The sequence below is a fragment of the Macaca mulatta genome, chromosome 7 (assembly GCF_049350105.2).
Source record: "Macaca mulatta isolate MMU2019108-1 chromosome 7, T2T-MMU8v2.0, whole genome shotgun sequence".
In the NCBI taxonomy this organism is placed as follows: Eukaryota; Metazoa; Chordata; class Mammalia; order Primates; family Cercopithecidae; genus Macaca; species Macaca mulatta.
The window spans coordinates 142,202,340-142,779,055 of NC_133412.1; the positions used below are offsets into that span (position 1 = coordinate 142,202,340).

The following is a 576,716-nucleotide window of genomic DNA, read 5'->3' on the forward strand; positions in this document are numbered from 1 at the left end:
TTTTACCCCTCCCCTACTGATCACCTCAGGAAGGGGTGAAAATATGTCTCAAACACAAATATGTTACTGGGACACGTCATCATCAACATATCATCAGTCATCCGCATCTTGGCAAGTATTGGCTTATGAAATGTAATCCTCCTATTGGAACTTTTTTATACTTCTCCCATATGGATGAGCTAAGAGCTGTGGGAAGCCACGAAAATGAGCAGGATATGGGCCCTGCCTGCAAGCATCTTACAGTCTTTGCAAATTAGACAAATCCAGCTTGCCCCTAGAGACTACACACCTAGTCTCTCTGAGCCCAAAGCCTATGCACTTTACTAGTACCCTGCCGTCTCCATGATAGTGTGGAGAATGGGATATTGCCAGAGATCAAGGATGGTAGCACAGCTCCTTAAGTATTTTGATCCTGTGTCTCAGAAGATAAGATCTTGAACTTTTCTTCCCTGGGTTTGGGCTGGTTAGTCCCTCTAGATATGTTCATTTTTTTCCCCAAAAAACATTCCCAGAGTTTCATTTCTATTAATTTTTAGAGTTAATGGGGGTGTATTTTATTGTATTATATCTCTTATGTTGTATGAAGTTAACATATATGGAAAAATAGAATAAATGCACATCTACATGGCAAAAATAGTAAGTGAGGTAAGTATAGAACATTCTTAAATACAATAAAGTTGGGTTTTTTCCTGTAGTAAAATTAATAGGAAGTTTTGCTTCTGTCTATGAAGGATTAACAGTTATGGGAATTGCCCTTCAACCATAAACTGGACAAAATATATGAAATGCCTATTTCCAGACACTGAATAGCCGGCAGCCTGTGATCCCTGGGAGCAGAGAAGCAGAGGAGGTGAGCTGTGTGATTGCCTCTGCCTGCTTCCTAGAGGCAGTTTCCAGGCTGCCTCACAGATGTGGGAGTCTGGGGAAAGCTTAGTCTTACTGAGTTAAGGAGAGCTTCAGGCAGCTAAAATTGCAGGGCAGTGTTCAAGAGACAGGGAGCTACACAGAGGAAGAGTCCCACAGACCCAAACAGGGTCCCCTAGAGTCTTTGAGTGAACACCGATCTGCACACACTTAGGACAAAGCCCATGAGGTGGAGCAAAAGCAAATTCTGGCGGAAAAAAAACTATTACTGGGTAGCTGTAAATAGAACAATTCCGAGAGCCTATACAAAGCCTGGAACGGCTAAACATCCCTCTAACCAGAGTGGAGAAGCTGTGTCAAACACACAGGCATTCAGTGGGGACTCCAGAAGAGCTGTGTCTTTGAAGTGGAGCTAAATTAGCCCTGGGATAAAGGCTACTCTAGTCCATCTCTAAAAGAGCTCTATTTATTTATTATTTATTTATTTGAGGCAGGGTCTTGTTCTGTTACCCAGGCTAGAGTGCAGTGGTGTAAACTTAGCTCACTGCAGCCTTGAACTCCTGGGCTCAAGAGATCCTCCCATCTCAGCCTCTGGAGTAGCTGGGACTATAGGCATGAACCATCACACCTAGCTAATTTAAAATATATTTTTTTGTTTTTTGTAGAAACAGGCTGTTGTCTAGGCTGGTCTCAAACTCTGGGCCTCAAGCAATCCTCCCGCCTTGGTCTCCCAGGTATTGGGATTTAAAATAAGCTTTGACATGCCCATGGTTATTGCAGCACTATTTACAATAGACAAAACATGGAATCAACCCAAGTGCCCATCAATGGATAAATGGATGTAAACAGAAAATATGGTGGCTGGGCACAGTGACTCATGCCTGTAATCCCAGCATTTTGGGAGGCCAAGGCAGGTGGATCACAATGTCAGGAGATCGAGACCACCCTGGCTAACATCTCTACTAAATCCCATCTCTACTAAAAATACAAAAAAAATTAGCCAGGCGTGGTGGCGGGCACCTGTAGTCCCAGCTACTAGGGAGGCTGAGGCAGGAGAATGGCGTGAACCCAGGAGTCAGAGTTGGCAGTGAGCCAAGATTGCAGCATTGCACTCCAGCCTGGGTGACAGAGCAAGACTCCTTCTCAAAAAACAAAACAAAACAAAACAAAACAAAAAGAAAAAGAAAAAGAAAAAAGAAAGAAAGAAAATATGGTATATATATGCAATGGAATGCTAGTCAGCCATAAAAAAGAATGGAATCCTGTCATTTGCAGCAACATGAATGGAACTGAAGCTCATTATGTTAAGTGAAATAAGCCAAGCACAGAAAGACAAATATCACTTGTTCTTACTCATATGTGGGAGCTAAAAAAGTAGATCTCATAAAGATAGAAAACAGACTGACGGTTACCAGAAGCTGGGAATGGTATGGGGAGAGAGGGATGAAGAGAAGTTGATTAATGGGTATAAATATATGGTTTGATGGAAGAAATAAAACATAGTGTTTAATAGATCAGTAGGGTGACTATAGTTTACATAATCTATTATACATTTCAAAATAGCTAGAAAAGAATAATTTTCCCTTGCTCTGTCATCCAGGCTGGAGTACAGTGGCATGATCTTGGCTCACTGCAAACTCCATCACCAGGGTTCAAGTGATTCTCCTGCCTCAGTCTCCCAAGTAGCTGGGATTACTGGCATCCACCACCACGCCCAGCTAATTTTTGTATTTTTAGTAGGATTTCACTCTTTTGCCAGGCTGGTCTCGAACTCCTGACCTCAAGTTATACACCCACCTCAGCCTCCCAAAGTGCTGGGATTACAGGTGTGATCCACCATGCCCGGCTTGAATCAAGCCTTGAAAAGATTGAACTAATCTGAATATAACTCAACTATTTGCCTGAAAGAGTTAATCACTCTTTAGAGGAATAAAATGAAATCCAGCACTCAGCAATGTAAAATTCACAATATGTGCATTCTAATTTAAATATTGACCTATAGGGGTCAGGCATGGTGGCTCACACCTGTAATCCCAACCCTTTGGGAGTCCAAGGTGGGAGGATCACTTGAGGCTAGAAGTTCAAGACCAGCCTGGGCAACATAGTGAAACCCCATCTCCACAGAAAATTTAAAACTCAGCTGAGCATGGTGGTGTGCACCTGTAGTACCAGCTACTCCAGAGGCTGAGGTATGAGGATTATGTGAGTTCATGAGTTCAAGGTTACAGCCAGCTGAGATCACACCACTGCACTCTAGTCTGGGTGATAGAGCAAGATTCTGTCTCAAATAATTAATTAATTAATTAACATATATACCTAGAAGCAAGCAAAAGTGACCCCTAATTAGGAGAAGCCATAAAAATATATCCAGAAATGACAGAAATGATGGAATTGTCAGGCAAAGACATTCAAACAGCTTTTATAAATATGCTCAATATGCTCAAGAACATAAAGGAAAACATGAACTCCATGAAGTGAGGAATGAAAAGTGCGTATTTCAAAAGACACAAATCAGGCTTCAAGAGATAAAAATACAATATTGAAAATAAACATTACATTGGATGGGATTAACAGCCATTTAGACTCTGTAGAAAAGATTGCAACAATAAACTATCCAAAATGAGGTACAGCAAGAACAAAAAAGACTAAAAATTGATGGAAGCTCAGTGACCTAGGGGGTCATATCCAGAGGTCTAGCACACATGTAATTGGAGCCCCAGAGGGAGGAGAGGGAGACAGAAAAATATCTGAAAAACCAAAAACTAGTGACAATAAAACAAACTTTTTTATTTTTATTTTTTAGTGACATGGTCTCACTCCATTACCCAGGCTGGAGTGCAGTGGTGCAGTCATAGCTTACTGTAGCCTTGAACTCCTGGGCTCAAGTGATCCTCCCACCTCAGTATCCCGAGTAGCTACAATTACAGGTGCACACCACTGTGTCTAGCTAATTAAAAATTTTATTTTGTAGAGACAAGGTTTCGCTCCGTAGCCTAGCTGTTCTCAAACTACTGGCCTCAAATGATCCTCCCACCTTGGCCCCAAAGCACTGGGATTACAGACATGAGACACCACTCCTGGTTAAAAAGAAAATCTTAAAAGTCACTGTTAAGGCCAGGCGCAGTAGCGCATGCCTGTAATCGCAGCACTTTGGGAGGCTGAGGTGGGTGGATCACCTGAGGTCAGGAGTTCAAGACCAGCCTGACTAACATGGTGAAACCTCGTCTCTACTAAATACAAAAAATTAGCCAGGCGTGGTGGCACATGCCCGTAATCCCAGAGGCAGGAGAATCGCTTGAACTCGGGAGGCGGAGGTTGCAGTGAGCCGACATCATGCCACTGCACCTCAGCCTGGGCAACAAGAGCAAAACGCCGTCTCAAAAAAAATTTAAAAAAAAAAAAAAGTCACTGTTAGTAGGTAGCCAGAGATTTTTTTTTTAATAGAAAAAATATATGAATTAGAGCAGTGTATTAGTCCGTTTTCATGCAGATATGAAGAAACACCTGAGACTGGGTAATTTATAAAGAAAGAGGACTCACAGTTTCACACGGCTGGGGAGGCCTCAGGAAACTTACAATCATGGCGGAAGGCATCTCTTCACAGAGCAGCAGGAGAGAGAATGAGTGCAAGCAGGGGAAAGACCAGATGCTTATGAAGCCATCAGATCTTGTGAGATCTCACTCGCTATCACGGGAGCAGCATGGGGTAAACCACCCCTATGATTCTATCACTTCCCACCAGGTCCCTCCCATGACACGTGGGGATTATGGGAATTACAGTTCAAGATGAGATTTGGGTGGGAACACAGCCAAACCATATCAAGCAGATTTCTTATGCAAGTTAGGCAAGCTAGAAGACAATGGAATGTTATTTTTCAGTTTGCTGAAAAACAATGGCAACTCAGAAGTCTATGCTCATTGAAAACACCTTTTAAAAATGAAGGTGAAATAAAGACTTTTTGGACAAACAAAAACTGAAGGAATTCATTGCCAGCAAACCTGCACTGTAAAAACTGTTAAAGGAAATTCTTCAGGCAGAAGGAAAATGATGCCAGATGGATATTTGGATTTATACAAAGGAATAAAAAGCATGTACAATGTTTAGAATATAGGTAGATGCAACCTACATTTTTCTTTTTTTCTATCTATTTAAAAGAAAATTGATCATTAAAAGAAAAAATAATAGCAGTATATCCTATTTTATGTCCTTTGTAGACTGGGGATCAGGAGAAAATGGAAGTATACTATCTTAAAGTTCTTATATTATATATGAAGTGATAGAGAATTACTTGAAGGTAGATGGTGGTAAATCAAAGATGTATATTCTAAAATCTAGAGCAACTATTTAAAAATTATACATGCCAGAAAACAATGAAATAATATTTTTCAGAGTGCTGAGGGAAAAACAATGACAATATAAAAAGTCTATGCTCAGTGAAAATGCCTTTTAAAAATGAAACCGAAGGCCGGGCACGGTGGCTCACACCTGTAATCCTAGCACTTTGAGAGGCTGAGGCGGGCAGATTACTTGAGTTCAGGAGTTTGAGACCAGTCTGGCCAACATGGTGAAACCCCATCTCTACCAAAAAATACAGAAATGATCTGGGCATGGTGGGTGCACACCTGTAGTCCCAGCTACTCAGGAGGTTGAGATGGGAGAATCGCTTGAACCTGGGAGGCAGAGGTTGCAGTGAGCCAAGATCGCACCACTGTACTCCAACCTGGGCGACAGAGTGAAACCCTGTCTCAAAAATAAATAAAATAAATAAAATTGAAAATATAAATGTTGACAAGAATGTGGAGAATTGAAACCTTCATTCACTGCTAATGGGAATGTAAAATAGTCCAGCCACGTTGGAAAACAGTTTGGCAGTTTCTCACATATTAAAATAGAATTACATTGTAACCTAGCTACTCCACTCCTAGGTATGTACCCAAGAGATCTGAAAATATATATTTACATGGAAACTTGTACATGAATGTTCCCAGCAATATTATTCATACTAGCCAAAAAATGGAAACAACCTGAACTGAATAAACAACATGTGGTATAGCCACACAAGGAAAGTTAGTTAGCAATAAAGGGAATGAAGTACTGACCCACAGCACACATGGATGAACCTTGAAAATATTATGCCAAGTGAAAGAAAGAAACCCAAAAGGCCACATCTTGTGTTATTTCATTTATTTGAAAATGTACAGAATAGGCTAATCTATACAGACAGAGGTACATCAGTGGTTAATAGGGGAGGGGAGAAAACGGAAATTGAGGATTATGAAATTTCTTTTTTGGTTGATAAAAATATTCTGGGGCCAGGCATGGTGGCTCATGTCTGTAATCCCAACACTTTGTGAAGCTGAGGCGGGTGGATCACCTGAGGTCAGGAGTTCAAGTCCAACGTGGCCAACATGGTGAAACCCCATCTCTACTAAAAAATACAAAAATTAGCCAGGCGTGGTGGTGAGTGCCTGTAGTCCCAGCTACTCAGGAGGCTGAGGCAGGAGAATCACTTGACCCCGGGAGGCAGGGATCATACCACTGCACTCCAGCCTGGGTGACACAGCAAGACTCCATCTCAAAAAAGAAGAAAAAAAAAAAGGTTCTGGAATAAGTGATGGTGATTGTACAATATTGTGAGTACAGGAAAAAAAAACACACACTGAATTGTACACATTAAAATGGTGACTTTTGTTTTATGTTGAATTTATCTCAATAAAAATAATATTTTAAGTTAATCAGATTAAAAAATCTTCCCATAGAGAAAACACCAGGTCCTGATGGCTTCAATGGTAAATTCTACCTAACAGTTAAGAAGAAGTAAGATCAATTCTACACAAACTTCTTTAGAAGATGAGAGAAAAGGGGACAGTTTTCAGCTCTTTTTTTAGGCCAGCACTACCCTGACACCCAAATCAGAAAAAAGATTTGATTATAAGATTACAAGAAAAGAAATGAATCCTTAATGAGCATAGACACATAGATACTTAACAAAATTTTTGCAAATCAAATCTAGCAATAGCTAGAAAGGGAAATGAGGCATGACCAAATCAGGTTTATCCTAGGAATAAAAGGTTTGTTTACCATTAGAAAATCAGTCAATGTAATTCACCACACTAACACAATTTTTAAAAAAATTATGAATATCTCATTAGAGATACAAAAAAAAATTTGGCAAAATTTAAAAGCCTTTCAGCAAACTAGAAATGGAAGGAAACTTTCTTAACTTAGTGAAGGATACCTATGAAAAATCTTCAGTTAACATAATACCATAATTCAGTAGCGAGAGACTGAATACTTTACCCCAAAGATAGGGAAAAGGGCAGAAACATCTGTCATTTCTTTTCAACATTTTATTGAAGGCCCTAGACAGTGCAGTAAGACAAGTAATATGAATAAAAGGCATCCAGATTGGAAAGAGAACTATCCTTATTAAAGACAATATGGGCTGGGCGCGGTGGCTCATGCCTTAATCCCAGCACTTTGGGAGGCTGAGGTGGGCAGATCATTTGAGGTCAGGAGTTCCAGACCAGCCTGGCCAACATATGAAACCCTGTTTCTACTAAAAATACAAAAATTAGCCGGGTGTGGTGGTGGGCTCGTGTAATCCCAGCTACCTGGGGAGGCTGAGGTGGGAGAATCACTTGAACCTGGGGCCGGGAAGTTGCAGTGAGCAGAGATCATGCCACTGCACTCTAGCCTGGGCGACAGAGACTCCATCTCAATTAAAAAAAAAATTGCTATGAAAATTTCAGGCCAGGCGTGGTGGCTCACACCTGTAATCCCAGCACCCTGGGAGGCTGAAGCAGGTGGATCCCTTGAGCCCAGGAATTCAAGATCAGCCTGGATAACATGGTGAAACCACATCTCTACAAAAAATGCAAGGATTTATATCCAGAATATATAAAGAACTTTTGTATCACAAAAACATGAAAGTAAGCCGGGCGCGGTGGCTCACGCCTGTAATCCCAGCACTTTGGGAGGCCGAGGCGGACGGATCACAAGGTCAGGAGATCGAGACCACGGTGAAACCCCGTCTCTACTAAAAATACAAAAAATTAGCCGGGCGCGGTTGTGGGCGCCTGTAGTCCCAGCTACTCGGGAGGCTAAGGCAGGAGAATGGCGTGAACCCGGGAGGCGGAGCTTGCAGTGAGCCGAGATCGCGCCACTGCACTCCAGCCTGGGCGACAGAGCGAGACTCCGTCTCAAAAAAAAAAAAAAAAAAAAAAAAAAAAAACAAACAAAACATGAAAGCAAACTACTTATTTTAAACAGGTAAAGGTTTCAGGCATCACCAAGAAGACGCACAGCAAAGAAGCATATGACAAGATGTTCAGCATCATTGGTCATTAGGGAGGCAGAAGTTATAGCCACAATGAGATACCACTGTCCACCCACTAGAATGGCTAAAATTAAAAATACTGACAATTACAGAGACTATCCTGGGTTTGGAAAGAAAAAGTAATAATATAATAAAAATACAATACTTAAGTGTTGTCAAAGATATGAAGCTGGTAGGCATGTTAAGTGGTACAACCCCTTTAGAAAACAATTTGGTGGTTTCTTACAAAGTTAAACAAACACTTATATGATTCAGTAATTCCACTCAGGTATTTGCCTAAGAGAAATGAAAACATACATCCACACAAAAACCTGTACACAAGTCTTTAGTTTTATTCATAATAGCCCATCAACTCAGCTGCCCATCAACAGATGAACTGATAAATACATCTGGTATATCCATACAAGGGAGTACTATTCAGCAATAAAAAGGAATGAACACAACAGTATGGATGAATCTGAAAAATATGCTGAGAGAAAGAACACAGGTACAAGAGCATGCATACTACATGATTCCAATGATTTGAAACCATGGAAAACACAAATCTGATCTAAAGGGAAGGAAAGTTGTCAGTGGTTGCTTGGATAGAAGGAGATTAACTGAGATGGGGCACAAGGGAACATTTTGGGGGTATGGAAATGTTCTATATTTAGATTTCATTGGTGATTACACAGGTGTATAAATGTATAAAAACTCATTATACATTTAAAACTGGTATAATAAATTTGATTAAAATTCTGTTGAATCCCCCCAAATATAGTACATTATTATTATACAGAATGTGACATTGTAGAAAGGTAGAAGAAAGAAAAAAATAAAAGCATCTTATAGTACCTCCCAAAGGCATTGGATATTACAAATTATTCTGTATAAATTTAAATTACAACCACTATGCTTTCATTTACTTCTCTTGGCATTATTATTATTATTATTATTTGAGACAGAGTCTTGCTCCATCACCCAGGCTGGAGTGCAGTGGCGGGAACTTGGCTCACTGCAGCCTCGACCTCCTGGGCTCAAGCAATCCTCCTGCCACCGCCTGCCGAGTAGCTGAGACTATAGGTGCACACCACCATACTCAGCTAATTTTTATTATTAATTAATTAATTAATTTGTAGAGACAGGGGTCTCACTTTGTTGCCCAAACTTGTCTTGAACTCCTGGGCTCAAGTGAGCCTTCTGCCTCACCCTCCTAAAGTGATGAGATTACAGGTGTGAGCCACCATGCAAAGCCTGGCAAATCTTTGATAATGCTATACGGTTCATTATCATCAGCAGTACGTGAAAGACATTGTAGATATTAGTAAATATCTACCCCTGTGAATGTATCCAATGCACGCATGATGTGAAAGGAAACTAACATTTATTGATTATGTACCACAGAATATGCCAAGCCTTTCTCATGTGTTATTTTTCTTTCATGACAAGAAATTTAAGTATTGGCCAGGCACGGTGGCTCACACCTGTAATCCCAGCACTTTGGGAGGCTGAGGCGGGCGGATCACAAGCTCAGGAGTTCGAGACCAGCTTGGCCAATATGGTGAAATCCTGACTCTACTAAAAAAAATACAAAAATTAGCTGGGTGTGGTGGCGCACGCCTGTAGTCCTAGCTACTCAGGAGGCTGAGGCAGGAGAATCGCTTGAATCCAGGAGGCAGAGGTTGCAGTGAGCTGAGATTGTGCCACTGCACTCCAGCCTGGGTAACAGAGTAAGACTTCATCTCAAAAAAAAAAAAAAAAAAGAAAAAAAAGAAAGAAAGAAATGTAAGTATTGCAGAGGTTAAGGCACTCTGAGAAAGGCAGGTAAGAGAGCAGTTTCTAGAATCATAATTTCTGTTTCAAATTCCAGCTCTCTCATTGGCTACATGACTTTGGGCATGTCACTTAAACTCCTGGAGCCTCAGTTTCTTCATCTGTATAATTGAACAAAGTCAGTATCTACACAAAGATTTGCTGAGAGAAATTAATGAGAGCACGTTCATAAAATCCCTAGCACCAAACTAAGTGCACAATAAACAACAACAAAAAGTTGTAATTAAACTGCTGGAGAGGATAGGCCAAAGCCTTCCAGAGGTTCCTATCTGACTTCAAGTTCCCGTCTTGAAGAGGGACTTGGGATGCCAGAGGATCTGTGCCCAGAAAGGACATCCGTAACCTGCAGAGGTTAGCAGTACCTTTGGGATCGAGGATGTGCTATCATAACAGCAAGGTTTCCTTATTTTATTTATTTATTTATTTATTTATTTATTTATTTATTTATTTATTTATTTTGAGATGGAGTCTCGCTCTGTCGCTAGGCTGGAGCACAGTGGCGCGATCTCAACTTACTGCAACCTCCACCTCCCGGGTTCAAGTGATTCTCCTGCTTCAGCCTCCCAAGTAGCTGGGACTACAGGCGTGCACCACCATGCCCAGCTAATTTTTTTGTATTTTTAGTAGAGATGGAATTTCACCATGTGGGCCACAATGATCTTGATCACTTGACCTCATGATGAGACCACCTCAGCCTTCCAAAGTGCTGGGATTACAGGTGTGAGCCACCACGCCCAGCCTGGCACTTGATAGTTTATATCCATTATCTTGTGAAGAAGGTATCATTACAACATCCTTTTTACAGGCAAAGAAACTGGGGCAGTTACACAGTTAGAGAAGAAGGACTAAAACCTAGGGTGTTGGACTCCAGTTCCACATGACTTTGAGCCTTCCTGGCAGAGGTAAGTTTGTCCTGCCCCATCACACTTGCTCTTCTCCTGAGTGCCTGGTGGTCAGCAACCATCTGACTGAGAGCAGGAGGGGTGGGGACAGGCCCTGGTCTCACTGGGTTGTGTCTTCATCAGGCCAGCTGCACAACTGGTCTACCTGGGGTCAACCAGTGTAGAGACCAGGGAAAGTCAGAGCCAAGTTCCCCAGCAGGTTACATCCATATTGAAAAGTTAAAGAGTAGCCAAAAGAAATCTGTGATGATAGGAGTCAGAAGAGTGGTTTCCTGGCAGGCTGGGGGTGAAGGGGATGGTGGTTAGGACAGGAAAGGGTACAGGGAGTGGGGCGGTAGGAGTGCCCCACATCTTGATTTGGGATATGGTATGGTTACTTGGGTGTATGAATATGTAAAAATTCATTGACATTTTCACTGGAATTCATCACTGAAGATTAGCGCATTTTGTATATAAGTTATGACTCAGTTTTTTTCATTATGCAGTGTCCATGTAATGTAACTCCATTTTTAAAGTTTTCAAAATGAAAAAAAAAAAAATTTAACATTCTTACCAAAAAAAGAAAAAAAGACCAGCCCTTCCAAAAAAAGCATTCCCTTATCCCTTAACCCTGAAGTAAGAAATTTAACTAACACTGAAGTTGAGAATTTAAATGTGAAAGGAGGGTGACAGCCCCAAGGGTCTGGAAGCCTCCAGGACGTGTGTCTCTAGCCCTCTCCCCTGGCCCATTGGCCACAAAGCCTCAAGAACCATGCCTTTTGAGGGAGCTCTGTGGATCCTGAAAGCTGTGGGGAACCTTTCCCGGTGACGTTAGCTTCCTCTGACATAGTTTAATTGTTGTCAGTCCATGGAATCCGGATGGAGGGTTTTGGCATTTAATTCTTTTCAGTGAGGGCTGAAATAGCATTTCCATTCTCCACTCTCATTTTCAAGGTCTGGTAATTTTCTGAGACCATCACCAATTGGGCTGAGATGTTCTCATTCTAGATGCAAATAGGATGAGGAACTTTTCATCAGCAGGCCTGAGAGCAGAATGGGTCTCTCTCTAGACCCATTTTTAACCTAAGTGCTCAATAAATACCAGCCTGTGAATAGCTATAAACCTGCATGCACCAAACAAATAGCTGCTAATTATAGATGGCAAAACGATTAGAAATACAAGAAGTTTATAAAAATTAAAGTGAGATGTTTTAGTATACCTCTTCCATAATTAGCCAGAACTACTCATTAAAAAGAAATAGGCCGGGTGCAGTGGCTCACACTTATAATCCCAGCACTTTGGGAGGTCCCGAAGTGGGAGAGGGTGTGGGCTGTCTGTCTGAGTGAATAGAGCATGGGAGTCACTCATCGCTTTCCTGACCCTAGCCGGGAGTCCAGCAGCCTCCCTCACAGCTACCGGGACAGAGCATGTGTCACTATGGGGCACTTTACACATTTACTCCTTTGTTTGTTGCCTGTTTGAATCTGTGTCATGAGAGCATGGGAGCTCCGTGTTCTATGGGGTAGATTATATGATGCCCACTTTCCAGATGAGGAAGCTCCAGCTCTGAGTTTAGGTAACTCGCCCAAGGTCCTAGAGCCAATGGGGGCAGAGCTTTCTCGCTGCCCTGGTGCATGCCCTCCAGGATGCCTGGCAGACTGGGCTACAGAAGCCAGTTGTCATGGCAATGGGGCGGGATGGTGGAGGTGAGCTCCAGCGGTTGGAGTGGCTATTGGCCCCTGTTAGACATCAGGAGTCCTTAGGTGGGAGAGATTTGGGTCAGATCCTACTTCACACTCACACTTCACACTTCACACAGGGGAGGAATCTTCCCCTGGAAACCAGGCTGCTCTTGAGGATCACACAAGAACTAGTCAAAGTCCTCCTGTGCAAGGGCAAGTCCATTCCAATAGAGGGAGAGTTGCATGACAAAGGCGATGAGTAGCCAAGGGTTGACAGTCCCAGGCCTCGCTGGCAGCTCCTGTGGACTTCCAAGGGTGACATCATACCTAATGAGTCATCAGATCCACAGCACCCAATACTGACACATAGTAGGTGCTTAATCACTGGTTGCTGTTATGATAATGAAGCCTTAACTTCCTTATGCAGAAATTGAATTGGAAGCTGAATTTCCTTTTGGACTGAGACCAGGAGAGCTCTCCAGGGCCAGGGCTTGGTAACCAGATGAAATTGGTTCCTAATGGGGGCTCTGTGGAAGCTCAGCAAGTGGCTCTATCAAATTAGCAGGCTCGATGGACACGAGGGAGCAGAACTCTTCCTGAGCCTGGACCCTGCCATCCCTCGTCCCTCTGAAATCAGATTATGGAGAGGGCAGGGCCAGGGAGGAAACTGAGCTAACACAATTACCAGCCCAGGCCGGTCCATCTCAGCCTGGGAACAGGGCAGGGAAGAGGAGAGGGCAGAGGGGAAGCCAGAGCTTCCCTCAGGAAATTACAAATCCAAGAAGCTGAACAGGATAAGCCTATCCCTGCCTTGCTGTGGGACCCCATGCTGGGATTAGTGAGCTAATCTCCTTGCTGTTCTTACAAAGCATCAATTCCTCCTTCCTTGGAGATCAGGGTGGTCATTCTTTTCATAGCTATGATGTCATCAGCCCTGGCTTGAACCTCCCTGGTGAGGGGTGTTTGTTACCCACCGAGACCTTCTCTTCCATGACTGATTCAAAAGCAACTGTCTGGACTGAAGCCAAGACTGCCACTATCTGGTCTTGGATCTGTCATCAACTAGATGTTGAACCTTGGGAGGTCATTGGCCCACTTCCCCATCTGTAAATGAGATTTATGATCCCATGGTAGGCATGTGCTTGTGTTCTCAGCATCCATCTACTCCTTTCCCATTGCAAGGCAAGCTGCCATCTTCCAGGTGGGTTCTGATTTTAAAACCTGACACCATGCCTCTCGCCCTCTTGGCCTCAGGAGTTTGAGCATTGCCCTGGCTGTGGTGGTCCAGGCAGAGCCATTCTTCAGACTTTCCTTTCTGCAGGAAGATTTGCTTGCCCTGTTCCCAGATGAGAACGAGGCAGTGTGTTGCCCTGGCTGACAATGTTGGCTGCCTTAACTCCTCGGAGGAAGCCAGCCTGAGACAAGGCAGATACACATGGAGGGCAGAGCCAAGAGAACTGCAGAGAAAGAGACAGAACCCTGATACATTTTAAGGCCATTCTATCATGGAATGTACAGTTATGTTTATAGCAAAAAATCATCATTCTTCCATATACTTTGAGCTGCATTTTCTGACACTTGCCATCACCCATCTTCTAATAGACAGAGACTTCTTTTAGGGTTCAAAGTGCTGGGATTCCTGATCAGAGATTGATTTCTTTGTCATTTCTGCTCAGTGACTACAGTCCCACCCTGTGTGACTCAGCACTGGATGCACCCACTGGGTTTCCACAGGAAGGGAGACTAGGAATGTGTTTGAAGAGTCCCCTCATTTCCCACCTATGTCTATAAGCTAAGAGGAGTAGGAATAGGCTATACAGCAGAAGCCTATCCACAGAAAATGGTGCAAAAGAAGAGAAGATCTAGTTCCAACAACTCAGCTCAGGGAGACATACACTCCCTTTCCAGCTGCTGCCAGTTTACGTTGGGTTTCTGTCACTTGTACCCAAGATAGGTGACTCAGAAAATCATTTTATTCGTCTTCGTTTCCCCAGCACCCAACACTGACTGGCACATAGAAGAATTCCAGTTAAGATGAAAATTTTACTTCCCATTATCTGGACACTTCTTAATTTAATTTCCCCAAACTCAAGATTACATTGGTATTTTTAGTTGTCTGTTTGGAGGAGCAGATTAGGTTTTGGAAAGGTGGCTTCAGCAAACACCTACCAGGTGCCATCTATGAGTTAGGTACACTGCTAGGTGCATTCACATGTATTACTTCATTTACTATCCCAAACCGCTCTAGTTAATTTTATGCCCACTTTCCAGAGAGAGGAACTGAGGCTCTGAGAAGTTGGGTGGAATTTTAAAGTCACACAGCTAGCCAGGTTCAGTGGTATATACCTGTAGTCTCAGCAACTTGGGAGGCTGGAGCAGGAGGATCACTTTAGCCCAGGAGTTCAAGGCCATAGTGAGCCATGATCACATTGATTAATAGCCACTGCACTCCAGCCTGGGCAACATAGCAAGGCTCTTATCTCAAAAATAAAGTCACAGCTGGTACTGGCAAAGTCAGAAAGGAAACAAATACCTTCTTACACTCACGCTGTTGATAGCAAACTTATGTTCAGTTAACAGAATACCAAAGGCTCTGAATGTCCCTTCCAACTTCCATTGTGAGAAAAGCCTCCACCACAGTGTGCCCATGAGTGTCTTTAGGGAGAGGAGGAAGTTGTCTGTTAGCTGGCAGCTATGGAGGTAGCCAGTCAGTCCTCCTCTGGAGTCAGCTTTGAGTCCATTTCAGGGAGCCCTTGGCCAGTGCTGGGTGTTCAAGCCTGAAGGGCCAGAGGCAAGTGTGCATCATTTGAGGGCAATGGCCATGGGCAGGGTTAAGGTAGGTGAAACTCACCCAGTTCCCATATGAAACCAGAAGCACAAAAAGGAACTACCCAAGGGCAACTCACGTGAGCATCCTATCTCATTCTTCTCAGTTTTTCTTTTTAGACATCTTAATTTATTTATTTTTTAATAGAGAAGGGATCTCACTATGTTGCTCAGGTTGGTTTCAAACTCAGGCCCAAGAGGCACAATTCTCCCACCTTAGCCTCCTGAGTGACTGGGGTAACAGGCACACACCACTGCAGCCAGCTTAAACATCTTTACTGAAATATAATTTATAATTTATATACCATAACATTTACTAAAGTATACAATTCAATGGTTTTTAATTTATTTACTAGGTAGTTGTTACAATGATGCTACAATCTAAGTTAACATTTTCATCACCCCAAAAAGAGAACCCCATGTATTAGCAGTCACTCCCAAGTTTCCCCTAAACTCCTCCTCTTACCCTTGGCAAAGCTAATCTACTTTCTGTCTCTATAGATTTGACTATTCTGGACATTTCATATGAATGGAATCACAATATGTGTCCTTTTGTGACTGGCTTCTTTGCCTTGGCATAATGTTTTCTTTTTCTTTCTTTCTTTTTTTTTTTTTAAGACAGAGTCTCGCTCTGTCGCCAGGCTGGAGTGCAGTGGCATGATATCCGCTCACTGCAACCTCCACCTCCCAGGTTCAAATGATTCTCCTGTCTCAGCCTCCCAAGTAGCTAGGATTGCAGGTGCCCACCACCATACCTGGCTAACTTTTTTGTATTTGTAGTAGAGACAGGGTTTCACCATGTTGGCCAGGTTGTTTCAAACTCCTGACCTCAAGTGATCCATGTGCCTCAGCCTCCCAAAGTGCTAGGATTACAGACATGAACCACCGTGACTGGCTGGCATAATGTTTTCAAATGCTCATGTGAGCATTCATCCACATTGTAGCATCAATCCTTTTTATGGCAAAAAATAATACCTCCTTGTATAGATAGACCACCTTTTGCTTACCCCTTCATCAGTTGATGGACAGTTGGTTTTTTCCCACTTTCTGGGTATTATGAATAATTCTGCTATGAACAGAGTGTACAGGGTTGTGGGTGGTCACCTCTTCTCTTGATTTATTTATGTATAATAAATAACTCCCCACTTCCCACCCTCATTTTCCTCCCCACATAGGTCACAGTTCCAGTGTGTGTAGTGGATATCCTTCATTTTACGGCCTTTTATGAAAAATGTGTATTCCTCTTTTGCCTGCGTGCATTTGTACATTTCACATACATGCTATTGTGTTTTAGCTATTATTCTGTCTTACTCTCTTCACTCAACACGGTGTTTTTAGGATCCACCCATGTTGCCAGGAGTACTCCTGATCCATTACTTTCAGCTGCTGCGTGGCCCCCGGGGGGTGGGCCGAGAGCACATGTGCAGGTCCACTCCCCAGGGATGAATGCCTGGTTTCCCCAGCTCCCTGTCATCATACACAAACCCACGTGTCCCCTTCAGGACCTGGGGGAGAATGTCTAGAATTTATGTTCAGGAGTGGATTGCTGGGTCATACAAACGTGCATGCTTACCTTGAGTTGTGCTGGATCATGAATAGTCTTTCCCCGGCCAGAAGGCAACAAGATTAGGGACACATGGAGGAGATGGAATTGTTGTTTTCCTGCATTTTACCAAGCAGGAACAATAGCTGAAATGCACTCACTATCCAGGTTGGCAAAGCTTCAGTACATCAGTGCCAAGGTACACCGTGCCTACCGAAGGATAGAGGTAGACTCCTCTTTTTTTTTTTTTTTTTTTTTTGAGACGCTGGAGTGCATTGGCCGGATCTCAGCTCACTGCAAGCTCCGCCTCCCGGGTTCACGCCATTCTCCGGCCTCAGCCTCCCGAGTAGCTGGGACTACAGGCGCCCGCCACCTCGCCCGGCTAGTTTTTTGTATTTCTTAATAGAGACGGGGTTTCACCGTGTTAGCCAGGATGGTTTCGATCTCCTGACCTCGTGATCCACCCGTCTCGGCCTCCCAAAGTGCTGGGATTACAGGCTTGAGCCACCGCGCCCGGCCTAGACTCCTCTTTTTATTTGTCTCACATCACTTTGCTGTTTCTAGAGCACTGATTCCCTTTAAACATTCTGGTCTCATTAATTGAGGTTGTTCTTTACCCCTTATGGAAAAAGATTATGAAGGGAAACTACTTCCCAAGAACTTTCCTTTGTCTTGGGGTGCAAAACCCTTTGACCTGGAATGACCATTTCTGTGTTTTACGACTGGGGAGGAGATGCTAGGAAATAATTGGTTCCTAAAACCCTTCCCAGCACCCAGGATCACCAAGGAGAGGAAAGGAAAGGAGAATTCAAATGATTGGTTAGGAATTTTTACCTCTGACTTCTAGTTGTTTCCTAGAGAAAATCAAATCCTCATGAGCAGAAAAGGCTGAGACATTTCTTTGCTGTGGAAACTTCCTATATTTGGGAACAATCAATCATTCCAGCAGATCTTGGGATTATCACATCACTGTGAGTCTGCTGAAGAGAAGTTGTCTCTTTTTAAAGGACTTAGAGTTTACCCTAGATCCCTACACCCAAGGGTGCCTCTTTTTACACAACAGATGGGCATCAGCAGAAGTCTTTTGCAAAGAACCCATTTGTATGTCATGTGAATCCCTTTGTCCTCATTTTGGTTTCCTAAGTTTGGATTTCTCATGATTGGCTTTTCTTAAAGTGAAAGCCATGCTTGTGCTCCACAGGCTAGAGGTGAGAGTGAATTGGGCAGTGTTGGGACAGTCTGGGCAGGTCACTGTGAGCGCCTGGCTGGCGGCTGGGAGGGGAAGCAGGGCTGGGAGCGCCTCAGGCTCCCTCCAGCTTCTGGTTTTCCCTCCTCCGTTTCCCCTCCCTCCGTTCCCCTCACCAGCTTCTGGTTTTCGAATCCCAGCTCTGTGGAGCAGCTCCTGTGGCTGGCTTTATTCAGAAGTATTTAGGGCAAAAAAGGAACCCTGAATTTCACAACGCTGAGCTTCATTTCTATTTATGTTCTCATAAATGCAGAGAGGGAGGAAGAGATGACATTTTTGGAGAAGTCACCAGTACCTTCTACCTCTATTTGTCCCCAACATTTTGCTTAAGAGCAGTATCATGGCAGTGGAGCCAAAGTCAACCGGTTATTGGACCTGAAAAAACACAGGATTATGATGACAATAACAGCTGCTCTTTCTACCCAGTTCCTACTGGGCATTGTGCTAGGTGCTTTGTGTATGTTTTCACTAATCCACAGGACAGCATTGCAAGGTAAGCCTCGTTGCAACTTTGTGTATGAAGAAATTCAAGTTAGGAATAGGAAAGTGACTTGGCCCATGTCACAAAGCAGAGAGTTTATCCTAAGTCTCTGGCTTTAAACATCACATTCTTCCTACTACACCATGCTATCCGGGACCCCCACTTTCCACCTCACTGAGGCCCTCATATTTCCCTGACTTCCTACTTCTGCTCTTCTAAGAAAACTGAGCTGTGACCCAGAGCATGAGGGGAGGAGGTTTCTTGCACCAGGAAAGAATTCAGGGCTCAGGGAGACAGCTTAGAGCCAGAATAAGCTCATTAGGTCACGAGAAAGCAGGGATGATGGGAAGACACTTCTTATTCTTGCCCTCTGATCCCACTGCCTCTGGGAGAGTGTGGCATCCTCACCCCGGCAATGCTTCCTCAGGGGAGTAAGTTTGAAGCAGTCTGGGAAACTGGGCAGCTGAACCCCTCTTGACCCCTAAAGTCACAGTGGGGGCTGGGAAGAAGAAAGACCGTGTACTGTGGGCTCCGCAAGGGTCCAGGGATGTGTGCTGGGCTCAGATTTTCCCTCCACTCCAACTTTGCAACAACCTGGGCTCCCGCACCTGCTGTTTGGGGCTAGCTGGCCTGAGGCGAAGAGGGGAAAGAGGGCGGCTGGGCAGGGGAGGATGCAAGCCTGCCAGGAGAGCCCGCAGTGTCCTCAGCATGGGCAGCAGGGAGTGAATGAAGGGAAGGAAAACTGCAGTGCTCAAGAACCTCCCTTTCCTGGACTGGCTGCTCCATTGGATGGAGCTTGCAGGATGGTGGCACACAGGTGAGGAGGCACCATTCCTGTGGGCCACAGTGTGATAGCAACAGGCCTCTACGGACTGCAGACACACAGAGCAGTTTTGCCCTTGGTTACCCATAGATTATCTTAGAGCTTCCTGTTATTCTAAACATTGAAAGTGGGAACCCTGGAGCTTGAGGAAAGTGGAGACCTGGCATCAGGAATTCCAGGAATCCAAGAGGCTGTCACCTGCCGTGAGGTCAGGTCCTCATGGTAAGGGCCTGGCCAACAGATCTTCCTTCTGCCTGTCAAGGACTTGTCCCTGGCCCTGTAGGAACCCACGGCTGAAGTGCAGAGTCCTTGATCCATTCCTGGATTAGTAATCACAAGAGTCAATTCCAATTAGAATAGAGAGCCTAAATTATCTGATTTGACACAAATGAGTTAATCCTCTTGAATGAAGACCTAGCTTGGCCTCTTAGACCTGCTGTCCTGGCAATTCCAGTTTATCCAGTAAGTTTGACTTCTTTTCCAAGCAGACCCTAGAGGCATGTTCGCCTTTGGTCCTCCACCTTTTCAGGGCCCCCAGCCTTCTTCCTGGCTCCCCTTCTCCCTAGTGCACCAGCGTTAGAATCAGTCCAGTCAACTCTTTCCTTCCTTCCAAGTGAAATCCAAGAACTCAACTTTTCCTGAATTCTTTAAGCCACCCATATTGACCCAAGGGATGAAGCAGCAGAAACAGTGTCGTGTGTAACAGACAGAGGGTCCACACTCCTACCCCTCAGTGATCCCTCAAGCATGTCTGCTGGTCTTAGTAGGGAGTGAGGTTGCCTACTGGATCCCAAGTCAGGAGAGGAGAGGGAGGGTCAGTAGATCAAATGTAACTGCTGACTCAGCCAGCCTCATGAGAAATTACGCCACACACCCTGGTTCAGCGGGGCCCCAAGCCTAGGACATCTCCGCGGGTCTCTCCAAAGGACAAGTTGGGGGAGTTGCAGGATTTGGACACCGGCCTGAGCAGAAGGAAAAATTCATCTTTGTGGCAACTCTCGCCCCCACAGTCAGCAAGACCTGGAATGAGACAGTCTGGGACTGTGGGGTGGAACAGCTGGGTGGAATGGCCAGTTGTTCCACCTATTGGCATTGACCAGCCTTCCCCACTGAGGCTGAACTTGGCAGCTCCGGCCCATAGAATTCCAACCTAGGCAGCTGCTTGAGAAACAAAGTGCTTGAGTTTGCTTTGAGCAGGGATGTTTAAAACTAGGATAAAGATAACAGGATATGAGCTATAAGCTGCTTATCACAGCCAGTTTAGGAAAAAGACCATTCCAGGACCCAACAGGCAAGAAGAGAACAGCAATTTGAGCCAGTCTTCTTGGGCCTGCAACTGGGCATATTCCATTTAAAACTTGTCCTTTCCTCTTCTGGCCCTTGGGTGCTTACAACCTGAAAGGTCTTCTCCCATTCTAAAGCCTCTGCATACCTACAACCTAATGATTCAGCTCCCACCCTCTGGTCCCTTTTGCTTTTCTTCCAGTACCCTAACATGTTTATTGCTCTTCTCTAAAAGTCATCCAAAGGATTCATTTACATCTCCAGGGGGCTGAAACACCAGGACAGCATTCAGTAACCTGGGAGTGGTTAGAGTTGCTAAGCGAGGTGCAGAGACAAGTCACGTTAGTCTGAGTGATTTTCTAGCGGTGACGGTGATCCAAGCACAGCTAACCCTGTGTTTTCCTTTGCCAAAGGCTCCATCCTCACCCTGCCTCCTCACAGACCATATTCAGTTCCTTGCTACCGCTGCATGTTGTCATCAGAGTCCCCACTGGAGTCGTGCTGGGTGAGGGTGGGGAGGTCAAGGTAAGCACTTCCCCAATCAAGAACCACATCTTAGTGAAGGAAGCAGCAAGACGTGCAGAGAGCATAGCCTCAAAAGTCAAGCCCAGCCTCTCACTGTCCTTGCCTCTCAACCTCTAAAATGAGGGAGCTGAACTGGGTGATGCAGCTAACCACTCCCTCTCCTTCAGGATAAGCTCAGAAATGCTTATTTCGGCCTGGACTCTTCTCTGCCCTCCCCATATCCCCACCCTTGCTCTGGCTTCTCTTCTGGCAGATGTGTCTTATTTGAAAAGCTTTTTTCCCTAAGTATAATTCCATCGCCTCTTTTCCACCAGCAATTCAAAACCTTTCTCTCTCACTCCACTGCCTTTCCAAGTGCCACGCATGTGCTCCTGGGATCCAGGTTCCATCTAGATCTGTCCCGAGGGTTTAGTGGGCCAGGATTGCACTCTGACCCTCCTTCCCCTTGGACTAGTCAGACTTCTCTTGTTTTTGTTTTATGGTTTGGCTTCTTCTTGAATCAGATGTTACCGAATGCATACGTGTGCATGCACACCCACACACCAATCCTGCATGGAAAACTCTGGTCAAAACTTTTCTTTGGCAGAGACGCAGAGCATTTCCATGGCTTGCCACTTTCCTGATTCTCTTAGGGCTGGCCCAATGCCAGATAGGAAACTTTTAGCTCTGAAGGCCGGAGAGAAGTTTGCTGTCCCAGCTCCCGAGGCCTGTCATCTTCAGCACCACCATATTAAGACTATAGTTTAATAAAATCTGCCACTACTCACCCCAACCCCTGCAGACTTGCAGAAAGTGGAGAGCTGGTACCAAATTCCAGGAATCAATGAGGCTGTCGGGAGGTCAGGCACTCATGGTAAGGGTGGTCATAAGCAAGGAGCTGAGAGGTCTCTGTCAGCCAGGCCTCGCTTTGTTTTAAGCTCCCAGATTTCAGGTGGAGCCTCTAGACAGTTGGCTTCCCAAGTTGGAGGTGGTGTCCAAGGCCCCAAACTCTGCTTTAGTCAGGTCCACTATAATGGGAATAATTTACTCTTTTTTGTGTGTTTTCAGGTTAAGACTTACTGAGGTACAGTACATTCTTTCTCGGAAGGAGAGGTTACTTTCTCAGCAGACTCCATCCAAAAAAGTCTTCTACATGGTGTGCACACTGGTATCAACAAGCAATGAAAGCAAAAAAGAGAGAATGTACTAATGATAGCAAACATTTCAGTGCTTTCTAAACAGACATTGTTCCAAGCTATGTATAGCTTATATATAATTATTATATAATTAATCATTGTATATTATTCTATCATAGTTTGTATATTATATAACATATAGATAGCATATATATACATATCTGCTCATTTGATCTCTTGACAATGTGCTGAACCCATTTTACAGAGGTAAAGCTTGAGGCTCTGAGCAGCTGTACACTTGCCAAAGATCTTGGCTCACTGGTTCTGGTGGGCACTACAGAGACGTTTTAAAAATGAGAGCTTATCAGAGTGAGAGCTAGAGAGCCTTCTGATCCCTAGGAGGGACACACAGAGGAGCTGGAACAGAAGGAATCGGATTTAAGTAGAGACTCCATAAGCCCAAAGGAGTCATTTCCCAACTTCAGTACTTTGAAACATTAGATATCCTATTTTCTTACAACATAACTGTCTTGCAGATAAGCACCGCTAGATCCTCTGCACATTCGAGTAAATCCTGTTGTGAACTGAACAGAGTAACTGCTCTTGCTTATCCAGGCCATGTTAGTGCAGGGCACAGGGAAGTTTAAGTTTTGCCTCTAAGCCTCCATTCTGAGAAGCATCTTACCACCATTGTTCTAACAATGAAATGCAGTTAGGATTCAGACAGGTTTTCGATCCACGTGCACTATTGCATGTGAGAAGCATCATTAAGAAATTCAAAATTACTTTTAACTATTTGAATTCATGTAATTTCATTCCAGTATGAGTGCTCAAGGACAAATGAGCACTCAGATCCGAATATCCCACCTGAGAACCACACAGTTTGTTCAAAACCACTATCCTGCTGCTGCAAGGCTGGGACTCACTGAGCCTTACTTCACCTTAGTGTTTCAATCGTGGCATGCTGTCTTGCTTAGGTCATGGGGGAAGGACAGTCTTCCTTTGGAAGCATGTTTTCCTGACAAGCCTTGGTTGACAAGAATTTTTCAGTTAACTGTAGCAGGCAGCTTTACAGACAGGAGATATGAGCTTCGTGGTTTTTTTTTTTTTTTTTTTTTTTTGAAAAAGTTTGCAGTGCATGCCTGGGGCAAGGCAGGAAATGCAATTTGGTATTTGGAAACATCAGAAAATATTTCTCTGGAAGCCGTTTGTAATGTCACTTCACTGCATTGTTCCCTCTGTTCCAACTAATAAAATTATCAATTCCAGGGTCTCGCTATCTTACGTCCCTTTAAACACAGTAAAGGAGACCAAATAAATACCTCCTCCTACCCTGCATTTTGTTGTCCAGATGTGACCTTTGTCCCAATACCTAAAAGTGACAATGACCATTGTCATGGATGTGGAACACTGCAGTTTTCCTTCTAGTTTTCAGCATAGCTTTCAATCAAGTTTCCAACTAGGTAAGAATTAAAACAGAAAAGAAATAAAGGAGAGGTGTCTAAGCAACCAAGTCTTCCCTGGAAGAGAAGAGGAAGACGTGAGAAGTGAATAATAGGTTTATTTGCATATACACAAGAGAAGAGTTAACTGTTGCTGGGTGAGAAGGAGGTAAGGCTTCAGCAGAGGAAGGCACCTTGACAGACAAACAAGAGACTCTCAGCTTATTAAATCAAGCATAGTCACAAACTTCACTTGCCCCAAGCCAACAACTTATTTAACTCATTTACCTGCTGTCCTAGAGAATCACTAACACAACCAGCTGGAAAATAGAGAGAAATGATTTTACATATCTGGACCTGCCACTTAAAACTTTATGTACAGGATGCAGGAAAAAAACTTAAGAGGCACTTCCAAATAGTTCTTGATCTAATCAGTGCCATCTGTTCTGCTATTAAAAATATCTATTATGGAAGAAATTGGGTATTAAATGCGCCGTCAAAGTTGGGGCCTCAATTCTAAAAGAGTTTAGGCAAAGGTACTCTAAAAGTGGTTCCTGCCAGGTATCCAGACCCACAACCACAGACACAAAAATCTCTGGAGATGAGGGTGGAGCAGCTATAAAGCAAGCATTTCTCACCCTGCTCATGTGTGTGTTTTATGGGGCCTATCACCTGGTGAGCTGAGCCTAGGATGCTGGGAAGCCTTTGCCAAGGATGGAAGGCATACTTACTAAAAATGATCTTTCTTGGCTTCTCAAGTTAACCAGAATAAACTCTGACTTCTCTTTTGAGTACCCAAATGAGATTAAGGCTTTTAACATGAAAAGACCAAATTCTGCATTTGGGAATTGTAACTACCAAGCAGCTAGTTCCTAAGGGAACTTTAACTACTTCTCTTCAGGAAGATTTGTGGATTGTCCTTTGAGAAGTCAGAAGAGGCTATGTGCTGATGAAAATAAAATAGAATAGAATAAAATGAAGGACTGGGTGTGCTGACTAAGGAGGGGAAGAGAAACACACACTGAGTGATCATATATATTTTTTTTGTATATAAAGGATTAAAAAATTCAAATTTAATACATTTTGGAAAAGCAAATGTAAAATGACTTGGGCTTATAAAACCAGCATTTACAATTATCTGTGAATAGTCAAAGACAAATCATAGAACCAATTTGATTACAAATCCAAAGCAATTCTAGTGTTGGTTACAGAATCACTTTCCCACTCCCCCAGTAAAAGTCCAGGTGTTAAGTTGTACACACCCCCATGCTACGCACACTCCTTCATCTCCTTCTCAGTGTTTTCATACCCCAGCCGCATCACACACACCAGGCACATCTTCTCTTTAACAGAGCTTATCAGGATGGTATCCCCTTTTGGCTTAAATCAACCACCTTGCGTTTATAAATAACCCCCCACCCCCAGTGCCTGAATTCATCCACGTCTTCTGCCTTCATAGGCAGCCTCCCCTTGGCCCCAGTTCCAGCAGGACAGGCCTTCTTCTAAAAGGAAGTCTGGGGCAGTGAGGCCACACTAGTCAGCGTTCGGCTCTCCCTGCACCAGTCCCAGCTGGGCTCCTAATTGTCTAGCACCTTTGCACTCAAGAAAGTTATATTGTTTTTCTCTCTCTTCCTCATTTCTTGCCAGTATTCTGCCTTTTCATAACATTTATGCCAACAAGATATCTAGTCATTCCTAGACCTTCCTGTTTTGCACAACCCTTCACAGATAACCGAGTGACTGCAACGCTGAAAATCTGTTGCTCTTTTCTCTTCTAAACCTGTATCTACCTCAATAAAACTGAGTCTTTTATGGGAACCAGAAGACTTAAGACTCATGGGAACCAGCAGTCATAAGCCGGAGACTCCTCTCCCTCACCCTCTGACTCTTAATAGACCTACTCAATAAGAATCTGTTACCTTGAGACGCCTACTGCTCTGCAAAGTCTAGTGAGAACACCACAGCCTCTATCAACTGCAAGTCTGAGGGAAGATGCCAGTCCCATCACTTCTGACCAATAGTTCTGGGTTGAGTTAAATGAATATAGTACCACATTCTGCTCCTCACTAAGCTTCTTCATTAACACACCTATAACAACTACTTTAGTAGTCTGAGCACAAAGCTCTGGAAAGCTGTCTTTGCCCTTCTTTCACTATGCCTCGATCCATCACGGGAGCCAAGGAAGCACCTGCTGGCCTTGTGAGTGCCTCTTAGGATCTAGCACCTAACTGGTTAAAGTCTGTTATCCATGACTAGCTCTATTTTATGGCCTTCATACAGTACATGTTGCAGCACTGCTCAATTTGCAAACAGTGAAATTTATCAGGAATCTATATTCTCTTGAATCTGAAGTGCTAAACCTCTCATTAGCATTAAAATTTCTCCTTTTTTATAGTATGTCCACATTAAATGCTCAATAAAGAAGTGTTACTTAGAGAAAACATGGAAGATTTCTTTAAGAAAGGAACCATGCTTTCCTCTCCAGTGCAGCCAATGGGCTGAAGGCCTGTTTCCATTCTCCATTCTTCCAGCATAAATCTACAACTCACTGGCAGCACAACCTGATTTAACAGGCACCCATCATCCAGACCAGAACACCTATGGCATGTAAACAGGGTGAGATGGCAAAAAGTACAAATTCACAAAGTCCTTTCTGATGGAGAACTGAAAGAAAGGTCTTATGAGACAATGAGCGCACACGTGCCAGTGTGCGTACACAAGAACAAGTTGAACGTCTCAACAAAGAATTACTTCCACAGAGCCTTGCACGGCACACTACGCTCACGCCTCACTAGAAAGGAATCACTTGGGGTGTTTTTTTTTTCCCTTTCTTAACACAGCACAAGCCAACGGCCAGCTAGACATTCAGACCCGTTGTTGAATGTTGGATAGAAGGGAGCAGCATCAGACACAAAATTTCAGGCCCTGGTTTCATGTGCCTTTAATACTTTGTTTCCTTTCCTCTGTATTCACTAAACAGATTTTTTTTTTTTTTTTTTTTTTTTTTTTTTTTGGTAAGGCTACTTTTGTAGCTTTTTGTTTTCCCTTTGTATTTATCATGTTTTTAATTTCTTCTCTGAGGAGGAATTCTCTGAATCTGTATCTTCCAATTCAATTCGGTGCCTTTTGAGGCCACTGTGGCCATGAACAGCCCTGCTGCTATCTATGGCTGGGGTGTCAGTGGGGTCCTCTCTTGTTCCAGCATTGGGGGTCTCACAGGCCATTTCAGACCCGCAACAATCTTTGTGTAGGAGTGTCCCTGTCAGGGACAAGTTATCACGGTCAGTGTCTGAGTGTCCTGGGGAAGAGTAGGCCACCGCCTCCAGCTCCCCCAAGTTCTGCCCGTTATTGTGAGGGTGAATGGGACGAGGGTGTAAGCGTCCATTGTTGTGGTTGGCACAGATGGTTTCGAGGCTCCTCTCCTCACTGTCATCAGACTGGGTCCTGGGACAGTTGCCAGACCCGATGTTGAGAGTGGAGCCAGATGCCTTGGGGACAGAAGGAGAAGGCGGCTCCTCAGCCCGACTACTCAGGGCCTTTCCATTGAGCTTCTTGGTTTCAAAAGGGTGCTCTACAGAGCCGCTATTGCCAGTGTCCTGAGAGGTACCTTCTGGCACCTCTGCCCAAGCATGGCTGCTGTGCTCATGGCCTGGGCCATTGCTGGGATTTCTAGGAGTCTCTTCTTTAAAAGCGTCCTTGCTGCAGCCTTCAGGGGGCAGGTCCTGTTTCCTCTGGGCCATTGCTATGTTTAGACAGGCTTCCTTACTGGAAGAAGGGGCTGGGTTGTCTTTGTGGCTGGTTCCTGCTCTCCCTTCATCTGCCTCCCCGGTCACCAAGGAGGTCTCTCCATCTTTGTTATTTGAGTAGGAGATATAAGAGTAGCGGAGCCACTTGTAAGCTTTATAAATTTTTCGCTCAACTGATTCTATGTCAGAAGTCGGTGAGGCCCGGCTTGGCTGAATCTCTAGTGTGGAAGTGCTCCGCTCAGGAGATGAGGTCGGGGAGGAGGAGAGGTCATCCACTTTGATCTGGGGGTAATCATAGTTGTCTTCTCCAATGTAAGTATTGGTGGGCTTGACTGGGGCACTGGGCCTGTCTTCTCGGGTTGTCTTCTGTCGACGCCGCATGGCATTCCGCTGCCAGGTAGAGGCTCGGCGTTCATTCAGCTCCTCCTCATCCTCGGAGCTGCTAGAGCTGCTGGAACTGCTGGATTCATCTTCGGGGCTGGGTGACCGTGGCCGGGGAAAGAGATCTGTGTCTAGTTCCACCTCACAGACATTCTCCTCAGAATCGGACTCATTGGAAAGGGCCAGGAGGCGTTTGTCTTGGTAGCGCCGCAGAGCAGACAGACGCTGCTGGCGAGAGGCTGCGTCCTCACACGTGGGTGTTGGTGGAGTTGAGGCTACTGCGTTTGTGGTGGTGACCCGCAGGGGCCCCAGGTGGAAGGCGTTGTCGGCAGACTCATCTACTGTGGGAGGCGGGGAGCGAGGCAGTGAGGCCGAAGACTCTGAGTCAGTGTAGCCTGAGCGCTCGCTGACCCCTGCGTGCAGTTGCAGGATAGTACTCTCACTGAGGTCACTGTCTGAGTCAGAGCTCCAGCCCTCGATCTCTCGGCGTACCAGGGAGTCAAAGAAGGCCATCATCCGCGGGTCTTCCTGGACCGACTGGTTGGCGTAGTCATGTGACAGGCCACTCCCACTGTTCAGCACAAGGCTGATGTACTCTTCATGGGTATAAAGGCAGCGGGAATCGTCCTCAATCCGACCATCGAGGTCTCCAGTACATCCTGGCTGCTTGTATGGGCTCCAGATCTGTACAGAAAATGAAAAACAAAAGCAACAAGGAGTAACTGGAAAGTATTCTTTCACTGGTGGTAATAAAGAACACCAAGGCAGAACTTCCCCAGACCCTCCCTGTAATTTAGTTAGGACTTGCTAACCAACTTAAAAATATGTTCTTTACTAGACTGGATCATGTGGGCTGTGTATGAAAACTGAGGCTTTTAGAATCAGATGTGGGGACAAGCATGGTCTAGAACACAGTATTAGTCTAGTGTCAAGAGACCTACCTAAGTCCTGTCTCTAGGCCCAGGGTAATCACATACTTTCTCCACCAGAATCGTCCTCCCTTTTAGTTTCATCTATTAGTAGTTGGACATTATAATAACAATCCTGGAGGATAGAGGATGACTTGAAGACTGGCCAAGGTGTTAAAGACTTTCAGAAGACCGAAGCTGTGCACAGAGAGGTACCACTTTTCCGAAATGTAAACAGACCCAGCACTCAGCCCTCTATGGTAGTTAATATCTGAGCCTATGGCTCCACTTCTGCCCAACTGCAACATTCCTATTTTTAACTGATGGGAATTGCTCACTGGAGCTTGATAAGAATAGCCAACTGCCTACACTGCAGTTCCCTCTTGGATATACAGGCACCAGTTACCCAGGAAACTGGGTTCTCTTAACCAGGGAGCTGCTGGCTTGCTCCCCAACAAGTCTGTTAGCTATAGGAGTAGGTAGGACACATGCCCCAAGGACAGGTAACTGCAGCCCCACTCATAATACCCCTCTACTCCATGGTCAGGGACATGGACTCATCGATAAAAGGCAGCAGAGCTAGGACTCAAACTCAGGTCTGCCTGACTTAAAGGCTCAACTTTACTGTTATGCAAAATTCAAGTGCAAGGTAATTAAGCTGTCACTGCAAATGAGAACGATTAGCTCCACCTGACTGCCAGACTGGTTCATAGCAGCACAAAGCAGCCCAGTTACATCAGCCTGTAGTCATGGCAACTCAGATGAAATCCCAGGCAATCTTCTTGCCTGACAGGCTGGTGTCTATCTTTAGATGGCATCCAACCCAGAAAACAGTGGCCCCTCATTCCCCATCCTTCATCTAGACCAAGACTTCGTTTCCCCAAATGCTATCTAAGGACAAATGCACCTCTCCCTGTGGGAATTCTCCTGAGTCCCATTCCTGCCATGCTTTACTTGGCAATTCCTGAGAGGTAGTGTCTCTGCAGAGGACCCCCCAGTTCCAAAGAGGCTGAAGAAACCTAGATTAGCATCCCTCCACCAGTTCCCAACTCAGATTCATTCCTCCTTCAACTTTTTTCCCTACCCATAACTCTAGATGTTGCTCAGATGTTCTCTCCTCTCCAGCTTCATAATCTCACCCTAGAGAATTTTAAGGGATTGGTTTTCACTTTGGAGTACACAAGAATCACCAGAAGAGCAATTCTAATGTTGAATCCTGAGTCCTACTCTTAGAGGTTCTGATTCAGTAAGTCATGAACAGGTATCAGGACCATGCATTTTTAACCACTCAAGGGATGAATAAGTAGGAAGACCAACTTTTGAGAAACACTAGACTACAGTTACCATAAAATAAGTAGAATAAAATAAAGGGTTTATCTGAAGGTTTACACACGGTCTCCAGCATGTGGCTTAAGCTATTATTACTATCTCTGCAAACAGATGTCTAAGGGAATAAAAGAGATTGGTGGCTTAGAAAGGAAGCTGAGGGGTCCAAAAGGGAAAGCTCTTAGGATTTTTTTTTTTTTGCATCTTATTCATAATTCTGAGCCAAATCTCTCACCTCTCCAGTTTAAAAGTGGTAAAATGTCATTAACCATGTTCTCTAATATAAAGATAAATCTATTTGTACCTCACAGAAACTCAGAATTTGTTAACAAAAGTACAAAATAACAACAGTGAGATGCTGGCTTAACTCCTCACCAAGACCATTTTTAAGTTCCAATGTATTATTACCCCAGCTCCACATTTTTCCCTTGAGGAATGAAAGTCTTAACACTGAAAGTTAGTTTGTGTTTGGGCTCTGGAATGTATTAAGCTGAGGTAGACTGTTCATTCCTGAAGCCTGGAGTAATGGAGTGAAACGCAGGATTAAGAGGCAGGAGTCTTTTTTTTTTTTTTTTGAGACGGAGTCTAGCTCTGTTGCCCAGGCTGGAGTGCAGTGGCCGGATCTCAGCTCACTGCAAGCCCCGCCTCCCGGGTTCACGCCATTCTCCTGCTTCAGCCTCCCGAGTAGCTGGGAGTACAGGCGCCCGCCACCTCGCCCGGCTAATATTTTTTGTATTTTAGTAGAGATGGGGTTTCACCGTGTTAGCCAGGATGGTCTCGATCTCCTGAACTCGTGATCCGCCCGTCTCGGCCTCCCAAAGTGCTGGGATTACAGGCTTGAGCCACCGTGCCCGGCCTAGGCAGGAGTCTTGAGTGTGGATTCCCACTCACTCCTAGTTAGGGGGTGATGCTCAGCTCCTCCCTCTAAACAGTAGATTAGATGGGTCTCATGCAATCCTAAGATTCAGAGCAAAACAAAACCTTCACTCCAGACTGCCAGTCTTCAATCCTCAAGGGACTCACAGTGCTTCAGGAGTAAGGGGAGCAGGTAGGAACCCCAGCCCTGTCATTTCCTGTGGCCCTGAGCAAATGACCTCACACTTGAAAGCCTGTTTCTCATATGTGTAAATGAGAATGATACCAAAGCCTATACCCAACACCAATAAATGTGATGTCTTCTCTTTCATTTGGCAATTGAACGCCTCAACCAGAATGTTAAAACCCACCCTCAGGGAGGCTTCTGAACATTATAAGTACTGACCTTCCCTATTATCTTGGTTCTAATGCTTAATATTAATATATCAATTCCAACTATTTGTGAAATTGGTAATTTCTTTACACTGGAAAGTTAACAACTCAGAAGGGAATCAATGAAAAAACCAACTTCCCGTTACATGTTAAATGTGGCAGTCAGGCGCGGTGGCTCAAACTTGTAATCCCAGCACTTTGGGAGGCTGAGGTGGGTGGATCACTTGAGGTCAGGAGTTCAAGATCAGCCTGACCAACATGGTAAAACCCTGTCTCTACCAAAAACACAAAAATTAGCTGGGCGTGATGACAGGTGCCTGTAGTTCCAGCCACTCGGGAGGCTGAGGCAGGAGAATTGCTTGAACCCGGGAGGAGGAGGTTGCAGTGAGCTGAGATCGCGCCACTGTACTCCAGCCTGGGCGACAAGAGCAAAACCCTGTCTTAAAAAAAAAAATATATATATATATAGACATGTCTCATCATGGGGCAAAGTTCATGAGAAACAGCCAGGCGTTGGCCAGGCGCAGTGGCTCACGCCTGTAATCCCAGCACTTTGGGAGGCCGAGGCACGCGGATCACAAGGTCAGGAGATTGAGACCATCCTGGCTAACTCAGTGAAACCCCGTCTCTACTAAAAATACAGAAAATTAGCTGGGCATGGTGGTGGGCGCCTGTAGTCCCAGCTACTCTGGAGGCTGAGGCAAGAGAATGACGTGAACCCGGCGGAGCTTGCAGTGAGCCAAAGTCGCGCCACTGCACTCCAGCCTGGGTGACAGAGAGAGACTCCGTCTCAAAAAAAAAAAAAAAAAAGCCAGGCGTGGTGGCTCACACCTGTAATCCCAGCACTTTGGGAGGCCAAGGCAGGAGGATCGCTTGAGCCCAGAAATTTGAGACCAACCTGCGCAACATAGCAAAACCCCATCTCTACACAAGAATATAAAAATTAGCCAGGAGTGGTGGTGTGCACCTGAAGTCCCAGCTACTCAGGAGCCTGAGGTGGAAGGATCACCTAAGCCTGGGGAGGTTGTGGCTGCAGTGAACTATGACCGTGCCACTGTACTCCAGCCTGCTGGGCAACACAGTAAGATCCTGTCTCAATAAAAAAATAAAAGAAAAGAAAAGAAGGAAAAGAAAGAAAGAAGTGAGGAGGCAAGAGGAGAGATGAGGCAAATATTTTCCTCTCCATGCACAGTGAAGTTTAGCTTAAGGGGCTGCTGAGAAAAAGGATGCAGTTCAATTCTTATTCAAACTTCATAAACATGGAAAACAATTAAGTGACAAGTGTTTGAGTTACACAAGTGATCATGACACACTTTTATTTTTGGGAAAGGGTCTCGTTCTGTCACCCACGCTGGAATGCAGTGCATGAACACGGCTCACTGCAGCTTCAATCCTGGGCCCAAGTGATCCTCCCACCTCAGCCTCCCGAGTAACTGGGACCATAGCAGGCACCACCACACCTGGCTAAGTTTTAAATTTTTCGTAGAGATGGGGTTTCCCTGTGTTGTTCCTGACAATGGGACTCTTCTCCTAGCCAGGAAGGTGGCAGTAAAGGACAAGGACAGAGAGAAGGGTGAGTAGAGAGAGAAAAGCAGGTCTCAGGCTGGACCAGAATGTGTTGGCTAATGCTCTGTGAGCCACTGATCCTCTCAGAAATAGCAGGCACGAAAGCGACATTTATTAAAATAGGAGTTAGGCACAGGTAATTTACAAGGCATTCCTGGGTGGCAAGTCACTGTCAGCACCCTCATTTTCCAGATGGGAGACAGAACCAAGGGTCAAGACTCAGTGGCCTTTCAGGATAATGTAAGTGCAGGGTGAGGCAGTAATTCCAACTGAGATGAGGCCGGCATGGCTGTTGGTCTCATCCTTCTCCTTACCACCTCCCTTCCTGCAGTGCTTAGTGCTATGTCATTCCCAGCCAGACTGTGAATGGGGATGACACCTATAAGACAGCAAAGCTGAGGACTCCAGAGCTTTCTGCTTTCCTTCTCACTATGATCATCTGTACATACTTAACGTTTCAAAGGGCTAAATGTGCCTCCTGGTGGAACAGGGTTCAGATCCCATGCAAACCAGGGAGCGGTGAGCTCCATAGTTCAGTCTGGATAACCTCACAGAGAAAACACTTTTTTCTTTTTCCTCTGAGAACCTGGCTAGTTTGCGACATACGACATTTAGGGTAAGGACTTCAGTTGACTAAACAATAAATAGGGAGACTTATCATAGAAGCATCCCAGAGTGCACACTCAAACAGGAATTCCTCTTGTAAAGGAGATGGCCAAGCAGAAAGCTCTCTGAGAAAGAGAATGACATCAACAGGCCCAGAGAGGACACATTACAACCTATCAGTCATCAGCCAAAGGAAAGGGGAAAGCAATGCAAGGAACTGGGCCATTTCAATGACTGCTCTGTTGAAAAGATCGAATCCAGCAGGGGAATTGGGCTGCTTGCTGCCTTCCCACCAGCATGGCAAATGTGGTGGTATACTGGGAAGAACAAAGGGCAGGGGGCTCTATCCTAGCTTTGCCACCAATTAGCTGTGTGACCTTGGACAGTTAATTTATAATTTAAATCTCATCATCTGTAAAAAGAAAAAGTCAGTAAAAATGATTTCCTCATTCTAGCCCCACAGGGAAATGTGTGCTGCCATGAAAGTCAACTCTGATCCACAGAACCAGCAAAGCCTAAATCAAAGAAGTTAGACTAAGGGCAAATAAAAATACTGACCTACATGCCAATATTTTATATATATATATATGTGTGTGTGTGTGTGTGTATATATATATGTGTGTATATATATATGTGTGTGTGTATATATATTTTTTGGAGACAGAGTCTCGCTTTGTCACTCAGGCTGGAGTGCAGTGGCACAATCTTGGCTCACTACAACCTCTGCCTCCTGGGTTCAAGCAATCCTCCTGCCTCAGCCTCCTGAGTACCTGAGACTACAGGCACACACCACCACACCTGACTAATTTTTGTTATTTTTAGTAGAGACAGGGGTTCACTGTTTGGGCCAGGCTGGTCTCGAACTCCTGGCCTCAGATGATCCACTTGCCTCGGCCTCCCAAAGTGTTGGGATTACAGGCATGAGCCACCACACCTGGCCTCAATAATTTATTTCTGACAGCTGCCCCCTGCCATCAAGTACAACTTGATTTAGCTCTGGATAGTTATTTTTTAAGAACAAAAGAAAATGAAAATTATGAAATAAAATAATCACAAGTCAATTTTTACGTTTTTCTCTGAAAACTCTCAGGTTTTCAAAGTCATTTTAATAAAAAAATTGAGGAATTTTTTTTTTTTTGAAATAGGGTCTCACTCTGTTGCCTAGGCTGGAGTGCAGTGGTGAGAATATGGTTCACTATAGCACGACCTCCTAGGTTCAAGCAATCCCTTAGCCTCAGCCTCCTGAGTAGCTAAGACTACAGGTATACACTAATTTTTAAATTTTTTGTAGAGACTGGGTCCCACTATATTGCCCAGGCTGGTCTCAAACTCCTGGGCTCAAGTGATCCTCCTGCCTCAGCCTCCCAAAGTACTGGGATTACAGGTGTGATGCACTACACCCAGCCAAAGTCGAAGTGTTTTAGCTTTTGGCAGGAACATCACCTATCCTTACTTAAAAGTCATTATCTCAGGGACCTCCAGAATTAATCATTTACCCTGAATTCTCATTTTCTCAGATGTGGAAAAAATGGTACTAGCAACTTGAATACAAGTGATGGGCAGTGGGTCATCCTTCTGTGGACACAGGCCAGGCTAGGACCCACTTTTGCAGCTATAAAAACATTTCTTAGCAGAGGTGAGTTCATTCAGCCAATGTGCAAATGATGCAAGTATTCAGTATTCAGACTCAAGTAGCCTCAATTACAACCACATGCAGTACTTTTTTTGATATCTTCTGAGACAATTTAATTATGATTCTGGCAATCATTAGTTTTATCCATGCCATATTAGGACGGCAATTAATGCAAAGTACATACAAAGTAACTGAGGGGAGAGTGGCTCTCCTAACCTCCAGATGAGGTCTGGAAAACAGAATTCATTATACTCAAGGCCAAACGCCTTTGAAAATGTTGCAGCATACAAGGTAGTGTCTAGAAGACAATGTCTGTTTCAAAGCCTAGTGATTAGTTTTTAAAAAAAATGGTTCCAAGCCAGGTACAGTGGTGTATGCCTGTAGTTCCAGCTACTTTGGGGGGCTCAGGCAGAAGGACTGGTTGAGCCCAGAAGTTTAAGTCCAGCCTGGGCAACATAGCAACACCCTGTCTCTAAAAAAACTTTTTAAAATGAAAAACTAAATGGTTCTGAAAAGAGCATTTTAAATCACCTTTCTTTCTTTCTTCTTCTTTTTTTATTTTTTATTTTATTTTTTATTTTTTAAGATGGTGTCTTGCTATGCTTCCCAGGCTGGCCTCAAACTCTTAGGTCGAAGTGATCCTCCTGCCTTAGCCTCCCAAGTAGCTGGGACTACAGGTACTGTCAGTATGCCTGGCATCACTTTTTTAATATCAGCTTTCTAATATTTTGTAATATGTCAAAATCCGAGAATTCTGATAGACCTTTAGTATGTTTAGATATGAGGTCCTACATATATTGTTCTAGTTTCTTCTAATTATAAATTGCGAGAATTTCTCTAAAAGGACAGAAGGGGAAGGTGCCTCACCTTGATAATCTTTTCTACACCAGAAGAACAGATCATGTAGGTGTGGGGATTAAATCGGACTTGGTTAACAATAGATCGATGCCCTTTCAGCACCATGAAGGCTCCGTTGACCACCCTACCAATGCCACCTGGGAAAACAGAAGGAAACAAAAATCAGATGATGAAATGAATGAAAGTAAACAGGTTCCAGTAACAGCAGATAAACAGCTCTGAATGGGAGCTAAGATTTTTTTATTATACCACCAGCAGAATGCTTAATCTTACAGATAAGTTGCTATGGAAAGAGAGAAGATGAAACACCTCTCAGCATATGTGCTCTTATGAAGAGCCTTTATTTAGCCTTTAAGCATTGCCCACACCCACCCACCACAATTCCATTGTCAATGAAACCAAAGCCACTGAAAACATTTCTCAAATTTTTGATCCCCAAGATAGAATCCAAGTGCTACCTTAGAAAAGGCCAATCACGAGCAAAATGAGACTGAACTGCTTGGGAATAGGTAGGCAGCTGAACCAGGGACATGCAGAACCAGAAGCATATAATGACTTAAACGTACAAAAAACATCGCTAATCCATTTGCCCTCAGTTTCTATGATGAAGACAGCAAACAAAACAAAACAAAAAACCCCATAAAAACCAAAACCACTGGGGGAAATAATAGAGAGAATACTTCCCCCCTACCCCGCCAATAGCAGGGAGAACTAAGGATACAGAAAGAAAGAAGATTTGGATCACTTTCATAATAAGCAGGGTCCAAGTGCTGAAAATTAGAATTAGAGAGTGGACCTTAAAGATACCATGTATAGATTAAAGTCAAGAGGACATCGATAGAAGCTGCATTTTAAGGACCATCCTGTAGGCTTCCTTCTTCAGTGAATGAGAAAAGTGCCAGAGGCCTGGAACTTATAACACAGATAAACATGTTATCATTTATGAACTTGGGATAAATTCAAAGGTTCCACTGCACTGATAATGATATCATACCCATCCAGAACACATGCACATAAATTCTGATCAAGTTCCTTCTGAGCAATGAGACAACTCAGTACACACAGAAAAACATGTGCCCTTGGCTAACTGGCAAAATGTGATGCATCCAGACACAAACAAATGAGTGTTCATTCATCTACTCAAGAAATCACCTCTTAGTCCCTACCAGGAGCATGGCTCCACTAGGCCACAAAGTATCATTAGACAGTCTGTGCTCCAAGTGCCTCCCTCCACTCCCAACTCCACCTTATACAAATACTCATTCCAAATATTTCTCAATGTCTGTGTTTAGAGGGAAAAAGACTACAACAATATCCCTTCCCCAAAAATAATATGGCTCTAGGGGTACTTTCTGCTTTTGGTCCCCTAACACAACTCTCCTTTTTCTCATGGAAGAGATACCTCCTTATTGCCATGTATGTATCTTTTTTACGACAGCAAAAGGTTCCAGACTGCACCCATCTGCTCACTCAGCCAGCTTTAGGTGCTCAATCTATTTGGTGGGTGACAAAACTTTTCTCCATATTTGACATTAATAATATTTGAATTGTCCAGAATGGAAAATATATTTATCATATTCATATCTCAGCCCAACATCAAGTTTGCTAATAAACCATAAAAAAAGAAAGGGACTAGGACACAGGATTAGCGTATTTTTCATGGAGAAAGAGGATGAGGAAAAGTTAGGCACTGACGTAGACTGCCATTGTGGGAACCTCTAGGCAGTCTGAGTGCACTGGGTTCCTAAGGTGGGATGAAAGGGAAGCTGGGCCTAGTCAAAATGAAAACAAACTAGAGAGAATTAGGGAAGAGGGATAAATAGGAATCTAAAGAACCCCAAAATAGTTGTCTTGACAGAGATCCTACCATCCCCCAAAAGTTCCTTTGGGTCTATTTCTTCTAGATAAGGTTAATTATGACAAGTAGCGTTTCTGCTCATGGGTCTCCTCTGAATTTTACTTTTTTAACATCCTACTTCTACCTCTACTCCCACTAGGGTGGTTAGCAAAGAAACTTTGATTTAAATCTAGCAACAGTCTCTTGTTTAATCCTACTGCCTCATAAAAAGGGGGGATGGGCCGGGCACGGTGGCTCAAGCCTGTAATCCCAGCACTTTGGGAGGCCAAGATGGGCGGATCATGAAGTCAGGAGATCGAGACCATCCTGGCTAACACGGTGAAACCCTGTCTCTACTGAAAAAGACAAAAAAACTAGCTGCGCGAGGTGGCGGGTGCCTGTAGTCCCAGTTACTCGGGAGGCTGAGGCAAGAGAATGGCGTAAACCTGGGACGCAGAGCTTGCAGTGAGCTGAGATCCAGCCACTGTACTCCAGCCCAGGCGACAGAGCAAGACTGTCTCAAAAAAAAAAAAAAGGGGGGGGGATGTAGGGGGATTTAAGTGACTTATCCCAAGTCACAAAGCTAGAAAATGGCAGAGCCGAGATTTCAACCAAAGTCTGGCTACAGTGCCTAATATGCTTTCCACCATAACAGCTTCCTTTGGAAGATGGAAAAGTTTGAACAGGAATGGAGTGAGAAGCTTACATTCAGAAGATTTAGATTACTAAATCTTTCTGGCAGTTATTAGATACGTGGTTTTCTTCTGAAGTCCTAAATTAAAAGAAGGGGCACTGTATTCAATGGTATCCCAAGCACAAGCTCTATAGCATTACCATAAGCCATTTCATCACGTCACTGACACTGAGTACACGATGAGAGTAGAACTGGATCTGTTTTACTTACTCTTGCGTACCTAGAACCTGTGCAATGTCCAAAGGCCACCAGGTGCATAAATACTTGCTGAATGAATAGTGTTTGAAAAGAGAGCAATTTTAGAGTAAGTATGTCAAAAGAGGACAGATGGAAGGTCTCATAAAGAATCAGCTATCATAGAACTAAAGTGCATCAAACAAAACAATCTTTCTGACTTGGAACACAATTAAAGTAACTTTCAGATCTAAAGAATAGTTGAAGGGTATCAATATCTGAAAATTCAGACCATGGAAAAACTGTTTCTATTGCACTTTCAGGCAATATGACCTCTTTTTTTTTTTTTTGAGATGGAGTCTCGCTCTGTTGCCCAGGCTGGAGTGCAGTGGCTCGATCAGGGCTCACTGCAACCTCCATCTCCCAGGTTCAAGCAATTATCTGCCTCAGCCTCCTGAGTAGCGGGGATTACAGGTGCCCACCACCATGCCTGGCTAATTTTTGTATTTTCAGTAGAGACGGGGTTTCACCATCTTGGCCAGGCTGGCCTTGAACTCCTGACCTCGTGATCCACCCGCCTCGGCCTCCCAAAGTGCTGGGATTACAGGCGTGAGCCACCGCGCCCAGCCCTGATTTCTCTTCTTGGTAGCAATTTTAACACAAGGTCTTTTTTTTCCTTCTTTCCACCCACGCTGGTACCTAGGAAATCTGAAAAAAAAAGAGGAAATCAATAAACCCAGAGACTGATGGTGAAAACAGGTACAGGCAGAATTATAGTGGCCATTTGTTTAAGGTAACCAAGACTGTGTACAATCATAGCAATAACTGGCTTCAGAGAGGTTTTTCATAGTTTCTTTCCTGGTTCCCAGGTTTGAGATGATTGAATACAATTGCTACTGAACAGTTTACATACAATAATTTTTTGAGATTCATCCTAGAAATCTGTGTAAGCCAGATAGCTTCTCCTTTAATCTGAAATAGCTGAAGTCAAAATGCCAATATCAGAAAGAGTCTAGGGTCTCCTTTCCTCTGTCATCTAACCAGACTGTGCTGGTCGATAGTAGGATCAAATTGGAAGGAGTTAGGAAGGGCATATTTTAATCCAAGAACTATATAACCCACATAATCTCCCTTCAGGGTCATCTCTTAAGACTGTGGGTAAGGGCCCAGGTAAGGATCAACCTCACCCCCTTGGTTGTTGAACTGTCCTGACCGAATCACTAATAATGGGTACCAATAAATAAAATACCACATACCCAGGAAAAAGGATCTGACTCATTCCTGAGCTGCCATTTGTTTATAAAATTATGTATAAACCAATAGTCATTTCTCTGGGCTATCTGCTTTGGTAGGCTTAGCCAAATGTGCTGACACTTTTTTTTTTTTTTTTTTTTTTTTTGAGATGGACTCTCGCTCTGTTGCCCAGGCTGGAGTGCAGTGGCACAATCTTGGCTCTCTGCAACCTCCACCTCCTGGGTTCAAGCAATTCTCCTGCCTCAGCCTCCTGAATAGCTAGGATTACAGGCGCATGCCACCACACTCAGCTAATTTTTTTGTATTTTTGGTAGAGATGCGGTTTCACCATGTTGGTCAGGCTGGTCTCCAACTCCTGACCTCATAATCTGTCCACCTTGGCCTCCCAAAGTGCTGGGATTACAGGCATGAGCCACCGCGCCCAACCAGCTGACACCCCTTTTTAAGTTTAGTTCCTAAGCTGAGGCCAAAGTCCCCATATATTAATCTTTCTTTGATTTAGAAGAGGTGGTAGGGGGGTGGGGAAGACTATAACCATATCTATTGCAAGATCTCAGAAAGGAAAATTAGAACAAGGTATCTCACAGAATTTCAGTATCAGTGATCCACTTACTACCTTAGGAGACCCCAGGATCCCAGGGGAAAACAACTTGCTCAAAATTCAGATAAAGATCTTTCTAAATGCCAAGGCCAAATGTCTCCTTAGAGAAAACCAAGGGAAATGTGTATGTCCTAATTTCCCTCCCTTCTCTACTTATGGCCCACTTTCATCACATTCAGCCAGGGGTTTACTGCCTCAGGCCTTTGAAGAGTCAGAATACTATTCCCATTTCCAGCCAATTTCAGTTGCTTTTGTTTACTGTCAAGTTCATTTGCTTCATGAAGTCCTCCAAGAATGAGTATGTTTTTGACTCAAATGCTGAAAGCAATGTGGTCAAGATTTCTTGATGTCTTGGTCTAATAGCAACTTATCAATCATGGCACTTAGGGCTATAAAAGATTCCACTTAAGTACTCTGTACTGAAATCAATCCCAAATGCAACCTGGACAAAACACCAGGATTAATTTTCTTGCCAGAGTCCTTGGACTTTTTGCCCTTTCTTTGCAACCCCATTATGGTCATGTACTGCATAATGATGTTTCAGTCAATGACAGTGGTCCCATAAGATTATAATACTGTATATTGGCCAGAAGCAGTGGCTCACGCCTGTAATCCCAGCACTTTCGGAGGCCAAAGTGGGCATATCACTTCAGAGGCCAGGAGTTTGAGACCAGCCTGGTCAACATGGCAAAACCCTGTCTTTACTAAACATACAAAAATTAGCCAGGTGTGGTGGTGCACGTCTGTAATCCCAGCTACTCAGGAGGCTGAAGCATGAGAATCGCTTGAATCCGGAAGTTGGAGGTTGCAGTGAGCTTAGATCACACCACTGTACTCCAGCCTAGGTGACAGAGCAAGACTGTCTCAAACACACACACACACACACACACACACACACACACACACACACACAAAGACCACAGAAACAACAACAAAAATCCAAAAAACAACCTTGTATCTTCACTGTATCTTTTCTATGTTTAGTTATGTTTAGATACACAAACACTTACCATTGTGTCCAACTGCCTACAGTATTCAGTATAGTCACATGCTATACAGGTTTGTAGCCTAGAAGCAATAGGCTATACCACACAGCCTAGGTGTGTATATGCTTTACCATCTAGATTTGTGTAAATACACCCTATGAATTTTGCACAACAAATCACCTAATGACACATTTCTCAGAATGCATCCTCATTGTTAAGTGCCTAATGACTATAATAGGTGGAACAAATACCTTTGTAAGAGTGGGAAGAAATTAAGTGTGCAGGCAATAGTGAGGAACTTAGAACAGGGGCCAAAAGACTGGAAGGGGCTGACAGAAAACAAAAACTTATGACAGCAGGAGATAAAGCTTGCATTTGTAAACAATAGAGCAATGACCTTCATGAAGAAGTAAAGAACCTTGGTCTTCTGAGATTTAGATGTTGATATATACAAGATAGTAAGAATAGATCAAGGTATGTAAGAAGGAGATGTGATAAATGATTGCTAAATGGAAATTAGTGAAGAACACTGTTAAGAGTGCTATCAAAAAAACTCTATCATCCAGTGGCTCATGCCTCTAATCCCAATACTTTGGGAGGCCACGGCACGCGGATCATGAGGTCAAGAGATCAAGACCATCCTGGCCAATATGGTGAAACCCCATCTCTACATTAATAACAATACAAAAATTAGTGGGGTGTGGTGGCGCATGCCTGTAGTTCCAGCTATGTGGGAGGCTGAGGCAGGAGAATCACTTGAACCTGAGAGGCAGAGGTTGCAGTGAGCCGAGATTGTGCCACTGCACTCCAGCCTGGCAACAGAGGGAGACTCCGTCTCAAAAAACAAACAAACAACAACTCTATCATAATCAGGCTAAAAAGACAGATTACGGTATAGGAAATGCTTTCAGTACTTCATGAAGAACCTTATCGGGCAGCTCTAGGCTGGGGTTATCAAACCATCCTGAACAACATACTGATAAGGCAAGACTGTGAACAGATACCTAAAAGGGTAGTAGTACTTTGTAGGGGAGAAGTTGAAAACCAGATAACAGTAGTTATTCAAATGATAAAATGGACATCAAATCTCTGTTGATTACCTAGTCCCTCCCTGAGCAATATGAATGATTTGGACTTGGGAAAATTTAGTATATGACAGCATATGCTATTCACCAAAAAATCCAATGGTTAATTCAGTCTTCATCTGAACTCTTCTTACTTGATTTATCAGCAACATTCAACCTAGTTAGTTGCTTCTTCACCTGATTTCCTAGGATCACCCTCTCTTGGTTTTCCTTCTACCTCAATTGGTCACTCCTTCTTGATCTCCTTTTTGGATACTCTCCTTGATTCCTTTTTGTTTTCTTGCTATGCTGCCCAGGCTGGAGTGCAGTGGCTACTCACAGTTGGAATCACAGCACATTACAGCCCTGAACTAATAGGTTCAAGTGATCCTCCCACCTCAGTCTCTCAAGTAGCTGGACTACAGGTGCATGCCACCATACCCAGCTTCCTCCCCTTGACTTCTAAAGATTGGAATATCTTAAGGGCTCAATCCTGACTAACTATACACACTTATTTGGTAAGCTCACCCAGTCTTATGGCTTTATACTATCTACATGCTATCCAAACTTAAAATTGTTATTTCTAGTCCAGACCTTTCTCTTGAACTCTAGACCTTCAAACCATTCAACATTTCTACCTGGATGTTTAAGAAACATCTTGAACTACCTGCACTCCCCTCTTCCCTGATCTTTGAGAAAATCCTGATGGTTTTACCTTCAAAATATATCTAGAATCCAACCTCTATTACCCTGGTTCAAGCCATCATCACCATTCACCTGTATCAAATGAGACCCCTACTAGTTCTCATTTCTATTCTTGGCAGCCCCATTCCTACCATCTATCCTCAACTCAGCAGCCAGAGTGATCCTTTTAAAACAAGTCAGATTATACCATTCCTCTGCTCGAAATCCTCTAATGTCACCCCATTTCCTCAGTAAGAGCTTACATGATTGCACACCCGCCTTGCTTCACTCATCACTGACTTCATCTCCCACTATTATCCCCATCCCCCACTCTGCCTTAACACCTTGACTTCCTTGCTGTTTATCAAATACACCAGGTATACTCTTACTTCAGGACCTTCATGCTGGCTCTCCCTGAAATGCTCTTCTACCAAATTTCTGCATGGCCAGCTCCTTAAGCACTTTGAGGCTTTTACTCAGATATGAACTTCTCAATAAGGCCTATACTAAATATTCTGTATACAACCACAACACCGCGGGCCCCCAATACCACCCCAGGCCGCCCAATACCACTTCCTATCTTTCTTACTCTGTTCTACTTTTTCTATAGCACTTCTAACCTTTTAAACATACTACATAATTTACTATGTTTATTGTTCACTGTTTCCTCTGCTAGAACATAAGCTCCACGATAGCAGGGCTTCTGTCTCCACTGTATCCCTAGTCTCTAGAACTGTGCCTAGCACAGAGTAAGGTTTTTAATAAATATATGATGAAATGAAAAGATGTGAGTGTATTAGATGGTGGAACACAAGCATGCAGGAAAAAAAAAATCTCCACATATGGGTTCCATCACCCAATAAGTGTTTCTTTTTTTCCAATCTTCCTGCAGCCGATTTAATATCTTTTTTTTTTTTTTTTTTTTTTTTGAGACAGGGTCTCATTTTGTTCCCCAGGCTGGAGTGCAGTGGCATGATTTTGGCTCACAGTAATCCCACCTCCCAGGCTCAAGCAATCTTCCTACCTCAGCCTCCCTAGTAGCTGGGACTATAGGGACATGGCGCCACGCCTGGCTAATGTTTTGTATTTTTTGTAGAGATGGGGTTTCGCCATGTTGCTCAGGCTGGTCTCAAACTCTCGGGCTCAAACAATCCTCCTGCCTTGGCCCCCCGAAATGTTGGGATTACAGGTGTGAGCCACCTAATCCAGCACAGATATTCTTTTTTCTCTTTTTTTTTTTAAGATGGAGTCTCACCAGGCTGGAGTGCAGTGGTGCGATCTCGGCTCACTGCAACCTCTGCCTACCGGGGGTTCAAGCGATTCTCCTGCCTCAGCCTCCCAAGTAGCTGGGACTACTGGCACGCACCACCATGCCCAGCTAATTTTTGTATTTTTAGTAGAGATGGGGTTTCGCCATGTTGGCCAGCATGGTCTCAATCTCTCAACCTCGTGATCCGCCCGCCTTGGCCTCCCAAAGTGCTGGGATTACAGGCATGCAGCCACTGCGCCTGGCCCAGATATTCTTTTACAGCATTTTTACTATAATGTAGTAAGTAGGAGCAGAGAAATAAAGGGGCTGAAATCCTACCTATCCTTCAGGGTCTTCTGGAATGCTAACTGCATGAAAACTTTACCAGTCTCCCCAAGTCTCTTCAAGACCTCCTTCATTACCTTTTTTATAGGGCTCAGAAGCCACTTTTATATTGAGTGTATGTGTCTGTGTGTGTGCTCATGCACATCCTTTTTGCCGTCTCTGTTATATTGGAAGCTCTTTGAAGGCAAAAAAATGTTCATTTTTCAGTGGCCCATAGAGCTTTACATGATGTCTTATCTAAGGATACTCAGTAAGTGAACAAATTGAAATTAAAGCCCTCATCATCCTCTTTGCAATAAAGCTTGAAGCTTAAAGCTATCTGCAAAAAAGGGGTTTGGTAAGCAGATTTAAGACAATCTGTTTCATTCTTGACTCCACTGGCAGAATTAAGAGTTTACTGCAAGGGCCGGACATGGTAGCTCATGCCTGTAATCCCAACACTTTGGGAGGCCAAGACAGGTGGATCACCCGAGGTCGGGAGTTCGAGATCAGCCTGACCAACATGGAGAAACCCCGTCTCTATTAAAAATACAAAATTAGCTGGGTGTGGTGGCACATGCCTGTAAACCCAGCTATTCAGGAGGCTAAGGCAGGAGAATCGCTTGAACCCGGGAGGCAGAGGTTGCAGTGAGCCGAGATCATGCCATTGCACTCCAGCCTGGGCAACAAGAACGAAACTCCATCTCAAAAGAAAAAAAAAAAAAAAAGTTTACGGCAAGACAAGAGACTACTTCTTTTCCTGGTACATTGAGAAAAGGTAACCAAGCCTCTTAGCATTTCAAAAAGGCCCAAGTTAACAGTTGCAGGGTCTTCTAGTCTCAAACCATAAAGAGAAGGACAATCAAGGATACTGACAATACAGACAGAGCAGTGACTGCCTCCTGGAGACTACATAACCACTTAAGAGATGAGAAAAGCCAGATGGGGATAGCCAATGCTGTCAGTACAGCTCAAAGAGCTCCACAGGCATCATTGCTTAGTTGCACAAAAAAGTCAGTTATGCTGAGTTCTTCTTTCATCATGTGCCTCACATGTGTTTATAACCAACTACTTGCAACCAATTAAAAACAGCTGTTTTTTCCAATTACATGGGAGGAAAAAGCAGATACCTAGGCCTAAGTCACTGAGAGTAAATACATGTCTAGAAAAAGAGGACAGAGCACACAAACATATGCAGGCTCATAAAAATGCATTTACAGCTGTTTCCAGCCTACTTCATCAGCCTACTGCCAGTGGGGGCGGTTGCAGTGACTTGGCAGTAAAAATACATGTCTTTCCCTTCCATTCAGGGAAAAATTTGTCACATAAGATAACCTTCTTGAACTACTGATGAGTCAAGGGCAGCCTTCATGCAAGAACAACTCAGTCAGCCATTCCAGGAGGGCAGCAAGGAAGGACAATGTCTTGATCTCTAAGGAGTTATTAAAAGGTGAGAGTGTAGACACAGAGTCTCATTCTTTCATACTGTTGTTGAAGTGTGCAGCCTCAAACTCCTGGGCTCAAGCAATACTCCTGCCTCAGCCTCCTGAGCAACTGGGACTACAGGCATATGCCACCATGCCCAGTTTTCTTTCTTTCTTTCTTTTTATTATTAGAAACGCAGTCTTGCTGTGTTGCTCAGGCTGGTCTCAAACTCATGGGCTCAACTAATCTTCCTGCCTCAGCCTCCCAAAGTGCCAGGATTAAAGGTACAAGCCATTGTGCCCAGTAGCAGTTAGTTTTAAAAAAAAATTTTGTGAAGACAGGGTTCCACTATGTTGCTCAGGATGGTCTCAAAATCCTGAGGCATCAAGCGATCCTCCCACCTCAGCCTCCTGAAGTGCTGGGATTACATGCATGTGCCACTGTGCCCAGCCGAGAAGGTTTTCTTAGTGAGGAATAACAGTCATTCAGTAGCTACTAAGTACTCTCACAATAATCCTAAGAAAGTACTATTATTGGTGGTGGTGTTAAAATCCTTATTTCACAGGAGTTTGGTAAGATTAGGAAATTTTTCCAAAGCCCCCAGTTGGAAGATAAATGGATCAGGAATTTAAAGCCAGTCCTAACAACTCTATCACATTATGCTTCTTTCCATAAATAAGAAGGTCTTAAGAGTAACAGGTAGCTCAAGAAAAGCAACTTGACCTGTGAAAACCCTAAAGCCCTTTCTAACAAGAATTCAGGGAAAGAGAAGGGAAAGGCAAAATAAATATTTTTAAGAGACACCTACCAACCTTCCCCCCACATTGCCAAATCCATTACTTCCATACTTAACTTACTAGGGAAAAAATGCTTTGGAAATGATGGATCTACACTGATCTTACTATACATAGCAGTAACAATGTCTTATATTTGAATATGCATTGTTTTCAGAAAGCTTCCAAGATTATTAAATCATCACACAATATAAGGCAGGGGAGGGAGACATTTTATATAAGAAACTGAGGCTCAGACAAATACTATTATGTAACTTGCTAAAAATCAGTCATGTAGTTAGTGGTAGTTAAGTTCAAGTTAGAGGACTTGAATCCAGGTATGATTTTAAGTCTAATGCTCCTTTCAATATGTAACACTGGCTCTATATGTAACTGCTAGTCTATTTATTTTATTTTCAGAATTGCCATATAAAAACAGGTGTCCTTCCTACCTACTTTAGAGGTCACAGACATATTCCAATGGACTTTTTCTTTGCCACAGCAAAGTTCCCAGTTCTAGTTCTATTCCTTCCTCTAATTCTTATTTTTATTTTTTGAGCTGGAGTCTCCTCTGTCACCCAGGCTGGAGTGCAGTGGTGCGATCTCGGCTCATTGCAACCTCTCCCTCCCGGGTTCAAGCGATTCTCCTGCCACAGCCTCCCAAGTAGCTGGGATGATGGGTGTGCACCACTATGCCCGGCTAATTTTTGAATTTTTAGTAAATACAGTGTTTCACTATGTCAGCCAGGTTGGTCTCAAACTCCTGACCTCAAGTGATCCGCCCCCCTCAGCCTCCCAAAGTGCCAGGATTATAGGCATGAGCCACTGCACCTGGCCCCTTCCTCTAATTTTTAAAGGGATTTTTAGAATGAGTTATTTAAAATCAACTAAAAAATTGGACCTGATCTTCCCTGGTAGCAAGTTTTATAGTAGATATAAGTCTTATATACTGAAATGATCTCCTCAGCCCACTAGGAAGTCCCGTTGGAAAGACCTATATAGTACTGTTTATACTGCAAATAAATTTAATCTCTTTGGAGTTTGTATAGCAAAAAAACAAAGACTGATTAACAGTCTTCCTGAGCAGGAGCGTGCAGAAGAAAAAGATGGCTTTGACTTTGGCTAACACTCAGGACTGCTCTCCATCTCGTTCTCTCAGCACTTGGCACGCACATGAAACACACAGCAGGCATCAAATAAATGCTGACTGCTTGTCATCTAGAGTCTAGTTCTGATTATGTCATTAGGTATACAATGGCAAATCAGCTTTCCCTTACTAGCCTGTCTTTTTTTTTTTTTTTTTTGAGATGGAGTCTCGCTGTGTCGCCCAGGCTGGGGCGCAGTGGCGCGATCTCGGCTCACTGCAAGCTCCGCCTCCTGGGTTCACGCCATTCTCCTGCCTCAGCCTCCGAGTAGCTGGGACTACAGGCGCCCGCCACCACGCCCGGCTAGTTTTTTGTATTTTTAGTAGAGACGGGGTTTCACCATGTTAGCCAGGGATGGTCTCGATCTCCTGACCTCGTGATCCACCCGCCTCGGCCTCCCAAAGTGCTGGGATTACAGGCTTGAGCCACCGCGCCCGGCCTTAGCCTGTCTTAGAATCATATATCCAATAGGTGAGAGAAAGAGGGAAAGAGAGAGAAAATGAATGAATGAATGAATGTGTACACACTTATCGTTGGCCCATGATTATTTAAGTCAAAAATACATTAGATTGGATTAAGAGTTTCTGACAAGATTTTCCTCATCTAAGCATTCAAAGTTAGAACTCAAGGGATGCATCCAGCCCACAGATACCTTGTTAGGCTTACTGAACTTTGCTAAATATTTTTTATAGCTATGCATTAATTGCCAACATTTAAAAATTGAGGCATTACATATAAAAATGAGAGGTACCAATATTCCTGAAGCCAGGTTGAAGAGTACGGCTGAAAACAGGAGAAGTTAAAACCATGTATAAAGCATGGGTAAAACTCTTCCCTTGAGTCCACATGGCCAGGAAACCATCCTTTCCCCACATAAGCAGAAGTCTGGCACTGACACTGACCCAAAGGAGGTTTTAGACTGGGGATATAAGGTACAGTTGCGGGGTAGGATTAAACAAAAGTCTTCATATAGATCTGTAAGACCCACAGCCTCATTTCCCTATTTGGCTCTTAGAGCCATAGATTAATTACCAGGCAAATACTCTCTAGGTAGGAGAATGAAGATTCCTCTCTTGGGAAACTGATTGATTTCAATAGTAGAAAGTCAACACAGAATGTCTAATATTGAAAATCCAAAAATATAAGCATGTTATAGGCAAAGGTAGAGAAAGGGATTGCTGTGCTTTTAAAAAATAAGCTTTATAATATTTGATTTAAAAATTATATAGCTCTATTACTTTGATAAAAAAAGTATTTAATTACAAAAATAGTGGAGGTAATAAAAAAGAACAAGAAGGAAGAATAGAAAGAAAAAGAGAAGATCCATGAATACGAAAAAATAAAAGAGACCAGGCACAGTGATGCGCACCTGTAGTCCCAGATACTTGGGAGGCTTAGGCAGGAGGATTGCTTCAGCCCAGGAGCTCAAGGCTGTATGTAGTATGCTATGATTGTGTCTGTGAATAGCCACTGCACTCCAGCCTGGGCAACATAGCGAGACCCTGACTTTTTTCTTTTTTAAAGAGAGAGAAAAGAAAAAAAAATGTGGGTGGGATCTGTCAGAATAGTGGCAGAAGGGCTGAATCCCCAAATGAGTCAAGACATGCAAAAAATAATCTTAAAAGATACTTTAGATACATACAGAGCAAGATGATGATCAAAGGGACAGACTTGCTGTGATTGACGATGTGAGCTGAAGAGCGATACAGAGAAAACAAACCCTCAATTACAGTTAGTGAATCCAACAACAGGGATAGTCATAAGGTCTTGTCCTTGTGCACAAAGAAGCCCAACTACCAAGTAAAGGATGGGGATGCAGAACCAACCACAGCCCATGTGGAAAGTATTAATAGATCATGGGTTCTGTGGCCTCTAAAAAAGCTTATGTGACACTGGGTGTACTTTCTGAAACACTGCATAGTGCACTTTAGAATAAAGCAGCCAAAGATTCTTATCTGGCCTGGTCAGACTAAATCTGCTAGATGTATTCCATTAATCCATAAACAGGGGTAGAACAAATTCAGGAGAGAAAATCAGTACAGCAGAGGAATTGACATAATTATTTTTTAAGGAACTACTAACTAAACTTAGGGGTACTATCTCTGGAGAACATCTAGAAGGTGACATGAGAACTTCCTTATAAGAAGGGCAAGGGACACTAGGGATGCATGTGCACAGAGAAAAGTGAGAACATAGTGAGAAGGTGGCCAAGGAGAGAGACATCGAGAGAAATCAAACCTGCCAGCACCTTGATCGTGGACTTCTAGCCTGCAGAACTGTGAGAAAATAAATTTCTGTTAAGCCACCCAGTCTGTGATACTTTGTTACTGCAGCTCTGGCAGACTAGATGGTCCATATCCTAAATCAGTAAAGAAAGCAGCAGGGGGCCAGCCACAGTGGCTCATGCCTATACTTCCAGCACTTTGGGAGGCCAAGGTGGGATAATCACTTAAGCCCAGAGTTTGAGGCTACAGTGAACCAAGGTCATGCCACTCCACTCCAGCCTGGGCAAGAGAGTGAGACCCTATCTCTTACAAAAAAAAAAAAAAAAAAAAGAAAGCAGCAGGGAGAAGAAGAAAACCTACGATACTATTGCTAATTCTTTCCTATTGTCTCTATTCAAACTTGAAAAAGATTCCAGAGAATAGTCCTGAGGAGAAGAAGGATTATCCACATTCTATTTTTAAAGTCATACTAACTTAATAATTAAAAGCTTTCCAAGATCAGGTAAAAGATACAATTAAACCCAAAGATTACTTCTCAACGAATCAAGCTAGGATTTACAGGGGTGAGAGACTTGTATCTACAACCACCTCAAGTGCTAGAACTTCACTTTTTGTTCAGGTAGACTACTGGCTGTTCCATTTGCTTGTGCTTCAAAGGTAAGCTATTTCACTCATGCTTTCTAAATTCTAGAAGGGGAAAAGCCCTTTTGTAACTTGTTTAGTAACTAGACCGCAGCAAATGTTGAGTTATGCCAAAAGTGGGCCTCAACAGGTTTTGAAAGGCAGATATTTGGTAAGAATATTGTTAATTCAGCAACAGCCAAGAACTTCCCTAAACTCTGAGCACTACTATAGACATGTTTTGTGTAATATACTGGGCATAGTCCTCTAATTTTCCTAAAGGCCATTTTTCAGCTTAATGTCATGTATCACCTGGAACAGATGGCTATATTGAGCTGTTTGAGTATTAAAAACAGACATTTTTCTACCATTAGGTAACACTCATTGAGCACATGAAGACACTATTATCAAGAATGAAGATTAAGAAACAAACCATCCTAAGAAAAAAAAGGTAAAAAAAAGAAAAAAAACAGTAAGTAAAAAGAACGAAGAGGTATGATCCACACTTTTGAAAGCTCAGATGGCTTAAATACAAATTTATGGAAAGCTGTAGGCTTTTTTCAGAATACAACTACAAAAAAATGTAGAAATATTTCTTCCTAATTTCTCTGACATCCTGGGTCAACAAAGCCCCAGGGAACATACCTGTCCATCAACAGAGAAAGCCTCCCTTTAGTTAACATGACCAGGGAGGACAAAGGAAAGAAAGAGCCTTACCAACTGTTTGTAGAGTAATAAGCAAGAATATGAAGATGGATAATAAAAGCAAAGCACGTAAAAGCAAGACAAAAACATTCCAGGTGTGGGCTGGGCATGGTGGCTCACGCCTGTAATTCCAACACTTTGGGAGGCTGAGGAGGGGAGATCATCTGAGGTCAGGAGTTCGAGACCAGCCTGGCCAACATGGTGAAACCCTGTTTCTACTAAAAATACAAAAAATTAGCCAGTGTGGTGGCGTGTGCCTGTAATCCCAGCTGCTCAGGAGGCTGAGGCAGGAGAATCACTTGAATCTGGGAGGCAGAGGTTGCAGTGAGCTGAGATACCACCAATGCACTCTGGCTTGGGCAACAAGAGAGAAACTCCATCTCAAAAAAAAAAAAAAAAAAATCCAGGTTTGAAATAGGAGGAGATTGGAAATAAAGGACATAAAGGAGATCTATGAAGTCTGAAGAAAGGTTCTTAGGAGGAAAAAAAAAATCTAAGCATCATTTATGTCAGATAAAGCTATGTCTGAGGGATATAGTTTAATCTGGTTTATAATTTTTATTTTTAAATTTCCTTTGGTCACAGCTTATGTCAGAAGAGAAGTGTTGTCCTCTACTGCTAAAGATCTGTCCCCTCAGGGCACAGCATACCAAAGGTCAACAGAGCCAGCAATAGCAGTATGTTCATGTGAAGGATATACTCACCTGCTTCTGGATCTGCAGGAATTCTCCACATATACAGGTTGAAGTCATCAGAGCCTGAAAGGATATACTGTTGGAACAAAAAAAATATAGATAACATTATATAACATAGAATAAATACAATATATAATATAATAATAAACATATTAATTTTTTTTGAGATGGAGTCTTGCTCTGTTGTCCAGACTGGAATGCAGTGGTGCAATCTCAGCTCACTGCAACCTCTGACTCCTGGGCTCAAGTGATTCTCCTGCCTCAACTTCCTGAGTAGCTGGGACTACAGGTGCGTGCCACCACGCCCAGCTAATTTTTTGTATTTTTCAGTAAAGATGGGGTTTCACCATGTTGGCCAGGCTGGTCTCAAACTCCTGACCTCAGGTGATCCGCCCACCTTGGCCTCCCAAAGTGCTGGGATTACAGGTGTGAGTCACCACAATTGGCCTAAACATATTGATTTTTAATATATCTATCTGTACAGAGATTTCTTTTAAATAAACAACATAAATGGGCATATATTTATAAGGCACCACACAGTAAACACCCTCTTAAAAATACCTGCAAATCAAAAGGCATGTTAGCTAAACTCAGCAACAACGAAAAAATGACCTAATTCAAAAAGGTGCAAATTAGACAGTTCTCCAAAGAAATATACAAATGGCTAGTAAGTACATGAAAAGATGCTCAACATCACTAATAATTAGAAAAATGCAAATCAAAACCACAATGAAATACTATTTCACACCCATTAGGATGACTATTACCAAAAAAAAAAAAAAAAAAAAAAAGACAAGTATTGGCAAGGATGTGGAGAAAGTGGGAACTCTTGTGCATTGCTGGTGGGAATGAGTAAGTGCAGCTACTGTAGAAAACAATATGGCAATTCCTCAACAAGTTAAATATAGAACTACCATATGATGCAACAATTACAATCCTAGGTATATATCCAAGAATTGAAAGCCGGGACTCTAAGAGATATCTGTATACCCATTTTCATAGCAGCATTATTCATAATAGCCAAAAGGTGGAAACAACCCAAGGGTCTACTGAGAGACGAATGGATAAACAAAATGTGGTAATACATACAATGGAATATTATTCAGCCTTTAAAAGGAAGGAAATTCTGACACATGCTACAACAGGGATAAACCGTGACATTATACTAAATGAAATAAGGCAGAAACAAAAAGACAGATACTGTATGACTCCACTTATATGAGGCACTGAGAGTAGTAAAATTCACAGAAAGAGCAAGTGATTGCCAGGGGCTGGGAGGAGGGAGAATAAAGAGTTATTGTTTGTTGGGGAGTTTCAGTCTGGGATGATGAAGAAGTTCTGAAGGTGGATAGTGGTGACGGCTGCACAGCAATGTGATTGTACTTAATGCCACTGAGCTGTGGATTTCTAATGGTAAATCTCATGTTATGTATATTTTACCACAATTTAAAAAAATTTTAATGCAGAATGTAAAAACTAGGAGCTTCCCAGAGATCTTTTACATAAGGCCAAGTATCCTGAACTTCTCTACTGCCAGCTGATACCTTTGAGCAGGAAGCCATCACCAACATAGCCATGAATTAGTGCCTGGGCATAAGCAGTGGTCTTTTATGTGGCAGCTCCAAACTGCTTGATCTCAAAAAGGACACTGTACCAGATTTACTCTAATGTGAACTCATAAAAGCATTCTCTAACATTGTCTTATAGCAACCAGAGAGTAATTCTGAGAGTTCATTTATTTCCAAAGATTAACATAAGTGTTTTACTTTAAGTTGAGGTCAGCATTACTTCTTCCTGTCTTTTGCCCCCATCTGCTCATTTCCCTGAAAAAGAAAGGTCTACTGTTTTCCTTTTGTGTGTGTGTGTATGTGACAGCGTCTTGCTGTGTTGCCCATGCTAGAGTGCAGTGGCATGATCATGGCTCACTGCAGTCTCCACTTCCTGGGCTCAAGTGATCCTCCCGCCTCAGCCTCCCCAGTAGATGGATAACAGGCACGCACCACGACACGTAGCCTATCTATTCATTTATTTATTTATGAGACAGGGTCTCGCTCTGTCACCCAGGCTGGAGTGCAGTGGCACAATCATTGCTCATTGCAGCCTCGACCTCCTAGGCTCAAATGATCGTCCTGTCTTAGCCTCCAGAGTAGCTGGGACTACAGGCAGGCACCACCACACCCAGCTAATATTTTGTGGAGACAGGGGTCTCACTTTCATTGCCCAGGCTGGTCTCAAACTTCTGGGCTCAAGTGATCCTCCTGCCTCAGCCTCCCAATGTGTCGGGATTATAGGCATAGGCTACAGTGCCTGGCCAGGTCTAGAGTTTTCTAAAGAAAATGTCATACTTGAAAACGACATCAAACAATCCCCAAAAAGTATAAGTCCAACATGCACACAACCTCTTACCTAACATAAATTACTAAATACTGTGCAATCATTTAAAATCAATTTTCTAGCCTTCAAAACACTTGTAGGAACATGAGAAAAAAGGCAAAGACAGGTAGGTTTAAAGATGAAGAAAATGCTGTCTATAGGGATTAGGTAATAAGGGCACAGTGGAAAAAGCAGTAGGCTCAGTTTCCTTATCTGCGAAAGGAGAGAACTGGACTGGTAGCTCTGTGAGGCTCATTTAATTCTAAGATTCTGTGATTACTCTGTGAAGGAATGTTGGAAGCTGGATTAGACCCAAAAAGTCCCTAAGCTGCTAGCCCAAGTGATTTCATAAGTCACTCCACAAACATGCTCAAGACAAGGAAACTCATAAGGCTCATCTTGTTAAACTTTAATTTAAAAGCTTCCTAAACAACAACAACAATGAAAAACCATGATTTAAAAAATGGGCCAAGGACTTAAATAGACATTTCTCCAAAGAAGTAGAACATGGCCATATACAAATGGCCAATAAGCACATGAAAAGATGTTCAACATCACCGATCATTAGGGAAATGCAAATCAAAACAATGAGATACCACCTCATACCCATTAGAATGGTTACTATCAAAAACAAAACAAAGACCCACAAAATAGTTCCCCCCAAAATTAAAGATAGAATTATCATATGATCCAGCAATTCCAATTCTGGGTATACATTCAAAAGTACTGAAAACAAGATTAGAGATACTTGCAACCTATGTTCATAGCAGCACTGTTTACAATGGCCAAGAGGTGGAATCATCCCCTATGTGTCCATCAACATCATTCAGTCTTAACAAGGAAGGACATTCAGACACATGCTACAACATGGATCAACTCTGAGGACATCACATCATGCTAACCAAAATAAGCCAGTCACAAAAAGACAAATACTATATGATCCTACTACAGTAGTCATGAAAATTCAGACACAAAGTAGAATGGTGGTTGACAGGGCCTAGTGGGAGGGGAAATGGGGAGGTGATGTTTAGTGGGCACAGAGTTTCAGTTTGAGATGAAGAAGAAGTTCTAGAGATGGATGGTGGTGATGGTTACACAACAATGTAAATGTATATATTTAATGTACACTTTTTTTTTTTTTTGAGACAGAGTTTTTGCCGCCCAGGCTGGAGTACAGTGGTGCAACCTCAGCTCACTGCAACCTTCACCTCCCGGATTCAAGCGATTCTCATGCCTCAGCCTCCCCAGCGGCTGGGACTACAGGCGGGCGCCACCATTTCCTGTTACCTGTTACGTGTTTAAAAGAGGCTATGAACTTCATGTGGAATTCCTGCTACCCTGCCCCCCATACCACTGCAAACTAAACAAACAAAAAATAATATTTAAAAAGATTGAGCCCAGTGGGCTTATCAGGAGTTTTACTATTTCATTGTGAAGCATCAGCGCTTTCCTAGTTGTTCAGCTATTCACCAGGACAAAGCCATGAGAAGGGAAAACGGGATTCCCAGACAGAATGCTGACTCAGAAGACTGCCTTAGAAGGAAGAAAACTCTCCCAGAGTTAAGGCCTGTTGGGTTTAATATGACAGCTCCCAAAATATGCAGAAAATGCATAAAATGTACAGGCTTCCTCTTAGGGATAAAGGGAACTCCTGACCTCTCTTCCTCTTGGAACTGTTCTTCCACCCACCACAAGAGAACAGCTCGGGATGATTTTTAAGGGGGCGCGTCTTGCCTCACTGCCATCTAGTGAGGGCATTTAAGTGTTCACACACTCTGGAATCACAAAACTGTCCTGCGGAATTCATTATGGCATTTCACGGTTGTCTGCTGGATGCCTTCTAGCATTAAAAGTTGGCTGCCTGGGTACTGCTGACTATAAGGACAGAAATAAAAGTGAGGTCATTCCTTTATTCATTAAACAAATATTTATTGAATGTCTAATACATGTTAGGCATTGTTCCAGGGAAGGGAAGGCAGAGTTGATCAAAAGAGACCCTGTTCCTGTCTTATGAAGCTTACATTCTATTGATGGGAGGGGGAAAATATTATAGACCTATATAATATGGGGAGAGCAAAAAAAGTTAAACACAAAAAAACATATATAATGTATCCAGTGGTGACAAGTATTATAGAGAAAAATTAAACAGCAGGTTAGCGCATATAGGGGGTGCTGGGGGTTGGCGTGTTAGTTTCCGTTTTACAGAGGGTGGTCACAGAAGGCCTCTTTGATAAAATGGTATTTTGAATAGAGCCTTGAAGGAAATGAGGGAGCAAGTTATGTGGATATCTGGGAGAAAAGTATTCCAGGAGAGCGGACAGAGTTCTGGCTATTTTAAAATATAAGGTAGCCATTAAGAGCTCTTTTGTCTTTTTTTTTTTAATTTTGTGGAAATAAAGATTATTTCAAGTGAGCTGAGTACAGAGATACATTTACTATCATAAGAGCAGCTAGAAACATTCCTGTCTTCTAAAGCTATGTTGAAAGGGTCATCCCCTCCCAGACTCAGGCTGGCTAGGGCCACCGAGTGGGGCCTTGCTGATGGTTAGTGCTTAAAAGGACCACCAGGACACTGCAGGTCTAGGTGGGCCATCTTACAAATATTTGCTGAAGGATACAAGGAAATATAAGCAAGAAAACAAAGATCAAACAGTGCCCATGGCACTGCTTCACTACCAAAAGAAACAAACCCAAAGTACTTCATTATATTAAAACTTAAGAAACACAGTAATTATTTCAATTAACCAGAAAACTGGACTTCACCTCAAGAGGTGAAATTGGAGGCACAGGCTTTTCCCTCTGTCTTTTCTTTATCTTGATGATCTAATTTCAAACAGTACCTGCTCATTCTCACCCAGGAAATCTGGTGTTTGGGGTCTGAAGCTGACCTGGAGTAAAGTGCTTCTGGCCTAGATAACAGAAAGGCTCAGCAGCAGATACTTCTATATAAATAGGCAAGCTATAGAAACTTAATAGAAAAATTGGTTACCCCAAATTCCTATGTTTCATATTTTTTATGACTTCACAACCAACGTTCATATTTCATACACTACTGTGAAAAAAACTAAAAATTACTATTCAACTTTGGAAAGGCAAAAACTAAATAAGGTGATAAGAAGTTTGTGGCCAAATGGGGACATGAATATGAAGAATTCATTGCCTTCTCTAAGTTATTTTTTTAATATCATTCTAAACATTGAGGGGGAAACCACAAATTAAAAACTCACTTCATGTTCTGCTTCTGTGCTTAAAAAAAAAAAAAAAAAGGCAATAACAAATGTAAGAGGAAAAAATAAATAATAAGAAATAATAAGATTTAAAAGAATATAAGAGAAAATAAAAAACAAAAAAACGAAACTCACTTCACAGAGCCTTTTATCTTATATTCTATTGAGAAGAACAGGGCGGGGCTCCAAGAGGAAGAAAGAATGTTTTAGATACTTCATTATCTAGGCAATAAAGTCTCCATTTTCCAAAACACCCTGAGTTGAGGAGGAAGTAGGAGATCCATAGACTATAATTAGATCAGAGTGGAAGATATATTTAATTTTTGTTTGGTTTTGTGGGTAAGGCGGGAAATATCAATGCTAAAATGAACGTGAGTTGTTGTGTGGACACACATTATCCCTAATCCTTCCCAGCTGGCCACAAAGGTTAAAAGTTGGCCACATTCTGATTCACCTCACTTTTCATTCATTCTATGGTCCAAGAGGGCAAGCTATTTACTAATCTGAATGTTTACTGATCTAGACATTTAAAGTAGGGTTAACCTGAGGCCAGTGCATGGTGGGGTTTCATCCAATCCACTGTCAGTATGGAGATACTAACTTGCTCAAGCATAGGAACAGATCAACAACTCCCTCTCAATAGATTTCAGGAAGGAACCACCATCACGACCACCACCAAGAACAACATTGAAAAAGATTACTGATTGGTATCTGTCACTGTCTCACTGACCCAAATGTCCTCTGTCAATCCATTGACCTTTATAGAAAATGTGTGTGTGTATTTGTGTGTATGTGTGTGTTTGTGGTGCATGCTTACACAGGATTTGATATTCTCCAACATCTGTTGATGACGAAGGAAACATATCAATCAGTTACTATTCATTGAGTACTGATCAATTTACCCAGTTCTCTCCAAAGGCTCCTTCCATAGTAATTGATTAATTATTCTCCAGTAAATGGCATGCCTGTCTAATTAGCTGTATTGACTACGACAGAAAAACCAGATGGCTCGCTAGCCTGGATCAGTAACATCACAGAGACTGCTATTTAAATTTAAATCAAACATAGTTCTTATTTTCCCCTGACCTTCTGTCAGAAGGGGAAAAACATTGTGATTGAAAACTCTGTGATATGCTCTCTAGATGACTATTTCCAGAAAAAGGTTTGCTAATTGGCATATAATATACCTTTGATCATACCATTTATAACCAGTGCTTGCCACAAATACAAAGCAATCAGAGCAAATTTTCTTTGGAAACGGGCAAAGCCATAGATTTATTTTATTTGTGGTAAGAGAAATTTCATTGCCTCCCAATAAAAGCATACAAATATGCATACCCATAAGCTTAACACTATTTTTGCATGTGAAGTTACATTATTCTTGCTGCTTTGAGCCATTTGCCATTTCAGCTCCATTAGGCTTCTGGAATCTTTCAGTTTATTAAAATAACCAACCTTTATGGGTTCTGTGTAGAAAAAATTCTATTAATAAAGGAATATTCCATAAAGGCAGCCAATAACAGTCAAATAATCAACAGAAAAGGAAAAAAATGCTGTAAATTACCAACAGGTGGTTATAACAAAGTGACCAGAAACATGAATCTTTATTTGGCCAACCATTTTGGAAACCTGAGCAAGATGAGGGGCCATTAACCATTAGCCCCCTTCCATGGGCTTCAGTTTTTGTATGTGAGGACTGGGGAGTGAGGAGATGGTAGCACTCACTTCAGTCCATATATGAGTATTTATACTCTTCATTCAAGAAAAGGTGTCCCAGCATTCTGAGGAAGTAACATTATTTTCTTTTTTCTCCAAAGCTTGAAGATACCTCAAAAAGAGGCAAAGCTCTTCTACTAAAAGTAAAATCTCTAAGGAGGATGAGACAGGTTATACTCTGTTCCTCTTCATTAACATCTACCAAGGATTTCCTAGTGGGGCCCAGACTCTTAGCCAGGAGCCATGCATTAAAGAACTGCCATGTCCTGTCACCAGATCACATCAATTCCACTTGTTCCTAAGAAGAATCCAGGTCACCTTGTGTTCCTGAACGATTATAAACCAGACCATACCTAGCAGGCCTCACATACTCCAAAACCTTTTAAGCTTCTAAGTTCTAAAGTTGCATCAGTAAACGGACTAAAAGACAACATAACCCAAAGGTAAAATCTTTTTTTTTTTTTTTTTTTTTGAGACGGAGTCTCGCTCTGTCACCCAAGCTGGAGTGCAGTGGCCGGATCTCAGCTCAATGCAAGCTCCACCTCCTGGGTTCACGCCATTCTCCTGCCTCAGCCTCCCGAGTAGCTGGGACTACAGGCGTCCGCCACCTCGCCCGGCTAGTTTTTTGTATTTTTTTAGTAGAGACGGGGTTTCACCATGTTAGCCAGGATGGTCTCAATCTCCTGACCTTATGATCCGCCCGTCTCGGCCTCCCAAAGTGCTGGGATTACAGGCTTGAGCCACCGCGCCCAGCCCCCAAAGGTAAAATCTTAATCCAGGATTGATAATACCTGAGCCTCTAGGTTTCAAGAGTTCCATAAACACTTTATTATTATATGGAAAACAATGTAGATGTGTACATTTTTCAGAGATGACTGTTTATAGTTTTTAGAGTTTCAAAAAGGTACAGGATTCAAAAAGAGTTATAAACGGCTGATTTAATAAAGTTGTATTCTGGAACTGAGTAGCTGTACTGTGTAGCACCATGGTCTAGACACTACTTGGACAGCATGTCTCACCTGCCGATGAAACTCCTACGCAAGAAGATCGAGAAGTGGAACTTCAAATTGCGGCAGCGGAACCTAAAGTTTCAGGGGGCCTCAAATCTGACCCTGTCAGAAACTCAAATTAGAGATGTGTCTGAAGAAACAATGGGAGGTGGAAAGGTTAAAAAATCAAAACATTCTATGAACGTGGGCTTATCAGATGCTCAAAATGGAGACGTGTCTCAAGAAGCAGTGGAAAATATAAAAGTTAAAACATCTCCCCTGAAATCCACTGTATTAACCAATGGAGAAGCAGCAATGCAGTCTCCTAATTCAGAATCAAAAAAGAAAAACAGAAAAATGGTGAATAATGCTGGACCGGATACAAAAAAAGCAAAAACTGAAAACAAAGAGGAATCTGAAGAAGAAAGTGCCAAGACTCCTAAAGAAACAGAAAATAATGTGGAGAAGCCAGATAATGATGAAGATGACAGTGAGGTGCCCAGTCTGCCCCTGGGACTGACAGGAGCTTTTGAGGATATTTCATTTGCTTCTCTATTAATCTTGTCAATGAAAATACTCTGAAGGCAACAAAAGAAATGGGTTTTACAAACATGACTGAAATTCAGCATAAAAGTATCAGACCACTTCTGGAAGGCATGGATCTTCTTGCAGCTACAAAAACCGTCAGTGGTAAACCCCCGGCTTTTCTCATCCCTGCAGCTGAACTCATTGTTAAATTTAAGTTCATGCCCAGGAATGGAGAGAATGGGGGTCCTTATTCTCTCATCTACTAGAGAACTAGCCATGCCAACTTTTGGTGTTCTTAAGGAGCTAATGACTCACCACGTGCATACCTATGGGTTGATAATGGGTGGCAGTAACAGACCTGCTGAAGCATAGAAACTTGCTAACGGGATCAACATCCTTGTGGTCACACCAGGCCATCTGCTGAACCATATGCAGAATATCCCAGGGTTTATGTATAAAAATCTGAAGTGTCTGGTCGTCGATGAAGCTGATCGTATCTTGGATGTTGAGTTTGAAGAGGAATTAAAGCAAATTATTAAACTTTTGCCAACACGTAGACAGACGATGCTTATTTCTGCCACCCAAACTCAAAAAGTTGAATGCCTGGCAAGGATTTCTCTGAAAAAGGAGCCATTGTATGCTGGTGTTGATAACACAGCTAATGCAACAGTGGATGGTCTTGAGCAGGGATATGTTGTTTGTCCTTCTGAAAAGAGATTCCTTCTGCTCTTTACATTCCTTAAGAAGAACCAAAAAAAAAATAAGCTGATGGCCTTCTTTTCATCTTGTATGTCCGTGAAATACCACTATGAGTTGCTGAACTACATTGATTTGCCCATCTTGGCCATTCATGGAAAGCAAAAGCAAAATAAGCATACAACCACATTCTTCCAGTTCTGCAATGCAGATTCGGGAACACTATTGTGTACAGATGTGACAGCAAGAGGACTGGACATTACTGAAGTCGATTGGATTGTTCAGTATGACCCTCTGGATGACTCTAAGGAATAATATTCACCATGTGGGTAGAACAGCCAGAGGCCTAAATGGGAGAGGGCATGCCTTGCTCATTTTGCACCCAGAAGAATTGGGCTTTCTTCACTACTTGAAACAATCCAAGGTTCCGTCAAGTGAATTTGACTTTTCCTGGTCTAAAATTTCTGACATTCAGTCTCAGCTTGAAAAGAACTACTTTCTTCACAAGTCAGCCCAGGAAACATAAAAATCATACATACAAGCCTATGATTCCCATTCTCTGAAACAGATCTTTAATGTTAATAACTTCAATTTGCCTCAAGTTACTCTATCATTTGGTTTCAAGGTGCCTCCCTTTGCTGATCTGAATGTCAACAGCAATGAAGGCGAGCAGAAAAAGCGAGTAGGCAGTGGTGGATTTGGCTACCAGAAAACCAAGAAAGTTGAGAAGTCCAAAATCTTTAAACACATTAGCAAGAAAGTATCCAACAGTAGGCAGTTCTCTCACTGAAGATATGCCTTTCTTTCATCTTGAATAACTTTGTCTTAAAATGATTCTTTTCCCCCCTTGATTTAATAGGATTTTTGTAGCCTTTAGAATTTGGACTCATCTAACAAGAGTATAAATTGACTTTGGTTGCAAGCACTGAGCACTGTTACTTCTATCAAGTTTCTCTTTTATTTTTGGGATATAAAACAGGCTTTAATTTTCTTGGTTGCCCAAGGGCAGAGTAAGGAATATCTGGTCTTTCTTGTGACGACATAATATTTTAATTTTAAATATCCCTCCCTCATACACACAAATGTATGTTACTGTTTTAATTATTTTTGCACCTTTTAAAAAAAAGTTATATTCCCTCTACCTTCTCTTTACAAAACAGAAAGTCTGCCCTCTTCCTCAAAAAAAGTTTCCTAAAACATTCACTCTCTAAACAAGACATACAAGGAATTCTTCTGCCACATTCTGTGTTCAGTTCTTCCTCACCAGATCATATCATTGCTTGATCTCTATAACACAGCGGGCAGCATGCCTATGAGCAAGAGGGTACAGTCAAAAACAAGAAACTGAGTCTAGTCCTGGTTTTGCTAACAATTCAATTTGCCGTTTCACACTACTGTCGGCCTCAGTTTCATGTGAGGATAAAACCTGTCCAATTGCACCCAAAGGTTGCTGGGAGCATTCAAATATAATAGTGGGCTGGGTGTTGTGGTTCATGCCTGTAGTCCCAGCACTTTGGGAGGCTGAGGCGGGTGGATCACTTGAGGTCAGGTGTTCGAGACCAGTCTGGCCAACATGGTGAAACCCCGTTTCTACTAAAAACACAAAAAATTAGCCAGGCATGGTGGCATGTGCCTGTAATTCCATTTACTCCGGAGGCTGAGGCACGAGAATTGCTTGAACCTGGGAGGCGGAGGTTGCGGTGAGCCTAGGTGGAGCCACTGCACTCCAGTCTGGGTGACAGAGCAAGATTCCGTCTAAAAACAAACAAACAAACAACAACAACAAAAAATATAACAGTGGATGTGAACATGCTTTACAAGTTAAAGGGCTAAAAATATGTAAGATATAAATGGCAAGGAGATGAAAAAAAAAAAAAAAGAGTAGCCTAAAATCACAACAAATCAAAGGATAGAAACCAAGGGTTGAATTTCCCTCATTAAAAGTATATCTTTATCTCAGATAAAGGAGAACATATGGCATGCCAGGCCCAAAAGTGGGCTTAATCAGGGGTGCATGGAGTTATTAAAAAAAAAAAAAAAAAAAAGGCAAAGTTATAACTTTACAGGGCCTCTCTGGCCTACAGAGTACTTACTGGTGCATTCCACACCTCGGCTATACCCATATAATATCAACACAGAGAGGTTGAGTGGTGATGTAATGTCTGAGGGAGGCCATTTATCCAAGGCCGTTTTGTTGGACTCATAGGGTACAAGTCAGCTCTTTCCTCCAGGGGATGGGACAAGATGATTTCATGATCACGATTTTTGGGGCTTTGCCATCTATCAAGTTCAAAAGACCAGTATAAGAGATCCTAGTGCTCAGGTACTCCAGTGCTCAGTCGTTTCAAGAAAATCTTACTATACTTTCTCCTTTCGTGTACATCCTACTTTCAGCAAGATGTAGGGACTATTAGACCAGGCATCATATGAGACTAAAGCAAGAAATATTTTAAATGATCAAACTGTCCATTTCCAGGCAAACAAGCCTGCTAGCCTGAAAGACTTGCTTACCAGAAGCCTCAGCCATTCTACTGGACTCACAATCTAGGACAAGAGCCATTTAAGGAATTGTGAAAGAGAAGGAACAAGAGCCAAGTGCTGTCTTATACGTGCATGCCAGAAAAGCCAGCAGGTAGAACACTGGCATTCTTTTTTAACCCTATTAAGAGACTGGCTCACTGAGTATGTAGAGAAGTGTATGAAGCTTAGAAGACAGAATGTACCCAGTCAGGCTTCCAGGAGAAAACAAAACAAAAATCCAAGTAGGAAGTGAAAGCAAGAACCACCTTTGGGCTCAGGCAGCCTCCAAGGAAAGGAATGCTGTTTTACTGCAAGATTTCCCACTATATTGCAAGACTAGAAGGTAGGCTTGCTTTAAAAAAATAAAATAAAATAAAATAAAATAAAATAAAAAAATGTAAGCCTTTAGTTAAGGCTAATTGCTTCTGTTGATACCCAGCCAACTTGATGTCACTATGGTCACCTGATCTGATGCTAGAAGTTATCAAACTTGAATAATTATAATACACTAGAAAGAAACAAACTATGTATTTGTAGCCAAAAGGGGGGGAAGACAGATTGTATACAGGGCTTTGAGTGCAAATCTCAAAGAGGGTACCATCTGGCAATGTTATGTGAATGTATCTATCAGAGCATCAGGCACACAGTAAATGCTCAGTAAATATATGCTCTCATAATTTAAAAGATGGAGCGAGAAAAAAGACATGAAGTTAGGAAGCCTTCGGTAGGAAGCAGGAAAAAGGAACTTGTCTCGGTGAGTTAGTGACAGTCCATGGCACTAAACATGAGAAAAAATGTCTTGCTGAATGAAGCACAAAGGTTTCAAACTGGTGGATCTACAGCAGAATAGGTATGGTGTACAGATTTGTTTCATCTATACAATAAAGCATGAATTTGTTGTAATATTTTAAAACCAAGAGACCTCACGTAAAAATCCTTATTTCTGTCTTCTCTTGAAAAAAATCAGAAACCCTGGCAACAATGGGCTAAAGCTATGTAGAAGTTGACCCATTTAGATGGGATGTGGGCTCTCCATAGTCCCCACCACTCTTTAATGTTTACTCCCAGCCCAATTCACTTATTTTTTGCTGCCTGTCTTGCTCCTGTCTGCAACAAGTTGTGATCATTTGTACAGCGAAAAGGGGTCTCTACTGAGAGCCCAAAAATCTGGGTTCTAGCCCTGGTTTGCCTACAAACTTACATGTGTTGTGACTTGTGACCTCTCTGAGACTCAGTTTACTCATCTGTAAAAGAAAAGGTTTGTACAATATGATCTCTAATAGCTCTATAATTAGAATTCATCTACAGGGGTGGCAGTGAGCATTAGGGAGACACAAAGGAGGCCTAGATATTTCACACTTTATTCCACAAGTCTAATTTCTTGAAACATTAATTTTATTTTGAGACTAATGATAGTTTAAAAAGAAGTACACATACTCTGAACAATATCTGGGTCCATCTGTATGGACTGAATAATCTCATAATTAAAAGCCAGATGACTGTCTCAGATAAATAGGATCTCTTACTGCTTTTCTTATCCACGTTCATTCCTATTATGGAAATTCTCAGATTCCTGTCTGGGATGGTTACCCAGCCTATGACTAAATGAAGAGTTCCAGAACACAGAGCCTCAGGCTGTGGGTGTTCTCAGAGCATACAGGAATGAGGTCAAATATAAAGCCCAATATAAGGAAAAGGCAGGCTTTGGAAATTGAAAGCAGAAAACAAGATTCTGTCTAGACTCATCAAACAATATACATGTCAGTCGTGCAGGTCATACTGCAACTGTGACAACTGCTGCCTTATCCCTGAGTGTGGAAAGTCAGAGTCTAAAAATCACCTTTGAGACATGTTCTAGGACTGGGACAGTAAGACTGACCTCTTGTTCAACACTTGAAAAAACTATAAGTTCAGCAGATTAGTTTCACTATAAATCCATTATTTAATTCATCCTCCTAATTGGATGAATTATTTAATTCATCCATCTTTCCAGGCCCCTGGAAGTTGAACAGGAAAAATCATACTTATCAATCCTGATTTACAGTTAGAGAAGACTTAGGCCCACAAAGCTAAATACCACACATTGACAAAAGTATTCAATATTTACTTCAACAAATTTTTATTGTGTTCTCACTGTGTGCCAGGATTTGGAGACAAGACATTGATGAATTAGCCACATTTCTTAGTCCCTAAGGAGTCAACAAAAAAGCCAAGCACAAATCTCTGTATTTTATATACCTCTAACTATTTTGGGAATATGAACAGACTTTTAAGACTTTAACTCTGTTAACTGATCCAAAGTTAGATTCAATGACTTCGCATCTTCTTTCAAGAAAAACCACTTATCCCAGCCAAAAAGAAGTCTTGTTTGTCAGAGAGAATAAAATACCCATAAACTCTTCCCACAGGACATAAGTCACAAATAATAAATTAGTCAAATCTAAATAGAGAAAAATCAAAAGCCATTCAATATTTTTATGATTATATATAAACTGAAAGGCAGAAACAATGATATATTTGATGTATATACCTAGGACTATCACAAAATACCTTCTGTGGCTCTGCCTATGACAATACCTGCCCCAATGCCTCTGAGCAAAATAGGTAATTATAATCCAGATCACAGGTTCTCAACCAGGGGCAATTTTCCCCCCAGGGGACAATGTCCGGAGACATTTTTGGTTGCCTGGAGGATAACTTAGGATGATATTACTGGCATCTAGTAGAGACAGGCTAGGGATACTGCTAACCATCTCATAATGCATAGGACAGCCCCACACAACAAAGAACTATCTAGCCAAAATGTTAACAATGATAAGGATGGGAAACCATGGTCTAGGTGCTTACATGTTGGCTAGAGGTCTTTGTTCTGGGTCTTCTAAGGTCCATGAAGACAGGCTTTGGCTGCTAAATACAACCTGAAGAAAATCACCTTTCCCTCAGCCTCTAGTTTTTGGAAATAAAGCCTAATAAACTATGAATATCATCTTCACTGCATGTTCTATTATTCAACAAAACAAGAATTACATGCATAAGTTGTTGATAAAATATGGAAAATCAACAAAAGCAAAGAAGAAGGAAGGAAAAAAGGAAGAGAGGGAGAGATGTGATTGTCATTTCCACAGCCAGACAAAGCTAAATCAACCATTCTGCATATCTGTTCTATCGTGAGTCTGATCGCCTCTAGAAACTGTTTCTTCCCACCCAAGAAACAAATTCCCTGCAGTGCCATACAGGCATATACAAATTAAGTCATTCAGGTACTGTGGCCTCCCCAAGGAGACATCAGTGAGGCCACCTAGTGGTCTCCAGTATGGATCTCAGCTAAGTAGGCCCTAAGACTCCAACATGAGTATAAATTCTGAATTTGGATATATGGTCTCTATTTATATAAAGAGGGGAAATCTCTAGTTCAGAAAACTTAAAAGAACATTCTCATCTATCTACACGCAAGACAATTCAACAGGCATTTATTCGGTTCCTACTACATCTACTAATCCTTAAACTATGACATTAGGAAAGACTCCAGCAACCCCCATCTAGGGAGAAAAATCCTAGCTTTTACTTCAAAAAGCAAGGTTTTGCCAGTTTCTCAAAGAAATTTTTCTTTTATGCCTCTTTTATATTTCTTTTATGCCAAAAATAGCTCTAAAGAGGTGGGGTACAACATATAAGAATTGTTAACTCAAAATTTGACATAGTTCATTGACCCAAAGATAAGAACACTAAGCATTAGCAAGAGACTAAGGTTTTTCTTTTTCCCAATCTATATGTGAAGTAGCAATAAGATTTGTTGTGCTTGAGAATAAAAAATCCTGTTTGTTTATTTGATCAACCTTTCCTTAGATTTGTCTTTCTTCGCATTTGTCTTTCCTTGGCTTGTGACCCAGACCAGCCCAACTGGTCACTGACAATTCAGAACTTCTATGGCCAAGACAGAAAGGTGCAAGAATGCCAAGTGTATTCTTAAGCTGCCAGCTTTAAGTCAACATCAGCATCTCCATTCCTAGTGAGACTGAGAAAAGGCTGGAAACTCACAGCTTGGGCTCTCCATTTCCAGTTGTGATGCTGGCAGTAAAAAGAAAAAGAGTCAGCATCTGGCTCCCTCTCAAACAAAGCTGCTTACCCCATTTCATCCAACAAAAAGATGCCATCCCAAGAGGCCATTCAAGATACATGTCTTTTGGATGGTACTTAGGGTGTTTCATTCATCATTGTGTTTTATTGGTTTCTTTTTTTTAATGTCTCTCTCCCCAGCAGGCTAATTTTCCATGGATTCCCTCCTTTCTTCTGAAATGGCACATTCTTAGAATCTTAAAATCTGTTCACAAACTTGGCAGAGCTAGGTGGCTCAGAACCATATCGTGGCCAGCCTTGGTTTATGGTGTGTGCCTTGTATATACCCAGTGGCAGCCTTGATGAAGAAACTCACTATTATTAAGTCAGAACACCTCACTATTATTAAGTCAGGCACTCACTATTTCCCCTTAATTGTTTCTACCTGACATAATGCTAATGAGAAATAAAGACTAGTATAGAAAGAACAATCAGAGAGAAAAGCATGAGTGTTAGATGCAGGAGGCAGACAGCACTTACCTGGTCACGATCTCCTGCAAAACAGCAGCTTTTCATGGTGCATGAATTGAAGTAACCCTGATTGTCAAACTGAAACACAGGCAGGCGGGAATGGATGTCATAGAGCACAGGGGGCAGGCGCCGCCTCAGGGCCAAGAGCTGCGTCCCGTTGCTGTTGAATCGTACACTCATGGCACTTTGGAGGGACAGGTTTCCACCATAGCGCAGGAGAGAACTGGAAGGCACAAGGCACAGAAATCAGGCATGAGATAGACCAGACAAGAATCTGAAAAACACATTTGCCTAGGACCTCCTGTCAAGCTTGTACAGCTGAATTTCAGCAAAAGGATATTTCTATGCAGTGGCTAGAAAAATGAGGGTAGCAACGCTTCCTTGGTTACTTTAAAACAATTTACTTCAATTGTCAGTTCTCTTTCTCAGTCTCCAAAAGATGAATTACCAGTAAATTTACAAGAAAAGGATAACGAACATCTTGAAAGAAGAGACATATTAAAATAATGATTTTGTTTACCCAAGCTAACTGCACAACTGAAAACATACCCGTCAAGACCCTGAGAAGTGGGTTGCATCCACTCTAACTGGGTAGTCACGGATGGTGTTTAAGCAATATATTCATCCTTCATATTAGAGATACAAGAACCATCAGCAAAAACAATAGGCTGGGTACAGTGGTTCATGCCTATAATCCCAGCACTTTGGGAGTCTGAGGCAGGAGGATCACTTGAGCCCAAGAGTTTGAGACCAGCCCTGGCAACATAATGAGACTTTGTCTCTACAAAAAAATAAAAAAATTAGCCAGGCATGGTGGCATGTGCCTGTAGTCCCAGCTGCTCAGGAGGCTGAGGAGGGAGTGTCACTTGAGCCTAGGGGGCTGAAGCTGCAGTGAGCCATGGTCACGCCACTGCACTCCAGCCTGGGTGAGAGAACAAGACCCTGTCTAAAAAAAATGAACAATAGAAACTTTATTGTTTATAATGGATAATTTTTCAATCATAATCATTTTATTACTTTATTTTGAATTTTTAATCTGTTCATGGAGAATTTTTATATTCTATATAGCATGATTAGAGAATAAGTATTAAAGACAATTCTTAAATTTAAATGCAGAGCAAGGAGTGCAACAATTAGAAAAGGAAAATGACTTGTTTTCCTTACAATTCCCCACAAATTGATATGTAGCGTTAAAACATACTTTGGTTAATACATAGAACTTCATTTATCTAGCTTCACTAAAGAGTACTATGTTCTGGTTCACCTAATATTCTTCCATAGTTTCATAAGATTCACATTTTTTAAAAAGTTTCACACAGTATGGTTCTAAATAATTTCTTTTGATGACTCAGAACGTACTTTCAATATTACAGTGAACCAGGATGGCCATGAACATTAACAAGTATATACAGTACTAACTTTTAAAGGTTGTGGGGAGTGGTAAGTGCGATCTTTCAGGCAGTCAGGATCACTATTTTATTACAGAGAGATGAATGCTCATAGTCCATGTCAAAACCAAGTTTTCTTTTGTATTTTGGGTTAATTTTTGGAGCACTGAATTACTGGTAGGAAAGTGAAGTTAAGTATATATGTTGGGGACACTGTAGAACAAGTGCCACATTAGAACTCACTCTGTCTCATGCAGACATTACTGTCATGGATAGGTAGTGATCCCAGTAGATTTAGAGAAAAAAGTTTATAAATTCTAGAGAATCACAGACCTGAAAAGGGCCTCAAGACAACTAAATTAGAGCCTAACAGATTTATTTGAAACATTTTAAAGAAGTTTTAATTGCATTGTACCAAATGAAAAAAGAGCTATATATTACCAGAAGAAAGTTAATACTGAATGAAGATAACATATTTTCTTTTTTTGCCAAGAGAATGGTGGGGAAAATTAAGTGGACAAGAAAAGAGCTATCCTATCCTATGGGAAGGGAAGCCCTGAAACCACAGTACAGAGGCAGCTGCCAACCTAGCTTGGTCACAAAAACAGCCTGTACCAACACCAGCCCCAGTCAGTCCTGTGTCCCCCAAAGCAGTCTTCTCACCAAAGGAAGGAATGCTCTGGTACTGCAGCTATGTGTGGAAACAAGCCTTGGGCAAAACAACCTGTAACCCTGTTAGGATTGGAATGAAAGGAAAGAGGGAAGACTTAGAAAACCACCCCTAGAATTCCAGACATCAAGGAGGGGCCCCGTATCCCTGCAGGCCCCAAGTAGTAATCCCTGCAGAGAAATGCTCTTATAATGGTCCGAAACACAGACCACACTCACTCACATACATAAAATGAATGACAGGACTGTTAGAGACCAGGCATTTCCTTTACAGGGTGCCCTGGCTGCGATAGGCATGTGGTGTTATCTAAACACTGAACTCAAAAACAATGAGAGGCTTTCAATCCAAAATCAGCATGGAGTGTGCAAATAAACCAGCATTTGTAGGACTGACTAGGAGTTGGGGGTGGAAACAAGAGTCAACAGAAAGAGACTTGGCCAGCCTCACCAGCCATAGCAGCAGGGGTTTGCAGCAGCTCAGGCATCCTTGAGAGGAAAGCTAGAGCCTCTGGCAAATACCCATTCCATCTGTTATCAGGAACTTCCTCTGCCCAGCCTAGTCAGGCCTGTAGAGGAATCTGCCCAGGATGGCATATGGACCATCCCAACTCCACCCAAGCTCCCTGACCCACCATCTGCAGTCTGATTACACTACAGGAATTAGGTTGTGGGCTCCAGGATAGTAACTAACTTTTCTCTTGCCTATGCTTCTGGGCAGGGAACTCTAACCTCTCACACAAAGAAAGTACAGAGGAATCTTGCTCCTAGATTGTTCAGGGGTGCTATTTAAAGAGCAGCAGCCACCAACACTGAAAACTTCATGTTTTGTCACAAAATTCCATTCCTTCCAGAGGGATGGAATGACACCTGAAATCCAGAAAGTAAGTTACATTATCATTACATTATCATACATTACCTGCTGTAATTTATCAGCAGGGGTCTGCAGCTGGCCACTCCTGGTGAGAATGATAAGGATGATCTGGTTTGCTAGAAAGGCAGAGCTTGGAAGCAGTTTGCCCTCATAGTCAAGATACAAAGATGATGTCAAAGATTCTGGCTTCAAGTGTAAGATGCATGAAAAATCATCAAGGACTTTAAAAAACGTAGATTCTCAGAATTCCCACCCCCTGCCCCCCACAATATTCTAATTCAATCTGGAAAGTGGGCCCAGGTATCTGAATTTTACCAGCAACACCAGTTAATTGTAATACAGGTGACTTTCAAACCACACTGTGAGAAACATGATTCCATTTTGGAATTTGTGGGGTTGGGGGTAGAGAGAAAACAAGGTGGACAAAAGATAAATTATCAAAGTCAATGAAAAGCTAACCATATCATAAGGCACTTTTTCACCGTGTTAGTCAGGATGGTCTCGATCTCCTGACCTCGTGATCTGCCTGCCTCGGTCTCCCAAAGTGCCGGGATTACAGGTGTGAGCCACCGTGCCTGGCCTCTATTGTGTACTTTTTATTTAAGAAGTACTTGTGACCATCTAAATTGATTTCATCACCCACTGGATTATTATCATGTCTGTTTGCGGAAGGATCTCCAATTCCTTTTCAGATTGGAGTTCTATTCCTGTCCTCAACACATTCCCTGAAGAATTAATTTCTCATTTTCTCTTAAAGAAATAGGGGTGCCTCTATACAAACAAGAATGCCTCAATCCTGACTTGCTTTCTGGACACTTATCTTGATAATGAAAATGCCACTGTCTCTACTCCTTCAGAGAAGTGGCTACCAATACATTCAAATGAGATGAGCAATATATTGCAAGAACTAGCAAAACATGTTAACGAGTTCAAATAAAAATATCTTTATAAGAAAAATTAATGAAATACATCTATCCCAACCTATCTTCATCCAAGGATTTGCTATAAAACACAACAAGAACAGGGTAGAAGGTGATCCAAGGTGATCCAAAAGACCCAGGGCGAAAAGCAAGAACGCCTCAGAACATCAGGAAAATGTCCCTCACAAGCTCTCTCCTGCGGGGTTGGTTGTTTTTTTTTTTTTTTTTAAGTCCACTCAATTGGACTTCTTTATTGCTCTGGTGGGGTAAAAAGAACATTTAAAAAAGTCCTTGACCAAGGCAAGACTTGGAACACAAGAGAAACAGGCCAAGGCTGTTTCCAGGGAAAGTGATTGAGAGTATCACTTCTAGCACAACACAGGGAATTGAAAAAGCTTCCAAGATCAGGCTCTGTGGACCTAGATTACTATAAATCCATGATTAATCCATACGGTACACCTGGTGGTGCCAACAAGATTTTCCAAAGGCCACTGGCATGAATTTCCTCATTGTTTGCATGTAAAAGTTCTATAAGACCGGTGGAATACTTGGAGTCAAGGCACTACTGTCCTAACTCACAGACATCAGAGCTGGTGTCATACCACAAGCAGAGAGGGAAAAGCAAGGTCTTTTCTATGGGAGAAAGTCTCTCCCCACCAGTTTGATTTAAGACAGGATGACCTATAAGGAATATGGGATGTTTTGTATTTCCTATAACACAACCCATAGAATATGATAAATCCTAGAAGATACTAGAACTAGGTAAAGAGTGAGCAAGTTCAGGGAGTCACAGTCCACACTGGTCGCATTCAAGTATGTTTAGAGCCCCAGTAATCCCTTAACCATTTATTTTATGTGAGTTGGAAGGGGGATGAAAAACCTGGGCTTTCTCTTTTGTTTTCCTAGTGCACTCCTCAGTCCCAAGACTGAAACTTCTCTAGAGAGACCCAGAACTGTCAGACAACCAGCCTAAGAAAGACACATTGCGATCTGTGAATAAACACGTTTATTTTCCCCAGAACATGATTCACTGCTAGGCTTCTCTGGCTTGATATATAGATGAATTCAGTATACTTTTTGAATCTCCAGAAATTTGACTGAAGTTGGCAGAAAAGCTTGACTAAATTCCTGTAAAGAAATCTTTATATAATCAAATGGCGTATCCAGCCCTTTCAGAAGCACACATGGATGGCGGGCCTTGCAGTGTTTCTAATCATCATCTTCCAGAACAGGAACGTGCCCAGAGAAGAAGTGTTCTAGAGCCCAGAACGCTTCAACTTTTTTGGCCCACAGGTTCCAAAAGCCCCACAGAACCAACCAAGATCTCAAAGTGAATTAAGAAGCAGTATAATAACAGATTTATTATCATGACTTTCCACAAAATAAGGGACTCAACATTTCGTCATTTATCAGATGGCCTGGTTTATTCAAAACCCCTCTCTACCCAAAAGCTGGTGAAATAACGATTTTCATAAACAGCCATTTAATCTTCATCTTACGTAGTATCAGCCCTGACCTCACAGTGCATAAAACTGGGAAGAGTTCAATGAACAGTGGTTGGCAAGAAGGAAAAAAGCAAGGGGAAGGAGGGACACTGAGATGGCAGTTGCTACAGCAACAGTAACAGTGCCGAAGGAGGGAGTAGGAAGATATGCAGGTAAACGGACAGTCTGTGATGGCAAGACAAGAAGTTGGGGTGGGTGCACTGAGTATTAGGTGACAAGGCCACAAAGCTACAGGAATGCTGAAGAGGAAAGAAGAAAAGTCTGGAAAAAATTCCTAAGCAGAAGAGAGTCTGAAAACAAAAATTATGATTTGGTACTTTCTAAAAAGAACTCTTATAAAAACAATTGAAAACAAGAGAAGAGAGAAAGGTCAAGGAAAGACTCCTTCCCTCCACCTGCTGACTGATGAGACACGATTACAGGAAAACAGCTTGTTTCATACAGGAGCCACTCATTGAGAACATGTCCAAAAACCAAAATCACCTCTAGTTGGCAATAATATGAATGCCTCAGAACAACAGCTTTAAAAATTTTTTATAGTAACCTTTCATAATAAGTACATTTTATACTGTATTCTCCTACACCCACAATAATTTAGCATAAATTCATTAAACAATACTTAGCAGCTACTATATGCAATGCACTTTCTTTTTTTTTTTTGAGACGGAGTCTCACTCTGTCGCCCAGGCTGGAGTGCAGTGGTGCGATCTCGGCTCACTGCAAGCTCCACCTCCTGGGTTCACGCCATTCTCCTGCCTCAGCCTCCCGAGTAGCTGGGACTACAGGTGCCGGCCACCACGCCCGGCTAATTGTTTTGTATTTTTATTAGAGAGGGGGTTTCACCGTGTTAGTCAGGATGGTCTCGATCTCCTGACCTCGTGATCTGCCTGCCTCGGTCTCCCAAAGTGCCGGGATTACAGGTGTGAGCCACCATGCCTGGCCTCTATTGTGTACTTTTATTTAAGAAGTACTTGTGACCATCTAAATTGATTTCATCACCCACTGGATTATTATCATTATTATTTTTGGAGACAGGGTCTCACTTTGTCGCCCAGGCTGGAGTGCAATGGTGCAATCTTGGCTCACTGCAAGTTCTGCCTCCCAGGTTCAAGTGACTGTCCTGCCTCAGCCTCCCGAGTAGCTGGGATTATAGGCGGCACCACCATGCCTAGCTAATTTTTGTATTTTTAGTAAAGACAGCATTTTGCCATGTTGACCAAGCTGGTCTTGAACTCTACTGACCTCAAGTGATCTGCCCGCCTCAGTCTCCCAAAGTGCTGGGATTTCAGGCATGAGCCACCATGCCTGGCCACCCACTGGATTATTGAAAGAGCTTCCTGCTTGTCTCTGCTTTCATTTTGGCCCATGCTTCAGTTTATCCTTAACAAAGCAGGCAGAGGAGATGCTGAACCATGAATCTAATCCTATCATTCCTTTGCTGAAAACCCTCCAGTGGCTCCCCATTTAAACTAGAGTAAAAACCAAATTCCTTACAATGCCAGCAAGGCCCTAGACAATACCCCTACCCTCATCCTTTATGTCTCTGACCCCACCTCCTAGGACCTTATTCAACTTCAACCACATGGTGCCTCTTAACTGCTCCTAGAACATGCCAGGCATGCTTCTGCTGCAGAGCTGTAGTACTTACAGATCCTGCAGCCTAGAATGTTCCTCCCTAGGTCTGAGCATGGTTCATTCATTAGCTCTTTATTCAAGTATCCTCAGTTAGGCCTTTCCTGACACCTTATGCAGATATACAACTTCTCCAATGCTTCCTCCCTGATCCACTTCATTTTCCTCTACTGCATCAATCACCATCTTATATACCATGTATTTTTACATATTTATTTTGTTTCCTGTTTGTCTTTTCCCACTAGATGATTAGCTTTTATATCTTTTCTTTGTGTATCTCATGCTTAAACAGTGCCAGACAATAGGCATTTGATAATCAGCTGTTGAATGAACAATGTAATAGATCATAAGCAGCAGTTTGAAAAACACTGACTTAAAACATTTTTAAAACGAAACTAACAGGCCTGGCGCAGTGGCTCATGCCTGTAATCCCAGCACTTTGGGAGGCCGAGGCACACAGATCATGAGGTCAAGAGATCGAGATCATCCTGGCCAACATGGTGAAACCCAGTCTCTACTAAAAATTTTAAAAATTAGCTGGGTGTGGTGGTGCGCACCTGTAGTATCAGCTACTTGGGAGGCTGAGGCAGAAGAATCACTTGAACCCGGGAGGCGGAGGTTGCAGTGAGTAGAGATTGCACCACGGCACTCCAGCCTGGCGACAGAGTGAGATTCTGTCTCAAAACAAACACACACATACACACACACACACACACACACACACTAACAAAGTAAAAACAGGCTCCATTGAGATTCACATGGCTCTTGACATTTGTCTACCCATGAAACCTGATCTTGAGAGGCAAGCAGCAGAGCAGCATAAAATCAGATAAATAGCAGGAGGCTTGGAAAGCATCTGAGTCAAAGTCCTCCTACATAGGCGCATAGGTGCAGATCTGTGGTCCACAGTGATTTGTCAATGACCATCCAGGTCTCTACATCTCACATGAAGCCATGATGCCACCATACATCCTTTAAGTGAGTTAAATTCATCCATGTGCTAATCATGTAAGGGTCCAACAAGATAATTTAACAGGTAAACAAGTATATTAATTATATCTTAGACTTTAAAGCAGTTCCTGGCTGGGCATGGTGGCTCATGCCTGTAATCCCAACACTTTGGGAGGCTCAAGCAAGATAACTGCTTGAGCTCAGGGGTTCGAGGCCAGCCTGGGCAACAAAGTGAAACCCCATCTCTACAAAAAAAACCATACAAAAATTAGCCGAGCATGCTGGCACATGCCTGTAGTCCCAGCTACTCAGGAGGCTGAGGTGGGAGGATCAACTGAGCCACTGCACTGCAGCCTGGGTAGCAGAATAAGACACTGTCTCAAAGAATAAAATAACATTAAAAAAAAAAACAAAACAAAACCAAGTTTCTGATATTTGCAGAAAAGAAGTTAAAAAAATTAATAATTAAGCTTTAAAAGGAAGTCAATTACAAGTTAAAAGAAAGTAGATTCATCTATCATATTTCAGAAAGTGACCAGTGAATTCAGCAGGTATTAAATATATGTCCCACACAATTATGTTCAAAAATAGGTAGTGATATACTGTACATGTTGATGGATATACAGATATTAATAAGAAGATATATTAACTAGACTATAGAACTTCGGTCATTTTTATTTTCCTTATAGCTTTCATTTTATTTTCCAAGTTTTTCTACAATGAATATAAACTTCTTCTATAATCAGAAGGAAATGTCTTCTCACATATACTCCCTCTTTTAAAAAGGGTCCATGGAAGAAAGCTTTGAGAAAAGTATGAGAATAGGGAATTTAGAGAGCCTCTTAATGGAAACTTCACATAATAAACTGACCCATAGGATTCTGGTACAAATGCTAAACTTGAAATTCAGTCGTTATTTTAAATCCATATAATACTAATTAAATATTAATTAAATCAAATGAAAATTTTCAAAGGATTCTGAAAATCTTAGTGTCCCTTACCACCTTCTCAATGAGGGCAAATAATGTCCCTCCTTTGGTAGGTTTCTAGATACTAAACAAGCTTCCCTTGGTTAGCATTGGACATAGTCACCAAGTCAGGTCTGAAACTACACTGTTTTATTTCTTTCTACCGATCCACCATCCCACTTCCAAAGTATCCATAAATAAATGGCAAAGTTAAGTGATCAGAATAGAAAACAGATTAAAAACACACAAGTATTTTATGCATAATCCAGAAACATTAGTATGAGCCAATTCTCCCTAATGAACTCCCTTTCATATATACATATATCCTATTGGTTCTGTTCCTCCGGAGAACCCTGAATAATTATACATAGTGTGAAATACCCAGAATAGGTAAATCTTATTTTTACTATTCTACTTTTATCTGTTTTTTTGTTTTGTTTTGTTTTGCTTTTTTTGAGACGGAGTTTTGTTCTTTTTGCCCAGGATGGAGTGCAATGGCATGATCTCAGCTCACTGCAACCTCCGCCTCCCAGGTTCAAGTGATTCTCCTGCCTCAGCCTCCTGAGTAGCTGGAATTACAGGCGCCCACCACCATGCCCAGCTAATTTTGTATTTCTAGTAGAGACAGGGTTTCACCATGTTGGCCAGGCTGGTCTCGAACTCCTGACCTCAGGTGATCCACCCGCCTTGGCCTCCCAAAGTGCTGGGATTACAGGTGTGAGCTATCGCGCCTAGTCCTATCTGTTTTTTTTTTTTATTTTTTATTTTATTTTTAGTGATAGGGTCTCATTCTGTCACATAGGATGGAGCGCAGTGGTGCAGTCATGGCTCACTACAGCCTTAACCTCCTGGGCTCAAGCGATCCCCCTGCCTCAGCCTCCCCAGTATCTAGGACTGCAGGTTCTGCCACTACCCCACCTGACTAATTTAAAAAAATATTTTTGTAGAGATAGGGTGTATGTTACCCAGGCTTGTCTTGAACTCCTAGCCTCAAGCAATCCTCTTGCCTGGGGCTCCCAAATTGCTGGGATTACAGGCATGAGTCACCACACCCAGCCTACTTTTACATATATTTGAAAAAAAGCCTTACCATAAAAATTTTTAAGAAGAAAAGGTCAACATATGATTTTAAAATAAGAAAGTTGGCCAGGCGCAGTGGCTCATACCTGTAATCCCAGCACATTGGGAGGCTGAGATGGGTGGATCACTTGAAGTCAGGAGTTCAAGACCAACCTGGCCAGCATGGTGAAACCCCATCTCTACTAAAAGTACAAAAAAATTAGCCAGGCATGGTGGCACATGCCTGCAGTCCCAGCTACTCGGGAGGCTGAGGCAGAGGAATTGCCTGAACCCAAGAGGTGGAAGCTGCAGTGAGCCGAGATCACACCACTGCATTCCAGCCTGGGTAACAAAGCAAGACTTTGTCTCAAAAAAAAAAAATTAAATTAAATTAAAAAATAAAATAAGAAAGTCCATTTAATTTAGGTTTTGATATCATCTACTTCTGAATAACTGGACTTGTGGAATACGAAAGGAAGAATATGAAACGATACGTGTTTGCAGAGCTCCCCTCCATTTACCAGGCATTCCCCCAGATGCTCTGGTCTGAAGTGAAGTCTCTTGTCATGAAAGACATTTGTGTTTGGTGAGAAAGAATGGACACAAGGAATCTCTGGCCTAAACCCCAAAGACCTGGGGTCTGAGTGAACTTGAGCAAATTCAACATGGACCTCTCTGATTAACCACAGCTTCCATCTTGTAAGATCAGCAAAATTGCTAAATCACCTTGGGTGTATGTTAAATAATGGCAGAATCAAAGATCCCACCCCGGACCAACAATTCAGTCTGTAGGTATGGGATCCGGGAAGGAGTGCTTTGACAAGCTCCTCAGGTGATTCTGATGCCCCTTAAAGTTTGAGAATCACTGGGTTAGGAAACCAGCGACCTGGTGTCCTCCAGCGGGCAAAACTGATTCTACAACTCCACCCTGTGGCCTAAAAGCTACAAAGCAACTTCACCAGACCACCTGGCTCTCTGCCACATAACTGATGGTGACATTCAAAGCCCAGCAAGAAATCTTACAACTTCCTCTAAGGATTTATTCCTGAAATACAGCATTTGGATTCATATCATTATACTCAGGGATTAACAGGTCCATAAACATTACAGAAATTCTGAATGGAGAGATCCTTTCCTCTAGAAGTTAGGGACAGCTACACTCATTCAACATACACTCTGTGCCAAAATAGTGCCAGGTGCTGGGGGACATGGTGAGTAAAATCATTTTTAAGAGTATGTAACAGGGAGATCTAGCAAGGAAGTTTTCCCTGATGATCACCATTTGATCTTGGTAACTATGACATGAATACATAAAGAAAAATCAAGAAAAAAGGAGAATGTATCCTCTATGTGTATGTGTTTTGGGGGGTGGTGCAAAGGGAGAAGAGACATAAGCTAAGGAGCCAGTGAAGTCAGAACCTTATGGAGAGAGTGAAATGGGTCCGAAGTGGGGTAGGGGTTTAAGGAATGAAAAGAGTGGCCAAGCACTAACACAGAGCAAAGATGTTTATGGCAGAGGGAGGGAGAGACAGAAGAGGCAAACAGATTTGAGATTTCAGCCAGGATGATTATAAGAGAGACGATGACATTAATAAAAAACAAAGAAGTTTAAGAAAGGAATACAGTGCTCAGGAGAAAGCAAGCTTTTTATTAAGGAGTTCAGAGGACGGAACACTAGCATGAGTATTGTAAACCTACATATGGCAAAGATGGGTGAGTAGAAGACAGAAAGAAGGGAGTAGCTTAATAACTAGAAGGCATGCCCCCGACTAAAGCTAATCATTGTGACAAGCAAATCCCAGTGATCTCCAGCTTTTCTGTTGCAGTTTTCTATAATACCATCAAAATTTCTAGGTCCCCCTGACTCTTCTGTCTCTCTCTTTTGTCCCTTTAAGGCAGCTCTGTAAAGAGCCAGTGTTATTGCCACAGCCACTGGAATCATAAGGAAGAAGATAAATACCCATTTGAAGACAATAGTGGCCTTGGATTTTGTTTTTAAATTTTAAGATACAACATAATACTGGCCAGGAGTGGTGGCTCACACCTGTAATCCCAGCACTTTGGGAGGCCAAGGCGGGTGGATCACGAGGTCAGGAGATCGAGACCATCCTGGCTAACATGGTGAAACCCCGTCTCTGCTAAAAATACAAAAACTAGCCAGGCGAGGTGGTGGGCGCCTGTAGTCCCAGCTACTTGGGAGGCTGAGGCAGGAGAATGGTGTGAACCCAGGAGGCGGAGCTTGCAGTGAGTCGAGATTGCGCCACTGCACTCCAGTCTGGGCGACAGAGCAAGACTCCATCTCAAAAAAAAAAAAATAAATAAATAAATAAAAAGATACAACATGATACAGTAACGTGCACTAATTCTAAGGGCATTGCTCAGTAAAAATGTATATAGGTATACAACCATGAAATTGCCACCCAGATCAAGATACAGAACCCCAGAAGTTTCCCTCATGCCTTCCTTAGTCAATACCTTACCCAGAGGTAACCACTATTCTGACTTCCATAACTTGCCTGTTCTTGAGCATATGCAAATGGAATCACACAGTAGAGATTCTTTTGTATTTGAATTCTTTTATTCAACACTATGACTGTGAGATTCATCCATGTCAATGTGTATATTTATAGTTTGTTGTTTATTTATGTTTGTGTAATATTCTATTGTATGGCTATTCCACAGTTTATTTAACCATTTTCCATTTTCTTTTGATGGATATTTAGGTTGTTCCTAGCTTTTGGCTATTACAAATAAAGCAGCTGTAAATGTTCTTGCACATGTCTTTGGTGGAAATAGGTACTCATTTCTCTTAGATATACTTAAGAGTGAGATTGCCAGGTCATAGAGTTACGGTGTTTAGTTTTAGTAGATACTGACAAATAGGTTTCCCTAATGGTTGTACACTGGCTCTTTACAGAGCTGCCTTAAAGGGACAAAAGAGAGAGACAGAAGAGTCAGGGGGACCTAGAAATTTTGATGGTATTATAGAAAACTGCAACAGAAAAGCTGGAGATCACTGGGATTTGCTTGTCACAATGATTAGCTTTAGTTGGGGGCATGCCTTCTAGTTATTAAGCTACTCCCTTCTTTCTGTCTTCTACTCACCCATCTTTGCCATATGTAGGTTTACAATACTCATGCTAGTGTTCCGTCCTCTGAACTCCTTAATAAAAAGCTTGCTTTCTCCTGAACACTCACCTAAAATGTATGAGTGTTTCAGTTGGTCCATACCCTTGTTAACACCTGATACTATAAGTCTTTTTAATTTTAAACACTCTAGGTGTATACTGACACTCACTGTAGTTTTAATTTGCATTGCTCTCATGAGTGATAAAGTTCAGTACTTTTCAAACGTTTATTAGGTATTTGGATATTTTCTTTGGTAAAGTACCTGTTCAACATTTCTGCTCATTTTTTAAATTGATTTTTTTTTTGTTTTTTACTTACTGATTTGTACTTCTTCATAAATTCTGGATATTCTTACTCAATATATGTATTATGCTTTTTTTTTTTTCCAGATCTGTTCTTGGCTCACGCTTTCACTTATTTTTATTTTTTTTTGAGACAGACTCTCACTCTGTCACCAGGCTGGAGTGCAGTGGTGCGACCTCAGCTCACTGCAACCTCCGCCTTCTGGGTTCAAGCTATTCTCCTGCCTCAGCTTCCCGAGTAGCTGGGATTACAGGTGCACGACACCACACCCCACTAATTTTCATATACATTTTTTTAGTAGAGACAGGGTTTCACCATGTTGGCCATGCTGGTCTCAAACTCCTGACCTCGTGATCCACCTGCCTCGGCCTCCCAAAGTACTGTGATTATAGGCGTGAGCCACTGCGCCCCGCCCTTTTTACTTACTTAATGGTGTCTTTGGCCAGGTGTGGTGGCTCACACCTGTAATGCTAGCACTTTGGTAGGATGAGACAGGAGGATTGCTTGCACCCAGGAGATCGAGACCAGCCTGGGTAACACAAAGAGACCCTGTCTCTACCAAAAACATTTTAAAATTAGCCAGGCATGATAGCATGAGCCTGTGGTCTCAGCTACTTGGGAGGCTGAAGCAGGAAGACTGCTTGAGCCTTGGAGGTCAACGCTGCTGTAGCCATGATCATTCCACTGCACTCCAGCCTAGGCAACAGACCAAGACTCTGTCTCAAAAAAAAAAAAAAAAAGGGGGTGTCTGCCGAGCAAAAGTTCTTAATTTTAATGAAATCCAATGTGTCAATTTTTTCTTTGATGCATAGTGCTTCAGAGGTTTTAAGAAATTTAAGAAATCTTTGTCTACCCTGATTGCCTTGCATTCTGAAAGGAAGGAGGCTAAATTCAGGGCAGTCTCATTCATTGAAGTTTCAACATACATCAGCACATGAGTGCCTTTTCCAGTCTTTGACATTAAGCCCCTGGGCTTTATTTTCCTATAATGGTATGAGCAACCCTCAAATGCAATGTGGCAGAGATTGTCTGGCTTGTTCAGAAGGCAGAGTTTCATTTAATGTGGTCTCTATAGAAGTAGGATTGTCACAGGCCCCAAAAAACAGACGTTTAACTGAGAGGTCCCCAAACCCAGAGAGGACCTAAGAGCAATCTTCTCTGATAGTAGGAACTTGCGTTCATTGCCCATTTTCAGATGCGTCATTTACACAAGTGAAAACACCATCTTATAAGGCAAGTCTTCATAGGGATTCTTGGCTTGCCCCAGTTTTATTATTGAGTGGGAAAAAAAAACCACTCTCTTTATTATCCTTGTCAAAGCAAGAGACTGTTATCTATCATAGAACTAACAGTTCCTGGCAGAAACTAAAGAGATTAGAAGGGAGAGAGGTGGTGAGTAAGCAGACAGCTAAAACAGGCAATGAAAAGGATGACAGAGTGAGAGCAGGGGAAACTTTTGCTTTTCCTGAATTCTCTAGACATTAGAGGATCTCAGTTCTGAAAACTGTTCAGAGGCACTGCAACAGCCCAAGATAGATATAAATGCAACACTGGCAGTAAGAAAGGAGGTTGGTTGTGAAAAAAACAGCAGAAATCATCTAAATGAAATAAATGAAACCTTGACAGAACATGCAATGTACACTTGCAAGTGTGAAATGTTCTCTTATCCAGTCACTTACACTCAAGCCTCTCCTCCCCAGTGCCCACTCATCACCACTAAAATCCCTAAAGCAGAACTTTCCAACTCCAATGTCTACAGGGCCAGGCAAGTGATGTAAATGAGGGACACACCGGTATTAAGACATCAAGATGTGGTGGGACCCTGAACGAACATCACAGAGGCTTTGGCTGACTTTTGCCGTATGAGAATAAAGGCCCAACGAGAGCACATCTTTCGTCTTTTTCAAGAGATGTAAGAAACTGCAATTTTACTTTATAATTTTTCAAATTCTAGCATATCAGGTAGACCAAAATATCTCTGTGGGTTGAATTTGGCCTACAGGCAGCTAGTTTACAACCTCTGATCTAAAGTGTTGCAGCAAAATAACTAGTATATGCAGATTTCCAGGGTTATAAAAGGTAAGAAGTTTGAACAGGTTCTGGGCCATGAGACAGTGAAATAAGGTTTAACTTTCAGGGACAGAAAGTCTAAAGGACTCAGACTTCAGAATATGACAGGTCGGTATTGGAAAAATTTGAGAGGAATTCTGAAAAAGTTCTATTGTAAGGAGGCATAGATGAAAGAAAACTAGAATGTACAGGGACCCTATCTGATTTAGTAAGAGAGGGAACTGGGTGTGGTGGCTCATGCCTATAATCCCAGCTACTTGGGAGCCTGAGGCCTGGGCAACACAGTGAGATCCTGTCTCTAAAAATAAAAACTAAAAAAAGAAAAAGAAAAACAGGGGAAAGGGGAAGGATGATATACACACACACACACACACACACAAATATAACATACAAGTTATTTCACCTCTCTGTGCCTTGATTTTCTTATCATAAAATAATAGAAGCTACCTCATAGGGTTATCGTAAGGATTAAATAAGGTAATTATTCATATGATGGTCAATACCCAGAGGGCAAGTAATGCTTAATAAATGTTAGTTATTAGTTATTATTATGAGACACCGAGTGGTGAAGTAACTTATTCAAGATCACATGCCTATTAAGGTGTACTACCTGGATTTGTACCCAGGAGGTATGGCTTCAGAGCCTATTCTTCCTATACTAAAGGCAGCTCTTCTGCCTCCCCTTACCTCGCTGGGTTAGTTTCTTATTCTTAATCTGTACAATGAGGAAGTCAGATCATATTATAATTAAAGTCTTCTTTAGAGCTGACTTTTTTTTTCTGCCAGCCAGCCCTCTAATCAGCTTATTTCAGGGCAGCAGTGGGACAAAAGTGACTCTGCTCCTATACCTTCAGGCTACCAAGTGGAGAGGTATAGTGTAGGCTTGGGGTAAGCCAGGGAAATCATTCAAACGTTGACTAATACATAGGTTAAGCCAGGAAGGAGAAGGTGTTCAGGGTGAGACCCTCATCACTGCTCCAAGGAGATTATCTGTTTCTAGGACAGCAGGCCCTGATTCACCCACATGCCCATGCAATTACAAGCTAGAAGTCATTTAAAATCCTGATAAGGAACCACAACAGGTTTAAAATCTAGGGTAATGAGAACACCAAGCAATCTTACCCTTTTGGAGTCAAGGATCTCTATGAGAACTTGGTAAAAGCTTTCTACCATCCCTAGAGAAAATATGACGTGTGCTCACTCAGATACATAAGCCACACAATTTTACCTGCAGTTGTAAGAGATTCACAAATTCCTTAAAATCTCTCCCTACACTTGAAGTATCCCTGAAAAAGTTCTATCATGTTCCAGGCTTGTCCTCCCAACAGATACAGAGTTGCCCCAAAATCTAGGTTGGCGTTTCTAGGCAGTAGTGCTCAAGAGACAAATCATCTATTGCAACTCAGCATAACTAATCCTACATGGAAAAGAAAAAGGGCGCTCTCTTCCCCCAAACCAACTTGTACTGGAGGAATTCTAACAGAAAAGATCTGTAATTTCATCCCCAAACTCCAGTGGATGCAAAGTTAAGAAGAGTTCCAAAGATATTTCATGCCCCTTTTCTGCCTGACACCCATAAAACCTTGTAGAACCTTAGAAGAGTTGAAATAAATGCAATAACATCCTAGTCCCCATGGCACTATGCTCCTTCTTTTATTCCAAAAAGAAATTAGTCACGATTGCCAATTAGCCTTACTAGGCAACTTTTCTCCCACATGGACTCTGAAAACTGTAAGTTATCAAAGAAACTATAAAACCTTACCCATAACTGAAGAACTCAAAACAAGGTATCATTTTCCCCCATAATACTAGCAGTAGTTCAAGTGTTGGTGAAGGTCTGGAGACGCATGCAATCTCATACACAGCTGGTAGATTTGTAAGTCAGTGCAGCCTTTGGTGGTGGGGCTACAAGTTGACAGTTTTTATCAAAAATTTAAAAACATGCATCCTTTGATGCAGCAAGTCCATACAGATATTTTTGCAAAAGTAGGCCAAGATAGACATACAACCAGGTTAAATGTAACATTGTTTATAATGACCAAAAACTGGAAACAAGAAGTCCTCCTGGTTGTTGGGTACATCATATAAATTGAATGCCATATAGGAATTAAAAGAAGGGGCTAGATCTGTTAGTATTGGTATGAAAAAAGGCTCCAAAACATATTGTTAATTTAAAAAAGAAATCAAGAACAGTGAGTATTACTACATGCTTCCTTCTGTCTCGAATTTTTTAAAGGATGCATATGCATAGTAGTATACATATTATATTAAGTTCTGGAAAGATAAACTGTTTACTGTAGTTACCTCTGGAGTGACTACAGACACTAGAAAGGAGTAGAACTGTACTGACAGACAAACATTTTAAAAACATACAAGTGTTAGGGATAATCTGGAGATGATTTTGTTTTTATTTTTTTCTGCATAAAAACCCAAAACCAATAAATGTCACTGTAAAAATAAAATAATCATCATCACTTACAATTCTTTTAACAAGAAAGAAACTATATTTATTAGTGAGGAGACAAGTGGAAAGCAGAGGAGGGCCCATATAATGCACAGTAAGAAACTGGTGGAAGAGAATGGGAGAGAATTGGGAGAATTAAAATATCCACACACTCCTCCTCTCTCAAGACACTGCAGACACCATGAATTACTCAAGCTTTCCACTGGAGATGAATAGCTCAGTGCCCTACTCCAGTTGCCAGCTATTCACTGCAATTTTAAGTAGGGGAGATAGTAGGTTGGGAGAAGGCTGGCACAGTTCGTCCAAATCCTGCCTTTCGTAATATGGGTGAGGTACAACAGTTGTTCCTAAAGAGCCTGAAGTAGTAGAGAACACTGCAGCTAAATGCAATTGTCTTCTTGGCAGACAGCAAGCCTCCTAAAGTATACAGTGCAAAAGCACATTAGGGGTCCTGCCACTACACACATTTCAATAGACTGTAAAAGCAAGAGCCAGGTGCCTATGCAAGAGGGGGCAGGAGAAATCTCTGCTGCCCTCAGGAAGCTTAGGGAGCCCTGCTCAATGCCAGGGACAACCCTCCAGGCTACACGTATCTGCTACAATAGTTCCAACCATCTCTTACTGCCCCATGGAGAGAATCAGCTAGGAGTAAAAATCATCAAGGAAGATAATCTTCTGTACTTAACTATTCCTTTCATCTGAGGCCCATGAAATAAATTATAACATCACTTAGTTTCCATGATACTCTTTTGCAACACTGCTTTACAAAGTGGGAAATTACATCTATGCAGAATTTCCAGAGGAGCTAGCTAGCAATGCATGGAAGTTTTTAAATAAAGCATGGCCAGCTTTATGTACAGGTGCCATAAAAAGTAGTCCCTCCCCCATGGGACTTAAGGAACATAAAAGAGCTTGCTACTCACCCCCATTCCCACATCCTTTAATGATGCCTGAGATTCCCCTATTAGTGATTCATGCCATCATTCAGGATTGTCTTAAGTATGCTCTTTTCATAGTGCCATGTGGAGGAACACATGAGGTTGTGAACACCACAATGCAATGGCTCTCAACCTTTTGTTGTTGTCACTATAAAGGTCATTAGTCCTTTTGATAAACAGAAAATGCACTTATTTGAAAATAAAATATATAATTTTCATATAATTTTGGCAGTTCAGTATTTTTTAAGCCCTGTTAGGGATCCCCTCCAACCTAGGCTTAAGAACCTCTGGCTCAGCAGCAACAAGTTTGGCAAATCTCCACCTCCACCTCCTCCCCTCCACCCACCCCACACCAAGAGCTCCTATGCATCTGGGGAACACTGGGCCTGAAGAGAGAAGGCAATATTAAAGGGATGCTCTGACTACTTCAGATAATTGCCTAAAACTGACCCTGTCTACAGTCCAGATTACTGTTTATGATTCCTCCTCAGCAAGGAGTATGGATTTTTCACTGTCTATTCCTTGGAAACAGGCTCTCCTGGCTTGAGACACACTATTTATCTTAAGAAACGCCCAGCAGAGATAACTGCCAAAGAGGTCCTTACAACACTTACTGGCTGGTCACATTACCTGAGAAATGAGGCAGGGGAAAGTTTTAACACCTTATGAATAAAGGGGACTCACCTCTGAGGTTTGCGAATGTCCCAGAGTCCCACTCCTTCCTTTGAATTGGCTGTAGCCAACAACCTGGGCTCCACAGGGTTAAACATGACACTATGAAAGGCTGATGGATAGTTTGCCAGGCAGAAGGGTTCTGTGGAAAGAAAAATTACAACCAGTTCATTCCAGGTACCTTTGGGCCACTGGCAGGCAGATAAGCAGAAATGTGAATGCAGGTCGGAGCACTCTTTAATAACCACTCCAATGACCTGGTGCCCCAAAACAGTACATAATTTCACCAGTCACCCCTACTCACGAGGTCCCCATGAGTCCTATACATAGCCAGGTAAACACATTTAACAACATTTTAAGCTATAACACCCAGAAATATATATAGTAGCTATCAGATCTTGAGATAAAACAGAAATGGTTACTAAAAATGGGAAAACAAACCATTTTACAGTAAGTAAAACTGAATTCCGCAGGAGCTGAAAAAATTCACAACCAATTACTGGTAGGATTCTTATGCTTTTAATCCAATTGTATTAGTTTTAGAAATTAAAGGTTTTTAAACTGCACACAGATTTGATGAAGATAAAACAAAACACAACAAAATTAAGACATGGTGAAATAATGGTGTGGTTTTTCTCTTCTGCTTCACAATGCTCCCTAACATCTAGCCAGTCTGTAATCAACTTCACCTAGAAACCCTGCATCATTTTACAAAAATTAGCAGGTTCCAAGTGAAGAAGAAACCACTTAGTTACCTAGCAGGATATACTCCTATGGGACCTGTTAGAGTAATACAAAGAAAGCACTTCTCAGTCTATGACCTCCATATGCAGTACTTCACAGGTCTTTGAGCAGGTAAAGCACTCAGTCATCTCTGCCATCAGGCAGTTCAGACTAAGGAGAATATCACCTATCAAGCCCACAGTGACTTGACCACAGCTGCTACTTCCTGCTACCTTACCTACCTAACCCTAAAAACAAGCTTCTCTTATAGCCTGAACCTAAATAATGAGCACGGCCCAGAATGTAAAATGTTTAGAATATAAAAAAATTAAAAGACCCAGATCCTGCCAGACAAAGCAGGCAGGATAGTAAATTTAGGTACACAGCTGTGATCATTACAATCTGCACTAAAGGACAGGGTGAGTATGGCAGTGGCACTAAGGCTGGTACTAGAGGAAGGGGTCTTCTGAAGACAGGTAGAATTACAGAAATCTCTCCGTAGGAAATGAGCTGAGAAGATGCATTTCCTGAAGAACTTCAGAGAAAGTCAACAAAGCAACTTCTTCATTTTACACATCAGAGTCAAAGGGCACATTCAGAGGAGGCACTCACACAGACAATCCCCTTTAAATAGAGTTTACTTGCCATCATTTTAAGATCCTATACACAGGTAATTTGAGATTCTGTGGTTCAACAAAATAACAAGCCTGAAACTAGGATGCAGGAAAGCGCATAACACCCCCATTCTCTGTAAATAATCAAGCATAGTTACATGTCAGCACCACAACTTCTGCTCCTTGGGGCACTAAACAGCAAGGTACAAGGGTCTGTGGAGAGCCACAGGAGGGTAGAGAAGGACTGGCAAAGGTGCCTCACTCCTGAGTACTTAGGTGGAGGATAAGGCCTCCAAAGACCTCTTATGCCCCCATGTGAGTGTTTCACATTTCCTTTCCCTTGACATCACTTGCACATAGATACTGAGGTCATAAATTGGATCTTCAATGAATCTGACACCAAACTGCTCAACACAGTCCAACAGTCTTTTGCATAGTGACCCTACCTCCATGGGGAGATTCCCGGATGTCCCAAATGAGAACCCGGCCATCATCTGAGGAACTGGCAAAAATGTTGTCATTCACTGGGCTCACAGACAAGCCATATACCGCATCTTCATGAGCAAACACGTCCAATGTCTCACTGCTGGGAGATAGAGAGCAAGACAGAGGCACACACATACACACAAGCATAGTGCAGAGTCCCAGCACTTCAGTACCGAGGGTGCCATCTTCTCCATTTCTAGGAGAAAGTCAACCCAGCTAAACCTGAAAAATATTATATTTCCTGAAAGGTAGGTAGTCAACTTTCAGGTTTAAGAAAAGGTACTATTAAGGAGTCTTTTTAGAGATTTTATAATTTTTGTGTTAAATAAGCATATTTAAAAGTGACTCAATAGCTGAGTTTAGTATTTTCATTTATTACAGAATTCTTCTGCTTGTATACAGATTTGGAGGTCGTACTTGATTTTCCTTTTTTTTTTTTTTTTTTGAGATGGAGTCTTGCTCTGTCACCCAATGTGGAGTGCAGTGGCGCAATCTTGGCCTACTGCAAGCTCCGCCTCCCAGGTTCATGCCATTCTCTGCCTCAGCCTCCCAAGTACCTGGGACTATAGGCGCCCGCCACCACACCCGGCTAATTTTTTTTTTTTTTTTGTATTTTTAGTAGAGACGGGGTTTCACCATGTTAGCCAGGATTGTCTCGATCTCCTGATCTTGTGATCCGCCTGCCTCAGCCTCCCAAAGTGCTGGGATTACAGGCGTGAGCCATAGCGCCCGGCCTGTACTTGATTTTCAAAGAGCAAGGGAAAGCTTTAGAGCAGCCAAGTCTGATGCCAACAGGGTGGAAGAGGGGTCTCCTAGCAATCTGATGAAGAGCATGGCTCTGACGCCAGGTAGCCTAAGTTCAGGTTCTCGTCACTTGACCTTCTGTTATCTAACATGTCTGTGCCTCCGTTTCCTCATCTAGAATGGAGATCACAATAGTATCTCCTTAGAAAATAAGTGTGAGGATTAAACAAATTAATATGTACGAAGCATTTACAATGGTGTCTGGCACATAGTAAGAACTCAATCAATATTAGCTATTACTGTTCTTAAATATTATGGTTCCTTCTCTTCTAAACTCTTGTTTTAAATTTTCATCTAAAACGTATACTTTCATGCCAACTTTCAAATCCCTTTTTCCTTTTTAAATCAAAACTTTATTTCAAACTATCGTAGGAATGTATTTTAGAAAAGAACAGCTGGTTTCACACTGTTTTCTTCAAAAAACAAAATCCAATTTTAGTCTAAAGAAATATTTGCCTCTTCATATATGAAAAACAAAGTCAATCACCTTCACATACCACCAATCTATTTACCTTTCAACATCATGGAGGATAACTTGCTCATCATTTCCTGCAAAAGAAAAAAGCAGACATTTGATCATTCCTGCAAGGTGGTCCCTGTCCACATTACAATTTAGTATTATTAAGTTTTCAGGGAAAAAATATGAACAAAGCCAATGCTAATACAAATTAGAAGTGTTAGCTAGAAAAAAGATTTATAGAAATCATTTAAGAAGGATAGGACACTCTTACAGAGAATTTTTTTAAAATAATAGCAGCCAAGTATAACATAGTAACAGTTCCCAACATGTATTATCCAGTGGATGATGTAAAAAAAACAACTGTGGCTACAGCCTGGGCAACATAGCTAGACCCTATCACTACGAAAATAAAAATAAAAAAATTAGCCAGGTGGTGGCACACCCTTGAAGTCCCAGCTGCTAGGGAGGCTGAGGTGGGGGAAATCGCTTGAGGCCAGGAGTTCAAGGCTGCAGTGAGCTATGATCGCACTCCAGCCTGGGCAAGAGAGAGAGACTGTCTCAAAAAAAAAAAAAAAAAAAAAATGTTGGGGAAACAACACAAAACAAAACTGTGGCCATCAAGGAAAACACTAAATGGTCATTGGCAAATTAATTCACTAGCTTTTTTTTTTCAGCAGAACACTCACTAATTATGAGACCCACAATAAAATCTTTAACATTTCTATGACCCAGCTTTGTAACCTACAGAATAGTGATAATAACATCACAGAGTAATTGTGAGCGTAAGAGTACAACTGTAAAAGCATTCAGAATAGGGCTGAGCGCTTAATAAGCCCCCAATAAATGTTTGCTAATATTTCTAACCTCATGCTCTTTTAAAAATTTTTTTCTTTCTTTTGAGACAGGATCTTGCTCTGCTGCCCAGGCTGGAGTGCAGTGGTGCAATCATGATTCACTGCAGTCTCGACCTCCTGTGCTCAAGCAATCTTCCCACTTCAGCCTCCCTAGTAGCTGGAACTACAGGCATGTGTCACTATGCTTGGCTAATTAAAAAAAAAAAATTTTTTTTTTGTAGAGATCTAACATGTTTGGGTCTAACTATGTTGCCCAGGCTGGTCTCAAACTCCTGGATTCAAGCAGTCTTCCTGCCTTGGCCTTTCAAAGTGCTGGGATTATTACAAGTGTGAGCCACCATACCTAGCCACATCATCTTTCACAGCATTAAAACTTGATGATTGTGATTCCAAATGATGTGAAAGTTTTAATCTTGTATTTCTCCTTATTCTATCAAAGGATATAAATTATATTCATGATATGTGTAGTCCTGCCTTCAAATGGTTTGTATAGCAAAAAAATTAAAACCTGAATATAAAAAGACAAAACATAAAAAAAGCCCCACTCTATGCTAAAATGCACAACCAACAGTCACTTAAATAGAAAGCAAAAGTAGCAGTAAAGATATGGCCCAGGGCATCTTAAACAAAGGCCTGGCTGTAAATTCTATTGTGGGTGCAAGCCAATGAAATCAGTAAACCCATACTAATGCCTTCTAGATATCAGGCACAGTGCTAGGTCCTGGGTATATAAAAAGAATAAGATTCTACTCTGTCCTTAAGAACTCACAGTCCAATTGCACAAACAACTAATAGCAACAAGAGGGTTTGCTTTGTAGCAATATGATCTAGCTATGGGGTCAATTATTTCCTTCATAAGCAGGGTGAAAGCACATGGAGAAGGAGATATTTGAAGAGAAACTCAAATAACTCAAAACTCCTACCAATGAAAGGCTTAGGGGAATTGGTGGGGACTGGACAATTAAGGTGGAAGAACACCATGAACAAAAGGCACAGGACAAAATAGTACCGTGCAGTGCAGTCTTCAAATGACAAATAGTTTGATGGGCTAGAGTATATAACTCAGGGAAGGGAGGTCAGGCCAGACAGATGGGGGTTTAGACTTTATTTTTTAGGCACTGTAGGCTCAATGGTTCACATGGTCCAGTCTTTATTTTTAAAAGTAAACTTGTATATGAAATGAATTCAAAGGAGGATGGACAGTGGTAACAGAAATCACAGAAAGCCATTGCAAAAATCCAGGCCAAACTAAAGGATGAATATGAGAGGCTTTCAAGATAGACCCGACAGGATTTGGTGACAGACTAGATGTGGAAATGTAAGAAAGACAGGTTTGAGGATGACTCCAAGATCATAGGTAGAATGAACCATGTGAAACTGCTACTTTTTTAAGTTGAAAATGGTTAATTGTCAGCAATTTCTTAAACTTAATAGCTTATATAATTGGGTGAATGGTAATAACTGAGAAAGAAAATCCAGCAGACAAGAAGAAATTTTCCCTCAAGGGAGGACTAATGATCTTGGTTTTAGATCTATTGTATTTAAGTTGCTTTTGGAACACAGGTAGATATTCAGTGGGAAAATCTGCAGCTTAGAAAAGAGGTCAGAACTAGAAATGCGGGGGTGAGAAGGAGTATGGCTGATGGAAGCCATCACCAAGAGGTTGGTGTGAGCACCAGCCATTTCAATTGTACCTAACACAACACTTTTCAAACAGAAGCCATCTGTGGGTTATGACATCCATTTGAGTTATGGCCAGCATAATCTTTAAAAATGAAATAGAATAGAATAAAAAACAAAATCAGAGTATGCCACATATAGAAAGGTTAAGTATTGTTTCAAATATGTGTGTGTGTGTGTGTGTGTGTGTCTGTATGTGTTTCTGTGTACCAGATGGCAATGTGAAAAGTTTTCTGCCAGAGAGAAATAAAGAAAAAGACAGGTGAAGAAAAGAAAAAAAAAGAGAGAGAAAAGACACACACTATCCTAATAGACTGCTGTAATGCAGAAAAGACAAGCTATGAGAAACCAGTAATTCCACAGCTCAATGAAATACAGGAAGAAAAATAAGGAGTTATTTTCACACTCTTTTCTCTAAAATCCCAACCACAGTGACGTTCCCAAGGTAGAATCTTCCTTTTTACCTCCAGAGAACACTTTAGTGTTCCCACTGTTGAAAGCCAGGCAAAAAATGTTGGAATGGTGCTCTCCTTTCAGCTGTATGGGCTTGACCCTGGAGTGGATGGCTTGTTCCATGTGCCATAGCAGAACCCGGCGGTCATCTCCTCCTTAAGAAGGAAGTAAGAATCTGTGGTTATAACAGCTGACATCGCAAGGCTGACAGATGGTTTTGCCAGCCTCGAATCCCATCCTTTCCAAAACTGCACCTCCCCAACTCCATAAGATTCACATGGAGCACAAAAACCCAGAACTCTCCCTACTTCACCATCAATAGGTACATGTTCTCTAGGCCATTCATCTTCTCCCAGGAACTGCATCTTAAGCAGACATAGAAAATGAAAGGGATAAGCACTGATATTGAGACTCCTAAAGCCACCCTGTTCCTGTCTTTCCAGAGTTGCTTAAATATTTCTTCATTTGCTACCCAGAATCCCTTCATGGAAGTCCTTTTTATTTGTTTAATAGAACCTGAGATGACTTCCATAATATTTCTAGCATAATGGTTTTCAAAGCAATCTTCTTAATGTGATCTCATTGACTGTGGGACACCATACAAATGGTAACTAAGAGATCACCTGCCTCTTACAGTAATAGGATCTAGACAGAATACGGCTCAGCACAGCTCTTAACTCTGTGTAACTTTGGGTCTGGGTGGGTTGTTGCTGTTTTTCTTTTCTCACTTTTACTTTTTACTTTTACTTTTCTTGCACTTTTTATAAGAAGGCTATACTATTTTCCTAATAAAAATTTAATTTACAACAGCAGCAAACCATAGCAAGCTCTATACCTCCGCCTCCCCTCCTCCATTCAATGAAAAATGCAGCCACAAATGATAGCACATCCATACAAGGGCATACTATGAAGCCATTAAGTTGTTAGATCTATATAAGAGCTAATGCAGAAAGATGTCCAAAGATACTTGTTAAGGGGGAAAATGAGGTATAAACAGTATGTACATCAATATCCATTTGCATAAAACAAAATTTTTAAAAGCTCCATGACAGCAGGAACCTTGTCAGTTTTGTTCACTGGGAAATACCTGGCACATAAATGAGTGTTCCAAAGAATGAGCATTGAGAGTATGCTTATAATCTTGTATCTGTGCTTGTATTTGCATAGCCTTATCTAGATGGCTATAAAAGAAGTTGTTTACAGTGCCAACTATAACTGGTAGGCTGGTGTTGGGAGACTTTTTATGGTGGTAAAATATATATACATGTAACTTACCATTTTACCCATTTTCAAGTGTACAATTCACTGCCTTTAAGTACATTTGCGCTGTTGTACAGCCATTGCCATTATTCACCTTCAGAACTTTTTCATCACCCCAAACTGAAAACTCTATACCCAACAAACAATAACTCCTCCCAGCGCCTAGTAATCACTGTTCTTTTCTTTTCTTTTCTTTTTTTGAGATGGAGTCTCACACTGTTGCCCAGGCTGGAATATGGAGTGCAGTGGCGCAATCTTGGCTCACTGCAACCTCCACCTCCTGGGTTCAAGTGATTCTCCTGCCTCAGTCTCCCGAGTAGCTGGGATTACAAGTGCCCGCCACCACGCCCAGCTAATTTTTTGTATTTTTAATAGAGAAGGGGTTTCACTATGTTGACCGACCAGGCTGTTCTCAAACTCCTGACCTTGTGATCCACCCGCCTCGTTCCTCCCAAAGTGCTGGGATGACAGGCGTGAACCACTGCACCCGGGCAAGTAGTCACTATTCTACTTTCTGCCTCTAAGGATTTGTCTACTCTAGGAACCTCATATAAGTTGAATCACACAATATTTCTCCTCCTAGGTCTGGTTCACTCTCTTAGCATAATGTCTTCAAAGTGCATCCAGGCTGTGACATGTATCAGAATTTCTTTGCTTTCTAAGGCTGAATAGTATTCTATCATATATATATTTGTATGCATATTTTGTTTCTCCACTAATCCATCGATGACCATTTGGGTTATTTCCATCTTTTGGCTATTGTGAATAATGTTGCTATGAACACGAGTGTACAAATAACTTTTTGAATCCCTCCTTTTAATTTGGGTATATACTATTGGAAAACTTTTATGTTTTAATTTTTACTTTATACCTTCCTATACTGCTTCACTTTTTGCCACAGCAGATTTCTTTTTATAATAAAAAAATAGAAGAAGATACAGAAGCCAAATCATACTTATTCTACTTATTCTCCTTCTCCTAGAAAGAAATTGTCTTTGCTACTTGAATTCCTTTGTTTCTTTTTTTTCTTTTTGAGACAGAGTCTTGCTCTGTCGCCCAGGCTGGAGTGCAGTGGCGTGATCTTAGTTCACTGCAAGCTCCGCCTCCCAGGTTCACGCCATTCTCCTGCCTCAGCCTCCCAAGTAGCTGGGACTACAGGCGCCCGCCACCTCGCCTGGCTAGTTTTTTGTATTTTTTTAGTAGAGACGGGGTTTCACCGTGTTAGCCAGGATGGTCTCGATCTCCTGACCTCGTGATCCGCCCGTCTCGGCCTCCCAAAGTGCTGGGATTACAGGCTTGAGCCACCGCGCCTGGCCAAATTCCTTTGTTTCTTGAGTTTCTTCTTCCTTCCATTATCAGTCCAAATCAAGTTGTATACCAGACTGATGCCCTAAGTGTGGCCCACAGTGTTCTCTTTATGATAGGCTTATTTCAACTATGAGTTCTCTGGCCTAGGATAGTATCAAAATTATGTATTTCTTACAAATTTACCACTCTGTAAAACATCAAGCTAAGGTCATGAAAATCATGGTTTGGGTTTCTGTCACTTTATTTTCATGAAAAATGACACAAATGGTTTTCCACACTACAAACAGACTTAGGTATGGACACTTCAGTTCTCTATAGTCTTCACTCCTATGGTTTTCTCCCAACACTGAGGCTGTGAGTCAGGGACTTATCACTGCTTCTGCTACTATATTTTTTTAAGTTAAATAAATATTTCTCTATACTCATGCCTCTAGTGAAAGCAAAAAGTTAAAAGAGAGGCACACATGTTTTTTCTACTTGCTCATGTTTCTGACCTAATCTCCCTTAGCCTCAGTTTCACCAAACATAAAATGGTCATCATAATGGTTCTACCCTCATTGGTTTTATAGATGATAAAGCCAAGTACAAAAGAGTAATTTGCCAACATCACATAATAAAGTCATCGAGCTAAGATCCAAACACAAGCAGTAAAGACTCTGTAGCCCCAACTCTTAACCACTATTCTATACTGCCTTATTGAACAAAAAATGAACCATAACTGACAAAGCAAATTCATTCTGATGGACAGTTGAAGGGATTGTCCGCCTTAGTAGCATAACTCAACTGTTAAGTAAGAATAAAGGGACCCCAGGAGTAAAAACAGAAGCTGACTTAACTCCAGCAAACTGGCCCGTGGAGCAAACTGAAGGACCAGGACAGGACTGCCTGAATTTATAAGAATTCTTGCAGCGCACGATACTGGTAATGGCTTAATATCTAGAAGATGCAAAGAATTTCTATAAATAATTCTTAAAACTCCAATAGGAAAAGAGGCAAAGAATATAACCATTCAGAAAAGGAAACCCAAATACCAAACAGATTTTATAGATCTCAAATTCTATATGTTATCAGGGAAATGTACATTATAATTTAGACAGATTCTCACAAAGTGGCACAAGGGAATGTACAAGAAAGTTCACTGAAGCACTGGTCATAATATCAAGAAAACCTATATACAACATAAATACCTAACAATTCAGGAATGGATAAATTCCACTGGAATATAAAATAGATGGAGTCTAAACACAATGGAATATTATACAGCAGTTAAAATGAACAAGAAACATGTATACAAACATGAATAAATATTGAAAGCCTAATGGTAATAAAAGCAAGTTTCAAAAGGATATGAAAGGGATAATATTTAAGCATGTATTTTTAAATATCAAAAACAATACTTCATATTGTTTATGGATAAACACACATAGTAAAAGAGGCTTTTAAGTGTATCTGTAGTGTTTCTTTAAAAAAAATACAGAAGTGATTTTAGCAAGATTGGGAGATATAAGGTTAATATACAGAAGTTCATCACTTTCCTATATACCAGCAATGAATAAGTGGAATTTGAAATATAAAATATTTAGGTATAAATTTAACAAAGTTTTATAATATATAAGAAAAATTTTAAAACTCTGATGAACAAAACCAAAGAACTAAATAAATGGACAGATATTCCTTTTTTTTTTTAAAGACGGAGTTTTGCTTTTTTTTTTTTTTGCTCAGGCTGGAGTGCAATGGTGCAATCTCAGCTCACTGCAACTTCTGCCTTCTGGGTTCAAGCACTTCTCCTGCCTCAGCCTCCTGAGTAGCTGGGATTACAGGCACATGCCACCATGCCCGGCTAACTTTGTATTTTTAGTAGAGACAGGGTTTCACCATGTTGGCCAGGCTGGTCTCGAACTCCTGACCTCAGGTGATCTGCCCACCTAGGCCTCCCAAAATGCTGGGATTACAAGCTTGGGCCACTGTGCCCGGCCAAGGCTCAATATTTTTAAGATATCAGTTCTTTCCAACTTCATCTATGGATTCAATGCAATCCCACTCAAATTCTCAGCAAATCATTTTATGCATATCAACAAAATGATTCTAACATTTATAGGGGAGGCAAAAGGCCCACAACAGTCAACACAATTTTGAAGAACAAAGTTGGAGGACTGACATTACCTGACTTCAGGTTACTACAAAGATACAGTAATCAAGACAGTATAATACTGTCAAACAAATACACAAATAGATCAATGGAACAAAATAGAGAGGCCAAAAATAGACCCACATAGGTATAATCAGCTGATCTTTGTCCACAGAGCAAAGACAAAACAATGGAGCAAAAAGGGTCTTTTCAACAAATGGTGCTGAAACATCTCAATATCCACATGCATAAAAATGAATTTAGATAGACTTTACACCCTTCATAAAAATTAACTCAAGATTGATCATAAATCTAAATGTAAAACGCAAAACTATAAAACTCCTAGAAGATAGTAGGAGAAAACCTAGATGACACCAAACGCGGGTCACGATGTGGAACAACAGGCAATCTCATTCATTGCTGGTGGGATTGCAAAATGGTACATCCACCTTTGAAGATAGTTTGGCAGTTTCATACAAAACTAAATGTACTCTCATCATGCAATCCAGCAATCATGCTCCTTGGTATTTAACCAAAGGAGTTGAAACTTAGTATCTACACAAAGACCTGTACATGGATTTATTTTACGACAGCTTTATTCACAATTGCCAAAACTTGTAAGCAACCAAGATGTCCTTCAGTAGGTAAATGGATAAATCAACTGTGGTACAATCAGACAACAGAAACTTATTCAGTGACAAAAAGAAATGAAATATCAAGCAGTGAAAAGACATGGAGAAACCTTAAGTACACATTACAAAATGAAAAAAGCCAAACTGAAAAGGCTACAGACTGTATGACTTCAACTCTATGATACTCTGGAAAAGACAAAATCATGGAGACAACAAAAAGATCAGTAATTGCCAGGGCTTGGAGGCAGGGGTTGAATATATGGAGCAGAGAAGATTTTTAGGGCAGTAAAAATCCTCTGTATGATATTGTAATGATGGATGCATGTCATTACATTTGTCCAAACCCATAGAATATACACCAAAAGTGAACCCTAAGTTTCATTTTTTGAACATTGGGACTCTGGGTGTTTATGATGTGTCAGTATATGTTTATCAATTTTAACAAATTTACCACTCTGGTGGAAGATGTTGACAATGGGGGAGGCTATGCAGGTGTGGGAATAAGGGGAACATGGAAAACCTCCGTACCTTTCTCTTAATTTTGCTGTGAACCTGAAACTTCTCTAAAATAAATAAAGTCTTAAAAACAAAAGATCATAAGTAAATCCTTCTACCAGTAATAATGATAGATTGGAAGTAAATTTAACAAATTATCAACATTTTGTCAAATCCGATTGGTATCTCTCTACTTTGTTTAAATATTTCATGATATTAAGGAAGTATTGTTACATCTCTTAAGTATTATTAATGCTACTATGGTTATGTTAAAAAAGAAAAAAATCCTCATCAATTAGAGATGCATACTGAGGTGGGTGAAATGGAGTATGTCTGGAATTTCCTATAAACATTCCAGAAAAAAAAAGTAGAGGGATAGATTATCAATAAAATATGGAAAACTGCTGTAGATACATACACTATACTATTTTACTTTTGTGTATGCTTGAACAAAATTTTTTTTTTTTTTTGAGAGAGTCTCACTCTGTCGCCCAGGCTGGAGTGCAGTGGCACGATCTCAGCTCACTGCAGCCTCCACCTCCCAGGTTCAACTGATTATCCTGCCTCGGCTCCTGAGTAGCTGGGACTACCGGTGAGCACCATGACACCCAGCTAATTTTTGTATTTTTTTCAAGAGGCAGGGTTTCACCATGTTGCCCAGGTTGGTCTCCAACTCCTGACTTCAAGTGATCTGCCTGCCTTGGCCTCCCAAAGTGCTGGGATTACAGGCGTGAGCCCAGCTGAACATTTCCATAATAAAGAGTTTTGGATTACGTTTAATGTTCATGATAGAAAAAGACAAAAGAAAACAAGACTCTGCAGGATGGGCTGGGATACTCATGGCTCACTACGACCCACAGCACAGTCTCTCCTAAATTGAAGCAGCTTAAGTAAAAGCAGAATATTGTGCGCCTGTAGTCCCAGCTACTGGGGAGCATGAGGCAGGAGAATCACTTGAACCCTGGAGGCAGAGGTTGCAGTGAGCAGAGATCGTGCCACGGCACTCCAACCTGGGTGAAAGAGCAAGACTTGATCTCAAAACAAACAAACAACAACAACGAAAACAAAAACAGAATATCTGCCAGGCCCAGCGTCTCATGCCAGGACTTTGGGAGGTCGAGGTAGGAGGATCTGTAATCCCAGCACTTTCAAAGGTCGAGGTGGGAGGATCACCTGAGCTCAGGAGTTGGAGATCAGCCTGGGCAACATAGTGAGACCTTGTCTCTACTAAAAGAAAAAAAAAAGAAACCAGAATATCTATATGTTTGTGTCCAACTCATAACCATTCTGAGCCTAAGGTCTCCCCCCATCACCCAGACAGCAATAATCTTTGATGTTCATTCTAGGCATTTATAGGATGATTTCATTTTGCCAAGTACTCAGTAATTTAAAATTCATGGCTATTTGTTAAATGTCTTGGGATCATTTTAAATGATGTGTCCTTAGTAACGAACATGATGATGACAGTCAAAGTCCATGGGAGATTGGAATCACTGAGGCAAAAATTATCGCTGTGATGGGGCCTGCTTCTTGACTTTGCCCTCAAGGTTAGCATCAGAAGATGTAAGCTAAACACACCCCCTTACCCCACTCAACTTCTCATTCCTTTAGGCAAGGTATTAAGATCCCTATGCAAAGACGGCACTTTTCAAGTATGCCTTGGCAGAAAAACAGCCAGTACAAATTGAGCCATAATGTGAAACCGTTAGGCTGCTTTTCAGCCAGCAGAGGGAGCTAAACAAACAGCTGTGCCCAAGCCTCTGACTCAACAAAGCAAAGGAGGGCTGGTGAAGCAAGGGAAAGTCAGTTCAGACGCAAAAGAAGCTCTACAGTTGTCTCCCTTAATCACCTTATCAGTTCAGAAAGGCAGAGATTTATTGTTTAGTTCCAGAGAGAGAGACTGACCTGCAAATTATCCAAGTGAAGAATATTTAGGATCATTTCAGACCATTTAAGCCAGCCCCATGGGCCTGGCAGTTGGATGAGAATGGGGTCAGCCTCAGGAGAGGGAGCCCAGCCCCAGCCTCTCTGGGGCACCGGAGGTGGAGCACAGAGACTTCTTGGGAAGGCTAGACCTTCCCTTTCTTCTCAGTGCCAGTGCCAGGCAAAGACAAGCAGAGGCCAGGCCTTCTAAGCCTGGTTTTCTCACAAACAATTGCTTACCTTCAACTCATCTGAGAACCCCAAGAAAATACAACTACATACTCTGATTTTGGTTTTTCGGGTTGGTTTCATTCTGCACTAAAATCACTAATTCATCAAAAAATGTACCATAATCACATTGTGGCAGCAGCTTTGTAGTTATAGAAAACCTTTATCCTTAAAGAGTACCCTTTCCCAAAGGGTCCCAAGCTATAAGCAGAAACTAAGCAAGCCCTTACAACACACTATAACAAAAGTAATTATTTAACATTCTTCTTATTTTATTGCTCAGAAAAGCTGAGGTAAGGACTTGCTTTGGGTTTCCTCAAAAGCCCGCCAAGCATAGAACTGAGAAAGCAGTCTGAAATTCTGGATCAAATGCTCCTGGAACTGATAATTGTTTGAAGAGCAAAAGAATAATAATTTAAATGTCCATCAATAGAAGTCTGGTTAAAATTATTGTTTAATAAAATAAGCCAGACACAAAAGGACAAATATTGTATGATTCCACTTACATGAGGAATACTCAAATCAGAGACAAAGTAGAACGGCAGTGGCCAGGGGCTGGAGAAAAGAGGAATGGGGAGTTATTAGTTTAATGGGTAGTTTCTGTTGTGCAAAATGAAAAATTCTAAAGATGGATGTGGTGATGGTTGCACAACATGAATGTAATTAATACTACTGAACAGTAAGTACACTTAAAAATGGTTAAAATGGTAAATTTTATGTTGTACATATTTCACAATAAAAAAATGCAAGAAAGTTTACTATTTATATATGTACAATGCAGCCTAAATAAATAAATAAAAGCATGAGGCAGCTCTGTTTATACTCACATGGAACAATTTCTAAAATATAAAGTATTAGTGACTGTATTAATTGTTCAAAACATTCTTTTAACAAGTAACACAATGGGAGTAGATACAGAGCTTGGGGTTTCATCTTCGAGAGGCAGCAAAGATGGTGCTATAGAAGGATACAGGAAGTGCAAGCTCTGGAATAAAAGTACCTGATTCAAATCTTGGTTTCACCATTTATGTGTCCTGGTTATTCTACTCCTCTACCCTAATTTTTTTTATTGTAAAATGGAGAAAATACCAAATGTTTCCCAGGCTTGTTGTGTGTTGTGAGATAACGTCTGCAAAAACATTTAGCCTAGTGTGATATACATTAGGTGCACACAGCTCTCAAAATGTCCTTGTGTCCCTAAAGTATCACCCATGAATTTGTCCTAATTTTTCAAACCTTGTTTTAGGTAGCATTAAGAATATGAATAGTATGATACAATTACACAAAAACATACACAAATTTATACATACAAAGACAGATGCAAAATGGTTAGCAGAGGTCATCTCTTGCAGATAGCAATTTTACTTAATACCCTTTTATATTGCTGAAGTTTTTTCTTTCTTTTTTTTTTTTTTTAACAACTGTGAAGACTAAAGGAAAATCATTCAGCCTGGCTTTCTTCTCAGCCCATTTATTCCTCTTCAGTGAGTGTACTGTGTAAGACCAAACCTCCTTTTGTGTTAACTATACCTCTCCTAAGCTCCAAGAAGCTGCAGCGCATTACAGAGGCACAGTCTGTGTGACACACAGCCCAGCTACGTCAGTGGATGGAAAATAAGTCTGTTTTGTTATTTTTCCAAAGTTGAAAATAATTGACATTTGTATAGAAATTCAGTCACATACATATCCATTTTATCCTCGCTTGTGAGGTAAGGATTATGTGGGCCCTTTTTCTAGACACATATCAGAGATTATAAAATGACTTGCTAATAATCCAAAGAGCTGGGCCTGGAGCCTAAAACTAAGTTGTATCCATTCTACCAACATGCAGAGGACAGAACAGCACCTAGCATTCCAAATAAGGAATGTTCTGGAGCTTTACACAAGGAAGAAAAGCACTTTCCAGTCTTTTTTTTTTTTTTTTTTTTTTTTTTCATTTTAATGATTTTACCTGTTTTTAAGTATAGAGTTTTGTGGCATTAACTACATTCACATTTTCACATTGTTGTGCAACCCTCACCACACTTTATTTCCAGAACTACCCCTTCCCGCTGACAACTGCCATTCTCCCTCTAGACACCATTCACTTAGCACAATGTCTTCAAGGTTTATCCACGCTGTAGTGTGTGTCAATTTCATTCCTTTGTAAGGCTGAATAATAATATTTCATTGTATGTATAGACTACACTTTATCTATTCATCCACTGATGGACCCTTGGGTTGCTTCTACCTTTCAGTTATTGTGAATAATGCCACTCTGAACATTAGTGTACAAATATCTGTTTGAGCCCCTACTTTAAATTCTTTTGGGTATATAACCAGAAGTGAAATTGCTGGATCCATATGGTAATTCTGTTTTTAACTTTCTGAGGAATTGCCATACTGTTTTCCACAGTGGCTGTCCCATTTTATATTCTCACCAACAATGTACAAGAGTTCCAATTTCTCCATATCCTTGCCAACTCTTTTTATTCTGCTTTTTTGGATAATAGCATCCTAATGGGTGTGAAATGTTTGCTGGCCTTTTTAACCTTCAAATAGTAGCCTAAAATAACTCTCAAGTCCTTATTAAGTATCTCGGAGCACATCATTCTACAAACAGTTTATCTTTCTTCATGAGTACCTACCCTGAAATTCAGTTACCATTTTTCTATTCACTCACCCCATCCAGCCCAAAAAAGTTTTCTGTAGTTTATTTATCTCCTATTGTTTTGCATTTCACTGCCTGAAGGAACTAACATCATATATAAATTTTGGAAATTTTATATTCATTCTCTCCTCAAATCACTTACAAAAACATTAAGAACGCTAAGCTGTATTTACTCAAGTCAGCCACTTCTGTGATTAGACCTATTTTAGAGGTGGATATAATGTGGGGCAGCATAGCACAGCACAGCATTCAAACCCACAGGCTTAGTCTCCATGTAGTAAGACACAGGAAAGAATAATAAGAAAAAACCCACAGGATTAGGATATACAAACACAGGGTCAACTCTCAATGTTGCCAGCACCTACTAGCTGTGTGCCTTTAGATAGGTTACTTAACTTCTCTAAATTATAGTCTTTCCATCTGTAAAACTGAGAAAACAACACTACCTATTTCACAGTATTACCTTTAGGATTAATGAGATAGATCTGTGTGAAAGACTTGGACCAGTGCCTGATACATATTAAGAGCTAGATAAATGTCAGCTAATTATTATGCTATTTGAACTCAAACAACTAATATCAGTTAAGTTTACTCTGGGTCAGGGACTATCCTAAGGGTCTTATATGTAGTGGCTCTTCCAATCCTTTAAACAACCCCACGAAGTAGGAATTCACATGAAACTACAGAAAAGCTACATAATATGAAGGGGTACACAGCTACCAACAGTCATTGTTGGGATCTGAATCTAGGTAATGTGGCTCCAGAAACCATGCTCCTTACCATAATGCAATCCAGCCTCGCAAAGAGGCCAGGCAGCAAAGTAAATGAGTCAGACTTGCCAGATTAAGTGACAGACTGAAGAATATATCTGTATTTTTAAAAGATAAGCCACCATTCAGCTCTAGCCAGTTGTTGCCATAGAGAAATACAGACTCAAGGTTGTCAGATCTCCCAATTTTTGGCCCACGGATAGTTAAGGTTGAGTGATTTGCCCAAGGTCACAAAACTGCTGTTCAATGGCACTTCCCAAATCGAAACCAGTAGGCAGGGAAGAGGGAGGGGTACAGGCAGGTCTGGAGAGATAGGAGAGGTGGTGTCACACGTATCTTGCTCTTCACTACAGAAGTATCTATAGAAGGGATAACATCTACAGGCATTACTTTTGCTGACACCCTATCTTTACCTAGTACCCTTCTGCTAAAAGCTGAGTCCACTTATCTACCTATTATCTCATTTTTCCATGTCTCTAATGAGGTAAGTAGAACAGAAACATTATCCCCATTTTAAACATGTTAAAAGTGAGGTCCTGGCTTGCCTTAGCTCCTAGCTAGAAGTACTTTACAATAAATAGGAAGTATTAAAGCAGCAGTAATACCCTAACTAGACAGTTAGAGCCCCATAAAATGAAATGGTTTCTCCAAAATCAGATGACTAATAGCAGTGGAATTTAATCAAGTTAGGGTTTTGAAATACTAACCCTAGACAATGTCTCTAATTCCTGATCAGAAACAGAGAAAGAAATCCACAAATATTCAAATATCCCTTTCTTCTTATACCAGAGTCACAGAGTAGAGATGTAAGGCACCTAAGAGTTCATCTTTGAACATCCCCATTTTGCCAGTGAGGAAACTGAAGCACAAAGAGGTTAGACTCACCTGCCCAAGAGCACACCACTAGTTACAAGCAGAGTGGGATTCAAATCCAAGATGTTTGAGTCCAAAGCCCCTGCTCTTCCTAAAGTGTGGTAAACAAAGGCCACTGGATGATTTTAGACAGAAATGATTTTAATAATTATGTATTTTAAGGTGTACTAGAAAAAAACAACTAGCACATAAAACCGTGACTTAGTAGACTTTATAGTAATATCAAGTTTCCTTTCAAATACTGTTTATAAGGAAAATCAACTTAGAAAAAAATGTTAATAGCACAGGTGATACTCCTTAAATATAACAAAAGTGAAAAACGTGGGGCTCAAATTTCTGAAATTTGGAAAAAGGCACATTTACGACCTCCTTAAGAGAGGGACTCTAAATCAGAGGCTGCAATTTGATATACACCCAAATGCAAACAGGGTTAACTAGGGAATAATCTCAAAAGGAATTAGGAGAATGTGACTGTTTTAACAAAGAAAGTTACAACCTAATCAGTTGCACTGTAATCGGTCTAAAGGAAGACTACAAAATGGCCAAAACTTTAAAATATTCAGACTCACTAGTAATCAAGGCCAGTTGTATAAGAAGTCATAATACGCTTTTTAGATGATGCCAATATTCTGACTGAATTGGTTAAGATAAAATAATGCCCATCTGTAGCCACGATGCAGTCTCATAATACATTGGTACAAGTGTAAATAAGCTGGTTTAACCATCTTGGAGGACAATTGGGTGATTGGGTGATATATATCAAATGTATCTTAAAAATACAAAAAATATTCATACCCATTGACTCAGAATTCCACTTCTAAAGATATTATTCTAAGGGAAAATATTTTTGCCCTTGAATTTAGCTACAAGGATTGTGATAAAAGCAAAAAAAAAAAAAAAAATAGAAGAAACAAGACAGAATTGGTTAAATTCTGATATAGACACTTGAAAGGATACGATGTCATAATATGCTTCAGAACAGTTGTTCTCAAAGTGTGTTCCATGGATCCCAGAAGGTCTGCAAAGTCAAAACTCTTTTCGCAACAACACTACAATGTTATCTGCCTTTTTCACTGTGTTGAAACTGTACTGACAATGCAAAAGCAATGGTGGGTAAAACCACTGGTGCCTTGGCACTACAGCAGTGACAGCAAATTGTACTATTCATTAGTGTATTCTTTAACTGCCACTCATTCACAATAAGACACAAATGCCACATTCACTCAGGAGTGCCTTGATGAAGCAGTAAAAATAATTGTATCAAATTTCAACCAGAGTACACATCTAAATACTTTGTATGACAAAATGGAAAGTACACATAAAACACTTCTACTGCACACTGAAAAACAATACCTATTTTGTGAAAACGTATGTATGAGATAGTTTGCATTGTGAACTGAACTGGCTGCTTTTTTCACGAATAACATTTTACTTGAAATTACTGAAAAACTATGGTTATTCAGACTTGGGTATTTGGTAATATTTTCTCAAAAATGAATAAGACGAGCCTGTCACTTCAAGGAAAATAATTGGCAGTATTTGCGGCCAATGATAAAATTCAAGCTTTCAAGTAAAAATAAAAATTTTGGAAAAATTGTATTCACCATGGTGAATGTAACCACTTCCCAATACATAGAGGCTCTTCTGATGAGACTGGTGGTAATGTCAATAGATGTGACTTTTTAAAATATACAATGAAATGTGTCAAGATTTGGAAAATCTGAAAAACTCAGTGAACCAGTATTTTCCAAATGATCAATGTATGACATTATAAAACGATGCATGGGAGGAAAGACCCAAAGTTTAAGACAGATTAATGGATTTTAATGTAACAATGTAACAGGCTATGACAAATTATTTGATACGGTTTTATATTCTACATTGCAACTAATCTTTAAGAAACTTCCACTTGTTGAGTTTTGATACAGTATTAAGGAAGAATACAGTTATCTAAGTCATTAACATGCTCTTCCCTTTTATAAATACTGATGTGTAAAGCTTTTTCTTTTTGGATACAGGGTCCCACTCTGTTACCCAGGCTGGAGTGCAGTGGGGCTATCATAGCTCATTGCAGCCTCAACCTCCCAGGCTTAAGTGATCCTCCTACCTCAGCCTCCAGAGTAGCTGAGAGACTACAGGTGCACATCACCATGCCTGGCTAATTTTTTTCTTTTTTGTAGAGATAGAGTCTTGCTATGTTGCTCAAGCTGGTCTCGAACTCCTGGACTAGAGAAATCCTCCCGCCTCAGCCTCCCAAACTGCTAGGATTACAGGCAGGAGGCATAGCACCCAGCCTATAATTTTCTTTATATACTTCAGCTAAAGCAATATTTTGCAACAGATTAAATGTGAATGCCTTTTATTATGACAGATACACAGAGATTTGGGAAAATGTAACAATGACACTCTCCTCGCTATTTTTTTAATTTTGGAAAATATACTGTTTTTACTATTTAATGTTTTTTCGCTTATGAAAACTAGCATTTTTTCAGTTTGAGAACTGTTACTTTAGGACACTGGTTTTCAACCCAGGTGATTTTTTTCCCCCAGGGAAAATCATCCTTGACAATATGTGACATTTTTGGTTGTCACAACTGCTAATGGCATATACTGGGTAGAGGCCAGGAATGTTACTAAATATCCTATAGTGCACAGGACAGCTCCTCATAACAAAGACTTATCCAGCCCAAAATGTCAGTAATGTTCACGTTGAGAAACCCTGCTTTAAAAGAATATGCAACGATATATGAAAAAATATTGTTTTAAAATATTAATCTTAATATTACAAAATAACAGAGGTGGCCTACTTTCAATTATATGTCTAATATATGTATACTAAATGTGTATCAAAAAGGCTACAACATGTTCCAAATATTAACAATGGTCTTCCTAAGTGGAATTACTTCTTTTTTCCTTTAAATATCTATTTTCCAAATTTCCTGTAGTTAATACATAACGGTTGTTTAAATTAGGAATGGGTGGGGGGCCTATCTTATAAGTACCATATGCTGATGACTTGTATGATTTCAACAGGCAATTCTCCATAGTAAAGGATGGAATTAGTGACATGTCCAAGAATAAAAGTTCCTTAAATAGAGCTGGGTGATACTAAAAACAGGTTCTTAGGCCCTCAACACCAGGAAGGAAAGTTACTAAGTTAGTGGACGATGCATTGCCAGGTACTTCCAGATCACAGATTGTCTTCATCTCCAGTCTTACCTCTTCTGCCATAGAGGACTAACCTGGACATTACGCTTTCCTGATTATATCAAATACTCTTCATCCATTCTATGAGCAATTTCTGATTATTCCTTTTTTAGTTTTGTACATAAGAACACTTCCTGTCTGGACTTTTGCAAAATTCCTTGTATACACAAAATTAACAACATAATAAAGCTTTCTTGTCTCTTTTTTGGCAATTCTAAAAAGACTGAATCAGTGAAGGCCCTAACACTTCTAGGAATGCACACTACACCCAGCCACCCACCAGCAGATTTAAACAAAGTAGTCAACTCTGAGACTAAATCAGGGGCTAGCTGCCAAACACTCAAACTTCACTTGTTTCTCGCCAGTACAGTAACCCCCTTTGCCCATGATTTCACTCTCTAGTTTCAGTTACCGGAAGTCAACCAGGGTCTGAAAATATTACAGTCAAGATATTTTGAGAGAGAGAGACCACATTCACATAACTTTTATTACAGTATAATATTGTAAATGTTCTACTTTATTACTATTGTTGTTAATGTATTACTGTGCCTAATTTACAAATTAAATTTTATCATAGGTATGTATACATAAGAAAAAAACATAGTATACATAGGGTTCAGTACCATCTGCAGTTGCAAGCATCCATAGCGGGGCTTGAAACTCATCCCCCACAGATGAGGAGGGACTACTGTACGTCTAAGGCAAAGCACACACTTGAGTCATCTGTGGCAGCAAGTGATATAAATGAGGTATCTGTGCTAAGCCATCAACGTAGTCAAGACACCTATTTAAAAAAAAAGGAACATAGCAATCCTCAAAGGTTCCAATTAGTCACTTAGCTTTAACTTGTAACACCAAGATACAACTGGAATTTAGATACAAGACTTGAATGGAAATTCAGAATGGGGGAAGTTGTGTAACATGATTTTGACAGGCATCTGGATTTGCAAAGAATTCCTCCTTCTGAGTAATGTTCTTGGAAGGAAACAAAGACTTTCCAAAGTAAGGAACTATAGCTCAGCAGGCTGAGAATTAAAACTGGAGACTCAACCAGAGTGACAGTTGGCCTCCACCCTGAAAAATTTCTACCTACTCATCTGTAAAATAATAGGGCATCACCAATTTAATCAAAACCATGTTCACAGGCAATGAAACTGCAGACAGAATGTACTGGCAGAGTAAGCCACTTAGGAGTTTAACACTTTACTTGAGCAAGTCCTTTATAAATGCAGAACCTTGTAACTTTCCCTTTTGAGGGAAAAGGTCAGAAGACCCAGAGCTTAATCCTGATTGTACTACTCACTAGCTGTAACCTACTGAGCAAATCACTTTACCTCTTTGCTCCTTTGTTTACTTAGATGTAAAATTAAAGACTTCTATTAGATGATTATTAGTCCTTTCCAGCAACAAAATTCTATGATTCTACAGAGACATCAGAAGCATAAGATCACAAATAAGAGTGGTGAAAACAGGACTCCAACCAGATCACTTAAACATTTCACAACATGAAACACATTCTAGGGCCAGGCACAGTGGCTCATGCCTGTAATCCCAGCACCCTGGGGACTGAGGTGGGTGGATTGTTTGAGCCCAAGAGTTCAAAATCAGCCTGTGCAACGTGGTGAGACCCCGTCTTTAGAAAAAATAAACTTAAAAAATTAGTCAGGTGTGGTGGCACATGCTTGCAGTCCCAGCTATTCCAGAGGTTGAGGTGGGAGGATCACTTGAGCCGAGGAGGTGGAGGCTGCAGTGAGCTGTGATCACACCACTGCACCCCAGCCTGGGCAACAGAGCATAACCCTGTCTCAAAAAAGGAAAGAAACAGAAATAGAGAGAGAGAGAAAGAAGAAAACAAGAAAGACATTCTATCCAGGTGCAGTGGTTCACACTTGTAATCCCAACACTTTGGGAGGCAGGGTGGGAAGATCGCTTGAGGCCAGGAGTTCAAGACCAGCCTGGGCAACATAGAGATTAAAATTAGCTGGACGTGGTGATGCACATCTATAGTCCTAGCTACGTGGGAGGCTGAGGCAGGAGGATCAATGAAGCCTAGGAGGTCGAAGCTTCAGTTAGCTATGATCATGCCACTGCACTTTATCCTGAACAACAAAGCAAGACTCTGTCTTACAAGAAAGAAAAGAAAAAAAGAAAAGGCGGCTTGGGCACAGTGCCTCATGTCTGTAATCCCAGTACTTTGGGACACTGAGGCAGGTGAATCACTTGAGGCCAGGGGTTCAAGACCAGCCTGACCAAAATGGTGAAACCCTGTCTCTACTAAAAACACTAAAAAATTAGCTGGAGAATGGCTTGAACCCGGGAGGTGGAGGTCGCAGTGAGCTGAGATCACGCCACTGCACTACAGCCTGTCAGCGCCACTGACAGAGTGAATAAGACCCTGTCTCAAAAAAAAAAAAAAAAAAAAAAAGAGAGAGAAGAGAAAAGGAGAAGGAAGGGAAGGAGGAGGGAGGGAGGGAAAGGGAAACAAAGGAGAAAGAGAAGGTAGGAAAGAAGGGAGGGAGGGAGAAAAAGGGAAGGAGGGAAGGAAGGAAGGAAGGAAGGAAGGAAGGAAGGAAGGAAGGAAGGAAGGAAGGAAGGAAGGAAGGAAAGAAGGGAGGGAGGGAGGGAGAAAAAGGGAAGGAAGGAAGGAAGGAAGGAAGGAAGGAAAGAAGGGAGGGAGGGAGAAAAAGGGAAGGAAGGAAGGAAGGAAGGAAGGAAGGAAGGAAGGAAGGAAGGAAGGAAGGAAGGAAGGAAGGAGACAGAGAGGCCGGGTGCAGTGGCTCACGCCTGTAATCCCAGCACATTGGGAGGCCGAGCTCAGGGGTTTGAGACCAGCCTGGGCAATGTAGAGAGACCCCATCTCTACTAAAACTACAACAAATTAGCTGGGCATGGTGGTGCACACCTATAATCTCAGCTACTTGGGAAGCTGAGGCACCAGAATTGCTTCAACCCGGGAGGCGGAGGATGCAGTGAGTCAAGAGAGCATCACTGCACTCCAGCCTGGGAGACAGAATAAGACTCTGTCTTTAAAAAAAAAAAAAGAGAGAGAGAGAGAGAAAGAGAGAAGACAAAGACATTCGACAGCCATATACCTGAAAAACTACAATTCCTGAAAATTCTTCTCAAGGCCACTTGAGGGCACCAACTGTTACTCCAAATATACTCTGGTGCTGGACAGCTATCCCAAAAAATTAAGCCTATAACATTTTTCTCTTGCTTATTTAATTCTTATTTTTTATCATTCATATTTTACAGATAATTGTAACATGGTCTTAATATCAATATCACATCTACTTTTAGTTAAACACTCCTCAGAAAAAACTTCAATTCAGTGGAGAATCATTCCTCAAAATACCTTTCTCAAAATCAACTCTACAAAGAACAACAACCCATTGGAAGACTGTAAAAAAAAAAAAAAAGTACAAGTAAACAGTATAATAAGAACTACAAGATGATGTATATAGAAAGGATGGAGTAACATAAGGCTCTGGATCTGGCATGTTCATAATGGTTTTGGCCTTTTTTGTCTCCTTTCTAATAAAAAGGCAAGTGACTAACCACTCTGCTTCTCAGCCTCTATCTGGTACCTTAAAAGTGGCAACTGAGGCCAGGAGCGGTGGTTCACGCCTGTAATCCCAGAACTTTGGGAGGCCGAGGCGGGTGGATCACCCCCGCCTAGGGACTGAACTCCGTCAAAGACCAGCCTGGCCAACATGGGGAAACCCCGTCTTTACTAAAAGTACAAAAATTAGCCAGGCATGGAGGCAGGAGAATCACTTGAACCCAGGAAGTGAAGGTTGCAGTGAGCTGAGATCACGCTACTGCACTCCAGCCTGGGCCACAGAGTGAGACTCCATCTCAAATTAAAAAAAAAAGAAGAAAAGAAAAAAGTGGAAGCTGAAAGACCTGAAGTAGGGAGAATGGATGCTTAAAGGCTTTTCTCCTAGAGGCATCCCATGGTGAATGTGAGGAACTAAGAGACTGGGGCTTTGGTTTTACTTGCACACCAGACAGTTCAATGATTGTAAGTAGGTGACCATATAACTTATCCTTTAAACTAGGACCTTTTTAAGAATGAAAGGAACACTAATAATTACACTGGGACAATGGGGGAGTTTCAGATGATCCCAAGTAAATCAGGATATATGATCGGCTTGGTTATGAAGGATCCCAACAGTCAACAAGGCAGGCAGGGGACGTAGAGTTACCTAATGAACCTTATAAGGTAATCTTACCTCATCTTATCAACTGGCAGAAGCCCCAGCAGAGGCAGAAGGGAATATGGGAATCAGTCCTCCTGCCAACATTATCTCTGCTATGTTGATCCATTATAAACCTGTCAGTTTCCTCAGATGCCATTTTCTCAATGACTCCTACATAATCCCAGCCCTCTGGAATATAACTTTCATTTTTTAAACTGGCCCTAATAGGAAAACAGTACTAGAACACATGGACTTGATCTATGAATTATCAACTCTGTATCCCGAGAGGTATATGATAGAATTTCTGGTATTCTGGCCAGGCATGGTGGCTCACATCTGTAATCCCAGCACCTTGTAAGGCTAAGGCAGGAGGATCACTTGGGCCCAGTAATTCAAGACCAGCCTGGGCAACATAGTGAGACCCTGTCTCTACAGAAAAATTTAAAAATTAGCTGGGCTCGATGGTGCATGCCAGCAGTCCCAGCTACTTGGGAGGCTGAGGTGGGAAGATCACTTAAGCATGGAAGGTCGAAGTTGCAGTGAGCCGTAACTGCCATTGCACTCTGGTCTGAGCAACAGAGCATGATCCTGTCTCAAAAAAAAAAAAAGAAAGAAAGAAAGAAAGAAAAAAAGAAAAAGAAAAGAAAAAATATCTGGTATTCAACACTGCAAGGAATGAATAAAGTGGCAGGGAAAGTGAACATGAAGGCATGGGAAGATCAGGTAACTAAAGTGACAAACGACTATTGTCAAGTCTTTCCCTAAATCTCTGATTTAAGAAAACTGACAGGAAGAGCAAACTGAGTCCAAGACCAGAACCAATGCAGCAACTTTCCTTTTCACCCATTCAGTGAATGACCATGAAAGTGAAATGCCTTCTTTTCCACAAAAGCAGAGTGAAGCTGTGGTGACAGAAGTAAATCTTACTTATAAAAACACTATGCTTCAAGCTCATTAAGGATTAAACAGGCTTATCATCTGGTCTAGCAGTTACACTTCCCTTTATGATACTATGTGCATGAAAAAGTGCTTCCACACTAGCGCTCTCTGGGCAAATCAGCCCATATTAGGTTTACACTTTCTTCCAAAAAGCACTTTATCCTGAAGCACAGTATTCATCTGTGCCCCAGACAGGTATTTTTTCCCCATGTATAATTATATGAGGAAAGACACCTATTTGTTGACTGAAATTCAGCCAAATGTAATCATTCAGCATGGCTTGGACAGATATTAAACTCAAATTACAGGCTCAGTAAATACACATATATTGTTTTTACTTTTAGTTGGGCTAGTAGACAACAGAAACCAACTTGATAACTAGAGTATACCTACTCCTAATTAGACTAAAGTAGGGAGTTAAACCCAGTGGGAGTTACTCACATGGTTTATGTATGGAATACACAGAGTGTGAGGAAGAAGGAGACTTTAGATGACTGCAAACATCAGAATATAGGTGAGGTGAGTGCTAGCACCAAGAGAGATCTGCTTGAGGAGTAAGTACTGTGGCTGTGATGAGAACCTTGCTTACTGGCTCCAAGCCCACTCCCATCTTCGCAATCCCACCCATCTTCCTCCATTTACATATACAAGCGAAAAACTGCAGAGAGCAAAATATAAGAGTGATAACATCAAGAGAGGAGAATGAAGGAGAAAAAAAATCAGATCCTTTAAAAATGTATATAACATTGTAGAAATTTCAAAGCAGTTAGCATGTCTCAGAAAATATTCAGACACAGCCTGGAAATCTAGCTCCACCATAAAGGGGAACTTTCATAAGTTACCTAACTTCTGTAAGCCTCAGTTCCCTCATATTTAAGATAAGGATAATAATACTACCCTAACTTACGAAAGATTCTTTTAAGTGTTACATATGCCTGGCACATGAAATGCCCCCAAATAACATTTGATAAATAAATGACATCAAATATTAGCTATTTAGAAAATCTGTTAAACATTTTTTTTTTTTTTTTTTTTACAAACAGCAATGTCTCAGTTGAACACTGGGCGAGGCATTCCTTAATTTGGTAGGCATTGGGGAGTGCTGCAGATCAGCAGGGGATGTGAAACAATTAGTTACATTTTGGGAAGCTTATATTATAATGGCAGTGGCGACTAATGAGAACTAAAACTGAAAAACAAAAACTTGAAAAGCAGTTACTGGAACCAAATTTTCTATAAAGTAATGGATCATGGTAATAAAAAAATCATTTTTTCACCCCTAGAATTACATTTCACTTCATTTTTTTATGACTAGTCAAGTGAAGGAATAGGAGTGGAGAAGGAACAAAGAAATCCGTAACTGGTTGTGATCAATTAGTTGTAAGCACCATTGCATTCGGACCAGCCATATTTCACTTCATTTTAACCACAAATAATGAATTCTAATATCTATTTTTCCATAATGCATTGCTTGTTCTCTGGATTATAGAACTCTCAGCAGTAATTTATCAATGTCCTTTCTTGATTCTTTAGCACTCACTTATGACAATTAATACAAAACCTTCAAATCTCCTTGCCTTTCTACACTACAGGTAACACTGGCTATTTTCCAAGTGGCAAATGAGACATGTAAAGTGCTTAGCAGAAGGCCTGGCACATGTTACAAGCTAAAAGTTAAATAATGATTTTCATTGTTATTAAGATTACAGGGGCACAAGGCCGGGCGTGGTGGCTTAGGCCTGTAATCCCAACACTTTAGGAGGCCGAGGCAGGTGGATCACAACGTCAGGAGATTGAGACCATTCTGGCTAACATGGTGAAACTCTGTCTCTACTAAAAATACAAAAAATTAGCCAGGCGTGGTGGCGGGTGCCTGTAGTCCCAGCTACTTGGGAGGCTGAGGCAGAAGAACGGCGTGAACCCGGCACATGGAGCTTGCAGTGAGCCGAGATCTCGCCGCGCCACTGCACTTCATCCAGCCTGGGCAACAGAGCGGGACTCCGTCTCAAAACAAACAAACAAACAAAAACAAAAAACAAAAAAAAGATTACAGGGGCACAAAATGGGTACTCAATAAATATTTTAATGAGTAAATAAACATAAGTAAAACAAGTTACCCTTATTTACAGCAAAACACAGAGATATAATTTATCATTTAAGAGAAGCAACCAGAGTTGTACATGTGCTCCAGAAATTGCTAACATTCAGCTTTCAATTCTTTAGGACAGATCCAGAAAATGTGACCTGCCTACAGAGGGAAAAGAGAGAAACAGCACCTGCCTGGGAGCAATGAGTCCTACTTAGAGTCCTGAGAGCCAAAGACAATGCAGACAGCTCTGGGCAAGTCACCTTGTCTAGATCTCAGCTCCCTTTCCCGTAAAATGAAAATCCTTCCATTTCTCTGATTCCATGCAGAAAAGAGAAGATATAAAAGGGTTACCTAATGCAGTATTTCACAAGCTTCAATCTTGATCATCTTTTCATTTTTGCCATATCCACATAACACCTTTATTGTTTTTCTTTAAATTGACTTGCATAATGATGGCTCACTGCAGCCTTGACCTTCTGGGCTCAAGCAATCCTCCTACCTCAGCCTCCAGCATAGCTGGGACTAAAGGCGCATGCCCCCATACCCAGTTAGTTTTAAAATTTTTGGTAGAGATAGGGTCTCGCTATGTTGACCAGGCTGATCTCAAAGTCCTGGGCTCAAGTGATCCTCCTGCCTCTGCCTCCCAAAGTGCTGGGATTACAGGTGTGAGCTACTGCACCTGGCCTTAATTTACTTAAAAATTTAACCTCACTTTAAGTAATAAAACCGTTAAAAGTATTTTATGGTTTTAGTTAATTTTTCTAATGTGTCTAAAGATAAATTACCAAACTTTAAATATTCACTCAAAGATTACCTAAATTCATCTAACATACCCAAACTTTGGCAAATGGTAACCTAATTTTTATAACTGAAAATAAAAAAAAAATTTTACTTTCCCATACTATAGCAACATAAGAAAATCAAAAAATTTAAAGGACAGAGAATTGAGCAGAAAAGAAATAGAATTTCATATTCCCACAATAATGTAAGGGTTAATTCAAACTATTTAATATTCAGTTATTTTATATGTAAGAATATTTTTTAAATAATGTGAGGCAACAAAAATTGAAAACAGAACTGATTCCTTCTTAACCTAGGTAATCTTCATCTGAATTAGGATTTTATTTCCTTTAACTTTAAAAGACTTTCATTTCACCCTTGAGTATGTAAATTCAGATTAAAATAAGAAAAGCAATTAGTTTCTTCTTTCTTAAGACCATAAAAAGAAAACAGAGATCAAAATTAAGTGCCACGTTTATTAGAAATGGAAGTGCCCTTATAAACTTATGCTCTCTTTGCCTTGATCAATGCATGAGAAAATAAATGTACCTACTTCTTAACTTGGAATTCAGAGAGCAGTAGGTATTTGTGTGACAAGTTTTACTAGTCAATAAAGTTTCCCTGATCTAAATGACTCCAACTGTACTTTACAACCAAATCCATCAATAATCAGTGAATAAGCACATGCTTGTACCTGGGCTGACCCTTTCAATGTGCTGGCCAGAATACGTAATTGAGGACTACTGCTCTCTTTAGCAAATCTTTTGTGTGTGTGTGTGTGTGTGTGTGTGTGTACACATTTAGTTTTATTGTAACAAAGCAACTTGTACACTTTGAATGTTTAAAACTGAGCATCATTTTTCCTTTCCAGTGAAACAAAAAGAAAATTTAAAAATAAACAGGAACAAAATTACAATAAAGAATGTCAATTCCAAATAAGATCCTACAGGTTCTGCTGATTCTCCCATTGAGTGGCAGGGCTCAAGTCATCATTAGGAGAGAATTTATTTTTAAAAATGTCATCTTAAACTGCAAGGATGTCTGTCAAATATCACAATTAAACATGCCAAAGGAGAAGCCATGTTGTCAAAATGCCCACTTAACCCACCCAAACATCTCAAATCCACCCTTTGCTGACCTTCTATAACCCCATTTTTTAAAGTTTTTTTTCTTTTTTTAAACAAGAGAAAGTAGACACATATACGTTGGTAAATGCTAACTGTCCACATTCATATCGAGACACAGTGTACTCTCTGAGCCCAACATACAGAGAAGGAGGAAAAAAGCTAGAATTCTATTTTTTTTTTTTTTTTTTTTTGAGACAAAGTCTGGCTCTGTCGCCCAGGCTGGAGTGCAGTGGCGCGATCTCAGCTCGCTGCAACCTCCACCTCCCAGGTTCACACCATTCTCCTGCTTGAGCCTCTCGAGTAGCTGGGACTACAGGGGCCCACCACCACGCCTGGCTAATTTTTTGTATTTTTAGTAGAAACAGGGTTTCACCGTGTTCGCCAGGATGGTCTTGATCTCCTGACCTTGTGATCCGCCTGCCTCGGCCTCCCAAAGTGCGGGGATTAAAGGTGTAAGCCACCGCGCCCGGCCAAAAAGCTAGAATTCTACGCACTACTACACAGGGGCCCAGCACCCTCCAGCAGAGCAAAGGGAGCAGGGTTTTCTTTCTTCCCACAGAGCTCGGTGGTGTTGATTCCATACAGTTTTTGTTCAGACAGGAAGGGATAAAAATGAACTTCGAACAGAAAGAGGTAGAGACTCTTTTCCCATTGTATTCTGCTCAAGGTATTTCCCCCCAAATAAGTTGAGAACCATGGAGTACAGAAAAGAGACCTCAAGAACTGGGCAACTGAGCACAAGAGGAAAAAAAAAAAAGAAAAGACTGCAACTTGCTCCCAGGGACTGGAGAAAATTTAAAAAAAGGAAGGTTGGAATCCATCAGTGTTCTATTAGTCATCTTCTCCTTCATCTTCCTCTCCTTCCTCCCCTTCATCATCATCTTCATCACCTTCATCCTCATCCCCTTCCTCATCAATATCTTCTAATCCTTCCTCCTCTTCATCATCATCATCTTCTCCTTCTCCTTCTTCATCATCCATATCAGAAACCAAGTAGTACTGTAATGAGTTTGGCCAAATACCATCTTTGATGACCTCTCCTAACGCATCAGCACCTGCATCAGAATGGTCAGTAAACCAGGTAAAGAAGCTCTCTGGTTCCTCATGCTGCCTCTTCCTGCTGGCTTTATTCTGCATTTGACTTGAACATTTTGTCAAATCCTTTCCAGATTTCCATTTGATTTCGGTGGACTTTGAAGATGGACCACCACTCTCATTCAGATGAAATTCTTTGGAGAGAACTTTATTTTCAAAGTAAGGATTTTCATCAAAATAAAAATCTGTTCTGTAACCTGATTTAATATCTTCAAATTCTGTTACTTCAACTCTGGTCAAATAATGCAGTGCCTCTTCGTCTTCCTCCCCAAGCAGTGCAGACACTTGTGGATGGTTGACAAATGTTACCCAAAAATTTAGGATTTTGGTGATCAACTCTGACCTCTTTTGAAAAAATGGTTGGCGGAGTTTGTTATATTTCTGTTCTACTTTCAAAATCTCCTCACTGGCTTGTTCATTAAGTCTGTCTATTTCATTTTGTACTTCATCAATGTGTTCAATTGCTCTTGCTGTTCTATTTCTCCCTTCTTTGGCAAGCCTGCAGAGGCCAATGTCTCCTCCGGTCCCAAAGCACGTGGTGGTCTTGGTTTCTTCTTTTGAGGCAGGAGTGGAGACTGGCGTTTAGGAGCCATGCTGTTAGGCAAGTCCAAGAACCAGACCACGAGTCTCCTCGCCCGTCTGGAAGCAGGCTGAACACTGAGTCTTTAGGAAATCTTAGCAATCAAAAACACATTGGCATAAATCAAATTAAAAATGATCCTTTGAACAATACTGAACACAAGGACAACTTTTTGATGTGTTAATAATAATGTCTAATGTGACTGATGATCATCAGCTAAATCTCACTAGGTTATTTTAAAGCAGAAGTAACAAACCCTGGCATAAATCTAAATTTGCCAACCTTTGATAGGTATCAACTAGCTGACTAAAGAACAAGTAGGACAAATAATGTGTATCTATAAATATTCACGTTACTTTATCCTTATGACATGATCCTTACAATTTTTCATAGCAAAGTTCCTCAGGGCCATCTCTACAGGCCTTCTTTCTTTCCCATCAAATCTCACAGGCATCGGCATTTTTGCTGTATTAAGTATAGCAAACCAGAGAAAAAACAAATATCTATTAAAGTATAATAAGGTAGAGGGGATACATTTTAAAAGGTCATGAAAGATTACAAATGAGAACTGAACACTCCTAAAACGCCAGCTTTTTGAAAACATAATTTATATCTGATTCATCATTCCTGCTCTCATAGCTCCTGTCTTACAAATAGTATGCACTCAAAAACTATTTGTTGAACTAATAAATAGACCAAATAATAAAATTTAATACCTTCACAGCAATGAATTATCAGTAAATAGAAAAGGTCAGAAGAAAATTTGAAAATTAATTCCTCAATTACCTTGTTAAAACGTCTATACTATGAAAGCTTTTCAAAGTCAGAAACCTGCTCTATCACTGGCCATATTTCTCCTGATATGTAACCACAGAACCAAGAAATTCATTCTAATTAAATGAACAGCTTTAATAAAGTCAGGCTTTATTTAACTGGCTAAAGCCAAACACCTTACCTGCAGATAATGTGCTTTTAGACTAATTTATTTACAAAAAACTGATTTCATAAAACATGATATAAACTAGTGATTGGGAAACAGGAAATGACCATTAATTAACAGGTTCAAATTAAGCATATAGGTATAATCATAGCTATTATTCAATGCTTAAAAATACTCTTTGATGACAGTACTGGTTAAGCTTATTCACAAAGTATTTTGAACAGTTCACCTCATGGAGATCTTTCTCAATTTTTCATGGTGTACTGTGCCATGTGCAGTATATGCTAGATGATGAAAGTATCAATCTCCTAAAAGCCTTTCCTGACATTCAAGGGAAACAACAGTTGCAGCAGCAGCAGCAACAGCATGGGTTAGGCCCTTGTGCTAAGAACTTTACAAATGTTATTTCATTCAATCCTTACTACAACCCTGTAGGGTATTATTATCCTTATTACATGGGTGAGGAAACAGACAAGAGAGGATAAGTGACCAAGTAGCTGGGTTGGTATTCACCCCAGGCAGTCTGACTTCAGGGTTCATACTCCAAAGTCTCTCTCTATATATTATGGATCCTTAAAATGATCAATATGGTCAGAAACCCATTTGAACTAGAAATAGGCTAAATAGTTATCCCCATTTGTAAGTATTATGACCAAGCAACTAAATGCCTCTCCCCATTCACAACTCCTACATAATTAATACCTTGAAACATCATAGTTGCTCATGCTATTTGAAAAACTTCTGAAGGCACTCTTCCTATATTTAGTCACTATAACTAAAAACTTCATACTTATGGGTTATTCTGCTAGTTCTACAAGTTCCAATGCCTTAAATCTCGATTCAGGGGAAATAATATTATAGCCACTCTCATTCCAAACAGCCAAATCTTTGTTTTTGTTTACTGCTCAGATGATCTGCACAAACCCTTTACAACATATAAAAAGGCGGAGTAACAATCCAAGTCGAATGCACATAGAGATACATTCTGATTGGTCATCTAATCAGAGCTCTAAAAGATGTTCATTTTCTTCGCAAAAAAAAAAAAACTTTAAACAAACATATAAAGGATCCCATTCTAGGAAAAAGGAAAAGCATAAGAGGAGGCAATGAGAGCAATTTAGAGTACTAGATGCAACCAAAGACCTAAAAGGTAAACCTGAGATATGCCCTAAATATGTGTACTACTGTAACCTCATTGATGTTGTTAGGATCTCTTGTGTCACTTCAACATACAATGTTGTTCGCCATCCCTCAAAGGACTAACACACATAAATATTCTAAGAAGAGACTACAATCATCAAGTATAAGCTAGTCTTTATAAAAAGTAATGTTCACGGGCTGGGTAGGGTGGCTCACACCTGTAATCCCAGCACTTTGGGAGGCCGAGGTGGGTGAATCACGAGATCAGGAGTTTGAGACCAGCCTGGTCAACATGGTGAAACCCCGTCTCTACTAAAAATACAAAAATTAGCCGGGTGTGGTGGCACGCACCTATAATCCCAGCTACTCGGGAGGCTGAGGCAGGAGAATTGCTTGAACTCAGGAGGCGGAGGTTGCAGTGAGCCAAGATCGTGCCACTGCACTCCAGCCTAGGCGACTGAGCAAGACTTCATCTCAAAAAGAAAAAAAAAAGTAATGTTCACTCAAAACCAAGTTCATAAAGCACCTTCACATATAACATTTCATTGACCATTCACTATCCCCATTCATCTACCAGTTTGAGGGCAATCGTTATCCTCATTTTACAGATGAGTAGTGAAGGGGCTTACCTAAATTCAAACACTTTGTGACTGGTGGAGCCTCCAACTCAAATCACATGACATCAAATCCCAAGCACTTTCCACACCACATTGCGCCTCCTCATTCCACATCAAAAAGTCACAAAACTATCCTGTCTGCCTAATCTGCACTGGTCTATTACCAATACTGTAAGAACAACTGTCTGTTATTAATGACACCACGTGTTATGAATACAAAAGAGAAACAAAACAAACTCAGTATTTTCTCTGACAGGCCTGGCACTCTGTTCAGCACCCAACCTATACCTTGACTAACATAGTTCTCACAAGCCCCTCAGGTAGGTGCCGATATTCCAACTGTATACCTCAGAAAACACATTCAGAGAGGCTTAGAAACTTGACTAAGGTCACAGAATAAACAAATGACACAGCGATGATGTTAGCCACACGTCTGCTATACCACACTGCCTAACACAGTATCACAGCGATGCCTTTTTCTGGTCATCAACAAGAAAAATCAAGTACTTTTTAGGTTAAAATATCTTAACGTGTCAAATAACCATTTCTCCACTTGTTGCTGTCATAATTTCACTTCCAAGCACAGCACCTTTTCTTCTTCCTGATTTTCTCTGGTTTACTCAATATCTGCTGGCCTCACTGTGCCCTGGAACAGGGGATACTGTTGGAACAGAAAAGTGATGTATTATTAACTAATAGTACTTTACCCAGCCACAGGAATCATGCAAATATTATTTCTGCTCTGGGTCTAAGTTAATTCTGTCAAGTAGTATGTGTCAGTTACCAGAAATGTGAGCCTGCCCAAACAATTATGAAATGAAAACAATGAACAATCTATCATTTTAATCACAGCTCTCTAAGGGCTTTCCAATCCAGACAAGACACAAGAACAACAAAATGCATAAAAGTAATCTCATTACCATCCCAGAGTCTGGCATCCCACCACATTACAACATTGGGGATACATAGCATTAGCCTCAGAATACTGTGCTCCCCCCGCTCAGGTGCTGACTGCTAATGAGAGACAAAGATAGATAAGAAAAAAATATATAAACATGACACTAGTTTTAAACTTGGGAAAATTATCGAAGGACTTCCCAGAACAAAATGTAATTAGCTTTAACAAGTTAAGGTATATTAGGACTCCCAAAGGGGGCTTCCTTATCTGAAGCAAACAGGAGGAACTTTCTGTTAACACAGCTGTATACTCATAATGGAAGGTAAATAGCTAAAAAGGCTTTAAACAAAAACTCTATATCCAAGGAACAAACAGGAAAAGCTAGGTGTATCTTAGCCAAACTGGAGGAGCAGTGGAATAGCCTGCTGATAGGATTAAGAACAGGAACAGGAGTAGATAAAGAGGGAACAGGAAGAACTGAGCTAGAGGGAGTATGAGGGGAAGGAGGAGGAGCAAGGGGCAAAGAAGGCTGGAACCCAGGAAGTACTGATGGAGATGGGCACCACAAGCCTAGAAAAGTAAGGAAATAAATACCCAGAATCGAAAGGTCTGCCAGAGCCTCCCTTGTGGAAAGGACTTTCCTCTTTTACAAGCTAAAATTAAGATAAAGGAAATGACCTGGCCAAGACTAGAGAAAATAGAGTTCATTTAAGATATAGGGGAGCGTCCTGCCCAAGGATAAAAGGAGTAATAACTGGTAGCGAATGGAGGGAACTTCTTAGTGCTTTTCAAAATGTAACTTCAAATAGATAAATTATATGGCAGGGAAATTATCTCAATAAATTTGTTATTTTTAAAAAAGTTTGAGCTAGGCATGGTGGCTCACGCTTGTTATCTCAGCACTTTATGGGGTGAGACAGGAGAATTACTACTAGCCTGGGCAACACAGGGAGACTCCACCTTTACAAAAAAAAAAATTTAAAAATTAGCCGGGCATGATGGCACCTGCCTGTAGTCCCAGCTACTTGGGAGGCTGAGGTGGGAGGTTAGCTTGAGCCTGGAAGGTCAAGGCTGCAGTAAGCAGTGATAGCCTACTGCACTCCAGCCTGGGCAACAGAGTGAGACCCTGTCTCAAATAAATACATAAATAAAGGCGTGTCAAGCTGGGCAACCTGTGACTACTCACAATTCCATTAACATGATTAGTTCAGTTGTCTCCAAAAGAGTACCCCCAAATTCCCTCACTCAGTAGGTAAAGTTTACTTATGTCTGGGAACTTCTCTGTTGGAATACATCAGGAGTTTTATGAATACATAAAAAACAGTAGCGGGGAAACTGGTAGCTAGGTCTTTAAAGAAGAAGTCTTCCCTCACTTTTGCTCTTGAAATGTATTTGATAAAATTTTACATAGTGGTGTGGGGGAAGGAAGCTTTCGTCTGAAAGATCAGATTTCTTCAGCAGATGATCTAGGGCCAAAATCTACCTAGTCAAAGAGAAAACGATCTGGGGTACAAAAGTCACGTCAGTTCTGGACAGACCCCAGAAGGTTTATCATAAAATGATCACAGAAGATCTTTCTCTTTGCTACCCCCAAATTGGACTGTACGCCCCGTGTCACTTCAGACGGTTACTCGCGAAGACGGATGCTTTGCCATGATCCCAGAAGTTTCTGGCGAGCTGCTGACATAAATTAGAAAGCCACTCGGGGACCGACCTGGGTGAAGCTAAGCGTCACGTCCAGGGCTGGGCTCCCCCTTCATCCCTCCCAATATAGGAAAAGGGACAGAAGAGGGCAGCAGCCAAGCAGGAACGCCCAGTCAGTCGTCTTCACCCCCCTCCCCTGAGCCAGGTTTCGGGGAGCCGCCCCCTAGCCCTCACGTAGGTCCATTCCCACCCGCCCCTGCCCTGGGCCCGCGACCCCAGGGAGGAGGGGACAACGGCGGCGAGCGCCCCCACCGGCAGCAGGCGCACCTCCCCGGGGGCAGCTGTCGCCGCGGCCCGCGGGGCCCGGGCCTCCCCGGGAGCAATAGGCTATCGATTCAGCTGCCTGTCGCTAGGAGCCCCGGGAGAGCGAGGCCTACACCGCCCGGCCGGAGCCCCGGCCTCGATTTCGCCACTTTCCCCAAACCAGAGGGAGAGCCCGGGGGCAACCAGGCCGGTCTGGGCGACAGGGAGGAGAAGCAGAGACCACTTGCAACAGCGGCCGCAGGAAACAGGGTGCGGGGCGCCGGGCTCCCGCCAACAAGTCTCCCGGGGACCCCCCCTACCCCCTGCCTCACAAGTTGCGCATTCAAGTTCAGGCTGGTGCCCTTTAGCCTCCACAGCCCTCGCCACTCTCCAAACCGTATTAAAAACAAGACGCAGAAGAGGCCACAACCGAACGAAAGGCGATGGTGCTGGGCCCCTAAGAGCGCCAAGGGGGGCGGCCCACCGCGGCCCTACCGTCGCCAGTCACCTCCCCTCTGCAGACCCCGCCAGCCCCCGGGTCGCAGCCCCCGGCCCCTCGGCGTCCGGGTCTGTCACCGCCCGCTTTCCAGCCCCAAGACCCCTTTTCCTTGACGCCGGCGACGGGAGCTGCAGCTCCCCCTTGCCTCCGGCGCTCCTCGGCCTCCTCCCCCTCCACATCGCCAAAATGCCCCCAGCACCTTTTAAAGTACGCGGAGGAAGAGTTTGCCGTCAAACTTTGTCGAGCGGTAACCTCGCCCCCCTCCCCGACCCACACTTTCGGGGCAGGCATCAGAAGAGATCACTTTGCACTTGGGATAAAGCGAATTAAGGAGCTGTCAACCATTTTAGGTCTTTTTTATAGAAGACATCCTCTCCTTCCCCTCCCCCTGCAATGGTTTTAATTTGACACCAAACCTTCCTACCGCAGAAGGGGGTTGAGAAAGGGAGGGGGTGGGGACAGAGGGCAGGAGGAGGGTGACGGGGGAGAGCGAGAGGGGGAGGCTGGGAGGGTGCGGGGAGGGGAAGGGGGTTGATTTACCTGAGACCAGCCACTGGCCTCCATTGTTGGAGAATTCAATGGCATTGACACAGCCGAAGTGGCCGAGGAGGTCCTTCTTGTAGAGGTTTCTGCAGCCCCGCAGGCGTCTCCTCTGAAAGTCCTGAGTGAGCAGGGGGTCCCCATGCAAGCCCCGCTGGGACAAGAAGCCCACCACTGACCTCATGCTGCCCCCCAGGCCAGTTCTCCTCTTCATGCTGGAACCGCCGCCGCCGCCGCTCGCGCCGCCGCCCCTCCCTCGGCCTCACGCGCGGCCGCCGCTCCCCCCACCCGGCCCTCCCCCCGCGCTGCGATCCGGATGGTTCTTTAACCAGCCATGGCAGGCAGAGCGAGGTGTGCAGACACTCGGCGGCGTTCGCGGCTTCCTGACGGTCCCCTCCCTCTCCTTCCCCCCGAGGCTCCTCCCTCTGCTTCTCCGCCTCCTCCAGCAGCTGATCTTCAGCTGCTGCCGCGCTTCCGCGATGCGCGGCCCTTCCGCCGGCCGCGGGGCCCCGAGAACGCGGCGTCGGCGCCCCTCCCCCTTGCGGGGGGCTGGCCGGAAGAACGCGGGCTGCCGGCCGGGAGACCACGGGCCCCTGCTGCTTTCGCCGTTGAGCCGCTTCCCACGCGGGGATCCGGGTGGCGCCGGGCAGAGATACCGCTGCACCCCAGCGCCTCGCACTCCGCGGAGTTGAATGCGCGTAACAATCCGGCTGGCCGCTGGGCTTCGGCTCGCCCTCCTCCCGCGGGAATCCGCGGGCCGGCGGCTGTCCGGAGGCCAGCGCCGGTGCGAGTTCGGGGGAAATCCGGCTGGAGTGGGGGAAGGTGCGAATGGGGGCTCCGGTCCTCCTTCCTCTGCTGGCCTCTGCCTTGGGCAGTCCGGCCCTGCCCGAGGCGGGGGAACCGGGAGTTCGGGCTGCACGCTTGGAGGAAGGTTGCCAGGGGGTTTTGTTCGCGCACCCGGCCCTTCCCCTCTCCCGGTAAATGTTTAACACCACCGCTCCTCCCCAAGTCCAGTTCTCTAACTCTCTCTTCCTCCGGTCCTTCAGTAGAAAAAGGCTAAATTGTTCCGTCTGGCAGATTAAATAGAGTGGTACATGGGGGGAAAGAGAAAGGGAGAAAGGGATAAAGAAGTGGGAAGAAAATTGCCAAAACCGAGTTGTTGAAGTCCCGAGAAGCACGAGGTACTTCTCTCCGTTCCAGATAAATTTGCAGGACACAAGAAGCGTGATTTGAAACTAACGATATATGTTATTTAATTGGGTGCGGTGAGCTCCTCTTAAAGGTCTCGAGTCGGGAGCGCTGAGGTTGGACAGCTGTTAACCAGCAGCTGCGCTCCAGGCCAGAAGTGGCTGCACTTCAGTAGGATGGGAGTCACCGCGTTGACCCTAGTGGGTGTTAAGTGCTTTGGAATTCTACCAGATACAGTTAAAAGTCCCCTTTTCGATGTATTATAGTACTTTTCCTGGAAGCTATCCTCTGTCATTAAGTGGTAATAAGCTACTGAAATAGGCACTTGTCAGTTTTGCCCTTTCAAGTTAGCAGGAATTACATCCTCTGGACCAGAGGTGGCACAGGAGCAGTTGAGTAGAATCATCATTGAACGATGGGCTGTACATCTCTGATCTGGGGAAGATGATAATAATTTTTTTTTAAAAAAAAGGATCGGCTGAACATGGAAGAGGTTTACCCGTCAAGCAAAATTAACTTCTACTTTTTGTTCAGTGACAATAAGATTAATCGTACTAATAACAAATATGCAAGTGTTTCATATAAAAGTACATATTCTAGCAAGCATTACTAAACAGAAACCAAATTCCATCAGAATTTGTGGAAAAGGGCAAAAAATATTTTTAAAGAAAAATCAAATTCCTAAAATGTGAATTTTAACGGAATATTGTTCCCCTAAATAGGAAACTATGTAGGATGCCTTCTAATAATCCTTTATGTTTATTCATTATAATAACCACCTGAAAATTAGTAGCAGTATACCAGCTTTGTTAAAGATGTATAGCACCAAACATCCTTTTGTCATAGAAATGTCAAAATGTGTAATTAATCATTTATTTTTGTGACGATGTGAGTCTGCCCCACTCTGCTATAAGTTCTCCGGGAGCAGGGACTACGTCTGCTCAAGGGTGTATGCCTGGAGCCAGCACTTGCTGGCACTAGTGGCCACTTTAATACTTGCTGAATTCATGAATGAACTTAGGGAGTGGGAAAGAGTTTGGAGGGAAAGGTCGTGCTTTCGGGTTTGGATATGTTGAGTTTGACTTGTTTCATTCCAGTGGGATCCACTCGTTCCAAGGCCAGTTTCCCTGCTCACTGTTCCTTTGCTTGGCATCCTCAGTCCACACATTCAAAACCCTCTCTGACTTCTTCCAGTTAATAGGCCATCATTTATACCTACACTAGTTGCCTGGGGTGGGGGAGATTTGTTTGAAGTGGCCTTTACTGTGGCAGTATATAATACGTACCCTCCTCTGCCTTCTTAAGAACATACCCCCTTCTCTACAGTTTTTACTGAATTCCTGGAAAAATTGTCCCATTTACCTCAGCATAAAAATAGACCAGTGTCTGGTCACATGCCAGCCCAAATCTAGGACTTTGCTGGAAACTTCCTTAACTGTTGGGTGACCAACCGTGACAGAAAGGTAGGACCACCTAGTCTGTTTATATCCTACTGCTAGTCTGGCCAGCTTTTTATAAGCCTGAGTGAAATATCTTCCTGTTTCTATAATTAGAGTTGTCGGATAAAATGGAGGATACCCAATTTGGTGTGAATTTCAGATAAACAATGAATGTTTAAGTATACCCCATGAAATATTTGAGATATACTAATTATTGTTTATTTGAAACTCGAATTGGGCATCCTGAATTTTTTATTTGCTCAATCTGGCCACCTACTTATAACCAACTTCAAAAGATGAAACTCCATGATATCAATTTGCTTTTATTAAGAATTTAACATAGTCCCTTATGTCATTTATTGCAAACTAATAATATTGTACATAACTACATACCACAAACTTTTTTCCACCACACCTGTAACAAAACTGCAATACCACAAACATTTAATCATCTTTGATGACCACATGAGCTTTGTCTTTTTCATATAGGCATTTATTGTGAAAAGGCCAGCGTACTTAGCTTTAAAATAGCAAATGAAATTACTTCTGAGTAAATTGAACCACTGCAGAGAATGTGTGAAGGAAGAGGGAGAAGAGTGAAAAACTCATAATTTTCTTACCTAAACCCAGAAACTTATGTGTATTAATGTTCATGTTCAGGAAGCCTTGAAACACTGATTTGGAAATTCATTCTGGAAAAACAAAGATATGGAAATTGCTTAACCCAAGAACTCTTAATTGCTTCACCATGGGTTGAATACTGGTCAAATGTAGAATTCCCAGAAATGTATTTACTCTTTGACTTCTATTTTGTTTGACTCCAATATTGCTGAAGAAAGAGTAAGGAATCTTTAAAAACTGATTGAATGCTAAGGAAATGCTCAAACATTAGAAACTGTGTTTTTAATATTTATTTAGAAACAGGGTGTGGCTCTGTCACCCAGGCTGGAGTGCAGTGGTATGATCTTTGCTCAGTGCAGCCTTGACCTCCCAGGCTCCAGTGATTCTCCTACCTCAGCCTCCTGAGTAGCTGGAACTACAGGCTCACACCGCCACACTCAGCTAATTTCTGTATTTTTTGTAGCTGGGGTTTCTCCATGTTGCCCAGGCTGCTCTCAAACTCCTGGGCTCAAATGATCCTCCAGCCTTCACTTACCAAAGTACGGGGATTATAGGCATGAGCCACCTAGCCTGGCTGTTTTTTTGTTTGTTTTGTTTTTTTTTAACTGAGAAAATACTAAGCCCTTCTGAAACTTTTATTAAATCTTAGCATATTAAGTACTACATATGGACACTAATATGCTCAGAAATTTTTTATTCAAAATATTTTCAACTTTAAAATAACTATTCATAATACGAGATGTTAATTCATGCAGAGATCAATGCCTCAAATATACATATAATTTAACTGTAACATTTATTTTTAACTTTTTAAAGACACAGTCTTTCTGTTGCCTAGACTGGAGTACGGTGGTGCAATCATAGCTCACAGCAGCATGGAACTCCTGGACTCAAGTGATCTTCCCACCTCAGCCTCCTGAGTAGTTGGGACTACACGTTTATGCCACCATGCCCGGCTAATTTTTTAAAAAATGTTTTACCATTTTGTCGCCCAGGCTGATCTTGAACTCCTGGCTTCAAGCTATCCTCCTTGTCCTCCCAAAGTGCTGTGACTACAGGCATGAGCCACCTCGGCCTGCCAACATTTAAATTTTAAAAGGTAAATTATTTATTGATCATCTCAAATAGACAACGGTCACTTTTAATGTTGGGGAGAAAAGAAACTGATGTACTTAAATTCGTATTCTTCCAACAAGATCCATAGGACATATATCTTTTTATTTTTTAATAACTTTATTGAGATACAATTGACATATCATAAAATTCATGCTTTTAAAGTGTACAATTCAGTGGTTGTTAATGTATGCACAAAGTGGTATAACCATGACCATCTAATTCCAGAACATTTCACCGCTCCAAAAAGAAACCCCATATACATTAGCAGTCGCTCACCATTCCTCCCTCCCCTCAGCTGCTGACAACCTCTAATCTAATTGCTATCTTGATGGATTTGCCTATTCTGCTTTTTTTTTTTTTTTTTCAGACAGAGTCTGGCTCTGTAGCCCAGGCTGGAGTGCAGTGGCATGCTCTCAGCTCAGTGCAACCTCCACCTCCCAGGTTCAAGCAATTCTCCTGCCTCAGCCTCCCCAGTAGCTGGGATTACAGGCGTGCACTGACACCCAGCTAATTTTTTTATATTTTTGGTAGAAATGGGGTTTCACCACATTGGTTAGGGTGGTCTCAAACTCCTGACCTCAAGTGATCTACTTGCCTCAGCCTCCCAAAGTGCTGGGATTACAGGCATGGGCCACCACGCCTGGCATATTCTGCATATTTCATAGGAGTGAAATCATACAATATATGTGGTCTTCGTATCTGGCTTCTTTCACTTAGCATAATATTTTCTTTTTTTTTCTTTTTTTGAGACGGAGTCTCGCTCTGTAGCCTGGGCTGGAGTGCAGTGGCGGGATCTCAGCCCACTGCAAGCTCCGCCTCCCGGGTTTACGCCATTCTCCTGCCTCAGCCTCCTGAGTAGCTGGGACTACAGGTGCCCGCCACCTCGCCCAGCTAGTTTTTTTTTTTTTTTTTTGTATTTTTTAGTAGAGACGGGGTTTCACCATGTTAGCCAGGATGGTCTCGATCTCCTGACCTCGTGATCCACCCATCTTGGCCTCCCAAAGTGCTGGGATTACAGGTTTGAGCCACTGCGCCCAGCCTGCATAATATTTTCAAGGTACTTCATTATTTTTTTACACCAAATAGTATTCCACTATATGGATATACCACATTTTGTTTATCTGTTCATTAGTTGATGGGCTTTTGGGCTGCTTCCAATTTTGGCTATTATGAATAATAATACAACTATTAACGTGTGTACAACTTTTTTGTGGGCATATGTTTTTATTTCTCTTGGGTATTTTATGTAGTAGGACAATTTTGGGGTTATATGGTAACTTTATGTTTAACTTTGTGAGGAAGTGCCAAACTATTTTGCATATCAGCTGACCATTTTACATTCCACAGGTTGTATGAGGGTTCTAATTTTTTTTATTTTTTTTTTTGAGACAGAGTCTCACCCTGTTGCCTAGGCTAGAGTGCAGTGGTGCAATCTTGGCTCACTGCAACCTCCACCTCCTGGGTTCAAGCAATCCTCCTGCCTCAGCCTCCTGAGTGGCTGGGATTACAGGCGCACGCCACCGCGTCCGGCTAATTTTTGTATTTTTAGTAGAGACGGGGTTTCACCATGTCGGTCAGGCTGGTCTTGAACTCCTGACCTTGTGATCCCCCTGCTTCAGCCTCTCAAAGTGTTGGGAGTATAGGCGTGAGCTACCATGCCTGGCCTAGGGTTCCAGTGTTTTTACATTGTTGCCAATTATTGTTATTGTCCAACTTTTTAAATTATAACCATACTAGTAGGTGAAGTAGTTTCTTATTATTGTTTTGATTTGCAATTCCCTGATGTCTATTGTTGTTGAGCATCTTTTCTCATGCTTATTGGCCATTTGTTTTTGTTTGTTTGTTTGAGTCAGAGTCTCACTGTGTCACCCAGGCTGGAGTGCAGTGGTGCAATCTCGGCTCGCTGCAACCTCCATCTCCTGGGTTCAAGAGATTCTTGTGCTTCAGCCTCCCAAGTAGTTGGAATTACAGGTGTGTTCCACCACACTCGGCTATTTTTTATATTTTTAGTAGAGATGGGGTTTCACTATATTGCCCAGGCTGGTTTTGAACTCTTAAGCTCAAGTGATCCACTTGCCTTGGCTTCCCAGAGTGCTGGATTACAGGTGTGAGCCACCAAGCCCAGCCTTATTGCCATTTGTGTATCTTTTTTGGAGAAATGTCTCTTTAGACCTTTTGCCCACATTAAAAATTGAATTGTCTTTTTATTGCTGAGTTGTAAGAGTTTTTTACATATTCTAGATGTAAGTCCTTTATCAGATAATTGATTTGCAAATACTTTTTTCCCATTCTTTGGGTTGTCTTTTCACTTTGTTGATTGTATTCATTGAAGCACAAAAGTTTTTAATTTTGATAAGCTCCAGTTATCTGTTGTTTTATTTTGTCACTTGTGCTTGTGGTATCATATGCCTAATCCATGGTCAATTTTTTAAAGAAGAAACCACTGCCTAATCCAAGGTTACAAATACTTACTTCTATATTTCTTCTACGAGTTTTATACTTTTTAGCTCTTACAGTTATGTCTATGATCCAGTTAATTTTGTATATGGTGTGAGGTAGAGGTCCAACTTCATTATTTTGCATGTGGACACCCAGCCATCCCAGCACCACTTGTTTAGAAGATGATTCTTTACTCCATTGAACTGCTAAATGTATAGAAATACAACAAATTTTTGTATATCGATCTTGTACCCTTAAACTTGCTTAACTCATTTATTAATTTTAATTTTTTTATGAATTCCTTAAATTTCCTATGTACTAGATCATGTCATCTGTTAATAGAAACAGTTTTACTTCATTTTCGATCTGGATGTCTTCTACTTCTTTTTCTTACCTAATTGGCTTGGCTAGAAACTCCAGCACAATGTTGGACAGAAGTATCAAGAGCAAACATCTTGCCTTGTTTCTGATATTAAGGAGAAAAGTTTTAGTCTTCTAGTTACCATTAAATATTATGTTAGCTTTTGATTTTACATAGATACCATTTATTAGGTTGCAGAAATTTTCTTCAATCCCTATAGAATTTTTTTTATCATGCAAAGGTGTTGAATTTTGTCAAGTGTTTTTGTGTATTGAAATGAAATTATCATATGGTTTTATCCTTTATTCTATTAATATAGTATATTATGTGGATTGATTTTCATATATTAATTTTTCATTCCTGAAATAACTCTATTTGATCATGGTGTATAATCCTTTTTGTATGTTGCTGGATTCACTTTGCTAGTATTTTGTTGAGGACTTTGACTATATTTATAAGGAATTTTGGTCTATAGTGTCTGTTTCTTGTGATGTCTTTGTGTGGTTTTGGTATTAGGGTAATACTGGCCTCATAGAATGAGTTGGGAAGTCCATCCTCTATTTTTTGCATGAGTTCGTGAAGGATTAATGTTAATTCTTTTTTAAACATGTGGTAAAATTCACAAAGGAAACTATCTGCCCTGGGCTTTTGTTTGTGGGAAAGTTTTTGACTGTTGATTCAATCTCTTGTTATACTTCTGTTCAGATTTTTTATTTCTTTTTATTCTGTTTTGGTAGTTCATGTGTTTCTAGGAATTTGTCCGTTTTATCCAGATTATCTAATTTGTTATCATGTTCACAGTGTTCCCTTATAATTCCTTTTATTTCTGTAAGGTTAGTGGTGGTGTCACCTCTTTTATTCTTAATTTTAGTAATTTGAGTCTTCTGTCTTTTCTTGGTCAGTCTAGCTAAAGGTTTGTCAATTTTGTAGATATTTTGAAAGAACTTACTTTTGGTTTTATTGATTCTATTGTTTTTCTCTATTTCATTTGTTTCTGCTCTGGCCTTCACTATTTCCTTCCTCCTGCTTGCTTTGGTTTTAGTCTTCTTTCTCTAATTACTTAAATTGGAATATTATGTTTATCCTAGAGTGGTATAACCATGGAAAATATCCTTCAAACATGAAGGAGAAATACTTTCCCAGGCAAACAAAAGCTGAGGGATTTCATCAACACCAGACCTATCGTACAAGAAATGCTAAAGGGGGCTGGGTGCGGTGGCTCATCCTGTAATCCCAGCACTTTGGGAGGCCAAGGTGGGCAGATTGCCTGAGGTCAGGAGTTGGAGACCAGCCTGGCCAACATGGTGAAACCCCATTTCTACTAAAATTGCAAAAATTAGCTGGGCATGATGGCAGGCACCTGTAATCCCAGGTATTCAGGAGGCTGAGGTAGGAGAATTGATTGAACCCAGGAGATGGAGGTTGCAGTGAGCTGAGATCATGCCACTGCATTCCAGCCTGGGCGATAGAGCAAGATTCAGTCTCAAACAAACAAACAAACAAAAATAAAAACCAAAGAAATTCTAAAGGAGTTACTTAACACAGAGAGAAAAGGATGATAATTAGCAACAAGTAATCACCTGAAGGTAGAAAACTCACCAGTAATGGTAAGTACACAGAAAAATACAGAGTATTTTAACACTGTAACTGTGTTGTATAAACTACCCTTATCCTAAGTACAAAGATTAAACAATGAACCAATAAAAATAATAACTACAATAACTTTTTGAGACATTCATAGTATAATAAGATATAAATAGAAACAACAAAAAGCTAAAAAACAGGGGGATGAAGTTAAGGCATAGAATTTTCAGTAGTTTTCTTTTTGCTTGTTTGCTTATGCAAACAGTGTTAAGTTGTTATCACGTTAAAATAATGGGTTATAAGATAGTATTTGCAAGTCTCATGGTAACCTCAAACCAAAAAATATGCAGTGCATACACACAAAAAATAAAAACAACTAGAAAGCAAATACCAAAATGGCAGGAGTATTTCCTTACTCATCAATGACAACTTTGAATGTAAATGGAGTAAACTTTCCAATCAAAAGACACAGAGTGGCTGAATGGATGAAAAAACAAGACCCATTGTTCTGTTGCCTACAAGAAACACACTTCACCTATAAAGATACACTAAGGGGATGGAAAAAGATATTCCATGCCAATAGAAACCAGAAAAGAGCAGGAGTAGCCAAACTTATCTCAGGCAAAATAGATTTCAAGACAAAAACTATAAGAAGAGACAAAGAAGGTCACTATATAATGACAAAGGGATTGATTCAGCTTGAGGATATAACAAATTTAAATATAGATGAACCCAACACTGGAGTGCGCAGATATATACATAAATATTATTAGAGCTAAAGAGAGAGATAAGCCCCAATACAATAATAACTGGAGACTTCAACACCCCACTTTTGGCTTTGGACACATCTTCCAGACAGAACATCAACAGAGAAATATTGGACTTAATCTGTACTATAAACCAAATCTAATAGATATTTACAGAACATTTCATCCCACATATTCAGAATACATATTCTTTTCCTTAGCACATGTATTATTCTTAAAGATAGACCATATGTTAGATCACAAAACAAGTCTTAAAACATTCAGAAAAACTGAAATAAGATCAAACATCTTCCCTGACCACATTGGAATAAAACCAGAAATTAGTAACAAGAAGAATTTTGGAAACTACACAAATACATAGAAATTAAACAACATGCTCCCAAATTACTGTGGGTCAATGAGGAAATTAAGAAGGAAATTTAAAAAGTTCTTGAAACTGGGTTGGGCATGGTGGTTCAGGCCTGTAATCCCAGCATTTTGAGAGGCCAAAGCAAGCAGATCACTTGAGGTAAGAAGTTCGAGATCAGCCTGGCCAACATAGTGAAAACCAATCTCTACTAAAAATACAAAAATTAGCCAGGCATGGTGGCAGGCACCTGTAATCCCAGCTACTCGGGAGGCTGAGGCAGGAGAATTGCTTGAACCTGGGAGGCGGAGGTTGCAGTGAGCCAAGATCAAGCCACTACACTCTAGCCTGGGTATTGGAGTGAGACCCTGTCTCAAAAAAATAAAAAATAAAAAATTCTTGAAACAAACGATAATGGAAACACAACATACCAAAACCTATGGGATACAGTAAAAACAGTACTAAGAGGGAAGTTAGTAGCTATAAGTTCCTACATCAAAGAAGAGGATAAACTTAAACAATCTAACGATGCATCTTAAAGAACTAGAAAGGCAAGAGCAAACCAAACCCAAAATTAGTAGAAGAAAAATAATAAAAATCAGAGCAGAAATAAATGAAATTGAATGGAAGAAAACATTTCAAAAGATAATGAAACAAAAAGAATTGGTTTTTTGAAAAGTTGAACAAAATTGACAAACCTTTACCCACACCAAGAAAAAAAGAGACAAGATATAAATTCAAAAATGAAAAAGGAGACATTACAAATGATGCTGCAGAAATTCAAAGGATCATTAATGGCTACTATGAGCAACTATATGCCAATAAATTGGAAAATCTAGAAGAAATGGACAGATTCCTATACACACACAACCTACCAAGTCTGAACCATGATGAAATCCAAAACCTAAACAGACCAATAACAAGTAATGGGATTAAAGTCATAATAAAAAGTATCCCAATAAAGAAAAGCCCAGGACCCAATGGCTTCACTGCTGAATTCTACCAAACATTTCAAGAAGAACTATTACCAATCCCACTTAAACTATTCCAAAAAATAGAGGAGGAGGGAATACTTCCAAATTCATTCTACAGGGCCAGTATTGCCCTGATACCAACACCAGACAAAGACACATTAAAAAAGGAAAACTATAGAGCAGTATCACTGATGAATATTGATGCAAAAATTCTCAACAAAATACTAGCAAACTGAATTCAACAATACATTAGGAAGATCATTCATCATGACCAAGTGGGATTTATCCCTGGGATGCAAGGATGGGTTCACTTGAACCCAGGAGGCAGAGGTTGCAGTGAGCCAAGATCACGCACGCCACTGCACTCCAGCCTGGACAACAGAGTGAGACTCGGTCTCAAAAACAAACAAAAAATACAAATTAGCTGGACGTGGTGGCGCATGACTGTAATCCCAGCTACCTAAGAGGGTGAAGCAGGAGAACTGCTTGAACCCAGGAGGTATAAGTTGCAGTGAGCCAAGATCACGCCACTGCACTCCAGCTGTGTTATAGAGTGAGACTCTATCAAAATAAAATAAGATAAGATAAAATAAAATAAGATAAAATACTAAAAGAGTTAATACAAAAATTACATTGTTTATAACACAAAGAATAAATGGTTAAGGGGATGGATACCCCATTCTCCATTATGTGATTATTTCACATTGCATGCCTGTATCAAAAACATCTCATGTACCTTGTAAATATATATATACCTACTGTGTACCCACAAAAATTAAAAATGTAAAAAATAGGTGTTCATGGCCATTAATTTCTTCATAAGCACTGTTTTAACTGCATCCAAATAGTTTTTATATATTATGTGTTTGTTTTCACTCATCTCAAAGTATTTGCTAATCTTCCTTGTGATTTTTTTTTCCTTTGCCCTTTGGTTATTTAAGAGTGTATTGATTTTCTTGTTTGTAAACTTCTCACATTTCCTCTGTTGATGATTTCTAATTAGTTTTTAAAGCAGGCATTTTTCACAAGTCTTAAAGTACATTTCCAAGCTGTGAAGTAGTTGGATTCAGTTATTAAGGTCAGAAAGTTATTAATTACTAGAATTGTCTAATCACATTCCAACTTACTTTGCAAACATTTGGTTTCAGTTTGTCATGCATGTTTCTTCATGATGAATGAAGAAATCTACTTATCTTTTTGGAGTGAAAGTGGACAGAAATTCTCGATCAGGATTACACATTTGATGCTTATTCAATATTTACTTATACTATTCTATGCCAACCATCTGGATTTGTTATATTTGGAGTTTTCTTGTCAAAATCATCATGAGCCAGCTTTTAAAAATTGTATTTGTTTTATTTTAGAGATGGGATCTCACTATGTTGCCCAGGTTAGAGAGTACACTTGCTATTCATAGGCATGATGGTCATGCACTACAACCTTGAACTCCTGGGCTCCAAGCAATCCTCCTGCCTCAGCCTCCCAAGAAGCTAGGACTGCAGGAGCATACACTGTGCCCAGCTATTTTTATTTATTTTTAATTTTAGGACTCCACATATAACCCCTGGTGAACAGCACAAGGAACTGTTAAAAAAAGTATTGGTTATTGTACCAGGTATGTAGTCATTTACCAAAGATTTCTTTTCCAGATATGGTCCCATGGATATATAATATTTATTGAGCATCTTCTGTGTGTTAAACACTACTAAAATAATAAAATTGGGCAATGTCCCTCTCTAAAGTAAAATATGACCAAGTAGAAGTAGGAAGACTATGGTACTGAGATAAATTTGTACATAGGTAAATTTATATTTTATGGGTATAGAAAATATAAATATAAATTCTCAATCAAATATAAAGTCTCAATCAAGATTGAGACTTGCATTTCAGTTGTTGATAGAGAGGTGGTTGGTGAGGCCTCAGGCATGGATGAGAATATTCAGGGAAAATCTCAAGTGAAAAAAAAAAAGAGGGCCTAGGACTGAGCTTTCAGGGATGCTTAGGGTTGATGCTTGGGTATAGGAAGATAACTTACCAAGGAGTCAGAAGGAGTGACCAGAAGTATAAGAAAAAACTGGGAGAGCCTTGTGTCCCAGAAGCTGGGACAAATGAGCATTTCAAGAAAGAGGGAATGGTTGAGTGTATCAATTGTTGCTGACAAGTTAAATAAGATGACTGAAAAATATTGAATTTGTTATACAAAAATCTCACCAGTGAGATACCAGTGATATCAACCAAAGCTCCTTCAGGAGTGTGATAGGGCAGGACCCCCAGGGAGAGTTGGCTGAACAGTGAGTAGAAGGATAGGAAATTGAAGGGGGTGTAGGATCCAAGAAGGGTTTTGTTTAATAGAAGAAAATGAGACTATTTTAAAACCATTGAGAAGGACCTCATTCAGAGGGAAAAGTTGAAAATACATAGATGAAACCAAATCATATACACTTGGCCCTCCATATCCATGGGTTCCACATTTGTGTATTTAATCAACCGTGGATCAAAAATACTTGAAAGAAAAAAAAAAGGATGCTTTTATCTGTACTGAACATGTACAAAGTATTTTTTCTTGTCATTATTCCCTAAAAAACACAGTATTACAACTATTTACATAGCATTTGTATTATATTAGCTATTATAAATAATCTAAAAATGATTTAAAGTATGTAGGGAGATGTGTGTACATAATATACAAATACCATGCCATGCTATATAAGGGACTTATTTGAGGGGGTCTTGGAATTGGTCCCCCACAGATACTGAAGGATGACTGTCATCTACAGGGAGGAGTTCTGAGAAGACAAAGAAGATGGGATCTGAAGCACAGGAAAATAATTTGGCCCCAGTTAGGAGGAAGGGCAGCTCCCCCATTAAAACAGGAGGGAAGGAGGACAGAATGACTCAGGTAAAGGCATTAAGAACATGGGAGCCGGGCGTGGTGGCTCAGGCCTGTAATCCCAGCACTTTGGGAGGCCAAGGCAGGTGGATCACTTGAGGTCAGGAGTTCAAAACCAGCCTGGGCAACATGGGGAAACCCTGCCTCTACTAAAAACACAAAAAATTAGCTGGGTGTGGTGGCAGGTGCCTGTAGTCCCAGCTACTGAAGAGGCTGAGGCAGGAAAATCACTTGAACCTGGGAGGCAGAGATTGCAGTGAGCCGAGATGGCACCATTGCCCTCCAGCCTCGGTGACAGTGAGACTCCATCTCAAAACAAAAAATGAAACAAAAAACAGGAGGGAAGGAGGACAGGATGGGGCAGGTAATGGTAAGGTATTAAGAGCATGAGGCCTGCCATGTGATGGTTTCTATTTTGTCTGTGAAGAAGGAAGGCAAGGTACTCTATTAAGGGTGTGGGGTGAGAAGGGGGAACCACAGTTGGTGAGAGAAGGAAGGTTTGAATAAACAGTGAAAACTGGAGGAGTGAGGTGACCCAGCTTGGGTGATTTAAGGGCTCATTTGGAGTTTCCCTGGAACCAATCTGCCCTGTTCTATGTATGATTTAGAACAGTGCGCAAAACCAGGGTCATATAGAAAGCAGATAATTAGGTTCATTAGAGTTTGGGAGTTTCCAGGTGGATTAAATGGAAAAACAATTGAGGAACAATAGAATTTAGGGTCTTGGCAAAATAGTGAAATTATAGACCACAGAATCTAAGCTAGATCAGGGGAGAAAATAAGAAAGGAATAGAAAGAACTGATGAAGGTCAATGAATGAGGGTCCCAATGAGGTCAAAGGAAGTTTTAGGAGTAGTTAACAAATGTAGGGAAGGAAGAAATGTATTTCCCTCACCCATCCTAGGTTCGTGGCTGAGGCTCCTATAACAAAAGACAGATTAGCAAGAGAAAAACACACATAAGGAAATGAAGACAGTTAAACTGGTGTATTGTTTTGTTTTGTTTTGTTGTTGTTTTTTTTTTTTGAGATGGAGTCTCGCTTTGTCGCCCAGGCTGGAGTGCAGTGGCACCATCTTGGCTCACTGCAAGCTCCGCCTCCTAGGTTCACACCATTCTCCAGCCTCAGCCTCCCGAGTAGCTGGGACTACAGGCACACACCACCACGCCCAGCTAATTTTCTGTATTTTTAGTAGAGACAGGGTTTCACCGTGTTAGCCAGGATGGTCTCGATCTCCTGACCTCGTGATCCGCCCGCCCCGGCCTCCCAAAGTGCTGGGATTATAGGTGTGAGCCACCATGCCCGGCTAAACTGGTGTATTTTTATGCTAAATTTGATGAACAATAGTCACAGAGAAATATAATTGGAAAAAGGAAGTATTATTTAATGGTAATAAACTAGAACAGGACTTAGAAAGGCCTGTTTGTTCAGATTCTTCTCTCAGACCCTGTATCTTTGGAGATAAAAATGCTCCTTTCCTCCAGGTTAGGGTACCTTTCAATGAAGATCTTATGACCTGCCTTGAGGGATGGTCAGAAAATCCTTTCTAGGTTTTTATTTTTATTTTTATTTTTGAGACGGAGTCTAGCTCTGTCACCCAGGCTAGAGTGCAGTGGCGTGATCTCAGCTCACTGCAAGCTCCACCTCCCGGGTTCATGCCATTCTCCTGCCACAGCCTCCCGAGTAGCTGGGACTACAGGCACCTACCAGCACGCCCCGCTAATTTTTTTGTATTTTTAGTAGAGACGGGGCTTCACCGTGTTAGCCAGGATGGTCTTGATCTCCTTACCTCATGATCCACCCGCCTTGGCCTTCCAAAGTGCTGGGATTACAGGCGTAAGCCACTGTGCCTGGCCCCTTTCTAGGTTTTAAGGCCTACTTGCCTCATGGGGAGAAGTGGTAGTAGGGGAGTGAGAGTGACTTTCCTGCTTCTGCCATTTTCTCAAACTCCTTCAGCTTAAAATATTCAATATGCCATGGTGCCATATTTTGGGGTAGTGCGTCCTGAACCCCATCACAGACAAGTTGGAGGGAGAGGAGTTTGTGGTCAAAGAAAATGCTTGAATTAGAGATTCTGGAAGTGGCATGGTTACAGATGATGACAAGGTCCAAGGATGATGAAAAGGCGTGGGCTGCTCAGGTGGAGTTAATAAGAAGGATGTTGAGGAGATCAAGGGAATGAGCCTCAAGGGCCTTGGTGGATGGATCATCCTTTTGATTGTTGAAGTCACCCAGGATAATGGCAGGGCTTGTGGTGGAGTGGAATCATAGGCCGCCGTCTTTGCCTGACTGAGCAGGGAGTTACAGGAAGGGCAGTAGATGAAAGCAATGAGATGAGGAAGAGAGAGGGGCAGGTGAGTGGCACAGACCTCAGAGAAGTTGGCTTTTCCTTTTAGAGTACAGAGAGAACAGTAGTCTGGAAATAGGAATGGGAAGCAAATGAATAACAACCCCACTACTGTTAAAGGAAAAACTTTTTTTAAGGTAAAATTATGACTCCCATTAAGATATAAAATGAAATGTGTTAAAAGTTTTAGTTAACTCATTATTAATGAGAGAACCAGTTAAATGTCCAAGGTGAATCCACATTGATAGATCAGGCATACGGAAATGAACTGGAAAATGTAGGTAAAACTGGCTTCATCCCACTGTAGGAGAGGCAAGTCAATTCAACTGCCACTGGACAGAATTTACTTGCATGTCTAAAGTTAAGAATTATCTTGCACTGCTGTCAGTTATTTACACTTTACAGAGTTGTACAATACCTCACAAGCAATAAAAGGGTAGAATCAGGTGCCTTGGAAAGGTGTGCTCTAAAGAATGTATTGTTTATCACTGGAAATACCAGTTACATTTTTGCTTATTCCAAATTTCCTTACACTTCTCATCTTTGAGGTATGTGCAAATTGAGAGCACAAAAAGCTACCATTTAGGTGAGCAAAAGGGAAAATATCTTTAAGAGAGCACCAGATTTTAATAAAGATAAGAAATTGGGGGAAATGCTTGAGAATGGCAGGGACTTTTGCAGGTTATGGATCATTAGTTCCAGAGAACACAGTGGAAGAATTTGGAAGGGGAAGGAAGGGAACGTAGGATGAGGCTGGGAGAGGAGTAATGTTGTAGGGAATATTATAAGCATAATAATTCATTCAGATGGCAGTTCTTGAGCCAGATGTGGTACACACCTGTAGCTCCAGCTACTAGGGAGGTTGAGGCAGGAGGACTGTGTGAGCCCAGGAGTTCAAGACTGCAATGCATTATAACCACACCTGTGAATAGTCATTGCATTTCAACCTGGGCAACGTAGTGAGACTTCATTGCTTTAAAAAAAGAAAAAAGAGGCTGGGTGCGGTGGCTTATGCCTGTAATCCTAGCACTTTGGGAGGCTGAGGTGGGTGGATCACTTGAGGTCAGGAGTTCGAGACCAGCCTCGCCAACGTGGTAAAACCACATCTCTACTAAAAATACAAAAATTAGCTGGGTGTGGTGGCACACACCTGTAATCCCAGCTACTCAGGAGGCTGAGGCAGGAAAATCACTTGCACCCGGGAGGCTGAGGTTGCAGTGAGCCAAGATTGTGCCACTGCATTCCAGCCTGGGCGACAGAGCATGACTCTGTCTCAAAAAAAAAAAAAAAAAACGAAAAGAAAAGAAAAAAGAATGATGCTTCTCAATTGGGGAAGGATGTTGCCCCTCTTCCCCTCTCCTTTAAGGTTGTCAGATAAGGCATAAAGTAACCGGTCACATTGGAATAAAGAAGTTTTTGGCCAGGTGCGGTGGTTCACACCTGTAATCCCAGCACTTTGGGAGGCCAGGGCAGGTGGATCACCTGAGGTCAGGAGTTCAAGACCAGCCCGGCCAACATGGGAAAAACCCGTCTCTATTAAAAATACAAAAATTAGCCCAGTGTGGTGGTGAGCACCTATAATCCCAACTACTTGGGAGGCTGAGACAGAGAGAATTGCTTAAAACCCAGGAGGCGGAGGTTGCAGTGAGCTGCGATCACGCCACTGCACTCTAGCCTGGGTAATAGAGGGTGAGACTCAGTCTCAATTAAAAAAAAAAAGAATTTTTTATAAATGTGTTCTGATTTTTTGTTTTCACTTTTTCATTTTGTTAAATCTGGCATTCCTAACCTAAGGGAACATTTGTCAGTGTCTGGAGACATTTTTGGTTGTCAAAACTGTAGAGGAGGGGGTGCTGCTACTGGCATCTAGTGGGTTGAGGCCTAAGATGCTACTAAATATCTTACAATGCACTGGAAAACTCCTCACAAGAAAAGAGTCTCCAGCCCAAAGTGTACATAGTGCCCAGGCTGAGAAACCCTGCATTTGAATAATGATCTCTACATTATTGAATCACAAACCTTCCTTTAAATATTTTTCAACATGCATCCTAAGTTATTCATGCATTAGAAGCATGTAATACAGTCCTAATATGTTGTATACCTTTTAAAATGACAAAAATGTTTTAAAGTTAAAGGACAAAATGATGGTGATGCCGAAATAAACACAGCATTTTAAAATATAACATTTTGTTTGTGATGGCCCTATCTTGCCCTACAAGCCAGGCCCTACTTTGGGAACAGGTGTCATCCATTGACTAGGGGTGGCAGGGCCCAGTGGTCTGCCTCTAACTAGTTTTCTTTGTCTGACACCTACTTTGAAGTCCATAGGTGTTTGTCAAGCCAAATACCTGTTTTCTGTGCTTCTCAAACTTGTGGAAGAGGCCTCAGGCACCTATCTCCTCAGGTTTCTGTAATCCAGGTATTCTTTGGCCCTGCTGAAGCCCTGGAGAGTCCTCTAGATCCAGCTGGAACTGGCCAGAACAGGCTTACTAAGGACTGTGTAGCCTTCAGTGTCAGAGGTTCATTTTCCTGGCCCCCAAAATCCTCCAGTGGCTGTCAGGGCAGTCAAACCCTGGCCTGACTGTCTCTCCAGCCTGGTACCATTTTACCCCACCCACACTCACTCTGCCCCCAGTACATTCTGAGGGCTCAGACCTAGCCTTCCTTCCTCTGTACAGAAAGCCTCTTCTCTACCCACCCAAACTGGGACACCATTGTATGGACCCCACCTGAAGTGTTCCAAAGAAGACCACCTGTACTGACTATCAGATCTGAGAGAAGTGAACCGCTTTCCCACTGGAGGGTGATGCCACCTGGGCTGGTTCTGGTTAAAAGGCGGTGGCCTCGTGTTTGCTAGCAGCGTGGGGTCACAAGGAACTGACAGAGAAAGACTCCTATGGCCATTTTGTTCCCCTTCCCTGCCAGTATGTGACAAGAGAGCCCCTAGTATAAATGTAAGTGCATCTGCATGTGTGTTGGTGTGTGTGTTTGTTGCATTATGTTTATTTTATTTACTTATCTATTTTTTAAGAGACAGAGTCTTGCTATGTTGCTCAGGCTGTTGCAGAACTCCTGGCCTCAAGTGATTCTTCCATCTCAGCCTCCTGAGTAGCTGGTATTACAGGTGCCAGCCACCCTGCCTGGCTATATTTTATACATATATTTATATTTATGTATATTATTTTATATACACATATATGTAATTGTATAGTATATATATTTGTGTGTGTGAATATATAGATTTATGTGTGAAACATACACACACACACACACACACACACATATATGTTTCCTTCTTGCCTGCGTGAAGAACCACCACCAGAGACTGGCAGACAGTGCTACAACATTGTATGTAAAATCATCCATATTCTAATTTTTATTTCTATGTTGATACATATATTTATGTTACCTGTTTCTTTACTTAAAATATACACATTTATGTATGCATATAAAAATTATGTTTATTATCTGTACAAAAAAAAACCCTCTTTTTTTGAGACAGAGTCTCATTCTGTTGCCCAGGCTGGAGTGCAGTAGCATGGTCTCAACTCACTGTAACCTCTGTCTAACAGATTCAAGCAATTCTCCTGCCTCAGCCCCCTGAGTAACTGGGATTACAGGTGTGTGCCACGATGCCCAACTCCTTTTTGTATTTTTAGTACAGACGGGGGTTTCACCATGTTGCCCAGGTTGATCTTGAACTCCTAACCTCAGGTGATCTGCCTGCCTCAGCTTCCCAAAGTGCTGGGATTACAGGCGTGAGCCACCTGCCCAACCAAAAAAAGCCTTTTTTTTTTTTTGTTGTTGTTGTAACTAATTTATTTTTAAGAGCAACTTTATTGACCCTGCTTTATTTCTGATATTGTGGTTTAGCACATTACAATATTATAATTTGAGGCCGGGCACAGTGGTTCATGCCTGTAATCCCAGCAATTTGGGAGACCAAGACAGGCGGATCACTTGAGGTTAGGAGCTCAAGACCAGCCTGGGCAACATGGTGAAACCCCATCTCTACTAAAAATACAAAAAATTAGCTGGGTGTGATGGCATGTGCCTGTAATCCCAGCTACTCATGAAGCTGAGGCAGGAGAATTGCTTGAACCTGGGAGGTGGAGGTTGCAATGAGCTGAGATTGCACAACTGCACTCCAGCCTGGACAACAGAGTGAGACTCAATCTCAATGATGATGATGATGATAATAATAATAATAATTTCAAAGGCTTGTTTCTATGATCTGTTTGGCTTATTACTTGGTTTTGATGGAAATAAGACCTGACAAAAATATGAACTCTAAATGGATGAATTATTGTCTGGGCTTACTCAATAATGGAATTAGTTTTTCAATTTCATTCACCAATTTGTGAAGGATTTTACTGAAATTCAGCTAATTTTTATCTTCCATGATAGTCAGCTGCCTTTGCGATTAATCAGAAAACACTATATTTTTATATATGAGCATTGCTATAAGTTACATACTTATATAATTTTTAGCAAAAAAAGTCACACCAAAATGGAAACATTTCCAAATACACATTTCCAAATATATATTTTGAAAAATTTTGCAATAGCTTTCCCAAAAGCAGTTGTTTCCCCACTTGTGAAAATATCAACCCTACCTTAAAGAAATGGAATTTTAAAATATTACTTATTAGTATCTATAAATAGCATACTACTGACAGCCACCTTAGTATCATCGAAAAAGGCAACACAGTTTGAATGCTTGTCTTTTTGTCAAAGAAAAGTGCAAGTTATTTATAGATTCTATTTTTAATACTCTTGACAAGAAAGACCAAGCAAACCTTTGAGTGAAGTCAAACATCTTCATCATCAATCACCATTTCATCATAGACTACTGTATTATAAAGATTCTGCTATTTGTAAAAGTCTTATTTCTACAAAAGTTAACATATTGATGTCATCCCTTAGGCACAAAAAAAATATAATATGGGGAAGCACTACTATCATTCCATCTGTGCTGTGGAACTCCTGTGTCTCTCTCAAGTATCGAAATGACTCATAACCAGCTGGCATCCAGACCAAATAAGGATGCCAGCATCTATCTGCATATTAAATACTAGCAAAGCTGAACTTCTTTTAGATTTAAAAACTATAAATAGAAATCTAACATTGCCTTCCAATGCCCTAATGGATCATCATGCATACCCTGGACATGCCCATCCCACTCTGCTGTGGGACCCTTGTGTTAGAAAACGGGGCCACTGGACTATTTATACTTCATTATGGAGGAACATGAGGCCTAAATGAGGTTGGTAAATTGAAGTCAGAGAGGCCTGGGTTAGAACTTTCTAAAATGGCTCCATCATTCATCAGCTCAGTAGTCGTATACAAATTGTATAATCACTGTGCTTCTGTTTTTACATTGTAGAGTAGAATTATATTGTAAAGTAGAGATAATGACACCTCATGGAACTGAGCAAGGATTACATAAAGTAATTTTGTTAATAGGACCATAACATATTTTCTAAACCCTCAGAAATTGAGCATACTACCCAAGCCCTTGCTCTTAGCCTTGACCTCCCCATCTGCCTCACAAGGATCATGGAAGCCATGAGCTGAGGACTCCAACCAGCTCTCTCTGAGGCAGGGGGCGGGACTCAATTCCAGAGATAAGGCTAAGACACTGGACCAGATTGAGGACTAGCTGAAATGGGGCCAGGGTGAAAGCGGTTTTCAATCAGACACATCCACCAGTATGCCATGTCAATTTACTGTTGCCATGGCAACACCCTGGCATCACCACTCTTTTCCATGGCAATGACCCAATGACACAAAAATTACTACCCCTCCCCTAGAAATTTCTACATAAACCTCCCCTTAATCTGCATGCAATTAAAAGTAGGTATAGGCCGGGCGCCATAATCCCAGCACTTTGGGAGGCTGAGGTGGGCAGATCACCTGAGGTCAGGAGTTCAAGACCAGCCTGGCCAACATGGCAAAACCCTGTCTCTACTAAAATACAAAAATTAGCCAGGCATGGTGGCGGGTGCCTATAATCCCAGCTACTCGGGAGGCTGAGGCAGGAGAATCACTTGAACCTGGAAGGTGGAGGTTGCAGTGAGCCGAGCTTGAACCACTGCACTCCAGCCTGGTGACAGAGTGAGGCTCTCTCTCTCTCTCAAAAAAAAAAAAAAGAAAGTGGGTATAAATATGACTGCAAAACTGTCCTGGGCTGCTCCTCTGCCCATGGCATGGGGGTAGCCTTGCTTGGAAGGAGCAGTCATAGAGCTGTAACACTGCCTCTTCAATAAAGTTGCTTTCCTCTATCTCTGGCTTGCCCTTGAATTCCTTCCTGAGCAAAGCCAAAAACTCTCGCAGGCTAAGATTCACTTTGGGGCTCGCCTGCCCTGTGTCATTTCCACTGCAAAACTCCTTATCCAAGCACCATCTTATCCAAGAACCATCTCATGTTATTTTCTCATTTTATCATTAAATCATTCCATCAGTTATCCCCACTTTCTACTATACATTAATCCACTCCAGTGCTAACCTTTCTCCTTAAGTTGTTAAGTTTGTCAAGTGTCTCCCAACATTGAAAAAAATTTTTTTAACTTAGGTAATAAGTTTATCCCCTCTCCCAATCCCACTTACCCTCTGAGAGGAAACCATGATTAACAGTTTAGCATTTATATATTGTATTAGTCCGTTTTTACATTGCTATAAAGAGACACCCAAGACTGGGTAATTTATAAAGAATTTAATTGACTCACAGTTCCACATGGCTGGGGAGACCTCAGGAGGCTTACAATCATGGCGGAAGGGGAAGCAGGCACGTCTTAAATGGAGGCAGGTGACACAGAGTGTGTGAAGGAGGAACTGTCAAACACTTATAGAACCATCAGATCTCGTGAGAACTCACTATCATGAGAACAGCATGAAGGAAACCACCTCCATGATCCAATCACCTCCCACCAGTTCCCTACCTCAACACATGGGGATTCTGGGGATTACAATCTGAGATGAGATTTGGGTGCAGACACAGAGCCAAACCATCTATATCTAGCTCATTATTTTAAATTCCTGCATAGCATAGTGTCCCATAGTCAATAAATATTTCTTGAGTACACTGTTTTATGCCCTGATGATATGGCCATGAACAAGATGGATAATATTCCCTGCCCTTAAGAAGCTTATATTCTAAAGGCAGTGGGACACAGAAAGCAACTAAAGAAGTAAAATTAAAAAAAAAAAATACATATATATATATATTTGTTTGTTTGTTTTTTTGTTTTTTTTGAGACGGGTCTCACTCTGTTGCCCAGGCTGGAGTGCAATGGCGTAATCTCAGCTCATTGCAACTTCTGCCTCCCAGGTTCAAGTGATTCTCCTGCTTCAGCCGCCTGAGTAGCTGAGATTACAGGTGTGTCCCATCATGCTGGGCTAATTTTGTATTTTTAGTAGAGACAGGGTTTCACCATGTAGGCCAGGCTGGTCTCGAACTCCTGACCTCAAGTGATCCACCTGGTTTGGCCTCCCAAAGTGCTGGGATTTCAGGCGTGAGCCACCGCGCCTGGCATATAATATGTTTTTCCTCAGTCTCCCCAGTAGCTGGGACTACAGGTCTGCGCCACCACGCCCAGCTACTTTTTGTATTTTTAGTGGAGACGAGGTTTTACTTTGTTGGCCAGCCTAGTCTGGAACTCCTGGGCTCAAGTAATCTGCCTGCCTCAGCCTCCCAAAGTGCACCACTGTGCCTGGCCTATAATATGTTAGGTAGTGATAAGAACTATGGAATTTAAACAGGGTGGTTAGGGAATATGTCACTGAGAAAAGTGACATTTGAATAAAGATTTAAGGGAGGTGAGGGAGAAGCACTCATGGATATCTAGGAAAGAGCTTCCAAGCAGAAGAAACATCAAGTGCAAATGTCCTTGCCATTGAGTCACAGTTGCAGTATTCATATATAGGCAATGCTAATACTTCTCAAATTCAGCCAAGGTCCTACCCAAATATATTGAAACCTAAAGACAAATTGTCAAGTCAATCATCACCAGCAATCATTACTATGAAACAATAAGGGAAATCAGAAGAGAGATTACCTTTTTTTGTACACACATAAAAAGTTGGAAGAACATATGCTTAGATGTTAGTGTGCTCATTTCTTTAAGTGGTCATGATGTCATAGTTGACATTTATAACTTGTTTTCCACTATACATTCATTATTTTCTTTCTTTTTCTTTTTTGAGACGAGGTTTCATACGAGGTTTCATATATATATATACACACACACGCACACACACACATATAGTAGAGCAGGGTTTCACTGTGTTGCCTAGGCTGGTCTCCAACTCCTGAGCTCAAGTGATTCGTCCGCCTTGGCCTCCCAGAGTGCTATGATTATAGGGGTGAGCCACCATGTTCGTTCTGCACTCATTATTTTCTTTATCCTCTGCAAGAACCTCTTTTTCTGGTCTAGGTTCTTTACCTGGTTGGGGAACCAAACCTTCATTCCTGAAGGATCTAAAATTTCTTCGGCATTCTGCCTTTTTCTGGTTGCCTTAATTTTCCATTAATCTTTCCTATTAAACATATAAGTGCTCAGAGGCTCCCCAGAGAATCTCTTAGATTCAGGAGAAACTCTTGGGTGCATGTCCTCATTGTGTAACAGAGACTCAATTCCCTCTCAGTAATTAGGATTAATCGCTTCAGCTAGTTGAGCAATATCTTCTTGGCTATTGGTTCAGTGGCTCCTCAGAGCCCAAAATGGCCAGGTGGTATCTCAGCCTCTCATTCAATGGAGCTAGTGTTGTGTTTCATAATAGAAACATTTCTCTGTGGAAACAAAGTTCTTCAAACCTGCAGAACTCAAAGTTGCAGACGTGGGAAGTAAAAATCCCAGAAGTTGGTTATTAGGTGTAAGAATAAGAAAAGTCACTTACATGTCCAACCATTTATTCCTGGACTTGTGCATTCTGGCTGTGGGAGAAACAGCATGATATATGGGAATATATATGGAATTTTGTAAGACAGAACTTCAGTCTTTCAGGACACTATCTCTCAACAGGTGCTAGTGCTGAAACTAAGCCATCAGTAGGCTAATCCATCATTCCACCAGGCTAGATGCTTCTGGGTAATGAGTCATGTGGAAAGATCATTTTTTCCTTTACATCATTGAATGTAGTTGCAATATCTGCTTTTAAATCATGACAATTGCAGCATTTATGTCCTATCAGTGTCAGTCTCTGTTGATTATCTTTTCTCTTGAGAAGATGTGCTACATAGTTTTGTTTCTTCATATGTCAAATAATTTTGTTTATTTCTAAGACAGGGTCTCCCTCTGTCACCTGGGCTAGAGTGCAGTGGTGCACTCATGGCTCACTGCAGCCTCAAACTACTGGGCTCAAATGATCATCCCACATCAGCCTCCTGAGTAGCTGGGATTACAGGTGTGTGCCGCCATGCTTGGTTAATTTTTTAAAAAAATTTTTCAGAGACGAGGTCTCCCTATATTACCCAGGCTGGTCTCAAACTCCTGGGCTCAAGCCATCCTCCTGCCTCAGCCTCCCAAAGCGGTAGGATTACAGGTGTAAGTCACCACACCCAGTCATTTGTCTAATAATTGAGTTGTTTTCTGAACATTGTAAATGCTAAGTTGTGAACACTAGATACTATTATGTTCCTTAAAGAGTTGAAAGCCAGTTGCAGTGGCACATGCCTGTAGTTCAAGCTACTTGGGAGGCTGAGGCAGGATGACCACTTCAGCCCAGGAGTGTAGTGTGGTGCACTATTATCACACCTGTGAATAACCACTGTATTCCAGCCTCGGCAACATAGTGAGACCCTGTCGTTAAATGTTTGTTTTAGCATGCCATTAATTTGGTTGGACTCAAATTACAAACTCTGACTCTGGGCTGCAGAGTGAATCTCAGTTCAGTTCTTTTATCTTTGGTTGGGTTACTTGCAGTGTACCCAAAGCATGTATGACTCAGGGGTTCTCCAGATCTCCAGAAAGTTGAATAGCTTTTTCTTTTCTTTTCTTTTCTTTTTTTTTGAGACAGAATCTCGCTCTATTGACCAGACTGGACTGCAGTGGCACGATCTTGGCTCACTGCAACCTCTGCCTCTCAGGTTCAAATGATTCTCTTGTCTCAGCTTACCAAGTAGCTGGGATTACAGGCATGTGCCACCACACCTGGCTAATTTTGTCTTTTTTTAGTAGAGACGGGGTTTCACCATGTTGGCCAGGCTGGTCTCAAACTCCTGACCTCAGATGATCTACCCACCTCGGCCTCCCAAAGTGCTGGGATTACAGGTATGAGCCACCTCACCTGGCCTGTTACGTGTTTTTGTTGTTGTTGTTGTTTGTTTGTTTGTTTAGCATGCCATTAATTTAGATGGACTCAAATTGCAAACTCTGACTCTGGGCTGCACAGCAAATCTCTGTTCAGTTCCTTCATCTTTGGTTGGGTTACTTGAGGTGTACCCAAAACATGTGTGTTTCAGGGGTTCTCCAGAAAGCTGAACAGTATTAAAACGCAAATAATATGGCTCCCCTTCTCTGGGTCTCTCCTTTCTTGAATTCCTTCTCACCATCCAGCAGCTATTTTTCCCCCAACTCTTGCCTCTTGTTTTTCTGGCCAGAAATACTGTGGATTTTTTTTTTTTTTTAAATCAGTGTTTTAGCACCACAAGTAGCACTGACTGAAGCCTGCCCTCAAGCTAAAAGATGGTAAACGATGGAAAATTCACCCCATGCTATTGCTTTCTTTTAGATGTTAACTCCCTGTCAGAATCTATCTACTTTTGCCCATTCTCCGGTGCATTCAGAGAGTTATTTTCTGGTGTGTTTTGTACAGTTTGTGTTTGGTCCAGCAGGGGCTTACTAGGATATACAACAAATGAACTCCAGTAACATTTTCTCAAGCTGTCCATTTAACTACGGACACCAGGATCAATTAACACTGCCAAAGAGTCTCATATATTAGAACTTTCTGAATGCCATTTCATTCCTTTTGCTCATTATGATGCCCACATCGTGTTTTTAATTTTTGATATGAAATTTTTATTTGAAAATAGATTTTGATTTACAGAAGACTTGCCATGAGAGTATAGAAAGCTTCCATATATCCCACACCCAATTTCCTCTATTTTATTTTTTTTTAAGATGGAGTCTCGCTGTGTCGCCCAGGCTGGAGTAAAATGGTGTGATCTTGGCTCACTGCAACCTCTGCCTTCTGGGTTCAAGCAATTATCCTGCCTCAGTCTCCTGAGTAGCTGGGATTACAGGCACCCGCCACCATACCCTGCTAATTTTTGATTTTTGGAAGGATGGGGTTTCACCATGTTGACCCGGCTGGTCCTGACCTTAGGTGATGTGCCCAACTCAGCATCCCAAAGTGCTGGGATTATAGGTGTGAGCCACTGCACCCGGCTTCCTCTATTATTAATATCTTATTTTAGTATGGTACATTTGTCACAATTAATGAACCAATATTGATACAATATTATTACCTGAGGTTCATACTTTACTCAGATTACTTTATCTCTTATATAATGTCTTTTTTCTGTTCCAGGATCTAATTAAGGACACCACATTACATTTAGTCATCATGTCTCCTTAGGTTCTTCCTGGCTGTGACCAGTTCCCAGACGTTTGTTGTTTTTGATAACTTCAACAGTTTTGAAGAGTACTGGTCAAGTATTTGGTATCATGTCACTCAACTGTTTTTTTTTTTTTTATTTTTTGATTTTATTTTATTTTTTGAGACAGGGTCTCACTCTGTCACCCAGGTTGGAGGGCAGTGGCACGATCTTGGCTCACTGTGACCTCCTCCTCCTCTTCCCAAGCTCAAGTGATCCTCCTGCCTGAACTTCCCAAGTAGCAGGGACTACAGGCACACACCACCATGCCCAGCTAATTGTTTTTAAAAATTTTTTTTATAGAACCAAGGTCTCACCCTGTTGCTCAGGCTGGACTTGAACTCCTGGCTTCAAGTGATCCACCCACCTTTGCTTCCCAAAGTGCTCGGATTACAGGTGTGAGCCATATCTGACCTCAGCTGAGTTTTTATTGATATTTATTTCACTATTAGACTGGGGTTATGTGCTTTTGGGAGGAAAGCCATACAGGTGAAATGCCATTCTCATCAAATCATGTCAACTACACATACTGCCAGCATGACTTATCGCCTTGATAAGTAGTGTTTGTCAGGTTTCTACACTGTAAAGCCACTCTTTATGCCCTTCTTTTCATACTATACTCTGAAAGGGAGTCTATACATTGTCTCTTGACTCACACTGTCTTTGTCCTCTGTTACCCCAGGATCCCATCACCTCCATCAATATCAGGGAACCCATCTCAACTATAACGTCTTCCTTTACCATATCTACCTACAGAAAACAGCGACCATAGCATTTACAGGGATATTGGTGCCCATCCGCTAATGTATTTCTCAGTGCCTTAGTGAAGAGCATGTCCTCTGGGATCTCTTAGGTGATATAGTGAGATGGTGGCCATTCATATGTTATGAATTCAAATGTTATGAACTCTAACATTTCTATCTCCTTAAGCTTTGGGATTGCTTCTTCTAAATTACGCCACAAAGTTCTTGCATCTCAACACTATTGAAAGCAGCCTACTGCTGAAATAAAATTTCAGGCAACCAACCAAGTAACTATTAGAGAGATTTCCAGCTGCACAAGCTGACACATTAAATCCAGAATTTATGGTAAAAGCACCCATGCTAACAATTCAACCAAATCTGTCTTCTTGGTCTATTTCCTTGGTCTTAGAAAGGAAGAATCCTCTCTTTCACATGTTCTCCACATTTCTGCAGATAAAAATTAGCAAAATATTGAAAGAATAAGTTATTTCTTCCCAGTCAGACTGTGGAACACACCGGGATCTAACCCTAGCTATAGATGTAGAGCTGTGGTTCTCAACTGGGGATGATTTGTTTCCCACAGTACATTTGGCAATGTCTGGAGACAATTTTGGTTGTCACAACTTGGAGGGGAAGGTGCTGCTGGATCTAGTGGGTAGAGGTCAGGAATGTTGCTAAATATCCTACAACACATGGGACATCTCCTCCCACAAAGAATTATCCAGCCCAACATGTTGAGAAATCCTGATCTACAGTTAACAACGGGTGGTTCGAGTGAAACTAGAGGAAAGTAGGCTGGGCGCCATGGCTCACACCTGTAATCCCAGCACTTTGGGAGGCCGAGGAGGGTGGATCACCTGAGGTCAGGAGTTCAAGACAAGGCTGGCCAACATGGTGAAACCCCGTCTGTAGTAAAAATACAAAAATTAGCTGGGCATGGTGGTGCACACACCTGTAATCCCAGCTACTCAGGAGGCTGAGGCAGGAGAAATCGCTTGAACCTGGGAGGTAGAGGTTTCAGTGAGCTGAGATCGTGCCACTGCACTCCAGCCTGGGTAACAGAGTGAGACTCTGTCTCAAAAAAGAAAGAAAGAAAGAAAGAAAGAAAAAAGAAACGAGGAAAGCAGACATCCTTCAAATTATTAAAAAAATTTTTTTCTTTTTTATTTAGAGATGGGGGTCTCGCTATGTTGCCCAGGCTGGTCTCAAACTCCTGGCCTCAAGGTGTCCTCCCACTTGGCCTTTCATAGTGTTGGGATTACAGGTATGAGCCACCATGCCTGACAGAAATGATGCTATTCTAGTGCCTTTAAGGGAAGAAGGACTGCTTCTACTGACCTTGTAGAAGTTTAGAGAGATTAGATATTGTAGAACTTCGACTTTCTTTGAGTCAACCCAATACTCCCATTCCCAGTTTCAGGGTCATGCCCTTCCCAATCGGTGCCCTTTCCCTAGAGATATCTGGCAAGGATGTGAGATCAAATCATACTGTAACTCTGAAAATTGCACAATTACATTTTATGTTTGATTTTTAGAAAGATAAGTCTGGACGTACAGGAAATAAGGAATTCTTTTAGGGCTGCTGTAGAAGTTTTTGTATTCTGACTGTGACTTGAACTGAATGTTTTTTGTTTGTTTGTTTTGCTTTTTTTGCAACAGGGTCTCACTCTGTCTGTCACCCAGGCTGGAGTGCAGTGGTGCAATCATGGCTCAGAGCAGTCTTGATCTCCTGGGCTCAAGCGATCCTCCCACCTCAGCCTCCTAAGTAATGGAGACTACCAAGGAGTCTGGTTACAAACTGGCCACCACGTGCAGTTAATTTTGTGTTTCACTATGTTGCCCAGGCTGATCTCAAACTCGTAGGTGCAAGCAATCCTCCCACCTTGGCCTCCCAAAGTGTTGGGATTACAGGAGCGAGACACTGAGCCTGGCCTGAACTGAATGCTTAATAACCTGTACTTTTAATTTATAATAAGTTCCTCGATGCATTCAAATAAAGCCATGGATAACCTAGAGTTGTTGTAGATATTATTGTCAAACAGTTAAATGTAGCTCCCAATTACTTGCTTTAGTAAGCACTTCGACACAGTTGACTACAGATGATAAGTTGATTATTTGTGATGCCACTACATTCCATTTCCCATTGACAAGTGGCTCAACATTGCATTTGAGTTTAAGGATATGACCAAATAAACTCCTATAATAAAGCCTATATCTGAAAGTCTGTTCCCTGGAATAACTCCTAGAAAACCATTTTCTGTATTAGTCAGGATTCAGTGAAGAAATGGAAGCCATAGGAGTTATTTTTTTCAATATAAAATTTATTAATTTTCATTGTGGTAAAATTCACATAATAAAATTTATCATCTTAACTATTTTCAAGTGTTCAGTTCAAGTGGTATGAAATACATTCATAGTGCTGTGCAACCATCACCACCATCCATCTCCAGAACTTTTCATTTTGTAAAACTGAAACTCTGCACCCATTAAACAGTAACTCTGGCCAGGCATGGTGGCTCACACCTGTAATCCCAGCACTTTGGGAGTCTGAGGTAGGCGGGTCACAAGGTCGGAGTTCAACACCAGCCTGGCCAATATGGTAAAACTCCATCTCTACTAAAAATACAAAAATTACCCACGCGTGGTGGCAGGCACCTGTAGTCCCAGCTGCTCAGGAGACTGAGGCAGGAGAATCACTTGAACTCGGGAGGCAGAGGTTGCCATGAGCTGAGATCATACCACTATACGCCAGCCTGGCCGACAGAGCAAGACTACGTCTCAAAAGAAAAGAAAATAAAAGACACAAACCCCGTAACTCCTCATTTCCCCTCCCCCCCAGTCCCTGGCAACTGCCATCCTACTTTCTGTCTCTATGATTTTTGACTGTCCTAACAGTGATTCTACTATGTGATAAGTAGAATCACATAGTATTTGTCTTTTGGTAGCTGGCTTATTTCACTTCGCGTAACATCCTCAATGTTCATCCATGTTGTAGCATGTGTCAGGATTTCTTCCTTTTTAAGACTGAATAATATTCCATTGTAGGTATATACCACACTTTGCTTATCTGTTCATTTGTCAGTGTACACTTGTGTTGTTTCCACATTTTAGCTATTTTGAATAATGCTGCTATGAACACAGGCATGACAAAAACAAATATCTCTTCTTTGACACCCTGCTTCTGACTCTGAATATATACCCAGAAGTGGAATGCTGGATCGTATGGTAATTCTATAATTTTTTGAGGAACTGCCATATCATAGGAGTTATCTTTTTTGTTTTTTAAGATGGGGTCTCACACTGTTGTCCAGGTTAGAGTGCAGTGGCATGATTACAGTTCACTGCAACCTCTGCCTCCCAGGCTCAAGTGATCCTCCCACCTCAGCTGTGACCACAGGTGCACAATACCACACCTGGCTAATTTTTTGTTTTTGTTTTTGGTAGAGGCAGGGTTTTGCTATGTTGCCTAGGCTGGCCTCAAACTCCTGGGCTCAAACAATCCACCCGCCTTGGCCTCCCAAAGTACTGGGATTTCTGGTATGAGCCACTCCTTCCCCCTGGCCAATCTTAACTGACAAAATTAATATAAAGAATTATTAGAGATATCACAGGTATTGGAGAATTAAAAAGGGAAAATGAAACAAAGAGGTAGTGACCATAGGAAGTAGAGGAAATAAAAGGTCAAGATTGAGATTATTGGGACCAAATACTTGAAGGAGGAGCCCAGCTAATTTTCGTATTTATAGTAGAGACTGGGTTTCACCATGTTAGCCAGGCTGGTCTCGAACTCCCGACCTCAGGTGATCCGCCCGCCTTGGCCTCCCAAAGTGCTGAGATTACAGGCATGAGCCACCGTGCTCAGCCCGGAACAATTTCTTTATAACCAGCACAGTTAGGCAATCATTGTTCAGATTACATACAACGACATGAGGGAGAAGCAAGAGTCTAGGACATTTCACAGGTTTCTAGCTTTAGTAACTACATGAATAGTGGAGAGAGGGGTAGAATGTATGTGGAGTAGAGAAGAGCTAGTTTGTAGGGGTTGTAAATATACCAACCCCAACAGAGTTGATATACTTAGAGAGCCTGGACTCTAATATAGCACAACTCAAAATGTGGCCTCTTTACTGGCCAATCTGCAATTTTTTAAAACATTGTAGTAAAATACACATGAAGTAAAATTTTCCATTTTAACTTTTTTTGAGACAGGGTCTCCCTCTGTCACCCAGGCTGCAGTGCAATGGCATGATCATAGTTCACTGCAGCCTCCTGGGCTCAATCAATACTCCCACCTCAGCCTCCTGAGTAGCTGGGACCACAGGCAGGTGCCATCACTCTTGGCTAATTTTTAAAATTTTTTACAGAGATGAGATTTCCCTATCTTGCCCAGGCTGGTCTTAAACTCCTGGGCTCAAGCGATCATCCCTCCTCAGCCTCCAAAAGTGCTGGGATTACAGGCAGGAGCCACCATGCTCAGCCCTTTTTAACAGTTTTTAAGCATACAGTTCAGTGGCATTAAGTGCATTCACATTTGTTGTGCAACCATCACCACTGTCTCCAGATTTTTTTCATCATCCTAAACTGAAACTCTGTACCCTTTAAACACGAACTCCACCCTCCAGGCCCTGATAATCACTATTCTACTTTTAGTCTCTATGAATTTGTCTATTCTAGGTACTCCATATAAGTAGAATCATACAATATTTGTCCTTTTGTGCCTAGCTTATTTCACTTAGCATAATATCTTCAAAGTTTATCCATGTTGTAGCATGAGTCAGAGTTGCATTCCTTTTTGAGGCTGAGTAATATTTCATTGTACATTTATTCCACATTTTGTGCAATTTGTTATCAGTCCTCAACAAGATAAAAGCTTGTCACAGAATGTAAAGCAACTGTGTCACTGAACACCATGTTTAGTTCCCTCAGCATTTTTGTAGGAAGATTTTCTCTTTCTCAATGAAGGAAGCAGAATGCTGATTTACATTCTGGAGTGAGGTCATTATCTCACTTCATCCTAGTACTTCTAATAGCACTGGTATAGTAAGTATTTAGAGATATAGCTTTGGACTGGAGATTTGAGAGTCATCCTACAAAAGAAAAAAAAATTCCAAACCTGTACTAGGATGCAATCTTTTTGCATGATGTAATTGAAAGCTTCCTTCTAGGAAGAAATTAGGATTTCTTGTAAAATGCCTACACAAATGTCTAATAAATTAATGGGACTAAAACTTCTAAGAAACCAGTCATCCACCCACTTACTTTTCAGTTAAGAGTCCAGTGAGTGACTTACCAAATACTCTTTTCGTTTCTGTATCTAATGGAACAATAACTTTATAAACAATCTTTTTTTTTTTTTTTTTTTTTGAGACAGGATCTCGCTCTGTCACCCAGGCTAGAGTGCAGTGGTATAATCACAGTTCACTGTAGCCTTAACCTCCCAGGCTTAAGGGATCTCCCGCCTCAGCCTCCCGAGTAGCTGGGACCATACTTGCATGCCTCCATGCCTGGCTAATTTAAAAAAAAAAAAAAAATTGTAGAGATGAGGTTTCCCTATGTTTCCCATGCTGATCTCAAACTCCTGGGCTGAACCATCCTCCCCTCTTGGCCTCCTGAAGTGCTGAGATTACATGCGTGGGCCATCGTTCCTGGTCAACAATCTCTTTTCCTGTAAAATATCCCTATCAAAAGTGAATATTTGAATTGAACTTTTTAAAGGATGATAGTAAAAACAAAAAGAGGTAAAATGATGACTCTCATGCAGATATGAAATGAATATGGGGCAAATATTTTTATTTATTTACTAATTAATGAGTAGTGAAATAATGAAAAAGATGTTACAATCAATGCAAAGGGAAACCCAAAACCCAGAAAACTATATAAATCCATCAGAAATGCTGGAATCATTTTTGTTTGTTTGTTTTTGAGACAGTCTCGCTCTGTTGCCCAGGCTGGAGTGCAGTGGTGCCATCTTGGCTCACTGCAAGCTCTGCCTCTCCAGTTCACGCCATTCTCCTGCCTCAGCATTCCAAGTAGCTGGGACTATAGGTGCCCGCCATCACGCCCAGCTAATTTTTTGTATTTTTAGTAGAGATGGGGTTTCACCGTGTTAGCTAGGATGGTCTCAATCTCCTGACCTCATGATCCGCCCACCTCAACCTCCCAAAGTACTGGGATTACAGGCGTAAAGCCACCGGTCCCAGCCTTTTTTTTGTTGTTTTTTGAGGCAGAGTCTTGCTCTGTCGCCCAGGCTGGAGTGCAGCCGTGCAACCTCGGCTCACTGCAACTTCCACCTCCCAAGTTCAAGCAATTATCCTGCCTCAGCCTCCCAGGTGTGTGGGATTACAGGCGTGAGCCATTAGGTCTTGCTAATTTTTGCATTTTTAGTAGAGATGGGGTTTCACCATGTTGGCCAGGTTGGTCTTGAACTCCTGACCTCAGGTGATCCACAGCCTCAGCTTCCCAAAGTGCTGGGATTACAGGTGTGTGCCACCACACCCAGCCTCTCTCTTTCTTTCCTTCTCTCTTTCCCCCAACCCCACCTCTGACAGGGTCTTGCTCTGTTGCCCTGGCTGCAGTGCAGTGGTGCCATCATACATCACTGTAACCTCAAACTCCTAGGCTCAAGCAATCCTCCCACCTCAGCCTCCCTAGTAGCTGGGACTACAGGTGCACATCACTATGCCCCATTAATTAAAGTTTTTTTTGTAGAGATGGGGTCTTGCTATGTTGCTCAGGCTGGGCTCAAGCAATCCCCCTGCTTTGGCTTCCCAAAGTGCAGGGATTATAGGCATGAGCCTCTACACCCCACCTGAAATCAATGTTCTGAATAGAACAGTGAGAAAGGGAAGTCAACAGAAACTTCTCAGAACAGAATTTATTTGTATATCTAAAGACAATAATTATTTATGTTACTCTTAGTTTTCTACAAGTTAGAGTCCATCTCTTCAGAATTGTTAAATACCTCAAAGACAATGAAAGGTATAAACCCCACAGAATCTGATAAGCTGGAAGGGGATACTTAAAACAATGCAGTTTTCCATTTCTCAATAATCTTTTGGTCCATTTCAAAGTCTTTCAGACTTTCCCTCATATGCTACTATAGGCCTGCTCTTATACTATAGGCCTTGCTATGAGATGGTAATGAAATTTCCCTATAGGTTCATAGCAAAATTATCCGAAAAACTTTAACACTTGGCTTCTAACATTGGCTGCTGATTTAGGGGAGTCAAGCAGAAGTCTTGAAAGTAGGTATTTTCACTGAATTGGCATGTTTGTTATGGCACCCCATCCTTAACTAGACAAAGAACCCTCTGCTTTACCCTCTCCAGGGAATCAGTCCTGAGTCTTGCACCAGGCAGTCATTTGGGAGCTGGGGAAGGAATCCAGTGTTCTAATGCTTCTGAAATAGACTTTGAACCAACTGTCCAATTTAAGCCCCCACTTTATCCCTGCTTCTGGGGGTACCTGGTGCTGCCAATTCTTGAACTTTTGGTGGTTTTCTGGGGCAAATCTGGCTTGCTTTTGGCCATCCCCTTTGATAGAGGGCAAGTCTGCTAATTCAGTTCGCACTATCCTGCTTTCCAGCTTCCAAAATGGTAATAATTTGATCTCCTCTACTGTTCTCTGACAGACGGATTATATAAACAGACAGTAGCCAGACCATATATGACAACAGAACTCTGACCCACAACCTCTGCAATCGGCCAGCCTGGGCAGGGCTTGGTCAATGAGTCAGTTGCCCTATATTTTGCCCCTATTTTCAACACAGGACCAACCAGAGAAAGCCAAACCATTACACAAGAAGCCCAGCTTCTAGTTAGCCCACCTGCAGTTTCCCCATGACAGTGACCTCCAGTCAGAGTATACTGAAGCCTTCCCCTTTTTTCACTACAGCATAAAGTGTTTCCACTCCCTGCCCGCCTTCAAGTCTCACCAAAGTATGGTGGCATGTTGGCGGACTCCCAATGACAGCAGCCTCGGCATAAATATCCTCTCTTCTTACCTGAGTGGTTTTCATCATTTTCCTTATCTTTTTGATTTTGAAGTTTTATGTTAAAGTGCTTTTTTAAACCATTGTTCTACAGGGATTTTAGAAGGAGGTGGGTTGTGTGTGGTTCAATCTATCGGCTTTAACTGGAGATCTCTTTCTGTGTTCTTTCCTCTGTGACTAGATGTCAGCTGTCCATCCCCTACCCTCCCCCGGCAACAGGCCCAGAAGTCACCTTTGCATTTTCCTCTTGCAAACCTGGTTGCAAAATCCAGTATGTATTTAAATTCCTCCAAAGAATCCGCTGGATCAAAAGGATTAGAGAATGACATAGACTTTGCTGAACCTTACCTGTGGAAGATAGAAGATGAAGTTATATAACATTCACAATTTAAGCTATTTAACATTCACAAACCCCACCCCGCCCAGCCTGTCCCCTTTTTAGAAACATTACCAAAAATCCCATACAAAAACTTTTGCTTATAACTAGCCAGAACTTAGTCACATGGCCACACCTACTCCTAATGAAGACAGAAAATTGTATTTTGTAAATGCAATTGTTTAATGCCCCCGACTAAGTGGAAAAGGAGAATGGATGATAGGTGGGCAACTAGCACTTCTGGCCACAGTTCCTCATGAATTTTCTGCATATGATGTCCCATGAATCCCTAGCCCAGTGCTTGACATTAAGTTGTCCTTGGAATGGATAAACAAATGAATAAAACATTTCAGATAGTTCACACAATAACCTTTTTTTCCAAAAAAAAAAAAAAAAACATTAATTGACTTTATTTCTAGAGCAGTTTTAGGTTTATGGAAAATTTGAGGCTGGGCGCAGTGGCTCACGCCTGTAATCTCAGCACTTTGGGAGGCCGAGGCAGGCGGATCATGAATCAGAAGATCAAGACCATCCTGGCTAACATGGTGAAACCCCGTCTCTACTAAAAATACAAAAAATTAGCCAGGCATAGTGGCGGGCGCCTGTAGTCCCAGCTACTTGGGAGGCTGAGACAGGAGAATGACGTGAACCCGCGAGGCAGAGCTTGCAGTGAGCCCAGATCTGCCACTGCACTCCAGCCTGAGCGACAGAGCGAGACTCTGTCTCAAAAAAAAGAAAAAAAAAATTGAACAGAATGTGCAGAGAGCTCCCACATACGTCCCCTCACCACATGCAGTTTCATCTATTATTGACATATTGCATGGGTATTGTACATTTGCTACAAAATGATACATTATTAGCCAAATAGTTTACATTAGAGTTCACTCATCATGTTGCACAGTTCCATAGGTTTTGACAAATGCATAATGTCATGTATCCACCATTACTGTATCACACAGAATAGTTTCACTGGCCTAAAAATCCCCTTGCTCCAGCTATATTCTGCCTTTCCTCCTCCCCTGGAATCCCTGGCAACCATTGATCTTTTTACTACCTCTACAGCTTTGCCTTTTCCAGAATATCATATTGTAGGAACCATACAGTATGTAGCCATTTCAGACTGACCTCTTTCACTTAGCAATATACATTTAAGATTTCTCCATATTATTTTTTTGTGGCTTGATAACTTATTTCTTTTTAGTTCTGAATAATATTCCATGGTAAGGATGTACCAGTTTGGTTATTCTTTTACCTACTGAAAGACATCTTTGTTGTTTCCAGCTTATAAATAAACCTGCTGTCAACATTCATGTGCAAGTTTATGTGTGGTCCTAAGTTTTCAACTCATTTCGGTAAATACCCAAAGGTGTGACTGCTGGATTGCATGCTGAGACTATCTTTACCTTTATAGGAAACTACCAAACTGTCTTCAGAAGTGGCTATACCATTTTGTATTCCCAACAGCAATGAATGAGAGTTCCTGTTGCTCCACATCCTTGGCAGAATTTGCTGTAGGCAGTGTTTTGCATTTTAGCCATTCTTTAACCTCCACCCCCGAGGCTCAAGCGATCCTCCCACATCTACCTCCCGAGTAGCTGGGATCACAGGTGTGTGCCACCATGCCCAGCTAATTTTTGTATTTTGGGTAGCGATGGAGTTTTACCATGTTGCCCAGGGTGGTCTCAAACTCCTGGGCTCAAGTGATCCACATGCCTAAGCCTCCCAAAGTGCTGGGATTACAGGCATAATTTCCAAGTACGTGGAGTTTTAAAAATAATCTTTTCTTTTTTTTCTTTTCTTTTCCTCCCCTCCCCTCCCCTCCCCTTCTCCGTCTCCCTCTTCTTCTCCCTCTCTCTCTCTCTTTTTTGAGAGTCTCGCTCTGTTACCCATGCTGGAATGCAGTGACATGATCTTGGCTTACTGCAACCTCCGCCTCCCAAGTTCAAGCAGTTCTCCTGCCTCAGCCTCCCAAGTAGCTGGGATTACAGGCACTGGCCACTGTCCCTGGCTAATTTTTGTATTTTTTGTAGAAACAGGGTTTCACCATGTTGGCCAGGCTGGTCTTGAACTCCTTACCTCAGGTGATCCACCCGCCTTGGCCTCCCGAAGTGCTGGGGTTACAGGCATGAGACACTGCACCCAGCCTCATTATTGATTTCTAACTTAATTGCAATGTAGCCAGAGAATGTGAGCTATATGATAGCAATTTTTTACAATTTGTAAAAAGTGCTCAATAACCTAAAATGTTTTTAAATTTTTTATTTGATTTTAAAAATAGCAACCTGTTAGATAATCAATGGCCTAAATCAAAATTAATTTTCTTAAATCTTCTCTGAATATGTGAAAAGTATATTTGAGAACAATTTGTGTTCTCAAATCGTTTGGTACATAGTTCTTTTCTTTGTCTTCCTCAAGAACGGAGGGTTCTATACATAGTTCTATACATGGTCCTTAGAAAAGGTTAATTAATTATGTCAGAGACATTCCCATAATGACTGGTGATTCTTGGATGTCTTCTCATATTTAAAAGTGAGAAACTGTATTTTATTTTATTTTTTTTTTTGAGACGGAGTCTCGCTCTGTCACCCAGGCTGGAGTGCAGTGGCCCGATCTCGGCTCACTGCAAGCTCCGCCTCCCGGGTTCACGCCATTCTCCAGCCTCAGCCTCCCGAGTAGCTGGGACTACAGGCGCCCGCCGCCTCGCCCGGCTAGTTTTTTGTATTTCTTAATAGAGACGGGGTTTCACCGTGTTAGCCAGGATGGTCTCGATCTCCTGACCTCGTGATCCGCCCGTCTCGGCCTCCCAAAGTGCTGGGATTACAGGCTTGAGCCACCGCGCCCGCCGAGAAACTGTATTTTAAAAGCTGATTAGAAGTTCTGTATGCACAGAGGAGTCTTGTTGACTGGGCCTTAATGTAGAGTGATTGCTTGTGAACCCAGACAGTTCTTTATGAAATCCTCCAAATGTCAACACTCTGTTATTCTTTTTGTTTTTAATTTTTAATTTTTGTGGGCACACAGTAGATGTATACATTTATGGGGTACATGAGATATTTTGATACAAGCATACACTGTATCTGCCATTCTCATCTAATTTCTATCTTTTAAAATTATATCTTTTTTTTTAGTTTGCTATTATGTCCTTTCCTGTTCTTTCTTCTTTGGGTTAACAAACTTTTCACTCCTTTACTATCATTTTAAAAAAACTCTTTTATCGAAGTATATATGAAACCAGAAAAGTGCTCACAAATATAACCTGAACACACATGTAAAGCTGCACTCAGATTAAGAAACAGAACATTATCAGCACTTTGTGAGCCTCCTCACGTTCCCTTCCAGTTATTACTACCCTAAGATGAATCACTATATACAGTGACTTCTAACAGCAGGGATATTTGGGTAGTTTCCAGTTTGGGGCTGTTGAAAGTATGGGTATGAGCTTTTTTATGTACATGTCCTTTTGGTGAATATATGCAGACATTTCAGTTTCATATTTATAACTAGGAGTAAAACTGTTTTTTTGTTGTTTTTGATTTTGAGACAGGGTCTAGCTCTGTCACCTATGCTGGACTGCAGTGGTGCAATTACAACTCACTGCAGTCTCAAACTCCAGGGATCAAGAGGTCCTTCTGCCTATGCCTCTGGAGTAGCTGGGACTACAGGTGTGCACCATGATGCCCAGCACTTTGGGAGGCCGAGGTGGGAGGATCGCTTGAGGCCAGGAGTTCAAGACCAGCCTGGGCAACACAGTGAAAATCCCTAAAGTGCTGGGATTACACGTTGAGCCACTGTGCCCCACCTAGGGGTGAAATTGTTGGAACAAAGGCTTTTTCATGTATTCAACTTCAGTTGATACCGCCAAACAGTTTAACAAAGTGATTGCATCAATTTATGCTCCCTTCAGGAGCATATAAGAGCTGTGGTTGCTCCACAATCTTGCCAATACTTGATATTTTCTGTGGTTTTCATTTAGCTATATCTCATTGTGGTTTTAATTTGCATTTCCTCTTTATCCTTTGTTTTTTAAGGGTTTCAAGATGGACAGATAAAAATTCAGGGAGTTAATCACCTATAATAGCTGGAAATTTCCCCCATGGATACTCCTTCAGTGGAATTTAAAACATTTGCCTCTGTATTGAAGACAATGTAGTATAAAGGATGGGGCCACATGCTTTGCAATCAGACGTATGAGGTTTGATTCCTAACTCCAGTGCTTACTTGTGAATTACCTTGAAGAAGTTATTTAACCTTTTTCCATTTTATGTAAAATGGCACTAATAATAGTACTGCCTCATAGGGTTGTTATGGGGATTAAAAGAGAAAAAATAAGTAAAATGCTTTGCAAAGCTCCTAGCAACAGGTGAGCACAAGGTCAACAAATGGTAGCTATTATTACACCTTATATTGGTTATTTATGCACATCTCATTTCTCCTTCTGTTTTACACATTCCATGAGAAAGGAGAAACATGCATGTAGCAAACATTAACTGCCTCACATATAATTGCTAATGAAGACTAATTGGATGAACGATTTAATATATAAACAGAAGATATTGTGATTATCGCTATAAAAGATGGCATAGGTTGGGCATTCACGCCTGTAATCCCAGCACTTTGGGAGGCTGAGCTGTGAGGATCGATTGAGCCCAGGAGTTCGAGACCAGCCTAGGCAACGTAGGGGGACAGTCTCCACCAAAAAAAAAAAGGTGCATAAAATTATTATAGTGGCTATAGGATAATGTGCACTAATGAAGACTACATTATTTAAATACACTGTCTTTCCTTCTATTTACTGTTATTGTTTAACAGAAAAACAGTACACAGGATACTAAAGAAAGAAAATTCGATGTCCCATATTACATTTGTGAGAGTTCAGCCAAAACCAAAACCAAAACCCAAAACACAAAGCCAAAACCAAAACACAAACATACCATCCCAGAAACAAATGCGTCACTTTTCTGAAGACGTTAAGCCCTTCCAATTTTAACAGATTCTTTGTTCAACAGAGGAGACAGACTGGGTAGGCATCACCTGCCCCAGGAGCTTCCGTACAAGATGGCGTTGCCCGTTCCCAGACCCCAGCTGGGATTACGTCCTCCAGGCCTGCCGCAGGAACGGAAGTGGTTACGGCCCTAGTGAATCCGGGTGGGTGCGCGCTGGCGGCCGCACAGGTTCCAGCACTTTACCGTGAGCCCGCTGCAGGTGTGCGGCCCAGTCCGAGACAGCAGGTAAGGAGGCTCAGAGGCCGGCGAGGCCTTGCACCGGGATTGTGCGCGGGGCAGAGGGGCTTCCAGTGCAGACCAAGAGGGGTCGTGGGGCGGGGGATATTACCGTGTACGGGGGTGACATTGCGGGGACCCCGCTGTCCCGGAGCGAGTTGGCCCTGCCCCTCTCCCCGCCCCTCAGCGTGGCCCCCTCGCCCCCGTCGCCCACGGCGGGGCGGTTCAGCACCCAAGTGCGCAAGGAGGGCCTCAAGCCTGCCCACGTCCTCCCACGCTCTCCTCGGGCCTCTCCTTCCGACCCCCTTACCCTCTCTCTGGGAGCCCCTACCAGACCTTCGAGGCTGCGTGTCCCAATCAGCTAAAAAGGAGGCCCCGCCCGCGGCACCTGGTAGCTCCTCGGGCGCTGCGAGTTCGACGCGGCCACTGCTGCTGTTTTCTCCCCTGGATGCGTGTGAGCCGCCACCCCCGCTACCATCCCTGTCCTCTCAGACCACACCCTGCTCTGGGTCTTGCCGGGAGCCACCTCTTTGGTTTTTCACATCCCTGGGATGGATCAAAACTAAGAACCTTAATCAATACTTATTATAAAATTGACACCTGCTCCTTAAAATACAAACAAACCCATCCCTCGATAAGCTTTTGATAGGCTTTTGATATGATTACAACATTCAAACTCCTTTATATACCCTCTCCTCAAAAACACAAAATTGAAATTATACTTTTTTTTTTAGTTCTGTTACAAGGATAGAAGGAATTGAAAGGTTTTGTTAGTCATAGGAATTAGAAAGTGCGGGTCGGGGCGCAGGGAGGAAGATGGATTAAATTTGGTAAAGTTGAGCTTGTTTTAAAAATGTATTTTAAAAATATTCTAGTTATAGTCTGTGCATAAAGTCTTGTAACAAAATTATGTAACAATTTTAAACAAGACAAATCTTTCTTAGCTTTATGTTCTCCTTGGTGGTGAGGGTGGGGAGTGTGGAAGACAGATCCTCTTTGATTTTTTTTTTCCGTCTCCTCCCTTTCTTCTTTACCAGTCCCTTTCTCACAAAATAAGAACTGTTGTCAGTTTGTGTGTATTTTTCTTTGCATTTATTTGACAAGTGTGTGCACGTTATGATATATGTTTGTAAGATTTCGCCTTAAACTTTTACAAATATGTATGTTTTATGCACTACATAACTTGACGTTTTATGCTTAAAAACGGGTCTTGGAATTTTTTCTTTGTCAGTATGTAGAGATCTACCTATTCTTTCTACTTGCTCTGTAAATTCCATGGTTATGTAAGATTCCATAGATTGTTTCCAGTTTTTCCTTGTCAGACGCAGTGTGGCGGAGAACATCCTTCCCACACACCTCTGTGCCCATGTGAGCATTTCTCAAGGATGGGTACCCGCAGGTGGAATTGCTGGATGGGAGAGTATGGGGATTTAGGAATGCCAAACTGCTACCCACGGTGTATAATAATTTCCTCCGTGCTCTCTCTCTTTTTTGATACAGAGTCTTGCTCTATTGCCTATGTTGGAGTGCAGTGGCGTGATCTCGGCTCGCTGCAGCCTCTGCCTCCCAGGTTCAAGCGATTCCCCTGCCTCAGCCTCCCGAGTAGCTGAGATTACAGGCACCTGCTCCCACACCCGGTTAATTTTTGTATTTTTAGTAGAGATGGGGTTTCACCATGTTGACCAGGCTGGTCTCGAACTCCTGACCTCGAGTGATCCACCCGCCTCGGCCTCCCAAAGTGTTGGGATTACAGGTGTGAGACACCGTGCCCAGCCCCCCATGCTCTTTCGAACATTTAATGGTATCAATCTTATTTATTTTTGCCAATCTGATGGATGGAAAAGTGATTTCTCATTGCTGTTTTAATTTGCATTCCCCTGATTACTGTTGAGATTGAACATCTTCATGATTGTCGGCCATTTGTATTTCCTCTTTTGAGAAACATCTCTTTCTATTGGATTGTCTTTTCCTTACTGATTTATAGTAGTATTTTATATGTTCTGGATTTTGATCTTTTGTTATTTATATATGTTTATAATATTTACTCCCTGCTTATTGCTTTTTTAAGTTGTTGCTTGTCTTTTAACTATATGGCATCTTTGTTGAAACAAAGTTTAAAATTTTAGGTTTTAATTTATCAGTCTGTTCTGTGTGTGTTTGTATTTTGTGGCTATCATTCCCAATCTGAGTGGTTCTTAAATGGCAAAGATTTTTGCTCTCAGGGTTATTTGGCAATGTCTGTAGATGTTTTTTGTTTGTTCCACTAGGATGGTGCTGCTATTGGTTATCTAGTGAGTAAAAGTGAGGGGTGCTGCTAAACATCCTACAGTGCATGGGAAACATCCTATAGCACATGGGAAAGCTTCCCACAACAAAGAATTTCACCAGCCAAAAATGTCAATTGTGCTGAAGTTGAAAAATCCTCCTCTACTTTTAGAGAGAGGAGGGTTTTCTCCTAAAGCTCTGTTTTCTCCTAGAAGTTCTTCTTGTGGGAATAGTTTTTTTCCTTTAATTCCTCTGGAATTGTACGTGTATAATTGTTGTTTTCCAAGCACTGTCACCTTGAATAGTCAGTCCATTCTTGAGCCATTGATCTGAAATGCCACACTTACCATGTACTAATTTCTTTTTTTTCTTTTTAATTTTTATTTGTAGAGATAGAGATGAGGTCTTGCTATATTGCTCAGGCTGGTCTCAAACTCCTGGCCTCAGGAGATTCTCCCACCTCAGCCTCCCAAAGTTCTGGGATTACAGACAGGAGCCACCTCACCTGGCCACATGTACTCATTTATCATACAGGGTCTGTTTCTAGACTGTCTTCTGTTCTATGGTATACTTTTCTATTTGCTGGACCAATACCACAACGTCCTATATATAACATATATAACTGTATGTTATATGTTGACATCTAATAGGGTAAATACTCCATCATGATTATTATTTTATTGGAAGTCATATACTATATCAGCTCGTGTCCTCTCATTTAAAAAACAATATTTTTGGTTATTATTAGTTTATTTTCCAGATTAATTTTAGAGTCAGCTTGTCAATTTTTTTTTCTTTTAAGAGTTGGGGAGCTGGGCGCGGTGGCTCACGCCTGTAATCCCAGCACTTTGGGTGGCCGACGCAGGTGGATCACCAGGTCAGAAGTTTGAGACCAGCCTGACCAACATGGTGAAACCCCATCTCTACTAAAAATACAAAAATTAGCCGGGCATGGTGGCGTGCGCCTGTAATCCCAGCTACTCAGGAGGCTGAGGCAGGAAAATCACTTGAACCCAGGAGGCGGAGGTTGCAGTTAGCTGAAATTGCGCCACTGCCTTCCAGCCTGGGCAACAGAGTGAGACTCCATCTCAAAAAAAAAAAAAAGAGAGAGAGATGAGATCTCACTTCGTCACCCAGCTGGAGTGCAATGGCAGCCTTGACCTCCTGGGCTCAAGTGATCCTCCTGCCTCAGCCCCCCAAGTAGCTGGGACTACAGGTGTGCACCACCACACCTGGCTAATTTTTGTATTACTTATAGAGATGAGGTTTCACCATGTTGCCCAGGTTCGTCTTGAACTCCTGGGTTCAAGTGACACGCCCACCTTGGCCTTCCAAAATGCTGGGATTACAGGCGTGAATCACCACACCTGGCCCCAAATCATTTTTTAATGGCTTTATTGAGATGTAATTCACACACCATATAATTCATTATTCAAAGTGTACAATTTGAGGATTTTAGTATATTCGTAGAGTTGTGCAAATATCACCATAGTCTAATTTTACAACATTTTTATCACCCCCAAAATAAACCCATACCCATTAGCAGTCACTCCCTATCCCTGACTCCAGTAAGACCCCAGCCCTAAGCAACCACTAATATTTCTGTCTTTCTAGATCTGGGTGTTTTGTGTAAATGGAATCATACAATGTGTAGTCTTTTGTGACTGGCTGCTTTAACTTAGGATAATGTACTCAAGATTTTTCCATTCTATAGCATGTTTCAGTATTCATTCCTTTTTATTACTGAATGAAATTTCATCCTATGGTATATTTGTTTTGTAGGGCTGCGGTCAAAGTAACACAAACTGGTGGCTTAAAACAACAGAAGTTTATTCTCTTGCAGTTAAGGAAGCTAGAAGTCCAAAATTAAGGTGTCAGGAAGGGTCATGCTCTTCCTGAAGGCTCTAGGGGAGAATCCTACCTTGCCTCTTCCTAGTTTCTCGTGGTTGTTGGCAATCCTTGACATTTCTTGGTTTGCAGTTGCATAACTCCAGTCTCTGCCTCTGTCTTCAAATGGTCACCTTCCCTGTGTGTCTGTCTGCATATTGGATTTGCTCAATGTAAACCTGTTTCTTCTCCTCCTCCTGTAAGGACACCAGTCGTATTTGATTAAAGGCCCACCCTACTTCAGTATGACTTCATGTTAACTTGATTACTTCTTTGAAGACTCTATTTCCAAATAAGGTCACATTCACAGGTATTGGAAGTTAGACCTTCAACATGTCTTTTTGGGGAATATAATTCAACTCATAACATACGGATATGCTACGTTTTATTTATCTGTTCATCAACTAATTGACATTTGGAGTGTTTCCACTTTTGGGCTGTTATGAATAGCTATGGACTTTAGTACGGGCATGTGTTTTCATTTCCCTTGGGTATATACCTGCCAGTGGAATTGCTAGGTCATATAACTGCCAGACTGTGTTCCAGAGCAGCTGTACCATTTGACATTCCCACCAACAATGCATGAGATTTCTAATTTCTCCACATTATTGCCAGCACTTGTCTTTTTTTTTTTTTTTTTTTTGAGAGACAGGGTCTTACTCTGTTGACCAGGCTGGAGTACAGTGGAGTGATCAAAGCTTCCTGCAGCCTCAAACTCCTGAGCTCAAGCAGTCCTCTTGCCTCAGCCTCCCAAGTGGCTAAATCTATAGGCACATTACCACCCCTGGCGAATTAATTTTTTTTGTTTGTTTTTATTTGTAAAGGCAGGGTCTCACTATGTTGCCCAGGCTGGTCTCAAACTCCTGGCCTCAAGTGATCCTCCCACCTTGGTCTCTCAAAGTGCTGGAATTACAGGTGTGCACCACCATACCTGGCCTTATTTGTTTTTTTTAATAGAATCATCCTACTGGGTGTAAAGTGGTATCTGATTGTGGTTTGGATTTGCATTTTCCTAACAGCTCATGATATTGAACATCTTTTCAAGTGCTTATTGGCCATTTGTATACCCTCTATCAGGAAATGTCTGTTCAGTTAGCTGGACATGTCTCTTCAGTTAGCACACCTGTAGTCAAGAGGCTGAGGCAGAAGGATCACTTGAACCCAGGAGTTTGAGGCTGTTGTGAGCTATGATTGTACCACTGCACTGCAGCCTGGGCAACAGAGCCAGATCTTGTCTCTAAAAAACATATTAAAAAATGAATTGAAGAACAGAAATACCTATTTAGATCCTTAGCCAGTTTTTAAATTGGTTTGTCTTTTTATTATTTGGTTGTAAGAGATTTTTATATATTCTAGATACACACTCTTCCAAGATAATATGATTTGTAAATATTTTTTTCCCATTCTGTGGGTTGTCTTTTCACTTTCTCAATGGTCAATTCATTCTTTTTTTATATATATATAATTTCAACTTTTATTTTAAATTCAGGGGGTACATGTGCAGGTTTGTTACATGGGTATATTGTGTTTTGCTGGGGTTTGGGGTATGGATGAGTCCTTCACTCGGGTACTGAGCATAGGTAGTTTTTCAGCCTGCAGCCCCCTTCCCTGTCTTCCCCTCCTCTCTAGTAGTCCCCAGTGTCTGTTGTTCCCGTCTTTATGTCCATGTGTACTGGGTGTTTAGCTGCACTTACGAGTGAGAACACGTAGTATTTGGTTTTCTGTTCCTGTATTAATTCACTCAGGGTTGTGGCCTCCACAATCCATGATCCATGATCCACAATCCATGATCCTGATCCATGTTGCTGCATCCATTTTTCTCATCTACACACAGTCAATTCATTCTTTAAAAAGTTTTTAAAAATGAAGTTTGTATTGAATTTACATATTATTTTGAGTATTTCTGTAAAACAATCTTGTCTGCTTATCAAAAATAGGATAATTATAGTACCTCCCACATAGGGTTATTGAAAGGATTAAATGAATACTTTAACATGAGTATATATGTACATGTAAAGTACCTGGCACATGACAGCTGCTATCATACATCTCCACTCTTCTGGTCTTCTAGATCTTCACTAAAGTTTTCTGTTTCTCTTTGTATTGATCTGACGCATTTCCTGTTGAATTTATTCCTAGACTTGTGTATGTGTATATGTGGTTTTTTTAATGTAGTTTTAAAGTAGTATACAGGTATATTGCTATTATGAATGAGATTTCTTTTTTCACATTTTTATAATAGGTTTGGAAAGCTATTGAGTTTATACTCATCAGACTTTCTGAATTATCTTATAATTTCTAAAAGTTGGTTGATGACTTTGTTGTTTTTCCAGGTGGTTGTGATGCAGCCATTCTGTTTAGGAACCGTGGCTCTTTTTTTTTTTTTTGAGACGGAGTCTCGCTCTGTCGCCCAGGCTGGAGTGCAGTGACCGGATCTCAGCTCACTGCAAGCTCCACCTCCCGGGTTTACGCCATTCTCCTGCCTCAGCCTCCCGAGTAGCTGGGACTACAGGCGCCCGCCACCTCGCCCGGCTAAGTTTTCGTATTTTTTTAGTAGAGATGGGGTTTCACCGTGTCAGCCAGGATGGTCTCCGTGGCTCTTTTTATTCTGGTTTCCTCTGCCATAATTCGAGTATTCTTTGCCTCTCAGCTTTATGAATCTTCTAAAGGTCTTTCTGCCTACAGCCTTGCCCTCCTCCAAGCTAGCATCCACATTAGTACCATGGTGGTCTGATCCTGTCACTCTCCTTATAAGTCTGTTATTTGCTCTCCAGGGTCCTGTAGGGTAATGCATGGCCCCCTCATGACTTGTCCTGTATCTACTCATTCTAGCATCGTCTCTGTTTCCTTACTTGCACATTATATTCTAGCACAGTAGTGTCCATTAGAAGTAGAATGTGAGCCCCAATTTAAAATTTTCTAGTAGCCACATTAAAGATATAAAAAGAAACAAGGTGAACTATAGTAATGGCATCACTTAGTGAGAATCTGTTCTGCGAAATGTGTCATTTTATGAACATGATAGAGCACACTTACACAAACCTAGATGGATAGCCGACTACATACCTAGACTGTATGGAATAGCTTATCACTCCTAGGCCACAGACCTGTACGGCATGTTATTGTTCTGAGTCCTGTAGGCAGTTGTAACACAATGGTATTTGTGTGTCTAAACATATCTAAGCATAAAAGTATAGTACAAATGTGGTATAAAAGATAAACAGTGGGCCAGGCATGGTGGCTCACGCCTGTAATCCCAGTATTTTGGGAGGCCGAGGCGGGCAGATCACCTGAGGTCAGGAGTTCAAGACCAGCCTGGCCAACATGGTGAAACCCTATCTCTACTAAAAATAAAAAAAATAGCCTTGTGTGGTGGCATACACCTGTAGCCCTGGCTACTCGGGAGGCCGAGGCAGGAGAATCTCTTGCACCTGGGAGACAGAGTTTGCAGTGAGCTGAGATCACGCTACTGCATACCAGCCTTGGCAATAGAGCGAGACTCCCTCTCAAGAAAAGATAAACAGTGTTACACTTATGTAGTGTATCTGTCATGCATGGAGCTTGCAGGACTGGAAGTTGCTCTGGGTGAACCTGTGAGTGAGTGGTGGGTGAATGTGAAGGCCTAGGACATGACTGTACACTATTTTAGATCTTATAAACACTATGTATTTAGGCTACACTCAATTTATTTAAAAATTTTTTTACAGTAATAAATTAACCTTAGTTTGCTGTAACTTTTTTACTTTAAACTTTTAAATTATTTTAACTTTTTGACTTGTAATAACACTCAGCTTAAGACACAAATATGTTGTATAGCTGTAGAAAAATGTTTCTCTCTTTATTTTATAAGCTCTTTTCAACTTAAAAATTGTTTTTTTTTAAACTTTTTAAAATTTTTTGTTAAAAACTAAGACACACACACACACATACATGTTAGCTTAGACATACACAGAGTCAGGGTCATCAATATCACTGTCTTCCACCTCCACATGTTGTCCCACTGGAAAGTCTTCAGGGGCAATAACAGGCATGGAGCTGTCATCTACGATAACAGTGCCTTCTGGAATAACTTCTGAAGGACCTGCCTGAGGTTGCTTTACAGTTAATTTTTTTTTATAAGTAGAAGGAGTAAACTGTAAAATAAAACATATGGTAAATACATAAACCAGTAACATAGTCATTTATTGTCATTATCAAGTATGTACTATACATAATTGCATGTGCTGTACATTTATACGACTGGCTGTGCTGTAGGTTCGTTAACTCCAGCATAATTACACACATTTGTGAGTAATGCATTGTACAGCAACGTTAGGATGGTTAGATGGCTATGATGTCACTAGGCAATAGGAATTTTTCTGCTCCATTGTAATCTTATAATTTTGTAGAACTGTTGTATGTGTGGTCTGTTGTTGACCGAAACATTGTTATGTAGCACATGACTATATTTAACCCAGTATATTCCAAACATTATTTCAACATACAATTTTTTTTTTTTTTTTTTTTTTTTGAGACTGAGTCTCACTCTGTCGCCCAGGCTGCAGTGCAGTGGCGCGATCTTGGCTCACTACAAGCTCCACCTCCCAGGTTCACGCCGTTCTGCTGCCTCAGCCTCCCGAGTAGCTGGGACTACAGGGACCCGGCTAACCACACCCGGCTAATTTTTTGTATTTTGTTTAGTAGAGACGGGGTTTCACCGTGTTAGCCAGGATGGTCTCAATCTCCTGACCTCGTGATCCACCTGCCTCAACCTCCCAAAGTGCTCTTTTCAACATAAATATTAAAAAATCAATATGGAATTTATAGAGGTAGAAAGTATAATAGGGCTTATCAGGGGTTAGAAGAAGGAGAGAATGGGAATTCTTGTTGAATGACAGTTTCTGTTTGCAAGGATGAAGTTGTTCTGGAAATGGGCGATGGTGATGGTTGCACAGCAGTGTGAACATACTTATTGAATTGTACACTTAAAAATGGCTAAAATGGGCCAGCCGTGGTGGCTCAGGCCTGTAATCCCAGCACTTTGGGAGGCCAAGTCTAGAGGATCGCTTGAGCTCATGAGTTCGAGACCAACCTGGGCAACATGGCAAAACCCCATCTCTACAAAAATAATACAAAAAAAAAAAAATTACCCAGGCATCGTGGGGAGTACCTGTAGTCACAGCTACTTGGGAGGCTGAGATAGGAGGATGGCTTGAGCTCAGGAGGTGGAGGTTGCAGTGAGCCAATATCGTGCCACTGCACTCTAGCCTCTGCAATAGAGCAAGACTTTGTCTCAAAAAAAAGAAAAAAGGCTAAAATGGTAAATGTTATGTTATATATATTTTACCACAGTAAAGAAGTCACCATAAAAATCAGTATGGGGCTGGGCGTGGTGGCTCACGCCTGTAATCCCAGCACTTTGGGAGGCCGAGGCGGGTGGATCACCTGAGGTCAGGAGTTCAACACCAGCCTGGCCAACATGGTGAAACCCGGCCTCTACTAAAAATACAAAAATTAGCCGGGTGTGGTGTCGGGCACCTGTAGTCCCAGCTACTCAGGAGGCTAAGGCAGGAGAATTGCTTGAACCCGGGAGGCAGAAGTTGCAGTGAGCTGAGATTGCGCTATTGTACTCCAGCCTGGGGTAAGTATTCAAACGTAAGTATTCAAAAATTTAGTGCATATTTTACACGTATAGTACATCTTACGTTTGGTTTTTTGTTTGTTTTTGTTTTTGTGATTGAGTCTTACTCTGTCCCCCAGGCTATAGTGCAGTGGTGCGATCTCAGCTCACTGTAACCTCTGCCTCCCCGATTCAAGTGATTCTCATGTCTCAGCCTCCTGAGTAATTGGTATTACAAGCACACGCCACCAGGCCTGGCTAATTTTTGAATTTTTATTAAAGTTGGAGTTTCACCATGTTGGCTAGGCTGGTCTCAAACTCCTGATCTCAGGTGATCCTCCCACCTTGGCCGCCCAAAGTACTGGGATTACAGGCGTGAGCCACCGCGCCCGCCTACATTTTACATTTGTTTAAATGTTTCACCTATCCTGTGGTGCTTCCTGCCCTTCCCATTTGTGCACAAGCTATTCCCTCCACCTGGAGTGCCCTCCTCCTGTCTGGCTTCTGCACCTGGAGAACTCTTGCTCCTGTTTGAATGCCAGTCTCAGACACTATCTCTCTCAGCAAGTGTTTTCTCTTTTTTTTTTTTTTTTTTTTTTTTGAGACAGAGTCTTGCTCCGTCGCCCAGGCTGGAGCACAGTGGCACGATCTCGGCTCACTGCAACTTCCGCCTCCCAGGTTCAAGCGATTCTCCTGCCTCAGCCTCCTGAGTAACTGAGACTACAGGTGCATGCCACCACACCTGGCTAATTTTTGTAATTCTTGGTAGAGACGGGGTTTCACCATATTGGTCAGGCTGGTCTTGAACTCCTGACCTCAGGTGATCCACCCGCCTCGGCCTCCCAAAGTGCTGGGATTACAGGCATGAGCCACCACACCTAGCCGTGTTTTCTCTTAATAATACCCCAACTCGGCCAGGTGTGGTGGTTCATGCCTGTAATCCTAGCACTTCGGGAGGTTGATGTGGGCAGATCACTTGAGCTCAGGAGTTTAAGATCAGCCTGAGCAACCTGGTGAAACCCTGTTTCTACCAAAAATACAAAATATTAGCTGGGGTGTTGGAGCTCAGGAATTTGAGACCAGCCTGGGCAACTCGGCAAAACCCCGTTTCTACTAAAAATGCAAAATGTTAGTTGGGGTGCTGCCATGCGCCTGTGGTTGGTCCTAGCTACTTCGGGGGTTGAGGTGGGAGGATCACTTGAACCCAGGAGGTCAAGGGTGCAGTGAGCTGAGATTGTGACATGGCACTCCAGCTTGGGTGACAAAGTGAGGCCCTGTCTCAAAAAAATAAAAATAAAAACAATATCTCCACTCTTTCCTCAAGTCCAAGCCATTCGTATACCTGTATGTGCTTCACCTGACGGTGTTATCTCAGTCTTCGCAACTTGTTCATTATGTATATTTTTCCTTGGCTAAATCATGAATTTTTTGAAGGCAAATTGTGCCTTTCAACTATTTTTACCCAGGGTCTATCACAGTGTCTGACTTATATAATGTGTTATATAAAAGTTTGCTGAATGAATCCTCTGGCTGGAAAAGAAAAAAAACATGCAGTTCACAAAACCTCTCCAAATAAAAATGAATTAATAAAAGCATATGTTAGGAGATGTTATTTTCTCTGAAAACAGATACTCAGTTTTGTACATAAAATTATGTTTGAGAGGGAAGTATAATCAAGATGCAAATTGGCCTCAATATATGAAACATTTGGCTGAAACAGACAAGATGAAATTTAGAAGACGCATTTTTGATTTAAGTGCAAAATATAAATTACAAATATTTAAAATGGAGAACCTGATTTGGCGTCAGTAAATTTTAATTTACTGCAAACTTTATATGACCCAACAATGAGATTCTGTTACGAAAAAATATATCATTTCATACAGCATTAATAAAATATAGGGTCCAGCTGCTGGGATGTAATACTGTCACTATAGCCTGCATCAGTTAGACCGTGTCTCAAGTTTGTTTTTTTGAGACAGGGTCTCACTCCTGTTGCCTAGGCTGGACTTTAGTGGCGTGATCACGGCTCACTGTAGCCTTGACTTCCCAGGCTCAGGTGATTCTCCCACCTCAGCCTCCTCAGTAGCTGGGACTATAGGTGTGTGCCACCACCATGCGTGGCTAATTTTTTGTAAATTTTTTTTTTTTTTTTTTTAGTAGAGATGGGATTTCGCCATGTTGCCCTGGGTGGTCTTGAACTCCTGGCACTAGCTACTTCGGGGGTTGAGGTGGGAGGGGTTCAAGCAGTCCACCTACCTCAGCCTCCCAAAGTGCTGGAATTACAGGCCTGAGCCATCATGCCTGGCCTCAAGTATTGCGTATAGACCTAAATGCCACATTTGAAGAGATACATTGACAAAGTTGGAACTGCGCAGAAGGCCTTGGCCAGGAGAGTCTATAAGCCAGGTCACAGGAAGACTATAAGGGGAATCTCAGAGCCCTCTTCACCTCTTTAACAGGTTTTAAGGAGGGAGTAAACACTTGTCATTGCAGAGGCTATCAAAGAGGGCAATTTGTGAGTAGGCAGCTTTTACAGAACGCAAGGACTTTCAACAAAAACTGCCTCTGAAGGTGATACTGGAAGTATTCAATCAGAGACTAGGTCATGATCTGTTGGGATTATCATGGAAAGGATTCTTGAATTGGGTGGGAGCTGAACTTGACTCCAAAATTTTAACTCTGATTCTTTGATCCTTCAATAGAAGTTCTGTGGTTTTGTAGTAATAGCTAACATTTATAGAATCCTAATGTTCTAGCCAATATACTAGGTGAATTTTATTGATTTTACTTAAGCCTCACAGTAATCATACATAATAGGTATTCCTGTTTCACAGATGAGGAAACTGAGGCTTAGCGAAGTTTGGTAAATTGCCTAAGTTCCTACAGCTAGTGAGTAACAGAGGCTGGATTTAAACCTAGGCTATTTGACATTAGGGCTTGTGTTGTCTACCATATACTACTTTCCAAACACTTTAAACATAATCATTTAACTCATTAAAGTATGATTTATTCCAAGAATATAATTATGTGTTTTGTCAAGTGGGATATTTACTTGCCTATCTCTAAAGAGCACCAGTTTAAAAAGAGTGTATTTTTCTAATTACAAATATGTACATATTCGTATAAAATTTGAAAAATAAAAATTGTTCATAATCCTACTATCATTAGGTAGCCATTGATACTTAGCTGGGCATATTGGCTCACACCTATAACCCGAGCACTTTGGGAGGGTGAGGCAGGAGGATCACTTGAGTAGGCAGCAGTTTGAGAGCAGCCTGGGCAACATAGTGAGACCCCCATCTCTACAAGAAATCAAAAAATGTGCTGAGCATGGTGACGTGCACCTGTACCCCCAGCTATTCAGGAGGCCGAAGTGGGAGCCCAGGAGGTTGAGGCTGCAGTGAGCCGTGATTGTGCTACTGCAGTCTAGCCTGGACAACAGAGTGAGACTCTGTCTCAAAAAAAGAAGTTTTATGTTCAATTAATTTATATAAAAAACTTAAGAATGACATTTTGTTTCACTCATGAGATTTGGTGAGGCATTGAAAAGCTTGGATCCCAGAGTAAACTGTTATCAAAGTTTGATTTTTTTCTGGCTCCCAGCCCAGTAGTGAACCATATTACTTCCTTATAACGTCGAGGCACGATAAGGGGAAAAACTTTTTTTCATTTGAATAAACAGAATGTTGTAATCTGGTGATTGAATTAGAGACATTTATCATACAAATGTTAACATATAATACCTTGAGCTGAATTTCATTCATTCAGTAACTATTTACTGAGTATCATCAACTCTGTGCTGAGTCACCGGGGATATGGTGGTAACAAAGCCAGTTAAGGCTCCTGTTCTCATGGACAGACAATGAATGAACCAGCAGTCATGCATTCATCAGTCAGGCCAACAGGCTGTTTCCAGATTTTGGCTGTTACAAACAAGTAACTGCTATGAACATTCTTATATGAGTCTTTTTATGAATAGATTTAATTTATCCAGCTTGGGACTCAGAGAATAGTACAAAAGCTGGCCCTTTTCATACATTCCAAATCTTTATTCCATGAATGTTGGAGTTTCTCAGTCCATTTGCCATGTCTCTGCTTTGTTGTGTATTCTTTCTGTTTTAAAAAAAATTTTAGCAAAGATGGGATCTCATTATGTTGCCCAGGTTGGTCTTGAACTCCTGGGCTCAAGTGATCCTCCCACCTCCGCCTTCCAAAGTATTGAGATTACAGGTGTGAGCCACCATGCCTGGCCTCTGTATGTCTTCTACCTCTTTATCTGTCTACTACATTCTGGTGACTTCCTCAGATTTTTTTCTTCAATTCGTTAACTCTCTCTGTATGTGTGGTTTACATTTTAACTTGTCTATTGAGTATTGAGTTTTAAAAAATTTTTAATAACTATTTTTCATATCTAGAATTGTACATTTTTTGTCTTCGTTTTGGTTATTATTTTCATTAATATCTCTGAATATTCTTTAAAGTCCTTTTCAGATCTCAGGTATGGAAATATTTGACGACTCTGTGCACTATTTTTATCGGCTTTAGGGTTTGGTTTTGTTGTGATTCATTGTGAGCCCCTTCGAGGGACTGATCTTCCATGGTAGTCCTGTATGTTTCCTACGTGGAGTGAGTGGGGTGTGTGTGTGTGTTGTGATTGATTGTGCCTGGTTCCAATAGAATTTACCAGTTCTGCACCAGTTTAAATTCAGTTTATTGGCTTAGGTTTCCCTTTTATGAGGATAATGTGAACTTGAACCTTGTTTCTGCTTGAGCCATAGAGAAGTGTAGGCTTGAAGATTTGTCTTTTATTTTTTAATTAATTTTTTCTTTTTATTTGTTTTTTGAGACATAGTTTCACTCTGTTGCCCAGGTTGGAGCGCAGTGGCTGGATCTTGGCTCACTACAATCTCCACCTCCCAGGTTCTAGTAATTCTCATGCCTCAGCCTCTGGAGTAGCTGGGATTACAGGCGTGCACCACCACACCTGGCTAATTTTTGTATTTTTAGTAGAGAGATGGGGTTTCACCATGTTGGCCAGGCTGATCTCAAACTCCTGGGCTCAAGCTGTGCACCCGCCTTGGCCTCCCAAAGTGCTGGGATTACAGGTATGAGCCACTGCACCCAGCTGAGGATTTGTCCTCTTTCGAGGGATTCTGTTCATGCCTTTAGCCTGGGGCAGGTGGCTTGCCCGGGCCAAGGTGGGCAAATACTTATGGTTTGTGGATAGTGTGGCACTCTCCTGGATTCCAGCTGTGTCCTGGGCCTGTGGCCTAGAGTTCTGCCTCTGGGTTGCTGATAAACTCCAGCGCTGGGTCTGATATGAGTTCTGGTCTCTGCCCAGCTTCATCTCCCACCTACCCACTTATTTATTTTTTTGAGACAGCGTCTCACTCTGTCACCCAGGCTGGAGTGCAGTGGGTGCAGTGGCACACCATCAGAGCTCCCCGTAGCCTTGACCTCCTCAGGTCAAGCTATCCTCCCACCTCAGCCCTCTAAGTCGCTGATACTTCAGGCATGTGCCACCGCACCCAGCTAATTTTTTGTATTTTTGGTATAGACGGGGTTTCACCATGTTTCCCAGGCTGGTCTCAAACTCCTAGGCTCAAGCAGTCCACCTGCCTTGGCCTCCCAAAGTGCTGGGATTACAGGCATGAGCCACTGCACTCAACCTTCCACCCACTTTGGGTTTCCTCTTCCTTTTCTGGCACCTGATGATTTCTTTCTTTCTTTTGGGGGCTTAACTGTGTATTACTTTTTTTTTTTTTTTTTTTTTTGAGACGGAGTCTCGCTCTGTCTCCCAGGCTAGAGTGCAGTGGCCGGATCTCAGCTCACTGCAAGCTCCGCCTCCCGGGTCCACGCCATTCTCCTGCCTCAGCCTCCCGAGTAGCTGGGACTACAGGCGCCCGCCACCTCACCCGGCTAGTTTTTTTTTTTTGTATTTTTTAGTAGAGACGGGGTTTCACCGTGTTAGCCAGGATGGTCTCGATCTCCTGACCTCATGATCCACCCGTCTCGGCCTCCCAAAGTGCTGGGATTACAGGCTTGAGCCACCGCGCCCGGCCTGTGTATTACATTTTTATCTTTTCAGTGGCTTCTCCAGCATTTGCATTGGTTAGAGTGGAAAAGGGAAGGACTTTTATGTCTTCTCAGATTACTTTAATCAGAAGTTTCTCTGCACAAGTTATTTAATCTCATTAAGCCTTAGTTTCCTCTTCAATAAAAGCACTGGAGAAAATAACATATGAAATTCTTAGCACAGTTTCTGGAATAAAGTAAATGTTTTTAAAACAGCATAGCTATTACCACTTTTCATTATTACTGTAATAATTGCTGTGATTCAGTTTTTCTTCTCTAATACTCACATATCTATATAGGCATGATTATAATCCAGAAGTTGTTGTAAATACGAAATTTTTTTTGGCCCAGTGCAGTGGCTCACACCTGTAATCACAGCACTTTGGGAGGCTGAGGCTGGTGAATCACTTGAGGTCAGGAGTTCAAGACCAGCCTGGCCAACATGGTGAAACCCTGTCTCTACTAAAAATATGCAAATTAGCTGGATGTGGTGGCACACCCCTGTAGTCACAGCTGCTTGGGGGGCTGAGGCAGGAAAATCGCTTGAACCTGGGAGGCAGAGACTACAGTGAGCCAAGATCACGCCACTGTACTCAGACTGCAGTGAGCCGAGATCACACCACTGTACTCGGGTCTGGGCAACAGAGCGAGACTCCATCCAATTAAAAAAAAATTTTTTTTTATTATTGATGAAATTTTTAAAAAGTAATAAAAACCATACACATTCAGTGGGTAACCTTCAGTCATAGAGAAGTGTAGGCAGGGTACAGCTGATTGCTCTGTCTTTGGGCAATTTAGCTTTTAGGCCAGAGGCCACGGATGGGTAGCCTGGTGCCTAGTGTGTTTTTGTTTGGCTGACACAATATTTTTTAAAACTGTAAATTTATTGCCAGCATTTTAAAATGGTGACATTTCATATAAAATTCAGATTCCTGACTTCTCTTAAATAAGCAAAGTATTTGACCACTCTGGGCCTTCTTTCTGCACAGGGTCATCAGCTTGTGCCGAATGGTTGCTGCCCCATGTTTTCTCCCTGGCCCTGAGACCAAAGGCCATTTACTTTTTTTGTTTTTTGAGACAGAGTCTTACTCTCATTGTCCAGGCTGGAGTGCAGTGGTGTAGTTTCGGCTCACTGAAACCTCCACCTCCCAAGTTCCAGCGATTCTCCTGCCTCAGCTTCCTGAGTAGCTGGGATTACAGGTGCCTACCACCACGCCTGGCTAATTTTCGTAATTTTAGTAGAGATGGGGTTTCACCATATTAGCCAGGCTGCTCTCAAACTCCTGATCTCAAGTAATCCACCTACCTCGGCCTCCGAAAGTCCTGGGATTACAGGCATGAGCCACCACACCTGGCCAGGCCACTTACTATTTACTGTTGCACTTTTACTGTTATTTTAATAGTACAGAAATAGTGCTGTATACTCATTTCTTTCTCACATATAGGAAAACAGAAACTACATGGAGAAAGCCACATGTTATAGAAGAATGAAAAAGGGACTATTTTGTGGCTTGCTTTATTTATTTACATTAACCTGCCTGGCACTGTGAACACTTCAGTTTGCAACCTCCTTCTATGCATCTTGGATCTCTCTCTAAGTTCTACCTTTTTCTTTTTCTTTCCTTATCCTTTCTCTTTTATATCCCCCTGCCTTACCCTACGATAACCAAATCAGTTTCTATGAAGAACTACTGAGCCTTCTGGAGCAACAGAAAGTGTTGACTCAAGCCTGTTTCCTCCACTCCCTCGCTGCCCCACCTTCCAGAGAAGTCAAAAAAATCTCCCTACCAACTGACTGAGGATTACAATTTTTTTTTAATTGAGAAGCAAAAGTTTTCCTTCAACTGTTAGGTCATCAAAGGTTTAAAATGCAAAATACTTTGAAGAAGATCCATTAACTAAAAAATTCATTCATTAATCAGCAGTTAGAGGTGAGAGTCTAGCTTATTGTTTGTTTGTTTTTCCTAGATCACACTTCATTGTGCAGATAGCTTGTTGTTTTGATTGATATGATTTTATGTCATTAAGAGAGCCCTGGGGAACTGTCAGAGGGCAGGGAGATTTCCTGGGGTGAGGATGGAGATAGAGATGGAATACAGAGATTATAAAGATGAAGAAATTAAACTATTATACTATTTCACATGGAAATTTATAGCAGTTCTTTTAGTTTGTGGGCATGGATATTGTAAATGGGACTTTTTTAGAGGAAAACTTGTTTATGTAAAGGTTTATATTCTATATATAAATGTATTTTTGCCATTTGTTTTGCAGATTGTGGGATTAGTGATATGCTTTTCTAAAGAGTAGAAAAGTCGAAGATGTCTAGACAGAATTTTGTGGCTTTGACAGTGACTACCCTTCTGGGTGTGGCTATAGGGGGGTTTGTCCTCTGGAAAGGCATCCAGCGCCGCCGAAGGAGTAAAACGAGCCCCGTGACCCCACAGCCACAGCAGAAAGTGCTGGGCAGTAGAGAGCTGCCCGCTCCAGAAGATGATCAGCTGCACTCCAGTACCCCCAGATCCTCGTGGGAGGAACAGATCCTTAAAGCAAAGGTGGTGACGGTGTCTCAGGAGGCAGAGTGGGATCAAATCGAGCCCTTGCTTAGAAGTGAATTAGAAGATTTTCCAGTACTTGGAATTGACTGTGAGTGGGTAAGTTAAAAAGCAAACGTTAAAAAAACAAAAACAAAAACAAAAAAAACAACTTCTGCTTTTCCAACTGGGACCTTGGACAGTCAAGTAGAAAATAAGGTTAAAGGAGAATGAATTAGCTTGTTCTCAACTTGCTTGTAAGCAGATTTTAGCAGAGAAAACGAAGCTGCTGTTCCTCTCAGGATGGGGGAGTACTTACAATTATGGATTCTGGAGTCAAACCTATATGAATTCTATTTCCCCCACTTATTCTGTGAACTTGGGCAAGCTATTTAGCCTCTCTGAGTCTTTGGTTTGTTGGTTGGTTGTAATAGGAACATCATGGTACTTACCTCCAGTGGCTTTTCTAAGGGTTCAAATAACCCCTAGAAAGGATTCAGCACAGTGTTAACATGTAGTAGTAAGTGTTTATGAAATATTAGCCACAGTTAATATTTGTAGTAGCGTTTTCATTAGGATGCCATGGAGAAAATAAGGAAGTCTATTTAAATGGAAATTATTACTTAGGATTTTAAAAGATAACAGTTAACATTTGAAACATCATTTACTCTAAGCCATGTACTGTATGTTTTGCTTGCATCATCTCATTTAATTTTCACAGTATGGGCATAACTTGGAGATATTGCAGGTTCGATGTTAGACCATGGCAAAAAAGCAAATGTTGCAATAAAGTGAGTCACATGAGCTTTTTGGTTTACTAGTGCATATAAAAGTTATGCTTATGCTGAGTGTGGTGGTGGCTCGTGACTGTAATCCCAGCACTTTGGTAGGCTAAGGTGGGGAAAATCAGTTGAGGCCAGGAGTTTAATACCAGTCAGCCAGGTCAGCATAGCAAGACCCCATCTCTACAAAAAGAGAAATTAGCCAGGTGTGGTGACACCCACCTGTAGTCCCAGCAACTTGGACTGAGGCAGGAGGATTGCTTGAGCCCAGGAGGTTGAAGCTGTAGTGAGCTATGAACACATCACTGCACTTCAGCTTGAGTGACAGAGGGAGATCCTATCTCAGGGGGAAAAAACAAAGTTATATTTGTACTATACTATAGTTTATTAAGTGTGCATTAACATTATATCTTTAAAAAGTACATACTTAAATAGTTTATTGCTAAAAATTGTTAATAATTATCTGAGCCTTCAGCAAGTTGTAATCTTTTTGCTGGTGGAGGGTCTTGGCTTGATATTGATGACTGCTGACTGATCAGGTTAGTGATTGCTAAAGGTTGGAGTGCCTGTGACAGTTTCTTAAAATAAGACAACAAAGAAGTTTGCCACGTTGATTGACTCTTCTTTCATGAAAGATTTTTCTCTACTATGTGATGCTATTTGATAGCATTTTACCCACAGTAGAACTTCTTTCGAAATTGGAGTCAGTCCTCTGAAACCCTGCCATTGCTTTATCAACTAAGTTTATGGAATATTCTAAATCTTTTCTTGTCATTTCAGCAGTGTTCACAGCATCTTTACCAGGAGTAGATTCCATCTCAAGAAACCACTTTCTTTGCTCATCCACAAAAAGCAACTCTTCATCTGTTAAAGTTTTATCATGAGATTACAGCAGTTTAATAACATCTTCAGTCTCCACCCCTAATTCTCTTTATCTTGCTCTATCCAGGAAATGTAATTAAGAGTCCCTAAACAGGCCAAGCGCAGTGGCTCAAACCTGTAATCCCAGCACTTTGGGAGGCCGAGACGGGTGGATCACGAGGTCAGGAGATCGAGACCATCCTGGCTAACGCGGTGAAACCCCGTCTCTACTAAAAAAAAAAATACAAAAAACTAGCCTGGCGAGGTGGCGGGCGCCTGTAGTCCCAGCTACTCGGGAGGCTGAGGCAGGAGAATGGCACAAACCCGGGAGGCGGAGCTTGCAGTGAGCTGAGATCCGGCCACTGCACTCCAGCCTGGGCGACAGAGCGAGACTCCGTCTCAAAAAAAAAAAAAAAGAGTCCCTAAGGAGAATGGCTCCGCAAAATCAGTTCACAGATTGATAGAAGAGGCTACTAGATGCCAACACTGTGATGACCAAAAAGAGAACACCTGACAGTGTGGGGAAAGCTTTGTAGTCACAAAAGCCCTTATACCACAGCTACTGAGGGTGTTTCTTTATATCAGCAATAGTAGTAGTAGTTTACACCAGTGACCTTGGGCCATCAAGAAAGGATCGATCAGTGATTTTAATCTGTTCTGTATAAAAAGTTACATCATTTTAGAACTGTTTACATCAGCAACAATAAAAGAAAACAGGGTTTAAGTGGTAAGCTTTAGCAGATTAGGAAAATTCACATGTGCCAAGCACCTGGAATATTCCAACTAAACAATGTATAACTTGAGCAACAACAGGGTAGACTGAAGTGAATAGTAATTGATCTAATAATACACTTTAATGGCTGGGTGTGGTGGCTCACGCCTGTAATCCCAGCACTTTGGGAGGCCGAGGTGGGCAGATCATGAGGTCAGGAGATCGAGACCATCCTGGCTAACACGGTGAAACTCTGTCTCTACTAAACATACAAAAAAATTAGCCAGGCATGGTGGTGGGCGCCTGTAGTCCCAGCTACTCGGGAGGCTGAGACAGGAGAATGGCGTGAACTTGCAGTGAGCCGAGATCGCGCCACTGCACTCCAGCCTGGGCGACAAAGCAAGACTCTGTCTCAAAATAATAATAAAATTTAAAAAAACACTTTAATTACTATAGCAGAGGCATAGATAAAGTGGCAAATAATCTAACCCCCACCTCATTTTGACTTTTGATGTGTATTAAACTCAGGTTGAATGCCACATTTCCCTTTAGGCATGACTGCATTTTCCTGATTGTTGTCATAAAAAACTCAATGAAAAAGTCATTCATGGCTTCTTTCCTTGTAAAAATAAGATAGAATACATTTAAGAGATGAATAGAAAACAAAAATAGGCTGGGTGCGGTGGCACACACCTGTAATCCTAGCACTTTGGGAGGCCGAGGCGGGCAATCACTTGAGGTCAGGAGTTCAAGACCAGCCTGGCAAACATGGTGAAACCCCCCCGCTCTCTACTAAAAAGACAAAAATTAGGTAGGCCTGGTTGCAGGCACCTGTAATCCTAGTTACTTGGGAGGCTGAGGCAGGAGAATCGCTTGAGCCCAGGAGGTGGAGGTTGCAGTGAGCTGAGATCCCGCCACTGCAGTCCAACCTGAGCGACAGAGCAAGTGAGACCCTGTCTCAAAAAAAGAAAAAACGAAAACAAAAATAAAAGGAAAAATCATCCATTCATGCTCTATTTATTCTCCATTCCTGTTTTGCTTTTTCATTCACTTTTATGTAAATGCTTATTCGATTATTAGTTTTGTTCTTCGTTATTGTTTTTAGAGAAAAACAATGAAGGTGTCACTCTGTTTCCCAGGGTGTCACTCTGTTTCCCAGGCTGCAGTGCGGTGGTACTATCATAGCTCACTGCAACCTCGAACTCCTGGGCTCAAATGATCCTTCTGTCTCAGCCTCCCAAGTAGCTAGGACTGTAGGTGTGTGCCACCACTGTCACTTGGTTCCAATGGTGGTTGATTTCTTTTTTTTTTTTTTTTTTTGAGACAAAGTCTTACTCTGTCACCCAGGCTGGACTGCAGTGGTGGGATTTTGGCTCCCTTTAGCCTTGACCTGCCTGAGCTCAGATGATTGTCCCACCTCAGCCTCCCGAGTAGCTGGAACTATAGGTGTGCACCACCGCACCTGGCTAATTTTTTTGTATTTTTCGTAGAGATGGGGTTTTGCCGTGTGGTCCAGGCTGGTCTCAAACTCCTGGACTCAAGCAATCCATTTGCCTTGGTCCCAGAAAGTGCTGAGATTACAGGCGTGAGCGGCCGTGCCTGGCCTATGTTCTTGCTTTATAGTCAATATTTGTTTAGATTTACCAAAGTGTTTACCTTCCTGTATTCTTCTTTTTTTTTTTTTTCTTTTTTTTTTGTTGACAGGGTCTCACTCTTTTGCCCAGGCTGGAATGCAGTTGTTCGATCACAGCAAACTGCAGCCTTAACCTCCCAGGCCCAAGTGATCCTCCCTCCTCAGCCTCCTGAGTAGCTGGGATTACAGGTGTGAGCCACCACACCCCATCTCTTTTTCATAGAGACAGGATTTTGCTGTGTTGCCCAGGCTGGTCCCAAACTCCTAGGCTCAAGTGATTCTCCTGCCTTGGCCTCCCAAAGTGTGCTGGGATTACAGGTGTGCGTGAGCTAACATGCTGGGCCTTTTTTTTTTTTTTTAAGAGATGAGGTCTTGCTCTTCCGTGCAGTTGTGTGATCATGGCTCACTGCAGCCTCAGACTCCTGGGCTCAAGTGATCCTCCTGCCTCAGCCTCCTGAGTAACTGGGACTACAGGCATGTGCCACTGCACCTGGCTAATTTTTTTTTTTTTTTTTTTTTTTGTAGAAATGGGGTCTTGTGTTGCCCTGGCTGGTCTTCAACTCCTGGCCTCAAGTGATCCTCTCACTTGGTCCTCCTGCAAGCATAAGCCACTGCACCCAGCTGTATTTACCTTTTTCTTTTATTTTTTGAGACAGAGTCTCGCTCTGTCACCAAGGCTGGAGTACAGTAGCGTGATCTTGGCTCACTTTTCCTCCCGGGTTCAAGTGATTCTCCTGCCTCAGTCTCCTGAGTAGCTGGGACTACAGCACGCCACCACGCCTATCTAATTTTTTGTACTTTTAGTAGAGACAGGGTTTCACCGTCTTAGCCAGGATGGTCTTGATCTCCTGACCTTGTATTTACCTTTTTCTTTGCTCACCTTTTCTTATATCTCAGACCTTCTTTTGGGGATCATCTTCCTTAAAATCATTCTTTAATAGTTTAGGGCCCATTGATAATGAACTTTGTCATTTTGAAAATGTCTTTATTTTGATTTTAATCTTAAAGAGATTTTCTCTGGGTGTAAAGTTCTGGCTTGGCAGTTTATCATTTTCAAGATAGTATTCCATTGCTTTCTGGCTTCCATTATTGCTGCTGAAGATAACTTGTCAGTCTATATCTTGATTCTTTGTAAGTAATGTAATTTATTCGTATCTCTTCTTAAGATCTTCTCTTTGGGTTTTTGGTTCTGAAGATTCACTATGATGAGTCTAGGTGTTTTATTTCTAGCTTGGGATTCAGAAAAATATCTGGATAATAGGACTGATAACGTTTTATCAATTTAAAATTTCTCTTTGAAGATTGTCTTTATCCTTTCTTCTTTCTTGCTGGATTTTTTTTTTTTTTTTTTTTTTTTGAGACGGAGTCTTGCTGTTTCGCCCAGGCTGGAGTGCAGTGGTGCGATCTCTGCTCGCTGCAAACTCCGCCTCCCAGGTTCACGCCATTCTCCTGCCTCAGCCTCCCGAGTAGCTGGGACGACAGGCGCCCACCGCCATGCCCGGCTATTTTTTTGTATTTTTTTAATTAGAGACAGGGTTTCACCATGGTCTCAATCTCCTGACCTTGTGATCCACCTGCCTCGGCCTCCCAAAGTGCTGGGATTACAGGCGGGAGCCACCGTGTCCAGCCTCTTGCTGGAATTTAATATTTAACATATCTTAGTCCCTCTAGATTCATTGTATACAATTTCTTCTGGTCTCTTTTACAATTCCCTTTTTCTTTATTTGGCTTTGTCTAATCTGTTTAACCTGCCCCTGAGTCTTTGTTTAGACTTTTTTATTGTGAAATATAACACATCAAGAAAAGTGCCTGGAACAAAAATAAACACTGAATGATTTATGTAAAGAGAACAGCTGTGTAACTAGAAACTAGGTCAAGAAACACAAGATTGCTAGGGCTCCAGAAGCTCCCGTTGTGCCCCCTTGCAATCATTGTCCCCTCACTGCCCTCTAAGGGTTACCATTATCCTGTCTCATGGTATTTACTTTCTTGTTTTCTTTATACTTCTACTACTTAGGCATGCCTCCCTAAGCACTGTAGTTTAATTTTATCTGTTTTTTAAATTTAGTATAAATGAATCATCGAGTATGTGCTCTTTTTTGGTCTGGCTTCTTTTTCCAAACATTGTGAGATTTACCTGTGTTGTGTGTGACTATGATTTGTTGCCATATAGTATTCCATGGTATAAATATACCATGACTTATTTTTCCATTCTATTACTGGACATATATACACATATGTATTTATATATATACACACACACATATATGTATCTATATATATACACATATGTGTGTATACATAGTGTATATGTAATATATAGTATATATATAGTGTATATGTATATATACACGTGTGTGTGTGTGTGTGTATAGAGTAAATATAATACAGTATAGGCCAGGCATGGTGGCTCACACCTGTAATCCCAGCACTTTGGGAGGCCGAGGCAGGTGAATCACCTGAACCTGAGGTCAGGAGTTCAAGACCAGCCTGGCCAACATGGTGAAACCCTATCTGTACTAAAAACACAAAAATTAGCCAGGTGTGGTGGCGCATACAGGTATAATTCCGGTTACTTGGGAGGCTGAGGCAGGAGAATCGCTGGAACCCAGGAGGCAGAGGTTGCGGTGAGCTGAGATTGTGCCACTGCACTCCAGCCTGGGTGACAGAGCGAGACTCCATCTCAAAAAAAAAAAAAAATATATATATATATATATATATGTGTTTGTGTATGTGTGTGTGTGTGTGTGTGTGTATATATATATAATACAATATATCATTTACATTTGGGGGCTCTTGCAAAGAATGGTGCAACTGAACATTTACATTCATTATTGGGCATATGTGTCTATGAGTGGAGTTCTGGGTCATGGAGTTTGTGTGTGTGTGCATGTGCACGCACAACTTTAACTTTTATAAATGATGCCAAACTGTTTACCAAGATCTTTTTATGAATTTACCTTCCCATCAGTAGCATATGAATGATCCCATTGTTACCAGCTGTTTTGAGAAGTGATTATACTAATTTAACCTCCCTACATATGAAAATTGCCTTTGTTTTACATCCTTGTCCACATGTGGTACTGTCACATTTTAAAATTTTATCCATTCTGTTGGGCTTGTAGTAATAGTTCACTATTATTTTAATTTGCATATTCCTGATTACTAATGAAATTGAACATCTTTTTGTATTTTATTGGTCATTTAGATATCCTTTATGAAGTGTCCGTTCAAGTCTCTTGCCTCATTTTCTTTTTTTTTTCTTGCCTCATTTTCTATCGAGTTATCTTTATAGAAGTTCTTTATATATTCTTCACATGAACTCTCTGGGAGTTAAATTTATGTTGTAAATGTTTTCTCGCATTCCATGAATTGCCTTTACATTCTTTTAATGTTTTCTTTTGATAAACAAGATCTGTGTAGTAAAGTTTATCAGGTCTTTTCTTATACACAGTCATGAACATATTCTCCCCACATTATTTTCTTGGAGTTTTATGGTTTTAACCTTGGCGATTCAGATTTACAATCCACTTGAAATTGATTTTTTTTTTTTTTTTTTTTTTGAGACGGAGTCTCGCTGTGTCGCCCAGGCTGGAGTGCAGTGGCCAGATCTCAGCTCACTGCAAGCTCTGCCTCCCGGGTTTTTACGCCATTCTCCTGCCTCAGCCTCCCGAGTAGCCGGGACTACAGGCGCCCGCCACCTCGCCCGGCTATGAAATTGATTTTTTAGGTGTGTTTGTATATGATGTGCAGTAGGGTTAAGTTTAATTTTTTCTCCCAAAGGGATAGCCAATCTGCCTAGAATCACAGATTGAAAAGATAAACCTTTCCTGATTGCTCTGCAATGCCACTTTATCACAAAATGAGTGTCTGTATGTGTCTAGATCTGTTTTTGTCTTCTTGATTGTCTATTTTTCTATTCTCCCACCAATTATTATATATTTTTTTATTTACCTTTGCTTTAAAATAACTCTGGATATCTGGGACAGCAAGACCTGCCATCTTGTTCTTTTCCCACAATATCTTGGATAATCTTGATACTCTACGTTTTCTTTTGTGAGATGGAGTCTCACTCTGTCACCCGAACTGGAGTGCAGTAGCACGATCTCAGCTCACTGCAGCCTCCACCTCCTGCATTCAAGCCATTCTCCTGCCTCAGCCACCCGAGTAGCTGGGACAATAGGTGCCTGCTACCACACCTGGCTTGCATTTTCTTATACGTTTTAGAATCAATTTTCAGGTCCTATAAAATTTTCTTGAAATTTTAATTGAGATTGTATTGTATAGATAAGTTTGTAGGGAACTGACTCCTTTATATTATTGAAGGGTTTTTAAAAATTGACATGAAATTGTATGTATTATATATAATGTTTCATGCATATATACATTGTGGGATAATTAAATCTAGCTAATTAACAAATGCATTACTTCACATAGTTATCATTTTTTAATGATGAGAACACTTAGCATACACTGTCTTTGCATTTTAGTAATACAATATATCATCATTAACTATAGTCACCATGCTGTGCACCAGATCTCTTGAACTCATTCCTCCTATATAACTGTAATTATATATTCTTGATCAACATTTTCTCATCCTCCTCTCCTCCCAACCATCCTAGCCTGTGGTAACTACTATTCTACTCTACTTCTATGAGATCAACTCTTTTATTTTTTATTTTTGTTTTTTAGAGACATGTTCTCGCTCTGTCACCCAGGCTAGAGTGTAGTGGCGTGATCATAACTCACTACAGCATTGAGGTCCTAGGCTCAATCAGTCCTGCCTTACCCTCCCAAGTAGCTAGGACTACAGGCACACACTACTACAACTGGCTAATTCTTATTTTTTTTTTAAGAGATGAGGTCTTACTATGATTCTTAGGCTAGTATTGAATTTCTGGCCTCAAGTGATCCTTCCACCTCAGCCTTCCGAGTAGCTGGGATTACAGAAGGGAGCTACAGTGCCCACTAAGATCAACTTTTTTAGATTCCACATATGAGAGAGCTCATGCAGTATTTATCTTTCTGTGCCTGGCTTATTTCAGTTAACAACATAATGTCTTCCAGGTTTAGCCATGTTGTCACAAATGACAAGATTTCATTATTTTTTATGGACAAATAGTATTCCATTTTAGAGAGAAAGATATATATATATATCACATTTTCTTTATCCATTCGTCGGTTGATGAACACTTAAGTTGATTCTATGTCTTGGCTATTATGAATGGTGCTGCAGTAAACATGGGTGTGCAACTATCTCTTTGACATACTAATTTTATTTCACTTGAGTATATATCCAGTAGTGGAATTGCTAGACCACAATATTGAGTTTTTGAATCTAAGTATTTGTTTAGACCTTTAGTTTCTCTTAATAATGTATTTATAGTTTTATGTGATTTTTAAATTTAAGTATAAATGGAGATTTTAAACATTTTTCTGTTTCTGGTACATGGAAATGCAATTGAGTTTTACATATTTCTCTTGTATTAAGGAACCTTTCTAAACTCACTTATTCTAATTACTTGTAGATTCTTTTGGATTTCTATATAGATTATTATCTTTGAAAATGACAATGTTATTTCTTTCCCATCCTTGACATTTTTTCTTTCTTTTCTTGCCTTGTTGTACCTGGCTAGGATCACAGTACAGCGTTCAGTAGATGTGGTGATAGTGGACATCCTTGACTTATTCCCTAACTCAAAATGACAGCTTTTAACATTTCACCTTGAAGTATAATATCTGCAGTAGGTTTGTAGATCCCTTTATCAGATTAAATATGTTCATTTCTACTCTTGGTTTGCTAAGAGTTTTTTTTTTTTAAATCATGAACAGTTGGTGAATTTGATCAAATTTTTCTGCATTTCTTGAGATAATTATGTATCTTTTCTCCTTTATTCTGTTATTGTGTTGAAATACATTGATTTTTGAATTCCTGGGATAAATCCAACTTGACCATGATGTCTTATTCTTTTTATACATTGCTAAGTTCATTTTGCTAATGTATTTTAGAGGATTTAAAACAAAATCTTTATAAGTCATATTGGCCTATAATTTGTCTTTCTTAAAATTGCCTTGTCAGGCTATGTATGTATGTATTTATTTTTGAGACGAAGTCTCGCTCTTTCACCCAGACTGCAGTACAGTGGCACAATCTTGGCTCACTGCAACCTCTGATTCCCGGGTTCACGAGATTCTCATGCCTCAGCCTCCCAAGTAGCTGGGATTGCAGATGTGTACCACCACACCCAGCTAATTTTTGTATTTTTAGTAGAGACAGGGTTGCACCATGTTGGCCAGGCTGGTCTCAAACTCTTGACCTCAGTTGATTCGCCTGCCTTGGCCTCCCAAAGTGCTGGGATTACAGGCATGAGCCTCTGCACCTGGCATTTTTTTTTTTTTTAAAGAGACAGAGTTGGGCTGGGTACAGTGGCTCACTCCTGTAATCCCAGCACTTTGGGAGGCTGAGGCGGGTGGATCACAAAGTCAGGAGTTTGAGACCAGCCTGGCCAACATGGCGAAATCCCGTCTCTTCTAAAAATACAAAAATTAGCCGGGATTGCTGGCGGATGCCTATAATCCCAGCTACTGGGGAGGCTGAGGCAGGAGAATCGCTTGAAACCTGGAGGCAGAGGTTGCAGTGAGCCAAGATTGCGCCACTGCACTCCAGCCTGGTCAACAAGAGTGAAACTCTTTCTTAATCAGTCAATCAATAAGAGATAGAGTTGTCCTTTTCCCTAGGTTGGAGTGCAGTGGCTCAGTCATAGCTCACTGCAGCCTCAAATTCCTGGGCTCAAGCGATCCTCCCACCTCAGCCTCAAAGGTAGCTGGGACTACAGGTGCACACCACCACACCTGGCTAATTTTTTTATTTTTTTGTGGAGATGGGGGTCTCGCTGTGTTGCCCAGGCTGGTGTCAAACTCCTGAGCTCAAGCAGTCCTCCTGCCTCAGCCTCCAAAAGTGCTGGGATTATAGGTGTGAGCCACTGTGGTTGGCCATTGTCAGGCTTTGATTTGAAAAAGTTATGCTAGCTTCATATAACAAATTAGGGGTGTTTCCTATTTTTATGTTCTCTGGAAGAGTTTGTATAAGATTGTCTTTCTTTTTTACTTAAATGTTTAGTTAGAATCTACTGGTGAAGCCATCTGGAGTTTTCTTTTAAGGGACTTTTTGAATTATGGATATAATTTTTTGAATCGTTATGGAGCTATTCATATTTTATATTAATGTCTCAGTTTTGATAAATTGTTTATTTCATCTATCATCTAAATATGTTATCTTTTAAAATGTTTAATTATTGGCATAAACCAAGCATAGTGGCTCATGCCTGTAATCCCACCACTGTGGGAGGCTGAGGCGGGAGGATCATACTTCAGGCTAGGAGTATGAGACCAGCCTGGGCAACACAATGAAAATCTGTCTTTACAAAAAATTTTAAAAATTAGCCTGGCATGGTGGTGTGAATCTGTAGTCCCAGATACTCAGGAAGCTAAGGTGGTAGGATGGCTTGGGCCCAGGAGTCCAAGGCTGCAGTGAGCTATGATCACGCCACTGCACTACAGCCTGGGCAACAGAGTGAGACCATGTCTCCCCCTCCAAAAAAAGTATTGACTGGCCAGGCGAGGTGGCTCATGCCTATAATCCCAGCACTTTGGGAGGCCAAGCAGGTGGATCATGAGGTCAGGAGTTCAAGACCAGCCTGGCCAACGTGGTGAAACACCGTCTCTACTAAAGATACAAAAAAAATAAAAAATAAAAAAGCCAGGCGTTGTGGTGCACACCTGTAATCCCAACTACTTGGGAGGCTGAGGCAGGAGAATCGCTTGAACCCGGAGGCAGAGGTTGCAGTGAGCCGAGATTGTGCCATTTCACTCCAGCCTGGGTGACAGGGTGAGACTCTGTCTCAAAAAAAAAAAAAAAAAAATTATTGGCATATGTTTGTTTATGATATCCTCTGACAATTTTTTCCCCGTTTGGTAGATATCTAGGAATGTCTCTTTTTCATTCCTGACTTTGCTTACTTGTGCTTCTTTCTTTTTTCTTGATAATCCCTTCCATGGGTTTATCAATTTTATTAGTGTTTTCAAATAACCAGCTTTTTACTTTGTTGATCTTCTTTATATTTGTGGTTAATTGATTTCTGCTCTTATTTCTATTGTTTCTTTCCTTCTGTTCTCTTGGGTATGATTTCTTATTCATTATTCTTCAACCAACTTTAGTCTGACATCTTTCCATATTACTCCACTGAAACTGATCAAGTTGATGGCTTTCTTGTTTTCTAGTCCAGTGGACACTTATTTGGACTCATTATTCTTGCTCCCAAAAGCATCACACTCACATTCTTCTATCTCCTATCTTGTTTTACCTGATATCTAAATATTGAAATGGATCAGGCTTGGTCTCTTCTGTATCCACCCCAGATATTACAAACTCAAATGCCTACAAGAGCCAAACAGATTCCGTAAATGAATGATACAGAGTTATTGTTTGCATTTTTTAATACATAGGAATGTTCTCAAATTCATAAGGAAATATATTACTTTTCATTTTTTCTTTAAACATAAGGCCTCTAGGGTCTTTCATTTTTGTGGTTTTACTAGCAGCATAGATCCTGAGAAATATTTCTTTGTATTAGAAAAATGGTTGTGTACAAATATGATGGGAAGTGGAAGATGACAGTTGGCTTCAGTTGAAAAGACATCCTGGTGAATTAGAGAATTCATGCCTCATATAAATGAGAAAGCTGCCATATAGTTCAAGCCAACTGTTATTGGATTGTCCAGTTCTTTAAAAAGAAACTTGGAGTATGGATTTTTAAAAATGTGGCTCTACTAATTTTAAAATTCTGGCATAAGTTTTTAAATACTTGGAGATCAAAAATAATATTATAATAAAAGCATGTCTGTGAGTCAGCAGATGGATCCGTGGGCCACTAATTTATGTCTTCTAATTTACATTCCTTTCCTGTATTCTCATCTAATTGTATGGCTTTAAATACCATTGATATGGTGATTACTCTCAAAATCAGAATGCCAATCTTTCATATCCACCTGCCTACTTGACATCTCTCCTTGAATGTCTAATAGTCATCTCAACCTTAACATGTTCCTAACAGAACTCATTCTTGATTTTTCTTCCCAAACTTGTTATCCCTAGTCTTCCCCACCTTTAAGATTAAAATCAGTGAGACATTCTTCTCTCTGAGGGTTGTCCAACAGGATGGTGATATGATTGAAAGTCAGAGATAAACAGACAGTTATAATATGTTAAATTTCTTTAATGGCAAAATATATGCAAATTCAAAGAAGTGGTTATACAAAGCAGGAAATAACACAGCATGCTATCTCAAAGAGGTATAGGTTTCTTTGAGTTACCTATAATGAGGTGTAACTGTGGATAAATCACCAGTACAAAATGAATATCCTGCCATGTTTTAGAAGCTATTATTGCCCTTCTCCTGAGGCAGGTGGAGACATTAAATACCTTTTTGGTCTTCTGACTCCTACCTGGTCCTTTCTGGAGACTCTGGCTACATATTTCCTTGCATAACAGGTACAAATAATTGATGCAATAAAGGTTGAGCAAGGTGATTTTCCCAAAACCATCATCCTGTAGACCCAATGTATTAGTCTATTCTTGCCCTGCTGTAAAGAAATACCTGAGACTGGGTAATTTATAAAGAAAAGAGGTTTAATTGGCTGTACAGGAAGCATGGCAGCATCTGCTTCTGGGGAGGCCTCCAGGAGATTTTACTCATGGTGGAACGCAAAGCGGGAACAGGCGACTTACATGGAAGGAGCAGGACCAAGATGGCGGGGAGGTGCCACAGACTTTTCTTTTTTTCTTTCTTTTTTTTTTTTTTGAGACAGGGTCTCACTCTGTCACCCAGGTTGGAGTGCAGTGGCGTGATCTTGGCTTACTGCACTCTCCACCTCCCAGCCTCAAGTGATCCTCCCACCTCGGCCTCTGGAGTAGCTGGGACTACAGGCGCACACCACCATCCCCATCCCCATGTGGTCCAGGCTGGTATCAAACTCCTGGACTTAAGCGATCCGCCAACCTTGGCCTCCCAAAGTGCTGGGATTATAGGCGTGAGCCACCACACCCAGCCACCACACATTTTTAAACAACCATTATCTTGAGAACTTACTCAGTATGCAGTACCAACGGGGAAGGGTGCTAAAGCATTTATAAGAACTCCATCTCATGATCCAGTCATCTCCCACCAGGCTCTACCTCCAACATTGGGGATTAGAATTCAACATGAGATTTGGTGGGGACACAGATCCGAACTATATCACATCCCTACTACCTCCTGAGTCTAAGCTTCAGGTATCTCTTACCTGGACTATTGCAAATCTTCCCCTGACCGGCCTCCCGCTTTGACTCTTGCACATGTAGCAATCCTTTCTCTGTACAGTAACTAACAAAAATGCAGATCAGATTGTGTCAGTCCTCTGCCCAAAATCTTTCCATTGCTTAGAGTAAAATGCAGATGGCCAGGTGCAGTGGCTCACGCCTGTTATCTCAGCACGTTGGGAGGCCAAGGCGAGTAGATCATGAGGTCAAGAGATCGAGACCATCCTGGCCAACATGGTGAAACCCTATATGTACTAAAAATACAAAAATTACCTGGGCGTGGTAGCAGGCACCTGAAGTCCCAGCTACTCGGGAGGCTGAGGCAGGAGAATCGCTTGAACCCGGGAGGCAGAGGTAGCAGTGAGCTGAGATCACACCACAGCACTCCAGCCTGGCAACAGAGTGAGACTCCGTCTCAGAAAAAAAAAGAATAAAACGCAAATGTCTCAATTACCTACATGCTCTTAAGGTCTTACTTGCTGTAGCTTCTTTCAGCATCTCTGATTTTGTCTCCTCCTACTCTCTTCCCATCCTACTCTTACCAGCATCTAGCCACACTGGGCCTTAGTTCTGTTGCCTGAACAGGGTAAACTCATTCCTATCTCAAAACCCTGGCCTAAATTTAACTGATACGTAAACTCCACAAACTAGGGGTGCTCATTAGTTAACCTGTTCCAGCCCAGAAGATGGTCCCATGTCATTCTTTGCTGCCTTCGTGAAGTCATTTGAAGAATCACAGGCCATTCCAGAAACTATTTTTTAAGAATGCTGTTTCGTTTTGTTGGTTTTTTTCTTTTAAGAATACTGAAGCCAAAATGGATTATCCCCTGGCTTCTGGAAGGAGGACTCTAACCCAGTGTTCTCTAAATGAATCACTGAAACAGCAGAGTGTTACAAATTCTATCTGTAATGATGGTTGGTATTACTCAGTTAAACTTTGTGTTTTGTGTATCTCTAACACATTAATGCAGTAATATACGTGTGTAATTTATAAATACATGTAGTATATGTCTCAAACTTTTATATATGTTGACTAATTTTAAAAACCCTAGATTAAATAATGCTAATAAGACCACTGGATTAAATAATGCTAATGAAATTAAAACGTGTCTAATGAATAAAAACGTGTTTTTAATGATGTTGATAAGCCAGGGTTTCTTGTTTTCCATGAGTAGTGATGTCAGGGCAAAAAGACATTAGAAAGCAAAAGGGGGGAAATGTGAGAAATAAAGACTAGGTATCTTATTCTTTAAGCTAAATTGACTGTCCTAGAACCATTATTCTTCCAATTATATATTCAATATAAGTTATGTAGCTAGAGGAATCATAAACATTTGGATTCCTAGTGAGAAAACTTTGATTATAGTATATTGGATCTTAAGCACAATCCAGAAACATTAAAGACAACTCAATTTACCTATCTATCTATTTATCTAGTTATTTAATGTATTTTATCTTTTTCTTTTCTTTTTACTCACCACTATATTAGCAAGGAAATCAGTGTATAGTAGACAATGAGACGTGACTATAAAGAGGTACAAATATCCAACCTTAGAAATTTGTAGTGAGTTTTATGTCAAATTAGCAGTACTAGCTATTAGAAGTAGAGATTTATAGCTTTTTCTTGGAGAAAGCTGGTATCACAGAGGGAAGGAACTACTCATTAATTTTTAAAAAGGTGATTTGGTCACATCAGATGAATTATTAGAGAACAGGAACCCCAGTAGTCAAGTTTTTTATAGGTGTTTTTAACCTTGGCGGAGCCCCAAGAAATAGACAATGAGATCAAACTGGCATGCTTTCGTGTGAGGATACGGAAATAGCCCTCATTGGCAAAGCAGTGCCTAAGAAGGAAGCCTAAGTCTTTTGTGGTTAGATCATGGTTTTACTCCACCTTAGAAAAGAAGTTGAGGGCTAGAGGTATCTCACGCCTGTCATCCCAGCACTTTGGGAGGCTGAGGTGGGTGGATCATTTGAGGTCAGGAGTTTGAGACCAGCCTGGCCAATATGGTGAAACCCTGTCTCTACTAAAAATACAAAAATTAGCCAGGTGTGATGGCAGGTGCCTATAATCCCAGCTACTCGTGAGGCTGAGGCAGGAGAATCACTTGAACCCGGGAGGCAGAGGTTGCAGTTAGCTGAGATTGTGCTACTGTACTCCAGCCTGGGCAACAGAGCAAGACTTGGAAAAAAAGTTGAGGGCCAGAGCCCTCCCCAATTTTTTTTTTTAACAGCAGTTCTTTCGTGATCTTGACTATTTCCTCTGTGTGATTTTGGTCACTTCAACTATGCAATGTCCCTCCTCTGATTAATTGTGACACTTTGCTTGAAACATTCCTTTGGCATTTACCATGTCATTTTCTGTGTGTGTGAGCTTGTGTTTATGTGTATCCATCCTGCTCTTCCTATAAGATTATAATTTCTTTAAATCAGCATGCTGTCTTCCATTACTTTGTATGCAACTGTGGCACTGCAGGCCCAGCAGGCAGCTAGCACAGTAGCGAGAGGGACCACATTGCCCTAGAGCAGTTTCTCAGCCTCCTCGCTATTGACATTTTGGGCAGATGATTCTTTGTTTTAAGGAACTATTTTGTACATGTAGGATGTTTAGCAGCCTTCTGGCCTCTGCTTACTAGATGCCTATGTACTTCCTCCCCACTTGTGACAACCAAACATTTCTCCAGATATTGCCAAATGTCTCTTGGGGTACAAAATTACCCTCAGTTGAGAACTACTATTCTAGGGACTGGGAAATTTAGGTGATAGTGTGATAGTCCTAGCTTTGCCATGATCTCACCATATTTGGTCAAACTAATTCACCTATATTCCTCTCCTGACAAGTGAGAAGGATTGGAATTTATTGGGTACTTAATCTGGGTTCTGTGGATAGCTTTAGGGAAACTTTAATCCCTTGAAAATGTATGTGAGTTTTGTGTATACGTTTTTCTAGGAATAACATCCTTAACTTTCAGCATTTTTTCAAAATGTTCTATGACCCCAAAAATATTAAGCCTCAGCCAGGTACAATGGCTCATGCCTGTAATCCCAGCACTTTGGAAGGCTGAGGCAGAAGGATCACTTGAGGTCAGGAGTTCGAGACCAGGGCAACATGGTGAAACTTCATCTCTACAAAAAATACAAAAATTAGCCGGGTATGGCTGTGCATGCCTGTAATCCCAGCTACTCAGGAGGCTGAAGCAGGAGAATTCCCAGCACTTTGGAAGGCCGAGGCAGAAGGATCACTTGAGGTCAGGAGTTCGAGACCAGGACAACATGGTGAAACTTCATCTCTACAAAAAATACAAAAATTAGCCGAGCGTGGCTGTGCATGCCTGTAATCCCAGCTACTCGGGAGGCCGAGGCAGGAGAATTGCTTGAACCCGGGAGGCGGAGGTTGCAGTGAGCCAAGATTGAGCTGCTTGCTGCACTCAAGCCTGGGCGACAGACCCAGACTCCGTCTCAAAAAAAGAAAAAAGATTAAACCTTGATCACTTATTGTATAAAGCTTTTTGTATCTTTTAAGATTTAAAGGCCTAACTTATGCTCAATATATATATTTTTTTTTCTTTTTATGAACGCCATTTGTGACTAGAAAATGCTGAGAAAGCGCTTTGTGCTACTGGTATTTATTATCAAGTACCACTTATCTCCTACCTCTTTTTAAAAATTGGATCTTGAGTCAGTGATGATAGGGTAAATGACTAGAGTTACCTGCGTGTACATTAGAGAGGCTGGATAATGAAAAGAGGATGTTTATCATTTCACACTCTACTCCTTAGCTGTTTTTTTTTTTTTTTTTTTTTTTTTTTTTTTGAGATGGAGTTTCACTCTTGTCTCCCAGGCTGGAGTGCAGTGGCGCAATCTCGGCTCACTGCAACCTCTGCCTCCTGGGTTCAAGTGATTCTCCTGCCTCAGCTTCCCATGTAGCTGGGATTATAGGCACGTGCCACCACGCTCAGCTAATTTTTGTATTTTTGGTAGAGTTGGGGTTACAACTCTACCAAAAATACCTGGGATTACAGGTATGAGCCACCGTGCCCGGCCTCCTGAGCCTTGTAAAGCCAGCATGTTCCATATGACTGCCAGTGTATGTCCCAGAGCTCCCCTGTGTCGGATGGTCACTGTTTATGGACCACTCATATTTCAGGCCTTGGTGTTTGGGGTTCTCGGTAACCTTTGTTTAGGCTGCTGCTTCACAAAGTCCATTGCATTCGTTACTGTAGGCTTATGTGTAGATGCAAACCAAAACCTGGTCAGATGCTCCCTTTGGGAATTTAAGGGTGTACCTCTTAGACTTTTTTGTCACAGTTGTATGTTGTGCTTGCTGCTGTGCTAAGGTGTGAACCACAACCCTGTCTTCCTCTGTTGCAGGTAAATTTGGAAGGCAAAGCCAGCCCTCTGTCACTTCTACAAATGGCCTCCCCAAGTGGCCTCTGTGTCTTGATTCGCCTGCCTAAGCTAATCTGTGGAGGAAAAACACTACCAAGAACATTACTGAATATTTTGGCAGATGGCACCATTTTGAAAGTTGGAGTGGGATGCTCAGAAGATGCCAGCAAGCTTCTGCAGGATTATGGCCTTGTTGTTAGGGGGTGCCTGGACCTCCGATACCTAGCCATGCGGCAGAGGTGTGGTTTGTATGAATGCTGGGATTCCTGTAGCTGTGGGACAAATATTTTAGCCAGATTTGTAGATGCCTGGGAATCAGTAGCGAAACATGTGAAATTGTCTAGGAGCCTACAGGCTTCTAAGATGCATATTGAATTTGTGAGAAGACATTCCAACTTCTGTGAAACTCTGGTTACCTAGAATTAGTCTTTTTAGATCAAACATTACTGAGGTATCTCACAGCTACAGGCTAAAAGCTGGTGGTCCCATTGGCTAAATTATGGCTGCAAAGGGTTTTTGGTTTTCTTTTTTTCCCGTATGATATTTTTGGAACTTTTTATTTAAATCAAGAAGATTTAATGTAAAAATCTGTATTTCTGGCTTCTCTTGAAAAATTAGGTAATCTGACTACACTGAGTCTACAGTTCTAGATGGCAGCATTTGGCTGGGTAGCATATGTGCCCTTTAGATGAGCATGCTCTGTTCAGTTTGCCAGAGTCCCCACCACTTCCATTGTTACCCTGGCTCCTCCTGATAAGCCTTTGAGTTTACAGACCCTGCTTTAGGCCGAAAATGATGGTAGACCGGCCCTTATCTGGGAGGAAGAGAGATTTCCTTTAGAATTTTATTCCTATGGAAATTTGATTTCAGCTTGTCTTTTTGGGGCGGGGGGTCATAATTACCTCCTCATGTTTATGCACGGGTCCTCATTTATAACATCGTGGACTGAAACAGCCTCTTGCCCTGCCTGAAGTGACAGAGTCACTAAAAGGTTGGAGATTTGGTAAACTAAGAGAAGGCCTGATTAAAATCTGTGCTTACCACAATTTTTTAGTATAAAATGAAATTTTATTTTAGTTTGTTAGTTTGGCTTATATAAAGCTCTTATAAGTGAAGTATAATTTTTTAAAGTAATACATTAAGATATTGCTGTAAAAATTAAAACTGTGAAAGTCTATGGAGTATAACAGTAAAAGCCTCCCTTCATCAGGCCCTCCTTTCTTTGGCAGCAGCTCCCCAGAGGTGCCACTGTCACTGTGTGCTGTTAGAGGCAGTGTGGATAGAGGCTAAAAGCTGACTTGGGAGCAGACTGCATGGGTAGGAGTCTCAGGGCTGCCACTTGCCACCTGTATGACCTTTGGCACAGTACTAAGCCTCTCTGTTCCTCAGTTTCCTCATCTGTAAAGTAGAGATGATAATGTAGCCACCTCTCGGGGTTGGTGTGAGTATTAAATGAGTTAAACTACAGAAAGGATTTATAAAGTGTTTCACAAGTAGATAAATTATCATTTTCTTTGATGTCTAGTGAGATTGAGTATGTTATCTCTGTTTATTGGCTACTTATATGTCTCTTTTGATTTTCTTGTTCATGTCCTTTGCCCATTTTTGATGCATGGTTTTATTTCTTTCTTTCTTTTAGAAACAATTTGCTCTGTAATGGGCTTAGCCTGAAATCCCTCGCTGAGACTGTTTTGAACTTTCCCCTTGACAAGTCCCTTCTACTTCGTTGCAGCAACTGGGATGCTGAGACTCTTACAGAGGACCAGGTACTTCTTATCAGAGTAGTTGAAGAATGGAAGGTCATTGTTTCTGAAGTATAACTTTTATAAAATTAAAATTCTTGGCCAGGCGCAGCCGGGCGCGGTGACTCACACCTGTAATCCCAGCACTTTGGGAGGCCGAGGCAGGCAGATCATGAGGTCAGGAGATCGAGACCATCCTGGCTAACACGGTGAAACCCTGTCTCTACTAAAAATACAAAAAATTAGCCAGGTGTGGTGGCGGGTGCCTTTAGTCCCAGCTACTTGGAAGGCTGAGGCAGCAGAATGGCGTAAGTAAACCCAGGAGGCGGAGCTTGCAGTCCGCAGAGATCGCGCCACTGCCCTCCAGGCTGGGCCACAGAGCGCAACTCCATCTCAAAAAAAAAAAAACAAAATTAAAATTCTCAAATATAGTATAAGTATTGGATAGAGATGCCTTAAAATGGATTCATTCTCTGGTGATAATCCAGTTAACTGGTCTACAATAAAATAATCACTTAAATAAAAGATAAGAGTCCTGCTGTTGTTTCATTTTTGAGGTGGAGTCTCACTCTGTTACCCAAGCTGGAGTACAGTGGTACGATCTTGGCTCACTGCAACCTCTGCCTCCTGGGTTAAAGCAATTCTCCTGCCTCAGAGATTACAGATGTGCACCACCACGCCCGGCTAATTTTGTTTGTATTTTTAGTAGAGATGGGGTTTCACCACGTTGGTCAGGCTGGTCTCGAACTCCTGACCTCAAATGATCCGCCCACCTCAGCCTCCAGGTGTGAGCCACTGCACCTGGTCAAGAGTCCTGATTTTTTTGACCTTTTACTATATGTTGGGCATTTCAGAAAAAGGGATTTTTTTTTATGAATACAAATGCATAATTTAAAAAAAACAGTGTTATAAGTGTGTAGGAGTTATAACTTATTTTAAGAAGCAGTAAATAGTTCCCTGTATTACCTTTCCCCATTCCTAATCCTTCTTCCTTCTCCTCAGAGGCAACCACTTTCATTTCTTTCTGGTAATTATCATTACACTTCTAAATTACATGCATGCGTTATTCTTCCTTATCTATATATATTATCTTTTGACTTCATACTATGGAAGATATGGTTTAGAACTCTTGCAGCTCCCCTGCCCCTAGACAAATACTTCTCTTCCCCATCCTCCCAATTTAGGCAAATCATCATTTTTATCAGGTTAATATCCAGTATTTGTATTATTTATAGCTGAGTCACATAGTAAACTGCAGTTACTTTTATTTCCCAGGATTAATAATTAGTATTTTGTTTGCATAGTGTCCATGTACCTATTGTTTCCACCCCAGACTCCTTACCAGAACTATGAATCTCCTCTGGGCTGGTTCAGACACACATCAGGTCACTTACTTGTTTCATTTTCCCTTGGAGCCTTCTCTCCTAGAGCCCTCTCTCATCTGGCTCCTCCCAGGACGGACTGTACTCTAGGCCTGCTGCCCAGCTCTCATCCTGGAATTTGCATTTATCATCAGCCTGGAATTCCCTTCACCTCTCTCTTTCATAGTAGATCCTCTGTTTTTTAAATTCCACGTCTTTTTCCTTTCTTGCTTTGGCGGAGTACATTCATAACAGCTTCTTGAGAAAGGGAGCATGAGAAGTAAAAAAAAAATGTCAGTAACTCTCTTTTCTCTCAGGTGACTTACTTTCTCCAGAGATGAATCTTCTAGTATTCTATTCAAGAAGCGTAAGCCCCACTACCTATATTCCAGTCACTGAGTGGGGGAAAGGCGCCAGTGGTCTTAACATTCAATGTGTAATCTCTCCCTTAATCCCCCTTTCTTCAGGTGACATTTCGTCCCTCCCTTCAGTTGTGCGTGGTATTACCAGGTCCAGATCCTCTGTGGTTTAACCATTATATGATTTAAACTTTTACTGTCTTTTGGGCTAGGGGAGGGATAGTTGTCTGGCCCTGTGCTGTAAAGGAGGAGAGCAGGGTGTAAGTGTTCTCTGTGGAGATTTCACCTTACCCTTCTGTTTTCACCCTTGCCTTCACAGATACCTGGTGTCTCCATTCCTCATGCTTTCCTGGTTCTGTGGCTTAAACCCATTAGAACTTAGGCTTTTTGCCATACCACTTGCATAGGCCTAGTTTCAACCTTGTTTGCTGGGTCAGTTACCACTTGTTCATCCTTGAGAAATGTTAACTGGTTTCCAAAGTAGCTACACCATTTTGTATTCCCACCAGCAGTGTATGAGGGTGCCGGTGTTCTACATCCTTCCTGACATTTGTTATTGTCAGTCTTTTCCATTAGAGCCATCCTAGTAGGTATGAAGTGGTATTTCATTGTGGTTTTGATTTACATTTCCCTCGTGAATAATGATGCTGGGTGTCTGTTCATGTGCGTATTGGCCATTTGTATATCCTCTGTGGAGAAATGTGTATTCATACAAATCCTTTGCCCATGTTTTTTTTTTTTTTTTTGAGACGGAGTCTTGCTCTGTCACCCAGGCTGGAGTGCAGTGGCCGGATCTCAGCTCACTGCAAGCTCCGCCTCCCAGGTTCACGCCATTCTCCTGCCTCAGCCTCCCGAGTAGCTGGGACTACAGGCGCCCGCCACCGCGCCCGGCTAGTTTTTTGTATTTTTTAGTAGAGATGGGGTTTCACCGTGTTAGCCAGGATGGTCTCGATCTCCTGACCTCGTGATCCGCCTGTCTCGGCCTCCCAAAGTGCTGGGATTACAGGCTTGAGCCACTGCGCCCGGCCTTGCCCATGTTTTAATTGGGTCATTTGTTATTTTATTTTTGAGTTTTAGGAATTCTTTGGATATTCTAGATCCTTTTCCGATAGATGATCTATAAAGTATTTTCTTCCATTATTTGTTTGAAGCACAATAGTTTTTAATTTTGATGAGCTCATTATCAGTTTCTTTTTAAAAATCTCTTCTTTTAATTGCTTATGCTTTTGGTGTCACAGTCAATAAATCATTGCCTCATCCAAGGTCATGATGATTGGCTCCTATGTTTTCTTCTAAAAGTCATATAGTTTTAGCTCTTGCATTTAAGTCTGTGATCCATTTGAGTTAATTTTTGTGTGTCTTGTGAGATAGGGGTCCACATTCACTCTTTCTCATGTGGACCTCCAGTCATTCTAGTACCATTTGTTTCTTTATCATTAGAAAATAATGTGTTAAAGAGAACTCTGAAGTCTTTGCATTCAAGTACACATTCTTCTGTGGGAAACAGTCTGCTAATAGATATGTAGATTGTTGGATCCAGGTGGAAAATTTTATCCAAACTTGTTTTATTCTAAAAGTATAAATGATCCTTACTAATAGAATTATTCACTGGCTTGGTTATTAAAGGTGAAGTAATAGAATTTTAAAGTCCTTATACTTGTTGGGAAAACCTGTTAATTTTAGTTTTTAAAATTTTTATTTTATTTATTTTATTTTTTTTGAGATGGAGTCTCACTCTGTCACTCAGGCTGGAGTGCAGTGCTGCGATCTCAGCTCACTGCAACCTCTGCCTCCCGGGTTCAAGCCCCAGGTTCAAGCGATTCTCCTACCTCAGCCTTCCGAGTAGATGGGATGACAGGTGCGTGCCACCGCGCCCAGCTAATTTTTTGTATTTTTAGTAGAGACGCGGTTTCCCCATGTTGGCTGTGCTGGTCTCGAATTCCTGACCTCAAGTGATCCGCCCCCCTCAGCTTCCTAAAGTGTTGGGATTACAGGCATGAGCCACCGCACCCAGCTGAATTTTAGTTTTGACCACAGTACTTTTCCTTTTTTTTTTTTTTTTTTTTTTGAGATGGAGTCTTGCTCTGTCTCCCAGGCTGGAGTGCAGTGGTGCGGTCTCAGCTCACTGCAACCTTCACCTCCTGGGTTCAAGCGATTCTCCTGCCTTAGCCTCCCGAGTAGCTGGGATTACAGGTGTCCGCCACCACACCCAGCTAATTTTTTGTATTTTTAGTAGAGACAGGGTTTCACCATGTTGGCCAGGCTGGTTTTGAACTCCTGACCTCAGGTGATCCACTCGCTTTGGCCTCCCAAAGTGCTGGGATTAAAGGTGTGAGCCACTGTGCCTGGCCCACAGTACTTTTCTTTATGACCGGCTTGCGTATCATCAGTTGCTTAGGAGAATGACTTACTACTATTAAATAAATAAATTCCAAGAATGGGCCCTGTGACTTTGATTTGAGGCCCATGTTTGAAACCTATTTGTTTTCAATATCTTATTAATGGATATGGCAGGTCATTTCTGATTGACAGTCACACAGACCTCTTAATGAATCATGATTTCAGCTATTCCAGAGGGTGACTGCCTCCAAAGTGAATTTCATGTACTAGTTATCAGGCCTTTGTTAACTACCCTTCCCCCAAAGTTGAGAGAAATCTGTCCAGCAATTTGGTAGCAGATAGACACTTCACTGATTTATATAGGTGAGGATTTTCCAGCATTTAGAGTAAGTCATTATTTTAGCTATTTTAGTGAAAAACGTAGGGAACATGAGAGTTAATCATGCTATTCAATTTACTTCTGTATAGTTTGAAAATTTTTATAATAAAAAGTTTTAAGGAAGTATATGGTGCCCAGGTTGTCGTACATTTTGAATTAGCATCCTAAGAGCTATCTATTTCTTTGTGATTGACTTTGAAGTTGCTCTCTCTGGTTTGCCTTCCAGATTCCACTGATCTCTGACTTTTCTCTTCAGGTAATTTATGCTGCCAGGGATGCCCAGATTTCAGTGGCTCTCTTTCTTCATCTTCTTGGATACCCTTTCTCTAGGAATTCACCTGGAGAAAAAAACGACCACAGTAGCTGGAGAAAAGTCTTGGAAAAATGCCAGGGTGTGGTCGACATCCCATTTCGAAGCAAAGGAATGAGCAGATTGGGAGAAGAGGTTAATGGGGAAGCAACAGAATCTCAGCAGAAGCCAAAACATAAGAAGTCTAAGATGGATGGGATGGTGCCAGGCAACCACCAAGGGAGAGACCCCAGAAAACATAAAAGAAAGCCCCTAGGGGTGGGCTATTCTGCCAGGTAACTGAGTCACTCCCTGTCTAGCAAAGAGTCAGTCCCAGCCTTAGCAGAGGGTGTGGTGCTTCCCTTGGGTCTGGGGAGAAGGCTTGTAGTAGGGGAGCAGCAGCTCTCCAGGGGTTAATCTTGCTTTTTCTTTCCATCAGAGACGTTTGGACTCTCCTTTGCTTTATTTATGTATTTTTCTCCTTTTCCCCTCTTTTACTTTTTTATTTTTTGACAGTTGGAGTGGAAATGAGGAAAGCTTAGCTTAGTTCTGTCATTGACCCTGATGTGACCTTAGGCCTTAACTTCTCCAACTGTAAATGGGGGTATAATTATCATTCCTTCCTTGTTTCAGGCTAGCTACGAAAATAAATAACACGTAGTGCCTCATACTTTTCAGGAGACATGCATCATCTGATTTCTTGTTCGTATGTTAATTAATTATTTAGAATGACATCCAGCTCCAAGAAAATGTTACTCTCTAGCCAATGAAAAATTTCCTGTATAACTTACTCCTCTATTGTAGGAAGATGACTAATAAGTACTTTGGAGCATAAATTTGGTCCCTGTAGCAAAATGCCTTAAGGAATTAATTGGATGATTAAATTGAAGGAAGTGTTATTGCATGTGAGTTAGAAGTAAATCCACGTGGCCCTCATTACTTTGGCTTCAACTTTAAAATTTTTAATTTACTTTGTTTCACCCAGTGATTTGGCAATTTTCTTGTTGCTTGATTCTTTTTTGCATTCACAGAAGAGCTGTGTGTAAACCACCCGACACACTTCCTAATGTCCTAATCCTGAAGTTTAAAAACTAGAGGCATAAACTAATTCATTTTTAGTTCTGTTTCCTAGCCCAGTGCAGGTGAGGATTTAACATGGTTTATCACTGTTTGTTTTTTCCATAGTGGTGTGTTTGACCTTAGTGCTTAGTGTTGAGAATAGTTTGAGTCACTCAGAAGAGAGCATGGGAAAGCAACATTTTGACCCACAGTTAGCTTTCGGTTTGAGATTTCTCTTTCCTTTCCCCACAGAAAATCACCTCTTTATGATAACTGCTTTCTCCATGCTCCTGATGGACAGCCCCTCTGCACTTGTGATAGAAGAAAAGCTCAGTGGTACCTGGACAAAGGCATTGGTGGTATGAGATTCAGCTGTCCTTGTTTATCTCTAATTAGGTGCTTTGGATGCTGGCAGGAGTGGGGAGTGAGATAAGGAAGAGGGAGGGATGGAGGAAGGCAGAGAGACCTTGAGTTGCATGGGACTGGGTAGGCACAATCCAGAAATCTTGTTCTCTGCCAGACCATAGCAGAGAACAGTGAAGGTAGTGCTGCTTCTTGGGTGTGGTGGTGGGGGCAGGGGGAACAGTCAAACACTGATGTCTCTTCTCTTAAGAGCTGGTGAGTGAAGAGCCCTTTGTGGTGAAGCTACGGTTTGAACCCGCAGGAAGGCCCGAATCTCCTGGAGACTATTACTTGATGGTTAAAGAGAACCTATGTGTAGTGTGTGGCAAGAGAGACTCCTACATTCGGTGAGTGTGGCATTGGGCCACCCTGGTTCTCTGTGGCAGATGGAAATTGCTTTTGTAGCCATATGCGGAGCCTTTGGGGGCTGTGACTGAGTCTGTCCACTTTGGCTGAGAGGCTTGTCCTTGGCAACCAGCTTCCCCAAGAGCTTTGGTATTCTGCTGCCCTTGCTATAGTGGCCTTTACCCCTCCTGAGCCATTTCTCAGTTTCTGGAGTGCAACACTATGCTCAGTAGTGGTCTGTCATGTGGAAAGTGGTTCCCTTTTGCTCATGAAAGACTGAAGACCAGTTCCTTCAGAAGCTGTGTCCTTCTCATCCTCTCTTGACTGGCTCACCAGCTTTTTGAGCCATGATTTTGTTCGTGGAGTATCCAGATGTCCTGAAGCTTGCCCTGTGCTGTAATACTGTTTCACATCAGGGTCCCTGCACCGTGAGAGTGAGGCTGCCAACTACGCCTGAGTGCCCAACACTTGGGCTTTCTCCCTGGCTTCTGTGGAGTCACTCACTCTCCTCCTTTCTCCCCTGCGAAGTGAGACAAAGTCATTGCTGCCAAGAGTTTTTCCTGAGAGCTTAGTTCTCCTTAGAAAATAATGATGGACCCTGGTGAAGCAGGGAAATAGAGTAAAGTATTTGCTTCTCAGATGAAGGAAATTGGCTTTTTCAGGTTCCTAGGCCTTCTTGAGAGAGTTGTCCAGGTGTCAAAAGGCCATTAGAGTATCTTTTCAGTTCTCTGAGACTTTCCCTTCTGGGAGCGCAGCCCTCTCAGAGGTTGTTATTAACCTCTTGCCACACTGGCCCTCCATTGAAGCCCACAGCAGGTGGTCTGTACTTGCAGGAGAGAGGAAGCTAAGACATACATGGGCTGAGAGTGGAATAGGTGATACTGCCTTTCTGTGATCTGTGTTGGGCGGTGGTGCCCAAGGCTTCCCAGTCGTGGTTAGGCCCCAGTTAGAACCCCAGTAGCCTGTCTGCTGTCTTCCCATGTGCTCTGTCATACACTCATGAGTGCTGCTTTCTGGCTGGGCTTGTTCCAGGAAGAACGTGATTCCACATGAGTACCGGAAGCACTTCCCCATCGAGATGAAGGACCACAACTCCCACGATGTGCTGCTGCTCTGCACCTCCTGCCATGCCATTTCCAACTACTATGACAACCATCTGAAGCAGCAGCTGGCCAAGGAATTCCAGGCCCCCATTGGCTCTGAGGAGGGCTTGCGCCTGCTGGAAGATCCTGAGCGTCGGCAGGTGCGTTCTGGGGCCAGGGCCCTACTCAACGCGGAGAGCCTGCCTGCTCATCGAAAGGAGGAGCTGCTGCAAGCACTCAGAGAGTTTTATAACACAGACACGGTCACAGAGGAGATGCTTCAAGAGGCTGCCAGCCTGGAGACCAGGTACAAAGCACAGATCTGGTCAGAGAAGGGAGTGCGGGATGTACCAGGGACATTAACCCTCATTACTTAGTGAGAAATGCTTGCCAGGGAGGGGGCATTGGCTGCTTAGGCACAGTGCCTAGCCTCATGCTTCACCTAGTAGGTGTCTAGTAGTTTAAGATACTTTAGAAGTGGAATAGAACAATCTACTTGAGGATTTCCTTTCCATAGGAAACTTGCTTTTTGTGAGGTCCCTATCTTTGACCTTTTTTAGGATCATACACTTAAGTTCAGTCATTTCTGTGATTAGCATGAGAGTGCAGTTGTGGTGGAGCTGCATCTTACACATTCTATGCAGACGTAAATCCTCATGCCAGCTCATGAGATGAAGTAATAGTCCAATAATACCGTCAAAGTTCTGAAGTTCCCCATGAGATACAGTACATTCACCCCTCAGTATCCATGGAGGATTGGTTCCAGGACCTCCCTTGGATACCAAAATCCACCAATGCTTAAGTGCCTGATATACAATGGCATAGCATTTGCATATATCCTACACACATCCTCCTGTATACTTTAAATCACCTGTAAATTACTTATAATACCTAATACAATTCAAATGCTATGTAAATAGTTTTTATATTTTATTGTTTATGAAGTAATGAGAAAAAAAGTCTGTATGCGTTCGGTACAGATAGTACAGATAGTTTTTTTTTTTTTTTTTCAAATAGTTTTGTGTGTGTGTGTGTGTTTTTGTTTGTTTGTTTTTTTTTTGAGATAGTATATAGCTCTGTCACCCAGGCTGGAGTGCAGTAGCACTCTCTTGGCTCACTGTAACTTCCACCTCCCAGGCTCAAGTAATCCTCTCACCTCAGCCTCCCAATTAGCTGGGACTACAAGCATGCACCACCATACCCAGCTAATCTTTGTATTTTTTGTAGAGATGGGGTTTCACCAGGCTGCCCAGGCTGGTCTCAGATTCCTGACCTCAAGCAATCCACCTGCCTTGGCCTCCCAAAGAACTGGGATTACAGGCATGAGCCACTGTGCCTGGCCCTAAGTCGTTTTGATCTGAGGTTTGAATCCACAGATGCAGAACCCACAAAGATGGAGGGCCAATTCTATGTGTGGTTTTGTGTCTCTGACTTTATACAGGTCTGTGAGAACTGTGACTAATGAATTCATAGTTCCTATCTCACCTGCACTCCAGGGTATCGGCCCACTGAATGGAATGTTAAGCAGAATTGCTGTTACTCTGTAAATTACTTTTCTCTTTTTTCCTTCCTTTCTCCCTCCTTCTCCATGAGTACATAGTTGAATTCATGTGACACAATGTAGTGTTCTGAAATGAGAAATGAATGGGCACATGGCTCAGATGGTAAGAACTCTGGGCTACCATGTGCAGTTCTGCCTCCCAACTGTCACTTATTCCAACAGGACTAGGAGTTGAAATAAGGGAACTGATAAGTTCACAAAACCTTGAGAGTGATGCTGGTTGCCTATAGGGTTTTTGTTAACTGAAAAATTAAAAAGTAACTCTAATTATAAGCAAATATTTAATTTTTTTAGAAAACAAAAATTTGTTTTACTCATGCTACTGATCCATTACAGATACTGCAAATATTTATTGAACAGATATTTATAGATATACTAAATCTTGCAGCAAACCAGCTAATAAACTTCACATAAATTTCCTTAATTGTTTCTCATGACAACCCGACAAAGTAGGATTTAGATTTCTTACTGGTTAACTGCTATTATATCTTAAATTTTTAAAATCTTTCAAAGTTTTAAAAGAATTATAGAATTTTATCCCCATAGCTATTTTGTGAGGTTGTAGAATAGATGTTGTTTTGTAAGTTTTTTGTTGGATACCCTGAGATTACAGTTAAGTATCTTGCCAAGGTCATATATATTACAAATTAGAGAGACTGACTACTTTGACCCATTTCCAAATATGTTTTCTTTTGTTTTCCTTTTGTTTTTTCTTGAGACAGTCTCACTCTGTTGCCGCCCAGGCTGGAGTGCAGTAGCACAATCTCGGCTCACTGCAACCTCCACTTCCTGGGTTCCAGCGATTCTCCTGCCTCAGCCTCCCAAGTAGCTGGGATTACAGGTGTGTGCCACCACACCTGGCTAATTTTTGTATTTTTAGTAGAGGAAGGGTTTCACCTCGTTGGTCAGGCTGGTCTCAAACTTCTGGCCTCAAGTTATCCTCCCGCCTTGGCCTCCCAAAGTGCTGGGATTACAGGCATGAGCCACCACACCCAGCCGCCAATGTTTTCTAAAGCAGCTAAACCTCCTCTTTCAGCTACAGACTTTTCTAACAAATGCATCTTGCTGAATTGGATAGATGAATGCTGGACTTGTGACTGAGAAGAACAGTTGTTTGGAGACAGACAAGTTAGTGGGAAGCGCGTGAGCTAAATATTAATAATAAAGTGTCTGCAGATACCCAGAGACGCCAACACTGCTGGGATGGTCGGCGTCTTGGGAGGGAGGATTGAAAGTGGGGTATGAATGTAGGGAGAGAAGAGTGTGTGTGGGCAGGGTACTTCCTTGAGGAAGGCCATCTTTATTCACAGGAGGTGAAAGCACCATTCACATGGCATTGGAGCAGTTTTGAAGGACTCTGCTTAGGAAGGAGGGAGGGATTCATCTCATTATGGCACCATTTGCACAACTGAGCAACCATGGTAGCATTTCACTGTGACCAAAACACTTCTCACCACTGTGGCTTGGCATCTTCTTGTGAGAAAGAAGGCTCTAAAGAAATACGCTACCTTGCATTTTACATTCAGTTATTAAATTGTGTTGTGAAAAAGTGTAACATGTGGGCTGATTTAACAGCCTCATATAAATACTGTGTCCCAGAATGAACAACTTAAAAGAGGGATGAACTGGTCACTGGGTAATCCTGGAAGAAATGGAAGACCAGCATTCTTCATCCATTATCAGCTGGATGGTAGGGCCTCTCTTGTGGGAGCTGAACATTATGCAGTGGCCTTCCTGTCAGTAGGGCTCACTACCCTGGAATACCTTCTGTTGGGATTGTGAGTTGTATGTTCAGTCTATCGAAAAGGGCAGAGATAAGAAAGAGGATGTTTGGAAAACACCAAAGTAACCCGTTAGGAGTCCTTCAACCTCCCCATTTACCCTTGGCCTGCAGCATTTGAAGCTGTGAGGCCATCCTGTGCTTGTTTCCCTCAGACCCTTTGTTTTTCGTGTCTTGGCAGAATCTCCAATGAAAACTATGTTCCTCATGGGCTGAAGGTGGTGCAGTATCACAGCCAGGGTGGGCTGCGCTCCCTCATGCAGCTGGAGAGCCGCTGGCGTCAGCACTTCCTGGACTCCATGCAGCCCAAGCACCTGCCCCAGCAGTGGTCAGTGGACCACAACCATCAGAAGCTGCTCCGGAAATTCGGGGAAGATCTTCCCATCCAGCTGTCGTGATAGCTGCTTTCCTCCCAGTTAGGACAGGTGGGAAGCTGGAGCCAAGGTTGAAGAGTCACCTCTTCCCATTTTAATACATCATTAATTGTCAAAACCTGGGTGACACGAATCAGAATACTAACCTAGACTAATCCTAGGATGCTTCTGCTGGAGCAAAGATATTGTTTGAAGGAGAGTTTATGGTTTTGGATTTTAAGTGGGCAGGGTCTTTTATCCTCTCTTATTTTTGTGGACAAGAGAGGCCTTGGCCTTTATTTTTACTCTCCCTCTTCTGCTGTCCCTGTGCAGAGGAAAAATGAAGAATTCTCCCAGAAGTGACTTGTCAAGACTTTCAAAAAATGTTTTTAATGCATTTCTTCCTTGTCTGGTGCCTCAGTTTATCTCTAACAGGGGCTGTCCAGTATATCAGTCCCGTTAAGAGGGAAGAAAAAGTTCTTCCAAAGGCTGGAGAAGTGAGCAAGGAGTCAAATTTATTTTCCCAGTTCAACCTCATCATTATCATTTATTTGGCTTCATGCTCTCCCATAACTCATGTAGTTGAGATCCATCCCATCTGGGTCACTTCAGTCTACTTCACATACTTGAAAAGGCTTTCCTTTACACATTCAGGACCAAACAGCAAATTCCTGCCACATGCTTCCACCCTATCACTGGGAGAAATCCTTTTTTGGAAATGAGCCTTTGACCAGGGTGGGGCAGAAAGAACCACAAACTCCATCTCCCAATAGAACTTTGAAATTCACTCAGCTTTTCCTTTCATGCTGTTTGTTGCCTGCTTGTTGCACTTCTCCTGCCCCAGAACTGCAAGATTTTTAGCTTCACCACTTTCTGAGGGGAATGTTATCTTTTATCCGAATCAGTATCAGTTTCCCTATATTCTGTGCTTCATCGAATTTGCAAGACTGACCTCTTTTAAGCATTTAATTCACTCCCAGAGTCATCTGGTCAGGTTGCAATATGAGGACTTCTCTGTCTCCTCTGAAGCCTGGGACACCGAGGTTACTTAATACATTAGATGTTCAAAAGAGGAGTGTTATTTCATCTTTCAAAATGTTAGGCCATCACTTTGAGTATAAAATTGACTTATTAATGATTAGTATTTTTTCTAAAGTATTAGGAAAACTTTCTTATTTTATAAGATCTTAACAAGCTTAAAAAAGAATTTTATGACCAGAATCCAACAAGAGCTCTATTTTGGAATTGTGCCCAAGCTGGTGATGTTTGCTTTAAAATTGATAAATAAAACTACTTGTAAGCACAAGGCTCACTGGATGTGAATGTAAAACTTCACGACTTTATAAAACTGGTAAGTGTTCCTAGGGAAGGGGCTATTTATCCTACAGGTCCCTGCCTCCTGGCAGTGCCATGGTATGTGTGCATGGATATACCATACACGGTCACCATCAGCCATCAGTGGCAGCCCACGAACCTACGTACACATCCTGCATCTTGCTCCTCTGACCCTTCATTCCCATTTGTCTTCAAGCAGGCATTTCTGGGATCTAAACTAGAAATCCTTCAAAACAAATAGTACCAGCCACTTTGAGGAATGTGCGTTCACTATAGTGGGTTATTATGGGGTCTCTGCCTCCTGGCTGTGTTATGCGGAGCCCAGGAGTGGAGCTGTGGAAATAGATGGGGAGAGGCTGGTACTTGGGTTGTGGTAATAGTCAGGCTTGCCACAAGAGGGCACTCATAGATTTGTTTTTATATTCATTCTTGCGGAAAAAAGCGACTGGTTACTGAACGTAACTCATGACTTATGTTTCAAATTTTGCATACCTGATTTTAAGTCATTTTGATAGCTTTGCAAGAAAAATTTTTCCTTTGAAACAAGGGAGTAGGGCGGTTTCATTTTCTTTCCTTGTAATCCTTGTGCTAAGAGGTAAGAAACACTTAAGGTCATTTAAGGTGCTAAGGAATGGGTTTTCCCATGGAGCTTTCTGTAAGGCGCAGTAAAATAGAGCCAGCAGCAAAGTAGAGGAAAAAGCCAGACTGCGTCACACAAGATTTCTCATCCTTTTCAGGAGAGAGTTACTGTATAGATTTGAATCTTTTTTCTTTGAGTCTGCTTTGAACTTCAGCAGGCTTTTCCTAAGACTGACAATTGTCATCGTAAATGAGAGATTTGAGGGTAGACTTATTTTATGGTAAATGTCTATTTTTCTGATATAAAAGTAACAATGCTCATTACAGAAGAGTCTAAACAAAGAATAAAAATTAGCTATCTTCTCTCCATCTGGAACAGAGCTAAACTTTGCTGATATGTTTATGAATTTCCTTTCAGTATTAAAAAGTGCATATAAGGTGTATATTATTTAAACAAAATTGAAGGTCATACATATATACAGGTTGGTATCCTAACTTTATCCTCTGATTAACATGGTATCACGAGTAACTTCCTATGTTTTTAAATCTTTGAAAATAGATTTCTAGTGGTTCTACCTTATCCATGCCCATACTGTTGAAAATTTTGGTTGTTTCAGATACTTTTATTATCAGTGATGATGTGATAAGTTTCTTGTGTATATCTCTTTGGCTCTATCTTTGGTAATTTCTTAAAACTAGAATCTTAGAATTGGATTGTGAAGAGGGGAACTCATATTGCCAGGGTTGAGTACAAATTGACATCACCTTTTAGGAATGAAATGCTTCTCTTTGACCCTTTAGCTCCAGTGTCCCAGCATAGTCACTGAGCTTCATATGAGTAGCAGTGAGAGGACGGTGTCACAGCAAGGGCTTCTCTGCATGCTCCCTGATCTTGTGTTTGCAGGTTCAGCATCTCTTTTTGAGTCCTTCCCGTCTTCCAACCTTATTGCCTCATTTCCCCCTTGTAGTCAATGTTTTTAGAAATACTGTTTATATTTATTTTAAAATAAAAATGTAAAAAAGTAAAAAAATAAAATTTTAAAATAAAGGCTATAGGCAGATGTTTTTTTCCTGCTACATAAACAATTAGTGATTTGCCATCCCAAAGTGAATGAGGCACAATGTTCAGGGCTTTGTTACCACTTAAGAGCACAGCCATAAGTTACTTATTCTTATCCATGTCACGGATAGAGATGAGATGACAAAATGTATTCTGTTGAAATAAAGCCATTTTAATCCTGGATTTTAGACTCTCAAGAATCCAGCAGACAGAAAGAGGTTTTGTTCACCTTCCTATTCTGCCTGTTAGTTTGGGGCCCTAACATTTGACTGTGAGTTAAGTTCTTAGTTTACCCTGCCTCTCAATTTTTCATTCATTCATTTATCCTTTCTTCCTTTTTTCCCCTTCCTTATGTCTCAGCCTTATAAGAAGTATCATTTTTTTCTTTTAAAGGAGATATTTTCTCAGTTTGCTAGTTTACTAATTATTATGTATTTTAAATGAATCTTTTTTTCTGGTCTTTTATGTTTTCTATTATAAGATGGTCATTTTTCGAGCGTACCTAATCCCCTCAGGAGTACACTAAGAATCAGTTTTTGTTGGAAGAGATAAACTAAAAGAGGGCATAAGAATGATTTTTGTTTTGATTAACTATTGATTGATCTGAATAACATAAAAATAATACATAATCTCCCCAATACTTTTTTTTTTGACAGGGTCTCACTCCAGACTGGAGTGCAGTGGTACAATTATGGCCCACTGCTGCTTCAACCTCCAGCGCTCAGGCAGTCCTCCCATCTCAGCTTCCCAAGTAGTTGGGACTACAGCCTGTGGCACCATGCCTGGCTAATTTTTTTTTTTTTTTTTTTGGTAGAGAGAGGGTCTTGCTTTGTTGCACAAGCTGGTCTCAAGCTCCTGGCCTCAAGCTGTCCTCTCACCTTAGCCTCCCAAAGTACTGGGATTACAGGTATGAGCCACTGTGCCCAGCCCCCAAATACTTTTGTTTCGGAATTCAGATACAATTTTCAGGCATTCACCAAGATGTCCCTTGTGCAGAAGCCCAGCGACTTCTGCCTGTCCCAGTCCTGGAGTAGTTTTGCATCAGGCGATGGAGCAGGGATGACATGCAGCCACACAGCCTATGTGTTCAAAAGTACCTATTCCACCAGCCTGTTAGAAAGTGTGTTAGTCACTCCCTTTGCTTGAGGAAGCAAGGCCTCGCTTAAATGCTAACATGTTATTTGGAAAGGTGGGAAATACATTAGATCATTGGTTTTTTTTCTAACCAGCTTTATCTGTGGCCAATTCTGGTTGGGGGGCCTTAGAAACTGGGTAACTGGCCGGGCACGGTGGCTCAAGCCTGTAATCCCAGCACTTTGGGAGGCCGAGACGGGCGGATCACGAGGTCAGGAGATCGAGACCATCCTGGCTAACACGGTGAAACCCCGTCTCTACTAAAAAAATACAAAAAACTAGCCGGGCGAAGTGGCGGGCGCCTGTAGTCCCAGCTGCTCGGGAGGCTGAGGCAGGAGAATGGCATAAACCCGGGAGGCGGAGCTTGCAGTGAGCTGAGATCTGGCCACTGCACTCCAGCCTGGGCGACAGAGCGAGACTCCATCTCCAAAAAAAAAAAAAAAAAAAGAAACTGGGTAACTGGACCAAATGGTTAATCATTTAAGAGAGAATCAAGAACTGCCTTTGCAGAGGAATAGAGTTGTCAAAGGACCTAGTTCATGCATCCTGGGTTGTACCCCCTTCTGATATGGTGCAGGCTGCCTCAAAGGTCATTTTGTGTTGTGACTGAATGGAGATAACGTCATACCCTCAAGACTGAACTCAAAGCATTTGCTTTTTGCTATTTGTTATTCTCAAATTTTTTCTCTCTTGCTGGATGGGTAGCCTGTTGCCTTTCTCTCAGCATAAGCTTCAAAAGCTGCCGAATTTATAGGCAGCATTATTATAAGCATGATGTTTGGGTTCAGAATATTCCTGAGTTGAAATGGCTACTTAGAATCTACTGCTGCTGCTGCCTTTTTTTTTTTTTTGAGATGGAGTTTTGCTCATGTCACCCAGGCTGGAGTGCAGTGGCACGATCTTGGCTCCCTGCAACCTCTGCCTCCTGGGTTCAAGTGATTCTCCTGCCTCAGCCTCCCAAGTAGCTGGGATTACAGGTGTGCGCTACCACGCCCAGATAATTTTTTTATTTTTAGTAGGGATGGGGTTTCGCCATGTTGGTCAGGCTGGTCTTGAACTCCTGACCTTAGGTGATCCACCCGCCTCGGCCTCCCAAAGTGCCGGAATAACAGGTGTGAGCCATAGCGCCTGGCCCCTACTTCTGCTTCCTAAAGATCTCCCTTCTCAGGCTGCAGCACGCCAAGGTGGAGTTAAGATTCTAGCTATTCAGGCCACCAGGGTATCTATTAAGTCCTGGATAAGAAACAGAATTTTGAGCTTAGTAAGCTACAGGGGGCGAAAAGGAATGAGATTGAAACATGGATAATTTTAAAGGAGGTACATTTATTTGTTTAGTGGGGATGGAGTGGGCTGGGAGCTTGTTCATGAACTGAACTTTAAATTTTGCTCTTTCCTGTACCTAGTTCTGTCATGTATTGGAGGATCAGAGAAAAGTGTGCTGGTGACTGAGGTTCTGGTTCCAGCCACCAGCTGTGTGCCTTTGGACAGATCACTTTTCTGGGCTCCTTTCTGTATCTATAGAGGTTTGAATTAGATGTGCCGTAAGGGCCCTCCTAGCTGTAGCATTCTGTAATCCACCCCACTGTTTCCTTATGTGGCCCTTTCCCTTGAGTACTGTGTACTTTCTGCTTTGTTGCACACTCTCGTCCTACCCCCAGCACTGGGAATGGAGACTGCATGGAAAGAAGGGTAATGAGGGAAGCAGGATGCCACACCATGGCCTCATTGGCTAGGGAGAAGCCTGCTCTCTCCATCTGGTGTCAGAATACCTGTCTCACCGGAGATGTGTGGCTCTAGGGAACTCACATTTCCCTGTCGCCCAGTCGACTGAATAATCAGAAAGAGAGAAGGGAAATCTGTATGTTTAACCATATTGCCAGTGCTGTAGGATTTAATAGGAGATAAGTGTAAAAGGGAAATGAGGCAGGTGTGCCAGGTGTTGTAGATGGGAGGATATTGAGTGGGGAAAGACTTTCTCATTTTAAGGGTAAATAAATTAAGATTATATATATATATGTATATACACACATATATGTATATATACATATATAACACGTATATACACATACATACACATGTATACATATATACACACACATACATACATATATACACATATACACATATATACTCCATTACATATATACACATATATACACACATACATGTATGTATATATGTGTGTATATATGTATGTAATGGAGAATTGAATTGGGTACTTAAAAAAAAAAAAACTTTAAACCAGTAAGTAAAAATACTCTTTCTGTGTTTTGTGTGCAGTGTTGTGACAGCCCAAGAACATTGGAGGCATCCATAGTGTTAACACGTTCTTATCCATCCGTGAGTCCTAAGACATGAAGAACTCACAGGGAGACAGGGAAGCATCTCTGGAGCCTGTCTTGTATAACCCTGACTTGCCTTGGACTTTGTCCTGCTTGCCTTTGCCTTTGCCTGGGCATCAGCTAGACAGACATGTGCAAAATCTAAAGTTTGCATTTTATAAGCTGCTGAAGACATTTATCTCTATATATCCATCCCCTATGACCTGACAGAAAATACAATTTCTAGTCCATCCTTGTGCTTAGTTTCAGTCCCAAAGTGGATTGGCTTTTCATTGTGTAACACAGATTTGTACCAAGTGTGTTCATCATGGAGCTCTTTTCACAATAGTCACCTAGATCTAGACATGAGCCCCTGCTTTCTACCAATTGGGGTCCTTTTGTTGTTTGTTTCAGCTAGCCAAACAGGAAGCTCAACTACATTTCTCTGCCCTCTCCTCGATGGACCCTAACTTTATCTAAAATTCTGAAATTTCTCCTTATATCCCATGGAATCAACTAAAGCCCTGTTGGCTGGCTTCATTTCTTAATCAAGATATGTATGTTTGGCCCTGGAGGTTTGGTAAGCCTGAGCTGTTGCACATATGGCTCCCTCTGAGTTCTTGGACACAATGAGCAGGACAAAAGTTGGCTACGAAAAGGAACAGAAGATGACTTAGGTTAGTTTTTCTTTTTTCAATGTTATACAAGTGCAGAGCACTTGGCTGCCATCCCCCTCTCACACCATCAGCAGAGCTTGACCTTGGCCAAGATTTTGCCTCATCCTCTCGGCATTTCAGCAAAGAGTTGCATTTCAGTCATGGAATGCTTAACCAAAAGCACATGCTGTCGTGGTGGTTTCCAAAGAGTAAGTTTTTGCAAAAAGTCCACATAATGTTTCCTCATAACAGCAGCTTTCTCTGAACCACCAACCCAACAAACCTCTTAAGTGGTGAGTTTTTGGCTTCTTTGTCCACAAGGACTGGGATTTTTTTTTTTTTAGCAATACTTTATAAAGTGCAGTATAAGTAACATATGATAAAGTGCACAACTCTGAAGAACCCAACTCAATGAATTTTGACAAATGCATATATCCGTATAACCACCAGGGGCTGGTAGTGGTAATATTATGTGAAACACCTATTCTAATGATGTACATTTTGGGATTGGAAGGTTGTGCATTCATCTAGCTGAGAAAATTACTATGAAACAGTAAATCCAGATCAAAATGTGATGAAGATCCACCTGCCACAGAGAAAGTATTAATAGAATATAAGGCTAGGGTCTAGGAGAAGTGGCCCAGGAAAGCCATCCATTCAAATTTTGTTTCCTTCCTACTTGAGAGGATTGGGGATGAGAGGTCCACCCTTCCCTGGCTCATAAGCCCATGAGTTGTGTAAAACACTGTTCAATAAGGCAGAATATAAGTGCTCTTATATATTGAGTCCAGGCAGTTTTCCCTTTTGTCACATCTAGTGGATTTGGTTATTGCAAAGCTTCATGTTTGATTTTAATACGTTGATTTTTTAAAATAGGTAAAACGTACACATAGTATGAAATTTTAAAAAAATATATAATGAAAGGAAAATCGCTCCAGTCTTTCCGCCCTCCTTGAAAGCAACCAGTGTTACTATTAATTTGTATCCTTCAGAGAGATTGTATGTATGTGCGGTTTTGTTTTGTGTTTTAATTCCCAGGTTTCTTATTTGGTCGCGAACGAATAATATTCTCCACCCCTTTGTTTCATACTTTAGACTCTAGGGCATTTATACAGAAACGTTTTGGATACTGCAGCCTCAGTAGGACTAATTCTTTTTGTTCTGTACCATGAAGTTCATCCTCTGTATCTGTCAGCTGGTTCAAAAGTCCATGTTTCTCACAGGATTGGCCATGGGTTGAGAATCATTGAAGCTGTGTATGTTGGGCCCTCTCTCTCTCTCTCTCTCTCTCTCTCTCTCTCTCTCTCTCTCTCTCTCTTTCTCTCTCTCTCTCTCTCTCTATATATATATATATATATGAAATTTTCCATTAAAAATGTTTTTTTAAAAAAAACTCAGTCTTCTGTTTGTTTTAAAATAATGCTTAGTTGCAACCTAGAAGCAAACTATAGATTAATCTCTAGACAGAACCCCCTGCCCCACCATCCAAGTCAGACATTCAGAGTTCCCAGTTTGCAAATGTGACCTAGGATGGTTATTCACCTTCACAAGCCATCCTTCTATTTAAACATAGGATTGACTCCCAATTTAGTTTGAAAAGCCAGCTTCTCTGGCAGGTAAAATTTGATTTATACACTAATTCTTTCAAGAATATGAATCTCATGCAGAAGAGGGCTTATATTCTGCCTTCTTGAACAGGTTTTACACAACTCATGGGCTTATGAGCCAGGGAAGGGCGGACCTCTCATCCTCAACCCTCTCAAGTAGGAAGGAAACAAAATTTGCATAGATGGCTTTCCTGGGCCACTTCTCCTAGACCCTAGCCTTATATTTTATTAATACTTTCTCTGTGGCAGGTGGATAAGGAGGCACATCTTCTCCAAATTAGAACTTCCCGAAGATACACAGTTCAGAGAAAGGAGCGAGGCTCTTGGTGTTTTCCAATTCAAGTCCCGTATAGTTTCCCTAGGGCCATTTTACCCTTGGTGCCCTTTCATGCTCGCTCCTTGGTCTTGCCATAGTCTTAACACCCAAGGCCTCTCAGTCATCATTAAGAATATTCCCACTGGTCAGGGAGTGCCCTTTGAGTGTGCCCTTAAGAGCAGCTATCAGATTTGAGCAGTATCTGCTTTCTGACAAGTTTGAAGACAGGATGAAGGAAGCCATTGAGTCTTTCCCAGTGGAAATGGATACCACAAGCTGCCTTTGGGACTGTGTTCGATATGCGAGGAGTTTAGTGACCTGGCAGCTTGGGTAGGGGTGGAGATGTAAGTGTGGGTCATTCAGGATGGGGCAGGGATCTTCATGGTCTCAGCCATGTCATCCATTCAGGGTCCTGATGCTGGAATCCTTCCCTCAGCCTTTGGCTCCAGCCTTTTCTGGGCAGGGAAACAGAACGAGGCAAAATGCCTGGTGTGTTTTAAATAGATTCTGCTTGTGGCAGCCAATGAATCCAACAGCTTGGAAGGTGAGTGACCCTTCCGAGACTTACGTTGTGCCATTTCTCTTGCCCCTAGCCCCTGGAATACTGACCACCCTGGCCCCTCCTGCTGTCCTCCCCTCCGACCTAAACTCCAGTGATGTTAGCCATCCTCCTGCTGCTCCCTAGATGGACTCTCTTCAGGCTTTTCTGGTTTTAGTATTTATTACACTTTCCACTTGGCTTTTTCTGTCCGCAAAGCTGATTTTCCTCGTGCTATTTGTTCACTCCACCCAGTGCACATCCCCGTCTGCTGCTGCTTGTCTGACTCTCATGGCTTCTCAATTATCTTCTTGCCTCCACCTTCCCGTGGCCTGCTAGGGGACAGCCCCGCCCCATCTGGGCCTGTGTGCAGTTGGACAGGCAGGAGAGTCTGCTCATTGCAGTGACAAACATTGGGGCCTGCAATGTGAGGTCAGCAGTCAGTGCTAAATTACAGCCAGGACATCCCAGATTGAGCATAGGCAGCACGTAAAGCCGTTTTCAGAAGAGTATCTTTTAGCAGAGAGAGGACTTCAGAGGACCAATGTGGCCTCTTCCCACCCTATCACGGAGACCACTTACAAGACCTAAGCATCATGATCTCTGGTTTCCCAGTAAGGGGTCATACAAAGGAAGGACATGAATATTTTTTACTTACTAAGGGGAGATTGGCTATGTTGATTCCGGAAAGAGGTAGGGTGTGGGGAAAGTGAATGGAGGGTAGAGGCTCCTACCTCGAACAATCTCGGTTTTGGGGAGAGGGAGAGCTCCAGACTGGGAAGCCGTCATCAGTGATGACGGCTATTTCTTGGCAGTGTGGCAGTGCCATAAGTTGGCCAAACAGGTAATGGGGGAATCAGAAATCTGAGGAGGGGCATAGGGAAGTAGGACACACAAGTGATGGGCCAGCACCCATTCAAGGTTAGAATCAGAAAAGGAAAGTCAGGTGGAGGCTGGATGTCATGAGGGAAAGCTGATGAGGAGCCGGCACTGGGGAGACCAGGGCAGTGGGACCCTGCCAGAGACCCTGCAGCCCAGCTCTGCCACATGGAGGCAAGCAGTTTGGGGATGAGGCGAGGAGCAAAGGGATCTGTGAGGACCCTGTCTCCTACTCATCTCTCGCCCTTTTATTCTTTTTTATGAGCCTGTCCTCATGTTATATTAGTAGTAGAAAACAAAGGCAGTCTGCCTTTGAAAGGGGGTGGCACAGCCTGGAGAATTTAAGGCTGGATGTATTTCCCCCTTTGCTGAATTCTTAGGCCTCTTTGCCCATCTGGTGCTGGAGCTATGGGGCCGGCCCCTTACTGGAGCACTCTGAATGGAGTCCCTACACAGCTCGACAGCTCAGATAAGTGCCGGTGGCAGGGGTAGCCAGCAGTGGGTGTGCACCCACAGAACCCCTCCAGGCCCACGGGGCAGCCAGGGGAGCAAGGCTGTTGGCCAGCCTGGCTAGAGAGGGGTGTTTGCCTTAGGGAGGGCCTGGTCTGAAGGCAGCTTCCAGTGTGTGAGTCCAGCTCAGTCACTGGGCTCCTCTTCCCCTAGGCACTGAGCTGCAGAGAGACATGTGGTAGAAGAAAGAGGTAGGAAAACGTTTTTCTTGCTGGAAAAAAATTTTAGGTAAAGAGGTAAAAAAATTGAAAAGGCACAAAAGGGTATACAATGAAGGTCTCTCTCCTACTCCTGTTCCCCTCAAATTCCCCTCATCAGAGGCATCCCCACATGTACCAATTTCTTGTACATTCTTCCAATTTCTCCTTTTTTAGTCTGCTGTAATCCAGAAGTTTCCAGATTCTTGATCAAATGGACTATTTTAAGTTGTTGGGGTGTGTGTGTGTGTGTGTGTGTGTGTGTGTGTGTGTGTGTGTGTAAGATGTAGGGGGGGAAATCAAATGATAATAAATAAAATTGTATCCTAGTTGATTGCCCATTATTCTTGCTGAGGCAGGGGATGGTTTAAAACATTAAAACAAGTAAATAGAATTCTAAAATGCTAGCACTTGAAAGGACCTTCCAAGTACCTCTCCTCTCCTCTCTCCTCCCCTCGCCTCCCTTCCCGTCCCCTCCCCTCCCCTCCCCTGCCTTCCCCTCCCCTCCCCTCCTCTCCTCTCTTCTTTCTTCTGTTTTTTTTTTTCCCAAAGCCCTCCCTATAAACATGAGGAAGAGGCCCAGATAAGTGACTTTTTCAGGGTCACCGTGCTAGCTGACAGCACATCAGCTACTAAAGTGGACATTAAAGCAATGTTCCTGGGATTGGTATATATTTTGAAGCTCTCAGGAAGGCTGAAGATATTCATCGATACATTCTGAAGTATAATTTCTAAAACCCAGGTTTCCCAACTCCCAATTGTCCCAGTTGCCCAAGAAAATACTGAGTGCTCCATCTTTAGGTAGTGGTCTTTGTAAAGATAAGTGATGATTCAGAGGTGGAAGGAAAGACAAATGATCAGACATGGATTTAGAAATTTCCTCTGGTGGACACAAATAGGAGAAAAGAAATTAGTAATTCCAGGAAAAGCCCGAAGTCAAATTCCAATTGAAAACAGAGCATGCGCACACATGCACCCGCCCGCCCACCCATACACAAGTACTGGCAGAAGACAGAAGATGACTGCCGGCAAAGTCTATTGTCTGTCTATCCTGCTGGGCTCCAGGCTGAGATTCAGGGTCCAGGCAGAGGCTGTGAGAGGCAGCATAGTGCCATCCCTTTGCCAAAAAACCTGCAGCCTTCTGGCTTACTGTCACTGGGCAGGTATTTTCTTGTTGGGCGAAAGGGAGAAATGTCAACTTAGACTAGACAACGAAGAAGACAAGCTGTGCGTGGGGAGGATGTGCCTGGCCATGCCACCATGGAGCTCTGCCACCACTGGCTCCATGAGCACTGACAGACAGCCCCAGCTGTTTCCTACCACCTACCAGGAGGAAACGCCATAAGATTTACATGCTGATAAAATGGCAGGATGATATTTTAAAATCCTCCCTGTTTTGGCATCAGCTCCAGACACTGTGAGCAATTTCAGTGTCCAAGCCAGACTGATGGGCCTTTTGATGGCTTCAGAGGGTGGCTTCAGTGAGAAGGGGACATGTAGGACTGTAAACATCGGCTGTAAAAGCCTTCAATTGCTTTGAAATGGTAAATTTCCAGGCAATGTGGATCTGATGTTATATGCCTCCTGCATTAACAGCTTTTTCTTCCCATTCAATTATTTTGACTGGGAAGGGAGTAGAAATTACACTTCAAAATATATCGATGGATATTTTCAGCCTTGCTGAGAGCTTCAAAATATGTACCAATCCCGGGAACATTGCTTTAATTTCTACTTCCCAGTTTCACAAGGAAAATGGAGATATCAATTATAAGCACCATTAGACTGAGGGAAATGCAGGACCAGGACTATGGATCTCTCTTCAAATTCTCTTTGGTCTTGTCACCTGACCTTTTTGATATTGAGCCAAATCTTATTCAAACCCTAGGTCAAGGGGTCCATCCTGATATGTACCAGATGAGATGCCCAATAAAGCAATGAGTATTCCTAAGAGCCTGGGTCCAGGGACTTGAATTAAGGCATTTGACAGAGGCAGAAAAAAATGCCAGTTTTCTGTCTCTCCATCTTCACACGAGGCATCCGGAAGCCCTCATCTCTGACAACATGGCCTTTCTGCCATGCCTAGGTGCTGGGTACATAGGCAGCCACCCAGCAACATATTCGCCCCAGCTGTGTTTCTGGCTTTCTCATCTCTACCTGACTGGCGCCATCTAGTCTCCCTGAGCTCCAGATCTGGATTTATAGATGCCTTCCTGGACCGACCACAGAGAACTCAAGTTCACTGAACACACCTCCCCAATTGGCTCCTCATCCTATATTCCCCATTTCAGTTAATGGTTACATTACACCAAAGCACTAGTCTCCTAAGCAAGAAACTTACATGCTGTTCTCAAATCCTTTCTCTCAATCCACCTCCAACGCACCACCAAATCTTACCCTCTTTCTCTTCTGCTTCAGTGTTACCGCTCTCATCTGTACTTCTGTGGAGCTCTATTATATCATCTTGTGATTTTTTTTTTCTTCTGAGGCAGGGTCTTGGTCTGTCACCCAGGCTGGAGTGCAGTGGCATGATCATAGCTCACTGCAACCTCAGACTCCTAGGCTCAAGCTATCCTCCCAACTAACCCTCGTGAATAGCTAAGACTACAGGCATGCACCACCATGCCCAGATAATTTTTAAATTTTTAGTGGAGATGAGAGTTCACTATGTCACCCAGGCTGGTCTCGAACTCCTGGTCTCAAGCATTCCTCCTGCCTTGGCCTCCCAAAGTGCTGGGATTACAGGCACGAGCCACCACACCCGGACTCATCTTGTGATTATCTGTGTTTATTTCCCCATTGTCAATTACTGGACTCTTCAGAGGCTACAACCAGATTCTATTAATTTTTGTATCCCCAGTACCTAGAATTGCCTGGCATGGTAGGTGTTCAAGAAGGAAAGGAAAGGAAGGGAGTGAAAATTCCACGCCAATGGGCAATCAGGCACTGGCTTTACAGTCTGAGTGGGCTATTTGGCATTTTCATGGGACAGAATGGGGAGTAGCAGCAGCTGCCACCCTCAATATTCATTCATTCATTTACTCTGCCTAGATATTTAGTGAGTGCTGCCAAGATGCCCAACACTGTGCTAGAAACTCATGATACATAAAAGGAGGCTGCCAGGCTCTGCTCAGAGGAGCTCCCATTCAAGGGAGAGACAGGCATGTGGCAGGCACTAACCTGGCCTCTTGGGTCATGTAGTCTGATCTGAGGACCTTGGCCACTCAGCTCTGCAGAGGCGATGGAGAAGGGGAAGGGGCTCAGGAGAAGGTAGTGGAGACGAGAAGGTCAGAGAGGCCTTGGAAAGGGCTCTGCCTCTGGGATCAGTTCTGCTGAGGAGTGGTTTTATTTATGTATTTCTCCTTTGTACAAATTCCTTGCTTGTTAATGAAAATCATTTGACACATTTCTAATTAGCCTGCAGCCTCTGCAATGCTATTATTCTCAAATGCAACACCTGGGTTATTTCATGATCCCTAGTAACATTTATGGTTCTTGCAGTTGTCCACCAGAATTGGGGTCATTCCTTCTGCTACTTCTGATGGGACCACAAAGGACTTTCTCTCCCCAGTCATCCTGGGGCAGGAGGGCTTGGCCCTGGCTCCATGACTTGGGGAGGAAGCACTGGCAGGGGACTCACTACACTGGTCTGTCCTGGTCCTAGATGAGTCACCCGCTTTGTCTGTGCTCTAGTCCTGTACTCATTTCTCAAGTGCTTGGCTTAAGAGAGAAGTGCATTTTTCATGAAGCTACCCTGCCTTTTCTCCTCCCTCCCTCTTCCTCTCCCTTCCTTCCATCAACAAATACCTATGATATCGCATTCCAAGGGCTTTAGACAAACAAACAAACAAAAACCAAATACTGCACACTAACAAGCATGTACTATTTGCCACTACTATAAGCACCGGGAAAACAGTGGTAAACAAAATATACAAGAACCCCAGTCCTCTTGGAACACATACTCCAGTGGCAGAAACTAATAACTAATAAACCACGGTTATCAGATAAATAGGAGGAGGAAGATTGACAATAAGAAAGCTGCCAAGTTCCTTTCAAAGAGCTCAGTCCTTTCCTCCATATATAATGGTTTGTAGAAACTCACCTTATAAATATCTTTTCCTTAGAGACGATTGGTGCATTGAGTGCGCTCAGCTGGCAGTGGGCAGCGCATGCTCCACTTTATGCTGGCACCTCCGTGGGCATCAGTATCCTCCCCTGTGGAAAGGGGATGATTGCGCCTTCTTCACAGGGTCGTTGTGAGTATTCTGAGATCCTGTGTCAGCACATTGCCTGTTGCATGGTAACATACATTCTGTCCACCATCCCTGCCTTCTTTCCTGCTTAGAGCAGATATGGGCCCGTGAGGGTATCCAGTCAGGTCCCTTCCCTACCTTCTGGGCCCTACTGCTGCAGACAGAGCAAGAGCTTCTGAGCTGGCCCAGCATCTCAAAGGTAATGAATGGGAGGCTGGGGCCCTGCTCTGTGCCTTTCCCCTGCCTTGCCTCTAGCCTGCTCAGCAGAGGCTCTGGAAGAGGCAGCCACCACCCACGGGCAGGACAGTCTATGAATGTTGGACATTAGCCATGGCCAAAGAGGCTCACGTCAGATCTGTTCTTGGCAGCAATAGTGAGCAATCCCTTTCAGGAGGCCCCTTTCACCTCCAGCAGCCAGCAACAGCCTGCGGGAAAGAGCCCCAGGGGACTGGGGTGCTTACTAGGCAGTGGATTTTATATGACTTTATTTCATCCTATCTTTCCCAACAAAGTTGTGAGGTGAGAGCTGTCAGTGCCCCATTTTGCAGTTGAGGAAACTGAGGTTAAGAATTTGCCTAAGCCACTCTCTTAATTTGTGACAGGATCAGCATTCAAGTTCAGGTTGTCCAGCCCCAGAGCCAGGGCCTTACACTGAGCTGTACCCTTTCCCCCTCGGTTATCCACTCCTCTACAACCCCCACACCAAAGGCACGGAGGCGGAGGCGGAGGCGGAGAGCTCCCTGGGGCATCTGGGAACCCCAGGGGCTTGTGGAACTTTGCCCAGCTTACCCTGAGTGCTGGCTTTGACAGCTTTAAAACAATGTGCCTAAGAGAAATCCTGTGCCTAAGAGAAATCCTGAAAGGGAGGAAATGCAAGTTCTAAGTGGCACAGTTGGTGGGACCCCCGCTTCCCCCAGGACATCTCGTATCCCTCCTTTTATGGATGAGAAAACGGAGAACTGTGGGCAGGGGAAGTGAGGCTCCTGCATACAGAAATTCAGACCACACTGCAGATTTCCCAGTGGCGTCAGAAGCCCTGCACTCATACCCAGACACAAGCGTTGAAAATGGCACGGGACTTAAACTGAGCTTCACCACTTATTTGCTGTAGAATTCCAGGCAAGTTGAGTAGCCTTTGGGCTTCAGTGTCATCGTCTGCAGTTGGGGATATGATCATCCTTAGCTCAGGGTTGTATGGGCTTTAGAGACAGTTTAGGTGAAGTGGTGGCACAGTGACTGGCATCTGGTAGGTACTGAGTAAACTGTAGCTATTATGATGACTCTTGTTTTCAAAGGTCAAAGTACGTGAAGAAACAGTGAATTCCTTAGGTGTTGCTTTGATTCTATGATGCTGCTGGAATCCATTCCTAGTACCAGAAAGGAAACAATACTCATGGTCATTTCTGAGCATTGAAACCTATCCCAGGGAGGGCCAGTTCTGCACCCACTTGGGATTAGAATCTGAAACAAAGACCACAGACTGTGGCCAAGGTGGCAATTCCTGGTCTCTAGCTCTGCCAGAGTGCCTATGGCTTCAGGCACATTACTCCACCTCTGTCTATGTGGAATTCCTGTAAGCCAAATGAGCACGGTAATTACTTACTGTCTTACCCCCACCCCACCCCTGTCATCCCCCAGGGAAGTGCCCAACTAAGGAAGAGCTGTGGTAAAGTCATCTAGAGAGGCTACACTTCACTTCTGTGCAGTCTTTCTGGTGGTGGGGGCCAAGGAAACCTTCTGTCAGGGACAGAACTACCAGGAGTGACCATTTGGGGCAGAAATATAGCATCCTCACCACTGAGCCCTGGGCAGTAAGTGGTGAGATGTGAGAAACCCTGCCACATTCTAGCCCATCCTTCCCCTCCCTCCTTCTCCCCATGGAGCCTTCCTTTTGGAGTCACTAGAAGCCCCATCCGCCTGGTTTCAGTCAGCATGGTCCAGCTTCATCCCCATGCCGAGGGGTGAGTTTGGAGCCTTTCACCAGGAAGTGATAGGTGATATGATGTCTTCGGATCCCACATCCAAAGGCAACTAGATATGCACACACCACGCTGGGATGAGGGGAGCAGCCTATGACAGCAGGGCTACTCCCCAAGTCTTTTACCTGGCTCACCTGAGAGATGTGTGAAAATGGGGGCACCAGGAGATTACGTAGTTCCCTTACATTTTCTTGGTTGACCTGAGAGGCCTGTGGAGCCTAATTACCAAGGAGCAAGGTCTTTCCTGGCCTCCCACAGATGGCATGACCACTGGATCTGCCCCATGATTCCTGCAGAAACCAGATGGTGGCTTGGCATTGGTTTTCTCCATCTATGCAAACGAGCCCTGGCCCCTGGCGCACTATTAAACTCCACAGGGGAGAGACACCACCTGGGAGAGCATCTGGTGTCTCCACACCCCTGCCCCTGTTGCTTGTGACTGCCACACCTTATGCCTGAAACTCCCTGCTACTTGTGTAGACCCTTTTGGGGCCCTCTTTTGTGCATTCTCTTCTTTCTAGGCCCATTCCCACTTGGGTCACTTTTGGACTTATCTCAGTGTCCTCGTAACTAGTCTTCTGAGTGAGGATATCGTATTGCAGCAATGACCCTGGGTTTTCCGCGGCAAAAACCCAACTAGGGGTTTCTTCACCTCAACAGAAATGTATTGAGCATCTATTATGTGTGCAGTTTAGTCTCGAGTGCTGGAGAAATGGAGAAAAGCCATCTGATTTTACCTCTATCTGTCAGGGTGGTGCTCATGGGATGCTTGTGGGGGGCATGATGCTGTGACCTCAGTTTGCCTGATTCCCCAGGTGGCTTCATTTAGAGGCTGGACCCTATGTGGGTCTTCGGAGAAGCCATGGTGTCCAGCAGTGCCAGCAGGAAGCAGACTCCTCACCAACTCTGCCCCGGCATTCAAGGACCTCCTGAGTTCAGACCCACCCAGCCTGGCCAACCTCAACTCCCATCAAATCCTAGGCCTCCTGCAACACCCTGCAGCTCTCTCTCTTGAACACATCAAGCTCTTCCATCCTCTGGATCTTTGCAAGGCCTATTCCTGCATTCCCTCCCCTTTCCTCACCTCCCCCTTCCTTGCCTCTTAAGTGATTCATCCACCTTTCTGGGAGCTTTCCCAAAGACCACTTTACAATAAATTATTTCTTCCTCTGTTGGATCCCTACTTTGTTGTTACACAACTATTCATTGAGCGCTCTGTGCCCGACACTGTGCTAGTCTCCTAAAACTCATCTAAGTCACTTGCTTTCTGCCTGAAGAGTAGTTCACGCCTGATTCCCAGTGCCTCTAGGGCTGGAGCGGAATCTCAGCGTCTGTGTCCTCGTCTCTCACCACCACGTTTTGCACTTTGTCGAAAGGTGTCAGATGGAGAGATGGCTTCCATACTGGGCTCTGCCCACTAATTAGCCGTGTGGCCTTGGGAGAATCATCCGGCCTCTCTTGCTTCCCTTCTTTCCGATGAAATAATGCTGACGATGATATTTCCGGGTTGTCCAGGGTCTATGGGGCGGGATAGGGGGAAGCATCGTGAAATCCGGGAGCCCCAGGCCAGTGAAAAATGTGGAATGGCTGTACCCCCACTCTCCTAGCACTGGTTGTGAGGCAGCGTCGTTTCCCCTTCGCTCTCCTCGAATGTCAAGTGCACCAGCTTCCAATCCCTCCTCTGGGCGGGCCCTGTCTGGCTAATCTTGGCTGCAGATTCCAGTACAAACTCAGGACTCTCCCCCGCCCAGCCGCCCCTACCCAAGGACTCGCCGAACACACCTTGAATCCCGCGCCAAAGCGCAGCCCGGAACTGCAGCTCCGCGGCGCTGGCCCAGGTCGGGGGTCGCGCGTCTCCAGTCGGTGACTCAGGGCCACTCGGTCCGGGGGTGGGTGTGGGTAGGCAGGACCGACCAGGGCCGCGCGGGGGCAGCTGCCGGGCGTTCGGTCATCTAGCGGTGGGAGCCGAGGCTGGCTCTGGCCAGTCGCCATTCCGCCGCGGGCGTCTGTCTCGCCGGGTTCCCGGGCGCGGGAGGAAGGCCCGCGCCGCTTCCCACCCGGCGCGCTCCTCTCCCAGTGCGCAGTAGCCGGGTGGGTCAGCCGGCGGCGGCTGGAGCGCGGGGCCGGCCCTGCGCGCGAATGAATGGGCGCCCGGGGGACGCGCGCGCTCTGGGCTGAAGGGCATTAGGACCGTGAGGATCGCTCCGCGATCCTGTCTCTCCCTATCACCCCCCCGCCCCCCCGCCACCTCTCTCCTTTTTCTGCTCTGCAGGACTGAGCAGCTAGGCGCGAGCAAAAACAAACAGCTGGGGCTGCGAGCGCCCCCGCCCCGGCCCCGAGAGCACGCCGGCCCCGGCCCCGGCCCCCACCCGGGGCGCCCGTCTGCCCACCATGAGGAAGATCCGCGCCAATGCCATCGCCATCCTGACCGTAGCCTGGATCCTGGGCACTTTCTACTACTTATGGCAGGACAACCGAGCCCACGCAGCATCCTCAGGCGGCCGGGGCGCGCAGAGGGCCGGCGGGAGGCCGGAGCAGCTCCGCGAGGACCGCACCATCCCGCTCATTGTGAGTACGCCCCGAGCGTCGGGCGGCCGGCTAGGGAGCCGCGGCGCGCGTCCAGCCCCTGCGCGGCGGCCGGGGGCGCGGGGCCCGGCCAGGGGCTGAGTGCCCGCTGCGCCGGGCCGGCTTTGTATATGTTGGAGCATTCCTGCCCGTTGTTATGGCAACCTCTGCTGGGCGGCGGGGCTGGGGCGCACCGACTAAGGGAGGGTGTCAGAGGGTGGGGGCTGGGAGAAAGTGCTGCAAGTTTGGTGGGCCCGGCGTGCGCGCGCGGCTGGGAACGTGGCGGCTTTCCCGGCTCTGCGCTGCCGGGGCCGGGGGTCTGGGGGCTGCAGGAGCCTCGTGTGCCCCGGAAGGCTGCCGGGCCCAGCGCGCAGCGAGCGGGCTGTGGGAGCCACTCGCAGCCGAGCGCGTAGGTGGCAGTGCGCAGCCCCTCTCCAGCCTTCTGGGGGCAAAGGACATCGGGTGGGGGCGTGCGTAGGGAAGGCTCTCTAGGCGCTGCGCCTAGCTTCGAGCCCCCTTCTGAGCCCGGGTCAACTTGAACCCGCTTCTTCGGCGCGGACACTCAGCTCCCCTAGAGTTCTTTGGGTTGGGGAGAGGTCTCTCACTGTACGAGTCCCTCACTCCCAACATTAGGGTCTGCCACCACGGGTGGGCGGGCAGTGTCAGCGCCCGAGCTTGGCGATACCCTTGCATGAAGTCAGCCTCGCGACATCTAAGCGGGCGGGGAAACAAAGGCGGTGTGGCACAGCGGGGGCGGCGGCGGGGCTGCGGGGGCCCTTGGCGCTCTGGGGACCCGGGCGAGGGCGTGCGGAGCCGCAGCCGCCCTGCAGGGGGCGATCCTGTAGCTGTCTCCGTCCGAGCCCCAGGTGACAGAGCTGTGTGTGGTCAGGCAGGGGCACCTGTTGAGGCGGGAGGCTTTGGCACCCGCCGAGAGCGCGCTCGAGCGGGCGCGTTCTTCCAGACGGGGGCGGTTGGTGCACCGGAGCCTCGGGCGACCCTCGGGACCTACCAGGGCGGGGCAGCCTGGCCGGATGAGGACCAGGAAGAGGAGAGCCAAGTGGGGCGGGGGTAAGGGAGGGAGAGAGCGTGGCGATTTCGACAAGGAAAGATCTGGGCCTGGGGGCGGGGGTGTGAGGAGCTCTGCAGGGGAGGTGCAAGGTCGGGAGGGCTGAGGCTTGTGTGGAGCCGAATCCGAGAAACGCATCCAGACGCGGATCTGAACCCCAGGAATATCGGGAAGTTCATTGGAGAGTGTCCCCTCATATTCCCATCCTACCCCAGATTCCAAGTCCCCTGCAAAGGAACCATTATTTCAGGGCTTTGCCTGAGGAGACCTGGGGGGTTGGGGGGTGAGGTTGTGGGTTTTGTCCTAGTTACCAGTCTGGGTGAATTCTCTGGGGGCAAGCCTGATTAGGTGCACTGTTCCCTTCTGGGCTGTCCTCCCAGGACAAAAAGCTGATGAGGAAAAGCCTCCTGTGCTGAGGACCCCAGAGTGTTATGATCTGAGCAGAGGGACAGGTTGGAGCTGGAACTGTCCAAACCAGCAGTGGCCTCCAGACCCCAGGGAGCTTCCTCCCCAGGAGCCCAAGCTGCCACATTCATACTCTGTGACAGAAACAGCCCTAGTGCTGTGTCCCTCTTTCTGGTGAGGTGATGGGAGGAGGGTCTGAGTTGGAAGGGGAGGAGAAAGAGGCTGGGCAGGGAGGAGAAGAAGGAAGAGAGCACAGGGGACTGCTGCTCAGAGCCTCTGCTTCGGAACCCGGAACCTAAACCCTGACCTGGCCCATGCACCTCTCTCCCGCTCCTTCCAGAGTCCTGCAAGATCCATTGGGAGGGCCGCTCACATTTCTCAAGAGTCCCAGAATGGTGTAGGGGACCTGCTGGAAGGATTCAGCACTGATTTTGAGGGATGGGAATTGGAGGTCATGAGAATCACCAGTAAATATCCTCTTGTCCATGCTTATTCCCACAGGGTTTGACTTGCTGCAGGTAAGAAAAGGTCTCAGAGAGGGAAGCTAAGTTTAAAGTATGAAGGAGTATCAGGGAGATACTTGGGAGCTGGGAAGTGAAGGTGCAGGAAGAAAGGGAGGATGGAAGTCCCTGGGAGTGGCAGAGCCTTCTGTGGCCACTTAGGGGCACAACCAGCTCCCTCTTTGTTCTTAAGCTTTAGATGCCTGTTCCACCAGCACTGACCCCCTAGTCATGCACCACTTTTGACAACTGCCTTGCATTGTATCATTGTACTCCTCTCTTCCAGTTATTTTACTTCCATATGATTCACAGCTGAATGTAAGTAACGCATGCAGGAACTATGCTGGAAGCTCCTTGCATCTCCACATTGATGCACACAGCAAGACTTCTTTTATTTTTTGAGATGGAGTCTCACTCTGTCACCCAGGCTGGAGTGAGGTGGCATGATCTTTGCTCACTGTAACCTCCACCTCCCGGGTTCAAGCAATTCTCATGCCTCAGCCTCTTGAGCAGCTGGGACTACAGGCATGCGCCACTACTCCCAGCTAATTTTTGTAGTTTTAGTAGAGACAGAGTTTCATCATGTTGCCCAGGCTGGTCTTGAACTCCTGACCTCATGTGATCCATTTGCCTCAGCCTCCCAAAGTGCACAGCAAGGCTTCTTAAAGGAGTGAAATAGGATTCTCACCCATTTCTGGGAGCAGTCAATGCTTCATATCCCCTTAATATTATTATATTGTATTCATATCACCTTAATATTTTATTATCAACTGTAACCTGGCTCTAAGTAAGGAGGTAGGGGGATGTATGTTCAAGCTTCTGCAGGCATTGAACCCTTTATTCAACTTAAAAGGGGCAGGTGCAGCTGAGAATTTACTTTCTCCCTGCAGTTTGTGGTAACTACTTATTCAGAAACATTTCTCTGTCTAGTTAGGCCAGGACGCTGCGTGTGGATTTTCAGATTCTTAGAGAATGATGTGGCTAGCCCTGCTGTCAGAGACTGGCAAATTCAGACAGGCGTCATCATCACTCCCTTGGGGAGTCAGAGAGCTGAGCTGGGAAAGGGAGGGTCTGCAGAAGCGCCTGGACCTGGAGGCAGCTCTGCTTTCACAATGTCTGGACTATTCGAAGCCAGCCAAGCTGCTTCTGGACCTTGGCGCTGCCTGTTTGGCATTATAGGGTGTCGGCATGGCAACCGTATGGCCAGATTTCTCAAGGAGGTCTTGATTTTTAATATTCTGTCCTGCTGTCAGCCCATGTGTCACCAATTTTGATGTGAAAAATTTGGCTATGGAATCTGTAAAGCTAAAGGGAGATACTGATTCCATCCCTATATGGCTGCTTACGATGTGGCAAGGTTTGTGATTTTTCTATGCTGTACTTGATGGGCGAGGCAGTAGATCTGGGGACATCCCCTTGAATCTACACTGATGCACGCTGGGACAGGACCGCAGCCAAACTGGGAGGCAGGGCAGACACAGCTGGCCTTGAGTCTTCAGTCCTCACAGTTGGGAAGAACATTTGTGGTTGTTTTGGTTTGGGACTTAGGTTTTCCATATGCCAGTTCGCTAATAGGCATGGGTGGGAGGCTAAGGTGTTACATGGAATTTCACTTTACAATTTTTAAAAAGACTATTCATTTTCGGTATAGGTGCACTCATTTGCGTCAACAGTCTCCTATTTAGAATTGTGAAAGATTTAGGCAAGAGTTTTCTTAAACTGGAGTTTCTTAGCCTGAAATTGGGATACTGCTGAATGACCATGGACACAATACTTAACATCTCTGGACCTTGGTTATTTTGTCTGCTGAAGATGAGTTAATGATGTGCAAGGCTTGTTGATCCTGAGATAAGCAGATGATAGCTCCATTTCTAGATGTAAATACATGGCTTTAAGGGAGTTCTCCTGAAAGGTGTTGTGAAGTTTCTGCTTATGGAGAGACATGCTCCTGTCAGGGGAAGTTCCCACAGGAACTCTTGGGGCCTTGTAGGAAGCCCCCGCTTACCTAGCAGAAGGGGATGCAAATGATGGCTTTTCTGGTAGTGTTCTCAGAGAGCAGATGCTTTAATAAGATCTAGAAGAATTTATATTTTATTTATAATGTGTGCATTTTGGAACTGTGGGAATATGATTTGCCTAAATATAATAACAGAAAGTGATTTCGTATTTAATTGGTTTAGGTACCACACTCGAGAAAGACAGTGAGGAGGAAGAAGCACAAACACCCACAATTCCCTTTGTCAGAATGTTCGGATTTTTTTCTTTTCTTTTTTTTCCTCTTTTCTTTTTTTTTCTTTTTTTTGGACACAGGGTCTCACTCTGTCACCTAGGCCAGAGTGCCGTGGGGCACAGTCATGATTCACTGAAACCTTCTGGGCTCAAGCGATTCCCCTACTCAGCATCCTGAATAGCTAGGACTGCAAGTGTGTGCCACCACACCTGGCTAATTTTTATAATTTTTGTAGAGACAGCGTCTTTCCATGTTGTTCAGGCTGGTCTCGAACTCCTGGACTCAAGGGGATCCTCCCACCTTGGCCTCCCAAAGTGCTGGGATTACAGGCATGAGCCACCGTGCCCAGCCAAAAATGTTCAGATACAAAGGGCCTGATTTCCTGTCAATGGGGTCTGTTCCTGGGCCATTTCGAGACCTGCCTCTGGGACACGGGGTCAGCCCAGAGGCAACAAAGACTGGGGGTGGGGAGGTCTTTGTTGGTGACTCTCGGCTGCCAGCCCGAGAGTCACCTTCCTGGAAGGCCAGAGATCCAAGGGCGCAGGACTAGTTTTAGGGTGCTGCTCATTCTTCTGCAGGTCTTCTACTTCTGTGCTGTAACAGCATTTCCCCCCCACCTGCTGCTCCAAGAGCTTTGGGAGCATGGCTGCCTTCCCTGGTGGCTGTGTTTGTCCTCTCTGCAGGCAGAGGAAACCCTTAGGCCTGGAAATGCCATTTAAGGTAGAGGTAGGGGGACCCTGGTAGACCAGGACCAGGCTGAGTTGCCCACGGGACTGTCTCACTGTAGTGGAGGAAGCTTCCCTGAGGTTAGAGGGGAGCCTATAGCCAAGTCGTCATTACAGTTACAAGACTGAAGATTTATACCCTGTCTGCTTCTTGAGGAGACCTTAAGCACCTTCCCCATGAACAGTAAAGCAAAGACACAGGAGGCCAAACAGACGTGGAGAGAAACAGAGGAGCCAAGCTTTCAGACATGAGTCAACGCTGATTATACTTGGGCAGTAAATTCGGTTCAGTTAATCAGTGTGCTTGCCTGGTATGGTCACCGACTATGTGTAGCCCACTCTGAAAATGGTGTCAAGTGGTTTAGTCCCTCTTCTCTGAAAGCTTACCTGTCTAGCCTCCATAGTCACTGTATACTCTGTTATGTTGATGGTGACAACATTCATTGGAGACCTGGATGCTGTGTGTTTTACAAGCTTACCTCTCTGAATCCCCTCAACAACCTAATGAGATAGGTGCCATTGTTAAGTTCTCATACGAGTAAACACACTTACTCATGCTCTGACAACTAGTAAGTGTGCCTGACACTAGGTGTTTCTGACTCCAAAGCCCGGGCTCATGTCTGCCTTCCCCTGGAGCATCTTCTGGGCAAGATCCAAGCCTGGTCTATCAGTGCATCTTTTCTGGGGCACCTGAATCAGCACCTTGCTTTGTATTCACTCCACAAACATTTGTTGGGGAAAAAAATGCAAAAACCATACAGAACAAAATGTTGGCAGTAGGGAGGCAGGATTATGGGCAATCCCTCCTTCCATCTTTTGGGTTTTTACCCCCACATTTTCTGTAATAAGCACCCATTGACATGACAGTGTTCAAACCAACAAAGATAATTATTTTAAAAACATATTTGATGACTGTTTAAGATCACTCTTGACTCCAAAATCAAAGTATAACCTTCTTAACCACATCTCACACTTCTGACTCCCCATCAAAACTTAGCATTGAGCCAACTTTCAGAAAAGGCAAGAGACTTTATTTGAATTATTCTGTAGGGTTCCAAGGAATAGAATTGGAGCCAGGAGGTGAAAGATGCAGGGAGAGAAATTTCTTTGCAGCAGAAGGAAAACATTCTCACAGAACCATCCAACATCGGAGCAGTCCAAAGGCCGGCCAGGGTTTCTCTCCACGCTCCCCGTTGGCCCTTAAGTGCACCCAACAGCAGCGGGAAAGGGAGAAAAAAGACTCTCTGTCATGAAATAGGGCCCAATTATTGCACAGCAAGAGCCCTGCACCCCGGGAAATAGGCGGGCCCCATGCACTGAGGCCAGCCCAGGACAGGGTAACGACCAGAAATGCATAACTTCTGCTGTTCTCCTCTCTGCTCTGTTCCTTTGGAGCTGCCAAACAAGGACAGAGAGAGGAAGCCAAGGCTGGTCAGAGGCAAAGCTGCAAAGTTGGAGGCACTGGTCTTTAGCATCTTTCCTCTCCCAGGACTGAGGCCTGCATACGTGTTTCTGCCTGGTGGAGGCAACTTGAGTCTGACCTTCCCATATTCCACTTCTATTTTCCCAATCCAACCCAGGTGTGATTTCCAGGTTACCTGTCCTGTCTCCCAGGGCCCTGACTGTTGCTGCCTGGGGTGGCGCTGGCTGGCAGTGCCCCTGAACTGTGTGCTTATGGAGAAGCCACAGCCCTGGCCTGCCTGTCTCCCCACACCCCTAAACTTCAGCTGCACCCTTGAACTGTATCTGGCTAGAGACAGTATGGTCACCCAGGGGACTTTTGTGAACATTTCACACCAGACAGGAGTGGCAGGCCAGAGGTACTTTGGGAAAGAGGGGGCGACTGGAAGAAGCTTGTCGATCATATTATGTAGGGAAGATAAGGCCCAGGCAAAATTTGAGGAGGCATTGAGGCAGGTCTGCCCAGGTACCGCCTTCCCACTTTTCCAGACCCATTAGGAATAACTTTGCGTTTCGCTGGGGAGCACCAGCTCCTCTTTCTTGCTGTTTCACAAAGTGAGGTGTGGCTCTCTGTAGAGCAGGGACAACATTGTCTCAGAATTAGAGGCGGGTAACATGCCTTCATGTGAATTGTGCTGTTGCAGGATTTTCCTAGGCCCCTAGGTGGGCCAGGCAGAATGGAGTCGCTCAGGATGGAAACAGATGTTGGCTGTCAGCAGGGGATGGAGAGAGGGAATGGAGAGAGGATGTGAATGAAGGCCAAGGGATCCCACTTCTAGGCTCAGCTCTGCCCTCAAGGGACTGTGTTTCCTTAGGTGAGTCACTTCCACTCTGTGGACCGTAGTTTCCTCATCTGTCAGGTGAGGGTTGAACTACAGGATGTCGGAGGTCCCTATCAGCTGAAATCATCTTGGACTTTGTTGAACTTCTCACACAAAAGTGAGGTGGCCTTCAGCCAGGGCTTAAGTCCTGATAGTGCTTGAATTAAGGAGACTAAGACCAGAGGGTGAGGTGTACAGAGACCTCGACCACATGTGTTGAGAAGGGCTGTAACCTTTAAATTCTTATAAGGAATAAACTGGCCCTCCTCCTTCCCCTTTCTCTTCCCTTGAAACACTGTCTGATGGAGTTACGCAGCTCCCTGCCTGCTGTACTAGAAGCCTAAGATATTTGTGAGTGTGTCTGAGAACACACAGGCATGTATACAGAAGTGTCTACAAGTAGACTTCAGATATCTCAACAATCTTGGAAGACCAGAAGGAAGCTACAAAGACCCCTTTGCAGAGCATAAATAGCCACAACACCCGTGGACATTACTCAGAAGACAGGCATGGAATCGCCCATAGGCCACAGTCTGGAAATTAACATTGTTTATAACAATTGATTTCAGTAGTTCAGGGGGTTGGTCATCTCCTGGCAACTTTCAGTTTTCCTAGGTTACAAATATAGTAGATTGGATGAAGCAAGATGAGGGAATTACTAGGAGCTGCTGACACACTGAGAAGTGACAGCTGACAGCAAAGGCCTAGCCAGGAAGGGCTGTGTGAGGTAGGAGTGGCCCTGGCCCCTGCTGCCTCCACATACACACAAGATCAGAATGCTGAAGGCAGCATCTATTCATTCTCTTGACAATTATTTACTGAGCACGTACTATGTTCTAGGACTGTTACAGGCCTGGAAGTAACAAACCAGGTAAAATCCAAGCTCTCAAGGGGCTCATATTCTAGCAGGGAGAGGCAGAAAATAAACAGAGAAAGATATATTAGGTGGTGGCAAATACTACGAAAGTAAAGCAGCATAAGGGGGCAGAAAGATGGCAAAAGGATGGCCAGGAAAGGCCTCTGGTAAGACTTCATTGGAGATGGCATTGGCATGCAAAGAGAGTGAGCCATGCGGACCTCTAGGAAGATAGTGTTCCAGACAGCCTAGGCCAGGGCGCCATCCCCGGAGAGTGTGTGCTTAGAGGGGCAGCTGGAGCAGGAGGAAAAGTGCCCACAGCAGAGGCCAGACCATTAGACCTTGCAGACTGTGGTAAAGATAGGCTCAGAAATCCGTCCCTGAATCATCAGGAAGTGATAAATTCCACTCGGTGCACAGGCTTGGTAAATCAGGGAACTGTGTCATTCATTTCAGAAAATTTTCCAGCAAGATGCTCAAATTTAGTTGTTAGTGTTGGTTCTTTTTTCTTTTTTTAAGACTTTTTTCCTTTGCAGGATATGTGTGTGTATAAAAGTGTTGGTTCTTAAGGAGGTAAGTGTAGGTTCGTTGGAAAATGTTCTGTGTCTTGGAACATTTCATTTCCTTACAATGTGGGATCAATGTGTGTTGTGTGTGGTATGTGTGGGGTGTGGTGTGTGGTGTTTGTGGTATGTGTATGTGTAGTGTGTATGTTGTGTTGTATGGGTATGTGTGGAATGTGTGATGTGTGTGTGATATATGGGGCTTGTGTGTGTGTGTGGTGTAGTGTGTGTATGTGGTATGTGTATGTGTGGTATGTCTGGTGTGTGTGATGTGTGGGGTTTGTGTTTGTGTATGTACTATGTGGTTTTGTGTGGTATTTGATATGTGGGGTTTGCGTGTGTGTGGTGTGTGTGATGTGAGGTGTGTATGTAGTGTGTGTGTGTGATTTGTGAGGTTTGTATGTATGTGTGTTATATGTTTGTGGGGTGTGGGTTGTGTGTGTGGTATGTGTGGTGTATATATGATGTGTGGGGTTTGCGTGTTTGATGTGAGGTTTGTGTGTATGTAGTGTATTGTGTGGTGTGTGGGGTTTGTGTGTGTGTGGTGTGTGTGATGTGAGGTTTGTGTGTATGTAGTGTGTGGGTGTGATTTGTGGGGTTTGTATGTATGTGTGTTATGTGTTGTATGTGTGAGTGTGTGTGGTATGTGTGGTGTGTATATGATGTATTGGTTTGTGTGTTTGATGTGAGGTTTGTGTGTATGTAGTGTGTTGTGTGGTGTGTGGGGTTTGTGTGTGTGTGGTGTGTTTGATGTGAGGTTGGGTGTATGTAGTGTATTGTGTGGTGTGTGGGGTTTGTGTGTGTGTGGTGTGTGTGATGTGGTTTGTGTGTATGTAGTGTGTGGGTGTGATTTGTGGGGTTTGTATGTATGTGTGTTATATGTTGTGTGTGGGGGGGTGTGTGTGTGGTATGTGTGGTGTGTATATGATGTATGGAGTTTGTGTGTTTGATGTGAGGTTTGTGTGTATGTAGTGTGTGTGTGGTGTGTGGGGTTTGTGTGTGTGTGGTGTGTGTGATGTGAGGTTTGTGTGTATGTAGTGTGTGGGTGTGATTTGTGGGGTTTGTATGTATGTGTGTTATATGTTGTGTGTGTGTGGGTGTATGGTATGTGTGGTATGTATATAGTGTGGGGTTTGTGTGTGTGTGTGGTGTGTGCAATGTAGAGTTTGTGTGTATGTAGTGTGTGTGTGATGTGTGAGGTTTGTGTATATGTGTGGTGTGTGAGATGTGGGGTTTCTGTGTATGTAGGGTGTGTATGTGTGTGTGTGTGTGTGTGTGTGTGTATGATGTATGCGTAGGGGGCGTAGTGTGTGATGTGAGGCTGGTGGAGGGTGCTGGTGCCCTAAGCGATGTAAAAGGGAACAGATAATGGAGGCCTTGTTGAAATATCGGAGTGGGGCAGGCTGGGGAGGACTCTGTCTGGAGGGAGAGTTTTGTATGGGATGGAGAATTCCTCTGAATGGTGGTACCTGATCAAACCCGCCTTTGTCTCCTTGTCTGGTTCGTGGTGTTCTCTTCTGGTGCAGTTGGGACTCTGGAAATTGTTTTCTGGCAATGCAGGAACTTGGAATCCCTGCCCCTCCCCACAGCTTTTCCTCTGTTTGAGCAGACCCCCTGCAGGCTGAATTTTTCCGGGGCCTTCCCTGAGACACGGAGCAGGCACTCGTGTGGGGCGGGTAGTCACTGCTGGGCGGGAGTGGGCACTGTGCAGCTGTTTTTCGGGCCGGCAGTGGATAAAAGGGGCTGCCCTCAGGAGGCAGACAGCTCTGCCGGGCCCTTCTGAGGTGTGTCCTCTGAGGTTCAGTGGCTCCCCCAGTGCCCAGGTGACTGGTATGACACAGCGTCGTGTGTCTCTGGCAAGCTGCAGGCACCTTTTTTCTGTGGTTTGGGTCACACACAGTTCCAATCCCCTGGCAGTCGCACCCTGTGAGATGCTGCTTGTCAAAGTTCAGATTTTCATCGCTTCATCTTCTCACAGCAGCTCTGCCTGTAGCTTCTTTAAACAAACTGTAGGGGAGGGCTTCTGTTACTTCAAGGTCTTTCATGTCAAGTAAGGGAAGCTGGCCTTGGGCTGCCACAGCCCACTGAGGCAACCCGAGTTGCCTTCCAAAGTTGCCAGGTGAGCGGTCTGCTCCAGGGGGCTCCGCTTCTGACGCCTTACACGTCTGTGACCTGATTATTTGCTTGGAAGTCATCTTTTCCCCTCCCTGTGGAAGTTCTCACTGGATAGGGAAATGCAGGGAGTGTGGGAGGCCTGGGGTACTATCCCAGGGATGGGGGGCAGCGCAGCCTGGGGCTCAGGGAGAAAGAACATGTGATCGCCTAGTGATGGCTTGCTGGGGATCTGGTGGTTTGAAGGGGCGAAGCAGTCAGGACTGAGCACAGCCCCCACAAACACCGCACCAACCTGGAGGCCGGATGAAGAAGGAGAACCAAAGGTCAGGGTAAACACACCGCAAGGACCAGGGAAGGCAAGGGAACAGCAGGCCAAAGCGCTTCTCCAAGTGGAAAGCAGAGGCTACCCACGGTGATGGGTGAGTGCAGTCTTGGTGGTGCCTTGTGGGGGCAGGAACATGGCAGAGGCCTTCTCCCAAAACAACAATGGGAAATGGCTCATCGCTGGATGCACCCCAAGACTGCCGACTCCAGTTTGGTTTTTTTTTTTTTGTATACCAGAGAACACAGCATCACCCAACTACCTCTTCCAGACAATGCAGGGTGCCTGAACCACACCGGGGCCAGGGCTCTGGGGCTGGGACTCACAGCGAGGTAAGGATGGGCTAACTCAAGGCCTATGGAGCTTGGAGATCTGAAGGCCAATGCTGGGGCAAAGCTGAGGGCAGGCCAACCAGAGATCCCAAGAAAGATCCCTGGCAGAGAGGAAAACTGGGCATAAGGTGACAGGTCTGAAAGAGTGCTCAGAGGAGCCAGTCCCTGGGATCCCTGAAACCAAGCCGAGTCACAGGAGCTCCAATGGGAGGCTGGCATCTGCCCAAGGCTGGGGAGAGCCCTCCTCGGCACAGGGTCCAGACTGTGCTCACCAATGCAGTGGTCGCCAGCCACAGTGTGCTTGGCCACCGAGTGCTTGGAATGTGGTTAGTGCAACTGAGGAACTGAACTTTTCATTTTGATTCTCATTGATTTAAGTTTTGAAACAACTCTCATTTTAGCTCTGGGAAAATATTTGGGAATGTTTAGAACTTCGGTGTGTGGAATCTATATTTTCAACTGTAAATTTTTGTGAAATCTCAATACAGATCAAGTATCTGTACTGAAAATTTAGTATCTGAATTGAAATCTGCTGTAAAATAGATATCGGATTTCAAAGACTTAGAAAAAGAACTAAAATGCCTTGCTAGTATTTTTTACATATTGAAATGATAATTGGATATATTAGGTGAAATAACATATTATTCAAGTTAACTTCATCTATTTCTTTTTATGTTATGTGGCTACTAGAAAATTTTAACTTGCATACACAGCTTGCAGTCTATTTCCACTGGGCAGTGCTGGCACTCACATTCATGCATATGCCCTCTCTTAAGTGCTAGGAGGGACCAGGTGCTGTGGCTCATGCCTGTAATCCCAGCACTTTGGGAGGCCGAGGAGGGCAGATCGTCTGAGGTCAGGAGTTCAAGACCAGGCTGGCTAACATGGTGAAGCCCCATCTCTACAAAAATATTAACCAGGCCTGGTGGCATGCACTTGTAATCCCAGCTGCTCAAGAAGGGGAGTCACAATAATTGCTTGAAGCTGGGAGGTGGAGCTTGCAGTGAGCCAAGATCGCACCACTGCATTCCAACCTGGGCAACAGAGTGAGACTCCATCTCAAATAAATAAATAATCAAAAAATGCTAGGAGATTGTCCAAGGAAGGTTATACAGTCATGTGCTGCAACGATGTTTTAGTCAACCATGGACTACATACACGACAGTGGTCCCATGAGATTATAATGGAACTGCAATAGTCCTCACCTACTGACCCTATAGCCATTGTAATGTTGCAGCACAATTAACTTTATTTCAAAAAATCAATTTAGTGTAGACTACATATACAGTGTTTATAAAGTCTACAGTCATGTAACATCCTGGACCTTCCCATTCACTCATCACGGACTCACTGACTCACCCACAGCAATTCCCAGTCCTGCAAGCTCCATTCATGGTATGTGGCCTGTACAAGTCTACCATTTTTTGTCTTCTGTACTGTATTTTTACTCTACTTTTTCTAGGTTTAGATACCTACAGATATAAAAGTACTTATTGTGTTACCGTTGCCTACCATTCAGGACAGTAACATGCTATCCAGGTTTGTAGCCTAGGAGCAACAGGGTATCCCATATAGCCTAGTTGTGCTGGAGGTTATATATACCATCTAGGTTTGTGTAAGTGCACTCTGACGTTTGCAATGATGAACTTGCCTAATTACGCATTTCTCAGAATGGATAAGGAATGCATGACCATATATAAAGTGAAGAATCTGGCTGTGCATCCTACTTTACCTTGACTTCAGGATTAGATCTTTCCAGTCCAGCTGCTGCTGAGCTATTGGTTCCTAATTCACCATTATCCGTGAGCATGGGATACCTCCCAGCATGGGCCCTAGTCCTCATATCATCATTAAAAACAAGGTCAATATTTTTTTGCAGTGTCTTCTCTTTTAGAAATCCCTTCTAAGCTCTTGCTGTGATGAAAATGGGTTTTGGAGGAGGCGTAGGGGCAGTGGAGGCGAGAAGCCTTTTACTCCCCTGGAAGGTAGAGGGATTAGTTCCAGTCTGTTGCTTTTGGTGTTTTGTCTTTGTCCTGTTAGAGCCAGAATGACAAGTAGGTCTCAGCTCTAATGCCAACTCAGAACCTGTGGAAGTGGCAGCCTGGAGCACTGCGATGAGGATTCTGGAGCTGCCTCCAGGCCGAGCGGGAAAGAGGCTATGATCGATTCGCCATGTCTGTAAAGGGCTTGGAAAGGGACCCTAGGACATGCACCTTGTATTTACTAATCCTGCATTAGGTGAGGATGTCTTCTTGGAGTGATTTTTCTCCACTTTAGAGATCTGATATGCTTTAAGACATCGGCCACTTTGAAGAAGCAGAGATGAGGCTTACATTGAGCCAGAACATGTGCAGAAGACACATTCTCATCTCCTTGGGCCAGAATCCTAGCTAAGGAGATGTGTGACATTTTAGTAAGCATTCCTATTGGGAAAATCTCAATACCCCCTTCACCTACTTGGTGAGGGTGAGCTTGGCTCTGATCCGGGGTCAGCTTACTGGCAACATAGGACATCGTTAGAGCCATAAACCCAAGAAGAGTAGGAATCTGCAGGGTCTGGGAGAAATGGGAGGGGGTGGCTCTTTTTCTGTCTTTCCTCTTCTTCACTTAAAAACAGGAGCTGTGGATTTGAGAACATGTCCTGCTTCTTGGTGCTAAATTTCTGATGATGGCTTTGTTCAGGATGCAGCATAGCATAGTGGACATTGGAGCCATAGACATTGGAGCCAAAGTGTCGGGGTTCTAGTTCTGCCACTTACTAGCAAGTTACTTAAGCATTCTGTGCCTCTGGCTTCTCGTCTGTAAAATGGGGATACTAGTAATCCTCATTTTAGAGGGTTACTCTGAAGATTGAGTTAATTCCCATCTAGAGTTTGGAATTGTGCCTAACTCATAGTAAATGCTGTACAAGCATTTTTTTTTGGAGATGGAGTATACAAATACAAATTGTTATACAAATTAATATACAAATTTGTACTATAAGTTATTATTTGTTAATTTGTGTATTAGTTACCTAATTCTATGTAACAAATCACCCCAAAACTTAATGACTTAAAACAATAATTATTTATTCTCTCTCATTGGGTCAAGGAATTTTGGAGTGGCTTGGCTAAATGGTTCTGGGTTTTCTCATGTGGTTGCAAATAGATGTCAGCCAGGGCTGTCGTTATCTAAAGGATTGAAGGTGTTTCTCTCATATGATTGGCAAGTTGGCATTCGCTGTTGGCAGAAGACCTCAGTTCTCCACGTGGGTCTCCACAGGCCTCCTTGTGTGTCTTGTGTGTCTTCATAGTATGGTGGTTGGCTTCCTCCTGAGTAAGCAATCTGGGAGACCAAGGCAAATATTGCAGAGCCTTGTATATGTGTGAATGTAGTCTTGGAAATCTCATAAACAGAAGAGTAATATGATTTTGAGAGATTGCTGCGGCTGCTGGTTTGATAATAGATCAGAAGACAGCAGGGATAGAAGCACTTTTTGACTGTCCGGTTTGTTCTGGTACTTTCCCCCTTGACCAGCACAGCAGGCCTCGAGCTGATTATTACTGTCCTCATTTTACACATCAGAACCTGACTCAGAGATGGCAGGTTACTTGCCAACAGAGCCAGGATTCTACCAGGACCGCCGGGCTTCAAAGCCGTGGACACGCCTACTTGTCAGGATACCCACCACCCACAGCTTACAAGGGGAAAACAGATTCTGCAAAGGATCTTAGTTCCCTTATACCTTCAAGTCCGGATGGGGAGCCTCAGAGGGCCGAGAGGTACTCATGGGTCAGACAAAGGATTGGAGTGAGGAAGGGGTGACCGTAGCAGCTGCCATAGCTGTGGGAAGATAGAGGGACGGGGGCAGAGTTTGGAAGGTGTTAGGGAGTAGAAGGATGCAGCCTGGGGAGAGCCCCTGCAATTGACTTAGGCTCTCCAAATTAGAATCTCTGAGGTCAGGGAAATTCTTGGTGTTATTTATTATACCCTAGAGAGCTCCATGCAAAGGAAGTGGGACCACCCACTTGGGCTGGAGTACCTTGCAGGAGTAAAATAAATGAAATCGATCAGTATATATATCAGTATGAATGGAGCTAAAAAATATGATGTTAGGGGGGAAAAGAACTGCATTGCAGAATTGATTATTTAGTATGATACCATTTATGTAAATTAAAATAATACAAAACAGTTCCGTATATAGTCCTTGGGGGTGTGTGTGTGTGTGTGTGTGTGTGCACGCACGCCCATAAACATCTCAAAGTATAAAAGTGGAACTGGCCAGGCACAGTTGCTCATGCCTGTAATCCCAGCACTTGGGGAGACTGAGGCAGGAGGCTTGCTTGAGCTCAGGAGTTTGAGACCAGTTTGGGTATCATAGTAAGCCTCTGTCTCTACAAAAATTTGTTTTTCATTAACCAGGCATGGAGGCATGCACCAGAGTAGTCCCAGCTACTCTGGAGGCTGAAGTGGGAAGATTGCTTGAGTCTGGGAGGTCATGAGGCTGCAGTGAGCTGCGATCATGCCACTGCACTCCAGACTGGGCTACAAAGTGAGACATGTTGTATTAGTCTGTTTTCACGTTGCTAATAAAGACATACCCGAGACTGGGCAGTTTACAAAAGAAAGAGGTTTATTTGGACTTACAGTTCTACATGGCTGGGGAAGCCTCACAATCATGGCAGAGGATGAAAGGTGGTGGCAAGAGAGAATGAGGAGGAAGCAAAAGTGGAGACCCCTGATAAATCCATCAGATCTTGTGAGACTTATTCACTATCACAAGAATAGCACAGGAAAGATGATTCAGTTACCCACACTGATTCAGGTACCTCCCATTGGGTCCCTCCCACAACACGTGGGAATTCTGGGAGATACAATTGAAGGTGAGATTTGGGTGGGGACACAGCCAAACCATATCACCTGTTTCCAAAAAAAGAAAAAAAAAGAGGACCAAAGAAGATACACAGCACACTTATGACAGTGAGTGTCATGGAGAGAGACGGGAGAGAGGATCAAAAGCGAGTGGGACTTTATCTGTAATGTTTTGTTTCTGTTGTTTTTGTAGTTTTGTTTGCTGTGGTTTTTTAATAAGAAAGAAGCTTGAAGGCCGGGCATGGTGGCTCATGCCTGTAATCCCGGCACTTTGGGAGTCTGAGGCGGGCGGATCACAAGGTCAAGAGATCGAGACCATCCTGGCCAACATGGTGAAACCCTGTATCTGCCAAAAATACAAAAATGAGCTGGGTGTGGTGGCGGGTGCCTGTAATCCCAGCTACTCAGGAGGCTGAGGCAGGAGAATCGCTTGTACCTAGGAGGTGGAGGTTGCAGTGAGCCGAGATCACACCACTGCACTCCAGCCTGGGCGACAGAGTGACTCCGTCTCAAAAAAGAAAAAAAAGAAAGAAGCTTGAAGCAAATCTAACAAAATAGAAACAGTTATTAATTCTGGTGGCAGTACAAGTAATTCTATTCTTTGTCTTTGTCCTTTCTGGAATAAAAAAAAACTCTAATTTTAAAACATGTTTAAAGTAAAAGGAAAGAAAGAGTTTGTGACTAAGGTTGCTGGATCTCAGCTGTATGAAGGTTGAGAAGGAGGATGCAGTGGAGGACTGAAGGCAAAATTCCTGTTCCCCCAAGCCTGTCACCCATGTGGCACTGTGGTCACCTGCCTGGAGGACAATCAAAGTGATTCTTGATTCTTCTGAACCTGAAGATCAACCCTGATGGACTGTCGTTGAAGGCACTGGTCATGGAGAAAGGACTTCCCTGCTGAGAGCCAAGGCAAGAGAGACAAGATCCCAGGACCTGAAGGCCAATCTGTAAAAGGGCTGAATTGTCAAAATTGGGTGTGTCTTCACAAAGGACAAATGACAAATCCTTTTGATAGAAAGGTATGAGATCAAAGACAAAAAGCCCTTATTATTATATTTTCTCCTTTTTTTTTTTTTTTAAGAGACAAGGCCTCCCTCTCTCACCCAGGCTGGAGTGCTATGGTGCTATCAAAGCTCACTAACCTCCAACTCCTGGGCTCAAGCAATTCACCCACCTCACCCTCAGCCTGTAGCTAGGACTAGGTGCACACCGCCATGCCCGGCTAATTTTTAAATTTTTTGGAAAGACAGGGTCTCACTACGTTGCCCAGGCTGGTCTTGAACTCCTGGGCTCAAGCAGGCCTTCCACTTTGGCCCCCCAAAGTGCTAGGATTATGGGTGTGAGCCACTACACTGGTCATGTTCTGTCCCTTTAGACATAATATGTGTTTAATACACAAGACAGGAAATCAAAAGGAAGGAAATAAAAATCACCCCAAATCCTATCATTCAGGGTTACTGCTATTAATGTTTTGGCAAATAATTGATTCAGATCTTTTTTGATTGTTTTTTTTAAAAAGGAAATTATAGGTTCCATACTGTTTGTAACTTGTTCTTTTTATTTAACACTATATCATGAATACTCTTCTGTATCATACTCTTCTTTCAAATATTTTTAAATGACTGTCTGGAATTTCACTGCTGTCTACTGTTCCATAGACTATATAATCACAGTTCATAAATGATGAATGTTTAGATTAGGTTGGACTATATGACGTTGTATTTTAGGTAAAAAATTGTCAAATTGGCAGTTTCATATGATCTAACCAAATATGTTGTCCGGTGTTTCACTGTTATAAACAACACAATGAGCATTCCTGAAGGCAAATCTTTGCACGTAGCCTTGATTAATTCCTTAAATAAATACCTCGAAATGAATTGTTGAACATAAAGACAGGATGTGACGGGGTTGGAATTAGGGTGAGGCAAATTATCTATGCACAGAGCCAAATCCTGTCTTTATCTTAATTTTTTTTTTTTTTTTTTTGAGACAAAGTCTTGCTCTTGTCACCCAGGTTGGAGTGCAATGGCGCGATCTCGGCTCACTGCAACCTTCACTTCCCAGGTTCAAGTGATTCTCCTGCCTCAGCCTCCCGAGTACCTGGGATTACAGGCGCCCGCCACCACGCCCGGCTAAATTTTGTATTTTTAGTAGAGACGGGGTTTCACCATGTTGTCCAGGCTGGTCTTGAACCCCTGACCTCAGGTGATCCGCCCACCTTGGCCTCCCAAAGTGCTGAGATTACAAGCGTGAGCCACCAAGCCTGGCCATTTATCTTAAATTTTAATATTTTGTTCATTAAGAATTTTTTGCATTAATTTTGATTTTTAAAAATACTTCATTAAAATATTATGTACTTAATTACTGAGTTTTTGAGGGTCCCTTTACATTTGCACCTGAGGTGAGTGCCTCACTTGCATTACCCTGAAGGTAACAATAGCACTACCTTTTAGAGTCGTTAAGATGAGTCAATCTTTCGTAAATCTCAGAACACTGTCCATAGTAAGTGTGTTCAGTAAATGTTATGTACATCTCCTAAAACAGCATTGATTTTCTTTTTTTTTTTTTTTTGAGACGGAGTCTCGCTCTGCTGCCCAGGCTGGAGTGCAGTGGCGCGATCTCAGCTCACTGCAAGCTCCGCCTCCTGGGTTCACGCCATTCTCCTGCCTCAGCCTCCCGGGTAGCTGGGACTACAGGCGCCCGCCACCTCGCCCGGCTAGTTTTTTTGTATTTTTTAGTAGATACGGGGTTTCACCGTGTTAGCCAGGATGGTTTCGATCTCCTGACCTCATGATCCGCCCGTCTCGGCCTTCCAAAGTGCTGGGATTACAGGCTTGAGCCACCGCGCCCGGCCAACAGCATTGATTTTCTTGTGGGCAACAAGCACTAAGCTAGAAGCTGGTTTACAAGGATGAGTAAGATGCAGTTCCTGCCCTCAAGTTGCTCAGCCCTGTAAGGGACCGAGTGAGTGTGGGAAGGGTTGTGGGAGCCATGGCAGGGCGTATGCCGAGTATAGCATAGTCTTGGTCAGCTTCACTGAGGGCTGAATCTTTGAAGATGAGCACGTGCTTGGTGGTCAGGGGAAGGAACGTCAGGTAAGGGGTGTGGCCTAAGCAAAGGCTTGGCATAGTAACCCCAATTACATCTTGTAGGGTCGTCTCCTAGGGTCATCTCATGGGGTCATAGCCTGAATGGAGGGGGACTAGGCCGAGAAATAAAACTGCGCTGTTGGGGAAAGAGACTGCAGCTTCACCCTGAAGCTGGTATTTATTCTGTTCCCAAGCCACACAGACTACAGGAGGGCCCAGCCCAGAATAACCTACTCATGTTCCCAGGGGCGCCCCCCCGCCATGCAACAGAAATAATGGTGCCTAGTATTGATTTATTTTTCTTATTTTTAAAATTTTGTATTGTAGTAAAATACATATAAGATAAACTTTACCATCTTAACCATTTTTAAATGTACAATTCAGTGGCATTAAAGACATTCACGTTGTTGTGTGACCATCACTACCATTCATCTACAGAGCTCTTTCATCTTCCCAAACTCGAACTCCATGCCCATTAAACACTAACTCCCCATTTCCCCTCTCCCTAGCCCTTGGAGGCCACTGTCCTACTTTCTGTCTCTATGACCGTGACTACTCTAGGTACCTCATATAAGTGGAATCCTGTAAGTGGTGTCTTTTGTGATGGCTCGTTTCATTTAGCGTCGTGTCCTCAGTGTTCATCCATGTTGTAGTGTGTGTCAGAATTTCCTTTTTTTAAGGCTGAATAATAAATACTCCTATGTATGTCTATACTGTATTTTGTTTATCCATTCATCCATCAGTGAACCTCCTGGGTTGCTTCAACCTTTTGGCTAATGTAAATAACGGTGCTGCAAACACGGTGTACAAATATGTGTGCAAGACACTGCTTTCGGTTCTTTTGGGTGTATATGCAGAAGTGGAATTCCTGGATCGTATGGTAATTCTATTTTTAATTTGTTGAGGAATCACCGTACCTTTTTCTTACCATTTTTTGCTGGATAAGGGAGCTGAGGCATCCAGCACAGTGCCCACGCCTAGAAAGTGTACAATGAACATTGTTGACTGGATGAGGCTCATGGAAGTTGAGTCACTTGTCCAAGGTCCCAGAGTTGGTGCCAGATTCGGGGAACAGCCAGATTAGAATCCAGAGGGCAACTCTAGGGCCCAAAGGCTCTTTACCTCCAGGTTGTACAGCTCCCTGAGAGGGCCTGGCTCCATCAGTTTCATGATGTCTTCTCTTCCCTTTCCTCCCCTTGGGGAAGAAACTGAGGTTACAGCCCTTAGGGGAGCCCCCACTGCCTTCGCTGCAATGAATTGCAAAGGTGGCCAAACTGCTCATGGCTAATAAAAACACGGTGTCTTCACCACATGCCCACAGCAACGCCCAAGACCAGGGCAGCAGCTGCTGTGCACCAACGCAACTGTGCTGCAGATTGCTTTTCGTTAGCTGTTCCTTGTATACCCAGTGGACAGAGTCTGTGATTGTACTTGACCTCCACAGTGCCTGGTCAATGGTGAGCACTTGGGGACTCTGCAATGATTGAACCTACAGGGCCTACTGTGTGTCATACCCAGAGCAAAAAGCTTGACACATTCTCTGATTTAATGCAGTGAACTAGGAACTGTCAGTATCTCCATTTTGCAGATGAAAAAACTGAGACTCAGAGAGGGTGTGACAGCTAATCAGTCACAGTGCTAGGATATAGAGCAGCTATATCAGTCACAGTGCTAGGATATAGAGCAGGCTTCTGGGTTCCTAACCACACAGGCATATTAAACAGGAGGAGGACCTCATTCAGCTCCAGACCTTGTTAGGTGTGCAGGGTCCCACTCAAAGCCCCTAAAGAACCCTGGATTGGGATGGAGGAAAAGGATGAGAGGAAAAGAGGGACAATTGCAAAGCTGGTGGACCCAGTGCTCTGCTTGCCTGCCCTCCCCGCTTTCAATGTTCTGTGAGCCTGGTGGTGGAAATCTCTCTCCTTTGTTGCCAGCAGGGCTGGAGGCTGCATCCCTATGTAGTCATGACACCAGCCGAACCCTCCATTCCTGGGTTTCATGTGCTCACGTGACCCCAACGAGAAGTGGCTTGTTAAAGAACTCTGACGTCAGCCTTTCTCTATCCCAGCACACAGGCATGTGCCATTTCTGAGACCTAATATTTTACAAGCCTGTATTGAAGGACCCAATACAGTCTCCCATTACTCCAAACACAGTCCTCTGCCCAAGGGTGGGCGCTGGGTAGGAGCTGAGACTGTCCCCAGGGCCTGTCTAAACCCCAAGTAACCAGGATGGTCATTAAAGAAACAACATTCATTTTGAAATTGCCTCCTGCTGGTATTTGCATGCACAGAGCACTTCAAAGACTAAGTGTTAGGATTATGAATTTTCATATGTTTCGTTGTGGGGTTTGTCCCAAAGAACCTATGAGAAACATCAGACTTGATGAAGAGGATGTCTGCACTAGCTGGACTTTGTTTTTCTTTATGTGAAGACAACTCAAGTTGCATGGTGAGGTTTCATCACTTTCAGAGGGGCTTGTAACCTGGGACCACCCGCGTCCCCTGGAGGCGATTCCTTGCATAGTTCCCTTGCACGCTGCCTGCGTGGACACCGTGTTGAGTGGCACTGGAGTGCACAGGCCTGGAGTCAACCAGATCTGGATTCGAGTCCCTGACTTTCCTCATCTATTGTTCCCTCCACTCACTGTGCTCCTTCCACACTGCCCTCCTTTCTTTCCAACAGGACCAACAGGACCTCAAGTTGTCCTGCCCTGGGCCCTTTGCACAGGCCATCCTCTCTGCCTACAATACAACACCCCCAGCTCCTCAGATCTGACCAAGGTTGGCTCCTCTCCCCAGTCCTCTCCAGCCTGTACCTTGCTGTATTGCCTTCCCCACGGTGATCACCCTCGGAAATGATTTTTTTAGGGTTCCCTTTTATAAAGATAATGTGAACGTGAGCCCTGTATCTGCTCTAAGTGCAGGCTTAAGAATTTGTCCTATTTATTTATTTGAGACAGAGGCTCCCCCTGTTGCCCAGGCTGGAGTGCAGTGGTGCTATCTTGGCTCACTGCAACCTCCGCCTCCCGGGTTCAAGCAATACTCCTGCCTCAGCCTCCTGAGTAGCTAGGATTACAGGTGCACACCACCACACCCGGCTAATTTTTGTATTTTCGGTAGAGACGGGGCTTCACCATGTTGGCCAGGCTGGTCTCAAACTCCTGACCTCAAGTGATTCTCCCACCTTTGTCTCCCAAAGTGCTGGGATTACAGGCTTGAGCCACCGCGCCTGACCAAAATGATTTTTATGTGTTCTTTACTGCTCTCCATCCCACCTCTTCCACTAGCATTACAGCCTATGAGGGGCAAGGCCATCTGTGGTGTGCACTTCTGTACCACCAGATCAGCCCCTGCCATGCAGACACCTGTAAATTTGTGCATTTACCATGGAGCAAGTGATCTCACTTTTCTCAGACTTGGTTTCTTCATCAATAAAATGAGCATGATTATAGTCACAGAATTACATGAAAAGAGACACTGTGCACACATTAGTACATCTTGGAACAGAACAAGCACATCACAAATGATGGATCATTAATGTCTTTCACCTGAGTTCCTTGAGCACATCAGGGAGTGCACCTGTTTAGCTGCATCAGGGCCTGGACAGTGCCTGGCACTTGGTGGGCACACAGTAAATGTTGCCTGAATCGGAGGGAGGCTGGCCAGTATTGATATGGCTGCAGTTTCTTTGCTCACTTGGCCCTTCATAGTCTGCATCACCCATGTCGTGGTTGCTAGGATGTTGGTTTGTCTGCCATGGTCACACTTGGCCTATTACAAGTCCTGACTCTTGGGCTCAGGCTGGTGAGTAGCTTTGCGTATTGTGCCGGGGAGCTTTTCCAAGGTAGGAAAGATAGGATGGTAGTCATCACAAGGATGAAGACCACCAATGCTGGAATCTAGCTGTCTGGGTTCAAATTTAGCTCTACCACTTACTAGCTGTGTGACCTCAGGCAAGTTACTTAACCTCTCTATGCCTCATACCTACATCACAGGGTAGTTAAGAAGATTTGATTATTTACTCTAAGTGGTGCTGTTAGAATGGTGCCCAACACTTAGTAAGTGCTGCATTAATTTTGTTTGTATTATTATCCCTCTGCTCTCTCAGCTTCCCTGTGTCATGTATTCATTCATTTAAGATATATTCATTATGCACCTACTATGTATCAGGAACTGTATACAAAGGACTGGCAAATCAAAGAAGAACAAGAACAACATTCTGGCTCCTGTCTTCAAGTTGCTTACAGTAAGGTGGGAATTGGTGATAACAGAGGTGCGGATAAATACCAGGAGAGGGTGTGCTTAAGAATGATGTGGCACATCCTTACCCATCCTGATTTGGAAAAATGGATTCCTGCCTTTTGGTGCTCACACTTGCCCTGCTATACAATCTTTGGCCCTCTCCTGAGACTAGACTCGACTTCTCAGGGCTGGACCTCTTCCTTATCTTCCCCCAAACACCTGCTGCAGTTCCTCGAGAAGGGGATGCCTGCTCTTCAGGCACAAGGAAGCAGAGGCACTACCTCAATGCCAGCAGTCAGGCCATCCTGCCACCCTCCAGACTCCAGAGGCAAGTGGGCCCATCAGCAGCAGCAAGGAGAAAGAGATCAATGCACCTGTCTTAGGAGCTGCACACAGGAGCTCCCAGCAGCGGGTCAGCTTTGGGGCTGTAACTTCCAGTTAACTCACCCCATGTGGCATGTGCAGACGAAGGTGACATTGGGGAACCAGAGCCAGGAGGCTTTTACACGTGGCTGCTCACTCATGACAAATAATGCTCCTGGGCGGAAAACTTGCCACCCACCCTCGGCAGGACTCTGGGGCCTCCACTGAGCACCGTTTAGGTACAGGAGCCTCTCATTCAGCAAAATGCTGTGACTTGCGGCTTCATAATATGGTGAATTCTGGTTCCACAACTTACTAGCTGTGTGAACTTGGGCAAAGTATACCTCTGTTCTGTTTCCTCAGTCGCAAAATGGGGACTGATATGGTTTGGCTGTGTCTTCACCCAAATCTCTTCTTGAATTGTAGTTCCCATAATCCCTATGTGTCATGGGAGGGGCCAGCTGGGAGGTAATTGAATCATGGTGGTGGTTCCCCCATGCTGTTTTCTTGATAGCGAGAGAGTTCTCATGAGATCTAATGGTTTTATAAGGGGCTTTTGACCCCCTTCGCTTGGCACTTCTCTCTCCTGCCGCCATGTGAAGGACGTATTTGCTTCCCCTTCTGCCATGATTGTAAGTTTCCTGAGGCCTCCCCAGCCATGCACAACTGTGAGTCAATTAAACTTCTTTCCTTTATGTTACCCAGTCTTGGGCAGTTCTTTATAGCAGCATGAGAATGGACTAATACAGGGACTATAAAAGTGCCTGTTGTGGGAATAGGATTGTTGGGAGGATCAAATGAGATTACACCTCTGAAATGTGTAGTATCCTGTGTGCCTTTCTCATCATTACTGTCGTCATTATTGTCATCTTCCAGGAGCAGTGAGGTCGTGCCGATAAACCACACATGGAAGTAGGATGACTTCCATTTAAGAAAGATACTTTAATTTTCATGCCACACTGTCAATTTTGCACCTGCACAATGTACCGCCGTCTACATTTCCATTGTAGGCACCACTGTAGCTGGGGCTGTGGCAGTCACATGGAGGAAGGGCCTGTTTGACCCTCAGAGAAAGAGGGTTTTGTGAGGACACCAGAGAACTGGAACTGCAGTTGAAAGGGGAGGAAGCTGAGCCCCCATCTCCATCTGTCCCTCAGGGACGGTGCCATCTCTCACACAGAGTCTCTTCGTCTTCTGGGTACACACCCCCTACCCCTCACTAGCCCTGGCTTTTCCACACTTCTGCTGGCACATGGCATGCAATCATGGCCAACCCAGATCTGCCTCATGGCCCCTCAGCTCAGCATCCTGGTCTGACTCCCGCACCCACCCCAGTGCAACCAGTTTCCCACTTCTCGAAAGAGCCTCTAGTGGCTGTGGCCTACCCTGCTAAGCCAGGCCAAAGAGGTTAAAGATCGCTCTTTAACCAGCACCTGGCTGGGTTGGCTTTGGGTCAGGTGCCCAGCCTGGGCAACTCGCTGTGGCCAGGTACTCAGAACCACAGGGCAAAGAACTCATAGGGTAGGATAGCAAAGAGTAGGGCATGGGGGACAAGTGCAGAATCCTTTAAGAAGGGATAGATGAGGGAACTTTCTGGAGTGATATTACTACTCCATTTCTTGGTAGGGATTTGGACTACACAGGTGTATGCACTTACCAAAATTCATCCAAAGGTATTTTTTTTTTTTTGAGACGAAGTCTCACTCTTGTAGCTCAGGCTGGAGTGCAATGGCGTGATCTCAGCTCACTGCAACCTCTGGCTCCCAGGTTTCAAGTGATTCTCCTGCCTCAGCCTCTGGAGTAGCTGAAGGCACCTGCCACCACGCCCGGCTAATTTTTGTATTTTTAGTAGAGATGGGGTTTCACCATGTCAGGGGTCTCAAACTCCTGACATAAGGCAATCCGCCTGCCTCGGCCTCTCAAAGGGCTGGGATTACAGGCATGAGCCACTGTGCCTGGCCAAAGACACTCTTAAGATTTGTTCATTTTACACACACATATTATAACTCCTACTTAATAATACGCATGCGAAGTGTTTAAGTGAAATATACTGAGATCTACAGCTTCCTTTGAAGTGCACCAAAAAATCAAGATGGGTTGATTGACAGATGAAAGGGTGGATAGAGAAGAGTTGTATGATCAAGCAAATATACCAAAATGTTAACAGTGGAATCCAGATGGATGTTCACTATACAACTCTTTCAACCTCAGAATGTTTGAAAAATTTTATAATAAAATATAAATGTTTTAATAAAAATGAAAGGGAGTGTAAACAGACAGGTCTTGACTGGCATCTCCACACGATTTGCCCTTTTTCCAGTCAAAAACATAGGACCCTTCTGCCCCAGGCCTGCCACAGAACACTCTGCATCTTCTTGACCAGTGTAGCTCCCATCAGTGAATCAAGAGACTTTCCAAGACATATGAGTCACTCACCATTCCTGGTTTTCCAGATCAAGTCCCCACACACCTCACCATGGTTTGTGGCTCTGCCCACTGTTGGTCCATCTTTGTGCAATTATAACTCTGCACCACAACCTTCACTTTCATAGGGCCCCTTTGAGCATCTTTTGTACAATTGCCATTGACATCATTGTATCTCCACTGTGTGAAATACATCCCAGAGATAAAATCCCTGTTGGTTCCCTGGGCACAAGAGCCTCAGGTCTGGTTGTTGTTGCAGGCCCAGCACAGTGGCCTAGCCAGATGCTCAGTAAGCGTTTACTGGCTAAATGCAAGGATGAGTGAATTGTAGAATTCAGTGCAAGAAAGAAGCGTTTCTCTCCTGGCGGATGGGTAATCTTTCTTTTCAGCAAACAGAACTGAGCAGCACACAGTGTTTCCCTTTTGGTGCAATATAGCAATTACAACTGCTCCGGTAGCCTGAGCTCCCTCACTGGAAGTGGGAGGGGTACCTGCTCCCTCCCTTACACGTCTCTGGATTTTTGTCTCCCTGTGACTAATGCTCCAGGGAATACATAATAAGTGAACAGAAATCAAGTCCAACCTCCAGAGAGGTTAAGTGACTTGTCCAAAGGCAAACAGCCATCTGCTGGCCAGCACAGCCAACACAGAGCCCACCTTTCCTACCCGCACTTCTTTCTCCTGGACCACACTGCCTCTTGTGTTCAGATTTGAGGTGAAAACACAGCTTGGAAATGATGCAGCTGCCTCTGAGTGAGATATGCTAACCAAAAATCTCAACTGCAGGACTTAAAACCTGTAGAAAATTCTCCTCTTGATCCTCGCCTGGGTATTTGGTGACTAATTCTGAGGACTCAGAGAAAACCCTCCATAGCACCAGGAGCTCTGAATTCTCCCTCAAGCTTCTCAAGTCCTCAAAAACTGAAGTGCTAAGAACTGAAAGTGTTTCTTGGGATCAGTGACCCTCCAAGTCCAAAGCAAACTAACAGTGTCTGCCACTGCCTAGCTTAATTCTTTGTGCACTGCTTTCCAGCAGGGACTGAAAGAAGGGCCAGTCAAATCTAGGAAGTGACCTGGACAGCCGCCTGGTGGCCTAATTTACAGGGGAGGAAGTGAAGGTCAGGAGAGAGTATCATTTGTTTAAAGTTGCACAGCTTGTTTGGACAGACTAGGGCTGGAATCCAGGCCTCCTGGCTTCCAGCATCCCAGCAGGACTCTTCCCACTACCCTCTGCTGCCTCTTTAAAAAGCCACAGGGCACTTGTTCTGCATTAAGGCAAACCAGAAGGCAGTTGGAACAGGCTGACAGCCCACAGCAAAGAAACCTCTGATGCAATTGGTGGTGAATGAATTTTAGTGGGGATGCTACCAAACCCGACCCCCGCTGACACAGGAGGCCCATGTGAAACAGTGGCTCTCCCACCAGTAACCCTGGCCCCCATGCTTCCCCAACACCCAGCAGGCTGGCCACGTTTCCTTCATTCATTTTGCATTGACTGAGCACCTAGCCAGTCCTGGTGAGTTGCAGCCCCAGACCTCACTAGTTTACCACCTGGAATTACTCAGAGAAAATGAAATTAATGGGCCCTTCCTAGGCTATCTCTTCAAGCATCAGAACTTCCAGTCGGTTTCAATCAACCCAGAACTCTGTAGATTGGAAAATAGTTTCCACAGTGTCAGAAACTTCAAAAACTCAATATGAGGTCTGGAAAAGCCAACGCCTGGAGAATGAGAGAAGCCACATGTGGACCAGGGCCATATTTGGGTCTGATATTGGCATAGTCTGTCATCCTAGCGAGTGGATAGAGGTTTTTTCCTTCTTTTTTTTTAGAGACGAGGTCTCACTCTGCCACCCAGGCTGGAGTGTAGTTGTGTGATCACAGCTCACTGCAGCCTCAACCTCCTGAGCTCAAGTGATCCTCCTGCCTCAGCCTCCTGAGTAGCTAGGACTATAGGCACACACTCCCATGCCTGGCTAATTTTTTAATTTTTTTTGTAGAGACAGGGTCTCACCCTGTTGCCCAGGCTGGTCTCAAACGCCCGTCCTGAAGCCATCCTCCTACCTCAGCCTCCCAAAGTTCTAGGATTATAGACATGGGTCACTACACTCAGTCAAATAGAAATCTCACTGTTTTCCCTTCTGGGGCCTCTGAGGGATGCTGAGGTGCTGGAGAGTCTTGAGAGTGGCAGATCCATGTGGAAGTCATCATGTAACACTTGAACTTGTATGAGGCTCAGTGAATCCATTTTGAAGTCTCTGGTTTTAAGTTTACACAACTAACAAGTCATCAGGGAATGTGATGCAGGGGAGACTGGAAACCAGGATGCTTCAGAAGGTCTCTGTGGCCAAACTTCTGAGGGCTTCAGCTCACTGGAAGGTTCAGACTCTACAAATCTCAGTTGCTGGTCTCAGGCCTAAGGCTTGAGAGGGTCTTGTTGGCTCAGCCTACATCCTGTGGTTGCCCTTTGGTGGGAAGAAGTGGGCAGTCTCCACAGGGGCCTGCAAGGCCTGCCCCAGCTGCCATGGTGGTGATAGTGGTAGTGGGCCAGACTCCTGCATTCACCCTCCTGGTGACGTTACCCTCAGAAACAAGAGGCAATTCCCCGGAGTGAAACCCGGATGCTCTTAGGAAGAGGAAATGGATACTAGGCTTCCCAGAACAAACGCTGTCCCCAGAACCCATTGTGGACATTGTTCTGAGTTATTTATTTATTTGGAGACAGAGTTTCACTCTGTCGCCCAGCCTGGAGTGCAGTGGCACGGTCTCACTGCGACCTCCACCTCCGAGGTTCAAGCAGTTCTTGCAATTCTCATGCCTCAACTTCCTGAATAGTTGGGACTACAGGTGCCACCACCAGGCCCGGCTACTTTTTTTTTTTTTTTTTTTTGTATTTTAATAGAGACGGGGTTTCACTGTGTTGCCCAGGGTAGCCTCGTACTCCTGAGCTCAGGCGATCCACTCGCCTCAGCCTCCCAAAGTGCTAGGATTATAGGCATGAGCCACCACACCCGGCCTGTTCTGAGTTATTTTTGTTAATTAATTTCATATGAACTATGCTTTGTTGGTCAATGTCAATGATCTAATGTGTAAGGTTTTAAAAAGCAAGGGACAGTGCCACGGTGGTAGTTACTGTCGCACGCCACGTATTCATCTTTCTCACCGGAACTGCAATTTGGAGATGCTCTCAAGTTTGCACTTTGACCCACACAATCTTGCCAGATCTTTGCCAGGTTCCTAGGAGGCAGCTGTTGTTTTACCGAATATGTGTTCCCAGGAGAAGGACCCTTTGCCTCAGGAAACCAGCATCTTGGATGGCCTTGCAAGCAAACAGGAAGGCGGGGGAAGAAAAAGCTGTCCCAAGACATCAGAATTGAACCCAGGCTGCCTGCGGCTGGGAACAGCACAGCAGGGACAGACTCCCCGAATCATCTGTGTTTGGTGCCCCTGCAGAGGAGCTGAGACAAGATGTTAGCAGGGGCTTTGCCCTTCGGTTTCACTGTTGATGGTTTTAAACTGACAAAAGCAGTTGAAAAGGTTGCAAAAATAGTAAGGCTCTCATTGACCCCAAGATGCTATGGCAGAGAGTGATTGAAAGATTCACGTTAAGAATGTGACTCTTGAAAGTGCCTCCCAGAATTCAGACTGGCTTAGGAAAATAACTCGTGTACTTCATTCACCTCTGGGCTTGGAACCATCACAGCCCAAATGGTAATGGTCTCGGAAAATTACCAGCCCTCGAAAATGAGGTTGGAGAATGGAAATGCTATTTCAGCCTTAAATGGGAAGAATTAAGTGCCAAAACCTTCCATCCAGGTTCCATGACTGACAAGAGTTAAACTGTGTTAGAAGAAGGTAACATCGCCAGAGAAGGTTCCCTGAAGCTTCAGGACCCACAGAGCTCCCTTGAGAGACATGGTTCTGGGGCGCGGCAGCCCACTGGCCAGGAGACAGGGTTTGAAGCTCAAGTGTCAAGTACACTTCTTCCAGGCTGGGCGTGGTGGTTCATGCTTATAATCCCAACAGTTTGGGAGGCCAAGGCAGGAGAATTGCTTGAGGCCAGGAGTTCAAAACCAGCATGGGCAACATAGTAAAACCCCGTTTCTACGACAAATTTTAAAAAGTTAACTGGGCATAGTGGCATATGCCTGTAGTTCCAGCTAACTTGGGAGACTGAAGCAGGAGGATTGCTTGAGCCTAGGAAGCAGAGGTTGCAGTGAGCCGAGATCACGCCACTGCACTCCAGCCTGGGTAACAGAATGAAACCCTGTCTCAAAAAATAAAGTAAAATAAAATTTTATGTGGGAACATTTGAAGTTTGTCCCCAAAACTCTTATCTAATAAGCGCCCCTCCCCGGCTTATTAGATAAGAGGGAGACTTGGCTCTGACTTTCCGAGTCTCTAGGCTGGGTGGCTCCCAGTAGACCAGCTATTCATACAGCTGACTTGACAAGGACACAACCCAGTGAGGCCAGGGTCTGTCGCCACCCACCCTGCTTTTGGTCAGAACAGTGGGAAAGGCACCTTCTTCCACAGACATGCGCCAAGCCCTGACCTTGAGCCAGCCTGCCAGGCCTCTCTGCTGCCCTCAGCGACCACCAGGCACAGGCACTCAGGAGGAGAGTGAGTGGGGTGGGGAAAGACAATCCTCACCTCTGCCAGGAAGGGCTCGAAGTCACGTGGAACAGGAGTTCTACCCCCTGGACTTCAGTCCTTCTTCACTGGCTGTGTCGCCTCCCTTGACTGCCCCCATTTCTTCATCTGTAAAATGGCTACCATGAGAATGCTCACAGGCTTATTAGATAAGAGCTCAACTGAGCAAGCGTGTGAAATTGCTTTGCAAACTGTTCAGTGCCATAAAAGCAGTCATTACTATAGTAGGCACCCCAAGCCCTGTAATGGGTGTGACCCCACAGGCACTGCTAACTTGGGAGGGGTTCAGATACCCCTCCTGGGCACAGGCCTGATGGCATCCTGAGTCCTTCCTCAAGACAAGAACCTCAGGTGGGAAAGGGGACCTGTGGGTGGCTTTGTCTTAATTTCAACACAAGCTTAACAGTAGCTGCTAATTATGGAGCATTAACTCTGTCCCCAGGCGTGCTAAGCCATTTTCCTCTCCCCATATCCATGTGGGGTAGGGCCTGGGGCACAGAGGAAATGGGCACAGAGAGGCGAAGTACTTTGTACAAGGTCACACAGCTGGTGAGTGGCAGAGCCGGGACTCCCGTCCAGGTCCCCTCATTCCCGATTTAGTGCTCTTAGCTAGCATGCTGGACCACATCTTTGTTTCCCATTATGAACTCTGCCCTGAGACAGAGGGGAAAAGGTGAGTCAGCTGCTTAATGCTGCTGCCCCTGCTGGGCCCTGCTCCTTCTACGAGAGGAGCCTGAGGCCGGCGCAGGCAGGGCAGGGAATGGGAGTGCCATCCCAGAGCCCCGGGGAAGGAGCACAGCTGACTGCTCCTGAGCGCATCTCCGCCCTAATGACACCAAGGCGGGTCTCCTTCCATACCCTTGGCTGGTTTAATGGCCCATGGAAAGTCCTTTAAGGCTAACCTAGCCAGCCTCCTGCCCCAGTCTAGACCCAGTGGCTCTTTCTCTGTTCTCTGGGGAGACGGAGAATCATTCCTTCTACCCACAATAACCTTTCTTATACCAAATTCACTGATCTACTTAAAGCACCTTATCCTTTTCTCGTTAGTCTAGTGATGGTGGCGTCCCCCTACCAGTTTGATTTGCAGTACTCAGGGGCTAAAGTTCCTGTCGTCCCTCCAGGATGATGACAGGGTTGGCCCATTGGGCAGCCTTTTCCCAGTGTGGAGAGTCAGATCACAGTGCTGAGAGCACAAGACCTTTTGTTAACCTTCCTCGATAAAGTGCTACACTTCCTTAATGAGCTGTAATGAGAAATGCATCTGTGGTGACAAGAAAATTAGGTGGAAGATCATTGACTGAACTTGTTAATCCCTCAATATGTGCCATGGCCTATGCTGAGCACTCTACACATATTACAATATGTCATCCTTGCAACCTCCAAGCAAGTTTTTTTTTCTTCTTTTTTTTTTTCCCCCAACCCATTTTACAGACAAGGAGGCTGAGACTGAACAGAAGTTAAGTATCTTGTCACTGATCAGATGGCCATGTTGGTAGAGGGGCCGGGACCAAATGCTGTTCTGTCCTGCCCCAAAGCCTGGGCTTTAAACTCCTCAGCACACCGCCTCACTGCTGCAAAGAAACCCAGGTGCGGTAGGAACTGCATTGACTTCTTACTCCACCTCTTAACATCTAAACCAGATAGAAAAGGGATTTCTTTACAGAGGCTCTGTAGATTTAAGCACTTTTCTTTCAGACAAACTACCTCTTAAACAGGCTTGGCTTTTTTCTCCCCAATCACTTCAAAATACAACTGGACCAATTCAAACCATTTGAGTCAGTTAAGTAGTAGTTTCTTCCCTGACTAGCATTTATTGAGCACTTATTTTATGTCAAGTACTTTGTATTCATTGTTTTTATTTAATTCTCATAACAACCTGAAATAGGTGATGTCATTGTGAGGTGGTGCAGTATGGTGCTTAAGCATTTGGCCCTTAAAATCTGGCTACTGCTTGCCCTACTGCCTGCTAGCTGTGTGACCGCGGGCAAGTCACTTAACCTCTCTGTGCCCAGTTTTCTTATTTGTAAAATGATGATGATCATAGGAAAGTTATGAGGCTTAAGCATATTAATATATGTAAAGTGCTGGAACCAATGCCTGGCTTTATAGTAAGCATTAGTTATTCCCAGGACCACGTTACTGATAAGGGAACAGGAAGATAAAGGAGCAGCTACACTGGGAGAGCTGGCATTTTCACCCAGTGAGGCCAATGCCAGAACCCACACTTTTTTTTTTTTTTTGAGACGGAATCTTGCTCTGTCACCAGGCAGGAGTGCAGTGGCATGATCTTGGCTCACTGCAACCTCTGTCTCCCTGGTTCAAGCGATTCTCCTGCCTCAGCCTCCTGAGTACTTGGGACTACAGGCATGCACCACCATGCCTGGCTAATTTTTGTATTTTTAGTAGAGACGGTTTGACCACGTTGGCCAGTATGGTCTGGAACTCCTGACCTTGTGATCCACCCCCTTGGCCTCCCATCTCGCTCTGTTACCCAGGCTGTAGTGCAATGGCGCAATCTCGGCTCACTGCAACCTCCACCCCCTGGGTTCAAGCAATTCTCCTGCCTCAGCCTCCCAAGTAGCTGGGATTACAGGTGCATGCCACTGTGTCTGGCCAATTTTTGTATTTTTTAGTAGAGATAGGGTTTCACCATGTTGGTCAGGCTGGTCTTGAACTCCTGACCTCAAATGATCTATCCACTTCGGCCTCCCAAAGTGCTGGATTACAGGCATGACCCACCGTGCCCAGCCCTCTTTTACCTTTTTAAAAAGCCACTTTACTGAGGTACAATTTACATACCAAAAAATTCACTAGTTCTAACTGCAATTTGAGGACTTGTACTAAATTTACACTTGTGCAACTATCACCATAATCAAGTTTGGAACATTTCTGTTATCCCAAAAGGATCCCGCATGCCCATATACAGTCACTTCCCCTTCCCACCCCCAGCCCTAGGGAACTACTAATTTACTCTCTGTCTCTATGGATTTGCTTTTTAGGGGAGACATTTTATATAAATGGAACCTACAATATGCAGTCTTTCGTGACTAGCTTCTTTCACGTCACCTGATTTTTTTTTTATGTTTATTCACTTTTAAAGAGGGGGGTCTCATCTTGTTGCCCAGACTGGATTTGAACTCCTAGGCTCAAGGGATCCTCCTGCTTCAGCTTTCCAAGGAACTGGGATTTCAGGCACAGGACACCACGCTGGCTCACATGATATTTTTGAGGTTCACCCGTGTTGTAGTTTATATTAGTAGTCTGTTCATTTTTATTGATGAATAACATTCCATGGTATGGATATGCCTCATATTTTTTCATTCACCAGATGATAGACATTTGGATTTTTTCCACCTTTTGATCTTTATGAATACCTTTTAAAATTTTAATAATCTATTATGAAAAAATTTAAACATACAATGAACCCCCATGGGCCCATCAACCACCTCAACATTTAACATTGGCTGGGTGCCATGGCTCACGCCTGTAATCCTAGCACTTTGGGAGGCTGAGGCGGGTGGATTGCTTGAGCTCAGGAGTTTGAGACCAGCCTGGGCAACATGGTGGAACCCCACCTCTACCAAAAATACAAAAATTAGCTGGGTGTGGTGGTGCATGCCTGTAATACCAACTGCTTGGGAGGCTGAGGCAGGAGGATCACTTGAGCTGGGGTGGTTGAGACTGCAGTGAGCTGAGACTGTGCCCCTGCACTTCAGCCTGAGGGGCAAAGTGAAATTGAGACTCTGTCTCAAAAAAAAGAAAAAAAAAATTAGGCTGGGCACGATGGCTAACGCCTGTAATCCTAGCACTCTGGGAGGCCAAGGTGGGCAGATCACCTGAGGTCAGGAGTTCAAGACCAGCCTGGCCAACAGAGCAAAACCCTGTCTCTACTAAAAATACAAAAATTAGCCAGGCATGGTGGCACGTGCCTGTAGTCCCAGCTACATGGGAGACTGAGGCAGGAGAATTGCTTGAACACAGGAGTGGGAGGTTGCAGTGAGCCAAGATCACACCACTACACTCCAGCCTGGGCATCAGAGCAAGATTCCGTCTCAAAAAAAAAAAAAAAAAAAAAATTAACATTAACATTTTGCTATTGTTCTTTCGTTGAAACCACTCGTTTTTTTCTGGAGTATTTAATTTCTCATAGGTAATATATTAATCAGGTTCTAAGTCCAAGGAGTATAAGAAGGTATTCCTTTCACTCTGGAAAGTCCTATCCCCCATCTGCTTAGTTCTCAGTTCCCTCCAACCACAGTTTTGTTCATGGAAACTTCCAAAATTTCTTTATGCATATCATTACCAGTCCATTCTTGGATTGCTGTAAAGAAATACCTGATGTTAGGTAATGTATAAAGAAAAGAGGTTTCACTGGCTCTTGGTTCTCCAGGCTGTACAGGAAGCATAAAGGCTTCTGCTTCTGGAGAGGCCTCAGGAAACTTCCACTCGTGGGAGAAGGTAAAGGTGGTGTGTGCCACTTCACATGGCCAGCATAGGAGGAAGAGAGAAGAGGGAGGAGGTGCTACACACTTTTAGACAACCAGATCTCATGAGAACTCACTATTATGAGAACAGCACAAAGGGGGATGGTGTTAAACTATTTGTAAGAAATCTCCCGCATGATCCGATCACCTCCCTCCAGGCCCCATCTCCAACACTGGGGATTACAATTCAACATGAGATTTGGGTGGGAACACAAAGCCAAACCATATCACGTATGCAAGAAAATATAAATATATAGTCTTGGTCAGGTGTGTTGGCTCATGCCTGTAATCCCAGCACTTTGGGAAGCTGAGGTGGGCAGATTACTTAAGTTCAGGAGTTCAAAACCAGCCTGGGTAACATGGCAAAAACACATCGCTACAAAAAATATAAAAATTAGCCTGGCATGGTGGCACACACCTGTAGTCCTAGCTACTCAGGAGGCTGAGGTGAGAGGATTGCTTGGACCTGGGAGGCAGAGGTTGCAGTGAGCCAAGATTACACCACTGCACTCCAGCCTGTGTGGCAGAGCCAGACTCTGTCTCAACACAAAATAAAACTAGATAGATAGATAGATAGATAGATAGATAGATGTCTTTTCTCACCTTTTATACAAAAGGTAGCATATTACATATAGTATTTTGCACCTTGATTTCTTTTGCACTTAATAGTATAGCTTGGAAATCTTTCCATATCAGAAGACAGTCTTTTATTTGCATTCTTTTATTTACCTTTTACAGCTACATATTATTTCATTGTGTAGCTATACCATAACTTATTCAATCAGCCACCTACTGATGGACATTTGGACTATTTCCAGTCTTTTACTCTTAACAGGCAATGCTGTGGTTCATTGCCTTGTACATACGTCATTTATCATGCAAAACATCTCTAGGATACATTTCCTAAAAAGGAATTGCTGGGTGAGAGAGTATGTCCATTTGTAGCATTTGTAATTTTCACTGATTTGCCCTCTTTGGCAGTTACATCAGTTGACACTCCCAGCAGCTGTACACACTTGCAAGTCTTGATTTCCTATTGCCTCACCAATAGAGTGAGTTATCGAACCTTTTAACTGTTACATAATAGTTCTGTTTTTCAGCTTTTGCCTCATTTTCTTTCTTTCTTTTACTTTCTTTTCTTTAGTTAATACATTTTTATGTTAAGAATTTTTGAATGGGCTATTCTTGTACACCTTGACTCATGTTTTAAGGCTTTTTAAAATAACAGCTTTAATGAAGCATGATTCACATACTATACAATTCACCCATTAAAGTGTACCAGTCCATGGTTTTCAGTACTTAACTCACTTTTAATGCTCATCCTCAACCTTTAAGAGTATTTTTTTCTAATTACGTTAGTATTATGTGTTCAGAAAAGCTGAAAAAACAAACTACAAAGAAAAATATAACACTGTCACTTAGAGATATCCACTGTTAACATTTTTTTAAAACAAAAATAATACCATATTGTAGATCATATGCTGAAGTTTGCTTTTATCATTCTCAGTTCTTCTGTCTCTCAATTATGTGTTCAGCCTCTAGGTCTTCTAGTGACATAATCATCAGTGATGATAACAATAGCAGTAATAGCAATAATAGTACCGACTTACTGAGAGCTGATTATGTGCCAGGCACTGTATCTTACATATTTATGTGCTCTGCCTCAATTAATCCTTGAAACTGTTTGTTGGTCAGTACTGTACTCATCCCTATTTTACAGCCACAAAAACTGAGGCTCAGAGAGGTTAAGTAATTTGCCTTATGTTAAACAGGTAGCAAGTGAAAGAACTAAGGTTTGAACACTCATCTATGCAACTTCAAAATCTCTAGTCACTCAGCTACAAATTCAGATTAGAGACATTCAGGACTGGTTAAAGAAAGCAGCCCCTCGCTCAGGAAGAGTCAGGAGGGCAGCGGAGTTACAGCCTCTCAACAGCAACGTTGGGGCCCGCCAATGCCAGTTCCTGATGCCCCCCTCTTTCTCAGGGCTGGTGAGTGCCCAGCGCCCTTCACCTGCACTGGCAGGATTCTGTCCTAGCTGTGTGTGGCCCTCTCTCTGTCCCTGGAGGGCCCTCCCTCCTTCAGCTTGTAGATGGGGAGTGGAGTGGGGAAGGAGGTGTGGCTGGAGAAGTGGCCTGCATCGCGAGGTGTGGGAACCCCTCTGGCGGGAGTCATCTCATAGCTCTTCCAACCTGTTGGTAGCGAATGACAGAACAATTCCAAATCTCTGCACTGCACAGCCTCCCGTTCCCTGTCCCACACTTCCCACGTCCTCCGCCGTGTTCCAGCCTCACAGACACTCTGGGGGCATCTTCTGCAGTTGCCTAAGCCAAGTAGTCAGCAGGAGGTTCATGGCTGTTAGCTGGAGCGGAAGGCTGACTGCCTGGTTGCCACAGCAACAGCTGTTGTAAGTAAGTGGTCCTTGTGACAGGAGACAATTTAATAAGCCAGATCTGGGGGCCTAGTGGGAAGGTTGCTAGTGGCTTTACTGGGTATCTTCTGTGGTGCTAGAGCTGTAGGCAGGGGTGTGTAACTGAAGAGAGTTGGAGTCGGGGGAGGCCAGGCATCTGCCTTTACCCAAGGGCTAGAGGCTTTTGTCCTGCAGAGGTAGGCGCAGCCAAGAGGGAGCTGCCTCCTGTGTCTTCAGAGGTCCCGACACTCAGCTCTGGACATCACCCAAGGCCGACGCCTTGCACTTCTGCTCCCAGCTGGAATGAACTAGCTTGTATCAGAGCAGCTCTTCTGCTGAAGACTGCTAAGAAACATCTGTGTGCAGTTGAGACTGAGGCAGGCGGGACAGGTGTCCGTATCTAGGGCCCGATTTCAGCACGTGCAGTAGTCCTGGGGAAATGGCTTGCTGTTTCTGCATCTCTGTGCTCCTAGTAAAACAGCAAAACTCCTGGAAAGAGTTGCCTACACTTGCTGTGCTGTTTTTCTCCTTTCGTTCTTTCTTGAATCCACTCCAGGGAGGTTTTTGTCCCTACTGTTCCTCCAAAATTGCTTGTCAAGGCTGTTCTCACTTCATTTGCTCCCTAAGGGATCTCACCTCAAGTCTTAGGTTCCCAGGAAGCTGACTCTGAGATGGAGGTTTACGTGCAGCAGGTTTGTGTGGCAGCACTTTGGAATGCATACTTACAAGGCACACAGGATGGCACAGAGGGAGATGCTCCCCTGCGATGGTGTTGCAGCAAAGGCTGTGGCTGACCTCCAAGGGTGCTCCAGAGCCAGGGCAGCCTCATCTGTAAGGTGGGATGGGGAGTGCTGAGCAGTGTACTGTGGAGGCATTACCTTGAGTCTTCCTAATATCCTTAAGGAAGAGGTTCTGTCATTGTCCCCATTTTGCAGGTGCAGAGGTGGAGGCTGAGTGAATAATACATTTTGCCCATTGTGGGGATCTGAGACTCAAACCCAGTCTTCCTGCCTCCCAGAGCCCTAGCTACGCTTCTGCTTCATAAAGCCTCCAAAAAGCGTGTTGAGGAAACTCCTGGGCCAGGTCTCTGGGAGGCCTGTGACTGTCACTCCCCTGGGCTGGCTGCTGGGAATCTCATCTTCACCATGGAACTGTCAGGCTACAGTGGAGGCTTCCCACAGATTCTGTCCCTATCTCCTTCTAAGACACCAAGGCCTCCGTGTTACAGGGTCTGATGGAGCGACTCTGAGATGTTGCAAGAGTTCGAGCAGCCTCAGAAGCAGGATGCAGGGATGAGGCCCCAGAGCGCCAGGCCTCTCTTCCCTAGCCCCTCAGCGGCTGCATTTGGCACATGTGTATGCACATTTTAGGAAGGGATGTTTCCTAGGGTGCTGCCTGCTTTCCCCACAAATGGCTCTGAAACTTGAAAAAAAAAGTCAATTCCAAAATAAGCAAATCTCTAACCACTGGGTGAACCCCTCTGTGCCCCCTGGAAGAACTTTTGTATTGAAAGTATGTGGGTGCCACACCCGCACACATGCATCTGCTCTGATACACACAGACACATCCCTGTCCACAGCAAAGCTTGTGCCTGCGCACACACATAAGCACACTCACATATTCACACAAATATGCAGACCCAGAAATGGAAACACTGAGCAGCATCAGCACTGGGGTGATGCCACTCCTGTCCTTGCCGTCACTGGGGCTGTGGCTGGTGATGCTTCTGCTGCTGCCAGGGCCACCTCTAAGAGCTGCTGCCCCCTAGGGAGGCCAGGCAGCATTCTCTGACCTCAGAAAACCATGCTTGCTCTTGCCTATCAGGGTCTGGGGTGATGTTTGAAGCCTGCAGGAATGGTTTTAAATGTTGATTTGAGTCATCTGCAGAATCTTCCGTTTCACTTGGGGTGTGCCCATTTAACCTCTGGAGAGCTACTGCCAAATCGCCCACCCCTCCTGCAGGCCCTCCTCCCAGGTCCTAGCAGTCCCCTTTGCCATGACAGTTGGTAGAGGTCTTGGGGTTTGGTTCTTGGTACAGCTGCTTGAGAGATCTTTCAAAGCAAGAGGACATCCAACTCAGAATTAAAACAAGACTCCTGTTCCTACCCCCACACTCCCCTCCCCGCCCCATCCCAAAGGCATGGGACATAGGAAGTAAGAGGTACCAACTTGGGATTTACCTTCTGGTTCTTCTTCCTGTCCGTGGAGCCCTCCCAAATTGAATGCTTTTCAGCGGTACTCAGAGTACAAGAAATTCTTCCTCTGCATCGTATTCTCTCACACACACTTTGAAAGTGCTTGCTGTGAGGCAGCCCCCTGGGAGTGCTGAGCTAATTCTATCCCTGGCTTTGTTTCTTTTTTCAAAATTCACGTTTAACCAGTTTGGCCCAAAAGGAAGTTGGGCATTTCAGGGCTCCAGGGAGTGCCAAAGGCTTGGGATTGCGCCAGGGATTCTGAATCTGGACTCCAAGCATGGACCTCAGGGGTTTGTGAGCCTCTGAAACCACCTGCAGCTGCGTGCGAGTTTATGTGTTCATGTGTGCTTTTCTCCTGAGGAAAGAGTCCATAGCTTTTAACAGGGTCTCAGCAGGTGTGCGATCACCATTCCCCACATCCCCCAGAAAAGCTTAAGAACCATTGCCTCAGGGACAGAGTATTGCCGTGGTGCCATCTCTGCTCACTGCAACCTCCACCTCCTGGGTTCAAGTGATTCTCCTGCCTCAGCCTCCCTAATAGCTGGGATTACAGGTGCATGCCACCACACCCGGCTAATTTTTGTATTTTCAGTAGAGACGGGTTTTCACGATGTTGGCCAGGGTGATCTCAAGAGACTCGCCTGCCTCAGCCTCCCAAGTGCTGGGATTACAGGCGTGAACTACTGCACCCAGCCCAGAGTATGTAGCTTTATAAACAGGCAGAGTTAAGTAATTGCATTCTAGAATCAAGAATCTAGGGAGGCGCCAGGCGTGGTGACTCACTCCTGTAATCCCAGCACTTTGGGAGGCAAAGGCAGGTGGATGATTTGAGCTCAGGAGTTTGAGACCAGCCTGGGCAACATGGTGAAACCTGATCTCTCCAAAAAGTACAAAAAAATTAGCTGGACATGGTGGTGTGTGCCTGTAGTCCCAGCTACTCAGGAGGCTGAGGCAGGAGAATCGCTTGAACCCAAGAGGCAGAGGTTGCAGTGAGCCGAGATGGTGCCAGCTTGGGTGACAGTGAGACCTCATCTAAAACAAACAAACAAACAAACAAACAAAAAGAAAACAGAATCTCAAGACAGATTCTTAACAAGAAGTTTAGCTTGGGGGGCTGTATGCATAGTGTAAATCTGCCTTCTGAGAATAGGATACAGATTTCATTAGATCCCCAGAGCGTTCATAACTCCCTGATTTAATAATCACAGATACAGAGAATTAATGATGTTAAAGTATTAATGTCATCTGAGAAGGTAGATATTTTTAATAGTGATTCTTTTTCAAAATGTGAATGCATTTATTCATTGAAGAAAACTTGAAAAAAATCTTCTGGAAATCTTCCAAAAATCACCTGTAATTCCAACACCCAGAAATAATAACTTTTTTTAAAAAAAAAAAAAAGGTTTTTCCAGTGTGTCTGATGTCTGTCTGTCTCTCATTCTCTTTCTCTGTGTGTGTATGTGCATGTACACACAAACCTAGAATCATACTGATTTTAACATGATTTTTATCTATGTAGTATCTATTTTATGAGCACTGTTTCCTGTTGTTAGTTTTCTAAAACAGTGTTTTTCAAACTTTGTTTAGTAATGGAACTCTTATTTTTAAACCAAATCTCGCACAGAAGTCTAAAATATAAAAGAGATAAAAGGTGAGACATTCTAGTTAAAGCGCAGGAAGAGAAGAAACACAATTTGAAAGCTACTGCGCTAAAAATATGAATTTTAATGGCTATATTATATTCCATCATATGGATGTATAGGGTGACCAGATTTAGCACATGAAAATACAAGACATCCAGATAAATTAGAGTTTCAGATAAAAATGAATAAATTTTTAGTATAACTCTATCCCAATTTGAATTTTAGATAAACAAATACTATAAAAAAAGAATAATTTTTAGAATAAATGTATCTTATAGCAATATTTGAGACACACTTATACCAAAAAAATTATTTGTTGCTTATCTGAAATTTTAATTTAACTGGGTATCCTGTATTTTACATGGCAACCTTATGATATGCCATAATGTAACCACTCTCCCATTATTGGACATTTAGATTATTTCTAATATCTTACTATTATAAAAAATATTAAGCCTGTGTCTTTGTACCTACATCTTCATTACTTATTATTTTATAACACCCTAGAATCAAAATTACTAGACCAGAGGTTGTGAACATTTTAAAGGCTTTTGATGCATTTGCCAAGTTGTTTTCTACCAAGAAATGTACCTTCCACAGCTGTGTGTGAGGGCACCCCGACCCGTGGTTAGTGGTTCACATTTGCTCGCCGTTCTGACACAGCAAGGGCCTGAGCCTCCAGGTGGGATCCAAGATAGCCAAAATGGGTGGGGGCCTGAAGGTGCTGAAGAACCCAAAGGGAGGGGCTGGTTAGCCCAACAGCATCTGCTGCTTGGGGTCAGGGATCAGGGCTGATAAGAAATCGGGTAGAGATGGCAGAGACTTCACCCAGGGAGAGTCAGCTCCAACCATGTGTTGCAGAGACTCCATGAAAGTAACAGTAAGCTGTACACTAGGCCCATGGAATGCGTTATATTTAGTAAGCAGCCTTACTTACCATAAAGACAACCATTCCAAGGAGAGGAGAGGCTACAGAGGAAAAAGTCTGAAAAGATCTGAAAAAAAAATAACAATTACATAAACATAGTAACAACCGAAAGGATGGAAAATCACCCATAATCTTCCCATCCTAACAAATCACAGTTTTTAGTTTTCAGTATACCCTTCTTGTCAAGGTCCGTAATTTTTACATAACTGCAATCACACAGCGTATACAATTTTATCCTGCCCTTTCCTCCCTTTATTGTGCAAGCGTTTTTTTGTACTGCTACAGAGCTTTTATAGCTAATATTATTATTGTTGTTTTTTCTTGATTTCAGAGGTATAATTATTCAGCAAGATAAATGAGAACATCCAGATAAACAAAAATGGGATCAAAATGCACATATTAATTTGTAGCTTATTTTTTCCCATTTAACTATGTCTAGTGAACATCTTTCCATGTTAAAAAATGTTGATTTCTGCATCATTTTTATAACTGCAGTATGTTCTATTTAAGGAGTCTTCCATCACTTTTTTTCCCGGCTTTTTTTAGGGGTGGGGGTGAGGGATCAGCTCATATTTAATGATGACATTTTTAAATTGTACAAGTATTTTCCCATTTGCCCACTACAAATTTAGTCTGTTAAAATGACAGGAAAACACCAACCAATCACAGGTTTAATAAGTTTACCCCTTCAGTTCCAATTTGCCACACCCAATATTCTTTTGAAATATAAAACAGACCAGTAAAAGCCAACAGTAAATTTCTGCCCTCTTGACAGAGTTGGAGAGTTCAGTCCAGGTTCTATTATGGTTTAATTTTATAAATGAAGAGATGGAGATTCAGAAAATGTAAATAACTTCTAATAGATCTTATGTCAATGAGTGAGAAATGTAGGCCTTTTAATTCCATATGTAGTTTTTTTCTTTTTTCTTTTGTATTATTGCAGTAAGAACACATAACATGAGACCTACCTTCTTAGCAAATTTTGAAGTGTACAATCCATTATCATTGACTACAGGGACGATGTTGTACAGCAGACTCTAGAGCTCATTCATTTTGCTTGGCTGAAACTTCATAGCTGTTGATTAGTAATTCCCTGTTTCCTCTACACCTCTTCCCAATAGCCCCTGGCAACCATGAATCTGACATTTTGATGTCTATGAATTTGACATCATTATATTTTAGATACTTCATATAAGTGGAATCATGCAGTATTTGTCTTTCTGGGACTGGCTTATTTCACTTGGCATAGTGTCCCCAAGGTTCATCCGCATTATTGCAAATGGCAGGATTTCCTTCTTTCTGAAGGCTGAATAGTTTCATTGTATGCATCTACCACATTTTCTTTATCTGTTCATCTGTCATGGACATTCGGATTGTTCCCGCATCTTGGCTATTGTGAACAATGCTGCATTGAACACAGGAGTGCTAATATCCCTTCAAAGTCTTGATTTCAACTCTTTTGGATAAATACCCAGAGTGGTCTTGCTGGATGTTATGGAAGTTCTATTCTTATTTTTTTTTAAGAGCTTCCATCCATACTGTTTCTGTAGCAGCCGCGCCATTTCACACGCCCACCAACAGCATGCAGGAGTTCCAGTTTCTCCACATCCTCACCAATACTTGTCTGTCTTGTTTTTTGTTTTTTGTTTTTGTTTTAATAATAACCATCCTGACAAGTATCTTTTTTTTTCTTTTTTTTTTGAGACAAAGTCTCATACTCTTGCCTAGACTGGAGTGCAGTGGTGTGATCTCGGCTCGCTGAAACCTCTGCCTCCCTGGTTCAAGTGAGTCTCCTGCCTCAGCCTCCCAAGTAGCTGTGATTACAGACATGTGCCACCATGCCTGGCTGATTTTGTATTTTTAGTAGAGATGAGATTTCACCATGTTGGCCAGGCTGGTCTTGAACTTCTGACCTCAGGTGATCCACCTGCCTCGGCCTCTCAAAGTGCTGGGATTACAGGTGTGAGCCACCGCGCCCAGCCCTGACAAGTATTTTATTGTGGTTTTGATATGCATTTCTCGATGATTAGTGATACTGAGCATTTTTTCATATACCTGTTGGCTGTTCGTGTATATTCTTTGGAGAAATGTCTATTCAAGTTCTGAGCCCAATTTTTAAATCAGGTTACTAGTTTTTGTTTTGTTTTGTTTTGTTTTGTTTTGTTTTACTGTTGAGTTGTAGGAGTTCCTTATATTTCTTTGGAAATTAACGTCTTATAAGAAATATGATTTGCAAATATTTTCTCTCAGTCTTTTCACTCTGTTGATTGTGTACCTTGCTGTGCAGAAGCTTTTTCAGTTTGATTCAGTCCGGCTTTATTTTTGTTTCTGTTGCCTGTGTTTTTGATGTCATGTCCATGAAATCATTGCAAGACCAATGGTATGAAGATTTTCCCCTGTGTTTTCTTCTAGAGTTTTACAATTTCCAGTCTTATATTTGTCTTTAATCCATTTTTAGTTGATTTTTGTGTATGGCATAAGATAGGGGTCCAATTCCATTATTTTGCATGTGGATATCATGTTTTCCCAGCACTATTTGTAGAAGAGACTATCCTTTCATCAGTGTGTATTCTTGGCACCCTTGTCGGACATCAGTTGACCATATATGCATGGGTTTATTGGGGTATCTATTCTGTTCCAGTGGTCTCTTTGTGTCTATGCCAATTCCATACTGTTGTTTGATGACTGTAGGTCATCAAAATACATTTTGAAATCAGGAAGTGTGATGCCTCCAGCTTCGTTTTTCCTTTTCAAAATTAATTTGGCTGTTTGTTGTTACATAATAACTTACTGAGCCAATTCCCTACGGTTGGAACTAGGGTTTTTTCCTACAATCTTTTGCTATTATAAGTGAAACCAAATTTTAATCATTTCCTTAGGAAAAATCCCTATAATTGAATCACGTGCACACTTTTTTTTTAACTTTTGATCATACTGTTAAATTTACCTCTAAAAGATTTGTACCAGTTTATACTCCCACTAATAATGTATTAAAGAGTACCTACTTCCCCACAGCCTATATCAAATATTGTAAATCATTGCTAAATATTCTATTCAGTTGAGAGAACGTAATTTATTTACTTTTTCCTGCTGTTAACATTTAGATTATTTTCAAATTTTCGTTCTTGTAAGACCATCATGAACATCTTTCTGCCTAATGTTTGTCTATAAGTTGAATCATGATTAAAATAGGAATCCTGGGTGAGAGGGCCTATTTACACATGTCGCTTGTACTTTCCAAAGGTTAAATTGAAATCTTCTGGGTAGATGGGAGATTTGGGGCACCCTGCCATGCCTAGGGGAAGGTAATGGACAGAATGAAATAGAAGAGGCCATGTGCCAAAGGATAAAGCACTAGAAATGTTCTGCCAGACTGTTTTCCAAAAGGGTACTAATTTAATAACCATTCCGGTGGCTTAAAAACAATTTAATGCAGTATTCAAAGATATTAAGTAAAGAAGAAAAGCACTATCCACCATTAACCTGCAATAATGTCATTCCTCACAGAGGACCCTTCGACCTCAATAAAACACACATCTCTGTCCCTCCTGGACCTACAGCTAGCGTGTGCATCTGCCTAGCTCATGCACTTGGCAGAAACCACCTGTGGAACTCACTGGGTAGCTCATCTCCTGGGGCTCCTCTGTTCTAGAATCCTTTGTATTTTTATCTCCTGTCCAAAGCTCGAGATCCCCAAGGGAGCAAGTCCCATTTTAGTGACACCTAATCAGAACTGCTGAAACTCCTTCAGCTCCTGTGGAGCCTAGGTCTCTGGGGCACAATGAACACACTTTTTCACGTGACAAACATACCTCAAGCAGCTACTGTGTGCCAAGCAAAGCGACAGGTCACAAAGAAGCTCTCAGCTCTTCAGCTGGCTTGTCCAGAGACCTAGTCCTCACTGTTTCGGCATTTGCTCCATGATCTGCAATAAATATGTATTGAACAATGATAGGATGAGTGGGTATTGTTCCGGCTCATTTGATATTTGAGGTGGAAGAAGACTCAGAGATCATCTTGCTGAAACCCCTCCTTTTATACAGTCATTTAGTGACGGCCTCCCATGACCCGAGGTGCTTGACACCCCGAGGAAGTACCATTACCTCCTTTCGCAGCTGTGGAAACTGCTTCACTCAGAGGTTAACTCGACTGCCGCTGTGGAGTGGCTGTGATCTAGCTGGAGGAACTTGACTGATATCCCTTTTCAGCTCTCCTTGCCATGCCTGCCCCCTTCAACTAAGTGACTAAGTTAAGCACTCAACACCAGGCACTTTAGAAAAAGATGGGGTTTTTTGTTTGTTTTTTGTTTGTTTGTTTGTTTGTTTGTTTGAGACGAAGTCTCGCTCTGTCGCCCAGGCTGAAGCGCAGTGGCGCGATCTCAGCTCACTGCAAGCTCCGCCTCTCGGGTTCACGCCATTCTCCTGCCTCAGCCTCCTGACTAGCTGGGACTACAGGCGCCCGCCACCGCAACCGGCTAATTTTTTGTATTTTTTAGTAGAGACGGAGTATCACCGTGTTAGCCAGCATGGTCTCCATCTCCTGACCTCGTGATCCGCCCGCCTCGGCCTCCCAAAGTGCTTTTAATGGTCAAGACGGAAAAGGAAATGGCACCAATTGCCCCTGTGCCTAAGTACCTAAGTACCAGCCTCTTGGGAGTGTTCTGTGGTTGATGTCTGCAGTACAGGTGAGGAAAGGCTTGGCTTCTCGGCCCCCACCCCCAGTCCACCCTGTTTTCAGTTGTTAGGCTTGTGCTTTGGGGAGATATTAGGCAAAGTCAAGTTGGGTTGCCAACCATCACATGAATGATGAATTCACCTGCAAAAGCACCTCCCGCCCTGACACTGCAGTTCAGCCTCCATGTCCTGCTCCCCTCCCTCCTCCACTTTCCTCTCCTTCCTGTCCATCGGGACTAAGCTACTCCGGATGTACCTCGGCCCTCAGATGTTACAGCTGAGGAGGGGCTTACTTTTCATCAATGTATTTATCCCTGAGTTTCACTCTGAGGATGATGATGATAATGATGACAGTAATTAGCTCAATCCTTTATCTTAGGTAGAGAAGAATTAAGGTTCACCTGTTTCTTAAAAATTTTATTATAAAAAATAAATCCTGGCAGGGCGCGGTGGCTCACGCCTGTAATCCCAGCACTTTGGGAGGCCGAGGTGGGCGGATCACGAGGTCAGGAGATCGAGACCATCCTGGCTAACACACGGTGAAACCCTGTCTCTACTAAAAATACAAAAAAAAAAAAAATAGCCAGGCGAGGTGGCGGGCGCCTGTAGTCCCAGCACTTTGGGAGGCCGAGGCGGGCGGATCAGGAGGTCAGGAGGTCGAGACCATCCTGGCTAACACGGTGAAACCCCGTCTCTACTAAAAATACAAAAACATTAGCCGGGCGTGGTGGCGGGCGCCTGTAGTCCCAGCTACTCGGGAGGCTGAGGCAGGAGAATGGCGTGAACCCGGGAGGTGGAGCTTGCAGTGAGCCGAGATCGCGCCACTGCACTCCAGCCTGGGCGACAAAGTGAGACTCCGTCTCAAAAACAAACAAACAAACAAAAATCCTTATTTATATTTAAAAAAAACCTGACATATATGAAGGAAACGGTTAAATGCTTCAGTTTTCTTTTTTATATATTTACTTATTTTTTTTTTTTTTTTTTTTTTTTTGAGACGGAGTCTCGCTCTGTCGCCCAGGCTGGAGTGCAGTGGCGCCATCTCGGCTCACTACAAGCTCCGCCTCCCGAGTTCACGCCATTCTCCTGCCTCAGCCTCCCGAGTAGCTGGGACTACAGGCGCCCGGCACCACGCCCGGCTAATTTTTTTGTATTTTTAGTAGAGACGGGGTTTCACCATGTTAGCCAGGATGGTCTCGATCTCCTGACCTCCTGATCCGCCTGCCTCGGCCTCCCAAAGTGCTGGAATTACTGGAGGGAGCCACCACGCCTGGCCAATTCTTCAGTTTTCTATCTCACCCCCCTGCCATTTTCCAGAGATGACCACTGTTGAGCGGTTTCCTGTGTATTTTTCCAGGTATACCTATGCATTTACACATGCATATGTTTATAAACTATATAAAATGAATCATACTGTATATACTTAACTTTTTCCTTCTAACACTCCTTTAGAATTCTAGTATAAGGATAAACTATAGTTTAATCAGTTGTCTACTGATAGACATCTATTTCCACCATTTTTATTAAAAATAATGCAGTAATTAATATATTTGTACATTTCACACATTTACATGAGTTTAATTGTAGGGTTAATGCCTAGAAATATAAGGTGATCATATAATCTATTGCCTAAACCAGGACAAGTGCTCATTCAGAAGGGCTCCACAGACAGCACAGGAATATACACTGGAATTGTCTCAGGAAATCAAATGTATTTTTGCCTAAAAATGAAACTTCTGCTAAGTCGAAGAGTGAGATTTTTAAACGCTGATGTTGACAAATAGCCTTCCATCATGGTTATACCAATGTATCATTCACCAATGTATAAAAGCTTCTATTTGTTCGAACTGTCAAAATACTGAGCATTAATAATTATTCTTGAACTTTGCCAGATGAATTAGCAAGACATTATGTCTCATTTTAGTTTTTGACTTTCGTTTTCTGTATTCAACCAGAATCAACCAGATATGTCTTGCTTTAATTTGCATTTTTTATTTAGTCATTAATGAAGTTGAACATCTTTTCATTTATTAGTGGCCATTTGCATTTTATTTTTATTTTTTTTCCTTTTTTAACATGTACTTATGTTTATTATAAAAGGATGTAACTCAGGAAAAGCCAGATGAAAGAAATGCATAAGGCAAGATATGGGGAAAGGGGCACAAAGCTTTCATGACCTCTTGAGATGTGCCACCTACATTTCATTTTTCTTTCTTTTTCCTTTCTTTCTTTCTTTTCTTTTCTTTTTTTTTTTTTTTTTTTTTTTTTTTTGAGACAGGGTCTCACTCTGTCACCCAAGCTGGAGTACAGTGGTACGATCATAGCTCATTGCAACCTTGAATTCCTGGGCTCCAGTGATCCTCCTGCTTCAACCTCCTGAGTAGCTGGGACTATAGCATGCACCATCATACCTGGATTATTTTTATTATTTTTTTGTGTTTATAGAGATGAGGTCTTGCTATGTTGCCCAGACTGGTCTTGAACTCCTGGCCTCAAGTGATCCTCCTGCCTTGGCCTCCCAAAGTGCTGGGATTATGGGCATGAGCCACTACCCAGCCACACATTTTTCTATGAACGTCTTCATATCCTTTAAGCTTACATTCCTTTTTAAGTATTGGTTCATTTCTTATTGATTAATAAGAGCTGTTTGTGTATTAAAGAAGTTAGTTCTTTGTCATATTTTTATTTAATATTTTTTCCCAATGTAATGTTTGTATTTTGATTTTATGACATTTTTGACATATAAAAATGTTAAGTCTTTGTATAGTGCTTTATTTTATGACATATGGGCTTTATGGCCAAGATTGAAAATAAATGAAAAGTGACCAATTTTTTTCTTTATATTTTTAAGTTTCTTTTTCAGTTTAAATATTTGAGCTACCTGAAATTTATTTTTGTTGAAGAAATTAGTCCAGCTTTACTGATTTCCACATTGCCTAGTCACTTTTCCTAACGTCATTCACTGAATGGCAAAGCTCTCCCTCCCCGCTGCCATTTGAAGACAAATGTATCTTACGCCAATCCTCCACGTGTATTTGGGTCTATTTCTGATCTCTCCTCTGTTGATCTGTTTGGCCTTATACTAGTTAGACATGCTATAAGACTGCCGGTACTACTAGTATAGTAGTATTCTACTATATGCTACTATATAGGATATAGATTTATATCCTATAGATACAGGATACTATTATATGAATAGCATCTGTAGTCTTATGGTATGTCTTAAAACCTGGTAGGTAGTTTTTTTCAGATTTTCTCTAATTGTTCTCTCATGTTTAAACTCTTCCAGCTGAACCTCCCTTCCCCCAACACAATTGTTATTTTATCCGAGTTGCATTAAATTCATAGATTAAGTCAAGGAGAATGTATGTCTTTACATCACTGAACCTTTCTCAAGCATGAGCTGTGTCTTCCCTTTAAGGTCTGTTTAACTACAGGGTGGGTGGCCATAAAGGGAAACATGGACAAACATACCTAATCAGTGGTTTATTTCTATCACATTACAATACATGAAACTGTTGTTTTTACTAACAACGTATGGTTCAGTGTACTGTGCAAAATTGCAATAAATGCCCCATTTCTATTGATCCCTGCACATGCATCTAAAATGTGCTATGATCGGAACGTTTGTGTCTGTTTTCTAATGGAATAAAACTGCCCTTGTGGTATCCCAGAAGTAATCAAAAGGGTTTTTTCTGTCTAAAAAAAATTAAGGCTGGATGCAGTGGCTCACACCTGTAACCTCAAGACTTTGGGAGGCTGAGGCAGGAGGATCACTTGAGCCTAGGAAGTTGAGGCTGTGGTGAGCTATGGTGGCACCACTGCACTCCAGCCTGGGTGACAGAATGAGACCCTAGCTCAATAAATCAATAAAATTTTAATAAATAGTATTATCCCTCTTTCCAAAATTTATGGGTACTTTGTGCGTTGATAAAACACTGGGCTACAGGGGTAGAGGCAGTCCAGGGGCATGGTCCTATTGAGGGGACAGGTCACACCTGCTCCAGCAGCGGTCCTGTCTTTGTGCTGCTGTAACAGAATATCATAGACGGGGTGGCTTATAAACAACAGAAATTGATTTCTCACAGTTTCGGAGGCTGGAAACCCAAGATCAAGGCACCAGCAGGTTTGCTGTCTGTTGAGGGCTGTTCTCTCTGTTTCCAAGATGGTACCTTGTTGCTGTGTATTCCAGAGGGGACGAATGCTGTGTCCTCACATGGCAGAAGGTGACAGGGCGTAAAGGTGTGAACTCTCTCTGAAGCCTCTTTTATAAAGGCATTAATCCATTCATGAGGGCGGAGCCTTTCTGACTTAATCACTTCCCAAAAGGCCTTACTTCTTAATACCACGACAATGGGGATTAAGTTTCAACAGGAATTTTGGAGGGGACATATTCGAACCACAGCAGAGCCTCAAAGAAAGTCACATGAGAGGCAGGCTGATTTTTTCCCAAGTTCTCCTTCCCCTCTCCCTTTTCCTTATGTTTAATCTGACTCAAAAAATCTGCCTTTGTCATGCTGTGTCCTATTGGTGGACATTATTGTGAGAGTATAGCCTAACCAATTAATTACAAGTCACAAACCACAGGTAACATGTTTCTAAATTTGACCCACCGTGCCAATAATGTGCCACATCGACCACTACTCTGTTTTTGGCTCTCTCTTCTGAAAAGTGTTATAAACCGAGACACTCAGCTGGCAATCAAAGCCTTGCTGAGTTCTAATGTGTTGAATTGGATTCTGGCCCCCACTGGTCCTGACCTCAGTCAGTGGTGCAGAAGGCTGTCACCATCTTTGCAATAGTCACACTGTACGTGTTCTATATGTTATATGGCCCATTATTACTTTTTCCCCCCTTAATATGTTGGGGTGGCTCACGCCTATAATCCCAGCACTTTCAGAGGCCAAGGCAGGAGGATGACTTGAGGCCAGGAACTTGAGACCCGCCTGGGGTAACATAGCAAGATCCTATTTCTAAAAATAAAAATAATAATAATAAAATTATCTATCTATCTATCTATCTATCTATCTACCTATCTACCTATCTATCTATAATATATATAGTCCTGCTACTATGGGAGACTGAGGTAGGAGGATCACTTGAACCTAGGAGTTTGAGGTTGCAATGAGCTAGAATCATGCCACTGCACTCCAGGCTGGGCAACAGAGCAAGACCCCATCTCTAAAAAACATTTTTTTTAACTTCAAGTGTGATCAGTCCGTGTTGCATAGATACTGACTGTGAAATAGCTGAAGTACAATGGTGGCATGCAGACCTTGACGCTTTACGCTTGTGACTACAGCCGAAGTGGCACCGACCTGAACCCCATGTTGGCCCAGAGGGTGTTTATTGGGGCCTCAGTTGCCTTGAGGTTGTCCTGTCTTAGCAATTCATGCTGCTCATGTCCTTTTCCTCAGCCACAGAGCAGGACCAGGTTGTTTAGGGGACTGGTACCCTGAGCAAGAACGACTGTCTCCCATTAGATGTGACTGCTGCTGAGGGTCATCAGGACCCTGAGAGTGTCGCTGGCTGAGAGGACCCAGGAAATCTGGTGGTGTGCTGATTTGGTCTGAGTACACAAACTCTTGTATTTTTCTGTTTTTCCATGTTCTTTTGAGCCATGGTCGAGAAGCGCATGTCCAGGCCAAGAAGTGACAGCACTGGGCAAGTCCCTATCTGAGTCAGGAGCTGATGCCCTGATCCTTGAGCCAAGGAGGGAAGCAACCTCCAGCCTGAGCTTGTCAGGACCCAGCTGTATGCCGGGCACCAGAGGCCAGCCTGCTTTGGAGCTCAGGACTCAGTATTGGCAAGGGGGGATGCCAAGGACATCTGAGCCACGAGCTGGTCTGAAGACACACAGAGAAGGCTTTGTGCTTAGGCTCTGTGGCCAGACAGCCTCAATTTTGGTCCCGGCTAAGCCACTCAGCAGCTATTTGACCTTGGGCATACTATTGTACCTCTTTAGGCCTCAGTTTCCACCTCTGTAAAATAAGGAAAAGAGGAGCATTTGGAGATAGAAATAAGCCCTTGGCATAGCACCCACTGCACAGTAGAGCCTCAACGAGCCGTCAGCATCAGCTGATTCCTGTTGAAGACGCCCAGTCTTCCCTCACACCCTGGGCTACAGCAGCTGTGGCTGGAAGGATCAGGCAAGGCTTTTATACCCCTCACAGACCCAGGGATGCTCGACTTGCACTGGCAAAACTGATAAGCAGGTGCAAGCTGAGCATCACATATCTCTGGCATGGACCAGCCTCACACTCCCTCCATCCCCAGATGGCCTCTGGGCTGGGCAGAGTGTGGGAAATGGAGACATGGGGAGCCTGGTGGGCCTGGAGGGGACCCTGGGGTCTGAGCAGAGACTGCCTGGAATGGCGGGCCTGCTGCCTTGGCCCAGCCTTAGGTAGAGGACGCTGGTTGGCTCATATCCCTAGGGGAATAAGCAATGGGCCTCCCTCCACTTTCTTGGTGAGATCACTGGAACCACAAGCACTCATAAGGTCACAGGAACTCTTTCTCAGTGAAACCACTAGTGTTGGAAAGCTTTGCAGTCCTCAGTACCGCTGGAGGAGTCGTATTAGAATGTGTTGGGAAATCTAACTGGAGGCCTTAGGTGGGTTTCCCCAGGTAGCTCCCATCTCGTGTTCTGGATATGTAACTAAACTAGGGCCTCCCAGGCCTGTGGGACAGAAGTGTTGCAAGGTAGTGGATTTCCATAGTAACCATAGTGGCTCTAGCTGAGTTTCAGTTGGCTCTGCTGATGGTGAAGTTTCTGGTCAATACAAACAGAGGCCAAAAACCAGACTCACGGTTAGCCTTCCTGGGAACGGGGTCAGAGGAGACAGCCTTTAAGGTCCCTTGTAGTTCCAAGATCCTATGATTTCACCAGCCCATGATTAGCCCCTCACCATCATGAGTTTGTATAAAGCAGCGGCTCTCAACTTGGTATCACACTGGAACTGCCTGGAGGGCTTTAGAAACATCTGCTGCTTTCATCCCACCTCCAGAGATTCTGGTTTAGCTGGTCTTGGGTATGACCTGGACATCAGGCTTTTTGCCATCTTCCCACGTGATTCTAATGCGTGGCCAAGGTTGAGAACTACTGATAAAAAGGCAGATAACATAATATTATAATAATAGTTAATAATAATTCATTATTTAATAATAATAATTAATCATAATTCATGTGCCAGGCACTGTGCAAAGCACATTATATACATTGTATTCTTGATAATTTCCATTCTCCAGATGAAGAAGAAACATGTTCAGAAAGGGTAAGTGACTTTCCAAGGCCAGAGAGCAGTAAGAACTGCCATGCTACTCCAGGGCCATGAGAGGTCAAAGCCCTGGCCAGTCACTACAGTAATTGCCACTTTTGAGGCAATGTGCAGCCGAAGATGGGGACATGTCTGGAGCAGACTCCTGAGGGACCCCTGATACCCCACTCAGCCCGCAGCACCTTGTCTGGTTGGATGAGACCACTGGCAGCCCAGTGGGGTTGGCTACTTCCTGAGGCAGGCTCAGGGAGGCCCTGTGGAACCCTCCTTTTCATTTGGAAGAGCTGGAACCTGAGACCTTGAGCTCAGAGTTGTTGAATTATGTGTTTAGCTTCCCAGCTCTCATAATGAATGGCAGTCTTTCAACTTGGTACAGAGGATCAGGTAAGATTTTACTCCCAGGGGAGAGGGGAGTGGTTGGAAATCACATTTTATTCACCAGGTGTTTTTGGTTTATAGTAGACTCAGGAAAAAAGTCAGGGGCCATCCATAAAATAGGGCCAGATCCTTTTCACTTGCAGTTTCATTGAAATTTAGTGAAAGGCAAACCCAGCAGGTACCTGTTTTACTGGCAGTAAAAGAACACTGGGCAACAATTATTTAAAATGAGTCAGAGCTGTTTAAATCTAAAACTTAGGGGCATGTGTATGTTTTAAAAGAAAGTTTACAAGGCTTGGAGATTTGGACTGAACTGTTTTTGATGAAAATGACATGGAAAATATTTTCCTTTCTTATTTTAAACCTTCTTCTTTGCTGTTTGTTTCCTAAATTTAGCAGGAAGCAATAAGCAAAAAAATAAGCTGGAAAAAAAAAACTGAAACAAGTCAGGGAAGTTTCAAGGTCTAATTGAAATGACAGACTGAAAATAAAGCTGTCCAAGGTGAGATAGTAATTCTTCCCATTTTATAGAAAAAAGTCATTATTTCAACTTAAACCATTTCAGATGTGATTGACCTACTGGACACGGAAGTGCTGGATTTGGCACTCCCTAAAAGTGCAAAGACTGGGGAGGGAGGCAACTGTCTAAACATCAGCCAAGAACTCTCAGCGGGAGGCTGGAAGGATGTGGGAGGCTCATCAGCCTGTCACTCACCATCTCCCCAACCTTCCTTCCTCACCATGGCAACACCAGGGCTTCTGGAGCCATGGTCCAGATGGAACCCCCAGTCTCAAAGCCTGAACACAGCCCTGCCTGCTGGGGAAGGCTGGGAATGCCCCACCCAACTGTGGACTTAAGCCACTGGCCAAATGCCAAAGACGGGCCTGATATTTTGGAATGGAACGTTGCCACCAATGACTGTGATTGTTGTCAGTGACTCACTTGTTGAGATTTGGGTTTGATTTTGCTTTTTCCTTGTGGAGAATGATTTTCTATTTATTGAAATAACTGAAGGACTGATATCTCTGAACTTTTGGTCACTAGAGAAGAACATCCAACTCAAATTAGTTTTTTTAAAAAAAAATATGTAGGTAGGTAGGTAGATAGATACTTTACATCTCCTGGTTCTGATTGTTTCTTCTTGGTTAATTTTTCAGACAAGGTTTCTCCATGTGATGGACAAGAAGATTCTCATTTTGCACGCTTGGCAGTGCTGGCCAAAAAAAAGTTCATTGTATAGAAAAGTCTCAGGGAAGATTCTGATTGGCCCAGATCAAATCAAATGACCACTCCTGAACCAATCACTGTGTCTAGAGGTGCAGCAATAAGATTGGCCTAGCCAGGGTCTTGTGCTCACCCTTGTGGTGGTGCTTGGGGTGTTGGTGGGGCAGGGGACAGCGAATGACAGTCCTTCCAGGAGCCTATGAATGAGGAAGAAGATCTCTAAGCCGGGCAAAAACTACCCTATGTCAGCTTGGCCCACCTCAGTTTCAAGTGTTGTGTTTGGCCAAGGGTGCAGGTGGGGAAAGGAGGAAGGAGAGGCTTGAGATCACAAATGTATTCAGTAGCTATTGTTTTTGAGTGCCTACAATCACCAAGGTTCTGCTCTGGGCTTTGGGATTCGGCACTGAACAAAACAGAAAACCCCTGCCCTGGTGAAGCTTATAATCTTATCAGGAGAAGTAGCCAAAAACCTAAAATAAATAAGTCAAGCACATACAGACTGTGAGATTGCAATGAGTGCCATAGGAGAAGTAAAACAGTGCAAGAGGGCAGGGAATGTGAGGGTCGGGTTGGGATCACAGAGTTACATATGGTGGTGGGGGAAGGCTCACAGAGGAGGCGAGGTTTGAGCAGGGCTCTGCAGGAGGTGAAGGAGAAAGCCACACAGAAGAGCCTTTCACAGAAAGAAAGTGTGGCTGGAGCAGAGCACATAAGGGGCAATAGTGAAAGCAAGCTCAGCAAGGTGACACCTGCCCAGAGAGTGCCTCAGGCCATTGTGAGCTTGGGGGCTCGTGGTCTGTGAGACAGCGGGTGGGGGTGGGGGTCGGGGGAGCACTGAAGGTCACGTGATGTATCACAGGGTCCCATTTGTTTGCTGTTGTTTTCTCTCCAGTTGATTATAGGTCCTTTGAGAGCAGGGACAATATTTAGGTATTCATTCATTTACTCATCTATTCCTTGATGCAGCAAACACCTATTGAGTACCTACTATGTGCCAGGTGCGGGGAGCCCCGTGAGGAAGAGCTCACCGTCTAGTGGAAAAGAAAGAGAAGTAAAGCACAGATGTCAGTGTCATGTGACATGTGCCCCTGCCTGACATAAGAATTCCACCAACAACCCAAAATACTCTCACCACCCCCACCAGAGAGGGCAGCCAAGCCAGTCCCATCCAGTGGCTCCAAGCCCAGGATCTCCAGTCTCTTGAACTGGTCCAGATATAGCTCCTCATGGTCCTGCAGCCAAGTGCCAAATGATGCATTTACTCCCTCGCCAATACGCGCTTAGTGAGCAATGTGGATGGAATGCAGGCTAGCAGCAGCACAGTTCCCCTTTAGAAGAGGGGAGGAGGGAAACAGCATCCACTGGTCACATGACATCTGCAGACTCCTGCTCCAGTGGGAGTCGGGGTGGGGGGAGGTTCTGTGGTCAGTTCCCCAGCTGCCCCCGCTCTGAGCTTGGGATTGGAGGTTTCTTCTTCCTGATCCGACATGGCCAAGCCTGGCATGGGATGGGGCATGAAAGGGACCAGATGCTTGGATTCCTGTTCTAGGGGTCATGTTGCCTTTTGTTTATTTCCACATTCCCAGCCTTTTACCCAGTGTATGTACACAGTAGGTTTTCAATCAGTGTTTGCTGAGTTAATACCAGTGGTGTTAAGTACACTGCCTATGAATACACAGGGCAGACGTTGAATCAGGCTATGGAGCATGGGAGGGCATCAAGGATGACTTGGTGAATTCATGACTTGGGTGGAACTGCCCATCTCTGCAACAGGGAATGCAGGAGAAGCAGCAACTTTGGGATAAGTGGGGAATTTGTTTTGAGATGCCAAGTTAGGGGCACCCATGGGACATTCAAAGACCTGAAGTCTCAAGATCAAAGAATGGGACTAAAGGCAAAAGGAGGAGTTCGAGAGCTGGGAGGGTGATTACGGTCTGGGCATGGGAACTGGGGTTACATATTAGAAGTAGAACAGCTCTGGGTGGTGACCCGGGTGAGGCCGGAGAGAGCTGAGGAGAGAGGAAATGAAAGCCCTTCAGAGGTCATGGAATTGCCAGGAGCCACAACCTACCCTTCCTCAGGATCCCCTCCACTTCACTGGCTCAGGGCCACTGACATTTCAGCTCCAACCCCAAGGGACTGCAGGGTCATCCTGAAAGGAGAGCTAAGGCCTCTGGGCCTACTGTTTCCATGATACCTGTCTCACAAGCTGTCTCACAGGTGAAGAGTCAAACCCCAAACCCTGATGCCACCCGGAGCGGGGTTGGACCACCCAGAGAGTATGGCTTGTGGAAGGGAACAGCAGACTTTTCCAATAGCATCTTTGAGGATGTGTAACTCAATTTCAAGGGTTTGGGAGGAACTCTCTAGAGAAGCCTGGGCCTGAGCAGACATTCTTCCACAACCGTCTCCATGGCCCTGAGGAAGCCTTGAATGAGGTGGGGAAGGCAGCAGGCTGGGGCAGGGGGAACCATCTCAGAAACCTTACTTCTGCTTCCTGGCACATAGGAAGTGCTCGGTGGAGCTTTGTGGAATGAATGCATTAATGAATGGATGAGTGAATGCAAGCATTCATAAACAAATGAATGCATGTTTAGGTGATTCAGAAGGGTGCCCCAGTGCCTGGTAGATGAGTGACTGTCAGTGTTCACTGGGCAATGAATGAGTGTGGGATGAGGACTCAGAGCTTTCCTGAGCCCACAGAGCGGCTGTAAGTCCTAAATAAACAAACATGGCTATTTCCCACCGCTGACCTGGAGGATAATGAAGTGCACACTCTCCCTTTGGGAGCCTCAGCAAATCATCCCTCTGCAGTTTTTCTTTAATTATAGCTCCTTTGCCATCAACTGGAGGCTCCGTTCCATTTCCCTGACCCAGAGCGAAGAGGGCCTCCATTGCTCTCCCAGGTGGGAAGGACACAAAGAATCACTCTCCCTTTCACTCTCACTTTCAGAGTTGGATGGCTTGGATCCTTCTGGCGATCCTCAAGCCAAAACAATCCTTTTCTCCCTCTCTCCCTCCTTCCTTCCTTCCATCCTTCCGTCTTTCCTGAAATGGATTTTGAGTTCACCCGGGGCTCTGCCACATCTGTTCAGTCTCTGGCATGGCACCACCTCAACATTCCAGCACAGCCGCCACAGCCGTGTTACCATCATGAGCATCTTTGTCTAGCGTGGGGTAGGCCCAGTGGACACGAGGACATCTCCCTCACTGTTCTGCCCTCAGGGAGCCTCCAACTGGCTCCTAGGACAGGAAGCAACCTGAGAAGGTAGCATCGCTACAGAGTGGCAGCAGTTCCAGAGATCAGAGCTCCCTGGACCCTGGGCATGCCTGTCCAGTGAGGTTGGGGGCTAGGCTCTCAGGGGAATGTAGAGACCCTGAGCTGCTGGTGATAGTCCCAGTGTCATACCACACAGCGGTCCACTCCCCACAGGTCCAGCTGCCTTGCTGGGAGCATCCCTCTAGGACTAGCCTGTGATAGCATCCTCAGGCAAGAGTTTTGTGAGTGGGCAATTCTCACCCTCCTTTCTGCTTCCTCTGGGGCTACAGCTTCAGCCCAGGGCTGATGGTTGGGTGGAAAGTTGGAGTTGGGATGTACCCACAGTTGGTGATATTTCATGGCACTCTGGAGAATATCTAGTCAGCAGTTTGGTTCAAGTAATGAGATGTCAGGTGTGTGCATCCATCCGTGCATTTCAGATGTGTCCTTCCCCAGTGTCTGTTGATGGGGACTCTGGGAGCACAGGGTAGGGTGTGGCCGTGAAGGAAGGGGATGGGCGATGGCATCTACCATCCATCACTGCCCAGTACTTAGTGCCTGGGGACCAGTGGATCTTACAGGGGGCCATTTCAGGAGCAAGCAAAAGTCCCAGAGAAGATGCACCACTGTCTGAGCACTTGAGTTCTGGTAGCTCTGGCTTCAGCCTGCAGGGGTTTGCTGTCCTTACAGGTAGTTCTTTCTGTAGCAGCTTGTCCAAGCCCTGGTGTTTTACTGATCGGTGCCTCATATAATGCCTAGCCCAAGGCTAGGCCCAGGTTTCTCCCTAGGAGACTGTCAATCTGCAGGTGCTTAGAAGTGTCCATTCTGGGCCGGGCGCGGTGGCTCAAGCCTGTAATCCCAGCACTTTGGGAGGCCGAGGCGGGCGGATCACAAGGTCAGGAGATCGAGACCACAGTGAAACCCCGTCTCTACTAAAAATACAAAAAATTAGCCGGGCGCGGTGGCGGGCGCCTGTAGTCCCAGCTACTCAGGAGGCTGAGGCAGGAGAATGGCGGGAACCCGGGAGGCGGAGCTTGCAGTGAGCCGAGATCGCGCCACTGCACTCCAGCCTGGGCAACAGCGTGAGACTCCGTCTCAAAAAAAAAAAAAAAAAAAGTGTCCATTCTGGTTTGTAGTCCCCTCAGGACACCTTGACTTAGGCACTCCAGGACTCACCCTCCCCGTAATCCTGCCAAGAGCATTGGTTAAGAGCATGGGCTCTGGAGTCAGAATAACCAGTTTAAATCCAGACCTTGTGACTTACTAACTCTGACCCTGGATGCTTTTTAAGAAGCCTCTTGATGACTGGGTGCAGTGGTGCATGCCTGTAATCCCAGCACTTTGGGAGTCCGAGGCAGGCGGATCACTTGAGGTCAGGAGTTCAAGGCCCACCTAGCCAACACCACGAAACTCCATCTCTACCAAAATTATGAAAATTAGCTAGGTGTGGTGGTGCGCACATGTAATCTCAGCTACTCAGGAGCTGAGACAGAAGAATCGCTTGAACCTGGGAGGCGGAGGTTGCAGTGAGCCAAGATCTGCACTCCAGCCTGGGTGACAGAATGAGACCCTGTGTCAACAAAAAAAAAAAAAGAAAGAAAAGAAAAAAAGCCTCTTGAGCCTCAGTTTTCTCACCTGTACAATGGGGGAGATAACGGTCTCCTCCTCATAGAGTTGGCGTAAGGCACAAATGAGGCCACGCGGCTGGCTCCCGCCTGGTGTGTGCTGAGTGCTCGCCATACGGTGGGGTCCTCCTGCCTGTGGTCCTCTCTGACGCTGACCTTCATCTCAGGTGACAGGAACTCCCTCGAAAGGCTTTGATGAGAAGGCCTACCTGTTGGCCAAGCAGCTGAAGGCCGGAGAGGACCCCTACAGGCAGCACGCCTTCAACCAGCTGGAGAGTGACAAGTTGAGCCCAGACCGGCCCATCCGGGACACCCGCCATTACAGGTACGGCCTCCATCGTGTCGGTGGAGGAAGAAAGTCTGAGAAAAGGCCAACATTGTTTAGTTTGCCTTATTTTACATGTATCTAAGAAATCAGGATGATTTCCTCAGACTGTGTCCAGTGATTTAGACATTCAAAAACCCTCACCCTCTGTTGTTTTTTTATCTGACCTACTGAGGCCCTGCCAAGACCAAGGAAACTGCTCAGCTGAGGCCAAGGAGGGCCCGAGGCACTTCAGTCTGGCGTCCCAGCAAAAGTGACCTGGGAGGGGACCAAAGGAGGTCCGTGGGGGTGGGTGAGCCAGGCGCTCTTGGGGCCTTACTGGTGGTGCCTAAAGTGGAGAGAGTCACAGCCCTGCCCATTGCAAACAGTGGGGTGCTGTGCCCCACCCCATTGACCTACCTTTCCTCCTGCACCACAGCCCCACCTCCTCAGCAACTCCCAGAAATGCTTCCCAGTCTTGTTCTTAGTTCTCCCCGTGTAGTGAGGTGGGAGAGGCCTTAGACCGGGACCAAGGAAGCCTCCACTCTCATCCCAGCTCAGTGTGAGTGACCGGCCTTAAGCAAGGCATTAGCCCCTCTCCAGGTTTAGGCCTTTGTGTGTTCTGTCTAGAGTATGAAAGTCACCATCTGCAGTCTTTCCTCTTCTTGCTGTCACCTACAGGAACAGTCTGAGTTCCTGATGCTGAAGCACCACCCTCCCCTCCCTGTGACCTGGCCTTACCCACCTTTCCCCCAGCACTTGATGGTCCTGCAGTCCCGGACTCCTCCCTCCTTCCTTCCTTGCTTTCACATGTGCTGTTTCCTCTGCCCAAACGCACGTCCTCCGCCCCACCTACCCTTTGAGCTACTTGGCTCACTTCAAGGACACTTGGCTCACTGTCCTCCCTTCCATGGAAGGCTCCTTCCCAACCCCGGCTAGGTTGGGCCCCTCTTCTGCGCTCTATGCAGACATCTCACAGAATGACCAGGGCGCTGTTGGAGCTGACCCACCGCTGTGCCTGCAGCTATGTGCTCAGAGCTAGGCTGGGCCTCCATCTGGTCCTGGTTTGAGGGTAGGAACAATGACTTGGATCAAGGTTGCTTTTAATTCTGAAGCAGCTACTCCACAGCACAAAGGGTATAGGTGAGGTGAGGGTACGAGAGGGCCTGGTTCTAGCACCTTCCTTGTCACTCACAGACGCATGCCTGAAGTCCAGGGTGCTTGGTAGCCCGTGCAAGGTGAGATGAACACAGGGCTGGAGGAGCCCCAGACCTCAGCCTTGCTGTCCTGTAACACCAGCACTGTCAGCCTCCAGAAACCACTCATGCAGCCAAGTAAGGCAGTACTCCTGGTACGCGGCAAGGCCAACACCAGGTCTGCTGGCCGTTTCTGGGCCTCAGAAATTCTTTCTCACCTAGGCCTGGGCAGTGTCCCCTCCTGTCTGCCTGTGCCAGAGAAGAGGTTACATCCACGTAGCTCCACTTGGAGGCCTTTCGTGGGCAGCCCTAGCCATGGCCGACCTAGTCCCAGGGTCTGGAGGATCTGCTGGCCCCGATCTGTAAATCGAGGGCTTGTCCTGGGTAATCTCTGTTCACCCTCCAGCTTACCTGACTCTGAACCTTCTCAGGTGCTCACTGAGAAACTTAAAGGGGGAATTGCCCTGGGGGCTACGTAGATTTTTAAATGAGATGCTTTAAATCCAAGGTAGTGGTGGGTGGATGAGGTCCATATGCTGCTGCCGGGCCCTCTCAGAAAGCTGAGGTGGGCCGGGCACGGTGGCTCACGCCTGTAATCCCAGCAATTTGGGAGGCTGAGGCGGGCGGATCATTTGAGGTCAGGAGTTCAAGACCAGCCTGGCCATCATAGTGAAACCCCATCTCTACTAAAAATACAAAATTTAGTGGGGTGTGGTTGTGGACACCTGTAATCTCAGCTACTCAGGAGGCTGAGGCAGGAGAATCTCTCGAACCCAGGAGGCAGAGGTTGCAGTGAGCCAAGATCACAGTACCACACTCCAGCCTGGGTGCCACAGTAAGACTCCGTCTCAAAAAAGAAAAAAAAAAAAAAAAAAGAAAGCTGAGGTGGCTCACGGGGTGTGTGTGTGTGTGTGTGTGTGTGCATGTGTGTGCACATGTGTAGGGAAGCAAAGGACGTGCTGGCTTTGGTGGGCAGGCCTCCCACCATGATGGGGCCAGTTCACTGGTAGGAGCTGCTCTTCCTTGCAGCCCTGCAGGCTATAGTGTCTGCTGGACTCCAAACTGTCAGGTTCATTTCTGGTCCAGTCCTCAATCTAGGGAGCCCCCTCCAGGGAAGCAAAGGGACATAAACCACATAAGACAGCCCAAGGAGGATCACAGAGAAAACCCCACCAGCTCCAAACTCAAAACTCAGGGCTGGGACAAACCCCTTTAGAGACTCCTGGCTCCTGGGAGCCAGATAAACCCCCATCCTCAGGGACATCAATACATCAATCCCAGAGGCATACATGGTGGAAAGGGTTGGAGGGGGCCAGTGGGGAGGGGAGGTCAAGTTCACCCTTCAGATGGGGTGTGGGTGGGTTTGCCCCCTCCAGGGAGATGTCGCTGTCCCGATTCCCTCCTTCCTGGGCACCGGATGGTTGGGGGATCAGGACAGAACGACTGGGGCCCTGGAGGTTAGCACTGGGAGGGTACACACTTAGGAGGTATCTGCTGCTCCCAGCACACCCCAGCTCAGCCAGCCAAGCTCACTCCCACCCCTACAATTCGTAGGCCCTTGAGCAGCATGGTTTCTCAAGGGGCAGAAGGCAAATTTCCCTCAGCCACCACTACCCCACACCCCCTCTCCAGGAGAATTATTGCACAGCCTCTCAAGATTTCCCCCAGGGGGGTCCCAGGCTAGTGGGACTCCCGCCTGTCTGACCCGGTCTGCTCTGCAGGGCAGGAAACGGGCCTGGGAATTCGGGCTGTAAGCTGCTGTCAGTAGAATGAATGCCATAATGAAAAAATGGTCACTGCTGGAATAGTCAGAGAGCAATTGTAATAAAGAAGATTGCTATGAAAACCAGCAATGGAGGCCGCCTTCCAGCGCCCCAGGAGCGCAAATAAATGCATGCACAGAAACAACAGGGATGAAGTGTGGCAGGAATGAATTGTTTTCACTCCCTTTCTAGAGGAGAGGGAGCCAGTAGGCCAGAAAATGTGGTGTATATGGATGGCTGGGGAGGGAGGGGGTGGCCGGATAGGCCTTTGGTGTCTTATCAGAGGCTTGTTTCTTCCAGGGGACCCAGGACCCCCGGAGGAGCGAGACTGCTCCCCAGTCCATTGTCTGCAGCAGGGCTGTCAGTATTGGGCAGTGAGAGGGAGGAATTCCCTGGCAGCCAGGGTAGGGGTGATTCCTCTGCAGATGCTACCAAATGTCCTGAGGTGGGAGGAGAGAAGGAAGAAGCTCCAGGGTATCGGGACAAACAAAGAGGTGGTTTTCCCTTTCGCATATCCCCCCCATCATAGGACAGACAGTTCTGTCTGTGTGGTCAGGGCTGTATCCTGGGGCCTGGTGCTGTACCCTCTGGGGGCTCTGGATCCCTGGTAAAGAGCCCTCAGGCTTTGGAAGGTCTCCCAACCTGCTGCTTCCCTTCCGGGACCCCAGGATGGGTGGCATCTGGGCTCTGGGCCAGTGTGGGATACAGCATGGGGGTAGAGGGGCGGGGCCTCTGGCCTGGCTTTGGGTGTGCCTTCTCTGCCTCGCAGAAGTATTCTCGGGTGCAATAAACTGGACAAAGAAAAACCTTGGCCTGCCCTGAGGATGCCCTCATGGCTGGCTCTGACCTCTGCTCCCTGCTCAGCTGCCCGTCTGTGTCCTACTCCTCGGACCTGCCGGCCACCAGCGTCATCATCACCTTCCACAATGAGGCCCGCTCCACCCTGCTGCGCACGGTGAAGAGGTAAGTCCAGCCACAGGACTGTCATCTCAGTGGTGCTGGCAGGGGAGGATATTGGGATCGGGCACTGTGGCCAGACAGCATGAAGCTCAGCAGGTGCTGGAGGCTGAGTCCTGTACTGCTGAGAAGGTGAAACTGGTGAATCAGGGCCAGGAAGACCCCAGAAGTCCAACTGTTAGAGGAATGTGATAGTCAAACACCAGGTCAGGTGTCCAGGACAAGGACAGAAATGTAGGTGTCAGGAGCTGAGGGAGGCCGGGCTAGACAGGAGGCCTCAGGAGGGTGATGGAAGCCCAGCAGTGTCTGTCGGTGTCACAGAGCGGCAGATTGGAGGTGGATTCTTCCTGCTAAGCCTGGGCTTGTGGTCAAGTTGAACTCCCATCTCCCCTTTTCCTTAATGAACTTAGACAAGAATGGGATTCAGGTAGGAGCGCCCAGGGTGCTGGCCCTGGAGCTGGGCGGCTGGGGAGTCCCACGGCCCAGGGAGGGGTAAAAATGGGAGGTGGTTCCTAAATCCAGGCTCTTTCTGTTTCCACTGCTACTCTAGTGTCCTGAACCGAACTCCTGCCAACTTGATCCAGGAGATCATTTTAGTGGATGACTTCAGTTCAGATCGTGAGTAGTCACCTTCCTTTTTGCAGCCCTGCATTCCACCCTCGTCTCCGTTTCCCCAGAACACCAAGGCAAGCACCGCTGAGGTTGTCCTGACCATCACAGACACCTTTCTGTCCCTGGCAGGGATCCTGTCTTTTCTAGGACCCTTCCCTGGTCCTGTTTCCTGGTGTCAAAGGAGGGGAAAGAAGGGTGGGTGTTGCTTTGGATGGGACACTTGTGAGATGATATTTTTTTTTAAAGTAAAGAAACTCAACAGCATCCTTCATTATTACAACTGCCAAATGCAGATGCTAGCTGGGCTGGTAACCACCTCCAAACGTGCTCTCTGGTGCTCCCTGAGGTGGAGTGGAGTACTGCCGTAGGTACAGGCACTCTTCAATCTGGCCTGAGAGTGGGGCAGGGCAACCCTTCCGCCAGTAATGATGACCATACCCCTTCCCCATTCCCATCCCCAGCCCTTTCCTGGGCTTAGTATGGGGCAATTTTCATGGCAGCCAAACCACTAGTGGCCTGATGCCCATGTCTAAATGAGCTTGCCTTCCTCTCTACGTCCTCAGCGGAAGACTGTCTACTCCTGACCAGGATCCCCAAGGTCAAGTGCCTGCGCAATGACCGGCGAGAAGGTGAGTCCTTGCACCCTGGTTCCTGCCGAGGGCCCATCTTGGTGTCATCCTCTGCACCTCCGCACTCTCTCTTGGTGCTGTGGCACACCAAGCCACCAGGGCCCTGCTGCATTCCTGATGGCTGGGACCAGGCTCTGCAGAAGACTCTCCTGCTTCCCAGATCAGCCCCATCAAGGCACAACTGGAGGCAAGTTGCTCCATCTCTGACTGCCTTAGCTGTCTCTCCTGAGAAATGGGATAAGACAGTCCCTTTCAGCCTTGCAAGGTGATTGTAAGGATTACATGAGACTGGCTGTGTGGAAAGGCTTTGAGAAAAATTCAGAAAAATCCAGAAGCATAAAGCACATGTGACCTCACTTCCAATCCAGACGTGTTTTGGAGTAGCAACTATAGCATGGCACTCTAGGGGACACGAAGGAAATACGAAGTGTGGTCCCTGCCCTCGGAGGGCTACTACATAGCCAAGGGGTCAGAATCCACTGCAGCCACAGGTTGGTTGTGGTTGTGTATGAGTAGCATGGAGATCGGAGGAGAGCTGGAGTGAGCAGGGAAGGCTTCCGTGGAGGAATGGGCCTCAACGGGGTGTGGGGGCGTCATGAGACAGGTAAAAGGTAGCAAGGGAGGGCATGCCGGCTTGTGCACTCTGCAAGCAAAGGCATCAGTCAGGGATATGGGCATGTGCAATACTAACAGCCCCTTTCCTGAGGGCTCCTCCCCTGCGGGCATCCATTTTGTTACTTTCAGTCCTTGTACTAAGCCCATTGTGCCCGTTGTACAGACAAGGGAACTGGGGTTTAAGGAGCTTCAGCGATTTGCCCAGGGTGATGAATAGAGCAGCCATGGTTCCAACCTGTGGGGCCCAACCCAAAGGCCAGCCTCCTAACCTCCCTCTACTCATACTCCCTTCCTGCGAGACCCCAGGCCTGGTCAGCGAGGGGAATGGGTGGAGTGAATTGAGATGATAGAAGACCTTGGAAGCCAGAAGAAAGCATTGACTTCATAAGGCAGAGGTAGCAGGGAGCCACTGAAGGTTTTAGAGTGAGAGAAGGATGTGATAGATATGTTTAAGATAATCCCAGCACTTTGGGAGGCCGAGGTGAGCAGGCCACTTGAGGTCATGAGTTCAAGACCAGCCTGGCCAATATGCTAAAACCCCGTCTCTACTAAACATACGAAAATATCTGGGTGTGGTGGTGCATGCCTCTAGCCCCAACTACTCAGGAGGCTGAGGCAGGAGAATCACTTCAACACTTGAACCCAGGAGGCAGAGATTGCAGTGAGTCAAGATTACGCCACTGCACTCCAGCCTGGGTGACAGAGCGACACTGTCTCGGAAAAAAAAAAAGAGAGAGAAAGAAAGACCAGTCAGACTAAGGGGCCACAAGGATATCAGTGACGGAGACCTTCAAACCGGAATGGAAGTGGCCAAAGTTAAATGCTTCCCAAGCCACTGGGCTGTAGGTACCATCGGGTCTGGGAATATGCTGTCCCTGGATTTGACAACAGTAAATGTAAATTTATGACTAGAGGCTTTGTAGACACTTTTGGGGTGGAGACTGATGGGCTTTTGGCTGGAGGGCGGGCTGGTAGGCAGCTAGAGGCAGAGTGTGGGGCAGAGGCATGACTAGGGAAATGTCTCCAAGGAGCTGCTTATACTCAGAGCTCTAAGAGTAAGTCCTTCCCTCCCACAGCTCACAGGGCTGCATGGCCACTCTGGCAGAGGCAGGAGAAGCTGGGCCTCCTCCCTCCTGACCAGGCGGGTCCCAGCCCCGGGCACAGTGCTGCCCAAAATGAGGCTGGTGAGGCTGTTGAGGGACAGGCACAGAAGAACAGAATCTGACGTGTGTGGGTCCCCCAGGCACAAGCTCTATCCCTGTCGTCTTGTTTGATCCTGACAGTCAGGGATTATTATCTCTCTGCATCTTATAGATAAGAAAACTGAGGCTCAGAGCGGTTAAATAACATGCTGAAGGGAAGGGAAGGGGCTGCCATACAGACTTCAGCCTATCTTAGTCTCGAAGATTATCTCCATGCTACACATAGGGGTATGGCTGGAGGGGACCACCCGCAGGTTCTCATGGGAAAAAGTTTTGTTTTCCGGTTCTCCTTTAGGATCAAACTATACTTTATTGCCCTTTCCATGCTCTAAACTGTGACTGTTCATCAGTGTGTCCCTAGAGCCCAGACAGTGACTGGCACATAGAGGGCACTCGGGGTGTGACCCTGGAGTGATGGTGGTTGATGGGTGGATAAGAAGAAGCAAGGGAGGGAGGCAGGAAACAAGCAGAAGTACAAAGACAAATCTAATCACAATAACTCAGGAAACCTCAAGGAAACCTCAGCCCCTGAAGGGGAGGAGAGCCCTGGGACTTTGGGGGACAGGTGGGAAGCCAGTTGGCCCAGTCCCAGCACCGAGCCCTGTCTACTCCCCTTGCAGGGCTGATCCGGTCCCGAGTGCGTGGGGCGGATGTGGCTGCAGCTACCGTCCTCACATTTCTGGATAGTCACTGCGAAGTGAACACCGAGTGGCTGCCGCCCATGCTGCAGCGGGTGAAGGAGGTGAGCCGCCGTCTCTGGGGAGCTGGGCGTCCTTGGGGACTCAGCCGCTACATTCCCAGCACCGAGGCCTGTGGAACAGTCTTCGAAGCTGGGCAGGCATCGTAGGAAGCCCAAATAGTCTACTTCCCCCGAGTGACTTCACCTTATTGAGTTTTCTCATCTGAAAATGGGGATAATTGTAATAATTATCCCATTGGGTTATTGTGAGAATGAAATTGGATGAAAGCCTGGGTGAGCTACAAAGCTCCTACTATAAATGGGTGTTGTTTTTCTCCTGAGAGAGTGAGGGTCCTGTGCTGGGAGAGCTTTTGTTCAGGCTGGGAAGCCCTTGCAGGAGGGAGGAGAGGATGCTGTTCTCAAAGAGAGGGGAGGGTAGGAGGGCCCCTGCCACATACCTACTGCTCTCCAGAACAGGGAGGATTTTGGACAGATGGCAGAAAAGGATGAGATGATTACAACCCGACCATAAAAAGACAAATAACCCAATTTAACACTTGGCAAAGGGACCTGGAGCGGTGGCTCACCCCTGTAATCCCAGCACTTTGGGACGCCAACGCAGGCAGATCACCTGAGGTCGGGAGTTCAAGACCAGCCTGGTCAACATGGTGAAACCCCATCTCTACAAATATACAAAAAGTAGCCGGGCATGACGGCGGGTGCCTATGCTCCCACCTACTTGGGAGGCTGAGGCGGGAGAATCACCTGGTCCTGAGAGGCAGAAGTTGCAGTGAGCCAAGATCACACCACTGACACCAGCCTGGGCAACTGAGCGAGACTCCATCTCAAGAAAAAAAAAGTTGGCGAAGGATTTGAGTAGACATTTTTCCAAGGAAGATATAGAAATGGCCAATCATCCTAGGAAAATATGCTCAGCATCATTAGTCATTAGGGAAATGCAACTCAAACACATACTGAGATGCCACTTCACACCTGCCAGGATGGCTAGAATCAAAAAGATGGACAATAACATGTGCTGGCAAGGACATGGAGAAATAGGAGCTGTATCAGGCCATTCTTGCACTGCTGTAGGGAAGTACCTGAGACTGGATAACTTATAAGGAAAAGAGGTTTAAGTGGCTCACATTGTACAAGCATGGCACTGGCGTCTGCTTGGCTTCTGAGGAGGTCTCAGGGAGCTTTATTCATGGCAGAAGATGAAGGGGGAGTAGGTACCTCACATGGCAAGAGTGAGGGCAAGAGAGAGTTGGCTGGAGGTACTACATACTTCTAAACTAACCAGATCTCATGAGAAGTCACTCACTATCTCGAAGACAACACCAAGCCATGAGCGATCCACCCCCATGACCCAGACACCCCCAACTAGGCCCCATCTCCAACCTTGGGATTATATTTCAACATGAGATTTGGGTGGGATAAATACCCAAACCATATCAGGAGCCTTCATATATTGCTGGCAGGAAAGTAAAGTAGGGCAGCCACGTTGGAAGGCAGTCTGGCAGTTCCGCGAAAGTTTGAACATAAGTTAGTTACCATATGACCCAGCAGTGGAGCTACTAGGTGTATACCCTAGAGAAATGAAAACGTATGCTCACACAGTAACTTCAGAGCAGCACTATTCAGAATAACTGAAAGGTATGAAAAATCCAAATGCCTGTCGACTGAAGAATGGGTAAATAAAATGTAACGTATCCATACAACAGAATTATCCCGTCATTAAAAAAATGAAGAACTGATTCATGCTACAACATGGATGAACTTTGAAAACCTATGTGAAGTGAAAGCCAATCACGAAAAGCCATACATTATATGATTCCATTCATAGGAAATGTCCAGAATAAGCAAATCTATAGAAATAGCAAGTAGATTGGGTTTCTTATTGGGGTGGTGAGAATGTTCTGGAACAAGATAGTGGTGGTAGTTGTATAATCTTGTGAATATACTAAAAACCATCAATTGTGCACTTTAAACCTGTGATTTTATATCTCAGCACAAAAAAGTCTATAAAAAGGATGAGGTGAGGCCCTCCACAGAGCATTGAAAAACCATCAAAGGTCTCCGCTGTTCAGCCCCATCTCAGGCTTCCGTTATCTTGATCTAGGGTGCGAACTGAGGGGTAGAGCTGGATTCCAAGTTCCAGACAAGAGGATTTGGGGGGCAAAAGCAGAGTGGAGAAAGAGAAGAAAGAAGGGGCTCTGTTCCCTGTCCCCCATGGAGGGCGAAAGACGAGAAGGCTCATGAAGGGTGATGAAGTTTTGCATGTGGTATATGACATAATCTACCACCCAAAAAAAGAGACCAGCAAAATCAACATTATTCCTCAAGGTTTTGGATTTGGATTTGTGTTCTGGGAGGTGATGCAGGGAGTGGTGAGTCTGACCTTGTGACAGTGGATGTGGTATGAGAGAGATAGCACCCAGATTACGTGGGGACCACAGAGCCCCTGCCCTCCAGCCGCTAGTAGTCCTGTTGGGAAGACTCAAACAACTATTATACAAAGGTAAATGATATTAATAAAACAACAGTTCAGACCAGAAATAGAAAAGCCACCTCAGGCAGCACAGTGAGTCACTGTCCCAGGAATCATCTAGGCTGTCATTGTAAGAGCAGTTTAAAAGAGGAAAAAATCCTTCAGCCTGCAGCAGTCAGGGAAGACTTCATGGAGTAGGTGAGATTCTAGCAGGGCTCAAAATGATGTGTGAGGAAGAGGCTGGGAGAGTACATGGGAGCCAAATAGGAACATCCAGGAGCTTGGGTGTGATGATGTGGGACAGCTGCCAGGAGACTGCCAGGGTTGAGGGGCGGCCCTGGGCATACCCTGCAGGAAGTGCTGAGTGCCCCATGTCTCAGAGAGGCCTTCTCCCCAGAGCAGGCAGCTAGGCCTTTTTCTGCAGAGGAGTCCCAGGCCTCACACCATCTCGCATCTCTCTCCTAGGACCACACCCGTGTAGTGAGTCCCATCATTGATGTCATCAGTCTGGATAATTTTGCCTACCTTGCAGCATCTGCTGACCTTCGTGGAGGTGAGTTCTACTCCCAGGGATGGGGCTGTAGACATGAAAGGAGGTAAGTGAGGCTAGGCAGGCAAAAACCCTTGCTTGCTGCTCTTTCCGGCTGTGCCAGAGAGCCTCATGCACACCCCTTCCACCACCTCCAAAGAGAAAATGAAGAGGGATTGGGCACAGCCCTGGGACTGGGGACAAAGGAGCAGCACTGGCAGTTGCAGGCTTCTGGTTCAATCAATATCGGAGCCAGACTAGTCTGTCATCTTTCCCTCCCTCCAGATATTGACACTTTCTTCCCAAATGCTTCAAGCCTAGGGATCATGGTCACAAGTCCTGGCAGAAGGCCATGATGTGACAGCTGTCTTGAGGATGAGGATGTCTTGAGTGGGGATCCCTCGGCCTTGCATGACTTCCTAACACGTGTGCCCCAGAGATGGTCAAGACCTGTGCTGTGTATGGCAATTATCAGCCACATTTGGCTGTTGAGCTCTTGAAATGTGACTAGTCTTGAAAAGTGACTAGTTGGAACTGAGAGTGCTGTGGACATAGAAAACCCACCAGGTTTCCCAGACTTAATGTGAAAGAATGTAAGATACCTCATTAGTAATTTTTTGTATTGATTACATGTTGAAATGACAATATTTTTGATATATTACATTAAAAAATTTCATCCAAATTAATTTCATATATTCTTTTTCTGATGTGATTACTAGAACATTTGAATTATGTATTTGGCTTACATCTGTGGCTTGTATTATATTTCTTTTGGACTGTGCCAGGTTATTCAGTACAGTAGATAATAGCCACCTTTGGCTACTTAAACTTACATTAATTCAAATCAAATAAAACTTAAAAGGCAGTTCCTTAACTGTACTAGCCACAGTTCAAGGCTCAGTAGCCACATGAAGTTAGTGGCTACGGTATTCGACAGTGCAGATATAGAACATTTCACCGTTGCAGAGAGTTCTATGGAACTGTGCTGCTCTAGAGAGTCTGGTGCTGGGAGCTAGTGGGCACAGCGGATTCCCCATTTGGGATCTGGACTCCGAGTATATGGACCCAGCCATTAGTTAGATCGCGAGTCTGGGTGGGATTCTGAAGGGAGCCAGGCATTTCTCCTTTGGGAAATCACCTCAGGGCTTTGGCACTGGCAGCTGCCCCTGCCTGGAATTCCCTTTTTCCAGGTATCTGCATGGATCTATCCTTCATTCAGGTCTCTACTCCAAAGTCACCAGAGAGCCTTTCCTGACTATTCTAACTATAATATTAATAGTATGGGCACTCCTCCTTTTTTTTTTTTTTTTAGTGCTTTCATCCCAGCAGACATCGCCTCCGTTGATTTATTTATCTTTGTAGTTTCTGTCTTACCCAGTAGATGGTGCACTTCCTGAGAGGAGGGGCTTGGCTCATTCCGCATGAAGGAGGGGCTGCACGAGTAGGCAGGGCTCTGATCAGGGGAGACTCCGAGGGGTGGTGGAGTGAAGGGGCTCAGCAGCCCGCAGCTCTGCCCTGAGCTCTGTCCTCACCTTGCGCTGTCCCTTAGGGTTCGACTGGAGCCTGCATTTCAAGTGGGAGCAGATCCCTCTTGAGCAGAAGATGACCCGGACAGACCCCACCAGGCCCATAAGGTCAGGGCTGCTGTGGGCTCTGGGGGACCCCTTCCTTCCCTGGGTCAGGGGCCTGGGAGGCTCTTCAGAGGCTACATCGGTCGCTTGGGCTCCTGAGGTGCACTGTCAAGTGCCGACTCTGTTCTGGGCCCTCAGAGCCTGTCTGCAGGGACGGTGCAGACAGAGGCCATGGGAACAGATGTGGGGGGCCAGGGAGCTGGCCAGACATCCTGCCCCAGTGACTCTGCAGGGAGGGATCTAGAGGCTGGCGGTCTTGGGTCCTGGGGCCAGCTAAAGGGCCTCCTTGCTTCTCCAGCTCATGTGTTGCCTCTTCCCTCTCCTTGCTCCCAGGACGCCTGTCATAGCTGGAGGAATCTTCGTGATTGACAAGTCCTGGTTTAACCACCTGGGAAAGTATGATGCCCAGATGGACATCTGGGGAGGAGAGAATTTTGGTGAGTTGGGAAATAGTGACAGTGAAAATAACAGAAGCGGTAAGAACCATAGCTAACCCTGACAGAGCACTTTCTATGCGTGAGGACCTGATCGAAGGACTTCACACACATGAGGTCATTTAATTCTCTCAAGGACCCTCTGAGGTAAGTATCATGATCTCCATTTTACTGATTAAAATCCAAGGCACAGAGAAGTTAAGCAATTTGTCCTAAGCCACACAGCTAGTAAACAAAGAGGTTCTATTCGGGGGAGCCCGTGGTCACATGGCTGGACATGTGTGTGGAAGAACACACAACTGTATCACAGACCACAGCTTACACACGTGGCTGCTTCCCTACCAGCAAGGCTGGGAGGTGTGTGGTAGAGGGTGGTGGTGAGATGCTAAGTAATGGAGTCAGATGGCCTGGGTACAAACCCTGGCCCTACCACCTGCATGCTGTTTGGCCCTGGGCAAGTTAAAGCCCTTTAAAGTCTGACTTTCCTCAAGAGGTTGTTATGAGTACTAAATGAGGTGATGAGTTAAAGGCAGGTCACAGTGCTGGTGGTCACTGTCATTAGGCGGTCTCTAGACTCAGAAGGCACAGGAAGCTGCCCCTCCCTGCCCTGAAGCAGCAGCGAAGGAGACAGAGGTGGGGGCGAACTGTTCCAGGAGGGAGCTGGAGGGGCTGGGCCCTCACACACTTGCTTCTCAGCTCATGGTGTTGGGACCACAGAGTACCAGGAAGGGTTACCAAGTGGGATCGGAGCCCAAACTCTGGACTCCATTATGTGTGGGCTGGCAAGCCAGTCAACTCTTTGAATCTCAGTTCCTTCATTTGCAAAACAGGGTTGCATGTGAGATGGAAGTTAGATAAGGGTGAGCATCATCAGTTAGGGTCCTGGCAGAATACGGAAGGCGCGCCCAACGTGCGTGTTTATTAAAGGCCTTATTTACACAATGCAGGCAGGATAGAGGGAACCGCAGGGACAGCGCAGTACTGGGCAGGACTGTGAATTCTGGGAGCTGTAACCACCCCGATGTCTGAAAGACAGGGTAAGGGAGCACCCCACGATGGAGCTGTGGTCATGGAGCACATGCAGCCAGCCCATGGCACCAGGTGGAGAGTATCCCCCTCACTCTACCCCAACCCCATCATCTCCTGCTGGTGCCTCCCTGTCCGCCTGAGGAAGGGAACTCCATGGTGCAGCCCTCAGGGGCAGTCTCACAAACAGCGATGTGGAGATGGGGGCGGTGGGGAGCACCATTCTGGGGTCTCCAGGAGCAGGGGCATGTACTTGGTGGCCTGTTCTTGCCCTCTTGGTGGACCCAGCCCTTCACAGAGCCCTGTCCCACTGCTTCCTTCTTCTTCCTGACCAGGTGTTCTGTGCAGTAACTAGGGCTGGTGGTGTCTCACCCATCTGACAGGTGGAAAGACTGAGGCGGATGCTGCCTTCCACATTGCAGTCCGGAAACTCCACGTGTAACGGGCATATGCAGCTCCTTTACCAGAGCCACTTATGTGTTTGTGGGATGTTGGCAAAGTCACAGTCTATGTCTCTGAGATGTGAGGAGCAGGGATTCTTTCAGTCTTTCTCCTTGATCAGGAAAATAGCAGCGAGGGGGCTTGCAACAGGCCTGATCCCGAATCAAAACCAGCTGGAGTGGGAATGGGCATGGGACTCCCCCTGCTTTGTAACTTGCTTTTGGAGGCTGTTTCCAGGCAGGGTTTGGAGGAGTAAATTCTGGGAACTGGGGTGCAGTGACCCCTCCATTCTGACCCCTTTCATGTGTTTTGGGTCCAAGTGACCTGCTTTGTGTCCTCAATCTCGGCCTGAAGGGCTTTGGCAAAACCAGTTTCCTGTGAAGACTTGGAAAGCTGGGAAACCCACAGTCTCCTTGCTCTGCCTCCAGAGGCCTTTTTTTCTTTTTCTTTTTCTTTTTCTTTTTCTTTTGAGGCTAGAGACAGAGAAACAAGTGAATGATCAAATAGCTCACTTCAAACTCTGCCTGAGGCAAGGGCTCCGTGGTTGGAGAACTTGAAAGGTGAACCACAGAGTGGTTCTGGCGAGGGTTTTGTTTCTTAGAAGAAATTCAAAGAAATGTCTAGGCTAGCTGCAGTGCTCAGACGTTCAGTCGCTGGGACCGGTTTTGAGCTGTGAGACTCCTGTCGCTGGCGAGTTTGAGCCTTTTCTTTTGTTCCTTTATTGAAGGAAGGGAGATTCCCACACCAAGATGTGTTCTTTCGTGCCCAAAGAATTCCAACTCGGGAGCCCAGAGGCCACCTTGAGTGTGGCTGGCAGATGTGCAAACTTTGGGATTCATGTTGGGGATCCTTTTCAAACATAAATTATGTTGCTCCTGTGCTCAAAACCTTGCAAGGATTCTCATGTCACTCAGAGGAAAACCCAAACTCCTTACTGGCTACGAGGCCCTAAGGTATCTGCCTGTCCCTGCAGCCACACACCTGCCCTCACTTCCCACTTACCCCACCTGCCTCACTCCACGTGGGCTGCATGGCCTCCATTCTTTTTTTGTTTTTTAGATGGAGTCTTGCTCTTGTTCCCCAGGCTGGAGTGCAGTGGCTCAATCTCAGCTCATTGCACTCTCTGCCTCCCGGATTCAAGCGGTTCTCCTGCCTCAGCCTCCTGAGAAGCTGGGATTACAGGCACACACCACCAGGCCTGGCTAATTTTTGTATTAGTAGTAGAGACAGGGTTTCACCATGTTGGCCAGGCTTCTCTCGAACTCCTGACCTCTCAAGTGATCCACCCGCCTCGGCCTCCCAAAGTGCTGGGGTTATAGGCATGAGCAACCGTGACCCCGCCAGCACAGCCTCCTTGAACCTGCCAGCTATGCCCTTACCACTAGGGACCTGCCCTTGCCGGCTCCTCTGCCTGGAATGCTCTTCTCCTGCCAGCCACAGGACTTGCTCCCTCACCTGTTTCAGGTCTTTGCTCAAATGTCCCTTTTACAGTGACAACTCTCCTTATCAGCCGAATTTAAAACACAGTCATAGTCCTCCCCCAGCACCATCCACTGGCCCTCTTCAATTCCCAGCTTGGGTCATTTTTCTCCATGGCCCTGACTACCATCTGATATGCTCTATTTATTTTATTTTATTTTATTTTTTATTTTTATTTTTTTCATTTTATTTATTTATTATTTATTTAGTTTTAGAGACGGAGTCTCGCTCTGTCGCCCAAGCTGGAGTGCAGTGGCGTGATCTCAGCTCACTGAAACCTCTGCTTCCCGGGTCCAAACAATTCTCCTGCCTCAGCCTCCCGAGTGGCTGGGACTACAGGTGCATGCTGCCACACCTGGATAATTTCTTTTGTATTTTAGTAGAGACGGGGTTTCACCATGTTGCCCAGGCTGGTCTCGAACTCCTGAGCTCGGGCAATCCGCCGCCCTCAGCCTCCCAAAGTGCTAAGATTACAGACGTGAGCTACCGTGCCCAGCCGATATGCTACATTTTTATGCATTTTCTTGTTTACTTGTATTTTTTTGCTTCTTATTTTATGGAGTTCCTTTCTCCCTGCTTCGCTGCTAGAGTACAAGGGAATCTAGAGCAGTGTCTGACATATAATGAAAGTTTGCTGAGTGAGCTAAAGAATCTGGCTGTGTGGCTTGCTGGACACAGTGTGAACTTGATGCTGCATTTCTGCAACTGAATATTTGAGTGACCTTGGAGAGGTTATTTAACATCTTTGAGCTTCAAAGTTCTCATTAAAAAAAATAAGGGTAATAGTCCTGACTTCACATGGTTGTAATGAGAATTAGACATTGGATAGAAAGAGCATGGTGTGTAGTAAGTACTCAATAAATGGATGGTTACTGCTATTGTTATGGCCATTGTTGATAATAATAACAATAGTTAATAATATTATAGACAATCTGGGCTGAGTGGGATGAAGTGACTTAACTAGCATAACAAAGTTGGGATGGCAGAAATGGAACCAGAATGCAGATCTTCTGTCCCCCAGGACTGTCCCCAGTTCTAAACCTTAGTTACTGAGGCCAACACAGACCTCTGACCAGGAGAAGGGATGGATGCCTGGCAGTTTATAGGCAGACCTAGGGAAGCCCATTGATACAGCCATCCTTACATGTGGGTCCAGGCATGCCAAGTGTCCAGTCCTGGCCCTGAACCACATCTGGATGTTGCTTGGTGCACATAGGCTGGCCAGAGGTGGGCTTTAGTCCTGCTTCCTCCACTCTGCCCTTTGCTAGTCACTGGGAGGGTCCTGACCAGCTACACCAGGTGAGAGCCGCCAGGCCTGGCTGGAGACCATGAGTGTCCTTACAGCCAACTGAGGAGTGGGAAGAGACTATAGGGTTAATATGAAGGAAGGTAGGAAATCAAAAGAGATTATGTGAGATTCAGCCAGCTGTCAAGGTGGGTCCTTACCATAAATGGCAACTGGTGAGTGGAGATCAGAGTGGTAACTTTTGAGGTCCCCTTCTGGGCAGCAGGATGGCCACTGCTCTCCCGACACCACTGGGGACCACAGTCATCCACAAAAGCTGGTTCAGCTCCATCGCCACCGTCAAAAGGAGGCATGGCTCAAGAGGGCCAGTGACAGCCTGTACAAGGAGACCAGCTGGGCCAAGAGGGAGGTTGGGGCCAGCCCAAGAGGTGCCAGCTGGAGCAGCCTGTGGTTTGGTTGGCAGCTGGTTTTCCGACCTCGCGGGTGCACAGAGCTGGCTGATGAGCAGATGTGTTTTTCCTTAGCTCATGTCTGGCCGGGGCTTTCTAGACAGAGCCTGGAAATGATGCTGCTGTTCGGTTGTTTTCCTCCTATTTATGTTCTTGCTGTTCCTTCAAGCTTTTTCCACTGCTCTTCCCGGAATGGGCCACAGGGATCATGTGTATATGTGTGTGTGCGTGTGCACATGCACACGTAGAGTGGGCAGTCAGGAACATTGGCAAGAAGTGGAAGCACTTCATTTGAGCAGGCCCAGGAGCCCCGACCCCAGCATGTACCTCCAGTGAGACACCAAAGGGAAGGGAAGTCAGCCCCTTCCCACCCTCACTTGCCAAGGAGCCCCTTCCTCCTCCTGATGGCTACCATTTCCTGCAGAGCTCTCCTTCAGGGTGTGGATGTGTGGTGGCAGTCTGGAGATCGTCCCCTGCAGCCGGGTGGGCCATGTCTTCAGGAAACGACACCCCTACAACTTCCCTGAGGGTAATGCCCTCACCTACATCAGGTAGGTCACCGAGGAAGGAGCACGGGACTCGGAGCAGGACACCAAGGCCCAAGCCCCCAGCCCTGCCAGTTATCGCTATGTGACTGTGGGCAGCCACTTCACTTCTTGGGCCTCAGTTTCCCCATTTGCCCCCTCTGGTAACCTCCTGGGATTGCAGGTACCTTCAGGGGTGGAGGGATGAAGTTATGGGAGTTGCCACCAGGTCTCTCTTGCTTTGACTTCCTTTGTCCATATGAGTCTCGGAAAATTGGCCAAATTGCCAACTAAGCCATGCTCTCCACTCATTGAGCCCCGAGTGCTGGTCATGGATGCCAGTGTCTCAACCCTGACTTGATCAACCATCTGTCCATCCCTATCCCCAGCTACAGGGTGCACTAGTCTCAAGGGAGAGTGGGTAATGTCCTGGAAGACCACTCCATGGTCTGCTGTCCTGAGGAGGTTGGCAGGGGAGGATGAAGGGCTTGTCATGAGCACCCTCTTACATGTGGATGGTTCTTCACCTTGTCGAGCTCATGCTTATTTGTACAGGGTTTGGAGCAGCAGCTGCCCAAGTCCAGCTGCATACCTACAAAGTCGATGGGTATTGACAGACTGTCTTCCAAAAGGATTGTGCTCATCTATACCATCCAAGTGTCACCTTGCTCCTGAGATTCTCATCGCCCTGCGTTCATGGATCAATTCATCTTGACCCTGACCGCTAACCCTGTGGCTTCCCTGGTGACCTTATTTTGCTCTTTCCTCTCCTTTTAGGAACACCAAGCGCACTGCAGAAGTGTGGATGGATGAATACAAGCAGTACTACTATGAGGCCCGGCCCTCGGCTATCGGGAAAGCTTTCGGCAGGTAGGCCCCTCCAACTCCACTGTCTGACTCTCTCTACCCACATTAGCACAACCCCAGCAAAATACGAAGTGGTGTGTACGCCAGGGAACCGCCCACAACCTCCCCAGCCACTGAGCTCCCACTCTAATGGGCTTCTTTGGGTCCTGGGAGGGAATGCAATGCAGAGACAAGACTTAGGCTTTGAGGAGCATGAAATCGCATGGGGAGAGAAGGCTCACTTATGAAAAAGAGCTGCCTGTCCACAGCTGCCTGCAGGAAAACAGGCATCTGTGGGAGTGCTTAGGAAGGGGCTGCCTGCAGAAAGCATCTGGGGTTCTGCCTCCACCCCCTGTTCAAAATTGAGATCTGTTAGCCTATTTTCCTGTCATGGACTGTTATGACTACGGTCTAGTTAAGCATTTTCAAAATGCAGCTGGGTTGTGAAATCAATTTAGTGGGTTGTGACCAGCATTTAAAAAGAGAGAGAGAGAAGTAGAACACTATAGATTAGATTAGCACAGAGCAGGATAGAAAATGAGAGTTGATTGTAGTTAAGGGTTAGTATTGTCCTTATGAAACTCTTATTTCAGTTGTGGGTGCATGTGTGTGCATGCATGTACCTACACATGTACAGTCGCCCCTCTGCATCCACAAGGGATTGGTTCCCGGACCCCCCATGGATACCAGAATCCACAGATGCTCAAGTCTCTGATATAAAATAGTGTAGTATTTGGATACCCTATGCACAACCTCTTGAATATTTTAAATCATCTCTAAATTACTTATAGTACCTAATACAATGCCTACACATCACTTCATTTGCATGGATTCAATGTACTACTCAATGCATGGTGAATTCAAGTTTGGCTTTGGAACCTTGTGGAATTTTTTTTTTTTTTTTGATGGAGTCTCATTCTGTCACCCACGCTAGAGTGCAGTGGCGCAATCTAGGCTCACTGCAGCCTCCACCTCCTGGGTTCAAGCAATTCTCCTGCCTCATCCTCTAGAGTAGCTGGGATTACAGGCATGTGCCACCATGCCTAGCTGATTTTTTTGTGTTTTTAATAGAGATGGGGTTTCACCATGTTGGCCAGTCTGGTCTTGAACTCCTGATCTCAAGCAATCTGGCTACCTTGGCCTCCCAAAGTACTGCAATTACAGACGTGAGCCACTGTACCTGGCCTGGAATTTTTTCCTGAGTATTTCTGATCCAAGGTTGGTTGAATCCATGGATGCGGAACCCACAGATACTGAGGGATACCGAGGGCCGACTGTACATGGGGCATGTTAGATTACAATGTAAGATATTTATCTCCTACTTAAGCTTGTGGTCAGAACAGTTTGAAAACACAATTAATGATCATCAAGGAATCGTCTCCCTATTTATTCATATCTATCTACCTTTTTTTGAAAAAAAAAGTTATGTCACTAAATATTTTTTGTAATGAGGAACTGACATTTACTTAGCACCTTCCCTGTGCTAAGTGCTTCATGTCCCCTTAATTCGCTTGATTCTCACAAAAGCCTTCTCAGACGAGTGGTTGTGTCCCCAGATGAATGTAGAGGACACTGAGGCTCAGATAGCTGGTGACGAGGGTGTCAACCAGTGGCCATTGTGGTGGGTGTACCTGAGGAAGGTGAGGGTGGCAGTGTCCCAAGGACACATCTAATGGTTTTATTTGCCAGCACACCTGAAAGATGTTTAAAGCTTGCTCTTCCTGCTGTTAGACCTTTCTCCTGTACTTCTCGTTAACTCTGCACAGATAAAGACCAATTCATGGTCTGCTAACTGAGGTCTCAAGGAGTGAGACGCTGAGAGAAAGATGTGGTCCCGTATGGTCTGTGCTCACCCTGAAAGGTGAGCTCCAGGCAGGAATTTAAGGAGTGAGGAATAGCCAGGAGACCTGACTTGAGCTTGCAGGTCAGAGAATGACATCAGACAAGTGGCCAGGGCTGGACATGGCAGGCTGGAAGGCTCCTCGTCCTTGCCTGCCTGAGACAGATGGGAAGAGGGGGCTGACTCCTGGGGTTGGGGGACGGGCCTCTGGCGTCCTCCCTGGGGCTGCCTTCCACACTGGCAGGCCAAATCCCGAGCCCTGCCTCCTCCTACAGTGTGGCGACGCGGATAGAGCAGAGGAAGAAGATGAACTGCAAGTCCTTCCGCTGGTACCTGGAGAACGTCTACCCAGAGCTCACGTAAGTGCACCCCTTCTTCTCATCCCCCAGGCAGGTAGGGGGTGGTTGGGGCCAGCACCCTGGTCCCCACCCCACCCTTAGATCTCCTCAACACCGGTGGTCTGGCTCTTTCTAGTTGCCAGGTTTTATCTTCATGTGAAGGCTCTGGGGGAACTGAGAGGGCATTACTAGGAGTTATAAATTAGGTGTGGTGGGAACCAAATTTTTAATGGTCTCAGACCTAGAAATGGACATTATCCCCTTAGGAAACAACATTCATTGCATTACATAGCAAAGGCTGCAGGACATTCGTCCCCTTTAGCCCTGCTCTCTCCCTTCTGGGAGTTTATCCTAAGGAAATAAAGCAACCAAAGCAGAAGCTGTTAACCAGTAGATCAACAGCTGCCATGAAAAAATGAGAAACTGCCAGGCACAGTGGGTTATGCCTGTAATTCCAGCACTTTCGGAGGCCAAGGCAGGAGGATTGCTTGAGTCCAGGAGTTTGAGACCAGCCTGGGCAACATAATGAGACTTTGTCTCTACTAAAAATAAAAAAATTAGCTAGGCATGGTGGGACACACCTGTGAGTGGGAGGATCACTTCAGCCCGAAAGGTAGGGCTGCAGTGAACCCTGATTATGCCACTGCACTCCAGCCTAGGTGTTAGAGTGAGGAAGAGGAAAGGTGTGGGAAGGTGAGGGGAGGTGAGGGGAGGTGAGGGGAGGTGAGGGGAGGGAGAGAAGAAGGAAGGAAGGAAGGAAGGAAGGAAGGAAGGAAGGAAGGAAGGAAGGAAGGAAGGAAGGAAGGAAGGAAGGAGAGAGGAGGGGAGGGTAGGGGAGGGAAGGGGAGGGGAGGGGAGGAAAGGGAAGGGAAAAGAAAAAGAAAAGAGAGAGAATCAACAATAGGGGTTGGGTTCAGTGAATCACCATACATAGATCTAAACAAATATTATGCACCAATTAATATTATAATCATAGAAACTGTGAAGAAAACACAGGGAAATGTTTGCTCTGGCAAATGAGAAAACAAAATGCAAATGGTATGTGCACTCAGGCGGTACTTACCCAGGAATATGTGTCCACTCTCACAGGACTGTGGGCAATAAGCTACGATGGCCTTTTCAGTGTCTTGGTTACATCCACGTGGTTCGTTTCCTTACCTTCCTCAGGTCTTGACTCAAACGTCCTCTTCCCAGGGAGACTTTCCCTGAACACTCTGAGTTTGCAGCTCCACCTCCCTCCCCAGCATCGTCTTCTTCATGTTCCTTGTAGCCGTTATTATCATCGGCATTATCTGGTCAATTAATTTTGTTGTATCTCCCTGAACTTGCCTGTAAGTTCCATGAGGGTGGAGGCTTTGATCTGCTTGTTCACTGCTTTATCTCCAGCACCTGGAACAGTGCCTGTCATAAAATGGGCACTCAGTAAATATTTTTAATGGAATAAATTGCACAGTCCGTACACCTCAATCATGTATAAAAGCCACATGCTCCCTCTATAGCTGTCACCTTGGGGAACACGTTTCCCACTACTGCCAGCTTTCTCTCAAGGACGCTGCCGTGGCTTTCCGGAACACTTCACCCCTCAGAGCTTGCATATCCTTGAAAGAGGCAAATCTTTGTCCCTTTGAGGACAGGTTTGATTTTTGGCCAACAGCCACCATTAAGTTGTAGCCAAGTGCAGTGAATAAGCTAGATGATTAACCCAGATAATTATAATCCCAGGTCCCAAATACAGCATGACTGTAAAGGAACAAGATTAAACTGACCCTGAGAGCAATTTCCAAGAAGTTCCAGAACAATGTGAGCAATGGCAGTGTCACTGGGAGAAAGTCAGTGGCCTAGATAACCCCAGTTCCCTGGACGCTAGCTGTGATGGGAAGAACATTAATTTATGAAAATGCAACTTCCTGAAGTGATCACTTGTAGGGGACAGTGCTCATTCAGATGCATCATTTCTGAGGCGCTGAAGAAAAAAGAGCAGTCACTTCTTTATGCTGTGTCAGCGTTCATACAACATTTGGGTGAAGCCCACTAGTTCCAGTCCTAGGGCATGAGCTGGGCAGCCTGTGGGAAGAGTGGGGGAGGCCTGGGAATGCCGTTCCTCTCCAACCCCAGTGCCCTGCCACAGGGTCTGATGACACCCCCAAGGACCAAGGGGAAGAAATGTCTCATAACTCTCAGAAACCTGGCTCCATCACAAGGCAGGAGATGAACCAGCTACGCCGATGAGGAGCAGAAGTCTTCTTCTGTTTGTTCTGCCACTGTGTGAAAGTTAAAATAATTTTTTGTCGCTAAAATGGAAACCCCAAACCTCATTCCTATCTGGATTACTCACCCCCAGTTCCCAGGGTGAGGGGCCAGGAGTGGATCAATTTGTTGATTAGAAAGGGGACCCATAGGCCTGAGTGATACCAACTTTCCTCCAAATAGGGGGTCCCTAAATAGTTGCCCAGTCAGTGGGGAGACTGAGGAGGCTGAAAGAAGAGGCTTTTGCTCTCCTATGCCTGCCATGGCTCTGCCCCTTCTCCAGGTTAAAGCTCTGCAGCTGGCCTCAGCAACTGCTAATTTATTACTTGCATTAGGACTGTCAGGAACTGTTGTTCAGGCTGTGCATTGCACAAGCACATCATGTTTGTGAGGGTGCTAGTTGCATAGTAGACACGGCATGTCCATGACAGTAATTCCAAGCAAATGGCAGTAAGCATTCTTCTTCTAACAAAACCAGTATGTCAATTTTCTGTCAAACAGAAAGAAGTAGTGTCTTGGGGAATGGACCTAATGGCAGCCTGTGTACACGGAAGAGACCCATAGAGAAGAAAGTGGATGCAGAGTTTAGAGGTCTGCTGACAAACAGGACAGCTTAGCCTGGCACTGCTGGGGAGCTGGGGAAGGGTGGCGATGACTGCTATCCCAGCTGTTCCACAACTGCTGCCACAGTGACAGCTTAGGAGCTGCGTCTGATCTTGAGATTGTTCCCAAGCCTAGGGTTTCTTCCGTAAGCATCACTGGGCATTACCAACCTTGGTCAGTGTCCACCTCACCTCTGAAAGCTGATCAGCTTGCACAACACCCTAAGCAACAGGGGAGTAGCAGGGTCTGGAACAACCCCTGGCCCTCGTGCTGTATTCCCCCTGAGCAGTTATAAAAGAGGTCTCAGTACCCGTCTTGTCGCTACAGAGAAGGGAAATGTAACACATTGCTCCTAGATGAGGCCGAGAGTGTGGAGCTCCTGCCCTTCAACATGCTTGCACGTGGCAGGGTTTGCGAACTCAAATTCTTACAGTGGTCAGGCAGGTGATGTCAATAAGTCAAATGGGTAGGGATGAGACAATGGAGAGTTGTGGGGACTGTGGCAAACTGTGATGCAAAAGCCCCACTCAGAGGGGCAGCGGCTACTCACCGCGGCGGATTAGTGCCATGCTGGAATGCCAGCTCCTTGTGGCCTGACCTTCCATTTTTCTCAAGAGAAGCTAGATTCAGATTTGAAGGTTTCTATGTAACCTTAAAATCATTCAATATTGCCAACTAATTAAAAGCAACAACCACCACGCTATGCAGGCCAGACCATGTCCAGGGTCCAGGTTCAGCTTGGCAGTCGGCGGTTTGCCACCTCTGCTAGAAAGTTGCACGGCCTCCCAAAGGGAGTCTGGAGAGGCACAGGCTGCTGCCAGGGGTGTGGGAGAGGAATCGAAAGGGTCTCTCTGAGCCTTTTGTGAGCAGATCAATTCTGGCACTTTGCGGCTTCTAGCCAGCCCTGAGGAAGGAAGACCTGGTTCGGTCTAGATCCTACAAATGTCCACATCAAAGAATGCCAAACATATTATAATGGCCCAACCCCCCAGGCCCGGATTATTTCACCGACCGAGGTAACAGGAGGCAGAGAAGGCACACAGTTAGACTGTAACCCCTCCTGCTTTCCCATAACTCCCAGGCCTGGTGAGTCCTTAATCCAAGAACGAACATAACCTGAACTCAGGTATGCAAGCCTGCAGCAGCTGGGGCCAGCAGCGTCCTCAGGTTTATTACCTATAAGGTGTGTGTGTGTGTGTGTGTGTGTGTGTGTGTGTGTGTGTGTGTGTGTGTGTGTAAGCATATTTTCCTGTGCATATGTGAGGCAGGCAGGGGAGGGAGCCCCTTATTTTATAAGTGAGGAGACTGAGTGAAGGGAGAGGGAGGAAAGACTGAGCTGGGGCCTGCTGACTCCATTACACCAGGTCTGAGACACAGAGCCTCTTGGATACAGGAAACTCAGCTTGCCTTGGAAACAGGACCAGCAGGGGACCAAGAAGGACGGCCGGATTTATATTATTAAAACCAGTGTTTTAATAATATAATATTTTGGGCGGGTGCAGTGGCTCATGCCTGTAATCCCAGCACTTTGGGAGGCCGAGGCGGGTGGATCACAAGGTCAGGAGATTGAGACCATCCCGGCTAACACAGTGAAACCCCGTCTCTACTAAAAATACAAAAAAAATTAGCCAGGCGTGGTGGCGGGCGCCTGTAGTCCCAGCTACTCAGGAGGCTGAGGCAGGAGAATGGTGTGAACCCGGAAGACGGAGCTTGCAGTAAGCTGAGATCGTGCCACTGCACTCCAGCCTGGGTGACAGAACGAGACTCCATCTAAAAATAAATAAATAAAATAATAATAATTATAATGTTTTAAAACTTGCCTGTTTTACTTAATAGTGTGCTGTGAACATTTTTACATACTGGCAAGTATTATTTCACAAAGTCATTTTTTTAAATTGTATTTTATTTATGTACTTTGAGACAGGGTCTCACTCTGAAGCCCAGACTGAAGTGCAGTGGTGGCATTACGGCTCACTGCAGCGTCAACCACCTGTGCTCAAGTGACCCTCCAACCTTAGCCCCACAAGTACTTGGGACTACAGGCATGTGCCACTGTGCCTGGATACTTTTTTTTTTACTTTTGTAGAGATGGGGTCTTTCTGTATTGCCCAGGTTGGTCTTGAACTCCTGGCCTCAAGTGATCCTCCTGCTTTGGCCTTCCAAAGTGCTGGGATTACAGGTGTGAGCCACCATGCCCAGCCATAAGTCATTTTTAATGGCTACAGGGTTTTCCATCCTATGGATGAATCCAAATTTATTTAGCCCAGCTCCTGTTGTTAGATATCTAGAAATTTCTGGTGTTTTCAATATAATCAATCACTCTGAGATGAATATCTTTTACAACATTTATAATTATTTCTGTAGGATATGTTTCTACAAGGGGCAATATTGGTCCAAGGTGTTTGCATTTTTAAGGGCTCTGAGACGTAATAGCACACTGCCCTCCTGAGAAGCTGTGCTAATCAACGCTCTTACCAGGAAGGTGTGAGAAGATTCAATCTCACAGCTGTTTCCAACACTGGGCATTGTCATTAAGAGTGTGCGTGTGTGTGTGTGTGTGTGTGTGTGTGTGTGTGTGTGTGTACAAATGTACATGCATGGTAAATAAACATTGGTGACTCTGATATGTAGCTCTTTAATCATTACTGAGATTAAACACATTTTCATATTTGTGTTTAATTTGCCTCTTCGAAGCGCCCCCTTCCCTGTCATTTTGGGATTGATTATTGAGCATACATTTTGGCCCCAGGCTCTCCTGAGGCTTTCCTCTTTCTGGACTGAGGGGCTCTGTTTTTCCAGCCTGAGCTCCACCCATGGCTCCCCGATCCTCTGTCTCAGGCCCAGCCTCCAGGGCAGAGGCTCCCAGAGCCACTTGGAAGAATTCCTGGGGCCCAGGCCCAGCCTTCCCAGAGGCCACTCCTGCTCCTCCCCTCCCCTGCTGGCCAGGCTGCTCCCAGGCCCCTTCCCGCAGACACCTCGGCGCTCCCGGAGCTGATGGGATGCTGGCGTCTGGCGGAGGGTGAAGGTAAGCCTCGGGGCGCAGAGAACAAGCCTGACTGCTGTCTTTTCTCTCAGGATCCCTGTGAAGGAAGCACTCCCTGGCATCATTAAGCAGGGGCCGAACTGCTTAGAATCTCAGGGCCAGAACACAGCTGGTGACTTCCTGCTTGGAATGGGGATCTGCAGAGGGTCTGCCAAGAACCCCCAGCCCGCCCAGGTAAGCTGCTTAGGACCTCAGGTAGGAATGGGAGTGGGAGAGAGCTGGGGACATTGCCCAGGCGTGGGGTGAGGGACTTCCCCCTACTCATTCTCCTCTGTCTACACCTTACACAAACCCACTTTGCCAGGGGCCCCTAGACTCTGGTCCTACACATTCGTATCCCCTTTCCAGCCTGTCACTCGTGTGCACCACCTGCTTTGTGCTTGCCGAGGGAGAAGTGCTGTCCAGATAGTGCCCAGTTCTCTCCTGAGATCCAGCTGGGTTCAGCTCATGCGACAAGCAATGTTCAAGATTTCTGTGCACACATGGGTCCAACACATGAGTGTTGCACCCACATCGAAACTAAAGCAGGTCATGGAGACTCCAGTGAGGAGCAGCTCTCGGCTGCCCTGGTTCCATGTCTTGTCATTCTCTCTCATCCCCCGCAGTCCCTTGGCACAGCCCTGATTGCCCTCTGGCCAGCTCCAGCTAAGCTCCCCCAACCCAATATTTTATCAAAAAATTCAAACATATAGAAAAATAATAAGAATTGTACAGTGAATACCCATACAACCACCCTAGCTCCTACAATTATTTGTAGAAATCTTACGAAAATATGCCATGTGTTTGATTTATTCCCTATCTACCCATCTCCCCACCCATCGCTGTACTTTTTGACTTGGCCTTTCTGCTCCCTGCCTTGCAGGCATGGCTGTTCAGTGACCACCTTATCCAGCAGCAGGGGAAGTGCCTGGCTGCCACCTCCACCTTAATGTCTTCCCCCGGATCCCCGGTCATACTGCAGATGTGCAACCCTAGAGAAGGCAAGCAGGTGAGTCTCCTTGCCTGCAGCACAGAGGCCCAGCAGCCCCAGGGGACCATGCTTCAGGGTGGCAGACATTGGCAGGGGAGCCCCTGGTTGACTCAAATAAGCCCTTCAGAGGAGGATCTGCGGGGAGGGGAGCAAAGTCAGCGTCCAGGTCAAGCCAATTATTCTGCCCATGAGGAAATACTTCTTTGGGTACTTATTTGTTTAATGCCATCCTGCCAGGCTGTGAGCTCCATGAAGGCAGGGACCACTTGTCTTGTTAACACTGTATGCCTGGCTCCTGACAACCACCACAGTTCAAATAAGTGTTAGCTTTTACTGACAGCCTGTGCTAGAAATTTGAAATAGATCATCTCATCTAATCCTCCCAGCCACCCAGTGACGTGGGTTCTAGTACTACCTCCATTTTATAGGTGAGTAAGTTGAGGCTCACTGAATCTAAAGAATATAAGTCAGATCACACAGCTGAGAAGGGGTGGATCTGGGATTCAAACCCAGGTCAGTGTGACTTCTAGGCACACAGTCTTAACCCAGCACATAGTAGATGTTCAATAAGTATTTCTTGACTGCTGGCAGACTAGGGAAACTGAGATCCAGACACAGTGATGTCCAAGCTGGCATGACCAGCCTCACGTGAGCACTGCCTTTTCCATTCGTCCGATACTCTCACCCACACTGTCACCACTAATCCTGGGAGACAGGTCAGGGTCAGGGAAGAAACTGATGCACAGAGAGGTGAAGTCACTTGCTCAGGGTACACAGCAACCAGTGACAGTGGAACCAAAGGCTGGATTTCCAGAGCCAGCCAGCTCCCTTCTGTGCTGCTCCCTTCCTGTCTTGGAGGGCTCCCTTGCCACCCAGGGAATGGGATCCAAGGCTCAGAGGCTGCTCCAGCGCTTCCCCTGCTCACGCTCCTCAGAAGCCCTCCCTGTGCCCGCCTCCGTCGGTGCAGGCAGTGAGGACGGTGCTCCCTCTCTGATTTGGCCTGCAGGGTTTTCCACCTACCCCCCTGTTCTTTGCTTGAGTCGGCACGTTTTTTAAAGGATGAACAGCAGTTTGCTGTGCCATTCTGGAAAGCAGCCACATCCTCTCCCTCCAGCCTGTGTGTGTCTGAGGGATCTGTGTGCCTAGCCCACTTGCTGGACCTGTGGGACACTTGAAGCACATTTGGATGGTGGGGGGATGCAGTCCACCCTCGGCCCTGCCCTGCAGTGGGGCTGTTGCAGTGTCCCCTGCGTCTAGAGCACCCACCTCTCTGAGGGCAAATCCTTGAGCCCACGCCCACCCTCTCCCACTGAGGAATTATCTCCAAGCAAACCTCCACTCCATTGCCCCTCTGGGGCTGAGTCACCCATTTCCCCCCTTGTGCTGACGCAGCCTATGGGGTGTGTAGGAATCTCCCTGGCCCCATTCATTCTGCCCCTGCAAGTCCTGCCAGGCTCCTGATGGCACTCTGGGTACCTGTGCCCCTCTTCTCCCAGGAGGCCAGGATGAGCAGCTATCCCACTGCCAATGCCTTCTGGAATCCGGCCGTCCTTCTTGGTCCCCTGCTGGTCCTGTTTCCAAGGCTAGCTGGGTTTCCTGTATCCGAGAGGCTCCTGTACCTCAGACCTGGTGTGATGGAGTCAGCAGGCCCCAGCTCAGTCTTCCCTCCCCCTCCCTTCACTCAGTCTCCTCACTTACAAAATAAGAGGCTCCCTCCCCTGCCTACCTCACAAGGAATCTGTAAGAACCAAGATGTGGAGATGGGACAGTGGGTGATGTGATATTGTTTCTCAGACAAGCCCAGAATTGAGCGGCCTGGAGAGTCAGGAAACCCTGAGATTGTGCCTAATAGCACTGATAGTAAGTGAGAATGAGAATCCTGCTGTTTAGGGAGCACTTCCTAATGATTGGGTGATTCAGTCATTCATTCATCTTAAAACAAAATGACAGCCAGGTGCGGTGGCTCACACCTGTAATCCCAGCACTTTGGGAGGCTCAGGTGGGCAGATCATGAGGTCAGGAGTTCGAGACCAGCCTGACCAAAATGGTGAAACCCCGTCTCTACTAAAAACACAAAAATTAGCCGGGCGTGGTAGCATGCATCTGTAATCCCAGCTACTCAGGAGGCTGAGGCAGGAGAATCGCTTGAATCCAGGAGGCGGAGCTTGCAGTGAGCCGAGATCGTGCCACTGCACTCCAGCCTGGGTGACAGAGCTAGACTTGGTCTCAAACAAACAAACAAAAACAAAATGACGTTGGGTGCCTACCTTGTACCAGAGAATGTACAGATCATGTTGGCCACAAGGATGAAAGGACATGGTCCTTGACCCCCAGGGAATTTGCACTTTAGTGGAAGAGAAAGAAGGGAGTGAGCCGCTATATTACAGAAGGCTAGATGCTGAGGTGGCACTAAGCACCAAGACTCCCTGGGGTGAGGATGGCCATACTCTCTCCAGCTGGGCGTTGCTGGAGGTTTGGCCTACGTGAGGTAAATGTCAAGGACTAGAACAGCATGAAGAAATAGGAGGGGGAATCCAAAGGCCCTTGACCTTTAGGCTTCCTGCGGAGACCATGTGGGCCCAGAGAGGCTGAGTCTTGGCCCTACCCCTCACATCCCTGCATTCCCACTGGGAGCCCAGGCTCCGCACCTGCCTTCCACCCTGTGTGCACAACCCCCTGCAGCCCTAGCCCTATCCCTGCAGCCCTGGCCCTATCCCTGCAGCCCTGGCCCTATCCCTGCAGCCCTGGCCCTATCCCTGCAGCCCTGGCCCTATCCCTGCAGCCCTGGCCCTATCCCTGCAGCCCTAGCCCTATCCCTGCAGCCAGGTGGGTTCATCTCTCTCCCCCTAGCTGCTCCCTGTCCACCCACTGCCCTCAGAGCCCTCTGGGCTCCCTCCACATGGTCACGAGCACTCCTGCCTCTAATCAAAGACACGGTGAATGAGAGGAGAAGGAAGAGGGGAGGTGGTTGCATGGGAGGCAAATAGGAGAGAAACCCAAAATGGACCTATCTTACTATTATTTTTCCCTGAGCCTTGAAACCTAGGTCTCTGCCTCTCATCCCTTCTCATAAATGTTCCAAGCAACACTCCATCCTCCATCCAGGCACTTCCCTAATGTTCTACAGGAGCAACTCTTCTCCCCCTTGTCAAACCCGGGGACGGGGAGGCACCAGGAGGTGAAGGCACTGACCAGGAGCCCCTGCATGACTCTGATGCGAGCCGTCCAGTCTCCCACCACCCTGCTGGCCCCACACTTCATCCCTACAAAGAAGGCAGCTTCCCACTAGGGGGTGTAGATAACTGGCCTCACAGGTCAGAAGCTTAGGACTGTAGGAAGAAGAAATCATGTTTGCAGAAGTAAAAGATTTACCTAGGCCAGGACTGACAAGCTCGAGTGCCTACAGGGAGCTGGTGGGAAAACCCCAATAGGAGAAAAGTCGGGACCAGGCAGGATCTATGGTGACCTGAAGAACAAGAGCCCATCTAAAGCAGAGGGCAAATCCTCAGCCCCAGCAACTGATGCCGTGTAAGAAACTGGGCCCAATAACTACACAGAAGCTAGAAATGCAGATTTGCACGTGGCAACCAAGCTAAATTGTAAATAAACACAGGGGACTTCTGCTTTGCCTCCTCTGATCTGGACAGGAACTTCTGCAAACTACAGAAGCAAGACCCCTGCTGGGAGGGGCAGGGCTTAAAGCTGGTGTTAGGATAGGATGGGGGCAGCCTCTTACGTAGGAATACACAGCCTGATTTAAATGAGGGGCATGACTGGGCATGGTAGCTCATGCCTGTAATCCCAGTGCTTTGGAAGGCCAAGACAGGTGGATCTATCTAGACCAGCCTGGGCAACATAGCGAGACCCGGTCTCTGCAAAAAATTAAAAATTAGCTGGGTATGGTGGTGTGCATGTATCGTCCTAGCTACTCAGAGGCTGAGGCAAGAGGATTGCTTGAGCCCAGGAGTTCGAGGCTGCAGTGAGCTATGGTGGCACCACTGCAAGAACAAGATCATGCCTAAAAAAAAAAAGGAGGGGGATGTGTCCTAGTTATATACAAGGGTTGAGTACACGCATGTGAAATGAAAGTACAACATTATTTTTTTAAATCATTGTTTTTTCCTTCCTCTCTTAACCCATCTCCGTTCCTCCTAGAAATGGAGGAGAAAAGGATCTTTCATCCAGCATTCAGTCAGTGGCCTCTGCCTGGAGACGAAGCCTGCCCAGCTGGTGACCAGCAAGTGTCAGGCTGACGCCCAGGCCCAGCAGTGGCAGCTGTTGCCACACACATGACGGTAGCCCCGGGGCCTCCTGTACCTTTTGCATGAGACTTTGGGACCGGAAGGGGGTTAGGGTGGGGGAGTGCAAAGCAGGCTGTTCCCATCTCCCACATTTCCGCCGGGACCATCAGCAAATACCCACCACAACACACGTTCTCCAAAGCTTGTTCCAGGAGGGCGCAGGCGGGCACGCCCCGATGCCCTCAGCGCTGTCCTGGCCGTGCCCCGGGAGAGGAGATGGTCAGGGTGCTGGACTGTTGCTGGGTAGAGACTGAGTAGGTGCCCCTGGCTCTTTGTCCTCTCCCTTGGCGCTTCTTGGGGCCAGGACAATAGTGTGTGGTCTCTCCCCTTGTTGCCTGGAGAGAGCAAGGACAGAAGCCCACACAGGGGTCTGTTGGGTCATGAGGCCCAGCTGTGTGGGCAGGCAGGGCCGGGGGAATTGGGCAGTGTGGATGGAGAGGCTGAAGGGAGAGGGGCAGCCTGCAGGAGCAGGTAAAGAACAGGAAGGAGGTGAGAAGCCTGGTGACCTGTCAGTGATGCCAAGCCCAGGGTGGCACTGGGTTGGGTGGGGACGGATGGTATCTTGGCAGCAAAGGATGGGTAATTTGCAAATGAACATGGATAGAAGAGCAGCAAAGCACCAAAAGAACAAGTTCTCTTACCCAGGACACAGTCCCTTCCACACTTTACCAGCCCCGGGGTCTGAGCCCGGCACTGTGCCTCCGGTCCTGTGCCTGAGGGTGCCCACGTTCTTAGCAAAAGGCTGCAGAGGGATCTCTAGGGGAAGATTCGGGCATAGTTTATTAAACAGACTCCGCTTCTGTTTGGCCATGTGTCAGGCTGAGACCTCTCTCTTGGAACAGCTAGTGCCCTGTCCCTGCGGCCAGGACCCACTGAAAGGACGGGTAGCCACACACACCCCCGAGTAGCCCCAGCCTTGTTTGTCATTTTTGACTCCTGCTTTCTCAAAGGTTTTGGCCTCTGTCAATACAGCATCATGGGTCAGGGTGGTTGGAAAGAAGAGAACCTCCTTTCTGGACCATGAACAGCCCCTAAGTCATTAGGGCTCAACATCACCCTTATTCCCCTCCCCACTACAGGAGGGATTTTCTTGAAGTGTCAGCTATTGCACTGGGCTGGGAGCCTGGCTGTGGCTCCTGTTTGTGTAGAGAACTCCCAGTTCCTTTTCACAGCCGCTGAGAACACATTCACACATCTACCCCATGGCCTAGTCTTGGAACTGCTCCTGCTATCCCTGCGCCCTGCTTCCCTCGCCCCACTGGCTCTTGGGCAAAGGATTGTTGGTACCAGGACCCTGGGGGTCTCCCCTACAAAGCAGACCAGCCTGGGGCAGATATACCTACCACAGGAGCCCCCTGTCTTTCATAGGCCAAGGATCCACACACCTGTAGAGTTCATGGATTCCAGAAGGTCTAGGAATCTCCTGAAATTGTCCCTAAAATACTGCCTGTGTGTGCATACATGCATTTTCCTGGGGAAAGCATCCATGGCTTCTAAAAGAGGTCCCTGATTCCCAAAGGGCCTGAACCTCTGCTCTGGATTGAAGCCACTGCCTGCCCAAGCTGCCACCCCCTAATCTTCCTCCCTGGTGTGCTCAAACTGCCATCGCCTGCTCCCTCCACGCGGCCCTTGGGGTCGGCAGCCGAGTGTGTGTGGTCCGCAGCACCTGCTCTGGAGGGCTCTCCAGCAGTTTCGCCTCCTGACTCTCACCAGCGTCCTCTCAGCAGCGCTCCCATGTCCGAGTGCACACCCCTGGACTTGCCAGTGCAGGGCCCTTCGCCCCCAGGGCCACGCTTTGCCCGTCGTCTGTTGTGATGTTTCTTCCACAGCCAGGTGCAGCCTCAGATCCCCTGTTCATCTGGGAAGCCTCCAGCCACAGCTTAGGACAGAACCGGGCCCAGGGCAAAGGCCTCTCCCCAGAGGATGGACTAGAAGGCCTGGGCCACACTCGGGCATGGACCTTTGGGGCTGGGGAGCGGGGGCTTCTCCTCTTGAATATAAGAGGACTGCTGGCCAGGGGGCCTTCAAAAGGGTCTCTCCTTTGCTGTGGTCAGATCAGGCTCTGCACTTATCAGCCAGTCCCTTGTGGCAACTCAGCCCTATTCTGTTTTTGCTTTTCCTCTTCTTGACCAAAGCATGTGCCACTAGCTGTCCTTGAGGACCTCGTCTTTATGAAACACACACCTGGAATAAAACCACTTCTTACATGTCCACACGCACCAGCGCCTTCCTTTCTGCCTCCAGGCCTAGCCCTTCAGCACCACCCTCCGCCGCCTCCTGGGGGAAGTCAGGGCCTCCTTTCTGTAAAAGTGAAACTGTACGTGCTCAAGTCTAGCCCTCTGCTGCACCTGGTAGTTTGCTCGTCGGCCTCCATGCCCTGTGGTGCCCCAGGAACTCCTGACTGCTCCTGTTGGTGGGGGCCAACAGGTGGCCCTACTGCAAGGGCAGGCCTTGGACCAAAACCAGGAACCAGCTCAGGTCGGGCAGAGTCCAGGCTCCTGTGGCCTCATCACAGGATCCTACTTGGGGCTTAGAAATGGAAAGCAAGGCCAGGCACGGTGGCTCACGCCTGTAATCCCAGCACTTTGGGAGGCCGAGACGGGCGGATCACGAGGTCAGGAGATCGAGACCATCCTGGCTAACGCTGTGAAACCCCGTCTCTACTAAAAAAATACAAAAAATTAGCCGGGCGCGGTGGCGGGCGCCTGTAGTCCCAGCTACTCAGGAGGCTGAGGCGGGAGAATGGCGTAAACCCGGGAGGCGGAGCTTGCAGTGAGTGGAGATCGTGCCACTGCACTCCAGCTTGGGGGACAGAGCAAGACTCCGTCTCAAAAAAAAAAAAAGAAAGAAATGGAAAGCAAATTGCTTCTCCAAATAGGTATGGCCCTGCCGCCATGCTTGCCTTTAGCCAGCCCTCTCTCCTTCCCTGAGAGCCAGCCCTGTCCCCTTGGAGCTGCCCTCCCCTGCTCTACCACACAAGAAGGCAGTGGTACAAATTCAGGCAGGACACACTTCCTGGGTAAAAACAGCAAAATAATTCTGAAAAGAGTCTTACCAGACCAGCTTTGCTTGATTGGGTAGCAGATGCTCTGCCTAATGTTCCCATGGAAACCAATGGAAAACCCCCACCATATCTGTGATCAGAAGCTGAACCTACCCAGGTAAAAATAAACGCTGCTTCAACACACATATGAACTGCCGTCGGCAGGCCAGCACACCACTAGCTTCTCCTGGATGCAGCCATTTCTGCCCTCAGCCCCACTTTGCCGTAGGGCTGCTGATCTGGAGTTACCCAGAACTTCTGACCCCTGGGCCTGAAGAGCCTGGAGCAAAGCCCTCGCTGGCTGCAGAGAATACGCCTTGGCTACAATGTCCAGCTTGGTCTGGGCTTGGGAGGCAAGTCACTGTAAAAGACCCTGGCTGCAGTCTCCATCCCCCCATCCATCCCTCCATCTTCTCAGGGAGCACAGCCCACCACCCACCGCCTACTCAGGGCTCCCTCCTGGCGCACTGAGCCCCATTTCCACTCTCCATCTATTTTCACTCTCAGCCTTGGAGGGCTCTGGTTCTTGTTCCTCCTGAGTCAGGCTCTCTCCTCTTGCCTTCTCTCCTCCAAACCTACCTCTCCCAAAGGCCATTTTCTGTGCCACCCAGTTATTTTCTTGGGAGCTAAGGCTGTCAGCCTTTAGCCAGCCCCTGGAGGAATCAGCAAAAGCCCCAGGCTCGGTATTAACAGTTGAGTCACTGGCAGGAGAGTCCCCCAAAAGCCTATGGGCGGGGCGGCAGGAGGGACTTCTGCACCGGGGCCAGACTCCCATTTGTACAGCAGGGAGCAGTTCCTGGATCCCTGGGCCTCTGTGACTTGGCTTCAGTTTTTATAAGGGCTCTTCCCCCTGGCCCCTCAGGAAGGCTGTCTCCATTTGCAGCTGGGAGAAACAACCTGGACAATATGACTGTCCTCCCAGGGTTCCAGCACCCCAAGGCCTGCAGGGGGTGTCTCCCAGCACTGCATGGGGTGTGGTCCTCTCCCACCAGGGAACAGGAAAGGAAACCTGGAAGGGAAAGGCTGGCATTTATAACGTCTGTAATTTCATTGCCAACAATGTTCTCAGTGTGTTTGGTATTTGTGTGTCCCTGTGATGGTCTGAGTCAGTGCTCCTCCAGAAGGAGGGGGCGACCCAGCCAGCTTCTCTAATGGGAAGAGGTCTTCACTGCCAGGCACTTAGGAAAGACCTGGAGATGGAGCAGGGGAGGGCCTACTCTCTCCTGGCCTGGCAGCTGGGCTGTCTGAGTAGCTGACCTGGACTGAGGCTCCAGAGCCATCTGAGGACACCTTCTCCTGCTGAATTCAGCCCTGTGAAGCGTGGAGAAGAGTGTACGAGGGGCATGGACTCTAAAGACCCATTCAAGTCAGATGCAGAGGCTCACACCTGTAGTCCCAGCTATTCAGGAGGCTGAGTTGGGAGAGTCCTTTGAACCCAGGAGTTCAAGACCAGCCTGGGCAACATAGCGAGACCCTATCTCTACAAATAAATAAAAATTCAATTAAATTAAAAAAAAAATACCCAGTCAGCTGGATCCCTCACTACTCTGCCATTTATCAGCTGTGAGCTCTTTTTTTTTTTTTTTTTTTTTTTGAGAGGGAGTCTCACTCTGTCGCCCAGGCTGGAGTATAGTGGCGCAATCTCCACTCACTGCAAGCTCTACCTCCGGGGTTCATGCCATTCTCCTGCCTCAGCCTCCCGAGTAGCTGGGACTACAGGCACCCACCACCACATCTGGCTAATTTTTTTGTATTTTTAGTAGAGACGGGGTTTCACCGTGTTAGCCAGGATGGTCTCGATCTCCTGACCTTGTGATCCGCTCGCCTCAGCCTCCCAAAGTGCTGGGATTACAGGCGTGAGCCACCGTGCCCGGCCAAGCTCTTGCATAAGTTATTTCATCTCTCAGCCTTGATTTCTTTACCTGTTAAATGGAGTACTCATAGCCCTAAAGGATTTTTTTTGTGAAGCCTGATCGCAAAGCATCTGGCCCTTTCCAAATGCTTAATCAATATGTTATTACTGTTATTAATAAACATTTTCTGAGTGCCTGCTACATGCCAAACACTTCGCTAGGGGGGATGACACAAATGTAAACAAAACAGAAATGGTCCCTGCCCTCGAGAACGAATATTCTAGCAGAGGAGATGGACCAATCAGCAGCAACTGTGATACCACATGATAAAAGCTACAGGGGAAGGCAGGAGCTATGGGAGCAAGGAGAGGGAGCTCTCACCCAGGGTGTCAGTGAGCTGGTGCTCTCTTCCCAGAAGACAGTGCTTCCAGGACAGCTTGAAATGACATTCCAGGCAATGCCTGCCTCAGGGCTGGATAAAGGTTGGGCTGGATAAGGTCCAGTGAAGTCCACTGGCCACACTAGCAGAGCTGGCAATTCAGCTGGCACCTTGCTGGGTGGCCTGGGCTTTTTACCCTGCAGGCAGCATCATGGTGATGTAGACCAGCCTTTACAACAGGAGAATTCTAGAAGGAAGCTATGGGAGCCATTTCAACCCCAACAGACACAGCCTGTGCTTCTTGAGCTAGGGACCATTCCTCCAGGACTCGGTATTCTTCCTTCGGGAAGGTGGGACTAGTCATGGGAATGAGTGACGCTTGTCTGGAGAGAACGATACTCATAGTGGAGGTGTTCCAGGAAAGACTTGTTTTTGCCATGCTCTCAGGTTGCTTCTGATCCCCTCAAGCCATCTGAAAACAAAGCCTGTCTTTCAACGGTTTGTCTTTCAAATATGTGTCTCAAGATGTGGTCCAGATAACCTGCTCAGTATCCCTGGAGGGATTGTAGACCTGTATGCTCCTGGGTGTGACCAAGACTGGGAGGCTCAAAATTCCTGTGTTTGTATTGAGTGGCCCAAGTGATGCATTTGCACATTTAAGTCTTCAACTCCCATGCACCAGGAAGGAGAGCTGGAGGCCCAGGGAGGGGCAGCTGTGCAGGAGAGAGTCAAGATGAGCTGGGCCCCGGATTGAGTACCCTGACACTCAGCACTGGACTCACCACAAGAGGGAGAAGTCAAGAGGAAAGAAGGCTACCCTTGTACTCCTTACTGTAATTCCCCAGGAGCCAGAAGAATGTAGGGACCACATCTTGGACCTGAAGGTCTGAGCCCAGCAGTGGTGGAGAAGGTCCCCAGCTGGGAGACCCTCAATTGGATGGGAAACCAGGGATGGCGGTAGAGTCTGAGGGACTCTCTGGCAGGAGAACCAGGAGGTAAGAGTCTCTGGAGACAGTTACTGTAGGGCCACTTCAATGGGGTCTCTGGGCCCCTCCCCACATTTTGAGTCAGAGACCGCTCTCAGCATGGCAGGAGGCTTGCCGCTCTCCCCATGGGTGGACTTCTGGTCCCACAACTCTGTCGGGCAGCTGCAGAGCCCCAGGTTTCTTTGCTCACAAGGGCAGGGGCTGCCCCTTGCCCAGGATGACTCTGCCTTCCAGAGCCTTGGTCTCCATGGGGGTAGGAGAGTGGGGGGATGCTAAGGTTAAATCAGGTCACAGTCGGTTGTGGGGACAGCAGGTGGAGCAGCAGAGTGGCACTGGGGGCTTTCTCTTGGGTGTGCGGTGTGGCCTTGGTCCTGCAGCCATCAGGTGGGGGCTTGGGACTGACTTCTCCTTCTGAAGGATGCTGGGAAGCTGAGCTGGCTTTGGCAGTGCTTAGAGCTCCTGGGGGTTCCCCCTCCTAGACCATGCAAGCTCTCACACCTGTGCATCATCATCACGCCCATCATCAAGCCCACAGTGGTGTGCTGAACACCTGCCCCACAAAGGACGTGGAATGCTCTCGGAGGAGCCCGTGAACCACTGATGGTCACAACTATCCAATGCCTGACAGCAGACAGCCAGGCCAACCTCAGCTCCCACTTTCTCTTCCTCACCCCACAGTCAGCCAAACTGACCTAAGTCATGTAGTGTGAAGTTGCTTTCTGCTTTCTCCTGTTTGTGCTTTTGCTGTTTCTTCTGCCTCATACTTTGTTAACTCCATGGGTTAATGCTACCCATTTTCCCAGACAAATAAATGCTGCTTCCGCAAGGAACCCCTTCCTGATCCCCCACCTGTCTGAAAAGAACCTCTCCAGCTTGCTTCTTCAGGGTGCTGAGTGTTCCTTCCCAGCCTGTCATCACCTTCCTCCGTACGCTGTGGCATGTTCCCGTCTTCTCTAGTCTCATCCTCTTTTTTCTGTTAGATTGTAGCTCCTTGCTGACAGGAACCATGCCTGCTCCAGCTTCATACCTCCCACTGCTATAGCACAGAGCCTGCTTCTCAGACTTACAGCAAATGTTTGTTTCCTGAATGAATTAATTAAAGATAAAGCATTCTAACTGGGTTTGTTTTTGTTTTGTCTTTTAATGATAAAGCATTTTGGCATTTAGGAATTAGTATATTGCATACAGAAAGCACACAATATACATTTGTCCATTTTTCCTCTCACTTCTTACAAGTTTGATATCGTCACAACTCTACCCTCCCTGTTCATTAGTTGTCTCAACAACAACGTGTTGGTGATGCTGAGGACTGACACAGATTGAGCACTTTTTGGGTACCCAGAATCTCAGTAAGGCTACCATAGGCACCCCAACGAGGTAGATTCTGATACACTCACTTTATGGATGAGGAGGGTGATTTGAGATAAGAAATTTGCCCAAGGATAAACAGCTAGGTTTAAACTCACTCCCACAGGAGCATCTGTCAGTGGTCCCACAGACCAGCCCCTTCAGCTGGGAACTTATGAGAAATGCAAACTCTTGGCCTTGCGCAATGGCTCACGCCATCCCAGCACTTTGGGAGGCCGAGGCAGGCAATCACAAGGTCAGGAGATCGAGACCTTCCTGGCTAACATGGTGAAACCTCGTCTCTACTAAAAATACAAAAAATTATCCGGGTGTAGTGGCACGTACCTGTAGTCCCAGCTACTCAGGAGGCTGAGGCAGGAGAACCGCTTGAACCCAGGAGACAGAGGTTGCAGTGAGCTGAGACTGTGCCATTGCACTCCAGCCCAGGTGACAGAGTGAGACTCTGTCTCAAAAAAAAAAAAAAAAGAGAAAAGAAAGAAAGAAATGCAAACTCTTGGCCAGCAGGCACAGTGATTCCTGCCTATAATCCCAGCACTTTGGGAGGCCAAGGTGGGAGGACCACTTGAGCTCAGAAGTTTGAAACCAGCCTGGGCAAAATAGTGAGACCTCATCTATACTATAAATTTAAAAATTAGCCAGGTGTGGTGGCGCATGCCTGTAGTCCCAGCTACTCAGAAGGCTGAGGCGAGAGGATCACTTGATCCCAGAAGATTGAGGCTGCAGTGAGTTATGATTGCAGCACTGCACTTCCAGCCTGGGCAGCAGAGCGAGACCCTACCTCAAAAAGAAAAGAAAAGAATAAAAAGAGGCCGGTTGGGAGACTGAGGCAGGTGGATCACTTGGGGCCAGGAGTTCGAGAGCAGCCTGGCCAACATGGTGAAACCGTGTCTCTACTAAAAATACAAAAATTAGCCAGGCATGGTGCCAAGTTCCTGTAGTCCCAGCTATTTGGGAGGTTGAGGCAGGAGAATCCCTTGAACTCAGGAAGTGGAGGTTGCAGTGAGCCCAGATTGTGCCACTGCACTCCAGCCTGGGTGACAGAGTGAGACTCCATCTCAAAAAAGGAGGAAGAAGAAGAAGAAGAAGAGGAGGAGGAGGAAGAGGAAGAAGAAGAGGAGGAGGAGAAGGAGGGAGGAGGAGGAGGAGGAGGGAGAGGAGAGGAGAGGAGAAGAGAGAAGAGAAAAAGAAAAGAAAAAAGAGAAAAGGAAAGAAATGAAATGCAAACCGTTGGGCCCCACTCAGACCTACTGAATCGGATACTCTGGGGGTGAGGCCAGCCCTCTGAGTTTAACAAGCCTCCCGGGGATTCCGATGCACGTTCAGGTTTGAGAGCCACTGTTTTGGTGACTGAGATGGGTTCTGGTCCCCTGATGGGGGCCATGTGTCAGCACGTGGTGCAGAAGGCTCAGAGAGCTGGGTGCTGCGGGCCTTGCCTCTGCTAAGCAAAATGCCTGCCACAGAGCTCTGGGCAGTGATGGATCCCTCTGAGGCGGAGGGAGAGTGGGCACTGGGCTGGGCAGAGGGTTGCTGCTGAACCAGCTGCCACATGCCAGCCTCGCTTTGCATGATTTATGAATTTCTTCCCCAATACCAGCCACATATGGCTGACTTCATTCTAGAAGAGCCTCTGCCTCAGAAGATCGATTAATCAAGGAATCGGTGCTGCATCCTCCAGCCTGCAGGACAGGCATACATTTTATCATGAGTTACATGGCAAAGTACTTTCTATGAGCACTCCATTCAATGACATTTATAACTGGTCCTGTCAGTCACTGACCAAACACTGAGACACACATTTTATCTTCTTTGATCTTTACAACTCTATCAGACAGGTATTTTCAATACCACCCCATTTACAAACTAGATATTAAAGCCCAGAGAAGTTAACTATCTGCCCAAGATTGCCCATCTAGCAGGATGGAGGGCCAGGATTTAAAATCATGAAGTCTGATCCAGGGTCCATGCTCCTTGCTGCTCCTTATTGCCTTTCACGCATCAGTTTGTATGTTCATAGAACATTGACGTGTATGCCCTGTTATCCCCATGTTGCACTTGAGGACACTGAGGCCCTGTGCAAAGCTCTAACAGGCTGAGAGCTCTTGTCCCCACATCCCATATGCTTACATGGCTGATTCTTAGAACGGAGGTAGGGTGGGCCAAGGTTGTTTCCACAGTCATCATTTTGCAGATGTAGAAACAGGATGAGAGGCTGAAGCACCTAAAGTCACGGGGGGCCCAGTGCAGTGGCTCATGCCTGTAATCCCAGCACTTTGGGAGGCTGAGGCGGGTGGATCACCTGAGTTCAGGAGTTCAAGACCAGCCTGGCATGGATGGCAAAACCCCGTCTCTACTAAAAAAACAATAATTAGCCAGGCATGGTGGCGCGCGCCTATAATCCCAGCTACTCAGGAGGCTGAGGCAGGAAAATCACTTGAACCCAGGAGGCGGAGATTGTAGTGAACTGAAATCACACCACTGCACTCCAGCCTGGGTGACAGAAGGGGACTCCATCTCTAAATAAATAAATAAATAAATAATAAAGTCACAGGGCAGGAAATTGGGAGTACAGGACACGGTAGACCCGAGAATACTATGTCCCGTGACACAGCTCTGGAGGCGATTGCGAATGGTCTGCCTGGGGCCAGGCATCTTCTCTGGGGCTGGGGAGGGTGAGCCCCCTGACTGAGCTGGCTCAGGGCCCAGGGCTATGACCAGCATGGCCTGTTTTCTCCCTGCCTCCTGGCCAGGACTATTTGTTCCCAATGTCCCTCTGGCCTCAAGGTTCTCTGCTGTGCCTTATTTGTCCTCAGACATCTTGTGCTTGTTCAGACCCGTGTGTACCCTGCCTTGTGGCTTTGTCCACTTGAGGTGGAGGCTCCAGGGTGCTTTGTGGAACCCCACAGCTTCCACCAAGTGCCTGGATCTCTGCATGCTCATTAAGCAGTGAGGCTTATTTAAAATTATTATAACCTAATGTGTCCATCTCAGTTATTTCTTGGCTGCTTTTCTGTGTTGGACAGCAGGGATGGAGAGGAGAGTTCAGCCTTACAGTAAGAGAACAATTGCTGTAGCTCTGGCCCAGCTATTTCTTTTCTTTTCCTTCTTTATTTGGAGATGGAGTCTCGCTCTGTTGCCCAGGCTGGACTGCAGTGGCATGATCTCAGCTCACTGCAAGCTCTGCCTCCCAGGTTCACGCCATTCTCCTACCTCAGCCTCCGGAATAGCTGGGACTACAGGCGTCCGCCACCACGCCTGGCTAAATTTTTGTATTTTTTAGTAGAGATGGGGTTTCACCGTGTTAGCCAGGATGGTCTCGATCTCCTGACCTCGTGATCTGCCCGCCTTGGCCTCCCAAAGTACTGGGATTACAGGCGTGAGCCACCGCGCCCAGCCTGGCCCAGCTATTTCTGAGCTGGGAGACTTTCAGCCAACCACTTAGGCATCCTGAGCCTCACTGTTCTCAGCTGAAAAATGGGTATGATGTGGGGGCAGATCAAAGACGAAAATTTCCGTCGTCAGGCCTTGTACACTGGAAACAGAGTCTGGAAATCCTGGGGATATGTTTATGCGACCCTGGGCAGGCCAGAGCTGCTAGCCCCTAAAGTTTTGAATTTTCCAGCTGGTCAGGACTTTCTCCGGCCATCGGGGCAAGACTTTTCAGCTCAGACATGGTGGCCTGAAATGGTGGGAAGTTAACCAGAGAGAGGAGGCTGGGGAGTCCCGGCACCCACTTAGTTCCTGAGTGGAAGACTGCTGGTCTGGCTTTGAAACCTTGTTTCATGGCACTTGCTTTTACCTTGTGAAGAAAGGAAAGTGAGTTCCGCAGGAGACTTGATGTTCCAACAAGGCTTTGAAAACCTTCTGAATATTGGGGCCGGGAGGGAAGGTTATGAGGCAGGAAGAGTGGTTCTGTTTGGGGTCTTCAGAGCACAGCTGTCCCACCCTTGTCTGCATCCCTGCCTGAAATGATTTAGGGCTCCCTGGGCCTGCCTCGTGGAGCAGAAAAGATGCAGGTTGCGGAGACAGTCCTCGGCCGGTGCCCTCTGCTTGTGCGGGCCATGCAGCGCATGGCCTTGCTGCCATCACCAGGCCTGAGGGAGGATGGCAGTCATGCTGCCGAGAAGGACCCACACATATTTATCAACAACACAGAGAAAACTGCTGTCAGAAAGCCCCTTCCCAGCCCAGGATTCTGTCTGCCCAGCAGAGGAGAAAGAGAAGAGGCTGGGGTCTAACCTAGAGTTGTAGCCTTTCTCTTCCTAGCTGGGCAACCTGTAGCTAGTTACTCGAACTTTCTGAACCTCGGTCCCCTCACCAGCAAAGCAGCGATAATAATAACTGCTTCTTAGGGGTGCTGTGAGATTTAAATAACATTTTTCAATGAGCAGAAGTAAATAAAGAAAAAGAGGCATGGTGCTCAAAAGAGTGCCCCAGCTCCCTGAGGAAGAAGTATCTGTCCTGCTCACGGCTGGCCTGCCAGAGCTTGGTACAGAAGACGTGGTCAGTAAGTGTTTGCTAATGAATGAATGAACGAATGAATGAATGAATGAATGAGTGAGGCTCTGTTGAGGCAAGATGAGCCTCTCCTGGAAGGCGCTGACTCCAACCCCAGTCCTAGCCCTGGTTCCCGGGCTCTAAAAGGCGGCACGCATTCAAGACAGAGGCATGCCGAGCTTGTTAACCTTGCAGACAGAGGAATCCTGTCAGGGTTGGATTGGACAAATAGATGCAATTCAAGGGAAAGAATGCCAGGAGCTTCCTTGAGATTCTCCACCCATATCCCTAGCCACTGGATGAGGGGCCCCCTTAGAGGTTCCCTGAGTGCCTGTACTTCCCTGCTTTTACCTTGAATCAGGGTTGCACTGGAATGGCCTGTGCTTTTCTGTACTCCAGGTGGATTGCAGACTGCATGAAGACGAAGACTTGTCTGTTGCACTTAGTATAATACCCTGTGCATAGTGGGTGCTTGCAGTAAGTGTTTCTTGAATGAATGAACAAGTGGCGATCAGTACAATAAACCTACTGTTCTCCCTCAATTCTGAGAGTCTTGGGGGTTTGTTCTTTGTCAGTTTGTTCTCTGTTTCCTCTTTTAATTTGGCTGTTGACTTGCGTTTTCATGAAATTAGGTGAGGTTTGACCCACTGAAAATTCTTTTTCATCAGGCATAGGAGACGCAGCATTTGCAAGTGGATGTCAAATCAGTGCTTGATTAAACAGACAATGAATGTGAGAATAAAGATTATACAGCAGAGATGATGCAGTACATACAGATGGGGATGCACCTACCTTGCTAGAAAGCTGCCTTCCATACTAATGGATTTGTTGAAAGGCTAAGGCAGTGGAAACTGCAGCTTTGAAATTATCTAAGGTCTTCACTTAAACTGGCAGCAAAGAGAAACTGATGCAGGCTTCTCTGTGGTCCAACAGTCGTCTTCTGCAAGGTTTTGCCCAGGGCCATGTCTCAGCTCAGGATATAGGAGTCTTTAGTTTATTTGCATGCAAATTGCAAATATCTACAAATTCTTTGCTCAAGCAATTTTTAAGCAAAATGTTATTGCTTCCCTGAAGGTCATAATTCCTTGCTTTTTCTCTTCAATATTCTTCTCACTTAGGAGCCACTCACATTGACCCAGATTTCCCACCCCAGGAGTGTGCAGGAGAGTGGAAGGAGCCAAAGGAAGGGGAGCAGGTAGCTGAGTGATGGAACCCATTTTTCAGGACACCCAGAACCTAAGTGTTTTAAGTATTATTTCATTTAATTATCAAGCCAGCTCTTCGGGGTAGACACTATCATGGTACCCATTTATAATGAGGAAATCAAGGTTCAGAGATGTTATGTGAATCTCTCAAAGTCACACAGCTAGGAATGGCAGAGCCTGGAATCCAACGATGTCTGATTCCCAGAATTGAGTCTTAACCTATGCTATTTCTGTAAACCACTTACTCTTTATGTCTCTTTAAATATATTAGGCAATTCTATTAAAATTATTAACAATAGTATGCCAAGTCTACCGACTTGTCCCTAAACTGTTGTCAAATGCGAATGTGCTAGGAGCTTTCTGGAGTTAAAGTGGGGGTAGGATCAGCTATATACTTTGGAGGCTTTAGTGAAAAATGAAAATAGGGGTCATCTAATTAATAAATAATAATTTCAAAATGATGACAGCAGAGTATTAAACCAAGTGTGGGGCTCTTTTAAGCTCAGAGCCCTGTACAAGCACGCAAGTTGCATGCCAATGAAACTGGCCCTGAGTCAGGGTTCTGGGTGGAATATACGTCTATTTTGTCTTGGTCCCTGGCATTGGGTCTGGCACATGGTAGACATTCAAAGCTACTGGCTAATTGATATAAAGGAACGAGATCATGTCCTTTGCAGGGACATGGATCGAGCTGGAGGTCATTACTCTCAGCAAACTAATGCAGGAACAGAAAACCAAATACCACATGTTCTCACTTATAAGTGGAACTGAATGATGAGAACACATGGACACATTGGTGGGGAACAACACACACTGCAGCTTGTTGGAGGGCTCAGGGAGAGGAGGGAGAGCATCAGGAAGAATAGTTAATAAATGCAGAGCTTAATACTTAGGCGATGGGATGATCTGTGCAGCAAACCACCATGCCACACATTTACTTATGTAACAACCCTGCACATCCTGCACATGTACCCCCGAGCTTAAAAGAAAGAAAAAGAAAACACTGCTGGCTATTTGAATGAAATAATGCAATAAATACTTATCATTACTACATACCAAGCAGGGTTTAGGCACAGGTGACACAGCGGCAGACAATATACATAAGGTCCCTGACCCCGTAGCACATATAGTCTAGACAGAGAAACAAGTAAACCAAAAAATGCACAAGTTTATTCCAAGATAGTAATAGGTGTTATGTACAAAATAAAATGGGACAATGGAAAGTCACTAGGAAGATGGTGTGGAGGGGTAAGGGCTAACTTCAGATGGGGCAGGAGTTGGCATTTGATGCAAGACTTGGGTGATAGGAGTCAGAGAGACTGGGGAAGAGCATTCTGGGCAGAGGAAGTAGTACACGCAAGGTTTCATAGAGGAATGAATGAATGACATGAATGAATGAGCAGCATGGGTAGAGTGGATGCATGCCCACGGGGGTTTCCCATGTAGTAAGCTCCAGTCCCTTGGCTATCCGCCACCTCAACCCATGATGCCCCCTGCCTACCTATCCAGCCTCCCTCTCACTCACTGTGCCAGTCTTCTTTGAATCCTTCCAAGGCACCAAGCTCTTCTCTGCTTAGCGCCTTCCCACAGCAGATCTTCTGCCTGTAGAGTGCTTCCCCGACTCTGCCTGGGGGCCTCCTTTTCATCTTTCAGATCTCAGCTTAAATGTCAGGGCTTACGGGGGGCTCTGCTCATCCATGTTCAAGCAGCTCAAAATATTATTCTCTCTCATAAAACCCTGATGATTTCCTTCATAACAACAACCAAATTAGCTTATAGTTTTTGCTGTAAACCTCTCTGAGGTTATCATGGATCAAGGGTCATGTGTACTTTATTTATGAACCTTAGTTAATAAAAATGAAGGCTGACCTCCCTCCCTGCCCCATACTCCCTTATAGTGGAACCAGTATGAATAGGCAGACACAAGTGAGAGTAATTCCCTGATACCATAAATCAATTAACTAGCTAATTGATTAATCACAAACATATGTTGAGAACCTATTATTTAGAAGGCACTGGGGATTCCAATGTGAAAGATGTGGTTCACTCTTCAAAGAGCAGAGATGATTGAGGGAAGCAGACAGTCACACCAACAATCCCACACAGTGCGATATAAGCCATGACAGAACATGGCGGGGTGGAGGGATTAGGTTATCAGGGAAGGCTTCCTGGAGGTGGTGATGCCTGAATGGATCCTTAACCTATGACTAAGGGTTAAAGCGTATGAGCCTTGAGGAATGAGATGTGCCCCTAAAAGGGAGAACATATAAGAGGCATGGAGAGAGTGTGGGGTGTACTAGTGGAACCACGAGAAGTATGGTCTGTACAGGGAACAGGGAGTGGGATTTGTGGAGGCTGATTTTTGACAAGTTGGCAGGTGCTGATCATGAAGGGCCTTGGGTGGCAAGCTAAGAAATTTGGATTTTATTTTAAGAATGTGCAGTGGATGAATGTTTGTGCTCCACCCCTGCAAGCTCATATGTTGAAACCTAACCCCCAAAGTGATGGTATTAGAAAGTGGGGACTCTTGGGAGGTGATTAAGTCATGAGGGTGACAGCCCTCATGAATGGGATTAATGCCCTTGTAAAAGACACCCTAGAGAACTCTCTCACTGTCTTTCCTCCTTGTGAGGATACAACAAGAAGGTGGCCATCTGCAACCAGGATGACTCCCCTCACCAGCGCCTAACCATCCTGCCACCTGATCTTGGACTTACAGCCTGCAGATCTGGAGCAATACATTTCCGTTGTTTATAAGCCACCCAGTCTATGGTACTTCGTTGTAACAGCACGAACAAACTAAGAGTGATAGAGAGTTTCAAGAATTCCAAGCAGGGGCTGTGCAGGGGGAAAAAAAAAAGAATTACATGCAGGAAGGCCAGGCATGGCAGCTCACACTTAAATAATCCTAGCGCTTTGGGAAGCAGAGGCAGGGCAGGGTAGGGGGGAACTGCTTGAGGCTGGGAGCTTCAGATCAATTTGGGCAACATAGGGAGACCCTGTTTCTACCAAATAAAAAATTAAATATTAGCCAGGCTTGGTGGTGCACAGCTTTAGTCCTAGCTACTTGGGAGGCTGAGGTGTGAGGATCATTTGAGCCCAGGAGTTCGAGGCTACAGTGACATGATTGTGCCACTACCCTCCATCCTGGGCAACAGAACAGGATCCAATCTCTAAAGAAAGAAAAAAAGACAAAGAAAAGAGGAAGAATGGCAAGAAAGTGACATAATCAGATTTTCATTATGAAAAACGTCCTCTTCCATAGCACGGAAGAGGACAGACTATTAGAGGGTAGTGATGGATGTCTATTCTTTAACAGCCAAAACCGCCTGCTTCCTTTTCCTGGGAAAAGCTCTTTCTCTTGTGGGTTGAATAGAAGCTTCCATTTTATTATAGACTCTATTAGCTACCTATTGCTGTGTAACAAATTACCCCACAATTTAGTGGCTGGAAACAATTAACATTTATTATCTCACAGTTTCCATGGGTCAGGAATCCAGGAGTGGCTTAGCTGAGAGTTCTGGCTCAGACTCTCATGAGGTTGCAATCAGTGTGTCAAGCCGGGGCTGCAGTCATCTCAAGGCTCAAGCAGGGCTAGAGAATCTGCTTCCAAGCTCACTTCCATGGGCTGTCTCCGTAGGGCTGTCTCACATGGCAGCTGGCTACCCCTGGAGCCAACAGTCCCAGTGAGACTGAGAGAGCGCACCTAAGATGGAAGCCACAGTCCTTCTGTAACTTCATACTGGTAGTGAGACCTCATTACTTCTGCTGTATCCCATTTTTAGGAGAGTCATTCATAAGTTCAGCCTTCCCCTAAGAGTAGGGTTTCCACGAGGCCATGACTACCAGGAGGCGGGAATCGCTGGGGGCCATCTCAGAGGCTGCCCACCACACAGATCCCACTTTGTCCTCAGGGCAGGTGACTCAAGCTGGGCCAGTCCAGTCAGAACATTTCTTGGGATTTTTGAACTCGACTAGAAAGAAGGAATCTTTCTAAACTGGTAAAACTCAAAGACATTGGGCATCCCCGTGGGAAAGAAGCTGGCCTCTGGGGAGAATGACACTAACACTTAAAGGGAAGCAGGGGCCAGAAATAGCAGGCATCCCTGCTGCCCATCAGCTTCTGGTTCCATTTGATCCTAAGACTCACCTGCGCTCTGGCCATTCCTGTAATTTATTTACACAACTCAATAAACTATACCCCTCACTCTTGTTGCCTGAGCTAAGTCAAGATGGGTTTCTGTCATTCATAATGAGAGTGATGACTGACTAACTGATTGAGACTCACCCTGAGGTAGGAAGGTCAATTAGGAAACTATTGCAGATGATAACTGATGAGGGCCTGACGAAGGCACTGGGGTTGTGATTAGGGCCCAAACAGGAGAACACATAGGAATGGAAAGAGGGATTATGGGGGACTGTCTTATTCCATTATATCTCCAGATGTTAACATTGTGTCTGGCACATAGTAAGTGCTCAGTAAATATTTGTGGAAATGAATAATTAAATAAATGAACAAAGGCAGAGAGACAAAGATAAAAGCAAGACTTGCTGACCAATTGGATGCGGAAAGTGAGGAAGAAAGAAATGAAAGCTTGTACCCAGATCTCAGCCTTGAAAGGCTGGCTGGCTAGCAACTCCATTGAGGCAGGAAGAGCCGCTTTGGGTGGGGTCCATGAGGAGGGGTACTGAGCTCCACTGTGAACCACTGGCATGTGTTTTCAAGGCGAGTGGCTGGTCTGAGGGAATGGAGTGGTTAACCTTTCTTCATGAGGAACGTCCATGTTGTTGGCCTCCCCCAGCTCTGTCCACGTTACCTACAGAGTGACGCAACCACGTGCACTCAAAACTAGAGAAAGGCCTACTTTTGCAAATAGGCAATGATCACAACCACCTCAGGGACTAGTGGCTGCTGATTAGGAACGGTCTAAAGTTAGCATGACAAAATCAGCTGTCAACTGTCAGCTTGATGAGTCTTCCGACTCCCTGAAGGATCTCTCTAAGGTCCGCCCCCCAGGACAGCTTACTTCCCGACCAGACTGCGGAAGATTGTAGAGATGAGTGGAGAGGCCTGAAATTGGAAATTCAGAAAACACATTTGCTCTTCTCCTTTGGGGATGCCCACACTGAGTGAGGCTGGGCACATTTGGCAGGATTTTACAAACTGGCATTGGAAAGCTGTCAGAGGTGGGAAATGCCCCCTTTTCTATTGGCAATCTTGTGCCCAGTCAGAAGCAGTCTAGGGAGGTGGTTAAGCAAGGGTTGTTAAATTTCACCAGAATTTAGTTTGAAGTACTGACTCTGTTTACATCCCTGGGCGAGCTCATTAGCATGTGTCAGAAATGCAGCTTCAGCGGCTCCAAATATTCCCCACTGCTCCCAGGCTTACAGAATGCCACCCTGACACAGCAGAGCCACTTCAGCTTCCTTGAAAGCTCCCCCTGCCAAGCAACCAGACAAGTCGTCCTCAACAAAGGCTTCTTTTGTAGCCCAAATATGCCCGGCTTTGAGAATGCATCATTCCCTCTTCTGCTCAGGCTGAGGGGAGAGGGTAGGGCAGCATATCCAGGTGGAGTGGAGCAGTGAACGTGCTCTGTGAACAGTAAAGTCCTACGGAGGAGTAAGGGTCATGGATGCATTGCCAGTCTCAGAAGTGTTCCTACTGGATTTACCACTATAGCTATGCAGTAGCCAAGACAGGATATAACTTTGTTATTGAATCTTTTTTTTTTTTAACTTTTCATTATCAAAAATTTCAAGCATATGAAAAAGAAGAGGTGAAAACCCACCACTCAGGTTATCAGTTGATGGCTAATCTTGTTTCATCTACACCCTTCCACTGGATTATCTGAAGCACATCTCATATATGTCATTTTACGTGTAAATATTTCAGTATACACTCTAAAAGACAACTTGAAAAAATAACCACAATGGCATTATCAAATCTAAAAATCACAGTAATTCCTTAATATTGCTGGAATCTTTTTTTTTTTTTTTTTTTTTTTTTTTTTGAGACGGAGTCTCGCTCTGCCGCCCAGGCTGGAGCGCAGTGGCCGGATCTCAGCTCACTGCAAGCTCCGCCTCCCGGGTTCACGCCATTCTCCTGCCTCAGCCTCCTGAGTAGCTGGGATTACAGGCGCCCGCCACCTCGCCCGGCTAGTTTTTTGTATTTTTTAGTAGAGACGGGGTTTCACCGTGTCAGCCAGGATGGTCTCGATCTCCTGACCTCGTGATCCGCCCGTCTCGGCCTCCCAAAGTGCTGGGATTACAGGCTTGAGCCACCGCGCCCGGCCAATACTGCTGGAATCTTATACTGGTGGGCAAAGGAGCCTCCTGGTGCTATCTTCTCCTTTGCCCTCCATCTCCAACAGGAACAGTGCGCCGAGTGCAAATCAAGGCAAAAGGCAAAGGATCAAGACAAGGCAAGATCCCACCTATGCCAGGGTCATTACTGCTTTCTGAGCAGCTTTAGCAATTTAAAAATATTTCTTGAAATACCTTAATAGATACAATTTTAAAAACCTAACAAATAGTCCTTATGTTTTTATCAGATCTTTTGGCCCTTACCAAAGGGCCAAGGACAGCCTATTAGAGAATCAAGAAGTGCCGAAGGTGAACAAGATTCCTTGCCTGAGAAGCTGGTGACTGGACTGCCCTGGGGTCCTTGGCCTCCACTAAGATACAGGGGTAACTTCATGGTAACATGAATGTTTTTAGACTTCTTTCTGGTAGTATTGTATTAATAGCAATTTTTTTCCCCCCAGATGGAGTCTCACTCTGTCGCCAGGCTGGAGTACAGTGGTGCAATCTCAGCTCACTGCAACCTCCAACTCCCTGGTTCAAGCGATTCACCTGCCTCAGCCTCCTGAGTAGCTAGGATTACAGGCACGTGCCACCACACCTGGCTAATTTTTGTATTTTTTTAAGTAGAGACCGGGTTTCACCATGTTGGCAAGGGTGGTCTTGGTCTCCCGACCTCATGATCTGCCCGCCTCGGCCTCCCAAACTGCTGGGATTATAGGCGTGAGCCACCATGCCCGGCCTAACAGCAATATGAAATATTGATGGGGAATACATTTGATTAAGTATAATGTACATACAGAAGGTGTGCAAAACTCTAAGAGTTTGTTTTATAATAACAGTTATCATTGGCTGGACGCGGTGGCTCATGCCTGTAATTCTAGAACTTTGGGAGGACGACGTGGCTGGATCATGAGGTCAGGAGTTCGAGACCAGCCTGTCCAAAACATGGTGAAACCTTGTCTCTACTAAAAGTACAAAAATTAACTGGGCATGGTGGCGTGAGCCTATAATCCCAGCTACTCGGGAGGCTGAGGCAGAAGAATTGCTTGAACCTGGGAGGCAGAGGTTGCAGGAAGCCGAGATCGCACCACTGCACTCCAGCCTGGGTGACAGAGCAAGACTCTGTCTCAAATAGTAATAATAATAATAATAATAAATAATAATAGTTATCATTCACCCGACACTACACTTACCCAAGGATTAAGTTAAACAGTGAAAATGAGGTGGAAACAGCATAACAGTTACTAGGACAGCCAGTCACATAAATGTGGAATTACCTTTATGGATGAGCAGGATAAGTAGGGCATCCCTGTGCAGGAGTGGCCTGCAGCGAGGAGTTAGAGCCCAAGTAGGAAGAGGAGCTTGTCTAGGCAGAGGGTGGCTGGGGGTTGGGGTGGCTATCAAAGCTGGCGATGGGCAGTGGGAGGTGAGGCAGTTGTCCTTGTTGGGAAGCCTGAGTGATCCTCCTATCCACAGGCTCTCGGGGCAACATGCTCTGTGTTGGCTGCAAACACTGACTCACTGATAGGGGGTCTGTTGACACAGAATCTTATACAAACTGTGGAATCCCAATATCTATAATGGTCTGTTGCAGGAATACTGGGTAGTATTTAGAGATGCTCACCATTCACATATAGGTCACAAGGCTCAACTACATAATTGTCTTAGTAGTGATCATTAGCTTTTTTTTTTTGAGACAGAGTCTCGCTCTGTCATCCAGGTTGGAGTGCAGTGGCACGATCTCAGCTCACTGCAACAGCAACAACTCTGCCTCAGCCTCCCGAGTAGCTGGGATTACAGGCGCGTGCCACCATGCCCGGGATCATTAGTCTTTTATAAGAAGGAAAGAAGTAATTTCTCAATCCAAGTACCTGAAAAGATTCAGAGGGCCTGGCTTAGAGAAGCAAGGGTATCGAGGATACATTGAGGTATCAAGCAGGACTTTGATCTCTAATCAACTTCATTCAAATGAGCATTTGTCCTCAACAGTCTTTCAGTACCAGAACCTTCAAATCTTGTCCTAACACTCTGCAAGAAACATGAGATTTTCTCCTCTGTCATTATACCTGCAACCTCCCGTTGGGATTTGCAAAATAATTGGGATGAACATTGTGGCAATCCTTCCTGAAGTTGCATTGTAGGTGGAAGTTGGTGACCACGCTTCTAACAGGTCTCTGAGCTCACTGACAGTGTCAAGCACAAAGTGATCTCCAGAATGGTCAGGGCCATCACAGGGCAAGGACCCAGAAATGTTGGATACTCTTCAAACTACTCACCATGGAACAGACACTAAAAGACTCAACCATACTCTCTTTCTCGAATGCTAGAGAGGCAATATAGTTGGCCAAGCCCAAGTGTCCTGTAACAGAGTAGGTACTCCACAACAAATGCTTATAGGTAAAGGTGGGAGTTAGTATTACCATGACAACTCCTCCAACCCTGGGCTTCCAAGAAAGAAACAGTGATCTATCCCATTTCTCTTAAGTTACAGTCCACACACTTTAACTTCAAACATCTACTGACAAGAACGCAGGGCCTGTCTCAGTTAAGTGATGTCATCAGTTCTTATTAACCTCTTCATACTCTCTTGAAAAGCATAAAGAAAATTACCTCTGGCACAGAAGAGACTTTTAAACCAATCTTTTCACAATATGTCTCAAATTGAACATCCGCTTAAGTGTATAATTACGAAAAAGAAAGGGTATGCTAGATATGTTGACATAGGATCTCTAAATGTAGCTGAAGGGGTTACTATTATCTTCAAAGGCAAAACATCTTTCTTAGGCTTACGAGACAAACTATGTAGTGGAGTAGACAGGAAAGCAAATCACTAAGAGATTATCCCCCTCTCTTTATTTTCTTTTTCTTTTATTTATTTTATTTATTTTATTTATTTTTTTTCTTTTTCTTTTTTTTCTTTCTTTCTCTTCCTTTTTTCTTTCTCTCCTTTCTCTTTTCTCCCCTTCCTTTTTTCTTTTTTTCTCTTTCCTTCTTTTCTCTCTCCTTCCTTCCCTTCTCCTTCCTTTCCTTCCTTCCTTCCTTCCTTCCTTCCTTCCTTCCTTCCTTCCTTCCTTCCTTCCTTCCTTCCTTCCTTCCTTCCTCCCTCCCTCCCTCCCTCCCTCCCTCTCTTCCCTCCCTCCTCTCTCTCTCTCTCTTTCTCTTTCTTTTTTGACACAGAGTCTCAATCTGTTGTCCAGGCTGGAGTGCAGTGGCACAATCTTGGCTTGGCTCACTGCAGCTGTGACCTCCTGGGCTTAAGCAATCCTCCCACCTCAGCCTCCTGCATAGCTGGGACTACAGGTATATGCCACCACACCCAGCTAATTTTTGCATTTTCTTGTAGAGATGGGGTTTTGCCACGTTGCCCAGGCTGGTCTCAGATTCCTGAGCTCAAGTGATCTGCCCACCTCGGCCTCCGAAAGTGCTGGGATTACAGGCGTGAGCCACCATGCCTGGCCCTCCTCTAAGCTTTCTATCACTGAAATTCCCCTCAGACCATCACCTAGCTTCTTTCAACTTCTCCATCTTTCAAGTGTCCTCATGATTTCAGCCTCTCAGCCCCTCCTATCTCCTAGCCCATCATTTGTCTTAATGTCTAGCCTAGTGTGAGTAGTCTTTCAATATTATGCTTGTTACTTACCTATGATTCCTTGTCAACTTAACAGTCCTCCAGCATTCCCTCCCATAAAAAATGTTATATTGCTCCATGTACTAAAGTTGATGCTCTTCTCTATCCCTACTGCCTAAGATCATTCTTGTTCAACTTTGTAGCCATTTATGTGCCTTGCACTGTTTAGTCAGATTCTATCACTATTTACCGTTCACCTACCATATACCAGGCATTTTCCTATGCTACCTCATGAAAAGCAGTATCATGTAGGATGTCTTGCTAGTCAAAGTGTGGTTACCTGGAAGTTTGTTAAAATTGTATACTGAGTCCACCACAGACCAACCAAATAAAAATCTGCGAGATACTCAGGTGTGCAACATTTTGAACAGTACTGGTATACTGCACATTAGAATGTCCTGAGGTTTTTAATTCATGTATTTTGAAGTTCTGTCATTGAGTGATGTGTTAGTCTGTTTTCTGTTGCCATAACAGAATACTTACTGGGTAATTCTTACAAACAATAGAAACTTATTTGGCTTACAATTCTGGAGCCTGGAAGTCCAAGAGCATAGCAATGGCACCTTGCAGGGGCCTTCGTGTCATCCCATGGTGGAAGGCAGAAAGCAAGAAAGAGAGCAAGAAAGAGAGCAAAGGGGACTGAATTCGCTTTTATGACAAGACCACTCATGATAACTCACTCACTCCTGCGGAAATGACATTAATCTATTCACAAGGCTCATACCCTCATGACCTAGTCACCTCTTATTAGGCCTTACCTCCAACTCTGTTGAATGTGGGATTAAGTTTCCAACACATCAACTTTGGGAGACACATTCAAACCATAGCAGGTGCATATATTTCTAGGACTGTTATGTCTCTTGATGAAGTTACACTTTTATCATTACAAAGCATCCCCCTTCTTCTCTGGTATTATTCCTTGTTATAAAGTCTCCTTGCCTTATATTAAGTATGGCCACTCCTGCTTCTAATGCTTAGTGTTTGCATGACATATTTTCCTCATCCTTTTCACTTTTATCCTGTCTTAACATGTAAAGTGAATTTCTTATAGACTACATATAGTGGTGCCTTGCTTCATGATCCAGTCTGACAATCCTAGTCTTTTCGTTGATGTGTTTAGACCATTTATATTTAATGAAATTATTAGTGACTGAGTCTGAATTTACCATATTGCTATTTGTTATCTATTTTCCCACCTGTTCTTTGTTCTGGGGTCCTGGCACAGAGTAGATACTCCACAACAAAAGCCTATAGATGAAGGTGAGAGTTAGCATTACCATGGCAACTCCTCCAACCCCAGGTTTCCACATTATCCTGATATCCTACCTTCTTTTGGATTCTTTTTTTTTTTTTTTTTTTTTTTTAATCATTTCTCTAGGGTTTACAAATAGAGATCTTTATTTTATTGTGAGGCAAGTTCTCACTCTGTTGCCCATGCTGGAGTGCAATCATAGCTCACTGCTGTGAACTTCTGGGCCTGAGTGGTCCTCCTGCCTCAGTCTCCTGAGTAGTTAGGACTACAGGCACATGCCACCACATCTGGCTAATTTTTAAATTTTTATTTCGTAGAGACAGGGTCTTGCTATGTTGCTGAAGTGCAGTCTAGAATTCCTGGTATCAAGTGATCCTCCTGCCTTGGCCTCCCAAAGTGCTGAGATTATTGGCATTAACCATCATGCTTGGCCCTCAAATAGACATCTTTAACTTTTCAGTCTACCTTCAACATTAAAAAACATTTCAACCATGTATTCCATTTCTCCCATTGTCCTTTACACTATTGTTGTCATACTTTTTACTTTTGAGATACTGTCTCACTCTGCTATCCAGGCTGGAGTACGGTGACATGATCACAGCTCACTGCAGCCTCCAACTCCTGGGCTCAAAGTGATCCTCCTGCCTTGGCCTCCCAAACTGCGGGGATTACAGGTGTGAGCCCCCACACCTGGCCTAAGATCCATTTTTAAACTTTGCTATGGTAAGTCTATAGTAGCCTTAAGGGACCATTGGTCTTATTACAAAAGTATAACACTTTTGGAGGCTTCAGTGAATCCCTTGGTGACACAGGACTCTAGTGGTCAGATTATGTTTCCTCATCCTGTATGAGCTCTGAGAATTGTTCTGACTCCCCATTCTATGCCCAGCCTCCTTTCCTCCAAGATAGTAACTCATTTTACCCATTTAATGAGTTAAGAACATTTAACACAAACCCTTTCAACTTTCCATGTCACTTTTTCTTCTAAGGTTAATCATTCCATCAGTATCCTGTTTAGTAATACATTGCACCGTTATGTTTCTTCAGGAACAGAGGTAGAAAGTTAACCCAAGGTAACCACTTAGGGGCCATGCTTCTCATAAGCAATCTGGTCTAGTAATACACTGCACTATTATGTAACACACTGACTCGCGGTCAACTTGGGTTAACATTGTAGCTCTGTTCCTGAGGAAACACAATGGTGCAGTGTATTACTAGACAAGACTGTTTATGAGAAACATGGCCCCTACAAGGCATATTATACCTAGACTGGGAGAAACAACGAATACCTGATGGGAAGACAGGGCCTTGTGTTTCTCTGAATACAATGACTCTTGTAAATGGGGCATGTTCCTTGCAGGGACCTAGAAACTATGTCCATGAAGCTATTACAAGAGTTAGTGGCTCCTGTTGTACATGAAGCTTCTAAGTTGGAGTAGCTCTTGCACTTACCTAAGTCTTATCTCCTTCTTCTGAGCTACTGTGCGTTTCCGTGTGTTTGGGGGATAGTACTTGGATGGCTCTGTGAACTGCCATGAGGACTTCTCCCATGGAAGAGAAACCCTTGATGATGCTGGGCGCGCAAGCTGTTTTCTTTTGATTAAATTGGTGCCAAGTGTGACCTCTTCAGGTCTTGTGAATCCAAATATTTGATTGAGCCTAAAAAGGTCCCTTTGACAAGAATTAGAGGTCCATTATTTAGCATAGCTATTCATATTATCAGGCTCCCCTTCAAGGTTTTTGAGGTTAAAACCTTGTCTTTTTCATCTAGCAAAATTTTGGTATTGCTTTGTGATCTGGGTGAATCACTTAGGCAATCTAAATCTTTTTTTTTTTTTTTTTTTTTACCATTAATATATAATTATTTCCTATCTCAAAGGGTTGCTGTGATGATAAAGATGTAGAAATATTTCCTAGGCAGTAAAATGCTAGGTCTAAGTGTCAATACTAGTATCATTATGCTAACATATAAATTAATATTTCTTCTAATAGTATCCCTAAGTTGGGTGCAGTGGTTCATGCCTGGAATCCCAACACTTTGGGAGGCCAAGGAGGGTGGATCACTTGAGTCCAGGATCTCAAGACCAGCCTGGGCAACGTAAGGAGACCCCATCTCTACAAAAAATAATTTAAATAATTAGCTGGCCATGGTGGTGTGCACCTGTAATCCCAGCTACACGGGAGGCTAAGGTGGATCACCTGAGCCTGGGAGATTGAGGCTGCAGTGAGGCGTGATCGCACCACTGCACTACAGCCTGGGTGACAGAGTGAGACTGTCTCAAAAAATAAAAAATAAATAATAATAAAATGAACATGAACATAAAGGTATCCCTACAAATATAGTAACATTTATTAATCAATTTATGTATTAATCTTGATTTTCATTCCAACCTTCAAATGATTAGTTAAAACAATTTGATAAAGCAAGACCATCCTGATGTAAAGTTGACATCATACTAAGAAAACTACCCTGTCCTCTTTCCCCCAACCCAGCCTGGTCTGCTTTTAGCACAGTACAAAATTATTTGCTCATCCCTTAAGTCATTCTCTTGCTGAAAGTAAAAAAGTTCACTACTACTTCTATCCCAACAATGGGAGGTAAGACATATAACCTGTTTAAGCATTTAGTGAGTTGCTGGAAATATTTTAAGCCAGAGAACTGGAAGGGAAATGAGATCATTGAACTCTCCTTTTTATACTCCTGGGACCTCTTAAATCAAGCACTAAAGGACAGAAATGGCCATTATCAAGAAATATTTTAGAAATTCTCAGGTATATAAATTTAGATTATAAATTTGGATTAGAGAATCGGGAATTTTATAATCTGTCTGGTAGGTTTCACCTTTATGTAGCAGTATAAAATATCACTTAATAAGCAGAAATCAAACCTGTTTTACTTGTGGTTGGGGAAAGGCCAATCAACACTCTAAATCTAACACAAGGACAGTGGTTGTACCTAGGCCAAACCACAGAAACTTTCATTGCACATGTCACCTTCACAAAAAGGCTACTTTAGGCTCTTTCTTTGTATATTTTGGGACATAGACAAATGTATATTTCTCTGTATTTATTTCAGTTCTATTCTTCCTTAAGCTTTTAATGATTCCAAACACTGCTCCCCTTCTTTTAGTTCTCATCACCCAACCTCTAGGACCCAGATACTTTCTCACATTCTTTCTCATTTTCCTCGAAGCCCAACACCAGAAATGGTACTACATCTGAGAATCAAGGGATCTCATTCCCTTCAGATCTGCTCCAGAGAATTAAAAAAATAAAAAATAAAAATAAAAATAAATGAAGCCAAAGATCCTCTATTTGTTAAAGAAATCAAACTATTTTAGCACAACAGGCCAAATGAGAAACAGGACAATCAGATTACTTTTGGAGCTATTTCTTTTTCTGTGAGATTATTTTATTTATTTGTTTTGAGACAGAGTCTCTTTCTGTCACCCAGGCTGGAGTGCAGTGGTACGATCTCGGCTCACTCACTGCAACCTCTGCCTCCCTGGTTCAAGGGATTCTCCTGCTCAGCCTCCTAAGTAGCTGGGACAGTAGAAGCATGAGCCATCATGCCCGGCTAATTTTCGTATTTTTAGTGGAGACAGGGTTTCACCATGCTGGTCCGGCTCATCTCAAACTCCTGACTTCAAGTGATCTGCCCACCTCAACCTCCCAAAGTGCTGGGATTACAGGCGTGAGCCACTACGCCCAGCCTATTTTAGCTTTAAAATTTGGTTGGTTTCACAGTGAAACATTAACTACAACTACACTTAATTTTGTCAGGTACCCTAAAATTGTAATAATCTCTTGGTACAGTGGTAACATTTCATTAACCAGGTTATTCTATAGAAAAACTGAGCACACATGAGTATGTTCTAGGTAAAATTTTGTCTTGCATAAAACAACAAAATAGTTAAGGCCCTAATGTGCAAGTAGAGGCAGGAACACAGGGATATTAGACCAATCATGAGCCTTCCAAAAAACTTTCAATCTTATGCTGTGTCAAGATATCACTGGCTGTTGGTAAAGTGACAATGGCAGAATCAGAGAGTGCTCATGTACTTGCTGATTGAAAGTACACGATTGACATGATTGAAGTACACTCCAGCCTGGGTATGGAGTGAGACTGTCTCAAAAAAAACAACAACAAAAAAAGAGACAAGACTATCTTATACTTTTTTGTGGTTTTTCCCTTGCCCTTACAGCTTCTCTACAGTAGTGGGTAACTAGTATCCAACTAAAGGCTCTGAAAAGGGCACAAAGACCTCCTAGAAAGAATACTTGATTTGATTAACACTAAGAAGTTCATCTGTCTGCTGCTGCTGCAGACAAGCTATATCACCAGAAAGTCATTTATAATGTTTGCATCAATAGTAGGTACAAACCTTGGAGCTATAATTAAGATTCATTTAATTATGCTGGAAAAGTGAGGTAAAAGTATATTAGCTTCACATAAATCACAGCAAAATGTGTTGCACACTACTTAAACTTTCTTCAAATTCTTTGTGTAGCAGCTATTGGTTTTTACACTTACAATGAAAAAATGCTTTGCAAGAAAATTCAATGTTCAAAGACAAAAAAAAAAAAAAAGCACTCAGGGAGAAAATATAACTAAAGGACATTTATTTATTTTTACCAAGACTTTATCTTGAGGACATGGCTAAACTGCATTTCCACCCCCCACCCCATCTTGAAGAAGGGTTAGTACATGAATGTTATAAAGTAGATACGAACAGTTGAAGGACTGGAACCAACATTAACTGACGAAGAACAACTTTCATCTAAATCATCATAAAAATGTTTAAGTAAAAAAAAAAAAAGAAAAGAAAAGAAAAAAAGAGGGGGTAACGGGGGTTTCCGATTGAACAAGATCCTCACATTTCATCCAATACAGTCAATCTTGGCTAGAGTATAACAAAGTGGAAACAGGATTACTATGATACAAAACTTCCACTACAGCACGCTGTACACACCTGTGTTCCAAGCCCACCCCAACCCCCCCCCATGCTTCCAACACAATTATTTCCCAGCCTGTTGGGCCTGCCGACGAAGGAGCACGTAGATCTTCTCTTTAATCCAGTCTTTGTTATAAGGCTGGTATGTCTGGGTATCAGCTCGGTAACTGAGGAGAGAAAAAGAATAAGCAAAGTCACAGTGGTCAATCACTGTCAGGTGTTTAAATCCCCAAATTATAACTGCCCAATGATGGCACAGATGTGCACATTTCCAAAACTGAACTTAATGAAAAGCTGAAAGAGCTACTTCCACAGCCGTTGAATTTTAAGTGACATGAACTTCGTATCACCTAGTACAATCTTACAGTGGAAAAAGAAAATATGACTTAGAACTTTTAAGCTAAACGCCCAATATGTTACATACCTACTTCTTCACAGAGTATGACCAGAAACCATGTGTTCTGTCTCCTACATAGTTTCTATTTTTATGGTTCCTTTAGTGATTAAAAAACAACAACAAAAAAATTGGCCAGGCGCAGTGGCTCATGCCTGTAATCCCAGCACTTTGGGAGGCCAAGGCAGCTGGATCACTTGAGGTCAGGAGCTCAAGATCAGCCTGGCCAACATGGTAAAACCTTGCCTCTACTAAAGTACAAAAATTAGCTGGGCATGGTGGCACGCATCTGTAGTTCTGGCTACTCGGGAGGCTGAGGCAAGAGAATTGCTTCAACCAGTGGAGGTTGCAGTGAGCCGAGATCGTGCCATGGCACTCCCACGAGTGAGACTCCATTTCAAAAAAACAAAAACAAAAACAAACAAAAAAACAAAGAAACAAAAAACACTAGAACAAACTTTAGATTCGCAAAGTTTATTCTGAGTTAACTAAAAAAACCTTTAAAAAACATGTACTGGCAACAAAGATTTCTTGCTGATTTCCCTCCCCCTGTAAAGTATTAAGGAAATCTTAAACCTATATTTTAGGATTTGCTTTTTAAAATAAATAATGCTAGAGGCCTATGGAGAAGAATTATCAGGAGACATAGTGAGCTCCAAAATATCTCTAATCAGAAGGGTAAGGAGTACACAGACTAGCATTAGCAGTAAAACTCCAATGAGACTGTGAGTAGTATCTAGTAAGATGTCACAGAGTACTGGGGTTGCTTTAAATTCTTACCTGAATTAACTCATTCTTACAACCCTGTGAGTAGGTACAATTATCCCTGCTCCCCGCCCACCTCCTTTTTTTTGAGACAGAGTCTCATTCTGTCACTCAGTCTGGAGTGCAGTGGTACCATCTTGGCTCACTGCAACCTCTGCCACCTGGGTTTTCATGATTCTCCTGCCTCAGCCTCCTGAGTAGGTAAGACTATAGGCGTGTGCCACCACGTCCGGCTAATTTTTTGTATTTTTAGTAGAGACGAGGTTTCACTATGTTGGCCAGGCTGGTCTTGAACTCCTGACCTCAAGTGATCCAGCCGCCTCGGCCTCCCAAAGTGCTGGGATTACAGACGTGAGCCACTGCACCTGGCCCCCTTTTTCATAAATGAGAAACCAAGGCTTTAAAAGTGAAGCAACTTATTCGCTAGGTAATGCTGGACTGGAGGTAGATTTTAAATACTCCTGACTCCGGAGTCCTCACTGTTAATCACTAAGTTAGAAACCTAAACTACAATTTTTGACAAAGGAAATAAATTCCAAAGTAGGAATGCTTTATACAATTAACATCATATTCTTCCTCTGAACAGTATGGTCACAATCTGGTTTATTAAAAATGTACAAGATTTCCATTTTTAAAAATGCTTAACCAAATTAAAAAATTATAAAATGTAATTTTTTCTGAAAACTCTGTCCATGCTTCCTAATTAAATAAGCTCTAAGCTAGTCTACTGCAAAATGTGGCAGACTATAACGTTTATATTAACACTGGAAAAGAACTTAAAAAGGAATAAAATTTCTCACAATTATCATATCTGGGTGGGACAGGCTTTGTTTATACCATTCCCCCCCAACAAAAATCACTCTGGTTTGTGAACATTTAGGAATCCATCAACTTGCATGCAATTTTCCAACTCATCAAATAGTAGGCTGGGTGCCAGCGGCTCATGCCTGTAATCCCAGCACTTTGGGAGGCCAAAGCCGGCGGGTCACTATGTCAAGAGGTCAAGACCATCCTGGCCAACATTGTGAAACCCTGTCTCTACTAAAAAAAAATACAAAAATTAGCTGGGCATGGTGGCGTGCACCTGTAGTCCCAGCTATTCGGGAGGCTGGCAGGACAATCGCTTGAACCCAGGAGGCGGGGGTTGCAGTGAGCCGACATGGCACCACTGCACTCCAGCCTGGGCGACAGTGCGAGACTCTATCTCCAAAATGAAAAAAAAAAAAAAAGAAAAAAAGAAAAGTAATAATGCCTTCTTTATGGAAAGCTGTGTGGTTGATGGCTGTTAACCGGTACTGGAAAATGAGACAATTAAATGTTACATACTTTAATAAAATGCCTAGTCATTGGCACAGATGAATCTTTTAACCTATTGTTATGGTCAATGAATGTAAGTTTATATAAGAACAGAGGCTGTGGGTCTGGGCAGTGAAATCAGCAGCGTCTTCAGTGATACCAACTTCTCTTACTGATCAGGAATACCTCTCGTCATTACAATAACTGACGGTGAAAATGTCCTTTGTCTCTAAGCAAACAAGAACATACTGCATCATCAAAAGGATATTATTTTCATCTTACAAAAAGCTTTTTTAAAAAACATACAGATCAGAAAACTGAAAAACTTTGACTCTGACTTTAAGTATACGAAATACAAATTTTCCATGCCTACATTTTATTATTAATACATGGTCAGTTTGCTCTGGGTTTAGCCATGTCACAAAGTAGATTCTTATTAATTCCATTTCCACACAAACTGTTAAAAAAAAATTACTTAAAAAAAGTCCTATGTTACTGCCATGTCAATTTAATAGAAGCAATGAGCACACAACCATCTACAAACCAAAAATGGACCCAGTCTCTGGTCTGAGGAGTAACGGCCCAAATCTTAGTCCTTGATGAAACAGAGGAGAGGACATGCTGTTACAGGATGTGCTGTGGCAGTGGGTGACCTCTTTGGAAACAATACCTGATTTCTTCTGAACATTCAAATAACAAAAAGGACATAACCAAAGTCACCTGGGAAAAGTAGTTTTAAGTCCTAAATTTGATTCTGAAAGTTTTTCAGAGGCCAAAAAGTTTTCAACATTAGAAACAAACATAAATAGTTACAGGTTTTCAAGCTATGATAATTTATGGTTTTTAACAGTCTCTCTGAAACTATTAAAAGTCATAAATTATCATTAACCTCTCTTCTATATTTCTGGAACAACTGTAGGTGGGAAGAATTATCTAGGTAATAAAGCTTCCCCCCTATTTTGCTTTAATATAGCAAATACTGTATTAAAAATCAGTTTAGTATGCTAGATATGGTTTCTAGTTTACATTTTAAAGTCCATACAGCCAGGCACAGTTGCTCATGCCTGTAATCTCACCCCTTGGGGAGGCTGAGGGAGCAGGATCACTTAAGCCCAGGAGTTTGAGACCAGCCTGGGTAACAAGACCCTGTTTCTAAATTTTTCTTTTTATAAAGTCTAGTACAAAGTTAGAAAAGTTATGTTCTGTCATTAATGACATACTTTTACGTTATTAACATGTTACTTATAACTGTTTTACTCTGTTCAGTTTTCATACTGTTGAAAAAACCTGAACGCCTTTTAAATCTCACTTGAAATTTATAATTTATCTCACTTGTAGAAATTAAAATTCATATCATTCTACTCCTGGCAAATTTAAAAAACATGCTTGTAATTAAAAATAAAACTCTATCCTGACTTCTTCGATCTAGTTGAAAAGGGAGTTGCGGCATGTCTAATAATGCTGTGCTCAGCAAGCACTTGATCCTCACAAGGAGTCTTGTGAACTAGATTTGTCTCAATTTCACAAATGAGCAAACTGAAGTTTAGCAATACCAAGTGGCCTTGTCAAAGGAAGCTAGCAAATGGTGGAGACAGGATTCAAACCCAGCTATGTCTAATTCTCCACTCCAGCTAGCTCTTAACCACAGCCTCCCAAGACGAGTAAAACATGATCCTTCATTTCAAGTTTACTTCCCACTTACTGGGAGTAAGTACGACATCCCAAAAGCATCAGGATTAGATCGTGAATGTTTCAGTAAGGTTCTTTTATAAAATCATAAAGACAACCATTAATTTTTAATCAATGCAGAATATAGCTCTGTAATACAAATAAGGGAAATAGAAAATTATCAATAATTTTAGAAAGCTATGCCTCAAACAACATCATGAATGACGTGCATTTATTTATTTATTTATTTTTTTTTTTTGAGACGGAGTCTCGCTCTGTCGCCCAGGCTGGAGTGCAGTGGCCGGATCTCAGCTCACTGCAAGCTCCGCCTCCCGGGTTCACTCCATTCTCCTGCCTCAGCCTCCCGAGTAGCTGGGACTACAGGCGCCCGCCACCTCGCCCGGCTAGTTTTTTGTAGTTTTAGTAGAGACGGGGTTTCACTGTGTTCACCAGGATGGTCTCGATCTCCTGACCTCGTGATCCACCCGTCTCGGCCTCCCAAAGTGCTGGGATTACAGGCTTGAGCCACCGCACCCGGCGACGTGCATTTATATAATCAATATTTACTCAGCCCTAATTATGTACCAGAGATGCAGCAGTGAACACAAACAAAGCAACTTGTTCTTAAATTCTATAAATTAATATACACATTATTGGTAATTTCATATCCAGTGGATGATTCTGTCAACACCTAGGCCTCCCAATTCCATGAACTCTTTTCCTCTAATGATCTCATCTCCTACCATCTGTTGGCCAGATCCCTAGACCCTGTCATTACTAACAACTTCAATTTCCTAATTTCAAGCATGTCATTCTCTGACCACCACTTCCTAACACTCTAATGTGAGCAATCCTTGATCCAGTGGGACCTACAATTAACTTATCTACCTGTTTCCAGCACCTCCTCCTACATACCCAATTAAAGCTCATGGTCATTCAATCCTTGCTGTTATCCTCATATATGCCCTCAACCTTTAGCAACATCTTTACTCTCTACCTACTCCTCACCTGTAACCATCCAGGTGAAAGAGACTAGGATAAAATCCCATGATCACAATGACTGATTTCACTTTAAATCATTATCAGATAGGTACATTGGAGGACACTTAATACATCCCTGAATTAACTGCAGTTCCCTACTTCTTTCACCTTCCTAGCTTATTTCTTACTTTTCCACAAACCTGTAACACCTGTTTCAAATGGTGTCCTTGCTCCCTATCTTTCCGAGATAACTGAAGCATACAGAAGATAATTCCCCCCAGCTCCCAAATTTGCCTGTCCTCCCTTTTTCATGAATGAACTGTCCAAGAACCAATCTGAGCTATCGGGTTCTCCTTCTCTAGTAGATCATCCCATCAGCCTACAAACTTACCATTACTTTCTCCACCTTAAAAAAAGCAATTTCCTTCTCCAGCTACAACCCCATTTTTCTGTTCTTTCAAGCAAAATTCTTTGGGGGAAAAAAAAAAAAGCAAGCCTGTAATAGCCACCTATAAATCCTCTCTTTTCATTCCCTTCCATACACTGAAATCTGTAAGCATTTTTACTCCTGGCACTATACCACAACTGTTTTGGAAGCCATCAAATACTTCCACAGTGTGAAATCCAGAGGTCAATTAAATTCTCAGTCCTTACTTATCTGACCTATCGATGATACGATACACTTCTGCACTGGCTTCCAGGATATCATTGCTCCCTACCTTCCAATCTCCTAAGACTCTCTCCTTCACTCATTCCTCTGCAGCCTCAAAGTCTTCCTTAATGACTTCAAACATGCCAGGCACCCGTACTTCAGGACTTCTACACAAGCTGTCCACCATCCCCTCTGTCTGGTATGTTTTTCCTATGGATGTCTGGATGGCTTAAAGTACCATGCAACATTCATTTGAATGTTCTGAGTGACCAAAGTGAAATGGCTACAACTGGAACACAATGAAGAAGTACACAAAACAAAACTCAAACATTCCAAGGAAATGCATGTTTTGGAGCTTTTGGGGAGACAGCATGGTGCAGCCACATTCCAGGACTGGCTCCAGTGGTGATCCAGGAAGTGCCTATGAGTAAGACTTGTATATTTCTCATCACTGCTCTTTCAACTTCTAGCACAGCACTTGGCATGTAATAAGTATTCAAGTATCTGATGATTGAGTATTGTATCATAAGGTGCTAGTTAAATGAGCTGTATTTACCCTCAATTTCTGTTCATTAATGTAAAAAAGATTAGGTAAGTCTATAGTAATACTTTATGCTACTTGTTAGCAGTTGTCAGAAGCAGATTATCAATACAAACTATAACAAATATGTTAAAAAATCTCATTATTACATACCAAAAAATATATATTTACACAGGGTAAGATTGAAATTAAATTCAATTTCAGCCCTACACATATTTAAGTTTTTGAAATGTCATGAAAAAAAGATAATCTTAGTTTTAATCCCAAACCAATGGCTTTAGGACAAAGACTGTAAAGGAAAAAAAATATTAGGTATAAGGAACAAAGAACAGGGACATGGAACGTCTTAATTAGGATCCTTACTGGATACTAACTATATCAATTAGCAAAGTTCTTTTTTTCTGTGCCTTTGGCTTTATGTTGCCAATCTCTTATTTCTGTAAGAGAAATATTAATTACTATACCCTATGCAAATGCAAAGATCAGTGTCAGGCACATAGTTAGCTCCCAATATCATAAATCACCTCAAAGAGACAGAAAAACAATAGAAAATACAAGATAACAGACATGTTGGCCAATACTTACACCAGGCAGCTGAGGTCTGCCAGATCATCGATGAAATCAAACAACTGACTAATGTCATATGTGATAGAGGGACTGTTGGGATTCATTCTTTTCAGATGTTCTTCATACATTTTACAAACACCTAAGAAAGGATAGGAAAAAAAGCAAAATCTTAAAATCGTATACACTTCTAGATATGAGCAGTGATATATGTTGATATCATATTTACTTTAATAAAGTTGGGCTGGGGAAAAGATGATCGATTGATGGCTTTTGATTATTGCCACTAGCAAATACTTTTTTATTTTATAAATTCACCAGGTCAGGTGCAGCGGCCTCGCAGTTTAAGACCAGCCTGCCTGGGCAACACAGGGAGACCTCATCTCTACAAAAATTAAAAAATTAGCCAGGCCTGATGGCATGTGCCTGTGGTCCCAGCTACTTGGGAAACTGAGGTGGGAGAATCACTTGGCTGCAGTGAGCCATGATTGCATCACTGCACTCCAGTCTGGGCAGCCGAGAAATTCACCACAATGTTGGTGTAACTATTTTGTGTCTTAATAATAAAATGATTACTTCAAACCATTGGAGCTAAGGGACTTTCAAGACTTGCCATCTGATGGCTCAAACAAATATCACTGTGGGTCTTAACAGGTTTTTCAGTAATTCTTCCTAAAGCCACAGAGCAAAAAAATAAAAAATCCAAAAAAAAAAAATTAAAAATTAAAAATTGGCAACAAGGAAAGAGATTATCCTAACGTGTATTTAAGATCCTGGACTATGGATTCACACAGACTTGAGTTCCAGCTCTGCCCTTGTCAAACCGAGGACAAACAACTCCATTCCCTGAACCACATCTGTCAAACAGAGTTAAGAGTGCCTCTTCATAGAATTGTGAGTTTATTTGAAATAATACATATAAAGCATTAGCACATGAACAAGGATGTAAGTACTGAAATATAATAAAAAAGATAATAAGCAAAATCATTAATAGCAAGCCCACATCACTAATTATAATTAGCTACCGAATACATTATCTATTTAGTTTTTAATCAATGATACTCTCCTTTCTTTTCTTTTTTTTTTTGAGACAAGAGTTTTGCTCTTGTTGCCCAGGCTGGAGTGCAATGATGCGATCTTGGCTCACTGCAACCTCTGCCTCCTGGGTTCAAGCGATTCTCCTGCCTCAGTCCCTCAAGTAGCTGGGATTACAGGCACCTGCCACCACACCCAGCTAATTTTTTGTATTTTTAGTAGAGATGCAGTTTCACCATGTTGGCCAGGCTGGTCTTGAACTCCTGACCTCAGGTGATCAGCCCGCCTCAGCCTCCCAAGGGGCTGGGATTACAGGCGTGAGCCATCGTGCCTGGCCTGATACTCTCCTTTCTTATTCCCACAAAAGGAGAATATACCTTTTCAGTCTACTCCTACTGTCAACTATTTTAAGACTATTATGATGAATAGATAAGTGACATAAATGCCAGTTATCTAGAAAAAACATGTCCTATACTGTATACATAAGCCTTTTATTAGCTTATATATTTTTAACTTTATAAATTTAACTTTATAAATTTCCTAGTAAAAATACTATTCAACCACAGAACTACCAAACAACTATCTTAGGGTTTTTGATTGCTACTGGCATACTACATTGTGATCACAGAATATCACCCATGAGTTACTGAATGGAAAGAAAACAAAAACTAGGAAAATAAATTCATATATCTTAAAAAGGCATTGACCCACAGTTACCATACTTTTTTTTTTTGAGATGGAGTTTTCACTCTTGTTACCCAGGCCAGAGTGCAATGGAGCAATCTTGGCTCACTGCAACCTCTACCTCCTAGGTTCAAGCGATTCTCTTGCCTCAGCCTCAGCCTCCAGAGTAGCTGGGATTACAGGTATACGCCACCAAGCCCGGCTAATTTTTGTATTTTTAGTAGAGATGGGGTTTCACCATGTTGCCCAGGCTGGTCTCAAACTCCTGAGCTCAGGTGATCCACCCGGGTTGGCCTCCCAAAGTGCTGGGATTACAGGCATGAGCCACCACGCCCAGCCTCCATTATACTTAATGGTTAAAGACGAAATGCTTTTCTGCTAAGATTACGAAGAATACCAGAATATTTACTGTTGCTACTTATATTCAACATTGTACTAGAAGTTCTAGCCAGGGCAATTAGGCAAGAAAAAGAGATTACAGGCCTTCAGATTGGAAAGGAAGAAATACAGCTATCATTATTTGCAGATGACATTATCTTGTAGATAGAAAATCCTAAGGAAACAATAAAAATCTATTAGAACTAATAAATGAGTACAGCAAGGTTGTAGGATATACGATCAGTATATGAAAATAAATTCTATTTCTATGGCTTAACAACAAATCTGAAAATAAAATTAAGAAAACTCCACTTATAACAGTATAAAAAAGAGTAAAACTCTTAGAAATAAACCTAACAAAAGAAGTACAAAAAGTGTACACTACACTATAAAATGTCATGGAAAGACTTTTTTTTCCCTTGAGACAACGTTTTATTCTGTTGCTCGGGCTGGAGTGCAGTGGCCCAATTACAGCTCACTGCAGCCTTGACCTCTCAAGTTCAAGTGATCCTCCCAAGGATCTGGGACTACAGGTACGCACCACCATGCCAAGCTAATTTTTGTACTTTTTGGAGAGCAGGGGCTTCATCATGTTGCCCAGGCTGGTCTCAAAACTCCTAGGCTCAAGCAATCCGCTCGCCTTGTCCTCCCAAAGTCTTGGGATGACAGGTATGAGCCACCATGCCATGCTTAATAAACGGAAAGACATTCCACGTTCATGAGTTGGAAGACCTGATGGCAATACTCCCCCAAATGATCTACAGATTCAATGCAATTCCTGTAAAATCCAAGCTGCTTTTGCAGAAGGCAACAATCTAATCCTAAATTTGACACAAAAATGCAGGGGACCCAAGACAGCCAAAATAATCTTGAAAATGAACAACACAGGAGGATTCAAACTTCCCGATTTCAAGACTTACTATGAAACTACTGCAATCAAGACAATATGGTATTGGCATGAGGACAGGTATCTAGATCAATGGAACAGAAATGAGAGCCCAGAAACAAACCCTCGCATTTATGGTCAACCGCTTTTTGACTAGCATGCCAAAACAATTCCACAAAGAACAGTCTTTTCAACAAATGACGCTCAGACAAGTGGATAGTCACATGTGAAAGAATGAACTTGGACACAACCCTACAACAGACCAGAGACTTAAAAGTATAAGACCCATAGAAAAAAATAAAGGCATTAATATTTGTGACCTTGGATAAAGCAATGGTTTCTTAGATATGACACCAAAAGCACAACAAAAAGAAAAATGTGTAAGTTAAAGTTTATAAAAATAAAGAACTTTTGGCTCTAAAAGACACTATTAGGAAAGTGAGAAGACACCACAAACTGGGAGAAAACCTTTATAAAACATCTATCTGATAAAGGACTAGTGTCCAAAAATATACAAAGAACTCCTAAAACTCAACCATAATCAATGAAAAATGGGCAGAAGATGTGGATACCTCAATAAAGATGTAGACAGCAAATAAGCATATGAAAAGATAACATTATATGTCATTAGGGAATTGCAAATTAAAACAATAAGATACCTTAGAATGGCTAAAATCTAAAACACTGACAACACCAAATGCTGGTAACGATGTGGAACAGAAACTCATTCACTGCTAGTGGGAATGCAAAATGGTACTGCCATGTCTGAAGACAGTTCGGCAGTTTCTTACAAAGCTAAACATACTCGTACCACATAATCTAGCAATCACTCTCCTACGTATTTACCCAAATGAGCTGAAAACTTAGGTCTACACAAAAACCTACACATAAATGTTTATAGCAGCTTTATTCGTAATTGCCAAAAAATAGAAGCAAACAAGATGTTCTTCAATAAGTGAATGGAAAACCAAACTGTAGTACATTCATTCAAGGGAATATTATCCAGCAATAAAAAGAAATGAGCTATACAGCCACACACACAAAAAGAAAGAACCATAAAAGCATACTGCTAGGTCATCCACGCGTGGGGGCTCAAGCCTGTGATCCCCAGACTTTGGGAGGCCAAGGTGGATGGATCACTTGAGGTCAGGAGTTTGAGACCAGCCTGGCCAAAGAGTAAAACCTGTCTCTACTAAAAATACAAAACAACAGGCGTGGTGGCGCAGGCCTGTAATCCCAGCTACTTGGGTGGCTGAGGCAGAAGAATCGCTTGAACCAGGGAGGCAGAGGTTGCAGTGAGCTGAGATTGCATCACAGCACCCCAGCATGGGTGACAGTTTAAAAAAAAAAAAAAAAAAAAAAAAAAAAGCATATTGCTAGGTCAAAGCAGCCAATTTGAAAAGGCTTCATACTCCACTAACTCCAACATGACATTCCAGAAAAGGCAAAACTACAGAGATGGTGAAAAGATCAGGGGTTTGGGGGTGGTGGCAAGGAAGGAGGTATAGGTAGGGCAATGGGGATTTTTGGGAGTGAAATTACTCTGTATGATACAGTAAAAGTAGATACATGTAATTATACATGTCAAAACCCACAGAATGTTCAACACATACAGTAAACCCTAACAAACTGTGAACTTTAGTTAATAATCATCTATCAATATTAATTCATCAATCGCAACAAGTGTAATCAGACTAACAGAAAATACACTAATAGGGGAAACTAAGAAGGGGAAGAAAGAAGGCGTATGCTGGAGCTCTGTACTTTCCAAACAATTTTCCCATAAGCCTAAAACTGCTCTAAAAACATGGTCTTAAATAGTCTTTAACTGCTCTTAAAAAATAGTGAGAGGGGAGGAGAAAAAAGATTCGATCTACAGAAGTTTTTTTCTACCAAAAAAAAAAAAAAAAAAATAGAATAATAAAATTACCATTTGGCAATCACAACATGTGAGAACTTATTTAATAATCATTTTAACTTTTTTTTTGTTTTAGCTTTTTAAATGGGAAATAAATCACCATTTTTAATTTTTAGAATAAGAAAAAGAGCTACTAAGTCATGAAAAGACATGGAGGAAACTTAAATGCACATTGCTAAGTCAAAAAAGCCAGTAAGAAAAAGCCACACACGATAATGGTTCCAACTATATGACATTCTGGAAAAGGCAAAACTATGGAGACAGTGAGAAGAACAATGGTTCCCAGAGGTTGAGGGTGGGATAGGAAGGGATGAATAGGTAGAGCACAAGCAATGTTTAGGGCAGGGCAGTGAAACCATTCTGTGTGACGCTGTAATGGCGGACAAATGACACTGCGCATTTGGGAAAATCCACAGAAATGTAGGACATAAAGAATGAAACCTAGTATAAACTACAGACTTTACTTAATGATAATGTATCAGTAATGAATACTGGTTCATCACTGTTACAAATGTACCACACCAAAGAGATTCATTAAAAATAGGGGAAATCGTGTAGGGGTGAAGAAAGAGAGTAATATGGGAAAACTCTAGTTTCTGTTCAATTTTTCTACAACCCTGAAACTGCCCTAAGAAATAAAGTATATTAATTTTTTTTAAAGTTAGACTTTATTAAAATCAGCAAAAGTTAATAAAGAGTATTGCAGAATCAAACACCAAACATGATAATACAGGTTAGGAAACAATTTGCTAAGAGTTTGCATACAAAATCTACATCAATAGCAAGCAGAAATGTCAGCAGAGAAATGGATCTGAAAAGAGATGAAGAAAAAATGCCATGTTCTTCTTTAAGAATTAGAGTAGACGGCCAGGAGTGGTGGCTCACGCCTGTAATCCTAACACTTTGGGGGGCTGAGGTGGGTGGATCACTTGAGGTCAGTTCGGAACCAGCCTGGTCAACACGGTGAAACCCTGTCTTTACTAAAAATACAAAAATTAGCTGGGTGTGGTGGCACACACCTGTAGTCCCAGCTACTCAGGAGGCTGAGGAAGGAGAATCATTTGAACCTAGGAGGCAGAAGTTGCAGTGAGCTGAGACTGCACCACTGCACTCCAGCCTGGGTGACAGAGTGAGACTCTGTCTCAAAAAACAAAAAGAAACAAAGATAAATGCACTTGTATGTTTACTGCAGTACTATACACAACAGCAAAGTCATGGAATCACCTAAGTGTCCATCAATGGATGACTAGATAAAGGAAATGTGGTGTATGAGTATGCATACATATACATACCATGGATTACTACTCAGCTATTAAAAAAATAAAACCATGTCTTTGTAGCAACATGGATGGAGCTGGAGGTCATTACCTCAAGTGAAGTAACTCAGAAAGTCAAACATCTAATGTTCTCACTTATTAGTGGAGGCTAAATAATGTGTGCACATGGACAGAGTGGAATAACTGACACTGGAGACTAAAGGTGGGAGAAAGGTGAGGGATGAAAAATCACTACTGTGTACAATGTACACCAGGTGATGGTTACACTAAAAACCCAGACTTGGTTGGGCGCGGTGGCTCACACTTGTAATCCCAGAACTTTGGGTGGCTAAGGCACGAGAACTGCTTGAGGCTAGAAGTCTGAGACCAACATGTACAACACAGTGACCCATCTCTATAAAAAAAAGAAACAAAAAATTAGCCAGGTGTGGCAGCAGGTGCCTGTAGTCCCAGCTATTTGGGAGGCTGGCGCAGGAGGACTGCTTGAGCCCAAGAAACTGAGGCTGCAATAGGCCATGATCACCACTGCACCCCAGCCTGGGTGACAGAGCAAGACCCTGTCTCTTAAGGAAAAAAAAAAGGTCCAGACTTTACTACTTTGCAATATATCCATAGAAGACTGCACTTGTATCCCTTAAATCTATTAAAACAACCTATTAAAAACAGACACGCAAGTCTATAGTGCTTGAGTTTAACCAGAATATATAAGGGATACCTGTAAAATATTTCTATACTATAACAAAATAACATGTGACAAATAATAACAGAATATTTATAAAACAAGAAGCTCTGGAAAGTCATTCACTATATACATTAGCTTAAAAAAACAAAACAAAACAAACACCTAATACTTACAGCAAGGAGGATAGTATATACATAATTAACGTTTAAAATGTTCAACAGGCCAAGACTGGTGGATCACTTGAGGTCAGGAGTTCGAGACCAGCCGGGCCAACATGGTGAAACCCTGTCTCTACTAAACACATAAAAAATTAGCTGGCTGTGGTGGCCCATGCCTGTAGTCCCAGCAACTAGGGAGGCCGTGGCACAAGAATCGCTTGAACCTGGGGGGTGGAGGTTGCATGAGCCGCGATTGCATTACTGCACTCCAGTCTGGATGACAGAGCAAGACTGTCTCAAATGATAAATAAACAAACAAATAAATAGGATGTTCAATAATTATGGTCCATCCTAAATATCTGCTTTCCCGCCTAAAATTAGCAATTCAAGAAGTTTGGAGGTTTGGAAGTGATAAAGGCAGGGCCTGGGGTGGATGGACTATTAAAAAAAAAAAAAGAAATTTGGAAGGGGAAAACCCAGTTCCTAAATGAGACATTTTTCTACCCCTTGATTAAAAGGCAGGGCCTGGGGTGGATGGACTATTTAAAAAAAAAAAATTTGGTAGGGGAAAACCCAGTTCCTAAATGAGACATTTTTCTACCCCTTGATTAGTGTTAAACTTACCTTCCATGCATTCATTCACAGATTCGTAGTCAGCATAAGTTCTCCCTTCTGGCCTCTTAGTAGGCTGTACCAGCAAAATGGTGTGAGACTGCAGGGGGGAAACATGATTTCAATATAAGTTTCTATTTGAGAAATTCATAGTATGATAAAAAAAAAAAATCCCCATTTGTAATGCAATAATGATTGCTAGTTATTAAAATGTAATTAGAGAGGCCAGGCATGGCATCCCATGCCTGTAATCCTCATCCTCTGGGAGGCTGAGGGGTGGAAAATCACTTGAGGCCAGAAGCCTGAGACCAGCCTGGGCAACACAGCAAGACCCTGTCTCTAAAAAAATAAAATAAAATTTCCTGGGTGCATGCCTGTTGTCCCAGCACTTTGGAAGTCTAAGGTAGGAGGATTCCTTGAGCCCAGGAGGCTGAGACTGCAGTGCACCATGATCACACCATTGCATCGAAGAGTGAGACCCTATCTCTTAAAAAAAAAAAAAGTAATTAGGATACTTTTCCCACAAAAATATTTATGTCTTAGTCCAAGTGTAGGATCTAGCTGGATTCACAACTCTGCTGTAAGGTCTCCCTAAGTCTCCCAGTCCTACTGTATTTACTGCCTACAAGTTATCAGTATAAGCTACCTTGTCTTCCTTTTACTTTTGTATCTTTTCTTCCCAACTAAATTATAAACCTGCTTAGGTTTTCTGTCTCCAGTGGTCACTTTCCATCTTTAATGCTCTTAAGTCATTAATAAAAACTCAGATGGGCTGATGAAAGGAAACAAAAGGGGAAATAGTGTAATAATCACAAGCATGGTTTCAATTTTTTTTGCCAACCTTAGCATAAGAGCAAAGTCACATTTTATCCAGGGGTTAGACTTAACATTAAAGCAGTAGATAAATTAGCAATATAAACCATCATAAGAATTACCCTTAAAAATCCATTGAACTATTCACCTAGTAGATGACTTGCCTTACTGGGCTTTCTCATACCAAAACCAGGTATTAGAATCACACAGAATGTTAGGTTATCACACTACGAGAAATGTGAAATATGCCCGAAAAATAGCAGACAGACGTGTCTTCCACTTCATGCTCACTGGGGAACATGTTTTTGTTAGTGTTCAGTCACTAACAAGTCAATCTCAGTGTTTCTCAACCTGGGCTCTATTACATTTTGAGCTGGCTGATTCTTTGTGACAAATGTCCCTTAGGGAGCAAAAAATCTCATCCAGCTGAGAATTCACTGGTCTGTTGAAAATATGACCCATCCAATTTTTTGCTACCCGTGTAAGGTTGATTAATTCAATGCAAGTATGATGCAACTCCACTGTAAACCCAGTCCCAAATCAAACTATTCACTTTTTTCCTTCTCTTCTGCTGTACTAGTATTTTTCAGCCAAAAACCAGAAAACAAAAATTTCCTAACAACAGGAACCCTAACTGTTTTGGAATGAAAATAATTTTTTTTTTTTTTTTTTTTTGAGACAGAGTTCTTGTTGCCCAGGCTGGAGTGCAATGGCACGATCTCAGCTCACCACAACCTCTGCTTCCCGGGTTCAAGAGAATCTTCTGCTTCAGCCTCCCAATACCCGGGATTACAGGCATATGCCACCACGCTCGCTAATTTTGTCTTTTTAGTAGAGACAGGGTTTCTCCATGTTGGTCAGGCTGGTCTCGAACTCCTGACCTCAGGTGATCTGCCCGCCTCGGCCTCCCAAAGTGCTGAGATTACAGGCGTGAGCCACTGCGCCCGGCCAAAATGATCAGAATTTTTAACCATCAAATTGGAGCTGAAATAGCTGAATAAACAATGGAAAAATAGTACATTTAACATGACACGCAAAACAAAGGGTTATACTCTTCTCTGCCCATCAATAATTAAATCACTTTGACTAAAAGTTTGAGAGGGTGTGAGATAAAAACGGAACTTGGTGACAAGAGACGAAGGATTAACTCTCACCTATAACCTGAACAGTCAAAGCCTTTGTTAAATCGATTTAAAAGCCACAGAAAGCATTAGATTATTTGTTACACAGAAGTCTTTGTAAGCTAGCTACTCAAAAAGTTTCAATGAGTCATTTGTTAAGAAAAAATAATTTTGTAGAAACCACGTGCATTCTTGCAACAGAGCTTGCCCCTATACACTAGCTATCTCAACTGCTACTATAATTGTATTCCAATTCTAATGCAAATTAAAGGACTAATTTGAAAGCGTAACAATGGAATAAGCTATACAGCATGTTGCTTTTTATATCTAGTCTTAAAATGAACACTGGGCAAAGTTTACTATTTTCAATACTTACTGCCCAAAAACAGGGATTAAAAACCACTAAGAACGTAACATGATACATTTTTAAAAATGTGGTCATTTTTAAATGGCATTGCTTTCCTGCTCAAATTCTTTACAGATTATACCACCTCTCAAGCCAGTTTTGGTCACTTTCTTCGAATTGGAGCTTACTGATCATCCTGGTTGGATTCTAATAGAGCTGGTCTCTGAGCTGAGCCTACTTTTCAGTCTCCAGCCCCAAGAGGATATAAATACAGATAAGAACAGGATCGAGGGCTGAGGGACGCGCCACATGAACTACCTAGAGGTCTCAGAAATAGGAAAAAAAAAAAAAAAAAAAAAAAGGCAGAGCACAGGAAAACGAAAGCTGAGAAAACACTACAAAGTAAATACGACCTCTCCTGGCCCACATGCTGGGTATAGTAAGCTGGATCTGTCAGCTTCGAGAAAAGGTTACACAACCCTGGCCCATTGTTCCTACAGCAGGCTAGAGCATTTGGAGGGAAAAAGCACCATCCCCGGCCGGGACCGGTGGCTCACGCCTGTAATCCCAGCACTTTGGGAGGCCGAGGCGGGTAGACTGCTTGAGGTCAGGAGTTCGAGACCAGCCTGGCCAACATGATGAAACTCCATCTCTACTAAAATACAAAAATTAGCCGGGCGAGGTGGTGGGCGCCTGTAATCCCAGCTTGGGAAGCTGAGGCAGGAGAATTGCTTGAACCCAGGAAGCGGAGGTTGCAGTGAGCCGAGATCACACCACTGTACTCCAGCCTGGGCGATACAGTGAGACTGTCTCAAAAAACAAACCAAAAAAACCACCATTCCTATGCCTCCCTCTACCGAGTAACAATCGGGAGAGAGCTCATCCTCAGGTCCAAGGCACGCCTGACCCGAGCGAGCAGGCGGGCGCGCAACCGCAGGGCGGACTGGCGCTCCGGGGCCTAGAGTCAGGCCTGGCGTCTCTGCGGCGGGAAGAAGGATCCATCCACCAACTGGAGTGGCGGGGAGCATCACGCCGCGCTGCATGGGGCTCGTGGGGAGAGGAAAATGTATAGGGCTGGGGTCGCTCTGGAGGCCGGGGACTCGGACTCGGGTAGCCGCGGGGGCCTTTCTCACCATCGCGCCAAACTCTCTTCGCTGCAGCTGCTGCCGACACCGCCGCCGTTACACGAGCTTAGCCACAACGCCGCTAACAGCCAATCCCCGCGAGAGGAGCCGCCGGAAGTCGTCGAAAATTCAACGCAAAAGAGCCTTTTGGATCATAGAGGCACAGTCACTTCCGGCAGCTAGAGCAGATACTGACTCTGTTTCAGCCATCTTCGATAAAGGCAAAAAGGTAAGTAAGGGAAAGTTTCCGAGCTTTAGGAAGAATTATTTTGTTTCAAGACGCTGTCTTCCGTACTTTCGTTATTAAACATACGGTTCAAGTGAGCACCGGTGTAGACAGTGACATCAGACATCTTTAATTAGCCCTACTCAAAAATGGCGGCAACGTAAGTATCGCGGGCCAGTGGTCGGTTGTAACCCGGAAGTGCCCTTGTAAAGGAGGGGGCGGTTAGACAATCCGGAAGTGGATGGAATGAAGAGGTGCCACTTGGCGGCCATGGCAGCTGTAGTATCGGCGACTCCGGGTCAAGGCCCGGCCGAGTGCAGTACCATGGGCAGCACCGGGTATAGGGCAGAGACAGCTTTGTGTCAACTTTGCTGCTGAACCCCTAGGACCCATCGTTAGAGACCTGCAGGACTCCTTTCCGCATCCCAGGCTCAGAGGACAGTTTGCTGGGACTGGTGGGCTGGTTTCCTCCCGTGGGGGGCGGATCACCTTCGGGGCCGCCTCTTGGAGACAGGGGCGCCTAGGGAACGAACAGGTTCGCTTGAGTCACCCGCCGCCGCGTAAGACGTTGTGCCACTCTCATTCCGACAATCGAAGAAATCGATCATTCGCACATTTTCCCCATTGACTTTTCCCATCTCTGTTAACCCACGAGAATCTAATGACTGGCATCTCAGAACCCAGAGCCTGGGACCCTAGATTGCTGTAAGCTTTCTCTGGTGCTAATATCAGCAACAAGGGTCTGTTTCCGGGTACGTTCAAGAGGAAGGTGCCTCGTGAACACATCTGCTGGTGAGGAGGCCTAAAGAACTGGAAAGCCCACTCTCTTGGAACCACCACACCTGTTGAAAGAACCTAAGCACCTTTTAAAGCCACTGGAAATTTGTTGTCTAGTGGTGGTGGGTGAATAAAGAAGGGCAGAATGGATGATTTCATCTCCATTAGCCTACTGTCTTTGGCTATGTTGGTGGGATGTTACGTGGCTGGAATCATTCCCTTGGCTGTTAATTTCTCAGAGGTAAGAAATTCTCAACTTTCTGTCAGCTGTCGGGATGGCTGTGAGGTAGTAGTTTTAGTTGCAAAGGGAAGCTGCTTCCCTAGTTAACTCTCAAAGCTGAAGGCCTCATTAAGAAAGACTATCTTTTTAAAAAGATACGTAACACTTAATAATAGAAACAAACCTCATATTCAGCAGTGGAATTCTTAACTTAGGGTGGATAGATTTTCCACGGAAGATCCTGGAGTATTCCATAAGCAATTCCCTAGAATCGCTTACAAAAATTTGAGGTTCTGTGCGTTTACCTGGGGAGCGGCACCATAACATTTCTTTTGATTCTCAGAGGTTTCATGGAATCAAGATTCCAGATTGTTATCAAGAAAATAAACAGAGGGCTGGGCGCGGTGGCTCACGCCTGTAATCTCAGCACTTTGGGAGGCTGAGGTGGAAGGATCGCTTGGGCCCAGGAGTTCTAGACCAGCCTGGGCAACGTGGCAAGACCCCGTCCCTATAAAAATTTAAGAATTACCCAAGTGGTGGTGTGCTTCTGTGGTCCCAGCTACTTGGGAGGCTGAAGCAGGAGGATCCCTTGACTGCAGGTAGTTGAGGCTGCAGTGAGCCATGTTTGGGCCACTGCAGTGCAGCCTGGACAGCAGAGTGAGATCGTGTCTCCAAAAAAAAAAAAAAAAAAGAAAAGAAAAGAAAAAGAAAAAAAAGATGGAGAAAGTTACTTGTCCTCATGAACTGAAATCAATATAACTTCTTTTTGAGAAAGTCAAACGCACCTTTCTGAGGAAAGCTGTTTTGTTTTGTTTTTTGGGTGCGTGTACTAGAATGAATGTAAGAAGAAACTAAATTAGATTGTTCTTAACTCACATTTCCTTTTAAAGAAGGGGAGCCTTGGAATTGATATTCTGAAGTTGTTTCAAATCTATTTGCTTAGCAATTAATTTTTTTTTAATATGTTTTGACATTTTCGTTAATTTGATTGGCATTCCTTGAACAAACATTAAGCGAGGGTCCCGGGAATAGTCCCGGGAAGAAGAAGCACTGTTCAATGAACATGCCGATAGGCCCTTTAGGTAGGCATAAATAATTCACGAAGTGCACAGTGTTCAAAGATTTAGGGGAAAATCTACTACAAGATTTCATGAGTTTGTCCTAGAGTTCAGCAGTAAAATAGGCCCTAGTTTCAATGCCATTCCTGAAAGTACTTTCAAAGGAGGCCTGAAGTAAAAAGGAGAAGTATAAATGAAACATTAAGTACACCTTGAAGAAACCTGAGGAAGAGGAGACATTACAGGTGAAAATAGCCCGTGGGTGGGAAAGAAGGTGGGACAAGGTGTTGTCAGTTTGAGGAAAAGTAAAGCCCATAGCCAGATGGAACAGAGGCTTAAATTGTTGCTGCTCTTTTTCTGTTTCCTTTTTAATCTGTACCCCTCCGCATCCTATGATAGCATTTTAAAAAATTATGTGCATTACCTAACCTCACTGAAAAAACTCAAGCTCGGTGCGTTGGCGCGCGCCTATAGTCGTAGCTACTCAAGAGGATAAGGTGGGAGGATTGCTTGAACCCAGGAGTTGGCCTGGGCAACATTGAGACTCCTTCTCTTAAAAAAAAAAAAAAAAAAGAAAAGAAAAGAAAAATCATTGACATAGGTGAGGAAACAGAGACTGGATAGGTTCATGAAGTTTATTAGAATCAAAAGAGAGGTATTTTTTCAGTCTAGCTTTTCTAACTCATACCAGTTCGTCGCCACTAAGCATTTTGGCAAAGGTACAAGATACCTATACATGGTAGCCTGTGTGCGGAATCCAGCCTGCAGGCTGTTCTATTAGCAGAAAGTTTATTATTGTTGTTCTTTACCAGTATCTCCTCAAGGCAAAGGTTGGGTTGGGCTGAGTAGCAGCTGTTAGGCACAGTCCTCCTTGCCCTTGAAGCCTATTTCACTTATTTGGGTTACCTGCCTGCCCAGTACTTTGTGAACCTGCCGTGTTTCCTTTGACATTATCGTATTTTCTTATAATTATATTAGAATTGAATTGACATTAGTAGGGCCAACATGTGTGAGATTTGGGTTGGTTTGTATATTTTTAAACTTATTGAAGTAATATTTATGAATAATTATAGTTCTGATAAGCAACCAGTAAAACTTTTTATTTCTATAAAATGCTTATAACTTTACCAATTTCAGTATTTTTTCAAACTTCCTTGAATGATTATTGCAATATGCAGATATATACTATTTCCTTTTTCACTGGAAGGAAATGTTTACAGGAGTGGTATTATTAACTGGGCCATTATAATGTAATTAGTATGTCATGTCATTTGTGGCTTTCTTAAATTGACGGTCAAGTGGTCTTTTCCAGCTGTAGGTCTTAAAATGCTATAAATCAGCATTCATAATATCTGTTTATTATTAGAGTAGATGCAATGCATTTTGAGCTATTAGAATAAAAAATGAAAGTTATATATAACTTAAAGACATCTTAGAATTCAACTAGAATTTCTGTCTCCTAGGAACTAAATATTTTTTCTAGGTAAAATATGCCGTTATGATGGACCAATGTTATAATGAAACTAGTGAGCTGGTAAATTTGTAAAAGTAAATTTCATTCATGGGGGACTGGAAAGCACAATTTCTTTCCTTAGAAAATAATTCCCCAAACTCCTACACTGGATAAACGACTTGCCTTTTTAAGGAAGTCTGGCTTTCTTAGAGACTAGTATTATTTTACAGTTCACTTTCATTTACATCAGCGGTGTCCAATCTTTTGGCTTCCCTGGGCCACATCAGAAGAAGAATTATCTCAAACCACATATAAAATACACTTAACACTAAGAGAGCTGACGAGCTTAAAAAAAAAAAAATGCAAAAAACCCTCATAATGTTTTAAGAAAGTGTATGAATTGGTGTAAGGCTTCATTCAAAGTGCTGCTGGGTTGCCTGCGGCCCACGAGCCATGAGTTGGACAAGCTTGATTTACATGAAAAGATATGCTTTTTATTCATGTTTTTAATCTTGCTGCTGCTTTCTCATTCGATGCTTTTTCTTAAGAATTTCTCAGAACAGGAATAAAAGTCAGATGATCAATTATGGCAAGATTAGTATTTAAAAATAAGTTAAAATCAGGTTGTCTGAAATTGCAGTAGTGGTGGGGTCGGTCTGCCTGCCAGATGTGACCACCAAGAGGTTTATGTGACATTGATTTCTCTGTCAGTTTCTCTTCATCCCAAAACTACCTTTCTTGATACTTTTGTGGCCTTCTTCCTTGCACTTTGACCTGGCAACTGTACCTTCATGCCTTAAAAATTTATAAAACAAAGGAAAAAAAATCTGATTCTCAAATGCAATTGTAAGTAACTATGATAATCAGGATGTTAATTTTTTCAGTATACGGGAAAGAGAAACACTTTTAACTTTTAAAGGAGGCCGACCAGGCGCGGTAGCTCACGCCTGTAATCCCAGCACTTTGGGAGGCTGAGGTAGGCGGATCACCGGAGGTCAGGAGTTCGACACCAGCCTGGCCAACATGGCGAAACCCCGTCTCTTCTAAAAATACAAAAATTAGCTGAGCGTGGTGGCACACGCCTGTAATCCTAGGAGGCTGAGGCAGGAGAATTGCTTGAACCCGGGAGGTGGAGGTTGTAGTGAGCCGAGATCCCACCATTGCACTCCAGCCTGGGGAACAAGAGCGAAACTTCATCTCAGAAAAAAATAAAAAAATAAAGAATAAAAAAAAAAACAAAGGAGGCCAAAGCATACTTTACACAAATTAAGTCCCGTTTGGTAAGGGAGTGAGACACACTGGTTTACAGTTAACACTGTCTTATGTTTTTTCAATTATATTGCTAACGAGTAGTTTTCTTTCGCTCTAAATAACAATGTTACATAAGTAGGTTGAGAGCCTATATTACCTACTATAAACTCAGTGCTGCTCCAGTTGATAAATGGAGCTGATACAAAAACGGATGGCCCAAGTGGAATTTCAGATTGATTGTCTGAGGGTTGTTAGTCACCTGACTATGTCTCCTCTTTGTCACAGAGCTGGTAACAGAGAGCAAGCTGTTTTTGGCTCAGAGCTCTACAGCAGTATTCCTCAAACTGCCTGGTAAAGGATCAGTTTTTGTTTTTAATTTTTATTTCAATCCATGCCAATACACTTATAAAAATGAAATAGTAGGAAAATGAAGTAAAAAAAAAGACAGAAAATACAAGCCCAAATGTATTGTTGTTCAATTCAACAGATAAAAAATTGCTACTATAATTGTAATAATCATATTGCTCTAAAAATTTTTGAAGGCTTTATCTCAGTTTCCATACTTTTCTTATTGCAGTCCAGTCTGAGTTATAATGCCACATTTTTCATGTATTAAAACAGTAAAGCAGGCCAGGCATGGTGGCTCACGCCTGTAATCCCAGCACTTTGGGAGGCCGAGGCAGGCGAATCACCTGAGGTCGGGAGTTCGAGACCAGCCTGACCAACACAGAGAAACCCCGTCTCTACTGAAAATACAAAATTAGTTGGGCATGGTGACGCATGCCTGTAATCCCAGCTACTTAGGAGGCTGAGGCAGGAGAATCACTTGAACCTGGGAGGCGGAGGTTGCAGTGAACCAAGATTGTGCCATTGCACTCCAGCCTGGGCAGCAAGAGCGAAACTCCCTCTCAAAACAAACAAACAAACAAACAAAACCCAGCAAAGGTGGGGCTAGTGGCGCACACCGGTTAGTCCCAGCTACTCCAAATGCTGATGTGGAAGGATCACTTGAGCCCAGGAGTTCAGGGTTGCAGTGAGCTATGAGTGTGCCTGTGAATAGCCACTGGCAACATAGGGAGACCTACTCTCTAAAATAACCAACAGCATAAATCCGTAAGTTGGCAGATGAAGGTAGTGCTATTCTTAGGGTGATTTTACAGTTGAATATGATTAATAATGCACTAATTTCAAAAGGGACTGTCTGAGACAATATCATTCAAAATCAGTGTTACTACTTGAACAAGCTATTAAAATCCAAGTCTCTTCTGTTAAATGACCTTCTAGAATTGTTGTGAGGTTGAAATAATATAAGCACAGGGTTAACACTATGTCTAGAACATAATAAAAACTTTCAAAAATGTTGAGGCAGATTCTCAATACTGATTAGAAAAACTTTTAAAGATTTTCATTTTTATAACTTTGTTCTAATTTATAATTGTTAAACCTTTTATTTGGAAACAGACTTAATAATGGTAAAGCTCCTCCTCCTCCTCCCCTTCTCAGTCATTGAAACTTCTCGGCAATTTGGAATCCGAAGGTCTTCTTTTGGGGTTTGGTTTGCATTACTATTTACCATTGTATTTGGAGAGGCCAGAGCTTTTCCTCTACCCTCCCTGCTTTATAGTATTTTTCTTAGTATTTAACTTTCTTTTCTTCATTATATTTACTCTTATTTTAAGCTTTGCTTTGTTCTTTCATGTTTTAAAGTTTTGTGTCTGTATTAGTCCATTTTCGTACTGCTAATAAAGATATACCTGAGACTGGGCAATTTATAAAGGAAAGAGGTTTAATTGACTCACAATTCAGCATAGCTGGGTAGGCCTAAGGAAACTTACAATCATGGCAGAAGAGGAGGCAAACACATCCTTCTTCATGGGGCGGCAGGATGGAGAAGTGCTGAGTAAAATAGGGAAAGCCCCTTATAAAACCATCAGCTCTCATGAGAACTCACTATCACAAGAACAGCGTGAGGGTAGCCATCCCCATGATTAAATTACCTCCCACCACATGGGAACTGCAACTCAAGATGGGATTTGGGTGGGGACCCAACCAAACCATATCAGTGTCTGATTATAATAACTGACTCATTCATAGTAAGTATCTTTAGGGGTTTGAGTTACCCTCAAATCAAAGGTTTATTGTATCTGAAGAACAAATTTGTTCAGTATGCTTCTGCCTCTACAATAGGTTCTCTTTGATGTAGATTTAGCAAAATTACATTTTTAAGGACTTTTATGTTGTCTGGTACATTGCTCTTACCCTCTTATGGTAATACAAGAGATTTTATACCTGTTTGGAATTTCATTTGTAAATTCTAAGATTTGGGCCAGGCGTAGTGGCTTATACCTGTAATTCCAGTGCTTTAGGAGGCTGAAGTTGGAAGATTGCTTGAGGCCAGGAGCTTGAGACCAACCTGGGCAACAAGTGAGACCCTGTCTCAGAAGAATGAACGTAAATTATAAGATTTTAAACTTTGCAATCTCAGTAAATTTATCATATCTGGAAAGAAATCATCAGCTTGTCTTTTCTCAGATTGAACTACAGATTATTGTTTCATAAGGATCTTTGATAAAACTAAGTTTGGATCAAATAAAATCCAGATACAATATGATTCAATATTGTTTTCCTGAAAAACTTTGTTTTCTCCAGGATACTATATTGACAAACGTAATTAAGACCTATCTGCATAATAATATTAATTGAGCTCTTTCTGTGTACCCGGCACTGATGTACACTATCTAATTAATCCTCAGGACAAGACTGTGAGATACTGTTAAACCTCACTTTACAAATGAACAAGCTCAGGCTTGGAGAGGTCACAGACTGTGATAGAGGTGTGATTTGGAACTAAGTCATTTTGATTCCTATTGCCAAATCAATCACTTTACTACTAAATGTTGCCTTTCCGAATGAACACTGTGTGAAGAAGGAATGAAAATAGGATCTATCTAAATTGATGCCTTTAGCTCCCCAAATTAGGAACATCTTTCATACCTTCCACAGTATGTCTCATGCTTTCTGCCTAGTCAGTGGAGTAGAACTTGAGACTCCAGAGGTAAACAATCTCCAAATAACCATTGAAACCCGTAAGAAATAAGTTAATATGTCTTAGATGCCCTTTAAATTAACACCTGCCAATTTTGAATCTGAAGTAGTTCCCATTGTGAACTATTCAAGATCAATTTCACACTTGACATCTTCACAGGTTAGTCATAAATTGTGCTGTTCAAGAAGTGACATCCTTTTCATGAGAAGATGACCTGAAATGGATTCAGAATGTTTCTGCATATGATAGTCTTAACCTCTCCTCTAATTAAAGAATTTAGTGATGAGACTTTTGTTGAATGGCAAGGTCCCCTTCAGCTCAGTCTGGAATTTCAGGTAACAAGTACTGGCTGGGCGCAGTGGCTCACGCCTGTAATCCCAGCTACTTGGGAGGCTGAGGCAGGAGAATTGCTTGAACCTTGGAAGCGGAGATTGTAGTGAGCTGAGATTGTACCATGGCACTGCAGCCTGGGCAACAGAACGAGACTCTGTCTAGAAAAAAAAAATAGTACTAAGTATGAGTACTGGTATTTCTTAAAACCTATAATGAAATTATGGAAATCTCAATCCTCCTTAAATACTAATATTCAATTTTTAACTTTATTGAAATAAAATGGAAATAAGTATTAGTTGGGCTGGAAATTCTTTTTTTTTTTTTTCTTTTTGAGATAGAGTCTTGCTCTGTTGCCCAGGCTGGAGTGCAGTGGCACAATCTCGGCTCACTGCAACCTCCCCCTCCCAGGTTCAAGCGATTCTCCTGCCTCAGACTCGCCAGTAGCTAGGATTACAGGTGCGCACCACCGTAACCAGCTAATTTTTTGTATTTTTAGTAGAGATGAGGTTTCACCGTGTTAGCCAGGATGATCTAGATCTCCTGATCTTGAGATCCACCTGCCTCGGGCTCCCAAAGTTCCGGGATTACAGACGTGAGCCACCACGCCCAGCCCTGGAAATCCCTATATGGAAATTCATTTTTAAATGAAAAGGTCTTGAGGGTAACTAATAGATAATTACATCAAACTATCTGTTGCGAACTCTGTATTTATCTAAGGTTATTCTTTTCCTTTTCCTTTTCCTTTACCTTTTCCTTTTCCTTTTCCTTTCCTTCCCTTTCCCTTTTCCCTTTTCCCTTTTCTCTTTCCCTTTCCTGTTTCGCTCTTGCTGCCCAGGCTGCAATCTTGGTTCACTGCAACCTCTGCCTCCGAGGTTCAAGTGATTCTCCTGCCTCAGCCTCCTGAGTAGCTGGAATTACAGGCATGCACTGCCATGCCCCACCAATTTTGTATTTTTAGTAGAAACAGGGTTTCTCCATGTTGGTCAGGCTGGTCTCAAACTCCTGACCTCAGGTGGTCTGCCTGCCTTGGCCTCCCAAAGTGTTGGGATTACAGGCTTGAGCCATCGCGCCTGGCCAATTGTCTTTTTCTTTTTTTTTTGTTTTGAGACAGAATTTCGTTCTTGTTGCCCAGGCTGGAGTGCAATGGCACGATCTCGGCTCACTGCAACTTCCTCCTCTCATGTTCAAGAGATTCTCCTGCCTCAACCTCCCAAGTAGCTGGGTGGTGCCTGCCACCACACCCAGCTAATTTTTGTGTTTTTAGTAGAGACAGAGTTTCACCATATTGGCCAGGCTGGTCTCGAACTCCTCGGGTGATCCACCTGCCTTGCCCTCCCAAAGTGCTGGGATTACAGATGTGAGCTACCACGCCCAGCCTGAGGTTAATTTTCTATTAACCAAAACATTGTACCCTAACTCCTGCACCTTGTCGTATACTCCTTTCATTAATTATACATTTGACAGAGACAAATTGGGGAAAGAAGACAGATCCTAAAAGCCAAAAACTGAACAATTAAATATGTCTTGTAGAGGAGCAATTTAGCATAGTGTTTAAGATTATATATTCTGGGCCGGGGCAGTGGCTCACGCCTGTAATCCCAGCACTTTGGGAGGCCGAAGTGGGCGGATCATGAGGTCAGGAGATCAAGACCATCCTGGCTAACATGGTGAAACCTCGTGTTTACTAAAAATACAAAAATTAGCTGGGCGTGATGGCACATGCCTGAAGTCCCAGCTACTCGGGAGGCTGAGGCAGGAGAATCACTTGAACCTGGGAGGCAGAGGTTGCAGTGAGCCGAGATTGCACCACTGCACTCCAGCCTGGGCAACAGAGCGAGACTCTGTCTCAAAAAAAAAAAAAAGATTATATATTCTGGAGCTAGACTACATAGGTTCAGATTATGACTCTGCCATTGCTGGCTGTGTAAACCTGGGCAAATTGAATTTTCTATGTCTCTGTTTCCTTTTCTGTAAAGTGGAGATAATAGAAGTACCTACCTCATAAGATTGTTTTGAGGATGAATGAGCTAATATATGTAAAGTGACTATAATAGAAATGCCTGGCATAGTAAGTACTTAATAAATGTTACTATAATGATGATGAAGGAGAAGAATTTGGTAGCACCTCCCTTGTGTAGAACTTGGCCATCCAGAAGCCACATTAATCTAAAGGACCAGCAAAGTCTCTGATTAGCCAAATAGCCTGAAGAACAAGGATTTTGTTTGTTCTCTACTGTTCCTGGTTCTCATTTGGCTCCTGTGTATCTTTTTTATGTAATTCTGGTAGGCTAGTGAGCCAGTCATCAATTTATTTCCTCTCAGCTTTAAATTCAGTCTTCACTGACTACTCTGCAAAAACGCATCTGGGCCCCATAAATATTTTTCCTCTACCAGCTAGCACAATGTTATGCTTTGTCTGCAAGGGGTACTGGAGAGAAATTGTAAGTGGAAGTGGTTTTCTTTCTTGGTTCTGCCACACTTGCCCAGCACCAATTCCTGTAGCACAGGCACCCTCCCCTGTGTCCAGTTCCTGCGATGCACCCAGCTTCTTCAGCACAGGTTCCTGCAACACATGTGACTGTGGCTTTCCCAGCCTCTAGCCAGGCTTCCCTGAGACCCAGCTCCTGCACCACCAAAGGCTTCTCCAGCCCCAGGCTCCTGCTGCACACACAGTTCCTCACGCACACAGCAGTTGGTAGTTTCCCCTGGCACTCCCCTTGGGCGGTTTTGTAGTCTTGCCGGTGAGCCGCTTTCCCATGAACAGTTTCCACCAGCACGGCACTATAGAAACTTCTCTGCCATTCGCGGAGCCCCACCCATCCCCTCTTCACCAGGGTTTGGATCTCAGTTTTTGTGGGGCCTCTTCTTTGAGCACTCTTATCTCAGTGCTAGGATATTAGCTGCCCCATATATCTGCTATTATATTCTTTTTTTGGGAGGGAGATGGAGTTTCGCTCTTGTTGCCCAGGCTGGAGTGCAATGGTGCGATCTCGGCTCACCACAACTTTCGCCTCCCAGGTTCAAGTGAATGATTCTCCTGTCTCAGCTTCCCAAGTAGCTGGGATTACAGATGCCTGCCACCATGCCTGGCTAATTTTGTATTTTTAGTAGAGACAGGGTTTTTCCGTGTTGGTCAGGCTAGTCTTGAACTCCCGACCTCAGGCGATCCATCTTCCTTGGCCTCCCAAAGTGCTGGGATTACAGGCGTGAGCCACCACGCCCTGCCCTGCTATTATATTCTGTATGGTTCTCTTTTAGTCAATTCCTCATAATTCTAGTCCCCTTTTATGCTTTTATAGGTATTCTTTTCTTTCTTTCTTTCTTTTTTTGAGATGGAGTCTTGCTCTGTTGCCCAGGCTAGAGGGCAGTGGTACAATTGTGGCTCACCACAACCTCTGTCTCTGGATTCAAGCGATTCTCCTGCCTCAGCCTCCCAAGTAGCTGAGATTACGGCTGCCCACCACCATGCCCGGCTAATTTTTGTATTGTTAGTGGAGACAGAGTTTCGCGATGTTGGTCAGGCTGGTCTCAAACTCCTGACCTCAGTTGATCTGCCCACCTTGGCCTCCCAAAGTGCTGGGATTACAGGTATGAGCCACCATGCCCAGATTCCTTTTGTAAGTATTCTTTATGTTAAACTTTCTCTCTTCAAATTACTTTATGCTTTCTCTTTCATGAAAGGACCCTGACTGATACAGGTAGGTAATGGATCATAAATCAAATGAGGCTGAACAGAGAATTAAGCCAGAGTAAAATAAGACAGCCCCGGTGTCATGATATATGGCAGCTGACCTTCACTGTCAGTGCCTGGGAGTCATTAGGGAGAAGTGGGAACTGTGGGCATCTAAAGAGCACATATCATTTGACAACACCAAGTCTTCCTATTTTTCCAAAGCTGGAAATCTGGATTTTTATATTAAGTCTCTTGAATTTTACCCTTTGGCTACTTACTCAAATATTGCATCAGTGCGTGGGCCAAACAACCCATGTTTGTGAGTCGACAAGCCTCTGGACTGCCTGATTTCTAAACTCTCTGCATGTAGAAGGGGTGGGCAAGCAAGTAAAGGAAATAAGTTATAGCATGGTAGTGGGGGTGGGAGAGACTGAAAAAAATTTTGAATTATTACACAATGTTGAAGGGCAGTTGTTTAGAACCGCTTGCTAGAGGGGAAAACATGTCTATGTTCACATTAAAAACACTGTGTTCTTTAATTTGACTGTAGTATAATAATGACTACTTGTCAACTGATATGTCAGGTTCTACGTTAATTTTAACAGTAACCTGGAAAGGGAAGAATTCTTGTCCCACTTGTAGATAAGGAAAGTGGGCCTCAAGTTTAGTAAGTACAAAGCCCCTATTTATATAGCCTCTAATTAAATTAACAATTTTTTAAAAGACACTGTGGAAAATTTAGAAAATATGGTAATGTATAAAAGGAAAATAAAAGTATTATCCTACTGTTCAATTAGAATCACTAATAACATTTTTGTTTCTTTTTTTTTTTCTGTTTGTTTGCATTTTTAACATAGTTGATTATGGTTGATATGTGTAATTTACATTCTCCCTTTTATAACCTGGTAGTATATCATAAGCATTTTCCATTATTCTTAAAAACTTGTTCTAGGCATTTGTTGTTGTTGTTGTTAAGGCAAGGTCTCACTTTGTCACCCAGGCTGGAGTGCAGTGGCATGTTTGTTTTGGCTCACTGCAACCTCCACCCCCTGGGCTCAAGCCATCCTTCTACCTCAGCCTCCATTACCTACCTGTATCAGTCAGGGTCCTTTCATGAAAGAGAAAGCATAAAGTAATTTGAAGAGAGAAAGTTTAACATAAAGAATACCTACAAAAGTAATCTGGGCATGGTGGCTCATACCTGTAACCTTGGTAGCTGGGACTCATACCAGCACCTTGGTAGCTGGGACTCAGGCATGTGCCACCAGGCCCAGCTAATTTTTGTATTTTTTGTAGAGGTGAGGTCTCACTATGTTGCCCAGGCTGGTCTCGAACTCCTGAACTCAAGTAATCAATCCTCTTGCCTTGGCCTCCCAAAGTGCTGGGATTGCAGGTAGGGGACACTGTGCCAAGCCTTGGGCATTTTTTTAAAATGTCGTCATTACATTTAATTACGTACAGAAATTCTTTTTTTTTTTTTTTTTTTTGAGATGGAGTCTCGCTCTGTCGCCCAGACTGGAGTGCAGTGGCGCGATCTCGGCTCACTGCAAGCTCCGCCTCCCGGGTTCACGCCATTCTCCTGCCTCAGCCTCCGAAGTAGCTGGGACTACAGGCGCCCGCCACCACACCCGGCTAATTTCTTTTTGTATTTTTAGTAGAGATGGGGTTTCATCGTGTTAGCCAGGATGGTCTCGATCTCCTGACCTCGTGATCTGCCCGCCTCGGCCTCCCAAAGTGCTGGGATTACAGGCTTGAGCCACCGCGCCCGGCCACGTACAGAAATTCTTAATATGCATTTAATTTGTTTTTACATTTTTGTCATGATAATAGTGTTGCACGAATATTTTTTTGTCTCAAGTATTGACCATATTTCAGATTATTTTTTTCAGGAATAGAATGATAGAGCTAAAGGGCATGAATGTTCTTCAGAAGGTTCTCAATCTATATTACCAGTTTTTAAAAATGCATTTTTCCAACAAATGCAAATAACACTGTATTCTCACAAACTTTATCATTATTCATTTTTAAAACTACTAATTTCATAGAGGAAAAGGTATATTTACTATTTTAGTCTGCTCAGTTCAGTTGAACTTCTTATGTATCAATGATATATTTATTGGCAATGCTTTTCCAGGTTATTTTTCAATGGATTTTTATTTGTTTTGACTTTGTAGTTACATCAAACAATCTTATGGGATTTATATTTAGTTCTTTTATGTTTAGAAAGGAATTTTATGCAAAAAGAAAAATAAATTAATCTTATTTTCCAAGATTGGGACAACAGGCGCCCGCCACCACGCCTGGCTAATTTTTTTGTGTATTTAGTAGAGATGGGGTTTCACTGTGTTAACTAGGATGGTCTCGATCTCCTGACCTTGTGATCCGCCCACCTCGGCCTCCCAAAGTGCTGGGATTACAGGCGTGAGCCACTGCGCCCAGTTATGTTTCTTAATTAAATGTATTTATATGAAATTGTATTATGGGCTTTTATTTTATTTTATTTCTGAGATGGAGTCTCGCTCTGTCACCAGGCTGGAGTGCAGTGGCACGATCTCGGCTCATTGCAACCTCTACCTCCCGGATCCAAGCGATTCTCCTGCCTCAGCCTCCTGAGTAGCTGGGACTACCGGCACACGCCACCACGCCCATCTCATTTTTGTATTTTTAGTAGAGACGGGGTCTCACCATGTTGGCCAGGATGGTCTTGATCTCTTGACCTCGTGATCTGCCTGCCTCAGCCTCCCATAGTGCTGGGATTACAGGCATGAGCCACTGCGCCCGGCCTATGGCCCTTTATTAAGTGTATTTGCATGCCCCTTGAGTGAAACTATCAATTCTGAATCAACTAATCACTGAAAATTCTTGATATAGTTACACTTACAAGGAATATATGAGGTCTATTTCCTGGCACAAATATTCTAAAGATACTCCGCTACATTTGTGTAATTGTTTATATCAGAGCCCAGTGGCCGGTACCAAGTCCCTAGTGCTTTGCATGGTGGTGGGCATTTAATTCCTTCTTTCAATAAATATTTAGGGGAAACTGCTGTGTGCCAGATACTTCCTTATAAATTGAGAATTCAGCAGGTAAATTAAAGATCTCTGCCCTGACAGAATTGGTAATTTTGTGGGGAAGGGGTTACAGGGACAAACAATAAACATAGTGTTGAGTGGATGTTTAACTTCATTTGGTAAATAAATGCACTTAATTTCAAAGTGAACTGAAAACAATACAGTAGTTTTACCTCAGGCTGCCTTTCTTCGGAGGAAATACTACAAAGCTAGATGATTCATTCAGATTTACCTTGATGGTCTCTTCCTACAAACTGAAATTCTTTGTTTCTGAATGTTTGATGGTATTATAATTTCATGTTTGCACTTAGATCAGGATTTTCCAGCTTTTGGGTTTCATAGATCAGTCATATATTTAAAATTTCAAAGAATCGGCCAGGCGCGGTGGCTCACACCTGTAATCCCAGCACTTTGGGAGGCCAAGGCAGGCGGATCATGAGGTCAGGAGATCGAGACCATCCTGGCTAACACGGTGAAACCCCGTCTCTACTAAAAACACAAAAAATAAGCCGGGCGTGGTGGCAGGCACCTGTAGTCCCAACTACTCTGGAAGCTGAGGCAGGAGAATGGTGTGAACCTGGGAGGCAGAGCTTGCAGTGAGCTGAGATCATGCCACTGCACTCTAGCCTGGGCTACAGAGTGAGACTCCATCTCAAAAAAAAAAATTTTTTTTTCAAAGAATCGACACAGGATTACCTCCTTTTAATTTTGCCGTGTAAGGACACTAAAAATAACAAAAACTGGTCACCATAATTTCTTTAAAAAAAGGACATTTTAACCAAAATTAGGTAGGACATAATCTCAGAATAAAAAATAGTTCTTTACATTGAAGAAATAAAGCTTTATGATGTGCTCACTGTATTGTCCTTATTTTATTTTGTCGTGGACCATTAGAAATTGTCAATAGAGAAGAATTATAACTATTTATAATTTTGTTTCTTCTCTTGATGTTGCTGAGGGATTTTGCTGATTCATACTATTTTGAAAGGTTGCATGAGTGTCATCTTTTTTGGAGATAAATTTTTTTTACAGTGGATTGTATGTATTACGCTATGCAATGAACATTGTCATGGAGTGCAATGCCGAATCTAATCATCCCTGTAACCAGTAACTAGCTTAGTCATGTGATCTTGGGCAAATCACTTCTCATCTTTGGCCTTCGATTCTCCATCTATATACTGAGAGAAAATAATTTTTTATATTTTCTTCCATTCTTTAATTTGAATTGATAACTTTGGTAGCTGATATCCCTATTTTTAAAACATGGGTCTAAAGATTAATAAAAATCTTTACTGTGGCTCTCTAAAAATTTCCACCAAACTCCTGTTTATATTTCATATTCTTTTTGTTTGTTTGTTTTGAGACAGGGTATCGGTCTGTCACCCAGGCTGGAGTGCAGTGGCACAGTCTCAGCTCACTGCAACCTCCGCCTCCTGTGTTCAAGCGATTCTGCTCTCTCAGCCTCATGAGTAGCTGGGACTACAGTTGTGCACCATCATACCCGGCTAATTTTTGTATTTTCAGTAGAGACAGGGTTTTGCCATGCTGGCCAGGCTGGTCTCGAACACTTCCTGCTTTTAAAACTTACCTCAATGTAGTTTTTCATGTGACCCCAGAGTAGAGTATTATGAAGCAGTTGGTAAGTGCCTAGTAAATTGTGGGTTGATCCAGAATTGTGGACACCACTGGTTTCCCCCATGATGTTATTGATATAAAATTGTGGTGAATTATTTTTAAGAAATATCTGAATGGCAGATGAGATTGTTTAAGGAAAATTTTTGGAAGTGCCTTTTAGTGTTCGAATTAGATCTCTGAACTTGATTTCAGAGACCTGCCATGAAGAAAGAAGCCTTGTTAAAACTGAATGGTTCTAAAATGAATCCTTTCAGAAATCCTGGCTGAGTATATTACTACCCAGTTAATTTTTTTATAAATAGATAATTTTATAGAGTGAAAAGTACAGATCTTAATATAGTTTGATGAATTTTAGCAAATGTTTACAAATGTAACTCACATCCCAATCAAGATTTAGAACATATCTATTATTTTTGAAAGTAACCTGATGCCACTTTCCAGTGAATCCCCACTGTGTGGCCACCCTCTCATCCCTGGTCACCAGAGGCAGTCACTGTTCTGATTTCAATTGTTATAGATTAGTTTGGCCTGTTTTTAAACTTCATATACATTGATTCATACAGTACATATTTTGTGTAAGGCTTCTTTCACGCAAACATCAGGAAAATGTTTATGAGATTTATTCATTTATGTGCTATATGTAGCCGTAGTTTATTCCTTTTTATTGCCAAGTGGTAGTCCATTGTTTAAATATACCACAATTTGTTTATCCATTCTCCTGTCAATGGACATCTCCTCCAGATTGTGGCTATTCTTGATGTAGCTTCTATGAATATTCTCGTACAAGTTTTTTGTGGACATATGTTTTCATTTCTTTTGAGTAAATACTCAAAAGGGGAATGCTAGTTTAACTTTATAAGAGACTGCTGATTTTCCAAAGTGGTTGTACCATTTTATGCTGCCACCAGCAATGTGTGAGTTTTCCAGTTGCTGTATATCTTGTAATTATTTAGAGTTGTCAGTCTTTTCAATTTTGGCCATTTTAATGAGTATGAAAAGATATCTTGCATAGTTTTTATTTACATTTTTTCTGATGACTAAATGGTGTTGAGCACCTTTTCATGAGCTTATTAGCCATTCATACATCTTTTGTGAAGTGTCTGTTCAGTGCTTTACCCATTTTTTAATTGGTTGTTTGTCTTTTATTATTGAGTTGTAGAAGTTCTTTCTACTTCAAATACAAATCCTTTGTCTGTGTCATGGAGTCTGTTCTGCCTCCCAAGCCAGTACTCCAACCACTAGAATACTCTCAGTTTACAAGTACCCAATAGCCATTCTGAATGTATAAGGGTTGACCTGGCTGTGTGCTGGAGATCAGGGGGATTCTCCTCTTGCTATATGGCACATATTGGTTGGTGTTGACATTGCAGCTTTAGTTCCCCCTTTTTCAATAGATACATAGATCCCTTTCTTCCCCTCCAAACAAGGAGGGAGTAATGTTTCAACCAGGCTTTCAGCTAAAAAACTATTTTCCCATAGAGATAATATTTACAAAAGCTAGTTAGGCTCCCAGCCTCTCAGTCAGAAGTTCAGTAATATATCAGAGATAATAGAGCTACTGTTTTTGCTAACTAACCTCTTTTTTATTGTTATTGTACTTTAAGTTCTAGGGTACATGTGCATAACGTGCAGGTTTGTTACATATGTATACATGTGCTATGTTGGTTTGCTGCACCCATTAATTCGTCATTTACATTAGGTGTTTCTCCTAATGCTATCCCTCCCTCAGCCCCCACCCCATGACAGGCCCTGGTGTGTGATGTTCCCCACCCTGTGTCCAAGTGTTCTCATTGTTCAATTCCCACCTATGAGTGAGAATATGCAGTGTTTGGTTTTCTGTCCTTGCAATAGTTTGCTCAGAATGATGGTTTCCAGCTTCATCCATGTCCCTATAAAGGACATGAACTCATCCTTTTTTATGGCTGCCTAGTATTCCATGGTGTATATGTGCCACATTTTCTTAATCCAGTCTATCGTTGATGGACATTTGGGTTGGTTCCAAGTCTTTGCTGTTGTGAATAGTGCTGCAGCAAACATACATGTGCATGTATCTTTACACTCACATGATTTATAATCCTTTGGGTATATACCCAGTAATGGAATGGCTGGGTCAAATGGTATTTCTAGTTCTAGATCCTTGAGGAATCATCACACTGTCTTCCACAATGGTTGAACTAGTTTACACTTCCACCAGCAGTGTAAAAGCGTTCCTGTTTCTCCACATCCTCTCCAGCATCTGTTGTTTCCTGACTTTTTAATGATCGCCACTCTAAATGGTGTGAGATGGTATCTCATTGTGGTTTAGATTTGCATTTCTCTGATGACCAGTGATGATGAGCATTTTTTCATGTGTCTGTTGGCTGCATAAATGTCTTCTTTTGAGAAGTGTCTGTTCATATCCTTGGCCCACTTTTTGATGGGGTTGTTTCATTTTTTCTTGTACATTTGTTTAAGTTCTTTGTAGATTCTGGATATTAGCCCTTTGTCAGATGGGTAGGTGCAAAAATTTTCTCCCATTCTGTAGGTTGCCTGTTCACTCTGATGGCAGTTTCTTTTGCTGCTCAGAAGCTCTTTAGTTTAATTAGATCCCATTTGTCTATTTTGACTTTTGTTGCCATCGCTTTTGGTGTTTTAGTCATGAAGTCCTTGTTCATGCCTGTGTCCTGAATGGTACTGCCTAGGTTTTCTTCTAGGGTTTTTATGGTTTTAGGTCTAACATTTAAGTCTTTAATCCATCTTGAATTAATTTTTGTATAAGGTGTAAGGCAGGGATCCAGTTTCAGCTCTCTATGTATGGCTAGCCAGTTTTCCCAGCACCATTTATTAAATAGGGAATCCTTTCCCCGTTTCTTGTTTTTGTCAGGTTTGTCAAAGATCAGATGGTTGTAGATGTGTGGTGTTATTTCTGAGGCCTCTGTTCTGTTCCATTGGTCTGTCTCTCTGTTTTGGTACCAATACCATGCTGTTTTGGTTACTATAGCCTTGTAGTGTAGTTTGAAGTCAGGTAGCGTGATGCCTTCAGCTTTATTCTTTTGGCTTAGGATTGTCTTGGCAATGTGGGCTCTTTTTTGGTTCCATATGAACTTTAAAGTAGTTTTTTCCAGTTCTGTGAAGAAAGTCATTGGTAGCTTGATGGGGATGGCAGTGAATCTCTAAGTTACCTTGGGCAGTATGGCCATTTTCCCGATATTAATTCTTCCTATCCATGAGCATGGGATGTTCTTTCATTTGTTTGTGTCCTCTTATATTTCGTTGAGCAGTGGTTTGTAGTTCTCCTTGAAGAGGTCCTTCACATCCCTTATAAGTTGGATTCCTAGGTATTTTATTCTCTTTGTAGCCATTGTGAATGAGAGTTCACTCATGATTTGGCTCTCTGTTATTGGTTTAGAGGAATGCTTGTGATTTTTGCACATTGATTTTGTGTCCTGAGACTTTGCTGAAGTTGCTTATCAGCTTAAGGAAATTTTGGGCTGAGACGATGGGATTTTCTAAATATACAATCATGTCATCCGCAGACAGGACAATTTGACTTCCTCTTTTCCTAATTGAATACCCTTTATTTATTTCTCTTGCCTGATTGCCCTGGCCAGAACTTCCAACACTATGTTGAATAGGAGTGGTGAGAGAGGGCATCCCTGTCTTGTGCCAGTTTTCAGAGGAAATGCTTCCAGTTTTTGCCCATTCAGTATGGTATTGGCTGTGGATTTGTCATAAATAACTTATTATTTTGAGATACGTCCCATCAATACTAGTTTATTGAAAGTTTTTAGCATGAAGGGCTGTTGAATTTTGTCGAAGGCCTCTTCAGCATCTATTGAGATAATCATGTGGTTTTTGTCTTTGGTTCTGTCTATGTGATGGATTATGTTTATTGATTTGCATATGTTGAACCAGACTTGCATCCCAGGGATGAAGCCAACTTGATCTTGGTGGATAAGCTTTTTGATGTGCTGCTGGATTCAGTTTGCCAGTATTTTACTGAGGATTTTCGCATCAATGTTCATCAGGAATATTTTTCTAAAATTCTCTTTTTACTTTGTTATGTCTCTGCCAGGCTTTGGTATCAGGATGATGCTGGCCTCATAAAATGAGTTAGAGAGGATTCCCTCTTTTTCTATTGATTGGAATAGTTTCAGAAGGAATGGTACCAGCTCCCCTTTGTACCTCTGGTAGAACTCGGCTGTGAATCTGTCTGTTCCTGGACTGTTTTTGGTTGGTAGGCTATTAATTATTGCCTCAATTTCAGAGCCTGTTATTTGTCTATTCAGGGATTCAACTTCTGGTTTAGTTTTGGGAAGGCGTATGTGTCCAGGAATTTATCCATTTCTTCTAGATTTTCTAGTTTATTTGCTTAGAATGTTTATAGTATTCTCTGATGGTAGTTTGTATTTCTGTGGGACCGGTGGTGATATCCCCTTTATCATTTTTTATTGTGTGTATTTGATTCATCTGTCTTCTTTATTAGCTTGCTCTAGTAGTCTATCAATTTTGTTGATCTTTTCAAAAAACCAGCTCCTGGATTCATTGATTTTTTTGAAGGGTTTTTTGCATCTCTATGTCCTTCAGTTCTGCTCTGATCTTAGTTATTTCTTACCTTCTGCTAGCTTTTGAATGTGTTTGTTCTTGCTTCTGTAGTTCTTTTGCAATGTTAGATGTTGATTTTAGATCTTTCTTGCTTTCTCTTGTGGGCATTTAGTGCTATAAATTTCCCTCTACACACTGCTTTAAATGTGTCCAAGAGATTCTGGTACATTGTGTCTTTGTTCTCATTGGTGTCAAAGAACATCTTTATTTCTGCCTTCATTTTGTTATTTACCCAGTAGTCATTCAGGAGCAGGTTGTTCAGTTTCCATGTAGTTGAGCGATTTTGAGTGAGTTTCTTAGAGTTTTAGTTTGATTGTACTGTGGTCTGAGAGACAGTTTGTTGTGATTTCTGTTCTTTTACATTTGCTGAGGAGTGCTTTACTTCGAACTATGTGGTCAATTTTGGAATAAGTGCGATGTGGTGCTGAGAATAATGTATTTTCTGTTGATTTGGGGTGGAGAGTTCTGTAGATGTCTATTAGGTCTGCTTGGTGCAGAGTTGAGTTCAAGTCCTAGATATCTTTGTTAACCTTCTGTCTCGTTGATCTAGTATTGACAGTGGAGTGTTAAAATCTCCCATTATTATTGTGTGGAAGTCTCAGTCTCTTTGTAGGTCTCTAAGGACTTGCTCTATGAATCTGGGTGCTCCTGCATTGGGTACATATATATTTAGGATAGTTACCTCTTCTTGTTGAATTGATCCCTTTACTGTTATGTAATGGCCTTCTTTGTCTCTTTTGATCTTTGTTGGTTTAAAGTCTGTTTTATCAGAGACTAGGATTGCAACCCCTGCTTTTTTTTTTGCTTTCCATTTGCTTGGTAGATCTTCCTCCATCCCTTTATTTTGAGCCTGTGTGTGTCTCTGCACGTGAGATGGGGCTCCTGAATACAGCACACTGATGGGTCTTGACTCTTTATCCAATTTGCCAGTCTGTGTCTTTTAATTGGGGCATTTAGCCCATTTACATTTAAGATTAATATTCTTATGTGTGGATTTGATCCTGTCATTATGATGTTAGCTGGTTGTTTTGCCCGTTAGTTGATGCAGTTTCTTCCTAGCATTGATGGTCTTTGCAATTTGGCATGTTTTTGCAGTGACTGGTACCAGTTGTTCCTTTCCATGTTTAGTGCGTCCTTCAGGAGCTCTTGTAGGGCAGGCCTGGTGGTGACAAAATCTCTCTGCGTTTGCTTGTCTGTAAAGGATTTTATTTCTCCTTCACTTATGAAGCTTAGTTTGGCTGGATATTAAATTCTGGGTTGAAATTTCTTTACTTTGAGAATGTTGAATATTGTCCCCCACTCTCTTCTGGCTTGTAGAGTTTCTGCTGAGAGATCTGCTGTTAGTCTAATGGGCTTCCCTTTGTGGGTAACCTGAGCTTTCTCTCTGGCTGCCCTTAACATTTTTTCCTTCATTTCAACCTTGGTGAATCTGACAATTATGTGTCTTGAGGTTGCTCTTCTCGAGGAGTGCCTTTGTGGTGCTCTCTGTATTTCCTGAATTTGAATGTTGTCCTGCCTTGCTGGGTTGGGGAAGTTCTCCCGGATAATATCCTGAAGAGTGTTTTCCAACTTGGTTCCATTCTCCCCATCACTTTCAGGTACACCAATCAAACGTACATTTGGTCTTTTCACATAGTCCCATATTTCTTGGAGGCTTTGTTCATTTCTTTTTACTCCTTTTTTCCCTAAACTTCTCTTCTCGCTTCATTTCATTAATTTGCTCTTCAATCACTGATACGCTTTCTTCCACTGATCAAATCAGCTACTGAAGCTTGTGCATGTGTCATATAGTTCTCGTGCCATGGTTTTCAGCTCCATCAGGTCATTTAAGGTCTTCTCTATGTTGTTTATTCTCATTAGCCATTCGTCTAATCTTTTTTCAAGGTTTTTAGCTTCCTTGCGACGGGTTCGAACATCCTCCTTTGGCTCGGAGAAGTTTATTACCGGCCTTCTGAAGCCTACTTCTGTCAACTCGTCAAAGTCATTCTCCATCTAGCTTTATTCCGTTGCTGGCGAGGAGCTGCAGTCCTTTGGAGGAGAAGGGGCGCTCTGGTTTTTAGAATTTTCAGCTTTTCTGCTCTGGTTTCTCCCCATCTTTGTGGTTTTTATCTACCTGTGGTCTTTGATGACGGTCACCTACAGATGGGGTTTTGGTGTGGATGTCCTTTTTGTTGATGTTGATGCAATTCCTTTCTGTTTGTTAACAGTTTTCCTTCTTAACAGTCAGGTCCCTCAGCTGCAGGTTTGTTGGAGTTTGCTGGAGATCCACTCCAGACCCTGTTTGCCTGGGTATCACCAGCAGAGGCTGCAGAACAGCAAATATTGCAGAACAGCAAATATTGCAGAAAAGCAAATATTGCTGCCTGATCCTTCCTTTGGAAGCTTCATCTCAGAGGAGCACCTGGCTGTATGAGATGTCAGTTGGCCCCTACTGGGAGGTATCTCCCAGTTAGGCTACACGGGGGTCAGGGAACCACTTGTGGAGGGAGTCTGAGGATGCGGTCTGTCCGTTCTCAGAGCTCAAATACCATGCTGGGAGAACCACTGCTCTCCTCAGAGCTGTCAGACAGGAACACTTAAGTCTGCCAAAGTTTCTGCTGCCTTTTGTTCAGCTCTGCCCTGCCCCCAGAGGTGGAGTCTACAGAAGCAGGTAGGCCTCGCTGAGCTGTGGTGGGCTCCACCCAGTTCGAACTTCCTGGCCTCTTTGTTTACCTACTCCAGCCTCAGCAATGGCAGACGCCCCTCCCCCAGCCAGGTTGCCTCCTCAAAGTTCGATCTTGGGCTGCTGTGCTAGCAGTGAACAAGGCTCCATGGGCATGAGACTCGCTAAGCCAGGAGTGGGATATAATCTCCTGGTGTGCTGTTTGTTAAGACCGTTGGAAAAGCACAGTATTTGGGTGGCAGTCTCCTGATTTTCCAGGTGCAGTCTGTCATGGCTTCCCTTGGCTAGGAAAGGGAAATCTCCTGACCCCTTGTGCTTCCCAGGTGAGGTGATGCCCCACCCTGCTTCAGCTCACCCTCCATGGGCTGCACCCACTGTCCAGCCAGTCCCAATAAGGTGAACCTGGTATCTCAGTTGGAAGTGCAGAAATCTCCTGTCTTCTGTGTCGATTATGCTGCAAGCTGCAGACCAGAGCTGTTCCTATTTGGCCATCTTGGAACAGACCACTTGCTTGCTAACTAAGCTCTTAAACAAATAGATAAAGTACATGATGTACCATTAAATTATTGAAACTTTTTCATAAGCAACATATATAATTATTCCCTTGTGGTTTTGTTTTGAAAAATGGGGTCTCTTTATGTTGTCCAGGCTTGAGTATAATTCAGCAAGATCATAGCTCACTACAGCCTCAGCCTCCCCATATCTGGGACAACAAGTGTGTACTACTATGTCTGGCTTCTTGTAGTTTTTTATTATTTTTTATTTTTTTAAAGACAGCGCTTATTATATTGCCCAGCCTGGAGTGCAGTGATTGTAGCAGATGTGGTTATAGCACACTATAGCCTTGAACTCCTGGGTTTAAATGATCCTTTGCTTCCACCACCCGAGCAGTCTTCCACCACCTGAGACTACAGGTGCACACCACCGTGCCTGGCTCTCTTCTCAGGTGTTTTTGTTTTGTTTTGTTTTGTTTTGAGATGGAGTCTTGCTCTGTCACCCAAGCTGGAGTGCAGTGGCACAATCTCTGCTTACTGCGACCTTCACCTTCTGGGTTCAAGTGATTCTCCGGTCTCAGACTCCCAAGTAGCTGGGATTACAGGAACACACCACCATGCCTGGCTAATTTTTGTATTTTTGTAGAGATGGGGTTTCACCATGTTGGCCAGGCTGATCTTGAACTCCTGACCTCAGGTGATCCACCCACCTAGTTGTAGTTTTTAAGATCATTTTTCATACTTCTAAGATCCCAGGAAGTCATATTAGGGTATACTGCTGCTTCAAGAAACTTTGAAACCTAATCTTTTTGTATGACAAGACGGAGTCTCTCAAACTTGGGTAAAAAGACAACAATTGGGATTAAGTTGGATTAAAACCACAGAAGAATTTTAGCATTGATATCTAAATACATTTTTTTCATTGTATGAGTAATACATGTTTATTGTAGATAAATTATGTTTTATAAGTTATGTATTTATATATTGCAAATTATAATTTTAAGTAAAAAATTGTTAATGTTTAATGTAATTTGTTCTACTTACGTATATATTTTTTATAAATATGAGATTATCAATACATACTGATTGCCATCAGCCTTTTCCTCATAGCAGCATATCATGACTTCCTATATCTATTAACATATTTATTTCTTAATTTTTAATGGCTGAGTGGTGTGGTACTCTTAATGAAATTTATAGTTTATTTAGCCAGTCTCCTTTATTGGACATTTATTTTCAGATTTGCATTAGTAATAAGCACAGTGGTCATCTTTACACGATTCTTTCTTAGGGTGAATTTCTAGAAGTAAAATTTCTGGATCAAAGAGTTCACATTTTTGAGGCTTTAAATCTAAATGCCAAATTTTGGTCTCCAAAAGTTGTAGCAATTCACATTCCTTCCAGTATTAAAGTGTATTCATTCTCCCTATCATGGATAGTAGACATTTTCCCAAATCATTGTTAACCTGGTCATTTAAAAAATTTCATCTCAGTCGGGCACAATGGCTCACGCTTGTAATCCCAGCACTCTGGGAGACCAAAGCAGGCGGATCACCTGAGGTCAGGAGTTGGAGACCAGCCTGGCCAACATGGTGAAACCCCGTCTCTACTGAAAATACAAAAATTAGCTGGATGTAGTGGTGCACGCCTGTAATCCCAGCTGCTCGGGAGGCTGAGGCAGGATAATTGCTGGAACCTGGGAGACAAAGGCTGCAGTGAGCTGAGACCACGCCACTGTGCTCAAGCCTGGGCAACAGAGCAAAACTCTGTCTCCAAAAAAAAAAAAAAAAAATTCATCTCTTTGTTTTAATTGGCATTACTCATGAAATTGATCATTTTTTAGCCTCACCGTCTATTGTAGATGTTGGTCTCACAATTGAGCAGCTCACAGTCTTGATTACAGATACTTCAGAAACTTTTCCCCATTCATTAATCAAAGTTCGCAATGATTTGTTTTCTCCCCAGGAACGACTGAAGCTGGTGACTGTTCTGGGTGCTGGCCTTCTCTGTGGAACTGCTCTGGCGGTCATTGTGCCTGAAGGAGTACATGCCCTTTATGAAGATATTCTTGAGGGTGAGAAAGAGAAGAACCTTATATGAGATATGTTATTGACTTGGAGGATTAGCAGGATGAAGCTTAGTTTTCTGAGCACAGTTCATGTTTACCATAGAGTTCTACCTTGAGAAGAATTGTTGAGAGATATCTTGATATCTTTGATATTGAACACATCCTTAGCAGTTTGTGAACTGAATGCCCCAAATCATGAATACCACTTAATGTTTATTTGCCATAGTGCATGAATATGAGTCATTTTAAGTTATGACAGTTCTTTTTTAATGCTTACTCAAACACTTCCCAAATCCCACATGATAGTGGCTGCATTTTTGCTAATTTAAAAATATATAGATATAAATATTTAAATTTAAGGACCCTTTACAGTAAACTTTATAGATAATTGGTGAGGACCCATGCAGTAACGGATAACTGAAAAATTAAAGAGGCCTTTCCTGACCTTAATAGCAACAAGCAGAGGGAACGGTAGAGCTGTGTGAGAGTAAATGCTTGGTGGTCAGCTTGGTTCACTCACCAGCAAAGTAATTTGGTCCTTCACACAGCTGAAAAGCATACTTGATTCACATTTGTGACTTAGCAAAATCTGATTACTACATGTCATGAAACTTCACAGTTTCCTGTGAAGGATTGACACCACAGCTGTTAAATCCGTGAACTGAATCCTCAAGCACCAAGTCTACCGGATGTTAAGAATAGTATAAAGAGGTAGGCACTTCCAAATTTCTTACTAGATACAATATAATAAATACTTTTTCACATCTTGGTAGAGGAAGAGAACTGTGTCCTTCATCCAGAATGATGATGCTTTTAGGCGGGGGTTTGATAGACAAAGAGTTTTGGCAGATATAAATGAGGATTGCAGAAGTGTTGCAAGATAGGACGGGGCTGAGGAGTGGTCAGCTGTATTGGGGAACAATAATAAATCAGTGGTCTCTACCTTACAGCAGTGGTCTCTGCTTTTTTATGGTCACACATCCTACAGGGGGAGTGGGGAATGATTTACATGCACTGTTGCACTGATTTAATGTGTACATTATAAAATACACTCCTAAAATAGGAACGTTTTTGAGGCCTGAGATTTAAAGTAAATATACATAGAAGAACAATATTTTCTTTCATATTCTAGTGGGTCATCTTGAATTTTTCTGGGATATGATTCCACTATAGAAATCACTATCCTAGTATTTGTCCTTTTATGAATGGAACTTTGTTTTCTAAAGTTGTCTGATAATGAAAATTCCTTGAGGAAGAGGTACATTTTAAAAGTATAATTTCCTGACTTCCAGCCTAGGTTCCTTAATCTCCTGGAAGGATCCTGGGAATATCTTTTTTTTTTTTTTTTTTTGAGACGGAGTCTCGCTCTGTCAACCAGGCTGGAGTGCAGTGGTGCAATCTCGGCTCACTGCAAGCTCCGCCTCCCAGGTTCACACCATTCTCCTGCCTCAGCCTCCTGAGTAGCTGGGACTACAGGCGTCCGCCACCACACCCAGCTAATTATTTGGAATTTTTAGTAGAGACAGGATTTCACCATGTTGGCCAGGATGGTCTCAATCTCCTGACCTGGTGATCCGCCCTCCTTGGCCTCACAAAGGTAATATCTATTTTTAACAAGTTGTCTGCAATTCTTATGAAACAAGTTTTAGAAACACTGGAGTAGAGGAAAGAAGTGCTTCAAGTATAGTTTCTTTGTGTTATTTTTAATATCAATTTGAGATATAATTTACAAACTATGTTTCAGATATAGTTGGGGGTTTTTTGGGTTTTTTTTATTTGTTTGTTTTGAGACAGGGTCTCACTTTGTCGCCTAGGCTATAGTCCAGTTTTGCGATCACAGCTCAAATCTCTTGGGTTTAAGCTATCCTCCTGCCTCTGTAGCTGGGTCTATAGACACACACTGCTATGCCTGGCTAATGTTTAATTTTTTTTGGAGCAATAGAGTCTCCCTCTGTTGCCTAGGCTGGTCACCAATTCCAGGACTCAAGCGGTCCTCCCACATTGGTCTCCCAAAGTGCTGGGATTACAGGTGTGAGCCACCACACCCACCCCAGGTGTAGTTTAAGACTAAAATTATCTACCATGTGTTAGGTTGTATGTAGAGAAAAACTCTCTCTAATCATATTTTCCCTCTGCTCTCACATGACAACAATCATAAACACAGAAGAAAACTTCTGTGACCAGATGCGTGAGATATCTCCCCACTACCAGGCAGTGGACACCAGCCAGGTGTCCTCCAATTTAATTTAATTCTGATGCTGTCTACCTGGAGGCAGTGTCAGATCCCACAGATAGAGGACTCAGTCCCCAAGACCGCTCCCTTCTTCACCCATCAATTGCAAGCCTGGGCCTCTGAAACTGACCAACTGGCTTAAAGTTAGGGTTCCCACAACCCCGTCTTTGGGTTAATTTGTGAGAGTGGGTCACAGAACTCAGAGAAACACTTACGTTTACCAGTTTACTAAGAATGATATTTTAAAGGATACAGATAAACAGCCAAACAGCCAGATGAAGAAATACAAAGACTAAGGTATGGAAGGGTCCTGGGTGCTAGAGCTTCTGACCCTGTGGAGTTGGGGTGCACCACCCTCCTGGCACATGGATGAGTTCTTCACCTTTCTGTCAGCCCTGATATGTGTTCAGCTAGCCACAAGTTCCCTAAACCCTGTCCTCTTGGGTTTTTATGGAAACTTCAAGATGTTAGCATTCCTCCCGTCAGGATTTAGGATCGTACCCTCTCATGGGAGCTTAAGACCCCAAGTCCTGCCTTGGAGCAGGTGAAAAGAGGGCAGGAGAAGGTCGGAAGCCTGGTCTTGAGGCCTAACACACCCAACAGTATAACAAAAGACTGCAACAAGGGCTATGTAAGTTATGAACCAGGAACTGTGGACAAAAACCAATATATACACATACATTTGTGTGTGTGTATGTATATGTATATGTGTGTGTAGTGTATATACTTATATATACTTTGTATACATGTGTTTACATATATACACATAGGTACACACACACATAAAATAACACCATAGGTTGCATTCCCTTATTTTCAGTTTTCCTGATTTTTGACCCAAAATAATTTTTTTTTTTTCCAGACAGGGGCTCACTCTGTCTTCCACGCTGGAGTGCAGTGGTGTGATCACTGCAGCCCTGACTTCCCCAGGCTCAGGTGACCCTCCTACCTCAGCCTCCCAAGTAGCTGGGACTGCAGGCGCATGACACCACACCCAGGTAGTTTTCAGATTTTTTAATAGAGGCAGGATTTCACTATATTGCCCAGGCTGGTCTCGAACCCCTGGGCTCGAGTGATCCGCCCACCTCAGCCTTCCAAAGTGCTGGGATTACAGGTGTGAGCCACTGTACCCAGCCAGAATAATTTTATGGTGTCATTTGAAAACAGATTACAAAGTGCTTTGTAGGTCTTTTCTGAAAATAAACATTCTCTTTAACCTTTCATCATAGATTAATTTCTAGCCCTAAGTCATTTAAATTTTTTAAAAAATATTTTCATTTATATATTTTATATTCACTCTTTTGGTGTACACATCTACAAGTTTTGACAGATGCATAGAGAGTGATGTTATCACCACTGCAATCAAGATACAGAATAGTTTTGTCACCCCAAAAAATATGCTTGTGCTGTCCATTTGTAATAAAATCTTTTCTCCACTCCCAACCCCTGGCAACCACTGATCTCTGTCTATATAGTTTTGCGTTTTCAGAATGTCATAAATGGAATCATGTAACCTTTGGGTCTGGCTTCTTAGCATAATGCATTTGAGGGTCAGTATATGAAGGGAAAATGTGTATTATGGAAAAACTATGCATGGATTTCAAAAAACTTTTTTGCACTAAAATAAGCTTGCGCTAACTTTTTATAACATGTCTGAACAGGATCTACTTACACTAAGAAGGTTAAGGCAACAGTTTGAAAAGAGCCCATATCAGAGCAACATGGATTCTGCTCAGATTGAAACAAGAACAAACATCAAATTTATGGGGAAGGTTGGGTGTAAGAATGGTAAAATCACTGATGGTTTACAAAAAGTTTATGGGGACCGAGTGCGGTGGCTCACGCCCATAATCCCAGCACTTTGGGTGTCAAGGCGGGCGGATCACGAGGTCAAGAGATCGAGACCATCCTGGCCAATATGGTGAAACCCCATCTCTACTAAAAAGACAAAAATTAGCTGGGCGTGCTGGCGCATGTCTGTAATCCCAGCTACTTGGGAGGCTGAGGCAGGAGAATCGCTTGAACCCGCGAAGCGGAGGTTGCAGTGAGCCGAGATCACGTCACTGCACTCCATCCTGGCGACAGAGCAAGATTCTGTCTCAAAAAAAAAAAGGTTTATGGGGACAGTGCCCCAAAGAATTCAGCAGTTTACAAATGGCTAACTTGTTTTAAGAAGGGACAAGATGATGTTGAAGATGAAGCCTGCAGCAGCAGACCATCCACACCTATTTTCTTTTTTTTTTTGAGACGGAGTCTTGCTCTATCGCCCAGGCTAGAGTGCAGTGGCCGGATCTCGGCTCACTGCAAGCTCCGCCTCCTGGGTTTACACCATTCTTCTGCCTCAGCCTCCCAAGTAGCTGGGACTACAGGCGCCCACCACCTCGCCTGGCTAGTTTTTTGTATTTTTTAGTAGAGACGGGGTTTCACTGTGTTAGCTAGGATGGTCTCGAGCTCCTGACCTCGTGATCCGCCCACCTCAGCCTCCCAAAGTGCTGGGATTACAGGCTTGAGCCACCATGCCCGGCCTACACCTATTTTCAAAGAAAATTAATTTTGTTCATGCCTTAACTAAAGAAGACCAACAATTAACAGCACAAAAATTAGCCAGCCCCATAGCCCTGTAAATTGGTTCAGCTTACACAATTCTGCCTGAAAATTTTACATTGAACAAACTTCTCACTCAGTAGATGCCAAAACGGTTGTGGCCAGATCAGCTGTAGACAAGAGCAGAGCTTTGAGTGGAAATGGGACCCAAGTGGGATCAAGATCCTAGAGCATTTTTTTCGAAGAATTGTAGCAGAAGATGAAACATGGCTTTACCAGTATGATCCTGAAGGCAAACCACATTCAAAGCAATGGCCACTGAGAAGTGGAAGTGGTCAGTGAAAGCAAAAGTGGATCGGTTAAGAGCAAAGGTCACTGGCAACAGTATTTGGGGACGTGCAAGGCATTTTACTTGTTGATTTTCTAGAGTGCCAATGAACCATGACATCTGCGTATTATAAGAGTGTTTTTAAAAAGTTAGCCAAAGCGTTAGCAGAAGAATGCCCAGGAATGCTTGATCAGAGAGTCCTTCACTATGACAATGTTCCTGCTCATTGCTCTCATCAGACAAGGGCAATTTTGCGAGATTTTCAACAGGAAACTTTTGGGCACCCTCTTTATAGTCCTAAGTTGGCTCCTTCCGACTTCTTTTTGTTTCCTAATCTTAAAATCTATAAAGGGTACCCATTTTTCTTCAGTTAATAATGTAAAAAAGATTACATTGACATGGTTAAATTTCCAGGACCCTCAGTTATTTAGCGGTGAACTAAATAGCTGGTATCATCATCACTTACAAAAGTGTCTCACACTTGATAGAGCTTATGTTCAGTAATAAAGTTTGTAGTTTTAAATTTTTTAATCTTTTAATTCCATTTTTCCACAAGCTTTTTGAAGTCCCCGTATCTTGTTCTGTGTATCAATAGTTTGTACCTTTTTTTTCTGAGTAATATTTCGTTGTTTGCATGAACCATATTTGTCTATTCTTTCACCAGTTGGAAGACATATATATGGGTGGTTCCTGGTTTGGGTGACTATGAATAAAGTAACTATTAATGTACAGGTTTTTGTATGAACATGAGTTTTTATTCTTCTTGCATACTTACAAACATCAGCCTGGGCAATATAGTGAAACCCTGTCCTTACAAAAAATTAGCCACGCATGGTGCTGCACACCTGTAGTCCCAGCTACTTGGGAGACTGAGGTGGGAGGATTGCATGAGGCTGGGAGGCAGAGGTTGCAGTGAGCTGAGATTGTGCCACTGCACTCCAGCCTTGGCAACAGAGCAAGACGAAAGAATACTTACAAGTAGAATTGCTGGGTCACATGACAAATATGTGTTTAATTTCATAAAGAAACTGACAAACTCTTTCTTAAATGACTGTAATATTTTGCATTCTCATCAATAATAGGTGAGAGTTCCAGTTCTCCCCTTCCTTGTCAACACTTAGTGTTGTCTGTTTTGTTTTAGTTTTTTATTTTAGCCATTCTAATAGCAGCGTAGTGATATCTCAGTGTGGTTTTAATTTGCATTTGCCTGTGATGATGCTGAACATCTTTTCATATGCTTAATTGCCATTGTTACAGCTTCTGTGGTGATATCAAACATTTTGTTCATTTTAAAAATTGAGTTTTCTTATTATTGAGTTTTGAGAATCCTTTATATATTCTAGATACAAGTCCTTTATCAGATATGTGTTCTACAAATATTTTCTCCTAGTTCGTGGCTTATCTTTTCATTCTCTTAACAGTAACTTTTAGCAGTTTTTAATTCTGATGAAGTTCAATTTATCAGTTACTTCTTTTGAGATTTTGCTTTTGGTGTCATATCTAAAACTCCTTGCTGAGCCCAAATTCACAAAGATACTATCTCTTTTGTTTTCTTCTAAAACTTTTATGATTTTCAGTTTTACATTTAATTCTATGATTTATTTTGATATAATTTTGAATGCAGGTGAAAGTTCATTTTTTGGCATATGGGTGGATGTTCAGTAGTTCAACACCATTTGTTGAAAAAAACATCCCTTCTCTATTGAATTGTCTTTGCACTTTTGTCAAAAATCAATTAACTGTATTCATGTTGGTCTATTTCTGGATTCTCTATTCTGTTTTATTGGTCTGTATGTTTACCTTTTACCGGCACTACGTTGTCTTGATGTAGCTTTATAGTGAATCTTGAAATCAAGTAGTGGAGTCCTTCTTTGTTCTTAGTTTTCTCTTTTTTTTTTTTTTTTTTTTTTTGAGACAGGGTCTCACTCTGTCACCCAGGCTGGAGTGTGCAGTGGCATGATCATAGCTCACTGTAACCTTGAACTCCTGTGCTCAAACAATCCTCCCACTTCAGCCTCTCCAGCAGCTAGGACTACGGGTGCATGCCACCATGTCTGGCTAATTATTTAAACTTTTCATAGAGACAGCCTCACTCTGTTGCCCAGGCTGGTCTTGAACTCCTGGCCTCAAGCGACCCTCCTACCTTGGCTGGGGTTATAGGCATGAGCCACCCCACCCAGCCCACTTTGTTCTTATTTTTCAAGATTGTTTTGGCTTTCCATAAACTTCTTTGCCTTTCGATAAACATTTTAAAATCAGCTTGTCAAATATCTATAGAATAAATCATGCTGGGATTCCAACTGAAATTGAGTTGAATCTATAAATTTGGGAGAGAATAGACATCTTAAGAATATTGTATTTTCCAGTCCATGAGCCCTGTATATCTCTCCGTTTATTTAGATCTTCTTTGATTTATTTCATCAGTGTTGTAATTTTAGCATACAGATCGGCAGATCGTTTATTGATTTATGCCTAAATATTTCAGGTTTTTAGTAATTGTAAATATTACTTTTATAATGTTTTCAATGTTTAGTATTCTAGTATATAGGAAGTTCTAGTATAAGAAATTTCATTTCGTATAGGCGCTTTTTTGTAGATTCCTTGGGATTTGCTACATAAATAATCATGTCATCTGTGAATAGGGACAGCTTAACCTTTTCCTTTCCTAGCTGCCTGTTTGTTTGTTTGTTTGTTTGTAACCTTCCTTATTGCATTGACTAGACTATCCATTATGAGATTGATTAGGAATGAAAATGAGCATTCTTGCCTTACTTTCATTCAGTCTTTCACCATTAAATATGAGGTTAGATAGAGGTTTTTTATGGATTCCCTTTTTCTCTCATGTTGGCCAGGCTGGTCTCAAGCTCCTGACCTCAAGTAATCCTCCCACCTCGGCCTCCCAAAGTGCTGAGATTACAGGCATGTAATTCTTTTCTTTTTTTCTTTTTTTTTGGGGGGGAACAGAGTCTCGCTCTGTTGTCTAGACTGGAGTGCAGTGGTATGATCTTGGCTCACTGCAACCTCCATCTTCCGGGTTCAAGCAATTCTCCTGTCTCAGCCTTGCAAGTAGCTGGGATTACAGGCGCCCACCACCACGTCTGGCTAATTTTTGTATTTTTAGTGGAGACAGGGTTTCACCATATTGGTCAGGTTGGTCTTGAACTTCTGAACTCAGGTGATCCACCTGCCTCGGCCTCCCAGAGTACTGGGATTACAGGTGTGAGCCACCGCACCTGGCCTGTTCTTTTCTAAGAATTTAGGCTAGGCATCGTGGCTCACACCTGTAATCCCAGTAATTTGGGAAGCTAAGGCAGGAGGATAACTTCAGACCAGGAGTTTGAGATTAACCTGAGCTACATATCAAGACCCTCTATTTACAAAAAAAATTTAAAAATGAGGTGAGCGCAATGACTACAAAAAAATTAGGTGGCCGCAGTGACACACATAGCAGGAGGTTGAGGCTGCAGTGAGCCATGATTATGCCACTGCATTCTAGGCTGGGTGAAAGAACAAGATCCTCTCTGAAAAAAGAATTTAATGCTATAAATTTCTTTCTAAGCACTGCTTTATTTGCATCTCAAAATTTTAGTGTGCTATATTTTTATCTTTATTTAGTTTGAAATATTTTCTAATTTCTCATGCAACTTCCTCTTTTACCCATGTGTTGCTTAGAATTGTGTGATTTAATTTCCAAATTTTTGAGTGGTGTTTTTTTAAAATTTGGTTGGTTGCTTTGTCTTGCCCCTGATTCTGTTACTGATTTCGAGTTTAACTTTATTATGGTAAGAGAATATACTTAGTATGATTTGAAAACTTACAAATTTGTAAATGCTTTTTTAATGGTCCAGAATATGGTTTATCTTGTGGAATGTTCCATGTACACTTGAAAAGAATGTACATTCTCTTGTTCTGTAAATTTCAGGTCAAGTTGTTTGATAATATTAGTCTTCTATATCTTTACTGATTTTCTGCTTCTATCTGTTACTAAGACAGGAGTATTGAAGTCTTCAAATATGATCGTGGATTTTTCTGTTTCTCTTCATTTCTATTAGCTTTTGCTTTATGTATGTTGAAGCTCTTTGGTTAGGTACCTACATGTTTAGGAGTGCTATGCCATGGTGAATTGGCCTTTTTAATAATTTTGTAATATCCCTCTTTATTCCTGATAATATTTCTTGTTCTCAAGTCTACTTCATCTAATTTTAATATAACCATTCAGTTTTCTCTTGATCAGTGTTTCCATGGTTGTATCTTTCCGCTCTATCCTTTTAGTTTTAGCCTGTGTCATTCATTTAAAGTGGACTTCTTACAGATGGCATATAGTTGTATCTTTTTTAAAAACTCTAGTTTGACAACCTCTGTCTTCTAATTGGTGTGTTTAGACCAGGGATTAGCAAACTTTTTCTGTAAAGCATCAAGTAGTACATATTTTAGGCTTTGTGAGCCATGTGATCTTCATTTGTACTTCTTACCTCTGCCATGTAGCCAGATTCTCTGATCCATTCCTCTGTCCTTTGCAGTCTACTATTTTCTTTCTTTTATTTTATTTATTTATTTATTTTTTGAGACAAGGTCTTGCTCTTTTGCCCAGTCTGGAATGCAGTGGCGTGATCTGGGTTTGCTGCAACCTCTGCCTCCCCAGTTCAAGCAATGCTCCTGCCTCAGCCTCCCAAGTGGCTGAGATTACAGGGGTGTGCCACCACGCCTGGCTAATTTTTGCATTTTCAGTAGAGACGGGATTTCACCATGTTGTCCAAGCTGGTCTGGTACTCCTGACCTCAGGTGATCCACGTGCCTTGGCCTCTGAAAATTCTGGGATTATAGGCGTGAGCCACTGTGTCTGGCCATTTCCAATCTATTGTTGATCCCATCCAGTGAATTTACTACTTTAGATATTATATTTTTCAGTTCTAAAATTTCCAGTTGGTTTCTTTTTACAGTTTCTGTTTCTCTGCTGAGGACATTCATTTATTTGAGGATTTTTTACCTTTAGGCCAGGCACAGCGGGTCATGCCTATAATCCCAGCACTTTGGGAAGCCCAGGTGGGAGGATCACTTGAGCCTAGGATTTCATAGCAGCCTGGGCAACATAGCAAGACCCTATCTCTATTTTTTAAAAATTATTTTTCAAAAAGTATGTTATCTTTAGCTTAGAGAACATAGTTAGAGTAGCTGCCTTAAATAAGTCTTTGAATGTTCCAGTATCTGAGTGATCTGTGGGTTGGGTTGATTGTCTTTTCCCTTGGTAATTGGTCAGAACTTTCTGTTTCTTTGTATGTCATAAAATTTGGTTGTATGCTGGACATTTTGAATATTATAACTTGAGAATCTGAGTCCTGTCAAAATCTCTGAAGAATGTTTGTTTCTTTTGTTTTAGCAGAAGGTTAACCTATTTAGATTCAGTCTGAAAGTTCTGTTTTTTGTTGTTGTTTTGTTTTTTGCTGATGGTTCTCATTTTAGCTGAGTTTTCAAAGCCTTTACAATGCTGCTTTGGCTATATCCTGTGTATACTGAGTTCAGGGGTGAGCCTGGGACTTGTGCCATTTATACATAGGATTAACACCTCCCTCAGCTCTTTCCTCTCCAGTGTTCCTTTCACATTCTCTTGCAAACAGACCCCCTTTTCCTGGTCCTCTGTCAAGAAAGACAAGGTTTCTCTAGAGTTTTGGCTGCATGTGTTGCATATGTGGCTGCATGCAACACTGCATGTGTTGCCACCACATAGTTCTGTGTAATTTGGGCTTCTGTCAAAGGAAAGTAAGAGCAGAAAAGGCAGAACAGCATAACCAGGTTTCCCCCTATACACTTCAGACCACTGGAGTCCCTTTTTCTATTTGCTCTGGCTGGAAAGATGGGGTTTTAACTGCCTTTGTTGCTACCATGCAGTTCTGCAACTGGGTTTGCTGCAACCTCTGCCTCCCAGAAAAAGAGGAGGTAAAGAAAAAAAGGGGAGACTTTCCTGTACTTCACTACATCTTAGCAGCCTCTTTTCCTGGTCCTCTGGCCAGAAGGACAGGATCTCTCTAGAAGTTTTTGCTGCTTTCCGTTCACTTGCTGTTGTTTATGTTTTGTAGTCCTGAAGTAGCTGTTTTTTGGTGTGTTTTGTTCAGTTTTTGTTGTAATCAGTGGGTGATCGACGTCAAAATGCACTTACTCTAACATGGCCAGCATCAGATGTCTCCAACATTCCTTTTAAAATTTAAAATGTTAATACCCCTGTTAAAGAAATTTTTTGTTGTTTTTTTGAGACAGAGGCTCACTCTGTCACCCAGACTGGAGTGCAGTGGCATGATCTCAGCTCACTGCACCCTCCACCTCCCAGGTTCAAGCAATTCTCTGCCTCGGCCTCCTGAATAGCTGGGATTATAGGCACCTGCCACCATGCCCGGCTAATTTTTGTATTTTTAGTAGAGATGGGGTTTCACCATCTTGGCCAGGCTGGTCTTGAACTCCTCATGTCGTGATCCACCCACCTCAACCTCCCAAAGTGCTGGGAAGAGTAACCCAAAACAAATGTGTGAGGTAACCTACCTAACCATGATATTACCTTTCAGCTAAGCTGTCTCCAAATATTTTACATCTTCATACTGATGAGTTTAGACATATCATTGTAATTTTGTTTTTGCTGCTGTACTCTCTCTTTTCTTACCCTCTTCCCTTACTCCTTTTTTTTTTTTTGTTAGACAGCGTTTTGCTCTTGTCACCCAAACTGGAGTGCAGTGACACCACCTTGGCTCACTGCAACCTCCACCTCCTGGGTTGAAGTGATTCTCCTGCCTCAACCTCCCTAGTAGCTGGGATTTCAGGCACCTGCCACCATGCATAACTAATTTTTGTATTTTTAGCAGAGACAGGGTTTTGCCATGTTGGCCAGGCTGGTCTTGAATGCCTGACCTTAGGTAATCTGCCTGCCTTGGCCGCCCAAAGTGCTGGGATAACAGGCATGAGCCACCGCGCCCAGCCGCCCTCTTTCTTTATTGTAGACCAAACCAACTTTTCTTCATACTTCAAGAAAGAAGTTTGTATACATGTTACTACAGCCTATGGTTTCATTCTTCTGTGGACCTTATAATTATGATAATATATTGTTTTCAGAACTCAGTATATCATGTTAACTAAGTGCTCTGATGCTTTAATAAGCATTATTAAATACTAATTAATGTAAAAAGGAACCTCTTACTCATATGTAATTATAGCTCTAAAATCACTGGAATTAGATGATTATCAACTTTCATGTGAAAAAAAAAACTATAGAAACAAGTTTTAAGAACTTCAAAGATTATTGGGTAATGCAGCAGTTTACTGTGGAGACAAAATCTGAAAACATCTCAAAATTCTTTGGACTGTTAGAATTGGTGCTTTTAGGAAGGTAGACTATTGGGTCAAAGATGAAAATATAAATGTGATGTATTGTCAAAACTGCTATTGTCAGGCATGGCTCAATATAGATTATCTCACTCATTTTTATCTCTTCTGTAGGAATGCCATGTGTCAGATTCTTTATAGAGGTATGATTATCTGTGGCTTTGTCTATCACTTTACTCTACATTTAAATAAAATGTAGGGGGCCCTAGCCAGAACAATCAGGCAGACAAAGAAGATAGAAGGCGTTCAGATTGGAAAGGAAGAAGTAAAGTTGTCTCTGTTTTCAGATGACATGATCTTATACATAGAACTACCTAAGGACTCCATCAAAAAATTATTAAAACTAATAAACAAATGCAGTGAGGTTGCAGGATACAAAATCAGCATACAAGTATCAGTTGCATTTTTATACACTAACAATGAACTATTTGAAAAAGGAACTATGGAAACAATTTCATTCAAAATAGCATCAGAAAATAAAATAAAATAAAATACTTGGGCATAAATTTAACCACGGAGGTAAAAGATCTATGTGCTGAAAACTATAAAACATTGATTAAAGAAATTGAAGAAGATATAAGTAAGGTATTCTGTGTTCATGAATTGAAAGAATTAACATTGTTAAAATATCCATGCTACCCAAAGTGATCTACAGATTTAATGCAATCCCTATCATAATTCCAGTGGCATTTGCTATGGTTTGGGCATTTGTCCCCTCCACATCTCGTGTTGAAACGTGATCCCAGTGTTGGAGGCGGGGCCTGGCGCGAGATATTTGGGTCAGGAGGGTGGATCCCTCATGCACAAACTGGTGTGTCCCCTTGCTAATGAGTTCTCTCTCTATAATTTAACTGGAGAACTAGTTGTTTAAAAGAGCATGGCACCCCTCCCCTCTCTCGTCTTGTGACATGTGACTCCCCTTCTGCAATGATTGGAAGCTTCCTGAGATCCTCAGATTCATGCTTCTTGGACAGCCTGCAGAACTGTAAGCCAAATAAACCTTAATAGAAAGAACGATCCTAAAAATTCATATGCAACCACAAAAGGCCCTGAAGTCTGGGTAATTTATAAAGGTCATTAAAGAGGTTTAATTGGCTCACAGTTCAGCATGGCTGGGGAGGCCTCAGGAAACTTAAAATCATGGCAGAAAGCCAAGGGAAAGCAAGGCACCTTCTTCACAAGGTGGTGGGAAGGAAAAGTGCTGAGTGAAGAGGGGAAGGGCCCCTTAAAAACCATCAGATCTCGCAAGAACTCACCATGTAGCACACCTGTAAACCCAGCTACTCGGGAGGCTGAAGCATGAGAACCACTTGAACCCTGGAGGCACAGGATTGCAGTGAGCTGAGATCATGCCACTGCACTCCGACCTGGGTGTAGAGCGAGACTCTGTCTCAAAAAGAAAAGAGTAGTGTCAGGCATGGTGGCTTAAGTCTGTAATCCCAGCGCTTTGGGAGGTCAAGGTGGGCGGATCACTCGAGCTCAGGAGTTTGAGACCAGCCTGGGCAACATGGCAAAACTCCATCTCCACAAAAACAATATAAAAATTAGCAGGATTTGGTAGCTCACATCTGTAGTCCAGCTTCTCAGGAGACCGAGGCAGGAGGATGACTTGAGTCCAGGGAATGGAGGTTACTGTGAGCTGAGATTGCACTACTGTAGTCTAGCCTGGGTGAAAGGGCCATACGCTGTCTCAAAAAGAGAGAGAGAGAAAGAAAGAAACAGGAGAGTGCGTTGTAACTGTTGTAAGGTTGGATATTATTTTGTGAAACTGTTTTGTTTTGTTTTGTTTGTTTTATTTTTTTGAGACAGAGTCTCGCTCTGTTGCCAGGCTGGAGGGCAGTGACGCGATCTCGGCTCACTGCAACCTCCGACTCCCTGGTTCAAGCAATTCTTTTGCCTCAGCCTCCTGAGTAGCTGGGATTATAGGCATGTGCCACCATGCCCAGCTAATTTTTGTATTTTTAGTAGAGATGGGGTTTCACCATGTTGGCATTGATCTCCTGACCTCGTGATCTGCCTGCCTTGGCCTCCCAAAGTGCTGCGATTACAGGCATGAGCCATTGCACCTGGCCTGTTTTGTTTTTAAGAGAGAGGGTCTCTAGGCTGGGCACAGTGGCTCATACTTGTAATCACACCACTTTGGGAGGTCGAGGTGGGAGGATCATCTGAGCCCCAGATTTCAAGACCAGCCTAGGCAACATGGGGAGACCCCATTTCTACAAAAAATTTTTCAAATTAGCTGGTTATGGTGGTACGTGCCTGTGGTTTCCCAGTTACTTGGGAGGCTGAGGTAGGAGAATTGCTTGAGCCCGGGAGGTGGAGGGTACAGTGAGCTATAATTTGCACCACTGTTGCACTCCAGCCTGGGTGAAAGATGAGACCTTGTCTCAATTTTTTTAAAAAGGGTTAAACTGCTTAATCTGATTATAAATTATAAATATCTAGTATGTTATTCTCTATTCATGAAATATAGCAAAGGTAAGCATTTTGGCCTTGAAGCATTATGTTTTAAGTGACAAATATGTTACTGTAAACTGGGATTATCAACTGGCCAAGTATCATTTGCTGCAATTCAGAGTCTCCCAGCCTCCATATTTCTAGAACTGAATTTAGACTGAAGGATGTGCCTCTTAAACTGCTCTGCCCTTTTGGTTTCTTGCTGGCAATTGTCTGCTGATATTTTATAAAGCTAAAAATTTTCTACTCAATTTGTTCCTTATTTGAAATTTTTATATCAACCTAGGTATAAACTAGATGAATTTGATTGCAATTATTTTCATTGTTACTGCTCTTCATTTGCCTATTTTCATCAGAATAAAACAGTGTATTTTCTGGTGAGATTGGCGTGAATTTCTCAGAGGAATATTTGGGGATGGTGTCCCTTTGGGAATATGATTGCTTTCTTGCATGGTGATTTGCTTCCACTTCCCAGGTTTTTAGAATAATAGGCAGTCAGAAGGTCTGCATGCCAAAGGCAGAAGACATTTGGGAATTTTTTCATCATGAACTTTAAGTTGAAGGAGTTAATGATTGGCTGGATTACAATATAGAAAGTGGATGTCTTTACAGTAAAGTAAGTAGAGCTTGAAATACAAAGAATAGAAACTCCTACATAATGTTTTTAGGGGAAAAACATATTTTCTCTTTATGGTTTATTCTGCTCTAGGAAAACACCACCAAGCGAGTGAAACACATGATGTGATTGCATCAGACAAAGCAGCAGAAAAATCAGTTGTCCATGAACATGAGCACAGCCACGACCACACACAGCTGCATGCCTATATTGGTGTTTCCCTCGTACTGGGCTTCGTTTTCATGTTGCTGGTGGACCAGATTGGTAACTCCCATGTGCATCCTACTGACGGTGAGTGGCTCCAAGGCTTTCTGGGCAGTGCAATACATTTGCAGTTTAGAAAGTTAAAAATGATCAAATATTTTAGTCTGTATCAGTGGCCGTATTTAGTGCTAAAACTCTTGTCTTCCTTGGGTTCTAGTGAACATTTAACTAAGTGGGGAGAGCTAGTGAGTTGTGGCATGTGGCACAAATAAGTGTTTATTGGTTTATTACTTTACTTGTCTTAAAGCTGCCACATTTGGTTGAGAGTCTAGGGCAGAAGTTCTTAACTTAGTTTTTTGCTATGGAGCCCTTAGGAAGTCTAAAGACTGTGGACCTTTTATTGGAATATTGTTTTTAAATGTGTAAAACATAGTACATAGGATCACAGAGAAAACCACCTATGTTGAAATACAGTTACTAAAACAACAGAACAAATTTGTGATATAGTAATGTATATCTTTATCAGTGCATTAAATAATGAGATAATACATTTAAATCCTAAACAAGTTAGAGTTGAATTTTATTTTCTAGGACATTAGTATGCTAGCTATTACATAATAATATGCTTGGCTTAAGAACATTAAATTATGAGGTAGTCTGTAACAAGGCAACATGTATGTCAAGTTAAACATCTAGTTGATTTTGAGTTTTTGTTTTGTTGGTTATTGGTGTAGAAAATCTTGGGTTTACAAAGGTATTTTCTTACAAATGTACCTAAATGCATTTGTAGCTTGCTTTTTAAGGAATCATAAGCTTCTCTAAAGGACAGCTAGAATTCCCCAAGACTTTTCAAATTTAACTCCAGTCATAGTTACTATTTTGTTTTAAGATCAATGAATTCATCTTTGGCTAGGTCAACATTTTTTGTACAATTTATATTAATAAAGGATTCTGATACATGATACACATTGATCCCATGGTGATAGAAATAAATTTGAGAGTTATAAAACTTCTCCAAGGATTGATTTGTAGACATCTTTTTTCAGATATGTCAGCAGGGAATTTTGCAGGTAGGAAATATTGGAAAGCGACATAAATATCTTGGTCCCAGTGGGAGAGCCCTGTGACTGTCGCTGTTTGGTGGCTGAGTGGCTGTTAGATGCAGAGCTACTTGATCGTTGTCCAGCTCTGCCACATGAGCATCTGCAGACAGGAAAGCTGTAGTCATGCAGCGTGGCAGCAGTTCTCTAAGTCCTTAAAGTAGTGATGAGTGAAAACGATAATTTAAAGATAATCTACAACCGTAAAATAACCTGATTAGTCTGATTTCTACTGGGCAGTAAAGATAGTGCTGATACTGCTTATGGTTTATTGTCTACATTCATAACTAAAGGAAATGCAGGGCCAGTTGCAGTGACTCACCTGTAATCCTAGCACTTTGGGAGGCCAGGATGGGCAGATCCTTTTGAGTTCAGGAGTTTGAGACCAGCCTGGGCAACATGGCAAAACCCCATCTCTACAAAAAATACAAAAATTAGCTGAGCACAGTGGTGTGCACCTGTAGTCCCCACTACTAGGGGGACTGAGGCGGGAGGAATGCTTAAGCCCAGGAGGTTGAGGCTACAGTGAGCCGAGGTCACGCCACTGTACTCCAGCCTGGGTGACAAAGTGAGACCCTGTCTCAAAAATAATAATGATAATAAAAGTAAAGGAAATGTGGCCAGGCGTGATGGCTCATGCCTATAATCCCAGGACTTTGAGAGGCTGAGGGGGAAGGATCACTTGAGATCAGGAGTTCAAGACCAGCCTGGGAGACGTGGTGAGACCCCATCTCTACAAAAAAAAAAAATTACCCAGGCACGATGGGGCATGCCTGTAGTTGCAGCTACTCAGGAGGCTTAGGTGGTAAGATTACTTGAGCCCAGGAGGTTGAGGCTACATTGAGCCACGATCACACCAATGCATTCCAGTTCAGCCTGAGCAGGAGAACAAGATCCCATCTCAAAAAAAAAAAAAAAAAAAAAAAAGATAAAGGAAATGCTAAATTTCAGAGGTTAGTAAAAATAAAAACGCATTTTTTTCAAGTTAAAGTCACAGACATCCCCTGAATTCTACCTGTACTCACCTCTATAGACCCCAGGCTAAGAATCTTTGGTCGACAGAAAAATCTGCAGAAAAGCAGGCAAAAAAACATGAACAGATGATCACAATAAGATATTAAAATGGCCCTTAAATGTATAAAAAAATGTTCAGTTTCACTTGAATACAAATCAGAGCTATGCTGAGATACCATTTCTTACCTGTCAGGTGAAAGTTCAGAAGCTTAACAATACACCTGACTGGCAAAGCTGTGATAGAATAGGCACTCATATATTGGGGTGCCAATGCAAAATGGTACAATACCCATGGAGAGGAATTTGGCAATATCTAACAAAACCACATATGTATTTACCCTTTGACCAAAAATCCCACTTCTAGGGATTTACTCAAATACAGCTCCAATATGAAAATACATATGCACAAGATTATTCAATGCAGCATTATTTATCATTGGAAAATGCTTAAATGTTCGGTCATGGAGATTGGCTGAATGAACTATGGTATGTACCATAATGGAGTACCATGTAGCTGTAGAAAAGAATAAAGATTCAGGCGGAGCACAGAGGCTCACCCCTTTAATCCCAGCATTTTGAGAGGCTGAGGTAGGTTGACTACTTGAAACTGGAATTCAAGGCTGCAATGAGCTATGATCGCATAACTGCACTCCAGCCTGGGTGACAGTGTGAAACCCTGTCGCTCTAAAAAAAAATAATAAAAGAATAAAGATTCAGGTATCTGTGAACTGATAGGGAGAGATTCCCAGGAGGTATTGTTAAATGGAAAAAAAAAGCAAAAAATGTAATGATCATCTAGCGTATATTATGTTTTGTGTAAGAAAGAAGGGGAAATAAGAAAAACATACAGTTGCCCCTTGAACAATATGGGTTTGAACTGTGTGAGTCCATTTATACATGGATTTTCTTTCAATAAAAGTTACACCGAGTGTGCCTGCCTCTCCTGCCTCCCCTTCCACCTCCTTCACCTCTTCTACCTCTGCCTCCCTTGAGACAGAAAGACCGACCCCTCCTCTTCCTCCTTGTCCTCCTCCTCAGCCTACTCAGTGTGAAGATGATGAGGATGAAAACCTTTATGATGATCCACTTCTACTTAATAGTAAATATATTCTCTCTTTCTTATGATTTTTAAATAACATTTACCTAGCTTACTTTTTTGTAAAAATAGAGTATTAACACATATAACAAAATATATATTAATCGACTTTGTTATCATTAAGACTTCTGATCATCAGTAGGCTATTAGTAGTTAAGTTTTTGGGTAGTGAAAAGTTATATGTGGATTTTTGACTGTGTAGGGGTCAGCACTCCAGCCTCCACATTGTTCAGTGCAGTGGTCAACTGTATCTCCTTAGCTTTACAAAAAAGAGACAGAAGAACTGGCTAGCAAACAAAAGATACTTATTAACTGCATGGGGTAGGGTGGAGGGTATGAGAGGGCAGAAGGTTTAGGGAGCACATGATATTCCCCTGAGCATGCCTTTTTGGTATAGTTCTGACTTTTGGAAACATGTTAATATTCTACATATTCAAAAAATAGAATGAAACCAATACAGATGGGAGCACTAACTCCCATACAACAGATGAATTGTATTTCAAATGAATAATACAGTCACACTGAAGGGATTTTAAAAAAACTAATTCAAGTAAATTATGAGTGTAGTATTTGACTGTATATGTTTAGTCTTGGGTAGAGCTGGGAGAAAACTATAAACAAATACTGAACTCGTTGTTGTTGTTATTGTTGTTTTGTAATGGAATGGGCAAAACTGCTCTGAAGCTGCTTTAGATGTTTTATAGGATTGAGTAAATGGGTCGTGTTGATGTTGGTGGAGTCAGGGTTCTAAGTGTGGAAGAAGGAACACACAAGTATGGAGTGGAGCAAGGCAAGAAAGAACCCCTATAGGGATGGATTGGAATTGGAGGTGTTGGACTCAGGATTTCTAAATGTATTTGTTTATGTATATATATTTGTATATACATATATGTACATATATATGTCCTAGCTGTGTCTGGAGATGGGGCCTAGAACTAAAGACATCCCACTATCATGAGCATGCCGGGGCTCTTCAGAGAAGAATCAGGACTGATTCTAGGACAGGGGCAGGGTAAGTACAAGTGAGCTTGGAACATCTAGTACTGAAAAAAACAGAAGGAAGGAAGAAGATGGGAGCATGTCATAGGATATAGGAACCCTCTTAAAAGAGTTCCCACTGGCCACATCTGGGATAAGTTGAGCACCAACATAATTAAGAACAGTAATAAAGCATAAACCATTCAAAAAATGGGAATCTGGCCGGGCGCGGTGGCTCACACCTGTAATCCCAGCGCTTTGGGAGGCCAAGGCGGGTGGATCACCTGAGGTTAGGAGTTCAAGACCAGCCTGACCAACATGGTGAAACCCCATCTCTACTAAAAATAAAAAATTCACCAGGTATGGTGGCACACACCTGTAATTCTAGCTACTAGGGAAGCTGAGACAGGAGAATTGCTTGAACCTGGGAGGTGGAGGTTGCAGTGAGCCAAGATTGTGCCGTTGCACTCCATCCTGGGAGACAAGAACGAAACTCCATCTCAAAAAAAAAAAAAAAAAAAAAAAAAGAAAATGGGAATCCATGAGCCCACCTGATATCATATATATGTTATATATTATATAATATATAATTAATAATATAATTAACAATACATATATAATATATATATTATATGTATTATATTGTATATTAATTATTTTAATATAATATATAATATACATATAATATATAATGTTATATATAATATATTTTTATATATATTATATATGGGGAAAGAGAGAGCATGCATTTGCTTATAGTAGAATGCTTAATGCCAATTGTTAAATGTAGAAAGAGTGCTGGAGTTGGAAAAATGCTCACTTTTGCAACCCTCAGTAAAGGTTGACTCAGGCACACATCATCAATGAATGTTAAATGTAGGGGGAAATTTTTATTTCCTTATTGGCTTCAAGGGGAAAGAAGTAGCTAAATGAAGAAATCAGGTGATACCTTGATTGGATAGTCAAAATTAAGGTCACAAGCATTCTGCTTTTGATACGGCCAAGTAAGCTCTCAGATCAGCCTCCTTACAGGTAACTAAAAACACTGGACAGAATTCAAAAAACCACAAGCTAAAGACAGTGGAGAGCGACCCAAAGCAAGCAAATTCTGGAGGGGAGTCAGCACTTGGAACAGGGTGCATTTCCTATTTTTACTGCTTTTAGTAGTCAGCACCCTGTGGACAGCTAAATCTCTGATAGAAAACTCAATCTTTCTAGACTGAAGAACCAGAGGACAGAGTTCAGGAGTTTCAATGGTTACAGCACTGAAAATAAGGGAGAATCCTAGAAAGAAGAGAAACTCACCCCCAAATTCTGTATATGAACTGCCTCGGTCTCTAGCTGACCCTGAACCATGCTTTCATGGGCAAACTCCAGGTAACTCAACTGAAGATAATTATGAACTAAACTGGGCTGGCTGCAGTGGCTCATGCCTGTAATCCCAGGACTTTGGGAGGCCAAGGTGGGTGAATGGGTTAAGCCCAGGAGTTTGAGACCAGCCTGGTCAACATGGCAAGACGTTTTTTCTACAACAAATACAAAAATTAGCTGGGTGTGGCGACCTGTGTTTGTAGTCCCAGCCACTTAGGAGACTAAGGTGGGAGGGTAGCTTGAGCCCAGGACAGGGAGGTTGCAGTGAGCCAACGAGCCAAGATTGTGCCACCGCACTCCAGACTGGGCAACAGAGGGAGGCCCTGTCTCAAAAAACAAAAACCAAACAAAACACACACACACACACACACACACACACACACGCACACACACACAAAATTAAACTGAAAATTGAGCAGCAACCCAAAAGGACAGTTTGCAGTTTTAATCCAACCAAATTACTTAAAGCAAAACAAACAAAAAAGTCACTCTTTGGAGGAATATAACAAAGTCTGACTAGCCACGAGATAATATTGGCAATGTCCAGGATATAATTCAAAATTAACACCACCAGTGAGCAGCAGATGTACATCCTGCACCTCTAGATGTGATACCCTGAGAAGCATCATCACCTTTATAACAGTTCATCCAGGAACCCATAGTCTAAGGACATACACACAAAAGTTTTTTATTACTAAAAAAACAAGAAAGGAAGAGAATATATTATCCAAAAATGGCAATGTCATAAAAGTCAAAGGGAGAGAAAATGTTCCAGATGAAAAGAGACTAAAGAGTTACAACTCAGTGAAATGTGTAATTCTCTACCGGAGCCTTCCTGGAAAGGAAACATGGGCTGAAGTAAGTGCTTATTGAGCAGTTGACAAAATTACAACATGCAAGAAAATTAGAAAAAGTGTCAATGTTGATAACTGTACTGTGATTATGTAAGAAAGTATCTTTTCTCTTAGAAAATACACATTGAAGTATCTGGGGATAAAGGGTTTTTGATGTGTGTGTGCTACTTACTTTTAAATGTTACAGAAAAAGAATGTGTGTGTGTACAGAGAGCATGAGTATAAATGATGAAGCAAATGGGGCAAAATGTTAGTCATTAGGTCCATCTGAGAAAAGGATGTATGAATTTTTTATAACTATTCTTGCAACTTTACCGAAGGTTTAAAATTATTTCCAAATTAGGGTTTAAACAAATTATGGGATTGAGCTTAAAACAAAACAAACTATTTTTGGTCTAGAAGGGTTTTTAATCTCCTTGTATTTACTATGTGTTAATATTTTTTTCCATAGAGTTAATATTTTTTAATAAAATCTTATCTTGGAAAGTTGATGTAGGAATAAGTGGTTTTATTCACATGCCTTATTCCAAACAGCAGATGAGAAGCACCGTTGGGTGGTATTGGACTCTGGCTGTATTACATAGTTGGCTACACTGGGCTCCAAGACATTTTTCTTGTGATTCTTGCCAGTTTCAGTTTAAAGTAGGCTGGGCGGGGTGACTCATGCCTGTAATCCCAAGCGATTTGAGAGGCCAAGACGGGAAGATTGCTTCAGCCCAGGAGTTTGAGACCAGCCTGGACAACAAAGCAAGACCCCGTCTCTACAAAAATCTTAAAAATTAGCTGGGCACGGTGGCATGTGCCTGTAATCCCAGTTACTTGGGAGGCTGAGATGGGAGGATTGCTTGAGCCCAAGAATTCAAAACTGCAGTGAGCTATGATTGTGCCACTGTACTTCAGCCTGGGTGACAGAGGAAGACCCTGTGTCTTAAAAAAGGAGAGAGAGGCTGGGCGCGGTGGCTCAAGCCTGTAATCCCAGCACTTTGGGAGGCCGAGATGGGCGGATCACGAGGTCAGGAGATCGAGACCATCCTGGCTAACATGGTGAAACCCTGTCTCTACTAAAAAATACAAAAAACTAGCCGGGCGCGGTGGCGGGCTCCTGTAGTTCCAGCTACTCGGGAGGCTGAGGCAGGAGAATGGCGTAAACTGGGGAGGTGGAGCTTGCCGTGAGCAGAGATCCGGCCACTGCACTCCAGCCTGGGCGACAGAGTGAGACTCCGTCTCAAAAAAAAAAAAAGAGAAAGAGAAACAAGGATGGTCGAATTTCACACTTGTGAACCTATAGTTGAGGGAGTTGTAAGTTTCTCCTACCTGACCTTATTCATGGTCAGGACAGTGTTGTGAGTTCAAGAACAGACAGTAACTGCAGAAGGTAATGACCTTTTCTGTTTTCTGATCCTGGGAAGGGGTGAGTGGCTCTAGTTTCCCTCTGACATCCTGGTTTTGTGTGTGTGTGTGTGTATGTGTGTGTGTACATATGTGAATGTTTGCTTATGCGGGAAAGGAAGGGGACTGGGCACAGTGGCTCACACCTGTAATCCCAGCACTGGGAGGCCAAGGCAGGTGGATCATGAGGTCTGGAGTTTGAGACCAGCCTGGCCAACATGGTGAAACCTTGTCTGTACTAAAAATACAAAAAAAAATTAGCTGGGCGTGGTGGTGGGTGCCTGTAATCCCAGCTACTTGGGAGGCTGAGGCAAGGAGAATCACCTGAACCTGGGAGGCAGAGGTTGCAGTGAGCCAAGATCGTGCCACTGCACTCCAGCGCAGGTGACAATGCAAAATTCCGTCTCAAAAAAAAAGAAGGAAGGAAGGAAGAAAGATATCCTGAGCCATCTGTACTTTCTCAGAATCCTTGATCTGCCAAAGAGAAATGTGGAAAATAATGAAATGGTCACTTCACTTCTATGTGTTTCGAAACATGTATGTAAATGTAAACATGTTAAATATGTAAAATAAAATTTTTCCTCCTCAGTAAGTTGAAAGAAATTTCCATTTAACAAATGATTTTTTTTAAAAAAACCTGATTCTAAAGATATATATGGTGATTGGTGGGCCAGGCACAATGGCGCAGGCCTGTAATTCCAGCACTTTGGGAAGCCAAAGTGGGAAGATGACTTGAGGTCAGGAGTTTGAGACCAGCCTGGACAACACAGCGAGACCCATCTCTACAAAAAAGTACTTTAAAAATTAGCCAGGGCATAGTGGCACTTGCCTGTAGTCACAGCTACTCAGGTGACTGAGGTGGGAGGGAGAATCACTTCATTTCGAGGCAGCAGTGAGCTATGATCGCACCATGTCACTCCAGCCTGGGCAACAGAGCAAGACTCTGTCTCTAAAAAAGTAAAATGTATGGGCCCAGTAGTGCCCTGTAATCCTATACAGAGAATTAAATGTAGCTTGTGTTCCTTTATCCTTCTTTCTGTTTTATCTCTGAAGTCATTGTTTTTGCTGGCTTTCATGTGTGATGAGCTGGTTTTACCTATTTTCTGCAGAGTTTTATGGATCATAAAATGTCAATGAAAGTATATTTATTAAATTTATGCTAAGTGACCGTCTTTATAGGTTTATAAAAGCTTTCTAATTTTAAAGCCTCTAATTGTTGAAGATCCTAAGTGTAACTGGACGATAAGGCTTTGTATAAAGAAAAGGCCAGAGCCAGCTTGCACACAGTGTAATTTGACTGTTCCTTCCAGTTCAGGGTAACATTGAGCTGTTTGCTGGCTCAGAGTGACTAGGGTCTTTAGCTTCCCTTCTTTGCAGTGTTTTAATAAGAAAATATCATTTATTAATAAGAGGTAATATGTCACTTTACTTGTGTACTTTTTCCATTGTAAACCCCTTCCTTTTGTGTGCTGGACTCCTAAGAAGATTAAATCCCCTATAACTTACTTGACTGATGTTCATCTGTCATTTTACCTGGCATTCTGATGTCTGCATCTTTTAACTTTACTTATTTATATGTTTCCTATAATAGCACTAACATCTTTATTTAATACACACAAATACTTTTCTCACTCTTCAGCAAGGATTTATTAAGTAGCTATTGGGTGCCTAGTGCTGTGCTACATTCTGTCAGACATGTTAAAGGAAAAGAGAGGTAGAAAATTTAATGCTTTAGCGTTTACAGTCCATCTGGGGATATAAAACATTTAGGTGAAAATGGCTTTCTATATCTGAGGTGGTAATATAGAAGAACCTTTGAAGTAGCGTGTGGAGACTGCCCGCATAGATCACTAGGTCTAGGCAAGGGGAGAGTTGCTTTGAGCTGGAATCAGTTTTTTAAATTTATTTTTTATTTTTATTTTGAATTTGTCTTGAGACAAGGTGTTGCTCTGTCACCCAGGCTGGAGTCCAGTGGCATGAGCATAACATGTTGCAGCCTTAAACTCCTAGGCACAAGTGATCCTTCTGCCTTAACCTCCTAGATACCTGGGACTACAGGCATGCACCACCACACTTGGCTAAATTTTAAAAATTTTGTAGAGATAGGGTCTTGTGATTTTGCCCAGACTGGTCTCAAACTCCTGGCCTCAAGAGATCCTCCTACCTCAACTTCCCAAGCTGCTGAGATTACAGGTGTAAGCCACCATGCTTAGTCTTCAATTTTTTATTCTTTCTTGAAGTTCTGTAGTTAGACTTTGAATGGTGTCCAAGTTTTGGGTTAACAAGCTGGTAAGTTCAGTATGTGCCAAGAATTACAGGTGAGGAGACTTGGGGAAAGGAGAATAAGAATGTTTTGTTTGATGGTGTTAAGCAAACTGGTTTAAGTAGACTGGACGTTGAGAAATAAGTTGGAACTAGTTGATAAAGGGCTTAAGAACCTACCTAATATAGCAGTTTGCCCTGAATTTGAAAAGCAGCAGATTCTTAACTGGTAACTGACACATCAGAAAGGTGGTGGGTTTTTTTGTTTGTTTGTTTTTGAGACGGAGTTTCACGCTTGTTGCCAAGGCTGGAGGGCAATGGCATGATCTCGGCTCATTGCAACCTCTGCCTCCTGGGTTCAAGCAGTTCTCCTGCCTCAGCCTCCCAAGTAGCTGAGATTACAGGCTCCTGCCACCACACTCAGCTACTTTTTGTAGTTTTTAGTAGAAACGGGGTTTCCCCATGTTGGTCAGGCTGGTCTCAAACTCCTGACCTCAGGTGATCCACCCGCCTCAGCCTCCTAAAGTGCTGGGATTATAGGTGTGAGCCACTGTGCCCGGCCAAGGATGGTGTTTTCTTTTTTTTTTTTTTTTTGAGACAGAGTCTTGCTCTGCCGCCCAGGCTGGAGTGCAGTGGCCAGATCTCGGCTCACTGCAAGCTCTGCCTCCCGGGTTCACGCCATTCTCCTGCCTCAGCCTCCTGAGTAGCTGGGACTACAGGCGCCCGCCACCTCGCCTGGCTAGTTTTTTGTATTTTTTAGTAGAGACGGGGTTTCACCGTGTCAGCCAGGATGGTCTCGATCTCCTGACCTCGTGATCCGCCCATCTCGGCCTCCCAAAGTGCTGGGATTACAGGCTTGAGCCACCGCGCCCGGCCCTTGCTGTACTTTCTTTCTTTTTTTTTTTTTTTTTTTTTTTGAGACAGAGTCTCGCTCTGTTGCCCAAGATGGAGTGCAGGGGCGTGATCTGGGCTCACTGCAAGCTCCGCCTCCCGGGTTCACGCCATTCTCCTGCCTCAGCCTCCTGAGTAGCTGGGACTACAGGCGCCCGCCAACACGCCTGGGCTGATTTTTTTTTGTATTTTTTAGTAGAGACGGGGTTTCACCGTGCTAGCCAGGATGGTCTCGATCTCCTGACCTCGTGATCCGCCCGTCTCGGCCTCCCAAAGTGCTGAGATTACAGCTGTGAGCCACTGTGCCGGGCCGGATGGTGTTTTCAAAAGATGAGTCTGACACAGATGTGTAGGATGAATTATATCAGGGAAAAATGAGAGTAGAGAACCTGTTGCTAATTTAGGTTTGAGCGCTGAAAATTTAGGTTAGGGTGATGGCAATACAAATGTGACAGATGTTAGAATGAAGATAAAGTTACAGGATGCCAGGAAAGAGATAGATAATGACAGTTAGATAGGTCTGGAAATAAATGATCAGAGGCCATAGAGCACTTGCCTTGGAATAGTAGAGGAAGAGGATTAAGGAATAGGAGGAAGTTGGGGCCGTTGGGGGTTACACATTTCAGTGATTTTTCTGTTAAGGTAAGGCTGAGTCAGATGAAGAGTTCCCTCTTAGCCACCTCTTCAGGACAGGGAAATCTTCTAAGGGTTTGAAGCAGAAAGAAAAAAGATAGTGGCTCAGTGCGGTGGCTCACGCCTATAATCTCAACACTTTGGGAGGATGAGGTGGGCAGATCATTGGAGGTCAGGAGTTCGAGACCAGCCTGACCAATGTTAGTGAAACCCTGTCTCTACTAAAAATACAAAAAATAGCTGGGCATGGTGGTGCCTGCCTGTAATCCCAGCTACTGGGGAGGCTGAGGCAGGAGAATCACTGGAGATGATTCAGGAGATGGAAGTTGCAGTGAGCTGTGATCAAGCCACTGTACTCCATCCGGCCTGGGTGACAGAGTGAGACTCCATCTTAAAAAAAAAAAAAAGAAAAAAAAAATTAGAAAAAAGATAGCAGTGAGGAAAATAATAATCTACTTTAAGAGCTTTCACTTTCTGTTCTGGAGGTGAAATTCTTTCACCTCTAGACCAGTGTTTGAACAGTTTCTGTCTCACATAGCTTAACGCTGTCTTTCTCATTTTCACTTTAGATCCAGAAGCAGCAAGATCTAGCAATTCCAAAATCACCACCACGCTGGGTCTGGTCGTCCATGCTGCAGGTAGGGTTGGATTGCAGTGGAACTTCTTTGTTTTCTAAACACTGAGGTCACACAGGGGAGACCTTAGTATTTATATTTCAGGGACTGTCCTCATTGAATGCTCTTGGACTGGCCTTTGAGGAAAGCATTTCTTAATGAAGTCCTCTGACACAAGCACAAGCCTGGTGTGCTCAGTGTCACGGGTTTGCAAGCTAAGAATGGTGTCTATACTTTTTAATGGTTTAAAAAAAAAAAAAAAGAGGAACATACTGTAGCACTTGAGAATTATATAATTCAAATTAAGGAAGTTTTATTGGAACACAGCCTTGCCCATGTTATTTGTGTATTATCTGTGACAATGAATTCGATTAGGGAAAAATGAGAGTAGGGAACCTATTGCTAATTTAGGTTTGTTTGAGTGATGAAAATTTAGATTAGGGTGATGGCAGTAAAAAATGGAGAAAGGCAAATGTGACTGATGTTAGAATGAAGATAAAGTTGCAGGAAGCTGAGGAAGAGATAGACAATGACAATTATCCATCCCTTTGTTTTTGTGCAACAGTGGCAGAATTGAACAGTTGCAAGAGACCAACTAACTGCAAAGCCTGAAATATTTACTGTCTAGCTCTTAAGAAAAAGTTTGCTCTTTTCATTCTTGGCTCTAGAATGTCATCTGTAAAAGAGCCGTGGCACTTTTGTCCTGAACAGCTCTGTTACCTGTTTATACACAAAGCACTGTTTAAGCAGAAGTGGTATGCAGTGGAATGCAGAGGTCTCAGCATGGCTGACAGGGTACACCTTAGAATCATAACCCAAACCTAGTCCTAGTAATAGAATTCTGTCAGTGGCAAAGAAAGGCATGTGAAAGGTGGTACACTGTTACCTGGCCCTTTCTAAGTATAATATTCTTTTCTAACAAATTTCATTCATTCAACCAGCGTTTACTCATTATGTAGTAATCATCTATATAGAGTTCTAATATCTTTATTTTCTTTATTTCTTTGTTTCTTTTTCTTTCATTCTTTCGTTCTTCCTTTCTTCCTTTTCTTTTTCCTTTCCTTTCCTGTCCTATCTCGTCCCTTCCCTTCCCTTCTCCTTCCCTTTTCTCTTTCCCTTTTCTCCTTCCCTTTTCTCCTTTCCTTCTCCTCCTTTTCTTTTCTCCTTCCTTCCTTCCTACCTCTCCTCCCCTCCCCTCCCCTCCCTCCCTCCTCCCCTCCTTCCCTCCTTCCCTCCCTCCCTCCCTCCCTCCCTCCCTCCCTCCCTCCCTCCCTCCCTCCCTCCTTCCTTCCCTCCCTCCCTCCCTCCCTCCCTCCCTCCTTCCTTCCTTCCTTCCTTCCTTCCTTCCTTCCTTCCTTCCTTCCTTCCTTCCTTCTTGTCTTTCTGTCTGTCTGTCTGTCTTGTCTGTCTTGCTCTGTCGCCCAGGCTGGAGTGCGGTGGCACGATCTCGGCTCACTGCAAGCTCCGCCTCCTGGGTTTAAGCAATCCTCCTGCCTCAGCCTCCCTTGTAGCTGGGACTATTGTCTTGCTTTACCTATAAGATTAAGAGTTGCTTCCTTTGAAATTCTTCTTTGGTATTTCCCTTGTTACAATTTGATTAATCAATGGATTTTTGATTAGTTGGAAAATTGAATGTCAGTTTTCCGATAACAACAACAACAACCAAAATAACTAACACTGAATACTCTGGGCCAGATGCTAAGCTCTTTATCTAAGTTATCTCATTTAACCAAAATAACTAACACTGAATACTCTGGGCCAGATGCTAAGCTCTTTATCTAAGTTATCTCATTTAATCCTCATGAAAACCCTGAGAAATACATACTTTATTGAACACATTATTTAAAGATAAGGCTGACGTTTAGAAAGGTTAAGTAACCTTACTAGATCCAGCTGGACCTGACTATAAAGCTCACACACTCAACCACTACACTGTTACTGTTGTTGTTGTTTATAGTATTTTATGTTTCCTTGTTTCCAAATATAGCTGATGGTGTTGCTTTGGGAGCAGCAGCGTCTACTTCACAGACTAGTGTCCAGTTAATTGTGTTTGTGGCAATCATGCTACATAAGGTGAGCAAAATTTTGGTGTAAGGTTTGGTATTGAGTGTATTCATAATTAAAATTTCTCATGGTGGTTGTGTTTTTTCTGGAACGGGAACATTTTCTTCATTTCATAATTGCTATTCGTTTTGGAGAATTGAATAAATTTGTTCATAGCTTCTTGTTCCCATTTTCTTAAGCATTTACTTGAGGGATTTCTTTTTTTGTGTGTAGTCATATACACAAACTGTCAAATTCTCCTCAGACTTTTATATTTCATAGTAATAATTTTTGTTCAAAAGTATTTTTCTTTTCTTGACTGTTTCTCTTTTTTACTATCCAAGAAACACACAAATAGGATCTTTTGTTGGCTTAGAACGTTAATTCCTAAGAGGCATAGCTCAGCATTGGTATTCTGCCTGGTTTTGTTTTTTGGTTTTTTTGTGGGTTTTTTGTTTTTTGTTTTTGCGATGGAGTTTTGCTCTTGTCACCCTGGCTGGAGTGCAATGGCATGATCTCGGCTCACTGCAACCTCCGCCTCTTGGGTTCAAGTGATTCTCCTGTCTCAGCCTTCCAAGTAGCTGGGATTACAGGTGCCCACCACCACACATTTTTGTATTTTTAGTAGAAACGGGGTTTCACCATGTTGGCCAGGCTGGTCTCAAACTCCTGACCTTAAGTGATCCGCCCACCTCGACCTCCCAAGGTGCTAGGATTACAGGCGTGAGCCACTGTGCCTGGCCTTTTGTGAGTTTTTCTTTGTATGAGAACTCATAGTCAAATGGCATATACTTCTTGATATAGAAGCAATCCATACTTCTAGAGTGATAATAAGAGATGATTTTTTATTTCCAGGCACCAGCTGCTTTTGGTCTGGTTTCCTTCTTGATGCATGCTGGCTTAGAGCGGAATCGAATCAGAAAGCACTTGCTGGTCTTTTCACTGGCCGCACCAGTTATGTCCATGGTGACATACTTAGGACTGAGTAAGGTAAGCTAATCTATTCCCAGCTATCTAAACAAGTGTCTTGTGATCTCTTAGAACTTACAGTTTCTTGGATTGAATTTTTCCAATACATTACTCTCTCAAACTAAAGATAAAATTAGGAGTAAAAACTGTACAGGGTAAATATCTTAATTCCAATTTGTCCTCTTTGTAAATTTAGCATTTCCTTATTCATTTGGTTTGAAAACTTCTTCCCTGTTAATCAATTCCAAGAATATTAGCATAAATATGATAGCCCTTCAATATTTAAAATAGTGTAACTTAACCAGCCATGCTAGTTTCATTTGACAGATATCTAATAAGTCAAATCTGTCCATATTTAATGTGAGGTAGACACATGAAGCATGAGTAACAAGCGATGTAGCAGCTTTGAGAAGAGCAGCAGCTGGGCAGAGATTGCTGTCAAAAGTTTAAAAAACTGACATTGATTACTGAAGTGATAGAGTAATCTGTTAAAGGGAACAACATACTGCTCACTGAAAGAAGAGAAGGCTCTTCAGGTAAATGGAAAGGGTTTTTATAACACACTGTTAGCAACCAAGATCATCAAACCCTTGCTTAACAGGAACTTAGCCATTCTTGGTCTCATTTTTCACATGTTCCTCTTCTCCCAGCTCTCATGTCCCCAGATAGCAACTGTACAGTACTTTCTATTGAATACTTTGTATTGAACATAGCTTCAGACCTGAGGTAACATGTGCTCTTCCGTCTCCAAGCTGGACCTTTCCATGCCTTATAATCCTGTCTGGGCTGTAGTTCTTAGCAACAACCCTCCACATTTTACCCAAATGTCAACTGGCAGGCAACTAGAGGAAAATCTTAGAAACAAGCTGACTCAGGGCTAGTTGATGGGAACTGCTTTCCCCAACGCCCTCTCTAAAGGTCATTGATTCTTCTGAGTGTCAGTCAATTCAGTATTTGGCAGTAAAACCCATATTAATAGGAACATGTGAAAAATGAGATAAAAAATGGCTAACTTCCTGTTAAGCAAGGGTTTGTTGATCTTAGTTGCTAACAGTGTGTTATAAAAACCCTTTCCACTGGGCACGGTGGCTCACGCCTATAATCCCAGCGCTTTGGGAGGCCGAGGCGGGTGGATCACGAGGTCAGGAGATCGAGACCATCCTGGCTAACACAGTGAAAGCCCGTCTCTACTAAAAACACAAAAAATGAGCCAGGCATGGTGGCGGGTGCCTATAGTCCCAGCTACTTGGGAGACTGAGGCAGGAGAGTGGCATGAACCCGGGAGGCAGAGCTTGCAGTGAGCTGAGATTGCGCCACTGCACTCCAGCCTGGGCGACAGAGCAAGACTCCGTCTCAAAAACAACAACAACAACAACAATAAAAACAAACCCTTTCCATTTACCTGAAGAGCCTTCTCTTCTTTCAGTGAGCAGTATGTTGTTCCCTTTAACAGATTACTCAATTACTTCAATAATTAATGTCAGTTTAACTTTTGACAGGAAGATACTGATAATTCTGGAGACATGGAGTTACTTGCTGCATCTATGGCGTGTCCTTTTCTTAAAATTTTAATTAATTGTCTTAGTCTATAGGTCTACTTTTTTAATAGAAAAGGTTGAAATTAGTTTTATAAAGATTAGCTTATGAGATACACATATGTGTGTGTGTGTGTGTGTGTGTATATATATATATATTTTTTTTTTTTTGAAATGGAGTCTTGCCCTGTCACCCAGGTTGGAGTGCAGTGGCGCAGTCTTGGCTCACTGCAACCTCTGCCTCCCAAGTTCAGACGATTCTCCTGCCCCAGCTTCCTGAGTAGCTGGGATTACAGGCGCCTGCCACCACACCCAGCTGATTTTTGTATTTTTAGTAGAGGCGGGGTTTCACCATGTTTGCCAGGCTGGTTTCGAACTCCTGACCTCATGATCCGCCCACCTCGGCCTCCCAAAGTGCTGGGATTACAGGCATGAGCCACTGCGCCCGGCCACTTACGAGATATTTCTAAGCTCTATGAGGGCAACTACTGCATCTTGATTACCACTGTATCTCAAGCACCTGGTACAGAGCCTGGTGCATAGATGATGCTTGTTAAATATTAGTAGAATAAATACATTCATGTCTGAAATTTAATATCTGCAATAATATGTTGTCGATTCTATCTCAAGAATAATACAAGCCAAACCTGTTGAACCAGCACTTAAAGTTCGTTTTATAAAGCAATCGTGAGCCAGGAGCAGTGGCGCACATCTGTAGTCTCAGCTACTTGGGAAGCTGAGACAGGAGGATTGCTTGAGCCTGGGAGCTCCAGGCTGTAATGTATTATGATTGTGCCTGTGAATAGCCACTCAACTCCAGCCTGGGCAACATAGCGAGACCTCATCTCTAAAGACAGATACAGTTGATGAATGGATGGACAGAATGATGGAACTGTGGTGAATATATTTAATAATAGCGTGTGGTACATTTCAAAATTGCTAAGAGTAAATTTCAGATGTTCTCACCACAAAAAATGATAAATATTTGAGATAACAGATGTTAGTTTTATTTAATTATTCCACATTCATGAATCATAATGTCACTTTATACCCTATAAATATGTATAATTATGAATTGATGATTTACAATACGTTTTAAAAAAAATCAATGCATACATCACTGATATTCTTAAACCCTTATTTGGAAGCTTCCCATGAAGAGCTTAAAATTGCTCTGTTCTCTAGATGTCCCCAGTGTCCTAGACAGCACCAGTTAAGAATAGTGAGTGCTTTTTAATTGGGACTTCTTCCTGACCCTGAATTTTACTTGACTTAGTTTTTCCTCTTTCTCTCTTCTAATTCACAGAGCAGTAAAGAAGCCCTTTCCGAGGTGAACGCCACGGGAATGGCCATGCTTTTCTCTGCCGGGACATTTCTTTACGTTGCCACAGTACATGTGCTCCCTGAGGTGGGCGGAATAGGGCACAGCCACAAGCCTGATGCCACGGGAGGGAGAGGCCTCAGCCGCCTGGAGGTGGCAGCCCTGGTTCTGGGTTGCCTCATCCCCCTCATCCTGTCAGTAGGACACCAGCATTAAATGTTCAAGGTCCAGCCTCGGTCCAGGGCCGTTTGCCATCCAGTGAGAACAGCCGGCGCGTGACAGCTCCTCACTTCCTCAGTCTCTTGTCTCGCCTTGCGCATCTCCACATGTATTCCTAGAGTCCAGAGGGAGGTGAGGTTAAAACCTGAGTAATGGAAAAGCTTTTGGAGTAGAAACACATTGCAGTTAGCTATAGACATCCCATTGTGTTATCTTTTAAAAGGCCCCTGACATTTTGAGTTTTAGTGTTTCTCTTAACCCTATTCTCAGGGAAGATGGAATTTAGTTTTAAGGAAAAGAGGAGAACTTCATACTCACAATGAAATAGTAATTATGAAAATACAGTGTTCTGTAATTTAGCTATGTCTCTGTCTTCTTAGTTTAGAGGTTCTGCCACTTTATTCATTGATTTTTAACATGGTTCCCACCATGTAAGACTGGTGCTTTAGCATCTATGCCACATGCCTTGATGGAAGGTCATAGCACCCACTCACTTAGATGCTAAAGGTGATTATGGTTAATTTGGGATTAGGGTCAGGAAAATTACAGCAAGATACATTGAAAGCTCACTTTATACTCAAAAGAGATGTCCACTGAAAGGGGATGTCTAGAGGGGCTTAAACAGCTCCTTTGGCACGTGCCTCTCTGAATCCAGCCTGCCATTCCATCAAATGGAGCAGGAGAGGTGGGAGCAGCTTCTAAAGAGGCGACTGGTGTTTTGCAGCATTCCTTTTCAAGTGCTCCTTTGCAGGATACCTGTCTCCACATTCTTAGAGAGGAGCCAAGTTCTAGTAGCTTCAGTTCTAGGCTTTCCTTCAAGAACAGTCAGATCACAAAGTATCTTTGGAAATTAAGGGATATTAAATTTTAAGTGATTTTTGGATGGTTATTGATATCTTTGTAGTAGCCTTTTTTAAAAGACTACCAAAATGTATGTTTGTCCTTTTTTTTTTTTTTTTGGTATTACTCTTAGCAGATCAGCAATCCCTCTAGGGACCTAAATACTAGGTCAGGTTAGGGGACACTGTGTCTTCTCACATAACCACCTGTAGCAAGATGGATCATAAATGAGAAGTGTTTGCCTATTGATTTAAAGCTCATTGGAATCATGTCTCTTGTCTCTTCGTCTTTTCCATGCTTTTCTCCTAACTTTTCCCTCTAGCCTTTCCTCCCCACAATTTGCTGCTTACTGCTGGTGTTAATATTTGTGTGAGGACAACCACTTCTCGAACTGTTATAATGAAGATAATAATATCTTTATTCTTTATCCCCTTCAAAGAAGTTAACTTTGTGTCAAATGCCGCTTTGTTAAGCCCTTCAAATACCACCTCCTCATGTGTGAATTGACACAATCACTAATATTCTGGTAATTTAAACAATTGAGATAGCAAAAGTGTTTAACAAACTAGGATAATTTTTTTTCATATTTGCCAAAATTTGTGTAAACCCTGTCTTGTCAAATAAGTGTATAATATTGTATTATTAATTTATTTTTACTTTCTGTACCATTTCAAAACACATTACACTAAGGGGGAACCAAGACTAGTTTCTTCAGGGCAGTGGACGTAGTAGTTTGTAAAAACGTTTTTTATGACGCATAAGCCAGCATGCCTATGATTTATTTCCTTCGTGAATTTGTCCCTGGATCAGCAGCTGTGGAAATAAAGCTTGTGAGCCCTCTGCTGGCCACAGTGAGGAAAGTAGCACAAATAGGATACAGTTATATGTAGTCACTGGCAACAATTGCATACAATTTTACAACGAAGAGAAGGTATAGTATGGAAAGTCCAAATGACTTCCTTGATTGGATGTTAACAGATGACTTGTGAGAGACTTGAGGTTTCATCTGGTCCTTCAGAACTCTGTGGTTGCCTAGATTCTCTCTGGAAACTGACTTTGTCAAATAAATAGCAGATTGTAGTGTCTGGTTTGGTTTGGACAGTAGTGCTTTCTATCATATTGTTGTGTGCAATGGTCAGTAATTTGTTCTACTGGCCAAAGCCTCTTTCAGCAGTGCCTTGCCATCATGCTTAAAAGTTTGGCTAGTATATCTTGCTGGATGGAGCCTTGAACTCTGGCAAGCATTGAACCATCTGACTTCCAAATTTGCCTTCCCCTCTGGACCTCACTATTAACAAGCAAACCTTTCAGGGCCCTCTTAGCTCTCAGAAGCTATGTATGGGCTTTCCCAGATTTTAAAGCTGCTGCCTCGAGAACTACTCATTTCTCTCCTGGTCAGCAGGCAGAAATAGCCATACTAATCTCATAGGGCTCAAATGCATCTTCAGGCAGCAGGGAACCAAGCAGCATGGCACAGGTCTTCTTCACTGGAGGAAGAGCTTGCTGATGTGATGGGCAGTGTTCCAGGAGAGGCCGTGTCCGTGTTTACTTCTTGGCACATTTCAGTTCCATTTTCCTCTTATTTAAAACTGCCTCTTTAGATGTGGATGCCTTAATGCTGTAACACATTTGAAAACATTGGCAATACTTAAGTTGCTGCTGTGATTACAGATGGAATTATTGGCTACCAAAGAGATGCAATTGATGATGAAAAGCATGATTCTTCCATATAACCAAAGTTAATCTTAATTGCAATTTGACTCCCTTTCCTTGGTAGGGATAGACTTTCTTCAGATTCCAAGTACTCTTAAATGGCAAATTAAGTTAAAGAATACTACTGCTCCATTCCCCTCACTTATTCTCCAGTTAATTGCTTGTCAGTTCTCATTTCACGAAAGCGGTGACGTTCCAGGTTTGATTCAGTTTTCCTGTGCGCACTGTTGCCAAATTTTTTTTTTTTTAGCAAAGATTCTGCACTGGAACGTAGATAGTTGGAAACAGTACCACCTACAGAGGCTATGTGTTTTCTCTTTCTCCCCCCTTTCACCTCTTTCTTTCCCAATTCAAAACAGCCAAGTGAGCCCTGTTCTGGTATTTTGAATCATTAGAAAAAAGAAAGGGAGTGGCTGTTTTGAGTTGTCCTTTCTTTGCAGAAAGGAGAAAATGTGATTGTGTTTTTTTACCAGCCTACTTCTAAGTGTCACTGCCTGGTTTTTCTCTTTTTCAAGGATTAGAAGTAAGAGGACACACCAGCATCGGAGTGTATTAAGCCCCTGAAACACATGGTAGCTAGGGACTGAACACGGGAACTGTATGACAGCAGCACAAACCCCAAAGAACCTTCCTGCCTTGTGGGCCCCTGAGCCCCTTGGGAGACTGAGAATAATGACCAGATTCATCCAGAACTGCTGCAATGTTAAGTGAAAATCCTCTGTAGTTGGTCAACAGGGGAACCTTCCTTGCATTAGAAAATTTCTGCTCAATACAGAATGGTCCACATCACCCAAAGTGCGCTGTTGGAGATGCTGTGAAATTAAAACCAGTGATGTAACCTCTTTGTACCTGAGACATCTAGATTCACCTCAGGAGACCTGAAGGAAATGTGTGACTTGTGGGAAAGAACTAGACAACCATTTAGGAATTCTCTAGATATACTCAGCCTAACCCAGTGGCTTAACACAAGGAGACTGGCTTTGATCTTTTTTTCTTGTGGTATCTTCCAGCAAGTTAGAAGTCTCATGGGATAAGACTTCAGTTCCCCAGGTTCAGTAGCTGGAACAGCGATTTTAAATGTCCCTTTTTCTGGATCCCTTGTAAACATGAAATCATTCCATGGATGGCTGCCTTATAATTTTGTCTCTTTCCACTTTAATTGTGAATGGTTAAAAAAAAAATGCTGTTTTCTGATATTAAATTTTTATTAGTGCATACCTTAATCTGAGTGGCTCATTACTTATCCTGTTGGCAGTTTGTTTGATGACCAGAATTGACCTATATTTGAACATCAGAAAAGGGAATGAAAGGTTGTGATGGGCGGTAGAAAGATCCACCTACCACAGGCATATCCTTTAGGGAAGGGAGGGAGAAAGGAGAGAGGGGAAATTAAGGACTTGATAGACCAGTCTGCCCTGAAAGACACAAATGCATTGATAATTTTTTTTGCCTTGCTGTTTTTAGCAAATATTATTTATGAAGGTAGCTCTCTTTACTCTCAGAAAAGAGAAACAGGTAACAGATCCAAACCACAGTGGATTCATTTCAAAGGGCGGAGTTGTTATATGAGTAGGTAGATGCTATGAACAACTGACCCTGGAAATTAAAGAGATTTGATTAGAAGTGTGACTTGTGATTTTGGTAAATGTTTTTCTCCCTCTGTGGACTTGTTTAGTCATTAGATTTCATTAAATACTGGTCCACTTTGTGCTGGTTTCCTATATGTATCACCTATGTAGCTAGTTACCAAGATTGTGCTCACGCCTGTAATCCCAGCACTTTGGTAGGCCGAAGCTGGCAGATCACCTGAAGTCAGGAGTTTGAGACCACCCTGACCAGCATGGTGAAACCCCATCTCTACTAAAAATACAGAAATTAGCCAGGTGTGGTAGGGGGTACCTGTAAATCCCAGCTACTCGGGAGGCTTCCCTGAGATCAAAACACACACGCACCTGCAATACACACCTGGGCTTAGCCAAAATAGCCACCAATCCTTTTCTGTTTAGTGTCATTTTTATTTTATTTTTTTCTTGCTCACATTATCTTTTTTTAATCTGGGTGCTGGTTACAGGGTTATACCAGGTGAAAAAGCAGTGAACATGATTTGTGCTTTTTACCTTATGTAATAGCTCAATAAAAAGTCTTTAAAAATCAATGTCACCAGTTGTGATGGTTCACGCCTGTAATCCCAGCACTTTGAGCAACTGAGGTGGGAGGATTGCTTGAGCCCAGGAGTTTGCAACCAGCCTGAGCAACATAGTGAGACCCCCATCTCTACAAAAAAAATTTTTTTTAATTAGCTGGACGTGGTGATGCGCACCTGTGGTCCCAGCTGCTTGGGAAGCTGAGGTGGGAGGATTACTTGACCCCAGGAGGTTGAGGCTGCAGTGAACTGTGATCGCACCACTGCACTCCAGCCTGGGCAACAGAAGTAAGCAAGACCCTGTCTCAAAAAAAAAAAAGTCACTAATATTAAAATTAAAAAAAAATTGTGTTCTAAATGAAATAATCAAATCCAGTGCATGAACCTGGATTGGAGGTTCCTTTTTGATTGAACCAGATCAGAAATTTGAAAGTTCAAAAAACATGTTGGGGATGACAGCTGCACAGTTCTGTGAACCTACCAAAAACTCTTGAATTGTACACTTAACAAATGGGAACTCAACATTAAGGGCACATTCCTCCACAAAACTGCCCTCAGACACCAGCAGCAAGTTCAGGGGTCCCCAGGCCATCCTTACTTCTAACTAGCTGGCTGCAAATTTGGAGTTTCCTACAGCCTCTCTCTGCTCAGTAATTTGTTAGAACAACTCACAGAACTCCAGAAAAAGCTATGTTACGATTGCAGTTCTATTATAGCAAAAAGGACAAACCAGAAACAAGAGGTGCCTGGGGCAAAGTCTGGGAGGGTTCCAAATGTGAAGCTTCCCTCATTCTCAGGGACACATTGCCCTCGCAGTGTCAAAGCATGACAATACTCTGACCAGGGACCTCTCCTGAGCTTTGGTATCAAGAGTTTTTATTGAGGCTTCGTTATTTAGGCATGATTGAATCACTGGCTATGTGGTTGAACTCACCCTCTAGCCCCCTTTTCCTTCCTGGAAGTTGGACTGGTATCACATGACTCAAAAGCCCCAACTCTAACTACATGGTTGGCTTTTCCGTGTGGCCAGCTCTCAGCCTGTCTCTTGCAAACAAACTCTCCAGGGGTCCTCCATGAGTCACTGTGTTAGAAGAAACTATCAAGTGGGATCCCAGGGGTCTACCATGAATAATGAATACTCCTATCACTCAGGAAATTCCAAAGGATTAGGGGTTACTTCCCAGAAACCAAAGACAAAGGCTGCCTAATTCTTTACTACACAGATGGTCAGAGCTGGACACTTTTAAGATGAAACCTGGCCAGGTGTGGTGGTTCATACCTGTAATCCCAGCACTTTGGGAGGCCGAGGTGGGTGGATCACTTGAGGCCAGGAGTTCAAGACCAGCTTGGCCAACATGGCAAATCTCTGTCTCTACTAAAAATACAAAAATTGGCCAGGAGTGGTGGTACACGCCTGTAATCCCAGCTACTCGGGTGGCTGAGGCCCAGGAGGCAGAGTTTGCGGTGAGCTGAGATCGCACCACTGCACTCTAGCCTGGGTGACAGAACGAGATTCTGTCTGAAAAAAAAAAAAAAAAGTGAAACCTGAACCAAGACTTGAAAGAAGTGAGCCAAGTAGATACCTTGGAGGAGAATATTCCAGGCACAGCAAATAGCTAGAGCACAGGTCCTAACATTAGAGCTTACTTGGCTTGTTCAAGAAAAAGCAAAAAGACAAGTGCAGCTGGAATGGAGTGAGGAAAGAATAGTTGAAAAGGAAGACACGTGGAGGGCCTAATTAAACTGACAAAGTCTCAATGCAAGCACTGACACAGCGATAGTGGAATGAAAGAGTCCAGCAGTAAGAAGCGGAATTATTTAGGAATCTAAAATATGGCTAAAGATGACTTAAGGAAAAAAGAAAAAGCCACAGCATAGAAAAACACAATGGTAAACGTTGGAAATGTTAAGAAAAGCAATCAGATTAAATGCTAGGTTTATACCATATATGCAGTAAATGGTAGCTAGACAAAATAGTGAAATGGTAAAAGAAAAAAAAATGGATAAAATGGAAGTCAGTGTAAAGTGATACTACATTTCTAAAGGGCATATCAAGAGTTTGAATTTATTTATGCTTTTTATCCCAGGTCTTCCACCTTTGGAATTGATTATAAGCAATTACATGCCTAGAAATGTTTATGGGAAATGTATTTTTAATAGCATAAAATTGGAATTAGCCTAAATATACAATCATATATCTCATTGAGATTATGCCAGCAGAGGAAAAAATATGATGTAATCTTATGTGACTGAAAGCTGGAACAAAATTTTGTTTATAGTTAGAAATATTTACCTGTGTTAATATACTCTAGTAAAAATACATAAATTGAGTGACAAGGACTTTCAGTTATGAGTAACTTATTTTCTTGTTACTAAATGGCATATATTTGTGATTATGCCGCTTTGTAACTTTTTTTTTTTAGAGACAGGGTCGCCCAGGCTGGGTTGCAGTGGTAGGATCACAGCTCACTGGAACCTCGAACTACTGGGCTCAAGCAACCCTCCCGTGCCTCAGCCTCAGCCTGTAGTCAGGACTCCAGGGGGACACCACCAGGCTCAGCTAATCATTTTATTCTATTTTTCGTATGCAGAGATGAGGTCTCACTATGTTGCCTGGGCTAGTCTCGCACCCCTTGGCTCGAGCAGTTCTGCTCTGGCCTCCAAAAATGCTGGGATTACAGGCATGAGCCATGCTGCCATGTCCCATATTTTTTATTCATAAAATTTTTTCGTATCTCAGAGAAGGAAATCTTTCTACTTAAGCCCTCACTAAACCGAGTTCATCCCACTCTACTGAAACTTAAGATTCCTGTTTCCAACTCAAAAGGTCTTTTCTAGGTTGTCATTCCCCTCTAACTTTCTGGCCCCTGGACATTATTAATTACCCTCTTTGAGAGCAAGGCAGTAACTCCTCAGGAAAAGCAGGATTTCTCATGCAAAGCCTCCTCCTAACATGGTTCTATCCCCCGGCACCAAAATGTCACTTCACTTCCTATCACCCAGGGCTGTTTCTTATATACCAATATATTACGTACAAATGACAGAAATACAAACTCCTCCAGGAGGAAATGAAAGACTTGGTTTAAGGGTTCAAACACTGCCCCTTAGAGCAATCACTGCATAGCCAGAAATGTAGGTGGGATAGTCAATCTGGTGAAAGGGGAAGATAAGGCCCCATGTGGTGTCTCATGCCTGTAATCCCAGCATTTTGGGAGACTGAGGCAAGAACACCACTTGAGGCTAGGAGGTGGAGACCTGCCTGGGCAACACAGCGAGACTCTGTAAAGAAAGAAAAAAGAAGGAAGAAAGAAAGAAAAAAAGGGAAGGGAAGGGAAGGCAAGGAAAGGCAAGGGAAGGCAAGGCAAGGGAAGGCAAGGCAAGGGAAGGCAAGGCAAGGGAAGGGAAGGCAAGGCAAGGGAAGGGAAGGCAAGGCAAGGCAAGGGAAGGGAAGGCAAGGCAAGGGAAGGGAAGGGAAGGCAAGGCAAGGGAAGGGAAGGCAAGGCAAGGGAAGGGAAGGCAAGGCAAGGGAAGGGAAGGCAAGGCAAGGGAAGGGAAGGCAAGGCAAGGGAAGAGAAGGCAAGGGAAGGGAAGGGAAGGCAAGGCAAGGCAAGGGAAGGCAAGGGAAGGGAAGGCAAGGGAAGGGAAGCCAAGGGAAGGGAAGGCAAGGGAAGGGAAGGCAAGGGAAGGGAAGGCAAGGCCAGGACAGGGCAGGGCAAGGCAGGGCAAGGCAGGGCAAGGCAGGGCAAGGCAAGGTGGCTCATGCCTGTAATCCCAGCACTTTGGGAGGCCGAGGCGGGTGGATCACGAGACCGGCCTGGCCAAGATGGTGAAACCCCGTCTGTACTAAAAGTACAAAAAAATTAGCTGTGTGTGGTGGCACGCGCCTGTAATCCCAGCTACTCCAGAGGCTGAGGCAGAGAATTGCTTAAACCTGGAGGGGCGGAGGTTGCAGTGAGCCGAGATCGCGCCACTGCACTCCAGCCTGGGCAACAGAGCAAGACTCCGTCTCAAAAAAAAAAAAAGAAAAGGAAAGGAAATGAAGGGAAGAAAAGAAAGACAAGAAAAGAAAGGAAAGAAAGAAAAAAGAAAGAAGAAAGAAAAGAAGAAAAAGGAAGGAAAGGAAGGAAGGAAGGGAAGGAAAGGAAGGAAGGAAAGAAAGGGAAGAAAAGAAAGAAAGCCAGGCATAGTGGCACATGCCTGTAGTCCCAGCTACTCAGGAGGCTGAGTTGGGAAGATGGCTTCAGCCCAGGAGGCAGAGTTTGCAGTGAGCTGAGATTGTGCCACTGCACTCCAGCCTGAGTGACAGAGCCAGACTCTGTCTCAAAAAGAGGTGGGGGGTGGGGGAGATGGAGTTTCAGGTGAGGGTCAGTAGAGCTGCTTATTATCAGCCCTCAAATCTGAACTATTTGTGAACAGGAGGCACCTCAGAAGCTCCTTGGAATTTCACCACTAATAAATGATTTCTGAACAGGAGTTATATCTTCAACCATGGTGGAACGATGTCTATCCAGTGAGCCAAATTCCTGTAGTTCTCCAATGCCTCATCTTGATACACAGCCTTCTGTGCTGGTTTCGATCAACCCCACTCGTTACAGAAATAAAAGCCACATTCTTGAATATCACTAGGCCAAGAAATAAACACAGTTATTCACGAAGAGGTCAGGCATTCACACGTTCTGGGAGGACTTGTGGAGTTAGTTAAGACAAGGGAGATAGCTCATGGATAGGACCATGGTTTTATCCAGTGTTCAGAGCCCTGACTTAAACAATACCAGATTGATTAAATTATGGAAAAGCAATACAATGGAATACTATGTGATCAAAAATGTAATTACAAATATGTTCATTATTAATTTCAGGTATGAAAAGCAGTTTACCAGACTGCATGTGGCAGATACTCCTTTCAAAAAGTGTAATATAAGGATAGTGAAAAAGAAGGGCAAAGATAAATGAATACAACTAGTTCAGAAAATTATACCCTCAAATTTCAACTGTAATTATCTCTGGATTGTGGGGTTGTGAATAATGTTTGATTTATTCTTTTTATTATAAGTACTTTCACATTTGTCGACAATCACCATGTATTTCCTTTTTTCTTTCTTTCTTTTTGTTTTTTTTTTGAGATGGAGTCTCACTCTGTCGCCACCCAGGCTAGAGTGCAGTGGTGCGATCTCGGCTCACTGCAAGCTCTGCCTCCTGGGTTGACGCCATTATCCTGCCTCAGCCTCCTGAGTAGCTGGGACCGCAAGCGCCCACCACCGCACCTGGCTAATTTTTTTTGTATTTTTGGTAGAGACGGGGTTTCTCCGTGTTAGCCAGGATGGTCTCGATCTCCTGACCTCGTGATCTGCCCACCTCGGCCTCCCAAACTGCTGGGATTACAGTCGTCAGCCACCGCACCTGGCCTCCTTTCCTTAATTCTTTCTTTCTTTTCTTTCTGGGTCTTGCTTGGTCACCCAGGCTGGAGGGGCAGTGGTGCAATCATAAGCCCATAGCTCACTGCAGCCTCAAACTCCTGGGCTCAAGTGATCCTCCCACCTCATCCTTCTTAGCAGCCAGGACTACAGGTGCATGCCACCATGCCCGGCTAAGTTTTTAATGTTTTGTAGAGATGGAGTCTCACTACATTGCCCAGGTTGGTCTCAAACTCCTGACCTCAAGCCATCCTCCTGCCTCGGCTTCCCAAAGTGCTGGGATTACAGGCATGAGCCATTGTGCCCCACCTGACAATCATCATTTATTTCTATAGAATTAGGGTTTTTTTTTTTTTTAAGTAATTTGTTAAATGGAATTTTTTTTCAACTTAGAAAGAGAACTTTTATTTTACATTCAAAATGTGCATGTTTGCATTCAAAACACATAGAAGTGAAATGGCCATTTCATCATATTCCAAATTTCTCTTTGGCAGATCAAGGATTCTGAGGAAGTAGAGATGGTATGGAAGAAAGACACCCTGAGAGAAGGCTGGCTTTGCACCAGCTCCATCCTCTTCCTTCCTTTCTTACATAAGCAAATACTCACACGTGTACACACACACAGAGAGAGGGGGGGATGTTAGAGGGAAACTAGAGTCCCTCACCCCTTCCCAGGATCAAAGAACACAGAAAAGATCATTATTTTTGCCAGCTACTCTCTATTCTTGAACTCACAACACTGTCCTGACCATGAATAACGTCAGGTTGGATACATTTACAACTGTCTCCTTGAACTATAGGCTCACAAGCTTAACATTCAACCATTCTTGCTTAAGTTGTTTCTCGCTCTCTCTCTCTTTTTTTTTTTTTTTTTTAAGAGACAGGGTCTCTCTCACTCTATCGCCCAGGCTGGAGTGAAGTGGCAAGATTAATAATGTAGCTCACTGCAGCTTCGAACTCTTGGGATCCTCCTGCCTCAGACTTCTGAGTAGCTGGGACCACAGGTGCACGCCAGCATGCCTGGATAATTTTTAAATTTTTATTTTGTGTAGACAGGGTCTCACTCTGTTGCCTAGGCAACACAGAATTATTGGCCTTAAGCAATCCTCCCACCTCACCCTTCCAAAGTGCTGAGCTGACTGGTGTGAATCACCACTCCCAGCCTTAAGTTACCTTTTTTTTTTTATTTTTTTTTTTTGAGATGGAGTCTCACTCTGTTGTCCAGGCTGGAGCACAGTGGCATGATCTCGGCTCACTGCAACCTCCGCCTCCCAGGTTCAAACGGTTCTCCTGCCTCAGACTCCCTAGCGGCTGGGATTACAGGCACCCACCTCCACGCCTATATTTTTGTATTTTTAGTAGGGACGGGGGTTTCATCATGTTGGCCAGGCTGATCTCGAACTCCTGACCCCAGGTGATCCACCTGCCTCGGCCTCCCAAAGTGCTGGGATTATAGGCGTGAGCCACCATGCCCTGCCAAGTTGTCTCTTAATATCAGTAATCAGTAACTAAGGTCTGAGGTTTCCTTTAATTACAGTTTTTCATTTGATCCTCAGCACCAAGCTGCAAGCCCAGTATTAACATTTTTTTTTTAAATGAACAAAGTAAACTAAGACAGGCGTTAAGAAACTACTAAATGGCCGGGCACGGTGGCTCACGCCTGTAATCGCAACACTTTGGGAGGCGGAGGCGAGCAGATCACTTGAGGTCAGGAGTTCAAGACCAACCTGGGCAACATGGTGAAACCCCATCTCTACTAAAACTACAAAAATTAGCCAGGCGTAGTGGTGCACGCCTGTAGTCCCAGCTACTTGGGAGACTGAGGCATGAGAATTGCTTAAACCCAGGAGGCAAAGGTTGCAGTGAGCTGAGACTGCACCACTGCACTCCACCCTGGGTGAAAGAGCAAGGCTCTGTCTCAAAACAGAAAAAAAGAAAAAAAAAAGAAAAAGAAACTAGTAAATGGCTGAGTTGGTATTTGAATTCACGTCTGTCTGACTTTACAGTGTGTGCAATCCTACAACATCACTGTGTCTACAAGGGAAATGCTGCCTCTGCCCTCTCCTGAAGAATGTAGAAAGAAAGAGGCAATGTGGTATATTTCATGGAAAAAGCATCTTTGAAGAAAGAAAGCATTAACTCCTTGCACATGATCATCCTTATCAGAAGCAGCAGTAGTAGCATTATTTTACATGTAGTCCTCCCCAGTAACTCAATGAGCTATGTGCTATAATTCTCTCTCTTTCTTCTTTCTTGTCTTTTTTTTTTTTTTTTTTTTTTTTTTTTTTTTGAGACAGGGTCTTACTCTGTTGCCCAGGCTGGGAATGCAGTGGTGTGATCATGGCTCACGGCAGCCTCTACTCTGGGCTCAAGCAATCTTCCCACCTCAGCCTCCTGAGTAGCTGGGACCACAGGCACATGCCACCACTCCCGACTAATTTGTAAATTTTTATTTTTGTAGAGATGGGGTCTTCCTATGTTGCCTAGGCTGATCTCAAACTCTTGGGCTCAAGGGATCCTCCCATCTCGGCCTCCCAAAGAGCTGGGATCACAGGCATGAGCCACCTTGCCTGGCTTATCCCCACTTTCAAATGTGGAAACCAAGGCACATCTCTGAAGCTGGAGCTCAGGCGTTCTGGCTCCTGAGTCCACACACTTAACTACACTATAGAGGTCACAAGGTCTGAGAGAAACTGGATCAAACCAAGAGAGAGTAGCTCTGGAGTCTAGACCTGGCCCAAGGACAAACTGTACCACCTTGAATAGGGACGGTTTTCTCATTCAGGACTGGGCATCGCAGGGGGTGACCAGCATCCAGGACCTCAGAGTCCCAGTCATCAGAATCACGCTGCCTCAGGATGTGTCGAGTCCTGGACTCCCCGCACTTTCCCACGCCAAAGGTGCCTAAAAGTAAAGGAGAAAGAACCGCCACCCGTGGTGGTCTAGTATTTAGCCGAGAGATGTCAACCCATACACCAGAAGCTCCTTGATATCGCACTTTTGCTGACTTTGTCTTCTCCTTCATAATCCACATTTATTTTACCACAGATATAATGTTTAAAATTAATTACCAGATAAACTCTTAGGCTTCCAAACTTTAATCTTCCTTCCAAACCTGGTAAAATGGTTGCTCCGTGGAAACGGTGAGAAAATGTTTCACACACTTTTACACAGTCACAGATAAGTGTGTATCCACTTCTAAATGGTCCCAGCCACACACTCAACGACCCACACTGAGTCAGAACCAAACACCACACACCATCACAACAATCACCACGCACAGCGATGGTCACTTGCCCACTCGGTCACTTGCCCACTCGGTCTCTTGCCCACTCGGTCTCTCACCCACAGCCAGAGAGAACCACATACAGGCGGCACACCCAACACCACAGCCCTTCAAGCAGCAACCCAGGGAATCAAACACCCACCTCCCACCAGCCTACACATGTGTGTATGTCTGTCTTTAATTCTTCAAAGCTAGAGCTGCATCCTCCGATAAACTGTTTATAATGTAAGAAGTAAGCAACCTTGAGTCTTTGTCCTTGTGTCTGGAATGCTCTTCCCCCTCCTTCAACTCTGGATGCAATGTCTCCTTCCATTAGGCTTACCAGGACCACAGGAGTTAAAACTGTAATCTGTCCCCACCCCCATGTTCCGTACGCTGCTCTACTTCTTTTTCTGCAGCGTTGATCACCGTGTAATGTGCTTTATAAAGCATCCATGCACCACAGAGCGATGTTTTGGCCAATGACGGGCCACGTTTATAACGGTGGTCCTATAAGATCATAATCCTGCATTTTTACTCTACCTTTTTCTATGGTTAGACACACAAATACTTACCATTGCATTGCAGTTGGCTACGGTGTTCAGAACAGTAATGTGCTGCATAGGTTTGTAGCCTAAGAGCAAAAGGCTGTACCATACAGCCTAGGTGTGCGGTAGGCTATGCCATCTAGGTTTGTGTAAGTGCCCTCTATGGCGGGGGTCCCCAACCCCAGGCCACAGACCAGGACTGGTCCTTGGCCTGTTAGGAACTGGGCCACACAGCAGGAGATGAGCGGCAGGTGAAGAAGCATTACTGCCTGAGTTTTGCCTCCAGTCAGATCAGCGGCAGCGTTAGATTCTCACAGGAACATGAACCCTACTGTGAACTGCACCCACGAGGGATCTAGGTTGTGCACTCCTTATGAGAATCTAATGCCTGATGATCCGTCACTGTCGCCCATCACCCCTAGATGAGACTGTTTAGTTGCAGGAAAACAAGCTCAGGGGTCCCACTGATTCTACATTACGGTAAGTTGTAAAATTATTTCATTATATGTTACAATGTAATAATAGAAATAGAGTGCACAATAAATGTATTGCACTTAAATCATTCTGAAACCATCTCCCCCGGAACCCCTGTGTGTGATAAAAATTGTCTTCCATGAAACTGGTTCCTGGTGCCAAAAAAGTTGGGGATCACTGCTCTATGGTGTCCAAACATGGACAAAATTGCCTAAGGACATGTTTCCCCACCCCACCCTCCCACCAGCCCTCCCTTCCCGCGCCCCAGCTGCAGCCCTGATCCCTGGCAGGACCAGCCACTGACTCTGTGTGTGGGTAGCTCCACCTCTGCCTCACACTTGGTGAGGGTTGCTTGGGAGTTAGCAGTGTCAGAAAGGGCATGGAACTGAGTGTACAGGTGGGAAATTAACTGGGTTCAGGTTACTAACTCAGTACTGACCAACCACAGCAAGGAGCTGATTTAGGAATCAGAAAACCCAGATCCTAGTACTGGTTCAGCCACTGATTTTTGTTACAATGTGAGCCACTGCCCAATTTTGTAATATTTGGATAGGAATGTGAGTAAAAGTTTGTGTCCCACTCTTGTTGCCACCAGAACGGAGGGATCCTGACAAATTCAGGAGCCATCAGAGGAGGGAGCCCAGTGGAGAAGGGGATCAAGAGGGAGACTGGGGCCTTTGAGGAAGCTAGAAGGAACTGGATTGCTTGCCTATGTCTGGAATGCTCTTGAGGGCAGAATTTGATAACCATCTTCAGATACTTCAACTACTGTCTCACCGAAGCTTCCACTCCTGACCTCTTGTTTCCTTCCAGCCCTCCAGCCCCCATCTGAATTGGGTGTTCACTAGGCTAGGGGCAGAGGGTGGGAACAGCAGTAGAACCTATGTTGTATTTTCCTCTGTCCCTGTCTTCGCCCTGCTCAGTACCTGAGAAAATGAGAGGAGCAGGGACTCCTCTTTGGAGCGGGCCAGGCACCCTCCCCACCCACTCAGCATGGAAATAAAGGAAAAGCTGAGTTATTTCAAGGGAAATTCCAGGCACCTAGCTAGCCCTGAGAAGTAGGTGAGCAACTTCATAAGAAAGAAGGCAAAAGTAGCCTAAAACGATAACCAAGGAAGTTAGAGTCTCAGAAAGTTTGGTTCCCTTTAGAAACTAAAGATAATACCTTACCATATTTTCCTGAGTTGCTTTTCACAAACCCAGAACCACACCAAATGATCTGCTGGCACGTAGACCTCAGACGGGGAGATGAAGACTGAACTCTGACCACCTGTTCACGCTCATGGGTCAGAGCTAACATCCTTTTCTGCTAATACCAAATTTTTAGACAAAGTTTTGCCTCCTTTACCAAATGAAAATCAGAAAATCTTTGTGAATTCACCTGTGACCTGTGCCCCATCCACCTTGAGATGTCCACCTTTTAAGTCAAACCAATGTATAGCCTCCATGGATTAATTTATGGCTTATGACTTTGCTTGTAACCTCTGCCATTAGAAAGTCTTGCCTGTAAGCTGTCTGGGATTTCTGGTTTAAAGCATGAGCTGCCAGATTCTCCTTCCTTGGCACCCTGCAATAAATGCCTCACTTTCTCTGACTGCAATCCCCATGGCAGTGTTTGGCTTTGCTCCGCTGGGTGTGCGGACACAAATTCAGTTTAGTAACAAAGCCAGAAAAGAACATGCTATTGAATCTGGAAAAACAATTCCAAGAAAGTATGATGCAGAGAGTTAGATGTCCTGGCCACCCCCTTCTTTTTTAAAAAAGAGATTGGAGATCTCATTCTGTCATTCAGGCTGGAGCGTGGTGGTGTAATCACAGCTCAATGCAACCTCGAGTTCCTGGGCTCAGTTGATCCTCCCACCTCAGCCTCCTAAAGCTCTGGGATTATAGGTGTGAGCCACTGTGCCTGGTTAACTCCCTTTTGATACATGAAGACAAGAGTGTTTTAAAGTAACTTGCCCAAAGTCTTCTCATTGAGTAAAGATGGAGCTAACGCCGGTGACCAGACTATGGCACCCAGTCCAGTGAATTGCTAATTCTGTTCTAGATGAGGGGCCAGCACCTTGGCTCTCCCTTAGATGTTCTGGGAGAGTGTGTGAGATCATAGCAATAAATGGCTATGGGCTTACTGGCCAGACTCAGCATATCTGCCTCTTACAGTTCCCAAAATATACTTGCTCTTAGAGGCCAAATTAATGTATGTTCTAATCCATGCATCACCCACAAGAGGGAGCACTGAATACCTTCAGGGTGTCTGCTGAGTGTGCTGCCCACAGCGATGCCAGTGGGTACTAAGAGCCAATGTTAGTGCTGTAGAGTAGCTGGCAGGCTGACAGGATGGCATGGTTTTCCAGCCACTCCCCAAAACACTTCTGCATTGGCAACATTGGGAGTGAGTGATTACTGGGCAGTGAGACAGTGGGGAGGGTAGAAGCCTAGCAAGAGGCTGGCCCTGCTGATGAGAACAGAGCCTATCTAGTCTAGTGCCAGGGAGCTGAAGTGGAGAGAGACTTTGAAGTGGGGGCCTTCTTATGTGGCTTCAGGCTGTGCTTCCCCACAGGCAGGCGAGACTTCCCACAGGGGCCCTGGGGTACCCTGCTCCCCAGCACACCCAGAGAGGGGTCAACTAGTCTTCTGTGCCCACATGCCCTCGTGGCTCTCCCTCCCCCATAGTCCTTTGGCCTACTGGCTTCGCACCTTCATGTGGTGCCTTGTACTCCACCTCAACTCTCTCCTGGGTTGCCCTGGGGGAAACCTAGCCCTGCACAGGTAGAGGAGCCTAAGGCCCATTGTGGCCTTAGGAAACACAATCAAAGTAGGAATATAATTCAGCCAAGGGGAGGAGGAAGTGACATCAGAAAAGGCATCACTGGTGGGTGCGGTGGCTCACACCTAGAATCCCAGCATTTTGGGGGCTGAGGCAGGCGGATCACTCGAGGTCGGGAGTTCAAGACCAGCCTGGCCAACGTGATGAAATCCTGTCTCTACTAAAAATACAAAAATTAGCTGGGTGTGGTGGTGTATGCCTATAATCCCAACTACTCCGGAGGCTGAGGCATGAGAATCACCTGAACCCAGGAGGTGGAAGTTGCGGTGAGCCGAGATCGAGCCACTGTACTCCAGCCTGGGTGATAGAGTGAGACTCTGTCTCAAAAAAAAAAAAAAAAAGGCATCACTGCTGGGTGTAGTGGATCATGCCTGTAATACCAGCAACAGGAGGATCTTTTGAGCCCAGTAGTTCAAGGCCAGCATGGCCAACATAGCAAGATCCCTAGGCCCTATTTCTTAAAAAAAAAAAAAAAAAATTATTAGTCAGATTTTTTGGCATGTGCCTGTAATCCCAGCTACTTGGGAGGCCAAGGAGAGAGGATTGCTTGAGCTCAGGAGTTTGAGGCTCAGTGAGCTAAGATGGCATCACTGCACTCCAGCCTGAGCAACCCTATGTCTTAACATAATAATAATAATGTTTTAAAAGAAAAATAAAAGACATCACTAAAGAAGTCTTTGGGCTGAATGTTGAAGAGGGGCTTGGGGAATAAGAGAAGCATTCTAGACTGAGGAGATGGCAAGTGAGAAGATGTGAAGAGCATGGTGCCTTCCCAGGCTAGCAGAACCCGCGTGGCTGGAGCAGAGGGCCAGGGGAATGACCGTGCGTGAGCGCAGACGGGCCAGGGACTAGACTGTGAAGGGTGTTTGTATTAGCCTGTTTTTACACTGCTGATAAAGACATACCTGAGACTGGGAAATTTACAAAAGAAAGAGGTTTATTGGGCTTACAGTTCCATGTGGCTGGGGAGGCCTCACAATGATGGCAGAAGGTGAAAGGCACGTCTCATATGGCAGCAGACAAGAGAAGAGGGCTTGTGCAGGGAAACTCCCCTTTATTTTATTTATTTATTTATTTATTTATTTATTTATTTATTTATTTATTTAGAGACAGTGTCTCCCTCTGCTGTCACCCAGGCTGGAGTGCAGTGGCACAGTCTAAGCTCACTGCAACCTCTGCCTCCCAGGTTCAAGCAATTCTCCCGCCTCAGCCTACTGAGTAGCTGGGATTATAGGCACGTGGTGCCACAGCCCGGTTAATTTTTGTATTTTTAGTAGAGATGGGGTTTCACCATATTGGTCAGGTTGGCCCTTTTTAAATCATCAGATCTTATGAGACTTATTCACTATCACAAGAACAGCACAGGAAAGACCCACTCCCATGATTCAACCACCTCCCACTGGGTCCCTCCCACAACACATGGGAATTCAAGATGAGATTTGGGTGGGGACACAGCCAAACCATATCATTTTGCACCTACCCCCTCCTAAATCTCTGTACTCACATTTCAAAACCAAACATGCCTTCCCAACAGTCCCCCAAGTCTTAACTCATTTCAGCATTAACTCAGAAGTCCACAGTCCAAAATCTCATCTGAGACAAGGCAAGTCCCTTCCACTTATAAGCCTGTAAAATCAAAAGCAGGTTAGTTATTTCCTAGATACAATGGGGATACAGGCATTGGGTAAATACAGCCATTTCAAATGGGAGAAATTGGCCAAAACAAAGGGGCTACAGGCCCCATGCAAGTCTGAAATCCAGCAGTGCAGTCAAATATTAGAGCTCCAAAATGATCTCCTTTGACTCCATGTCTTGCATCCAGGTCATGCTGATGCAAGAGGTAGGTTCCCATAGTCTTAGGCAGCTCCACCCCTGTGGCTCTGCAGGGTACAGCCCCTCTCCTGGCTGCCTTCACTTGCTGGTGTTGAGCATCTGTGGCTTTTCCTGGTGCATAGTGCAAGCTGTCAGTGGATCTACTATTCTGGGGTCTGACCCTCTTCTCACAGCTCCGCTAGGCAATGTCCCAGTAGGGACTCTATGTGGGGACTCCCACCCTACATTCCCCTTCTACACTGCCCTAGCAGAAGTTCTCCATGAGGACCCTGCCCCTGCAGCAAACTTCTGCCTGGGTATCCAGGTGTTTCCATACATCTTCTGAAATGTAGGCAGAGGTTCCCAAACCTCAATTCTTGACTTCTCTGCACTTGCAGGCTCAACACCACCTGGAAGTTGTCAAGGACTGAGATTGTGCCCTCTGAAACCATGGCCCAAGCTCTACGTTGTCCCCTTTCAGTCCCAGCTGGAGTGGTTGAGATGCAGGGCACCAAGTCCCTAGGCTGCACACAGCATGGAGACCCTGGGCCCGGCCCATGAAACCACTTTTTCCTCCTAGGCCTCTGGGCCTGTGGTGAGAGGGGCTGCCGTAAAGACCTCTGACATGCCCTGGAGACATTTTCCCCATTATCTTGGGGATTAACATTTGGCTCCTCATTACTTATGCAAATCTCCATAGCTAGCTTGGATTTTCTTTTCTATCACATTATCAGGCTGCAAATTTTCTGAACTTTTATGCTCTGCTTCCCTTATAGAACTGAATATCTTTAACAGCACCTAAGTCACCTCTTAAATGCTTTGCTACTTAGAGATTTCTTCCACCAGATACCCTAAATCATCTCTTTCAAGTTCAAAGTTCCACACATCTCTAGGGTAGGGGCAAAATGCTATCAGTTTCTTTGTTAAAACATAACAAGAGTCACCTTTGCTCCAGTTCCCAACAAGTTCCTCATCTCCATCTGAGACCACCTCGGTCGGCCTGGACCTTATTGTTCATATCACTATCAGCATTTTTGTCAAAGTCATTCAGCAAGTTTCTAGGAACTTCCAAACTTTCCCACATTTTCCCGTCTTCTTCTGAGCCCTCCAAACTGTTCCAACCTCTGTTACCCAGTTCCAAAGTCACTTCCACATTTTGGGGTAACTTTTCAGTGGTGCCTCACTCTACTGGTACCAACTTTTGAGTGTGGACGGGGCCAGGGTCTAGACTGTGAAGGGTGTTTGTATTAGTCTGTTTTTACGCTGCTGATAAAGACATACCTGAGACTGGGAAATTTACAAAAGAAAGAGGTTTATTGGACTTACAGTTCCATGTGACTGGGGAGGCCTCACAATCATGGTAGAAGGTGAAAGGCATGTATCACGTGGTGACAGATGAGAGAAGAGAGCTTGTGCAGGGAAACTCCCCTTTTTAAAGCCATCAGATCTTGTGAGACTTATTCACTATCACAAGAATAGCACCGGAAAGACCTTCTTCCACGATTCAACTACCTCCCACCAGTTCCCTCCTACAACACATGGGAATTCAATATAATATTTGGGTGGGGACACAGCCAAACCATATCAGCGTTAGAGCCAAAGTCAGGAGCTAGGGAGCTGGGGTCAAGGGAATGGGACCCAGCAGGGGGCTTTACACAAGAGACTTGCAGGATCAGCTTGGGGCCTTGAAAAGAGCACACATGATGGTGGGGAGCTGTATTCTTTAGGGAGTCAGCTGTTGGTGGGGAGAGTCACCAGAAAATGCTATTGCACAGTCCTAGTGAGAAAGGTGAATATGAGCCAGGCACGGTGGTGTGGACCTGTGGTCCCAGCTCCTCAGGAGGCCAGAGCAGGAGGATCGCTTGAGCCTAGGAGTTAGAGGCCAGCCTGGGCAACACAGGAAGACCCCATCTCTAAAAAAAAAATAATAACAAAAGAAGTTAGACATGAAGCAAGTTGAGAGTAGAAGGAGGGGAGGAAGGAGGAGTTCCTTCAGAACATGAAAGCCCAGAGAAGCCCAGTGATTGTCTTTAGTTCATACAGCTGGTGGCAGAGCCTGGACTTAAACTTACATTAACACTAGAATCAGGTGACCAATCTGCCGTCTAGAGACTGCTTTCACATACATTCCCAACCCCCTCAGCACACACACACACACGGACTGTTTTATAGAGGAGGGGAAGCTGAGGACCCAAGAGGTCAGTCTCTATTTGGTTGGCAAATTGAAACAGAAAATGGCAGCAGTTGACCAGAGGCTAAGCGAGGACAAATCGGTTCAGTAAGCATTTGCTGAGCACCCACCACATGCTCTGAACTATGTCTTCAAGGACCTCCGAGTGTGAAAGGGAAGCAAACATATACAGAAAAACTCCAAACAAGGCAGACAGACGTGTGTTAGAATGGGCGATGGACAAGGATCCACAGGAAGCCAGAGGAGGGTATGGTTTCAGCTGAAATTCCACAGGCTTGTGGAATCTAGGGCAGGAGGCTGAATGGTGGAATGAGGCTTGGAGGAGGGAAAGGGGTTCCATGGACGACACTTGATTTTGCGGCAGGGCCTGGCCTGGAGCCCAGGTCTTTCTGCCTCTTCTGCTTCTTGGTCCCTCAGGGATACTTGGGCTGGGTCCAGTTGACAGACAGATGCCGGTGCTGAAGACAGAGTCTCAGCATTCCTGGGTCCTTCACTTGGCACAAGCCTGGGAACAAGTAGACACGGTGTGGCCTGCCTGAGGGTGGGGTCAGGGACAGAGGGGCAAGGAGCTGAGGAGGTGGCACTATGGGAAGAGCCACTTCTGTCCAGGTTACTGGGAGCTTCTGTGGCTCATGGTAGTCCAATGATGTGACTCCAGGTGACTTTTGTCACCATTTTCTATTAGGCCACGTTTCCTGCCCCATTGCTGGTTTTAGTGGGCTAAGTAATACGCTTGTGTGTAAGATTTTTTTTTTTTTTTTTTTTTTTTTCTTGAGACAGAGTCTCACTCTTGTCTCCCAGGCTGGAGTGCAATGGCACAATCTTGGCTCACCGCAACCTCCACCTCTCAGGCTCAAGCGATTCTCCTGCCTCAGCCTCCTGAGTAGCTGGGACTACAGGCATGCACCACTATGCCTGGCTAATTTCTGTATTTTCAGTAGAGATGGGATTTCGCCATGTTGGCCAGGCTGGTCTCAAACTCCCGACCTGAAGTGATCCACCCATCTTGGCCTCCCAAAGTGCTGGAATTACAGGCTTGGGCCACTGTGCCCAGCCTGAAGTATAAGATTGAAGAGATGGATTCCCCACAGTATTCACACATTTCCTTACCATGGGCTAGTCACTTAAAATGGCCATGCTAATACTTGTTTTATGGAACAGTGGTGACTGTCACATCTGCCTGCAGACTATGGATAAAAGCAACATTATAAAAATGTATGTTCAAGCCTGGGCAAGATAGTGAGACCTTATCTCTTAAAATAAATAAATAAATAAATAATAGCAAAATGTGGCCGGGCGCAGTGGCTCATGCCTGTAATCCCAGCACTTTGGGAGGCTGAGGCGGGTGGATGACGAGGTCAGGAGATTGAGACTATCCTGGCTAACACGGTGAAACCCCTTTTCTACTAAAAATACAAAAAATTAGCTGGGCGTGGTGGTGGGCGCCTGTAGTCCCAGCTACTGGGGAGGCTAAGGCAGGAGAATGGCATGAACCTGGGAGGCGGAGCTTGCAGTGAGCCAAGGTGGCGCCGCTGCACTCCAGCCTGGGCGACAGAGCAAGACTCTGTCTCAAAAAAAAAAAAAAAAAAATAGCAGGATGTGGTGGCATGCATCTGTAGTCCCAGCTACTCAGGAGGCTGAGATAGGAGGATCACTTGAGCTCAGGAGGTTGAGGCTGCAGCAAGCTGTGGTCACACCACTGTACTCCAGCCTGGGTGAGGGTGATACCCTGTCTCTAACAAAAATGTATGTTCATTATTGGGAGTCTATCCCTGAGCACAGCTAAAATTTTGTAGCACTCGTAGAATTGCATCATCAGTTCTACAGAAGTTGAGCCCTAGGTGAGTTGGCAATTGAGAAAAATTCCTGAAAAGAGAGGAAAGACTGAAAGTGGTCTAGTATTTCCTAGACTGCACTTTACTTCACATGACAGTGTGCTGCAGGGTGAAGGGGAAGGGCTAAGGACTCAGATCAAACTTCAGCCTGTCACTTTCCCTCATTCAACACATATTTAGGACCTGTATCATGTTCTAGGAAATTACTAGCTATGTGACTTAGGTAGACAGCTCCGTTGAACTTTATTTTTCTCATCTGGAAAACTAAAAATAGTATGTATATACCTCATGGGTCTATTGTAAAAATTAAATGAAATGCGTCTGTTGTAAATAATGTATTAGAACATCAGCTCTGTGTCTGAGCAGTGTAGGGCACTTAGGGATCCTGAGTTTTCACCCCTGACTGGTCTCACTTACTTCCTGGCAAGACTGGGCAGTCCTGACCCACTTGGTCTAGGGTACTGGATTGGCACCTGGCTTGTTCTGTCTGCTGCAGAACTCATCCAGGCATTCAGCACTCCTACCAGCTGGGGTAGAGAACACAATGGAAGCAGAAACGGCTTCTCCCAAGGCTGACCTGGTGCAGTCTGCGCTGGTTAGGCAAGGGGAACAGAAGCCACTCAAGTATCTAGTGGTTGATCAAACTCCTGCTGTTTGCCTCAGAGCCTTCCTTCCACCCAGCCTTAACTGCTGTTATCTAAGGTCTATTCACATGTCCTGTATGCAGAGCCAAATAGGTGAAGATTGGTTGCTCTTTGTCATTGAAGAAACCAATGCTCCCCTTCTCCTGTTGAAGGAATCAGCCTTCCCCAGTATTATCTGGGCTCACTGGGCCCTTCTGTGCAGGACTTCTTTTGAATGATTGCAGGTATCCTGCCTTTCTGGCCCATGGCTCACAAGCTCACCACTAGTCCTCATCACCAGCAGCCAAAACTGCAACTGACCTGATTCAGCAGAAAAGAAATGGATGTATTAAAAGGATATTGGGAGAACCAGGGAGCCAGGCCTGAGGCAAAGCTTCCAGGAACCACACCTAAGGTGAACTGCAGAAGCTGTTGGATGAGAATGCTGCAGCTGCCCCCGAGTTCTTGCTGCTGCTGTTTGTGCACTGCTAGGAGCCCATCTCCCGGTGACTGCTGCAGCCCCCACCCCGCGTGCTGCTGCAGCACCCACCCTGCATGCTGCTGCCGCCCCAGGAGAACACAGCTGTCACACAAGGCATGTCAGATGCATGTGCCGCCATGTTCCCTTGAAAAGTACATGCCTGTATATGCTTTTTCCTCATATTTGTTACCTGCAACTCAAAGTCAGGTGTCCCTGACTGGTGAACTCCATACCACAGGCTTCTAATACAAGTTTTCTAGCTTTCATCTTAGAAAAGCAGGACACCTGTAATCCTAGCATTTTTGGAGGCCGAGGTGGGAGGATCACTTGTGGCCCAAGACCAACCTGGGCAACATAGCGAGACCCCCATCTCTCTAAAAAAAAAAAAAAGGGCCGGGCACGGTGGCTCATGCCTGTAATCCCAGCACTTCAGGAGGCCGAGGTGGGCAGATCATGACGTCAGGAGATCGAGACCATCCTGGCTAACACGGTGAAACCTGGTCTCTACTAAAACTACAAAAAATTAGCCGGACATGGTGGTGGGCGCCTGTAGTCCTAGCTACTCAGGAGGCTGAGGCAGGAGAATGTGTGAACCTGGGAGGTGGAGTTTGCAGTGAGCAGAGATTGTGCCACTGGACTCCAGCCTGGGTGAGAGGGAGAGAGAGAGAGAGAGAGAGAGAGAGAGACAGACAGACAGATGGGAGGGAGGGAGGGAAGAAGGAAGGAAGGAAGGAAGGAAGGAAGGAAGGAAGGAAGGAAGGAAGGAAGGAAGGAAGGAAGGAAGGAAGGAAGGAAGGAAAGAAGGAAGGAAAGAAAAGAAAAGAAAAAGAAAAAAGAAAGAAAAGAAAAGCAGGGTTCCTAAAGTGGGAAGATTTGCAAGCATTAGACCATGTGTCAGAAATAGAAAAAATATATACAGAAAATGTCCACTTTGTACTCTGGCCTCAGGCTCTCATCGTCTTCCCAGTCCCATCTCCTCCCACCTGATGGACCCACGCCCAGGGCCCTGTGTTAAGGCTTGGCTTGAGATGTTTCGCATGGGGGCCTGAGCCATAAGAGAAGTGCAAGGAATTCAGATGGGCACCTCAGGACAGTGAGCAACAAGGGGGTGCTGCCTGGGCTTGGGAACCCCAGAGGGGGTTAAGGGAAGAGTAGCAGGGTGACGATTAGCTACAGTCATAAAATGGGAGATCTAGGATGGCCTTGGGGAACATCTAGTGGGCGTCAGGCATCCAAATGCCTGCAGAGAGGGGCCAGGCAGGTCAGACATAGGGGATGATGGGGCCTGTGGGGATGCCCCTTTAGGCATTACATTCAAAAACTTAAGTCTACTGTGCAGAGGTGATAGGAATGATACAAGTGGTTGTTGTTGGGGGGCTGATCGGCTACAAAGGGGCATGAAGAAACTTTGTACAGGTGATGCAAGTGTTCTGTATGTTGCTTTGGGTAGGGTTACATCGTATATACCTTCATCAAAGAAATAACTTAGATTTGTGCTTTTTACCATGAAGTATACCTCAATTTTAAAACTTGGGGCAAATTCATAAAGCCTGTCTGTAAACTGATCTGGCTCTCGGGCTAGCCATTTGCAAACTTCTGTTGCAATCCGACTTCCAGAGGCGGCCTTGGCTCCTCATACAGGAAAAGCGCGACTGCGGGGTGATCTGGCTGGCAGCCGCTCACTGCGCGGTCTCCACGCCTGGCAGGTGGCGCGGGGCAGGCAGCTGTGCCAACCTAGCATTTCCACCCGCCGGGAGGAGGCGATCCCCTGGGGCCGGCCGGCGTCTCTCTGGCCTGAAAATGAGCGGGTCACCCCAAACGCCAACTCCGAAAGGAGCGGAAGCGGACGGAGCAGCCGGCTCCAGGGAGCGCGGGCCAGGCACGCAGATAAATCACGGACACACACTGCACTGATAGCTCCAGACTGGCGTTGAGTGCCAAATGCCGATACAGACCCGGTCAAGTTCCAGGAAGAGAAATCCGATCCAATGCGCCCGAGGCGGCAGGGAGTACAGCGACACCCACCTGACAGGGGAAGGGGGGCACCCAACCTTGATGGAGCCCCTCCCCGGGCGGGCACTTCGGGCACTTCCCGAAGTCGTACCTGGCCACCCGCCAGCCCGGGTAGGCACCAGCATCAGGAATCGCCTCTTCAAGGGGGAGAAAAGCCAGGCCGCCGCAGTTCGCGGAGCCATAGGGACTGCGGTGGAATTTCAGGCCGGGGTGTGGGACCCCACGCCCTCGCTCTGTCCTCTCCTCCATCCTGAGGCGAGCAGGTGTCTGCAGAGTGCCTCCAAGCCCATCGCAAAGCGGACGTGGCCCCCGTCTCGATGTCGGCGCTGCACGCCGAGAGGGACCCCGGGGTGGTGTTGGGCGCGAGGGCGGCGGCAGGGACGCGCTGCGACCGAGTCCCCGGACCCTGCGACCCGCAGGGACCTTCCGGACGCACGGAGCCCGGCCCTTCAGCCGGCGCCCGCCCTGATTGGCGCCCGAGGCCGGCCTCCTGCCGGCTCACCTGCCACTCCCAGCCAATCGGGGCCACCAGAATTGGGGCTGTCGCCGGGGGGAGGGGAAGATGCTGCCGGCCGGAGGCTGAGCGGCCCTCCCCGCCAAGTTACCGCCCGGCCCTCTGCAATCCCCAGCGCCAGCCGCCGGCTGCGCGCCCCGCGCCCCCTTCGCGCCGCGTCCAGTGCCCAGCGCGCTTTGATGCTGCAGCTCCGGGCCGGGGCCGCTCCGCTTCTCTGCTCGGTGGGACGCCCCCCGACGGCTCCGTCCTCGCCCCTCGCCCTGCGTCCCTGCTGACCCCGGGAGGTGGGGTCCGGGCCGGGCACAGCCCCGCTGAGGCAGGATGTTCACGTCCAAGTCCAACTCGGTGTCGCCCTCACCGTCTCTGGAGCAGGCCGACTCGGACGCGCTGGACATCAGCACCAAAGTGCAGCTCTACGGCGTGTTGTGGAAGCGGCCTTTCGGGAGGCCGTCCGCCAAGTGGTCCCGGCGGTGAGTGCGCCCCCGCACCCCGAGGGGAACGGCCAGGGAGAGAGCCTGGGCCTCGGCACCCCTCCCGACCCCTCCAGTCTCCGTCATGCCTCTGCCTTCCTGTGTGACCTTGGCGTCACCCCTTCACTCTACAGTGGCTCCCGCGGGAAAATGTGGACCTTAGTCTGGGACAGGAAAACGGGGATGGGAACCCCTGCCCCGGGGCGGTGGCGAATTCTCTGTGGAATGAACCTGACCCTCGAGTGGGAATGTTGGGTATGGGCAGAAGAGACCATGGTCCGGGTGGGATCCAGCTAGGTCAGGTCAGGCCAGACTGAGGCGAGGGAGAAACTCCTTCCTCTTCACAACCCCTCACCCAGGCCGCGAGCACCGGGCCCAGAGTGTCTGCCTCCCGCCAACCACCCCCGCTTAGATGGAGAGGGACCTGGCCCTTCTGAAAGGCTCAGGCCAGGGAGGGAGGAATGATGAGGAAGGGTGCTTGTCCATGGGGAAGTGACCTTGGCAACCCCTCCAACTGTACCTGGAAATAATTTTTTTTAAAGTGAGCACAGGGAAGAGAGATTCCAGTGCTTCACGCAGAGGAGCTGGAAAGGAGGGAGGCAGCTGGAGTGAGGAAGGGGATAGATTGGTCCTGACAAGGACTGATCCTTTGAAAGAGGTGGTGGGAAGAGGCAGGGTAGTCCCAGCCATCCTTCAGCGCCAGCTGCCTGGTCCCCAAGTCAGACTCGACTCCCCGGACATCAGTAGCCACTCTCCACTTACAAAGGAGCCTGGGAGGTATTGAGGGAAGAGGGAATTCACAGCCCTGGACTGCAGGAAGCTCCCAACTTCTGGACAGTTTCCACTCTCTAGTCAATTTCAGTTCTGAGAGTCACTACTGGTGTGGCCCGGAGAACGCAGACCCTGTCCAGCCCTTCCCTGGAGGTATGACCCTTCCAGGAAACCAGGGGTATCCAGATGCCCCTTCCCCATCCCACACTACCAGTCTGCCCCTGAGCAGAGGGGGCCTCCAATGTTCCCAGGACCACAGATCATGTGGATGTGGTAGTGGTGGGTGCTGATGTTCTGTTCTGATGAATAATTTAATGTCTCTATAAGACCGCAGAACAAATGGAGCTGTGGACAATATCCCACATTTTACATCTCTGGTTTCATGTTGTTTTGTTACTTCTGACAGTTTTCTCTCTGGGATTTAATAGGATACTGGCTTTTTGAGTTCCTCCAAAGTTGAGCTTATCTCTGACCCCCTAAATGGAGGCTTGGAGCAACATGGAAAGTATTTGGGGGAGCTTCCAGTGTTGAGCTATGTGAGCTACAGCCCCCGGGGCCAGGAGAGCTGGGGTGGAAAGGCTGCGTGTAGATTCAAGCACAATTAGCAGAATATCTCCCCCCCACTCCCCATCTCTCTTCTGCCTCAGCAGCTCCAGATAGTCAATCTTTCTTTTCTATTGGGTCTGGCTGCTGCTCAGGGTCCTGTCAACCGACACTTCTCTTGCCAGACATTTTCACCTGACTGCATCCCTAGAAAATGCTAGGTGCCCATAACCCCCAGGGTATGTCCCCTGGTCCTCCCCTTCACCACTGCAGGTATATTGGGAACATAGTCTCTGCACCCACAGTTGATTCAAGGGCTGGGAAGTGTCAGGAGTACAGGGCATAGGTCCCCAGCTAAAAGCACAGTGGTGGTGCCAAGGAGGCTTGGAGAGGTTTAGCATCCCCCCCACCCCCACCCAGAGATTCCATCTTGTACTCCCTCCACTACTGTGGTCCCCATAGCCACCCAAAACTATCCAATCAGAGTCTGAACAGTATGTATGCTCAGCTAATACAACTAAAAGTCAAGTCCTTCAGCCCCCTTCCAAGGAGATTGTTACCTGGGTTCCCTTCCTTTGTAGGAATTCTGGAGCTGCCACTGTGCAAAGACTACCTGGGGCTCAAGAAAGAACTAACATCCCACCTGCCCACTCTAGGCCTCTGTGTTCTCGGTTCTGGGAATACACAACACACACACACACACACACACACACACACACACACACACACACACTATTTAGTCTTGGGTCAGTGACAGAGCCAGCCAGAGAGGGCCTGGGTGTTGGGGAGAATGACGCTCAGCTCAGCCCCCTCTCACTTCCCATCAGGGCCCCCTGGGCCCCAGCTTCCCATTTGTAAAGTAGAGTCTGTGGGTTCTAATTAGCAGCCACAGGAAGACTTGGGGACAGAGCAGCTCAGGGCTGCCACTGCAGAGCCTTGCCATTAGGGCGATCGATGCCCTGGCTGGGGCAGCTAAAGGGAGGGGGCCTGGAAAGGCTCAGTGCTACATTAATAAAGAATGGGCTGGATAGAACTAGCTGTGGCCAGCTGAGTTCTATAAAACCTTTTCCACTCAGGGTCTGTCTTAGGACTTGTGCCTCCAACTTCCACTGCCCAAGCAGCCCTGCCAGCCTGGGGTGGGAAGGTGCCCTTGAGCTGAAGGGTCAATTTCTTTCCTGGGGGCAACAAAAGGGGAAGGGAATCAAAAGCATTAATTAGCAGAGATTAGATAATCTGGGAGAGGTGTCTAGAAGGGAAGGCTGTTGACTGTGTCCTCACCTTGGTCTGTGAGTGGTGGAGATGGAAGTGCCAAGACCTGGCAAAGATCTGGGCAGCGCCAAAACAAAGAGGAAAGGAGTGGGAGGTCTCCGCCTTAGCCAGTGTCACACTGTGAGGGCTTGGCCTAGGCTGATTCTTTCCTGAGACTGAATGCTTTTTCCAGCGTTCTAGTCTTCTTCCCAAATCCCTCCTGAACACCTCCCAAGGCCAGAACCCCTGAGGAGGAGGACCCACCCACTTCCTTCCTGCAACAGGAGCGTCTATACTCCTCCTCACCCCTCCTTCTCCCCAGGGGCCAGGTAGCCAGGAGGGCCTGAACCCAGCTCCGCAGTTTACTCTTGCAGAACGTTGGTGGGTCCCTGACTCAGGGGAGCTAAGATTCATGGTGTCCACCTGGTGCCAGGGGAGTGAGCCATGGAGACAGTGGCCATGTGTCCCAAATCTCAGGCCACAACCTATGCGGTGTGTAAAGATTATCTGCGCAGATGAGGGTCACCATACCAAAAAGACTCGAGGAGACTTTCTTCCCACAGGGATTTGGAGCCCAGGGTTTTGACTTTGGCTCTCAGCACTGCTTCCCAGAGGTGACACAAATGCTGAGCTTTTTCAGAGCAAAGAGAAAAGCCTATCATGCCAACTTCACCGCACTAAGCTCAGTCTCACCCTAGTGACGCTGGGGTTTGGTCTCACTTTCTGGCACCCCTGGCATTCCCCTCAGCTGGCTGTGTGAGGTATCCCACAAGCACAGTTGTAACATTTCTGCCGTGGAGGGTGCCTGCAGGACCCCCTTTAAAAAATAAACTTCTATTCTTCAAAATTCTACCAGAGTGGCAACATAGGGTGTGGGGAACAGTAGCCAGCAGCGGTTGAGGGACAGGATCTTCTACTGATGTGTGTGGGAAGTTGAGGAGGCTCTTTCAGCATTGATGAAGAAGAAGGACTTGGAGAACAGTGTCTGTGCCTCCAGAAAAAAAAGTAGTGACCAAATTACTTTATTCTGGAGATTTCATAGTGTTTTTCACTCTCTGGCTCCTTGTTCCAGAGCTGTTCCCCCCAAGCCCACTGATAGGAAACTGAGGCACAGAGGCAGGGGGAAGGTGCTTTTCTGAGTCTCCTCAGATTCCTTTACCCATCACCCTCTCCCCTTTCTGTGCTGGTCACATCCAGGTTACAATGAATGCTTGGGTTAGGGAGATGGGCGCACTCTCTGGATCACACAGCCATAAACGAAATGATACACATCAGGTCAGGCTTCACTGTGGTCATGTGATCATTTACCCAGACCAGGTCTGCCAAAGTTAAGTGAGTTAATTGTGCAAACAAGTGACATTTCTTTCTCACCCACTCCGCAAGGAACTGCACTCAGTGGCTGTTGATGTCCTATTTGAAAATGAGTCTCACCTGTGTGAGGGTCAGACCTCCAGCTTGCAGACAATTCAGCTTCCTTATCCCCAAGTCTTAAAAATAACAAAGTAATTGCTTCTGAGAACAGCTGTGGGTGTGGTAGAAAGTGCATCTAAGGCCGGGTGTGGTGGCTGGTAATTCCAGCACTTTGGGAGGCCAAGCGGGGCGGATCACTTGAGGTCAGGAGTTGGAGACCAGCCTGGCCAACGTGGCGAAACCCTGTCTCTACTAAAAATACAAAGTTTAGCCAGGCGTGGTGGTGGGTGCCTGTAATCTCAGCTACTCAGGAGGCTGAGGCAGGAGAATTGCTTGAACCTAGAAGGCGGAGGTTGCAATGAGCCGAAATCAAGCCACTGCAACTCCAGCCTGGGGGACAGAGCGATACTCCGCCAAAAAAAAGAAAAGGAAGTGAATCTAGGCTTAGAGGCAGGTGCTCCAAGTTCTACCCCCAGCTCTGCCAGTAACCAGCTGCATGATCCAGACTGTGGCATTTCACCCCATTGGCCAGCAGTATCTCATCTATAGAGTGGGAGTGGGATGGGTCAAATAGTGTGCCACAGGTGACCCCAGAGGTGCCTTGAGTCTACTACAAGGGAATGGGGAACAGGGGTCCAGCTCCAAGTCTCCCTGCCCACTTCAAGCAGTACCTCTGCACTGTTATGTTTTCTGGTTTGTTTGTTTGTTTGTTTGTTTGAGACAGAGTCTCCTGTCACCAAGGCTGGAGTGCAGCATCGCGATCTCAGCTCACTGCAACCTCCGCCTCCCAGGTTCAAGGAATTCTCATGTCTCAGCCTCCTGATTAGCTGGGATTACAGGCACATACCACCATGCCCGGCTAATTTTTGTATTTTCTAGTAGAGATGGGGTTTCGCCATGTTGGCCAGGCTGGTCTCGAACTCCTAACCTCAGGTGATCTGCCTGCCTCAGCCTCCCAAAGTGCTGGGTTTACAGACATGAGCCACCTGTTACATGTTTTACACCAGCAGTTCCCAACATTTTTGGCACCAGGTGCCATGACTGGTTTCATGGAAGACAATTTTTCCAAGGACAGGGGTGGGTGTGGGGGTGGTTTCTTTAGGCATTAGATTCTCATAATGACTGTGCAACCTAGATCCCTTGCCATGCACAGTTTACAGTAGGGTTCATGCTCCTATGAGAATCTAATGCCGCCACTGATCTGACAGGAGGCAGAGCTCAGGCGGTAATGCCAGCCACGGGGAGAAGCTGTAAAAACAGACGAAGCTTCACCTGCTCATCTCCTGCTGTGTGGCTCAGTTCCTAACAGGCCATGGACTGGTACTGGTCCAGGGCCCAGGGGTTGAGGACCCCTGTTTTACACATTATGGTTGTCTTACTGTTGTTGGAATAGTTGGGCTAAGTTTTTTGAGCCCCCTTGGACTTGATAATCTCTCTGAACTCTAATGTGTCATGACTCACGCATTTCACAGATAGGATTCCTGCTGTTCTGCCATCTTAGACTGGATGCCAGATGAGAAGCACCGGCCAGGATGACCTTTTCCTGAGCACAGCAGGCCACCCAGAATGGACACAAGGGACACATACTGGGGGCTGTGTCATTTCCACCTTCCTTCTGCCAGTTCTGAAAACGATACTTCTGAGGGCAGTCCTTCTCCAGCTCCACCCCCTACATAGCCATTCTCAGTATCCAGGAGGCTCAGAGAGGCAGGAGACTGGCTGCTGGGCCTATTCCGGAAGTTTGTGCCTGGGGAAGAGGGGAAGTGAGTCTGGATGTTCGCCTTCCCGGGAAATGTAACTCATGTGTAACCCACACATACACTGGGCTCTTGCTGCCCTCTTGAGAGTGAGATAAATTTGATCCCAAGACCAAATCCCATATCTAAAGGAAGTCTAAAATCTGTATCAAGGTTTCTATTAATCCCCAAGAGGCTCTAAACTAGTTTTTTTGTTGATGGATTAATTTGCTGACCAATGTACACGGTCCTTGTTGCACAACCAGAGGCGGAACTCAGCTTTTTTTTTTTTTTTTTTAATTATTATTATACTTTAAGTTCCAGGGTACATGTGCACAATGTGCAGGTTTGGTACATGTGTATACATGTGCCATGTTGGTGTGCTGCACCCATTAACTCATCATTTATATTAGGTATATCTCCTAATATTATCTCTCCCCCATACCCCGACCCCATGACAGGTCCCGGTGTGTGATGTTCCCCTTCCTGTGTCCAAGTGTTCTCATTGTTCAATTCCCACCTGTGAGTGAGCACATGCGGTGTTTGGTTTTCTGTCCTTGCCATAGTTTGCTCAGAATGATGGTTTCCAGCTTCATGCATGTCCCCACAAAGGACATGAACTCATACTTTTTTATGGCTGCATAGTATTCCATGGTGTATATGTGCCACATTTTCTTAATCCAGTCTATCATTGATGGACATTTGGGTTGGTTCCAAGTCTTTGCTATTGTAAATAGTGCCACAATAAACATACATGTGCATGTGTCTTTATAGCAGCATGATTTATAATCCTTCTGGTATATACCCAGTAATGGGATGGCTGGGTTAAATGGTATTTCTAGTTCTAGATACTTAAGGAATCACCACACTGTTTTCCACAATGGTTGAACTAGTTTACACTCCCACCAACAGTGTAAAAGTGTTCCTATTTCTCCACATGCTCTCCAGCATCTGTTGTTTCCTGACTTTTTAATGATCACCATTCTAACTGGTGTGAGATGGTATCTCATTGTGGTTTTGGTTTGCATTTCTCTGATGACCAGTGATGACGAGCATTTTTTTCATGTGTCTGTTGGCTGCATACATGTCTTCTTTTGAGAAGCGTCTGTTCATATCCTTTGCCCACTTTTTGATGGGGTTGATTTTTTTCTTGTAAATTTGTAAAGGAACTCAGCTTTTATTTCTCAGTTTCTCCAGCCTTCCACACTGCTGCATAAACACAGCAGCCTCTCATCAAGGTATTTATGAGTCTGGCAGCCTATCCTGCAGGGAAGCTGTGGCAAAGAGGAGGGCAGAGGAGGTATTTAAATTACAGAAGTGCAAACATCTTCAAATTGAGCGTTAGCTCCCTGGTAGGCACCCTACCTCGCTGTCGTCAGAGATGGTCACCTCACTCTCTCTCTCGACTCTTGGATCCTCCCAGGATCCTCTCTGCTCTGCACTCTCCCATCACTCCTCCTCTCCATTGTCCTACAGGATTTTCCCCAAATTAAAATTTCTTTCACTCTGTTATGCAAAGCCCTTTCCAGCTCCTACTCCTAAACTCAGTGGCATTTGTATCTCCAAACATTAGGAAGCTCACCAGAGTGGACAGAGAGTGGATAGGCCTTTGTTTAACAGGACCTGGCCAACATAGAAGATACTTGCGGTTCTAGATAACATTTTCCTTGGCTCCAGCTGGACTTATCATGAGGCAGTGGTGACCATCAAGCTCTGGTTGAGCCCTTGTTGCATTCAGAGCACTGGGGAGGAGAGCAGAAGATGGGGACAAAGCTGAAGCTTAAGAAAACCCTTCTTGGATTCCCTAATTCATGTTGGATGGCACCTGTACCACTCTGTGACCCAAGCTAGCGTCCTGGTCATCATGTCACCCTGCCCTTGTTGAACATTTCAATGAACCTTGCTGATTTGTACCTCCCAATAACTTTAATTTTCCCTTTGCCTGGTTATGGACTTCCCCATGGCTAAAACTACAATATGACCTTACAAGTGCCCTGTTTGAAACTTGCTGGCAGCTCCCCTTGTCTGCAGGAAGAAGTCCAGCATCTTCACAAGGACTACTCACTCTGCCCCACTTTGTCCCTGCTCTCTGACCTTAACTCACTCCTTACTGCACCTCCCCTGCACCACTGCCCACCCTTTGCACTTTCTGCCAATAATACCAGATATATTTTTATAACTTTGAACACACTATTATCTGCCTATGCTGTTCTCTTTGTCTGGAATGGATCTCTCCCCCTTCCATTTCCTCCCAAATTCCCAAGATACTCCTATTCGTTCTTCAAAGCCCTGCTTCGTTGTCCCATCTCCCTTGGCTGGACCCCTAAACCCTTGATTCCTCCTGGTCTTCACTCTTCCTGTACCTAATATACACTTACAATGTTCCAATAGATTCTGGCACATTAGAATGTTGCAGTGTACTCTCCTGGTGTGTTGTAAAGTTACAGTGTACTGTGGTGTGTTACAATGTTGCAGAGTACTTCCCTGGTATGTTACAAAGTTAAAGCCTACCCTGATGCTTTACAATGTTGTGGTGTATCCTCTTGATGCTTTACAACTATCCTAGCTCTCCCATTCCCAGTTGTGTGATCTGGGGCACATTATTTAATTTCTCTATGCCCCAGTTTCCTCACCTACCTCATGTGAGGAGTTGAATGAGTTAGCACAATACTGTTACTAGAACAGTGTTTAGCACCTAGCACAAAGGAGGAGCTTGATAAACATTAGGTGTTTTGTTTTTGTTTTTTATAGTCTTTTGAGACAAGGTCTGCCTTTGTGGCCCAGGCTGGAGGGTAGTGGCATGATCATGGCTCACTGTAGCCTCGACCTCCTGGTCTCAAGCAATACTCCTACCTCAGCCTCCCAAGTAGCTGGGACCACAGGCACAAGCTACTATACCCAGATAATTTTTTAATTTTTTGTTGAGACAGAGTCTCCCTATGTTGCCCAGGCTGGTATGGACTCCTGGGCTCAAATGAACCTTCTGTCTTGGCCCTGCAAAGTACTGGGATTACAGGCATGAGCCACCACACCCGGCCAATATTAGCTTTTTTATTATTATTATTATTATTAGACAAAGTCTTGCTCTGTCCTCCCAGGCTGGAGTGCAGTGGCTCGATCTCAGCTCACTGCAAGCTCTGCCTCCCAGGTTCATGCCATTCTCCTGCCTCAGCCTCCTGAGTAGCTGGGACGACAGGTGCTCACCACCATGCCCGGCTAATTTTTTTGTATTTTTAGTAGAGACAGGGTTTCACTGTATTAGGCAGGATGGTCTCGAACTCCTGACCTTGTGATCCGCCCACCTTGGCCTCCCAAAGTGCTGGGATTACAGGCGCGAGCCACCGTGCTGGGCCCAATATTAGCTATTTTTAAAATTATTGTTTTCTACACTCTTTCTCCTGCTTTTGACTATCAGCTCCCTGAGGTCAGCAAATCATCAAGCTTCAGAGCCTAGCATAGTACGTGGGTATACCAGGGGACTCATTCATGCTCTCTGACCTGAGCTGACCAGCAGCTTGCAGTCACTCTGCAGAGGTAGCAGAGATAAGCCCTAGGAGGAGAACCGATTCCAGTCACATGTAATGAGGAGGACCGGGCATCACAGAGCACAGCAGGTGAGAACTTGGGCTTTGTCAGCAGAGATAACTGCGTTCTGAGTTTGCCACTTACTAGTTGCTTAATCTCTCTGTGCTTCGGTTTCCTCACTAGTGAAATAGAAAAAAACAAGCACCTTTACAATGATCCTAGCTCCCCCATTCTAAGTTGTGTGATCTGGGGCATATTAAACTCTCTTAGAGTTGTTATGAGAAATTTAAATAAGATAAAGTCAATAAAACACTTAGCATCAGGGCCTTTGCACATACAGCTCCTCTGCTGGAAACACTTTACCTCTCCTCAAAGATTACCTTCTTAACTAGGCTCTCCCTGGTCACTGTCTTAGCAAGGCGAGTGTCCAGGCACCTTGCGAATGCTCTTTAATCTGGATATGAAAATACTATTCTTTATGATGGGAGAGAGAGGCAGCCAGAGTTGACACAAGCCCCTTACCTCACCCACGCTCTGGGCTTCATCCCAACACATGGGGACAGACAAGGGCCACAGCTGGTGGGCAGAGCTTCTCCCAGGACTGATGTTGGGTCTGGAAGGAGGGATGGGCTGCACACGGGGGGTAGGGGGAAGCAGCAGATGCAGGGATAAGCCATGTGTTGGGAGGACAGGGAGCTGGCCAGCTGGGCTGGAGCCAAGAGCTCCCTCCAGTAGCAGCCGTGTGAGCACAAATGGAAAAGGAGGTCAGGGGAGAGTGCAGCTTATTATTGCAGAGTCTGAACCCAATCATAGTAAATAATCATTATAATCATAAAAGCAATCATTTATTACATATTTACCACCATGTTCTAAGTCTTTAGGGGAACATTATCCTGACAGCCCTGTGAGATATAGCTGTTATTACTATTATCCTCAAGTTGTACGGTGGGAGGGACCTGAGACCTAAATATATTAGGTAACTTGCCCCGGTCACATTGCCAGTCAGTGGCAGAACTCTAACGTTGGCTACCCCAACCTTGAAACTGACAGCCTCTGACCCATCTGTTTCTTGGCCAGGAGCTGGATGGAGCAGCTTCTTAGGCAGTGGCTGTGGGAAGTAGGTATAGGGACTATTGTCTATGGGTTCCAATCCCAGCTCCACCTCTGCCCTAGGAGTGTGGCTTTGCATACACTATTTTGCCCCTAAGCCTCAGTTTCCTCATCTGTGAAATGAGAATAATATGTCTAACCCTCCACGATTGTGACGTGGATCAAATACATGTGGAACCCTTAGCACAGGAGCCAACGCATTAGAACAGCTGCAGAAAGGGCAGCCATCTCTAGCCCTTGGGCCGTCTCTAGCCAGACCAACTGCACAGGGCCTGGGAAGATGTGGCCCCTGGCTTGCAGTCCGAATGAGAGTGTCGGGGAACAAGGGGACTTTGGAATAAGGGGTGGGAAGAGGAAGTGTTCCTCTGTGCAGGGACTGGGGTTCTGAGCCCCCGCCTGCTGAGAAGATGCTGAGAAGGGGCAGCTAGAATAGCAGGGCTGTCACTGACTCAGATTTATAAACAAGGCCAGACCTTTGGGTCCTAGAAATGTGCTTGCCAGGTGAGGCCTTCGTTGGGCAGAGCTCATTCCTGCCTGCCAGGCCATCCTCCTCCTCCTCCAGGTCCACGCTGGCTCACCTCCCTTAACCCCCACCTCCACCCAAGCCAACCTGGGGACAGGTGCAGTCAGGCCGGGTGTGGCATGTGTGATGTGTGGGCCCTTCACAATCCCTACTGAACTCTGGCCCTCACAGAGCAAAGGCTACCCTGAACATCCACTTTCCTTCCCCTGCCCCTCTCTATGCTGTCCTTCAGAAGCAGGAGGAGAAGAAGGGACATGACATTAGGGGCTACCTTCTGTGAGCCAGGCAAGTGCTGACGACTTTACATGCCTCCATCCACTGGATCCTCTCTTGCCCCCTAACGATATGTGGCAATATCCCCTAATGAATCTCCCTGCCTTTACCCTGACAGTCTGCTATCAACACAGCAGCTAGGATGAGCCTTTTGCAATGTAAGCCAGGTCACTCCTGCTCAAAGCCTTCCAGTGGCTGCCTCTCTTTCTCAGAGAAAATGCCAGCCTCTACCAACTAGTGCTGTGACCTTCAGCAAATCACGCCTCCTCTCTGCTTCATTTCTGCCCATGTAAAATGCAGGGAGCATTTCTCTCTTAGCATCATTGTGAGTGGTGTTAAGTGCATTAACAGCAGTAACTGCTTGGAATGAGATGTGGTGTGTGGAAAGTACTAAATAAATGTTAGCTTGATCATTATTGTCATTACCATAGCCATAGAGCCCTCTGCAATCTGGCCCAAGTGCTGCTGCCTTGCATTTCGCTCGAGAGCTGGGCACACTTCCCGCCTCAGGACCTTTGCACCTGCAGCTCCTGTGCTGGAAACACCTTACCTCTCCTCAAAGATCACCTTCTTAATTAGGCTGTCCCTGCCCACCCTCTTTAACATGCATCCGTGCCCACTTCCAATGCCCCCTAACCTGCTTCATTTTCCTCCATAGCACATATCAGCATCTGGCACATGACATCTCTATGTCTCATGTATTCACCATCTGACACCCACTACATGCAAGTAGTGTAAGCTCTATGGAGACAGCGATTTTTGCCTGTCTTGTTCACAACTGTATCTCCAACACCCAGAGCAGTGCTTGGCACACAGTGGCAACTCAGTAATTGTTGAATCAATGGAGGAATCTTTACAACAGCCCTAAGAGACAGTTATTTGTACCCCCATTTTATAGAGGAAGAAAGGGAGGCTTAGTAAGGCTGGGAGTTTGCCTGAGGCTGCAACTTGAAGGATGGGAGTTGGTGGACCCCACGGCCCTGCACTGTGTGTCTAAGCTGTGTGGCCTCCTTGCCATGTGTCTAATGATCATCTGCCCACCCACTTCCCTGCCCTGGCACAGTGCTTTGCCTTAAGTGGGAGGGGCTCCAGAAGTGGCAGGAAGGCATGAAGGTATTTATGTGTTTCAGTCAGCTTGGGCTACTATAACAAAATGCCGTAGACTGGGTGGCTTAAACCCTGGAAGTGTATTTGGTCACAGTTCTGCAGGCTGAGAGTCTGAGATCAAGTTGCCAGCATGATCAGGTTCTGATGAGGGCACCTGTTCCTGGCTTGCAGATGGTCACCTTCTCAATATGTCCCCACATGGTGGAGGAAGAGGAAAAAGAGGATGGGAGAGGTTTGATTTATTTATTTTTGCAACAGGGTCTTGATCTGTCACCCAGGCTGGAGGCCACCCTGGAGTGCAGTGGTGGTGCGATCACGGCTCACTGCAGCCTTGAATTCCTGGACTCAAGTGATCCTCTCACTCAGCCTCCTGAGTAGCTAGAACTACAGGCATGTACCACCATGCCCAGCTAATTTTTTTAAATGTAGAGTCAAGGCCTTGCTATGTTGCCTAGGCTGGTCTTGAACTCCTGGGCTCAACTAATCCCCCTGCTTCAGCCTCCCAAAATGTTGTGATTACAGATATGAGCCACTGCACCCAGCCAGGAAAGAGAGCTCGTCTTAGAAGGCCACAGTCCTATTGGATGAGGGCCCTGCTCTGATGACCTTCCTTAACATTAGTTACCCCCTAAAGACCTTATCTCCAAATACAGTCACATGTGGGGTTAGGGCTTGAACATATGAACATTGAGGAGACATACCAAGTCCATAGCAGTATTTCCAAAGCCATCAAGAGGAGGTGGTGGCCCTGGAGAGAGTCGTGTGCTGCTCCCTGCAGTGATTGTATTCAGACCATGGAATGCATCACTCAGCCCTGTCCTGAGTCCTCTGCAGATTGGTGAGGTGATGAGCACAATCTCATTTGACCCTCAAAATAACCACATAAGGTAGTTGTTATTATCCCCGTTCTACAGGTAGAGAAACTAAGGCTCAGAAAGGAGAGCTGACTTGGCCAAGGACCCCCAACCCCAGCTGGAAAGTGTCAGGTCTCTCTGATTCCAAAGCCTATATGCTCTCAACTACTCTGTGAAATTCCCTTGGAACAGCCAGGGGACACCGACCTGGGCCCATGGGACTGAAGTGGGATGGACCTGCCCTCCAGGAGCCTGATGCCCTGCTGGGGCACGATGCACACATGGGATGTGGAGTGGGCCTAAGTGCCAAGTGCAGGCTCTGCTAACAAGTGCAGAAGGAGCCCAGACATCAGTGTGGGCTGGGCGGGTCACCAAGGGTGGGAAGGGTCCCGCTGGCTGAAGAGCAAGAGGGAGGGCGTTTCAGGCCAAGCCGCACAATCTCCATGTGCAGGACCACGCAAGTGTAGCAGGCAGGGGACAGTGAGCTCGGCAGTTGCTGGAGGACAGAAGGCTGAAGGGCAGATGTGGCAGGAAAGCTGAGAGGTGGGCGGAGGTCAGGTGCTGGCAGGTCTGGAATGTCACTGAGGTTCTGCAGCAGGTGGTATTCGTGTGCTCTTTCTGTAGTGGGGGCAGGAAGGCCTAGGGAGATAGTTGGCGTTAGTAGGGTATCAACCTGAGCAGGGTCCACAGGGCTGTGTTTGTTATGTGGCCAGCTAGAGAGGGTAGGTTCAGGTAAAGAAAATGGGACTGGGTGCAGTGGCTCAGCCTGTAATCCCAGCACTTTGGGAGGCCGAGACGGGCGGATCACGAGGTCAGGAGATCAAGACCATCCTGGCTAACACGGTGAAACCCCGTCTCTACTAAAAAAATACAAAAAACTAGCCGGGCGAGGTGGCGGGGGCCTGTAGTCCCACCTACTCGGGAGGCTGAGGCAGGAGAATGGCGTGAACCCAGGAGGTGGAGCTTGCAGTGAGCTGAGATCCGTCCACTGCACTCCAGCCTGGGCGACAGAGCGAGACTCCGTCTCAAAAAAAAAAAAAAAAAGAAAAAAAAAGAAAAGAAAACGGGTTGGCATGAGGCTCACACCAAAGCACAGAGCTGAGCTTCACTTCCCTCAGATGGCAGCTGCCAGTAGTCCCAGGCCTGCCTCGCCGCAACAGCTGAGGCCTTAGGAAAGGTCATGTGGCTGGTAGGACCCTCAGAGAGTGTCTGACTTTGTCATGCTCACCAGCAAGGTTTCTTTATCTTTTTTTCTTTTCTTTTCTTTTCTTTTTTCTTCTTTTCTTCTCTTTTCTTTTGAGATGGAGTCTCACTCTTGTTGCCCAGGCTGGAGTTCAGTGGCACAATCTTGGCTCACTGCAACCTCCGCATCCCAGGTTCAAGCGATTCTCATGTCTCAGCCTCCCAAGTAGCTGGGGCTACAGGTGTGCTCCACCACACCCAGTTAATTTCTGTACTTTTAGTAGAGACGGGGTTTCACCATGTTGGCCAGACTGGTCTCGAACTCCTGACTTCAAGTGATCTGCCCTCCTCAGCCTCCCAAAGTGCTGGGATTGATTACTGGTGTGAGCCACAGAGCGCAGCCTCACCAGCAAGTTTTCAAGCCCCTCACTTGAGGGCCCATTCAACCAGTGGTGTGCTGGCAAATGCTTACACTGGGCTCTTGGGGGAGGAAGCTGAGGCAATTCTGTAGGATTTGACTTGTATGGTGTAAATACTCCCATCACAGCCACAATCAAGCTACCAACACCATGTGACCAAACACAGAGCAGGGAAGAGATTGACACTGTGGGCTCTTATGAGCCCATCTGAGCTGGCTCCAACTCTCCCTGCATGTAAACTTTAAACTCTCATATGTGTGCATGCACACACACATACACACATGCTCCACCAACTTTCAGAATCACCACCACATTCTACTTACACCCCGTCACTATAACAGCACTTACTAGCAGGGGCCCTGGAGGAAGGAGCCCACACTCTGGATATCCCTCAGCCTCTGGGCTTTGAGTCCCAATCGGACCTTCCCCTAGAGGGTGCTTGGTGGCTCATCACAGCTCCAAACATGAGTCCTGGGAGAACCCTTGGGGCAGGTCCAAATGCTCCACACGTTGACATCGAGGGCGTGGCCTCCCCAGCAGTCCAAAAGCACCAAAGTCACAGAGCCCCTCAGTTAGACCTAAGTCCCAGAAGGAGACGGGGAGCAGTCTGAGACAAAGGGAATGCCAACGTCACACTGGGGTGTTCGGGGCTGCAGATTGCCAGCTTTCATGTTACTTGCCAAAGACCCATCTTAGCATCTTGCATCGTCTTACCTTCCTTCTCCTCCTAGAGGAGACTCTAAGTGGCTGGAGATGAGAGCTGAAGGGGCCGAAGGTACCCCAGGGGATGAACCACAGCTGTCCTGCTGTGCTGACCCAGGTGGTGGTTCAGGGAGACAGGCAGCCAGACCTGGAAGCCAGTAGTGGCGCTCCCGCTCCAGCTGGCCACCTGTGCAGGGGCCCAGCTGCCTGTGGGGAGGCCACCGGCCAGCTGAGGCCTTTGTGAGGATGTGGAGCTTGAGTTGGTAAGGATGTCTGAGCTGGTGTCCCCGTGGGCTCCCATGTGAGTCCGGGGCCCCCAAGGGTGCTCTTGTTGTCCCAAGAAACCTTACCCCTTCTCTCCTGGTTGCCCTTCCTTCCTCACCACCCACTATAGGTTTTTCATCATCAAAGAGAGCTTTCTGCTTTACTACTCTGAGAGCGAAAAAAAGAGCTTTGAAACCAATAAATACTTCAATATACATCCTAAGGTGAGGCGGCCCCTGCCAGAGCCACAGCAGGGGAGGGCCCAGTGTGGGCATCAGGGCTTGCATCTTGTGAGGGGATGGGACTGCTGTCTTGCTCTGGCCTAGCAGACAGTCTGGAGGGCAAATCCTCTTGGGGAAAAAGACCTCCTGCCCCTGTCCTGGGCTGGATCCCCACCCTTCTGTGCCCCAGACCCTTCCCCAGCCCTTCCTCTTCTCTCTGGACATCAATTCTGGCCTCTGTCCTGTAGCCCCAGGGTCTAGCTTCCATCCTGGAGCACTTGGCAGGATATGGCTTTGTCCAGGGGCTCCCAGAACCCCTGAGTGATCCCAATTGGGTGGGGTGGGGGCTGCCTGTTCTGGTTCTTCCTCAGGGCGTCATCCCTCTCGGGGGTTGCCTGGTGGAGCCCAAGGAAGAGCCCAGCATGCCCTATGCCATGAAGATCTCACACCAGGACTTCCATGTGAGTAAAGCTCTTTCCTCAGTCTGGGCTTCGCAGGAGCAGACCAGCCTCTCAGGCCCCTTCAGGAGAAACCCCCCATGTCCTGGCCTGGGAGAGAGGCATCAGCACCCAGGGATGTGGGGTGGGTGACAGGGCAGAACTGGGCCTCCATCACTCTCAGCGTGGCTGCCTCTCAGGCATGCCCATGGCTCCTCTTCCTGGCAGGGGAACATCCTGCTTGCGGCTGAGTCGGAGTTTGAGCAGACCCAGTGGCTGGAGATGCTGCAAGAGTCTGGGAAGGTGTAAGTGCTCACAGCCAGCAGGGTGGCTGATCCTGCGGATCCAGGACGGGGTGGGCAGGGCTGCCCCGAACTCCCTGCCTCTCTGCTGGGATCCTGGTGGGGACAGGGCCAGGGCTGTGGGAGATGGCTAGGGTGGGTGAGAGCAGACAGGCCAGGTTTTAGAGCATCTGTGAGGGGTCCCCTGAGTGAGCTTGGAAAGTGTCTAGGTCACAGGTGGCAGGTGTAGGTACCATTTGTCTCCAACTCTTGGGAGTTGTATTTGATGCCTCCTGATACCCATCTCACCTCCCCAGGTCCATAATTAATTCTAGCAAGGACTAGAGCTAATGCTTTGTAAATTAGGGTCAAGATCACAGAAATCCCCAGCTAACCCAGTCCATTTGCATGTAAACCACTGTCCTGACACCTGCCTAGTCAGGCTAAGTCATGCTTTTAGTTCAACAAACAACACCGACTGTGTGCTCTGTGGCAGGCCTTGCACTGGGTAGTGGACATTCAGTGACGTAAAAAGCCACCCAGGAAGCAATTTCTTCCCTGCTCTAAAAGTGCTGTTGGCCCAGCCCCCAGTGGCCCACTTTGCAGCCTGGGCCAGCCTCCAGCGACTGTAACGGATCCATGCTGGTGGCATGCCCAGAGCTATGGGTGCCAGAGTGAACGCAAGCTGAGATTCTGGAGGAGAAAGGGTGGGCGAGTACAAAACGTATGCCTTCTCTTTCCCCTCTACCCTTCCGTTTTAATGATTTTCTGTTTCTTCCTCTTCCCTCCTCTATCCCATCTGCCCTCCCTCCCCAGGACCTGGAAGAATGCCCAGCTGGGAGAAGCCATGATCAAAAGCCTGGAGGCCCAGGGGCTGCAGTTGGCTAAGGAAAAGCAGGAGTATTTAGGTTGGCTGGAGGGGTGGTTCCCTAATGGTAGCAGCACGTGGGGACCAGGGGCTATAGCCAGGGGCTTGGTAAAGGACCCAGCAGGGGTGAGGGTCTCTCAGGTGGGGCTATGGGGGGACAGAGACCAGGTTCGGCACCTGGAGGGCTTTCTGGTGCAGTATGCATCCTTTTGGCCAGCATGACCAAAGGCAGGAGCATCTGGTGGTTAAGAGCCCGGGCTCTGGATCCAGTTTCATCACTTGTCACCCATCTATCAACTGTGTATATCTTTAGGCAGCTCAGCCTCTCTAAGCCTCAATTTCCTCATCCTTAAAATCGAGTTAAAAATAGTCTCTAGCTTTTAGAGGATTGAGTTAAATGAGAAAATGTCTGTAAGTGCTTGAGCCAGACATGCAGTAAGGGCTCCATAAGTGGAGCTGATGTCGTTATCCTATCCTGGGTCCCCAGGGTCTGGCTTGTCCCCAGCACCCTTGCCCCAGACCATTTTAAACCTTGCCACCGCATTCCAGGTCCTTGTGCCCCTGAGTGGTTGGTAAACGTGCACTGTTTGGGGGAGAAGATGAGACTGAGGGTTTGCCCTCAGCCTGGGACCCTCTCCCCTCTGTCTGCTTAGACACTTGGGGCCCCAGCACTGGCTCCCCTATGCCTGCTTCAGAACCTCCCCTGCCCCAGGCCTCTGCCCTCCCTACTAGCCAGACATTAGTGCAGGTGGAAGGTGGGTGTGGGACTAGCCCAGATGCAGCAGCCCTGGGGGATGCAGACACCATTTTGAACTTCCAAGGATGAGGCCCCTCATAACCCTGTGAATAGAAAAAGCAGGATGATGATGGGGAAGGAGAGTGGCAGCTTCCATCACCAGGAGATGGTCCACCCTCTGGCTGGCAGGGTTGCAGGCCCCTTCCTTGGGAGATGCTGGGGGTGACAGCGATCACCTCAGGCACCAACTCCCTCAGGACCTCAGAGCACTTTCCTGATTGTGTGTGTGTGTGTGTGTGTGTGTGCGTGTGTGTGTGTGTGTGTGTGCTTGTTTTGGCAGACAAACTGATGGAAGAGACCGAAGAACTCTGCCTTCAGAGGGAGCAGAGAGAGGTAGGTGCACACCCAGGGGCCCTCAGCAGCCGTGGTGTAATGGCTCATGTTTCTAGCATTAGGGTGTGATGCGGGGGAGCTAGGTGCACAGAGGACTTGCTAGAAGATCAGATGGGGCAGGGCAGGGAGGCCAAGTGGGATCACAGTGCTTGCTTGGGACTTGCTGTAGCTTATTGGCAAGAAGTGTCTTTCTCCTTACCAACACCTGGGAGTAAAGTGAAAAGGGTGGGTGATCACCTTCTAGAGAAAGAGCCATCCAAAATGTCATCAGCTGCATCAGTAGGTAATGAGCTGCTTGTCAATGATGTTCACAGGGGGCTATAATGCCCTCTGTTATCCCTAGAGGGGCATCTGGCACCTGAGGGTAATTGGGCTTGATAATCTCAGAAGTTCCTTCATTCTCTGAAAGTCGAAAGTCCAGAGCAGGCTAAGCACTGGCTTGAGGCAGCCTGGAGGGTTAAAGGAGACTCTTGCCTTGTCTGAAGGTGGGGAGCCATCGAAGCCCTCTTCTTCATTTAGAATCTCAGTGCAGGCCGGGTGCAGTGGCTCATGCCTGTAATCCCAGCACTGTGGGAGGCCAAGGCAGGGGGGATCACCTGAGGTCGGGAATTCAAGACCAGCCTGGCCAACATGGTGAAACCCCGTCTCTACTAAAAAAAAAAAAAAAAATAAGCCGGACATGGTAGCGTGTGCCTGTAGTCCCAGCTTCTCGGGCAGCTGAGGCAGGAGAATCGCTTGAACCCGGGAGGCGGAGGTTGCAGTGAGCTGAGACTGCGCCATTGCATTTCAGCCTGGGCGACAGAGCGAGACACCGTCTCAAAAAAAATAAAAATAAAAAAAAAAAAATAGAATCTCCGTGCAGCACTGGGCCTTGCCGGTTCTGAGGAGTCATTATCACATCTGAAAGGCAGGGGGCGGTAGTGGGTAGCACCGTGGATTCTGGAGCCAGGCTGCCTGTATTTGTATTTGACCTTCACTACTTCTAGTTTTGCGACCTCAGGCGAGTTATTTAACTTCTCCAAATATTCTTATCTGAAAAATGCAGATGATAATAGAATCCATCTTAGGGATGTTGTGAGAATTTAGTGAGATGTTGCATATAAAGTGCTTGGCACATAGTACATGCTTAAAGAATATCTGTGTTTGTTAGCATTATGATCATATTATTAATATAGGCCCATGCTGCGAGTGAACTGTCTGAGCCCTAAAGCGGCAGAGTGATGTGACCAGAGCAGCCTGCAGAGGGAGGGCCGGATTTAGTCCATTTCTCTTTGCCTAGTCACTTGTCCTTTTCCTCTCCCAGGCAAGTCACAGGGCAGGGGCTATCAGCCTTGGCTCAGACCCTCTAACTTGACTCTTGGGAAGTCCTCATCTTTCCCAACCAGCCCTCCCTGGGCTCTGCAGACTAGACAGTCTCTCTAGTCTTTGCCACTGAGTCATTTGGTCAAGATGAGTTCTCGATAAATGTTTGTGGAATGAATTAGTAAATGAGTGGGATTGATTTTTGCAACTTTACATCTTGATTTTAATCCAACAGGACAATCCACCCTCATTTTTCTTCTTCTAAAATTGTATTGGTTATTCTTGCTCATTTATCCTTTCAGCTGGACTTCAGAATCATTTTGTTGATTAAAGATAAAATAAAAAAGATTGGGGATTTGTATTTGGATGGCATGGATTTGAGGATTGGCATCATGAGGGCACCGAGTCTTCTTCCACCACTCAGGTTGGGCCTCTGTGTCTCCAGGCTCTCCTCTAGGTCCTTTGTTAGGGTTTTGGCATTTTCTGCATACAATTCTATACATTTCAAGCGAGGCTTCTGTATTGTCAGCAAATTAAAAACAGGTGCCCAGGGATGGGATGGAGTGGCAGATACAGCCACTGGCAGGGAGAGAGCCAGACTTATCCATCAGAGAGGCTAAATCTGGGGCAGCAGTTGGCTGGAGGAAAATTTAGACACTCTATCTAGGTCTTTAGCCAGGAAATTAGGACAGCGGAGACCCACTGCACACAGGCCTCCCTTAATGCCGCAGCCCAGTGAAGGAGGGAGGCCTGTCAGCTGTGAACTCCCTGACTTTCTGGCATAAAATGTGAATGAGACTCAGGCCCAGCCACAATGAAGGCTGTTCTGGGCAGGGAGAGAACTGTGCCTCAGTTCTTATTTTTTTGTCAGCTGCATGCTCTAGATCTGGAATAGAGCTCAGGTTCTAGTCTTTGCCACTGAGTCATTTGGTCAAAGTTTCTTCTTCCTTAACTTTCTCATGCATTGGATGGGCCCGCCTGTCTCCTGCACCTTTCCCATCTGCACTCAGGTCAGTGATTGTCTGGATGTGCCTTGAGTCACTGAGGCAATTGATGTAATGGCCCAGTGGTAAGATGAAGGTTCTCCTGCTGATTCCCATAGTCTCTTTGAGACAGCCTGGCCTAAAGAAGATATGGAACCAGGAGACCTGGATTGGAGTCTCAACTCTATCACTGATCGTGTGATGTTGGGCATGTCAGTTACCCTCTCTGAGTTTCAATTTCCCCATCTGGGATGTCTGATCAGAGTTATGCTGGCTGCTGCCTACTTCTAAGGTTGCTGCGAGGCTCAATGAAGTAGAATGCGGGGAAGTGATTTGTGAACTGGAAAGGCCCTTGTGCACTGTGTGATGTACAGTCCCGACATCCTCCATGCAGCAGAAAAGGCCTGGACTCTGGGAGAATGGGCAGAGCATGCAGGGGGAACCCTCTTGACTCATCTTGCCAGCGCCGGAAGACCATGCCCTTCCCTGGGTTCCTGGTCTTTGGCTCCCTCTGGCCTTATCCCTCTCACCCCTGGAGGAGGGCAGCCTGCCCACCTTTCCCCTTCTGACTGAGCTGTGAGAGCTTAGCCATGCATATGAGCAGGTGCAGGGGAAAAACCAGAAATGCCCAGGGTAGGGCAGGGTTTCTGGCAAGGTTCTTGCCACCTGGAGTGCTCACAGTCAGAATACAGACTCTGAGTTGGGAAAAATGTGCCACTACGACTGAAGCTCTTTGTCAACCTTTCTGGTGGACATTGTTCCTGGTTCTGTGATGAATGACTCACTACTTCCAGAGGTGTCCTTTGCATGATTCCTCAGTTATTTGAAAGCTCTTCCTTTCATTGAGCTGAAATGTGCCTTCTAGTGACTTTTTCCCACCCTTATACTCCTGCAACTTCAGTCAGAGCCGAGTCAGCAGAACACACGATATGGTGGAGAAAGGTTTGGATCGTGGCAGGGCTTAGCTGACAACTCAGTCTCTAATGGGGCTGCTAGAAACACTCAAGCCATGTTGGGCTTCAGGAACAGAAAGCTCTGGCTGCTCCAGGTTTGTAAGTGGTAACTTCCACTCTTATCAGTATTCTCAGGCTACACTTGGACACTGGCTTCATTTAAGAAACATGCAGGTGAAATGGAAAGTGGAAAAGAAATGAGCAAGGAAGTGAGAATTTCTCTTTCCTTAATAAACTTTATTTTTTGGAGCAGTTTAGATTCACAGCAAAACTACGAAGCAAGTGCAGAGATTTTCCACATAACACTTGTTCTCCCACAGGCTTCCCCATTGTCAATATCCGGCACCACAGTGATACATTTGTTACAATCAATGACTCAACATTGACACACTGTCACCCAAAGTTCATAGCATACATTAGGGTTCACTCTTGGTGTTGTGCATTCTATGGATTTTGGCAAATGTATAACAACATGTATCTACCACTGTAGTATCATACAGAATAGTTTCACTGCCCTATAAATGCTGTGTTTCACTGCCCTAAAAATCCTGGAAACTGCTGATTTTTTTTCTTTCTTTCTTTCTTTTTTTTTAAGACGGTGTCTCGCTCTGTTGCCCAGGCTGCAGGGCAGTGGTGTGATCTCGGCTCACTGCAAGCTCCGCCTCCTGGGTTCAAGCAATTCTCTTGCCTCAGCCTCCCGAGTAGCTGGGACTACAGGCGTATGCCACCATACCTGGCTAATTTTTTGTATTTTTGGAAGGGACAGGGCTTCACCATGTTAGCCAGGATGGTCTCAAACTCCTGACCTCGTGACCCCAATGCCTCAGCCTCCCAAAGTGCTGGGATTACAGGCATGAGCCACTGTGCCTGGCCACTGCTGGTCTTTTTACTGTGTCCATAGTTTTGCCTTTACCAGAATGTCATATAGTTGGAATCATATGGTATGTAGCTTTTTCAGATTGGCTTCTTTCACTTAGTAATGTGCATTCAGATTTCCTCCATGTCTTTTTATGGCTTGATAGCTCATTTCTTTTTAGTGCTGAATATTACATTATCCCCATGTCCTACAGTTTGTTTATCTATCTCCCTACTTAAAGACATCTTGGTTGCCTCCAAGTTTTGACAATTATGGATAAAATTGCTATAAACATCCATGTGCAGGTTTTTGTGTGGACATATATTTTCAGTTTATTTGGAAAAGTAACAAGGAGTGTGATTGTTGGATTGCATGATGAAAGTGTGTTCAGTTTTGTAAGAAGTTGCCAAACTGTCTTCCAAAGTAGCTGTACCATTTTGTATTTGCAGTAGCAATGAATGAGAGTTCCTGTTGCTCCATATCCTTGCCAGCATTTGGTGTTGTCAGATATTTGGATTTTGGCTATTCTATTTTTTATTTCAGTTTTTAGTTCTTGAGACAGAGTCTTGCTCTGTTGCCCAGACTGTAGTGCAGTGGAGTGCAGCTCATTGCAGCCTTGACTTCTTGGGTTTGAGAGATCCTCTCACCTCAGCCTCCTGAGTAGCTGGGACTACAGGTGCACTCCAGCACACTTGGCTAATTATTTTTATTTTTGTTTTTATTTCTATAGAGACGGGGTTTCCCTATGTTGCCCAGGCTTCTCTTGAACTCCTGAGATCAAGTGATCTCCCCTCCTGGCCTCCTAAAGTGCTGAGATTACAGGCATAGCACTGTGCCTGGCTGATTTTGGCCATTTTCATATGTGTTTAGCGGTAGCTCATTGTTACTTTAATTTGCAGTTACCTAATCATATATGATGTTGGACATCCTTTTATATGCTTATTTGCCATCTTTAAAAATTTTATTTATTTTTTTAGGCCAGGCATGGTGGCTAACGCCTGTAATCCCAGAACTTTGGGAAACTGAGGCAGGTGGATCATGAGGTGAGGAGTTTGAGACCAGCCTGGCCAACATGGTGAAACCCTGTCTCTACTAAAAATACAAAAATTAGCCAGGCATAGTGGTGTGTGCCTGTAAGCCCAGCTACTCGGGAGGCTGAGGCCAGAGAATTGCTTGAACCCGGGAGGCGGAGGTTACAGTGAGCCGAGATTGTGCCACTGCACTCCAGCCTGGGTGACAGAGCAAGATTCCATCCCAAAAAACATATATATATACACACACACACACACACACACACACACACACGTATTTTTGAGTCAGGGACCCACACTGTCTCCCAGGTTAAGTGCGGTGGCATGATCATGGTTAACTGCAGCCTCACATGCTAAAGTGATCCACCTGCCTCAGCCTCCCAAATTGCTGGACTACAGGCATGCATCACCACACATGGCTAATTTTTTATTTTTTATTGTAGCCTGCCACGATTCCTGGTGGAATGAACAAAGTGGGGCGAACGTGGGAATAAAAGACAAGAGACAAAAGAGTATATTTGGAAGAAGGGCTCAGGGGGCACCTTGCCTCTAGTGGACAAGGGCCCTGAGCTTTACACAGCCCTCCATATTTATTAGGCAAAAGAGATAGCGAGAAAGTGGGGGTGACTGTCGGGTAATTGTCAGTTGGCTGTTTGGTTCACAGCAGGCTTGCAAGACTGCATCCTTTGAACAATAGGTGCTAGATTTCTCAATAGATAACTTCAAGGAACCACGGCCAGGGAGTGATGTCCCTCAGCAAACCTTTCGGTGGCAGGCACAGTGTGAGTTTGCTCACATCCTGCATTCACGATAAACAGTTTGCTGCTTGATCATACAGCCTCCAGTGGAATGCTGAGTTGGTCACGCTCCCTTTGGCCTGTTCAGCTCCCAACATTTTGTAGAGATGTGGTCTTGCTCTACTGCCCAGGCAGGTCTTGAATTCCTGAACACAAGTGATCCTCCCACTTTGGCCTCCCAAAATGCTGGGATTACAGATGTGAGCCACTGTGCCTGGCCTGCCATCTTTGTATCTTCTTTGCTAAGATGTCTGGGTCTTTTGCCCATTGTTTTAATTGTTGAGTTTTATGAGTTCTTTGTATATTTTGCATAACAGTCGTTTATTAGATGTGTCTGGGAATGTTTTCTCCTAGTTTGTGACTTGTTTTCTCATTCTCTTGATGTCATTCACAGAGCACCAAATTTAAATTTTAATGAAATCCATCTTATCAATCGTTTCCTTCAAAGCTCATGCATTTTGTGTTATGTCTAAAAAAGTCAGCACCATAGATTTTCATCACCTTGATGAAAAACTTTCTGTAGACATCACCTAGGTTGTCTCCTATGTTATCTTCTAGGAGTTCTATACTTTTGTGTTTTGCATTTAGCTCTATGATCCATTGTGATTTAATTTTTGTGAAAGGTGTTTAAGGTCTGTGAATAGAATCTTTTTTTCTTTTTCAAGTGGCTGTCCAGTTGTTCAAATACCATATGTTGAAAAGAGTATCTTAGGCCAGGTGTGGTGGCCCATTCCTGTAATCCCAGCACTTTGGGAGGTCGAGGTGGGCGGATCACGTGAGTTCAGGAGTTCGAAACCAGCCTGGCCAACATGGTGAAACCCTATCTCTACTAAAAATACAAAAATTTGCCAGGCGTGGTGGTGCATGCCTGTAATCCCAGCTACTCAGGAGGTTGAGGCAGGAGAATCACTTGAACCCAGGAGGCAGAGGTTGCAGTGAGCTGAGATCACGCCACTGCACCCCAGCCTGGGATACAGAGCGAGACTCCATCTCAAAAAGAAAAAAAAAAAAAAAGACTATCTTTTGCAATACTATTGTACTGCCTTTGCCCCATTGTCAGAGTTGAATTGACTATATTTATGTATGTTTCCGAGCTCTCTATTCTGTTCTATTTATATATCTGTTTATTCTTTCATCAATACCACAATGTCTTGATTGCTGTAACTTTAGAGTAAGTCTTAAATTTGGGTAGTGTCAGTCTTCCAATTTTCTCCTTCAATATTGAGTTGGCTATTATAGGTCTTTTCCCTCTTCATATAAACTTTAGAATCAGTTTGTCAGTCTCCACAAAACAACATGCTGGGATTTTAATTGAGACTGTACTGAATCTGTAGATCAAGTTGGGAAAGAATATCTTCTGAATATTGAATCATCCTATTTATGAACATGGAATATCTCTTCATTTTAGTTCTTTGATATCTTTTATTGCATTTTGTAGTTTTCTACATATAGAGTTTGTACTTTTTTTAGATTTATACATAAGTATTTCATTTTGGAGGGTGCTAATGTCAATGGTAATGTGTTGTTAAATTTCAAATTTCCACTGCACTCCAGCTGGTTGACAGAGCAAGACCCTATCTTCAAAAGAAAATAAAAATCTCAAATTCCACCTTTTTATTGCCAGTATATAGGAAAATAATTGACTTTTGTACATTAATCTTGTATCCTGCAATCTTGCTACAATAACTTATTAATTCCAGGAATTTTTGGGGTCAATTCTTCCAGATTTTCTATATAGATAATCATGTCATCTGTGAACAAAGACAGTATTATTTATTTCTTTGTAATCTGTATACCTTCTATTTCTTTTTCTTGTCTTACTGCATTAGTAAGGACTTCCAGTACAATGTTGAAAAGCGCTGGTGAGAGGGTACATCCTTATCTTCTTCCTTTCTGATTTTATCAGGCAAGTTTCTAGTTTCTTACCATTTAGTATGATGCTAGCTATAGGTTTTTGCAGATGTTCTCTATTACATTGAGGAAGTTCCCCTCTATTACTAGTTTGCTGAGAGTTTTTGTCACCAATTGGTGTTGGATTTTGTCAAATGCTTTTTCCATATGATTTTTTTTCCTCTTCTTTAGCCTGTTGATATGCTGGATTATATTAATTGATTTTCAAATATTGAACCAAGCTTGTAAACGTGGGAATAAATTCCACTTAGTTGTGATGTATTATTCGTTTGGATTTGGTTTTGTTTGTTGTTGTTGTTGTTTGTTTGTTTGTTTTGAAACAGAGTTTCAGTCTTGTTGTCTAGGCTAGAGTTGCAGTAGTGCCATCTTGGCTCACTGTTACCTCTGCCTCCTGTGTTCAAGCGATTCTCCTGCCTCAGCCTACCAAGTAACTGGGATTACAGGTATAAGCCACTATGCCCGGCTAATTTTGTATTTTTAGTAGAGACGGAGTTTCACCATGTTGGTCAGGCTGATTTCAAACTCCTGACCTCAGGTAATCCACCTGCCTCAGCCTCCCAAAGTGCTGGGATTACAGGCATGAACCACCTCACCTAGCCCATTGCTGGATTTGATTTGCTAATATTTTGTTGAAAAATTTTGCATCTGTGTTCATGAAAGATATTGGTCTGTAGTTTTCTTTTTCTCCTTTTCTTTCTTTTTTTCTTTTTTTGAGACAGAGTCTTGCTCTGTCACCCAGGTTCAAGTGCAGTGGCACCATCTCGGCTCACTGCAAACTCCTCCTCCCAGGTTCAAGGGATCTTGTGCCTTAGTTTCCCAGGTAGCTGGGATTACAGGTGTGTGCCACCATACCTGGCTAATTTTTGTATTTTTTATTAGAGACATGGTTTTGCCATGTTGGTCAGGCTGGTCTCAAACTCCTGGCCTCAAGTGATCTGCCTACCTTGGCCTCCCAAAGTGCTGGGATTACAGGTATGAGCCTCTGTGCCTGGCCAGGCTGTAGTTTTCTTATAATGTCTCTATTAGGTTTTGGTAAGGTAATTTTAGCCTCATTGAATGGATTAGGAAGTATTCCCTTGGCTTCTATCTTCAGAAAAAAAGATTGTAGAGAATTGGTATAGTTTCTTAAATGTTTGGTAGAATTCATCAGTGAGCCCCTCTGGGCCTGGTGCTTTCTGTTTTGGAAGGGTATTAATTATTGGTTCAATTTATTTAGTAGATATAGGCCTATTCAAATTGTCTGTTTCTTCTTGTGTAAGTTTTGACAGATTGTGTCTTTCAAGGAGTTGGTCCACTTCATCTGAGTTATCAAATTTGTTGGCATAGAGTTATTCATCATAGTTCTTTATTATCCTTTTAATGTCTGTGGTATCTGTAGTTATGTCCCCTCTTTCATTTCTGATATTAATAATTTGTGTCTTCTTTCTTTTTACTTAGTGTAGCTAGAGTCTTACGAATTTTATTTATCTCTTCAAAGAACTGGCTTTTGATTTTGTTTTCTCTGTTGATTTCCTGTTTTCAATTTCATTGATTTCTGCTCTAAGTTTTATTTCTTTTTTTCTGATTACCTTTGATTTAATTTTCTCTTTTTTTTTCTAGTTTCCTAATGTGGAAGCTTAGATTATTGATTTTAGATATTTCTTCTTTTCTAATATATTAATCTGGTGCTATGCATTTCTCTCAAAGCACTGCTTTTGTTACATTCCACAAATTTTGATGAGTTGTATTTTCATTTAGTTCAAAGTATCTTTACATTTCTCTTGATATTTCTTCTTTGACACACGTGTTATTTAGAAATGTGTTTTTTAATATTCAAGTATTTTGCGGATTTTCCAGCTAACTTTCTGTTGTTGATTTCTAGCACAATTCCACTTTGGTTTAGGAGCAGACATTACATGATTTCTATTCTTTTATATTTGTGGTCTGGGCACAGTGGTGCATGCCTGTAATCCCAGCACTTTGGGAAGCCAAGGCAGGAGGATTGATTGAGGCCAGGAGTTCGTGGCAAGCCTGGGCAACACAGCAAGGCCCAGTCTCTACCAAAAAAAAAAAAAAAGAGAGAGAGAGAAAGAAAAAATTTCACCAGGGATAGTGGCATATGCCTGTAGTCCTCACCACTCAGAAGGCTGAGGCAGAGGATTACTTGAACCCAGGAGTTACAGTGAGCTATGATTGTACCACTGCACTTCAGCCTGGGTGACAGCAAGACCCTGGGCGTAGTGGTGCATGTCTGTAGTCTCAGCCACTCAGGAGACTGAGGCAGGAGAATCACTTGAACCTAGGAGGCGAAAGTTGCAGTGAGCCAAGATCGTGCCACCGTACTCCAGCCTGGGTTGCAGAGGAAGACTCCATCTCAAAAATAATAAAATAAAATAAATAAAAATAAAAATAAAAAATAAAAGGGTTTAATTGAGCAATGAAAGATTCGTGAATCAGGCAGCCCCCAGAATCACAGCAGATTGACAGAGACTCCAGGGGTGCCTGTGATCAGAACAAATTTATAGACAAAAAAGGTAAAGTGACATACAGAAATCAGAAGTGAGGTACAGAAGCAGCAAGATTGGTTACAGCTTGGCATTTGCTTTATTTGAATGCAGTTTGGACATTCAGCAGTCTATGAGTGGTTGAAGTATGGTCGCTGGGATTGGCAACGCTCCGCTATTGTTACAGCTGCATACTATTAAGTTAGGTTTTCAATTTTGTCTATTAAGCTGGGTTACAGTTCATCCACAAGGACTCAAATATGAAAGTATGGAATCTTTCCCAGGCCATATTTATTTTGCTTTCCCACACTTATTCACTCTCTGATGCTCTTCCTTTCCTTATATAGATATGAGTTTCTGACCTATATCATTTTCCTTCTCCCTGTGGACTTCTTTTAACATTTCTTGCAAGGCAGGTCTACTGGCAACAAATTCCCTCTGTTTTTGTTTGTCTGAGAAAGTATTTCTCCTTCACTTTTGAAGGATGATTTTACAGGGTACAGAATTCTAAGTTGGTGTTTTATTCTCTCAATACTTTAAATATTTCACTCCATTCTCTTCTTGCTTTCATGGTTTCTGAGGAAAAATCAGATGTAATTCTTATCTTCTTTCTTCAATATGTAATTTTTTCTTCTGGCTTCTTAAGGTATTTTTCCTCATCTTTGATTTTTTGAAGTTTAAATATGAAATTTTTAGGTATGGTTTGTTTGGGGCATTTATTCACTTGGTGTTCTCTTAGCTTCCTGGATCTGTGGTTTGATGTCTGACATTAATATGGGAAAACTCTCAGTCATTGCTTCAAATATTGCTTCTAGTCCTTATTCTGATTATTCTCATTATACATGTTGCACCTTTTGCAGTTGTCACACAGTTCTTCGATATTCTGTTCTGAGGTTTTTTTGTTTTTTTTTGTTTTTTTTTTCAGCCTTTTTTCTCTTTGCTTTTCAGTTTTGGAAATTTCTATTGTCATAGCCTCAAGCTCAGAGATTTTTTTCCTTGGCCATGTCCAGTCTCACAATGATCCCATCGTAGGTGTTCTTCACTCTTTTACAGTGTTTATGATCTCTTGCATTTCTTTTTTATTCTTAGAATTTTCATCTCTCTACTTATGCTATCCATCTGTTCTGGCATGTTGTCTACTTTTGTCATTCAAGCTCTTTACATATTAATCATAGTTTGTGTTTAAATTCCTGGTCTGATAATACCAGCATTCCTACCATATCTGACCTGGTTCTGATGCTTGCTCTACCTCTTTGAATTGTGTTTTTTGCCTTCTAGTATGCCTTGTGATTTTTTGTTGAATGCCCTTTATTTTTCCCCCAGCCATGATGTACTGGGTAAAAGGAGTTGTGTGTGTAAATAGACCTTTAGTGATGTGGTGGTGAGCTGCAGTGGGAGGGGAAGCATTCTACAGTCCTATGATTAGATCTTAGCTTTTTGGTGAGCTGCGCCTTTGGACTGTGAACCTAATGTGCTTCTCAGTGCTTTCCTCCACCTTAGGCAGAACAGCATGGGTACAGTGGGCTGGAATTTGGTATTTCCCTTCTCCCAAGTAGGTTACATTCTGATAAAACAGGTTAGGCTCTGATATAATAGTTTATGTATGGCAGGCTTTGTAAAGAAGAACAGAATGGGCTCAGGCACAGTGTAATCCCAGCACTTTGAAAGGCCAAGGTGGGTGGATCACCTGAGGTCGGGAATTCAAGACCAGCCTGGGCGACATGGCAAAATCCCGTCTCTACTAAAAATACAAAAATCAGCTGGGTATGGTGGTGCATGCCTGTAGACCCAGCTACATGGAAGATTGAGACAGGAGAATCGCTTGAACCCGTGAGGCAGAGGTTGCAGTGAGCCAAGATCACGCCACTGCACTCCGGCCTGGGTGACAGAGCAAGACTCTGTCTCAAAAAACAAACAAACAAAAAAACAAAAAAACAGAATGCTGTGTTGCATTTCCAAATGGCTGCTTTCCCTTTACATTCACTGAGAACCTGGTAGGGCTCCTGGAGTTATAACTCACAGAAGGGAGGAGACCTCCCTAAGATTGGCGCCCACTGGAGTTTTAACTCTTCAAACTGAACCTCCAGCAATTTGTCAATTACAGTTCAGGTTTTCCTACTCCAGTACTGGTTCCCATGGAGGTTTCTGCTGGTAGTTTCTGCCTCATTAGTGTGACTCTCTGTGTCTGTGTCTTAGGCCATTCTTGCATTGCTATAAAGGAATACCTGAGACTGGGTAATTCCTTCTTAAGACCTCACTTCTCTGATGATGTAAGAAGACTTGCTGATTTTTCAGTTTGTTTGGTTTTTAAATTTATTTTATTTAGAGACAAGTCTCACTATATTGCCCAGGATGGTCTCAAACTCCTGGGCTCAAGTGATCCACCTCCCAAAGTGTTGGGATTACAGGCGTGAGCCACTGCATCTGGCTTGTTCAGCTTTTTACTTATTAGAATGAAGTGACAACTTCTAAATTCCTTACATGCTGAGCTGGAAACTGAAGTTCTTCAATTCCCTTTCTTTTTCCTCCTTAATAGATAACTTTTCCCTTAATTGTAGATATCATGCTCTTTGTAGAAAATTTGTAAAACATGAATAAGAAAATAAAATTTATCCTTTATCCCATAATTGACAGACAACTGTCACCAAACTTTTCGATGTTTTTCATTTTAGTCTTTTTTTCCCCTATGTACTATTCTTATATATGGTATATTTTAAATATAATTATGAGCATATTGGATATTTAGTTTTATGGACTGCCTTTTCATTATACTTTTCATCATACTTTCATTAACATTATACATTTTTCATGTCATTCAATATCTTTGAAAACATCAATTTTAATGGCAATATACTGATTCATTATATGTGATGTTTTATTTAAATAATCTTCTATTTTTGATCCTTCTTACTGACCAAGAAGAAGCAATGAAGGTTTTGAGCAGGGAGTAAGGAAAAAGGGTGGGTAACGTGATTTGATTTCCTTTTTGAGGGGGAGGGCTGTCTCCCTCTATCACCCAGGCTGGAGTGCAATGACACAATCTCAGTTCACTGCAGCCTCGACCTCCTGGGCTCAAGTGATCCTCCTGCCTTAGCCTCCCAAGTAACTGGGACCACAGGTGTATACTACCACGCCCAGCTAATTTTTTGTATTTTTTGTAGAGATGGGGTTTCATCATGTTACCCGGGCTGGCCTCGAACTCCTGAGCTCAGGCGATCCACCTGCCTTGGCCTCCCAAAGTGCTGGGATTACAGTGATTTCTATTTTAAATAGTGATGTTGGCTGCAATATGGAGAAAAGGATGAAGAGGGGCCAGAAAGAGTGCAAAGAGCCCAGGTGGGAGGCCACTGCATTAGTCCAGGCAAGACCTAATAGCAGTGTGAACCAGAGCAGGGCAGTGAGATGAAGAGAAGTTGCCTGGCGGGTTCTAGAGTGGGGGTTGGGGTGGGGGGTAATACGAACTGGACTTGAGGGTGGAATGAGAAAGACTAGAGAGGGGAAGGACGGGGTGAAGCATGACTCCCAAATTTCTCACCTGCATAAACAGTGGATGGTGGTGCATTCCCTGAGACAGGGTGCACTGGAAGATCACAAGCTCTGGTGGGGAAGATCATGAATTTGTTCTTGGACATGTGTTTGTGATATTTGGATATCTGGCTGGAGATGTGAAGCCAACAGTTGGATATAAGAGGATGGAGCTCAACCAAGAGTAGGGACTACAGGTATCAACATGGGAGTTGTTTGCACATAAATGGCAAATGAAGCAGGGAGGGGCAGGGGAGTGGGAGTGGTCTAGATTGCCTTGGATCTAGTGCAGACAGACAGAAGGCACGGGCAGCACTCTCTGAACTGAGGGAGTACTTCATGGTAGGGCTGTTGGGAGGGTTGCATACATACTGCTTGCAACATAGGAAGTGCTTAATAAATGACAGCCACTGTCAGTCCATCCAGCTTCCCTCGCATCCTGTTCACTCTCACTCTGGGCCCAGCGATGTGGGCCAGTCTTGGTTCTTTCAGGGCAGCAGGTTTCCACAGGGCCTTTGTACCTACCTTTCCTTCTGCCTGGAATGCTCCTTCTTTTTCCTTCTATTGATTCACCTTCATCTGTCAGCTGAAGAATCATCTGATCTTCCCAAACCTCACATGGCATACCTGCCTCGCGCCCATCAGGGTAGCTCCACATAGAACCATGTCCCTGCCCTGCATATCATGTATCTTGGTTTGTAATGCTACTCTAATGTATCTGATTATTTTGGTAATATTTGATGTTTGAGTTTGATCTAAAATCCTGGTCTGATTTTATTTATTTATTTATTTATTTATTTATTTATTTATTTATTTATCTATTTGAGACAGGGCATCCATCACTTTGTCACCCAGGCTGGAGTGCAGTGGCGTGATCTCTGCTCACTGCAACCTCTGTCCCTCGAACTCAAGGGATCCTTCTGCCTCAGCCCCTCAAGTAGCTGGAACTACGGGCTTGTACCACCAGGCCTGGCTAATTTTTTGTATTTTTATTTTTAGTAGAGATGGAGTTTGCCATGTTGGCCTGGCTGCTCTTGAACTCCTGAGCTCAAGCAATCCTCCCACCTTGGCCTCCGCTAGTGCAAGGATTACATGTATGAGCCACCTCTCCTGGCCCTGATTTTTATTAATAGTTGCACTAGACTGTGAGCTCCCTGAGAGCAAGGATACATCTGTTTTTGCTTATCTTCGTGTCCTCAGTGCATAGTTTGGCAGATGCTTGAAACATATTAGACAATAAATATGTGTGGCATGAATTAATAGAATTATAAGAAAAAATCTCGCTGAGGTTTTTACTGGAATTGCATTGAGCCTGTACATTAATTGGAAAGAATCTTTACTGTATTAAGTCTTCCTAATCAGGAGTCTATGTCACTGCACTCTTTTCAAGAATACAATTAGTTTCACTGAGGATGAGAAATCATGCCCTGTGAAGTGTGGTGAACAGGAATTATTTGGTTTGGAGGAGAGGAGACTTGAGGACAGAATTGCTCTTTTAAATACTTGAAGAGAAAAGAGGTTAGTCTTGTTTTATGGCCTCAAGGGGTATGAGCCGTACCCACTGAAGGATTATGAGGGAAGCAGCTTTTGGCTCAAGTAGAGCTGGTGGTGGAAATGGGGTGCCTCCTCCCCTAGGTGTGCTTGAGCAGCCCAGCGTGGCCGGGCTTTGGCTGCTATCCTTGGCTTTGCCTGTGTTTTGTTTTGCTAAGAGGTGTTCCCTAGCTCTTATTTTGGTGACAGGGACATGCAGGCTTCCTAGCTGAGGAGAGGGGCTTCAGGAGAGAGTATAGCTGAGACAGAGAGAAAGGCCCAGGAAGCCAGGCAGCTGCTGAAGGGAGAAAAAATTTGGGCAAGGGACAGAGATGGCTTATGAGATTTTGGAGGGGAATTTTGCTCCATTAATGAAATAGAACGCTCTCATTGAAGCCCCACAAAACTTTCAATAAAAATCTTCATTATTCATAAATGCTTTTGTATTTGTAGCTGTCAGGGAGTGGCAGTGCTGAGCATAGCAGAGGGTTTAGCCTGTAAGGAAAAGGCTTTTATCAGGGTTGTTCAGGGGTAAAGTGGGCTGTCATGAGAGCCAGTCAAGCAGAGCTTGGACCATCCCTTGGCAGGAAAACCGAGCAGATCAAAGCATCTGATGGAGACTTCAATCGCCTTTAAAGTTCCTTTGACCCTGGAGGGTTCTGATTCATGGGTGCCTGTTTCTCTGGCCCGTTAACAGAGCAATAAATGCTGCCCAGGCACACGTAGTATAGACTCAGGTAGAAAAGCACCTTATCGCATATATCTGGGACAACTGTGGAAAGAAGGGGATTCCAATCATTCCAAGCCAAATGATTGTCTTGCCATATTATTTTCAGGTGGATCAGATTCACTTTCTGCTTCTCAGAGGCATAGCTGGGATCTGCTGGTGTCACGAGGCACTTAAATGCCAGGGAGGGAAGGAATGGGTTTTAATCATTGATGCTCCCCCCATTTTCAACTGCGAAAAGATACCCCAGCGTAGTATTAAGTAATGGGAAATACTTGCAAGTTGGAGAGTTAGAGAAAGGGGCTTTCCAGGGATGGGGTGGAGCCTCCAGGTGGGTCCAGGGTGATCATTTCTGAAGCAGCAGAGGCCTTAGACCCATAAGAGCTGGGCGCCTGGCCATGCATGGTGGCTCACGCCTATAATCCCAGCACTTTGGGAAGCCAAGGTGGGTGGATCACCCAAGGTCAGGAGTTCGAGACCAGCCTGGCCAACAGAGTGGAACCTCAACTCTACTGAAAATACAAAAATTAGCCAGGTGTGGTGGTGTGCGCCTGTAATCCCAGCTACTAGGGAGGCTGAGACAGGATAATTGTTTGAACCAGGGAGGCGGAAGTTGCAGTGAGCCAAGATTGTGCCACTGCACTCCAGCCTGGGTGACAGAGTGAGATTCTGTCTCAAAAAAAAAAAAAAAAAAAAAAAAAGGGCTGGGCGCCTCTGTGATTTTTCCGGTGTAAGCCCAGGGATGCTTATAGCTAGTAATTTCCCCAGGCCTCTAAACGGCAGAGCCCACTGAGGAGAGGGAATATGTGAGGTTTGTTGAATCTGAGGCTATAAAGAGGTTTATCATCATTAGCAATATCCAATATCATGTGTTAGCTACTGAGAATGAATAAAATAGGGAGTTTCAAACTTTTCTGAAGCTCCAAACTCTTATTTCATCAAAGAGGGGTTAGAGTCTATAGGGAGAAAATTTTATTGTGAGGCCAAGGCAGGCAGATCACCTGAGGTCAGGAGTTTGAGACCAGCCTGGCCAACATGGTGAAACCCTATCTCTACTAAAAATACAGAAATTAGCCAGGTGTGGTGGTGAGTGCCTGTAATCCCAGCTACTCAGGAGGCTGGGGCAGAAGAATTGCTTGAATCTGGGAGGCGGAGGTTGCAGTGAGCCGAGATCGTGCCACTGCACTCCAGCCTGGGCAACAGTGAGACTCCATCTCAAATAAAATAAAATAAAATAAAACAAAATAAAATAAAATTTTAATTATATTTATATTATGTCTATATATGGTATCTATATATGGTATACATTTATATTATGTCTATCTATGGTAACCAGTGTCACATATAGATACTGGTTGCCATGGCAGGCGGAAGGGAATGTAGCACATCACTCATTGCCTCTTAAAGGCAACTGCCTGGAAGTAACCCACTTCTGCTCTCATTCCATTGGCTTTAGCTAGTCCTACGGACCCACTCACCTTTAGCAGGTGCACTGTGGCCATGCGGTGTGCCCAGAAGGAGCATCAGAATACCAGTGAGAGCTGGGTTTGGTGGCTCGAGCCCATGTCCCAGATACTCAGGAGGCTGAGGCAGGAGGATGGCTTGAGCTTGGGAGTTCAAGGCTGCAGTGAGCTATGATCGTGACACTGCGTGAGTGCCACTCTGCCTGAGTGACAGAGACTCCATCTCTAAAAATAATATTAATAATAATACCAGTGAGCAGCGAGCAGCCTTGGTGGTGACAACATTTGGCAGACTGAGGTCAGTTTGTAACGGGTGATCCATGCCCAAAGTGCCAATAATGATTAGAAGGGAAAGAAATAGCAACTCTTTGGGCAAGTAGTTTAGAGATGGAGGTCATAGGATTTGAATGCAGGCTCCGTCCTCTGCCTCATATTTTATTCCTTCTTTGCATCTCCTCAAGGCCCATGGCAACTTCTCCATGTAGACAGCCTTCCTCCCCAGTGGGGTTTCCATTAAATTTGGGAACAAAGCCCCCAGGTGAAAATGAGAGTGGAATTTGGAGCTAGAAGATGAGAAAGGAATTGAATGTGGAAATAATATCCTCCCACAGCGTAAAATGTGGAGGAACAAAGCAGTTGTCACAAAAATGGTTCAAGCCAAACTACATGAAATGTGCCCCCCATGCCACCTGCCACTGAACCCCAGGAAAATAGGACTCCTGGAGGACACATACTTGCTGGGAAAACACTTGGGCTTCCTGGGATTCCTGAAGGGGCAAGTCTGGTCCCCTGGGGCCTGTCTTGCATTTTCTAGTTCTCCTCCACTTTGGGGCCAGAGCAGAGGGAAGCCGAAGTCACCTGGAGTCATTGCTTCCCAGGTACCTCGAGAAAAAAAGAGTCCTTCTTCTCTGACTTTGGGGTTGGGAATAGCTTTTCCTTGCCACTTCTAACAGACATCACTCCAGGGATCTTGAATGGAAATACACACTCACCACTCTTCTCCGGGTGTGAGGGACAGTCAACCTGCCCGATGGTGGCAGTGACTGGAGCTGCCCTGTGGAGTAGACATTTAGAATTCTAGTTTCCTCCAGCCACAGGGACTAACGTTGGGAGTGTTCCTAAACCCAGTCTTCAGCATGCAAAATGTGTTTTCAGTGGGCTCAGTTCATCATGGATTTGGGGTTTGTCAAGACTACATGTCATTGAGTGGTGCCAGTGGGCCTTAGAACTTAATTCCCAGTCTGGTGCAGCACATGCCCCAGGCTGTGCCAAATCCCAGAGGGTCCTTTGGGATAGAGTGGGGGTCCTGATCTCAGGGTTCCTTTGCTGCCTGTGACTCTTCTCTTCCTCTCTGGTCTCTTCAGGAGCTTGAGCGCCTTAACCAGGTGCTGGAGGCCGAGAAGCAGCAGTTCGAGGAGGTGGTGCAGGAGCTGAGAATGGAGCAGGAGCAGATCAAGAGGTGGTGGTGGTGCCCGGGAATTGGGAGCGCCACTAAATTAGGGCATGCAGAGCCCACATTCCCCGTCAGACCTGAGGAGGCCCCCACCTCAGAGATGCTATCTTTCCAAGGCTCCAGGCTCTATCCCAGTTTGAGTCTATCTTCCAAGGCTCCAGGCGTGGGTGTTCCAGAAGAATCTGCAGCCTCCTCTGCCGCAAACAAACGGGGTCATTTCTGTCCACTAGAGTATAAGGCATCAGAGCATCCCTCCAAGCCACAAAGCCCCTTGCCTTCATGAAAGCCTCTCTCACCCAGGGCCAGACAAGACATGCTGGCCTAGAGATGCTTGCTGTTGGCCAAGACCCTCACCATTCGCTGTCTTTCCTGCATAGTCCTTTTTGGGAATGTGTCACTTGAGATCTTTAGTACCATGTATTGTTTGTAAATCTAGTTGTACATTGTAATCACCTACTGAATTATAACCTCTTGAAGGTAGAGCCTAGAAATCTCTTTCTATATATGTATATATATCTATATACTTGTATCTATCTATCTATCTATCTATCTATCTATCTATCTATCTATCCATCTATCATCTATCTATCCATCCATCCATCCATCCAGCTATCTATCTATCTGTCTATCTATCTATCTATCTATCTATCTATCTATCTATCTATCTATCTATCCATCTATCTATCTATCTATGTTTGTTTGCTTGTTTTAGAGACGGAGTCTCGCTCTGTCACCAGGCTGGAGTGCAGTGGTGCGATCTGCTCACTGCAGCCCCGCCTCCTGGGTTCAAGTGATTCTTGTGCCTCAGCCTCCTGAGTAGCTGGGATTACAGACATGCACTATCGTGCTCGGCTAATTTTTGTAATTTTAGTAGAGACGGGGTTTTGCCATGTTGGCCAGACTGGTCTCCAACACCTGACCCAATGATCCTCCCACCTTGGCCTCCCAAAGTGTTGGGATTACAGGCGTGAGCTGCCGCACTGGGCCAGAAATCTATATATTTTTAAAAAACACCCCAGGTGATTCTGAGGCAGCCTCTAGAAATGTGGAGACTACTGCCATGGGTGGTGGTGGTCATCATCATCATCCTCATCCTCATCATTATCATCACCACACATGATCAGTGATAACCCAGAAGTTTTCTTATAACAGCCTTATCCAAGGGTGTCAATTAACTATGTATTTTGAGGAGGGAAAAACCCAGAGGCTGTTACTAAGTAAATAGCCAAGCACCTACTCAGCTTCCAGAATGTTGCCAGGTACTAGAAGGAATAGAAGACAAGTCCACTCCCTTGAAGAGTGGACATATGATCTGGTTGGGGAAACAAGATTCACACCCAGGAAACATGCAGATTTCTCGTGTTATGGGAATTGAGACACATGCATGATCCTTGTGGGCTTGAATACAGGGCTGATTGAGATGGGCCTTGAAAGGTGAGTAGGATTTAGAAATTTGGGCAGGAGAAGGGAAAGACTTTCCCAGTAGGATGAGGGAAAACTAGTGTAAAAGCCTAAGGTGACTGAAGCTTGTGAAGAAGGCAGCAAGGAGCGTGTTACCCCAGAGAGAGGCCTTAGCCATGTTCTATGTCAGAATGACCATGGGTTCTAGCAAGTGCTGTCCAGAGAAGACAGGGTGAGGCTAGGGCCCCTTCATTTCTCCAGTGTTTCCCTCTGCCTGTGGGGTGGCCCTAGGTTTATTCCAGGTGACAGATGCATGTGTACCTGGAGGAAGTGACTCCAACCCCATGTGGCTAGGATTTCCTTTCAGCTCCAGGCCCCTACTGCTGCTGTCAGGGCCCAGCTGTGCAGAGGGGCTGGCCATTCAAGAGCCCTTCTCAGTCCCAACAGGAAGTGAAGCAAAAGCATTTCTATGTGCAGAGGTGATAGGTGGGGGGTGGGGAGAGGGGCACTGCCATATTCAGCCCTCTGTCCCCACAGGGAGCTGGAACTGACTGCAAGATGCCTTAAGGGTGTAGAACAAGAGAAAAAGGAACTGAGGCACCTCACGGAGTCCTTGCAGCAGACGCTGGAGGTGAGGGGCCGCTGGTGGGTTAGTTGACCAGGTGGCAGGCTGGTTGGTTGGACCACATGACACTGTTTTTTCCAGCAGTGTTTCACCAGGGGGTGATCTGTAAGAGAAATGGGCATGGAGGGGTGCTGATCTAAAGGATCTCTTCTCTATGGGTCATTGAAAGCTCCAGTACAGGCATGAGGCCCAAAGCAAGAAGCGTCTGTTCTCAGACCCAAAAGGACAAATTCAGGCTTGTCCGTGCTATTACCATGGCCTCAGGAAATCCACCTCTGGTGCTTATATTATTATTATTATTATTATTTTGAGACAGAGTTGCGCTCTGTTGCCCAGGCTGGAGTGCAGTGGCGCAATCTCGGCTCACTGCAAACTCTGCCTCCCGGGTTCACACCATTCTCCTCCCTCAGCCTCCCAAGTAGCTGGGACTACAGGCGCCTGCCACCATGCCCGGCTAATTTTTTTGTATTTTTAGTAGAGACGGGGTTTCACCGTGTTCGCCAGGATGGTCTTGATCTCCTGACCTCGTGATCCGCCTGCCTCGGCCTCCCAAAGTGCTGGGATTACAGGCATGAGCCACCGCACCCAGCCACCACTTCCTTCTTGTGTCTTGTTTACTTAGCTGCTCCTGAGTGACATTGAACATAAAGGGAAATGAACTGCCAGGTCACCATCATCTGATACCACAGAAACTGGGATGGGGAGGGGAGGTGACATGCCTCAAGGACAAAGTACAAACTCCTTAGCATGGCAAGCAAGTGCAAACTCTGGCCCCAGCCTCCCCTTCCCTCTCGCCTCACTCTTCCCTCTGCTGCCCCTCCACGCCCCGCACAAAGACTCCCAACCCCTGCTCCAAACCATGGAGCTCAGGTATCCCAAGGAAGCAAACTCTGTCATGCTCCACACCTTTGTCCATACTGTTCCTTCTACACAGTGTAGCATTTCCACCTCTTCTCTGCTTGGAGAACTTCTATTCACACCCTTCTAAGACTCAGCTCAAATATCTCCTCAGTCAAGCTTCTCTGATTTTCTAGGCAAGTATCTACTCTGAGCTCTTGGCTCCCATGGCATTTTGTACATATTTTATGGGACTTAACATGCTAGGTGTATATTCCAAGCTGTGAATTTCACTAGACTGTGTCTTCATGGTCTCTCCAAGCCCATCCCCTGAAGTGGGCCTGGCACCTATGGTATATGGCCCATATCTGTGCTGTATCCATGAATTACCATCAAGGCTGCAAAGGTTTCTTATCTCCCTTGACTGGCTGGAGCCTTGGAGCTTGTGGGGCCTTTATTCATTTATGTTTCCCTGTTTCACATCATGGGAGGTGGTTCCCATGGATATTTTCAACTCTGCTTCTGTGTAATGCCATTTAGTACAAGATCCCAGTCTCATAAATGGAGAGGACATCTTTTTTTTTTTTGGTGGGGGGACAGGTTCTAGCTGTGTTGCCAAGGCTGGAATGCAGTGGTGCAATCATAGCTCACGGCAGCCTCGCTCTGTTTGTGAGAGCATCTACATCTGCTCTTGGGCTGGTTCCTGTTGGGTGTTTTTCACGTAAGCCCAATATGTCTCCTCACTCAGCCCTGGAGGAACCAGGTCCCCAGAGGTCATGCGACTCCGCTCCAGTAGGTGCTGTCTTCACTGGAAGGCACTTTGGGTTCCTTTATGGCTCTTGATGGAGGAGTAATCTTGCCCTCTTGCGGGAGAGATCGGGGCCTTTTAGCTCTGGAGAAGAATGAAGACATTTCAGCAGCCACAGAGGACTGAGAGAGGAGTGGGTCACTCCCCAGAACGGAAAAACAGGTGAGGGCAGCCACCTTGGAGAACCTAAGTTGGGCTTTTCTTTTCCTTCCCTCCCTCCATGCCAGGAACTCTCCATAGAGAAGAAGAAAACCCTGGAAATGCTGGAGGAGAATGAGAACCACCGGCAGACACTGGCCAATCAGAGTGAGCAGCCCCCTCCCAGCGGGGGTCTCCATAGCAACCTCCAGCAGATCGAGGAGAAGATGCAGCAGCTCTTAGAGGAGAAGCTCCTGGCAGAGAAGCGGTGAGGGAGCCCCAACCCCTGAGGACACCATTGGCTTTGGGGTCTGGGGATTTTCCCCGAACTGGACACCCGGACTCTTGGGTTCTACTTGGCACTGACCAAGGAGGGCTCACTCACTTCCTTTTGCCTAGGACTCCGTTTCCCCACCAGGAAAGTGGGAAGAGAACTTTCACTACCCAAAACTGGCTTGATAATTATCTCGTGCAGTGGTGTGAACCATGCAGAGTTACTAGGTCCTTGTCACCATGCTTTATGGAAAGCTGGGCAAGTTTTTAAGCCCCCTTTTACAAATGAGGAAATGGAGCCTCAGAGGGGTTATATGACTTTTCTGAGGTCACAGAACTAGCAAGCTCTGGACCCAGGACTCCAGTCTTCTGACTGTAAACCTAGGGCCCCCAGCACTGACCACACCATCCATCTCATCCCCTGTGTGCGTGGACTCACAAAGTTCAGGAGCTCATGAAGCCTGGGATTCAAGGTTTCTCCAGCTTGGTCTCTAAGGGGAGTTGTCCACCCATTGGCAATCCCATTTGGCGAGTGAGCATTGAGTAAGTGCCTCTTCTGTCCCCACAGGATGAAGGAGAACGAGGAGCGCTCACGGGCCCTGGAGGAGGAGCGTGAGTTCTACTCCAGCCAGTCCCAGGCACTGCAGAACTCACTGCAGGAGCTGACAGCAGAGAAGCAGCAGGCTGAGCGGGAGCTCAAGGTGCTGTGACCTGGCCTGCTGGAAGCAGCTGGTGCCAGGGCCCTTCCCTTCCCCTGGAGATTCCTGTCCCACCCCTGTACTTTACTGGGTAGCTGCATGAATTATCTCTGTCGGTCTGACCGGACGGCCAGGCACGGGGGATGGAACCACCACGAAGGAAAGCAGTGAGTCTGCTGCATCATTGACAGACACCTGCTGGGTGCAGGTGCCAAGTCCAGTCCATCTGGTTCAAAGGGTAATACTCAGAGGCAGGATGTGATAACTCCCATCCAAGCCCATTGAGCCAGGGGTGACCAGGGAAGGCTTCCGGGGAAGAGGGCAGCTGCTTCCAGGACCTGACTTCCTTCTCATTTCCCTCTCCTCAACCTCAGGCTGAGGTGAAGGTCCGCATGGACCTGGAGAGGCGACTCCGGGAGGCAGAGGGGGCCTTGCGAAGCCTGGAACAGGGGCTGAATTCCAAGGTGCGGAATAAGGAGAAGGAGGAGAGGATGCGAGCTGACGTGAGCCATCTGAAAAGTAAGCTCTGCCTCTGGGTCCTGGCCCCCAACCTTGGCACTCAGCCCCAGATGGGATCCCGGCCCTGTAGAGCCAGGAACCCCATACAGGCTCTTCTATGCATGAGGTGCTCTATGGCTATTGAAGGGTTTCTTCTCCAGTTACCTGCCTGCATGCATCTCAGCACCACTGCCTTCTTGTGGCTGTTGGATCTGTGGTGGGGGGAAAGCCGGAGCTTCTTCCATTTATCAAAAGCTCAGAGCTCTGTTCTCAGCAGGCCTGCCCTGAGATGGCTGCAGATTGTGGTTTGAAAGGCAAAGAAAGTCCACTTCAGCAGGTGGCTCTGGAATCTCAAGGGACGGGGTCAGCATATTTCCTACTCAACCTCACCAGGATCCTTGGGAGGGGAGGGACCGGCTGAGGGTAAGGATACAGTCGAACCGCACCCTTCCTGGCCCTGCCACCACAGGATTCTTTGAAGAGTGCATCCGGAATGCTGAGCTGGAGGCCAAGATGCCCGTGATCATGAAGAACTCGGTGTACATCCATAAGGCAGCCACTCGCCGCATCAAGAGCTGCCGCTTCCACCGGCGCCGGTCTAGCACCTCCTGGAATGACAGTGAGTGTGGCTGTCTGCGTGCCCTGGTAGGGTGGTGACAAGGCAGGAAGAGGGCAACATGGGGAGCCAGAAGGGTTGGCCCAGCTCTGAGGCTGGATAGTGTGGCCTTGAACCTGGCCCCACCATCCTTGGGCAAACGGGTGAATTCTCAGGGCCCTGGGTTTCTCAAAGGATATGGAAGCTCGTGGGTGGGAAGAGGCTGGAAGAAGCTTGGCACACATAAGGGAGTGAGGGGTGGTGTGAGGCTGGGGACAGGGCCAGGCCTTTGTGGAGGGAGCACTGTTCACAGGACTGTCGGGCTCCTGTTTTCCCAGTGAAGCCGTCCCAGTCCTTCATGACCTCCCAGCTGGATGCCAACAACATGGAGGAGCTAAAGGAGGTGGCCAAGCGGCTCAGCAGGGACCAGCGCTTCCGGGAATCCATCTACCACATCATGGCCACCCAGCCTGGAGCCCCCTCAGTGCTCTCCCGGGGCGGAAAGTGATGGGCGCTCCTCCCCTGCTTCCCAAGTCTCCCCTGGATGGGCCGGGAGGGGAAGGGGTGGCAGAGGGAGGCCTCACTCTACTGGCTCCTGGCCTCTCTGGTCTGGAGCCTGCCTCTCCTCTGGGCCAGAGCTCCACTTCGGGGCCAGCCTTGCCCTCAAAGGACATGGACGCTGCCTTCCTCGCCCTCACCCCACAGGCCACCTTTGGGTCCACACCAGGGCCATGCAGGCCCGAGCTGGGTGCTGGTTGTCATGGTGAGGTGAGGACAGGACCTGGTTGTATGTGGAATTTGCGTTGATTGGGGAGTGGGGTGGGGAGGGGCTATCTACCACTGTGCCGTCAGCCAGGGCCTGCCCCACAGAGGAAGATGGCAGCCCTCCCTGGTGCCCACTGGACCTCTCTGGGGCTCTGCTGCCCTGACCCTGGTCCTCATGTAGAAAGGCCTCACCTACCCACCTTGACATTCCCTTTTCCCCAGGGTTTCCTGACTATCCCTTTGTTTCTGACACTCAGCAAAATGTCCCTGAGCTGAGGCCCCTCATTTACACCACATCTTGGTGTAGGGAGGAAAGGGGCCTAGGACAGCAGCTTCTGGGTTCCTGACATACCACACACCTGCCACAGTGCCGCTTTTACTGAGCTCAGGCCCTGGCTGTGGGGTCACCCACTGATTCCCCTCCTCCTCGGGTGAGCTCACTCACAGCCTCGGCACCTTGCGAGGGCAGAATGATGGTGCCGCGTCCCTCCTGCATGTGCACCTAGGGCCCTGGCTGGGAGCTGGAGCCAGCAGTGATGCTGGGGCCTCCCCGAGAGGACACATAACAACCTCAGGAGTGGGCCAGGCACAGTGGCTCACGCCTGTAATCCCAGCACTTTGAGAGGCTGAGGCGGGAGGATTACTTGAAGTCAGGAGTTTGAGACCAGCCTGGTCAATATGGCAAAACCCTGTCTCTACAAAAAATAAAATAAAATAAAATAAATAGCTGGGCATGGTGGTGCATGCCTATAGTCTCAGCTACTTGGGAGACTGAAATGAGGGGATTGCTTGAGCCTGGGAGGTTGAGGCTGCAGTGAACTGAGATCGTGCCACTGCACTCTAGCTAAGGTGACAGAGCAAGACCTGTCTCAAACAAACACAAACAAAACAAGCTCAGGAGTGAAGGAAAGTCACTCTGGTTCCTGCATTATGTACACCTGGTTGGGTAGGGAGGCAGTGTTCCTGCTGGTCGAGAGATCACAGATGTCTCCTTCCCAGCTGCCCCTGCTTCAGTCACCTTGCTGTCTCCTCTCCCTGCAGAGACTTCAGCCTGTGAAGCAATGTGGCCATGAACACTGGCAGATGGGAAACCTGGGCCTGTGATGAGGCCAGTGGTCATTGGTTGGCTCAGTGTCATTGGAAGTGAAGCTGAAACGCCAATCTGTAGCTTCTGTGGAAGACCACCACCCTCCAGGGGGCTGAGGAGTGTGTCTGTCCCTCACTCATGGACAGACAGACTGCCTAGCCCCTCTCCCTGCAGGCCCACCCTCCAAAGCTACCTGAGGCTACTGGCCTCCAGAAAAGGGGTCCACCTGGGATCAGGGTGCTCTTGGACACTGTTGGCAGTAAAGGTGCTCATACTTTGCTGCTTGGAAAACCAAGAAGTTCTAAGAGATAGACAGATGGCTTTGGGGCAAGTCCCAGCAAAAGGAGTAAGTCCCTGGGAGCCCACAACCTGTTCTGTGGGAAGAGGAGATTGTTGCCTCTAAGAACACATGCACATCTGCTGCTAGGCTGACCAAGCCCAGGCCGGGGTGCCCTGCTCTTTGCTCAGTGCTGCCTGCCAAAACTAATCTCAGTGGCTCCTTTCAGTGATGAGTGGACTTTGACAGCTTCATACAGTCTCTGAAGAATCTAGCTGGGGAGAGGGCTGAGTCAGTTTGGAATAAATGCATTTGACAGGGCTGAGTCTAAATGTAAAACTTTAAACATGCATAACATGCATAAACCTGGAACTTGTTTCTCTAATACATATGAAGGATGAACTTTGAATTTAAGAGGAATATTTATAAAACCAAGATTACTGTTTCCTTTTTTAAAAACAATCATGGCTTGCTTTTAGAGAGAGATCTTTCATAAATTTTCAAATGCATTTGTTTTTCTTGGGCAAGCTATTAAGCAGACAGGAAAGTGCTAGTCTTCATTTGCTTTGTGCTGCTATAACAGAATACTTGAGACTGGGTAATTTATAAGGAACAGAAATATATTGGCTCACAGATATGGTGGCTAAGAAGTCCAGTATCAAGGTGCTGGCATCTGGCAACGACCCTCTTGCTGCATCATTCCACTGTTGAAAGGCAAACAGAGGCTGAGACAGCAAGAGGGGCCAAACTTATTCTTTTATAACAAATTCACCCCCTTGATAATGACATTAATCCATTCATAAGGGCAGAGTCTTCATGGCCTAATCACCTCTTACAGGTCCCACCTCTTGCGGATCACCTGAGGTCAGAGGTTTGAGATCAGCCTGGCCAATACAGTGAAACCCACCTCTACTAAAAATACAAAAATTAGCTGGGTGAGGTGGTGGATGCCTGTAATCCCAGCTACTCAGGAGGCTGAGACAGGAGAATCATTTGAACCTGGGAGGTGGAGGTTGCAGTGAGCCGAGATTGTGCTATTGTACTCCAGCCTGGGCAACATGAGTGAAACTCTGTCTCAAAAAAAAAAAAAAAAAAAAAAAAAAGGTCCCACCTCTACATATTGTTACAATGGCAATCAAATTTCTTTTTTTAATCCTGCAAACTACTGGGATGGTAATTAAATTTCAGTGTGAGTTTAGGAGGGAACAAACATTCAAACTGTAGCAGTGCTTTTCCATGCACATTTACCAATCGGTACTTCCTCCTCTTCTCACCCTGTATTTTCCATGCCTCAGGCAAGTCTGAGTTATTCTCAGCCAACTGAACAATCCATAAGTGTTTATTTGTTGAAAGCTCACTATGCACCTAGCACTGTAAATAGAAAAATAGCAACATCTCTATATGAAAATATGCAGGACTAGAAATTACTTAGTAGAAATATATTGATGTAATTTTTTTTTTTAATTTTTAAAAACAAAACTCTCATTCCTTGGCTAATTAAATGCATTTCCTGCAGTATCTGTTTAAGTATGTGGTGTGGTCATTGCTAGAGAGATGTTGCTCCCTGCAGGCCAAATGTAGAATTATGGAATCTGCTTGTCCCGTCTCTAATACACACTCCTGCACACGCTTCTCTACATTTGAGGAAGTGCTCCCCACTGCTGCACCTCCTAATAATTAATTGCAAAATCTGTGTTCCAGCCCCGAGGTCCTGGCTGTCCCTGTGTAACAAGGACTATCAGCTAGGTTTTCTTCTGATTTTAGCACAGACTAAAGGAACAGAACTGATTGTGCCAGTGGGAATAGCCTCAGGGAGACAAAGGATACCTAGGTTTTTTGTTTGTTTGTTTTGTATTCTGTTTTTTGTTTGTCTGTTTGTTTGTTTGTTTGTTTTTAAGAGACAGAGTCTCACTCTATTGCCCAGGCTGAGGTTCAGTGGTGTGATCGTGGCTCACTATAACCTCAAACTCCTGGGCTCAAGTGATCCTTCCACTTCAGCCTCCTGAGTAGCTGGTACTACAGACACGTACCATGATGCCCAGCCGGGATACACAGCTTTATGGCCTGCTAGTTTCAGTATCCCTGCTGGAAACTGACAGTTTTACCTGGTCTGATGTGGAGAGGTTTATGCTTTTTTTAGTAATCATATAAAGGAGAGCCAGAAATTAGTGAGAAATGGTAATGACTGGATTCTCCTCCTATTCGGTTTGTGTGCTTTTCCACCAATGATGTTAATGGATGCAGCAAGAGATCTGTGAAACACTTGGGTTCTGACCCACTCCCCAGCTCCCAGTCCATGCAAAAGATGCACTCCCTCTATTCGTCCAGAAGGATGTAATTCTTGCCCCCAACCCACTCCAAGCCCACCCAGCTCAGCATAGTGTGAGCAGCTCGTGTTTGGAGTCCAAAATGAATGATGACAGTGGAACAAAACTTGCTCAAGTCTCAGGGAGCCAGTCAGGTATGTCAGATTTTATCCAATAGGAAGGTAAATAAACCCACTGGGCAAAATAGTCCTGGAGCCCTCAGATAAAGTCCAGCAGTCCCCGTGGAACTGTGTGCTTCTGCGATCAGCCACGTTGATGCTTCTCAGACCCCTAGGCCTTGCAAGGTCTCTCCAAAGTCAGAAACCCTGCAGCTTTGACTCTTGGAGAAAAAGCTGCTGACTTCTCTTATCTCACCCCACCCCTGGCAAACAGGAGTGGAAGGATGTCTTTTGCAAGGCTTTAGAAGAGATTACAATGGTTGCTTTTACCTCTTGAAAGAGAGCTACTCCCAGACACACAAAGCAACTGGGAGAAACTGGTTATTTAAACTTCCAAGTGGGTGTGGAAGGTTGTGGTGTAAACATCCCCAGGTTCAGTTCTCCTGACTCTGCACATCCCATCTCCCATTCCCTTCCCTGGACATGGGCTTCCACCTATGGCTAACAGCTCTTCTGACCCAGAAATGAGCTTCACCGCTCCATCTTACTGGGTTAAAGGTGTTCATGGGAAATATAGGAAATACTCTAAATCCAGGAGTCCTGCGGGGCAGGGGCCTTAATAACCAAATCGCTTGTGGTGAACTTTACCTGTCACTGTCAACTCTGAGTTTGCCTCTGGCTGAGACTTGACAGTCAGGCAGGGATGTTGGGGTGAGTCAGAGTTGCTCACAAGGGCTTAACAGCAGGGGCTCCAGGAAACATCCAGGCAGTTGCAGAGCCAGCTGCATTTGGGGGCTCATGCTCTCTTTGCACTCCACCACCCTTCCCCTGGAGGATCTACACCTGCCTCTGGGCTGAGAGTCCCATTATGAACAGACTCAGTCTCCCCTTGTAATCCTGGCAAAAGCTGTGGCTGGTGGGCCTTGGAGTGTCCACAAAGAGAGCCTTCCCCCTTGCACAGCAGTGACTCCAATGGCAAGACGAGACCAAGGGGAAGAAGTTGTGCACTGTCTGCTGCTGTAGGTGTGGGGGAAGGCTTTGCTTTGCCACTTGCTGGCTCCTGTGGCTTTTGAAAAGTCACTATTTAAAATGTTTACTGTATTTATGCATTTTTACTAAGCGGGAGAGAAATCCCTTCAATCTTACAGGCTGCTCAGAGCCCTTGTGGTTCTGAAGTTCTATGATTGGGACGTTGCATCCCTGAAATCAACAGAAAATTGGCCGTCACTGCTACCAGTGACCGAGAACATACAGGATGTCAGGTTCTGGCTCAGGTAGAACTCAGCGCCATGCCATCCTTAGAATTTTCTCTGAAAATATATTTTTACTTTGAGATGAGAATAGGAAAGAGAACTAATTTATCACCTCAAGGAAAAGGTAACTATGACTAATCATAGTTGTTTGGAAGGCTTTTCTGCTAAAGAAAAGTCTTTCTGGTAAAGAAAAGATGCCCATTGTCATGTTCACCCTGTATCTGAGACCATCAGTCAGCATCACTTCTTTTCATCCCTGAGAGACAAGGTTTGCTCTGTCACCCAGGCTGGAGTGTACTAGTATAATCATGACTCACTATAGCCTCCTGGGCTGGAGCAATCCTCCTGCCTCAGCCTCCTAAGTTGTAGGATTATCAGTGTGAGCCACTATGCCTAGCCACTTCTTTCCATCTGCATTCAACACGTATTTATTGTGATTCTATTGCATGAAGTCAAGCGCCTATCATGTGCTTATCTCTTTTACTTACTGGTTCTTAAATTGTGGTGAAATACACACAACCTAACATTTACCATTTTAACTATTAATATTTCTAAGTGTACAGAGGCTGAGCATGGTGGCTCATGCCTGTAATCCCAGCACTTTGGGAGGCTGAGGTGGGTGGATCACTCGAGGCCAGGAGTTCGAGACCAGCCTGGGCAACAAGGTGAAACTCAGTCTCTACTAAAAATACAGAAGTTAGCCAAGTGTGGTGGTGCCCACCTGTAATCCCAGCTACTTAGAAGGCTGAGGCACCAGAATCACTTGAACCCAGGAGGCAGGGATTGCAATGAGCCGAGATTGTGCCACTGCACTCCAGCCTGGGCAACAGAATGAGACTCCATCTCAAAATACATACACACACACACACACACACACACACACACACACGTATATATTTCTAAGTGTACAGGCCAGTAGTGTTAAATATGTTCACATTTTGTGCAACTACTCTCCAGAACTTTTTCATCTTGTAAAACCAAAACTCTATCTATTAGACACTCCCCATTCTCCTAACCCCCAGCCCCTGGCAACCACCATTCTACTTTCTGTCTCTATGATTTTTGACTACTGTATATACCTTATATAAGTGGAATTATACAGCATTGGTCTTTTTTTGTGCCTGGCTTGTTTCACTTATGATAACATCCTCAAGGTTCATCCACGTTGTAACATATGTCAGAATCTCCTTGCTTTTTAAAGTTGGATAATGCCCTATCAGTTTTCAGGAGAAAACCTGATTGAAATCTCATTCTTCTGACAAATTGTTGGCCAAAGGGGAAGGCCCTGGAAGTCTTAAAGGACAAGAGAGTCACAGCCAAAGGAAATTGGATTCCCACCCTTTCCTTTTCCAGGTTTCTCCCTCCCCACGGTGGCCTGGTGTTAGGGATGCTTTGGTGTTCACGTCTACATTCTTCCCAGCAGATGGCAGCGTGCTCCGAGCTGGCTTGCAAATTCCAACGGAAAGGGGGCTAAGGCTCTGGGAGAAGGCGGGGGTGGAGGGGTTTTGGTGACAATCTGCTGAGGTTTCACACTATTGGTGTTGAGTCTCACCCTTGTTCTCTCCTTTGAGATATGAAACAAAGGGCTCTGCTTTGGCCATCACTTACTGAGTCCATTATATACCATGTACTTTCAGTTTGATTGATTTCTCTTTTCTGTATTCACATATCTTGATTTACAGAAAGAATGGAACCCACATCGTTTGAGGGACTTGCCCAAGGTCACACAGCTTGTAACTGGAAGTTCAGCTTGTATCTGAGCTTGAGGGCAGTGCTTTTTCTAGCATCCCCTAAACAAATGTAAAAATTTAAAGTGACTTTCTTCCGTTGCCTCATTCATTCATTCATTCATTCATTCATTCATTCATTCATTCAGTAAATATATCGAGCTCCTCTATATTCTAGGTCCCAAGAATGTTCACTTAGAGATTTTCTATCCTGAGTTCTTAAGGGATTAACTCAGCTGTTTGGTAACTGCTGGTCTCCTAAGAACTCTTCTTTTTTGGAAGTCGGGTTAGTCCAATGTAAGAAGTTCAGAGTTTCTGAACTAAAAACTTTCCAAAGTAACAGGTCTTTTCTTTTCTTCATTTATTTTTAGAGACAGGGTCTTGCTCTGTGGCCCAGGCTGGAGTACAGTGGTGTGATCATAGCTCACTGCAGCCTCAAACTCCTGGACTCAAGTGATTCTCCCATCTCAGTTTCCCATGTAGCTGATATTACAGGCATGTCCCACTATGCCCAACTAATTTTATTTTTGTAGAAGTGGGGTCTTGGTATGTTGTCCAGGCTGGTCTCAAACTCCAAGTGATCCTCCTGCCTCAGCCTCCCAAAGTGCTGGGATTATAGGCATGAACTACTGTGCCTGGCCAACAGGCCTAGTTTCTTGCTGCCTTCAACCACTTCCAAGCTGGCACTCTCTTGATTTTCTCTTTCCTTTGCCCCTTATCCACACTTCCCACATCAAGTATCCTCTAGAAGAGAATTAACGTCTTACAGAGGAGGCAGCCAATGGGAAGCCTCTGGGCTAGGGATCTGAAGGCCTGGGTGATCCTGAAGAGCCAATAATTAATCCAAGACATCCAACCTCCCCTCTGTAAAATGAGGGTGTGAAATTAGATGCTCTCGAAACCCTCCTCCAATCCTGGTGTAGATTATAAAAGATTTCTACCCTATGGAGGTTTTTTGGGAAGAATGTTACATTTGCAGGAAATGAATATCAGCACATTTTTGAAAAATCATTTTTGTTTTTGGAGTCAATAGAACTTCTACCTTGACACATTGCTAAACGCCATCCCTGTTTCTCCCCTGTGACCGCCTGCCTTCATCCACTGGAAGGCAGCTTCCTGCATGTGGCTGTCTAGAGCAGGGTTCCTGCCATCCAGGTCACTGGAGCAGACACTGTGGGTCAACTTCAGTGGTCTCCAAAGAGGGGTGTGGGCACCCTGGGGACACACATGATGGCCCATTTGAGCCATGGGGAATAAACATGTAAAACTTGTTCTTGAAGGGTCTTCTTCTCTAAAATAATTAAAAGAAAATGAAGTCTTCCTTAGTTTCAACACATGGATTGACACTGGCACCCTCACTTACCCTGGATGCCAGGGATGTTATGTCATGATAACATGAGGGTTTCTGAGTGCCACAATTTGGAGGAGGAAGTGACAATGACACTCTCCCATGTCACATTCAGGGTATTGTGGTGCATTGCAGTTTATATCTTGTGAAATGAGTATACAGATTACACCATCTAATTTGAACAAGTTAACTCTCATAGACTGCATACATGGCTCTAAACACTTCCTGCAAAGAAGCTGCAAGTCATACTATTAACGCAGGTACAAGCATACAACAAGGAAAAGAAGTGCTGACATTTTCCCCATCCCATAAGAGCCGTGTTAACTCTATTACAATAGGTAGGAACAAATATGATCTAATCAGACCTAACAAGGAGTTGGCCCCCTAGATTTGAAATAATTAAGAAAACCTGGGAAGGTATTCAGCTGCAAGTAACAGAAAGCCCAACCATGGCAGCTTATACAAACTCCTGACCTCAGGTGATCTGCCTGCCTTAGCCCCGCAAAGTGCTGAGATTATAGGCATGTTTATACAAGCAGAGACTTATTTTTCTCATGTATCTAGAGATCTGAAAGCAGGCAGCTGATGATATTGCTAAATCACATAAAGAAGTGAGGGCCAGCTTCTCTGCCATTCTCTTGGCCTTTCTCTCACAGTTGCAAGATGTTCAGCCATCACATCGGCATTGAAGGCAGGAAGAAGGTGGGAAGGAAATAAAAGGCAATGTCTGCACCTTTGACCTGTTTTTCGTGAAAACTCCCAAAGCACCTCAAAAACTTTTGCTTATGTTTTATTGGCCAGAGCTGGATCACATGGCCACCTCCAGTTGCAAAAGAGGCTGAGAGGGACTATTTGGCTTTCCAGTCTTTGTGGCAGTGGTAGCAAGAGAGAAGGGAGTTAGGAGTATCTGCTAAATTAGCCAACCATTAGTGTTTGCCACAAAAGTGCTTAAGTATGGATTTACATTCACTCATCATTAATGATGTACTTCATAAAAAGTGAATATTGAGGCTATGTGTTGTGACTCATGCCTGTAATCCCAGCGCTTTGGGAGGGCGAGGTTCGCTTGAGACCAGGAGTTCAAGACCAGCCTGGACAACATAGTGAGACTCCATTTCTACAAAAAAAAAAAAAAAAAAAAGCAACTATTGAGCCTTGAGATATTTTCTCTGACAATATAATACATGTATATGGGGAGTGATGCTGAAAACAGTTTTACTGTACAATAAAACACTTGGATAGCATTACCCTACCACTTGAAATTCATTCACTTCTTCCTTAAGAACAAAATCCTGGTTCACCCCTAAGGGGAAGGTGAACTCTATTTCAAGCTCGAGGGTAAATCCTGATTAGTTTAATCCAATCATGGCAATTTCACTTCTCTACTGGAGATTTCATTAGGAGTGGGCATGCGACCCAGGCTGGCCACTGAAATGAGAAGCCCACTGGAAGACTTCTGGGACAGATTTTCTCTCCTTAAAAAAGAGTCATGGGGCAGATACAATCCTTTTCTCTCTACAGGATATTTTATGTTTGAATATGACACTAGAACTAAGACAGCCACCTTGGGACCGTGAGGGCAACTGGCTTGAGGACCAAGCCAGCATGTCTGAGATGGCCAAGCAGAAAAATGGCAAGAAGTCGTGGTCCTTACTGAATTGCAGAGTCACTGAATTAACCAACACTGGATCTGCCCAATTTCAGGGCTCCTTGTGATATGAACTAACTTACCTTTCCTTATAGTTTAGGCCATTTTGTTTTGTTTTAGTTTTTTGAGACAAGGTCTCACTCTGTCACCCAGGTTTGAATGCAGTGGCATAATCAGGGCTCACTGCAGCCTCGACCTCCCAGACTTAGGCAATCCTCCCACTTCAGACTCCTGAGTAGCTGGGACTATAGGTGTATGCCACTACACCCGGCCAGTGTTTTGTAACTTTTTTCCATATCACCCAGGCTGATCTTGAACTCCTGGACCCAAGTGATCCTCCCACCTAAGCCTCCCAAAGTGCTGGGATTATAGGCATGAGCTACCACACCCAGCCAGTTTAGGCCATTTCGATTAGGTTTTCTGTTCATTTGCAAACAAGAACAGCCTAACCAGGCTGGGCCTAGTGGTTCATGCCTATAATCCCAGCACTTTGGGGGGCCAAGGAGGGAGGATCACTTGAGCCTAGAAGTTCAAGCCCAGCCTGGACAATATAGCAAGACCCTCATCTTAAAAACAACGACAAACAAAAGAATAGTCTAATCAACACAGTCACTTTAGCTTTATCAGAACTGTATGATCCTCAAAGTCTGAAGGCCTTTTGCCAAGGAAGTCAAAGCATTTTCCAATCACAGAAAGGGAACTGGAATTTTATCGAATTATCAGAAAGGGAACTGGAATTATCGGATTATCGACTTATCAACTTATCGACTCATTCATTCAACAAATATTTATTGATAACCTACAACATATTTTTAAAAATTTTGTGACGCTTCCCCACTGCCCTCACAACTTAAAAATCTCTGAAGTTGGGCTGTATCTTAAATTCTTGGCATCTTGCAATTGCTATTGGCCATGCTGCAGTCTTGGTGAGGTTATCATTCCCTGTGCAAACATCAAAAGTTCCAGCATTGACCGGGAGCAGTGGCTCATGCCTGGAATCCCAGCACTATGGGAGGCTGAGGCAGGCGGATTACTTTGGGTCAGGAGTTTGAGAGCAGCCTGGCTAACATGATGAAACTCTGTCTCTACCAAAAATACAAAAATTAGCTGGGTGTGGTGGTGTACACCTGAAATTCCAGCTACTTGAGAGGCTGAGGCACAAGAATCACTTGAGCCCAGGAGGCGGAGGTTGCAGTGAGCCGAGATTGAGCCACTGCACTCCAGCCTGGGCGACAGACCAAGGCTTGGTCTCAAAAAGGGAAAAAAGAAAAAAAAAAAAAAAAAAAAACCAGCCTGGGCAACAGACTAAGACTTGGTCTCAAAAAAAAAAAAAAAAAAAAATTCCAGCATCAGAACTTGCAGAATCTGTGTCAATAGCTTGGAGGACTAAATCCACAGTCATGAAGCATGCTTTTAGCCCATAAGAATCAAATGGTGTGGGGGAAGTGGCAAATTAGACATGTTTGGCTGCATTTGTGATTATAGGAGTCAACAGCAAGCTAAATCCACAAAATTGTGAAGCTGTTTTTTTTTGTTGTGGTTGTTGTTGTTTTGAGACAAAGTCTTACTCTGTTGCCCAGGCTGGAGTGTAGTGGTACAAACTTGGTTCACTACAACCTCCTCCTCCCTATTTCGAGTGATTCTCATGCTTCAGCGTCCTTAGTAGCTGGGATTACAGGCACCCATCACCAAGCCCGGTTAATTTTTTTTTTTTTAAATTTTTAGTAGAGACAGTGTTCACCATGTTGGCCAGGCTGGTCTCGAACTCCTGACCTCAGATGATCTGCCTGCTTTAGCCTCCCAAAGTGCTGAGATTACAGGCATGAGCCACCATGCCCGGCCATGAAGCTGGTTTTAAGAACCCAGCACATATGACCCTGAGTTCTTTTATGGATGCTTTTGAGAAATGTTTCATCACCAACACTCTTGATGCCACAGAGAACGACAGTGTGCGAGAAAAGATGGTCATTGTCAATTCTGAGTCAAAAACAGAGGAGTCAGATTTGGAATGAGAAGAAGTTCTAGAAATAGCCAACTTCTTTCACTTCTCTTTACTGTTTTATTATGCACAAAAGTGATTTATAATAGAAATCTATGATGAACTGAATCTATAAAAGCTTTTCTCAATAAGTACAAAATAAAAATTCTAAGTGAAAGGAGAGTGTCATAGTTTAATTGGCAGCATTCTAATTTTTTGTTGGCACATAAAATGACGATGTGCCTGGTACTTGCTGGTGTCGTAAGTTCGGTGATATATACTATGTGCCAAGCACTGCTCTTGTCCTAGATGCAGCAGTAGAGACAATAGAGACAAAAACTCTGGTTGTTTGTGCAAGTTGACTCTGCAGAGCCCTTTATTACTTATTTTATTTTTTGGAGACAGGGCTTCACTGTCACCCAGGCTGCAGGGCAGTGACATGATCATAGCTCACTGTAGCCTTGATCTCCTGGGCTCAAACGATCCTCCAACCTCAGCCTCCCATGTAGCTGGGACCACAGGTGCCCACCACCACACCTGGCTAATTTTTTTTTTTTTTTAGACGGAGTCTCGTTCTGTTGCCTAGGTTGGAGTGCAGTGGCATTATCTTGGCTCACTGCAACCTCCAACTTCTGGGTTTAAGCGATTCTCCTGCCTCAGCCTCCAGTGTAGCTGGGTTTACAAGCATGTGCCACCATGCCCAGCTAATTTTTTGTATTTTGAATAAAGATGGGGTTTCACCATGTTGGTCAGGCTGGTCTTGAACTCCTGACCTCAGGTGATCCACCCACTTCGGCCTCTGAAAGTGCTGGGATTACAGGTGTGAGCCACCTCGCCCTGCCATGTTTTTTTACTTTAGTAGAGACAAGGTCTTGCTATGTTGCCCATGCTGGTCTCGAACTCCTAAGCTCAAGCAAACCTCCTGTCTGGGCCTCCCAAAGTGCTGAGATTATAGGCATGAGCCACTGTACCCGGCCCAGAGTCCTTTATATGTCATTTGAGGACCTATAGGATAGCTACTTTTTCATCATCAACTGGTGGCTTCCAAGGATGGCCTGGGGTCATATTCTCCAGTCACCCATAAGGATTTCCCCTTTCCATTGTGCCTGAAAGTGACTCAGAGCACCTCTGTTTTCATGTAATTAGCTGAAACGTGGTCACATGGCCCCATCTGCCTGCAGAGGAGTCTGGGAGGTGTAGTTTGAGTGTCCAGGAAAAAGGATGTTGATGAATATTATTGTGGATGAGCAGTCAACAGTCTGTGCTACATACTGTAAGCAGCACCTTGCAGGCAGAAGAGAGTCCCAGCAGCCTAGGGCCTCTCCAAGAAAAGAAAACAAAAACCCCAACTTGCCTATCGTGCCACAATCTATTGAGATGCTGTCCTGAATATCAGACACACCACCAAATAGGAAGATGTTCATGACTGGTGAACATTATTAACAGACCTGGTGACCCATAGGGCTAATGAGGTTAGTGAAGCCTGTGGTGCTTATTCTGAATAATGAACCTCTCTACTCGAGATATTTTTGGGCAGAGGAGATTTTTCAGGAGTGCCCAGAAAACCCCATCATTTAGCACTGCTGATTGCACCCACTCTGCCTGCTCAGAGAGACTGGAGGTGGTTGGGTGACTTTCTCAGTACAGTTTGTGCTAGTAACTCTAGATACAAGGCTACAGCCTCCAGGATACAGAACACAGCCATGGTGCAGAGGCACTGGAAGCCCTGTGTATGAGTTTGGGCATCACCAATTATGAGCTATGACTTGGGCAAATTACTTAATATTTCTGAGCATCGGAGTCCTCATTTATAAACATACAATTCTCAAATATAAATGTGGTTGTAATACTTGCCCTTATTACCCAACACTTTGTTGAAAGGATGCAGAACCGAAGCAGGGGAGACCTTTGTGAACCATCAAGCTTTATATAAACATACATTGTGACGATGAGAGCAGTGTCTGCATTAGGAGGGGCCGCACGAATCCTTGCATGAGTGATGGTGGTCTTGCTCATGCTCACTGCATCTGATTTGACCTTTGTAAGCCCCTTGTTTGAAAGCCTTTCCCCCTCCTTCCAAGCCCCTTTGGATGTGTGCATACACACGCACACGCACACTCGCAGTGGAGCTGGTCCGTTTGGCATTCAGCATAAGGCCTGTAAGTCAGAGCTGAGATGCTGAGGCCAACGCCCGTGGAGCACCCTCAGGACAGGGAGGAAAGCTGGGGGTCATGGTTGCCCTCTTCCCCGTGTGGCGGCTGAATGCATTTTTCACTGGGAGTTCCGGGAGAAGCCCACAAGCCGGAGCTGTACTTCAGCGCGCCGCTTTGTCCCCATCCTTAGGACAGCTCTGTGGGCTGGTCCTTCTCTGCCTCTCCACCTCTCCTCACCATGAACCATTCGGCCACTCCGTGAGTCCCATGACATATTCCTGACATTAAGCTGTCTCTTCTTGCTCCCCTCACAGCTCCTAGAGAGAAGAGATACTGTAAACATGATGCATTCTGTCCATTTCAGAGCTATGAAAACTAACCACAGAGAGGAGAAGCGGTTTCTTCAGATGGGGCCAAAGAGGTAGATGGGAACTAACTGAGAAGAATCCACTTGGAAATAGGACACTTTGGGGTTTCGCCATGTTGGCCAGGCTGGTCTCGAACTCCTGACCTCAATCTAGTGGCATCCAAAGCTGGGAAGGACTCTGAATCACGGAATTAGCCATAGTAGCCAGGGCCTCAGCGCCTAGAACTGGGGACTGGCTGCCACAGGGATGGCTGCTCCCTCTGCTTGCCTCTGGTTCTTTGTGTGATGATGGCTTTGCTCTCTCTCACTGCAAACACCTGGACAAGAACACAGCCACTGGCAGCCCCAGCCTGGCTGGTAGGGAGAATACATGCCGAGGATAGATGCGGAGGTGTGGGTGTGTATGACGTGCCACCTGCCAGGACGAACTTTTGCATCACAGGGTGAGTCATGTCGAGGAACAGTGGCAGCAGCAGGACCACATCCTTTCTGGGCTCCAGCTGCCGCTTTCTCAAGGCTGGGTCAGCAATGGTTGTCATGGCAACAGTCTGATGGGAAGGTCTCAAGGAAAACGCTGAGGCTGGAGTGTTTTGAATCATATTTGGCTGTCAATGAGTCCCTCTCTTGCTAAGAGCCAAAGAAAGAAAAGCCCGACTATTTGGGTCCATCTCACTCTGAGTAGGAAGGTCAGCAGAAGTACCTTGTGGTGTCAAGTTTGGGTTTCCCTCCCTCCCCTGAGGTTTCGGGGGCAGGCTGGCACTAGCTTTGCCCGTGCATGGCTGTTACCTGTTAACAAAGATGTATGTGCCCGCACTTAACGTTTCTTCCCAAGGCATGGGGAAAAGCACACTGCTCTGAGGTACCTGGAACAAGTGCAGCCCCCTCTCCTAAGTGGTCTCCTTGCGGCCAGATTCTCTTCCAGCTGCTGCCCAAGTGATCTTTCAAACAAGTGAATCCCATCAGCTTGCTTCCCTGCTTAAATCCTTCAGTGGCTCCAGATTCCTGGCCAAATAAAGCTCAGTACGTGAGCTTGACAGTCCTCCTCCTCTCTGGACTCTGCGTTGCTCTCACTGTCCTCTGATCACACTCCCTGCAAATCTCTATTCCCAGAGAGCTTCCTGCCTCTGTGTCTTTGTGCATACTGTGTGCTTGGAACGTCTTCCTGCTTCCACTGGAGAACGTTGTCTCCCTTAAATAAAATGTGTGACTCCTCCAGTCTGTGTGACTCTCAGATGAGAACGGTGCTGGCCAAGTGACCTTGTCTCTAGTCTCCTGAGCCCTCTGCATGTGCGAGGCCACAGCGAGGCTGGCTCAGCCCTTCTGTCCATCCCCTGGATGGACTTCTGCTTTAGAGACGAGCAGCTCTAAGATAAATTAAAACCCCTCTCCTTGCTTCCTTTTGCCTCTTTGAGAAGAATTCATTCCTTCATCCGACAAAGATTTAATGAATAGCCATTATGCACCAGGAACTTACTGTTCCAGGCACTTAGATACATTAGTGAACCAAACAGAAATCCCTGCCCTCGTGAAGCTTATATTCTGGCAGGGGAAATGAACAATACACAATGTATGTAAGAAAAAATAATTATATAATATATCAAAAGGCATTAAGAGTTATGGTAAATAGAAAAGGTGGAGCAAGGAAGGGAATTTGGGAGCCCCAGGAAGAAGGGTGGGGCAGGTGGCAATAGCGTATAGAATGGCAGGATCAGTCTTGTCTTAGTCTGCTAGAGCTGTTGTAACAAATGCCCCAGGCTGGGTGGCGTAAGCAGTGGAAACATTTCTCACAGTTCTGGAGGCTGGAAGTCCAAGATCAAGGTGCTGTTGAGGCAGGTTTCATCCTCACCAGGCAGACGAGAACCTGGAGGCCTGCAACCAATGGTGTCTCTTTCCGAGGTCCCTGGGGGTGTTCTCGCTATTAATTATCCCGTGGAGCCCCCAAGGCTTTGTCTGTGCTGCCAGTGAGACAGTGAGTGCTGAGCCTCACCGGTGCTGGATGGGAAGGAAGGAGGCCATGTCCCGCCCACCCTGGCAAGGCCACAGGCATGTCCCAGCGTGGGATGCAGGATGCGAGGAGCCAGCCTCTGCGAGGAGATGAGGTCCTTGGGCGCAGGTTTCATCCTGACGCCTCTTCTCCTGGCTTGCAGGCGGCTGCCATCTCACTGTGGGCTCACATGCCTGTTTCTTCGTGCTGGCTTATGCAGACAGAGAGCGCTGCAGTGTCTCTTCCTCTTCTATGAGGATACCAGCGCTATGGTATGAAGCCCCACCCCATGACCTCTCTTAACCCTCATTACCTCTTGTAAGCCCTGTCTCCAAACATCATCACATTGGGGGTTGGGCTTGTAAACCAAAAAGAACTTGAAACAGGTCTCAATCTTTTTTTCTTTTTTGAGACAGAATCTCACTCTGTCCCCTAGGCTGGAGTGCAGTGGCATGATCTCAGCTCACTGCAATCTCCACCTCCTGGGTTCAAGCAATTCTCATGGCTCAGCACCCCAAGTAGCTGGGATTGCAGGCATGCACCACCACACCCGGCTAACTTTTTGTATTTTTTTTTTTTTTTTTTTTTGAGAGGGAGTCTGGCTCTGTCGCCCAGGCTGGAGTGCAGTGGCCGGATCTCAGCTCACTGCAAGCTCCGCCTCCCGAGTTTACGCCATTCTCCTGCCTCAGCCTCCCGAGTAGCTGGGACTACAGGCGCCCACCACCTCGCCTGGCTAGTTTTTTTTTTTTTGTATTTTTTAGTAGAGATGGGGTTTCACCGTGTTAGCCAGGATGGTCTTGATCTCCTGACCTCGTGATCCACCCGTCTCGGCCTCCCAAAGTGCTGGGATTACAGGCTTGAGCCACTGCGCCCAGCCTATTTTTTTTTTTTTCTGAGATGGAGTCTCGCTTTGTTGCCCAGGCTGGAGTGCAATGGTGCAATCTCAGCTCACTGCAACCTCCACCTCCCAGGTTCAAGTGATTCTCCTGCCTCAGCCCCCTGAGTAGCTGGGATTACATGTGCCCACTGCCACGCCTGGGATTTTTGTAATTTTTGTATTTTTAGTAGAGACGGGGTTTCACCATGTTGGCCAGGCTGGTCTCAAATTCCTGACCTCAAGTGATCTTCCCGCCTCAGCCTCCCGAAGTGCTGGAATTACAGGCGTGAGCCACTGTTCCCGGCCTTCTTTTGAGTCTTTGATGAGTCTTTCACTGAATACATAATTTACATGAGGCGGGGGATGGGGTATGGTAGAGGAATAATCACTTATGCCATGTCTAGCTCTGAATCTGCATTTTTACATCAGAGGAAGCAATCAGATATGCATGTGTCTCAAGTGAGCAGAGGGATGACTTAGAGTTCTGTCATTTGTCCCATGCCCGTGAAGACAGGTTATGCATTCACATTGTCTGGGTAAAATTCAGCAGATCCATTTCAGGGTAAAAATCTTGGGGCCCCAGAATTTCCTAATGAGGAAATTGTGAGGGAGGTATGTAGCTTTCTTATCTTTGTAACTATCTTATTATTTAGAAATAAAATGGGAGGCAGGTTTGCCTGATGCAGTTCTCAGTTTGACTTTTCCCTTTGACTTGGTGATTTGGGAGGTCTTGAGATTTGCTTTCCTTTCACGGCCTTCAACTAGGAATTTGGAGGGGCGACACAATTCAGTCCACACCAAGCCTCATTGAGAAGGTGAGATTTGAGCATAGAATTAAAGGAGGTGAGAATTACAATATCTGGGAAGAGCACTCCAGGCAATGATGTGGGTACAGCAAAGACCTTGGGGCAGGAATGTGCCCGGTATGTTGGAGGAACAGCAAAGAGTCCACTGTGGCTGCAGTGGGCAGAGCAAGGAGGACAAGAGTGAGAGGTGAGGTTAGAGAAGTGTTGGGACTCAGTCCTGCAGGGAGGGCATTGTACACCATGTAAGGCCTTTGGCTTTTCCTCCGAGAGAAATGGGAACCATTGCAGGGGGCTTGACCAGAGTGACCACACGATTGGCCTTATGTTCTCAGTGACCACCCAGTACTGTATTGAGACTAGGCCATGGGGGAAAAGGTAGGAAACAGACGGACCTGCTAGGAAACTTCTACAGAAATCCAGATAAGGAATGATGGTGGCTGAGACCATGGTGATAAGAATGGTGGCAGTGAGATGTCAGATTCTGTATATATGTGGAAGGTAATGTCCACAGAATTTCATAACAAATTGGACAAGGAGTGTGAAAGGAAGAGAGGAGTGAAAAATGAGTCTTAAGATTCTGGCAGGGAAGAATGGAGTTGCCGTCTGTTGAGATGACGAAGGCTGCTGGTAGAGCAGGTAGAGGTGAAAAGATCAGCTGCTTCAGTTTTGGACATGTTGAGTTTGAGATGTCTGCTAGACATCCAGGTGGATATATCAGGTAGGTAACTGGGTATATAAGCCTGGTTTGGAGAGAGACCCAGGATGCAGATAGAAGTTTGGGAGTCATCCATGCTGATGGTATTTAAACTATGAGAGCAGATGAGATCATCAAGGAAGTGAGAGAGAAGCCAGGACAATGGTCTAACCCTGGGGCACCCCAAGAAGACCAGCTGCCATGGAGATTGAGAACAAGGCTGATTTGCTCAAAACCAGGGTGCCCAAGGAATGATAAAAGGGAGATGGGTAATACAGACCAGGTACCGTGGGTCCCCAGAGACAAGTTTCTGCTCTCCCCATTGTTGACCTCCTTACAAGGCTGCGTTTCCCAGCCTCTGCCCTAAGACTATCCTGCTGTGGTCCACAGGTTCTCAATGCTAATTTGTGGCCTTTTAAAAAATAAGCATAAGGCCCGGCGCGGTGACTCACGCCTGTAATCCCAGCACTTTGGGAGGCCGAAGCAGGTGGATCACGAGGTCAGGAGTTCAAGACCAGCCTGGCCAAGATGGTGAAACCCTGTCTCTACTAAAAATACAAAAAATTAGCTGGGCTTGGTGGCAGGTGCCTATAATCCCTGCTACTCTGGACGCTCAGGCAGAGAATTGCTTAAACCGGGGCGGGCGGGTGGGGGGGATGGGAGGGCGGAGGTTGCAGTGGGCGGAGATCACGCCACTGCACTCCAGTCTGAGCGACAGAGTGAGACTCTGTCTCAATAAATAAATAAATAAATAAATAAATAAATAAATAAATAAAATAAGCATAAACATTTGAGATTAGAGCTAAAAGATCTGACTTTGATCATCCACAGCAGCCAGGCTCCCTCCCTACCGCTCAGCTCCGATGTACTGCTGGTGGGAGGGGAGGTGCTTTGCCTGGCCGCCCCCTTCTCTGGGGATCCTGTCTCGGTCGCTTCCCCCACTCCTGTTCCCGGGCTTGTATCAACCCCACCCAGTGGCTACTGCTGTCTGTGCCCGAGGACCTCATCTCCTCGCAGAGGCTGGCTCCCCGCATCCCGCATCCCACACTGGGACACGCCTGTGGCCTTGCCAGGGTGGGCGGGACACGGCCTCTTTCCTTCCTTCCCATCCAGCGCCGGTGAGGCTCAGCACTCACTGTCTCACTGGCAGCACAAAGCCTTGGGGGCTCCACGGGATAATTAATAGCGAGGACGCCCCCAGGGACCTCCGGAAAGAGACACCATTGGTGGCAGGCCTCCAGGTTCTCGTCTGCCTGGTGAGTGAGGTGGCACGCAGCGTCAGTCCTCTGCAGGAACTGGTGCTGGGGGAAAGGAGCGCTTCGTGCAGACTGCAGAGGTGGAGGCCGAGGGCTGGGGTCCCTGGGCCGCGGGCGGGTTCCGCGTGCCCCTCCCTCGCCGCACCGCGCGGTCCCGCCAGGGGGCGCCAGGCACCGGCTCCCCCAACTCTGGGCTCCTTGCGCAGGTCCAGCTGTGCTCCAAGATTATCTTTCCTTCTATAGCTCACTAGACCTTCTTATGCTCACAGGAGTGCCATCCCTCACTCCAGAGCCATCCTCAGAATTCTAAAGCAGAATTAGAAAAATCCTTGCTCTACCAGCCTGGGCAACATAAGGAGATCCTGCCTCTACAAAAAATGAAATGTAGTCCCAGCTACTCAGGAGGCAGAGGTAGGAGGATCACTGGAGCCCAAGAGTTCGAGGCTACAGTGAGCTATGATCGAGCTGTTGCACCCCAGCCTGGGCCACAGAGCGAGACCCGCCTCTAAAGCAATAATAATAGTGAAAAATTTTAAAATAAATAAAAAAGAAAAATTCTCACTCTTTAGCTATTGAATTTTGTGGCGGTGATTTCTTCAGAAACTGCCTCTTCCCACCCCCACTCCACCCACAGAGAGGATGAGCTACATCCGTACAGAGCCTGGCACTCCGGATGCTGGCGGAATTGATTCAGTAGCATGAGCAGGAAGGTCCATTTGAAGAGATCACTCCAAAACAGCGGTTCGCAACAAGGTGGGAGTGGAAGGGAATGTTCTCCTGGGAGTGGGTGGGGGTGGGGTGTCAGCGTGTGGACCTGGTACAGCAGCGTTTGAAAATACCTCCAGTATTCTAATATAATTTAAAATAATAATTAGCCGGGTGTGGTGACTCGTGCCTGTAATCCCAGCTACTAGGGAGGCTGAGGTGGGAGGATTCCTTGAGCCCTGGAGTTCAAGACCAGCCTGGACAGCATAGCAAACCCCTGTCTCATATAAATAATAATAATAATAATGATTAGTATTCAATGTTTTTGTCATTCAAACCACAGGTAGTAAAGCTTGACAGAATTGTTGTGGGTGAGATGTGAGCTAAAAATATTGAGAACCAGGACCTAGCAGATTGTCTGCTGTAAGTTCCCTGGCTGTGGAGGATGGAGTCTCCCCTGAAGAGTAGTGTTGGTCCTTGGGACAGTGGCCGCAGTCCAGCCCATCACAGAAAGGAATGGTGCTCCCTGGGGCTGGAAACCGGTGTCTGGAGTTGGGGGAGGTGGGGAGGAACTTGGAGATTCGGCTCACTGTCAGTCTTGTTAAGGAGGCCAGTGTCTAAAGTGGGAACCACACCAGGTAAGCTGTATTCTAATCTGCTCCTTGTTTTCTTGGCAGAATGGTTCATGCAGGACAGAAAAAGGAGAGACAAAGGACTGTCAGGAGAGTGACTGGTCCAAATGAGGACTCAGGAACCCCCAGTGGATCCAGAGAGAAAAACACTCTGGGTAGGAAGGGCATGGGAAGTGATTACTATGCACTTGTGCTGGAGCAAAATGACACCAGGGGAGGTTGACCAGCACCCTCTGGGTTCATTCTTTTTATAAGGAAGACTTCTGGTCTCTTACTCTGTTCCTTGAATGGATTTACATCCCAGAAATATGTGTGCTCTGTGCAAATGAAGGGGTACTCTTCCACTGTAAAGAATGCATTGGCTTTCTGGACTGGGGGGCTGGCTGGTACAAGCGTTTCCCAGGAGAGAGAAGTTTCTGAAAGGATTTTTGGAGTTGCAGAGTCAAGGACCAGGCTGGGAGTCTTGGTGACCCCACCAAGCACAGAGGATGCCAGGCGCCTGATTGGAGAAGGCTGTGGGAGTCTTCTAGAACAATCGTGCTAACTGCACACACCATCTGCATGAACCAATACCAGGTTGTACTGGTATTCAGCCATCTTGTACTATTTCCTCGGGGTGTCCCTAGAGTGTTTCGTTTTTGACTAGCATTTCAGCAGCCTGCAGGTAGGGACAGCATTTCATACACAGTGTGCGCCTCCCAGGAGCCAGGTGCAGCTGGGGTGTGTGACTGTGAGGCTCCTTGCTGTCCATGACATAATGTCACCCCCACTGCCTCAGCTTACTCCCCAGTCACCCCTTGAGGTAACAGGGCTGGTGCTTTTACAATTCCCATTTTAAAGATGAGGAAACAGGCTGGGTGTGGTGGCTCACGCCTGCAATCCCAGCACTTTGGGAGGCTGAGGCAGGTGGGTCATTTGAGTTCAGGAGTTCGAGATCAGCCTGACCAACACAAAAAATTACCAGAGTGTGGTGGTGCATGCCTGTCATTTCAGCTACTTGGGAGGCTGAGGCCTGAGAATTGCTTGAACCCAGAGGTGGACGTTGCAGTGAGCCGAGATCGCACCACTGCACTCTAGCCTGGGTGACACGGCGAGACTCCATCTCAAAAAAAAAAAAAAAAGATGAGGAAACAGAGGTCAGTGAGTGCTGGCCTCAAGAGAACCTCAAAATCCCACTCTGCCTAGCCCTGCCTGCCCTTGTCTTCAATCCTTGAGGAACAGAATGATGCCAGGTGTGAGTTGTTCAGGTATCTCCCCAATATCTCCTCCTACATGGTGGGGAGGGTGACCACGGCAGGGGGTTGGGGGAAGGCTCTTCTGCCATGCCTTGGGACTTCCCTTTCTGTGTGAGTGTGAGGTAGGTGGATTCCACCTACTCAGCATGGATTTTGCACAGGAAGTCTTGCTCGCTTTTCCTTGGTGTGATTTTTATTGAACTCACCTTTCCTTACTAAGGGAGTGTTAAGTTGGTTTGGATTTCAGGAGAAAAGAAACATAGCCTACTTAGGTGAGCCCCCAGCCTACATTAAGGAATCTCTTACATGGGACAGCCTGGTCCAGCAGGGCAAAAACATTTCAGTAATAAATAATTTGCATTTGCCTGCCCTATGATGGGACAGGAGTGGAGGATACAGTCTCTGGCCAGATCTCATGATCCTGTCCTCATCTCACAACATGCACTAGTGACCCTCTCATGCTCCCACCGCCACAAAAGGCAGAATTGGGGTTGGAACATCTGACCCAAGTCCACACCTCTTTCCTCTCTCCTTCTGCATTTCTGAGTCTTGAAGTAATGCTGGGCCAAAGTGGGGGTGGTCCTTGGCCATCCTGGGAGGAGCTTTGCACACTGGTGGTAAGTTCCTATTTCAGTTGATGGTTCTATAGTGGATGAGCTCCACATTCAATTCTTATGCCCCTGCAGCTGCCGTAGGAGGCAGGGTGACCCGTCACCAAGGCAGCTCCCACAACCTGGTCACAGCTCTTTCCTCAGGGCCTGTTACCCAGCATGAGCTAAGGTCCTTGGGAACTTCTAAGACCACTTGAAGGAGGAAATTTATTCTGTGTCTTTCCCTCTCCTTTTCTCCCTCCCTCCCTCCTTCCGTCCCTCCCTCCCTCCCTGTCTTCTTTTATTTTTCCTTCCCTTCCTTTTTCCTCCCATCCATTCACTCAAATCTAGGCGATGCATCCCTGTGGTGTGCTAGCTATTGTTTCTCTAGGTTAAGAGGCATCAGAAACAGAATACTTCCCCTGAGTCAGGAGCCACACTGAATTATTCATAGGCTGAATCTATTGCAAGTTTTAGAGGGAATTTTCTTCAAGGTTGTGGCTGTGAGGCTGCTGAGTGAAAGAAGTAATGAATATGCCTAACATTCGCAGAGGTGAGAAATGCTGCCTGGACTCAGACAGCCCAGGGTCTCAGGCTCACACAGCCCTGGGACAATTGCAGTAAAGAGAATGCCCTGAACAGAGATTCATACTGTCTTGGCCTTGGTGGATGGAATTCTAATCTCCCTGAACTCTTCAATCTGTGGGTTGATGGATTAAACACGCATGTATTCAACATGAGTGGATAGCTGGGTCTCCCCAAACTCTACACCTGTATGGAATCCATTTCCCCCTGTTCTGGACCATTTAGAAGGGCATGTGGGTACCTGGAGTTGTCTGACAGAGATACTGACTGGAGAAGCGGTGAGGTCCCCAACACTGAGATGATTTGGGTTGGAAATGATGAGTAACCATCAGGCATGCTGTGGGAGGGGCTCCTGCTCTGGGTGGAGGTGGGACTGGATATCTGTAGATTATCAAAGCCATCTTGTTCATCAAAGCCATCTTGTTCATCAAAGCCATCTTGTTAATGAGGGTCAAGATCATCCTCACATCTGAGTATCTTGAAAGGTTCCTCACAAATCTAAGATTCAACTACCAGGAATAATGGTCTCAAAGTAGAATCTGAACTTGGATTCCCTTAGACTCAGAACTGGAACCTGAACTTGGATTCCCTTAGACTCACAACTGTTTGGCTTTGTCAGGTGCTGCTTCTTGGATTTGCCTCCTGACTGTTGCCAATTCCCCCCTACCTCATAGTCTTCATTCACCCCCTGCAGTGCCCCACTGATGACACCATTCTGCCAGTGATGCCTGGATCTCCCATGGCATCGCCTACCTTCTAGGTAGTTTTACAGAGAGGAAGTGTAGCCTCATGAAGAAACCACCAACTCTGGAGCAGGTGGACTTACTTAGATTAATATCTTGTTTTCACCATATGGCTGAGTGACTTTGGCCAAATTAACAAACCTCTCTGACCTTCACTGTCCTCTTCCGCAAAATGAAAATGGTAAAAACCATTATTTATAGGATTGTGAGGTTTAAGTGAAATAATGGAAATAAGGCACTTGGCCAGGCACGGTGGCTCATGCCTGTAATCCCAGCACTTTGGGAGGCAGAGGCAAGCGGATCACCTGAGGTCAGGAGTTCAAGACCAGCCTGGCCAACATGGTGAAACTGCATCTCTACTAAAATTACAAAACTTAGCTGGACGTGGTGATGCGTGCCTGTAATCCCAGCTACTCGGGAGGCTGAGAGAGGAGAATTGCTTGAACCCAGGAGGCGGAGGGTGCAGTGAGTCGAGATCACGCCACTGCACTCCAGCCTGGGCGACAGAGCAAGATTCTGTCTAAAGAAAAGAAAGAGAGAAAGAAAGAAAAGAAGGCACTTGATACAATGCTTAGCACATCCCTCCCCAGCTTCATTGTTCTCTTGTGTCTCTTGCCCTTGACCATGCAGTTCCATAGACCATTATTCCCCTCCTGTGACAGAGATTTCTAATAGCCCATTAGTGCCCATCTCCCCTTCTTCCCTTCTGGTTTTAGTTCGACACATGGCTACTTAGTTATACACTATATATTCCAGCCTCCCTTTCAGCCAGGAGTTGCCATGTGACTAAGCTCTGGCCCGTGGAATGATGCAAGCAAAATTGATGTGCGCAGCTTCTTCAAGAGGAAATTGTTTGCCTTCCACAATTTCCATCTTTCTTCCTGGAATGTGGGAGTGGTGCTGGTGTTAGCTTTGATCATGCAAATGAGGAAAACACCCTAGAAGATGGCAGTGGGCCCCAGACAACCTCTTAACATGGGGCTATCTTCCCAGCCAGGACCATTCACCTACCTATAGCTTAGTATGCAAGAGAAAAACAAGCCTCTTCTCAGCCTCTGCTCATTCTCCCACCTTGAATTAGATGTCACTTCACCATCTCTGACCCTTCAAGGCCAGTACTTCCTGTGGGCCTTCACCCATGTCCTCATGTCTGCAAGCCCCGCAAGACTGGGAGCACCATGAGGAAGGGACCATGGTCTCATCTGCGCTGGTTTTCTCAGGAACAGGAATACAGTAGGCACTTAGTAAATGTTGAATAAATCGATGATAGTGCCACACGCTTACATACTGGCTTAGTTCTGCCTAAAGGGATCTTAAGCACTTCAACCTGCTTGACCTCCAGCAAAAACAAAAGAACAATTCCCATTTTTTTTTCCTCCCTTCCTCCAAACACACCCAGGGCTTTCTTCCATGTCCCGTTGGCCAGAGCAGACCCTGGAAAGAAGCCCTCCCCAAGGCGCCTTGTTGACTACGGCCAAGGCCTGGCCCAGTGCTGGACACAAGTCTATGTGAGTATATTTCTGTAAGTCCATAGTTATTAGCAGAATCCCACCCCAGTGTGAGACCTGGTTGTGTTTGACCAGGTCCATGAAGTGTAGTAGCAGTTGCTCCCACTAGACTATTTTTGCCTTGAAAATCTAGGCAAAAACAGAGGCTTTGGTTAAAAAAAAGGAGGGTGGGGTAGGGGGAAGATTGATAGATCAAATGTAATTGGAAAAGGCATGCAACCTTTTTCAATTTATACACATCTACAGAGGTCTATTTACAGATCTGGGATGGGGTTGGGCTCAGTGGCTCATGCCTGTAATCCCAGCACTTTGGGCGGCTGAGGTGGGAGGATCACTTGAGCCCAGAAGGTTGAAGCTGCAGTGAGCCACAGTAGAGCCACTGCACTCCAGTCTGGGTGACAGAGTGAGACCCAGTCTCAACACAAACAAACAAACAAATCTGGGATGGGGCACTCCTGGTGGACTTCTCTGGTCATTGTGTAGAGGGCACTATGCACTCTCCAAGGACCAAGGTCTTGCAGCCAACTCTGAAAGCCAGGGCTCTGGCCCCCAGCCAGCCTTTCCTTGAAAGTATTTCTTGAGTGCATTGCCCTTGGCAGCAGTTAGATGCTGCTGCTTTTTATTAGTGTTTCCTTCTCTTTTTCCAGGCCCTCTTTTGGGGTTCTTTCTGCAGACAGTGGCTTTCATTTTAGCCTGAGTGTTCAGAAGAGGACAGTGGGCTGGCCTCACCACCCATCAGCCTCTGCTTTGGGGACTGAATGCACAACATCATCCTCACTCCTAAACTGACCTCCAAATACACACAGTTGTGATCTCACTGCTTAGGAGGGCTGGAAGCTGTGGCAGCTCTTCTGAGGGCTCAGTGGGGCCAGCCACCCTCAGCTGGAGGTGTAAGCAGGTTTTTTTTTTTTTTTTTTTTTTTAATCGAGAAGGAGTCTCTCTCTATTGCCCAGGCTGGAGTGTAGTGGTGTGATCTTGGCTCACTGCAACCTCCACCCCCCGAGTTCAAGCAATTATCTTGCCTCAGCCTCCTAAGTAGCTGGGATTATAGGTGCCCACCTAATCCCATGCCCAGCTAATTTTATTGTATTTTTAGTAGAGATGGGGTTTCACCATGTTGGCCAGGCTAGTTAGGAACTTCTGACCTCAAGTGATCTTCCCGCCTTGGCCTCCCAAAGTGCTGGGATTACAGGCGTGAGCCACCATGCCTGGACATGTAAGCAGATTTTTGTAGGTTAAGTTTGCCCCAGAGCAGGAGCATTCTGTCCTGTTGCCTAAGAAGAGTAAGACTGGTGCTTTTGAGAAAAAGCAAAATGCCAACTCAGGGGGAGAAGCTTCAGACCTCATATTTGACTCAGGCATGCCCTCTACCGCAACCAGGTGATTATGGTGGTTTAACTGTCCTTGATGGTAGAACAAGACGCTCTCACATTTGTGGAGACCTTTGATAGTGGCGCTGTTTTCCGCAGTCCTGTCTTCGATGAGTCATCTCATATTTCCTCCCTAGTAGAGCACAGGGTGAGGTGGGGCGGGAGGGGAGGTCACCTTCAAAGAGGCCCACCAAACAGGGGAATCTTGGGGCCACGAATACCCTCTGCTTACATTAGCCAATGTTGATACAAGGTCACCTTCAAAGTTCTTGTTCATCTTATGTAAATCTGTTCAGGTGACAAAGCCCTCGAAGTCTTGAATTTATGTGGTCTTAGACTTTAAAGTTCTTGAGAAAAAAACACCATAGGGGAAAATCTAAAAGACAGCTTTATGCTTTGACTTAACTTTGTCTGTGAATTGAAAAGGAACTTGCCTTTCTTCAGCTCTGGGAAGGAGGAACAACTTGGGAGGTTAATGACAGGTCACTGACCCCACCCTAGTGGACTGTTAGGCTTTGTGATCTGGATTGAACATGGACACCCCCAGTCAGCCTCTCTGCATCCCTTCCAGCACATTCTTTCTGAGGGTGAAACTAAAAGCAATAGTTTAGTTTGTGGTTACCTTTATTTCAACAGAGTTTAACTTTTAGAACCACCTACTTAAAACGAATGATGAAATTAATAATAAAAGTTATTTATTGTGGGGCGTGGTGGCTCATGCCTGTAATCCCAGTGCTTTGGGAAACTGAGGTGGACAGATCACCTGAGGTCAGGAGTTTGAGACCAGCCTGGCCAACGTGGTGAAACCCTATCTCTACTAAAAATACAAAAATTAACTGGCCGTGGTGGCGCAAGCCTGTAATCCCAGCTACTCTGGAGGCTAAGGCAGGAGAGTCACTTGAACCTGGAAGATGGAGGTTGCAGTGAGCCAAGATCACACCACTGTACTCCAGCCTGGGTGACAAGAGAACGAGACTCTGTCTCAGAAAAAAAAAAAAAAAAAGCTATTTATTGAGCACATATTATGTGCCAGGCACTGTGCTATTTTCTCTGCATGCTTTTTTCTCATTTAGTCCTCACAACAACCTGTGCAGTAGATACCTTTTTTTGTTGTTAAAAATTTTTTAGGGATAGAGACTTGGTCTTGCTGCGTTGCCCAGGCTGGTCTTGAATTCCTGGCCTCAAGCCATCCTCTTTGCCGTGACCTCTCTAAGTGCTGAGATTACAGAAGTGAGCCACCACCCCCAGCCTGATAGGTATCATTATTGTCCCCACTTTACAGATGAGGAAAATGAGGCTCAGAGAAATTATGTCATTTGCCCAAGTTGACCCAAAGGTCGGGGTTTTCTCGATTTGACACAATTTTGCAAGAGGGCTGATTCTTAGTGAAAGGGGAGAAACAAGCTTCTTCCACTTTGGGAAAGGTTGTGTCCTGCCATCCATGTCAGATGGTCCTAAAGAAACACTCACTAACCCTTGTTCTCATGTGTAGAGAAGGATCAGAACAGGAATTAGATAAAGAAAGACATAACAAAAGGGAGTGTCTGAATTTTTTCCTTTTGTCCAATGCAAGTCTGCTTTTGCAACTGAAAAATCCTAATCACTCTCAAAGTTAAAAACTCCAGAAATGTTATCTCCTGGTGATTTGTCTACAGCCTCTTCTACCAGGTAAAATGATTTGGTAGGCTGGTTTCACGGCTGTCACCTGTGTAGTCACACAAGGCCCTGAGTTTAGAAGGGCCCATCCTCGCTTTAATGTTCTGCTGTCCATCTTGAAATTCTTACTAATTTTTAAATGAAAGACCATGCATTTTCATTTTTCCCTGGGCACTGCAAGTTATGTAGCTGATCCTGCAATTTAGGAGACTAAAAATAATGTGATATAACCAAGAATAGCTGCAGCCATGAGCTACTCCAGAACCAAAGCTGGGGTGCCTGGGGTCCTTCCTGTGTGTGCTCTGTTTGTGTGGAGAGTAAGTGACCACACAAGGAAGTTGTCTATTCGCTTGCCCTGCAGTGAGAACTGGTGTTGACGTCAGAGCAGGAGCTCGGCAATGAACCCATCAGAAGAGCCCAGTGGAACAGAGATGGAGGGAGCCCTAGGCCTATTCGAAAATCCCAGGAGAACAAGGACAGGTGGCTCAAGCTTCCCTGAGTCTGGATTTGCTTGATGCCCTGACTGGTGGCAGAGGGTCTGATTTCAATGCATCCGACATTAATATATCCTTCTGATCCCAGGCTGGAGCTCAGAGCCTTCAGTACCCCATTTTGTTTAGTTCTGTTTTTGAGACAGGATCTTGCTCCATTTCCCAGGCTGGAGTGCTGTGGTGTAATCATGGCTCACTGTACCCTCAAACTCCTGAGCTGAAGCAATCTTCCTGCTTCAGCCTTCCAAGTAGCTAGGAGTAGAGGTGCATCCCACCATGCCCAGCTAATTTTTTATTTTTGGTAGAGACGAGGTCTCACTATGTTGCCTGGGCTGATCTTGAACTCCAGGCCTCACGTGATCCTCCTGCCTCGACCTTCCAAAGTGTAGGGATTACAGGAGTGAGTCACCATACCTGGAAACTTTTTTTTTTTTTTTAGATGAAGTCTCGCTCTGTCACCCAGGCTGGAGTGCACTGGCACTATCTCAGCTCACTGCAACCTCCGTCTCCCAGGTTCAAGTAATTCCCCTGCCTCAGCCTCCTGAGTAGCTGGGATTATAGGTGCCTGCCACGATGCCCAGCTAGTTTTTATTTTTAGTAGAGACGGGGTTTCACCATCTTGTCCAGGCTGGTCTCAAACTCCTGACCTCAGGTGATCTGCCTGCCTTGGCCTCCCAAAGTGCTGGGATTACATGTGTGAGCCACCACGCCCAGCTGCCTGGCAACATTTTGATTTATAAATAATTTGTCCCATCACAAGGCAATGGCAGCCCATTGAAAAACCCAAGTCTTTCTTTGTTGGTTTCTCATACTTTCTCTCTCCTCTCTCCTCTTTCCTTCCTTCCTTGTTTTTTTATTTTTTTTTGAAACGGCGCCTTGCTCCGTCGTCAGGCTGGAGTGCAATGGTGCAATCTTGGCTCACTGCAACCTCTGCCTCCTGGGTTAAAGCGATTCTCCTGCTTCAGCCTCCCAAATAGCTGGGACTACAGGCATGTGTCACCATGCCCGGCTAATTTGTTGTATATTTAGCAGAGATGAGGTTTCACCATGTTAGCCACGATGGTCTCGAACTCCTGACCTCATGATCCACCCGGCTCAGCCTCCCAAAGTGCTGGGACTACAGGCATAAGCCACTGCACCTGGCCCTTTCTTTCCTTTCCTTCCTATCCTTCCTTCCTTTTCTTTTCTTTTTTCTTTTTTCTTTTCTTTTCTTTTCTTTCTTTCCTTCCTTCCTTCCTTCCTCTCTCTCTTTCTTTCTTTCTCTTTCTTTCTCTCTGTTTCTCTCTCGCGCTCTCTTCCTTGCCTTGCCTTGCCTTCTTTCCTTCCTTTCTTTCTTTTGAGATGGAGTCTCACTCTGTCACCCAGGCTGGAGCACAGTGGTGCGATCTCGGTTTACTGCAACCTTCACTTCCCAGGTGAAGCATTTCTCCCACTTCAGCTTCCTGAATAGCTGGGATTACAGGTGTGTGCCATCTTGCTTGGCTAATTTTTGTATTTTTAGTAGACACAGTGTTTTGTCACGTTGGCCATGCTGGTCTCAAACTCCTGGCCTCAAGTGATCCGCCCACCTTGGCCTCCCAAAGTGCTGGGATTACAGGCATGAGCCATGCACCTGGCCAAAAGATCTTTCAAGGAGAAAGAAAGTCCAAGCTGCTCTGAACCATTTGGCTTCTGTGCTATAGTAAAGGTACATAAATCATCATTGCTGGGCATCCATAGACATATATTCACTGCTTCCTTTGTCTACTCGGTCTCCTAACCGCTGTCCCAGAATTTGGGGTGTTAGCCCCCAGACTGCCTTACTGCTAAAGCAGAATTCTGGCATCCCTGGCTGCTCTGTGCTGTTTCTATACTGTCTGCCCCCAGGGCCTCTCTCTGGCTGGCTCTGATCTGGCAGCCTGCTCATTGCTCTGCGTTGTCATGGAGAAGGTTTTAGAAACATATTGTTGAACTGTGGGTGTATTTCTGCCACCTGGTAACAAGTGGGTTTGTAGAAAAGCCACAATGGAGGAAAAGAAAGCGCTCTTGGAGGACAGAGCTAGTGCCAGGGAAGCCAGCCGTGGCAGAGGGATGGGAGCCTGCACTGCTGTTTGCTGTTTGGTATTCTGTGCAGGCAGCAGAGTGCTGGTTGCCTTGGTTCCTGCAGGACTCCTGGGAGCTTGTGGCAGACGGAAGGCCAAAGCCTCTGCAGAAGTTTGCAGATTCTAGGAAAATGAATTGCCATGCAGCCCAATCTGTGGGAGAAGACCAAGTGGGCTCTCAGCCATTGAGATGCTCTGATGTAAATTATGCTTCATGCAGACAGAGAAGCTGCCCTCTGCTTATGTATGCCATCAGGCTGCCCTTGACCCATCTGTCCCAGCTCCTCATGGGGCCTAGATGTCCTAGCCACTTGGGCACCCCCTCCACCCTCCCACCCCCAGTTCCTGCAAGGACTTCAGACAGCCGATTTAGGGCACCTGCCACACCACTGTCTGCAACTTTGTAGGTCAAAAACAGTTGAATATTGACAATTTCGTGTTGTTCAACCTAACTGAAAGCTTCAGGGTGACTTAACACTTTCATCAGGCTTAGATAAGATCGTTACAAAAAATCATTAATAGATTTTCTCTTGCCTGATACAATCTCTTCCCTTCTAAATTATTCTAAATCCTGGTACTCTGTGTCCATGTCGTCTTCATCTTCCAAATGATGTATATGCTACTAATTATGCCCTCAAAGCTACAGAGCATACTGCCTTTCCCTTGAGAAGGTCTGTATACTCTTTCTACTCCTTGAGGTAGAGACTAGATCCATTCCCATGCCCATATAGAGAAAAGGTATCTTCTAATGGACTCCAAAGATGTGTTAATTGGTTTGATCACAAGCACAAGAAACTATGTATTTGTATTACTTGTACATTCTTTTTTAATATAGTACAATGTTTATTTAAAATCTGAGCTGGGCCAGGCATGGTGGCTCATGCTTTTCACCCTAGCACTTCGAAGGCTGAGGTGGGCAGATCACTTGAGCCCAGGAATTAGAGATCGGCCTAGGCAATGTGGCAAAACTCCATCTTCACAAAAAATTTAAAAATTAACTGGGTGTGGTAGCATGAGCCTATAGTCCCAGCTACTTGGGAGGCTGATGTGGGAGGATCACCTGAGACCGGGGAAGTTTAGGCTGCAGTGAGCCAAGATCACGCCACTGGACTCCAGCCTGGGCAACAGAGTGTGAGACCCTGTCTCAAAAAAAAAAAAAAAAAAAAAAAAAATTCTGATCTGCCAACTTAGAATTTTTCCACCAACTCAGGAAGCTGAAACTTTCACAGGCTTCACAATCTTTTGCTTAGGGGACGCCCTTGTGGATCTTTTTCGATGCTTACTTAGCCTATTTTGCTTCCTTAGCAGCCCTGCAAGCTTGTTCTGGTTGAGCCTTTTTAACTTCAAATTTCTGATTCCTCTTGGCCATTAGATTAGCAAGAGATGCATCACTAATGGCCCCCTGGAATCTGACTGCTTGGCAGTTTCTTTTCTTCTAAATTTCTTCCAAATGTCCCTTTTTGTGCTTTCTTCTGTAGAGGACAATCCGGTTTATCTACCAAGCATCCCTCTTGGAAAGGAAAGCTGACTTGTACTTTACATTAAGAAACTGTAAAACGTCTGTCCATCCTGGTGTAGCGCCTTCTGTGTCTAGGGTAGACCTTGTACTCGCTAAAACTGCACAACTTGACCTTCAGGGTGGCAGCTCCAGGGGAAAAGAAAAGATGGCAAAGGGAAGGAGGGGATCATGGGAAGAGCCATTCTTCTTATGAGAAGTTTTGGTGACTTTTGAAAAGTCTGTGCTTACCCTTGTCTATGTACATATGACATCTACAGACTATGAACGCATTTTGCATCAGGACCCAAATAGCAACTATCAGGTTCTGAGGCATCTGCCCTCTCCTTCCTCCTCCCTAGATCTTGATTCAGCTGCTTTAAGGTGGCTCTAGTGACGGGCCTCTTATTTTTCTGTTGAGGCATGGGCTTATTTAGCCATCCTCAGCCTCTCGAGATTTATATCCCACCTTAATTTTTCTGTCTGTGGCATCAGCCTAGTATTTCCCAGTCTCTCCCTTTTCTTTCCTGATTTCGATGCTTTCACTGCATTCTCTCCTTTTTTGAACATAAAGATGATTTTACTTATCTTAATAACCTCTTAACCAGCCCTTTCCCTTCCCAGAGGTTTTTACACACTTCCCTCCCTCCTTCCTCTGTTACCACTTCTTTTAGTGGCTGTAAGAAGTGGGAGTCCAGGCAGAACTCTAGACCCACCTAGGGCAGCAGAGGCAGACTGTGAAACCCAGGCCCACAGCTTTTGGTTGAACCCACATCAAATAATGAGAACTGCTTCAATCCTCATATCCTTTTGTTGTGAATTGCAAGCAGGCGGCAAGAGGGGCTTGTCTGGTAAATGCCACCTGTGGATCAGGTGAGATTAAGTCCACTAGATATCCCTTTCCAGGAAGGAAGCAGGTGAACTTCCAGACTTTCCAACACAATCCCCTGGCTTCATGTGGTGATGAAAACAGGCACCTATATGTGGAGAAGAAGTGGCCAGTTATAAGTAGGAATACTGAGTACAGACAATGCCCAGAAAATACAAAAAGGCAGCTAGCAGCCCGAAGAGGGAGAGAGCAAAGGGGAGATTTTTATTAAATGCTTTAAAATTGATTTTTTAAAAAATTCTGCTTTTAGCAGAATAAAGTCTTCTGGAAAACTACATACCTAGTGATAATTGGAAGCCAAGTCCTGGACACTTGCAACCACCCACAATAAGATCAGCACGTGTGGAGGGTCTAGAGCACAATTTCTGGCCAGGAGAGGGGTCTTATTCCTATTATTCAAATAGATGGATGGCATCTAACTTCCCTTTAAGCTCCATAATATTGTAATCTGGTGGCCTAGGAAGTTGAAGCCTAGCCACAAATGACACAAACTTGCCATAAAGTAAATAATTACCAATGAACAAGAAGGTAGAGGAGGGAGAATCTACCAGTGGGAGTTAATCAATCACACATACAAACTGCCCTTGAGTTGGACTTGCTTTCTAGAGCAGTGCTTCTCAAACTTTAATGTGCAACACGAATCAACTGGGGATCTTGCAAAAGGAAAAAAAAAAAAAAAAAGAGAGAAAGAAAAGAAAAAGCAGACTCGGACTCAGAAGGTCTGGGGTGGAGTCTGAGCTCTTCGTTTCTTTTTCTTTCTTTTTTTTTTTTTTTTTTTTTTTGAGATGGAATCTCACTCTGTCACCCAGTCTGGAGTGCAGTGGTGCCATCACGGTTCACTGCAATCTCTGCCCCCTGGGTTCAAGAAATTCTCATGCCTCAGCCTCTCAAGTAGCTGGGATTACAGGCATCCACCACCACGCCTAATTTTTGTATTTTCAGTAGAGCCGGGGTTTTGCCATGTTGGCCAGGCTGGTCTTGAAGTCCTGACCTCAGGTGATCCACCTGTCTTGATCTCCCAAAGTGCTGGGATCGGAGGCATAAGCCACCGAGCCCAGCCTAACCTTTTCATTTCTAATACATTTCCAGGTGATACCAGCGCTGATGGTCTGTGGACCACACTCTGGAGTAGCAAGGTTCTCGAGCAGGGCTACCCAACAAAAATTTCAGTGATGATGGAAACGTTCTGTATCTGTGCTAGCCACCAGCCATATGTGGCTGCTGAGTGCTTGCCATGTGGCTAGTGTGACTGAGGAGCTAAATTTTTAGTTTTACTTAAATTTCATTAACTTACTTTTTTTTTCATTTTCTGTTGCTATCACAAAATTTAACTAATTTAAATTTAAATAGGCATATGTGGCTAGAGACTATTGAATTGGAAAGCACAGCTCTAGAGCAGTGGTTCTCAACCTTAAGTGCACATCAGAATCACCTGGAGAGCTTGTGAAAACACAGATTGATGGTCCCACCCCCAGAATATCTGATGCTGATCCTGCTGGCCCAACGACCACCCTTTGAATACCTCTGCTCTAGACTAGGCATCATCTCTGATGTGGTAAGCTTCAGGGTCAGCACAAGAGTCCCTCGTCTTGTCTCTGGGCAGTGAGCCTCAGTCCATCCTTAGTGCCAGCAGGACCCACCTGGTGGCACTAAGCTCCAATGAGATCTGAGCTTTCTCCCTGCAGGCCTTATACATAGACATTGCTGGCAGTGATTCAAATGGCTGCCATTGGGATACTCCAGGAGGTCCCCTGGGTTATAAAATATCATTCCCACTGATTCCCAAGAAGCAACAGAACATATTGGTTAAAAGCATGTGCTGTACAGCCAGACTAAGGGAATCCAAGCTGGCTTTGCTCAACACTGGCTGTGTGACTATGGGCATATAATTGCTTAAAGTTCATGCCTCAATTTTATCATCTGTAAAATGGAAGTAATAACAGTACCTACCACATAGAGAATCTTGTGAGAATCAAGTGCTTAAAACAGTCAACTGCACAGTGTAAGCACTTAGTACACATTGGCTATCATTACCCCTGCAATCCCAGCATTAGCAAATTGCTGCCTTCTGCTATGCATTTGCTCACCCTGCAGGTTCTCTGGAAATAAGCAGATGTTCCTGGGAAGCACACTCTGCCTACTGTACAATTTTGCTGAGGATTCAGGAGTACTCTGAGGTCCACTAGGGCATCCCTCTAGGTTATCCAAGGATGGAAGAAAGGTGACAAGGTAGGAGAGCTCCTAGAAGGTTGCCATACTCTTCATCCTCACTTCCCCATGCACAGGGAGAGCCAGGATGGGTCAGCCTACCTGTTTAGCATCTCTGTGTGTTGATGCAGGTCCAAAGAGGAGAACAGACATCTACAAACCCAGGCCTGAAGCTAGCCTCCATGCAGTTGTCAACAGGGCCAGAGGGCCAGGAAGGGAGACTGGGGACATTTGGCGAGGCTTCTCAGGGAAAGTCATTAGTCGAGGATGAAGTGATGCTAAGGCATATCCAGCTCTCTCCTTCCTGCTCCAACACTACCCCTACAGTGAGCCCATCAGCACTCTCCCCGGTTGGGCTTGTCCCAGACCCTCTTCCTCATTCCTGTGTGGCCATAGCAGAAGATGGCTGTACAGTCCAGAATTCCTGCCAAGTACCACCACACGCTGTAGTACCAGAGTCCCCCCGAACAGTGGTTCTCCCACAACCTCTCCTACTTGGTCCTGCTGAATATGCTATCGTAGAACTTGGGTATCACCAGGACAGAAGCACACCCTCTTTGCCCTAGAAAGACACAAATTTTAAAGCATTCTGTCATTTTACCCATCATTTAAGAAGTCTTAAAATAAAATTTCCAAAATTATTATCAGATGTCAATTTTATTGCCAAACAAGGTAAATGAGTAAACAAGTAAATCCCTACCTCCCCCAGCCCCCACAATCCCAGGATTACTGCTTATTACCAGGGGAACCATTTTTCCAGAGCCCCTCATTTGGAATGGTTGGAAGATTGCCACATAGCAAGGACTACCCCCCAAAGGGCTACCATTCAAGCCTAGTGTCCATCAGGATCACTTGGCTTAAGGTCGATCTACCCCATTCCTTCCTTTACCATCTTCTCTAATTTAGGATATCAGTATCCACAAATTGAGTGCTATTTGCCAGATTGTGCTAACTGCTTTCCAAGAACTAAACGATTTAACAACTCCCTACCAAATAGGATCTATTGTCTCCATTTCACAGGGGAGAAGAGGAACGAGTTGAGAATAGCTTGAATAAGTCAAGACACTTGCTCCTTTGCCAAACTCTTTGCCTTAAGTTGTGATAACCACAGGGAATAGATTTTTCAGAATTTGGTGGATGTCAGTCATTTTGTTATACTATGTTCCTGAATGTTGGCATTTTGGCATCTAAATTCTATTTCTCAATACATCTCTGACACCCAGTGAGAGAATGCACTGGGAAGGAGAAGTGTAGTGGCAGCATGAAAACCCTTTGTCAATATGAGGCTCGATGAGGGATTTGGGAGATGCGGACACCATGCTCACAAGCCACAGCCTGAAGCAGCCTTGGGGCTGGAGGCAGGTGGGAGCAATGGAACTTTACAAGGGGCAGCTCAGCCTTCCCAGAGATTAGCCCTCCCTGAAAGAGTAAGATGGCTGTAGTTCCTCCCTTTGCAAGAACACTGATGCTGGAAGCAGTAAGGGTGGGCGTGTGCATGTGTATGTGCATGCACGCTTGCACATGTGTCCTCAAACACAGAAATATGGATAATTCACAAGAAAGTCCTGTGAACTGTGTAAGTGTCTGACACAAAAATATGCCATCAATACTCTACTAATGGAGGGCTGGGCACCATGGCTCATGCCTGTAGTCCCAACACTATGGGAGGCTGTGGTGGGTGGATAACTTGAGGCCAGGAGTTTGAGTCCAGCCTGGCCAACATGGCGAAACCCCATCTATACTAAAAATACAAATTTAGCCGGGTGTGGTGGCATGCACCTGTAATCCCAGCGACTTGAGAGGCTGAGGCATGAGAATTGCTTGAATCCAGGAGGCGGAAGTTGCAATGAGCCAAGATGGCGCCACTGCACTCCAGCCTGGGCGATAGAGTAAGACTGTCTCAAAACCAAACCAAACCAAACAAACAAAAGATTGTATTAGTGGAGAGGAAGAAAGGCAAGAACACTTCAAAATGACAGCTAATTTAAAAATCACTTTGGATTAGGTTTTTGTGCTCATTTGAGACATGACTGTATTTGATGAATTGAAAAGTAATAATACTGCAAATGATAACATTATCAGCGTTTCTCTGAAAGAAACCATCCCACATTCCATATCCTAACATCTGCTACAGTAAAAAGATAGAGGGAAAGAGACAGAGACAGAGACAGAGACAGAGAGGGAGACAGAGAAAGAGAGATGAATCACCTTCAACGGTATTGCCTGTCATGACTTTAAGAGAGGCAGCATTGAAAACTGGGCAAGAACTCTACCCTCTGTCCCAGCCCTGACCTATTGGAAACCAAAGCAGCACCAGGGATAGTAATGAAGGGTTGGGGGCTTGTTGGGAAGATCCATGGGGTTGGGAGGAGGTGTATGTAGAGAGAGATGCCAGGGAGCTCTGTGTAACAAGCACATATGAACTGATGAACTGCTCTTGTCTAAAGACACACATAACCAAAGCATATGATCAGGTGTGATATTCAGGTGCTATGCCAGACACCCAAGGCCGGATGTGACACATATAAGGCCTAAACGACATTTCTAGAACTGAGAGTTTTCTGCTTCTGGGTCCCTGAAAGCCCCTTTGCAGGTTGTGTGAAGAAATACCAAGTTTCCTTATGTTCCTCTGCCACATGTTTCGCTGGGTGAAGATGTGCTCATACAGCAGAGAAAGACAAGCCTGCATAGCAATCTTTGGGCTCAATTACCTGGAAGGCTTAAGAAGTGGGATATTCTGGTTTACTACATTCTTTTATGGATTCAGTATTGAACAGAAATTTCTTTTTGTTGAGACTTTTAAACTGGAAATGGTTCTGCAATTTTGACTTTCTTGTCTCAGCAAGAACAGTCAGATGACAGAGCTGGTACCAAATGATGTTTGGTGAATTAGGACTCTGCACAGCCTGAGGCTCGGTTCTCTAGGTTGAAGATCGTTATTTATGCTGCCTCTCTTAAACGCATGACAGGCAATGCCCCTTGAAGGTGATTCATCTCTCTCTCTCAGTTTATCTCTCTGTCTTTGTTTACTGAAATTTAAAGCTGATTAAGTGCATGGCATGAATTCGACCTGATTAATCAAGGCTTCTCCAAGAAAAAGAGAGCAACAGTGACTAAATGATGATTGAATGGTGGATGACTTGTCCTTAGGAAGCTGACAATGTTTGAAGTTAGTGCCTTGAGGGACCATCAGGTCTGCCTGCAGATGGATACTCAGGTGAGGTGGTTGTTTAGCCCAACATGGAAACAAAGATGTCGTCTGCTCATGACATTGTACATACGTGATCTCCAGGGTCAATGATCAGAGAGACTGTTTCTCCAGCACCAAGGGCAGTGCCTGGCACATAGCAGGGGCTCACTGAAAATATGTTGAATGAATGGAGTCCTGCCTAGCTGGTCTATACACATTTCCTCTGGTCACCATTCATTTGTCCATCCATCCCTCTGTCCTTCCCTCCATCCAGTATCTACATGCTTACCATATGTGAGATGTAAAACCATTGGCTGTAAGGGATTCTATGCTAAACAAGATACAGCCCTTTATTTAGAGTCACCTCTATTTCAATGGACTTTGTAAAGGTGAAGAAATACGTGATGGATTTTACAGAATAGCCTGAACACAGACTGCATTCTTATATATCTTCACTGTCCCAGAGAGTCTTTGCCTTTAGCAAATCCTGGTTACTGCCCTCATTGGAGTCACAGTCTGCATGCTTCCAAAAAGAATCTTCCACCATCCTGTCTAGATAGGGTGTAGGCATTGGGTCACTGCCTGAGCAGGACACTAAACTAAGCTTCACTGATGATTTCATCTGAAATCGTTTTGTCCTTCTTGCTTCCATGGTAATGAATTAAACCTAAGCTTCTTCCAACGCCTCCCATACCTCCTCACTTCATTTCACATTCTCTGTTTTGTAGAACAAGGGGATGCTCCAAGAGGACAAATGTGATGGTCTGTGATCACTTCAAGGCTGCAATCCCCTGGGTGGTAAGAACACATCCAGCATGGTGCTGTAAAGCAAATTCTGAGCACTCGTTAGAATATCATTTAGGGACAATTCCACCCAGAAGAATATACATCAGGAGCCATTTTTTCCACCCACTATCCTTGTTCCACCTCCAACATTCTCTTGCTGCATTTCAGAATAGGAAACAACCTCTTCTGTCTGGCGTTGCTTCAAGAAAAGGATATAAACAAGGGGCCCAACAACGATTCTGGAAATTGCTTCTCCTCAGAAAGCAATATGGATATTTATCCTAGAATATGGAGGTCAGCCTATACTCTAGCAGATGGTCTAGAACATTCTTTATTGTCACTAGGTTTGGCTTCTGTTTTTGCTTCCCCCCCCCCCCCCGGGTTTTACTATGTTGCCTGGGCTGGTCTCGAACTCCTGGATGCAAGTGATCCTCCTACCTTGGACTCTCAAAGTGTTGGGATTACAGGCATGTACCACCATACCCAGCCCTGTTTTTGCCTTAATTCTACTTGGCTATATGGATTTTTGTTTTTTGAAGAATCTAAAAGATTTTGCCTTTACACAGTGCATCTCTCTAAGTGCAAACTTCTAATTTGGTGAGATTCAGGTCTGGGCCTTTGCAACACATGGGATACTATAATTTGTGCTTTTCGAGACTACACCTTTCTGCAACAGGTCATGACAGTACATCACACTCTGTAACCTCAGTACAGTTACATGACCCTTCCTGTTTATAGCAATTGCACCTTTGGTTCCAGAGTTGTAGAAGTGGGGAACCCATCTGGATTCTGATTAACCCTCACAGTGTTTGTGTGACAGAGAGGGCAGAAATCATGATCCCTGATTCTACAGGTTGGGGAAACCAAGGCACAGAGAAGCAATCTACCCAAAGTCACTCAGTAAGCCAGAAAACAAACTGGGTAAAGGTCCAGGCAAGACCACTTATGTTCCTTTCAGTGCCTTGTCTGAAAAATCAGATTGCCTCCTCCAATGAATGCACATACTTTGGAAGTAAGTAGTTTTAAAGTGGAATTTTCTATGAAGGTTTCAAAAGCCCTTTACCAACTCAAGAACCACAAGGTAAGAACCAGAATCATATTAACCTTTTAGTTAAATGCTTCTGACTCATGGATAATACCAATTATTTCAACTCACTGACAGTCTGGTTACCAACAAGGAGAAAATTTAAGGAAAAAATTCACCCATTCAAGAAATAAACCTTGGTACACAGGTTTATTTCCTTTCCTTGTTTCATGACATCTTAAACCTAACACCCAAGCACTGCTTCCTTCTACACAATACACCTTTTATACTTGTTGGCATGTGATGGGGTGGGAGTGAAGGGTTGACAAAGTGTGTGTGTATGTGTGTGTAAAAATCAGCCATTTCAGGGACAATTTTACCCAGCAGAATATATATGAAATACGTTTAATGTAGTAGTTCACTACCCTGTTTCCTTTCTTTCTATTTTTTTGGTAACTTTTTATTCCTGATCCTGGTTTAATGTAAAAAGTGATGTTTTACTTCCCACCTTCCTTGATGAAGGCAGAGTCAATGGGTGGATATGGCAGTGGGGCAATTTCAGCTTAATGGAAGGGAAGCACTCTAAGGGTTAAAATTGCCTGATGACAACTGAATGTGACCTTTTGGACCATGGAGTGACCTGGTATTGCAAGTATTTCACCCCAGAGGCTAAATGACCATCTGTCCACTATGCACTGCCCCTTCCAACACTAGGGATCCATATTCCCAGAAAGAAACTAGGTTGACAGCAATCCTCCTGCCTCCCCCTCCAGGTCAAGAAAGGCACAAAAAGGACCAACAAATAATACTGACATGGTGCTTTGGATCCAGGAGGCCTTGCGGTACCAGGAGAGGAATACTGATGGTCCCATCTGGAGAATGGGAAAGGTGAGGCATTGAGAGGGTGAAATACTTTCAGGCATAGTTGAGGGGGTACCAGGAAATTTAACGGGGAGACTCTTTTTCCTGGGGGCAGGTGGAGAAGGTACACGGCCATTGATAGTGAACACAACTCTCAACAAAGAGGTAATTCCAGCTCTTCGGCCACCACAGTAAAGCAGCCAAGGATACCCTAATTGTCCTCAGAGAAGTGATGATTCCTTCACAGAGGGAATCCTACACTCCAAACTCTCTGGGGCCCACCCTTGAGACTGCATGCAGGGCTGGAGATTTAGGCAGGAACAGCCTGGGCAGGCACGTAAGGTAGCTCTGCTTCTTAAGGCATGACTGCTGTCTTCATGGAGTGGGCCCCACCCTGCAAGGAAGCTTAATGGAATAGAACACTGCTGCCAAAGGAATCCACCCCCTCCAGGGGCTGGGGGCTTCTATTAAAGCTAAACAGCATCACCAAACCAACCAATTTCCTGTGCCACTTGGTAGAATAAGGAGGGAGGGGGCAAAGGACAAAAATCGAACATTATCTGCAGATGATTGTCTAACTAGAAAATCCAAGGGACTGAACTGAAAAACTATCAAAACTGGTGAGAATTTGGTCAGGTGGCCGATTAAAAGTCAGGTCTAAAAAATCAACTGTTTTTTGGATCATTTGGGCATTGCTTGACACCCTGGAGGAGCTGTGTTTTTCTGGGAGGCCTCCGCGCTTTGTGCTGCTTGCCATATTTTGAAAGATGGAGGTGAGCCAGGGTGATGTTCCCTCAGCAGTAGCAACTCTGTCTCAGACACCAATGTCGAACAGGTGCCTGGGGCAACTGCTGCAGAAGGGGTGGGGACAACCACCTCTGCCCTCTCCTGGGGGGCTCTCTCACCAGTCCTGATCAGCCCCTTTCCCCCAAGCTTCTCTATTCCAGCCCAAGAGACACATAGGGAAGTCTGGCAAGGGTCGGTGCAGGAGCCATCAAGGGTGGATGCGGGCAGATTGTGCTGTCATCTCCAAACGAAGTAAGTTTTAAAAACAAAGAGGGCCAGCTGATAGGTCCCACATGTCTGTACTGTTGTTGCCTCATTGGTCAGAAGCCTTGAGAGGCCACCGCGCTGCGCACTGAGCAGGGACTCCCACGATGGTCAAAGTGGTCCAGGGAGGCCCCACGGGGCTGTGCTTGCCAATCTGACTAGCGAAGAGTTGCAGTTATTTGCGGTCCAGGCTGGCGTGTAGCTGGGCTTCTCGCACCATACGGTCGAAGGAACGTGTGTTGGTCTCCTCCCGCACCTTCTCGCGCACGTGGAAGGAGGCCCGGGCTGTGGAGCGGGAGCTCTCTAGCGCACTGCGCCGTTCCCGCGACAATTGCTCGCTACGCTCCAGCTTGCGCCCGATGGCCTGGAGTAGCTCTCGCCGGCGGCAGTCTTCGTCCCTCTCCACCTTCTCTTTGTTGGCACGCTGGGCTCGTTCCTTCTCCAGCCGGCTCTGGCCCACGCGCCGCGCCTTCTGCTGCACTGCTTCCTCGGCCACCTGCGTCGCGTGCTGCAGCCGTCGCTCCCCCGCCCGGGCCAGCGCCTCCAGGTGCGCCTGATGTTCCCGCTCTTTGCGCTCTGCCGCCTCCTTGGCCCGCCGACCCTGCAGCTCCTCTCGTCGGGCTCGCTCTCGCAGCTCCCGGGTGCGCTGCTCCACCAAATGCTCGTAGTTCTCCTGCGCGCGGCCCAAGCTGGCTTCCAGCGAGTTCCGCAGGCCCTCTCGCTCCTGGCGCTGCTGCCGGGCCCGGCCCTGTAGCAGCGCCTCGTGGCGCGCCCGCTCGGCCCGGCTCAGCTCCCGCTTCTCCCGCTGCAGCTGACCCTCCTGTCGCTGCTTGGCGCGGGCCGCGCGCTGGGCGCGCTCCCTGCGGATCTGCTCAGCCCGCTCCCGCCCTTCCTGCAGGCCTTCCTCACGTTGCTTCAGGTTCTGCTCCTGCTGAAGCTTGCGCAGCCGATCCTCCCGGGCCGTTCGCTCCGCCCGCTCCCGCCGCAGTAGGCCCTGGCGCTCGGCCAGCTCCCGCCGCCGCTCCTCGCTGCGCTCGTACTGCCGCTGCCGCCGCCGCGCCGCCTCGCGCTCTTCGCGGCCACGGCGGCCTCGCCGCTCTTCCACCTGCGCGGCCCAGGCTCTGCGGCCCTGCTCCAGGGCGCGCTGCTTCTCCCGCTCCTCGCGCTCCCGCCGCTGCTCGGCGCGCACGCGCTGCAGCTCCCACTGGCCGTGCGCCGCCGCGCGTTGCTCCAGCAGCAGGAGCTCCTCCTGGTGCCGCGCCAGCATGAGCGCCGCGATCTTCCGGTCACGTTCCGGCACCCTGCGCAGGCCGCGCTCTGCACGCACTTGGCGCACGATGCGCTCCACGTGCTGAGCGGTCTGTGGCGAATGGCTCAGGTCGCCGAGACTGAAGCTGCGGCCGGTGATCGGAACCAGGGTCAGGGCGGACGGGCGGCCCGGAGCGTTGGTGGTGGAGGACGCCGACCCCGCCGGGCAGCTGTTCCTGGCCGAGGCCCGAGGCGGCCAGCGCAGCTCCCTCAAGCTTTCCCCACTGTAGGATGACGAAGATGCGCCCGACTCGGAGCTGAGGGCGGCCTCACGCCGGCGGGACAGTGAGTCCAGCGAATGGCTCTTCCTGCCTGTCCGAGAACCCGCTGGCGGAGGTTGGGTCCGGGTGGAGGAGGGACTGGGGGAAGCCTTGCGGGCCGCACGCGGCGCGGGCGAGGCCGGAAGGCTGGCGCTGCTGCAGCTGCTGCTGCTGCCCGCGCTAGGTGCCGACGTCGCGGCGGCGGCGGCGGCGGCAGCCGCCGCGGGGCCCAAAGGTGTGAAAAGGCGCCGCTTCTCCTCGCGCATGATGCGCTCGCGCTCGGCCCGGCATTGTTGCAGCTTGGCGCGCCGCTCCGCCTCGTAGGCCTCATACAGGCCAGTGGCCACCCGCATGGAGCGGCCCGGAGCCTCGCGCACCAGATCGGCCAGGGCCCGTGGCAGCAGCTCCACCGGCTTGACCGCACAGCGGGCACAGGCCTCTAGCGAGCGGGGGCTGGTCAGCACATAGCGGCTGCCCTCCGCCTCCGGGCAGTCGAAGTTGAAGAGGTCGAGGTGCAGCAGCGGGGACTGCTCCCGCCGCCCGCCTTCTGCGGCTGCACACGGGACTTCTGCCTTGCGGGGCACCGCCGCGGAGGCCGAGGCCGAGGAGGCTGCGGGCTCCTGGGCGCCCTGGGCATCAGGGGGCACGGACGCTGCGGCCTCGTCCCCTCCGGAGTCACCGGGCTCCGCTCCTGCCTTCTCTTCTTCAGGCACCGGGTCCACCATGGCTGAGCCCAGTCCTTTGTTGGAATCTCTGCGGATCACAAGGAGGGACATCGAGGAATACATCTGAGAGCTGTTCCCCCCTCCTCATCCATAGTCACCCCATCCCAACTTAATCCGCTTTCGGATTAGGCTCAGAGGCTTTGGTGGAACGTAAATCATAAAACCGATGTCGGAAAGCCCAGGCTGAACGCCAGAACGGGGATGGGGGTGGGGCAGACACTCGTGTTCAGAGAGCAGCCTGGGTCTCCCTCAGCCCCGGAATGCGGGATGGAGGCCTGTGGCGAGGCTCCGCTGGGCACCTGGCCCGCTAGATGCATCCCCTTTCTGCTGCAAGTTAAGATGAAAAGATCCAGGTGCAGGCAGGAGCTGGCGAGGGAGGCGCTGGAGGATTCCCGGGAGGATTAGCGTATTTGTTTGTGGCTTAGGCGGGCTACTGGGGATGCAGCTTTGCAGGAACAAAAAAGCAAGAGGCCTGTGCATCCCAAGGGACCCCATTTGCCTAAGGGAAGAAGTTTATGGTTGATTTCCCCTGCCAAAGGAGACTCGGGCGCAGGGCCCCCGGGTGATTAAAGGGCTGGGAGAAGTCCCCAAAGGCCTTTCCGGGAGGGGTAATGGATTCTTGCTCTAGCAGCTCTGGCGGGGCTTGCCGAGGGCTCTGCATGCTGCCTCCGCCCCCACCTCCACCCCCACCGGGTGTTTGCTGGAGATGGAGAAGGTGCCTGGATGCTCTCAGACCCACCGGATCTCCTCCAAGTCTGAATGTGCTAAAGATACCATCCACCCCAGTCTGGGTTCAGATACCCGCCCTCGGGTGCCCTCCGAATTCCCCCACAGCATCCCAGTGGGTGGGCTCCCGGAGCGCAATGAACCTGGCCGCCCAGGTTCCCGCAGCTCCCAGTACCCGAGCCAGTTTACTCACCCCGCGTCCTGGGCTTCGGCCCCGCGCCAAAGGCTTTTGTTCGCAGCTTGCCGCTGTCCCCTGCGCTTCTTCAGTCTCTGCGCCGGCGGGGTCGGGTTACTGCCGGCTGCAACCGCAAAAGGAGCCCCATCTGCCGCCGCCAGCGTCTCTCCATGGGGTCTGCGAACAGGGCGCGCGCACCCCAGATGCTACCTACACGCAGGAGGGGGAGTGCGATAAAGTCTCCCTGAAATAACGCGGCTCTGCACCCTTCCCTCACACTGATTCTTTAAAAAAGATGCCGGGTTCCGTCGCTGCTGCATCGCTCTACACCTCTACAACCGCGGAGGTACCGCGGGTCCCACGCTGCCCCCTGCGCCTCCTGGCGGACACTCGAGGGTGCTGGTTTGTTTGCTTCGAGGACGAAGGAGAAATTTTTGTTTAAATGTATATGCACACACACGTACGTATGCATATACACACATATAATATGTATATATACACCCTACACAGATACAGGTAGATGTAGGTATAGATATGGATAGATACTGATATATAGATCACCGGGAAACCCTAGTCTTTCAGCAGCCTAACTGGGTAGAATGAAGGAATTGCTCAGATTGTTTCTAAAGGAAATCTTGAGGAGCAAACAAACTTGATAGCGAATAATTGGGTGGAAATATGGCGCCTGATGCAAAGTGTGATTTTTTTCCAATGAAAAACTAAAAACAGGCTGGGCAAGGTGGCTTACGCCTGTAATCCCAGCACTTTGGGAGGTCGAGGCCAGTGGATTACTTGAGTCCAGGAATTTGAGACCAGCCTGGACAACATAGCGAGACCCCGTCTCTAAAAAATTTTTTAAAGAATTAGCTGGGGTGGTGTCCTGTGCCTGTAGTCCCAGCTACTCCAGAGGCTGAGGTGGGAGGATCACCTGAGCCCAGGAGGTTGAGGCTGCAGTGAGCCATGACTGCACCACTGCACTCCAGCATGGGTGACAGAGTGAGACTCTGTCTCAAACAAATTAAACAAAATAAAAACAAACAAAAACTAAGAACACTCATAGGTTTGAGGCAGGTGGAACATGTGTAACTGGTGTTTAATGCAATGTTTTATGACTTCCTGGTTATAGATAATAATTATAACCAGTTAGTGCCATAGAATGAGTATTATTTTGAGACATCTCCTGCCCACCTCTTTTCCATTTTGAGTGGTAGTGGCCATAGGAGACAGATTGGAGGAGTGCTTGATGGAGGGAAGTTGAGGAAAGGATGGGATAAAACATTAGAGGGCATGTTGAACTATGCATTGAATAACCTTGGCTGGGTGTGGTGGCACACACCTGTAATCCCAGCACTTTGGGAGGGTGAGGCAGATGGATCACTTGAGGTCAGGAGTTCGAGACCAGCCTGGCCAACATAGTGAAACTCCATCTCTACTAAAAATACAAAAATTAGTTGGGTGTGGTGGCATGTACCTGTAATCCCAGCTACTCAGGAGGCTAAGGCAGGAGAATGGCATGAACCTGGGAGGCAGAGGTTGGAGTGAGCTGAGATCTCACCACTGCACTCCAGCCTGGGTGACAGAGTGAGACTCCATCTCAAAAAAATTTTTTTTAATTAAAATAAATTAAAAAAAGAAACCTTGACATTGTCAGGTAGGCTACGAGGAGAAAGAAAAGGGTTTTAAGTGGGGGAAAGGACATTATTTGGTTTTTATTTTAAGAACATAACTCTGGCCAGGGCCAAGAGGAGGCAGGAAGCCCAGTTAGCTGGACACGGTGGTCACCCCAGGCAGGAAGGATTGGGGCCAGAGAGGAACAGTGGCAGGAGGAATATGGCACATAGTGATGGGGAGGGCCAGGGAAGGATGGTTTCCTTTTCGGACCTCCTGATTAAGGTGGAGCAGCTTAGCAGGTGACCGGTAAGTTGTGTCAGAGATCTGGACTGGAGCTAGAATTAGGACATCGTGACCATATACCCGGTTCCTAAAGCCAATAGTGTGAGTGAGATCACTCAGGGAGGGCAGGTGGAACAATGAGAGAGGCTGACACGGCATGGATGGGGCTGCTAAGGGAAAAGGAATGCACGAAGGGGACCAGCAAGGAGTGCAACAAGGACAGACAGCCAAGTGTGGTCTTGTGTGGGCTACCAGTGGGGCACTGCAGAAGGAGAGTGCGCCCCTCATGTTAAGGGCTGCAGAGGTCCAGGGGGTTTCACCTGGAGTCAAATACCCACTGAAACTGGCAGTTGTGAGTCTTGGGTGACATGGTAAAAACAGCTTAGTATTGCACTGGGGCAGATGCCAAAGTGCAGGAGGCTGAGGTGCAGTGGGAGGTTAGAATTACTGATGCTTTTGACATTTGGGTAGTAGTGTTAAGAACATGAAGGCTTTGGAATTTTACCCTACTTACATACCAACAGGTGAGCCTGCCACCATTCTGTAGATGCTGGCAGAAGACAGGAGACTCTTGGGTCAGAAACCACCGACTTTGTTACTCATACAGCAGGCAGCATGAGGTCGTGCTTTTGTTGGCTCCCCTTGCTCCACACGTCCCATGGGTCATAGACAGGTGGTGAATTAGGTACAGATTAGTAAACCCTAAACTTTTCAACAGGGCTATTAGCAAACCTGCTCAATCATTGTCCCAGTGACAGCATTATCTCTATTATTCTGGACTGCAAACAAATCTCCCTTCTTTGCTGGAGGGATATTCTATCTCTATCATCCTTGAAAAATAGTCCAGCTGGGCATGGTGGCTCATACCTGCAGTCTAGCACTTTGGGAGGCCAAGGTGGGAGGATTGGCTGAGCCCAAGAGTTTGAGACCAGCCTGGGCAACATAGAGAGACCTCGTCTTTACAAAAATTAATAAAATTAGCCAGGCATGGTGGTGCACATCTGTAGTCCCAGCTACTCTAGAGGCTGAGGTAGGAGGATTGCTTGAGCCTGGGTGGTGGAGGCTGCAGTGAACTGTGATTGCACCACTGCACTCCAGCCTCTCACTCTAGGGAACAGAGTGAGACTCTGTCAAGAAAGGAAGGATGGCTGGGTGACTCATGGCAGTGACTCATGTCTGTAATCTCAGCACTTTGGGAGGCCGAGTTGGATGGATTGCTTGAGCTCAGGAGTTCAAGACCAGCCTGGCTAACATGGTGAAACTCCGTCTCTACTTAATATACAAAAATGTGCTGGGCATGGTGGCAGACACCTGTAACCCCACCTACTTGGGAGGCTGAGGCAGGAAAATTGCTTCAACCTGGGAGGTGGAGGTTGTAGTGAGCTGAGATCGCGCCACTGAACTCCAGCCTGAGTGACAGAGTAAGACTCTGTCTCAAAAAAAAGAAAAAAGGAAGGAAGAAAATAGTCCTCTTTATAAGACATTTAGAAATTGGCTGGGCACGGAGGCTCACGCCTGTAATCCCAGCACTTTGGGAGGCCAAGGCAGGTGGATCATTTGAAGTCAGGAGTTTGAGACCAGCCTGGCCAACATAGTGAAACCCCATCTCTGCTAAAAATACAAAAATCGGCTGAGTGTGGTGGTACACACCTGTAATCCCAGCTACTTGGGAGGCTAAGGCAGGAGAATTGCTTGAACCTAGGAGGCGGAGGTTGCAGTGAGCTGAGATGGTGCCACTGCACTAAGCCTGGATGACAGAGTGAGACTCCCTTTCGGAAAAAAAAAAAAAAAAAAAAGGATGTAGAAATGACATGAAAAATTGCTCTCAACAGAGAAAACAAGCAGTTGGTCACAAAGCTAGTAAGAGGTGGGGCTGGGATTTGGACCTGGCTCTCTCTGATTCTGAAGTGGATCACATGCATTGTATTAATATTTCCACACCAAACTGAGTGTCTGCAGACATGCAGATTCAGATGGAGATGAATAGGGTGGGCAAGTTGGCCTCTCCAAACCTCATTTTCCCCCTCTTTGCATAGAATCTTATTAAATTGCCTCCCTCAATGGTTAATCATGGCTGTGGAAAAACTATGTACATGTTAACTTTATCCTTCAGTTTTCACATTTGTTAAATAGGGACAATAATGCCTACCTACCAAGAGTATTATCAGAACTGGAACAGCTATATGCAAAGTACCTAGACCAGCACATTGTCAGTAAGCAGTGATACAACGGTTACCCTTTCTCTCTCTCTCTCTCTCTTTCTTTCTTTCTCTTTCTTTCTTTTTCTTTTTCTTTCTTTCTTTCTTTCTTTCTTTCTTTCTTTCTTTCTTTCTTTCTTTCTTTCTTTCTTTCTTTCTTTCTTTCTCTTCTTCTCTTTCTTTTTCTTTCTTTCCTTCCTTCCTTTCTGTTCTTTCTTTCTCTTTCCTTCCTTCCTTCTTTCTCTTCCTTTCCTTTCCTTTCCTTTCCTCTCCTCTCCTTCCTTCTTTCCTTCCTTCCTTTTTCTTTTTTTTTGAGATGGAGTCTCACTCTGTCATCCAGGCTGGAGTACAGTGGTGCGATCTTGGCTCGCTGCAACCTCCACTTCCTGGGTTCGGGCAGTTCTCAGCCTCAGCCTCCTGAGTAGCTGGGACTACAAGCGCACACCACCAAGCCTGGCTAATTTTTGTATTTTTGGTAGAGATGGGGTTTCACCATGTTGGCCAGGATGGTCTCGATCTCCTGACTTCGTGATCCATGCGCCTCAGCCTCCCAAAGTGCTGAGATTACAGGTATGAGCCACTGCGCCCGGCTGGTTACCATTTATTTTGATAAACCTTATCTTACAGACATGGTGAGAATCAACATCTGCAGTATTTGTAAGTTCTTAAGGGGAAGCCCAACAAATGTTCTACCTCTGATTAAGGAATGATTCTTCATCTGGGAAGGTTATGCAAGGAGAGGGCAGGGGAAGGGGGCCTTGAAATAGGACACCGACCTATCCAGCCACTTTGCTGGAACTGACTTGGCAGTCAATGCTGTGCCATCGAATTGTCAGGTATCTCCCACTTCTCATCTTTAAGTGCCTTGGACATTTCAGGTAATGGATTTCACTTCAGGTTGGGAGCTCTAGACTGCCATAGTTTAAGAGCGTTAATTCAATTTTATTATAGTCCCCAGTAAAGAGAGCAGCCCAATTTGGGAACACTCACCTGCTTCTTATGAATAGGGATAGCGGACATGATGGTAAAAAATGTGGGCTTGGGAGGCAAACAGATGGGGCTGGGTGCCGTGGCTGGCACCTGTAATCCCAACACTGTGGGAGTCTGAGGTGAGAGGATCACTTGAGCCCAGAAGTTCGAGGCTGTGGTGAGCTAGGATTGCAACCACTGCACTCTAGCCTGGGTGACAGAGTGAGATCCTGTCTCAATAAAAGAAAAAAAAAAAAAAGGCAGATGGGTAGTTCTAATTTCAGCTCCTCCAGGCTGTGTGATTTTAGGTGTTTCTTAACCTCTCTGAGCCTCAACTTCCAGTCTTTCAAAAAGGAAGGCACAATATGGACTGTTATTTTGCCTTGCACAGACCCTGACAGATAATAACAATTCGGTGTGCCATCGGGTCCTTTAACATTACTAGCTCACTGTTCTAGACAAATACCCATGCGGTGTAGACATCATCTTCTCCATTTAAATTCCTCTTGCACAGCCCCCACCACCCACTTCAGCTCGGTGTACTCACGCTTATCCATTCGCCTTCCTCTCAGTAGAGTCGAATTTGCAGAACAGAGGTTTTTTCACTCTAAAGTTCTACATCAGGAGTTGATAAACTATGATCTGTGGGCCAGATCCACTGCTTGGTTTTTGTAAATCAAGTTTTACTGGAACACAGTCATGCTTAGTTGTTTGTATCGTATCTGTACTGCTTTTGCACCACAATGGCTGACTTGAGTAGTTTGGACAGACACTGTCTGACTCAACAAAGCTGGAAGTATTTACTGTCGGGCTCTGTACAGAAATACTTTGCCAACCCCTGTCCTAATGACTGATAACAGCTTGGGCCAGTTATCAATGTATTGCCTTATAGCTCCAAATTCTCCCTCCAGTACCTGCTCTGGGGTGATGTCCTGTAAGCATTTTCTGCCTGAGAGTGAGCCCAATATGAAGGCTTGCCAGTAGGAGGAACCAGGGTGATGTTGCAGGAGGAAGGGGGCTGCTCCTCCCAATCCTGCGTTGGTGCTATTTGCTTTTTCTTGCCCCTGCTGCGTGGTTAGTGGCAGTACAGCTGTGTGGGAACGTCTGTGGTACTCTGCTCCAGTTGCATTTCCAGAACAGCCCCTTGGTGACCTTGTAGCCCTGGCCCAGGCCTGGTGACCACCTTCCAGTGCCTTCCTGAGGTGGACACCAGGTGTTCCAGGCCTCATACCCATAGTGGCGCTCTGGCTCCCTCCCGCCAGCCTCAGCTCACCTATAGTTTCCTGCTTGCCCAACAGCGTTGGAGTGGCTCTGCCCTGGGCAGACTTCTGTGCCACCCAATGGGCTGTAACAATACTTCCTCTAAGGAGGTCTGAACTCCAATCCTTTTTTGTTGTTGTTGTTGTTTTTTTTTGTTTTGTTTTTTTGGAGAGACAAGATCTTGAATTCCTGGCCTCTAGTGATCCTCCTGCCTCAGTCTTCCAAAATGCTGGGATTGCTGGCATGAGCCACTGCACCCAGCTCCCCAGTCTTGAGGAGGGAACTCTCCTTCCAAGTTGTCCTTCCTTGAATACTCTCCTTCAGCCTTGGGGAACCGTTAGAGTTCTCTTTATATCTTCACATTTACTCTTCTTTCATAGCTTCATACCTCTTTGTGTTAGGCTTCTCTGTGTAAATTGCTATCTGGTTTCTGTATCTTGATTGGACCCAGAACTACATACAGCTTAATGTGTAACCATTCCCAATTTCTGAGACTAAAGCCTTAAGAAGAAATTTAGGACACAAACCAGCAGATAAAATGTAATAGTTGTTAAAAGTAAAGTGTTTTGGCCGGGCGCGGTGGCTCAAGCCTGTAATCCCAGCACTTTGGGAGGCCGAGACGGGCGGATCAGGAGCTCAGGAGATCGAGACCATCCTGGCTAACACGGTGAAACCCCGTCTCTACTAAAAAATACAAAAAACTGGCCGGGCGCGGTGGCTCAAGCCTGTAATCCCAGCACTTTGGGAGGCCGAGACGGGCGGATCACGAGGTCAGGAGATCAAGAGACCATCCCGGCTAACACGGTGAAACCCCGTCTCTACTAAAAAATACAAAAAAACTAGCCGGGCGAGGTGGCGGGCGCCTGTAGTCCCAGCTACTCAGGAGGCTGAGGCAGGAGAATGGCGTGAACCCGGGAGGCGGAGCTTGCAGTGAGCTGAGATCCGGCCACTGCACTCCAGCCTGGGCGACAGAGTGAGACTCCGTCTCAAAAAAAAAAAAAACAAAAAACAAAAAACTAGCCGGGCGAGGTGGCGGGCGCCTGTAGTCCCAGCTACTCGGGAGGCTGAGGCAGGAGAATGGCGGGAACCCGGGAAGCGGAGCTTGCAGTGAGCTGAGATCCGGCCACAGCACTCCAGCCTGGGCGACAGAGCGAGACTCTGTCTCAAAAAAAAAAAAAAAAAAAAAAAAGTAAAGTGTTTTATTTCATACTTTAATGAAGTAATATATGTTCATCAAAGGAGGAAATTACAAAGTACAGGAAAAGGAAGGAGAAAAAATCACGTGTAGAAAAATCATTGCTGAAAGAACACCACTGTTACATCTTGGTGTGTAGGTGGCAAGGACTTGCAAGCTGCAGGAGTACAGGTTCTTGTCTGTTTCTGCTCTCAATTGCTTAGGGTCCAGTACGTGGTAGTCCTCCTGCTGGATGCATCGAGAGGGAACGAGATCTAAGTAGTGCTACTTTGCCCACTGTGTGTACCATAAAACTACCTAAAGTACCCTGAGCCATTAAGCTGCTTTGGTGAATCTTCAGAGTTAGGCTTCTTAAGCAGGTGATGCTCATGTTTAAGAACTGTGTCGTGGGACAGGAGAGGCCCAGCCTGCCCTTAACTGTGGGGCTGCATCGGTGAGGAGATCTAGAGGGAGCCTTACGATTAATCCAATGAGCTTTTCTCTCACTCTGTGAAGGGCTACACCTCGTTCCATCCATCAGCCTTTTGTATGATACTGCAGAAGCATCCTCCTTCCTGAGTATGACCAGGCACCAGGGGTGCTGCCCCACAGGCATCTCCTCTGTGAAATGCTTGTGCTTGAAAGAACGGGCCGGTGCTCAGGAGCCAGGCTTGTTTCCAGTCTCTGCCTCTCCTGCTGGGCCGTCCGCCTCTGGCATAAGCCACTTCTCTGCTCAGTCCCTTTAGGCCTCTTCCATTTCAGAGAGGCTAAACTGGCGTTACAGCCACTGTTCCCACTGGCCTCTCCCCATGCCCCTGCCTGCCAACCTGCATGTATGCACGCGTGCACACACACACACACATGCACACATGTGTGCTGATGTATTTCTTTCCTTTTTAAATTTTAACTTAATTTTAATTTTATTTTATTTTTTGAGACAGAGTCTTGCTCTATTGCCCAGACTGGAGTGCAGTGGCACGATCATGGCTCACTGTGTCCTTGACCCCCCATGGCTCAAGTGATCCTCCCACCTCAGTCTCCCAGTAGCTGGGACTAAAGGCATGCACCACCATGCCCACCTACTTTTTAAATTTTTTGTAGAGATGAGGTCTCACTATGCTGTCCAGGCTGGTCTCAAACTGCCAGGCTCAAGCAATCCTCCCCACTTGGCCTCCCAAAGTGTTGGGATTATAGGCATGAGCATTGTACCTAGCCCCCCCCTCCTTTTTCTTCTTAATGGACAATTCTAATTTAAACCATTATGCACCATTGCCTTCCATGATGCCTTAGACCGGTCATCCCAATGTATATATTTAGACATTCAGAGATGAGTCATCTTCTACTTCTGGAATATGCGTGATCACAGGCAGAATATGTGTCCTTTGGGGATCAGGAATTTACCTTTGTGTATGTGTGCTGGGGATCAGGAATTTACCATCAGGCTCCTTTCAAATTTACTTTTTACTTTTTTTTTTTTTTTTTTTTTAATAGATGAATTCTTGCTATGTTGCCCAGGCTGGCCTCAAACTCCTGGAATCTAGCAATCCTCCCACCTTAGCCTCCCAAGCAGCTGGGATAACAGGAATGAACCACCATGCCCAGCCATCAGGCTCTTTTTTACCAATCTAAATGTGTCAGTCAACCACACAACAACAACAACAAATGCATCAAAAAGTTATTGTTAAAATGCACCAAGCTTAGCTAGGATATCTGGGAATACTGAGAAGGGGAAGACAGGGCCCCTTACCCTGAGTGCCAGTTGGAGCAATAAGACCCAAACACTCAAGAAGTTAAATAATAAGAGTTAAATCCATTGCAACAGCTGATAACATAAGACAGTGGTCACAGGCAGAATGTGATGAATGCATTTCTAAGGAGCTATACAGCACTAGGCGAGTCCCTCAACCTTGCTGAGTCTGATTTCCTTTCTTGATTGTATTAGTTTGCTAGGGCTGCTGTAACAAAATGCCCCAGACTAGGTGACTGAAGCAATGAAAATGTATTTTCTCACAGTTCTGGAGGCCAGAAGTCCAAGATGATGATGTCAGCAGCTTGGTTTCTTCTGGTGCCTCTCTCCATGGCTTGCAGATGGCCGCCTTCTCACTATGTCTTCACATTTGTCCCTCTGTTTCCTGTGTCCGAATTTCTTCTTATAAGGATAGTAGTCACATTGGATTAGGGCCCACCCTAATGACTCCACTTTAACTTAATTACTTTTTATGTTTTAGAGATGGTATTGCTATGTTGATCAGGCCAGTCTCCAACTCCTGGACGCAAGCCATCCTCCCTTGGTCTCCCAAAGTGCCGGGGTTAGAGGCATAAGCCACCACATCCAGCCTTAATTACTTCTTTAAAGGGATGATATGGTTTGGATCTGTGTCCCTGCCCAAATCTCATGTCAATTGTAATCCCCAGTGTTGGAAATGAGGCCGAGTGGGAGGTGATTGGATCATGGGGATGGTCTTTCATGAATGTTTTGCATCATTCTCTTGGTGCTATTTCTCGTGATAGTGAGTAAGTGAGTGACCATGAGAGCTGGTTGTTTCAAAATGTGTAGCACCTCCCTGCTCTGTCTCTTCTGCCTGCTCCAGCCATGTAAGATGTGCCTGCTTCCTCTTTGCCTTCCACCATGATTATAAGTTTCCTGAGGCCTCCCCAGAAGCCAAGGAGATGCCAGCATCATGCTTCCTGTACAGCCTGTGGAACCATAAATACAGAACTTCCATAAATACAAAAAAATTAGCTGGGCATAGTGGCAGGTGCCTGTAATCCCAGCTACTCAGGGGGCTGAGGCAGGAAAATCTCTTGAACCTGGGAGGTGAAGGTTGCGGTGAGCCGAGATCGCACCACTGTACTCCAGTCGGAGTGACAGAGTGAGACTATCTCTCAAAATAAATAAATAAAGAAATAAAGAATCACACATGTGCTGGGAAGCAGAGGGACTGCTAGGAGACCCTCTGATCAGGCAAGAGATGGGCATGACCTGAACTAAGGCAGCAGCAGCGAGGATAGAGAGCATAGGGAAAATAATGTGAATTTATGAGAGAGAATCAATAAAATTGGTGAGTGATTAGGTGTGGTATCAAAACTCCTGGGTGAGACGGGCACAGTGGCTCATGCCTGTAATCCCAGCACTTTGGGAGGCTGAGGTGGGCGGATCACTTGAGGCCAGGAGTTTGAGACCAGCCTGGCCAACATGGCGAAACCCTGTCTCTACTAAAAATATAAATAATTAGCCGGGTGTGGTGGCTGGTGCCTGCAACTCCACCTACTTGGGAGACTGAGGCAGGAGAATTGCTTGAACCCGGGAGGTGGAGGTTGTAGTGAGCCAAGATGGTGCCACTGCACTCCAACCTGGACAACAGAGTAAGACTCCATCTCAAACAAAGACAAAAACAAAAACAAAGTCGCCTGGGTGTCTGGTTTGGTCAACTGGATAGGTGTGGGGAGGACAGGTCGTACTGTTTGCTAAGTTGTGAAGTGGAGGAGGAAGAGAAGCAAAGATGATGAGATCCACTTTCAACCTGTTGAATAGCCATATCTATCAGGTGTCTAACCTAGTGGTTAATAGCATGAGTTTCAGAGTCCACAAACCTGAAGTCAAATTCCAGCTTATCAGGTCCTGGCTGTGTGATCCTGGGAATTACTCAAACTTTCTGAACTGACATTTGTTCACTATAAAATGGGTATAGTAATATCTCCCTTATAAGGTTGTTGCTGAGAATTAAAGGAGATTAAATATGTTCAGCACATAGCACAGCGTACCCATGCATCTGGAACGTAGTATTAATGCAGTAAGTGGAAAGTCATTATTATCATCACTACATTTAGATGAAATGATGAGCAAATCCAAGCTTTCTTTTGGTTGCTTTCCTGTGTGTTTATAGATCATGTCTCTAACTTGGATTTCAGTTCCTCTGCTCCATTTGGAAACACTGCCTTCTACTTTTTATTGCCATTTGTTCCTGGAGATCGGAGTTTTTCCCTGATGCTCAGCTCTTTGATAGGGTTGACTAGAAGGCAGGATTGTTTTGTTTACTGGAGGCAAATTTTGAGAAGGGAACTCAATGCGCACTCCACACTTTTACCACCAGGTGGCGTCCCTCCTCTGGTCATCTCCATGTAGCTCTGGTTTGAGAGAATCAACAAAATCAGTGTGTGATTAAGTGTGATATCAAAACTCCTGGGTGAGACGGGCATGGTGGCTCATGCCTGTAATCCCAGCACTTTGGGAGGCCAAGGTGAGCAGATCATCTGAGGTCAGGAGTTCGAGACCAGCCTGGCCAACATGGCAAAACCCCGCCTCCTAACAACACAAAAAAAGTAGCCGAATGTGGTGGTGTGCGCCTGTAATCCCAGCTACTGGGGAGGCTGAGGCAGAATTGCTTGAACCCGGGAGGCGGAGGTTGCAGTGAGCCGAGATTGCGCCCCTGCACTCCAGCCTGGGCGACAGAGCAAGACTCCGTCTCAAAAAACAAGGAAACAAAATACATCGATAAAAAAGAACTTCAAACATAAAAAAGGAATAAATAATAACCCCCTACAACCCCAAACTTACGAATTGTAATGTTTTATTTTCTTATCCAGTTCACCTACTAGACAGTGACTTCCGTGAAGAGAGAACCTCTATTTTACGACATTTCCTCCCCAGCCTCTGTGTCTGACATAGATATTCAGTAACAGTTTGATGAATAAATGGAAGTACACTCAGTCCCCCTTCTCTGTTCATACTCTTCTGCTTTCCTCCTTTTCTGGGAGATTCTCCTCATCTACGCCTTCAGTTTTTGAGAGGCAAGCAGGGAGTCAGCCATGGGCACTCCCCGACACTGAGAACTAGTGATGTCTCGCCATGACACCCTCTGCCACCAAAGCTTGGTGTACTACAAACAGCACGGGCTTGGAACCACATACATGTATCCAAACTTCAGCTCTTTCTTTTTTATTCTTATTTATTTATTTGAGACAGAATCTCACTCACTCCGTTGCCTAGGCTGGAGTGCAGTGGTGGCATCTCAGCTCACTGCAACCTCTGCCTCCTAGGTTCAAGCAATTCTTCTGCTTCAGCCTCCAGAGTAGCTAGGACTACAGGCATGCACCACCATGACAGGCTAAGTTTTGTATTTTTAGTAGAGGCTGGGTTTCACCATGTTGGCCAGGCTGGTCTCGAACTCCTGACCTCAAGTAATTATCCTGCCTCAGCCTCCTAAAGTGCTGGGATGACAGGCATAAGCCACCGTGCCTGGCCTTTCTTTTTTTAAAAAATGAACATGGCAAATTATTCATTGTCTCTGAGCCTCAGTTGTATTATCTGTAAAAATAAGAATTATAATTGCTTTGCAGAATGATTGTGAGAATCAAATAAGATACCCAACTGCTTGGCATAGTAGGTGAGCATTAAATGTTTATTTCCTTTCCTGTAGGTTTTATGTTGATTCTGGGAAAATGACTTCATCCTTGGGGAGGAATGGCTGTTATTCATTATGCAGCTGGAACAATGACAATATGGATCTTTGGGAAACACCCGCTTCCCCTGCCCCAGCATGGGAAATGGAATGTCAGCCTCCCCCACTTACCCAAGTCCTCTGTGTCCAACTAGGCCAGGGAAAAATGAGAAGGGGCTGCAGTGCCTCTGCACTGTGTCCTCCCAGTTTTATTTGTCCATTCTTCCATTCATGTATTCATTCATACAACACTCCACATTGCTGAGTGCCTACTGTGTGCAGGCCCAGGGCTGGGTGCTCGGACTCAGTGGTTAACAGACAGACTTGGCCACTGTCATCGCAGAGAGTTTGTGAATGGAGGTGAGATACCTGCACACCTTGCGACAGCCTTAACTGTAACTGTGGTAAGGGCTATGGATAAAAAGTGCAGGCTCTGGGAGGGAATGACATGGGGATCTTACTTGTTCTGAGGCCTGGAGGGCTTCCCTGAGGAACTGGTGCTGAAACTGAGATATGAAGGACACATGGGAGTCAGCCAGGCAAAGTGGGTGGGGAGAAGAGAACGCCTTCCATCCCTGCACTCCCTATTTACCCCCTATCTCCATCAACTTGTGGGGTGCCCCATGTGGGTGCCCATCCCAGCGCTCCCTGCCACAAAGTTCTACCTAGGCCTCACCCCCAAAACCTCCTAGCTCAGCCCCTCCCGCCCCCTTCTTAAATGGCTGCGGGAACTAGAGTCTCCTTCTCCTCAAATAAGTTGTCCTAAGATGACAGCAGAGAAACGCATCCCCTTCACAGAGCACTTGCCTTCTACTCAAGGACGCATACAAATGAAGTCTCTTTAAAGAACAGAATCTAAAAACGGAGATCTCAGGCACTTTCTGGCCGGAGTTTTGGGGAATCTGGCCAGTGTTTTGCTGACTCTACCCTGAGCACAATCTCCTGCCACATGGGTCCATCTTTCTTCTCTCCCTACGTCACTGCACTCCTCAGCCTCCCCACCAGAGCAAACAGGCAACACCCTGAGTCTGTCCTTCCTGCTTTGGCACAGACAGAGGCCAGGGTCCAGAGCAGCCCAGGGCACCAGGTGAAGGTACACAAGTGTTCCATCGCTGGGCAAGAGGACCCAGCCCAAGCAAGGGAAAAAGATGAACTTGACGTCAGCCCTGGGCGAGGCCGGCCAAAGGTCAGTCTGTGAGCCTCAAAAGGAAAAGAAGGAATCATGATGAATGGAGTCAGGCTGCTTTCATTTTCTTTTCTTGAGTAGGCTGCAGAGCCGGGCAGTGCTGGCAACAAGAAGCAAGCCCCTGTAGACCCTCTGCGGATGGGATGGGGACGCATACATCCGATCAGACTATAGCCAGATGGTGGCATCTCTAGTGGCAGTGTTGTCCTGAGTGCTGTGCCATTGAAGGGATATTGATAACTTGGATGTAGATGGAGTGATCAAAGATGACTCTAATCTGGGCAGACAGATAATGAAAATCATCATAGTTAGCATTTATATGTCTGGCCCATTTCACTTTGCCACACACTTTTGCGTTGTATTTAATTCTCATGATGACTCTAAGAAGTGGGAGGGATGTCCCTAGGTGACAGATGAGGAAACAGAGACTTGGCAGGGTAAGCAACATGCCCAACGTCACATAGCTAATATGTGGTGAGTTGGGCTTGGAAAACCGTCTGAGAGTCTCACTAGCACTGACAAACTCCACTCCTCTATCCATCGTCCATCCATCCATTCAACAAAGATTTATTGAACTCCTTCCAAGTGTTGGGCGACATGTGAGGTAAGGCAGACAAAGTCCTGCTGTCACGGAGCTTATATCCTTGGAAGGAGACTGAGAATAAAGAAGTAAACCAATTTTTAAAAATTTCACAGAAGTGCTATAAAAAATAAAGTCGTGGCCAGGTGTGGTGGCTCACACCTGTAATCCCAGCATGCTGGGAGGCTGAAGTGAGAGGATTCCTTGAGCCCAGGAGTTCAAGATCGGCCTGGGCAATGTAGTGAGACCCCGATAATACAAAAAAAAAAAAATTAGCTGGGCATGGTGGCATGCGCCTGTAGTACCAGCTACTCAGGAGGCTGAGATGAAAGGATCGCTTGAGCCCATGAGGTTGATAGATAAATAAATAAATAAATAAAAATAAAAATAAAGTGAGGCAATAGGATAGGGCCACTTTACACTGAGTGACTGGGGAAGATGTCTCTTCAGAAGTGACACCTGTGGCAAAAAGGAGCCAGGTGGGGAGTGTCTGGGGAAGGCCCGTAGGCAGGGGTAGGTTTGGCATCTTTGAGAAACAGCATCAACTTGAATGGATTAAGTGATCTGTGCTTCTAGGCTGAGTTTCAAGAAATTGATTAGGATCAATATCAGGTCTTGTGCTTGGGCCCAGGGTACTGTGGACTTGCTTAGACTGGGTCTGAGTGAGAGAGGCTGGAGTCTCAGTTGGTCTGGTAAAGTTCACATGATCTTGAGTTGCACTGCGCTGATAAAGTAGTGTCTGGGGTGGAGAAGGGGATGGACTCTCTCCCCTGTGTGCTGGTCAGACCCACCGGGAGATCTGCATGCTCCCAGGCTGCACATGGACAAATTAGACTGTCTCGCCTGGAGAACTGCCACCAGGACGGTGAGCAGGATGGGGTGGGAAAACCACTTACTCCTGGCAGAGATCTGGGGAGGCACAAGCACCGCCTCCAGAAAAATCTAGGGTCCGTGGGAAGGAGTTACAAGGAATGAGATTTCTTTTACTTCTTTCTTTTTTATTCATTGATAAAAGAGATATGTGCAATATCTAAAGTAGAAATAAGTATTAGAAAAAGGAAAAGGAATCATTTAAATCCCATATCTACTATAGGCAGTCATTGATGACATCTGGCATAATTTGTTTTCTAGGCTTAAGAAAATATACTGGGGCCAGGTGTGGTGGCTCATGCCTGTAATCCCAGCACTTTGGGAGGCTGAGACTCTGTAAGAAAGAAAGATGGGGCGGGGGAAGGAAGGAAGGAAGGGAGGGAGGGAGGGAAGGAAAGAAGGAAGGAAGGAAGGAAGGAAGGAAGGAAGGATGGAGGGGAGGGAAGAAAACATATTGAAATCATACTGTGCATATGCATGATTTTATTGATGTGTCTGTGCTTATATAGATAGATGTTTAGCGAGGCAGTGGAGGAGGGGGGCTAGAGGCGGACTCTGGGTGCTTGGCCTGGGCTTGGATCCCAACTCTGCCTTTTATTACCTGTATGGCTCTAAGCAAGGGATTCCACCTCCCATCCCTCAGTCTCATCTGAAAAAGGAGGGTAATATTAGTGTCTACCACAGAGAGTTATTTGAGGAATAAATGAGCCAATAGTAGTTATAAACACTAAAAACAGTGCTTGCACAAACCTAAGTTACATATTTAATACGTAAGTAATACCATCCTTCTTTTAACACAATAAGCATTTTACATGACGTCAAGAACTGTACATAAACATCTTTCCATTGTCTGAATAAAATCCCTTCATATATTTTCCCATAGCTTATTGAGACATCCCCCAATGTGAGATATTGTGTATTTCTCATGTTTCACTCCTTACGAGTGGTACAGTTTTGATTGGTTCATTTGGATAGAGTCACAGAAGTAAAATTACTGGGTTAAAGAATGTGGACTTTGTTCTGTGTTTTTTTCTTTTTCTTCTTTTCCTTTTTTTTTTTTTTTTGAGATGGAGTTTTGCTCTTGTGGCCCAGGCTGGAGTGCAATGGCATGGTCTCGGCTCACTGCAACCTCCGCCTCCCAGGTTCAAGTAATTCTCCTGCCTCAGCCACCTGAGTAGTTGGGACTACAGGTGCATGCCACCACGCCCATCCAATTTTTGTGGGTTTTTTTTAGTAGAGACGGGGTTTCATCATGTTGACCAGGATGGTCAGGATGGTCTCTGTCTCTTGACCTCGTGATCCACCCGCCTTGGCCTCCCAAAGTGCTGGGATTACAGGTGTGAGCCACTGCGCCTGCTGCCCCCACCAACTTTTTTTTTTTTACATTTTAAAAAAAGTTTATTTTTGGATAGAGAAACCATACAAATGGTAAAACATTCAAACAATACAAAAGGATATACAGTAGGAAGGAAGTCTTCCAGTGACTCCTGTTTCCCAGGTTCCCAACTTAGTGGCACCAAAATCAGGTTCTTGTTTATGCTTCAAACGATAATTAGTACAAACAGCAGATATATGTATGTATAACCCTCATAAAAAATGATATTCGGATGGGCATGGTGGCTCACACCTGTAATCCCAGCACTTTGGGAGGCTGAGGCAGGTGGATCACCTGAGGTCAGGAGTTCAAGACCAGCCTGGCCAACATGGTGAAACCCCATATCTACTAAAAATACAAAAATTAGCCGGGCATGATGGCACACGCCTGTAATCCCAGATACTCGGGAGTCTGAGGCAGCAGAATTGCTTGAACCTGAGAGGTGGAGGTTGCAGTGAGCCGAGATCACACCACTGCACTTCAGCCTGGGCGACAGATCGAGACTCTGTCTAAAAAAAAAAAAAAAAAAAAAAAAAAAAATAGCTGCTTTGCCTTGTTAAGGACAGACAATAATTTAACTGGGGATTTTAAAGATGTTTGATGCCTATCAATAATTCATTTAGCAGAGGTGAGCACTGGTTTATACCTACCCTCTTTTAACCCCAGATAATTAGTGGAATCAGGATTGAAATCCAGGTCAGCTCATAGAGGTACAAAGACTAGTTAACAATGGTTGTCCCTGGGGAGGGGACCAGTTGCTGGAGAATACCTTCCTCACACCTCCCAGAGAAGATCTGACTGAAAATGAGCTGCCTCACTCACCATAAAGCCCTCTGTTTTAAAAATGTTCAGATGTCAGCCAGATAACTGTATTCTCTACAGCAGGTTCTTGTAAACATGTGAGGCATACAGCAGTGCCGAGTGGAGGGAACTATGGCA

General features: G+C 44.5%; 9 protein-coding genes, 11 long non-coding RNA genes and 3 pseudogenes across 70 annotated transcripts; 10 read left to right on the forward strand and 13 right to left on the reverse strand.

Moving 5' to 3' along the window:
* Positions 1 to 26,781: 26,781 nt before the first annotated feature.
* On the reverse strand, positions 26,782 to 128,064 carry DCAF5 (DDB1 and CUL4 associated factor 5). 17 transcript variants are annotated; one of them, XM_015143949.3, is made up of 9 exons: positions 127,889 to 128,064; positions 94,854 to 94,997; positions 91,908 to 91,944; positions 90,552 to 90,688; positions 88,781 to 88,910; positions 69,239 to 69,452; positions 52,603 to 52,669; positions 36,147 to 36,274; positions 26,782 to 28,676 (listed from the first exon to the last, which is right to left on the reverse strand). In XM_015143949.3, the coding sequence occupies exons 2-9, from the start codon at positions 94,963 to 94,965 to the stop codon at positions 26,922 to 26,924; spliced, it is 2,580 nt and encodes an 859-aa protein (XP_014999435.1). In that variant the 5' UTR covers positions 94,966 to 94,997; positions 127,889 to 128,064; the 3' UTR covers positions 26,782 to 26,921.
* On the reverse strand, positions 44,375 to 46,540 carry LOC144330339 (uncharacterized). Its single transcript, XR_013396406.1, has 2 exons — positions 45,704 to 46,540; positions 44,375 to 44,756 (listed from the first exon to the last, which is right to left on the reverse strand). It is a non-coding gene; the product is annotated as an uncharacterized LOC144330339 (long non-coding RNA).
* On the reverse strand, positions 46,591 to 52,300 carry LOC144330330 (uncharacterized). Its single transcript, XR_013396395.1, has 2 exons — positions 49,855 to 52,300; positions 46,591 to 47,785 (listed from the first exon to the last, which is right to left on the reverse strand). It is a non-coding gene; the product is annotated as an uncharacterized LOC144330330 (long non-coding RNA).
* Positions 60,920 to 63,032, forward strand: LOC712223 (ATP-dependent RNA helicase DDX18 pseudogene; annotated as a pseudogene).
* Positions 79,476 to 83,364, forward strand: LOC144330337 (uncharacterized). Its single transcript, XR_013396404.1, has 3 exons — positions 79,476 to 80,834; positions 82,449 to 82,790; positions 83,332 to 83,364. It is a non-coding gene; the product is annotated as an uncharacterized LOC144330337 (long non-coding RNA).
* On the reverse strand, positions 95,556 to 113,965 carry LOC144330342 (uncharacterized). The gene is made up of 2 exons (XR_013396409.1): positions 113,219 to 113,965; positions 95,556 to 96,454 (listed from the first exon to the last, which is right to left on the reverse strand). It is a non-coding gene; the product is annotated as an uncharacterized LOC144330342 (long non-coding RNA).
* Positions 110,045 to 112,742, reverse strand: LOC144330336 (uncharacterized). The gene is made up of 2 exons (XR_013396403.1): positions 112,410 to 112,742; positions 110,045 to 112,096 (listed from the first exon to the last, which is right to left on the reverse strand). It is a non-coding gene; the product is annotated as an uncharacterized LOC144330336 (long non-coding RNA).
* LOC144330347 (uncharacterized) lies at positions 116,473 to 119,675 on the forward strand. The gene is made up of 2 exons (XR_013396414.1): positions 116,473 to 117,229; positions 118,210 to 119,675. It is a non-coding gene; the product is annotated as an uncharacterized LOC144330347 (long non-coding RNA).
* LOC144330324 (protein SET pseudogene) lies at positions 116,473 to 121,267 on the reverse strand (annotated as a pseudogene). The gene is made up of 2 exons (XR_013396381.1): positions 119,966 to 121,267; positions 116,473 to 117,225 (listed from the first exon to the last, which is right to left on the reverse strand). The product of XR_013396381.1 is annotated as a protein SET pseudogene (transcript).
* Positions 127,307 to 136,580, forward strand: LOC144330326 (uncharacterized). Its single transcript, XM_077941291.1, has 2 exons — positions 127,307 to 129,162; positions 136,331 to 136,580. The coding sequence occupies exon 1, from the start codon at positions 127,892 to 127,894 to the stop codon at positions 128,399 to 128,401; it is 510 nt and encodes a 169-aa protein (XP_077797417.1). The 5' UTR covers positions 127,307 to 127,891; the 3' UTR covers positions 128,402 to 129,162; positions 136,331 to 136,580.
* Positions 128,311 to 136,830, reverse strand: LOC144330332 (uncharacterized). Its single transcript, XR_013396398.1, has 2 exons — positions 136,321 to 136,830; positions 128,311 to 132,416 (listed from the first exon to the last, which is right to left on the reverse strand). It is a non-coding gene; the product is annotated as an uncharacterized LOC144330332 (long non-coding RNA).
* A 17,560-nt stretch (positions 136,831 to 154,390) lies between these two features.
* On the forward strand, positions 154,391 to 156,378 carry LOC144330340 (uncharacterized). Its single transcript, XR_013396407.1, has 2 exons — positions 154,391 to 155,528; positions 155,708 to 156,378. It is a non-coding gene; the product is annotated as an uncharacterized LOC144330340 (long non-coding RNA).
* A 5,516-nt stretch (positions 156,379 to 161,894) lies between these two features.
* On the reverse strand, positions 161,895 to 170,210 carry LOC106999471 (uncharacterized). The gene is made up of 3 exons (XR_001446321.3): positions 170,043 to 170,210; positions 169,419 to 169,590; positions 161,895 to 164,459 (listed from the first exon to the last, which is right to left on the reverse strand). It is a non-coding gene; the product is annotated as an uncharacterized LOC106999471 (long non-coding RNA).
* EXD2 (exonuclease 3'-5' domain containing 2) lies at positions 169,635 to 221,161 on the forward strand. 10 transcript variants are annotated; one of them, XM_077938385.1, is made up of 12 exons: positions 169,635 to 169,715; positions 171,207 to 171,507; positions 184,307 to 184,565; positions 187,211 to 187,466; positions 187,807 to 188,186; positions 206,786 to 207,042; positions 208,443 to 208,569; positions 213,241 to 213,569; positions 214,585 to 214,691; positions 214,946 to 215,081; positions 216,112 to 216,468; positions 219,684 to 221,161. In XM_077938385.1, exons 5-12 carry the CDS (start codon positions 187,854 to 187,856, stop codon positions 219,898 to 219,900), a joined length of 1,863 nt encoding a protein of 620 aa, XP_077794511.1. In that variant the 5' UTR covers positions 169,635 to 169,715; positions 171,207 to 171,507; positions 184,307 to 184,565; positions 187,211 to 187,466; positions 187,807 to 187,853; the 3' UTR covers positions 219,901 to 221,161.
* A 3,127-nt stretch (positions 221,162 to 224,288) lies between these two features.
* On the reverse strand, positions 224,289 to 239,415 carry LOC144330328 (uncharacterized). Of its 6 annotated transcripts, XR_013396392.1 has the most exons (4): positions 238,999 to 239,384; positions 238,481 to 238,734; positions 235,087 to 236,604; positions 228,735 to 229,821 (listed from the first exon to the last, which is right to left on the reverse strand). XR_013396392.1 is itself a non-coding variant. In XM_077941295.1 (3 exons), exons 1-3 carry the CDS (start codon positions 239,206 to 239,208, stop codon positions 236,581 to 236,583), a joined length of 402 nt encoding a protein of 133 aa, XP_077797421.1. In that variant the 5' UTR covers positions 239,209 to 239,384; the 3' UTR covers positions 233,757 to 236,580. The 6 variants fall into 6 exon arrangements, 2 of the variants coding, with proteins under 2 accessions (XP_077797421.1, XP_077797420.1); XR_013396394.1 differs by lacking the exons at positions 228,735 to 229,821; positions 238,481 to 238,734 and adding an exon at positions 224,289 to 224,881 and having other exon boundaries at positions 234,027 to 236,604; positions 238,999 to 239,048; XR_013396391.1 differs by lacking the exon at positions 228,735 to 229,821 and having other exon boundaries at positions 233,757 to 236,604; positions 237,954 to 238,734; positions 238,999 to 239,415.
* Positions 239,416 to 239,466: 51 nt separating this feature from the next.
* On the forward strand, positions 239,467 to 335,502 carry GALNT16 (polypeptide N-acetylgalactosaminyltransferase 16). 5 transcript variants are annotated; one of them, XM_077941267.1, is made up of 16 exons: positions 239,493 to 239,784; positions 301,064 to 301,221; positions 305,024 to 305,122; positions 305,667 to 305,734; positions 306,292 to 306,357; positions 308,795 to 308,916; positions 311,810 to 311,897; positions 313,423 to 313,507; positions 313,838 to 313,941; positions 319,004 to 319,130; positions 319,881 to 319,973; positions 322,065 to 322,148; positions 328,053 to 328,194; positions 328,883 to 329,008; positions 333,146 to 333,285; positions 334,660 to 335,502. In XM_077941267.1, exons 1-15 carry the CDS (start codon positions 239,608 to 239,610, stop codon positions 333,281 to 333,283), a joined length of 1,677 nt encoding a protein of 558 aa, XP_077797393.1. In that variant the 5' UTR covers positions 239,493 to 239,607; the 3' UTR covers positions 333,284 to 333,285; positions 334,660 to 335,502. The 5 variants fall into 5 exon arrangements, with proteins under 5 accessions (XP_028707455.2, XP_077797393.1, XP_077797392.1 ...); XM_077941266.1 differs by having other exon boundaries at positions 334,811 to 335,502; XM_077941268.1 differs by lacking the exon at positions 239,493 to 239,784 and adding an exon at positions 286,955 to 287,143 and having other exon boundaries at positions 334,811 to 335,502.
* Positions 276,488 to 279,989, reverse strand: LOC144330334 (uncharacterized). The gene is made up of 2 exons (XR_013396400.1): positions 279,874 to 279,989; positions 276,488 to 279,115 (listed from the first exon to the last, which is right to left on the reverse strand). It is a non-coding gene; the product is annotated as an uncharacterized LOC144330334 (long non-coding RNA).
* A 26,930-nt stretch (positions 335,503 to 362,432) lies between the features above and the next one.
* ERH (ERH mRNA splicing and mitosis factor) lies at positions 362,433 to 380,705 on the reverse strand. The gene is given in 4 exon segments (NM_001260564.1): positions 362,433 to 362,924; positions 369,640 to 369,760; positions 377,261 to 377,348; positions 380,662 to 380,705. Coding segments are annotated over 4 exon segments (315 nt in total). The 5' UTR covers positions 380,665 to 380,705; the 3' UTR covers positions 362,433 to 362,821.
* Positions 380,667 to 445,016, forward strand: SLC39A9 (solute carrier family 39 member 9). Of its 16 annotated transcripts, none has more exons than XM_077938397.1 (9): positions 380,743 to 380,881; positions 407,102 to 407,210; positions 407,824 to 407,915; positions 422,841 to 423,038; positions 426,104 to 426,164; positions 435,109 to 435,177; positions 437,141 to 437,226; positions 438,052 to 438,186; positions 441,007 to 445,016. In XM_077938397.1, the coding sequence occupies exons 4-9, from the start codon at positions 422,913 to 422,915 to the stop codon at positions 441,235 to 441,237; spliced, it is 708 nt and encodes a 235-aa protein (XP_077794523.1). In that variant the 5' UTR covers positions 380,743 to 380,881; positions 407,102 to 407,210; positions 407,824 to 407,915; positions 422,841 to 422,912; the 3' UTR covers positions 441,238 to 445,016.
* Positions 445,017 to 467,725: 22,709 nt separating this feature from the next.
* Positions 467,726 to 513,392, forward strand: PLEKHD1 (pleckstrin homology and coiled-coil domain containing D1). Its single transcript, XM_001104931.5, has 13 exons — positions 467,726 to 468,403; positions 484,201 to 484,294; positions 484,663 to 484,752; positions 484,957 to 485,033; positions 485,826 to 485,917; positions 486,954 to 487,006; positions 505,932 to 506,026; positions 507,959 to 508,052; positions 509,919 to 510,097; positions 510,671 to 510,803; positions 511,175 to 511,319; positions 511,768 to 511,917; positions 512,232 to 513,392. Exons 1-13 carry the CDS (start codon positions 468,255 to 468,257, stop codon positions 512,399 to 512,401), a joined length of 1,521 nt encoding a protein of 506 aa, XP_001104931.2. The 5' UTR covers positions 467,726 to 468,254; the 3' UTR covers positions 512,402 to 513,392.
* Positions 513,393 to 539,775: 26,383 nt separating this feature from the next.
* Positions 539,776 to 549,367, forward strand: LOC144330338 (uncharacterized). The gene is made up of 3 exons (XR_013396405.1): positions 539,776 to 540,159; positions 540,840 to 542,572; positions 547,385 to 549,367. It is a non-coding gene; the product is annotated as an uncharacterized LOC144330338 (long non-coding RNA).
* LOC114679679 (large ribosomal subunit protein eL24 pseudogene) lies at positions 543,901 to 545,897 on the reverse strand (annotated as a pseudogene).
* A 3,858-nt stretch (positions 549,368 to 553,225) lies between the features above and the next one.
* Positions 553,226 to 559,178, reverse strand: CCDC177 (coiled-coil domain containing 177). The gene is made up of 2 exons (XM_015143973.3): positions 558,850 to 559,178; positions 553,226 to 557,958 (listed from the first exon to the last, which is right to left on the reverse strand). Exon 2 carries the CDS (start codon positions 557,928 to 557,930, stop codon positions 555,813 to 555,815), a length of 2,118 nt encoding a protein of 705 aa, XP_014999459.3. The 5' UTR covers positions 557,931 to 557,958; positions 558,850 to 559,178; the 3' UTR covers positions 553,226 to 555,812.
* Between the last annotated feature and the right edge of the window lie 17,538 nt (positions 559,179 to 576,716).

Bases quoted from the DNA above. Each gene is read 5' to 3' on its own strand.
- LOC144330326 (XM_077941291.1), top strand. From the start codon at position 127,892: ATGCTGCCCCCCAGGCCAGTTCTCCTCTTCATGCTGGAACCGCCGCCG.
- DCAF5 (XM_015143946.3), bottom strand. From the start codon at position 127,923: ATGAAGAGGAGAACTGGCCTGGGGGGCAGCATGAGGTCAGTGGTGGGC. The intron at 91,945-94,853 runs GTAAAAAGGAAG...TTTCTTTTGCAG, and splicing joins CACTAAAGTGTTCTCTGGAG to GAAATGATGAGCAAGTTATC. The intron at 88,911-90,551 runs GTAGGGTCACTA...TTCTTTCCACAG, and splicing joins CCGGGAATCTCCCCATGGAG to AACCCTTCTGCCTGGCAAAC.
- EXD2 (XM_077938385.1), top strand. From the start codon at position 187,854: ATGTCTAGACAGAATTTTGTGGCTTTGACAGTGACTACCCTTCTGGGT. The intron at 188,187-206,785 runs GTAAGTTAAAAA...CCTCTGTTGCAG, and splicing joins TTGGAATTGACTGTGAGTGG to GTAAATTTGGAAGGCAAAGC. The intron at 207,043-208,442 runs GTGTGGTTTGTA...TCTTTCTTTTAG, and splicing joins TACCTAGCCATGCGGCAGAG to AAACAATTTGCTCTGTAATG.
- LOC144330328 (XM_077941294.1), bottom strand. From the start codon at position 239,208: ATGGCGACTGGCCAGAGCCAGCCTCGGCTCCCACCGCTAGATGACCGA. The intron at 238,735-238,998 runs GTGTGTTCGGCG...CCCGCCCCATAG, and splicing joins GCTTTGGCGCGGGATTCAAG to ACCCTGGACAACCCGGAAAT.
- GALNT16 (XM_028851622.2), top strand. From the start codon at position 239,608: ATGAGGAAGATCCGCGCCAATGCCATCGCCATCCTGACCGTAGCCTGG. The intron at 305,123-305,666 runs GTAAGTCCAGCC...CTGCTACTCTAG, and splicing joins CTGCTGCGCACGGTGAAGAG to TGTCCTGAACCGAACTCCTG. The intron at 308,917-311,809 runs GTGAGCCGCCGT...TCTCTCTCCTAG, and splicing joins TGCTGCAGCGGGTGAAGGAG to GACCACACCCGTGTAGTGAG.
- SLC39A9 (XM_001109283.5), top strand. From the start codon at position 381,801: ATGGATGATTTCATCTCCATTAGCCTACTGTCTTTGGCTATGTTGGTG. The intron at 381,897-407,101 runs GTAAGAAATTCT...TTTTCTCCCCAG, and splicing joins TGGCTGTTAATTTCTCAGAG to GAACGACTGAAGCTGGTGAC. The intron at 407,211-422,840 runs GTGAGAAAGAGA...ATTCTGCTCTAG, and splicing joins TTATGAAGATATTCTTGAGG to GAAAACACCACCAAGCGAGT.
- PLEKHD1 (XM_001104931.5), top strand. From the start codon at position 468,255: ATGTTCACGTCCAAGTCCAACTCGGTGTCGCCCTCACCGTCTCTGGAG. The intron at 485,034-485,825 runs GTAAGTGCTCAC...CTCCCTCCCCAG, and splicing joins CTGCAAGAGTCTGGGAAGGT to GACCTGGAAGAATGCCCAGC. The intron at 511,320-511,767 runs GTAAGCTCTGCC...CTGCCACCACAG, and splicing joins TGACGTGAGCCATCTGAAAA to GATTCTTTGAAGAGTGCATC.
- CCDC177 (XM_015143973.3), bottom strand. From the start codon at position 557,930: ATGGTGGACCCGGTGCCTGAAGAAGAGAAGGCAGGAGCGGAGCCCGGT.